Raw genomic sequence first — 576,716 nt, 5'->3', positions numbered from 1 at the left:
AAATCGGGATGATGGAAACCACAGCCACTCAGTCTTGGAGGGATTGAGCTTGAGCATGTGTGGATGGGTGGGGCACATTCCAGGAGTCACACACATGTGGGGGGGCACTGGGGGGGCACACACATATGTACAGGGGTCACACACACATGTGCAGGGGTCATGCATGCACAGGGGTTGCACGCAAAGGGGTCGCGCACACATGCGCAGGGGGGCATGTGCATTGCATTTTGGGGGCCCATATTAGTCTTGTTCCAGCACTTAATAATCCTCTCGGTAGCCCTGATCACAACTCATTGCCTCCAGGTTTTTAATCTAATGTTTTAACAATTGCACAAAACTAGCCCTCTGACAATACAGAATAAAGGCATTAATTGAATGAACTATGGTTGTGAGCACTGCAAAAAAAAAAACTAATACATTTTGCCTTCTGCATATTAGTTTGTTTTATTTTTGTTTTATTTATTTCTTAGCCGCACCCTCTCCCGAAGGACTCGGGGCGGCGTACAACAAAACATATGAAATAAATATGTAGACGAGACAAACATATAACAGAGACATATACCGAGACATACACAAGGAGGAGGTCGGCTGATGAATAAAAAACAATTAGAATACAGTGTTTAAAACCCCTAAATAATTAAATATAATCAAAATACCCAATTAAAAACCCGTCAGGAGCGATATGGTTAGATCAAAGTTGAGCCAGGCCAGCTACTTGGAATAGGTGGGTCTTAAGCTTAATACGAAAGGAGCGGAGGTCAGAGGTATTCCTAATATCCGGAGGGAGGTCATTCCACAGGGCTGGGCCCGCCACAGAGAAGGCTCTACTCCTAGGCGCCGCCCCCCGACACTGTCTAGTGGACGGCACTTGGAGGAGGCCCTCTCTGTGCGAGCGGATTGGTCGCAGGGATGTATGGGGCAGAATACGATCCCGCAAGTAACTAGGTCCTGAGCCATGGAGCGCTTTAAAGATTGTTATCAAAACCTTGAAACGCACCCGATAGACCACAGGAAGCCAGTGCAGCTCGCGCAGGAACGGTGTCACATGGGAGTACCTAGTACTCCCCATAATTACCCGCGCAGCTGCGTTCTGGACCAACTGTAGCCTCCGGGTGCATTTCAAGGGAAGCCCCATGTAGAGAGCGTTACAGTAGTCCAAGCGAGACGTCACCAGAGCATGAGTGACTGTGCGTAAGGCGTCCCGGTCCAGTAGGGGGCGCAATTGGCGCACCGGGCGAACCTGGTGGAACGCCCCCCTTGCCACGGCTGTCACATGGTCATCCATGGACAGCCGGGCATCCAGGAGGACGCCCAAATTGCGCGCCCGCTCCACGGGGGCAAGTTGAATGCCCCCAATGGCCAATGATGGAATTAATTGGCTGAACCGGGGAGCTGGTACCCACAGCCACTCCGTCTTGGAGGGGTTGAGCCTGAGTCGGCTGTCATCCATCCAGATCCGTACGGCTTCCACACACCGGGACATCACTTCGATGGCCTCGTTGGGGTGGTTCGGGGTGGAAAAGTACAGCTGAGTATCATCAGCGTACAGATGGTATCCCACCCCGAAACCACGGATGATCTCACCCAGCGGCTTCATATATGTGTTGAACAGGAGTGGCGAGAGGACCGACCCCTGTGGTACCCCACAAGTAAGGGGGCGTAGGGTCGACCTCTCTTCTCCTGCCAACACACGCTGCATCCAGCCAGAAAGGTAGGAGCCGAACCACCGCAAAACGGTGCCCCGGACCCCCAACCCCTCCAGCCGGCGCAGCAGGATACCATGGTCGATGGTATCAAAAGCCGCCGAGAGGTCTAATAGGACCAGGATAGAGGAACAACCTCTATCTCTGGCCCTCCAGAGATCATCCACCAACGCGACCAAGGCCGTCTCCGTGCTGTGACCGGGGCGGAAGCCGGACTGGCGCGGGTCTAGATAATCATTTTCCTCCAGATGTCGTGGAAACTGGTAGGCCACCACACTCTCTACAACCTTCGCCAAAAAGGGAAGGTTGGAGACAGGACGATAATTGGCCAGCTCCAAAGGGTCCAGGGAAGGCTTCTTGAGCAAGGGTCTCACCACCGCCTCTTTCAAGGCGGCCGGGAGAGACCCCTCGCTCAGCGAAGCATTCACTAGGCCCAGGAGCCAGTCTCGTGTAACCTCCCAGGATGCCAGTACAAGCCAGGAGGGACACGGGTCCAGCAAACATGTGGTAGGTCGCAGTCGTCCACGCAATCTGTCCAAATCCTCGATGGCAACCAAGTCAAACTCCTCCCAAAAAGGTTTCTCAAGACTCGCCACTGGCGTCTCGACTGGGCCACTGCAGCAAAACAGAATAGTCCAGTCATTAGTCTTAGATGGGGGGGGGTGATGGTGATAGGTTGGTTAGATGACAATCAAGAGGTGGGGGCGGTGGGTGGTAGGTGGTGGATGGCAAGGGGTAGTTGGACTGTAGTTGGTAATAGGCAAGGGGCAGATGGTCAATCAGCAGTAAATCATATAGGGTAGAAAGTAGTCCTCTAGGGCTCACGCAGATGGAATCCGGGGCAGTTGTTAATAAATAGTCAGCAGGGGGGGTAGGTGGGGTGCAGTCAGAGTGCACGATGATAAGGGCCTCCTGGCAATCCATCAACAAAGCTCCCCCCCCCCCCGGTCTCTATACAGCCTCCTGAATCGTAGTCCTATTCCTACCAGGTCCTCGGCTTTTAATCCTGCCTTGGCCTGCAGCTGCGAATTTGGCCCCCAAACCACCATTCCAGGCCCCAACGCCGCTCCCACCGGCCTCCCATCGGCCTCCAGCTTCCTTCTCGGCCTACCCATCCAGTCTTTGCTGGCCTCAAAGGTCCCGGCTGGTCTCCAATCCTCTCAAATTCGGCCAACATGGTTTTTAAGCCTTTTCAAATCTCCCACAGCTACCTCTCACAACAAGCTGCAAGCCGAGGGATTTGGCGTCCGGCGCTTCCAGCCTTCGCCACCTCAATCCACGGTCCCAGATGGTCCTAGGTCACCAGCCTCCAACCTGAAGTCCAAATTCGGCATCGCTGGTATCGGCGCGCCTCCGCACACTCCGTCCGCCATTTCGAGGCCGTCTGCCTCTCCTTCAATCGGCTCCAAACGCAGACGGCCTCTCTGCGGCTTCTCAGGGCGCCACCTCCCCTCAGCTGCATTCCCAGTTCGTTCCTCACGTTCCTCACGTTCCTCATGCTTTTTCCAAACACCCAGCTACCCTGGAGGACCCATTCGGGTCATAAAAGAAACCAGGGTAGCTGTTTACTGGGGACCCGGCTCCCATGCTGGAAAAGGGGACCGGCAGCACTCCTAATTCCCTGGAAAGCACCCCGCGGATCTACGGAGCTCTAGCAGCAGACCGCCATTCCTCCGGAAGCTCCTCCTCCTGTTTCTGCGCCTTCTTTTAGTATTCAAAACCAGCTGTTATTGGCTTCTGCAATACACTTAATGCATTTTTTTCTGGCACAAGTGCTGGGTTTTAATTCCCAGCAACCAAGTTTGTGCCATGTTTGACTGGTTCAAGCTGTAGGCTGTTCCTAGGCCCCACTTCCCTCTGAGATAATGGGAGGCAAAGCCAAACAGACTGAATAGACCTTTGAATAATAGGACAATAAGGAGAACGTGTTCTTGTAGTTTAAGTGTCTATGGGGATTCTCAATCATCCAGGAGGTCATGTGTGTCCCAAAGGTGCTTTTTCAAAAGGCACCTGGGCTTTTCTTGTTTTTTTTCCTTGAAAATGTTTCAGTTCTAATCCAAGAAGTTTCTTCAGTTCTGATTGGAATGGTGGAGAATAGGATTTATATTCTCTGCAGTCATCTGATTGTTAGTACTTTGAAGGTCAGTCTTGGTTCTCTCTGAGTGGTTTAAGCTTGTTTCACTCATGGAATGGGGATAACGTGGGGACATGGTAAGCGGGGAAATGTTGCCAGGACAGGAGTGCTTTTGCACTAAGAAGTAGAGGCAAACAAAGATCCTTGATATAATTTTTTTCATTCCTATCTGGTAGCTATACCAAATTTTCCTGGACATCTGGCCTGATGCTAAAGGTCAGTAAAGAATAAGTCAGCTGTTTCCAGCTGCAGCAGGCTACCATGGTGTTAGGAACAATCCAATCCAATGTTTTTTTCAGTTTCTCTGTTTGAGATTGCTGGTTCTTCATCGTTTTTCAAAAGAACACATTCTAATTTTCCAGGTACACAAAGTTATGTCAATGTTTACTCAGACTCTGAACTTCTTCTGGCTTCAATTCCTCGCACATTCAGCTCCATCATATGTCACAGAAAATTCAAAGCAGAGAGATTTCAGTTGATTAAACCGGTGAAGGCAAGTCAGAATAAGGCTGATAAATTACCATGCATTTCTATCAGATTCGCTATGTATTAGTTTTGACATCAGTAGTAATACGATCTCATATTGCAGAAATACTCCCCCCCCCCAGATCCTGTCATGTTCATTGTTGTGTTTGGCTTCTTCTGCTGACATATCTTTTTACTGAGAGCTGAATAGGTATGGTTGGAGGCCAAAATTATCAGAAAAGTGATACCTTGCATGCTTGCACTTGAAAGTGCTCTAAGCACCCAGAAAGGTAACAGAGATGGTAGGAGGGGATATATAGGAAAGGCAACACACAAAGGGATTTGTAGCCTGATATTCTGGTCTAACATTTACCTTCTGTCAACCTTTACAGTCTACTCTGAGAGGTAAAGGTCAGTCGTGGATGGACAGAGACTCTTGGCTTTGGGACAATGAATTATTTGGTTATGATGGATATAGTGACATCAGATCCTGTTACAGTGAGTCAGATGGCACTATAGGACAAAGAATGTAAACAATGCTATATGGAAAAGCTGTCCATATTCTTTTCATATGTGAATATGTTGGCTCTTTCATCTGTCCCACGTTATATATATAAACCTAGCGGCCAAAGCAAAGCAAAAGTAAAAGCAAAGGAAGATAAAGGGAAGGGAAGGATAGGTTTTTAAGGAAAATTGCAATTGGGCGTGTAGGTCATGTGAAGTGTGTTAATAATCACTCTGCAGGATGTTTTAAACATCTGCTTTAGAGAGTGAAGAGCTGAACATTCATTTCCAAGTTAGGCAAAGATGATAAACCAAAGCTGTTGTCTGAGGCCCTCTTCTTGTAAACACGTGAAATGAATGAGATTTTTTGCCTTAACACAATTTCTACCGAGATTCTGAAGTGCTACAACATAGGCTGGATTTACATATATAAAAAAGGGTGGAAAAAGCTGGTTTCACATCACATAAAACAATGATTAATTTCAAATATGGTTTATTAAACAAGTGATTGTAGGTTGGTTTCTACTATACACAAAACAAAACAAAAATGGCAGGATTCACATGCCTTGCTTAACCAAAACTAAACTTGATGATATCATGAGTTACATTGGATTTATTTGATAAGTTTAGATTCAATTTTACCTTATTTGTCCAAATTTATATATTACCTTATTTGGGTATTCCTGTACTATTGTACTCTTGTATTGTATATTGTATTCAACCTTGATTTATTTCTTTTTAAAACAGGTCTTCAATATAGCTGAGTAGATTCTCTTTCAGTTCCTCTGGGTTTTCTTCCCCTTACTTTTTTCTCCATTTATAGAAGGAAAAAAAGGAAGGAAAGAAGGAAGGAAGGAAGGAAGGAAGCCAGAAAGGAAGGAAGGAAAGAAAAAAGAAGAAAGGAAGGAAGATAGATGGATAGATAGATAGATAGATAGATAGATAGATAGATAGATAGATAGATAGGTAGGTAGGTAGGTCATTTGGTCATTTGGTCGGAATTTTGTATATTTTGTATTAGTGTTAATATTAAGAGTATGTATAGAAGTACATACAACAACTATGATAAATGGGAAGATTTCTCCATATTATTCTCATTTCAAGTCCCCCTGGATATATTTTTTCATTGCCTTAATAGAAATCAAGAATAGTAAAATAGAAATAAATGATCCTATTTTAATTAAGTACACCCTTATGAAAGAATTTTGACTTTAGTTGTACTTATATTTTGAAACAATGATAATGAACGTACATTTTTGCATGGGACTGTTTCTTTCTCTTTTTAATGTCCATTTTTATCTTTTGTAACTTTCTGGAATTGCATCCTCGGTACTTCAGAAGAATGACTGAACATTTCTGTTCCGATCAACATTCCAATAAAGCAAATCCTCAATAATCGAGATGGAATCGAACAGATACCCTGACTATTTAAATCAACCTTCTTTAATCTGTTGTTTTTCAGATGCGACTAAACTCTGATCACCTCCATCTAGCTAAGGATAATAGAAATTGTAGATTGGTGGACGTTAAATTGTTAGTGGGCTGGTTTTTGCTGCAAGATGTAGTAGCAAGCATTTCTTCTTTGTTGCAATATTGGCTTCTCTTTTTTTTTGTTGCCCTGCCTTTTTAATATTTTCTTCTTCGCCTGATGTAATGGAATGTGTGGATGACCTTGGAGAAGAAGGGAAAGAGCCCAGGAAACAGACAAGTGAGGCAGGAGCCCTCATTGGCAGAATGGGACAACTTGCCATGGCTAATTCACTGCAGCCAACTCACCCTGGCTGACTCACCACAGGACAAATTGCCATGCCCAACTTGCCATGGGACAAATCACTGCAGGGCTATCCACCAATTTAGTTTAATTATTTAAAATGTTTAAAAAATATTTTAATTTTTGTCATTCGCATTTCATTTTGTCCCTGCTTTGGCATCCCACTATTTCTTCGATATTAGTGAAACTTTTGTCCTGCGGTGACTTGGCCACAGCAAGTTGGCTGTGATGAGTTGTTGTAGACCCCAGTGGCATAGTGGTCAGAGAAAGAAACTGAGGAAAGACGAGGATAAAGCAGTTAAAAGTGTCTGGGGGTGACTCTAATTTCAAACTTGCAAGATTCTATGAATGTAACCTTACAACAAAATAGAATCTAGTTATGTTTCCTGTCTGCTTTACCTGGAAGGACCAAAATCTTCACTGATTTTGCTCTTTGATAGAATAATTGTCAAGAATTAGTTGATAATACTCCTTTGCCTCTTCCCATTGTCTCCTATTTCTTACCGGATTTCATCTATCTTTATTTTTGTTGCCCCTTCCCTAGCCTGTAATTTGAACACCTATTTGTAGTGCTGTATTTTATTGACAATAAGCCTTTCATAGTAATGCTGCTGCTTGCTGAATGCACGTACCACTTGATTTGAAAATTACAGAGATGGATGCTTGCATCCTAATCTTTTTATACCATAACCTGTTCTAGATAATGAGCTTAAAAGCACGATGACAACATTGTGGAAGAAAACCTGATTACCCATAATCTTGAGGGTTTATTCTCCCTCTCTGTGTGTTTAAGTACTTTTTATCACAAGAAGTCATGTGGAAGACTTGACGGGAAAATATGTTTCTGAACATTATAAATTTGTATATAAAGCTAAACGGCAGTTAGTGGTTGTGGTATATAAAGAGATTACAGATTTGTTTTATGGTCTTCTGTGTTATTGTCTGTGTATTACTTCCATTCTCTTTCAGGTATTACAACTTCAGTGTAGATTGCAAATGCTAGATTTGCTCTTATACTTTTGCTTTATGGTACAAAGCTTCCATGGGTATACAAGATAGTACAAGAATACAGCTTTCTTTTTGTAAAATAAAACAAATTTCATGTTATTATTGGGTTAAATCACAATTTAGAAATACAGGAGACTTTAGTTTAAAGCATCCAACTAGTCTCCAGTGGTCCTTGCTACTACACATTGGGTAATCTGCACATCTGTTCTACAACAGCTTTTCTTAAGCTTCATAGGTGATCCCAATATACGTATATTTAAAAAGTCTCTAGGCAGACCCCAAATTGCCAAAAGCCTCTGTCTTGATGATCCCTAAGACAAGATGTCTATTTGGTTGCCAGAGAACATAAAGGTAAAGGTTCCTCTCGCACATATGTGCTAGTCGTTCCCAACTCTAGGGGGTGGTCCTCATCTCTGTTTCAAAGCTGAAGAGTCAGCGCTGTCCGAAGACATGTGGTCAGCATGACTAAATGCTGAAGGTGCACAGAATGCTGTTACCTTTCCACCAAAGGTGATTCCTATTTTTCTAATTGCATTTTTACATGCTTTTGAAATTCTAGGTTGGCAGAAGCTGGGACAAATAACAGGAGCTCATTCCGTTATGAGGCACTAGAGATTTGAACCGCCAAACTGCTGACCTTTCTGATCGACAAGCTCAGCATCTTAGCCACTGAGCCACCGCGTCCCGGAGAACATACAAACAGCTCAATTGGATCAGTTAAATTTAGGTACCTCAGCATCCTGGTCTCATGATAATCCAGCAGGTATCTATGAAGCATGGTTACTGTCTTCCATAGGATCTGATTTGATCCTTCAAGGCGGATGTGTTTCAGGTCCCTTTGATTAAACAATGTCATGTATAAGGATGCTGGAAGTGCACTTTCTCTGTAATAGTGCCTATGCTCTTGAATGAGGTCCCCTCTGAGATCCTGGTGGCTTCCATGCTGTTGGTGTTCAAGGCCCACCATGTTGTTGCTGTTAAAAGCCCTGTACACTGGCCTTTGGGAAGGGAGAGTGATGACCTCTTGCTTCATCCTTGTTGAGTCTGTCATTTTTGCCTATTATTATTATTGGCACTGGTTGATATTATATTTTCCTTGTTCTAGTTGTGAGCTGCCCAGAGTCACTGGGAATCAGACAGTAAGCACATTTGTTTAGTTAAATGAAACCCATAAACATCTATCACAATAAGATCAGGCTATGAAATCCTATAGTTACTTGAATCTCCACTCACTCTTATCAGATGTGATCTTTGGCACCAGCTAACTTTATCTGTGGATCAATAACCCATCATAGCAATGAACTTTGCTTCCCTGGTCAATCACAGCAAAATTGTAAAGAATTGTAAAACTATAAACAATTGTTCAATTGTTTCAATCATAAGCAAATTTATGCACGTGTTTTTTAAAAATTAATTTGTTAACTACACATCAGACAGTTGACTGAAATGTATATAAATCACAGAATTTTATTTCCTGAATGATGATTTTATATTCTATTTAATATTGTAATGGATCACAACCAAGACATTCCAGCCTTATTTTGCCAGAAAACTACTTGTTTAGTTTCAGACTTTCTTCTCTACTTTCTGATTCACGCCTTGCCCTGAAGACTTCTTATCTAATTATTTAATTTCCATGTGCATCTATTTGTCACTTGCTACATCATGATAAATTTGCCATCATAAGCCACATTCTTTCTTTACACTGAGTAAGGTTTTTTTTTTGGTACAGGAATATTAAAAGGTGCTTATGATTTATGATGACATTAGTTTCGAGCAATAGATCTCACAGCATTTTTTAAAGGATACTAACTCATCAAGCCTTCCTTCAAAAGGTGACTAATCTTACAGCTATGCATTCTTCTCCGTCAACATTAATTTAGTTATTTAAGTTGCACTTTCTTAAAAATTCCCATTAAGTATCTTCTTTCCTTTTCTTTGCAGCTTCAATCTCTAATGTATGGAATGCAAACACATAAAAGTGTCCAACAAAGAACAGGCATTCAGACTTAGAGGGAGAAAGCTGTCCCAAGATAATTCTTTAAAGTTATCTCTGATCTTGAGTTCCTGATTACAGGATGATAAAATGCATTCCCTCTTGCAGAACAAAAAGTTTCAAATTCATCTGAAAAGAACAGCACCTCCCCCAATTCTCTGTCATTTGGATAGATGGTGGCATTTTACGCCTACTCTTTAGCATATGTGCAACCTCATTTCATCTTTATAGTTGTTCTCACTTAATTTAGGTAGTCCTCACTTAGTTTATTTAGTGACAGTTAATTTAGTGACCGTTTGAAGTTACAATGGCCCTGAGAAAGTGACTTATGACCATTTTTCACACTTATGATCATTGCAGCATCCCCAGGGTCAGGTGATTTACATTCGGATGCTTGACAATTGACTCAGATTTATGACGATTGTAGTTTCCTGGGATCACCTTTTGAGACTTTCTGACAAGCAAAGTCAATGCGGAAGCCAGATTCACTTAACAACTGTGTTGCTAATTTAACAAGTGCAGTGATTCACTTAACAAATGTGGCAAGAAAAGTCAGAAAATGGGACAGAACTCACTTAACAAATTTCTCACTTAGCAACATAGATTTTGGGCTCAATTGTGGTTATAAGTCAAGGAGTGCCTGTATTTCCTTTCCCATTATCTACGCATCTCTTTATTTCCACTAACCCTGTGAAAAGAATAGACATATATTCAGTGCCTTGACGCCATGACTCATTTATGGTTCGGTTGCCTCCCTCCCTGCTGTATTTTAGAAGTGCTCTAAAGATTGGAACAAAATAATAAAGAATAAAAGCTTGAACCCGCTGTCCCTCTTGCTGTTTTCTTCTCCATAGGAAACCTAGATCTAAACAGCATACTAAATCTAGACAGCATTCTAAAAAGCAGAGACATCACCCTGCCAACAAAAGTAAGTATAGTCAGGGCTATGGTTTTCCCAGTTGCAATGTATGGCTGTGAAAGTTGGACCATAAGAAAGGCTGAGTGCTAAAGAATTGAGGCCTTTGAACTATGGTGCTAGAGAAGACTCCTGCGAGTCTCTTGGACTGCAAGGCAATCAAACTGGTCAGTCCTAGAGGAGATCAACCCTGACTGATCTTTAGAAGGCAGATCCTGAAGATGAAATTAAAATACTTTGGCCACCTAATGAGAAGGAAGGACTCACTGGAGAAGAGCCTGATGCTGGGAAAAATTGAGGGAAAAAGAAGAAGGGGACGACAGAGAATGAGGTGGATGGATGGAGTCACTGAAGCAGTTGGCGTGAGCTTAAATGGATTGTTTATTTATTTATTTATTTATTTCTTGGATTTCTAAACCGCCCCCTCTCCCAAAAAGGGACTCGGGGCGGTGTACAGTCAAATGCAGATAAAAATACAATAATATAAAACAATTAAATACATTTGGATGGAGGAGATAAGGCTGTACAAGAAATAAATATACTATAAAAACCCTAAAAACATCCCCAATTAAAATACCCAAACCCAATTAAGATATATCCCCGGGAGGTAAAACTAAGAGAGTGCCAGGCCAGCTGATTGAAATAGATGAGTCTTTAATTTTTGACGGAAGGAACGGAGGTCGGTGGTAGTTCGAATATCAGGGAGGAGGTCATTCCAGAGGGTTGGGCCCATCACAGAGAAGGACCTACTCCTAGGTGTCGCCCGCTGGCATTGCCTAGCGGACGGCACCAGAAGGAGTCCCTCCCTGTGTGAGCGGATAGGTCGCAGGGACGTGTGTGGTAGGATGCGATCCTGCAGATAACTAGGTCCTATGCCATGGAGCGCTTTAAAGATGGTAATCAATACCTTGAAACGCACCCGAAAGGCCACAGGTAGCCAATGCAGCTCGCGCAGGAGAGGTGTTACGTGGGAGTAACGTGTACTCCCCATGATAACCCGCGCGGCTGCGTTAAATGGTAGAGGACAGGAAGGCCTGGAGGAACATTGTCCATGGGATTGCGATAGGTCGGACATGACTTCACAGCTAACAACAACAAGGAAACCTGAATATGTAGAGAAATATCTGGTTGGGAGTCTTTACTTCAAAACTTGATATTATAGGCAGATGTCTATTGACAGCTACCCTGGGGTAATATTGCTTACATTTTAGGTAAAGTACTATGTAAAGAGTCTTGTATACATGCAAAATGGGGAAAGGGGAGAGTCTATAAAAAGTGCATCTACAAAAAGTGTTATGTAAAAATCTGTGACAATGACACAAAATGGATATTGAACTACTCTGCAAATTCTGCAGAGTATTTATTCGAGTATAATGCGCACACGTGTATAACGCGCACCCCCTAATTTTCAATTAAAAATCGGTATAAAATTTTGTTTCACACCAAGCATTGTAATAGTAATGACTATTGCCGCCGGCAGGGCGGGAAGGGGGCGGAGGCGCGCCAGCTTTTGCTCTAGTCAAGACAAAATAAGACCAAACTCGCGGGAGGCATTGTAATGAGTAGGCGATTGCTGTATAGAGAAGAGGAAGAGCAGGCTAAGCCCGAAAAGGCACCAAAAGAAGCGGGGGGAGCTACGCCCGCCTGGTGGGCAGCCATCGAGGCGTTTTCAAAGGCGGCGCCTGGGAGAGATGAGGCGGCGCTCCGGCGGTCCTGTTGCCAGCGTTCGGCGGCAGCAGCGGCGCTCCGACTATTGCCGCTGCTGCCGCCGCCGAACGCTGGCAACAGGCACGCACAGGCTGCCCACCAGGCGGGCGAAGCTCCCCCCGCTTCTTTTGGTGCCTTTTCGGGCTTTTCCTTTCCGCCTCCTTGCAAGGCTCTCCTCGGCATCAGGGCTGCCTTTTTCATTGCGACGAGCCCCGCTGCTTTCTGGGGGGTGAGGGGAGCTGTTGCCTTCCTTACTCCGAGGAAGCCTGCAGAGCCTCGCAAGGATCTCTTTCAGCTTCGCTTCTATGCTGGACCTTCTGTAGGTAGAACAAGCGACGATTCTTTGGTTTAAACGGCGGCAGCAGCGGCGGGGAGACAAAGGAGGGGAAAAGCGGCAGGCAGCTGAGTTGCGACTATTGAGCACGGTGCGGCGCCGCCTGAGGCCGGGATCGAGGCTGCAGTCCGGAAATTTACAATTTACAATTCGCCACTGCCACCCCAGCCCAGCCCTCGTTTATAACGTGCACCCAAACTTTGACTTCTTTTTGGGGTATAAAATTTTGCGCGTTATACTCGAATAAATACGGTATTTGGCTTCTCATCTGATGGAGCCTCAAACAATACCCAGCTACTCATGGAAACTTCCACTACATCCTTTTGAGCAAACTAACTGCTTCAGCTTGAAACATTGGTTGGTGGGACTTCTCGGACGCATCTTTTCCATTGTAGAAAAGTGAAACCATGCATTTGTAGCACCAATTCTTTTTTCGGTGACTTTGCTCTCTCACCATCTTTCTGTGGTGTGAAGGGTAAGAGCTGGAAGCTGTTACTCTACTCCTCTCTCTAATTGCCAAGCCCATTAGTTTCTTATAGCATTATCTAAGTGTTACCTCATCATTGATATGATCTAAAGCCTACTCTACTGTTATAGTCACATAGTAATGGTGGAAATTAATGGAGATACAGCTTGTCACTGCATTTATTTGGTTTGCCAGCTGTGCCTACATTCTGAGTCATACGGCAGAATGAACTGTCTCTTATCAGCAATGATTTACTGCGCATGTCATACATTCCACATACTTTACCTTTGCTTTTGTCCGTCTGCAAGGCAGACAGGAACTCTGCCAAGATGTGATTATTAGTTAGTAAGTTTGTATTTTTACTTTATTTACAATAAAATGTTTTTCTTAGATTATGCCTCGGGTTTATTTTTCTTATTTCAAAAGTATACTTCAAGGATATGCCAAGATCCATAACTCATTATTTCCAGGGCGGAATTCACACCCTGACAGTCCTTGACCTATGACCATAATTGAGCCCAGCATTTATGCTGCTAAGTGAGAAATTTGTTAAATGAGTTTTGTCCCATTTTACGTCTTTTCTTGCCACATTTGTTAAGTGAATCACTGCAGTTGTTAAATTAGTAATATAGTTGTTAAATGAATCTGGCTTCCCTGTTGATATTGCTTATCAGCAGGTTGCAAAAGATGATCACATGACCCCAGGACACTGCAACCATCATAAATATGAACCAGTTTTCAAGCATCTGAATGTAAATCATGTAACCACGGGATGGGACATCGGTCATAAGTGTGAAAAATTGTCATAAGTCACTTTTTTCAGTGCTGTTCTAACATCAAATGGTCACTAAATAAACTGTTGTGAGTCATGGACTACTGTAGTACTTAAGCAGAGAATAAATAATTTCCTGTATTCATACTAAAAATGAAACCAAAGTTTCCATTTTGGGGGATGGAAAAATATTGCATGAGGGGGAAGGGACTATAGTAAGAGCACTAAAGAAAAGGGCTTTGTTTTTCTCAAAAGTCCACATTTTGCCCTAACATAATCTGGCCTATTTTGGTATAACCAAACACTTAAAAAAAAGGCAAGGACACAGAATATGTATAGATATATTTTAAGTATGTTTTAATAAGAAAACATAATTTAACAGACAAACACAAGTCAGAGGGAGATAATGTGAATATTTATAGAATGTTACGCCTAATATCTCCAGGCTACATTAATTCTGGAATATATTTCAAATAAAAGCTGTCAAAACATTAAGGCTAATCATTCAACACAGAAAGAAGCATAACTGCGATAAATGGATTTAAATAGAACTGTGCATTTTGTTCAAAAAGGTGTTACAACATTTAGCAGATTTATGAATTATGCCAATAAGTGAAACATTCCACTCAACAGAGATATAAATATAAATTTTATCAGCCTGTCTGAGAAGATTACAAAATGCTATTCAATCATTCAGAAACCTGAGTTTGGAAATCCAAAGACAATATGAAAAGAATGTAGGACATCAAGGCAAAAGGAATTTTCCTGGAGGCTAGGGAATAAGTGATGTCTTCACAGACATACAGAAAAATAAGCTGTCACAGCAAATACTGCTCTGAGTGAGTAAAGGGTAGATTTGAAAGTTTGGTGAATCACAGATCTCTTTCCTCTAGTCTTTCTCTGAACAATATTGTCCACATGCTGTCTTTTCATGACATCCAAATCCTTGATTTTAGCCAATACTAGGGCTATGTCTTCAGGTCCATATCAATGATGTCAAAATAATATGCATGTGATGATCTCTCAGCATTTGCCTGACTATGTCATTTATGACAGCACTATTTGCTTCCCCTGTGAATGCCCATGGTCAGGATGGATATTTAAAAGCTAGGAATTGCTTTTGCTGATTTGGAATGGCTAAGTGACTCCGTGGTTTTGGTTTAAGTAAACCAAGTGGGACTTGTAGAGTTGGGCTGTGAAGTCTCTTTCAAAACCCTAGCTCCAGTCTGATTGTGCCTTTAGGCCTAGAAGTTGGCAGGCCAGCCAGTTGGCTGGCTGGCAGGAAAAAGATGCTATCAGTCTTCTGCTGAGGCCTCTCTTAATTGCATCTCATTCCTGATCTCTACAAAATAACAAATGTGTCCTCTCTGTGGCTTGAGGAACACATGAAGAGGAAATGGAAGGGCTGCGAGTGGACTGGCACAGAAATTCTAAGCAGATGATGGGAAAATGTTTTGCTGAACTAAGCTCACTCTGAGAAGGAAAGTGTATACATAAATGTTTCTCAACCTTAACGACTTTAAAATTTTGTGGACTTCAATTCCCAGAATTCCCCAGTCACTAAAGTTGAGAAACATTAGTACACATGCTAGCAACAGAATGAAAAAAAATGTTGAATTAGTAACATAGACTCCTTCTATTGTGACATTGTTTTGACCACTTATGATGGGGGTGGAGGGGAGGGGGAAATTAACAGTTCTGAGAATATAATACATTTGTTCTTGACAGGATTATAAAAATAGGGAGGGAGGGAGGGAGGGAGGGAGGAAGGGAGGGCAATAATTTAGAGTAATGAAAAAGGAAGCCTTATAAAATGCCATATATTATTTTTACTTCTATCAAAGCACAACAAGAAAAGAATATAAATTATTCTCATGACCTTAAGATTTGTTTAATGAATGTTTTCTTTGGAATCATGAAATTTTCTCTAGTTATTTTCAGATATCACCTGTTCATATTGAATTATGTGTAAAATATAATATATTATTAAAATATTAAAATATATTAAAATATAATATATTATTATAATATACCATTTTAAGAATTTCTGCTCTCAAATGCATCCCAGTTTTACTTGGTGGTTGGTTGGTTGGTTGGTTGGTTGGTTGGTTGGTTGGTTTGCTTGCTTACTTACTTACTTACTTACTTACTTACTTACTTACTTACTTACTTCTTACTTACTAGAACTGAATTTGAACATTTGAAGCAATTGATTTTTAATTTATTTAAGGAAATAAGAGAACTGCGCTGGTAAAGAGACAAGGTTTCTGCAGCTACCACTTTCTAAGTTTCACTATTTAATAGCAGTAATCACATATCATATTTAACATAGTTACACTGAGGAGATTGAACAATAATTTGAAGTTAATCAACAGACTGGGCTCATGCAACAACCAGGTTATGTAGTTTGTGCAAATAGGTCTGCTAAACTTTATTTCATCTGGTTAAGCACATTGTTATAAACACAGCCAATGTGTACGGAGACCATGCATTCAATGTTGAGGAGACTAACTTTCTTACTTATGGATATATACAAATTGTCTCAGAAGATTGCAGCATCTGGCCAATCTAATATTGTTTAAGAAGTTAAGCAGGCCTGGGCTTGGTTAATACTTGGATGAGAATACCAGAAAAGGAATTGGGGGGGGGGGGGAAACAACACTGGAAGACAAACATGATAAAATTCTAAGTAGTGTTCATCTAGGGTTTTTTTTAATAACCAGAACAGTTAGCTAACAGTTAGCTCTACTATTAAAACTAACAAAAATGTAAATGACTTTAAAGAAGTTCATTAAGTTCTAATCAGTTCATAAAAAATTGATGTCCAGTCAACCCTGGTAACCAGCCAACATAATTGCTTCTAGTCAACTTATGCCTGAAGCTCTTGCCTCACACTGATGCCCTAAGCATTGGATTTAGAACAACATTTCAAAAGATTAGCCTTCTTAGAGCAAAGCAATATCCTCACTATTCCAATTACATTTAGATAGCTGAACAAAATGGAGAGAATGGTTATTTCTACTGCTGTTGGGCAACATTTGATATCTAACTGATACTCTACCTGTGATTTGGGAAATAACATATAGCCAATGAGACTAATAGAATAGAAATAGAAGTAGACTAATAGAAGCTGATTCTCCGTGGATTTAAAGCTTCCAAATTGTCTATGGACACATGCTGGAGGAAACCAAATAGGAGAGGGCCTCTGTAATAAATCTGAGCCTAAGAGTGTAATGAAACAGCTGATGTAATGACCAACTTAGACATTTAATAACATTACCAGATCTTGGGGAGAAAAAGGAGGTGTTCCTGTCTTCTCTTGGTCAAAGGCAAATTTTATTAAAATAACAAAAGCCTTGGAAATTTAAAACCTCCTTTTCAAAATTGTTTTTGATAAAACTTCCAACTGGAATCTAAGAGAGGAAATGAACAAAATATTTTTCTACTATTAAACATGTGTTTGTACTTGAAACAAAGAGAAAGGCCTATTGGAAGGCTAATATTTGCTTTTAAATTTCTCCCTTTTGGCAGGGAAGGGAGAGGTCTCCTTTTGCCAAAGGAATTAATGTCTTGATTTTAATACGAGAGTTCACATTCACATTCCCAACTCCCATTTGTTCAATATAAAAGTGAAATATTAATCACAGCTTGCCATTAAAAATTAACATTCAAGTTGGTTTTCATTTTATTTTTCCTGGTATAATATTCCCTTTTTTACATAGGATACATGTCTAAAGATGCCACAATGGAAAGGCTTTGTATAAATACCAAAGTGGCCTATAATTATATATTGTATGCCACTGATTAAAAGCCAAAGAGATTGAGTTTACTTTCCATTGTGGCATGCATAGGGATCAATTTATACTATAACAGTACAGTTATAGGCTAGTCCAGTGATGGCGAACCTTTTTTGGCTTGTGTGCCAAAAGCAGGGGGAGTGCAGGTGGGTTGTGCGCAGGCATACTACACCCATAATTCTATGTGCATGACCCCAGCGCGCATGCACGCACGACCAGCATTCCCCCCCTGTTTTTGGCATGCTTTTTTTGTCTTCCCCAAGGTCCAGAAGCTTTATAGGAGCATGGTGAGCGCGAAAACAGCCTCCCCTGCCCCACTGGAGGCCCTCCGGAGGCTTCAGGAGCTTCCCTGAAGTCTTCGGAGGGAGAAAAACTGGCTCTATGGGCAAACCGGAAGTTTGGGAATTGACTTCCAGTTTGATCACAGGGCTGATTTTAGCCCTCCGGAGGGCAAAAAATGGTCCTACGAGCAAACCTAAAGTATGTTCCCGAACTTCCGGTTTTCCCATAGCACCGGTTTTTCGCTCTCCGGAGGGTGAAAAATGGCCTCAAAAGAAGGCTGAAGTCAGCTGACCAGCATGCATATGCGCACTGGCCAGCTGACAAGACAATGCCTCATGTGCCCTGACAAATGACTCTGCGTGCCACCTGTGGCACACGTGCCATAGGTTTGCCATGACGGGGCTAGTCTGAGAACTTGAAAAATATCCTGGAAGAAGCCAAGGGTAAATATCTTCCATATTCTTGTCAAGAAAAGTGGCAAGTCATCAGGAATCAGGTGCAACACGTAGACATTTGAGATTGTCTTTCAACAATATTGTGAATATTTCCCCATTTCTGCAAAATTCTGATTCAGATTACTGGAGCATAGGTTTCATATCTGTTCAGGATCAAGTTCTCTGAAATGAAAAGATATAACCTGAGGACTCAAAGCTACCCTAATGTTAGTTCTTGCCTTCAGTCAGCTCAGCATTGTATCACAGGAGAAGCAACCCTTCCACTCTGTTATTATGTTATTCCTCACACAAATTCTTCATACTTCATTTTTTTGGGGTGTGTTCCTCAGAAATTAGGATGCCGCTGATGTTGGTAGGACAACAGCCAATGGAAAATTGAGTCTCCATTTTCTTCCAAAATAAAGCAAGTAAAAATTGATATGTAAACTTCCATTTAGACTTATAAGAATAAGAAATCAAACAAAGACATCCAGTAACCCCAAACAAATGATCACAAAGCCTTTCTTTCTATACTGAAATTACATCACATGATAGTGGCCTCAGCTATCCAGCAACAACTACAATGATCACATTTAAAAGTACGGTACTTTGCTACCAAAAAGGGGCCCTACCTGCACTAAGGGAAGAATCTTTTGTATTATGATTGGGAAGTTTGAATAATTCCATCAAAAGTTGCCTGGTTTAGAGGAGTCAAGATAATATGATCTCTATATGCAAGGACTTTTGTTCATTAATTAAAGTTGCTTCTTGGCAGTGAACAAGTGTAACAGGTTCAACCAGTGGAATGACAATAAAAGGCAATTATTTACAATAAAAATGCAATATGTAAATACAGTTTTTAAAATCCCAATTAATATCACAGTCCTGGCACTGGAGCCTTCAATGCTCAACTCCCAAAGCTCTTCTGGGAGAGCCCCTCTGGTAAAAAGCTTTTACAAGATTGTGGGAGCTACTGTTGCCTGGGAGGGAGCTGTTGTTCCAGAGGAGCAGAGCCACCACTGATAATGATTTCCTTAAGGACCCCTCGTATCAAACCTCTCATGTCATTTCTGCCATAGCACCCACATTATGGAGTCTTCTCCTGAGATTAGATTAGCTCCATCACTTTAAATATTCCAGATGTTCCTCAAGACTTGATTATGTTATCAGGCCTGAGGCTCCCAGGGATCCAGAAGCATGCTTCAATAGCTCCACTGTTGAGATGGTCTAGCTTTTGTATATTTGTGTTTATGATATTTATATTTTAATGTGAATTTTCACATCTTTATATATGTTATTTTTCTTTGTGTTGCTTTAGTGATCATTGTAGATCTCTGAGTGACACTTTTTGGGAGATGGGCAGCTACACAAATTTGATTAATAAATTCATAATAAATAAAATTAAAAAAACATCTGACTGTAGGCACTTTTGAGATGACCCCCTCTCCCCCAGCCCTCAATACTGTGCTCTCCTCTGCATGTGAAGGTTAGGGCCTCTTCTCCTTCTGCTCTTCCTGACAGTCCAAATGATTTAGTACTCAGTAATGCTTTTGAGGAGCCATGAGGCTGCAGGAGCCAGTAGGAAGGCGGGGGGGGGGGGCAGGGGAAAAAAAGCCTCATGGCTCCTCAAAAGCACGGAGGAGGGGGAGGGGGCAGAGGTAACCCAGCGCTGAGCTCAGGAGCAAATCTGGTGATTCTGTTGGAGGAGGAGGAGGAGGAGGAGGAGGAGGAGGAGGAGGAGGAGGAGGAGGAGGAGGAGGAGGAGGTAGCAGCAGTTATTCTGGTGGCAACTCGTACTCGTCGGCATCTTCAGCAGAAGCCCTGCCCACAATGAAGAAAGCAAAGATGGAGCAGATCCACGCAGATGACGTCGCTGCAACATGACTGGAGGAGGAATTCTGGGAGTGGAAGTCCACAAGTGTTAAAGCTGTCAAACACTCTGACAGTGTTTAAGCTGTCAGACCCCTGGGGGTTTTTTTCCTTAAAGGGTTAGGGGTGCAAGGGTCTTGTAACTTGACAGCTTTAAGAGTTGCGTGCTTCAAATGCCAGAGTTTCTGAGCCAACATTTTGGTTGCTAAGCAGGAGCGTTGTTAAGTGATACTGATATTATATAACACTTTGAATTAAGCGGGTACCTTGAAGAAACATAACTTTGAGTTTCAAATAATACTGATTTCGTTGTTGTCTTAGGTGACATCTGTGAAAAAAATTCGGGTGCCGCTCAAACACTATACTTTTCTGCTCACATCGAAAAAAAATTAGAGGGAATATTGCTTCCGGGTCTGTTTTGGCAGGTCACTGCGTGGTGTGGCTCTCTGACTCTCACAGTTTAAAATTTTGGCTCTTTTTGTCGAACTTGTTCGCCACCCCTGCACTAGCCCAAAATAATAAGATCTTCTAAAACTAATTGTAATCAGAGACTCAGAAGAGAAATGGTGCTTTATGTCCAGTGCATGGGCATCTGTGGGGCAGCAAAGAGCTAAAAGATATTGCACACGCCATATCATCATGATGCAAATGATGCAACTTATATGTATATGTATTAAATGTTGTGACACATGTACTAAGTTGCATTCTCCGTGTGGTGTCATTATGCAAATATGATTTGTTTTTTGGACATAGTTATAGCTTTTTACAGATGTTTTGAATGGGACCACCACTGCTATGTGATGCATTGTTTCGATTGCAATTCACATCCTCAGAATTGAGGGCTAGAAAGCCAAGTCTCTGAATATGTGGGATGTGTGCCGGCCTCTTATATAAAGGATCGTTCAAGAAGAGGATGGGGGCCCTGATAGTTTTCTTCAAGCAGGGCCCTTGAGCATTGCATGACCAAGAAGTAAAATTCCTGGCAGTCATTTCTATGAAATTAATATTCATATTAAAACACTCCATTACATGAAGCATCATCCAAGTATGTCAGGATGATTCAATATGCCAGAAATGTAGACTCAAAAGGAAGTATTTGAGGCATTAGGTACACAGAAGATCAGAGTCAGTGATACAGATGGAAGATGTGGTAGTGGCCTCAATAATAACCGCAACTTCTAATGGACAGAAGCAGATGGATAAGCTGGCAGCACCTAATCACTTCCTTTTCCAGATAAATGTTTAGGCTGACAAGAATTCCAGCTAGAATTGCCAGCAATTTTCTCGGTTGTTAGAGACTCTTACCAAATCATGAAGACTCTCGGGATCCTTGGGAAAATTGCCTAAATCATTTCAGAGTAATAACTGGTGTGGTAGGAAGAGAGCCAGGACAGCTGACCAATTGACAGAAGCTTCTTCCTGCACACAACATATACTACTGTTATCGGGTTATGGCTGCAGGATTCTAATCCCAGGAAGAAGTTATATTTTTTAATCTGCTTCCATAGTGGGTGAACAAATAGAAAGGACTTTCAGCTCCCCCCCTCCCCCCCAATTTGAATGCAAGTGACAAAGCTGTCTCCTGTTGCTATTTGCAATGGGGAAATTGCCATTCAATTGCAAGTTGTAAAGTTGTAATTTAATTTTTTCCTCCTGGTCTAATCATTAATATGTAAATGGGGAAGAGTTGCCTACCTTATCAAGCAGGTGGTGTATTATCAGCTGGTCAGTGCTCGTTTTCTTGCTTGCAGACCAGAGGTGAAATGCTCTGAAGTCTGCTACCCATTCACTTCGCTACCAGTTCGCTTCGTACGTGCGTCACGCACATGTGCACCAGGCACTACCACGCAGCGCTGAAGAAGGAGGATTAAGAAGCCTTTTCTGAGTCTGCAAAGTTAAGTAGAACAGTGAGGGGGGGCAGCTGTGCAGGATTTCCTGCTTTCTAGCAAATATAAATCATACAGCACAGCTGATTGTCGCACAGCTGATTGTTGGAACCTAAAAAATGCTACTGGTTCGGGTGAACCAGTAGTTCTGACAATCAGCTGTGCAACAATCAGCTGTGCTGTACGATTTCTAATCATGTGGCACAACTGATTGTCGCACAGCTGATCATCGGAACGTAAAACAATGCTGCTGGTTCGGATGAACTGGTAGCATTTTTTACCACCAGTTCAGGTGAACCGGTCCGAACTGGTAGCATTTCACCCCTGTTGCAGACCTTTCATTATCCAACTTGGTAACATCAACAATGATAATCAACATTATCCAACTTGGTAACATCAACAATGATAATCAACATTATCCAACTTGGTAACATCAACAATGATAATCAACATTTTCCAACTTGGTAACATCAACAATGATAATCAACATTATCCAACTTGGTAACATCAACAATGCCAGGTGATGAAAGGTCTGGCAGCAAACAACCAAACTCAAAAATCACCAAGAATTTCACAAACGTTTAATATTTTGCGTGTGATGATGATGATAGTGGCTGGGGGAACCTTGGGCAAATTGACAAATGAAGCTTTGGTTCTGCCACAAAATGGTATGCCATGAGATCTTGCTCATCCCAAAACGGCTGATAAGCTGAACCTGAATCATCAGTCAGAAAGCAAGAATTTTACAGAAGCCAAACTGGTGAGGCTGAAAGTGGAGTTGTTTGCCTAATAACCTGATTCTGATGCAGAGATGAAGTTTGATGTTCCAAACACAAGAATAACTCATTTAAACCCAACACTCCATTTGGAATTCAGTTTTCCCCTGTCTCTTCCTCTTAATCATCTCCTTTGTCTCCCTGTCCTCTTTCTCCAGGGCAGGGGTAGGAAACCAGGGCCCTTTTATGATTTGTGCACTTCAGCTCCCAGAATTCCTGAGCCAGCATTCTGGGAATTGAAATCCGCAAGTCATTAAAGGGTCATGGTTCCACACCCCTGCTCTAGGACATAAGCAGAAACCAAAAAGAAGGGGAAATATAGCAATCAACTATCATGCATAGATATCCACAGGGAAGGAACACTCACAAAGCATGTGAGCACATGCAAACCTAAAACAAGCAAACAACAAACAAAATACCGTAAGGAAACAAGTTGGAGAATATTTCTTTAAAAAACACATAGATGGCATTTTTGCTTCTTTTTCCCTCCTTCTCCTACATCCATTCTGTGACAGAAAATGATAGAACTTTGCCGCCAGAAAGGCGTTATGTCAATGATCCAAATAGAAGTGGGCATGTCTAGCAAAGGCCAGAGAGATTAATTTAGCACTTAGCACTTAGACTTATATAGCGCTTCATAGCACTTTTACAGCTCTCTCTAAGAAATTTACAAAGTCAGCATATTGCCCCCAACAATCTGGGTCCTCATTTTACCCACCTCGGAAGGATGGGAGGCTGGGTCAACCTTGAACCGGTGAGCTTTGAACTGCTGAACTGCAGCTAGCAGTCAGCTGAAGTAGCCTGCAGTACTGCACTCTAACCACTGCGCCACCTCAGTTCTTGGTGAGGCTTTACTAGACTTGTTGACAGTTTTCCATGGCAGATGGAAGCAGATACTGTGGGCAACACAGCAAGCCCATAGGCAAAAACATTATAGATCTCAGTCTTAAAAACTCCGGGCTCTAATCCAATTTCTTGTTTGAACCCTGTGCATTTGCTTTTGCCAATCCTCAAGCCACAAACAATTTCTCAGTACAGAGATTGTTTTCTTTCATTTCGTTATGCTAACAGCACAAGACGTTTGCTAACTGTCCTAGAACACAATCTGTACCCATGGTACTTAATACCTCTTATCACTATCCTGTAGCAGATAACAGCCAAATTGCATTCCTCAGCTTCTCTCACACTCCATAGAAGAATGTAATTTGTACAGGAATGAGTCTAACACCAGCCAGATAAAAAAAGGGAGAAACAATCTTATTTTCCTGGCCTCTAACCCTACTGCCCAATGAACAGATTTAATAAATGTAAGCTTGCAGCAATAATATATATACATTATTGCAGCAGATTTTGATTTTGATCAGAGGTAGACAATGAGGTGTTATCCAGATGTTTAGAACTGAAATTCCCATAATGCCTTGTGATAGCTATGTTAGCTGGGGTTTGTAGCTGTTGAAATCCAAAGCATAGGTCCAGGTTACCTATTCCCAATTTAGAATGAAACCTTTCCCATAATCAAGAACATGGGCCCCTAACGTATTTCCTTGTACAAAAGGATTTTCTGTCTTCATCACCTACTAGTTTACCAGGCCAGTCTTGTTGCACCAGTCGCACAAAAATTAATCCTGTTGTAGAAGCATCACACAATCGTGGTTTGAGGGCAAGCTTGGAAAAATTTAGACCACCTGATGCAATTCGAGTTATGGAGAATTAAGAATCTGAAATATCCAACGAACCATAAAAGCTCACATTTTTTGTAGCTTTCATGCCCTTTTCTTGTCCTTGCATATTTGGCAAGGGAAAGAGGGAAATTTTCCTGGGGAAAAAAAATCATAGCTGAGATCAGCCAGCCTGGAGCCAGCCTCATTATTACTATTTGACATTCAAAATCTTTCTAGATATTTTATCCAAATGGAATAAAAGTTTTATGAAATGGTGCAATACTGTCAGGAAATGTAACAGTAGGAGACTTATAATGTCTGTTAAGAGCAATATAGACTCAGCAATATTTATAACTAATTATGAAATGATCACATTATACAAATTCCCAAGAATCATTTAAAGTTATTTTAATTTTGTTATTAACTTGCTGGAACAAAAATCACTGTTTATAATACGGGCTTTTCAAAAACCTCCCATTTTGCAGACCACAAAAGTCAGACTTTTTAAAATAAAATAAACTTTGATAGATTATGGTGTTATTCGTGAGTCTTGTACAGTCTACTTATAGACCATTTTGCCATTGTAGCCATCGGTTGTGTCTGGTCACCTGTTGCAAAGGGGGGACAACAACTGATAACTGGAACAGCCATCATAAATACTCTTGCTATGAAAGATTTAACATGTTTAACAGTTGTTTTACAACTGGCCAGGATTACGGAAAGAACATGGCTGGGAAAATGGTTTCTACATAAACTTCTGGGAATAATAATAGTAGCAGCAACAACCACAACAGTATTAAGGTATTCAGTGTGCTATTTCATTCCATGCCATTTCATTTTGCAAGTCTTTAAAACCTTACAGTTGTATTAGGATGAATGTACAGATGAATAGAAGATGAAAGTACCTTTCATCTTCTTAGGAGAAGAGTGGAGCAAAATGGCGCAGAGACCGTCTGTTGCTTAGCAATGGGTACCTTTATCCAGGCCAGTCTCTATCAATCAATCTTCTCTTATCTCTAAAATGGGAGTTGCCATGACATTTCAAAGGGTTGAGACCAAAGAGTTTGACTATGAAGAAGCTTACCTCACATCAAAAGACTGATCAGGAGTTCAAGATATGATCATAGTCTGGACTTTTTCTCAAGTTCTAATCATTCTCCTTTGGAAAGTTTGGGCAAGAATACTACAGTAGGCTTCTCCTGTGTTGTAATAACTAGTCGTCCTTGATCATGAAATATCTCTTTTGACAACAAAGGTAGCTTGTTTCTCACTGGTAAAATAGCTGTTTTAGCACCTGTAAATCTGGCTTGCATTTCATACAGGTCTTTTTTTCTTTAGTGATAACAGGAACCGAAAATGGGCCCTGACAGCATGTTGTGCATTTACAGAATCCAGGGATACTGTGGGGTGGGGGGTGGGGGAGCTCAACTTAATTATGATCACATGGCTTCAGAGTCATACTTTTATATTTAGCTCCATAAATCTGCTTTCAGTGAAAACCCTATTCTGCTCTGCAACATTTGCTACCCATTAAAGCATTTAATTGTTTGTGGTGCCTTTATTGCACAAGACTAAGGTGGAGGATGTGTGTGTGTGTGTGTGTGTGTGTGTGTGTGTGAAAGGATTGTGTGAAATGTTGATTTCATTGCTAAATAAATGATTTCAAAATAAACCTGGGATGTTTCCTGCTGTTTCTTCTTTCTTCTGCATCTTCGCAGAAGGGGGTTTCTTCAAGAAACAAACAAACCAAAAGGATGTCAGAATTTTTACACAGAGGTCTCTGTACTGCAGCTTTTTCATCAGTGCAATTTCTATGGTGTCTGGTTTCAGCCTCAAATGCCAAGGTCATAATTTTCAGCCATAGATGGTTCTTCCAGATGTCTTTGGTCAAGTTAATCACCGTATGCCTGAAGGTTAGGCTTTCAGGTAATCTGTCAAGTCATAATTGTAAATCAAGGTCTCCTCCCAGCTAAGAGGCACAAGAGTAAAGAAAATAGACAGGGGAGGGTAAATTAAACAGGGCCAGACTAAGAAGCCATGCCATGCCAGTTATTATTTCAAACAGTTGTTAATGTTTTTGTTTTTATGTCATCTGAAACCCAGCTTTAAAAATATTTTGAGCAATGTTCTGTAAAGGAATTTTCAAAGGGATAAATATTCAGATCTGCCTCCAAGGGCCATACTTATCTATGCTGATCTCCATCACAAAAAAGTGACCTGACCAGGAGATCAGTTAATATTTATCATCCTATGTTAGCAACCTCAATGAGCAGATATAATGCTCCTCACGGACCCCTATTTAGTATGAATTTAATTTCCATTAAGGCTGAGGTTCATGTAGATCTCACTGTCGTCTCAAATCAGACAGATAGCTAATGCTTAGCCAGAAATATTTGAGTCAGGACAAGCTTAGAAAAAAGAGAGCCAGTTGGTACATACATACAGTCCTATACCTTATTCAGAAATAAATGCCATAGATTTGAGTATGCCTTTATTCCCTGAAATGTGTTTATTGGATTGAACCTTAGAAAAAGGAGCCCTTGCCTATGGATAGTCATGGGTTAAATGTGCATACCATAGTTTTTTCTGAGATTTCAACTTTGGACACTTGTTCCTTAGTCTTTACTCTTCTCAGGCTACAGCTGTCTCTCCAACATCAATATATAAACAAACAATCTTGAACCGCTTGAGATAGGCAAAATAAAGATTGGAATAAATAAACGTGTGGTTAAAATTTAATGAGCTTTTTTTTTTTTAAAAAAAAACAAAATACATTGGTGGGGTTTTTCTAGGACAAGACTACTTCAGAAATAGGTGGAAGGAGAGTGCAGAGTTCTGGATTTTGAATCCCATTAAGACTCTTATTAAAGTAAATTAAATGGAAGCACATCAACTTTTAGCTGACCATGTAGCTTGACATCCAATCTAAAAATGTATCAGGTTTGAATTATTCCTAAAGGCCATTTAGAAATCACCCTATCAAACAATTTAACTATAATTTGAGTCACTGGAGATTCACTGGAGAAGACTGGACTCACTAGAGAAGAGCCTAATGCTGGGAAAGATTCAGCACAAAGAAGAAGGGGATGACAGAGAATGAGGTGGCTGGATGGAGTCACCGAAGCAGTAGGCATGAGCTTAAATGAACTCCAGAGGATGATAGAGAACAGGAAGGCCTAGAAGAACATTGTCCATGGGGGTCACGATGGGTCGGACATGACTTCGCAACTAACAACAACAACAATCTTAGAAAACCTCTCTGAATTATAAAACCTTTTTGATCATATATTTTCTGAGGCTTGAATAAAGGAAGTTGCCTAAATATTTGAAAATGCATCTACAAACCATATTTTTAAACTTATTTTAAACTTTGTGCGTGATTTCTTTCCCCCTTAATTTAAAAAAGCAACAACAGAGGAGTACATCAAACCTTCCATTTTGCATGATCTGCAAAGGTCAGTAAAGCTATGCAAATACTCAGTGAGGATGTAAATGGAAACACTGAGCTATCTGCCCACTTCCCATGAAAATATTTATACAGTTATATAAATAACTATATATTATATAAAACAGTTATGTTAAATAAGACGGGTAGCCATATAAATCACTTAAACAACTAAAGAAACAAATATGTTGTGCATTTAGAGAAATAGTTACAGAAGACAAACCAGATTTTGTAATAATTAATATGAATACCCATACTCTTTTTTTAATGGTTCTTTGAGTCAGTCTTGACTTCTAGTGGCAGCCTGGACAACTCCCTGCAGTTTTCTTGGCAAGATTTCAGAAGTGGTTTGTCATTGCCTGCTTGCTACGGCTGAGAGAGAGAGAGTGACTGGCTCAGTGTCATTCAGCTGTCTTCGTGCCTAAATCTGAACTAGAATTCTCAGCCTCCCGTTTTCTACTCTGAGATCTGAATCACTATACCATACCAGTTCTCAACCTTAATATTAATATTAGATTATTTATGCCAAAGGTTGAAAGAAATGAGTAAAAAAGAAATCCAAGCTATGAAATCATTGCTTTTCAGGAATCACGAAATCTCCAGAACCGTAAAGCCTACAAACTTGAAATTTGGCATGTATGTTCCTATTGGCTTCTAGGTGCTTGGTAACAAATGATTTTTTGAAATGACCATTAGTATTTCGTATATTTTTATTAACATGCTCTGATGCTAAGGAGTTAGACGGTCTACTCCCCCTCCCAACCTGAAAACTTGGACATGGGCATGTGACTCATCCGGCCTGCTGGCTGGGAGTTTAGAGAGGAGCCTAAGGGAGGGAAGGTGATAAGATAGGTGGGGCTTCTGTGGGGCAAACCTGAGGAAGAGTGAAAGTGATATGATAGATGGGGCTTCCGTGGGGCAAGCCTAAGGAAGAGAAGGGAAGAGGAGAGGTCAATGGTAACTACTCATTAATTTTCAAGCTGTAAGTGTCGATTTATCAAGTCTGATCACATAATTTCATAGTTCTGCTAGTTAGGTATAATGTAGAATATGCTTAATCTCTACCTGAAGTATTTCAAGACAACTGTGTTGCTTTTTCAGACAGTTTTGCGGTTCCAGTGAACCGGTAGCTCTGATGATCAGCTAGAGCCGCCCACCCACCCCTGTACCCCTCCACCCCCTCCTATATTTCCTTTGTTTGAAGCCGTTGCAAAGAGCATGTTCAGCAAACAGTCTGTTACACCGGTTGAATCCCACCACTGCCCATATTACCCATCCAGGAAAATTATGTTCAGACTCTTTCTAATAATTCTCGTTCTCTTCATTGTTCTGGTCCTGCTGTCCTCTGAAACAGCTGCCATATGACTTCAGGCTGTGTGATTCTCTTGGGAAAATTTATGCATTTTTCTACTTCCTTTCCTTATAAAGAGGCAGGAATCTATGATACCTATTTAAGCAAGTATGCATAAAGTGTAATAACTGCAACGTATGAGGAGTCTGTTCCAGTGACGTGCAGTGAGGTTTATGACTGGTGAGGCACTGACACAGTGCTGGGTTTCAAATATTTTTAGACTTGTGGACTTCAACTCCCAGAATTCCACAGCCAGACATGCTCAGTTCCAATTTAAAGCGACAGCATTTGTTTTTCTCCTTTGCTTCTTCTTTCTTTTTCTTTTTCTTCTTCTTCCCCTCCTTCCTCCCTCTCTCCCTTCCTCCCCCTCTCTCAAACACACACACACACACACACACACACACAAGTTGGATTGGACTATCTCTCCTACCCCTTCCCTCTCTCACTCACTCTCAAACAAACCCCCACACACACAAAAGTTGGATTGGATATCTTTTCCAGTGGCTTGAAAGCAGCTCCTCTGCCACCACCACCCATTCCCCTGCTGCCTTCCCCAAACACCTCCACCATTGCAAATGCAGCCTGCTGTCTGGGTGGGAAATTCCTGGAACACAATAAAGCCCACCCACCACCTCCTGCTGGCAGGCTGGGGTGAGAGGAGAGGCAGAGAAGCCGGAGGGGAGCTGATCTGAGCCTTCCAAAAGAAAGAGGCTGGGGGGAAGTGTATGTACTACAGCATGGCTCTTTGCCTGGCTTCCTGTTTCCTCCTGTGGTCTCCTCAGTGCTCGCTTGTGCTCACCCTCCCCAAGTGTAGTTTGATTGCAGGCGGAGCCACGTTGCCTTTTCAAACTTGTAATCAGTGAAGCTGGGCTAGATAATTCCTGAGCCCAATGCCTAGCTCCATTATCTACCAGTGAACATTGTAGTAGACAGTCCTTTGCTGCACAAAAGAGGTTTCTATTCCTAGATCTCCCTCTTTGCCTACAGAGATACGGTATCCATGATTTCGATTCTTCAACTTTAGACACTAACTACCTGGTCAGATATTAGAAAAGAAAAAAAAATATATTAGGGGGAAATGCATGTTCACTAAGTGTTTTTATCCCCCCCCCTCCCAGCTAAGCGCACATCATAATACAGTATTCATGAATCACCATATCAAAGTGGCGATTTTCTGTCTTCAGTAATACAAGGAATGCTTTCTAATGGAAATCTCATTACCATTAGGGCTATCCTTACATATTTATGTGGCATTTATAACATATTCTGATACATTTACAATATACACAAATGTCATGTGAGTTTATATAAAATGATACATTGCACAGGGATGTTTCTATCTGAGGATGCACAATTGTAATGCTAAATGTCCATAGTATATGTTAAATATAGGCCTGGTTTTGCAAATGGAAAAGGTATAAAATAGCATTTTCCACTAGGAGAGAGGAAAGATATTTGTAATGGAAACAACAAGGGGAAGATTATCTGTTCAAATGGAAGAAATGGACAAGAAAAGTCCACATGGTACATATAAAAGAGGCAGGAGAGAAGGTAACACCCAGAAGGGAGAAAAAGATTATTGAAGAGTATTGAGAGAAAGAGTATTGAAATTATATAGATGGGTTTCTGTGTGCTCAAACTAAAAAAAATAAGTTAGTCACACCCACATTCACCCTATTTCCCCAACTTAGCTCTTTTCAGAAATTAAAGATGTATGGAAAACAAACAGACAGACAATGAAGCAGGGTACTGCACCCTAACAGCATCCTGAGGGAAGTGGGATCAAAACAAAATGCTGGTTGCAAAATCAAAGTCCCTCATGCATGATGTAAAAAAAAAAGATAGGGCTTTGATCATATGGCCACAGCTGCCATCTTGAACTTTTTAACTCTTCCGTGTGTGGACCTTCTCTGCCAGACTCCCAATTCACCTGGACCCATTTCAAAGATTAAAACCCCTGGATGGAACTTGTTGCCATAATGTTACTTGTTCAACTGGTGCGTGTTATCAGAGAAAGGCAAGGGTCTTAATATTTTTTTGCTTTTCTCTCCCAGGACAGTCATTCTCCCCCTAATTAAAGGCCTTCCCAGTTTATTTGGCAGCTCTTGCAAAGCCAGAAGGGTTTTCTACTCCTGCCTCAAGTAGCAACAGGCTGGTACTCTGAGCCAAAGCACTGAGTAATTTGAGATATTTCCTTAGTTTCCTGGGGCTTCTGGTAATAGGTGGTGGAAAATGGATGAGCTGCAGGGAAAGTGATAGCCCTACTATTATTCTGCTGCTTGTCACATTTAATATGCACTTTGATAATTATGTAGGTGCTTGTTAGGGGATATAATTGCAGTGGTATTTCCCATTTCACTCGGCAACAAGCCATTTAAGCAAGGAAAATGTGAGAACCGTGGCACATCTTCACCCACCTGGAGAAAGAAGAGCTTTGCTTCTTCTTTCCTGAGGGGACTTGTGACTTCATTCCTGTAACATGAGGGTCAGGTCCATTTAAGAAAAAGTCTGCAATTCAGGTGTTTTATATGAATAATGTCTTTATTGCAATCTATTACAATTGAATCTGGAGCTTCCTGGGTTGGCCATACTGGGCGAGATCAGCTTTATCTGGGCTGCATGCTCTCTAGGTGTAAGAATTTCAACTTTCAGAATTCTCTGCAATGATCATCCTTTGTAAGAAATTATGGGAGTTAAAATCCTTATCCATTCTGCAAGCTTCTTAAACGAGTAGCAAAATGTTTTCAAGGAAAAGAAACAACAAGAATGCCCAATTGCCCTTTGAAAAGCACCTTTGGGGTAAGTATTATGGGGTGTTTTGCCAGCCTTAAAATTGGAAAGTGGGCTATATTTAGAAAATGACAATTTGCTTTTGCTTTAATTTCAAAATGAAATGAAAATATGAGATTATTAACATTACTTCACCGTACTAAAACTGATCCTGAAAAGTCATCCATGACTAGTCCCTTAATGACGAACCTATGGCACATGTGTCACAGGTGGCACGTAGAGCCATTTGTTAGGGCATGCCAGGTGTTGCCCTGTCAGCTCCAGCATGCATGCACATGCTGGCCATCTGACTTTGGCCTTCTTTTTCGGCCGTTTTTCAGCCAGAAGCCTCCGGAGGGTGAAAAACCACCCACGTGCAAACCATAAGTTCGGGAACAGACTTCTGGTTTGCGCGTTGGGCTGTTTTTTTGTCCTCCGGAGGCTTTGGGAAATCATCCTGAAGGCTCCGGAGGGTACAAAATGGCACTACGGACAAACCGGAAGTCACCGTTCCTGAACTTTTGGGTTGCTTGTACGGCCATTTTTTGCTCTCCGGAGACTTCAAGGGCGAAAAATGGCCCTGTGGGCAATCCGTAGGGCTGTTTTTCACACACACACACACACGAGCCTTCAGGGAGGCCTCCTGAAAGCTCCGGAGGATGAAAAACGACCCTATGGGCAACCCAGAAGTCACCGTTCCTGAACTTCCGGGTTGCTCCTACGGCTGTTTTTCACCCTTCAAAGGCTTCAGGGAAGTTCCTGATGTCTCTGGGGGGGTCTCTGACGGGCGGGGAGGCTGTTTTCGCCCTCCACAGGCTCCTAGAAAGCCTCTGGAGTCTGGGGATGGTGAAAAAAGCATGCCAAAAGCGGGGGGGTGCGCTGGTCGCGTGCACATGCATGTGGAGGGGGTTGTGCGCATAGCATTATGGGTGTGGCATGCCTGCGCATGACCCTGCGCTCCCTCCGCTTTTGACACGCAACCTAAAAAAGGTTAGCCATCTCTGACCTAGACCCACTCTCACTATAATTTTGGTTAGAAAGATTAAGTTCATGAACTTTTCTTAATTCCAAATTATTCTGATCCAGCACACTTATGTCTACTTCTAGAAGGTTTTATGCCCAGTTTTGGATCAAGGATAGGTCTCAATGTTCTATAGATAACTTGTGCTAGAGTAAAATAGAGAAAGTGCTGCTTTAGGATATCAATTTAATAAACTAGCAACTAATCAGTTCATTTTGGTAGGATATAACTTGAGATATGAGAGATATGTGCTATTTTACTGTGGTTTTGAGTAACATCTGTAAACATTTATTTTACTTAGTAAAAAGTGAAAAATGTCTTGGTTATCTCTTATATATTAGCTGTCACATGCCAGAAAGTTAAGATTAAAAAACTGTAAGCATAAGACTAATAAAATTTACAGATACCTTCCTATCTGTACTCTGAAGTATTATTTTTCTTTACAACTAAGTTAAATGGAAATGCCAGAAATAATTTGGAGGGTTTTTTTATCTCCAGGATAACATGGAAAGACAAATAACAAAATTCCAACCAATCCATCACCTTTTTTTTTCTCTTGGAAAAATAGAGAGAAGTTTCTAAGAGCAAAACAAGATAATACATTTTTTTCTGATTCTTCTTTTGGCATAAACAAAATACACCTTTAAAAAGAAAAAAGAAATGGCTGTAAACCAATTGCTTCTTCTCCAGCAGAAGAAGTCTCCTAGCAGATGGGATAGGGGGCAATGTTTAGCAAAGCTCCCTTTTTTTTTTGCAACAAACCACCTGTCCTAACCAAATCAACTGGTGAGCAGATTTGGGTGAATGTGGGACAGTGGGAAAACTATTATTTCCCATTCTGCTGATGGAAGTCTCCTGTCAGCCCTCCCAGACAAACAGATAGGAAACACAACTAGATGAACTAGTTCCAGCGGTGAAATGCTCTGAAGTTTTCACGGCAAAACTGATTGTCGCACAGCAGACTGCCGGAACTACCGGTTCACCTGAACCAGTAGTAAAAAAAAATTGATACCGGTTCAAGGAGAACCAGTAGTTTCGATGATCGGTTGTGTGACAATCAGCTGTGCTGCACAATTAGCGCACAACCGATCATTGGAACTATCAATTTGCCAAACCGGTAGCATCTTTTAAACTACCAGTTTGGTAGCATTTCACCCCTGACTAATTCAATTTTATTATAAGGCTACGTTAACAGAATCCTGGAAAGTCTGAAAGTCCAAACTTCTCAATGTCACCTTTAATTGCTTGATCCATTAGGGCGAATCCTCCTTAAGTTTCTTTTTCTGTTTGTTAAACCTCTTTAGACTGATTGTTTTCTAGGCATCATCTCTTCCTATTTTTCCCCCCAAGGTCCTTCATACATTTCACTACTGTAGGTAGAAGATTTATCCCCAAATTGATATCTGCGAACTGACTTATGCAGAGATTAGCAGTGATCAAGATTTATATGGCAAATAACATTCATATTTTGAAAGCACAAACAAACAAAAAAGAATTCAATGTTAAACCTATTTGGTTTTAGTTTTTCTGTTGTCCTTCCTTCAGCTAGACTTTGCTTGCTTTTTTTTTGGCTTTTCTGTTCTATACACTGAACCACATTTTAGCAAGAGATTCCATCCTTGTCCATTATATAGAACCAGTGCATTGGCTTAATTGTGTTGTGAGAATCTAACCTCTAGTTTAGAGGATTTTGACCTTGGTCAAGATTTCCATCCTTGTTTTATAAAGCAACTATGCAGGTAAATTAATTCTCCATGTACTCCCATGCATCTCAAAAATATAGAATTTTGCAGAATGCTATCAAATACCTATTAAATCATCTACCTTAATGATTAATATAAAACAACATGTCATCTTGCAGAAAAGCCTTTTATAAAGATTCCAATTTTATCACAATGCTTTCGTCAGCTATTCAAGTTTCACAATAGCATCTTTTTTTGCAGATGATACAAAAAGGCAATCTGATTTTTATTTAGCTTGGTGATCTTTCTTTCTTTCTTTCTTTCTTTCTTTCTTTCTTTCTTTCTTCTTTTTTCTTTTTTCTTTCTCTTTCTTCTTTTCTCCCCTCCTCCCTCCTTCCTTTTCCTTTGCAGTCCTCTAAAAATAATATCCCCATTGTTTATTGCAAGGACTTAAAGGATCCATTTCACCATAATAACACTGTGCAGGAAAGATTGCAAAGCCACCATTGATTTTGCATAAAGAGACTGTTCTTAGACTAGTTTTCATGGCAGTTAAAGTAAGTCAGCTATTAACCAGCATGATGAAAGGGCCAAAGATGGGACCCAGGAATCCTGTACATTATGACCGAGCCATGTCACAGCTACAAAATGTAGACGATCACGTGCTAATCAGTGGTGGGCTTCTAATTTTTTTACTATCGGTTCGCCCGTATGCCTGCTAAATGCTTCTGCACATGCGCAAAAGCGTCTGGGTGGAGCCTCCCGCCGCCGCTACTACCGGTTCGCCCGATAAAATTACTTGAATGGAAAGAGGAGATATTCTTATCATTTTAACTATTTAAGTTATTGTTCTAAGCTGAATTTGGCTTCTTATAAAAAAGAGAAATGACAGATTTTCCAGTGAACTATATTAAGTGAGCATCATTTATACATTTGTGTAACCTCAAGATTCAACCAGAGTTGTTTTTACAGAATAGCAATAATACAGTGGGAAGGGACCTTGGAGATCTTCTACTCCAATCCCCTGTTCAATTAGGAAATGCCATCACCGACGTGACAACATGAGTTTGACACCCCTGATATAAATTGATATAGATAGGTGATAGATAAGGATAGAAAGAGAGAGAGAAAGATGAGAGATAGATAGACAGACAGACAAACATAGACAGACATAATGAATTCACATTAGGTAGGTCACAACTGCTAAGTTAAAGCAGAAACAAATTGCAATTGGAAAGTTGACATCTAAGTAAGGAAACAGACTTCTGGAGCAAATTTAACTCAATACAATTGGACTTCTGAACAAAGAAATGAAGGATCCAGTCAAGTATGTACTTGGCCACATCCTAGTAGCAAAATAGTAGGGAATAGTAGGGAAAAAAGAAGCAAATTCACTTTCAGCATAGTTTCAAGTAATATGTACAGAATTACAGTCTAAATATAAAATCTAGAAATCTGGGACTGCTCTGCAGATTCACTTGTACTTTTTTTTGCTCCTTATTTTTCATGGCTGTCTTTTGACAGTACTTTTAGACACAGGACTCACTGCCAAAGATGTTCATGAATAAAAGGGCTGTCATATTAAATATCCTGAAAGTCTTTTATATCTTTCATTGCTCTTTACTTCCAGGAATGAATGCAGATGACAGGAAAGATAGTGAGTGAGATGAGTAACAAAAGACCATTATTTCTTACCCACATTATCCAAAACTTTTGCCCTTCAGCCTCCATAATCTCCAGCTATCAGGATATTCTTATATTGTAGGGGAAGGAAGCAAAAAAAAAAAGTCATTTTAAAGTGATTGAAAACAAAGTCCAAATCAGATAAATCATATTCTAGAATATGATTGCACAGAAAGCTTGCCTCTGGGCTTCAAGAAATAGGATAGGGAGAGCAAGAGAAGAGGAAGGTAAGGTTGGAGCAGAAAGCTTTTTAATCCAGTAAAAAGCCCAAATATTCCTTCAATTTTGTCCTTGTTTTTCAGTGTTTAATTCCATATTCCTCGTGCTCTGTAACATTGCTTTTTCCCCACTTTGAGATACACACACACACACACACACACACACACGGCTGTGGCTTAGATAACAATGCCATGCCACCATTTTGTGGATTTGACCCCTGCTGTGCTTGCTGCTGACCATAAGTTGATAGCAACAAAATGTCAAAGCAATAAGCAGATAGTATAAGTAGGTGGAAGAAAAGTATGCTACACATGACAATTTAATTATAACAAACTTTTCCCACTCTCATGCGGATGGGAGTGGCCAACAATTTGAACTTGTGCTTCCATGCAGCTCCCTCTCACTCTAAAGCAGTGTTTCTCAAACTTGGCAACTTTAAGTCCTGTGGACTTCAACTCCCAGAATCCCCCAGCCAGCATAGCTGGCTGGGGAATTCTGGGAGTTGAAGTCCACAGGACTTAAAGTCGCCAAGTTTGAGAAACACTGCTCTAAAGTTACCAAAGTGAGTTCTACTTCTACCTCCCAGATTTTTTTTTCAGATTTTCATTCTCTTATATAGTTTTTAAAATAACATTTTTTATTAGGGTATAGAATAAAATATAAAAATACAAAAGCAAATCGTAGGACACAGTGGGGAGGGGGGAAGGGTAAAGAAAAGTGGTGGTGGGGGGGAAAGTTGACTTCCGACTCCTTCTGTTGCAGTCAGATAAAGCATTAACATCAAACCTCAACTTTTTACTTTTCCACAATAGTATAAACTAGCCATTTCTATAGGAAAAAATCAATCTAATCAGTAAACCCCAAAATCAAAGTTTCATTTTTTCCCACCTCAAGCACCAAGTCTAGCAGCGGTGTCTATGTAGAAACAAAAGTACTTCCATTCTTTTCTTAGATCAAAACAGTCAATGCCGCTCTCCAAGTTCTTAACCAGGAATGACTTGATTTATTTATTTTGTATTCCGCCTTTACTATTTTTAGAAATAACTCAAGGTGGCAAATATATCCAACATATCTTCCTCCTCTTATTTCCTCCAAAACAACAACCCTGTGACCTAAGGTCACCCAGCTGGCTTTCATGCCTAAGGTAGGACTAGAACTTGTGGTTTCCCGCTTTCTAGCCTGGTATCTTAACTGATAGTTGGTTTAGCTTCTGAGATTAATGATATATAAAGGGATTCAAACTGGAAATTCTCTGCTGTAACTTTGAACTGGGTTTTCCAGTTTTGCTGGGAGGCTTTGGATGCTGTTCTGACCATTGGTGGGATTAATTTTTTTTTACTACCGGTTCTGTAGGCGTGGCTTTGTGGGCATGTTGTGGCTTTGTGGGTGTGGCAGGGAAAGGATACTGCAGAATCCCCATTCCCTCCCCGCTCCTAGGGGAAGCTTACAGCAAAATCTCCATTCCCCACCCCACCCCACTAACCTGCTTTCCAGCTCCATTCTCCTGTTCAGGGCAACAAAAGAAGATCGGCTGGGAGGCAGTGGGGGCAGGGCCAGCCTATTTGCCGGTTCTCCGAACTACTCAAAATTTCCCTCACCAGTTCTCCAGAACCTGTCAGAACTGGCTGAATACCACCTCTGGTTCTGACCATACCAAAAGTCTTTGGAGTTTGTCTGTTTTGAGCATCTGTATGACTAGATTTCGGTGAAGTTTCAACTTCAAAATGGGGTGTTTGGTGTGGAAAACATTCTGCGCTGAAAATCTTTTGCACACCTCTAACAGTCACTTAGCCAGAGTGTTAATTAGCATGCCCATGTGTTCTGACCCCCCTCTTCGTACACCAAAGCACTCCAAGAGAAGAATACTGCTAGACGATTTATTCACAGTAAATTAACACACTGACTAGACCTTGGCAGCAATCCAGACTTCCAAGACAAGATACAGGCTATAGCTTCTCCAGCATTGGTAATTAAGTTGAACTCTGCAACTAGCCTCCAGGAAAGTCATTCCTATTGTACAATCTTGAGAGGAGCCTAATTACAACCACCTGGGTCCAACTATCGTCTGTATATGCATAATTGTTCTCTACGTCCATCAGCCCTTTGTTTCCGAGCATCCAAGACCAACTCCCTCCTGGTGGCCAACCAGCCTCTCTGATCCCTGCTCGGAGTCGGAACCCTGTCCAGGGTCCTCCACATCTTCCAGAGCCGACTCATAAGGCCCCTCACTGTTGGAGTCTGGTTGCAGCTCCAATGGCTCCTGCTGGGCCACAACACCCATGTCAGAAACTTTTGTGAATGGTCCACACAAATAAAACAACTTATATGAGTATAGTTTTTGCACTGGAGTTCCTTTAGATCGCACTGCAGACAACTATAATATTACTGTTGTGCTATACATGCTTTTAAAAATAATTTGGCAGAAGTGCTTTGGACCCTGCATATGCCTCTGCTAGTCATTGAAGTTTGAAACCTGAAAAAGATGTCCCTGTTCTAAGGGTCAGCTTATAATATGGAAGCCTTTAAAAAGTTGGATTGTTTCACTGACAAATGCTGTGCTCCAGAGGTAGGTTCCGGCTGCCACTACTGCCAGTTTGCTCAGGGATGTGATGTGTGCCCGCTCACGCAGTGCAACAAAAATTGCTCTGCGCATGCGCAGAAGGCAAAAACAAGATGGCACCACTGACAGAACTGGTTCAGGGGCGTGGCAGGCCTGGGTCGCTGCCGGTTCCAGCGACCCAGGCTGCCAAATTACTACGGTTTGGCCAAAACAGGCCGAACCAATAGGAACCCATCTCTGCTGTGCTCATATTCTCAAAAACATTTGGGAAGTCATTTTGAAACGTGGCCAGCTATAACTTAGCAAAACATATGTGAATAAATGTGGATTTCTTTAATTACGCACTTTGCATTTTATTTCTTTTTGACCTCAGTGCTTAACTATTTTGCACTGGGCAATTTTATCCGTATTTTGTGACCCTGCCTACATTCATTAGCTTAGAAGAACCCTTGTACTAAAGGGAAATCCAGTCCCCAAAATACATTCATTAACTTTCAGAGAAAGATATTTTTCTTACATTTTTCAAATCAATATTTCTCGATACACCAAATGTCATGTATATCAAGTCATACAAAAGCACACACAGGGTGGAGGCCTGGGAGGAAAGAAAATAATTACTAGATGTTGCCACTGAGTTGTCTTCACTCAGATTATATTTCTCAGTCACTGGTTACTGCAAGGAGTAACAAGCATCCTCATTGTCGGCCAGGAATTTCTGCTTTACCAATTTTTCAGTTTATCTGCATCAGTGATTCCTGGGGGCAGAAAGAGACTGGTGGGGGGAGGGAGAGCAGGACACAGAAAGGTAATCTCTGTCAGCTCCCTTGTCTCCCTTCTCTCAGGAAATACCTGCTTTTGAAAGATAGGATGCAGATGAAGCTGAGAACAGGATCTCCTTTGTTTGAAAGGTCATTCAGCTATACAGATCTTCTTCTCTGCTAAGTAAGATACTTAAATGCTGCATATGCATATTATTATAGTCCATATAGAAAGGCAGTGCCACAATACAAAGAGATATATGCAGATACATAGGGAATATCAAAAGGTTTTATTTGCTATTAAGAGCAATGAGAAATATTATTATCCTAGAGAAATATTATTCAAGCAAGAAAATAAAACGAGGAAAAGTTACCACTTTGACTTGATTAATATAAAATCAAATGAAGTTGCTGAAAAGCCTTTCAGTTCAAAAGTAAGGGGATGAAGAGAGGAAGCATCTCACCGCACCGCCGCTGCTTCCTTCAGTTTTGCATTCTCTGATCGGAGAAACAGTTAAGGGAAATGAAAGATGAAATTAAAGAGAATCAAGCTCAAATTTTTAAGAACTCACAGAGACTGGACCTTGTGGAGGGTGGGGTGGCGGAGGCGAAAGGGGGGGTAGAGGCTTTACAGAAGGGGAACAAAGAACTTGATACCCAACAAATGAAAACAGAGTTTGAGAGAATGTCCTTTTATCTTAGATTTCAAAATGTAATAGAAGCAGATGGGGAAAACATAAGGGACATTATGACTAATATTCTAGCTGAATACATACACAAAGATAAACAGCAGATGGAATGGGAGATAGATCTAGTTTACAGAGTGAATTCAGCATATGCCAGAACACACAATGTACCCAGGGAGGTTCATATTAAATTCCTTAGGAAAACCACAAGAGATGAAATTCTGGGTGTACAAAGGGGGCAAACACTGACATACCACGACAGGGAGATAACCATTCTAAAGCAGATTCCCAAAAAAATTAGGGAAAAAAGGAAAAGCTATTCGCAATTGGCGAATAAACTATACCAGAAGGGGGTGTGGTTTAGATGGTTGATGCCTGAAGGTATGCTGATATTCTGGGAGGAGACAAGAATCAGAATCAACACACCCATAGAGGCACAGGCCTTTATGGAAAAAAATAAAGCGAACCTAGAAAAAACAGAAGATACCACAACGGTCACACAGGACACGGGAGGGGCCGGAGCTCTGCCAGCGGGGGGTGAAGGGGCAACACCAAGAAAGCTCAGATCACAAAAATGAATAAGAAAACCACAATGTTATAAACAGACCGAAAGTAATAATGAAATTATATCTAGACTATATATCATAACTATATAAACTGATTGAAAATTATTTTTTCTAGAATTAATATGCTGATTTTTTATGATTATGTATTAAGGTTTGATATTTAGATGTAACCTATGAGTTTGGAGGGAGGGGGCGTCTGCCACACTTGCAACTGCCAAAATTTGTAACCATTCCACTTACCCTTTTTCTTATAAATGTTTTAAAAAACCAATAAAACTTTTTGGGGAAAAAAAATATCTATATAATCATAGATTGAATTCATGGTAAACTACGAGTACTTGAAATATGGCTTCCAAGTAAGTCATAGATGCCCAATTCATGAAGAATGATGGGTGTTCCACATCACACTGAAGCCAAAGTGAATAAATAAATGTGGTCTCCTAAATAAATAAATGTGGCCTAATATAATATGTAAATCCAGGATCTCTTTCAGTATTTTTTAGATGGTGGGGAAACTCTAAGTGGGGAAATCAAATGTTTATTTGAAGAAGCAGCAATACGTTTAAAATACTTGAGGCTGGAAACCATTAGTACTTTAAATCAAATGTTGCATTGTTTGTACTGCTGTCTTATGATTCTGAATTATGTTGTCTTTCTGAATTTATTTCAATTGCATTACTCAAGAAAAAAAATGGTGTTCAAATATAGTGTTTCTCAAGGAAGAAGACTTCAAGATTTTCCTCAATAAGACCAGCCTACTTGTACAATATCATTTAATATCATGATATAATATTACCCTACTTATAGATGTATTATGTAAAGGGATGAGAGCACATCAGATATTTTTGATAAATTTGTCAGCATTCAGCCAGAGTGGACTTTTTATGTTTAATGTCAGTGTGAATGATATATTTGTCATTTGTTGGGGGGGGGGGGGGTTGTACAATTTTTTAATTTTTATTATTCATGTTGCATGGGTTTTTTGTTTCCTCCTTTTTTCTTTATTTTGTATTTTAACTTTGGAAATTAAAAAATTAAAAAGTGTTATCCTTTAGATTCTACATTTGATCAAGGCTCAAGCAGATAAAACAGGGTGAAGATGCCTTTACCACTGTTCCCTCTAAGGTGCACGGCTGCGCGGCCGTGCAGGTGGCAAGAAAACACCGCGCAGCAGTTTCCAACTGCCGTGCAGTGTTTTCTACTGCTACAGGCGCCAGAGGCTGGGGAGGTCCTTTGCAGACAGCTAGAACTGGCCGCCCGCAAAGGACCTCCCTGGCGACTGACGTTAGTTCAGCAAAGCAAGCCCGGGGAGGTCGTTTGTGGGCAGCCAATCCTAGCTGCTTGCACCCAGCGCTGCGGCTAAAATAAACCCTCAAAGCCCATGCCACTACCGGAATATCTGCTGCCGCCTCCTCCTCCTCTAACAGCACCACCACATTTGCTGCCCGGCGCTGCGGCAGAGATGAAGCCCCCAAAGCTCCCGCCAGCGCCCCCGCCCATGGCAGCGACGCCTCCCCCTCCGTTCGGAGCACCTGAGCTGAGCCCCGCATTACCCCTGCCCCCTCCTCCTCTGCTGTGCTTTTGAGGAGCCATGAAGCCGTGGGAGCCAGTAGGAAGGCGGCGGAGGGGGTGGGAGCAGGGGAAAAAGGCCTCATGGCTTCTCAAAAGCACGGCGGAGGAGGAGGAGGCAGCTGTTATTCTGGTGGCGGCAAGGGCTCGTCGGCATCTTCAGCAGCAGCCCTGCCCCCTGTGAAAAAAACCGAAGATGGAGCAGATCCACGCAGATGACGTCGCCACAACATGACTGGAGGAGGAATTCTGGGAGTTGAAGTCCACAAGTCAGGTTTGAAGACCCTGGGTTTTTTTTCTAAAGGGTTAGGGGTGCAAGGGTCTTGCAACTTGACAGCTTTAAGACTTGCATGCTTCAATGCCAGAGTTCCTGAACCAACATGACTGGAGGAGGAATTCTGGGAGTTGAACTCCACAAGTCTTCAAGCTGTCAAGTTTGAAGACCCCTTGGGGTTTTCTTTCCTAAAGGGTTAGGGATGCAAGGATCTTGTAACTTGACAGCTTTAAGACTTGAGTGCTTCAAATGCCAGAGTTTCTGACCCAACATTTTGGTTGCTAAGCAGGAGCGTTGTTAAGTGATACTATATAACACTTTTAATTAAGCGGGTACCTTGAATAAACATAACTTTGAGTTTCAAATAATACTGATTTTGTTGTTGTCTTAGGTGACACCTGTGAAAAAAATTCAGGTGCTGCTCAGGCATAAAAATGTGCCGCTCAAGCACTATACTTTTCTGCTCACACTGAAAAAAAATTAGAGGGAACATTGGCCTTTACCTGGGAAAGAGATTCATAAAAAGCAGAGCTATCAAACTCGTGTCATCACGGCGGCATCATGTGACCTATCAGGACTTATTTCCCTTCGCTAAATCGAGCAGGGGTGGTTGTGGCCAGTGCGTGATTCATCCAGCCCGTGGGCCGCGAGCTTGACAACCCTGATGTAAAGGAAACCCTACCTCGCTGAGGGAGGGGTTCCTACCAGCCTCCTTGAAAGAGGCGGTGGTGAGGCCCCTACTTAAGAGGCCTTCTCTGGACCCAGTAGAGTTAGCCAATTATCGTCCTGTCTCCAACCTTCCCTTTCTAGCAAAGGTTGTTGAGAGTGTGGTGGCACAACAGTTCCCTCGACACCTGGAGGAAATTGTTTATCTAGACCCGTGCCAGTCAGGTTTCCGGCCCGGTCACAGCACTGAGACAGCTTTGGTCGCGTTGGTGGATGATCTCTGGAGGGTGAAAGATGGGGGTTGCTCCTCCATCCTAGTCCTGTTAGATCTCTCAGCGGCTTTCGATACCATCGACCATGGTATCTTATTGCGTCGGCTGGAGGGGATGGGGATGAGGGGCACCGTATTGCGGTGGTTCTCCTCCTTCCTCTCCGGTCGGTCGCAATGTGTGTTGACAGGGGAGCAGAGGTGGAGCCTGAGGCCACTCACGTGCGGAGTGCCGCAGGGGTCGGTCCTCTCACCTCTCCTGTTCAACACATACATGAAACCGCTGGGCGAGATCATTCAAGGTTTCGGGGTTGAGTGTCATCTGTATGGAGATGACACTCAGCTATACATCTCTACCCCGAACCACCCCAACGAAGCCATCGAGGTGATGTCCCGGTGTCTGGAAGCCGTCCGGGTCTGGATGGGTGACAACAGACTCAAACTCAACCCTTCCAAGACGGAGTGGCTGTGGCTACCAGTGCCCCGCTTTAGCCAGTGTGTTCCATCTCTGGCCATTGGGGGGGAACAATTGCCCCCGGTGGATAGGGCGCGCAATTTGGGCGTCCTCCTAGATTCCCGGCTGATGCTGGATGATCATGTGACAGCCGTGGCTAGGGGGGCGTTCCACCAGGTCCGCCTGGTGCGCCAATTGCACCCCCTACTAGAGCGGGACGCCCTTCGCACAGTCACTCAGGCCCTGGTGACTTCCTGTCTTGATTACTGCAATGCTCTCTACATGGGGCTCCCCTTGAGATGCACCCGTAGGCTCCAGCTGGTTCAGAATGCAGCCGCGCGGGCAATTATGGGGAGTACTAGGTACTCCCATGTAACACCGTTCCTGCGCGAGCTGCACTGGCTGCCTGTGGCTTTTCGGGTGCGTTTCAAGGTGTTGATTGTCATCTTTAAAGCGCTCCATGGCTCGGGACCTAGTTATCTGCGGGATCGCATCCTACCCCATACATCCCTGCGACCAATCCGCTCTCACAGAGAGGGACTCCTCTAGATACCTTCCGCTAAGCAATGCGGGCGGGTGGTGCCCAGGAGTAGGGCCTTCTCTGTGATGGGCCCAACCCTCTGGAACGACCTCCCCCCCGATATTAGAACTACCGTTGATCTCCGCTCCTTCCGTAAGAAACTCAAGACCCACCTGTTCCGACTAGCCGGCCTGGCCCATTTGTAATCATAAGTAACATCTATTACTGACCTTCCTGGATGGCTTTTTAAATTTTAAATTTTGGGGTTTTAATTGGTTTTAGATTGTTTTTAACTATTAATTAGTTTGGGCTAATATACAGACTGTATGTTTACGTTGTTTGTCTGGGTTTTCGTGTTGTGTTTTGTTGTTTTTATATGCGATGTCTGTACACCGCCCCGAGTCCCTGCGGGAAGAGGGTGCGGTTTATAAATTTAATAAACTCAATAAACTCAAATAAAAGAAAACCCGAATAAGCACTGTACACCTAGTGGGCAATTCCCAAAAAATGTTCTGTAAGATTTACTTTTCTAAAATCTGATATGTAGACTAATGTTCTTCATGATTCAAATGTATTTTGTTCTTTCTGTTCTCTGCTCATATATAGAATTGATCAAAGGCTTAAGTTTGGTTTTCCTTCAAAATATCTTAATTTTGACAGATAATCAGATAATCAGTTTCTATATACCACGTTGTCCTAATTAGAGTTGCTGGGATTAGATTGCTTCTATCTTTGCAAGGAATCCACAGGAAATGGCAAAACTGGAATTTAAAGACTCATTTGGATCACTTAGATTAGTAAAATAAAACTGACGAATAATTGTGACTCTGTTCAAGAATAACACTAAAAATAAAAACTCAATATAAGTTCACATAATTTTATTGCCCGTCGATTAGCAAATCCAAACTGCTTTAATTTTCATTGGAATGTTATTGATTTACATTTCCCAGTCCAAATTTAGCTTTGGACAACAGCATGACCTTGTAAATTACCATGATCTCATGAATATGGATCTCAAGCATATCTATTAAAATTTTCCACAGTAGATTTACAGTTGTTTTAGTGAAATTTAATGATTTTACTTTTATGGCACAAGAATGGAGACATGCTTATTATTATGGGAGGGAAAGTGTTATTACTATCTTTAAGTACAAAATATTTCCCCTCAATGATGCATAGGATATGCAGGCATCTCGTGATTCTGTCTAAATATTTTGCAAGTTGACAAGTGATAAAAAGTCCTGAAATAAAAAGAACAGAATGTGCTTCACGTTATTGTTTTACAAAAGCTTCTTTATATCATATAATAATGAAGCTTTGTACTCTTTTCAGCTTAAACTCTTATGATCCACCCTACTCATATATGCCCCTCACTGTATAGACTGAAGATCTATAAAATACATTGGTAAAATTGTTATTGTTGGCTTTACTATTTTAACATATTTGTAGGAACCCAGTTTTTACCTTCAATCTTAGAATGTTAAAAAAATAAAGATTCTTATTACTTAGGGGGAAAAAGGAACGAAGACCCATAGAAAAGAGAAGGTTTAGATACCAGTCCTTGATATGATAGTTTTACCACTATCAGCTGGAAATTGTATGGGAGTTATAAAAAAATAGATTGCAAGACTGATAATGTGGGAATAAACATTTCTCAATGACTATGTTAAGATATAAATATTTCTCTTTTTTAAAAACAAGTTTTATTGGTTTTTACTTTTTTTTTTCAGGGAAAAGGGGTTAAAAAGGGTATAAAAATTTTTGACAGCTACATCGTGCGGGGGGGGGAGCAGTCCCCCCAAGTCTCGCAACTTTTACAGGCAAGAATAGAAAAACATCAACATTTGAATAGATATTAGCAGTTTTAAGTTTAACACTAAGTCATCAAAATATTTCAATCATTTTTTGTATCACTTCCGTAAAGGTACATTATAACAACAATTGCAATAATGTTTCAAATCACTTTTGTGACCTGAGTCTTCTAGTTGTTGCATCCTCCCCTCCCCCCCCCCCCCCCGGTCTACTGGCAGAGCCTCAGCCCCTCCCTCCCTCATCTCTTGTGTACCATCCCCAAGATATAAATATTTCTGATGTTACGCATTTAGAAAGGGGTCTTCAGCTTATGCTAAATGTAATTGGCAACTGTTAACATAGCTGAGCACAATGGTATATCCATAAACTAACTCTTTAAACTGAACACTATCTTGCTCAAGTGCTGTAGAAATGGAGACTGCCCTCGCAAGTTTCAGTTTATTGTCTTTGTACAAGTGATGACAGTTTATCACCACTGTATTTTTGGGGGGGAAGAAGTTGTGTAGGATTGGCAGCAGACACTGAATTCAATGTCTCAAATTTGCTAAGCAGTCAGTCCCTCGGGCACCCACTTATTAGGCAGACGTTAAAGAAAGCCTTCATCCCAAAATTCTTCCTCCAGCAGCTCTGAACATTTCTCTAAATACTTAGTGAAAGGGAGATAAATAAAAATTGTTCTTGAAAAGAGCATTTAAAAACTGTAGATTTGCTCCTACAGTATATCAGACTAGCAATATTTGTAACTGGCTGGTAAGAAGGATTTTCTTCTTTTTTAAAAATTTCATGTTGGCTTAAGCTTCTGTCCCTCCCTTGTGTTAGAATGATGATCCTTTGCTGTCTCCACTGCCATAAAATTTAGCTTAAAATAATGCTGCTAGAACTTTCCTTTGAAGGCAATCCTAGATGCATATTGAAGAAGCCTTATTTAGTCAATTATGGAAGCTCAAGAAAATTCAGAGTTTGAAAAACTGACAAACCCCAGTCCATCCTCCATTAATAATATTGTTAACTTTACATTTCTTTTCTCTTGGGGACCTGTCTTGTAAATTTGTAAAGAATGTTTTAAACTAATTATTGTTGTTGTTATTATTATTATTATTACATTAGTAATTCTACAGAGGGAGCTCAAATGAGTCTAGTGGAGACTGAGCCTAGATGGTGCTCATAAAATGTAGACAGACAAAATTACTGTTATGTCAGATCAATACCATTATCCTTTTCCCATCAATTTTTTATTATAGACATTGATATTCACTTAATATTTGTTAAAAGGCATCAGCCAAGCTGCTTCCTGTGGGTAAAATTCTAGAAGGAACATAGAAGTGTTAGAATGTGTAGTTTTCCAAAGCTTTATTATTATGTCCATCCTTTGAATGGTGAAAAATTTCAGAACTGCAAAGAGCCAGACGTTTGTAGAGATTCTCAGTCATCCAAGTCATGGTATTCCCAAGGGGCTTTTTCAGGAAGCAACTGGACTTTCTTGTTTTATCTTTGAAGACATTTCACTTCTCATCCAAGAAGCTTCTTCAACTCTGACAGGATAATGGGGAATGGAAGGATTTATATTCCTTGTAGACAGCTGGTCATTTGCATCCTTTTAGAGGATTGTTGAAGCACTTAGAGGTTTATCTGTGTCCTCAGGATCACCTGAGTATAGCCCCTGGTTCCTACAGTCTGCATTTTTTTCCTCTGGAAATCCAAGTGTTTCAACAACCCACTAAAGGATGCAAATTCAGTTTGCCTCCAGAAAAATGCAAAGAACCAGAGTTTTGATTTCTTTCAAAGGAAGACAGCATCGTATATTTGGTAATCTTTAATTTTACAAGGACATGGTTGGATAATTAAATACTGCAAAAGGCAAATCTTGTTCACTGCTTGCACATAAAATCTTCAAAGGCATCAGTTTTGCACATGGTTGCAAACTTCTTATAAATTAACCAGATATAGAAAAATCTGAATTTAGTTTTTGTTTTCCAAAAGGCCTCTCTCCTATGTATATATTATTAAAACAATAATATTTCCAGTGAAAATTAGTGCTTTTATCATTATACCCAACAATTATTTGAATAATGAATGTAGTTATTAATATACAGAATATTACTAATAAAAGAAATGATTCACTCAAAGGAATATAGTGATTTATTCATTACTAAGGTCCAATCAAGAAAAATATTATTTTTTCTGATCATTTTAAACATTTTGATAATTATCATCAATAATCTGTTGAAATTGTTTACCCTGATATGAATACATTTTTTAGACAAAATGGGGATAGCAATACCTTGTTTTTTAAAAAAATTTAACATTCATAGTACTATGAATTCTAATGGAAGCGGCATCCCCTATAGGTAGTTCTTGTTTAGCAACCATAATTAGCAACTTGGTCATTAAGCAAAGCATTCAAACCATGACTGAGCTTACGATCTTACTTCAGCTTTCCTTTTCTTTACAGACCCATAAAGGGCATAAATGTGAGAACTGGCCATAAACTTACATTTTCATTACCAGCATAACTGCGAACAATCACTAAAGAAGGCAGTTGCTAAATAAAAGCTACCTGTAGTTGATCAATAGTGGGATTATGTTGCATTCCACTGGCTGTCAAATACCATTTATATCTTTGTGCTTCAGACAAACAATTATGGCAACATAATGCTCCTTACCTAGACCATTGCAAAAACCATTTCCACCAATTTTTTGATGATTTAATAAATGATTTAAAAATAGTATTTTCTCGTCAAGCCCCCTTAAACCCTTCAGAATGCATTGCGTCAAATGCTCAGCTCCAATTTAGTTACCAACTAATCATGCCTCCTTCTCTTGGTTGGTAACTGGTCATTGCAGACATTTCCTCCTGGATAATCAAACTACTCAGATCTCCTCTTCCTCCTTCCTTCCTTCTTCCTTCCTTCCTTCCTTCCTTCCTTCCTTCCTTCCTCCCTCCCTCCCTCCCTCCTTCCTTCCTTCCTTCCTTCCTTCCTTCCTTCCTTCCTTCCTTCCACAGTTGATCAGGGATGAATTCATGGTCAGTGATTTCTCAATACCTGTAAAAGTTCCTTGATAGTCACTTGTTTTGACAAGCACCTGTCACTTTTCCCCCACACCATGTGAAGCTTGCTCTCTTTCTCTATCCTCCCCATCCACCCTCTGTGCAATATTTTTCATTGGTTCTGTGACTTATTAAGAAAAACCCTAGATAGGAACATTGCCTCAAGCTCCTAAACAAAAAGTTGCTTGTTGTGGGAGGCTTAAAAAGAGGGAACACTCAAGCAAATATCATAATCAAAGAAATGATGGATTAGTCTGCGGCTTCAGTTTGCTGGAGCAGCAATATAAAAATCAAAAGAAATAAAACGAGAATTAAGAGCATAGCACTAAGTTAAAAGTGGACAATACAGGAAGTGGAGAAGGAAGTGAAGGAAAACCCAGGGGGGAATAGAGAGGCAAGCCAGTCCCTAAGCAGAAAAGCCAAGTATAGGGAGACCTATTAATATCATGGCCATTTAATAATGCTTGATTTTCATGCAGAAACCAGAAAGATAAGAAGGAAAGGAAGGACAAATCAGATCCTACATTGACCTTAATCCAGACCAAGCACCATTCCAATTTGATTGCCAAGCCATAGCGGTTGGAATTTCTAAAGTTGGCTTTAAAAACACAGGTACAGTACAAGAGATACACAACTGTGCTGTCCCACTCACACATAACTGTGGTTTCATGGGTTTATTAATATTCCACAACACCCAAAATCCAGAACTGTCCCAATTAAATCCAGCCACAAGCAGACAATGCTAGCCCACAGAGCAATGACCAATAAGTACACAGTGTCAACCCTGCAGCGAAGCCATCTTGAGGCTTCGGTGCTGCCACACTGGAGCAAGAGATAGGGAGGGGGGATTAGAGATAGCTGGAGTGGTATAGTCAAAATAAAATACTTTCTCTAGGGAACCAAGGATGTTCTCACACCTGGCCAGAGGAAGGAGGAGTGGTGTCATCAGACCAGCAAATATTGCTTTGATTGGGCCATGTGACTGATTGTTTGGGGTTGAGAGGAAAACCTTTACTTTTAATTAGGTGAAAAGAGTTGGCTTTCACTAGATATGTGCCAATATGGTACTTCCAATAAAGCTATTCTTTGAGGAATCCACCTGCCCCCGACTTTTTGCTTGCAATGGATCTATTACTTGGAGCCCTGACACACAGCATTTGAAAATTTCCCATCCAAATAAACCCATCAGGCAAAGTTAAATCCACAATACAAGAGGTTCACAAGGCAAGAAAAGTCTAAAGTTCACAAGGCATGATCCAAATCAAGGCATGGTGTCATTCCAAAATGAGGCAAGAATCACAATAAGCAGAAAACACACAGCTAGGAAATGAACATGGGTTTTTTTGCCAGCATTGTGTCCGTCAGCTTCTGGTGCAGTCCATCAAGAAGGTTGAAGCTTTCTCCTCGCTAATAATCTGGCTGATTCTCTCTGCTCTACTTGTTCTTGGATCTTGGACCATTCAGACTACAGCTTTACAACAGCTATGTCTGTCAGAGAATAGTTTTCATCTGATTTATCCCTAGAAAATACCCAAGTTGGAACCTATAAAGACGGCCATGTTGGCTAAATGTTTAAAAATACTCACAGGAAAGGAACTGGTCTCTGTAAAATTCCCTATTTCAATCCTATCCTCTAGTAGCTCAGAATCTATATTGCAACTTGAAATAACTTTGATGACATCCATTTGAATACCATATAGCTGACAAAGCATCAAACATTGGTCTTTCATAACTGAATATACAGACTGTAGACCTCCATAAAGGTTGGCAATCTGCCATGCTTTACTCTTAATATGTCATAATCACCAGACACATTTAAAAACATATTCTGTAGTTCTCATAATTAGCTCATTTAGTTCAGAAATGGATTATGATTGCAAAGTTGTATGTGTCTGTGTAGTTCTGATGAACACGTCTGTTGCTTCTTGCTTCCAGTGTAATTTCTGCTATTATTGAAACCAGTTTCTCCAAAGGACCTTCAACCAGGTCTCCAAAGGACCTTAACCAGATCTCCAAAGGACCTTCAATTAGATCTCCAAAAAACCTTCAACCAGATCTCCAAATGACCTTCAACCAGATCTCAAACTAAAGACCTCAAACTAAATCCTAGGTATAAACCAGAATTGGAAACTCCAGTCTCATTTTCCTTGGATTTGAAGTTTTCACCCACCTAGAGAGTGGCTTTTTAAAAGGCATTTAAATAAACTTATCATATGAAAACATAACAATCCAACCATTGCATGACCATCTGAATGATGGATGCATAGGGACTAACACCATGGAATTTCTTTTTCCCAGAACAACATAAAGTGAGATTATAAACCAGCCCCAACAAATAATGTAGTGCAGTATGCATGTTTGGGGTTGTCAGATCTGCAAAAAATACAGTGGTCACTAGATGACTGCAACATATTTTCTGCTTTGAGAGGGAGCTGCTACCTAATAGTCTTCTGGATATGGTAACCCTATCATATAATTCTCTCTCCACAACACATAGTCAGACACACAGATAGACATCCATAAACACACACATACAAAAGGGTCACTTAAATCACATTTTTATTATAGTCATAGACTGGCATGAAAGGGTCTCTTAAGATACCATACTGTTTAACTTACCCTACTTCATATCTTTCCTTCAAAGTGGCTGAATTTATGTCACTGCTATGAGTGGTACTCTTCTGTAATTTGGATGTTATTATACGGTATGTTGCTCTTAAACTTGCTAGAAGAGTGGCTCAGTGGAAGCCACTGCAGAGGAAGTGGGAAGAAGGAGGGGGAAGGGGGCTGATTGGACTTCACTTGCCATCATGCATTCAGCTATCCTTCATGGGATAAAACTACCATATAGTATATGGGCTGCAAAAACACAGATGAGCTTTTGATAGCAATGAAAAGTCAATTCAGTTGCCATGTTGAATTCTGTGGTACAGACATGGTGGGCCATAGAAGACAAAAAGATGGAAGGTAAGAGCAACTGCTACCTCTCCTGGGGCTGCTGTCAAGTAAGTCATTGCATCATCATCAGCTGCTGGAATTGAACCCCTTCGAGACTCTGGATGCTTCTTCAGCAAACACAAGTATTAACTTTCTCCATTTCATCATGCACATCCTGCACATGGAGGAAAAGAGACAATGGGAAAAAATAGCTGGGCTGCAAAAATCCAAGTGGTTTAGCTGGCAGTAAAATCACTCTGCCGCCATCTATGGATGTCTGGATTTGGCAGTCCAGATGTATTTTGCCTAAGAGTCAAAGGAAAACCAGTCTTGTCTAATACAGGTGGTCCTTGACTTACCACCACAATTGAGCCCAAAATCTCTATTGCTAGTTGAGATAGTTGTTAAGTGAATTTTGTCCCATTTTACGACCTTTCTTGTCACAGTGGTTAAGTGACTCATTGCAGCTGTTCAATGAATAACAGGGCTATTAAGTGAATCTGGCTTTCCCATTGAATTCCCACTGACGTTGCTCACAAAAGGTGACCCCAGGACATTACAACCGTCATAAATATGAACCAATTGCCCAGCATCCAAATTTTGATCACGTGGCCATGTGGGGATGCTGCAATGGTCATAAGTGTGAAAATCGATCATAAGTTACGTTTTCAGTGATGTTGCAACTTTGAACAGTCACTAAGTGAACTGTTCAACTTGAGGATTATCTGTATTAAATAAATTATAAAAATTGGAGTTTCAGCGAGGCCACTGATTTCTATGAATATATCTTGCAAATGATGTTTCACTGAAGTCAGTGAGGCTTCCTTGAGATACATTTGGGCTTTCAATGTAAAGGATTTAAAATGTATGTGTTAAATGTATTTCTAAATTATGGAAGCTGTTACATTAAGCTTACCTCTTAGAGAAAGTAATGTGAAGAATAGTTTTAGCACCTTGCTTTTTAATTCACTAAGCAAGAGGTAATAGGTGCTCCCTAAATATACAGTTATGTTTGTCAGATATGTTGAAAAAGTTAAAGGATAGCACAGTCTAAGCCGATGTGAAAAAGAGCAAAGAACCTACTGGGACTACATCTGTGTGCATAATGATATAAACACTACTTTTCCAGTCTACAGGCCATCTATTATATCCTGTGGAGAATTTGTTCTTGATTTCATATTTTAGTCAGAAAATTTGCTCTTGCCTTACTATACATTTGAATATGAATGCAAGAAACTTTTTTTTTTAGGGAAGAAGAACTTTAGACTATCAAAACCATATCAAAGCATTTGTATTTATGTATTCCATCTCGAATCTTTCTGACTTGTTTCCAGTTTATAAATAATGATGTGCTTATGTATGTACACATCCACATAGACTTCATGGAGTAATATGGGTTGGTTTGTTAATACCTTCTTGAATTTTTTGCAACTTCTTAGTGGAGCCTTCATTTATTGAAACAAAACAGGAATACTATAAAAAAGAACCAGTTGTGTACAAAGATTGATATCTCTTTGTCTCACTCCCTTCAGAGAAATCATTTTTACAGGAAATACAGATGTTCACTGATAATTTTCTTCATTTACTAAACCCAGTGGATAAAATACAGATGATACTGCAGCTGTACATACTTTTGAGTCATGTTCCTCATTAATTTTTAATCTAACTCCTCCCTCTAAACCGCACATTCTTCTGGAGACTTTCCTCAGATAGTTTTTATATATTCCAGACTATTATTAAGAAAGCATGACATTCGAATATGAACTCTGTTTTTTTAATGTATTTTTAACTCTGATTTTGAAGAGCAAGTAAGATTTAATTGACACAAAGGTATTTAATAAGGCTATTCAAAGCATTTGAAGGTGATGCATTGTAGTAATCTAAATACTAATCCTTGAAGTATAAAAACAGCGAAGTCCTCAAGAAAATGTTGGTTCATGCCAACACATTTGCCAAATTCACCTTTCAAATTTTTGGCACAGCCCTAATGTATACAGTACATTCAGTCCTCCCCTTGTTGCTATACTATTGTATCCTCCCTCCCTCCCTCCCTCCCTTCCTTCTTATCTTCCTTCCTTCCTTCAATTTAGAACTACCTATGTCTTGATTTCTGTCAACACTTCATAATAATAAATACAGGACCATAATAAAGATTGTATTTGAGTAATATCTAGAGATTGCCAGGTGCAGAAGACTGGCTTAGCAGGGACGTGCGGTCAGGGGAGGCAGGGGAGGCAGAGCCTCACCTCTCATCATGAAATAATAATATATAATAATAATATCCACAAGGGAGTTTCATATATATAAGAGGAAGAGGAGGGAGGAGGAGGAGCGCGCGTGGGGTGGTGGCAGCTGGGCAACCGGCGGAGGCAGGAGGGTTCTCGGACGCGCCAATAACCTTTCTGCCTCCACTGTACTTTGCGTGCTCCTCGCGACTGCAATAGACGTCCAGAAGTAGCAGGGGTTTGATGACGTTGCCGCAGCTGCCATGCGCGGATGGACGGAAGTAGCCAGAGTGGCGCCGAGGCAGTCCGGCGGACGAGCGACCGAGGATCAGGCTGCCTGATCCTCCATCGCTCGCTCGCTCTTTCATCCGCCCGGACCCCTCGGCGCCACTCTGGTTACCTCCGTCCGGCCGCGTCCAGCAGCAATCACGATCCCATTCCCCGCCTTCCTGAGCGCGCTCCACCGGCTCGCGTTCCGTGATCCCCAACAGCAGTTGCTTTCAGTGCTTTTCTGTGCGTCTGGCATTTAGGTAGATAGCCGGATGTCCTAAACGCCAGATGCACAGAAAAGCACTGAAAAGCAGCTGCTGTTGGGGACCGCGGAGCGCGAGCCGGCAGAGCGCGCTCAGGAAGGCGGGGAATGGGATCACGTGTGCTGGAGGCTGAGGCAGCCTCAGCCTCCAGCACACGTGGTCCCATTCCCCACCTTCCTGATGACGTCACCAGCCTCACCAGCCTCACCAGCCCTAAACCTCACCGCACGTCACTGTGGCTTAGCTATAGATAATTCAGACTTAGATATTTTTCTGCCAGACAAATATTTGTTATGAAATAAGAAGATTTGAATTGGAACATTAAAAGGAAGATGTATTTCATCTCTAGAGAATCCATAACCATTTCAGATAATTTAATTAGATTCTACCACAGAGAATCAGAGAATATAATACACTGCAAACTCTGGGTCTTAATTCTAAATAAAACATGCCTGAAAACTAGCATCATAAAATAATATTATTTCATACAATAAGAAAGGAAAATTTATATATATTAGAAAACATGCAGTACCTAAATACTACAGCTAGCAGTAGTATTTTAAAAGGAGTTTTGCAACATACAGGAAAGTGTACAAAACATAATTTATTAAAACATTCACATTTTTTTTCAGATTTGCATGGAAGCTTCATAAAATGTTCTTGCTTGTCTCCACATTCCAATAAAGGAGCTCTTAGATTATAAATGATAACATTTATTAGTTTATGTTTAATAGGGCTGTGTCTGGCTTAAGGCAAAATATGAATCTGAGGTAAATTAGACTGAGTCAAATTACTTTTTCTTTTACTTGCTAGAGACAGAATAGATAGCTGAAACCTGCCCTCTCGTAATTCAAATCTTTCAGCGAGGCTTCCAATTTGTCATTCCAAAGCTCCCTGAGCTGAAAACAAAGAAATCACAGCCATCCCTCAAAGAAAAGGGGAGGGAATTAAAAACTGGTTGATCTAAATGCCTTTGTGAGAGCAGGAAAGAGGGAGAGGAAGGGAGAATATTGGAGTCAGTGATCATCAGAGCTGTATCAAATCAAAATGATCTTGTCCCGATTGCAGCTTTTCATGTGGAGGGTAAGATCAAGGGATAAGGACTTCTCAACCAGTAACTAGCTAGGGTCAGACAGAGACACTGAGCAAGAGCAAGGCAAGGGCAAATCCCAGCATAAATGGCAAGGACAAAGGATGGTTATTATGTGATTTGGAATTGGAAAAATCTAATGAAAGAATTTGTTGCTAAGATTTGATTTCCCCATCTCCATCACCAAATGCAGTATGAGACACTTATCACTTGTCACCCTGCTTCAGAGTAAGAGGTGGAGAGAACCCGAGGTCACAGTCACCAGAAGAGTTGGCCAGGAATATGTTCCATCTGTCTCTAGTAAGTTGGTGCATGATTGCATGGTGAAGTTGGCTTATATAACCTTGAACGTGAAACTCTAGGCCTGAAATTATACATTTAAAAAAGGCCTGAGAGCATTGCAACAGATGATCTTCAGCCATTTGTTTCATTGAGGAGCAGAAGAGGGCAATCTACCCATGAAGAAAATGGGTTTAATTGCTACAGGTGAAGGCTTCCATAGAAAACACAGTTTCGTTTTCCTGAATCACGGGAACAAATTAGAAGAGAGTATCTCAGACTCAACTTTTCAGAAAGCTGATGCTATCCTGGCTTTTGGGACTGGAGCCACAAATAACATTTATGTCTTCCAGGAAGATTTTAGAATATTTCATAAGCAATTGTGCAAATGTCTGTCGTCATCAATATTTCTCTTTGTTATCCAAATATTCCTCTTTTCTTCCCACTGTCTGTCCCATAGCACTGAATTTTACCTTTTAATGTCCATGTTTTAATGTTTAAAAACTGAATCCAGTCCAATCAATGTCAGTACAAATATAGTTTAGTCAACCTAGGGATAGGTGTCGGGCTGAAATTCAAGTTACAATGAAATCACGAATTGCCCGTACCTTCTTGGTATAATTAGACATAAAATGCACAAATTGATTTTGTTACATTTAACTGCTAACAATACAGCATTACATGTTTACAGTACAATTTAGCCATGTGAGTAACATGTTACACAGGTCAGTAATTGTAATTTTGCTTTTAGGCACCCAACAAGAAAAGGAGTGTGTGAAAAAGTGAAAGTATTGTTTGGCATTAAATAGCTTGGTCATTATTGTAATACCTATGCAATGTTATCCCTATTGTGAATTCTACTGTATCTGTAAAATCAGCATATTCTAGGTAAAATATATATTTTTCACCAAAAAACAGCATGCCACTAAGACATGAAGGCCTTTACAGAAACATATATAATATATACATTTGAGCATCATTTGAGCAATTCACCAATTTTGTTATTGTTGTTTTGTTACTTTGTACTTACTGTAGGGAATTTGAATAAATCCAGGTTGTAGTCAAAATAGGTATTATTTTAGTTCTCATTGATCAGCTGACAATCCCTACCTCAAGAAAGTATTTAGCACTTGAATGCTAAAGTACATGATAAACCATGTTTTTTTTTTTATGCCCACACCCCAATCCTCTAAGTGGGGACAACAGCAGAACAGAAATGTTTTGCCAGGGATTTAAAATTCTTACAGTATTTTGTAGTTGTGTGCCTAAAGGGATGTGTGTGTGTCTGGGTAATAAATAGTACTGCAATCTTGAATTTTCATCATGGATTTTGTAAGTCCAAGAAATGTAAATTGCAAGCACTGTAGTCAAAAGCCACCAGGTCTTGGCAAATTACTGAATAGCAAGTCACAATTTGCAGTATAATATTCTGAGATCTCAGAAAGAGATAGTTTACACTGGGGCAGTCAACCTTTGGATTCTGGAGTGGTAACTTATTGATGACTTAATAAAAATGGTGATCTGGTTACCCAAGAGCAGACTTTCTGTATTTTGATAGAGACTGTCTTTTGTCTGCATCACAGTATATATAAACTAGTGATATCATAGAAGCATTTTATTTTCTCCTAGACCAAGACAGGGAAAGCTCTTTCCCTCTTTTTTAGAAATATCGTATCCAGTGGTGGTTCATACTAGTTCGGACCAGTTTGGCCAAACTGGTAGTGGTTTGGCGGCCTGGGTCACTGGAACTGGCAGTGACCCAGGCCTGCCACACCCTGAACTGGTTCTCTGGGCGGAGCCATAGGGGCCGCCATCTTATTTTTCAGGTCTGCACATGCGCAGAACAATTTTAATAGTACTGCACATGTGCTCACAGAGCACATCAAGCATGCCTGCACAAAGCACACACGAGAGAACCGGCAGTAGTGTCTGTCAGATCACACTCACCCCTGATCATATCTATTATGAAATTGACTAATTTGACAATGAGGAAGATGGAAATAAGTCTCAGAGTGCTAGATCTTCCAGTCTTTTTTGTTTGTTTGTTTAAGGACTTAAATATTTTAAAGATAGAAAGAAAAATAAATTTCAAAAATAAACATTGTGTAAAATGTGTGCAAAAATCACGCTAGAGCAAAGGTGTCCAACCTTGGTAACTTTAAGACTTGTGGACTTCTTTATAAACTTTATAAAGAAGCTAATAAGAGAATTGACGCAACAACTGGCTAAAGAGATAAGATTGTTTTATTACTGGAAAGACCCAGGTTGACAATGAATGCTGATAATTAAAAACTTAATTAATCTTTGGTTATTAATAAGTAGGATTTTGTAGATGCTTAAAGAATGTTTTTGTTTTTAAAATGTTTATTCGTTAACAGATAACCCATCATGACAATAATAATGAAATAATAACTCTAACTGGTAAAAACAATTTGGATATAAACTATAATATGGGACCTGGGGAAAAGATTTACTAATTTTATTAATTTTTTTTTGTTTAGATTTTGTTATAAAGATGTAATCTCTCCTGGGTACTTATAAATTCTAGCAATAAATTTCTGTCTAGATTTATTATAATATAAATATAAATGATTCTAGACAAAAGCACGTTTAAACAAATATAGTTAAATGAGAATGATGGTATATTGATGGTATAAAGATTTTTGATTTAAAATGTACAATTCAATATGAATGAAATATAAAGAATGATTGTAGTAACGCACGAAATTTATTTGTAACCAATTGACATGCTTTCTGGAAGATGTAATGAAGAATGTTTTTGTGTGTTTTTTTTGTTTAATTAAAACAATAAAAAATAAGACTTGTGGACTTCAACTTGCAGAATTCCCCAGCCAGCTATGCCAATGACAACCCTGCCTTAGAGGGCTGGATCCGGCCCACAGGGTATTTGGATTTGGCCCACGGGGCTACCCTGGAAACAGTGAAAGACCGGACCGTGGTGCCTTTGCCAGTGAAAACAGTCTCTTGAGCTCCATTTTTGACTGTGACAGCCTCCTGCAACCCTCTGCCAATGAAAACAGAGCTTGTTTTTGCCGGCAGCGTGCTCGGGCCACAGACACCCCCAACATGAGTGATATCGAGCTGGCCATGCCCACCCAAGCCACGCCCTCCCTGACCCCCAAGGTCCAACACAATCCTGATATGGCCCTCAATGAAATCAAGTTTGACACCCCAACCTTAGAGCATTAGTCTTGCATGTTCCCTTTCCCAATCATTCCTTTAACAAAGAAATCCTTGCAACTGCTATCATTTCTTGAGAAGCAATAAAAGATTCCATTGAAAATAGTAGGTGGTTCCACTCCCACCCCCACTCCCCATCCCACAGAAATGCTAGCAATGAACCTGGAAGTTTCAGCTGAATTGCAAGGAGAGGTTACAACATGTTGGTACTGATTTGGGGCATCAGGTACGCAATTTGAACTTGAGGGCAGAGGAGTCATAAAAAGGTCATAGACCTACTGTTCGGCTTCCCAATATCGTTCAGATTGCCAAGAATTAGAGCCATGCTAAGGAAGGGTGCTGGCACCATTTCACCTCTGTATGAACTCTAAAGTAGGGAAGGATCTGGAACTTGCACAAATCTTAGTCTACTTGAGGGTATGGTTGGTTTTTCAACCAGCCAAACGTTCTTTTGTAACATGTTTGCTTCAACATTTTGTAACATGTTGTCTCCAACATATTTTCTCCAAAGAGTAAGGAGTGAATACAAGTTCCTTCCTAGCCCTAGAGGATATTGGCCTAAGAACTGAAGACACTGGATTCATATAAAGACTGATTTTTCCCAAAACATTTAATGGGAAAAACTGCTTTAGATTGTAGATTATATATGTATATATTCTAAACTAATCCTTCTTTTCTTGCAGTATTAGAGGTGAAATCAGGGTCATATTCTTTTCAGGTTAGTACAGCACACTTAATCTAAATATTTACCTAATATATTGTATATCATATTCACTTCAGCTATGATATGTGATATCAGACAGACTAATTATATGGATGGAACTGAACATGTTCTTGGACACTGAGTGCCTTCTTCCATTACTTTCCAGAGACAGGTTTGCAAATCAAAAACATTTCTGCAGGCAGCATGATACAACCATTGAAACAACCATTAGTCTTTAAAGGTAAAGGTAAAGGTTCCCCTCGTACATATGTGCTAGTCATTCCCGACTCTAGGGAATGATGCTCATCTCCGTTTCAAAGCCGAAGAGCCAGCACTGTCCAAAGACGTCTCTGTGGTCATGTGGCCAGCATGACTAAATGCCAAAGGTGGTTCCTATTTTTCTACTTGCATTTTTACATGCTTTCAAACTGCTAGGTTGGCAGAAGCTGGGACAAGTAACAGGAGCTCACTCCGTTATGTGGCGCTAGAGATTTGAACCATCGAATTGCCAACCTTTCTGATCGACAAGTTCAGCGTCTAGGTTCCCCCTTTTTAAATTGCACAGTGTTGCAAATTTTGTAATAGTTACAAACAGAATATATTTATCCTGAGAAAGTTTGGAGACCTTGTTTTTTTCAGTTGTAGTTGTTGTGTTTAGAGATCAAAATAAATGAAAGGCAGGAAAATACTGGATGTGTGCATGGATGCAAGAAAAGAAGTCGAGGCCAGTTAAGCATAAAATAAATCAGCCGAAGTGCTGATGGAAAGATACAAGTGCAATTTGAGAAGCAGATGGGCCCTTAATGTCCCCTCAGCTAAGCATCAGATCAAATTTGCTTTCAGTCAAGAAGGAAAGACCACAGAAACTGAATTTGTAGATCATGGCTTTCCGTTCTCTTTCAATTCAGCTTCAATTTCATCTAGAAGTGTTTTGAACAACAATATTATTTTTTAAGAAATTGAAAAGGAAAGGAAAAGTGAGAACTAGTTTGGTGTAGTGGTAAAGAGACTGACCTCAAGACTAGAAGGTTGTGGGTTCTAGTCCTGCCTTTGTCATGGCAGCCAGCTTTCAATCAGCCACTTTCTCTCTGCCCAACATATTTTCACAGGATGTTGTTGAAAATAGGAAAGGGAAGAATTATTATTTTTTTATAAAATTTTTATTTTTTGAATAAACACAAACACCTTAAAATCATCTTCTATTATAAATTGTAGAAAGTGTGTCAATTGGTTACAAAGAACTTTCATGCATCCCTTCCACAGTCATCACTTATGATTCATATCAAGTTCTATATTATACATCACATATATTTATATACATTGCTATCATCATACCTCATCCTTCATATGACTATAGTTGTTTTAATGTCCCTTTATAATAAACACTCCAAAATTTAAAACAAAACCACAAAGTGGCATTCCCTTATCTATTTTCAATATCATCCAGCCACATTATACTTTTATAACACATTCAAAATAAAAATTAATTATATTTAATAACAGAACTTTTAGACCTCTTTTCTTAATCATTGTTTACAATTTATATCCAATTTCCCTTTTATCATGTCAATACAAATTATTACATTATTATCATTATCAGTCATTTATTTAACAATAGTTTGACTGTTTAACCTACTTTTCCCCCTTTTTTTCACCATTTAATTTTTTTAGCAAATTTCCTCTTATCAAACCAATACATATGTATACATTGTTATCATTATCAATTATTTACCTAACTTTATCCATTATCACTACATTTTTAACATAATGCTCTAATTTTAACAAAATTTAACTAGTGTTTTATTATTGATTTTCATATCTCAACCTGTGTCTTTCCAGTAATAGTGTAGTCCTATTTCATTTGCCATTTGTGGAATTAGTCTTCTGGTTATTCCCTTAATCAAATTTGTTTGGACTTTTCTTCGCAACTTGTTGCTTGTTACATATCTTGTAAAATCTCGAAACCCTTCATCAGCTTCTTTAATCAGCTTATCTTTGGTTATCAGTAGTGTTTTTGTCAAAGTTTCTCTCCTTAAGTCCATCAATTCTCTTTTTTCTTCTTCTATACCTTGAAATCTGAAGTAAAACACCTTTCCATCTATCTTCCCTTTCCTTGTTCCACTCGTTCCATCTCCAACCACACAGTTCACTGTCAATATCCACGGTTATCTTGTTTCTTTGTTCATTTTCCCTTTGATTTTTAGGACTCTAGCCTCCACTTTTTCCATTTGCTAGATATCTTCCATTTTTCCATCAGGTTTTACCACATTAAAATTTATATTTTCAATATTATCCCATCTCTTCTCAATTCTCTCTGTTGTTTCTAAGAATTTTTGAATTCCAAATATAATCTGTTGTAATGTTTCTGTTAGGGTTCTAAATACCATGCAGAAATAAATCATTGTCCAGGGCAAAACATCCTTTAAGGTCCAATTTATTCCGCAGGCATGTTAGCACGGCTATGGAAATTTCAACTCTGAATTACATCCTGTAAGTTCACCTAGTTGAAAGTTCATGATCTCTCCCCACACCCACAAATCCATCACATGTTCCAATCATCATCTTCCACGCTGGCATGTACACCCATCTTCTTCCGGCCAGGTGTCGATATGCAGAGACAAAAGATGACCTTGGCTTCTACAAAAGAATGTCAACAATCCATTCTACAATCCTACTCCTTTCTATTCCCCCCTCCCAACTACTACACTACTGAAACAGCATAGAGAATTATTAAAAAGTGTGGCAGGCCAAAGATCCTAAAAAGAATATAATTACAGGCCTGACAGGCGGCCTCTCCTCAAAAGAAAAACGTTTCCTGCAAAGAGAATAACATAAAAGTTAACATAACAAAATTAACCACCTCTTCTCCACCCAGGGGAACCCCTTGACTTCTTGGGAAACTTCCCATTGAGTTGCTTTACTAACTTCTCCACTTTTAGGTTCCCACTGCTCACCCAATTAGCTTCAGACCAAGGGTAACCCTTCCAATGCACTAAGTACTGTAAGCAACCCCTATTCAGCCTGAAATCTACAATTTTTTCCACCTCAGATTGTGTTTCCCCTTCCATCACTAAAGGAGGAGATTGAGCTTGGGTGGATGCTCTTCTGTTAGACCCAATTACTGGTTTCAACAAGCTACAATGAAACTCTGGGTCAATTCCCCCTAGACTTCTGGGTAGACTGAGTTGAACTGTAACTGGGTTAACTATCTTCACTATCGGGAATGGACCTAGAAATTTTGGACCCAATTCCTTACTAAGCATGTCTAATCTTATGTATTTGGTAGATACAAAAACATTGTCCCCCACACGGTAGGGGTTTAGGAGTGAGCGACGTTGATCATCTTGCTTCTGGTAGGCTTCTGCCGCAACTGCTAGAGCCTTCTTCGTATTCTCCCATCCTTTCTTTAGCATGTCCATCCATTCACTCAAAGACATGAAAAAAGGAGGTTCTCTAGGCAACTCAGGCATGGCAACAACTTCCATGCCACTGGTAATCTGGAAACCCGCTAATCCTCTGCTGCTGTGGACCGCATCGTTGTACGCCACTTCGGCGAAGGGTAGCAAGTCCGACCAGTTGTCATGCTGATAGTCCACAAAACACCTGATGTATTGTTCCACCACCGCATTGGCTCCCTCTGCTGCGCCGTTCATGCTGGGATGAACCTCCGAGCTCAGTTCTTGTGTGGACCCAATAGATCTCAGGACCTCTCTCCAGAACTTGGCTGTGAACTGGACTCCGCGGTCTGAAATGATCCTCTTGGGTACTCCATGCAGGCGATAAATGTCTTTCACAAACATTTTCACTAATTCGTTTGCGGATGGCAATCCTGAGCAAGCAATGAAGTGTGCCTGCTTAGAAAACAAATCAATAACAGTCCAAATTACTTTATGCCCACTGCTGTCTGGGAGTTCCATGATGAAGTCCATTGCGACCTCTTCCCATGGTCGTTTCGGGCTCTCTGCTGCAGGTGCTGTAGGTTCTGGGCTCTTGGATCCAATCATCCACGGCTGGCCTTGTTCCTCCTCCGAGGCCTCCCCCTTGGTAGGACTCTTCGTCACCTGAAGTTTGGGGTCCTCTTCCAGAGGTCGGTTGGGCATTTCCCCCTCCGAGGCCTCCCCCTTAGTTGGACTCTTTGTCACCTTCAGTTGGGGATCCTCCTCTGGAGATTGTTTGCCCTTTTCCTCCTCCGAGGCCTCCCCCTTGGTAGGACACTTTGTCACTTTAAGTTGGAGATCCTCTTCCAGAGGCTGTTGGCCCAGATGACTTTGCTGTGCGGGCATCTGGGGCCCTCTCTTAACCACCGTGGCAATTGGTACACACGTTTCTTCTTCGGCAATTCCCTCCTCCGAGGCCTCCCCCTTGGTAGGACTCTTCGCCACCTGAAGTTGGGGATCCTCTTCCAGAGGTCATTTAGGCTTTTCCCCCTCCGAGGCCTCCCCCTTAGTTGGACTCTTTGTCACCTTAAGTTGGGGATCCTCCTCCAGAGATTGTCTGCCCTTTTCCTCTTCCGAGGCCTCCCCCTTGGTAGGACACTTCCTCACCTTAAGTTGGGGATCCTCTTCCAGAGGTTGTTGGCCCAGATGACTCTTCTGTGGTGGCATCTGGGACCCTCTCTTTACCGCCGTGGTGGTTGGTGCGCACGTTTGTGGCATTGGGGCTGGAGCCAAGCACTCTGACGCTCTGTGGCCAAGTTGACAACAATGGTGACATTTAATTGGGCCCCACGAGGAATGGAACCTAGTTACCTCTCTAAACTCAGGAACCGTTTCATCACACTGCCTTGCTCTCCAACTTGCAGCTGCCCCCTTGGTAAACCCTTCTTCCATGGTGGAGATTGCTTCTCTGTAGGAAGGTGGAGTAAGAACCTTTTGGGGCATTGCAGATGCACCTTGTCCTGCTTCCCATCTTGCAGGCCTGGCTTTGGTAATCCCTTCTTCCATGTTGGTGATTGCTACTCTGTAGGAAGGTGGGGTAAGAACCACTTGGGGCCTTGCAGGCACACATTTTCCCGCCATCCATCCCGCAGGCCTCCCTTTGATAATACCTTCTTCCATGGAGATTTCTTCTCTGTAGGAAGGTCTGGTAAGAACCTTTTGGGGCCTTGCAGGGGAGACTGGAACCGGTGGGGAGGTCAATCCCTCGGTTGGCCACTGCCCAGCTTTCTGCCATGGTGCCATCTGCTGAGGGAGGGCAGGTGCCCACTGGCATCCCTCCCATCCATGACCTGGGGTTAAGACCCATCCCGGGGTTGCCTGCTTCACAGGTTGCAGCTCAACCAATGATGGCTGGCTAGGGGGTTTTACGTGCCAAGGACCCTCCTGCTGGCTTGGAGGAGTTATGGGCCAAGTAGGTGCCCTTTGCTGGCTTGGATCATTTCCCCATGCTGATGGCAAAGGAGTTTGTAAGTAGCATCTCTTCCATCCAAGTCCTGGGAGGAAAGCCCAATTTACTGCCCAATTTGCTTCATTTATTGGTTGCAGCCCCATTTGTGGTGGCTTGCAAGTGACAGATGCTGGAAAAATTCCTTCTTCCTGCCTCCTTTGAAATTCCCATTTTGAAAGGGAATCTCTCTCCCATCTAGTTGCAGGGTGATATGCCATTTCATTTATTGCTGTCTGGAAGGAGCCCAAACCTCTGTTCTAGGGGTTTTTTTTTCCAAGCCTTGTTTCCAAGCTGGGGGGGGGGAAGGAGGGGGAGCATGCACTCACAATTTGCTGAAGAAATATTTCTGCCACCTTCCTTCGTCTTGTCGTGTCTCCTCCTGCATTCCTCCTGATGCAATTAAACTGGAAGCAGCATTCCATTGCCTTTGAAGTTCCGCACTCAGCTTCTTATCACCAAAAGCTTCTCATTTATTCTTCGCTGATATTTACGCTATCCCGGTCAGCATTGGGAATGCCGAGACCCCATCACCAGATCTTCCATCACCAGCCCTTCCCCCTTGATAGGGGGAGGGAGCTAGTGAAATATTTTAAAGTAGAGAGTTGAAATAATGTTAGGGTTCTAAATACCATGCAGAAATAAATCATTGTCCAGGGCAAAACATCCTTTAAGGTCCAATTTATTCCGCAGGCATGTTAGCACGGCTATGGAAATTTCAACTCTGAATTACATCCTGTAAGTTCACCTAGTTGAAAGTTCATGATCTCTCCCCACACCCACAAATCCATCACATGTTCCAATCATCATCTTCCACGCTGGCATGTACACCCATCTTCTTCCGGCCAGGTGTCGATATGCGAAGACAAAAGATGACCTTGGCTTCTACAAAAGAATGTCAACAATCCATTCTACAATCCTACTCCTTTCTATTCCCCCCTCCCAACTACTACACTACTGAAACAGCATAGAGAATTATTAAAAAGTGTGGCAGGCCAAAGATCCTAAAAAGAATATAATTACAGGCCTGACCGTTTCTTTTTGATGCAGTGCCATCCTTACAATTAGTAAACACTGCCACTCTAGTTTAAAAATAAATCTTTGTTTTCACTTCTTTCCAGCTACCAACAAGCACAGAGAGCACCTGCGTAAACAACCCATGCTCTTCTCTATAAACAAGCTGAAGCCTTTGAGGTGCAAGGTCAAAATGATCAAAGGGAAAAAAGAAAAAGCAATGTTTACAGGACTCACCCTCCAACCTCTCAATGGCAGTGTAACTTCTTTTCCCTCTAAAATTACTACCCTCTTTATATTCCTTTTATATCTTCTTTATGTTTCAGGTTTAGAAGAAACAAAATTCTTAAATAAAACAAAATAAAAAGAAAGAATCCATCCCAACCAATATTGTAGAAATAAAGGAAAAGATTTAATCCATAGGTAAAAAAAGAAATAGAAGAAGAAAATCAAATACTTTCACTTTAAAAAGTAAAAATTGTTCACAAAACTTCCATCAATAGAAAAAAATAAAATAAAAAAAGATAACACACTGTCCAATAATGCTTAGTTTCGCCGCTTATTTCCTTTTCTTTACCAGTTTAATTTAACTTCAATCTTTATTGGGCAGTCTTTTATAAAAATAAGATCTCCTCACCAGATGGACACACTTTCTCTTTCCTCTTTCTCCCATTGCAGAGCTTTCCTGACTTCAGCAGCTTGAGGCTGTGCTTTTTGTCGCCAGCTAGAAGAGATTCTCTTGGATCAATCAGGGACTTTGCAATGTCCCTGAGATCAGCAAGACATACTCTTCCCTGTCACCATCTCTTCGGGATGGTTTAGGTCCAGATGGATCGTCCAGTGGCAAAAGTGTCAACTGCGATCTTGGAGCTCCGAGGTCACACGTCGTACCATCGTGACATCAGCTCCTTTCTCCTCAGGAAAGAGAAGAATTATTGTATACTTTGAGTTATTTATAAAAATAATAAAGGTGGAATAAAAACTAAAAAATAGCCTCAGAAATTATTTCACATTAGTTGTTACAGTCCTATTTGTTCATTCCAACAGTAGTAACATAAAGGACTAGTGTCACTGTCTTTATTATGGCTATGAATCCTACTAAAGCTGCCAGGGTCCTTTATTTCCAGAGAAATAAAGAAAGCAAGATTTCACAGAATTTCTGAGATCTAGAATGCTGTAACAGTGGCATACTTATAGCAGTGGTTTTGGTAGATCTTGTACATAATGAAAACATATGAAAAGTATCTGTCTATAATTGCTTGGTTGTCATTTATGCTTAATTAATCTTTTTGATGGAATAAAAAAATTAAACCAAGGCTCTGCCAAATTTTGATATATTTTTATTTCCATTGCGGTGACTATTTTATAATGGGTGTGTAAGCTAAACAAAAATAACAAAAATGTAATATATCTTGAATGATTTTTCTTTTGACTTGAGAAGCACTGAAAATGAGAAAAGACCTCAACTTCTATCTGCTTATCTATAAATTGCAATTAACTGTAGTGTTTCATATTGAACTTTCACTGAGAAATAAAACCCACTGAGAAATAACTAGGACATACAAAACCTTTGCCAGACCAATTCTTGAATACAGCTCATCTGCCAAGAATCCACACTGTATATCAGACATTAATATGACTGACCGGGTCCAGAGGTACTTCACGAGAAGAGTACTTCACTCCTCTACTCACAATAGAATTCCCTATACCGAAGACTTGAAATTTTGGGCTTGGACAATCTGGAACTGCGCCACCTGCGGTATGATCTAAGCACAGTACACAAAATTGTCTGCTACTATGACTTACCTGTCAACGACTTCTTCAGCTTCAACCTCAATAATACACGGGCAAACAATCAATACAAACTCAAAGTAAACCGATCCAAACTTAATTGCAGAAAACATGACTTCAGCAACAGAGTGGTCAACGCCTGGAATGCTCTACCTGACTCCATTGTTACATCCTCAAACCACCACAGCTTCAACCTTAAACTGTCTACCGTGGACCTCACCCCATTCCTAAGAGGTCCGTAAAGGGTGTGTGCATAGGTACACCGGCATTCCTAATGTCGCTGTCCTTCTGTCCCCGTCTATTTGTATTCATTTCTTCCATTCATATCCATGTTTATATTTATACTTGCTGTCTTGTACATGTTTGACAAACTAATAAATATATAATAAAAGTGCAGTAAGACTTTGAAATAGAACTGCATTGACTGGCTTGTAATCTGCTTTTTCGGAAGAAAGGAAGAATAGCAATTCGTAATAGCATTTAGACTTATATACCACTTCTTAGTGGTTTACAGAGTCAGCATATTGCCTCCAACCTTCTGGGATTTTATTTTACTGACCTTGCACCAGTTAGGATCAAAAAAATCAAGCTCCTGGCCATGTGAGCAGAGTTAGCCTGCAATACTGCATTCTAAACACTGTGCTGCCACAGAAAAGGGAAAGCACTGGAGACTATCCTGAACCGTTATCCTGAACTGATGCCCTCAACGAAAGCTAACTTTTTAGTTAGTTAAAAATTCCAACTTTCATCCTGGTGGCTCTAAAAGGCTTGGAAGAATTTGTCTTCAAATCAGAGGTAACCATTACACTAAGATGAGTTAGGATCAGAGATGGTAATCAGCCAATTCTCTCTGGTTTGGGCGAACTGATAGAAGCAGCTGCAGGAGACTCAGCCCATCCACCTCGACGTAATGCACGAGCACTGCGCATGTGCAGAAGGCATGCACAGATGCAACACAGCCAAGTAAAGCGAGCACACATGTGCGCGCTCACATTTGCGAACCGGTAAGGAAGGTAAGTGAATCCCATCGCTGGTTAGGATGGTTGTGGATCTGGCTGTCAGAGGCAGCCTTTTACGTTGTTGCTTTCTGGTTGTGGGATCTATTTCCTGGAGAAATTGGATGAACTTCCCATAGAATGGTTAAGCAGGCAGCATCTCCAGAACATATCTGGTCACCCAGCATTGTCACTCTGCTTTCAAGCAAATGTCTAACGTCTCTGTTATTATATTGATTTGGGGGATTTTCAACAGTTATACAATTAAAGGGAGCTTTTTTCATTATTGTCCTCGCTATTCCAGTGTTTTATTGTTGTGCTATAAAGAACCCTGGGCTTCTTTAGCATCACTACCAATGACAACTATTCCTAATTGCTTTGAAACCAGGTTGATGCCACACTGGGCACAAGCGAAGGGCACAATTTTGAGATAGCTGCACTGGAACTTGTTAGATGATGCCATCCTTCCATTTCACCCTTCCATGCTCTTGCACTAATAATCCACAGCTCCACACAGTTCTTTAGCTGGTGATTCAATCTGCATTTATTTTCCTAGGCTCTGCGTTACTTAAGACTTTGCATTCTGTTTAACATCAGGCACTTTCCTCTATATTATTATGGTTGTTTTTCTGTTTACATAGTCAGCATTTATAGAACTGGTTTAGCATGAAGGGCAATCCCTCTCTCCACCCCCATCCCTGGTGGAAAAAAATACACACATAACAGTCACACACTGGCCCTTTTCTGTCTGAAACCGGAGAGTGTGTACATGGGCCTAAATTAGAGAGCTTGGTCTCCTGGTCCTCCCCCCCCCCCTCGCCTTCCCGTTTCCTACAGCTCATGCTTTCAGAAGGCCACATGCATTGTTCTTTCTTGCGCTTCACAGCTGCCAGCCTCTTTAACTTGTGGCTGACATAAATGCTGCAGCTGGTCGGTCCATTCTTTGTGGCTTGCAAAGGTTCCTGGGGCAAAGCTTGGTAATTCTAACTGAAACATCCATCAACAGAAAGTTCAAAACTACTGAACAGATCATTGTACATTTGTCAGTTTGGCATATCCCCCCCCCCTTTCTTTCTGTAAATAGCTTGTTTTGAGGGCCCGAAGAAAATCTCTTTGCAAATTAAAGCTTGGCTTTAATTAATTGATAATGTTTAGAGGATTGTGTATTTGCCTGAAAATCTGGACAAAACTTTTATTATTGGAAAGGATAATTTTAGCCAACTTTTATTAACTCATCATGAATGAAAGTTGCAATAGGATTACATCTCCTTCAGATTCCACTTATTATACCAAATATAAATTTTGTGCGAACTATGGCCTAATATGAATCCTTTCAAACTGACTTTCTTCCTAAAGCAAAATTTTGGTGGATCAAACTGTCCAGGTTGCACCTGGGCCACTGGCATTCTTGCCTATCAGCTTGAGAACAAGTCACAGGCACTTTATGGAAAAATCGCCCTGCTGGATTGGAAGCAAATGGATGGGATATTGAACTCCATCCATTTATATGTCCATTTACAGCCCATCAGCAATCTACTGAGTAATAAATTATTCTCTCTCTCTCTCTCTCTCTCTCTCTCTCTCTCTCTCTCTCTCTCTCTCTCTCTCTCTCTCTCTCTCTCCCTCCCTCCCTCCCTCCCTCCCTCCCTCCCTCCCTCCCTCCCTCCCTCCCTCCCTTAGATCTGGCCCGTGGAGTAGCTCTGGAAATAGGGAAGGACTGGCCCACGGTGCCTCTGCCAGCAAAAACACAGCCCTCTCGAGCTCCATTTTTGCTTGCAGTGGGTTGCAGGACGCCATCCCAGCCAAAAACAGAGCTCAGGAGCCCGTTTTCTCTGGCAGAGCACTCCGGCCACAACCCACCCCCCCTAACATGAATGATGTCAAGCTGGTCACACAGACCTTGGCCATGCCCACCCCGTCCCCCAAGGTCAAACACAACCCTGATGCGTCCCTCAATGAAATTGAGTTTGACACCCCTGGTCTTATATCTTAAGCCTATCTTCTAGATTGTTGGCTATTCTTGCCAGCTTGGTGTTATCTGCAAATATATATTCCTTTGTATAAATCTCTATGTCTAAATTTGTCTATACCCTTGTCTATGAAGAGTACTGGGCCTAAGAGAGAGCCTTGGGGAACCCCTCCATTTAGATGCAGTTCCATTAAGGACCACATCTTGAGTGCAGTTGGTCAGCCAGTTTCATCACCATCTGATGGTGATGCTGTGTATCCCACATTTTTTTATCTTATCTTATTAATAGTAGATTGTGGTCGACTTTGTCAAATGCCTTACTGAAGTCCAAATAAATTATATTCATAGCATTTCACTGGTCCACTAATTTTATCACTGTCCACTAGTATAATAACCAATTAGGGCACTGTTCAAGTGTTATTTTTGGCAGAAATATTCAATCTGAGGTTCCAAAGCCATTGGTAAACTAATTTTTTTAATGTGACCAAAGAGGAAAATTTGTAAATGCATGTCCAGATGATAATCTAATTAAAAGTATTTAACTTTAGTTAAATTAACAGGATCATAAAATTAATTCAAATGAGTTATTGCCAATGTCTTACCCACTACTTTTTAGACCATGGCATAGCATGGCACTCAAAGGCCAAGTATAGTCCTCCATTCGGAAAAAGTTGTAGACCCTAATTTAAAATTGTGTAAAGTGAGTATACAAGTAGGTCTCAGCTGGTATTGTTTCTATGCACATTGCAGAATGATAGAATTAGAAGATGTCTTAGAAGTTATTAGTCCAATTTCCTGCTCAATGTACAGTCCACTTGAACATCTCTGATAGATGATCATGTAGCCTCTGTTTTATAACTTCCACCAACCAAGATCATACTACTTCATGTGGCATCCTTTTTCATTAGTTCACAGCCGGCGTAGATAGGATATTCGTCCTGAATTTAACCTGAATACACATCCTTGTAATATTTATCTATGTGTTTTGGCCCCATCTTCTGAGGCAATAGAAAATAAATTCATTCTCTCTTCTATGTCAGAATTTTTCAGTTATTTAAAGTCTGTTTTCATAACTCCCCTCAGTTGCTTTTCTATAGGCTAAACATACCCAGATCCTTTTAACAATTCCTCACAGGATTGGGTTCCAGACCTCCCACATCTTGGTGGCCCTCCTCTGAACTTGCTCCAATTTATCATTGTCATTTTTAATTCTGTGCCTCGAACTAGACACAGCATGGAAAGTGGGATCTGACCACAGTACAGTAAAGCAGAACAATTACTTCCTAAGATAAAGACCCTGCTTCTGTTAATGTGAATAATAGTGTTTGTCTTTTCAGCAGCTGTATCATGCTGTTGGCCAATGTTTAATTTGTAGTTAACAAGGATACTCAGATCCTTTTCATATGTATTATTGTCTAGATAGGTACTGCCCCCTCAATCTTATACTTGTGTCTTCTCTTTTTCTTATCCAAAATACAGAACTTTAAATTTCTCTTTGTTTAATTCTACCCTATTCATTTCATTCCATTTTAAGTTTGTCTAAATTTTTATACATTTTTCCTTTAAAGTATTAGTAAAGTATTTTTAATTTTGTGACCTCTGCAGACTTTACAAATGTGTCCTCTGAACTTCCACATCACACTCATTTGTAAAATGTGCAGAGATCACAAAATTAAAAATACTTCACTAATACTATAAAGGAAAAATGTTTAAAAATTTAGACAAACTTAAAATGAAATAAAATGGATAGGGTAGAAATAAGCAAATATTGAATAGCATAGGGCCAGAAACAAATCCCGTGGCATTTCACTGACTGCTTCCCTTCAAGGTGAAGTGGTGCCATTAATAGTACTGGCCTGGCACTTTCTTAGTTCTACCTCCCGGGGATTTATTCATTTTAATTGGGTTTGGGGTTTTAAAAAGTTTTTAATACACTATATACTATATTTAATATTTATTATTCTATGTACAGTCTTGCAACCTCCTCCACCTACGTATTTAATTATTTAACTGTTTTGTATGTATTTTATAACGTATTTTAGTGACTGTACACCGCCCCGAGTCCCTTTCGGGAGAGGGGGCGGTCTATAAATATGAATAATAATAATAATAATAATAATAATAATAATAATAATAATAAGACATTTAAGCAATTGTGATTCCAACTAATAGTATCATCTAACCCATATTTTAACTTTTAAATAAGGAGAATATTATTGAGTTTGTTGAAGGTTTTGCTGATGTCCAGGTTTATGAACTTCAAATGTCTATGAAATTTTCCCAATCTGCTAAGGATGGGACCATGCCATGGTGGTAAATTGAGAAGGAGCTAATCAATGACCAGCTAATCAATGCAACACAGTTGTTTCCAACATTGTAAAGTATTAATTTCCTCTCTTCCTATCCTGATCTTCATATACTTTCATACACTTATGAAAATTGCAGTTGTGTTCTGTAAAACACTGGTTCTAGTCAGGGTGGTTTCCTTATGGTTTAGTATATTGCATGAACTCATCCAACCCTGTTCAATGAAACCATGCTTCATATAGATTGGGAAGGCAGCCAATGACTATTCAGAATCCCCCAAAGTTCTGACTGTGGGGAACTTAGGCTCCCATGCCCAGGACTGCAACCACAAATGAAACTACATCAAGCTTAAGTAGATGTAGCTATAGGACATATTTTGGGGGACTCTTGAGTCATTTCACATAATGTGGACAATAGAGAGATTAAATTTAATTTTAGATTACAAAAATGTTTATTTGAAAGCAATAAGCTGTGGAAAAGTACAAGATTCTAAGTATACTTAGGCAAATTTGACGTAAATAGATTCCAAATGGTGCTGAAAAAACCCACAGATAGAAGTTCCCGGATGGGAATATGTGTGCAATATAGGAAAAATAGTAATTTTGGCTTGGTCTTAGTATTTTCTCAAGTGATAGTTAAACTCATCAAAGAATTCAGTGAGGCCTTTTGCAAGTTAAACAATGCAACAGTTTGATTACAATGATTATTGCTACTATGAGTCTTAGACTTAGCCTTAATTTAAATAAAATGATAATTGTTGCCTGGAATCATCAACTGAACCGAGTTTCAAAACCTATAATAATTTTGGAAGGACTTAGCAACAAAGCTTTCCTTTGTTGAGTTTAAGTGAAATCCCTGACATATTTCTCTAATGTCACTTCCTGGAAAGTAAGCACATTAAGCAGGAGCTATAGGAATTACAATGACTTCATTTGCTTCTCAAAACACATGAAATATCCATTTCAGTAGAGAAATCGAATCCTTCCCATTCAGTGTCAATTTAATAAGCTTTCGTTTCTACATATCCTATTTCTGTATTAGTTTGCAATATTGTGAAAAGCATAAATGCACAATGTGGCATTTCTTTTTTATTGTTCCACTGAACTTTTATGCCCATTTTGTCCTAAACTATTTATTCTAGTTCAGGGACAACCTAGGTAGGCATACATCGATGTCCTCTTTTTACATGTGTTGCATGTGCAATGCATATCAAACAGGATCAGGGTTGGTTGCCGTTTTATTTTCAATCATCCCAATTCCTAGACACTCCTGGTGTGCTTTCTTTCTTCTTAGTTGACAGTTGCATTGCAGAATCTGGAGAAATGCAACAAAGAAATGAACTTTATCATATCTGGTAACTTTAATGGAATAATAGAGTTGGAAGGGACCTTGGAAGTCTTTTAGTCCAACCCCCTGCTCAGGCAAGAAACCCTACGTCATTTTAGATAAATGGTTGTCAAATCTCAGCTTTAAAACTTCCAGCTTCGGAACACCCACAACATCTGGAGGCAAGCCATTCCACTGATTAATTGCTGTAACTGTCAGGAAATTTTTCCTTAGCTCTAGTTTGGTTCTCTCTGTGAATAGTTTCCATCCATTGCATAGTTTCCATCCATGCCATTCAACTATCAGTTGAGTGATCCATTAACCTAAGACCATAGTCTGATTTCAGTCATTAAGCAATTTCCCCCAGCTGGCTATGCTGGCATCAGCTTTTCAAAGTAGGCCAGACCAGGAAAGTAAAGTCATGTAGGCCAATATTACTTATTATATAAATGTAAGTATCAGAATTTTGCCAAGCCTGAATGCCCTTTACTCTTTCTTCCTTTAATCTTTGTGAGAAAGAAGGAAGGACTTCTTTGAGATGTTTACTCAGAAAATAGTTTTGCAGATTTGGATTTTTTTTTAAATCCAACCATAGCAGTGGTTCTTCTTCTTCCTATTTCTTAAGGTTATTCATTCTTCCCATTATATCTGGCTAGGAATTCTGGCATTTATAATCTCTGAATGCCATGAATATAGAGAAAGACTTCCAACTGCAGTGTTATTTTCAGTACATACTGTCCAAAGGGATTACTTGGGCAAAACACATTACTGTGTAATAAATTGTAATAGAAAATAATGTTTGTTTATGGTAGTTGGGTTGGTCATATAATAATAATAATAATAATAATAATAATAATAATAATAATAATAATAAAAAATAAATTTTTATTTGTTAGCCGCACCCTCTCCTAAAGGACTCGGGGCGGCGTACAATAAAAGCACATAAAATATACAAATGAACAATACATATACAGATAAAAATAAACACATACACGTACGTACACATATACATATACATAAAGGAGGTAGCAAATATATAAAATAGAATTTAAAATTAACAATTTAAAACACCCTCAATTAAGTTACAAAATTTAAAAAACCCGTCAGGAGCGATAAGGTAAAACTATGGTTGAGCCAGGCCAGCTGATTGGAAGAGGTGGGTCTTGAGCTTTACACGGAAGGAGCGGAGGTCAGAGGTAGTCCTGATATCAGGGGGGAGGTCATTCCACAGGGCAGGGCCCGTCACAGAGAAGGCTCTGCTCCTAGGCGTCGCCCCCCGACACTGTTTGGTGGACGGCACCTGGAGAAGTCCTTCTCTGTGCGAGCGAATTGGTCGTAGGGATGTATGGGGCAGGATGCGATCCCGCAGGTAGCATTTGAGTATGTTTTCTTTCTGGTTTTTTCCCCATCCTATATGAAAAAAGACCTCAAAATAGTCAATTTACAAATAGAACATGTCTTTTAGCTTTTCACTCATAGAATTGGTTTCCACATTCCACACCATGGTTTCCTTACACATTGATTACTGCATAAGGTACAGTTAGTTGGATTCACGCATTGCACAAAGCTATAACACCAGCCTTCTAAGCTAAAACACAATGAACCATAATTTAGCACAGTGTGATATTCAAATCAGGTCACATATTATTTGTTTAGAAAACATATGTGCTACTTAACATTTTTGAAATAATTGTGGTAAGGAAGAGTTAATTCATAAAACTGAATTAGCTATCGTTAATAAGAAATATATTTCAGGGACACATAAACAGTGTACATTTTCTGTTCAAAAGGATGGAGTGCAAAAGTAGACAATTGTACAGCTGTAAGTTTTCATACATCATTGTGAGCTCTTGGGATTACATAAATTTGAAGGGCAACCAGCACTAAAGGCTCCTACTCACGCTCATATTACCACCTTCTAGGAACGCTATAATTTCTAAATTATCTTCAAGGGCCACTCTACACCCAAATCTATTGTTATTAGTTCTGGGGACTGGACTTCAGGATTTGAGAAAAGAAAATTTTCAGACTACAAAAAAGAAAATGCAATATCTCAACATTGCGTGTGCATGATAGATACTGTACATATCATGATGCATATGCATATGGTATAAACTAGGCATATGTGATACAGTATATATACATATAAACCAGGCCACCATGATTTTTTCAATAATCTTTGCACAGTGTTTGATCTCAGATGGTCTGTTTGCTAGACAGAAACAGAGAAAGGATAAAGGGGCTATAAAAATGAGTATGGGATGTATCCAAGTTCTTGGAGCTTAATCTTTGGGCGAAGGTCCAGCAATGTGCCTGGATTCCAACATCTGCAGCAAAGACATCCCTTCATTTCTACACCAAGATAACTTTATCAGCCTTATCCTCCCACTGTCCTATAATGTAAAAACAAGGGGACACTATCAGGAAAAAGAAGTGATGCTACAAAATTAAAGATATCTCAGGAAGTCAATTATGTGATACAGGATAAGGGGTTCGCAAAAGTATACATCCAAATATATACCAAATTAACGATGACAGCAAAATAAAAATAAAAATACAAGAACTACAAGAATGGAAGTCCTAATTATAGGATGTATACAAAAAAAATCACATTAAAAATGCCATGACAAACAGTTAAAATTGAGGACAAACTAAACTCTTAGAAGAGTTTAAGAGCTCTTAAAAGAACTCCAAAGGTTAGATAGAGGCAAAACTGTATTTGTTCTCCAATATAGTACTAACACTAAAAATATTAGTAATTTACTGAAACAAAATCTAAATTCCTTATGAAGTAAAAAAAAATAGTTGCTAGAAATCACCTCTCCCAACTAAAATTTCCAATTCAGGTATTCATATACAATTCCCAATAAATAAATGGAAACTTTAAGAGGTGTAATGGAAACATATATAAGCAAAATAATGCTATCTAGAAATTAAGAACTATTTGTGTAAAAGTCGAAAGCAATATGAAAATGAGACATAACAGTCTCTCTGTCTATAGATTTATAGTTATTCAGCTGACAAAGAAAAGATTTTTTTGCAACTCAGATGTAGTAGCCCCGAGGAATTTAGCATTCCACATGGAAGCTGGGTCTGCTGCCTGTCATTTAACTCTCTTTTCTGTAACAGAATTGGTTTTTTCCATTGGAGAGGCATATAAGCCTTAATAAATGCCTTATAAAACTCTTCTGTCTGGTACTGAAATAACCAGATTCACATGGGATGCTCAGCTACAATGTGGCTTGTTTCATTTTGGCCTAGGGTAATACGTAAATGAACCCAGTCGTTGTGATTAGTAAGCAACAGCTTATTGCTTAGCATTACATTTGCATCAAGATATGTTTTCTGAATTAACTCATGATTAAAATAAAGTCTTGCATTGTGTGATATGTGAACTTATCCAATGCATAATTTTATCCCCTTGAATCTTTGGTCTTCAGCCATAGATAGATCTGAGCACAAGCTGCAACCATTTAAAACACTACCTCTGATTCATAATTCCTGAAATATTTAACCAAAGCAGCAGAAGATTGAGGATGGAATCATAGTGAAGAATTAGTAGCCACTACAAAGTCATTCTGGAATGCCCAACAAGACCACAAGCGGGTCCAGAGTTCTTGTGTTTTTGATTACACTTCTCCACAGTAATGTTAGCTTGTAGGAGACTAATGAATATTCTTGTGTTAAATTAAAACATATGCCCATAACTCTCCCTATATTGAAATGATGTTATAGAGGCAGAATGAAAGTAAAAGAAAAAGAACAAAGATATGCAACATTAGGCAGGTGGAGAAAGAAAATATGTAAAGTTAACATTCTTTTTTATGTAAGAACTGGATAACAATTTTTCACCTTCTTCTTGACTTGTAGGGATTCACAACTCTTTTTATCATTGTAAACACAACTAGTAAATAAATGGTGTGGATACATGAGAAGAGGCAATTCTAATACTGCTGGCATTTGCTTAATCCTAAACCTAAGCTTGTCGATCAGAAAGGTCGGCAGTTTAGCGGTTTGAATCCCTAGCACCGCATAACGGAGTGAGCTCCTGTTACTTGTCCCAGCTTCTGCCAACCTAGCAGTTTGAAAGTATGTAAAAATGCAAATAGAAAAAATAGGAACCACCTTTGGTGGGAAGGTAACAGCATTCCATGCGCCTTCGGCATTTAGTCATGCGTCCACATGACCACAGAGACATCTTCGGACAGCACTGGCTCTTCGGCTTTGAAACGGAGATGAGCACCGCCCCCTAGACTTGGGAACGACTAGCACATATGTGCGTGGGGAACCTTTACCTTTACCTTAATTTATAAGAAAATTAGAACAAAAATAAAAAAGAACTAAAAGGTATGTAGGCCTTTTTATAGTCTAAGATAGGATATATAAATCAGTAGACATTCAACTTGTTTTACCTCTGGATGTTAGAAGGGCAATATATTTCTGTGTTACTACTCTGTCAAACATCAGTATTTGATATTGCTGTTCTGAGCTACCTATAATTCTGTGGAGCATGTTTAAATAAAAATAAACAAACATTACTTCAATAAACATTGAAAGTCAGGCAGACATTATTTGAACCGAACCCACTTTCTCATTGTCTTGTTTCTCTGGCAAACTGCTGATAAGCACCATCCCATTCTTATCCCATCCCATTTAGAAGTTCCATCCCAAAATAGACCAGAGATGCAGAAGCCTCACAAAATGGTAGTTCTGAGTCTCCTGATGCACCTTAGTAGCCTTTGAAATGAGCTTTACTGTAAACATGGCCATTTGCAATAGCTCTCCTTCAGGGGTGGGTTCTGGCAGGCACTACTGCCGGTTCGCTCGTGTGCACGCGCACACATGCGCAGTACAATAAAAATTGTTCTGCCCATGCGCAGAAGCAAAAAACAAGATGGTGCTGCCCGGAGAACCAGTTCGGGGGCGTGGCAGGCCTGGGTCGCTGCCGATTCCAGCGACCCAAGCTGCCAAACCACTACTGGTTCAGCGGAACCAGTCCGAATTGATAGGAACCCACACTGCTCTCCTTCCTTTGGCAATTATAACATGTAGGCAGTCACCCAAATAAGAGAAAGGAATAAAACCAGCTGAAGCTTCTCTAAAACAAAGGTGATGAAATGACTTTCTACTTGACTTCAGAGACACACCCGTCTGGTTTCCAAAGCTTCCCTCTCTTCATCACTCTTTCAAGTTGGCTGGGCTACAATCCAGGATGTCTCTGCGTGTTGCTTAACAAACTCAAGCTGTAGTTCCCAAGCAGATGAAATGTATGCTAATTAACAGGTTGAAGGAAAATGTGATCTTGTTGCCGAGGAATGTTCAGAGAAGCTGGAAACACTTAGCTGCAAAAATGACATGTGGCGAAATAATCAATAATTTGCTTAAGAAACCCACATCTGTTTTTTCCTTGCTACAAACAGGGATTAATAGGCTGTCAGAGGCAGGCTCTGGTAACAAGTTGCACTCAGAAAAACAAAAAAGCTTAAATGGCAGGAAGTTGGCTTGTTCTCATAGTATAAGTATTTACATTGGCTGCCAACCAGAAAAAGTCATGAAATTAGATTGATTTGCATACTGCATTTTCAAACACAGTTTGGAGGAAACAAACAATATTTTGCCTTTTTATATTTATAAATGGAAAAGGCACGGTGGTTGGAAACACAAGGTTATTCTCTCCCCCTAGATCAGGGGTGTCAAACCTGCAGAATCACATCATCACATGACGTACTGTAACTTTTTTTCCCTTCGCTAAACCAGGGATGGGCGTGGCCAGTGCATGACGCTTCCAGGCCATGGGTCGCAAGTTTAATATCCCTGCCTTAGATCATTGTGAATTGTTGGTCACATCTATAAGATCAGCCATTGCAGGAAAAGTATTTTAGGAATTGAACAATGCTGCAGAATAAGAATATGGATTAACAAAATATGAACTGATCTATCAGGGTTTAAGGAGAAAAGAATTTACAGAGCACATGAAATTCTAAATGGAATTTGGAGTGGTTGTTACATGTAAAATTAAGATACTGTCATAAAGCCACATTCTAAAAAATATTTAATTGCAAATCAGAGCACAATTTAATTGTAAATAAGAAATGAATATATATGCAGGCATGATTGCAGAGATATGCCTTTCCATCACTAAACCCTATTGAAACAGCTGGTTTAAGTGAAACGTGGTGACAATCAACTGCAGAATCCAGTCCAGTAATTTGTGTCAAATTACATTTTTAAAAATACAGTTTTAATGTTATTGAACCTGCCCCTTAAAAAATATTTTTGGACGATTGCTTCAGTAATGTCCACTGTTTATGAACCATTGTTCTCAGGCTTAGATTGGTTTTCATGACATCAGTAGTCATAGTCAGCTTTCACACGCAATAGCTTGATTGTATGCTGTGTACTTGAAAATTCATTGGCTGGGATTAATTTTACGTAGTGTTGGAAGTACATGAAAACAATGGCTATCTCAAAAGGTAAGGTGAAAAGATATTTTCTGGAAACAACATTCCCATCAACATCATTATTTATTTGAGAGGGAGAAGAGTAAGTAGAAGAATATTTGGAATAAATATAATAGCTTTGAAAATAATGAAACAGAAGTTGTGTTTAGGATGGAGTTATTGGTCCGTGGCATTTTTATTTCAGATGAAGTGCTCTGTGTGTGGCAAAGAGAATCTTATATTTATAGCAACTGAAGAAACATACAAAGACAGTTTGGATACACAAAAGGCTATGACTAATACATTTTTTAGTTCCTAATTCTTCTTTAAAATAAACTGAACATATTATACCAGAGACTCTGGAAATGGAGCAACACCTACTTGCTGAAAAGATCTGCATGATGTTTGTTGGATAACAAAACACCTAACATGACCTTTTGTTCATGCTTCATATCAGCTGTTTTATGTTCTTCCACAAAGTTCCATTATTCTTCCTTCTGAGTGTCAGTGCAAGCGGCCACCAGATGACATTAATACTCCTCTCCTAGTCATTGTTTATATGAATATTTTGTAAAGACAAGGCTGCCAAATTTCTTAACTTGGAGACTTAAAAATATTTCTCTTTATTTCCAGAGACAACCTGGCAGGCTTTGCTCCAATTCGGTATCAAGTTCCACTGACGCAAGTCTGAATTTGGATATAAAGTTCCAGCATCCAAACATCATCTGCACAGCTTTCTTTGTCACATGTCCTTTCCAACAGAGCAGGGAATGTACAGAATAGGATAGGGCTGTCCAAACCTGGGAACTTTAAGACTTGTGGACTTCAACTCCCAGAATTCCCCAGCCAGCATGGCTGGCTGGGGAATTCTGGGAGTTGAAGTCCACAAGTCTTAATAAGCCGTTCTGCGGGACTTTGCTTGGTGATTGGACACGGGGTTGTATGCAATGTTCCCTCTAATTTTTTTTCAGTGTGAGCAGAAAAGTATAGTGTTTGAGCGGCACATTTTATGCCTGAGCAGCACCTGAATTTTTTCACAGGTGTCACCTAAGACAACAAAATCAGTATTATTTGAAACTCAAAGTTATGTTTATTCAAGGTACCCGCTTAATTAAAAGTGTTATATAGTATCACTTAACAACGCTCCTGCTTAGCAACCAAAATGTTGGGTCAGAAACTCTGGCATTTGAAGCACGCAAGTCTTAAAGCTGTCAAGTTACAAGATCCTTGCATCCCTAACCCTTTAGGGAAAAAAACCCGAAAGGGTCTTCAAACTTGACAGCTTTAAGACTTGTGGACTTCAACTCCCAGAATTCCTCCTCCAGTCATGTTGGCTCAGGAACTCTGGCATTGAAGCATGCAAGTCTTAAAGCTGTCAAGTTGCAAGACCCTTGCACCCCTAACCCTTTAGGGAAAAAAACCAGGGTCTTCAAACCTGACAGCTTGAAGACTTGTGGACTTCAACTCCCAGAATTCCTCCTCCAGTCCTGTTGGCTCAGGAACTCTGGCATTTGAAGCATGGAAGTCTTAAAGCTGTCAAGTTGCAAAACCCTTGCACCCCTAACCCTTTAGAAAAAAAAACCCAGGGTCTTCAAACCTGACAGCTTGAAGACTTATGGACTTCAACTCCCAGAATTCCTCCTCCAGTCATGTTGGCTCAGGAACTCTGGCATTGAAGCATGCAAGTCTTAAAGCTGTCAAGTTGCAAGACCCTTGCACCCCTAACCCTTTAGGGAAAAAAACCAGGGTCTTCAAACCTGACAGCTTGAAGACTTGTGGACTTCAACTCCCAGAATTCCTCCTCCAGTCCTGTTGGCTCAGGAACTCTGGCATTTGAAGCATGGAAGTCTTAAAGCTGTCAAGTTGCAAAACCCTTGCACCCCTAACCCTTTAGAAAAAAAAACCCAGGGTCTTCAAACCTGACAGCTTGAAGACTTGTGGACTTCAACTCCCAGAATTCCTCCTCCAGTCATGTTGCGGCGACGTCATCAGCGTGGATCTGCTCCATCTTCGGTTTTTTCACAGGGGGCAGGGCTGCTGCTGAAGATGCCGATGAGCCCTTGCCGCCACCAGAATAACAGCTGCCTCCTCCTCCTCCTCCTCAAACGACACCACCACATTTGGAGTGAAGCCTCCAAAGCTCCCGCTGGCACCCCCGCCCGTGGCAGCAGCAGCAGCGCGTCCCCCACCACTCGGAGCGGAGCACCGCGTTACCTGCCTTCTCCTCCTCCGCCGTGCTTTTGAGAAGCCATGAGGCTTTTTTCCCCTGCTCCCGCCCCCTCCGCTGCCTTCCTACTGGCTCCTGCGGCCTTATGGCTCCTCAAAAGCACAGCAGAAGAGGAGGGGGCAGCAGGGGTAACGCAGGTGCTCCGAACAGAGGGGGAGGTGCTGCTACCATGGAGGGGGGCACCGGCGGGAACTTTGAAAAGGCTTTGGGGGTTTACTTTAGCTGCAGCGCCGGGCGCAAGCAGCTAGGATTGGCCGCCCACAAAGGACCTCCCCGGGCTTGCTTTCCTGAACTCAGTCCCCCGCGCTCATCAAAACAAGTCCGGGGAGGTCCTTTGCGGGCGGCCAGTTCTAGCTGTCTGCAAAGGACCTCCCCAGCCTCCAGCACCTGTGACCGTACAAAACACTGCGCGGCAGTTGGAAACTGCTGCGCGGTGTTTTCTTCCCACCTGCGCGGGCACGCAGCCTCGCACCTTAGAGGGAACAGTGGTTGTGTGCTGTGCCAGGAGGTATTGGGACAATTTGTCATGCCAATTCCCTGGCCCCAGGTGGCCCAATGCCTCCTTAGCCAACCGGACGGTTCGTTCTGCCAGGCCATATCCGGCAGGGTGGAATGGGGCCATCGGGACGTGTCGTATGCCATGCTGGCCTAAAAAAATCTGGAAGGGTGCCGACGTGAACTGGGGCCCATTGTCAGTCACTACCACGTCAGGCAACCCATGGGTTGTGAATAGCCTCCCCAGCACCCTAATTACGGCCTCCAAAGTGGTGGAGGGCATGTGTGCCAGCTCCACCCACTTCAAGTAGGCATCTACAAGGACCAAGAAATTCTGCCCTAAGAATGGGCCAGCGAAGTCCAAATGTACTCGTGCCCTTGGAGCCCGGGGCATGTCCCATTCCCTGATGGGCACAGAAGGGGGAGCCAGTCTAGATTGCTGGCACTGCTGGCAGGTGGCTATCCAGCTTTCTATTTCCTGGTTAATCTTGGGCTACCACACGTAGCTTTGGCCCAAAGCCTTCATGTGCACAATGCCCGGGTGAGCAGTGTGCAGGCAACTTAAAATTGGCAACCTAAGCTTTGGGGGAGCTACCACCCTATTGCCCATAACAGGCACCTGTTAAGGACGGACAGCTCATGCTGCCATATATAATAGGGATGAAACTCAAATTGCAAGCTTTTACATTTGAAAGCTCTCTGGTGCATTACGATGGTTTGAGCCATGGCAGTAGCTTCATCTACCGGAAGCTGCTGGTATGCTTGTGCCAAAATATTTCCCTGGCCCAAGGAATGGAGCAGATGTTGAAACACTGGCACTGGGTAAGGGTTGGCTTTCAACCCTTTATTAATGGTGCATTTAAAATCCCTGCAAATTTTAATACTACCATTCTGCTTAATAGGTATTACTACGGGGGGTCTCCCAGGGGGAGTGGTCTACTGCTTCGAGCACTCCTTGTGCTATTAATTTATCGAGCTCTAAATCTACTTTGGGCCGAAGAGCAAAAGGCACTCTCCTGGGTTTTAGACGTATTGGTGCCACCTGGGGGTCCAAGTTAAAGGAAATGAGGGTCCCAATATATTTACCAAGCTTATTGTCAAATACATCCGTGAACTCACTGGCCAGAGCAGCGAAGGAATCTGGAACAACAGAGTGGATGCCGGAGACATTGAGCCCCAATGCGGAGAACCAGTCAAGACCCAGGAGGCTGGGCAGATGGCCATCTACAATGATGAGGGGAAGAGGCCCCAGGAAGTTATTGCTGGCTATGATGAATGTGCCGCAACCCACAATGGGTATTGGCTGCCCTTGATAGTCTCTGAGGCGAAGTGGGCACTGTCTGAGTTGAGCTTTGGTCAGGCTGGGCACTATCCGTTTGATAGTAGCCCAAAAGGCCAGAGATTTGGAAGAGCCAGTGTCCACTTCCATCTTGCAGGGCTTTTCCTCTATGCACACAGTCAGGTATATCTTATGGGTAGGCTTGGTCAGGGACGCATGGCTGATAGCCCAGTCAGGGTGCTGCTGGTCACCTGCAATGGCAAAACAGTCTTCGCGGTGTTTGGGAAGTATTTTTGCGAATTGTCTAGACAAAGCGCGCTCAGGAGGTGGGTCAGCAATTGGCATGGCCGCTCTGCAGACCTTGGCTAAATGTCTTTTCCTGTCACACTGATGGCATATTGCAGCTTTGAACCTGCAGACTGACCTTGCCTGGTTCCAGCCACAACTCAGGCAACCCGCCTGAGGTAAAAAATCAGCCTGAGTCTGTTTTTTCTGGTGGCCAGTTTGAGGCAGCTAATCCCTTCTTCCACATCAGAGAAGTCTTCTTCGTAGTCTTCTTCATGGTGGACAGCATGGCCCCTCCTGGCATGGGTGGCCGGTGGCAGAAATCTCTGAATTTCTGCGGTGGATTTGTCTGACATTTCATATGCCGTGGCTTCATCCACGGCTGCCTGAAGGCTCAGCTCTTTTCGTGCCAGCAAGCGTCGCTGAAGTCTGAGGTCTTTGATACCACAGACCAGCTGTTCTAACAGGGCATCGTCCAGCACAGGAAAGTCACAGTGCAGGGCCACCATTCTGAGGGAAGCCATGTAGTCGCTCACAGATTCCCCTTCTCTCTGGGTCCTCTGCCTAAAAGCATAACGTCTGGCTATGCGCGAGGGAGTTGGTGAGATTATACAGGTAACAGGACCATGTTCTTATAGGGTCTGATTGGATGATGGGCTGTTGTGGCGACGCCATGTAGACCAACTTCAGAGGCACGGATCAGACCAGAGACAGACCGCCCCGAAGGCAACAGACACAGATACTGACTGTCCGGATGAACTGGAGCCTGGCCCAACTACAACAAGTTTCCCAAGCACAACCGTCTCGTTCTCGTTGGATGACTTACCTGAGGAGGATGACGGAATGAGGCGTGCAACGTCGTCTATAGGTAGCAGCAACCTCAGTACATCCCGAGACTTGGTGCAAGGGCAGAATCCGAATGAAGTTGCGGCAGGCCCCAGGCGTTCCGGAAGGGCCCATATTAAACCTGCTTACCTAAAAGACTATGTATGTTCTAACCGGCGGAAGGAGTGTCACGTGTGTACGTGGCCGCCTTCCCTGTCAATCAGTCAGTGATTGGGCCAATGGAGTTTAGTTAAAGGCGGGCAAGTTTTGAAGAATTCTATTGGTTGTGGCTCTGACAGCTCGGGGTATAAAAGAGCTGTCAGAGCGATTGTTGATGGTCGTGTCCGTTAGGTTCTGAAATAAATGGTTGTACAAGCATAGAGCCTCACGTTTGCCTCAAGCGCCTGAGATAAAATACCCTAGCTGCTCCAAACATCTCGTGGCCACATGCGCTGAGAAAATATCCTCTTTTACGGCCACTGGAGAAACCGGTGAAGTTGTTTGCCTCCAGGAAGCATTCGAACCACTCGAGGTAGGCACCCCATGTTTCACTGGCAAGGCTGAATGCCGTGAAGGCCGGTAGATTAGCCATCCTTAGAAGGACGGAACTGAGGAATTAGCCTTGGAGTGACATCTTGTCGCCTGTGACTTGAGGCAGCTCTTATTAGTGACTTTGCTTTTCCTTTACCTCAGTCCTGATCCCACCTTCATCACCAGTGTTCTGTAGGGGGGAATGAGGCAGGCAGGAACTGAGGCAAGCCAGGTCGAAACTAACACAACCTTTCTTAACAGTTTAACACGGCAAAATGTAAGGCAAACCTCGAGCTGGCAAACAGCAACATTTGACAGCTGACAGCCGTTTTATACTAGAGCTGTCAGATGCTGAACCAATAGAATGGCTGCATTCTCCCGCCAGCTGGCTGCTCGCATCTCAACCAATCAGGGGCTGGCAATGATAGTCAATGGCATCGTAGCCTCGAGGACTTAACAGGCTTCATCTTTCTGGCATTCTTCCCCTCAGGTCCAGATTTTATTAATAGAGGGTAAAGGAAGGTGGTTTGTTTTGCTTTTTTTGTTTTGTTTTAATCTTTCTTTGTATATTCAGAGGTCTGAAAAACTAAAAGGCAAAAATGAAATGGCCCCTTGGAGTCCATGGACAGATTAACTCATAAAGTTCATTTCTGAGCATGCAAATCACATCTGATATTGCCTGTAAGAAAGATTGTAAAACCATATACGCTACATTCCTAGGATATGGCTGCCTTTTTACATCTTTTTTCTTTTCTTCCAGCGAGTGGAGTTTTCCACTCTGTAGAATACAAAACTGGCTATGGTCCCAAGGCGGATATTTTACATCTGCTTGTTGAAAGTTACTCCTCCCTCCACTTAGGTGATAAATTATATGTATTTTGGGGTCTGCTTTCTCAAAGCATTCTTTCTCTCATTCTGGACAGGAGGCCTCTACTCAGACATTCAGATTCTTAACAGAGACAGCTCTACTGTTCCGTGATCGAGATACTGGGCTTTGCATAATTTCCCCAGCCATCTGCTTGCCCCCATTTTTTATTACTGACTTAAGTTCAGGAAAGGAACAACATATCACTCACTTCAAAATAGACTCTCCCCCAGGAACCTGAATCTATGAAAAAAAAAACTGATGCATTTTTATTACCATTTCTGTACTGCTCTTCTAATCTTTCTTTCGGTCTCCAGTTATTAGAGGACTGTGATCAAGGCAGCTGTCTTAAGAAGCAACTGTCTTTTTGTAAATGTCATGGTGCATTAGTAGATCCTAGTTTCTATCATCAGGAAGCTAATTAAATGATGCTGGGTTTTTTTAAGTCTGGGCAGGTGCTTAGAAAAATATGATTATGTTTGTCTTTCAAAAAAAAATTTTACAATCCCGCACAGACTCAGAGTATTTTGTAAATTGATCATATTGCCACAGGGTTTGATATATTCTTTCTGGGAGATGCCAAGAGAAATTATGATAGGTGAGAGTGTAATTCAATTAATTAATCCAAGCTTAATTCAACATGATTTAAAAAAATACTGAGACAAGTTAGGGGTCTAAGTAGCAGACCTTTCTTGTATGTATGCAAGATGTGAGAAAATAAAAATATTTATCCAGCTTAATGCATACTAGTTCATCAACAAGTGACCAGCCACATATAAAACCAGAAGCCAGTCCAAAACATACTATCACTTCCAAAAATCTAGATTCTTAACCTTGGAAACTTTTAAAACTTTTTTTAATACTGTGTATTTAGATTGTTTTTAAAATCCTGCCTTTTAAATTATTTTTTTAATAAATAATAACTATCTCAAGGCAGTGAATATTTAATATTCTTCCTATTTTCCGCACAACAATCTTGCAAGTTTAGTTGGGCTGAGAGCAACTGACTGGATTTTCTTATTCTGGTTTAAAGTTAAGGCAGTATGAATACAGGATACAAGCATCTTAAAACTTAAGGGCATATGTAAACATTGTAGGATCAAATGTCTATGGAGATGCTCCATCATCCAGGTCATGGTTATCCCAGAGGTGCTTTCTAAAAAGCAAGTGGACTGCCTTGGTTCTTTTTCTTTAAAAACATTTCACTTCTCATCCAAGATGTTTCTTCAATTCCGAAGAGCCTCGAGAAGCTTCTTAGATGAGAAGAAAAAACCAAGAAAGTCCAGTTCCCTTTCGGAAAAGTACCTTTGGAACATTGTAGGTTATTAGGGCTATCATATCTGGGCTCTAAAAATGTGGACAGCCATTAGATGCCAACAAACAGCTAGCATTTTCTGCATTGCTTTCCTGCATCTGATCATTTGGATTTTTGTAGCTTAGACATGGTAGCCCAATGCAAATGGAATTCGGAAAATTTGATCTTGGCAGTGATTTAGGCCACTAAGGGTAAGTACACCTACTTGTCATTTCAGTCAAAAAGGATTATAACATCAGATCCCTATGAAAAAGCGGAGCAATTCTTTCTGTCAAATGTTCTCTATGTGAACAGCTCACTTTTTACTAACTACTAACTACCCTTTCTTCACTCAGCTAAGAGAAAGAATGACTCCTTATCCAGTGTCCATATATATTCCATTCTTGAAATCCCTGTTTTCCGCTTATTTAGTGAATGTGGTTCATTAATAGCCAAAGGTAAGCTGCCATTTCTTCCTTGACAGATATTTAAAGTTACTGATAGACATTCATAACTTTCTTTTTTTTTTAAGCAGGGGTGTGTTTTTATTCACTTAATTTGCAATGGTGCGTACATCCATGAATAATAAAGACAGAGATTTTCTGTTTTCAAACTTGCATCTTTTCAGAACTTCAGGGGTATGAATGTGTATACTGAAAAGAAACAAACAATGAGATGGCTTTAAGGTAAAACATGCATGATCTTTCAAATCTTTACTTTCCCCGGAATCACATCTGTCTGTGTTACTGGGTCATATAATGCCTTATGAACGCAGCAGCTCTTGCACTGAAATGTAATGGCAACTGAGGTGTAATTAGGTGTAATTTAAAAATAGCAATGAGCAAAGAGAAAAAAAAGACTTCACCTGTGTGTTTTTTCAGTTTGCATCTGGCCCAAAGGAATTTTTATCAATGCATATTTTTTTCAAGACAGAGCTCCAATGCTACAGAAAAATAGAGCCGAGGGAGTCCACTGTGCCACAGACGTCCGGATGTGAATCCCTTGTTGTGAAATGGGGCCCTGGGAGGCAGTTGGGCCTGCTGATAGTATACCTGGCTCCCCGCCATACATCAGCGACCCTGCCTGAGCTCCTCGAGCTGATCTCATCGGTGGCGGTTGAGACCCCCAAACTTTTAGTGATGGGGGATTTTAACCTGCCGTCGGTGGGAGAAGCATCAGAGGGGGTTCGGGAGTTCATGGCTTCCATGATAGCCATGGACCTGACTCAAATGATTCAGGGCCCGACACACGAGGGAGGTCACACCTTGGACCTTGTTTTTGTCTCTCGCCAGTGGTTGAGTGATCTGGGAGGAGTGAATTTAACCATCACTCCTCTGTCATGGTCAGATCACTCACTCCTCCGACTTGACTTCCCTGGTGCTACCCCTCGCTGCGGGGAGGCGGAACCGGAAAACACTAGATGGTTCCGCCCCAGGCGCTTGATGGAACCAGACAGGTTCCAGACGGAGCTTGGGCCACCTCCTGCAGCCCTGACCCGCCCTCGGGTAGAGGACCTGGTGGCCGCGTGGAATAATGCGACTACCAGGGCCTTGAACCGGGTGGCGCCTTTGCGGCCTCTCCGGCAGCAACGATCCACCCTGGCTCCTTGGTTCACCGAGGAGCTAAGGGTGATGAAGCGCCGCAAGAGATGCCTAGAGAGTCGTTGGAGATCCTCCCGATCCGAATTTGACCGAGCACAGGTACGAGCCCATTTAAGGACGTACCTAGTGGCATTGAGAACGGCCAAACGTCAATATTGTGCCGCTCTCATTGCATCCGCAGACAACCGCCCTGCCGCCCTGTTTCGGGTGTCCTGCTCCCTTCTGTTTCAGAGGCCGCGGGAGGCCCCTCTACAGGGTAGGGCAGAGGAGTTTGGGAAATATCTGCAGGATAAAGTCGCTCAAATCCGGAAGGTTTGGGTCCCCTTCAGTGGCCCAGTCGAGACGCCAGTGGCGAGTCTTGAGAAACCTTTTTGGGAGGAGTTTGACTTGGTTGTCATCGAGGATTTGGACAGATTGCGTGGACGACTGCAACCTACCACATGTTTGCTGGACCCGTGTCCCTCCTGGCTTGTACTGGCTTCCTGGGAGGTTACACGTGACTGGCTCCTGGGCCTAGTGAACGCTTCGTTGGGTGAGGGGTCTCTCCCGGCCACCTTGAAAGAGGCGGTGGTGAGACCCTTGCTCAAGAAGCCTTCCCTGGACCCTACGGAGCTGGCCAATTATCGTCCTGTCTCCAACCTTCCCTTTTTGGCGAAGGTTGTAGAGAGTGTGGTGGCTTCCACGACATCTGGAGGAGAATGATTATCTAGACCCGCGCCAGTCCGGCTTTCGCCCTGGGCACAGCACAGAGACGGCCTTGGTCGCGTTGGTAGATGATCTCTGGAGGGCCAGAGATAGGGGTTGTTCCTCTATCCTGGTCCTATTAGACCTCTCGGCGGCTTTTGATACCATCGACCATGGTATCCTGTTGCACCGACTGGAGGGGTTGGGGGCCCGGGGCACCGTTTTGCGGTGGTTCGGCTCCTACCTCTCCGGCCTGACGCAACGTGTGTTGGCAGGGGAGCAGAGGTCGACCCTAAGCCCCCTTACTTGTGGGGTGCCACAGGGGTCGGTCCTCTCACCACTCCTGTTCAACACATACATGAAGCCGCTGGGTGAGATCATCCGTGGTTTCGGGGTGGGATATCATCTGTACGCTGATGATACTCAGCTGTACATCTCCACCCCGAACCACCCCAACGAGGCCGTCGAAGTGATGTCCCAGTGTGTGGAAGCCGTACGAGTCTGGATAGATGACAACCGACTCAGGCTCAACCCTTCCAAGACGGAGTGGCTGTGGGTTCCGGCTCCCCGGTTCAACCAGATAATTCCATCTCTGGCCATTGGGGGCATTCAACTCGCCCCCGTGGAGCGGGCGCGCAATTTGGGCGTCCTCCTGGATGCCAGGCTGTCCATGGATGAACATGTGACAGCCGTGGCCAGGGGGGCGTTCCACCAGGTTCGCCTGGTGCGCCAATTGCGCCCCCTATTGGACCGGGACGCCTTACGCACAGTCACCCATGCGCTGGTGACGTCTCGCCTGGACTACTGTAACGCTCTCTACATGGGGCTTCCCTTGAAATGCACTCGGAGACTGCAGTTGGTCCAGAATGCGGCCGCGTAGGTGATTATGGGGAGTACTAAGTACTCCCATGTGACACCTCTCCTGCACGAGCTGCACTGGCTTCCTGTGGTCTATCGAGTGCGTTTCAAGGTCTTGATTACGATCTTTAAAGCGCTCCATGGCTCAGGACCTAGTTACCTGCGGGATCGTATTCTGCCCCATACATCCCTACGACCCATCCGCTCGCACAGAGAGGGACTTCTCCAGGTGCCGTCCACCAGACAGTGCCATGGGGCGGCGCCTAGGAGCAGAGCCTTCTCTGTGGCGGGCCCAGCCCTGTGGAATGACCTCCCCCCGGATATTAGGACCACTACTGACCTCCGCTCCTTCCGTGTCAAGCTCAAGACCCACCTTTTCCAAATAGCTGGCCTGGCTCAACCATAACTTCGTAACGCTCCTGATGGGTTTTTTAATTTAGTAATTTTATTTAAGGGGATTTTAAATTGTGTTTTTAATTGTCTTTCACTTATAAGTCAACTCTCCTCCATGCACATATGTATATGTCTCTGTTCTTTTTGTATATATGTTTGTCTTATGTGTATTTTTATCCGTTTTGATTGTACGCCGCCCCGAGTCCTTCGGGAGAGGGTTGCGGCTAATCAAATAAAATTATTATTATTATTATTAAATTATTATTATTAAATATATTTAAAGCACTGAAGATTAGAGCTGAGCTCAGCTGGAGCTGTTTGACACCACTAAAAGTAGTTTACCAATCTCATTAAAAGAATTAATGGAAAAGGGAAGGATATCATACAAAATACTGCTTCTGTTATCAGAAGCAGAAAATAATTTTTTTAATGATTTCAAAACTCAAAGTTATGCTGCCAGATAAAATGGTCATGCACCAGAAGCTAAAATTTCCCTGAAGATATTGAATAGAAAATCATAACTGTGAATAAAGCATTTAGTAGCATGCTAATGTTCATAGAGATATTTCAAAACACGTTATACTCTATATAGTCAAACAACAGCTCACTTTAGCTACGCCATTCCAGTCTTTGCATTTTGTTTAAATTGTCCACAATAATGACAAAAACATCTGGAATTGCAAGGTTGTTAGTAACTGGGTACTAACTGTAAGAAATATTTACTATAGGAATAGAAGCATAAACGTTTTTTGCAACTCTTTGATTCTGGAAGAAGATTTAATAAACCAAAATTAATTTGACAGTGACACGCACTAGAATCAAAATTCCAACTGCATAACCTAGTGGTAGTTAATAACAAGAAAATAAAAACACCCTTATAAAGGTAGCCCTCATCTTACAACCACAACTGAGACCAATTTCTCAAGAAAGAAAGTTGTTCAGTGAGTTTTACCCATTTTACAACCTTCCCACAACTGTTAAGTGAATCAATGCAGTTACTAAGTTAGTAACACTGAACCTGGCTTCCCCATTGGCTTTTCTTGTCAGAAGTTTGCAAAAGGGGATTATATGGCCCCAGGACACTGCAACCATCATAAATATGAGTCAGTTGCAAACTAGGCAGGGGGTTGGACTAGAAGACCTCCAAGGTCCCTCCCAACTCTACTATTGTATTGTATTAACTTCTGAATTTGGATCATGTGACCGGTTGTAAGTGTGGGAAAAGAGTCATAAGTCACTTTTTTCAGTGCCGTTGTAACTTCAAATAGTCATTCAATGAATTGTTGTAAGTCAAGAACTCCCTGTATGGGGCAGGTTTCTGTAATATAAGCCTATGTCTGACTCATTTGTGTTTAGGAATGAAAGCAATGTAATTTGCATTATTAAAAATGGTTATTAAAACTATTTACCTTACCTGTTATGTAAATTAGGACCAAACATTTACAAATATTTCACACTTTTAAAGATAGTGTACAAATTAATGGGGATTTTAAACATGTCTATAAATACTTGTCAAACTGCAATACCATTAACATGAACAATAGAGATGGCTGAATTTTTACACATCCACACACCACTTGTCAGAAAGAAGGGATATCAAAACAATGATATATCCTTTCTGAAAACAGCAGCATTCTTTTTAGAATGTAATCTCCAGGCTGTCTGAAGGCATTTCACAGAAATTTGCTTGCTTTGTCCAAAACCTGAAAAAAATGAATGCATCTTAATTCTATAATAGGAATTTGTGGTTGCTGTCAGATGTAAAGGCAGGGATTATTGGAACCAAAAGATGTCAGTCAGTAAACCAAACTTCCTAGTCAGTTCTATTAAATCTCTTTTTACTCAGTGTATTAGTTGTAATATATTTGTCAAACCAGAATCTTCTGTCTAGAGGTTGTGCTAAATCTCTATTAAATCTGATTTATACTTATTTGGCTCAGAATTTATATCCACAATAGCTGGAAGAGCTTTTTAGCTTCCCACAGTGTTATTAACAGTGTGTCCTTGCTGGCATCTTCAAAAGTATTGTCAGCTAGTCCCTCTTTATGGGATAAAATGCTGAAATGCATCTGTATGAATATTTATGGAGGTCATTGCCATTGCTGAAGAATTGTTGGCAGAGGTATTGTAGCTGTGGAATATGGAACTTCGAGAGGAAAAAACCCTAAATCATTGCTCTCATCCTGCGCCTGGCATTAAATAGTTCTTAGAAAACATAGTAAGATAGATGAACATCATTATTTTAATTAAGTCTCTAAAGGATGTATACAAATATATCTAGACCTCTTCTTCCTTCTATCCCTATCTATTAAAGAGAAGAGTGGGCAAACTTTTGCAGTCAGTACTAAACTTCCAAATTTTATTTTTATTTTATTGTAATTGGCCTCCAACAGCCACAGAATTTATGTGTCTGAAGGTTTGGTTTTCAGAGGGAGATAGATGTATGAAAAGGCTAAATTTGGCATTATTTAACCATAAAAAGACAATAACAATATCAATGAGCTTACTTCAGAACGTCAATGACATGCATAGATCATATGACTGACATGGACCCTTTCATAAAGGCAAATGCTTGACCTTTGGGCATAACGCTTTCATGATATTTAGACATTCACCTTGCTGCTGACCTCATCCCAGCTGTCCACCAGCCATTCATTGCCCATTATTGCCACTGGTGTTCCTGTTCAATGTTTCCTTTGTAAGACAGTGGAGAGGAATGGTTGTTTTTTATTTATGGTACAGGTGCCTAATCTCTGCTATGGGATTAATTCTGGGTCAGCCTATTCAGAGTCCATTAAGGTGGAGGTGGGGAGGCTGGTTTAGAGTTTAAGTCTGCTTTCCAAAGTTACTGTATAGGTGGTTCTCTACTGACAGCAGTTCATTTAGTGACCGAAGTTACAACCGCACTGAAAAACTAAGGCAGAATATCAGCAAATAGCCCGAGCCTGTAAAGATGAAGTGAGGAAAGCTAAGGCTCACAATGAAGAAAGGATTGCCACAAAAGTTTAAAAAAAATAACAAAAAAAAGCTTTTTACAACATGTTAAAACAAGAAAAAAGTTAAGGAAACAATTGGTCCATTGCTGGGAGAAAGTGGCAAGAAGGTGACAAGCAACAGGGAGAAAGCAGAACTATTTAACTCATTTTTTGCATCTGTCTTTACACAAAAGGATAAAACAGTCCAATCTATCAAAAACAGCACCAGAAAAATCAGATTAGGAACACAAGTTGAAATAGGGAAGAAAATGATAAGTGAGCACCTGTCTACCCTAGATGAATTCAAATCACCAGGACCGGATGGATTACACCCCAGGGTTCTGAAGGAACTGACAGACGAGATCTCAGAACCACTGAACTATATCTTTCAGAGATCCTGGAGCACCTGGGAACTACCAGAGGACTGGAAAAGATCTGATGTGGTTACCATCTTCAAAAAAGGAAAAAAAATAGATCCAGAAAACTATAGACCTATCAGCCTGACCTCAATACCAAGAAAGATTCTGGAAAAGATAATCAAGCAATGAATTAGCGAACACCTAGAAGTAAACAAAGTAATAGCCAAAAGCCAACACGGGTTTGTCAAAAACAGATCATGCCAGACTAATCTCATTGCATTCTTTGACAAAGTGACCAAATTAGTGGACCAAAGGAATGCCGTTGATATAGATTACTTGGACTTCAGTAAGGCTTTTGATAAGGTAGACCATAACCTACTACTAGATAAAGTAGAAGAATGTGGGTTAGACAGCATCACCACCAGATGGATTCGTAACTGGCTGACCAACGGCACTCAACATGTAGTCCTCAATGGAACTGCATCTGCATGGAGGGAAGTATGCAGTGGAGTACCCCAAGGCTCTGTTTTAGGCCAGTACTCTTCAACATCTTCATCGATGATTTGGATGAGGGAATAAATGGGGAACTCATTAAATTTGCAGATGACACCAAGCTGGCAGGAATAGCCAACATTCCAGATGATAAGCTTAATATACAGAAGGATCTTGACAAACTTGAACATTGGGCACTATCTAATAAAATGAAATTCAATGGTGAAAAGAGTAAGGTTCTATATTTAGGAAAGAAAAACGAAATGCACAGGTACAGTATAGGTGGTATCTTGCTCAATAGTAGTAACAGTGAGAGGGATCTTGGAGTCCTAGTGGACAACCATTTAAATATGATCCAGCAGTGTGCAGCAGCTGCCAAAAAAGCCAACACAGTTTTAGGCTACATAAACAGAGGGATAGAATCAAGATCACGTGTAGGGTTAATACCACTTTATAATGCATTGGTAAGGCCACACTTGGAATCCTGCATTCAGTTTTGGTCGCCACGATGTAGAAAAAATGTGGAGACTCTAGAAAGAGTGCAGAGAAGAGTGACAAAGATGATTAGGGGACTGGAGACTGAAACATATGAAGGATGGTTGCAGAAACTGAGTATGTCTAGTTTAATGCGGAAAAAAAAGACTAGGGGAGACATGATAGCAGTGTTCTGATATCTCAGAGGTTGCCACAAAGAAGAGGGAGTCAAACTATTCTCCAAGGCACCTGAGGGTAGAACAAGAAGCAATGGTGGAAACTAATCAAGGAGAGAAGCAACTTAGAACTGAGGAGAAATTTCCTGAGAGTTAGAACAATTGATCAGTGGAACAGCTTGCCTCCAGAAGTTGTGAATGCCCCAACACTGGAAGTCTTTAAGAAGATGTTGGAGAGCCATTTGTCTGAAATGGTATAGGGTTTCCTGCCTAGGCAGGGGGTTGGACTAGAAGCCCTCCAAGGTCCCTTCCAACTCTGCTATTGTATTGCATTATAAAACGTGACAAGATCATTTTTCATACTTACGGCTGCTGCAGTATCCCCATGGTCACCTGATCAAAATTGGGACGCTTGTCAACCAGCATGTATTTATGAAGATTGCTGTGTCCTTGAATCTTGTGATCCCCTTTTGCGAACTTCTGACAAGCAAAGTCAATGAGGAAGCCAGGTTCACTTAACAACTGTGTTACTAACTTAACAACTGCAGCGATTTACTTAATAACTGTGATGAGAAGAGTTGGAAAATGGGGCAAAACTCATTTAACGACTGTCTCACTTAGCAGCAGAACTTTGGGGCTCAATTGGGGTCATATGTCGAGGATTACCTGTATTCTCCTAGAAGCACAGCATTAGACGCCAGCAGCTCTCCTAACAAGATTCAGATTCAGAAGCCAGATTCACTTAACAACCATGTTACTAACTTTACAACTGCAGTGATTCGCTTAAGAACTGCAACAAGAAAAGTCGTAAAATGAATCACAGAATCACAGCATTAGACTCAGGCAGTCCTCCTAACAGGCAAGGACGGGTGGAATGCCTTCTAACACTGGCTGAATTTTCATCTTTCAGAAAGGAGAAAGAATGTTACATGGGTGAATCAAGAAAGGTAGAAGCACATACTTGCTGACTGTTTTGTTTTTAGACTTCTGGTATTCATCAAAGGAGGAGCAGTTAACTCCCACATGCAAGTCATCCCTGGTCTCTTCTTGATAAATACCAGAAGATTAAGGGAGGAAAGGCAACTTAAAGAGCAGGACATAACTTCTTCCATCACACAAGGAATTCCTTACCCGTCTGATTCCCCTGTGACTTTTTCCCTTCCTGAGAGGGCAGGAAATGGTGAGGGGAGAACTGGTATTAAGGCACCACAGCTGTTCCTGCTTTTTGAGAACTTGTAGAAGGGAGTCCTTTGGGGCAGCCAAAAGAAGAAAAAAAGGAAATAATAAATGAAACATTTTAAATGTGATCTTTATTTCTAAAAGAGGAAGTCCCCCGTCCAAATGCAGACTACATATACTTATGCAGGATATATCTTAACTATTTTTTTAAAAATCCACTGATCCTTCGGGGTTATCATGACACAAATCTGTTATCAAATCAAACAATTATCACCTCATAAAATACTATTTTTCAGAATTATTCCTTGTTCGTGTTTTTAGATTAGAACAATTAGCAAATTTATTTAGAAAGAAGAGATTTCATTTTTAAAGAAGGAATTCAATAATTTGGAACCAAACAAAACTTCAAGGTTAACTGGCCAAGAAATTAACTTAGTCTGCTTAGAAACCTAGATATAATTAAACACATTGATGGAGATTTTATGAGATTATTATCTCTTTTTTCTACAAGGGGCTTCATTCTTAAAAACTACATCATAGGAAGTTACCACATATCTTCCATGTTAGGAATATCTGACTTACTGTATTCGGCTGGTACAGATAGGTGAGGATTTTGTTTGGCTAGTACAGGGGTGTCAAACTCAAGGCCCATGGGTCACATTCGACCTGCAGGGTACTTAAATATGACCCGCAGGATCTGGCCTGGAAATAGAAAAAGACCGGCCTGTGGTGCCTCTGATAGCCAAAATAGGGCATGGGGGGCACACTCCACCACCCCGCACCCTGTTTTCAGCCTGGATGGTTTTCTGCAGCACTCTGCTGGCCAAAACGGGGTGCCTCATTTTAGCTGGCAAAGTACTAGAGGAGGCCATCCACGCCAAAATCTGGGTTTGGGGGACCACATGCAGATGCCCTGTACCCCATTTTGGCTGGCAAAGTGCTGCAGAAGGCATCTATCCCGTCTCCCCCCCATGGGCCAGCCTGCGGAGAACTACAATGCTGATCCAGCCTTTGAAAAAATCCAGCTTAACACCCCTGGGTTAGTATCTATATTTAAGGGAAGTGGCAATTTGGCCATTTTGGAAGTAGCTTGTCTTTTCCAAAACTATTCTGAAAGGTGATATGATCTACAGACTTCAGAAATAAACCAATTCCATGGCAATCAAATAGTACTTGATTAAGGAATTTGGGAAGCCAATGCAAAACTAAATTTGGAGGCTTCTCTTAGCATGCAGAGGGAGCACGGTGACCTACCGGTTAAGATGCTGGGCTTGTCAACCAGAAGGTTGGCAGTTCAAGACGCAAGCATCATGTGATGGGGTGAGCTCTCATTCTTGTCCCAGCTCCTGCCAACCTAGCAGTTCGAAAGCATGCAAATGCAAGTAGATAAACAGGTACCACTTCAGGGGGAACATAACAGCATCTCTTGTGCCCTGGTGTATAGTCATGTTGGCTACATGACCACGGAAACATCTACAGACAATGCTGGCTCCCTCAGCTAGGAAATGGAGAAAAGCACCACTCTCTAGAGTTGGACATAACTCAACAGAGGAAATTGTTACATTTACCTTTACTTAATATGCACAGTAATGAATTAACATAAATTGTATTCCCAGTTTATCTCCCCAGTTTATTTGCAAATTCAAAATACCTTTGTTTTACACAGTTCATCTTTATTTCCATCTGTCTCATTGATAACATAGATATAGAAGTGCTTATAAAAGCTTACTTTAGTGAATACTGTGTTAGTTGTCATTCCTAAGGAAATTTTAAATACTTTTGCATTTTTTTAAATCTTATCCAGAATTGTTTGATTTTCTCTTGGCTTTTCTTTTTAAATTCACTATTCCATTGTATAAAATATCCTCTTACAAAAACTTTACTCATATACCAACCTATCCTTACTTACAGTATATGCCTTTATTGAGATTATTTTCAACATTCCTTTAACTTTTTTTTTTAACCCGTCCTCCCCCACTTTTTCTTTCTGTAACAACATCTCATTCAATACCCACCTAAAAGATACCTTGCAGCTGTTCTCAAAATACATATCTGAACCTTGGGAGCAATTTAAGGTAATGTGTGTCAAGCTTGTATAATTATTTCACATAGTTTACTGGAGCGATAGGAAGAGGAGGAGGGGAGAAAATACAAAAACCAGGTTCCGAAAGTATTGCTTACATATTTACTCCATAAACATATTGAAGGCCAAATTTAATTCCATAGTAACAAGTTAAAGCATGTGTTAATGAAAGCAGAGAGTTTGTTTCTGCAGAGTAGAAATAAAAGGAGGTTAATCAGAATTCTGGATCATAGAAATTAATTATTTGAGAATGTTTCCCCTCTATTTCCTCTATTTCTTCTTTCCTTTCAACCAGTGGTGGGATTCAAAAATTTTTTACTACTGGTTCTGTAGGCGTGGCTTGGTGGGTGTGGCGTGGTTTGGCTTGGTGGGCGTGGCTTGGTGGGTGTGGCAGGGGAAGGATACTGCAAAATCCCCATTCCCTCACCATCAGTTGGGACTCAGAAAGCAGACTAAATGGCGGCGGGACCAGTCAGGTGGTATTTACTGGTTCTCCAAACAACTCTAAATTTCCACTACCGGTTCTCCAGAACTGGTCAGAACCTGCTGAATACCACCTCTGTTCTCAACCCAATAGCCTCACATACAATATGCTAGAATTTACAGCATCAGATAATCCCATCAGTCACACTAAAAGCCTACAAACTATAGCTACCTAAACACCTAAACCCTTTCATTCACAGTAATATTTCCATTATCTGGTGTCTGGAATAGCCAACAATGAAACGAGGAGCAAGATGATAATGAAATTCTGTCTGCTTATGCCCTCCTAGCTCAGAATGAATTCCAGATGTTGAAGGGAGGGCCTAGACATGTGCCTTTCATCTGGAATCAGACCTGTGATCCCACTGGACAATGCTACCCTTGCAGGAAGAGAGACAGCTGGAAAATGTAGTCTTGAATATTGCTTTGCAGTTTGTATAGATTTTCACAGATTTCACACGGTTCAGTCTTGAGATGACTCTTGGCAGAATAGCCCTGTCATTCAGCAGTAGTTCTGCCAAGTTTCAGGGATTCTTGGGGTACCTAAGAAGGCTTGAAATGAACGAGCTAGATTGCTTATATTTTTAGATCAAAGAATGGGTGGAATATTTGAAATAAGGTTGCAATCTTTTGCTCACTTCCTTAGAAGTAAACGAGGTATCTTTTAAAAAGACGTGTAGCTTTTCAAGCTTAATATTTTAACAAAATGTCATTAAATTAGAATTAAACTATTAAAAGTTAGATTTATTATTATTGAAATAATTACATTTATTTTCTTGTTTGGCTTTAATAAGACTTTCTCCTAGGCAAAATCAGAATGGCCATCATTTTGCAGCTTTCCTGCCATGAAATATTGCTTTGAAGTTCTAGGAGAAGACCCCAGCTATGGTGTACTTTTGATAGGAGCACACATCCATGTCTTCTTCCAAAGAGAATGCAAGTTCAGGTGGGATGTACATGGAGTACCAGAGAAGGAAGGGGACATCCACCTAGAGAGCAAGATTTGCTGAAGCAACCCTGGTGATCAATAGGACAAAGGCATCACCGACAGATTATCCTCACATCTGTCCTACCATGAAATATTTTCTCCTTTTCAATTCTTTTAAAGAAATATTGGAAAGCCATTATATGAATGAGGTCAGGACTCTGGTGGATTGTCCATCTGCAGGACATCTTTCCAAAACCTTTTAACCTCCTCCATATTTATTTATTCATTTATTCATCTGTTTATCTATTTAATGAATTTTACTGTGGATGATGTATTTGCTGTGTGGACTGTACACCGCCCCAAGTCCCTTTTGGGAGAGGGGGCGGTCTAGAAGTGCAAAGAAATAAATAAATAAATAAAACCCAAACTTAATTGGATCAAATTTGATGCAGGAAAAGAACACAGCAAAAGAAATAAAATAGGCTAGAATTGGGTAGGGTTGGTAGAGATTTTTTTTTCACATCTCCCAGTGAATCCCCATGGAGGAGACAGATAAGCAGCAACTTTTGCCTAAGCGATAAATATGATCTTGAAAAATGGAGAACAGACACAGTTAGGGCTATGGGATTGGATAAGTCGCAGCTTGGCCTGCAGAAGGAATGGAAGCATGGCAAATGTCTTAGAAGGGATCCTCCATGTTCTTGGGTTGTAAAGGTGATGGGGAAGACATGTACTTTCAGATGCCTATGGAGAGTCTCAATCATCCAAGTCATGCTTGTTCCATGGTTGAAAAGAAACAAAGTCCACTTGCCTTTTGGAAATGTACCTTTGGGACCTGCAAGATTCTGTCTTGCTCCACATGCATTCCTTAGGTTGTTTCATGTTGCATTAATATCACTATGAGTTAGAACTATGGAAAGTACAGGTAGTCCTTGAGTTACGAATGGATCCACCCAGTGGTGAAATTCACATTTTTTTACTACCAGTTCTGTGGGTGTGGCTTGGTGGTCGTGCTGTGGCTTGGTGGGCGTGGCAGGGGAATGATACTGCAAAATCTCCATTCCCACCCCACTCTGGGGCTAGCCAGAGGTGGCATTTGCCGGTTTTCCGAACTACTCAAAATTTCCGCTACTGGTTCTCCAGAACCTGTCAAAACCTGTTGGATTTCACCCCTGGATCCACCCATGGGAAGCTCCATTTCAGTCTACAACAGGCTGGAGGAGGCCTGCAGAGGCCCAAACGGCGCTTCCAAGGAGTGGATCTGCCCCTCCGAAGCTCCATTTTAGTCTGCAGCATGCAGGACAAATATTGCATAGCCTCTGTGGTTGTTCGTAAGGGCAAACAACCGCTATGGTGCTGCAAGATTTATAGTTTTGGGACTTGTTCATAAATGCTAGACGACGCTTATCGCGTAACTTTAAAAGTTCATTAAGGGAACACTCGTAACTCGGGAAATACCTGTAAAAAGATGCTCTGAAAGGAGACAATGGAAAATTGTACTGTATATGCAAAATGTATAACTGTATCAGAGCAGTCCCTATGACATTTAAGTATTCTTATGACCATATCATCAGCACATACTTAACGATGCTGCTAATCAGAATGTCACTGAATACTTTTTGAAATGTTTAGCTGAAATCAAGCGTTCGCACAATCAAAATTTTGTTCCTTGCTTCACTGTTCATGAACATTCCAACAAAAACGAAAGGACAACAATCCACTTCAAAGAACTGTCCAGTAATGCAACGTAAAACTTCTGAAACTCAGGTTTCAGTATGAATAGCATGAAATAGAAGATGAGACAGCTGTGCCTATACTTCACAACAGTTTAAGAAGATAAAAGGCATTCACATGTATGTTCCTCCATATCTTTACTTCATCACTTCTGGACTTTTTAATTAAACTGCGCTTAGCTGTTATCAAACAGAAACACAAATTCCTTCAGTAATTCTTAAGCAAAACCTGAAAGATTGTGGCAAATCCATCACATATTCTTTTTTCTATAGTAATTGTATTAATGATCATAACTGTAATAGTAAAAACTAAGGCAAGCTAAAAAGAAAGGTGAAACAACTATTTTTTAAACTAGAGACAGAAACTGGTAAGTTAACTGACATTGGTGTCTTTCTAGAGTGCAGAGAAGAGCAACAACGATGATTAGGGGACTGGAGACTAAAACATATGAAGAACGGTTGCAGGAACTAGGTATGTCTAGCTTAAGAGAAAGAAGGACTAGGGGAGACATGACAGCAGTGTTCCAATATCTCAGGGGTTGCCACAAAGAAGAGGGAGTCAAGCTATTCTCCAAGGCACCTGAGGACAGAACAAGAATCAATGGGTGGAAACTAACCAAGGAGAGAAGCAACTTAGAACTGAGGAGAAACTTCCTGACAGTTAGAACAATTAATCAGTGGAACAGCTTGCCTTCAGAAGTTGTGAATGCCCCAACACTGGAAGTCTTTAAGAAGATGTTGGATAGCCATTTGTCTGGAACGGTATAGGGTTTCCTGCCTAGTCAGGGGGTTGGACTAGAATATCTCCAAGGTCCCTTCCAACTCTACTTTTGTATTGTATTGTATTGTATTGTATTGGTGTGGTTTAAGGATGCAAGCCTTGGGGGGGGGGGGGAGGCAAAAAGGGTTAGGGTTGTCTGCATAGCAGCTGTACCCAAAGGAGGGACCAAAAAAGTTAACATGATGGTTGTGACATGTGATCAAAGCCATGTCTCTTCTGTATACGTATTGATGTTACATGCATGTCCAAAGGGTCATGGCTTGAATTACTCTGCTGTTATCCTGAGTTATGTGCCATGGTGAATTGAGTGCTTTCTAATAAATACATTTAGGATTGCAGCCTGAATTGGTATGACGATTACTAAATACACAAAAATGCTCCAAGAAACCCTGTGCTCTTAGCTTTAAATTTGACAGGGAGAAGCTCACCTCTTCGGCCAAAATTCTGTGGTTCAAATAAAATAAATCTCCATTTGTCATCAGTTGTGTAGATGGTTCAGCTTATAAAAGGCTGAAAGTGGAGTCCCCCAAAGTCAGCACAGTATATTTAAAACAGCCTGGCTCAGTCATATTGGAAATACAGAAGCCAAGCTAAGTATCCTTAATAGCAGTTGACCTCTCTGTGGCTTGTGGGTAAAATCAGGATTTCAAGGTATAGCTTACCATCCCACATCATAGGATAAATATTACCCTTAAGTAAAAACAGGAAATATTTGGCTATTACAAAAGTCAACAATACGTTAGCAAATATAAATATGCAGTGAAATCCGAGTCTTATATTTTCTTTAAAATAGGTTGATAAACTTCTTTTTAAAGAAGCATTTTCTCTCTTTCAAAGCAGAAAAATTGCAATATTATTTTTTAAGATAATTTATGATGCATTGCTAAACATGGGGGGGGGTTGCGATGCCTCAGCAGGTAAGATGGTGGGCTTGTTGCGAAGTGATTTTCCACCTTCCTCAACAAGTGTAAATAATTCTAGCAATGTGCCGCCTTCTCTTCAAATACAACAAATGATCTCTTCTTTTCATATCCCACCACTTATCTACAATTTGTATAAACAAATTGATAAAGCATTCTCATTTCAGTCCTGGTTTCAGCAAATGTCCCTTAGGGGTTACCAGAAATAACAACACACCTATTTTAAGATAGATTAAATAAACCATCTTTCTTTTACTTCTAGCAATTTTAATATTTAGCCTATTCAGGGGCTAAAGTCATAGAACCCTGATTTAATTTCTTTTCATTTTTTTCTTGGTTGACAGGCTACAAGACTAACATGGAAAAAGATACTACACTGGACATTTTAAAACCAGCTGATGTTTTAATAATTAAAGGGATACATAAACACACAACTCCATCACATATTCTGTTATTTTACTATATACCATTCACACCAAGCTGACAAAATCACTCTCCCTTTTCATACATTTATAATCTTCTAAAATGCTTAACTTTGATGTTCCCCATTTCTACTCTGTCTGAGAAAATCTGATGTATTAGTCCAGTGGTGGGCAACCCGCGGCTCGCGAGCCACATGCGGCTCTTTACACCCTTTAATGCGGCTCTTCTGTGTGCCGGGTGCCCGCTCCCCTCCCTCCTCTCGGGCTTCGGAGGGAAGCTTCTGCAAAAGCCCGGGCGAGTGACAACCAATTTTGGTCCTATGACTGCAGAATGCTGCAAAATACCATAAATGCAGGCCAGTTGTTGAGTGTTTCAAATGTGATTGGAACACTCAACAAGGTGACCACAGTGTGTGTGTGTGTGTGTGTGTGTGTGTGTGTGAGACAGACAGACAGACAGAGAGAGGAACAGAGAGAGGGAGTGAGAGAGGGAATCAGAGAGAGACTGACAGACAGACAGACACACATACACAGACAGAGAGAGACAGAGAGGGGGAGGGAGGGAGAGAAAGATAGACAGACAGAGAGAGACACACACACAGAGTGAGTGATTAAGTGAATGAGTGAGAGACAGACACACCCACATACACAGAGTGACAGAGAGAGAGGAAGGGAGGGGAGAGAGACAGAGGGAGAGACAGAGACAGACACACACACACACAGAGTGAGTGAGAGACAGACAGACAGACACACACACACACACAGAGTGACAGAGATGGGGGAGGGAGGGAGAGAGAGACAAAGAGCCAGAGAGAGAGAGAGAGAAAGAAAAAGAAAAAAAGAAAGAAAGTGGGAGAGAGAGATGAAATTAAAAACAACAACATACAAACCTGACTTACTCAAACTATCCAAGGAAATGCAAGGCCAATGTTCACATTAGTGGTTGTGACTTTGTCAGTCAATGTCAGGATGTAATTTTCTCTACATTGTAAGGCAAATTTTACGGAATTTATCGTTATCGATAAATAATATCGTTCTAAAGTTTTTGTTTTATTAGTTGTGTTATTTGTATCCTCCCGACCTATGTGGATACTTGCATGCAGAATATTCTCAATAAAAACTTATTGAAACTAAAAACAGTGTACCATCCTATGTATTTTCGGTTTTAAAAATGTGGCTCTCAAAGTAAATTTCAATCGTGGTTTTGGCGAGATTTGGCTCAGTTGAAAAAAAAGGTTGCCCACCACTGTATTAGTCTAACAAACAGGGTGAGGAGAGGGGGAGTCTCCAGAGCGAAACAGGTCACTTCTATCCATGCAAACAATGATATTTTCTTATTACAAAGATCGAAGCCCTTAGTTGATGACAGTTTATAAACTGCAAGCTGGCTTAAGGTTTATCTTTCCATTAACTCTTGTCAATGGGAGCAGGGAAGGGTTGAATATATTGAGGGCTGTATCTTTGCCACTGAGACTCTTCAAGTTACTGTAGTTTGTTTGGATTTCACTTCTCCTAATTGCTGCCATTTCCACGGATGATTTGGCCTATGTTTGAAGTTGATGAACAGTCCAGAGTGTGTAGCACATACTGCTGCTCTCCGTGTGCCAGGAAATAGAAGAAGGCGATAGTGTGTTTCCATGTCTATGTAAACACCTGCCACAAAACCTTCTTCTGTTCAATGCTGTGTCCAAATTCGCCCTCTACCAGAAGTTTCTGGCTTTGCTTAAATGTTTCTATCATCAGTGATAATCAGTCAGGATGCTGCTACTGTGCAAATGACTTACAAAGGACAAAAGCTCCTGCTTTTCAGAAGGAAGAGAACAGTCTATAAAAAAAAGGTAAGAGCGAAAAAGAATTGTCTCACACAACAAACTTGAGTTACAACTGCGTAGGCTACAAAGATAACAGCTAGTTTATGCATCCACTGTCTGCTGGATTCCTCATCAAACGTTTCTTCAGCAAAGGTTTGTAAAGAACTAATTCATGGAATGAAGATTCTGCAAGGACTAATAATTGCATGAAGCTCAGAGACTCAATGCAAGGGATCTAAATGTATGAACTCCACAACCAAAGCATGGTGTCGTGATGCTCTGTTGCCCACCCTTTCTTTCGGCACCTATTTCACATCTTGAACATGGCTTTGATGTTACACAACTATCTTAGAGAGTCTGCGGATGCATATGACTTTTTGAGTTAAGACACACATGTAAAAAAAATACATTTATTCTGGGATGTGTCTATATTTTCCTGTGCTATCAGGTCTTGCTTGGCCTGTTTACAAAAAGCACCTGAATGAAACCTGAGCATTCCTCTGTCTGTCCAACTTGTGAAGCTGTCCTTTAAGTCTCTTGCATTGATAAGCATTCAGGCTGGACTCTTACTCAGACAATTACATAGCTCAGCAGAGATTGGATGACTTCTTTCTGTAAGAACTCATTTTCAGCTTACCTCTTTGATGAATGAGAAGATGATAAGGGATTAGGATTAGTGGAAAAATGACTTGGCTTCAGCATATAGAAGTACAGGAAGCAATAGGAAAGAAGAAATAAAAACCAATTATTTGATTTCAGTCTTAATCTTAGAACTTGAAAAAAAAAGTTGGATGAAAAGTTGGTTCATGAGAAGTCAAAGCATCCTACGCCCTCAAAATGTGATTATCATTTTTTTCTAAATATCCCTTCCCCAACCTGGTGCATTTCTAGCAAATAAGATCGTGGGAATAACAAGAATTGAAGACTAGTTGGGAGCAAGCTATTCTAAATAGTAAAGTGGGCTATATAGGAAGAACACAGAAATAATATGCTTTTTTTTTTCTTGTGGAAACATCTTTTTAAAAATATCCCTTTATGGTGGTTTAGCTGAGAGTGAATTTCACCACAGAATCAATCACAGCCTTGGGCTAGAATAAACTAAGACCAAGTGTGGTTTTCAGAAGAAACCAAAATGCGGGAATATGGGTGTTGGATTGTAGATACAGTTTTATTTTAGATTACTCTAGATACTCATTTCAATAAGGTCCTTGACTTGAAATGACCTATCATCAGCTTCCTGGGTTATTTCAGGATGCTTCTACAGAAGTAGAAGGTACTTCATACTTAAACATGGTCTTTTATTTTCTTTAATGTATAAACACATGGGAGTCTTTTTTGTTTACAATAATTCAGGGTATTCTTAAGAATTATTAATTATTAAGAAACATATTCTCAAGTTTGCAGTCTTACAAATCACTGAGAATTTTCCTGATGTTTTTCAATTCTGGATGCTATCATGTATGTATGGCATCAACTTTTTTTGTTCCTTCCTTCCTTCCTTCCTTCCTTCCTTCCTTCCTTCCTTCCTTCCTTCCTTGTCCCAAAGATGCTTTTTCAACAAGCAACTGGACTCTCTTTGTTTTCCTTGAAAAAGTTTCGCTTCTCATCCAAGATTTCTGTCAGAACTGAAGAAGCTTATTGGATGAGAAGGCAAACATCTTCAAGGGGGTGGGGTGGGAAGTCCAGTTGTTTTTTGAAAAAGTATCTTTGGGACAACCGTAACTTGGATGACTAAGACTCTTCATTGCCCTTCTTTCCTTCTTTCCTTCCTTCCTTCCCCCACCCCAATGGGAGTCTAATCTTTCACTATCCTCTGTGGAAGAAAATATCTTATGGGAAGGGTTACAACAAGATATCTTATTTCACTCCCACTTTCAACAGCTTTTCAGTTAAAGCCCCAACTGCCAAGCGACTGCATCTTTTGATCTAGTTTCAAGCTACCTTCTAGTGTAGAATCTTTGCTCTTGAGCTTGACAATTTCATCATTTCAAGGAAAGCAGCTGTCAGACAGTATCACTGTCAAAAACAGAATGCTTCTCAAGATACCTTAGAGCAATTCCATGAAGGAGCAGGAAGTTTAAAACTATGGCCTTTGATGTGATCTAATTCCTCATAGATTAATAAGAGAGTGAGAAAGGAGAGCCATTTCCTTAAGAAGATCATGAAAGCTTTTTTTCCCTCCTTAAATATTCAAGAGGATCCTCTTCTACCTACAAAGGTCAAAATAAAGTTTCTGCCTGCAAAGATGATTGTCTGAGTCCATTAAAATGTTCCATTATTGAACTTCACTGAAATGAAAAAAGTTGTACAAAAGCATACTGTTATAAAATTCCCATGTCTTCCTATTGTAAAAAAATTAAAGTTATTCTTTTATAAAGCATTAAAGAAAAAAATACAAATAGTACAAGTGTACACAAATATAAACATAGAGAATATGAAGTTTAAAAACACTTAAACAGCAAAATACTGGTGGATAACTAGCAGATCTAAACTCTCATAGTTCAAAGGACATTATTTGAAAGCTTATTATAGTACTATAAGACATTTCATGTCTATATTTTAATCAAAATATGTCTCTGTTAAACTTTGAAGGTACCTGGCTGACATAAATAAATTTATTAAAGCAAAACATAGATAAAGTGAAACTGTATGCAAAAAACAATAATTTAACACAAATCTGTACATTCCCTGTAGATTATGTTGCAATTCCCTATATATTTCAAAGAAACCTGCCTGGATCCTTTCATTGATCTTTTGCACTTTTACATAGCAAAAAGTGCAGCAAATCTTAAAAGGAGACTGTTATCCTAGTCGAGAAGATAGAACTGCTATAGAATAAATAATAAAGAATACATAAGAACTGCTGAATTCACACATTGCAGCAAATCATAATATTGTTTGTTTAGTTTGGACTTACCATGGTATGAATATCCAAATACGTATTTTGAAAACCATTATTGTAGTAATGTTTATGATTCAGTAGTTTGTTTACCAAGCCACGATTAACATAAAAGTGACTTAATTCATTCTGAACCCATTGCTGACACCCTTCTCCACACATTTACTCAAAAGCTCACTGTTCTTAATAGAACTTAATCAGATAAATGTGCGTATTGAATTGCAACTAAAAAGTTCAAAATGTTTTTCTCTTCTCACTTATTCCTAGGGAATGTTTGTTTAATTTTGCTTTTTAGATTCTACAGTCAGATGGTATTCAACAAATTTGGATCTCGGACTTCTGGTTCCGGCGCCTGACAGCGACGGGCAACTCACTTGCTCGCTCCGGCTCCCCGGTGGGCTTCCCCACTCCTTGGGGGGCACAGGACGCCCCAAAGAGGCGTCCTGCCGGAGGGGCGGCATCGCGGGGGATCCCTGCATCGGCGGCGGCCGGCGGGAGGTCCCCTGCGCACTCAAGGCACCGGGGAGCAGATTGGAGGGCGCGTAAGGCGTCTTTGCTGACAGGCTGCACGGAGAATGAACAAGCAGAAGGAAGCAGCGGCGGTGCGGTGAGGCGCATACCCCCCTTCACTCCCTTTGTTGAATTGAAGGACTTTTCAGCAGTTTAAAACTTTCTCTTTCGGCTAACTTGGGAGGCGCGGCTGGAGGGAGGGGGATTTCCCCCCCCCCCGGACAGGCGGCTTGGAACAATTTTGCTCTCAGCCCCAGGGGAAGGAGGAGGGGGGAGAGCCAACCAATGATGCCACACCCTTGCTTAAAGTGACTTTCATTGAACTTAACCCCATAATATACTGATGATCTGAGGACTTTGGGAACTTTGAAAACTTTGTTATGCCTCTAAACCCGAAACTGGCAGGGCAAGATGGCACACTTCCGTTGTCTTCATGAACTGTGAAACCTGACTCCACCTTTAAAAATTCAGGCTTCCGGTCTTTGTCTCCGTGCTACTCAGATGAATCTCTTGTGGATTGCTACTCTTTGAACTCTCTGGGGTGAAAAACTTTACTCTATTGCCAGGCTGATTAGAGAAATTCTCTCCTGCTTGGATCCTCCTGGACTCATCTGGCTGCTCTGCCGCTCTAGCTGTCCATTCTCTACACTGACTGAGCTCTTTATTCTATAAACAATGTCTCCTAAAAGACCACCTCCTGGAAAGCCTGGCTTTGCTACCTCTGCCCCGACATCAGCAACTTCCAGTCCTGCTACACAATCAAAGATAACAGACCTGATGCAACCTAAAAGTACAGAGATGGATTTGCAACAAATGCTTCAGCAACTTTTACAGGGACAAGAGGAAATTAAGAAACAATTAAAGGAAATGAAAGAAGAAATTAAAGAGAACCAAGCCCAAATTCATAAGAACTCACAGAGACTGGACCTTGTGGAGGGTGGGGTGGCGGAGATGAGGGAGGGGGTGGAGGCGGTGCAGAAGGGAAACAAAGAACTTGATATCCAACAAATGAAAACAGAATTTGAGAGAATGTCCTTTTATCTTAGATTTCAAAATGTGATGGAAGCAGATGATGAAAACATAAGGGACATCATGATAAACATTTTGGCTGAATATACCCACAAAGAAAAACAACAGATGGAATGGGAGATAGATCTGGTTTATAGAGTGAATTCAGCTTATGCCAGAACACACAATGTACCCAGGGAGGTACATATTAAATTCCTTAGAAAAAGCACAAGAGACGAAATTCTGGGTGTACAAAGGGGGCAAGCCCTGACATACCATGATAGGGAAATAACTATCTTGAAGCAGATCCCCAAGAAAGTTAGGGAGAAAAGGAAAAATTATTCGCAATTAGCGAATAAATTATACCAGAAGGGGGTGTGGTTCAGATGGTTGATGCCTGAAGGTATGTTAATATTCTGGGAGGAGACAAGAATTAGAATTAATACACCCATAGAGGCACAGGCCTTTATGGAAAAAAACAAAATACACCTAGAAAAAACAGAAGATCCTACAACGGATATGCAGGACATGGGAGGGGCCGGAGCTCTGCCGGCGGGGGGAGATGGGGCAATACCAAGAAAGCTCAGATCACAAAAATGAATAAGAAAATCTCTTTGACATAAACTGACCGAAAGTATTAATGGAACTAACATGTGGACTATATACTACTATGTATTAAATTGTTTGAAAGTACCAATAGAATTAATATGCTGATTATATATGACTATGTATTAATGACTTTTACCCAGATGTATACTATGAGTTTGGAGGGAGGGGGCGCCTACCACACTTTGCAACTGCCAAAATTTGTATACTTTTCCACTACCTTTTCCCTTGCAAATTTTAAAAAAACCAATAAAACTTTGTTTAAAAAAACAAACAAATTTGGATCTCACCAAGCACACACATACACCTACACAGAGAGACATACAGTACGTCCCCACTTAACATGTTGATGTTCTAAAGAATTAGTTCTTCAGGAGCAACCAAGAGACCTTTTCATATGTTTTTCCATTTACATCTTAAGGTTAGCTTGAGCACTCTTGTAAACCAAGTACTTTTCTAGTTTTGATGAGTGGCATTTTTCAGAGATATTTGTTCTGTCTCAGTTGTGCTTACAATGTAAAGCTGCTGCTTTTGTCCTTGTGCCTCAAGAGTTTAGTAAAAGCCTTCCAGAAACACATTCATTAACTGGGGGCAAAAGGCATAATAAAATAGAATTCTTTATTGGCCAGGGGTGATTGGATACACAAGGAATTTTTGTCCCGTGCATAAGCTCTCAGTGTACATAAGCAACAAATGATAAATCATGAACATAATCATAAAATAGTATCATCATAAATCATAAGCTACAACACTGAGTGATGATCATATGATACTAAATAAGCAATCAACATAAATCATAGGATACAAACAACAAAGTTACAGTCATAAGAAGCTAAGGAAACTAAGGTGATAGGAAAGATGATAAGGGTAAGAGTAATACAGCCCTATAAGATGGTTTGACATCCCAGGGAATGAGACATTATTGTGGGAATTAGTTGTTTAGCAGAGAATTACCATGGGGGGGGGGTCTTGTGTCTAGTTGTTTTGGCGTGCAATGCCAAACTGTATTCAATATATTAAATACATGATATATATCAATGTATGATGTGGAGAATCTAGAAAGTTGTGTAAGATGTGGAGACTCTAGAAAGAGTGCAGAGAAGAGCAACAAAGATGATTAGGGGACTGGAGACTAAAACATGAAGAACGGTTGCAGGAACTGGGTATGTCTAGCTTAAGAGAAAGAAGGACTAGGGGAGACATGATAGCAGTGTTCCAATATCTCAGGGGTTGCCACAAAGAAGAGGGAGTCAAACTATTCTCCAAGGCACCTGAGGGTAGAACAAGAAGCAATGGGTGGAAACTAATCAAGGAGAGAAGCAACTTAGAACTGAGGAGAAATTTTCTGACAGTTAGAACAATTAATAAGTGGAACAGCTTGCCTCCAGAAGTTGTGAATGCCCCAACACTGGAAGTCTTTAAGAAGATGTTGGATAGCCATCTGTCTGAAACGGTATAGGGTTTCCTGCCTAGGCAGGGGGTTGGACTAGAAGGCCTCCAAGGTCCCTTCCAACTCTACTATTGTATTGTATTGTATTGTATCATTGTAGATCTCAATATATTCAGTGCAATAAATATTATGCATAGATTTCAATCTACACTAATGTATACTCTATTTCCATCTTAAAAGGGGGGAAAAAATCCAGGAAACTATAGACCAATCAGCCTAACCTGGGAAGATACTTGAAAAGATAACCCCAAAACAGATCTGCGAACATCGAGAAACAAAGTTATAACTAAAAGCCAGCATGGATTTGTTAAAAACAGATCATGCTAAACCAATCACATTTCATTTTTTGACAAAGTGACTCAATTAATAGACCAGCGAAATGGTGTGGAAATAGTATACTTAGACTTCAAGGCATTCAACAAAGTAGACCACAATCTACTTCTTGGTCAGCTAGAAAAATGTGGGATAGACAGCATCACTACCAGATGGATTTATAACTGGCTGACAAAATGTACTCAACAAGTAGTCCTTAATGGTACTACATCTACATGGAAGGAAGGAAGCAGTGAGGTACCACAAAGTTCCGTCTTAGGCCTGGTATTCTTCAATATCTTCATAAATGACTTAGATGAGGGAATAGAAGGAGAACTCATTAAATTTGCAGATGATACTGAGGTGGCAGGAATATCCAACACCCAAGAAGACAAGCTCAGGATCCAAAAAGTTTTTGACAGACTTGGACCCTATACAATGGACCCTATACAACAAAATGAAATTTAATGAGGAGAAAGCAACGTCTTACACTTAGGCCAGAAAAACCAAAAGTACAAGTAGAGATTAGATGAAACCTGGCTCAAAAACAGTAACTGTGAGAGGAACCTTGGAGTCCTAGTGGATGATCACTTAAACGTGAGCTAGCAATGTGTGGCAGCAGCCAGAAAAGTGAATACAATCCTTGGTTGTATAAACCTGTGGTGGGATTCAACATTTTTTTACTACTGGTTCTGTAGGCGTGGCTTGGTGGGCGTGGCAGGGGAAGGATACTGTAAAATCTCCATTTCCTCCTGATCAGTTGGGACCCGGGAGGCAGAGAATAGATGGGGGGTGGGGCCAGTCAGAGGTGGTATTTAGCGGTTCTTCGAACTACTCAAAATTTCTGCTACCAGTTCTCCAGAACTGGTCAGAACCTGCTGAATACCATAAAATCACGTGAAGTATTAGTACTGCTTTATAAAGCCTTAGTAAGACCACACCTGTAATACTGCATCCAGTTTTGGTCACCACATTACAAAAAAGACATTGAGACTTTGGAAAAAGTGCAAAGAAGAGCGACTAAGATAAGACCTGGAGATTAAAACATATGGACAATGGTTGCAGGATTTGGGTTTGGCTAGTCTAGAGAAAAGAAGGACTAGGGGGAACATGATAGGAGTATTCCAGTATTTGAGAGGCTACTACAAAGAGGAGGGGTTCAATTTATTTTCCTAAGCACCAGAGGGCAGGACAAGAAACAATGGAGGGAATGAAGGTGAAATTTCCTAACAGTGAGGACAATTAACCAGTGGAACAGAAGTTGTGAATGCTTCATCACTGGAGGTTTTTAAGAAGAGACTGGACAGACACTTGTCTGAAATGGTATAGGGCCTCCTGCTTTGAACAGGGGTTAGACTAGAAGACCTCCAAGGTCCCTTCCAGCTCTATTTTGATTGGTTAAACTGAAATCTTTTTGAAAAAATCTTAAGAAACCTATTCAAACATCGAACAAAGATGGACTATTCTAAAATTCTGTGCAGTAGAGATATCAACATCCAAGACAGCGTAGCAGATATTCTTCTATTTACAAGAACATCCAGTACTCAAGTTGGAAAGCTACAGGAACTGATTAAATTTAAAATGATAAAGAGCAAAAGAAGAATCGGTGAAACTTCTATATTTTATTATACTACGGTTCCATGTTACATTCCATATTATACTATGATAGCTAATATAGGAACTGCACAATGACCAACAAATTAGAAGAGTTTAGTTTACTTACTGTTATAAAAAAATCTGATTTGTTCCATTGCCAAATAAATAAATCACAGGATGCCTGCTTGAAGTGGAAGCAGAATTTATTCAATGGCAAAGGAAATGCTGTTAAAAATAGCCATGAGGTCAAAATGTTGAGAATAGTAGTATTTATAGTAACAATGGACTTTGATAGTAAGGTGTATTAGATACATAAAGTGAGGTGTTCTTGCCCTGGAGAGATTGTGAAGACCAGAGAGGAAAGTTGTTTCTGACCCAGTAGAGGTGCGTATCTTAGACATGCAGATCTTTTCACAGGAGTGGAATTTTACGAGGGTTTGGAGTCAGGGTTTAGCTGAGGATATGGTGCCAAGGAGAAGTATTGTGATAAAAGATTTTCCTTATCTTAAGGGAATTTTGATTTATGACTGTTTTGCCAGCATTGGCTGACTCCCTGAAGAGATGTGTTTAATCAATTGCAGCCCAAGTGTCAATGCGGTCAGAAATGTTTAAGTGGTTTCTTTTATATTTTCATTTTGAAGTTGCCAGTGGATCACTGGTGGTTGGGGTGGATATGTGGATTGACTAGTAGAGGTGTCCTGAAGGTTTTTAGATTCCAACAGTCCCCCTTTGTGAGGAAATAAAGTTTTACAGTGGTGTGTCAGTTTGGAAAACACTTCTTTGCCTGGCTTAGGTAGGATTGGGCAACACAGCAGGAGAATATGACAATTATTATTAGATTTAGTGCCCTTAAGAAAGAAAGTTTTAACCATATGAGATATGCTATGAGAAGTCCAAGAACGTGGGATTATATTTTATAGGTTGGACCATCCCATGCTATGGAGTCGCTTATGTGATGGCCAGGCTTTTTTTCCCACCACCAAGCCATTGTTCCCACACACAAACACACTTCCCCCTTGACAACTCTGTTTAAACATCTTGGGGTTACAGCTCTGTTTTATCTTGGGATTACAATGGCAACCAAGACTACCTGGATTGTTGTCTCTAAGTGATGAAGTCATGTGATGACACATTGCTTACAGATGGCAATCTTGATCCGAATTGCTGTCGTAACTTGAGGACTTCCTGTAGTTCTTACTGTATCAATAAGGGTTACATGTGGAAAGAAACCATTTTCAAAACTGATTTAAAAAAAGAAAAGAAAACCAACCTGTATTCTTCCCTGTAGGTATAGCTAGGGCATACCCTGAAGCATGAGGGAATGATCATAAAAAGTTTCATTCCTAATAAGGGAATGTAGGCCTAGATCCAAGTTCAGGTAACAGGTATGGAACACTTCTGTGCCTGAGCAACTTTGTTGTTGCTTAAGCTAGCCTCTTTAAGCACTTGTGAAAGTAGACATAGAAAGTCCGACATAAAAGGGGAAGAAAATGGCTTCTTAGCTTTTTTCCTTATGAGTTTAAAAATGGCCTGATATCTTTTTTGCTTCACTTAAGAAAATAGCCTAGTGTTTGTTTTTTTAAAAAAACACCCTGTTTATTTATGTGGAGAAAAGCAAGTCGAAAGAAATTCCTGAAGACAAACACATGAAATGGCCTCTTCAGAAAGCAACAATTTGGATTGCACCACCGTAATAGTGTAGGGCGTTAGCACCCACCCGTCTCCTAAAAGAATGAAATACTCTAGGAAATATGAAAAAGGCAGAATATTATATTTCCCTGGATGAGAAATGGAGAAACATGTTTTTTTAGGCAGGTCGCAGACTCACTCTTAATAGCCTCCACCCTCCTCAATAACCCATAGCAGATGTCAGCACTTAAGAGATAAAAAAAAAAAGCTAGGTCTATTCATAAGCAAATGCCCTCACAAGATCCAACAAAGGTATGATTAGCCCTCTACCCATCTCGCAACAGAACTCACTATATGAGACCTGGGAAGATTACATCACCCAGCAAGATTCAACCAAGCTTGGGACTTAAAACACAACCTCTTTCCAAGCAGTTTCCATGTTTCCAGTGTCTTTCTCCCCACTTGGAACTGAACCCGGATGGACATTTCTTCCAACAATAGAAAAATGATAAATAAATCTTGATGAAAAAATGGGCATAACATGGCAAAGATCTTTTGGCTCTGTGTCCAGTTGACAGTAGTCTCCTGAGACACAAAACAGCATAACCGCTACGTTGTACTAAGTTTAACAGGTTTCCCTCAGGTTTCAATACTTTTTCATATGTTATATAGGAGATATATTATTATATTTTCAATAATTAAAAGCAAAGCCCAGCCAGCCCCTAGCTTCCTGATGAATGCACTTGAGTGGCCCGCGTTGTAGTAATACTCTGTGTATTTACATGATCCATTTTTAGTTTCAAACTTAAAATGTGAGAAGACGCATAAGTAGATATAATACTTTGAGTCAGCTAAACCTTTTCCTTGATTCTATGGATTAAATGAGAGCTAAAATGTTTTAACAGAATTGCTCAATGTAAAGAACAGAAGATCATTGTAAAGACTGTAGAAGACAAGTAAAAAACAAGTAACAATTTTTTTTTAAAAAAAGGACCAGAACTTTAAATTTAAAGAAGTTGTCATTGAAACAGGCCTCTTAAATAAAATTAGCAAAGAGTTACATACTGAAAGAAAAAATAATATTAATGTTGCATTCTAGATTTGATTCATCAAATTTTGTCAAAGTCTTCCAGTTTTTTCTTAACATAAATAGCACAAAGGTGCATATAAGCCAGTAAAAGGATTTCTGTTTATATAGTGATATGCATTTTCTGGTCTTTCCGCCAAGCAAATGTCAGAAAGTACAAATAATGGAATTATATGCATGTTCCTCCCTACCGTCTAATAAATTTTGGCAGAGAAAGTGAAAAGAGAGGAGAGGGAGGGAGGGAGGGAGATATATAGATATATATATATATATATATATATATATATATATATATATATATGTGTGTGTGTGTGTGTGTGTGTGTGTGTGTGTGTGTGTGTGTGTGTGTGTGTGTGTGTATATGTATGTATGTATGTATGTATGTATGTATGTATGTATGTATATATATATATATATATATATATATATATATATATATATATATATATATATATATATATATATATATATAATTCAGATGATGTGCATTGCCATGAATCTTCAGCAAAAGCAGTAAGAAAGTGTAATGTGTTTGAGAAGTTTCATATTTGAATAAGAAAAAAAAATCATTTTACCACAGATAAAAGGATAGGAGGCTAATTATAATCAAACCTTGTTTTAATGCATGGCTTACGCCCAAAACATCACAATTTGCTTATTGTCATATCTAGGCATGAGTGAATACATTACCTAAAATACAATAAAAACTATTAAAATTGAGATACTAGGATCCTTTCTTTAGTATATATTTTATTAAAACTTTTAAACAAGAAGATAAAAGCCAACACAAACTAATGGACAATAAGAAATGAAAAGGAAAAAAAAAGAAGGAAATAAAAAAAAGAAAAAATTGCAATAAAAGGGGAAAAGTTGTAGAAAAATAGAAAAGAAAGAAAAAAGTATAAAGAAGTGGTTTGTGATATTCTTCACAGTAGTTAAAAGTACAAATATATTTTGACCTTTCTCTCTAAAGTTATATATTCTTCTTCTTTCTAGAACTTATCCTGTATAATCATCAAAATAGTATGTCACAAGTTAATTTTTTTTCTCGTTTGCTCAAGATAAGTCCATGGAAGACAATATCGAAGAGCCGTAAATATATCATTCCAGAATCTAATGATCTTTTTTCTCCCAATTATTACTAGCAGTGAAACCTGACAATATAAATCAGCTTTCCCTAACCTAGATACCCTCTATAGGTGTTGGACTACAACTCCCAGAATTCCGAGTTAGTAGAGCTGACGGATACCAGCTTGGAACATCTGCAGAATTAATGAAAGTTAGCTCTTGGAACAATGCACCATTACAGCTCTATACTTACTGTGTATTCATAGACTTGGATATAAGTCCCAGTGAAGCCATTTGTATACACCTTTGAACCAACACATATAAAATTACACCATTCAATTTGAAACATGCATTTCTTATGTTGAATGCCTGTTTTTGTATGATGGCATCTATCCAATGTCACCCATATAAAAACACTCATTGCAGGTGCAACTTCAAGAAGCAATGCCCCCAAAAGTTTCAAATAACTTTTATGGTATTTGGGATCCTTTAAAACCTGCTGTCAGCATTAAGCATCTTAAATGCACTTGCAAAATGCCTTTTTGTCAAAGTGCATACAGTATGGCCAAGTCGTGTGAGCAAGTGATCAATTTTGTGCATTTATAAAAAATCAATGCTATCCAACTTGAAGTAATGTTAGGAAGAAAAAGGAAACTATTTGAAAACGGCACAGCAAAAAAATAAAAACAAGAGGATAATCCTATTCTTTTCCTACGTGCAGCAGTGCAGTACAATAAAAAAATTGACCAGTGCATGGAAAATGTTACAGCATAAAGCAATGCTTAGAAAGTATTTGAGTAATAGGATCCTTGCCAAATACATTTTATTAAAGATACATAAGAGTGCAGATTGAAACGGACATGTTTATTCCAGCCAAGGCTGCTATACTGAGTTTCTACAGTGTGCTATTATATAAAAATCATAGGCCCTGGGCCTCTCACGTTTTTGTTACTAGTTTTCTGAAGGCCAGCAGGCCCTGCTTACTTTCTCCTACAGTGTATATATCCGATGGTGATTAGATAGCAAAGACAGCGAAAGGGCATAATTTATTTCATGGGTAAGTAAACAAACAATATTTGGTTCCTTCTTTTGGCTACTGTATGTAGAAAGGAAGCCTAAAATCAACAAGAATGCCTTTTGGCCATAAAATTATACGGCAAGAAAATGAATTTAGATAACTCCATGAACCTTAATTGCATGTTTGTAAAGTTACAGACAGACAGAGCTTTTGCTCAAATATAGCTTAAGGTCAAATACCTTGGCACAGTCTTCCCCCAACCCAGTGTCCTCTGTACATGTTAATTTACAATACACATTTTCCCTGCACTTTCAGAGTACACTTGTGAACACATCTAGAGGACACTGGACCAGAGAAAGTTGTCATAAGAGACAAAAACCATTTTTTCCTCTGCCTCTCCCAATTTGTTTTATGATGAGCCATGAGGAGATAGTATTCTTTAGGGATAATCATGAGCTGAATTTTTTCCGAAGCAATATTTAGTAGCAGAATGGACAAGAAAGCAAATCATATAGCAATAGCACTTAGACTTATATATCACTTCACAATGCTTTACAGCCCTCTCTAAGTGGTTTACAGACCCCAACAATCTAGGTCCTCATTTTATTGACCTCGGAAAGATGGAAAGCTGAGTAAACCTTGAGCTGATCAGACTTGAACTGCCAAACTGCTGGTAGCCAGCAGAAAGCAGACGTAGCTTGCAATACTGCATTCTCCATAGCGCTGCTTGGAGAGTCCAAGGATGGGTTAACACAGCCTGTTTGCCCATGGACTGAGTAGATTTTTCCCCCTCTGGCCACGCCTCCTTTGCCTCTTCTGGCTCAGTTTTAAAAACTCAGTCCGCCCGATAGGACGAGTTTTGGGGAACTCTCAGCTTTGAGTAAATAGACTGGGTTCTCCAATAGTAATTTTAGAGTATTTTATGTGTTAATATTAAGTTGTTATCAGGATTTTTCCCCAGGTTTTATTATTTTGACTTTTTATTTTCCATTTTTCTATTTTTTACCAAGAAGAAGATTTACTAAAGTAAGGCTGAGGCAACGATCGGTTCCACAGCTGCTTAGTCGCAGCTGGGGGAACAAGCGAGGCCGCTCGTCCGGCGTCTGCTGGCGAGCGCAGGGAAGGACGGCAATCCCCGTGTTTCCCTGGTCGCTTTGGAGGAGAGGCTTTTAAAAAAGCCCTTGCTTCTCCAAACGGCGTCTTTTGCCGATCGGGAGAGCGGCGGCCATTTTGAAAAGCGCTGCTTTGGCGTGCTTTTTGGCTGCAGCCAATGGGAAGCGCCTGGACCTTAAGTGAGGCTTTTGGCGCGCAGAAGAGCCGGCGGCCATTTTTTTGAGACATTTTACCCACCGGAAAGCAGCAGCAAGCAGCAGAGCCTCTCCGCCTCAAGCAGACAGCCGCAGAGGATTGCGAGGGCTTGCCTGGGTCTCCAGCAAGCCTGAAGTTCCCCAGCCACCTAAGGGGAAGCAGCAAGGAGTGTCCTGGTGCCTGATCCAGCCTCCCATCTGAGTCTGCAGGCGCTTCTGGAGCCGTCGGGCCAGCGTCCACTGCCCTTCCCTCAGCAGCGACCTCTTCGACTCAAGATCAACCAAGGATGGCTGATGAAGGTTTGGAGCGAAGGGAGGAGCTGGCAGGGCCATCTGCAAAGCGCAGTAGGCCAGATCCCTCAGGCCAGGGGAGAAAGGGAAACAAGGGCGCTGGGGGGAAAGCTTCCCACTCTTCAGCTGGGAGCAAGGCCCCCAAAATTCAAGGGGACAAGGGGCAGGACTCCCTAAAGGACAAGTCTGCTAGGCCCCAGGTTCCCTCTGCACCCTTACCAAGTGAGGCTGGGCCAGTTCCTTCCCCACCCATTCAGAGGGAGATAGAGCAGGGGGAGGAAATGGGAGATAGATCCCCATCCTTCTGTGATAGGGATTCCATGTCAGGATCCCCTGCAGCCTCTCTGGGTTACCCAGGTTCTCCTAGCTCTTCAGTCAGGGAGGATATCCCCTCCTTTCAATGTTGTTTTCATGCAGAGGATCAGAGAGATCCTCCTAGGGGTGCCAGGGGACAGGCCTATGACCAATCCAGGCCTGTAGAGGACAAGGGCCCAGCTATGTCAGCAGAAATGAGGGATCTCATCACGCAGGCTATTTCCCAGGGTGTGGTAGAAGCCATGAGGCTACAGGAAGGCAGGGGTGGCAAGGCCTCTAGGCCTGTTCGCCCCCTGGGGGAAAAGAGGACCAGAGTCCTCGATTCCCCGGGCACTTCTATCACCACAGAGGTGTCTACGTGGGAGGAGGAGACTGCTGAGGAATTTGCTCTCTCGGAGGATGAGGATATGCCTCCAGACAAGCCCTCCTTCACTGGTCTCTTTAAGCCATCCTTATTCAAGGCCATCTTACACAAGGCCAGAGCCTCTACTGAGCTTGGTGCCAAACCTAAGGACAAGGAAGTCCCCTCTACTTCCCAGGACCTCATGGCAGGGCTGTTCAGCGAAACAACCCCTGACCCAGAACTGATACCAGTCCCTGACATGTTCATGGAAGTTATCCAGCGCCAATGGGCACAGCCAGGTACCCTGGCCAACCCCAGTGGCGCAGACAAATCACTGTATCCCTTAGAACCTAGGCTGGAGGATGTATTGAAACCTCCAGAAGTGGATGCCCCTGTGGTCTCTCTGACCTCTAATTCTAATCTCCTGGCCGAGTTATTAGAAGGGTTAAAGGCAGAGGATAAGAGGGCAGAAAAGGCTTGTCTCAAAACGCACCAGGCGGCTGCCTGGGCGATCAAAACCTCCACTTCTGCCTCGTTCTTTACGAGGGCATCCTTATTATGGCTGCGCCAACTCAGATCTCAGCCCCAATCTGAAGCATCTCGTTGGCGACATGATCTTAACAAGATCATTACGGCTGTGGAATATGCCTCTGATGCATCCCTGCATGCAGTGAAATTCGCCTCCAGGGCACTAGCGTCTAACATCACTTCTCGCCGCCTGCTTTGGCTCCGGCACTGGCAGGCAGACATGAAGGCCAAGTGGAAGCTGGCTTCAGCTCCATTCAAAGGGGAGAACCTCTTTGGGGATTCCCTAGAGAAATTCCTAATTGAGACAAAGGATAAGAGGAAGGTTCTTCCTTCCACCTTCAGGAAGCATGACAGGAAAGGTCAGGGCTCGTTCAGGAAACAGGCCTTTGGGGCACAGGAAGGTGCCCAGGCCTCCTCCTCTTCCTATTCCTCCCAAAGACAGTTTAACCAGTCCTCTGACAGGGCCCAGGAACGAAACAACTTTTCTTCCAGGGGCAGACAATCCAATCAAGGGTCCTTTCGGAGGCCCTTTCGTGGGGGCTCCCATAACCGTCAGTTTAGACGTGGGAAGTGACCGTCTGGGGTCTCCTCCCATCGGGGGCCGCCTGCAATTCTATGCAGACCGTTGGGAGGAAACAACCTCGGACAAGTGGGTCTTAAATACCATCAGGAGGGGTCTAACCTTGGAATTTCTATCCTCTCCTCCGCGGACCTTTGTTCGCTGCCCACTATCCAAGAACCCTGTAAAGAGGGCTCTCATGCAGGCAGAAATAGATCATCTTCTGCAGATCAACGCAATAGAGTCAGTTCCTCCAGAACAGGAAGGGAGGGGGTTCTATTCCATTCTCTTCCTGGTCCCCAAGAATTCAGGGGGTGGAGGGCCATTTTAGATCTGAAGCGCCTGAACAGACATCTGGCCTACAAGCGCTTCAAAATGCAGTCTCTTCAGTCGATCCTAAGCTGCATGCGACAAGGGGATCTGCTCACCTCCATCGATCTCAAGGAGGCGTATCTGCATGTGCCCATCCATCCCGCACACAGGAAGTTCCTGCGCTTGTGTTACAACGGAAAGCACTTCCAATACAGGGCGCTTCCGTTCGGACTTTCTTCTGCACCCAGAACGTTCACGCAGCTTCTTGCAGCTGTGGCGGCCCACCTGCGCAAGCTTCCAATCCGCCTGGAGTGCTATCTGGACGACATCATCATCCACTCAAGGACTCATCAACAAGCGGTGAGAGATGTAAACATCACAGCTCTCACCTTACAGGACCACGGTTTTTCCGTAAACATGGAAAAAAGCAACTTGACTCCTGCCACACGCATACAACACCTGGGCGCCATAATAGACTCGGTATCTTGCCAGGTGTCCCTGTCTCCGGAAAGAATCCGCAACCTCAGAAGCAGAATCCGGTTGTGTCGCAGGAACAGGTCCTGGCAGGTAGTGCAACTATCCCAACTGTTAGGGATCATGATTTCTTGCCTCAACATAGTTCCCTGGGCACGTCTTCATGCAAGGGAACTGCAATGGTTCTTGCTTCCAATGCAAAGAGCAAAAATCAGCAACTCCACCAGGAAAGTTCGCATCCCACCAAGAGTGACTCGGTCTCTGAGTTGGTGGCAGTCTCGAGCAGTGGAGAAGGGTTGCCTATTCAGAGAACCCGACAGGATCGTGGTAACGACCGATGCCAGTCTCTACGGTTGGGGGGCGCATTGCCAGGGTCAGTTGGCGCAAGGCAGGTGGTCCAGCGCGGAGGCAGCCCGGAGCATCAATTGGCTAGAACTCAGGGCAGCCCGGCTTGCGCTGAGGAGATTTGCAGAACAGCTGAAGGGGCACCACGTTCTGCTACTGACCGACAATGTGGCCACAAAGGCTCACGTGAACCGGCAAGGAGGGACCCACTCCAAAAGACTCATGTCAGAGGCGGAGGCCATAGGACGATGGGCAGAGATCCACTTAGCGTCGCTGAGGGTGGATCACATCTCCGGAACCAGCAACGTGAGTGCGGATTGGTTGAGCCGTCAGACCATCGACAACTCGGAGTGGCAACTTCATCCGGACCTGTTCGCACAGGTGGTAAGGAGGTTTGGTCTCCCACAGGTCGACCTGTTTGCCACGGCGGCAAATACACAGCTCCAGCGGTTCTTCTCCCGCTACAAGTCAGCACAAGCGGAGGGGACGGATGCCCTGAGGTCCAGCTGGCCTCCAGGTCTTCTTTACGCGTTTCCGCCCCTCCCTCTGATCCCGCAGGTGATCTACAAGCTGCTGAAGGAGGGGGCGGAGCTCATTCTGGTGGCTCCACATTGGCCCAGGAGATCCTGGTTCGCGGACCTGGTCGATCTGTCTGTGGAACAACCGTGGAAAATTCCTCCAGACCAGGTATCCTTGCGTCAGGGGGCCATCAACCATCCAGAGCCCCAATGGTTGCAGTTAGCCGTCTGGCACTTGAGGAGCAGCTTCTGAAAGACCAGAGCCTCTCAGACAACGTCATTAAAACTATCCAAGCTTCCAGACGTCCGGCCACTACTCGCATTTATGACGCGACTTGGGCTGCCTTTTCTTCCTGGTGCAGCCAACGGGACATTGACAGTGTGGAAGCGTCCATCCCTCAGTTATTGGACTTCCTACAAGAGGGCTTGGACAAAGGACTGGCACCAGCCACACTCAGGCGCCAGGTTCCTGCATTATCCACCATCTTAGCCAGACACCAACTTCAATCCCTGAGTCACCATCCTCAGGTCAAGAGCTTTTTGAAGGGGGCCTACAACATTCGACCCCAGGTGGTGCACAGGTACCCGACCTGGAACCTACCCTTTGTCCTGCAGGCATTGACAGCGGCTCCCTTCGAACCTTTGAGGAAGGTCTCTCTTCGGCATCTGACTCTTAAGACTGCCTTCCTCATAGCCATTACTTCAGCTAGAAGGGTGTCTGAGATTGCGGCCTTCTCGGCCAAGGAAGAACTGTGCATCATTCACCCAGACAGGGTCATCCTATGGTTAGACCCCGCCTTCATGCCGAAGGTGAATTCTCATTTTCACAGGTCTCAGGAGGTCGTCCTGCTGAATTTCTGTCCCAGCCCTCAACACTCCAAGGAGCGCAGGTGGCACAAATTGGACGTGCGAAGGGCAGTCCGCATTTACCTGAAACGAACTAAGGACATCAGGCACTCCGAGGCCTTCTTTGTGTCTTTTCAACCAGGCTCGCTGGGTCGCAAGGTGTCATCTTCAACCATAGGTCGGTGGCTGCGGGCTTGCATTAAGATGACATATGACCTTCAGGGCAAGCCGGTTCCACCTCGTGTAACGGCACACTCCACCAGAAGTGCGGCCACGACCGCGGCCTGGGCGACTCAAGCATCTATTCTGGACATTTGCAGAGTGGCCACGTGGGCGTCTCCCACGGCTTTCATTAGAAACTACAATATCGATTCCTTTGCCTCTGCCGAAGCCTCCTTTGGCCGTAGAGTATTACAGAAGGTTATTGGGGCTCCGGACAATGTCACTTCTTCCCGCCCTGGGACACCATAGCTTAGGCATGTCCCATCCTTGGACTCTCCAAGCAGCGCTATGGAGAATGACCGTTGTCTTGCCTGAACGGTCGTTCTCATGGCGCTGCAGAGAGTCCAAGACCCTCCCAGGGTAATTGTTTAGCTCCGAGATTGTATCTTTACACAGGTGTGAGCTGAGAACGTCTTCGTCGGACAAGACCTCGTTTTTAAAACTGAGCCAGAAGAGGCAAAGGAGGCGTGGCCAGAGGGGGAAAAATCTACTCAGTCCATGGGCAAACAGGCTGTGTTAACCCATCCTTGGACTCTCCGCAGCGCCATGAGAACGACCGTTCAGGCAAGACAACGGTCATTCTAACCACTTTGTCACCACAGCATAGATGTATATCCTCAAGTTATGGATTTTTTTTTATTATATATACCACACATAAAAGTTGGCAAAGCTTCAACTGCATCATTGTGCCACCATCTTGATTTTTTAACCATACCTTGCAGACATCCCACTTACTCTTCTTATTTATTCTTTTCATTTATTAAATTTATATACTGTCCAACTTTGGAATTGGGTATGTTTAGACTAATGAAGAGAAGAACTAGGGGGGAATGTGATAGCGGTCTTCCAATATTTGAGGGGCTGTCACAGAGAAGAGATGGGACAGTTTATTATCTAAAAAGCACCTGAAGGCATGACAAGAAGTAATGGATGAAAACTTACCATGATGACTGGGGAATTCTGGGAGTTGAAGTCCACAAGTCTTAAAGTTGGCAAAGTTGGAAACACATCTGCTCCAAAATCATAAGCACTGATGGACACAAACAGGTCTTAATGGAGGAAGGCTTGCCCATACTACTTGGTGATACATGCTTACTCTTAGCATAACTAAAAGTGAGGGGTCTATTTCAGCAAAGAAATTTACTACCAGCTTCTGTATATCGGTTCTTTAGAAAAGCCCTAAAAGTGAGACTCTTTTTTTCTTAAAAATAAAAGTGGTCAAGTGCAATTTATTTTAGTTTGTTGTTGATTTTAACTGCTTTTGGCTGGTGCTTTATTTTTCTGTTCAGTCCTAGTTCATTCTGGTTTCAGTTTTGTGCTGTTTATATTTTATTATTATTATTCTAAGCTATCTTGAGATGGTTTTAACCTTAGAGGCAACCTATTAAGGATTTTAAATAATCAACCATTTGATTGATTGATGTCTTGTATGTTCTACTGATTGCTGTTTGTTTGAGCCATCTTCATTACATATACTGAAGCAAAAAAGGTTAAGAGGGAGAACAGAGTGGGATAGAAAAAGATTGTGTAAAAATGTAACACCTTGATCTGAGCATTATTTTATGCAAGCCTTTCTCAGCACAGTACCCTCCAGACACTGCGGATGATTGTTATTTATTTGATTTATTTCTTGTCTCCTATTGGCAAGATTAGGCTACAACAGTTGGGTTCCGGGCGGTACGGCCGGAAGTAGCTGAGAGAAGCGGCCACTGTACCGGTACGGTGGCTCGTTTGGTCCACCCACCCGCCAGCATTCCATGGCCGTTTAATAACACAACCGGCCCATTGCGCATGCGTGCACAGCGTGCGGTGCCTTCATGACGTCCACCAGGCAGCTGGGTGTCTTAGGACGGTGATGTGCCCATATTGAACGCCCGTCCCCGTGCACAGCGTATTGGCTATGCCAGGGTCTGGAACCCACCACTGGCTACAAGTCTCAGAATTTTCAACCATGCAAATCCATTTTATAATAAATATATAGATGCATACAGTGGCATCTACAACCGTGTACGTTTTTAAAAAAACAAAGAAAGAGTGGAAGACATGGTGTTGTGGTTGAAGCCTTGACCCATTTGTATGGACATTGACATTGGATGAATATACAAATAAGCAGGGTTTCTATCGTATTGCAATTGTCATCTTGACTATTTTGCTTTTGGATTTTGCTGCTGTATCTGTTGGAGTATGTGCGAGTGTAGGTGTATGCAATGTGTATGTTTGCATATGTGTGTGTATAAAATAAACTATGTACAATGTATAGACCACACTAGGTTTTATGCTGCTATAAACATAGAAGCAAGTTCAGACATCAATCCATATATTCAGAGTCAACATAGATTTCTCCAATCTTTCCCACTGAGATTTTTTTTTAAATGGCTTTTTAAATACTGTTGTTAGAATATTACAATAAAAAAAAAACAGAAAAGAAAAACAAGAAAAAATAGAAAGGGAACAGGGAGAGAAAACATAGAATTTTGACTTCCACCCTTTTTTCTGTTGAATAATCTCCATCTTGTTTTTTCCTCTCCCTCTTAAACTCTTCCTTATCCCCAAATACAAAAAGATCTGGCTCTTTTTAAACTAGAGGAAGAATTCAGCAATCTATGGATTACGAGCAGAAAAAAGTGAAGTTTACAATCTTTCTAGCAGCCCATGGAATTATAGCTAGAACTTCTAAGAAGCCAGAAAAGAGCAAGTAATTGAAGCAGAGGAACTGTTGCTTCAGAAAAATGACAATTTCGGTAGAAGCAGGTACAGCCATTACTTTTGTTGAGTTTTCAATTTCTGTGCAATACCAAGTCTTATTGTCTATAATTCTTTGTGTAAATTAGCAAATTATGTTTCAGTCTTTATTCATACTTCAAACTATAGATGAAGCAATGTGTTTCTGTTAGAAACATCTCTAGATTTGTAACAATATTTGGAGCTCTTTCTCCATATGTTTTTGAACATTTGAACAGAGGGAGATAATTTTTAGTAAACTACCGCCATCTTGTGGTTGATCTTTAGTGTTGTTGTTCGTCCCCCCCCCCCCCTTTTTAAATTTAAATTTGCAAATTTATTTTCTACTATGACCTGGACAGCCTTGAAATCTATTTTCTCCAACACTGAAGGTTTGTATTTTAATATTTCAAGTAAAAACAATAGGTTGCCTTTAGCTTTTTAAATTAAAGTTTTATTTTGTCTATCCCCTATGAAGGGAAAGAGAATCTTCCAGATAACACATCGCTATACCATATAGCTAGCAGATAGCACTCTATCAAAGTCAATTTTTCATACTTTGACCTTTTGATCATCAGAAAGACAAGCCAGAAAATCAGAACCTTCTTTCTCTCATACACCAAAATATGTATATAGATGCCAGATAAGACAGGGGTGTCAAACTCTAGGCTGCAGTTCTAGGCTGCATCAACAGAGGGATAGAATCAAGATCACGTGAAGTGTTAATACCACTTTATAATGCCTTGGTAAGGCCACACTTGGAATACTGCATTCAGTTCTGATCGCCACGATGTAAAAAAGATGTGGAGACTCTAGAAAGAGTGCAGAGAAGAGCAACAAAGATGATTAGGGGACTGGAGACTAAAACATATGAAGAACGGTTGCAGGAACTGGGTATGTTTAGCTTAAGAGAAAGAAGGACTAGGGGAGACATGATAGCATTATTCCAATATCTCAGAGGTTGCCACAAAGAAGAGGGAGTCAAACTATTCTCCAAAGCACCTGAGGGTAGAACAAGAAGCAATGGGTGGAAACTAATCAAGGAGAGAAGCAACTTAGAACTGAGGAGAAATTTCCTGACAGTGAGAACAATTAATCAGTGGAACAGCTTGCCTCCAGAAGTTGTGAATGCCCCAACACTGGAAGTCTTTAAGAAGATGTTGGATAGCTATTTGTCTGAAACGGTATAGGGTTTCCTGCCTAGGCAGGGGGTTGGACTAGAAGACCTCCAAGGTCCCTTCCAACTCTACTATTGTATTGTATTGTAAACTCGATTTAATTGAAGGCCGCATCTGGGTTGTGTTTGACCTCAGGGGTATGGGTGTGTCAAGCTGGGCATGGCTAGCTTGACATCACTCATGTCTGGGGCACCAGTAATGGAGGATCCATTGCTTCCAGAGCAGGGCCCTCCCAGGCTCCATTTCGGCTTCAACGGCCTCCTGCAGTACCCTGCCAGCGAAAATGCCCTCCAAAGCTCTGTTTTCACTGGCAGAGCACTGCGGGCCAATCCTTTGCTGTTTCCAGGGCAGCCTCGCAGGCATTGAGGTCAGGGGTGGGTTGTTACTGGCATTGCTGCCAGTTCACTTTGTGCACACTGCACACGCATGCGCAGTTGAGTGTAAATTGTTCTGCGCATGTGCAGAACACGAAAAAATTAGTAAAAAACATGCCAGCAATGGCATCACTGACTGGGGAACCAGTTCAGGGGCATGGCCAGCCTGGGTCACTGCCAGTTCGGGTGACCAAGGACAAAATACCACTACCAGTGCGAACCGGTAACAACCCACCTCTGATTGAGGTTCTTACGCATATCACAGGTGCTAAAACATAAGCCAGAGTCAATAAACCTCCTTACAGCTTCCTTTTGTGGTCTTAGATTGCGAAGCGATAGGAATCTGGATCCTTTTATATCAGGGAAATTGGGGGGAATTCTTAAGAAACCCTTTTAATTTTTCAAAACCGGAGATTTTGTATGTCTGTGTGTGCGTGCGTGCGTGCGTGCCTGCGTGCCTGCGTGCGTGCCTGCATGTACCCTCAAGTCTTTTTTTAAAAAATGTCCTGGTAACCTCGTAGACAAATCTCTGCAGTTTTTCTTGGCCAGGTTTTATGGAAGTGGTTTACCCATAACTTCTTCCCACAGCTAAGAGAGAGTAACTTTCCCTGCTTTGTGCCCAGATGGATTCATTCCCCAGGCAGTACCAGAGCTCACAGTCTTCCAGTTTCTAGCCTGATTCCTTAACTACTGCAAGAAACAACTGTCTAATGGTTCCTGGCCCTATTTATCTTGGGAACATGACTCTTTGCATTCCGAATAACATCTGGTGATCCAAAGGACATTGTGCATCCTGATGCATATTAATAACCCTAAAAACCTTCTCTCTCTCTCTCTCTCTCCTTCCCTCCCTCTCTCCGTGTGTGTGTGTGTATACACATATATGTTTATCTCTTTGTCTTCTGACTTTTTCCCTAGGTAACTCCTTATATGGCCTAGGCCAGGGGTGTCAAACTCAAGGCCCACGGGCCAGATCCAGAAAACAGAAGAAAAGATCCTGCAGGGTGCTTAGGTCTGGCCCGCGGGGCTGCCCTGGAAACAGCAAAGGAGATTTTGAGGGCATTTTCGCTGGCAGCGTGCTGCAGGAGACCGTTGCAGCCAAAAATGGAGACCGGAGGGCGATGCGCTGGATACAATGGATCCTCCACCTAAGGTGCCCCCGACATGAGTTATGTCATGCTGGCCACGCCCACCTCAGCCATGCCCACCCAGCTCCCTGAGGTCAAACACAACCCTGATTCTCCCCTCAAAAATTGAATTTGACACCCCTGGCCTAGGCAGAGTTGGCTATTAAGGAAGTGGGAGCACTCTCTCAGGTCACTCGTTTGGGTTAATATAAAAAAGCAGCATTTGTTTATACTTTTTTTAAAAACTATTGTTGGTTTGGCTTCAGGAAAAAGTATTTTTGAAAGTTGCTTTTGGATGCCGAAGTAAAACAGCTGAAAACACTGTGTGTTGTGTCTTAAAGAGGCAGACCATTTGAAGCAAAATGTTTTGGGCAGGATCTTGGGTTTGGAAGAAATAACAAGTGAAAGTCCACAATCTTTCCTTACCACAGAAACACCCTCCAATGTCTTTTCATGGGAAAGTGATTGGTTTTTGCATGAGATACCTGGAATATCTACTGCGGTACAAGTAATCCTCATAACAGAGTCTGCCATTAAAAAAGAAAAAGGACAAACCCACAATGAAAATGCATAGATCCTTATTTTTTTCAGATGTAGAAGTTGTGTCCAGCTAGGATGACTCACAAGCAATTAGCAACATGCAGATCATATTTTCAACTAAAAGGAAACCTCCGCAGAACTGCATGCCTTTGCCATTTTGTGGCATTATTATTTTTTTCCCCATTACTAAAAGGGATTAAATAAGGGAAAGAACAGAAGAAAAGAGCCACAGGAGAGAAGCTGACGGACTTCTGGCTAAACTACAGCCAGCCAACCAGCCGTCATTATGAGCAAGTGTCTTGCAAAAGAAATACAAATTAATTCACATAAAACAAAATAAACACCACCGCCACCCCCCCAAAAAAAACATTCAACCCCAGCTGTACAATGCAGCTCGTACAATATATGAAGGCAAGCAAGATTTGTACATCCCGAGGGATTCCAACTCTGTGAGCTTACCACACAAAAATGCAGGCTCCAGCTATAAACACGCTGACGGGAAAGACCAAAAAATCTTTCTCAACATACCAGGGGAGCTGTATAAGTGATTGCAGCCTTCAGCTTCTCAGGCTGCTCTCACGAATATCAGCATATCCACGGCTGTTTCGTTGGGCGTTCTCCAAGGCTGCCATGCCCTCTGTGCTGCTGCACTCGGGATGGGCAGAAAAAGGAGACAAGATAAATCAAAACACATTCCGTTATTGAACGCTGAGATAATATTTTGGTATGGGCTTTTGAAAAGGCCTCTCCAGATGTTTGATTTGGCAGAGAGGGATTTCAGCAGACACTTTTCTTGCAACTCAAAAGTTGCAAAGTTCAGTTCCCCATTTTACAAAAAGCAAAGGACTGATCCCATTTCCACACCGCAGAATGGAATTATTCCAGCTAAGAAAATGCAGATAACTTACTGGCAAGAGAGGCTCCTTTTTTAAAAAACGTTCCTGTGTTTTTTAAGTTCATCTAATACTATTTTCAATCATCCCATTTGCCCCCGAGCACAAGTATAACCAACCTGAAGCCCAAGAGCACCCATGTTCTAACACTGTGATGGCGAACCTATGGCATGCGCGCTGCAAGCTGTTGCCCATTGCTCTTCTGGGTTTCGGTGCAACGGCCAGCTGATCTTTACACGCACAGGGGAACCAGAAACCAAAAGTGCAGCCACCTGGTGCACATGCACACACCAGAAAGATGATCTTCCGGTTTCCAGCGCACACATATGCACTGGCCACTTGGTATTCTGGTTTCTGGCGTGAATATTCACTCAAAGACCAGCTGGCCATTACGCATGTGCGTGCCAGAAACTGGAAGATCATCTTCCAGGCGCGCACATGCACACCGGGCGGCTGCTGTTCCGGTTCCTGGCACATGCACACGCACACTCGCGTTTCGGCACTCGGTGCCCAAAATGTTCGCCAACACTGTTCTAGTAGATACTCCTTTAGCAGCCTCTGGATTTCCTGTTCCATCTGATTTCAATTTATTTTTTACATTCTTCACTTTAAAGAACTAAATGGGAAGCTGGCATGTTGCAAAGGCTAGACTGCCAAGCATACTCTTACTTAACCAGAACATCTCTACGGTCCACAAAAGTTCCAAAGGGATCCTTAAAACATATAACTATTCAGCTGGAGTCTTGTACTTTATTGGGAAAGAAAATCTCAAAAGCCCTAGAAAAAAGTCAAGGTTCAATGGGGAATTAGAATGTGTAGTGGGAAGCATTCTCACTACTTTGCTTTCTGGCAAATGTATATTATGCCCACATCCACCATGCTGGTCATTATTTTCTCATCGGTTCCTTATTCAAATATATAGCAAAGTGGACCAAATGTAAAGCAATTCTAACATCAGCTGCCCATTAGAAAAGACAAATCTGAATTCCAATAATGTCGCCGGAGATGCAATAGATTCTGACCAAGTCTGAAATCACTGATCTTATTTCTGATTGTGTAATAACAATATTGCTCAGTTAGTTGGACCTTCTTTAAATCAAGCCTCGTACGTATAGCAATAGCACTTAGACTTATACGCTTCTACATAGTGCTTACAGTCCTCTTTAAGTGGTTGACAGAGTCAGCATATTGCCCCAACAATCTGGGTCCTCCTTTTGTCTACTTCAGAAGGATGGAAGTCTGGGTCAACTTAAGACGGTGAGACTCGAATTGCTGATAGTTGACAGAATTAGCCTGCAATACTGCATTCTAACCACTGCATAGTCTAGTTGATGTCAGTCCATGGCACTTAATCCTCTGCTCCAATTTTGAAATGTTGTCCTTGACTTATATCTATTCAATTTGTTTTTACCTCAACTCTACTATTACTCCAATAGTAATAACAATAGCAATAGCAATAGCATTTAGATGTATATGCCATTCCATAGTGCTTTACAGCACTCTCTGAACAGTTTACAAATGTCAGTATATTGTCCCTAACAATCTGGGTCTTCATTTTACTGGCCTCAGATCGATAGAAGGCTGGGTCAACCTTGAACCAGTCGGGATTGAACCCCTGGCTGTGGGTAGAGTTAGCCTGCAATACTGTCTTCTAACCACTGTGCCAGCATGGCTTGGTATTGTTGACCTCAGTCTTAGGCATTTGATCCTCTCTGCTTCAGTTTTGAAATGTTTTCCTTAACTTCTATCTATTCAAACTGTTTCTACCTCGACTCACCATCTGAAAACAGTGCAATGTTACTTAGTTTATGCTGATTGTTACTCTGGAGTTAATAAAACATATACTCATTGCAAACCCCATGGGGCTCTAGGTGAGGACTTTGCAGTGGTTCAGACATGGCTCCAATCTCCAACTGCTGGCCTGTGAAGTTCAATGAACTTATTTCCAGCGCTATTCTATTTTATTTGAAATTAGAACAAAGTTGGAGTTTTCCTTTGTAGTATATTCTGTAGACTAGACTACAGTCTACAATTCTGTAGAGCTTGTGGATGGGCCATTTCCCCATTGGTAGCAATTCTTACCCCACTTCCTTCCTCCTGACCTCAAGACAGCCACTGGTGTATAATCCATAACGTTATATCATCCTGTTGCACATGTTCATCTGAATACATGGCTTAGAAGGCATCTTGCTCTCTCTCCAGCCACTGCAGAAACATGCATCTATAATCTCTAAGTAAAGCATACGGTTGGACTAATACTGATATACTCGCATTTCATTACTGTAGCTGGTAAGAAGCTTTTAAATGCAGCAGAGAAATTGTGCTTTTGTGGTCAGAAGCTTCCCCTTACATACCGTTCCAATTTTGTTTCCCCCTGTGGTTGACCAGGTTGAAGGATACTAATTATATATTTTACATTTTCCTCTTGGTCATTTGGTCTGTACAGCTTTGGTTTTCTTCAAATTTTCAATGTTTCAAGAGTAGCAAAAAAGCATAATCAGAGGCCAGCTTCTAACTGTTTTGGAAGGGATTGTAAAAATGATGTGGCGTGGAAGAGCCATACACATTTCCTCTATTTTAAAAAAAAATCAGGTCCAGTCATATTTAGTCTGACACATTTCTGCACAGTATAGAGACAGTAAAGTGCAAAGCTATGTTTGCCAAATAAGAATAGAGATGGGCAGTATGGCACAAACCTTGTTACTGTCCCAGTGGGCTGTAATAAAAGGAAGCTCTGAATTAGATTGCCAGCAAATAAAACACAGGGAAAACTGTAGGAAAGTACTGTGTTTTATATTTTCTGTACACATTTATGTGTGTAGTGGGTTGAAAGTCTTGCCCTTTTGGGGGGGAAAAAACCATTGTGCCCATTAACAGCCCAAATCCTTTCAAATCACATTCTTTTCAGCCTCCTGATTAATTCATATCTGAAACTACCATACAAGGTCTCCTGAGTTATAATCCTTAGCAAGAGAATCCAAGGCAACCTGCAGGCCTATATATATCCACAGTGCCGAGACCCAGAAGGTTCAGAGTAAATTCTAGTAAATAATGAACATCAGACATTATCAAGAATTAGAACTAAATCCTTCTGGTCATTTCGGCCCTGGCCCCATCTCTGCCTCCGATGCAGAGCACTCGTCAGAGCCTTCCCCAGATGCCAGGACTCCAATCTCCAGCTCCGCTGGTCTCTGGCGGGCCACAACACCCAGGAGCTCAGGACATGGCAACTGTCATAAATATGAATCAGTTACTAAGTGTCTGAATTTTGACCACATATCCATGGGGATGCTGCAATGGTCGTCAGTGTGAAAATGGTCATAAGCCATTTTTTTCAGTGCTGTTGTAACTTCAAACAGTCACTAAATGAACTGCTGTAAGTCAAGGATTACCTGTACACTGGTACACTGAGAAAAATGACTCACTCATCTCTACCTTTATAAGAAGTAATACTACCTGGGTTGAAACCAAAATATTTTTCCTTATTCTAATTTCAGTGGCAGTGAAGGTAGAACCTTCAACTCATGTATTTAAAAATACAGCACAGAAACAAATAAAAAGAAGGGAAGGGCTTCATATTTGACACCCTTTCTCCTATCCTTCATGTTTTCACCAGTATTGAATCTATATACATACCAGCTGTAAATGTCTGGCCTAAGTACAAGGAATCTCCATTTGCATGGTATCTCATATGTATGGCATTATATATCACACAAAACACACACAGCAACTTATGCCAGTGTTTGCCTAGTTCAAGTAGAATACACAAATGTATGGAAATCAGCTATGGTAATAGTGGGTATGATTGCTTATTCATTCATTCATTACATATATTACTGTACTTCAGAAGAACAGTAATTGTTTCCATTTCAACAATCCCCTCCAGGGGACCTCTGTCCTTCTGATGCACAGCTGTTTTAGATATCTCCTACATGAATATTGTAGCAGCTGGTCAACTTAGGGTTAGAATCCTACAAGGGTCTCTCTTTTTTCTGATAGTGTCTGCAAATTGCTTGTTTAAACAGGGAAGGTCTTTTTCAGCATGAGTGAGCTAAGCAAAACTTCCACAAATGAGTTTATCTTTTCAAGGTCATGTCTTACTACTAATGGGAAAGATTATTCGTCCAGGTCAGTTCTTGGTATACTTCTGCTGCACAAATCATGCCATGTTTCTTTGTGAAAGTAAAGTAATAGAGACAAATATTACCTTAAGGGTCTATAATTTTAATTGCTTGTTTTAAAAAAATTATGCAAAGGCTGTGTAGACTTGTCAGTTGTTAGTCCTGTCTGGAGAGGGAGCGGCTAATAAATTCAAATTTATTATTATAATTTATTATTGTATTCACCTCAGAAATTGCTTTTCTTGTTTATGTCTTGAATTCCTATTATCATTTCTCACTAAAACTGTCCAAATTGGGCTGAAAGCCAAATGGATTTCAGATTTTGTCATCAGATTTTGACTTTAGTCCTAAACCTAAGCATTCAGAAGCAATTTGGGTGCCAGCTTTACTGCTTTATACCCACTGTGATCATTGTCTTTCATACATTCTTTCTGTTTCCTTCCTTAACTTTTCATGTGTTGAAGGAAGATGTTGGATACTGTATTTTTGGAGTGTAAGACGCACCAGAATATAAGACGCACCAAGGTTTTGAAGAGGCAATTTTTTTAAAAAAAGTAGGTAGGTAGATAGAGGGATAGAGAGAGAGAGAGAGAGAGGGAGAGAGAGAGAGAGAGAGAGAGAGCTACAGTAGGTAGGGAGAGAGAGAGAGAGGGTAGATAGGTAGGTAGGTAGGTAGATTTTCCAGGTGTATTTATCCATGTGCTGGAGGAAGAAATCACTGACAATCTGCAACACCTAAGACTTTGTTTCTGCTGGCACAGTACTTGATCAATGTAATTCTCATCAACCACTCTAACTAAAGAACTTTCCGAAAAGGAGGGGGGAGTTTTTGCATTCTGCAAACCTCCCAAAAACAGGCCCTTTTTTTAAAAAAAAAGGCATGAGGGGGGGCTTGCAGAGTGCTCCGGGGGGGGGTCAAAAAACGGGCCCGTTTTTTGTCAAACAAAATTGCATGCATAGCCCTTAGGAAGCTTATAGAATGCTGCTGGGGGTGGGGGTGGGGGCAAAAACCTGGGCAATTTTTCGCTCATTTCTGCCCTCCCCAGCTCCCAGGAGCTCTCTAAAAGCATCCATAAGGCTATGCACAGGCATTTTGGTGAAAGGGCGGGGCTTCAGGAGGCGAAAAATGCTGTATTCAGTGTATAAGACGCACCAAGATTTTCAACCTCTTTTTTTAGGCAAAAAGATGCGTCTTATACTCTGAAAAGTACATATATATATAAAATAATCATCACAAGTAAGAAAAGTTATCTTGCGCTAAAGTGCAAATAGCCTGAAAAAATCAGAACTCTAAACTTGTAAGATTTAAAGCAGGCCAGTCCAACATGACCCAGTATAGTTAGTAATATGGCCCTGCAAGAAAATAAAAATAAAACAAAAAATTAAAGGAAGATTGTTATTTATAAACTTTAATTATATATATTATATATTTTATATACGGCTCAAGAAAATTCCTCCTCACTTAATGCAGCTCAGACAAGCCAAAGGTTTGGACAACCATGATTTAAAGGAACAAACCATTATCACTAGATGGATTTTAAAATAGTAAAGTATTGCTTTCTGTGAAAGCTGCTGTGTGAAGTAAATTTTTATTATTTATGATACATTGTGGGGAGGGGAATAAAAGCATTAAGTGAAATTCAGGCCTTTTGACAACTGAGAGTGCTATGATATGTCTTGTATATTTTATATTGTCTAGTTATACGTTGGATTTTAAAGTCTATACATTATAATGCAGAGAGGGAGAGGGAAAGAAAGAGAGAATTACTACTATATATTTAGATGTTATGATGTTTAGATATATAATAGTTATAAATGCAGTGATAACGTCTGTAAAAGAAACAGAAAAAACAATTATAACACAGAATAGAATAAAAGAAAATTAATGAGATCAATTTCAAATAGAGCAAATCATAGTTTTACATCAAAAAGAAGACAAAAGGGGGGGAAATTCCAGACAGTGAGATATATGAGAATGTGGTTCAGACTCCAACAGGAAATGGTGGGAGCACTTAGACTTTTAAATTCAGATTATACAAACTAGACTAGACTGAACTAAAAAATACAGGAAACAATTCTGCAGTAGATAATTAGACAGTTTCTTGGCAATATATTCTGATGGGCTTTTTCCCCCTCCATCACTAATTCACAAGTCTTCATGAATACTTTTCTCTGAAATGAACAAGAATTATATATAGTGCCAGAGATCAAGTACTGAAGTTTTCACAGGAAATAAGTGAATAAATAGTCAAATAGTCAAAAGCCTGAAGACTATTAACAAAGACAGACATCTGCACAGAATATCACCTGGTATGTTAAAAAAAAAAAAGACAAATCTCCAACAACTCACTTTAGAATTAGCAGCTCAAAGGAACAGTAGGATCTAGTTGACAACCCATACTGTATATTTAAGATATATCATGCATGTCTAATATAAGTGGATAAAATAATATAGAAGGAAGTAGAAATTATAAATAAACATAACACACTTGTCAGTTTTTCCGTATTCAATTCTTGTGGCATAAATCACAAAGTAAATGATGGGATACACTTTGAGAGCAGAGCTAGATTTCACTAAAGATTAAATAGTCCATGAACAAAAATAAGCTTTTAGCCAGATTTAGAAATACATTATCTATGTTTGGCTCCCTGGATATATGTTATTGTGCAAATTGGATTCTGGTGCTGGGAGTGTACAATTTGTCTTGTCATCTCCTCAGGACCCAAAATTGCAAAAGATAGGTTGGATGAGTGAAATAATAATACTTAGAAATAAAACTTGAAGGCAGGATAAATAAATTGAATAAAGCTTCATTACTTACAAAAGACTTATCCCCCCACCAGATATGTTGTGGTCCAACAAATTCAACTAAGTTTATTTTTAAAAATCAATATATAACTACGACCCCATCTGCAACTTCCCCTTTTGGGGGGAAACTGGCGAGATAGTGGTGCAACAATTACTGTGAAAGATGTACATTATCTTGACCTGTGGCAATCTAGATTTAGGCTTGGACATGGGAAGGAATCTGCATTGGTTTCCCCCAAAGATGACATATGGTAGAACTTGGATTTAAAAGTTCATCTGTCTTTGTTTTGCTGGACTTCACAATCATTTTTTTTTCATACTGTCAGAAATAGCATTCTTCTGGACTGCTTATAAGGGCTCAGAGTTGGAGGCATTATATTATGATGGTTCTGCTCCTTCATGAGACACAGTTAAAGGGAAGTCAACACTCTTGGCTGCTCTATTACGAAATGCCCCAAGGATTGGTTCTTTTCCCACACTGTTTAATATCAACATGAAGGTGAGAGAACAGATGATGTAGGCAGGTGACACCAGAACTGTGGGAGCTGCCAGGTTCTTGTAACAATTGGTATTTAAACTTTTAAACAAGTAGATAAAAACTAATACAAACCGATAAGTAAGCAGGGAGAAAGAAAAAGAAAGAAATCAAAGAAAAAGCAAAAAGTATAAGCAAAGAAGAAAAGTTTTAAAAAATAGAAAAGAAGGAAAAAAAGTATAGAGAAGTAGCTTCGCTTCTGATATTAGTCAGTCACAAGGGGTTTTTTTTCCCTTCATTTTAACACAAAAAGTCCATAAGTGGCTTCCGGTTAGCGATAAATATGGATGACGTCGTTTCTCTAATCAGGGAAGTTAATTCATTCATTTCAGCAAAGCCTGTCAACTTCACCAATCATTCTTTCATAGTAGGAAGTATCAAATATTTCCATCTCTGAGTATACAATAATCTCGCTGCCATGATCATACATTGAAATAATCTTTTTTTTTAATTTTTTTTATTTTTGAATAAACACAAATACAACACAAAGAATCCTCTTTCTTTACATACTATAGAAAGTGTGTCAATTGGTTACAAAAAGCTTTTGTGCATCTCTTCCACAGTCATCACCTATAATACATATCAAATCATATATTTTAAATCAAGTATATTTATAGATATTACTATCATCATACCTCAATTTTCATTTGACCACAATTGTTTTAACGTCCTTTTGTATAAAATATTCCAAAGTTTAAAGCATAACCACATAATGGCATTTCGTTAGCTATTTCCAATATCATCCAATAACATTAAATCCTTATAACCTATTCTAAATAAAAATCAATAATATTTAGTAACCAAGTTTCTAGTCCTCCTTTCCAAATCACTGTTTACAATTTATATCCAATTTCCTTTTATTAAGCCAATACATATATATACGTTATTATCATTATCAAACATTTATTTGATTATGTCCATTATCATAACATTTTGACCTAATAAAGTTTAACTAGATTCAATTCAATTTTTTATTATTAGCTTTTATGTCATAACAAAATTTCTAATCTTCCTTTCACTATTTACCATTCATATCCAATTAATTCTTATCAAACCACTATATATGTATACATTATTATCATTGTCAATTATTTATTTAACCATATCCATTATCACTTCATTTTTTACATAATGCTTTAAATTTAACTAAGTTTAACTAATTTTTTTATTATAAGCTTTCATATATAAACCTGTATCTTTCCAGTAATAATGCAATCTTATGTCTTTTGCCATTTGTGGAATTAATCTTCTGATTATTCCCTTAATTATATTTGTGCGGACTTCTCTTCGCAGCTCATTGCTTGTTGCATCTCTTATATAATCTCGATACCATCCATCTGTTTCTTTAATCAGCATATCTTTGGTCATCAATGGTGCTTCTGTTAAGATTTCTCTCCTTAAAGCCATAAATTCTTCTCTTTTTCTTCTTCTGTACCTTGCCATCTGGGGTAGAGTTCCTGGCCATCTAGCTCCCCTTTCTATATTCCACTCTCTGCATTTCCAACCACACTCCATTCACTGTAGATGTCAACAAACTTCTTGTCTTTATGCTTGTTTTTCTCTTCAATTTTTAGGACTCTAGCCTCTACTTTTTCCAATTGAGATTCTCCATCATATTTTGCTGTTATATGCTCTAGATTTTCCAGTTTCTCCTCAATTCTTTCTGATACTTCTAATAATTTTTGAATTTCAAACATTATCTTTTGCAATGTTAAAGTTTCTTTTTGATGTTGATGTTGGGGGCAGTCTCTTTTAAAACAGTAAACTTTCCTCACCAGCTGTACACACTTTCTCTTTCCATTTCCTTCCGTTCTGGACCTGTCCCAACTTCATCAGCTTGTGGCTGTACTTTTGTCGTCGACTAGAAGAACTTCTCTTGGATCAATCGGGGACTTTGCAGGGTCCCTGAGATCAGCAAGATGTATTCTTCCCGATCACCATCTCTGCAGGACGGTTTAGGTACATACGGACCGTCCAGTGGCAAAAGTATCGACTGCGATCTCGGGACTTCGAGATTGCAGGTCGTGTTGTTGTGACGTTGGCTCCTCCCTCCTCATACATTGAAATAATCTTATTTTTACTACCTTTAAAGACCTAAATGGCTGGCTATCTAAGAGAACCTCCCAAATCGCCTCTGCCATTTTCACCTGGTTAGGCAAATAAATCTGACCAAGATCCCCACTTATTGGAAGGTGCCATGGGAGAGAGTATGACAATAGGCATTCATTTGAGAGTTCCCTTCCTTTGTCCCTTAAAGATCATTAAAGAAAAATTAAAATTAAAATTAAAAAAAAAAAGATCTCTCGTAACTTTATGGAAGCTTGTGAAAACATGGCTGTCTCAGAAGGCCTTTAGCCTTTGATTAAAGTGGAACTATCTCCGCTAGTGTTCTTGTTAACATTCTTGTTATTGTGATTATTACTATCACTTTACAACTGTATAATTAATTTTTAGTGTTTTTTCTGTACACTAAATTCATTTGGATTGAGACAGCATATAATTGCATATTTTAGATTAAACATTTTTACATTGTGCAGGACATCCTCTGACCTATAATACTACATCAATAGATTATGTGGCAGAATCAGGCAAAGCGAGGCAATTACTGGGATCTATACAATGCCAAATTCTCCAAGAAACAGGTTATTATTAACATGATACTGTTCTTTAGAGGCAATGCTACTTTGGCTACTATCTTACCTTGTGCAGGAGTAGGAATTTCTGAAGACTGCACTGTAAGAGCCCCAAGATCCAAAAGGTTCCTTACAGCAGGGTTGGACAACTATGACAACTTTACAACCTGGGACTTCAACTCTGTTGAAGTTACACGCCTACATTTTATTGTTTACATGCATTTGCACTCACAACTACCTGCTATCCAAATGCTATATGTGACAGAAATATTTTTTCTATCCCTTCACACCAGAGGTGGTTCTACTGGTTCGGACCAGTTTGGACGAGTAAGTAGTAACTCGGCCAGACACGCGCCCGAACTGGTTCTATCGGTGGCGCCATAGGAGCCGCCATCTTAGTTTTTGCTTCTGTGCATGCACAGAGTGCCCCTGAGCAAACTGGTAATAGAAGAAGTCGGAACCCACCCCTGCTTTACATATACATTGGTTCCACACTTAGCAGTGGCTACAATACGCTGCTCATCTGGCCTTTGTCATCATTTTTTGTTGCTCAAATAATTCTGGGATCATTTCAGCATACTAGTAAGTCATTGGTAATTTACAGAGCCAATATTACTATGGGTAGTCTCAATTTAGTCAGTTTATTTAGAGTATTCAAAGTTCAAAGCACTGAACATTTTTCACACTTACAACCACTGCAGCATCCCCACGGTCACACATTCATAATCCAGACGCTTGGCAATTGACTCATATTTATGACAGTTGCGGTGTCCCTGGGTCATGCAATCTCCTTTTGCAACCATCTGACAAACAAAGTAAATGGGAAAGCCAGATTCACTTAACTACCATGTTATTAACTTAACAACTGTGGTGATTCACTTAACAACTGTGGCAAAGAAGGTTGTAAAATGGGACAAAAGTCCCTTAACATCTGTCTCGCTTAGCAACAAAAATTTGGGGCTAATTGTGGTCATAAGTCAAGGACTACCTCAAAGGTGGTATTCAGCCAGTTCTGACAGGTTCTGGAGAACCGGTAGCGGAAACTTTGAGTAGTTTGGAGAACCAGCAAATAGGCTGGCCCCGCCCCTGCTGCTTCCCAGCCTCCCAGCTGATCTTCTTTTGTTGCCCTGAACAGGAGAATGGAGCTCGAAAGCAGGTTAGTAGGGTGGGGAGGGAATGGGGATTTTGCAGTATCCTTTCCCTCCCATGCCCACCAAGCCATGCCCACCAAGCCACACCACGCCCACAAAGTCATGCCCACAGAACCGGTAGTAAAATATTTTGAATCCCACCACTGGATTACCTGTACCTTTAAGTAAGCCGGAAGAGAAGGAAAAGCTGGAAGCTTTACGCAGTTTTTTGCACATGGAGCCAAAGTAGTGGTAAGTGACTTTGACATGGGACCATGTTTCTAGAATTGGAGCCATGAAGAAATGATATGCTCATGATTATCTGATTTCTTACTTGGATTAGGGATACATTATGGGGTAACATTTTCACAAAGTCTCAACTTTTCAGACAGATGTGAATCATTCTTTCCGGAAAGAGGCTAACATTTCAAATGAATTATTTAAGTCAGGAAAGTGATTTGGCAGTGAATTTCTCTTTTATAAGGGAAAACTGAAACAACTGCTGAGATTATGAAATATTGATGGCCTTTGCATAATACACTAATCATTATATTGTGATTCTGGTGCCAAGATTCCATCAAGGATTATAGTAATTTTAAAGAAAAGAGATGTTTAGCAGACACATATCCTGTCTTTCAAAGTGAAAGAGGCCTTGTCAACTTAATGACTATTCCAGAACTATTCGGTTCTACCTATGCAAATATAAATCTGTATTTAACATGTTAATACTGTATAAAGACCTTAAAGGGAAAGAATGTTGGTTCAATTATCTATTGGAAGGAAAGCTTCTTCCTTTCACCTTTCATAAAATATTTCATTGGATTGATTTTGTTTTCTGGATGAATGTGAATGTTTTACATCCTTGCTCTTTTATTTTTTGTTTAAAATAATAATTGCTTTGTTTATGCAAAAAAACAGGGTCTAAACAGAATTTTAATACTCTATTAGTAGAATAATTTTAGCCACCCAGAGTCAATTTGGCTAGTCAGATGGGCAGCATATACATTTAATAAATAAATATTTCCATTTGTTATGTGAGTTTGGGCCCCTTTTACAACCTTTCTTGCCACAGTTGTTAAGTGAAACTGTCTACTGTTAAACTGTAAAAGTTGTGTAAATTAAACTGTCTACTGTTGACCTCATCCCATTCCCAAGAGGTCAGTAGGGGTGAGCATAAGCGCACCAGCATGCCTAACATCCCTGTCCTACTGTCCCTATTTATTTGTACCCATTTCCTGTGTTCTTACTCATGTTTATTCTTATTCCTGTTATCTTCTATTTGAGTGACAAACTAACTAACTAAATGAATGAATGAATCACAGAAGTTCTTAAGTTAGTAACATGGTTGTTAAGTGAATCTGGCTTCCCCATTGATTTTGCTTGTCAAAAGGTTGCAAAAAGGGATTGCATGACCTTGGGACACAGCAACAGTCATAAGTATGAACCAGTTGCCAAGCATCTGAACTTTGATCACATGACCATGGAGATGCTTCAAAGGTTATAATTGTGAGAAATGGTCCTAAGTCCCTTTTTTCAATGACGTTATAATTTTGAACAATTGCAAAATGAACTGTTGTAAGTCAAGAACTACCTGTAAATATGCATAGGATTGTACCCAAAAAATCTGACTTTTAAATTTTGTTTAGAAATATTTCTAGTTAGATTCTTTATTCACTATAATTTGTATGAATGCCATGGAGTTTATTACAGGTAGTCCTCGACTTACAAACATTAATTTAGTGAACATTTGAAGTTACAACGGCTCAGTTACAACAACTGAGAAAATAACTTACGACGGGCTTTCACATTGATGAATGTAGCAGCATTTGCATGGTCATGTGATCCAAATTTGGCACTTGACAACTGGCATGTAGTATTTAGGACAGTTGCCCTGTTCTAGAGTCATGTAATCACCATTTGTAACCTTCCCGACAAGCAAACTCAATGGGAGACGCCATCACTTAACAACCACATGACTCACATAATAGCTGCAGTGATTCGTTTAACAAGTGTAGCCAAAAAGGTCACAAAATGGGGCAAAACTCACTTAAAAAGTATCTTGCTTAGCCACCAAATTGTTGAGGTTTTTTACTGGTCATAAGCTATGGTACTATCTACAACTGAAAGAAATCTCTTGGACTAGGATCTAAAAACAAATACTAGTTTCCCCAAATGGATTTTCTTCAGGATTATAGGTCATAAAGAAAAACTTAAATTCTTCCTCCATTCTAGTTATGATTCACATTGGCTCTTTCACCATCTTATGCTAATGGCATTTTTCAAAATCCAAAGTTCAATAGAAAAGATACATGAAGTCTTATCATTTTTTAGTTGCAATTTTTTTAAAATGGCAAACTAATATGTTTGGAGCAGCATTTTCAGTTTGATCCCGAACTTTAAAATGTTTCTAAATAACTTTGTTGTACTTCCAAATACAGTAGAACCTCTGGTCATGAATGCTTCTGATCACGACCAAATTGAATTCCGACCAAAAAAATTCACTTTTTTTTTTTGCCTGTAGCCAATTTCCCCTTCCATTCCAATTCTTTTGTAAGTGCCAATTTTCCAAAATTAGGTTTGGGTCACAACCAAATTGGTTTGCAACCAAAGTTATGGAATGAATTATGGTCGTGACTAGAGGTTCTAATATATTTAGACCAAAATCATTCATAGACTATATATAGGAATGTTTAAAAAAATGAAGATGGCAGACATAATTCAATTGAAACATTTTAGCATGATGATGTCATAAGAAGAGGTTGGTGCTTTGATCATTTGATCACAGTTGCCATCTTGATTGTTTTGAGTCCCTATAAGAACATCTCCTGATTTCGATCTCTGCAATTAACTGTATTGCTGCATTTGCACACCACATTGGGCTAAAATGTAGCTGGCTGGTTATTCAGCATGGCATACAATGCAGTCTACAAAGACTAAACTGGAGTACAGGCAAATTGGCCAACATTCAACTCAATGCAATCATAAGTGGTTTTGTTCTCCACTGTGGTTCTTTCCAGCCAATTTCAAGAAATGATAAACAGACTGCATGAATTACTTCATAATTGCCAGCCAATTATAGCATTTCATCTCCTCTAGCTATGAACAGGCTGAAAAACACAACTGTGTGATAATGTTAATATGCTTTTGAATGGATAATTTTATACTTTAAGTAGGCACCTTGTTATGCTAGTTTTGGCATGCTGCGTTGAATCCACTTTGAGCCCGAGGGATGAAATGGGCTAGGAATCAAAATAAACAAACTGAAAAGCGAAGGTGAAAACTACTGCATGGCTTATGACAAAACATCTCTTCCATAGAGAACAGATAGAGGTGAGTTAATCTGTCACCTAAAATGGTGCCCGTCTTTTATTTAACTTGGTACCAAATCAGATGGGCTGCATATATTAGGTCAAAACAGGTTTGTTTTCCCATTTTTAAAGTAAAGTCATTATATGAATATTCTTATTACATTGCAGCTACCTCTTATTTTGGTGAGACAAGAGAACAATAGGTTGGTCAGCAAGCTGTTCTCTAGATTAGACACACTAGAATAGTATGAGTACATCTGAGGTAAAATTGGACTTTGCTTGCACTCGTAGGGTACTGACTAAAATATGCCCAAACTGACCAGTATATACTGTCGTGCTTCATGTGGCATGGATACTACTTTTTAAGGCCACTTTTCTTATTCAAAAGTGCTTTCCAAGAACTTCAGCTGACCCTAGCTCGAGTAGCTGGTGGAAGTCAATATCTATAAGCCCATCTGATATTTAGCTATGTTTTCCTTCCATATTTTCAGTTTCTTTTGCCTGTTGTTTCTTAACTCCTTTTCTGTACTTTACATAACTTTGCTTATCCCAGAAGAAAATAGAGTGATTAACCCAGCAGTTGCTTCAAAAGATCTTAAAGGGGCAGGAGGAATTGAAAAATCAACTGAAAGAAATGAATGAACAACTCAGAGAGAACCAAAATCGAATGGCTCAAAATTCACAGAGACTGGAACTTTTGGAGGAGGGGACGGCTGAGATGAGGAGGGAGGTGAGGGGGGTCCAGAGGGGAAACCAAGAACTTGAGAACCATCAGATAAAAATAGAATTTGAAAGGATGTCTTTTTTCCTTAGATTTCAAAATGCAATTGAGGCTGATAATGAAGATTTGAGGGAGATTATGACAAACTTACTCGCTGAATACATCAAAAAAGACAGACAGCAGTTGGGGTGGGATATTGATCTGATCTATAGAGTCAATTCAGCTTATGCTAGAACAAACAATGTTCCAAGAGAGGTTCATATTAAATTTCTTAGAAAGACTACAAGAGATAAGATTCTGAGTGCACAAAGGGGGCAAACGTTAAAATACAAGGAGAGAGAGATAGTCATCCTGAAACAAATCCCAAAGAAAGTCAGAGATAAAAGAAAAAAATATTCGTTTTTAGCGAAAAAACTATTTGAAAAAGGGGTTTGGTTTCGATGGCTTCTGCCAGAAGGTATGTTGATATTCTGGGAGGGCAGTAGAGTTAGAATTAATACAACTATGGAGGCGGAGGCCTTCATGGAAAAAAACAATGCTCTCCTAGATAAAGCTGTTGACACTATACAGGACACGCAGGGCACGGGAGGTGCCGGAGCCTTGCTGGTGGGGGGAGAAGAGGCAGCATCGAGAAAACTTAGATCACAAAAGTGAGCTAGAAAAACACTGCAATTGCTGATACAGGGAATTTTTTTCTGTTGGATATAAAATAGATTGAAAATATTGGAAGATATAAGCTAAAATAGGCTGTCAAAAAATTAAGTAGTATTTTACTTAATGTATTAACAAGTGAAAATTATGAGAGTCGGGGGGAGTGCCATTCTCTGCACAATGTAGCTGCCATAATTTGTACCCTTTTCCATTACCCTTTTTCCTAAAAATTTTGTAAAACCAATAAAATTTTTGTTCAAAAAAATAAAATGGAATTTGATAAAATATGATTTAAAATGGAATTGGAATAAAATACAAATGAAATTGAATATAACACAATAATTCAAGATATAGATAAATATGATAAAATTATATTTCTATGTCACCCTGCAACCTACCCCAATCAGACCCACATATGCAGATCTCAACCGAACCATTTTGTTTTAAGTACTGTGCTGTGTTAAATGTTATTTTCTGGTTCTGGCCACAAATAAGGTAAGTTGTTTTGATATGAGGATCCCAATGGCTCATATGTTTGGTATCTAGACCAAGGTATCTGTCTCTCACCCCCTTATACAAGTACCAATCAAATAGGATGTGAGCAGTGGTGGATTGCTCCTGGTTCAGCCCGGATCAGGTGAATGGTAGTGGCAGAGGTGGGAGGCTCCTCCCACCAGCCCGGATGGTTCTGCACATCCAGAGAAGTGTTGCGTGTCCGCACGAGCGCGCGAAATCCAGTAGTAGACAAAATTGAAACCCACCACTGGATGTGAGCCAGGTCTTCTACCTCTGCCACTCCGCAAATGCAGAAATGCTCATTGTAGGGTATAGAATGGAATCTACCATATCTGATCATTGTGTCAAGCTGTGAATCTCACGTGCGTCATTGTTAGGAATGTAAGCTAACAGTTGGGTCAGCAATATATGATGGTAGTACTGTAGCTTTAAGTACTGCTGTTAATGTGATTGGTTGCTGTTACCTCAAGCAGCCATAAGAGGGAGCCAGAATGACTGTTAGCTCTCCGTTTGTTAGATGCTGATGCTGATCTGCTCTGAGTGTTTTGGAAGCTGGCTGTTAGAAGTTCCGTGATCTATTGTAAGTTTTTCAACTGCTAGCAAACTTTGTGTACCGGACTGTTTATATGATTATGGACTATGTTATTTGGATTATCCCTTAACTGAAAGACATTGATGACTGACTGTCTTATCCGTGTATGATTTGGACTGTTTGATACCTCTATTTCCACGAAAGTAAAAGCCTATTTAAACTGCAGTGTCTCTGTATGCTAGTTTGTGTGTTCTCCAACACAACTCTCACAACACTTCTCTGAACGCACTCGCTCCCCTAATGGGGAGCTTACCTAACAGTTATCTTTAGTAATTCTCTCACTGAGCCAAATAATTCTCTCTCTCCTTGCCTCTGCCATTGGTATTTTATCTCTTCCCTTCTCTCTCAACAGATGCTTGTGCAGAAAATATTCCTCTTTAAGGACTCTACCTTATGCGAGGCCTGAGCAAACAAAACCTTCCTTCTCAAAAGTGCTGAGGTCTCTGGCTCTTTCAGAAGGTTGGCAGGCTTTCCGGGTCAGCTTGGGTGAGTATGTGCAGCAGAGACTCAAGGTCTCTTGGGATTCTTGGAAAAACAAAGCGGATGTACATTGTGCAGGGAAAACTCTCACAGCAGTTGCACCAAGCCAGCCTTAGTGCTCTGAGTGAGGATGGATGCTTCATTCACAAAATATGATCTCTCTGCATGCTGTGCATGAAGAGAATCATAAACCAACCAAAGTTTACGTGCTCATAATGTCTTATAATGGTCACAGGATCAAAATTTGAGTGCTTGGCAACCGGCCTATATTTACAATGGCTGTATCATCCATGGATCTTGTGATTGCTATGTGCAACCTTCCCTGGGAGCTTCTGACAAGCAAAGTCAATGGGGGAAGACAGATTCACTTAACAACGTGATTTGCTTAACAATTGCAATGAGTCACTTAATGGCTGCAGCAAAAATGACTGCAAACTCAGACAGGACTCACTTAATGACTGCATCCTTTAGTGTTAGACGTTTCAGTCCCAATTGTGGCTGTAAGTTGAGGGCTATTTTGTTCACGGATAAGGCTCAGTCCTAGTTTGTTTAAACTTGGTGTATTAGATGGACAATAGTTGGCTGGTTTCAGGCAATTCACCATGCTAGGATATATAAATAAGAGCTGTTTGCATACAAGATGATAGTAAAAAAAAATCCCCAAAAAAGATAATTAGATGATGCATGACTTATTAATGTGACAATGCAGAATTTTTCATCTGTATCATTAATCTTTTTGCTATCCCCTTCATCCTCTCCATCTCCATTTTTGAATGAAGAAATCTAGAATACTCAAAGCCTTGAATGTTTTCTTCGCTTTTCTTCTCTCCGGATGAAAGGATTGGCATAATATGATCTTTGATATGTATGGGCAATATTGATACAGTGTGCTTGCTCCAGATGAAGATATGATAGGCTTTTTTCTCTAGCATAGAATAGAATAGAATAGAATAGAATAGAATAGAACAGAACAGAACAGAACAGAACAGAACAGAACAGAATTCTTTATTGGCCAAGTGTGATTGGACACGCAAGGAATTTGTCTTTGGTGCAAATGCTCTCAATGTACATAAAAAGACAAGATACATTCATCAAGAATCATAAGGTACACACTCAATGATAGTCATAGGGTACAAATAAGCAATCAGGAAACATATCAATATAAATCGTAAGGATACAAGCAACAAAGTTACAGTCCTGCAGTCAAGTGAGAGGAGATGGGTGATCGGAACAATGAAAGGACTAATAGTAATAGTAATGCAGCATTAGTGAATAGTTTGACAGTGATAAGGCAATTATTTGTTTAGCAGAGTGATGGTGTTCAGGAAAAACCTGTTCTTGTGTCTAGTTGTCTTGGTGTGCAGTGCTCTATAGGGTCGTTTTGAGGGTAGGAGTTGAAACAATTTATGTCCAGGATGCGAGGGGTCTATAAATATTTTCACAGCCCTCTTTTTGACTCATACAGTGTACAGGTCTTCAATGGAAGGCAGGTTAGTAGTAATTATATCCACAAATATTTTAACTGTACCCCAAATGCATTTGTCCTGCCACAGTCTACTGTATATTAAATGCTATCACACCTTAATATGAAAGACTACTTGGAAGTTTCATTAAATTCAACAGAGCTGTTTTACAATTTTTATTTTTATTTATAGATGCCTCAACTCCTGTAGGTTGAGGCTTTATGAAACTCGGTGTAAAAGGATTAGACTGCCATCTTGAGGTGTTCAACAGTAGCTTTTTCTCCTAGCTGAATGGAATGCTAGTAAATAGGTTGTCTTGTATATATTTCTGAATCTTACTGCTATAAACAGTGGGATTTGAAAAGGAAGTTTCTATGAACAAGAGTAACAATGTCTGTGAAAGCAGCCTCCACTAATTTTGGTTGTTCATTTAAAAATTACTAACTAAAAGGCAATAAAACCTACAATATCATCAGGGATAGCCTTTCTATTAGGTGGAGGAAGAAGACAATCTCATTTGGCTAAATGGAGACATAAAAGGGTAAAGGTAGGTAAAGATTCCCCCGCACAAGTTTCCGGCTCTAGGGGGCAGTGCTCATCTCTGTTTCTAAGCCAAAGAACCAGCATTGTGAGAAGATGTCTCTGTAGTTATGTAGCCAGCATGGCTAAAAGCTGAAGGTGCACGAAACACTGTTAGCTTCCCACCAAAGGTGGTTCCTATTTTTTCTACTTGCATTTTTTACATGCTTTCAAACTGCTAGGTTGGCAGGAGCTGGAACTATAACAGGAGCACACTCCGTTACGTGGCGATAGGGATTCGAACAAACTGCTAACATTCAGATCAACAAGCTCAGTGTCTTAGCCACTGAGCCACCGCGTCCTCCATAAAAGGGTAGCAAGTGGTTAATTGTTTGATAAGCTTTTACTGTACTTTTCAGCCTAGAATGGGAAGATGTCCTGGTGGATTTTCTGCCTAGCTTGCAATACAAATTGCTTTCTTTGCACCTTGATTAGGGAACCTAAAGTCCTATTCTAGGTTGTGCTAAGGAAAAGAAGGCACCAATGGTGATGGAGATATTGACCAATAATAGATTACCCTTCTCTCTTCTTCTTGTTGTTCTTATCACTTCAAACTTCTTTCTGGATTTGAAGCAATGCTGCTGTATTTTGCTAAGGTACAGATAGTCCTTGACTTACAACAGTTCGTTTAGTGACCGTTTGAAGTTACAATATTACTGGAAAAGTGTCTTATGACTCTTCTTCATACTTACAACCATTGCAGCATCCCCAAGTCATGTGATCAAAATTCAGATGCTTGGTAACCGACTCATGGTTATGACGGTTGCAGTGTCCCCAAGTTATGTTATCACCTTTTGCGACCTTCTGACAAGCAAAGTCAATGGGGAAGACAGATTGATTTAACAACCATGTTACTAACTTAGCTGCAGTTATTCACTAAACAACTATGGCAAGAAATGCGGCAAAACTCACTTAACATTAAGTTGTCTCACTTACCATAGCAACAGAAATTTTGGGTTCAATTGTGGTCATAAGTCGAGGTCTACTTGTACTTTAATGCATTGAGATAATGTTGATCAAGTTTGAATAGCCAGGTCACCTTAGAGAACAGTGCTTGTGTCCATTGAATATGATTTAATGTGATATATGAAGCCAGCCATTGGTTTGTGCAAACTATAATCAGGTACTTTTTCAAGAGGCAACTGGACTTTGGGGGGGGGGGTGTTTCTTTCTTTGAAGACGTTTAACTTCACTCAGGTGACCTGATGACATAGATATCAACCCTTAACAACCTCATAAAAGACTGCAAATGAAAAGCTGTCTTCAAGGAGTATAAATCCTTCCATTCCCCACCATCCAGTCAGAGCTGAAGAAGTGAAATGTCTTCAAAGAAAAGGGAAAAAAATCCAGAAAGTCCAGTTGCCTCTTGAAAAAGCACCTTTGGGTGAATCACTGCTTGTTTCATAAGCCATGACAGGTTGGATTTGTATAAACCATACATTATGATTTATAATGGCTAGCTAAAATAAAATGCAGCCATTGATTCAAACTGTTCAATCAGCACATACCTAATTAATACATATGTACTCAGAAGTAAGATGCTCCTAATTCAGGGGAAATTAACCAAATATGAGCATTTTGCATTTATACTACCCTGCTGTCTAAATAAAGAGGCTACCTCAGGAAGAGCTTCAAGGAAAGATGATGACTATGATAATGATGCTTTGAATTTATATGCTACCTCATTCCCAGGAACTCCTGGAGGCTTAAAAATGACTTTGGTATGTGCTCTTCCATGGAATTAGAATGTTCCCTCATTTGCCAGATATTATTCTATCTGAAATCCATTTGTACCGTGTTACTGATTGATATTTGAAATTAGTAGAAGACATCAAAAATAGATTCCCAAAGCTCTTAGACAATGTGCCAGCTAGTCTGAAGAAAGCTGTTTCTTTCATTGATAACCACAGTAGGAACTGGCACATCCTTGAAGAAATTCCCATTGATTGTAACAAATGCAAAATTGGACCCCAGCTGAGTTAATTAGCACTTGACAAAAATTCACTCCCTACTTTATTCTGCTTTACAGATCTTGAAATTTAGATAGAAAAGGACAAAATAATTACTGTATGCAAATGAAGGCTGAAATACACTGACTACCATTTAGCATAGATGAGAGAATCTACATTGTTCTATATCTATTTATTCTACAGTTATTTATCAGAATTATATATATATATATATATATATATATATATATATATATATATATATATGTATATGTATATGTATATGTATATGTATATGTATATGTATATGTATATGTATATGTATATGTATATGTATATGTATATGTATATGTATATGTATATGTATATGTATATGTATATGTATATGTATATGTATATGTATATGTATATGTATATGTATATCATCCATCTTTCTATCTAGCTGACTGACTGACTGACTAAATGATTTTCTGATTTTTCAGAAAGATTCTAGGCAGCTTACATTTTTAAACAATAGGAAAAAAAATAATCAGGAGAAACCACTCATGTCGGAACAATGCAATTTCCATCTGCAATACAAAATATACTTAGTAGGGGCTCACCCTATTCCACAACCTATTCCAGTGCTAATTCAGGTATAGCTGAAATGTCAGGACATCTACACTAGAGCAGGAATGCACATCATTTTAGGAGAATAGTTAAAGCAAGTAAGAAAGAGTCTAGAAAAGTAAATAAAATCAGTAACTGTTTAAAGGGATGCAGACCCTTTTGTGTTCCATAGAAAATTAATCAGGATAACAGCTTCTGTAATACAGTATTTGTCACTGATATTCAAAGAAATTGCTACCTTGAAACATTGAAGGGATCGCTGAGCATTCTGTAGTTCACAGAATTATTGATTCAAGCCTCCTGTTCCCTTTGGGTGAATTCTGGTTTTTACCTTCTTTTGGATAGGCCACTGTGTCTTGCATACAAGAGTTGACTGTCCCTATGCAAGGCTCAAATATCTAAAAGGCGTATTTAAGAAAGGAGTTGGCTCTCAGAAGTAGAAAATTAATCTGCAATTATAAGCTTGTCAATGGAAGCTAACCACAATCTAAAGTAGGTTGCAAAATTTCTGCTCCCCTGAGATTTTTACAATTTAATGGAAGATTCTAGAATGTCCTAGAAGTAATTTGCTAAACCATCTACCCCCTCTAGGGTCTGCAGGGTTTCCCCAAAATGAGGAAGACACATGAACTATCAGCTAACTGGATTAAGGAATAGACTCTACATGTTCTGTACTCCAGAAGATCTATGGTATTTGAAAAGCTTCTGTCTCATAAATTCCTCATATTTGGCAATAACATTAAAATGAAGACATTCCAGTGTAGAAGGGAGGTGCATTGGAAAAAAAATCCAGGAAACATCAGTACATCAACCATTATTTAACCAATCAGACATCATTTAAGTCAGAATTAATTAATCACAGTAATTAATTGATAGTAATTAACTGGCATCACATAAAGGGTAAACCTAACTGTGTCTCACTTCTAAAATTTGGGGAGGGCAATGCAGAGTCAGACTGGAAATCATGCACCGATTTGATTATTCAGTACTTAATTTCATGATTGTTTTCCCCAATGTACCATTGATGGCTGTGATTTTAGAAACATGATAGCCAGCATGATGGTCAACTTCAAAAGATGGATTTATTATTCAGAAAGAAAATTGCAGAGCCCTTCTTTCGCCCCAGAGAATTCCAGCCAATTAAACCAAGGTCAGTTTGGTGGCTATGGAAACTATAATTATTTGAAAGTCTAATAAGGTAATTTGGTGAGGTTGGCTGGAGTAACTTCTCCCCCCAAAGGACTGTTACCTTTTAATAACAAAAGATTCCAACATATGAGCTGCTTGTGACTAATAAACTATTCTAGCTTGAGCAGTGTGTTATAATAAATGTGTGATTAATGAAGGAATGAAATCTAATGAAGATATTGGAACTTTGACAGTAACTAGCCTGGAACTATGAAACTTCCTTCTGTCCAATCTGATTTGTACGCTTTGTTTTTGTGCCTTTGAATTAGTGTTGACTCCTGCCTGAACAAGTCTGTGCAGTTTTCTTTGAAGGTAGTTTGCCATTGCTAGATCTGAGAGAGTGACTGGTCAAAGTCATCCAGCTGGCTTTGCGCCCAAGGCAGTACCAGAAATCCCAATTTAATTCACCATTATAACAAACTGGCATTCTGATCAAAATAATTAGAGTGAAATTATGCACCTTCCTTTCTTTCTTGCATTGAAGTAATCTGATGCATGTTTAGTTGGTAATAAATCTCACTGTGTTGAATGGGTTTATTTCCATATCAATATGTGTGGGACTGTAGTTCTTATTTCCAATTCAAAATATTTTACAAGAAACATCAGATTAAATGGCATTTTCTCTTTCTTTTTTTTCTTTCTTCTTTCTTTCTTTCTTTCTTCTTTCTTCTTTCCTTTCCTTTCCTTTCCTTTCCTTTCTCTCTTTCATGCTGAGAACTGTTAATTGAACCTTTTTGGACAACTCTTATTGTAGAATTCCTCTGTTGCTTGCTTATTTGCTCTTCCGTTCCATTCCATTATTAAGTTACATGTGAACTAATGTCAGACGTTCTTTTTAAGGTTAAGAATCACATATTGCCTTTCAGGAAAAGATTAGGGTTGTCACACTGAAAAATTTGCCAAGGCAAGGCTAAAACATGGATAGGATGAACATAAAAATCAAGTTTGGATTATATAAACCTAATTCCATTTCTAAATACTTTAAATAAATTTACCTTCTATCTATGAATTTTTTCTCTTTTTTGTCATGGCAAGCAGTACAATTCAGAAGCTAATTTTAAAGGGACATAAGACTCTGTGTGTGTGTGCGTGCGCGCGCGCGTGCGCACGCATGTGTGCACACCCGTGCCCACATATGTGTGCACCTTCAAGTCAGTATTGACTCCTGGGACTCCCTGGACTAGTCCTGCAGTTTTATAGACAAGTTCTTTGGATGTGGTTTGCTAACTCTCTTTTCTAGGGCTGAGAGACTGATTTTGCACCTAAGGAGGAACTAGAACTCACAGTCTCCCAGCTTCTACCCTGGTACCTGAACCACTGCACAAAAAAGGGCTGTCTTAGTGGTTTCCTAACCAAGCTGCAATAAACTCAGACCACCATTACTTACTAGTGAAGACCTAGATTCTTTTCTGCCAGTTACTAATAATAAGCTGGATTTGATTGCAGCCCAGATTTGGTAGATCTAGGCTGTTTATAACCTGGGATCTCAAATCGCACTTTTAAATTTACATGGAACAGTCAAGGATGAGAGAGAGGTGACATCTGAAGACTTTGGACATCGACATCTGTATATAGGAAAGAGAAAATGGTTATCGTCAGAAAAGGGAGAATCAAGAAATGTTGCAATTACTGTGGGATCCTTTCCAATGCTTCCTCAGCTTGAGAAGAAGTGTCAAACAAGCCCATGATACATACAGTATCAGGTCATTACTTTCATTTTGGGAATAAAGTCTGGTCCTTACCAGCAATGTATCTTGCATTAAAAGCAAGTTCCTTGAGACCATGGTTTAGTAGAAGACCATCTACTAAATTTTATTTCCTTACAAATGCCAGGTTGCAATTTATAGAGGAGCGGGTCAACATATTGTGGAGGGGGTCAACTTTTTTACCAAAGCACCTGTAGGCAGGACAAGAAACATTGGAGGGAAGCTAATCAAGGAGAGGAGCAACCTGGAACTAAGGAGAAACTTCCTAGCAGTGAAGACAATTAACCAGTGGAACAGCTTGCCATCAGAATCTGTAGGTACTTCATCACTGGAGGTTTTTAAGAAGAGACTGGACAGTCACTTCTCTGAAATGGTATAAGGTCTCCTGCTTAAGCAGGGAGTTGGGCTAGAAGACCTCAAAGATCCCTCCCAGGTCTATTCTGGTTGGTTGGTTGGTTGGTTGGTTGGTTGGTTGGTTGGTTGGTTGGTTGATATTTCCCTCTAACTCCCCTCAACATTTTATCCAGATTATTACCCTGTTCTATCAACTCCATTTTCCTAGAGCACTTCTTAACTAGAGCTTACAATATGGATAACCACTACATGGCAGCAAAGATGGAACATTCTAACTTTTTGTTGCCATCTACTGGTCCTATAGATGTTTTCAGTCAATCAAGAATGGTTTAGGTCCTCATTTCCATCTTGAACACTTTGGACTTGTCCCAGTTGGAATTTAGCTCAACTCAATCACTTGTTTCTGTTCAGATACAGCTAATGATCTGGATGGAGAGAAGTCCTGTGTGGCGTGGCTAGATCATTCTCTGCTCAATTTGAGACTCGTTGCTAGTGTGAGAGTACAGAACCATTAAAAAAAGTTGGGGTCAATATTGTCGATGCCAGAGACAGCCTAGGAAGTTACTAATAGTTCTTTTCCCTCTCAGGGAGTCAAATCAGTTCCTTGGTTCTTTTGATTGGACAAAGTAGATGGTTCCTCAACTAGAACAGTAGTGGAAGATTATTAGGAGAGATCAAATTATCTATGGAGAGGCCATCGGAAGACTCATGACTACTGTATCTCAATGGCAATAGGACAGTTGAATTTGCCTCCATTGCAGCCACAAAGACCTGGCTAATTAAGCAGACCAGGAATCTGGTTGAATGGTTAAGGGAAAGGAACAATAACTTATTGCCAAAGTGTATTTCTCCTTGCTTAGCTTAAGGAAGCAATAATACTACAGAAAATCTTTTCGTTTAAGAAACCTATAAAATTATACATCAGCCTGAAAAACTCCATTTCTAAGAATGAGAAATTGGTAACTAGAGCCTTACAGCTCCAAATGCATCAGAATATTTGTTTTCAATAGGTTTTTGCAAGGATGTGATCCTAAAATGCTTTGGTTATTTTCATAGATGAGTCATTCTAGAAGCTGGAGAGAGATGGAGGAGAGAGGGATTTGGCCCTCAAGTTCATTGGACCTCTTGGTGAACTCTAAAACACATGGCAGAATTGGATCTTGTGATCACCGTTTACAGTAATTCTAATATTTCTTGTCAGTCTGTGTTCCAAAGATGCTGCTGCTGTAGATCTTGTACTGTCTCACAAAATCCCATCCTCTAGTCATGATTTTAAACAGGAGACCTTATCTGGAGTTTTAAGATGGGGTGAGAGTGAGGCAAGTTGAAACCGTTGCTACATGAGATACAAGCAAATGGTACGTTTATTCATACACAGAATTTTTTGAGAATGATATCTCTTTAATGATACTTTCATTAAATTCTCCAGGGCTTCGCTTTAATCATCGCCCATTCCTTGCAATACCATTTACTGCTGTTATATTTCCAGGCATCATTTAAATAAACTATCCCCATCTACCAAGACTAAAAGCATGACCTTTGAGAAAGTGCGTATCACACAAAGAACATCTTTTTTATTGCTATAAAAACATCTCATTCTCCAGCGTCCCATCACTTCAGAATAACAAAATAATAAGAGTTGGAAGAGACCTTGGAGGTCTTCTAGTACAACTCTCTGATCAAGCAGGAAACCTCTGGATAGGGAATTGTATTAAAAGTTTTTATAAAAAATGCCTGTTAATTTGTCTTCATTTTTAAGGGGGGGTTTATTTGCACCTGAAACTTTTCAGAGCATATTATTTATATGTTCTCCAGTGGCATCAAAAGCATCCTATCCTTATAAAAGACAAAATAATCCAAATTATTGCCCTGAATCACTCTCTCTTTATCAAAACCATATGAACTGTACATAGAAGATGGTTCTACGTATTTAAACAAATATTGAATGACTATCTGATAAATTTTAGACATCTTCTATCTTTTTAGGGGGGGCGTGATGGCTCAGCCGTTAAAGACTCTGAGTTTGTCAGCTGGAAAACTTACAGCCTGGGTTTGACATCCGAGCGCCACACAACAGGGTGACCTCCCGTTACTAGTCTCAGTGCCTACCCATCTAGTAGTTTGAAAGCATGCAAATAGATAAATAGGTGCCACTTTGGTGGGAATGTAACAGCGTTTTGGGCCCCTCACCATATAGTTATGGTGGCCACATCACCATGGAAATTTCTTCAGACAACACAGGCTCCTGTGGATAAGAAATGGAGATTAGCACACCCACTAGAGTCAGACTCAACTGGACAGGGAATACCATTGCCTTTATCTTTTCTATCTTTTTAATCTTTTTTTATATACTGTTCTAATACACCACCTACAGTTCTAATACCCTAACCAGGTAGTTTATTTCTTCCTGGGACAAATTCTAGCTGTTAGGTCCACAACATATATAGGCCCAGTATTGAAAAACAACCTGTTTTCTATTCCAACCTGCCCATTTTTTAAGCTCTTCTTCAGAAGGTCGGCAGTTCAGTGATTCAAATCCCTAGCGCCACGTAACAGAGTGAGCTCCTGTTACTTGTCCCAGCTTCTGCCAATCTAGCAGTTCGAAAGCACATAAAAATTGCAAGTAGAAAAATAGGAACCACCTTTGGTGGGAAGGTAACAGTGTTCCATGCTCCTTCGGCGTTTAGTCATGCCGGCCACATGACCACGGAGACATCTTCAGACAGCGCTGGCTCACTTCCGGTTCCGGCGGCTACGGCGACGGGCAAGATCTTTGCCCGCTCCCGCTCTCCGGTGGGCTTCCCCGTCTCTGGGGGGGCACAGGATGCCCCGGAGAGGCGTCCTGCCGAGGGAGCGGCTCGCGGAAGGTCCTGGCACCGGCGGAGGCTGGTGGGGGCTTCTCCGCTTTGCTCCAGGCACCGGGGAGCAATCTCGGAGGGCGCGCCTGCGTCTCGCTCCATGCCAATCGGACAATGCAAAACTGAAGGAAGCAGCGGCGGTATGGTGAGGTGCTTCCTCTCTTCATTCCCTTTCTCTTGAGTTGATGGACTTTTCAGTAATTTTAAAAGTTAAACTTTCGGATTCTTCTTGGAGGAGCGGCTGGAGGGAGGGGGATTTCCCCCCCCCTTGGACAAGCGGCTTGAGAAAATTTTGCTTTCGCCCTCAGGGGAAGGAGGAGGGGGGAGAGCCAACTAATGATGCCTCACCCCAGTAAAAGTGATTTTCATTGGATTTAGTTCCAGAATTTATTGATGACCTGAGAACTTTGTGAACTTTTAAAATTTTCCTATGCCTCTGAGCCCAAAGCTGGCAGGGCAAGATGGCACACTTCCGTTGTCTTCATGAACTGTGAAATCTGACTCCACCTTTAAAATTCAGGCTTCCGGTCTTTGTCTCCGTGTCACCCAGAGGAATCTCTTGTGGATTGTTATTTCCTGAACCCTTTGGAGAGAAAATCCGTCTCTATTGCTAGACTGACTAAAGAAACTCCCACCTGCTTGGATCTTCTGCCTCCTGGACTCATCTGTCTGCTCTACTTCTCCAGCTGTCCAGTCTCTACACTGACTGATCTCTTTGTTTTATAAACCATGTCTCCAAAAAGACCACCCCCTGGAAAACCTGGCTTTGCTACTTCTGCACCGACAACTGCAACATCCAGTCCTGCCACACAGTCAAAGATTACAGAACTGATGCAACCTAAGAGTACAGAGATGGATTTGCAACAAATGCTCCAGCAACTCATACAGGGCCAGGAAGAAATTAAGAAACAATTAAAAGAAATGAAGGAAGAAATTAAAGAGAATCAAGTCCAAATTTATAAGAACTCACAGAGACTGGACCTTGTGGAGGGTGGGGTGGCGGAGGCGAGGGGGGGGTAGAGGCTCTGCAGAAGGGAAACAAAGAACTTGATATCCAACAAATGAAAACAGAGTTTGAGAGAATGTCCTTTTATCTTAGATTTCAAAATGTTATAGAAGTAGATGGGGAAAATATAAGGGACATTATGACTAACATTTTAGCTGAATACATACACAAAGATAAACAGCAGATGGAATGGGAGATAGATCTGGTTTATAGAGTGAATTCAGCATATGCCAGAACACACAATATACCCAGGGAGGTCCATATTAAATTCCTTAGGAAAAGTACAAGAGACGCAATTCTGGGTGTACAAAGGGGGCAAGCATTGACATATCATGACAGGGAGATAACCATCTTGAAGCAGATCCCCAAAAAAATTAGGGAGAAAAGGAAAAATTATTCGCAATTGGCGAATAAATTATACCAGAAGGGGGTGTGGTTTGATAGTTGATGCCTGAAGGTATGGTTGATGCCTGAAGGTATGCTGATATTCTGGGAGGAGACAAGAATCAGAATCAATACACCCATAGAGGCACAGGCCTTTATGGAAAAAAATAAAGCGAACCTAGAAAAAACAGAAGACTCTACAACGGTCACACAGGACACGGGAGGGGCCAGAGCTCTGCCAGCGGGGGAAGAAGGGGCAACACCAAGAAAGCTCAGATCACAAAAATGAATAAGAAAACCACATTGTTATAAACAGACCGAAAGTAATAATGAAATTATATCTAGACTATATATCATAACTATATAAACTGATTGAAAAAAATTTTTTAGAATTAATATGCTGATTTTTTATGATCATGTATTAATGTTTTATACTTAGATGTATCTTATGAGTTTGGAGGGAGGGGGCGTCTGCCACACTTGCAACTGCCAAAATTTGTAACCATTCCACTTACCCTTTTCCTTATAAATGCTTTAAAAAACCAATAAAATTTTTTGGAAAAAAAGACAGCGCTGGCTCTTCGGCTTTGAAACGATGAGCACTGCCCCCGAGAGGCGGGAATGACTAGCACATATGTGTGAGGGGAAACTTTAGTTACCTGCGGGATCGCGTCCTGCCACATACATCCCTACGACCAATTCGCTCGCACAGAGAGGGACTTCTCCAGGTGCCGTCCACCAAACAGTGTCGGGGGCGGCGCCTAGGAGCAGAGCCTTCTCTGTGGCGGGCCCAGCCCTGTGGAATGACCTCCCCCCTGATATCAGGATTACCTCTGACCTCTGCTCCTTCCGTGTAAAGCTCAAGACCCACCTCTTCCAATTAGCAGGCCTGGCTCAACCATAGTTTTATATTGCTCCTGACGGGTTTTTTAAATTTTGTAATTTTTAACTGAGGGTGTTTTAAATAGCTATTTTAATTGTATTTTTATATATATTTTATGAGTGTTACCTCCTCCAGGTACATGTATGTGTATGTGTTTATTTGTCTTTGTATATTGCATGTGTTTTATTGTATGCCGCCTTGTACGAGTCCTTTTGGAGAGGGTGCGGCTAACAAATTAAATTTCAATTCAATTCAATTCAATTTACCTTTACCTTTTCAACTCCTGCTCCAATTGCCATCTGCTTCAGAACCATTTGACATAAAATCATCTTTCACTTATGTCATTGTGATCTAGTATTGTTTTTTCTAAGACAGCCTCCCTTGCCTCTATTTTATCAACTTTAACTACTTGGTTAGGACAATTACCTTGGCAATTTAAACATTATATCATCCGTGGTGGGTACTTTTTGTTTTATCATTGTCTTTTGTAGGGTGGTCAAAGTATTTGTCTTTTTAGACCTCCATTTCACACGTTTTGCAATACCATGAAAATTTACCCGATAAAGGTATAAAATATTTTCAATTAATTAACACATTTTCCAGAGTCCTTTATTGGCTGGCTATAGCTTGTGTAAACCTGCCAGCAGGTGGGGATATTGAGCTCTTGAGGAAGCAATTTTCATCCCATGCCAGAAGGGGTTAATAATATTAACATCCACCCAAAAACAAATTAGCACAAGGAAATTTTATATAAATGTTTCACACTAATGAATCCATGTTTCATTGATCAAATCATACACAAGAGTGAGCTTTTGTTCAACATATTCAGGCTCATCTCAAAAAAGAAAAGAAAACAGAGATTGGTCCAGGCTGTTTATTGTCTCTCAGCACACTTTTTGAACACTCAACAAATGCCCCAGATTGCAATTTGCTAGCATTGTGCTTTAATCCCTATCTGCAAGGTTGGTTTGTTCAAAGTCTGAATTTAGGATACCATAAATACAAATCACCTAGGGGCATCTTAGGCAAGAGCAAAGTATCAGATGCAAACCATCGATTTTTTCCCAGGGCATCTTTCAGCACGTTGCTGGTTTTGCAACCAGGTAGACATTAAGAACCATGGTGGTGCAGTGGTTAGAATGCAGTTCTGCAGACTACTTCTGCTGACTGCCAGCTGACTGCAATTTGGCAGTTCAAATCTCACCAGGCTCACCAGGTTGATTCAGCCTTGCGTATGTGCAGAAGCGTAAGCAAACCGGTAGTAAAACAAATTGAAACCCACCACTGATGCAGACACTGTAAACAGCTTAGAGAGAGCTGTAAAGCACTGTGAAGTGGTATATAAGTCTAAGTGCTAGTGCTAAGAACCAGTAAGGCTTAATAAAACTCTGACATCAATGCATGGAGCTTTCTAGATACCTTTGTTGCAAACTGCACCACCATCCATCTTCTTCCCAGGTTTATTCAGCCATCTTCCAGAGCATGAAGGGAGAATGTTTATTCAAGACTGAGGTCCTTTTCTGATGGATTACAATAATCAGAGAATCAAATAAAAGGGAGGGGTAAAACCAATCTATCAGCCCTCCCAGTTAAACCACATAGGAAAAAAAGGACTAGATGAGCTAATTCTACTTTATTATAAGGCTACATTAACAGAATCTTGCAAGTCTTAAAGTACAAACTTTCCGCCATCACTTTTAAAATGTCTAATCCATTAGTCCTTCTATTTCTGACCATTAAGCCATTGGGAATTCCTGCATCTCTTATCTGATTGTTTCCTCGGCAGCATCTCTTCCCCTTGTCCCCAAGGCCATCCACATGTTCTGTTACATCACCTGTGAAAATACAATGAGATGTAAAAATCTTCACATATTAGGATGTGATCTCTTAAATATATCTAATCTGGCAGTTTCACCACCTTAAGTTAGATGGGGCTTTCAGATTTGGCTGGAAATTCCAGATGACCACTAAGTGGCAGCAAAGAGGTACAGAGCATTTATTCTTTGCTGCCATCTAGCTGTCATCCAGATTTTTGTAGCCCAAATCTACTAGCTCTAAATTAAATGATATTCCACAGGCTTATTGGGTGAGCTTCATGTGTTTTAGTAAGACTGTCCATTTTAGTACTTCAGGCTGTCACATCAACGAAAATAGTTGCTTTGAAAAGTGAGCTAACTCCAAATGCTTAAACTGTGAGAAAACATTACAAGAATATGGCAGGAGGCCCAGGCCTAAAATGCATTGGTGCCCCTGAGTGACTTTCTTTTCTTAAATTTATTTTTTTAATAAGTATAATTTGGGAGAATAATTATATCCAAGTGTCATTTAACAGTGAGATGATCAGTACATAAATTTAATAAATAAATAAATGTTATACTGGAAGGGGGATTCTTGTTTCTTTTGGGGGAGAGGCAAACACTTGTCAGTTATGTTAGTAGCAGTTCTGTCATCTCTTTCCCTATTGTGACACTGAGCAAGTAAAACAAAAACCTTGGCGCTAGTAAAAGTTAAAAAAAAACCACCTAAATACATTTGTAGTCTAAGCATGATTGCATTGCTCAACATTTTTCTCTAGGAAGAAATAAGCAGAAGCAGGAGATAGGGGTGGAGAACAGACAGAAAATAAAGATACAAGAGAGATAGATAAATTCCAGTGATGACTTTATCATTTTATTTTTTCTGCGCAGACTAACCCAGAGTCCCACATTCACAAGTAATGTGAAAATAGAATAGAATAGAATAGAATTCTTTATTGGCCAAGTGTGATTGGACACACAAGGAATTTGTCTTTGGTGCATATGCTCTCGGTGTACATAAAAAGACAAGATACATTTGTCAAGAATTATAAGGTACAACACATAATGATAGTCATAGGGTACAAATACGCAATCAGGAAACAATCAATAGCAATATAAATCACAAGGATGCAAGCAAAAAAGTTACGGTCCTGCAGTCATAAGTGGAAGTAGATGTGTGATAGGAACAATGAGAACATTAATAATAATAGTATTTTAGGTGAATAGTTTGACAGTGGTGAGGGAATTATTTGTTTAGCAGAGTGATGGCGTTTAGGAAAAACCTGTTCTTGTGCCTGGTTGTCTTGGTGTGCAGTCCTCCATAGCGTCGTTTTGAGGGTAGGAGTTGAAACAATTTATGTCCAGGATGCGAGGGGCTGTAAATATTTCCACGACCCTTTTTGACTCATGCAGTATACAAGTCCTCAGTGGAAGGCAGGTTGGCAGTAATTGTTTTTTCTGCAGTTCTGATTATCCTCTAAAATCTGTGTCTGTCTTGTTGGGTTGCAGAACCAAATGGGACAGTTACAGAGGTGCAGATGACAGATTCAGTAATTCCTCTGTAGAACAGAATCAGCAGCTCCTTGGGCAGTTTGAGCTTCCTGAGTTGGCGGAGAAAGAACATTCTTTGTTGTGCTTTTTTGATGATGTTTTTGATGTTAGGTGTCCATTTTAGGTCTTGGTATACGATAGAACCTAGAAATTTGAAGGTCTCTACTGTTGCTACTGTGTTAACTAGTATTGTAAGAGGTGGTAGTATAGGAGGGTTTCTCCTAAAGTCTACCACCATTTCTACGGTTTTGAATGTGTTCAGTTCCAGATTGTTCTGGTCGCACCACGAGGCCTCCCGTCTGTATGCGGTTTCATCATTGTATCGAATGAGACCAATCACTGTTGTATCATCTGCAAACTTCAGTAGTTTAACAGATGGATCGTTTGAGATGCAATCATTGGTATAGAGAGAGAAGTGGAGAGAGCACACAGCCCTGGGGGGCTCCTGTGCTAATTGTACAGGTATCTGATGTGATTTTGCCTAACTTAACCTGCTGCTTCCTGTCTGTTAGGAAGCTTGTGATCCACTTACAAGTGTGCTCAGTACTGCTATTTGATTAAGTTCAGTTAGATGAATGTCCGGTATGATGGTACTGAATGCTGAACTAAAGTCTACAAAGATGACCCTTGCGTAGGTCTTTGGAGATTCAAAATGTTGTAGGATGCAGTGCAGAGCCAAATCTGGCTAACTCAATTCTACAAGCTGCATCCACTTCTGGACCTAGACTGGAAATGGGATATAGACTGGAGATGGCATTTGCTAAGAGGCCAGAAGACAGATGTCATCTTTATGCTACAGAGCAAAGTGGAGCGAAGTCTAGAAAAAGTGACTATCATACAGAGCACCATTTAGGTTGTTGATCACAGGAAACCTTCTCCAGTGATTCTCAACCCTGGCCATTGGAAGATCAGTAGACTACAACTCCCAGATTTCCCAAACCAGCATAGCTGGCTGTGGAATTCTGGGAGTTGAAGTCCACACATCTTTCAGTGGCCAAGGTTGAAAAATATTAATCTAGCCAATTTCTGCAACATCCCAATGTCTATTCGGAAAAGAAGAGTTCTAGAAGAATTAATGAAATTAGATAGAGGATAACTTCTTAATTCACACTGCATTTGTTTTTCAATTAGCTGGCATCAGATTTCTAAATTCTTCTTTCAAACAATTCTGCGTCAATCTGGGAGGGAAAGCATCTTAGTCAAATGTTTGCAAACATTTTTCACACCTATTTGCAAATTGCAAATTAATTGCACTGGAAAAAATTGCCCACTGATTTGAAATGATCTAGAGATCAAATTAATGAAATAAGGTGTTTATTCCATGTAATTTGGATGGGAGATTAATCATTAATCTTTTTGGGGGGGGGGGAAGAGTCCAAATAAATCATAGTAATGATTTTAGAATTTTCAGACAGAATTACAAAAGTACAGTAGCATAACATGTTATACAGAGTTATGTCCTGTGAAACTGTGCTGTGAATTTTTTAAAGCCCTAACAAGAATTTATGTACATTTTCAGATTTACTGCAGAGTCCTTCTGAAGAACTACCTTGAAATCTAGTTATTTTTCTGGGGGGGGAAAACAACCTTCAAAAAGCAAGAAAAGTAAATTGAAGCAAGATATATGCCCAGAAATCAGCAATAACATTGTAGACCAGTAGGAGAATCCTTGTCACCAACCTTGGTCTATGATGTTGCAGTCTGTATGTTCAGTCTCACACTACATCAGGACCACCTGTAGGAATAGTAATGGAAAAAGGCAGCCGTGTCCAGGCAATGAAAGACTCGCCTGTTTTTTCACCTGTATTAATTGGCCACAGGCATCAACTCATAGACCCACCTTGCACTTTCTGTTACTTGAGGGGAGCAAGGGGGAGCAAGCGTTATCACTACATTACGTCATTACAGGTAGTCCTCGATTTACAACAATTCATTTAGTGCCTGTTCAAAGTTACAACAGCACTGAAAAAAAGAGACTTACGACCCTTTTGCACAGTTACAACCTTTGTAGCATCCCCATGGCCATGTGATCAAAATTCAGCTGCTTGGCAACTGGTTCATACTTATGACCGTTGCTGAGTCCCAACGCCAAGCAATCCCCTTTAGCAACCTTTTGACAAGCAGAGTCAATGGGGAAGCCACCAGATTCCTAACTTACGTATCAACTGCAGTGATTCACTTAGCAACTGGAGCAATAAAGGTTGTAAAAAGGGGCAAAACTCACTTAACAAATGTCTCACTTAACAACAAAAGTTTTGGGCTCAATTGTGGTTGTAAATTGAGGATTACCTGTAGACGGGTGACTTTAAGCTGAAGTCTTTATTTACAGTCTAAGATCAGATGCAAACACATCCTGCTTGTTCTTATCCAATTATACCTTTAACCTTCATCTCATCTTGGAACTTCCAATTAATACATAATTGCTTTGCTACCCTCAAAAGGCTGATAGGCTAGAGCTACCCAAATCTCTTTTTTCTTTTTCTTTTTTTGTGTATGTTTTGCACATTGGAAGTACTGCACAAAGGATGAAAGTCATACAATTTTGTAATAATTGCATAATTACAGATCATTCTCAATTTATGACAGATCATTAAGTGACTGTTCAAAGTTACAATCGCACTGAAAAAAAGTGAGGTACGACTGTTTTTTACACTTATGACCATTGCAGCAGCCCAATGGTCACATGATCAAAATTCAGATGCTTAGTAAATGACTCATATTTATGACAGTTGCCATGTTTTGGGGTCATGTGATCCCCTTTTGCGACCTTCTGTCAAGCAAAGTCAGTGGAGAAGCCAGATTCATTTAACATCGGTGTTACTAACTTGACACTTGCAGTGATGCACTTAACAACGGTGGCAAGAAAGGTTGGAAATTGGGGCAAAACTCACTTAACAACTGCCTCACTTAACAGAAACGTTGGGCTCAATTGTGGCTATAAGCTGAGGACTGTCTGTACACATTTTCTAAGATGATCTGTGACATCATGATGATGTCTGTCTGACGTCTCCACCATAACAATTTGGCACTGGAGGATCACTTCCGGCAGCTGAAGGCAACGGACGTGCGTGTCTGCCTTCTCGCTGCTTCGGTGGGCTCCCCTGAACCGCAGGGGAGCACAGGGTGCCTTGGAGGGGCGCCCTGCCGTAGGAGCGGCTTGCTGGGACCCTCTGGAGCGGCGGCGGCCGCAGGGGGGTCTCCAGCCTTGCCCCAGGAGCCGGTGAGCGTGGGGAGCGCGCGGAATGCCACCGCGCGCTTCGCCGACGCAGCCTGGAAGAAAGCAATTAATTTGAATGCAGCAGCTGAAGTGCGGTAAGGCGGGGAGTCTCCCCAGGTCTTTTACAGTTTATTACCCTAGTGATTGATTTGCAGTTTCTTTTTTTTTCTGAGACTTTGTTTCAACTTTTGGAGGAGCTAGAATTGGAGGGGGGGGAATTTCCACCCTCCTCGGAAAAGCGGCACTTGGACAATCTCTCCCTTGCAAGGGAGAGAGAGAAAGTTTGAAACACTTTCACTTCCCTTAATTAATGGGGGGGAAATTTCTCTCTTTCTTTTTTATAACAACTGCGAGAGAAAGGATGGTTGAGCTGATTCTTCTCTAAATTATGCATGGGAACCTTGATTTTGTTGTTTCCTGACCACCTGTACTGGCTGACCCAAGATGGCCCACTTCCTCTTTCTTCTTTGTCTTTGTGCATGAGACTCCTCCCTAAAAAAAAATTGTGGCTTTGAACTAACTTCCACCCCAGAGACCTCCAGGAACCTCCTCAAATAAGCTTTTTCCCTGGGATTTGGAATATCTTGATCCACCTATTTGTTCTAGTTTTGTACTAAACGACTTATTCTCCTTTGGATTTGTTCAACTGGTGGTCTCTACTGGCTGTGCTTTCTCACGGGCACCATCTCTCTATATAGAACAATAACTATCTCTGAGCATCATGATGCGTCCGAAGAGGTTACCGCCTGGAAAGGCCTCCTCGGCCCCAACATCCTCCACGTCCAGCCCCATTGCTCAACAATCACATCTGGGAGCTTTTTTACAACCCAAAGCCTCTGAAGAGAGTTCAAAGGATTTGTCCACTCAGCAGATGCTTCAAGCCCTCTTAAAGGGACAGGACGAAATGAAAAAACAACTGCAGGACTTAAATGATCAGCTCAGAGAGACGCAACAACAAGCCACACGGAATGAGCAGAGGATAGGTGTACTGGAGGAGGGCATGGCCGGGATGAGAGACGACCTGAAGAGGGTCCAGAGGGGGAATGTAGAATTTGAGAATCATGTGATAAAAATGGAATTTGAAAGGATGTCTTTTTTCCTTAGGTTTCAAAATTTGCCAGAAGCTGAAAAGGAGGATCTTAAGGAGATTATGTCCACAATGTTAGCAGAATATATCAATAGAGACAAACAACAGCTTGGGTGGGATATTGACCTGATTTATAGGATTAATTCAGCCTATGCTAGAACACACAATGTCCCAAGGGAAGTTCATGTTAATTTTTTTAGAAAAACCACAAGAGATGAGGTTCTAGGAGCTCAAAGGGGAGGACCTTAAAAGATAAGGATAAAGAAATAACCATTCTTAAGCAGATCCCAAAGAAAGTAAGAGATGAGAGAAGGAAACTTTCCTTCTTAGCAAAAAAATTATACAATAATTGGGTTTGGTTCAGGTGGTTGTTACCAGAAGGCATGTTGATTTTTTGGGAGGGCAGTAGAATTAGAATCAACACAGTTGAGGAAGCAGAGGCTTTTATTAAAAAACATAGTGCCCTCTTAGGAGATATGGGGGAGGCTACACAAGAAACAAAGCAGGGAGGGGCGGAGGCTCTGCCAGTGGACGGGGGGGAGGGAGCGACAACAAGAAGACTCAGATCACAAAAGTGAATTGAAACATCATTGCAATTGTTGTTATAATGTACCTTTATGGAAGTGATAAAAAGCAAAACGATTGAAACATATTGAAGATTTTGCGTTAAACTTAAAACTGCTAATATCTATGTAAATGTTCATAATTTTTTACTTTTTTTTTTTTGTAAAAGTTGCGAGACCTGGGGGGGCTTCTCCCCCCCGCACGATGTAGCTGTCAAAATGTTCCATAACCCTTTAACCCCCTTTTTTTCCTGTAAAACTTTTTAAACCAATAAAACTTGGAATAAAAAAAATATTGGCACTGCTTGTGTATTGGCTTTTGGTGATATGGATAGCTCTACGCATGATGTCATTGGAATCCGCAAACTGATGCAGTCATCATTCACCACTTCCTTTGGCGAGGCCTGGTTGATTTTTACTGATTAAATAAATAAATAAATATACATGAGTTTTGCATGTAGCTAGGAAACAGGCTGAACCTCCTAACCTTACCTGATACCAAGAGGCAGAAAGGAAATGATTCAGCTGAGAAACTTCTGCTCCAGTAGAATTGCTGTGGGAAATTCTCTTCATCCTAATACATATTCACTGGCCATAGCTTTTTAAAGGTAGAGGTTTATGTTTAATACAATAATACAATAGTAGAGTTGGAAGGGACCTTGGAGGTCTTCTAGTCCAACCCCCTGCCTAGGCAGGAAACCCTATACCGTTTCAGACAAATAGCTATCCAACATCTTCTTAAAGACTTCCAGTGTTGGGGCATTCACAACTTCTGGAGGCAAGCTGTTCCACTGATTAATTGTTCTCACTGTCAGGAAATTTCTCCTCAGTTCTAAGTTGCTTCTCTCCTTGATTAGTTTCCACCCATTGCTTCTTGTTCTACCCTCAGGTGCTTTGGAGAATAGTTTGACTCCCTCTTCTTTGTGGCAACCTCTGAGATATTGGAATAATGCTATCATGTCTCCCCTAGTCCTTCTTTCTCTTAAGCTAAACATACCCAGTTCCTGCAACCGTTCTTCATATGTTTTAGTCTCCAGTCCCCTAATCATCTTTGTTGCTCTTCTCTGCACTCTTTCTAGAGTCTTTCTAGAGTTTAAAACCATTTCAGAACCATTTTCTGTCCATCAGCACTCTGGATCAAGGACTGAAGTACTGGTAGTTCTCAACCTACAAGAATTCACTTAGTGACCATTCAAAGTTACAACAGCACTGAAAATAGGGACTTATGACCATTTTTCAGATTGATTACCATTGCAGCATCCCCAAGGTCACATGGTTTACATTTGGATGCTTGACAACTAACTTACAATTATGATGGCTGCGGATCAATGGGGAAGCCACTTAAACACTGGCGTTACTAATTTAACAACTGCAGTGATTCACTTAACAAACGTGGCAAGAAACGTCGTAAAATGGGGCAAAACTCACTTAACAAATTGCTCACTTTGCAGCATAAATGTGGGGCTCAATTGTGGTCGTACGTTGAGGACTACCTGTACATCAATTGCAATATATGCCAAATTGGAAGGGGAAAAAAAACCCTAACCCCCCCCCCCCCCAGGACACTGCACCTGTCATTAATATGAACCAGTTGCCAAGCATCTGAATTTTGATCACATCATCATGGGGATGCTGCAAATGTGAAAAAGAGTAATACATCACTTTTTTTAGTGCTGTTGTAACTTGGAATGGTTGCTAAATGAACTGTTGTGGCTTTGACTACCTGTACAAAGCCAACTGGATGACTTTGGGCCAATCTCTCTCTCTTTCTGCCCTAGGAGGGAAACAATCTGAAACCACTTCCAGAAAATGTTGCTGAGAAAAACTGTACCCCAGGCAAAAAACAGCAATCAAAAACTGACAGGAGGAGGAGGAGAAGAAGAAGAAAGAGAAGTAGAATGGTTAGAAAGTTGTTCTGACCCCCCCCCCCCCCACGCCTGTGAATAAACCAGAACACAGGCTTGGCTGTTTGCCACTGTTTAATTACTGAGATAACGAATCCTTTGGCTGAGGGCCCAGCAACTCACGGTCAATGGAGCAACCCAGATAATTCAAATGAAGCAACGCAAATAGTCCAAACAAACAGACACGGGTAGAATACACAGATATATTTTCTTAACTACTAATTCAAACGGTTGTTTCCTGCAAATGTCCCCTCCCAACGCCTCACCTATAATCTCTCTTGGGAGGGGTCAATCCACAACCTCCCGTGCTTAATCATCTTCTGTGAGTCTGCCTACGGAGTTGCTGCTTCCGTTTCTCAGCCCTTCTCAATCTAGCATCAGGGACAAACTGCCTTTGATCCCCTCCACTGCTCCAGGCCTCAGGTGGCCAACCAGCCTGTCTGGTCCCTGCTCTGAGTCTGAACCCTGCACAAGGTCCTCCACATCGTCCAGGGCAGACTCATATGGTTCCTCGCTATCCGAGTCCATCAGCAGATCAACTGGATCCTTCTGGGCCACAACAGAAAGTAAAGTCTCCTTTGACCAGAGTTCAGAGCTGCATCCATTTATTTCCTCTGTGGCAATGTGCCAAGTCCATTCACTGAGGCCACCTGGCTGAGCAGATGGACTTATCGATTTGTTTAAAAACTGCTCATTTACATGCAAAGATCAAGCTTTGTCATCCAACTGAAATAAACATGCAGTGCATTTCACCCTAGCGAGGAAAGATATGACTGAAGGAGCTGCAGGCAACTCATGCTACTGTCCAATTGCTAACGCATTAACAGGCAATTCACAAGTTTCATGTTTTCCTACCTTGAATCTTTTTTTTATTTTTTTTACATTTCAACCACTGTGTAATTAGAAGATGCTTTCAAGCACAGACTGTCCTGTTCTCCCATAGCCTTACAAATAAAGATCTGTTTTCAGTATAGAAGGGCATGTCGCCTTTGCTATTTATTAGACAAAAGCATAATAAAATTCTGCCTGGCAACTGTTCCAAACTGACCCAACAGTTTGTCTCACCTTGCTGAGTCCTTATTCTTTTGCTACTTCAAGCTATTCAGGCATATCCTGTCTTTCTCTGATATGCCTGTGATAAGTTCTTGACTGCCTGCAAAAGCTGTTGCTTCCTGGAGCTTCTAAGCAATTATGTTCCCAGGAGAGGCTTACTTGTCATTGGAAAGTTAGATTGGGAAGAAATTTGAAAAAATTCATAGCAAGAAAATATCATCCCACGCAAATATCCTCACTTTTAGGGAACTCTGAAAGAAGGATGCAAAGAAAGTGAAGGTTGCGTGTTGCAGGGAAACAGGTGACTGCTACAGCCACTTCTCAGAGCAAAGTGCTTGATAAATACTCCAGAGAGCAGTGCTGGTTGTTTTCCTGCTATTGGATGACCAGTCAGGGCAGGACAGACCAAACTTTGCACTTATCTCTGTAAGCAGCCGAGCACTAGGCTGCCAAGGCACTCTGCACATCCAGTGTATCACCCTAGAAAATTCCTAATATTGAGGCTTTTAACTGTTTGGTGAATGGACAAACTCAGCCATACGTCCATATGTGCAAGTATCTACAATGTACAGTAGTGTGTTTTCAAAATTTCAAAAGTGCTCACCTTCCTGGTAAGATTAGAGGCCTCTCATATAAAGTGAGTTTAGGGGAGGTGATCAGACTAGATGACAGATCAAGGAGGAGGTAATGAAGGGATGTATGCATGCATGCATGCATGCATGCATACACACCAGGGGTGAGTTCCTGCCAGTTCTAACCTCTTCTATAGAAGAGGTTCCACAAATCTACCGTGCTGTTTAGAACCGGTTCCAGCTCCCCCCGCCTGTCCGCACCACACTTGCCCCGCCCGCCGCTCACTGATTGGCTGGGTCACCAATCGCCCTGCCCGCCTCTAAGAGTCCTATCTAAACCTTAAAGTCTTAAAGCTGTCAACATTTGAACACCCCTGGTTTTTTTTTTCTAAAGGGTTAGGGGTGCAAGGGTCTTGTAACTTGGCAGCTTTAAGACTTGCCCACTTCAATGCCAGAATTCTGAGCCAACATTTTGGTTGCTAACCAAGAGCGTTGTTAAGTGAGTTTCACCACATTTTACAAGTTGGCCATGCCCACCCAGTCACATGACTGCCAAGCCACTCCCACTCGGTCACATGGCTGGCAAGTCACTCCTACCCCATCACATGGCCAGCAAGCCACTCCCACAAACCAGACCACACTTACAGAAGAGGTTCTAAAAAAATTTGAAACCCACCACACATACATACATACATACATACATGTGCGTGTCATACCATCCACTTCACCAGTTGACAGGTTCTTTGCTCTATGATTCTTTATTCCAAAAACACATTTTTGGGAACCTTCAGATTCAAGACTAGTGTGTCAGAGAGAGACTGGCCGATCCAGGGGGAGAAGTCAAGTAGGGAATTAGTCTGGAATCCTTACTTAGACACAAGAGGGGAAGCCTGACACCTACTACTCCCCTTGAATGTTGTTGAATCTTATCTAGTCTGGTCCAGAAGCAAACTGTCAGTCTGGGAAGATTTCTATGTAAAAGATGAGCAATAAAGTAGCTAATTGAACTCTTCACGTATGGAGCCCAACATAGCCTGATCATTAGGCAAAATGAAGTAACTGCCACAAAGTGTCATGGAAGCACTAGTAAGACTTTTATATGAAAAAATATATATTGGCTGGCCTTGAACATTATATATTTTGATCTGAAGGAGAATTGACATTTGCCATTCTGCCTCCGGCAGCAAAATCCAATCAAATTTCTGTGAACCGTTTTTTAATTTTTTCTAGGACAGGATATCTTTCCACTTAGCCTATGGCAGACAGAAAGCTTAGAAAGGCAAAGAGATAAGAGTGCAGTCCTGCCAGGGTGCCAGGCTACGTTAGCCAGAAGAACTGGAGAGCTAAGGAGAAGGAAGACCCCATAACATGCTGCAGGAAGCCATAAGTGTGTGGGTCACAATGCTCATCTTGCCTCATCCCTTCCTTGCTCAGAAATATAGATCATCCATTATCAGCATCTAAGCATCAGTCAGCCAGATGTTCAGTGTTGTTGCTGTTCTTATTTAACACACTAGTTTCTTCTACTGAATTGTTTTAGTCCATAAGAAAGTAGAAATGGTCATGACCCAAGTTCCTCTTTCAATAGGTTGTCTGGCTTTGCCTTGAGAAAATTGCTCATTTAGTTTTGAAGATGTGAAAATGTGGAACAGAAACATTCCAGTTATAATTACATGGTACAGCTTTTCTGCTGTCTGTATGCCCGTTGCTGTACATGTCTTGGAAAACTATGCCTTTTCTCTTTTAAATGTTTGCAAGCCAATTAGAAAATGAGATTGTTTTACTGATAGAAAATAGTTTAGTTCATTCCAGTTCAAATCTGACTCGATTACATCTGTACTGAGATTACTGGGTTCTCATAGGATCTAACTTTGTTTGCTTTCCTCAGCCAAACTCCTCTCATTAAACAATAATTAATTTGCTTTTCAGTAAAGAAACTACTTATGAAAGTCTCATTTTACTGTGCCACCAACAATATAACAGCTGGGCAAGCCACATTAGCGTTCCTAATCCTTAACTCACCATAATATGAGAATTCATCATAAGAATCTACCTCAAGAGCTGGTCTTCTTCCATTTAGCCAGCTAGCATTGTGGATGCCAATTTTACTGTTGAAATTATCAGTATCTTTCCAGACTTTCAGGGACACACAGTCCAGTCCGACCTGAAAATCTCAGAGGTTAAGTTGGAAGATGGGTCAATTGGAGATAAAACCAATCTGTTACACCATCAGTTTCACCATCCCTGTAATGGGGTAAGAAGCCAGAATGGAAAGGTGGGTTGACATTTCCCATCACCTGTCTGTAATGTTCATCTTATGTCCTAGGCATTTTTGAGCCAGCAAATGCAAATGTTAATAATACTATTAACTCTATAATCCCATTCTCTATACATAAGTACCGTAGAAATCTCAAAAGTTTCTAATCTTCCAGTCTATATCATGCAGGACTTCTACCAAGGATACGATGCTCTAAACCTTGGCAACTTGAAGACTTCTGGACTTCAACTCCAGCATGGCTGTCTGGGGAATTCTGAGTTGAAGTCCAGAAGTCTTAAAGTTGCCAAGATTGAACACTCCTGCTCTAAAATAAATTACTCACTGCAGTTCCAAATTGGACAGTACTTAGAAGTCAGAGGAGGGGGGACATTTCAATTCCTTTTTTTGGTTTCATGCATGCTGAAGATTTAGAACCATGCTTCCTGAAAAATGTGGCTTTTTGTGGTTTTATCTTGCAGATAGGGATTGTTTGTTGAGGATATGGAAGTCTGAGACGTTTCCTCTTTAATTTCTATTTGATTAGATTGTTTTCTACTTCTTAATTACATCGTGAGCTATTTAGCTGTTTAATAAATGTCTGTTTAGTCATTGTTTCACTCTTTTCGCAAGTATTATTCTAGTCTTCCTCAGCATGTTTGTCCTTTCAAAGTATTTCCAGATAGGACGTGCAAAATTGTCTTTTAAAAAACTGTCCCATGAAAGACAGGAATGCACAATCTTTTTAGAGCACAGACCATCTTTTTTGTGGCTTACCCAGAGCCACATTTCAAAAACTGAATGGGGAAGAGGACAACTTTGTCTGCATTTAATTTATATTTTCATTTAATTGAAATTCAGTGTAACCAAGTAATACTTTTAAGAGGATTACTCCCCATCTGTTTAATAATTTTCCTTTTTGGTCCCATTACAAATTAAAGTTCAGTAGCTATTTTTGAAAGGATTTTGGAAACTGCAGCTAAGTCTTTGCAGGAACTTTTTGTATCCCTAGATTGCAAGCTAAGTAAAATTTGATTGAGATGTCCCCCCCCCCCCTTTTTTTTTTTTTTTTAATCACTGGAGCTCTGAACAGAACTCTTTGCTGACTGGGGAGTTCTGGTAGTATAAGTCCACACATCTTCAGCTTGCCAAGGTTGAAAAACTCTGGTGCAGGCAAAGAATAAATCTACTCCTTCTTACTTCCCTATTACACTGTTAAGAATGGGTCATAGAAGCAAAAATGATTCTATTTTGTCAATGGTTTATCCCTTACACATTCTCAATGTCCAAGAAAGCTTCTGGGGTACTGGGGAGGGCGAAAAACAGATCTACAGGGCCCACCGGAAGTCAGAAAATGGGCCATTTCCGTCCTCCCCAGGCTCCAAGAAATCTGTGCGCGCATGTGCGTGGCAGCAGGGGGGGTCACATGCGCATGCCAAGGGGCATGGCGGGGGCATTAAATTATGGGTGTAGCGCATATGCACATGCTTTTGGCACCCAGGGCAAAAAAGCTTCACCATCACTAGTCTAGTGGTTTCGGCATCAGGCTAGAAATCTTGATATTGTGAGTTCTAGCCCCCACTTAACCATGAAAAATGGTTGGGTGACTTTGCACCAATCTTTTCAGTCAAACCTATCTCACAGGATTGCTGTTGTTGTGAGGAAAACAGCAGGAGGAAGGAACATTAGGTATGTCCACCTTCTTAAGTTATTTATAAAAGCAACAATGGCGATATATAAATTAAAAATTAAAAATATGCAATGAATAAAGCTGTTGGTCACATGGACTGTTTGGGGCCATGTTCACATAAATGACCTAATTGTTCTGACCCCCCCTCCGTCCAGTAATGAATGCTGACACAGGCTTAGCTGGATGCCACACTTTAATAACAGGACTACAATCTTGGTGGCTGAAAGCCCAAACACGAACTCACAGATAAGAACCTTGGCAGCAACCCAGACTCCAACAGATAGAGATAACAGCTTCTCCAGCGTGTTACAAATGGAAACAGATCAGACCAGATGTACTGCAGATTACTTTAAATGGTTGTGTCCTGCAAGAAGTCTCTTCCCAAAATCTCTGTTTATATAAGCTCTTGGGAAGGGCCACGCCCCAACCACCTGAGCTTCATTATCTTTTAGGAGCTTGTCTCCGGAGCAGCTGTTGCCTTCGTTTCTCTGCCCTCCTCAATCTTGCGTCAGAGACAAACTCCCTCTGATTCTCCCCACTGTTCAGGTGCCTCCTGGTGGCCAACCAGCCTCTCTGGTCCCTGCTCTGCATCTGAACCCTGCCCAGGATCCTCCACCTCCTCCATAGTCGACTCGTAGGGTTCATCGCTATCTGAGTCGCTCAGCAGCTGCAAAGGATCCTGCTGGGTCACAACACCTAATCATCTGTTAAAAACTGCTACATCGTGTGGAATTAAACCCAGGCAGCCAAATGGTAGGAAGGTGTTAATGTTATGAGAAATGTCACTGGAGAACATCTTGTGTGCACTGAAGTATATATGGAAGAAAGAAACATAGTTTGCAGTGCACTGGTGCATTTTTTTTTCCAACACAAAAATGACAAGTGAGATTAAAGCATATTTTCTCATTAAAAGGTGTTAAACTCAGATTTCAGAGCATGTGGATCTACAGCATAATTTTCCTTTAAATGCTTAACTTGTAGAAATTTGCCAAAACAGGTCTCTCTATACCCCGCCTTCAACCTGTTCTCTGGGATGAATTGCCTAACATAGATACCCACACAGGAGGATTCTTTTTCTGGAACATTCTCACAAAACTGCTCCAGTTGCACATCACAATATCTTAGAAAATATGCAAAGTGTTTGAGGTCACATAATGTGTGTGTGCATGTGAGCATTGCTGAGAGGTGGAATCTCTCATTGCTGAGAGGTGCAAAGAGTTAATGAAAACAGGCTTACGAATGTCACAGAAAGAACTTTTTAAGGAATTACATTAATTACATTAGTAGTCAGTACCATTTCCATTAAAATGATTATGTCTCTTAAAGAAAGAATCAATTTTTGGGAGACCTCAGTGAAGTAACTATTTCCTCTGGCTTCTGTAAGAATATGCTATGCCTGTAGATTTTGCACGTGGAGAAAAAAAAACAGGCATATAAAAGTCCTCTATTGTTTATATATTGTCATGCATTTCTTGAACTTCTTAAGAGATGTCTAGAGCAGAGGTTCCCAAACTTGGCAACTTTAAGTCTCCTCCTCCTCCTCCTTCCTAGCGTATTCCCGCAAATACAGGGTCTGCTTTAAGATACTTGGATTGCAACTCCAAAAATGCTGGCTGAGGAATTCTGGTTATGGAAGTTCACATGTCTTGAAGCTGCCAAGTTGTGACCCCCTAGTCTAGAATAACTTTCATCAAAAAATCTTAGTGGACAGGATTTTACTGGCAGGCTGGTGGAATTGGTGATTGTATTTCAAGGGACACAATGTGTGTAGCCTTTTGCACTGCAATCTCAGATAAGCCTATTGGTGAGTACTGATGGGAACTGCAAACTATGTTTTTTTTCTTTAACCATTCACACACTGGAAGAACACAAAGCCAGAGAAGTCTGTTTGAATGAAATAGCAGCCTATATTTGTTTCCTTCTGTATTTTGGAAAATGACAAAGATGTATGGTTAAAGAATAGGGAAACCATTTGGGAAAATAAAGAAATGAAAGGTCAGTAACTTGGTTTATCACCAAGATCAACAAGGTTTGTGGGGACTTAAGAGAGCCTTCTGCTTAAGCCTCCCTTTGGATTTTCAACCCAAAGGAAACAGGGTATTTTTTTAAAGGTTATCTTTATTTTAAAGGTCATCTGTGGCTATTTGAAAAGGTGCTTTAAAACCCACTTGTTTTCAGTTTTTAAACTGAGGAAAAAGCTTTTGCTATTACTGAATAGGTACAACAAAATCTTAATACAATTTATGTTGCAAAGCATTTTAGGAAAACTGGATCCTTGAAAGGTACAAGGAAACACATTCAATCAAATAGGGGCGAAAACAAATAAGTGATGAATTAAGCAGCACTGTGCCTCCTGGAGTTATTTAAAGACGAGCAGTTTTGCAGAACTTATTTTTTTCTTTTTAAAGAAATTCTTCACACAACACATACGCCTAAACAAGCTGTTCCCATCACTAGGACATATAAAACTGTGTTTGATTATGCCCATTACAATGTATTTCCTTCCTAATTCTGCCTGGCAACAGTCCCTGTGTTGTCATGTGATGCCTATTCATCTGGACCAAAAGAAGAACTCTGCAGCCCATGTGGTTTTGTTCCATGCAATATGTTCAGAGGCTGGAGGTTGTAGCAAAACAGCCACACAACCTCAAATTAACCCTGCAGCCACCTTATACTTCTACGGTACAAGTAAATGCATTAATAGTATGGAGGGAAGGAGAGGGAAATCCTTCAGGAAAACATGCCTTTTGTATTCTGTCTCACTAGTGTTTTGACTTCTTGAAATGAGATTGCTTACAAATGCAAGGTCAGATAACGCTGACCGAAGAAGATATACTAACAAGACTTTTGTTCCCCCTCTACAGTATGATGACTTCCTCCCACACTTCCTTTTTTGGTTGAATAAGAAGCATAATCAACTTCATATTTATTCATTTATTTTAGAACTCTACCTAAAAAAGAAAGAAAGAAAAAGAAATTTTCTCATGTAGACATCCCCTATGGAAGTGATGGCTAACCTTGCGTGCCAAAATCAAGTGTGCGTGCATGACAGCGCGTGTGTGCCCACCCATAATGCAATGCACCCCACACTCTTCACAAGCATGCACAATGGCCCGTGCTCCCCGCCTCCTGCACATGCCCCTCCCCGCATCTCCCGCATATGCATGTGACCCTCGGCGCCCTGTTTTGGGTCTAGCAGGCCTCCCTGAAGCCTCTTGGGACCAAAAACGGGGCACGGGGGGGCTGCCGCACCCCCTGCAGCCCGTTTTGGGCCTAGCAGACCTCCTGAAATAAAAAACTGGGCTTGGGGAGGTGCGGGTCCCACCCCCAGCGCATGTGCATGTGACCTCCCTCCCCTCTCCCCATGCATACACGTGCATCTCCCACATGCACAGCAGACCCAAAAATCAGCTGGCCGGCGTGAGGTGCTCATGCATGCACGGTGGAGCTGAGCTGGGCGACAGCTCGCGTGACTGCAGAGAGGGCTCCGCGTGCCACTTGTGGCACATGTGCCATAGGTTCGCAATCACAGACCTATGGTGTCATTCACTCTGGCATTTAAGAAGGCTTATTCAATTCTGTCTGATCTGGGAGGAAAATATTTTTAATTACATTTTGCTTTATAGTGAACTCTGTGAGACTGAAGCAAGAGTAAAACCCATGTACTGGCTGGTTTAGCCCTATAAATTCAGAGTCAGCATTTAGGGAGAAGCTTGGAAATGACAAGTTAAGTATACTTCTGCAAAATTACATAATAATTATGGTCTTGAATCCTTTTCAGTAAACTGGCTGTTACGGAGACTTGGCATTGTAAACTGCAAACCTTTTCTATTGTTGTTATCCGGGAATTAAATTTTCGGCATTCTGAGGAATCAAAGGAACATTTTCACCGGTTGATCCTAAGCTGACAACAAATCTGTATACGGTTCTTTTGACGAAAATAGTATTTTGGTTTGAACTGTTTTGAAGAATTTACTTCTTATCAGCTTAATTTTATTTTTAGTATGTATATATTTATGGGATTTATTTACTACTTAAAATAGCCGTAAGCCTTTTATGTAGAACAAATTATAGAATAAGACTAGTGCAATTAATAAGTACTAATACCTTCAGTACAACTGATATATGGTTGTGCTAATTAAAAAGCAGCTTGAAATCAGAACCTTTGTGGTTTTTGTTTTAATTTATCTCCTTGGGATTCATTGTAGTTAAAGGTGATATTAAACAATTGTAGGAGAATAATTATAAGGAGGACCCAAGCATGCTTATACTATTCCAATTTATTTTTATGGCCAATGTTTAGAACATATGTATAGCTCTAATAATATAGCTAAGTAAGTAGAATAAAATAAAAGTACTTACAGACTGATGCTGAAGATCCAAAGGATAAAGTAAAGTCAGTTAAGGAAGTTACCTGCTATGATTAAAAAGTCAGCATCTGTAAACTTTCTGTTGTTATCCTGGGAGGAACGATATTCTTAGAGCCACTAAATTTTCTAATAAAGAAAGGTACAACAGAGGCAAACAGAAAAATAGTAGAGAGTCTGCATGCATGATGATTAAGGTAGCCTTAATATTATACAAAATGCAAAGAGCAAGCTCTCTCTCGTCAAATGCATCAATTCAGAATCTCTGTGCCCCCATAACAGACCTAATCCTCCCCCCCCCAAATCTTGAAGCGCCTATTTACCTTGACCATTAATAGATCAGATTTTTGTGTATAAGTAGCATGAAATAAACTTTTGAACTCTATTCTAGCTCCTGATTTCTTGCACCGGACATTCTCTTTATTATTACAGTGTTCTTTATCCAATTTCTTTTGTTTGCTTGTTTTTACGCTTTGCATCTCATTATCTTGGGATTTCCTTGAAATACATATGAACACCTCTGTGTGTGGGTTTCTCTCTTATTTCATTTTAATAGTCACAGACATATTGCTGCCAAAAAATGTAGTTAATATGGTATTGGTGACACATATAATCAAAACACAGACAACCAAACAGCAAAGGGATTTCTTAACACAAAATATGGGTTCCACAGCCACTGTGAATTCTTTTATTTGAAATTCTACGATGTTAGTGTTTTCAAGTTGGGGAGATCTAACTATTTATTCATTAGTAATCAGATAAAACCTACACCTGAAATTTCAAATTCCATTATCTTAACCCTATTTAGGTAAAGGTAAAGGTTCCCCTTGCACATGCGTGCTAGTTGTTCCCGACTATAGAGGGCGGTACTTACCTCTGTTTCAAGCCAAAGAGCCAACGCTGCTCGAAGACATCTCCGTGGTCATGTGGCCGGAATGACTAAATGTCAGAGGCACACGGAACGCTATTATCTTCCCACTAAAGGTGGTTCCTATTTTTCTACTTGCATTTTTGCATGCTTTCAAACTGCTAGGTTGGCAGAAGCTGGGACAAGTAACGGGACCTCACTGTCACGATGTTAAAAAGTTTGCTAGGCCTGAACTGCCTGAATTGACACTCAAGAGTTAAACTAAGAAAGCTTTATTGCGCAGGTCATAAAACAAAATGTTATCTGAAAGTGATTTATTGCGCACGCGTTACACATTCCAAAATTCCTCTCTTCTTTGTTCGGCAGCCAACTTTGGCAGACGTAGCTTTCTTTATCAAAATGTAACCAATTAGTTATTTCTGTTTCATTTACTTTTATTATTTTATTATTAAAGTTTGTTTATTAATTAGAATACTTTTGAAGACTTTTATTTTTCTCAATATCTCAAAAGATATGCGGAAGGGAATCAGCCACGGTCCATTGATCTCAGATTTCCCCAGGGCATTTTTTTCCCCTGACACTCACTCCATTATGCAGCGCTAGGGATTCGAACCTCCAAACTGCCAACCTTTCTGATCGACAAGCTCAGCGTCTTAGCCACTACGTCCCTAACCCTATTTATAACACAGTATTTATTTATTAAGATAATATATAATAATTTATAATCGTGTGTGTGTATTACTTTTGGGTGGGACAAATTGTGCTATTATCATGTATAAACATATCTGGGTAGATCTGGATACCAGAGAATTATTAATTTAATGTATGAGAATTTCCAGATCTGCACATTCTAGAATGTAGCCAGAGATCATGGTCTCTGGAGTAAATCTTCAGCTGCAGCTCCTGTATTAATAGTGGTGGTTTGGTAGGGGGGGGGGGTGTTATTATGAATCTAATGTTAGGTTAGAATATATTGTTCCTTTGGCCCTGTTTCTTGTTCAACTGTCTCTGGACCAAATTTTAAAAAAAAACTGCTACACAAAGAACCTGGAATATAGAAGCTCATAAGATATCCAGTAGCTACCTTGAGTAAGCATGGCCCACTGAAATAGATGAACTGTCATAAACACACTTTTCAAATTAAAAAAATATCTCAAAACAAAAATATCCAAGTTTTTCAGGAGGCTATTTGGCAGACAAAGTTTTCAGCAAGATGCAATGATTAAATATGGACTATTTAAACTTCACCAAGCATCCTATTATGAGTATTTGCAATGCTACAGAGATTGAGGACATAGTGTGTGTGTATATATGCACTCAACATTGAGTAACTGATTATTAACTTCCAGTCTCTATAAGTTGCATATTGCCTATCCAACTACTATATGCCTACAATAAATGAGTTTTCACTTCACAATAAGAGTAAATGGTCTGCCATGACCATGCCCTCAATTACAGCCAAGGACAATTGCAAAGAGAAAATAGCTTCACAAGCAGCATAAACTAATTTTGCCTTTAGAATTACTGGTAAACATCTTGTGAGGGGTGAAAGTTGCATGGCTGTCTGATGTTACTGCTGTCTTCAAAGAGAGAACTTTAATTTAGTAAGAGCAAGGGTGTATTTTCTTTTAATAAAAGCCTGGAGGTTTGATATTTTTTACAATCCTTCAATGATTACTATGGAAAGACTAAAACATGGAACCTACTTTTAGCTTGCTTGGATTCGATAGACAGATAACATTTATTAGATAATAGATAAAAATTTACCAGATAGATTCCAGAGAAACCCAAACATGTTTTATGGCAAGGAGCCTATAGAAAAATAATTACAGCTGTGTGAAAAAGTCCTGCATGCTTTACAGTTTACGGTTTATAACATTTTTTGGATAGGCCAAAAAATGTTTGGATTTTATGATATTTTATGCTGACTGCTATGTAAATATTGTTATATTTAAATAAATACTGGTGGTTTTTAAGTTAAAAGCATAAGCTTTTTGCAATTTGGTGCTGTTTGGATAGGGATGTGAATTTTCTTGCATGCTTACAATTCATGCTTACAATGACTATGAAAACAGATTAACTGATGCATACCCAGTGGCATATGTGTTGCAATTACTAAGGCCGATGCTAGTGTTTTGTTAATATTTTTATTGTTTGTGGTCCTGAAAAGGACCGTTTAGGTAACCAACCATGGTTACTAATATGAAATTGGCCAGCCCTTATTGTTTATCACCAGGCGGCATCGCTTCGGCATAGACTGCATAAGCCTTTGTATGTGATCTTTGGTGACAATGTGATGCCAGGATGCAATAATGGATTCAATCAACTCCTGTTTGGTTTTCGGATGCTTCTTGCTTATTTTGTAACCAATCTTGGCCTACAAGTTCTCAATTGGGTTCAAATATGGGCTCTGAGCTGGCCAATCCAGGAGTCGAACACCATGCTTCTCCATCCACTGCTGGACAGACTTGGCTCGATGACAAGGAGCATTGTCATCCTGGAAGTAAAAGTCCTTCCCTACAAGTTGCTGAGCTGAAGGAAGCATGATCTTTTCCAGGACTTCAACATACTGCTTGGAATTCATGATTTCCTTCACAATTTGTATCCAACCAATACCAAAAGCACCGATACAGCCCCAGTTCATCACGTGCAATGGATGCTTCACAGATAGATTCAGGCAGTACGGCCTAAATTTTTCAGCTGGAAATCTTCTGACATGCTTATTGCACTGATTCCCAGTCAAGTAGAAATTGCTCTTGTCACTGAAGATGACCATGGCCCACTGTTTGTTGGTCTACTTGGCATACTTCTTGGTCTACGCACATCAACAAGAGCAGTGAGTGTCTGTGAGCAAAGGTTTACTTCGAGCCCTGCAGCCTTTGAGCCCTCTGGAAAGCAGTCTGCGATGCACTGTGCTTGTGCACACTTTTACATCACGTTTCACCCCAAATTCTTGTAATCTGAGGTGAGGTGAGCTTCCTGTCAGCCATTGAAATGCATTGCGGAGCCCGATCTTGCCATTTTGTTGACTTTCTTGGTCTTCCAGAGCAGAGCCTGTCATCAACTGAACCAGTTATCTGGTATTTTTTAACCACTGGGGTGTGATGGCATTTCACTCTCTTGGCTATTTCTGTACAGGAGTAACCTTCTTCATGAAACACAATGATGCAATGCCGCTGCTCAGTACTGGTGAAAGCAAAGGCCTTCATCCTTGCCCGCAGCCAGAGCTAAATTGAATGTCTCGATACTTTTTATGCCTATTCATAGTCAGAGAGTATGACAACATTGATTGGCTCATAGATTTAGCCTCTGTGCATTTTGATTGGTCAGCCAAAGCTCGCTGCTGATTGGCTACTTTCGATCCTAACATTCTTGAAAATCTAAGTTGTGTTTGTTTTAGCGCATAAACTCACTCAAAACCTTTAAAAGACTTTGGTTATATTAATAAAAATTATGCATCTCAATCTGACTACATAAATTTTCATCAAAGTACTAATTTTGTGTGGTTTCTATGAGTGAAAAGTTGATTAAACATGTAAATACATCTTAAAACTGAAAGCTTGCAGGACTTTTTCACACAGCTGTAAGTACTTAAGCTAATGTTCAGATAAAAATCTATTTTAATATCTGATGCCTTTGACCCTTTAAAAAAAATCTGCATGCTAATCTTTTTTTTTTAAAGTCTGTTCCTTCCTTTGGGTACACTTTGTTGGGGCTCTTCAACTTTTAGCTTATCTCATGATCTTCCAGCTTTTAGAGTACTCCAGGAAAGTATTTCTATTTCCTAGGCTTACATGATGATTTAATTCTAAAGAAACTGACCCCTTTCTTCTATCACATATGAATTTCTTTGCTTCCTGACATCTCAGCTCTTCAACAGATGGGAACAATCATGAATCTTTTCCTAATCATCTCACTGATTTAATGAATCATTGTTTGGTCTGCTAAACAATGCAGTATAATCTAGAAGTTTCCAGCTATCTCCATCTTCCACATTTCAGAATCTAAAATGTAGAACAGCCGAACTCTATTTCTAGCAGTCTAGAATCTTGGTATGATTTTTTTAAAGAACTCATTGGTGTGATATAAAAGATTTTTAGAATGTGTCATATATATCCCTTTGGCAAGGGCAGAAGAGCCAAATCATAATCAATTTTGTTCAATTACAAATTATAACACTTGTTTGTACTATATCACTCAGAATTATGTTTGTACTATATCACTCAGGATTATGTAAGAGAACATTATTGTTATTTATGATGAATTGCCCTATTTATGTGATCCAGACTGTTGGCATCTGTCCTACCATATGCAGATATACACAAACACATACAATGTCCACACAATACTCTTGAATATTCTTCAAATGAATAGTCCAAAGGCTCTCATCCCTGGGAAAGTAGATTTTCTCCCTGCAGATATCCATTATTTTTGCCTCCATTCACATCAAAGATGAGCACTATATCTCTGTCTTACTATACCAAGTGGCTTGAGAAGTACGTATGAAGTACGTATCAATCCATTTCTAAATCAGCTGCTTCTCCAAAAGTAACACTGTGAAGATGGTTTTGCAAAGGGGCCCTGTAGAACTGTAGCTAGTTGTGCTTTGGTTTTTCTCTTTGACATGAAAAGAAGATGTTGAGGAGAAAAACACATGGGTAAGAGTAGAACATCTGCTGCTATTCTTGTCTTCCCCCATTGGCTTCCTGAAAGAAGCAGTGGTTGGATTAAAGTAAGAAGATAGGAGGGCAGTAGAAAGAACACACTTATTGAAAGTTTAGGAAGTAAATCCAGGAGCAGGGTGGAAGGGCTTCTAGGCATAGTGATACAGTGGTTAGAATGCAGTATTGCAGGCTAACTCTGCCCACAGCCAGGAGTTCGATCCTGACCGGCTCAAGGTTGACTCAGTCTTGCATCTTTCCAAGATTGTTAAAATGAAGACACAGATTGTTAGGAGCAATATGCTGTCATTTGTAAACTGCTCAGAGAGTGCTATAAAGCACGATGAAGCAGTATATATGTTTAAGTCAAAGGTGGGTTGCTCCCGGTTCAGCCCCGTTCGGCCGAACTGGTAGTGGAATTCAGGCCTGGGTCGCAGAACCGGCACCAACCCAGGCCTGCCAACCGGTTCTGCCGCTGGGCCGCTACCATTTTGGTTTTTTGTGACTGCACATGCGCAGTTTACTGTAAATTTGTCTGCACATGCGCGAAAAACAATTTACATTGAACACCGCACACACATTATGTGTTGTGGTTGTGACCTGGTAGTAAAACCAGCAGCAAACTACCCCTAAGTGCTATTGCTATTACAATTGCTATAAGATCTGAATCAAAGCCGGGTTATCTTGGGAATGAAACCATATGAAGAATGCCAAGATATAGAGCTATACAATATATCATAAAAATAAAAGTTAGCCAAAATAAATATCCTGAGATGGGTTTAATTATATAGCTCTGATATGCATATTGAATTGTGGACCATAATTAAAGCAACTATGGGGCTATTCGGTGGGGATAAGAGAGATTATCTTCTATCACAGGGGTCTCCAAACCTGGCAACTTTAAGACTTGTGGACTTCAACTCTCAGAATCCCCCAGCCAGCCATGCTTCTAGATGTCTCTTGAGAAGTTTCGGAATTCTGCAAGTTGAAGTTCATAAGTCTTAAAGTTGCCAAAGTTTGGAGGCCCCTGTTCTAACACAGCTAGAAGATAACAAGTTGGAAATGACTGCTTTAATTCAGTTTTGGTTTTGAACATTGGATGACTCTTCCAAACTTGGAGTGACCTCTGAGGGGGAAATCTGATATTCTATCGCTCCTGGGATTTTTACAACACTTTTTTGTTCTTCAAGAAGTATGGTTTCCTCTATTATTTTGGGCTACAAGAAAAACTGTCAGCTTCATTTGAAACTCTTTCTGTGATTGAAAATGATAGAATAAATGAAATTATCATTCCAGCCAGGGCTTCAGTTATGAGTGCACAATTGTTTAAGCTGCTTCTGCAGTTGTCATGGGGATTAAACTAAGCATTTGTTTACTTGTTTACTGAAACAATCGATATGCTATCCTCTAACTACTACTAAAACTCTCAGGGCAGCTCATGACTATCATAAAACAATATCAGATACAATATTGTCCTTTCACAGAATGAAAGAGGAAATTGCACACTCAAGCAGAAAAGTATCCTTTAAAAAGATCCAGTGCCACTGAAGTGACAGCTGTCAACTTAGATGAAAGGAAGTCAAGGACATTCCAGGTGAGACATTCTGGGAAGGTCACAACCAACTAGGCTTCCAACTTCACAAGACAAAAACAGATATGGAATGGCTGATAATTTATACCAATTCACAAGTGTCTTAGGCATGTGTGGGGAGAGGGGCAAATGGTGAAAATCTTGTTGCTATCACAAGGTAAGATTTCTACTCCTTTTTGCATGTGTGCCATGAAACTGCACACAGACATGAAGGGAAAAGACTCACAGCACAATACTGCTTTCATCATCCTTCAGGCATCCTTTAACAGAAATAATGAGGAAGTTGTTGTTATTAGTAAGCGAAGAAAATGGTTGCATATTTAGACACCCAGAGTCTTTCGAAGTTGGGCGGCATACAAATGTAACAGCAACAACAAAAACAACTGCTGACAGAGCTCTCAAAAATCAAATAAGGAACAGCGGCAATTTTACAAGCCAGTGCACTTAATGAGACCTCCAAATGTGCATGTGTGACATTAAGCTGTCAGAGGGGCTACCTAAGCACCTGTTTTAATGAATCCCAAAAGGTTTGGTCTTCATTCAATGACTGCCTAGCTCAGGGGTGGCGAACAAGTTCGACAAAAAGAGCCAAAATTTTAAACTGTGAGAGTCAGAGAGCCACACCACACAGTGACCTGCCAAAACAGACCCGGAAGCAATGTTCCCTCTAATTTTTTTTCGATGTGAGCAGAAAAGTATAGTGTTTGAGCGGCACATTTTCATGCCTGAACACCCGAATTTTTTTCACAGATGTCACCTAAGACAACAACGAAATCAGTATTATTTGAAACTCAAAGTTATGTTTCTTCAAGGTACCCGCTTAATTCAAAGTGTTATATAATATCAGTATCACTTAACAACGCTCCTGCTTAGCAACCAAAATGTTGGCTCAGAAACTCTGGCATTTGAAGCACGCAACTCTTAAAGCTGTCAAGTTACAAGACCCTTGCACCCCTAACCCTTTAGGGAAAAAAAACCCCAGGGGTCTTCAAACCTGACAGCTTTAACACTTGTGGACTTCAACTCCCAGAATTCCTCCTCCAGTCATGTTGCAGCGACGTCATCTGCGTGGATCTGCTCCATCTTTGCTTTCTTCATTGTGGGCAGGGCTTCTGCTGAAGATGCCGACGAGTACGAGTTGCCACCAGAATAACTGCTGCTACCTCCTCCTCCTCCTCCTCCTCCTCCTCCTCCAACAGAATCACCAGATTTGCTCCTGAGCTCAGTGCTGGGTTACCTCTGCCCCCTCCCCCTCCTCCGTGCTTTTGATGAGCCATGAGGCTTTTTTTCCCCTGCTCCCCCCCGCCTTCCTACTGGCTCCTCAAAAGCACGGCGGAGGAGGAGGAGGGGGCAGGGGTAACCCAGCGCTGACTGAGCTCAGCTGCTCCGAGCGGAGGGGAGGCGCCGCTGCCACGCGCGGAGATGCCGGCTGGAGCTTTGGTGGCTTCATCTCAGCCACAGCGCCGGGCGGCAAATCCGGCAGTGCTGCCTGTTAGAGGAGGATGAGGAGGAGGTGGCAGCAGTTCTTCCGGTGGCAGTGGGGGCTTTGGGGCTTCACAACTAGCCTCAGTCGCCCCGTGCTCCTCAAAGCAAGTCTGGGGAAGTCCTTTGCAGGCGGCCCATTCTAGCTGCCTGCAAAGGACCTCCCCAGCTTCCGAAAGGGAGCGCGCGATCCGAGCCACAGTATAGTAAATAATGACAAGAGGCAAAGAGCCTCATTTATTTTGGCCGGGAGCCGCATGCGGCTCGCGAGCTGCGTGTTCGCCACCCCTGGCCTAGCTGATCAACCGCTACCTTTTATTTAGACTATTTCTTTTTTTTTTTAATAAATTTTTTATTTTCAGACAAACACAGATACACAACACATATAACATAAAAGCCTCTTCAATTACACACAGTGTGTCGATTGGTTACAAAGTCTTTCTGTGTCCTTTCCGTAGTCCTCACTTGAATTTTATCAAAATTCACATATTGACAATCAAAATATCTTTGTATACATTGTTATTATGCTTCCTCCTATTCTGAGTCATTCAATCATTTTAGCATTGATAACATTTTCTAATAGTTTCCAATTCCATGTTTTTTCCCTATTATTAGTATCATTAATCTAATATACATGCATACAAATTGTTATATTATTTAACATCCATTAAGCCCAGCTATTATTACATCCTTTCAACATAAGGCATATTAAATTTAAAGTAAGTGTATATTATAACATTTTATTACATTATCCTGAAATCATTCAATGATATTACATCTTTATAATCTATTCTATATCGAATTGTTTATCTTTTATAAAAAGGCTTTTCAACATCATCTTCATGATCCCCACTTACAGTATAAGATTTCATATTATCAATCTAGTATATATAAATGCTTTGTTATCATTATTAATCGTTTATTTGACTGTGACATCATTCTATTATTTTAGCATTGATAACATTCTCTAATAATTTTCAATTCCATATTCCCCCCCATTATTAGTATCATCAATCTAATATACACCTTGATATAATTATTAAACATCCATTAAGCCTAGCTATTATTACATCCTTTCAACATAAAGTATATTAAATTTAAAGTAAATTTATATTATGACATTTTATTACATCATCCTGAAATCATCCAATGATACTACATCTTTATATTCTATTCTATATAAAATTGTTTAACTTTTGTAAAAAGGCTTTTCAACATCATCTCCATATCCTCACTTATAGTATTGTATAAAATTTCATATTATCAATCTAGTATATATAAATGCTTTATCATTATTAATCATTTATTTGACTATAGCTGTTATTACGTTGTACATAGCACTCAAAATTTAACTACATTTAACTAAAATTTATTGTGACATTTCATATCATCATCCTGTATCCTTCCAGAGATAGTGTAGTCCAATATCTCTTGCCATTTGTAAAGTCTGTATTCTAAATGTTTTCTTGATAAGTCTTATGTGGATTTCTCTTAAGAACTTGTTCATTGCATATCTTCTAAGAATTCGAAACCCTTTATCTGCTCTTTTTATCAGCTTCACTTTTGTTATCATTAGTGTGTCAGGCCTGTAGTTCTGTTCCTTTTAGGATCTTTGGCCTGCCACACTTTTTATAAAATTCTTATGCTGTTTCATTGGTATAGTAGTTGGGAGGGGGTAATAGAAAGGAGTAGGATTGTGGAATGTATTGTTATGGATTTTCTTAGAAGCTCAAGGTCGTCTTTTGTCTCCGCATCTCAACACCTGGCCGGAAGCAGAGGGGTGTACATGCCAGCGTGGAAGATGAAGATTGGACCATGTGATGAATTATGGGGTGTGGGGATAGATGATGAACTTTCAACTGGGTGAACCCACAGGATGTACATTAGAGTTGAAATTTCACAGCATAATGCCAAAATGTCTGTCTTATTAAATTGGAGTTTTAAGGATAACTTTGCTTTGGACAATGATTTAATTCTGCATGATATTTGGAACGCTGACATAGTGCTTTTGACAAGATTACTCTCATTATTTCTGCCAAATTTTCTCTCCTTTCTTCATCTATTTTCTGACATCCAAAATGAAGATCCGGTTCATCAATTTCTCTTCTCCTTTCGTTTCCTTCAGAACAGTTTAGGTCCAAAAGGACCATCCAGAAACAGAGATATCGACAGCAATCCTGGAGACCCAAGATTGCATGTCGTGTCATTGCGACATCAAGCTCCGCCTCCTATTTAGACTATTTCTGTTTTACTATATTCTTTGAGCCCAAAAGGTTTTACCTCTGCTTTCCATGTTAAAGAGATGTAGATGTGAATTTCATAGTTCTTCAAATGAAATGCACTAGCACCTTCAATTAAACACATTATTTTTATCTTACCAGTGCAGCTGACCTGCCTTCCTCCAGATGTGTTGGATGTAACCTTTTGATAAGGACAGAGATGACCACTCCAGCCCATCAAGTAACATTACTTGAATTTTCAAAATGTCTTTTATCTTTTGAATTTTAAAAATGTCTTTTGACACAATTCTTTATCAAAGTTCTTGAGTACACTTAGTGGCCATGGAATAAGATGATCTGATTTTTTATAGACTGCTAATCGGTTGATTGGGGACATGTTGGCTCAGTGGCACTGAACTTGTCGATCAGAAAGGTTGGCAGTTCAGCAGTTTGAATCCCTAGTGTCGCGTAATGGAGTGAGATCCCATTACTTTTCCCAGCTTCTGCCAACCTAGCAGTTCAAAAGCATGTAAAAATGCAAATAGAAAAATAAGGATCACCTTTGGTGGGAAGGTAACAGCGCTCCGTGAGTTTAAATTAAATATTTAGTCATGCTGGCCACATGACCACGGAGATGTCTTTGGACAGTGTTGGCTCTTCGGCTTTAAAACGGAGATCAGCACCGCCCCCTATAATCGGAAACGACTAGCACATATGTGCGAGGGGAACCTTTACCTTTACCTTTCATGGTTAATTGTTTTGTTAAAATTACATCGCCAGTTCGGTGTCGTGATTAAGGCACCAAGCTAAAATCTTGGAGATTGTGAGTTCTAGTCCTGACTTAAGCCCAAAGCCAGCTGGGTGACCTTGGGTCAGTCATTTTTTCTCAGCCCTAGGAAGCAGGCCATGCCAAATCAACTGCAGGGACAAGTTCAGGCAGCTGTCAGGAATCAACACTGATTTCAAGGCATCAGAAAGAAAAATGGTTTAAAAGATTTTATGAAATATGTAGGAAAAAATGGACAGTTTTGTCCATGAGAAAGTAAGTGATCTATGCTGGAACCCAGCTTGCTCACAAATGATCTTCACTTAGGAGTAAGCAGTGATCAAATTTGCAGTAAACTATTTAGAATGACAGACACTGAAAATGACTATGAAGAGAACCAGAAGAACTTCTCTGAACTAGCAAATGCCAACAAATTTGCAAATGCAATTCAGTTTAAATAAGTACAAAAGGACACACATTGGAGTAAAACTTCATATTCACATTAATGTGGTCTGATATGTTGTAGCTAATTGTAAAAGGATTATAGAAACATATAATGATGTCAAGTCAGTTTATAGCAGTGGGGAAAGGCAAAGGCTGTGCTATGGACCATTAGGAAAGAGATTGCAAATAAAATGCCAATATATTTTTAATGTATCTAGCAGTGGTATACTATGTACAGGTAGTCCTTGACTTACAACAGTTCCTTCAGTGACGTTCAAAATTACAACGGCACTGGAAAAAGTGACTTATACCATTTTTCACAGTTACGTGATCAACTTTTGCAATCTTCTGACAAGCAAAGCCAATGGGGAAGCCAGGTTCACTTAATAACCACATTACTAATTTAACAACTGCAGTGGTTCACTTAACTAATGTGGCAAAAAGTCGTAAAATGGGACAAACTCACTTAAAAAATTTCTCACTTAGCAACATAAATTCTGGATTTAATTGTGGTCATAAGTTGAGGACTACCTGTACAGAGTATGTCGTACTATATACAATTCATACATGATATTAATAACCATTGGAAAAAGTGCTAACGATAACAACCAAATTATCAGGCATCCTGACCATATTACATATGAAAGAAGAATAGATTGTTTGAGACTATTTTGGAAAAAAAGGCAATTAAAGAAAACATGAATGTATAAAACCAGGCATGAAATTAAGAGATAGGACAGCGGGAATTTCTCTCTCTCTGAAAATAGTAAGACTATGGACCATGTAATGAAACTGATTGGAAGATTTAAAACCGACAAAGGGAAGCACTTCTTCAGGATTAACCTGTGGAATTTGGGTTAATTGTGGAATTAACATGTAGAATCCATCCCCATTAGGCATGGTAATGATGATTAATTTGGAGTGGCAATTAAGATTATAAATTCATGGATGGCAGGTCCATCAAGGGCAAATCAGTGTTCTTTCTGGGTTGGAAGAAGCAGGTATTCAAATACAAGCTGTAAGGAGATGAATACTTTTTATTTTATTTTATTTTACTTAGTTTGTCACTCATGTATAAGTTAACAGGAATAAGAATAAACACAAATAAGAACACATGAAATGGGTACAAATAAATGGGGACATTAGGACAGGGACATTAGGCATGCTGGTGCGCTTATGCACACCCCTACTGAGCTCTTAGGAATGGGGGAAGGTCAACAGTAGACAGTTTAAGGTTACATTTATGGGGGTTTGAGGATGTAATACTCTTCACCTTCTGCTTGTGAGCTCTCAGAGATATTTGGGTAGCCACAGTGAGAGTAACCCGGTCTTTGTTTATTCATTTTTAATAAAAAAAAATTTTTTTGACTTTTTACCTATTGTTTGTTCCTAAAAAATAATGAAATATCAGAAACTTTGGGCTGGGTGGGATGAAAATCCATCCATTTGGAGAGGTGATTTAGATCTAGACGATTTTCTAAAATAAACATGAAAGAGGGCAGAAGAGAAACCTTCACTGTCTCCTACAAGGTTTTGAAAGCTCACCCAACTTCAGGAGCAGATTTTCAAATGCACAGAGTATATCACAGTCCTTATTTTTATCTGGATTGTAATGTTTTTAGATGTTTTCTTTTAAGAATGGGTTTGAATTGATAGGCCATTGTGGTATGGTTTACATGGTTAGTTGAATTCCCCATCCTTATCAAATGAAGCTGCTCTCTTGAAAATAGTGGATCTAATCACTGGAAGTTTTTAAGAAAAGATAGACAACTATTTGTCTGAAATGGTATAGGGTTTCCTGTCTAAGCAGGGGGATGGACTAGAAGACCTCTGAGTCCCTTCCAACTCTGTTATTCTCTTCTATTTTATAGTGTAGTATAGTCTTTATTGTCATTGTACAAAATAAATACAACTAATTTGGTTTTCGTATTTCAATTGCACATGGAAATCATGGGCTATTCATAATTTGGTTTTATGAATTTTGCAATAACAAGGTGTAAGTGAATTTTGATTAGAAAGGTAACATAGAACGAACTTGGAGCTCATTTATTGCTGTGAAGCCAATAGATTATGAGTCATTCCTACTCATAATAATGAAAAATCTGTATATGCATTGCTATATTGTTATTTAACACTCTGAATTGTACATGTAGATTTGACATATAATTGGTGTCAATTAAAGATCCTCTGAAACTATCTAGTGATATGACTATAATTTTTATTCTTCCTAGGAATGGTCTTTCATTTGAAAGATATTCTAGATCTAAACTCCAGTTCAATATATTTTCTTGGCTTTAGTATAAAGTGGAGCTATAGACTGGATAATATTTTCTTGATTATATTAGTGTGTGTGTGTGTGTGTGTGTGCGTGCGTGCGTGTGTGTGTGTGTGGAGAGAGGGAGGGAGAGGGCAGATTTGAAGCTAGCCCTTTGGTTTCTACATTTCTCAGTCATGCCAAAAAGAGGTGTGGGGTGGGAGACAACTGTCTAGAAGAAATAAATTTAAGATAGCATCACTACTGCTTGCAGGCTAAGTCTGGCTCCTGTATAAATAACATTAAAACAGGAAAACTTTTTGGCAGAAATCCTAGGTTTGATGTCTTGGATCAATAAAAAGGTTTTTCCTCTCCATATTTAAATGTATCAGATATAAACCAGCAAGTTAAAAGAAAGAGAGAGAGAGATCCCACCAGCACTTTAATTATGCTTCAGTAATACTTTTGAACTGGAACCTTTGTTTTTTTTTTAAAGAAAGTGTTCTTTGTTGCCATAGAGATAGATTCCCAGAGTGAAATTATATTATACTGGCTTTTTCCCAGGTTTTTAGCAATGTGCAATCAACTCCCACTCTTCCTTCAGTCTGTCAATAACATTCCCACCACCCTATTTGCCAGCGCTTAACCATTTAACAGATTTGAATCTGGGAGAGACATGAGAGAAATGGCTGTGCGGTGGGCCGCCCAGGCGGGAGATCAGTGACAGAAAGATGAAAAAGGAAAGGTCCAAAACATCCAGCAATTGGAGTGCAAAGAAATCCTTGCTCTGTCTTTTCCTTGTCCACTTTTTCCTATTATCAGAGAAGCTCTCTGAAGGGCACATTCACTGTCAGGTTCAGATATGCACAAGCACATAACAAGTGTGGTGATAGGAAGGAACAAACATCTCTATTACTCTGACACTGCCAAAGCAATTTCATCTTGGAAAATGAATCTTGTTCTCCTGAGATGAAATTCTCTTGCATTTACACAGCAGGCTACCTCCTCTTACAGCACCGTGGCTTCCAAATTAATCCATATTAACATCTTTAAAGGCTTATCAAGGCTATGGAAGAAAAACAAAAATCCTGTGAACTAAGCAAGGTTTTTTTAAAAAACCCAATAGGATTGTACTAGTTCCAAGGAAAAATGAGAGTTGTTGAAATAATTTGAAGCAAATATTTCTGCATTTAAATATAAAGCTACGTAATTAAGTTACTTCTTCCTCGCTTTCTTTAGGTTAATTTCCAACATCCCACAGCATACCAATTCAATTTATTCTTTAGTCCCTAGTGTTTTCATGTCCCTTTATTTTTAATGGGACTATTTTTACTGAAGGAAGTTTTCATTATAAGTGAAAAGGACTAGGAAAAGACCTTGACATACAGTATGTGCTGGATATGAGAAGTAGTTCACTGAGAAGAGAAAAATAGCCCAAATTATTATAGCTGCAAGATATATATCTGCTTATCATTTATGACTCCGAAAAAAATCATTTACTGGCTCCCTGGTTTTGGGAAATAAGCTGTATGTTATTTTGTTTAAAGTAACATGTTCAGGTTAAAAGAAAGAAAATGCCAAGTGTGAAAATCTCCTCAATTTTTCTTGCCTATCAACAAAACAAAGTCAATACAATTTGCACATCTGTGTTGTTGTTTTGCAAAACCCAGGTGTTTGTTTTCTTATTAGTTTTGAAATAACTAAATGTAATGAACGTGTAGAGTGTTTTTTATTATTATTTGTATTTGTAACATGAAATGAAATCTGAATAAAAACAATTATGTCTAGGATTTATAGTTCACACAGTCAAGCAGCAGGAGGAACCCTGCCCTTCTAAAAGTCATGTTGCCATGTCAGAGGAAAGAGTTGTTTGCACATTGAGTACAACTGATTTCATTGCAGAGACTTTTGAATGTCCAACGATAAATCCAGAGTTCAGAGTTCAGGGTGGAAGTTCTTCTATCCCCAGGCATCTGCAGAATGGACAATCATTCTGCATGCAATCTTTTTCCCACAGACATCACAGCACAACTTCAGGAGCTACTGTGTAGGTAAAATTATACAGAGTATTTCATTTTACCATTGACATGAATGCAAATCAGCAGGTAAGCGTATCCTGAAGGCCTTTAGGCTGAAGAATAACCAAATTTTCCTGGGCAGATTAACAGCATCCATTTTCTCCCATCAGTTTTGCACTGTGTTAACTGTGATGAAGAATATTTCCCTGCCTCCTTGACTTATGACTGCAATTGAGCCCAAAATTTCCATCGCTAAACAAAGTAGCTGCAGTAGTAGTGAATTTTGCCCCCAATTAAACTTATTTTGCCACAGTTCTTAAGCAAGTCATTGCAGTTGTTAAGTGAATCAGGTAGTCAGGAAGCAAAGCTGGCTTTCCCCATTGAATTTACTTGTCGGAAGCTAGCTGGGAAGCTTACAAATAGTAATCACATGACCCGGGATGGTATAACTGTCATAAATATATGTCAGTTGCCAAATGTCTGGATTTTGATCGTGCAACCATAGGGATGCTGCAATATTCATACAGGTGAAAATAGGTGATGTCATTTTTTAAAATCCCTTGTAATTTTGAATGGACACTAAACAAATGGTTATAAATCGAGGATTACTTGTACTAATCAGTATAGACATTGCCTTTTCCATATTTTCCTCAGGCAGCATCTTAGACCATATGACCCTGAATACACCATCAGGATATTTATTCATAGTTTGGTTTAGTGGTTAAAGCATCAGATTAGAAACCTGGAAACTAGAAAAGTATGTAAGAATATGTCAGTTAGAGTTAACGAAAATGGATATAAACTGATATGGGAATGGTACCTCAAATATATGGTAAATATACAAATATTTGTTGGAGGTGCAAAAAAGAGGTTGGGACATACAAACATATGTGGTAGGATTGTGATAGTACACAGAAAAATATGAGACATGGTGTTTAGAGAAAGGAGAGCACTCTTGAATGTAAACTTAGTCATGTCACCAAGAATTGCATTACTGTTGCTGGTGAAAAAACAAGATACAAATGAAACAAAAAAGGAATTGATTGTAAATTTGATAATGGCAGCTAGATTAGTGATGGCTAAATATTGGGGATGGAATTGGAATATTCAAAGAAATGAGTGGTATAATGAAATTTGGAGTATGGCAACAAATGGTAAATTAACAATGAAATTAAATTTAAAAAAGGGATGATCAAATAAACAATTATAATGAAATATGGAGAGATTTTATAAAATCAGCATTTTATAAATGCAGCAAAGGGAATAAACGTACTCAAGAATATATGTTGTTTTGGAGGGGATAAGGACACAATTGGAATATATTGTGTATCTTTTAGTTGTTATAGACGAAGAAATATAAGGGGGAAAAACAGGGTCTCCGGGGGTGGGGGTGCACTGCAATATTAGGGCTTTTTTTTTCCTTTTCCTTCTTTTCTTTCTTTTTTTGTATTTAGATGTATATGTACTATGTTTGTATTATTTGCATTTAAAAAATAAAAATATAATAATAATTAAAAAGAAAGAAACCAGGAAACTATGAATTCTAGGTTCACCTCTGGCATGAGTGACTGGACCAGTCACTCTCTCTGTCAGCCCAGAATCTCAGGCTCAGTTGACAAGTGTCAACTAGTAAAAAACATTGCTTAGTTGATTTGGGGGAGAAAGGACCCTGCGCTTAAGGGAAAATGATAGGAGAAAAATATATTGTTGATTCTTGGCATTTAAAATTCAGCATTAAGACATTTATTTCCTTAAATAGTAGTAAGGATTACTGGGCTAACATAATTTTAGCTACCCTTTGGATATTAGAATTTTCAGTGAATTTCATCAGCCTCAGTCCCAAGCTACACTACTAAGCAGATATAATTATTCTTAATTTAGCACCGGCATCAGACAATCACAGTAAGAATTTGTAGAGCCTCCATTTCTACAGATTGTCTTATTATATCCCTACAAAAAAGCTGCAGTTCTAATAACAGAAGGCTGTAGGATGAACTTGTTCTTGCTAAATCAAGATTTTTAGCCCATGTTCAGTGACAATTTTCCTGTTTCACCATATGCACCCTTCTTCACTAGACAAAAATGGTGTTAATATTTATTTGCTTTTGTTTGCTGTATTTTCCATTATCTTTCCTGGATACTAAAGTGAAAATAGAATAGTTTTGAGGAGGAGTCTCAGCATCCTTACTGAAGGTCACTGAAATGTTGTACTTTGGCTGCTTAAACAAAGTCCATTTGTGAATTATAAAAGTATCTCCTCTAATAAAATATAAATGTCTTCTCTTAGCTAAAATTGAATGCACTTCCTATATTCGTCTCTTCTGGCCATTAATTTATATTAAGTTTTTTGCAACCATATAAGATCAGCCAAGTGATAAGCTTTTATTTCTTGTCCAGTTAAATCAAAGGTAAAATGCCCGTTGAGATATTTTAAAAATGCACACAAATGTGGATCCTTTTCAAAACTAACATTTCTTCCTTAATGTGTACTAATACTTCTTTTTAATAAACAGCGGTAAAATACATGTACAGAAGTGATAGAATCCAATCACAATTTCAGGGTTAGCAGATATTAAGGAGCATACCAAAGTGATTCCTTTTATTCTAAGAGCTGTTTTTAAGATGGCAAGTCACTTCAAGGCCACTTAAGATGTGCACTGAAGGGTTGTTGTTTTTTACCAATTGCTGGTATGATCTCTGGCTGGTTTGGCATAATTCTTAACGTCTACCTCCTGGCATATATATTTCCTACTGGTTTTTTAGGGGACTTAATTTTATAAGACACTGGGGTTTTAAACTTTGTATATTTTAAATTATTTATTTAGCAATTACAGTTCTGTCTATTTTATCCTCCTCTTATTTATGTATTTATCCATTTAATAATTTTTAATTGTTATTATGTATGATGTTTTGATATGGACTGTACACCGCCCCGAGTCCCTTTTGGGAGAGGGGGCGGTCTAGAAGTGCTAATTAAATTAAATTAAATTAAATTAAATCTTTTCACCAGATATGTTCAAGCAATGCTTTCAGTTGGACGTTTCATTTGGATTCCAGCAGTAAGCAAGAGGATGGTGGTCTAATTCTGTGAAATGTCATCTGGTTAGGATGATAGGTGTGCTGCCCCTAGCAGTATATAGCTAGTGTAGGAATTAAGAAGTGTCTCCTTTAAGAAACTACCTCATGGGAAATATAGGCAGAGACTGCCTTATGGGAAATGTAGTTCCATAACGTGTGATCACATCTATGTTTCTGATTGACCTCTGGGACATTTTGCCCGCGTGCAAAGTTTATAGCCAGTCAGTTTGAATGCCTTTGTGAACCGGAATAGTAGTGTGTATCTCCGCTCAGCATGGGAGTAAAATCATCATCTTTTTACACCATGTGATGGGACAGATATGGAAAGTCAGAAGTATCTTAACACTGAACTGTAAGTTTTGCTTGACAATAAACTTGATCTGAATGCCTGACAATAAACTTGATCTGAAAGAGATTCTTAAGCATGGAGTAAACTGCATGCCCCGAGCAAGCCCACAACACCCGAGGCAGAACAATAGGTGTTGCTCAATTCATGTGGAAGGCATAAAGTTGGGGAAGGTTGCACTAAAACGTGAAATAATAGAACTAATAAAAATAACAGCTACACACACACACACACACACACACCTGAGAGAAGCAATCCATTGTAAGAAGGTTCACTGAAAGAAGGTTCATGGAAAATTATAGATCACAAACTACTATGCTAGTCCAGAGTGAGTAGATAGAGTGATAGATAGATAGATGATAGATAGATAGATAGATAGATAGATAGATAGATAGATAGATGATAGATAGATAAGGTGATATATAAATAAATAAATAAATAAATAAATAAATAAATAAATAAATAAATAAATAAATAAATAAATTCTTACTTCTCCATCTAGAGCTAAGAGAGAACTCAAAAGTCAGCCAGCCAACCAGCCTAAGGGAGGTCAAGAAGGTGCTGCTAATCTAACACTTTAGCCACTACACCACACTAGCTTCTGGATGGTTTGATTGATACATACATGGAAAGTTTGATTTCTGTGTTCTTCAAGAACTTAGGACTTCTTATATAAACATGCTATGGCTGTGAAGCTTCAGCTTAAGCAAGAGTAGAACATAGGGCAACTTTAGACTACAGTATGTGGTCAATAACTCAAGAACAAATTATAGCACCGCTATGCAGAAGATTACCTGGAAAATGCAATGGCCTGCTTTCTGGTAGACTAGACCCATTACAAGCATATAATAGTTGCTTAGTGATACTGCATGGCTCCTAATCTGTTTTTAAGTACAGTTCAAAGTGCTGCTTTTGAACTGCCCCATCACTGATTTGTAAGGGTTGTCATCTTGGTCACAGATACCAATTTTGGTTAACAACTTTATTTTAAAGAATGTTTAAAATTTACAACTTACCTTTGTATAGGTATGTGGTGTCAATGAATACAAAAGGCCAGGGCTTCTACTGCATGATTGTAACATTCAGGTGTTTCAGATCACGCAACACATCCTTTCGATTATTATGCTTGATCCCCAAGTCTTTAGGACATTTGGACTAGGTTTTTAATGAATACATGATTTTAGTATGATGTGGGTGTTAATTTTAATCTTTTAATCTTTTGAAATCTTTAAAACAATGAATGTTTTAATCATCCTGTTATTGATATATTTTACATTTTTAGCTGACTTGACTACTTAGCAGAGTACGAAGATAGGTTGTAAATCAAATCAATACAAAAAACAGGGTGTAATACTCCCCAAAAATATTCTAAAAAGTCAATATTGCAGCATATAAATCCAAACCAGAAAAATGGGTGGGGATAAAATAGACTCCATCAAACCTTCTTTTGCTTTTTGTCAAATGCTCCATTTATTTCGAGGTTTCATAGCTTATTTTAACTAGTTTTCTATAAATGGAAAGAGGATATTCAGCAATCAGAAGTCACTTATTTTCATTTTTCAATACGGAGGGCCAAAAGGAGTTTCCACATGCTTTTTGGAAACCAAGCATTGTTTATTTTTATTTATGTGTTTTATAGGCTGCCTGACTCCCAATGACTCTGGCCAGCATGCAATTAAAAATGTAAAAATGTAAAATTCAAAAGACAAAAAAGGAATTATAAATAATGCCCAAAAGAACATATAGCCAATCTCCCCGCCCCCCCCCCAAAAAAAAACTATTCAGCAGAATATTTGAATTTATTTTACTCTACCCCAAAGCCCAGGGCAATATTCAGCTTTTTGACAGCTTTGAATAATCATCAGAGTGGGAGCCATCTGGATCTGGGTGGGGGAATCATTCCTGAGGGCAGGCATGGAGAATGATAGAAAGAAGGCAAGCCCCACAAGATGGCACTGCTTAATTGATGGGACCCATAATATGACTGCTCTGTCTGATCACACTTCATGGGCATAAAAAATCAGAGACAGGTAATCCCTCAAATAACCAAACTGTAGGTGTGTGTATAGCTGAATACCAGCACTTTGATATAAATCTGGTAGCTAACCAGTAACCATTACAGCTCTGCAAAGCAGTGGGGTCACATGGGAACAACCATCCATGCCCAACACTGCTTGCATTGTTTCTTTGTTTTTTAAGTTTACTTACTTTTACACCTACATTTAAATTCCTTAGTGAAGGAATAGGACTTCAATAGCAGCAAAAGAAAACGATTTACTTTTTTTTTTTGGGGGGGGGGGGCAAAAGGTAAGTTGTGATGGGCACTTCCTGCAATGCTAAATGACAGAAGAATAGCCACATTACCATACTAATATGGATGACATCTCTGGGACATTTAGGACTGTAATAGGCATTTGGCAAGATTCAGTGGAAGGGGTAAGGTGATTACATTCCTGGACCCTTTTAGGAGAAGCTGGAATTGCTGAACCCTGGAGTAGAGTAGAGTAGAGTAGAGTAGAGTAGAGTAGAGTAGAATAGAATAGAATTCTTTATTGTCCACGTGTGATTGGACACACAAGGAATTTGTCTGGTGCAAATGCTCTCAGTGTACATAAAAAGAAAAGACACATTCTTCAAGAATCATAAGGTACAATACTTAATGATAGTTATAGGGTACAAATAAGCAATCAAATCATACTAGGAAACAATCAATATAAATCATAAGGATACAAGCAACAAAGTTACAATCATACAGTCATAAGTGGTAGGAGATGGTGATAGGAACGATGTGAAGATTAATAGTAATAGTAATGCAGACTTAGTAAATAGTTTGACAGTGTTGAGTTAGAAAATGCCTCCTGATCAGTGACGATCAAGTTAGAGGTACTTATCTTGACCCAACAGCAGCTGTAGGCTAAAATAAAAGGGATCAATCTTGCCTTTTATTGTAGCTACTCTACCATCCCCAATATTTTGAATGAAATGAGGGGCCCTTGGTGTTCTCTGAGCTTGCTTGTTTTCTTGCAGATGTTTCATTAACAAAACTAGGTAACATCCTCAGTGCTAGTGAGGTATAGAGTTTGCTGTCAGTTTATATTCTGCATTCCTCACTAGCACTGATGATGTTACCTAGTTAGGGTAATGAAATCTCTGCAAGAAAACAAGTAAGCTCAGAGAGCAGCAAGGACTTCTCATGTCAACCCTGAGCTGCAAATATTCTTTATTTGAATGAAATGTTTTTTTCAGTATCCTGTGATATAAAGCACAAAAGAGCACAGCAGCTCTGTTGGTAAACAGTACCCTTCTGTTATATTTGCTTTTGTGTGCAAGACAGGTTGAGTTCTATATCTACGAAACCTGCCATATATAATTAGAATGCTTAACCTCAGAACAGCAAGGTTGCTTTCAAAGACAGGAATATATAATTTTGAATATAGAGGTAGTCCTCCATTTACAACCATTCTTTTAGTGACTATTCAAAGATACAACGGCACTAAAAATGACTTCTGACCGTTTTCACACTTATGACTGTCGCAGTATCCTCTGCATGTGATCAAGTGCTCATGTGACCACATGTTCAAAATTTGCACACTTGACAACTGGCATGTATTTATGAGGTCATGTCATCACCTTTTGTAACCTTCTGATAAACAAAGTCAACCAGTTCACTTAACAACCATGTTACTAACGTAACAACAGCAGTGACTCACCTACAACTCTGGCAAGAAAGGTTGTAAAATGAAGAAAAACACATTTAACACAACTGTCTTGCTCAGCAATGGAAATGTTGGGCTCAGTTGTGGTTTTAAATGGAGGACTACCTGTACTCACGAAGTTTATTTCAGTGTTTATCAAATTTGGCAATTTTAAGAAATGTGGACTTCAACTCCCAGAATTCTCAGCCAGCTGGGAATCTTCAATCCTGGGAGTTGAAGTCCATACCTCTTAAAGTTACTAGATTTGACAAACACTGGTTTATTTAAAGAAAATCCCCAAATGGTAGGTTATTATTATAAATAAATGTAGCCATAAGCTATGATGCGGTTTCAGAAACTGTTTGAAATATTACCCAGGTGGACCAGTGTAACAAACAGAGTTTTCAGACATTTTAATTTCCAAAGTGTTATTCTCAATAGTTCTTGCAGACAAAAAATAGAATCAGCTTTTCAGATGCAGCCATTGGATTAAAGAAAATGTGTTTTATCTTGGTAAAGATTTATCTTGATGTTTCTTACAAAGTCCATTTCATTCCAGTTAGGTCCTAATTTCACACAGGAGTGAAATTGCATTCACTGTTGTAAGATTTACATCCAGTTAATAAATGTTTCATTGAGTTACTCATTTATGAATAGCAGGACTTTCTCCTAAGTATTACTTTAGGGAAATGGTGTGTCCTACAATACAGTATACAGTATTGTTTTGCTGATAAGAACCATAGATTCTCAGTTTTATTAGTGCCTTCTATTTTACTAATAGTACGTAAAAATGCAAATATGGACTAGATATGCTGGTTTTGTTGTATTCAGATCTTTTCCCGTGTAAGATTGAGATTGTCTTGGCAATGTTTCAGCAAGGTCTCACTCACCAGATACACACACACACACACACACACACACACACACACACACACACATATACATACATACATACATACATACATACATACATACAGATATATAGATATAGATATCTTGCCTTTTTCATACAAAAAAGTTACTTTAACAAATCCATGGAGCGATTCCAGTTTGGAACTTCAGACAAAAATGTACATTAAAATTCTCAAAAGCATTCTCTAGTACTTTAGTTCAAAAGAGATAGCATCATATGTCAGCTAAGTAAGTTTTAAAACAGTCTAAGACTCTCCATATTTTGTTGAACTACAGTCACCTTTATCTAATAAATCACATTCCCATGGATTAAAAGATCAAATGGCTTTGTACCCATTGTTATAAACACAGGGCAGTACCATTTTAAGCCTCTGAGAAGTTCAGGAGAAGAATATTCATTGGAGGCCCCATTTTTCCCCCCATTGCATGACAGTGAAGTTTTCCCCCTCAGTTTGTCCTGCCCAGTTATTTTAGCAAAAATAGATTAGAATCATGTCTCTGGTGGAACCAAAGGCAACTGCTCCCTTTAAGGCTTTGACCCGGAAAATGACCACAGCTGATTATCATTATCTATTTTCTTGATGTTGTGGAGCTATGTGTATGTCAGACATGGGCATTCTAATTTCTTTAATTCCTGTAAGGAACACAAAGTGCTTCAAAGTTAAGAAGTCTGTGGGTATCTTCTCCTGACTGTTTTCCCATGTTTTATTTTCCTGGATCAACTCCAGGGCTCTTCCCTTTGCTCCTTCCTGTTGCCGCACCCAGTCTATTCTTTTTGGAATGTCAACTCTGCCTTGGAAAAAATGTCCCAGGGCAGAAGACTTTTGCTGTTCCACTTTACTGTGTGTTTCAAAAGTTAGTTCAGTTCCTCACACGTTATGTGATAGGTGGTCCTCAACTTACAACAGTTCATTTGGTGACTGTTCAAAGTGACAACGGCACTGAAAAAAGTGACATACGACTGTTTTTCACATCTACAACCACTGCAGCATCCTTATGTACAAGTGATCAAAATTCAGATGCCTGGCAGCTGACTCATATTTATGACTGTTGCAGTGTCCCAGGGTCATGCAATTACCTTTTGCAAGCTTCTGACAAGCAAAGTCAGTGGGGACCCAGTTTCACTTAACAACCATGTTGCTAACTTAACAGCTGCACTGATTTTCTTAACAACAGTGGCAAGAAAGGTTGTAAACTGGGACAAAACTCACTTAATAACTGTCTTGCTTAGCAAGAGAAATTTTGGGCTCAACTGTGGTCATAAGCTGAGGACTACTTGTATTGTATCACACTGTACTTCAATGCCTTATGTAATAAAGTAGTAAGGAAGCCATTGAGGTCCAATATGTGGTTTCCAATCAGATATTTTATTTTCTCATGGGACCTGTATATCTGTAAGAAAGATGCCTTTAATAAAATAATGTTTAACTGTAATGTACAAGGAGGGGATTTTTTGAGAGGGAAAGCAGCATGTTTTCTAATGCTATTCAGAGCTAGGTCAACTTTCTGTCCTGACATGTCCTAGTATAAAAGCAAACTGCAATGCCAAAGTCTTGAGAGACAATTTCTTCTCATCAAACACGGTATGGTACAAATGCCGTTGGATCTTATCACAAAACTATCTTGCTGTTTTCTCATAAGGGAGTTCAGGCCATTACAAAATCTGCAGGGCTGTTCCCTCGCCCCACTGTGTGATGTAATTGATACAATAATTTTTAGCAAGGTACTTCTTGTACTTCACTTTAATAGTATCCTTCTGATGAATAGTGATGCACAGTCTTATGTAAGTGACTAAATCTGGATCTTTGTACTTAAGCACTATAGAGAGAGCAAAATGATGGATACTCAGAAGCTGACCTTGCAGTGGACAGCACTCGCAAGCTGAAAAACAGAACTGTACTTATGTATAGCCTTCCCAAATCCCTTGGATCTCATCAGTACTTTCCAACATTGCAGATAATACATTTAACCTAAGAAATGGGGTAATGCATACGATTCCTGGGATACTCATCTATCATTCCTCGGCAAGACCTAAGACATCTATTTAAGAATGATAAAGCTTGATCTTTTAGTTCAAAGTCTTCTGAACCCCTCTGATACCCACCTTGCATGACATTTCCTTATTATTTCTCTTGCCATTGACCCAAATACTACTGCTTGTACAAAAAAAGCAGTTTAGTAATTTCAGTCTTACTTGAATGACATTCATGAGACAAGATTGTCTGGTTCTTCAAGTTAATTCTGTACCGCTTACGCAAGGGCAAATGTAGTAAAATTGGTGTGTATTTCCTAAAGGTACTTGGTGCTTTGCCTACAGCTTCTTTTTCCAGTTCTCTCATCTCTGTGTTAAAAATACAAATACATTATCAGCAAAAAGAAAATTCTGCTGAACTCATTTTTGAACCCAGCATTAAAAAAATTCAGTTGATGTCTACAGGGGATTACAAGGATACCTAGAACAACTGGGTTAATAATCTGCTGAGCATCTTATCTAAGGTACAAAACACCAAATATAAATGCTATGCAGCTTTATTTGTATCAATGGATCAGTTCTTCCCAAATTCCTCTGAAAAGGAGAATATCGTGCCGTAAGCTTTAAAAAGTTTAACCAACCAATCATTTGCAGTTTTTAATTTGAACTCAAATACATTTATGAGAGTTTCTTCTGAAAAAGCAATTGTTAGAGACAATTCAAAGGAAAAGCTGCATATCTGTCTGCATTATAGAGTATGTCAGGGAACTGCATTTTAGAAAATAGTAAATAAATACAACAGCTAAATAAATGCATTTAGCAATCGTTTGCTTCCTATGAGAAAGAAGGATGAATAGTTCTTCTTAATTTTCCCACATATATTTGTAAGAATAGTTATTAAAAATAACATTTACAGTATACTTTTTAAAACTGCTCTTTTATAGTTGATAAGCAGTCCCTAAACAACTTCCTGGTTTGACAGGGTATGTTTATCTATCAACAAGAAAGTTAATTTATATTTATTTTAATTGTAAACAATAATAAAATAAAATCTGTCTATCGAGCGTTTCTGCAATGAACTTTGTTCTTCTTTAAACTAAGAGGAAACTCTCAAGGCAAAATAAGCAAATGAATATTGTGGATCAAAAGCCTTTTAATCAACTCATCTGATTAAACGGTTAAACACTACAGCCTTAAAACATCAGCAACAAAGGTCTGATAATTTACCAGTGTATACTTGTCTAAAAGTCCATGAAAGATGTTTGGATAAACATGCATTAGGCCTAGGCTGTTGAAGCCAAACTACATATTACATTTACCATATAATTGCCTTCTGCCTTTTCTTTGAGATATAACATCAAGGAAGAGTTCTATTTTAAAAAAATATTTTATTGCCAAAAGTGTGATGGCAGTTTCCTGTCAGCCCCAAAACAAGATTCAAGTCAACTTTAACTGGATTGACAATTCAATGAAATTATTAATTTATTGGCATTTTTTAAATGTGTGGTCTGCCTCATAACTCTCCTACCTCCAATTTTTTCCTACAACAATTCTTTATGCCATATCATGATGGGAGACACATTTTTAAACAGATGTCCCTTTCATTCACATATAAAATATAAGATGTGAATGAAATTTAAAAGGATCAAAGAAAACATAGGTAGACTCCATCTTTCAAAAAGTATTTCTCCTACCAAAGTTCATTTTGAATGATTTGACTGGCCTTGACCCGCTCCAAAAGTGGACACGGACCTGGTTAGAAGAATGTATGTGTTGTTGCGTGAAAATATTTCAGCTGTTATTAGACAGCAGAGGCAATCAAACTATACACATTTCAGTCATCTATTTTTGATCATTTTTTAAAAAAAACTTCAACACTTACTGTTTTCATTATCTTCATTTAGGATAGCTGGCTTTATTTGTTGTCTTTTATTATTTTATTGGATTTCCCCCCGTTCTCCCACCACTTTTGATTTCCTTTGAGAAAAGACTGATACAGAAATAAAATAATGATAATAATTTAAATCACATGCTAGTTTATACAAAGGAAGGGGAATTTAGAAATGTGTAGAATGGAATATAATCTGTACTATGACCATTAACAACAACAGCAACAACAATAACTAAAGCACAAAACAACAGATATCACAGTTGTCGAAAACCAAAACGTACAATTTATTGATATCGCAGTACCAGGGGATGCCAGAGTCAATCCCCTGGTCCTGCAATAACACCAGCAGAACTGCAAAAAACTGTGCTACTCGGAACATCATTCATCTTAAAAAGTTACTTGATTGATACCTAGGACGCTAGCAGCAACTCGTATCAACCATTAGCACCAGTCAATGGTATTTGTGACATCTTTAAATGTTCAGTTGACTGATTTTCATGTTTAATGAATAAAAGAAATAATAATAATAATAATAATAATAATAATAATAATAATAATAATAATACAGTGTGTTATTATCTACAAAAAACCACCCTATTTGGAACAGCTTATATCCTCCGACGTTACCTTAACAGTGCCTAGGTCCTTGGTTAGGACTCGAGCTGTTGAGCTACCAACCAGCCCCAAAGGCTGTGAATCTCATCAAAGATTAACATAACAACAACAACAACAACATCAACAACAACATCAACAACAACAACACCTTCTGGTGTTGACCAATTATATCTACCAAGAGTAGAAGGTGGTCGAGGACTTCTATAAGTAAAGCAGACTGTGGAAGAAAAAAGACACAGCTTGAATGACTACATCCAGAAATGTAAGAACCAATGATTAAGGAAGTAAATAAAGGAGGCCTTCTGAAAACAACTAAGTCAAAAGCTGAATACAAGAAAGAAGTAATTGAGAAGCGAGCTGAAAATTGGAAAAGCAAAGCTATGCATGGCCAATACTTGAAAAGTATTGAAGGCAAAGCAGACCAAAAGCTAACTTGGAACTGGTTAAGATCAGGAGTACTGAAAAAAGAAACAGAAGGCTTTATTTTGGCAGTTCAAGAGCAAGCCTTAGCCACAAAGTACATGAAGGCAAAAATTAAGCATGTTACCACCAATAGCAAATGTCGCCTCTGTAATGACAAAGATGAGACAGTCGACCATTTGATCAGTGGGTGCAGCAAAATTTCACAAACTGACTATCTACAACACCATGACCAAGTTGCTAAGATCATTCACTGGAAATTGTGCCAGAAGTCTGGATTTGAGTAAACCACTGGGACCATCAGGTTGAGAAGGTTTTAAAGAATGAGAAATGAAAAGATCTTGTGGAACTTCAGAATTCAGACTGACAGGCACTTGGCCTACAACACACCTAACATAACAATAGTTGAAAAGAAAAAAGTATGGTTCATTGACATTGCAATACCTGGTGATGTGCGAATGGAAGATAAGCAGCAAGAAAAAATCACATTGCAAATTGAAGTTGAGTGACTGTGGAAAAAGAAATTGTGGGTTCTCCCAATTGTAATTGGAGCCCTTGGAGCAATACCTAAAGGGCTTCCTCGCTATTTGTAAATTCTAAATTTATCAGACTTGAACATTCTTATTCTACAAAAAACCACCCTACTTCGAACAGCTTATATCCTCCGACATTACCTTAACCGTTCCTAGGTCCTTGGTTAGGACTTGAGCTGTTGAGCTACTGACCAGCCCCAAAGGCTGTGCATCTCGCCAAAGATTGCATAATAATAATAATAATAATAATAATAATAATAATAATAATAATAATAATAATAATAATAATAGTCAAGGGAGAGTACAGAGTTAGGAAAATTTTGAAATCTAAATTGAATGGTGGAAATACAATCAAGGCCATAAACACCTGGGCAATACCAGTTATAAGATACACAGCTGGTATAGTTAACTGGACACAAGCTGATTTGGACATTTTGGACCGAAAAACCAGGAAACTAATGACAATGTACTACAGTTTACATCCACGTGGTGATATTGATAGACTATACCTACCCCGAAAATCAGGTGGCAGAGGATTATTACAAGTGAAGCAAATAGTTGAAGAAGAAAAACATGCACTGGCTGATTATTTAAAAGAAAGTCAAGAACATCTATTAATCGAAGTAAAGAACAAAAATCTATTGAAGGCCCAACAGACGAAACAAGAATACAGAAAAGATGTGATAAAATTAAGAATGGAGAGTTGGCAGAACAAAGCATTGCATGGCCAATTTCTGGAAAACATAAAAGATAAAGTGGACAGTGAAAAAACTTAGTTATGGTTAACAGCAGGTACATTAAAGAAAGAAACAGAGTCACTAATCCTGGCTGCGCAAGAACAAGCTATCCGCACAAATGCCATTAAGGCCAAAATCGAAAAATCCTCTGATGATGCCAAATGTAGACTTTGCAAAGAGGCTGATGAAACTGTTGACCACATACTCAGCTGCTGTAAAAAAATCGCGCAGACGGACTATAAAATGCGGCACAATTCAGTGGCACAAATGATCCACTGGAATTTGTGCAAAAATTATAATATTAAAACAGCAACAAACTGGTGGGAACATAAGCCTGAAAAAGTTGTCGAGGGTCAGTTGGTCAAGATCTTGTGGGATTTTCGCATACAAACGGATAAAATACTGGCGCATAATACACCAGACATCACACTGGTTGAGAAAAATAAGGTTACAATCATAGACATCGCAATACCAGGTGATAGCAGGGAAGGAATATGAAAAAATCGCGAAATACCAGGACTTAAAAATCGAAATCCAACGATTATGGCACAAACCAGCAGTGGTAATTCCAGTGGTAATCGGCACACTGGGTGCTATTCCAAAAGCACTGGAATTACATTTAAAACAGTTAAAAATTGACAAAATCACCATCAGTCAAATGCAAAAGGCCGCACTGCTTGGATCTGCACACATATTACGAAAATACGTTACGACGTCCTAGGCCCCTGGGTGGGGCCCGACTAGTAATTAATGCCAAATCCGGCGAAACAACTGGCCACTGTGATACAATTCTGTTGATGCAATAGTAATAGTAATAGTAATAGTAATAGTAATAGTAATAGTAATAGTAATAGTAATAGTAATAGTAATAGTAATAGTAATAGTAATAGTAATAGTAATAATAATAATAATAATAATAATAATAATAATAATAATAATACAGTGTCCAAACTGAGTGGAGGAAACATCATAAAAGCCATAAATACCTGGGCTATACTTGTAATTCAATACTCTGCAGGAATAATTGACTGGGCCCAGATGGAGTTGGACAATTTGGACAGAAAAACAAGGAAGCTTATGACAATGAATCATGCTTTGCACCCTTAAAGTGATGTTGACCGATTGTATCTACCAAGAGCAGAGGATGGTCGAGGACTCCTACAAGTAAAGCAGACTGTGGAAGAAGAAAGACACAGCTTGAATGACTACATCCAGAAAAGTGAAGAACCAATGATTAAGGAAGTAAATATAAAGGAGGCCTTTTGAAGACAACTAAGTTAAAAGCTGAATATAAGAAAGAAATAATTGAGAAGCGAACTGAAAATTGGAAAAGCAAAGCTATGCATGGCCAATACTTGAAAAGTATTGAAGGCAAAGCTGACCAAAAACTAACTTGGAACTGGTTAAGATCAGGAGTACTGAAAAAAGAAACAGAAGGCTTTATTTTGGCAGCTCAAGAACAAGCCTTAGCACAAACTGCATGAAGGCAAAAATTCAACATGTTACCACCAACAGCAAATGTCGGCTCTGTAATGAGAAAGATGAGACAGTTGACCACTTGATCAGCGGGTGCAGCAAAATTTCACAATTTTGTGATGCTCGAATTGAAGATAAACAGCAAGAAAAAAATCACAAAATACCGGGACTTGCAAATTGAGGTTGAGCGACTGTGAAAAAAGAAATCATGTGTTGTCCCAATTGTAATTGGAGCCCTTGGAGCAATACCTAAAGGCTACTTCGCTATTTGAAAATTCTAAATTTACCTGACTTGAACATTCTGACTCTACAAAAAACCACCCTACTTGGAACAACTTATATCCTCCGATGTTACCTTAACAGTTCCTAGGTCCTTGGTTAGGACTCGAGCTGCTGAGCTACCAACCAGCCCCAAAGGCTGTGAATCTCACCAAAGATTAACATTAATAATAATAATAATAATAATAATAATAATAATAATAATAATAATAATAATAATAATAATAATAATAATAATAATAATAATAATAATAATAATACAGTGTGTGTTTTAAATAAAATAAGACAACATAAATTTGTAGTTAGGATATTGTACCAATTGGAACATGTCTCTTTTACAGACAGTATAACAAAATACAGCCCCACTCAAAGACAAAGCTTTATATATTTGAAAAAAATATAAAATACATAATAAATAAGAAACACAATAAAACTATAATATAATAAATTAAATATGTACTTAAATGAATTTTCTTTTAAAATCAACTTACGATTGCATTAAAATACATTTGCAATTGTAATTTGACAACTACTGTTCTAGCACTAGACATATATATGTATTTTATATGCTGTTCATAGATCATAAAAGCATTTTTGGGTGTTATTTTGTACAAAGGCATTGGGTCTTGCCATGGTGCAAAGTGCCCAAACTAAACCAATGATTTTAGCACCAGAGACAGAAAATCCACAAGCATCTTTTTTTAAACATAAACTGTTCTCTCCTCACCTTCAGTGGGCTACTTGTTTGGCTCTGCATATAAGCACAGCTAGACTGTTCAAATTCCTCTAAGGACTCCTCCAGATGGTTGAGTGAAAGTGCTATCCCACAGTCCTTGAGGCAGCAGAGAAAGTATGCTGCCAGCAGAAATTGTGCTACCACATTGCCAATTTCTATTATGCAATGGTAATGAAGCTGAAGAGTGCTGTCCTTATGCAGCTCTTGAGGGACAAGTTTTTCTTATGCAGCTCTTGAGGGACAGGTTAAGGCATAGGTGGATTTCCTTGACTTTTCCCACCTCTCATCTGTCAGCAAAAAAAACCCAACAGCTACTGTTCTCCTTAATTTGCAGCATGGCAGTTACCCTACATTCAAGGAGATGGCTGTTCATAAAAGGCAGGTTTGGTTACTCCTCAAGTTGTTCAACTAACAAGTCACAGGCACAGAGAAGTACTTGAGATAAAGTGGGAGGGCGCTCCTTCCAATCCTCTTACTCAGCGCAACCTTGTGAAGCCTGGATCAGACTTCTCCATCGCAACAAGTCAGAATGCATATGCTGTTTGTTCACAAACAGTGGCATAGCTGTTGCAAATGTTCGTTTTATGGCTAGGGGGCACTCAAACAGCAAAGGACAAACAGGAAGTCGGATCAATCAATCATCACACAGGACGCGCACTTCTACACAATGCAGAGTTGAGATTTGGAAGATGAGCGTGTCCCGTCTTATAGCCATCTGTAACCTGTGTTTACCCATTAATCCCTTTACAGCATAGGTATGTGGCGATGCAGTTTTGGACAACTCTAAATCAAGTTTGACCTGTTTGCTGTGTCACTTCTGAATACTTATGACTTACGACAATTGAGCCCAAAATTTATGTTGTTAAGTGAGATGCTTGTTAAGTTAGTTTTGTCTCATTTTACAACCTTTCTTTTCTCAGCTATTAAGTGAATCGCTGGAGTTGATAATGGAGCAACTCGGTTGTTAAGTGAATCTGGCTTCCCCGTTGATTTTGCTTGTCAAAAGGTTGCAAAAGGTGATCACATGAGCTTGCGACATAGCAACATAAATATGAACGAGATGCTAAGCATCTGAATTTTGATTACATGATCATAGAGGTGCTCCAAAAGTTGTAACTGTGAAAAATGGTCATACTTTACTTTCTCAGTGCCGTTGTAACTTTGAATGGCCACTACAAGACTGTTGTAAATCAAGGACTGCCTGTATAGGACTAAAGCCCTTTGAAAAGTGCAGCTGGCCGATTACAAACAAGAAACTGGAAAGAAGAGCTGAATGGATAGGGAGCTGATGTTTTTCCTTGGCATAATCTACATATTCTCTGGGCCCATGATCAAGCAGCTCTAAACTCTTATTTCAAAATAGTCCATCAGACAGGTGATTGGGAGTGGGGCAAAGCAGGTTTTGTGTGGTGTGTGTGTGTGTGTGTGTGTGTGTGTGTGTGTGTGTGTGTGTGTGATTGAGAGAGAGAAACCGAGAATAACAATCAAAATTTATCCTTAGAAAGTATTGCAAGAGATTGGCTCTGCTGGCGGTGAGTGACCGAAGAATACAGGTCGAATCATATGGTTCACAATTCCCAAATGCAGTTATGAAAAACCTGCAGTTTGTAATTAACCAGCATGTAATAACAACAGCCATCATCGTGGCAACAACTGTTGCTAACGTCTAAACGAAGTAGGCAAAATGGTGCTACCCTTTCTCCCATCAAGGTATTAAAAAACAGTAAAAAGCATGACCCTGTGAAATGCTTGTCGCAAAACCAGTAATACAGCAAGTTGTGCCAACTCTAGCAGCACACAGCTGGGGGGGGGGGGGAGAATTGGTTATTTCCCTATTTAAACCGACTTATGAATCACAAAACTACTGTTCTGTCACAAAAAAATGAAACGAAACCCATGTGTTTTAAATCACAGATCTAGCAGTCTTTCGGAAGAGACTTATACTTGATTGTACGATTCCTGTATTGAGGCTTGGTAAGTGCTTTAAAAACTACCATTTAAGCATTTCATGAGTAGATTCTTCTGCAGAAACCAGGTATCCAGCCCCTCCTACACCCCAAAGCAGAAGGGCCCTGGAAAGCAGTTCCTAGCTAGTGGAGAGAAGTTGTATTCAAAGATGCCTAAATTGGCCAAGAAGAGCCAAGGAGATCCTAACTTCTGACTGTGTCCTCAATCATAAATGAAGCATACTAGATTTATCCTTGGTGAAAACTATTTGGAGAAGAAAAGGCTGCTTTAAAACTGGAACAGCCAACTTGAAGCTGTTTCAGCTATGGGCTGGGTAGGAGACAATAACAGTATCAAGAGGGATGGCAAAGAGAAGAGGGAGGGAGGAAGATGAGGAAGAAGACTGTAGCATCAAGCAGCTGCAGGGTTACCAGGACAGTTTGTCCAGTTTGAAGGAAGAGGGGAAAACACCAAAGTTCAGTATCAAGACAACAGAAACAATTCAACTTCCCAATAATCAATCAATCCACAGTAAGAGACAAGGTAGCTTCTATCACACTAGACACTGTAGAAGGAGAAGCTGAAGGAAGATAACACCACATCCTTTTTGTTTTGGCGGATTTTTGGTTTATCTCGTTTGCTACGTAGTTCTAAAAAAAAAAGGAGAAAGGAACTACATTCATCTTAAGATGAAATAATATTTACCTTGCTGCAATGCTTCAATGCATATTTTCAGCCCTTTCCATTTATTGCAAATCTGAAAAATTAAGTTTCTTGCTGCTGATTTGAGCTTTCAAGCTTCCATCATGTCACGAAAAATAAAGTAAAATAAATAAAATAAAAGTATTTTTTGTATTGACTTGTAAACATTTCTTCTGTGTCATGTTATCAAAGGAATCAGCAGCAACTCAGGCTAACTCTGTAACTTTTAACTTTAACAAAGCAAAATCCTTCTAGGCTGTTTAATGCAATTGATCAACTTTGATTTATTTCCCAGAATTGTGCAAGTCCAGTGGATTCAGCAGAATCAACTATTTTAATAACCAATGATGGGTGAAATGAAAAGATTCCACAGGCATTTCCAGTACTGTGTCTATATTGATATACATTCATCCTACATTTCTTCCCCACATGTATTTAAATTTACAGATTAAAGGAAGAAAATCCAAACCTGAAATCTGCTACCCATGTGTATGTCTCTTTCCCAAAAAGAAAGACAGATTTTCATCATGGCAAGGGAAGAAAGCAGTCCTTAAAAAAAGAGACATCTGGCTATATATCTTCAGATCAGAAACGCTATCTTGCAAAAAGCATTTATCTCTTTAGAAGAAAACTATTGCTTAATGGCCCTTAAAGTACAGAAATAGTTTATGCCACAATATATTCACAGAGATAGAAAGAAAAAATAAATAAAGAGCCACTGCAAACAAAAGAAAGAAAACTCAATCCTAGTTAACTGCTAAAATCTTAGTTGACTAAATATACTGGCATGGACAATTTTTTTTTAATGTCAAGAGCCATCTTTCCACAATAGAAATTTTGGTAGTTGTATTGCATTTAACATGTGGCCAAAAAAAGTAGTATATGGAACCACATCTCCAAGCAGATGGAACAATGCTCTCTAGCTATTTCTTTTTAATCTCTCTCTTAACATTTTATAGCAAACCATAAGAAAATGGATAAATTGCTTTTGCCTGAGAATTAAATTGCTAACATGAAAAAAGTGTATTTGAAATTAGACAGAGGCGTGTATATATATGTGTGTGTGTGTGTGTGTTATATTTGTGCTGACACACACACACACACAAAACCACATTTGGATGAATGATGACCAGCCCAAAGTCACCCACTGGGTTTCTGTGGCCCAGAGTGGTTCTTGAATCTCAGTATCCCCATTGCCTGTCCAACCCAACTACAAGCACACTACACTGGCTCCGTTTGTTCACATGCCATCAAGTCAATGTTTATTATTCTTAACAACCACATAGACAGGACAGGATGCTCTGTTCTCAACTTGGCCTTTAATCTTCCAGTGTTGCTCCGATTACCAAGCTCATCCAGCCCAATGTTGCTCCGATAATCAAGCCCATCTCTGCTGCTTTTTCTCTTTTTATTTCACATTTCCCAGCAGTATAGATGTTTTGAAGACTCTGGGTCTTTGCATATGTTACAAGTTGAGTTGGTTATTTGTGCATCTATTGAGAACTCTTGATTTCTCTATCATCCATTTGTTGGTAATGATGTGGAATATGAACTTAGACATATTATTAAGTAAGTTGGTTCTGAGTAGAATTCAAGGGACTGGTTGTCACATATTAAGCCTTTTATGGCCCAGGGACTGGATATCTTCATGATCGCCTTCTCCAACAATATTTGCCCATTAGGTACATTTGGGTAGAGTGGCTCTGCTACTCAATTAAAAGCTGTGAGTTTGTGGTACTAAGGAAGTGTCATTGCCCTGCCCTCTTGAGCAGCACCTTTCCATATATCCAAATCTAAATCTAACTCTATATCTATATCATCTCTATCTCTATCTATCCATCTATCCATCTATCCATCTATCCATCCATCCATCCATCCATCCATCTATCTATCTCCCTCCCTCTCGTAGTTTCTGGAAGGTCCTTAAGACCTGGCACTGTTCCCAGAACTGCGGCTAGTGTGTCTCTGGAGATCCTGGATTACTTTTTATAGTTGTGTGGCTTTTTAGTTTGGGTTAAGTTTTTAATTGTTCTAATTGTATAGTCTAATGCAGAGGTGTCAAACTCACATCGTCATGTTGTCATCATGTGATGTATTGTAACTCCCCCCCCCACTTTGCTAAATGGGGGATGGGCATGGCCAGAGCATGATGCAGCCAGTCCAGGGCTGCAAGTTTGACACCTCTGGTCCAATGTATGCAATCCACAGTCTTTTGGAATGATTAGCCATAATAAATTTATAACATCTTTACCATCACCAGCATCAAGTCTCAAGTAAGTTATACTTCAATTTATCGAGAAATATTTTGAAAAAATATGGTCTTTGTCACATTGTAGATCTGTCACATTAAGTAATAAGCTGAGAATATTCTTGCTCACTGGAAATAAATGTTATAGACCAATATTATCCCCTTTGTTCATCATCAAGTTAGTTTAATCCCATCATAATAAAACAAAAAGAAATAAAATTGTGCTGCTTTGTTTGCTAGCCCCCAAATCACAAAAGCAGATGTTGTGGTGAAAAGACAATAGGTAACGTGCCTGGTTGCTTATTATGCGTACATAAAGATTACTATGTAAATTGTGCATAAGTGATACCGAAGAGGGTTATAAATCATTTGCCTAGTTAAGATAATGGAATCTTTACTTCAGTAGATTATGTCACGAAATATAAAAGCTTTCAGCTAGATTGAATGCTGTGTAATTAATAATAGTCATTGTAAGGTTTCAAGCAGTTCTAGAACAGTTGGGAATAGAAATTGCTAACCAAATTCTTCTCACTGGAAAATGCATGCCTGAATTTTATTTTAGGCACTGGGCAGAACAATCATAATTGCCCCAGAAATCTGTAGGCTGCAGTTTAAACTTAAAATAATAAGATTCTGTATATTTTATTGTTCAATATAATGCAAAAATTCTGCATTTTTTTTAAACCAAGGAACTGTGTGTTACTATGGTGAAGAAAATAATACTATCTTTTATGCAATTATTAAAGAAAGAGATTAAATAGAAGTAGCTTAGCCTCATTGATTCATGTTTAGGTAACCGGAATGAAATACTGTAGTGCAATGAACCATAGATTCTCCTTTTCTTTTTCCAACAGTTTACAGCCTCATTTTGCTGAAGTTAATGTGTTCTGAAATGGACTTCACAGTATTGTTTCACAGCTTGGGAATTACCTAAGAATTTGGCTTTAATTTTTGTCGTAGGAATTTATTTATTTATTTGTTTGTTGAATTATGTAGCCACCCTTTTCACAAGAAATTATTGTTTGCAAACGAAATGCAATCATTAACTTCTATGAAAGAAAACAAATCATGTTCCAAATTCCTTGCTCTCGTGATCCCAGGGAGTGGTGGAATCAGTGTAGATTTTAGCTCTTAATTTAAGTGTCTTGGTTCATTTGGCACATAAATCTCAGTGATAGCTACTGAAAAATATGTTACCCAATAACTCTATCTTGGATGCAGTTGCTTCCTGGTAATGTTTCTTAACTTCAGCAACTTTCAGTTGTATAGACTTCAATTCCCAGAATTCCCTGGTGGTTGGGGAATTCTGGGAATTGAACTCCACACTTCTTACAGTTACCAAGGGCTGAGAAACACTGTAATACTGGACAAATTTAAGAAAGAGAGAAGCTGCTAAAAGAAATAATGTTATATAATATTTCCCATTAAATACAGTACATGCCAATAATTGTTATTATACTGCCATAGTGTCACTGATATTTTTAACGTAATATTAGGTATTTTTATCCTGCCTTTATTATTTTTATAAATAACTCAAGGCAGTGAATATACTTAATACTCCTTCTTCTTCCTATTTTTTCCACAACAGCAACCCTGTGAGGTAGCTTTGGGCTGAGAGTGACTGGCCCAAATCATCCAGGTGACTTTCATGCCTCAGGTGGGACTGGAACTTTAAGTCTCCAGGTTTCTAGGCTGGTGTCCTAAACTGTATAACTTTAATCATATTTAATTATTGTTTTATGGTGTTAATATTATACCTGTTAGCTGCCTTGGGCATCATTAATATCAAAATATATCATCTATTCCGACAATCTCCTTGTCAGTTCTTTTTTGCTAAGTCTAGCTGTACTTAGAAGTTGGAAAGACTGAACCAAAACCCTATGAATCAAAAAAATGCATTCTATTGCTACCTCCAACCTCTTTTGGAGAAAGACTAACGTGTGATTTGGCAATTCTGCAGATCACATTAGGCTCTTGGCAGATCTTATGAGCCTGTGGGATATATCTCATAACAACAGCAGCAACAGCATTTAATATTTTTTTTTATCCAGAAAATTACGCATAGAAAATGGCTGATTCTATCAGGCTATTGAAGATATCACAAGGAATACAATAAAAGAGTAATTTCTAAGGAATGAAAAAGGCAATTTGCTATATAGTACTTGCTCACCCTTGCCAATCTTTCTGGTTACTGAGATGCCACTCTGCAATCAAGCAAGATAAACTCTTTGACTTTTCCATAATCCAAGCTATAGCTCTTCAACATGTTATTTACTGTAACTTTATGCAGCAAAATGTATTACAAAAAGGTGTCAGATTATATCTTTGAAACTTTGAGGGCAGCAGTAGATCGTAAGATCATTCAGGTAAAATGAGACAATCTAGTAGTTAAAATCCTAGAGATCCCAAAACAGGAACACCCAGAATATTTAATACATCTGGCTCTTTACACATGTAGAGGTATGCCACAAATCAACATGCAACTCATATTGAACTGATTTTCTACAGCAGTGGCACAATTCTAGCACTAGTCATGTCTTATTTCCCATATTTCTTGATTGGCAAAGTTAGAATGTTGCAAAATATTTGTGAAAGGCCATGGATTAAGGCAAAGTCGATCAAATCACATGTTTCACAATGTTTTTTGCCTTTGCAGAGCCAGGGTGGGTATGGCCTAGGCATGACACATCCGGCCCGTGGGCCGCCAGTTTGACATCCCTGGATTAAGGGATTGGGATCAGATAAAGAATTATCTGAATTGGGTTTATGTCTGTTTAAATCTAATACATGAATGCTTTCCGTGTGATGCAAATAAATGCCGATAATATTCTTGAACTTTAGAGTGGAAGCTATCAACTTCCGACCCTTGTTCTTGAATTATTGGCTGCCACTGCATGCAAAGTTGCAAGGTTTTTATTACTGCCATTGCAACTAGCTATGTCTTTCTTTGGTATACATCACAATCTTTCAAACAAAAAAGGCTCATTTAATTACCAAAGCTTTACTAGTTCAGCTCAAATTTCTTCTTTTGGCCATTAGCTGCCAATAAATCTTTACTGACTGAAGGAAACTTCAATATGGTAAAAATGGAACTAAGCCTCAGAAACGATAGTGCAGCAGGAAAACTAAACAATTGGAACTTTTCAGAAGAATTTATTGGCGTGTCAAATTTATGGCTGCCCATCTCACAGCAGGTGACTCTGGATGGCACCTAATAAAAATACTCTATAAAACCAGTTAAAAACTATGAACATAAACAAAAAAAATCACAAGAGGGAAGATATATATAGATCAGAGGTAGGCAACATATAGATAATACAGTCAGCACATAGGTCCCCTATTACCAGGAGATCCAAAAACTTGCTGAAGTTTAAGGGCTTTCCCCAAGTTTGAGGCTAACTTCACCTCAGGAGGGTTGATGTTCCAGGGGGTGGGTTCCATGGTAAGAAGGAACTCCCATCTTACTGCAGATGTCTCTCCTGCTGGATCTGATGGGACAGGTAGAGATAACCGGAGAGGCAATCACTCAGATACCTGGTCCCCTGCTATGTACGGCTTTAAAGGTCAAACCAACAACTTTAAGTTGACCTGGAAGCAAGCTGACAACCAATGAAGGGCTATCCAATGTATTGCCCTTTTAGAAGCCTATACTACCACATTTTGCACCAGCTTTACTTTTCAAGGCCACATAATATTCATTCATAATGCTTGTTTGTTTTTGTGTGACTGTCCATCACACCAAGTGACTATGGGTGGCGAATAAAAAAAAAACAATTGATACAAAACTTAAAATACATAGGATCTGAGAATATATCACCCATCCTAATTACTAAATTGACCATAAAACAAGTTCCTGAACACACTCAGGAACCCAGGACTTGGCACAAAGCCAGAGTTATTTTTTTAAGGATTTATGGAAAAGCAGCAGGGCTGGGATCATCCTGTTCTCTGGACAGATAATGTTTCACATTAATTATATAAATCCCATTAACAATAAAATAAAGTAATAAAATGAAATGAAATAATAAAATATTACATATAAAATGCAATAGCCAACAAGATTAACTGCTGATATTCTAGATCAGGGGTGTCAAACTCAAGACCCACTGGCCAAATCCAACCCTTGGGGTGTTTATATTTGGCCTGCGGGGTCGGCCTGGAGATATCAAAGGACTGGCCCGCGGTGCCTCTGCTGACCAAAACGAGCCATGGGGGCTTTCTGTTCTGGATGATTCTCTATACAGAAATTCATTGGGAAAACATTCAACTAATCACCTAAGAAAAGCAAAACATTCAAATTAAGCAGCCAGACAATGCAATAAAACTGAATGTGCTTTCAGAATATTTACTTGGCAGTCTAATTAGCTTGTATTCAAATAATAGTACAATTCTGTGCCATGCTACTGTACACTCATTGCTTAAAACAGAGCAACCTGACCACTGTCCTTCACACTTTGGTGACTTCCAAATTATACAATTGTAAATATATTCTATCTAAACTGCCTTCGAAGATTGTTTGAAAGTTCAACTATGGAAGAATGCAGAACTTGCATATTTTTGAGGCTGACTGATCTTCATGTATATTTACACCAAAAAATCTGTAGTGATTGCCAATTCATTTAAACCCCATTCACCTGAATATTGAGATTAATAGTCTTAAATCAGTTGGATCCCAAACTATTTAACAGATCTCTCTTCTCTTGCATTCTCCTTTCCTTCGTCTTCCAAATATGTTCTGGTTTCATCCCACTCCAAATTCCGTTAAGTGGTTAAGTTACTTTCGACTAGGATTGCCTGTAACAATTTCAATGTTGTAGACACTTTGGTCAAGATATAGGTAGATTTTTTTTCTGACTAAACAACATTTTTTTTGTTTTTAAAACAAAAACAAATGGGCAAACACACTGTGATAATAGTATGACTACCCTGTATAGTTCAGGTACTTTAATTTATGGCAAAATATAGATTTTATTTTGCAAGATGATATCATCATTAAACAGAAAACACCTGACTTGGGAAATATGGTCTTGTGAATCATTTGGAAGAACTCAAATATGTTTGGACTTACTTAAAATTTGCAGAAATAGATACACATGCAGTTATTTACAACACAAGCACAGAAGCATATTTGCTTCAGCATTCACTACTTCATAATCATGAAACAAAAGTTCTATATCATGTCTGCTAAAGTTCAGTATAAGGTTGATAGATTCATATTTTTATTTAGATCAAAATGTGATTTGCTTGCGCTTTATTATGGTGTGTGAACCACGTTTGTGACTTATTCAACATTAGGGTTAAGCAAACCACAATCTCTCAGGTCTAAATCTTTCGCCAATGACAGGTCTTTGTTTCCATATTAACTTCACTTTCCTGAATTAATCTGTACACTTGAATTCTATAAAGGGAAAGAGAGTTAAAATTAGACGCAACTAAATGTTCTATTCCACAGTTCAGTGATTTGTTAAAGCCAAGAGATGGCAGAACATTTTACAGATATTTCCCTGATCCAGTGTATGTATTTCTCCTTACCCAAGTAAACAATAACGTGGAGGACTATTGAGAGGAAATATTCATAAAAGGCATATGCAAAACCAAGAAGATATAATTATTGGATTGTTTCTTGCCCTTGACGATTAGCATTTGATTAGGTCAAAGGTTCACGTAACAGTTACCCATTGCTCATTGCTTGGGGTTGTTTTGTAGATACCTCTGGGTCATGAGTTACTTTCAAGGTATGTAAGTCTGCAAAGCAATGTCAAATGAGAAATGAAAAAAACTGTTAAGCTTGCTGCAGCTGTTGGAAATGCATTTGGTAATATTGAACAATAGTTAGCTAAGGTTTACAGTGCACAAGCATATGGAATACTAAGGAAGAAAAAGCTCACCTTGGCCCTTTAAAATTTTAGTACTACAATGCAAAATACAATAAATATTGCAATATTGCCGTATAATTAGGGATATATTTAGATCCTTCAGTCTAGTTTCTCTTCCCCAGTCTTTAGTCATATTAAAAGTTGCAGCATATTATATAAGCCAGCTGGAAGAGCAGGCTACATGTAAATATAGGCAGTTCTCTTGGTTTTGTTTTGGCAATTTAAATTTCTTTTCTGTCAATATGAGAGGTTCAGTAGGCTCCATTTGTTTTGCTCAAATTTTTACATCACTTACTTGGATTGAAAACTAATTAAGAATATCATTTTCTTTCACTAACTTTTAAAATGTTATGGTCATTTGAGAAGTGGCTCAATTCAAACTTGGCGTCTTAAAATATCAAACCTTTTTTAGTTATATCAAGATGCATAAACAGATGCACATGCCAAACTTGGGAAAACTTAGATGTGCATTTCCATGGATGGGAGTTTTACCACACAAATGAGATTTGTAAACCACAACAAAAACCATTCCAGTGATTTTCTGATCTTCAGAATTATTTTCAGAATGGTTTATCATTTGCTTTCAGAATAATGTATCATAAAAGCACAAGATTACAATACTATATAAAAATTTAGGAGAAAAAGAGAACTCATTAAAAGCAGCAGACTAGAACCAGCATCAGAAAGAATATTTACCTATCAGACATAAAATTACTAGACAAAGCAGTGGATATATGGAGAAAACGAAGTCCAAGAGGAGGCTGGAAAGGTTAAGAAATTAGCAAAAGGCTTATTTCTTTCAAGGATTCCCAAAACTGAAAATTTCAACTATTGTTGTAAGTGGCCATTTCAGTTTAGGTATGACAATAGTGTGGCATGCAAGGATTTTGTGCAAGAGCTTTTGTGGAATAGATGAGGCGGAATTTTTCCTTCAAGTGCTGTGATTCCAAGTCATGGCTCCCAACAATTAGAACAGAGTTCAGAAATGAGCCAATGAATTTTGGCATATATTGACATTCAATTTGATCACAACGCACAATTTCAATCTGGTTACAGACAACCTAATATATAATAAAAAAATACTAGCATGGAAATGACTAATGCTGTATTTTCATGGTGGTTTCATTAGTGATGCCCCCAAGGTTAGCTCTTCAGTTAAAAATAAAAATGTGGGAATTTAGTCCTATAAAATAATCCACATATTAGTAATTCACATATCATTTCACTGCTACAGAATAGAGTAATTGTAAGACAATCACTCTTGATAAGGAAGTCTATAGAGACTCTCAGTCAACAAGGTCATGGTTCTCCCAAAACTGCCCGGACAAACTGGACTTGGTTTTTTTTCTTGAAGACATTTCGCTTCTCATCATCTCTGAAGAAAAAGCTTCTTGGATGTGAAGCAAAACATCTTCAAGGAAAAAACAAAGTTCAGTTGCCTTTTGAAAAAAAAAAGAAGAAGCTCTTGATAAGGAAGTTTTTTTGAAAAAGCAAACCTTGCTTGTCAGAAAGTCAAGGCAAAGGCCAACTTTTTGATAAGGCCCTACAATCATGGGCCAGAAGAGTTCCACACCTGCTGCCTGCTATACCTGCGGATGCTACAACTCACTTTTCTTTGCGTGTGAGATCTTACAACCCCGTTTGGTAAATATTCGGAACCGGGAACCTTCCAAATGCGTTTAAGATCCATTCTCAACGATGCCCAACTAGCTTCACGTCTGGCGGTTTTGCATTGCCGGAATCCAACTGGAGGGCACCAGTTAGTGAAGGGTGGACTGTACTTATATACTGGCCATTAACCTTTTGCAACCCCCCCTCCCCCGAATGGATGAAGTTCTTCTACCCGGGCGCTAACCTGGGGCGAGGGAGGTCCCGACGCCTTCCAAGCCGCGCCAAGGCGGCCGGCGATACCCGAAGGTAAGCAGCCTGGCTAATACACCTGCACGCCTTTGTCGGCCCGTGCGTGCATGCGCGCGCACGAGCCGCATCCTCCCTCCCCCGTTGCTCACCGCTGGCGTGGGCTGGTCGGGAGAAGAGAGGGAGGGGTGTAAAAGCGCCGCGGCTTTCCCATTGGCCGCTTGCCGGAGTGCCTTTCCCTAGCTCGGCTCCGAAGAGTGTGCGAACGATTAGAAAGGGAGGCTGCCGCCCGGAAAAAAGGAAGCGCGAGCTGGAGCAAGAGGGTGAGTGAGCGACGGAGCGAGCTGGAGGGGCGGGTTTTTCTCCCCGGTCTCTCGCCGCCCCAGCCAGAAGGAAGCTCCCTGCGCCAAGGAGAGGTTCCCGGCACGCCTCCCCTCCTCCCCCTGCGGCGGCGGCGAATCCGCCAGACGAGTCGGGGGGCTTCCGTTCCTTCCTTGCCGGGTTGCTTCCCTCCTTCGCCAGCGGGAGGGCGGAGAACGGGGCAAGGCCTTCCAGGAGAGCAGGAGCCAAAGAGGAAAAGCGCCAGGCTCTTTGCGCTCCTCCAAGCAGGGCGAAGGGGAATGCCCGCGCCTGGCTAGCTGGATTTTATCGACAGCCGAGCGGGTGGATTTTCGGCGGCGGCGGCTCCTCCCGGTTGCACGTCCTAGTTGACCGGGTAACGGAGGGGGGGGAGTTGCTGAGGAATGTGGCGTCGGTGCGGCTCCTGGCTCCTGGCTCAGGTGAAATGGTGGCTTTGGGGGCTCCTGCTTGCGGTGCGGGGAAGAAGGTGAGATGCGCGCGAGGAAGCGGCGCGCGGAGTTTAGGAGGCGCCTTTCTTTCCCCTCGCTCCCTCCCCAGCGAGGCGTTGTTCTCGGGCGGGGGGAGAGAAAGGGGTGACTTCTTTTTCCCTGGCTGTTGTCTCCATTTCGCAGCTCGAGGCAAGGGGGAGAAGAGCCTCTCGCTCGTGCAAGGCGCGGACAAGGGAGAGGAGGACCCCGGGAGAGGCTTCCATTTCTTGGCAGCTGAAGCCCGGTGATTTTTAGAGAGCGAAGTTAACCAGCCGGCCGCTACCCGGGACCGCTCTGCTTTCCCAATCCTGCTTGCTTTCAGAGGCGCTGCCGGCGTGGTGTATGGTGGACCTGTGTGCAGGGAGAAAACAGTGACATAACCGCACCCTTCCTGCAAACATGGGCATTTTAACTCGCCCCTTGCTTTCTCCCCTGTCTCTGTTCTCCAGAGCGTAGCGCCATGTATGAAGTCCTGGAAGACCCTACCAAGGTGGAGGTGATGAGTTGAAAGGCAAAGGCAGTGGAAGCTGGTTGTGGGCTTTCCCTTCCCAGCTATCATGACTGTCTTCCGGCAAGAAAACCTGGAGGATCACTACGAGGTTGGAGAGGAACTTGGAAGGTAGAGTACCTGTTGGGAGGAAAGTACATGGACTGGGTGGCCTTGATTGGTTTTAAAGAAAATTGTCCCTAGGGGACAATAGAAACCACAGAGCAAGTGTTTTGGGTTGGGAAGAAGGCTGAAGGTTGTGGTGACCACAACAGGACCTGGGAACCAATCCGGACGTGTGCACAACCCAGTAAACTGGGAACTGGCTAAGTGCGTTTTAGTCTTCTGTGGAATGTGAAATCAGGCTGCTTGATAGATTGCTGTTTCTGTCTGGCATGTGAACCCAGAAATGTGGGTTAATTGACTAAACTCCAGTTCAGTTGACCAAGATAATAAATATATTGTAGGAACAAAGTCACAGGACTGAACTGTAAATGTGTTTACCATTCATGCATTCCAATGAACTGCTTAAATGCTGCAGATTAAGAGATATGGTATCTTTTAGCAGCTGTGTGCCTTTTAAGGGGATCATTAGATCACCAATAAAATGTATTACATTGTGGCAAGGAACTGAGCATTGATACTGGTGTTATGTAGGCATTTTTCCTGAGGAAAAGCTCAATATTCTGATGAAATTACCTCAAAGAAGATTCTAAGCAACCTGCTTTGTTGAAAAATACTAAAGAATATTAAAATTATTACCTCTACGTTTGTTTTATGCTGATAGTAACTGACTATAAGAACAGTTTGCTTGATCCCTTAGCTGTGAATTGTTAGTGGATGTGGTAGAACACAAATCTGTATTAATCTGTTCAGTTGCATCTTAAGCCTTAATATGGAAGGTTCTGAATCCAAATAATTTTTTAATGTTATCCATTTTGTTGACACTTGATAATTCTCCAACTATCAGAGTTCCCTTATTCATTTCAGTCAAATGTCATATCAAGTAAGCTATCATCATTATGCAGGGTAGTTTTAACACAGATTCCATAAAGCTTGTTAGTTGAACATTATAACATGCTGGGTGTGTACCCAATAGCTTTGTGATAGGAAAAACAAAACTATTGACTGCTGATTATACTTCCATTTTATTTTAAATTTCTGAGTTTAATTGCTGGACTGCATTTGTTTTAAAGTGTACAATATTACATTCTGGTTGTCAAGGTATTGTAAGCTTTCAGTAAAATCCCGAAGTGAACAGTAAATGTTTCCATTTCAAGAGTTATACTTCTCATATACCCTCATAATTAACCCGTAAAGAAAGTTTAGATTGAAAGTTTGCTGTGATTTCCAAGCCATAATGAAAATAGTATGAAGGTTGGCAAGATTATTGAGAACCAGTTTAGCAATTTGGATGTCATGCGGATCAACGCAAAAACTTGTGTGGAAACAATAATGATGTAAACAGAACAAATTTACCAACTTGCAGAAAGACTTCTAGCCATCGAACTAATAAGCTATGTAAACTTGGAAATGAGTTCAAATTAACCCCTAGGTTTGGACTTTTTTGAGGATGTGTTTAAATTATGGTCCTCTTGAATTTATTTTTGAGTTACATACAGTTAAGAGAACCAATTTAGTGTGGTGGTTAAAGATACCAGGCTAGAAACCAGTCACTTTCTCTCAGCCTTAGGAAGAATGCCATAGCAAACCACTTCTGGAAATGTTGCAAGAAAAGTGCAAGGACTTGTCCAGGCAATTGTCCGGAGTCATCCCTTACTTGAGGGCATGAATTTATTTATTTTTCTTTTCATGTACAATTATAATACAAAGAAAATACAGTTTTTGACTTTTAATTATCAACACTCAAATTATTTTTGAAACAGGCAATAGTTTTACTGTATGTATTGTGTACACTGATTACCTTATAGTTACAGGGGAAAATCCAGGCCTCCTTCAAATTAATAAGAAAACAGCAACTAGATGATTAACTTGAATTCTGACATCATTCAAATTAATTTTCTAGAGATAATTATAGCCTATTGTGAAAGTAAAAATACATTTACCTCATTTTATTCATTTTTATTTTATATGCAATATGTAGCTAATTATAATCTACAAGATAATTGTAGGACTGTTTTAAGCACTGAGCGCTGTTTTAAGAATTTCAAATTGTTGCCAGTAGTCTAATGTTATTTTAGAATAGTAATGAGAATGAATTGTAACAGTGTTAAATGTATACATAATTAATGTAAGGAAAGGATTAAAAATTCAGAATGTATTAAATAGGAGATTCTTGGGTTCCACATACCAGGATAAAAAAAAGTTAATTTGCAAAAAATAATAGTTTGGATTTCTTTTTCTTAACTGCTGCAAAATTTGTAGCGAGCTATATCTTTTTGTTTTTCAAAATTAACTGATGCCGATTTGCTGTAAAGATGCCAAAATTGCAAAACGCATCTTATTTTAAAAGCCAATATATGATTACTAACCAAGTACATTTTATTTCATAAATTGAAATTTGTTTGTTAATCTCTATGGGACATTTTAAAGAGTTGTCTGAAAACTCTTAGCTTGCTTTTATACTCACTTGCATCACCAATCATTTTACTTCAGTATAATTTTATGCCTCTAAATGGTGATAATGAATGTGTAGTTTACATTCTGTAGCAGTGATTTGAACCCACAGCCATATGAGCAAAACAATTAGTACTCCCTTGCTTGTAACTTAAACAGCAGTAATAAGCAACCACCACATTGTACAATTTCATAATGCCAAAACAGATTTTGGTTCCATTTAAGAGGAAATTATTATGAAATACATGCATGGCTCCACTGCTGCATTTTGTCCTTTGTGGTTATGAACAGTGTGACTGTGCATTTTAAATACAGTATTCTCTGGTTTCTTTGATATGCTATATTGTTTCAGGGACTCTATATGTAGTTGCCAGAGTGCTACATTCTTGTAATACTTTTTTTAAATTATCCTTGATCAAAACAGTCCAAGAATTTGTTTCCATGGCATTGGCTTAACATTAAAGGCAGTATTATATTAACCTTGAAACTTTAAGATTAACCTTGGTTAACAACAGAAATTGGGACCAGGAATTCTATCACGACACAGTTGTAAAGTGCATCACATAACCATGCCAACTTACAGTAGCAGTTCCATTTGCCATTGTTAAGAGATTCCAGTGTGGTTGTTAAGTGTGACATCATGTGATTGTCATTTGCGATCTCCTGCCAAATGCCTCAATCATGTGATTGCAGGGGTGCTGCACGGACACAATTTTGAGGACAGAGAGTCATGCAGGCGCTGTACACTCCGTGCACTGTAAGTCTCTTTGTTCAGTTCTGTCATAACTTTGAATGGTCACTGAACAAAAAATTGTTAAGATATATTTCAAGAAAATAAGCCACAAAATCATGGATTCGGTATGCGTGAAATACCCATATAGAATTTTCATTTTAAGAAATAGATATTTTAGGATTAAAAGCATAGCACAGCTTCAGTTATGTCAGAATAGAACTGGAAGGGACCTTGGAGGTCTTTTAGTCCAGCCCCCTGGTCAAGCAGGAGATCCTATATAATTTCAGATAAGTGACTGTCCAGTCTCTCCTTAAAAACCGTCAGTGATGAAGCACCCATAACTTCTGTTCCACTGGTTAATTGTCCTCACTGTTAGGAGGTTTCTCCTTAATTCCAGGTTTTTTCCTTGATTAGTTTCCATCCATTGTTTCTTGTCCTGCCCTCTGATGCTTTGGAAAATAAATTGACCCACTCTTCTTTGTGGCAGCCTTTCAAATACTGGAATGCTGCTATCATATCCCCCCTGGTCTTTCTTTTCTCTAGGCTAGCCAAATCCAAATCCTACAACCATTCTTCATACGTTTTAGTCTCCAGGCCTTTAATCATCTTAGTTGTTACTCTTTTCACTTTTTCCAAATTCTCAAGATCTTTTTGGTTATGTGGTGACCAAAACTGGATGCAGTGTTACAGGTGTGGTCTTACTAAGGCTTTATAAAGCAGTACTAATATTTTACATGGTTTTGATTCTGTACCTCTGTTTATACAACTAAAGATTGTATTAGCTTTTTTGGTGGCGGCTGCACACTGTTGACTTAAATGATCATGCACTAGGACTCCAAGGCCCCTCTCACACAGGGTGGATAACAATCAATGATTTTTTTTCAATAAAAAAAATAAAAATGGATTTTTTTTATTTAAATAAGATTTATTATTATTTTTATAAAATTTATTTTAATAAAATGCTAAATATAGTTTTCTGTTTAAAATACATTAATAATTGAGTTTATTCATCATGAAATGGAGCTTAGTTATGTAGCATGAGGCTGTATTGTGTGCAATATTTACATTTTTTGTAAACTCAATGAATCCAAGCTCTGCAAGCTAAATGGGAAACTTCATTTTGTTAGCAAATAATAATATCAAAGCAAGAATGAGTCCTTACATTTAAAGAGCACCTGTCATTCCAGATCCATTGTGGCAGCGCTTGTTAGCGGGCATCCACTCACCTGCTGCCTGCCATGTCCCTCAGCTTGTTGTGTCACTGCTGCATCACCAGCCATACCATTTAAATGAATGGGACTGTTGGTGAGTCAACAGTGGGTCAGAGGAGCCGCTACAGGACAGAGATGACAGTTGATCTTTAAAAATTATGATTTAAATCGAGTTGATTTAAATCAAGCCTTTTTAACTAATGATTTAAATCAAGACAATTTAAATCACTAGTAAAAAGGCTTGATTTAAATCAAATCCACCCTGCTTTCACAGTTACTGTTTTTGAGCCAGGTTTCGCCTAATCTGTACTTGTACTTTGCTTTTTCCCGTCCAGGTGTGAAACCTTGCTTTTCTCCACATTAAATTTCATTTTGTGGATAGAGCCCATTGTTCAAGTCTGTCAAGATCTTTTTGGATTTTGAACTTGTTTTCTGGGGTGTCGGGTATTTCTGCCAGCTTAGTATCATCTGCACATTTGATGTGTTTCCCTCCCTCATCTAAGTCATTTATGAAGATATTGAAGAGTACCAGGCCTAAGATGGAACTTTATGTTACCCCACTGCTTGCTTCTCTTCATGTAGATGTAGTACCATTAAGGACTACACATTGAGTACAGTTTGCCAGCCAGTTACAAATCCATCTGGTAGTGACGCTGTCTGTCCCACATTTTTCAAGCTTACCAAGAAGTACCGTGTTTCCCCGAAAATAAGACAGGGTCTTATTTTCTTTTGAGCCCCAAAATAAGCACTTGGCCTTATTTTTGGGGAGGTCTTATTATTTTTGAGGTGCAGGGGGCTGCGAGCATGGTCACTTCATGGCTGCTGCTGTGTTATAATATTTTCAGGAAGGGCTTATTTTAGCACATGTGCTCAAAACCCCGATAGGGCTTATTATCCAGGGAGGTCTTATTTTCAGGGAAACAGGGTAGGTTGTGGTCTACTTTGTCAAATGCCTTGCTGAAATCCAAATATACTATGTCCATAGCATTTCGCTGGTCTAATTTAGTCCCTTTGTCAAAGAATGAAATGAGATTGGTTTGGCATGATCTGTATTTAACAAAGCCATGCTGGCTACTAGTTATAACTTTATTTGTTTCTAGATGTTCACAAATCTGTTTTTTAATTTTTTTTTCCAGTATCTTCTCAGATATTGATATTAGGCTGATTGGTCTGTAGTTTCCTGGATCTGTTTTTGTTTTCTTTCTCCTTTTTTGAAGATGGGAACCACACCAGCTCTTTCAATTCATGGAGGATTCTGTCTCACATCTGAATAGAAATACAATTTGTACAGTCAGATGTACAAATAGGCTATTTCTCCAAATACAAGTTTTTTGAGGCAAATAGAGATACTGTTTCCCATATCTGTAGTCTAATCCTTAGTCGCATTTCCCTGCCAATTTCTGCAAATAGACTGAATTGGTTAAGTGCAGAGTTCTTAAATGGCAGTGGGGCTTAAACTGTAAAAATCTCCCTTTGAATCTGTTGCTCACTGCTATAAAACAATACAGCACCTAATTTTCTAAAGGCAAACTGCTTCATTTAAAGGAGCTCTTATCTCAAATCAGTGGTTCCTCGTTTGATTTAGTATATGCACATCAAATTGCTTTTTAATGCAAACTTTACACTAATTTTCTTCTAGTTTCTATCCTGGACAGAAAATAATAAAGTTAAGGAGTAGAAGAATAGAAATGGAGAAGAATAATATGAAAAATATAAATGGTATAGTAACCTGGAAAAAATACTTGTCTGGCCAATCAGTGGTACCAATTGACCCACGTGTGCTAACATCGGAATTCCAAAATATAAGTAGCCATGTAGAATTGTAAGTCAGCTCTGGAATTGCAGGAACACAAAGTATAAAATTTACTTCTTCCAACATTAAAATCTTCAAAGCTGGCTGTGCTGCTTTATATTGTATGTTTTATTTAGAGGAACTCTCCAGTGCTAGAAATGCCCTAGTTACAGAACCCAGCTAGATTGCCACACTGCATACTTTGTTTCAATTGCAATTATATTTCAACAAGTTGAAACCTTGAGCTAGGTTAGAATTAATTTAACTCTCAGGGGAGGGAACACATTTCTCTGCAAAATGGCATGGTTTGCAATTTGGGGGTTCTGCAAACTTGCAACTCTTCCTTGAACAGCAGTTGGAAGTTCTGGCCAGGAGACATTTTACCCATCTTCACTCATACAGCAGCTACAACTGTTTCTAGAGAAGATGCTTTGTCAGTGATTCCTGTCCTTATCACTTCAGAGGTGTATTACTGTGCTTGGATTTGTTTGTCAAGACTACTTGGAAATTGATTCAATATTTAGCAGGATAATATCAGTATTGTGGGAGGTACATTTGCTGCTAGTTTCTAGGTACACTTCAGAGAGTTGCCATTAAAACATTTTGGTTCAGATTCTTGTTTCCTCTCCAAATAGCATCTTCCTATCCTGTGCATTCTGTGCAGGAAGAGATGTTGAACATTCATTCCTACCACTGGTCAAAAGGACAGCAAGGTTTTCAGTGGTTGCCCAACCTAACAGATTTATTTATCCTCCTCTGGATGAATAGATGTTTCATCCCAATCATCTGTTAGGAAACAGACGAAAACTATTGTCTTGGAACATAAATTTGGAATCAGAGTAGCTGTTACTTGCTGTGTCTGGCAGTTGTGTTACTTTATAGTTTTTATGTTGATTCTTGGACTTTGTCTTTTCTGATATGTGTTGTGAGTTGTAGTTTTGTCATCTGCCAGAAGCTGATGACTGGAATTGCATACAAATGCTGTGAAATAAACAATAAATAGGAAAATGCTATGTAAATTCAGGTATACACTATAGCATAGTATAATGCAAGCAGATATATAAATCCTTGAAACTATGGATAACACTATTAGGTCTTAAAATTAAAATTAATTGCTGATTATATATTTAATATAGTATAATGACATGCCCTAGAATGTCATTCATCTTTTGCTTCATACAATTAGAGTAGTGTCACTTTCAATTTCACAGGATTGAAATAGTTTTGACTGCAATAATATTTGGGAAATATAATGGTATAATAAAAGCTTATGAAGTAAGAAAATACTCAAAATAGGTTCTTGTTTTAAATTCAATGTTTGGGGAAATTGCAGGTCCTTACCCTGATACTTGCAAAAAAGACCTGCAAATATAGTATGTTAGTGTTGCACCTGAAATATATTTTGTTTCAAACTTGGGACAAAGTGTTCTTTCCAAGCTGATTTGTTTTACAGGATAAAGGTAGAAAAATAGTTTCATGTCTATAATCCAATGGGACAAAACAAAGTGTGAGGTTGAAGAAAAAAACTTATTTCTTTGTTTTTCACCTCCAGGAAACAAAAATAATCCATGTCAATTGATATCTCTCATTTAACCTATAAAAAACCTGTACAAAGCGATTAGTTTAGTGCTATGTTCAAAATTGGATGAAGTGTGGCTATTCTTAATATGGCTTATTGAAGCAATCAAATTTCATAAATCATGATTGAATTTTATTATAGGATAATATGAAATTCGATTCCTTCAATAAGTCATATTTAATAGAAGCAGAGTTTAAGTTGGAAGTAATATCATATTCTCTTCTGGTAGCCATACTAGAGCAGAATGTCTGAGTTTACCAAATCTTGTAAACTGCTTATTCTTATGCTTATAGCATCTAAAGAATCCCTGATTTTTAACTACAGTTTGATGTGAGATCCAAATTGACAAAATATAGTTAATGATCAAATTTTCAAATCAACCTACCACAGAATTGGGATTACAAACTATAATTACACTAATAACATATAATTTGTACTGCTGAATGGAAAATTAAAGATGGAAAAATTAAAGTAGACAAGATATTCAAATATTTCAGTGATTTTACTGGTTTTGTTAAAGTAACATGAATTAGCCCCACCAAAAACAATATTGGACTTTCATATTGCATATTCCTCCCTCCTCTGGTATAGTTATATACCAAGACTTGAAACTTCTTCCATTTTAGAGTAATTGCAGCTTTTGGCCAAAGCTGAACAAAATTTCTATGTAATGTTAACTATGCTTTATTGAAACAAGCCAGTTTTAAGTTATAGTTTGGCACTGGCTATTTTTAATTGACTAAGTTAAAATTAACTGTATTTAGTGTTCAAATGAAAACATAGTCCGAAGCCCATTGAATGAAATTATAATTGTTAGGTGTATCAAGTGCATAATTAAGTTTTTGCATAATTTAAAAATATATTTCACTTTTATATTATTTCACTTTTATATTATTTCACTTTTATTTGAGACTCGTTCTGGGTTAAAGTTGCATGACATAATTTCTTGTAGATTTAATAATGGGTAGATATTTTAAGAAGTGGTACAGATGAGCTTGTATTTATAGAAATTAATTTTCTTCTGTATATTCATAAATTTCCCTTTAACAAACATCATGGATGGGAATATTTTTTTTCTGGATAGGCAAGGTAAAACATGATGGCATCTTTCTTGCCTGTAGCAGAAACATTTTCTGTCTGAATGGATTTCACCCATGCATGAATTCTTTTTCAAGAAAGTAGGTCTTGTACCAGCAAGGTGAGATATAGTATTTTTCCACTGTAAGTTTTCCATTTCTAGCTTTGCATTGCTTTATTAAATTAAATGAATGTAATATGAAATGGGCTTTGGGAAAAATAAGATGTGTTTTTTGTTCTGATAATTAAGTTTATAAAATGTGTGTGCATATACTTCTTCTGACATAATTAAAATATGAGCTGCCAATTATCACTATCTTCATTTTTTCTTAAAATTATGTGAGGAAAATTTCCACTTTTGTCCATCTGACCTTTTCTCTTCACCTTTCCTAAAGAGTCAGGATTGATTCAGAATTGCTGATAGTCATTCCCCATATATATTCAGCACAACAAGGTTGTTTTGTTTAAAGCCACATTTTTTTGATGATTGAATTTACAGCGGCAACATAAGTTGCAGCTTCCAGTAGGTGAGTGATTGCTTGTATATTTATTTAATATTTATCTATTTGCCATGACAATGTTACCTGCACAAGGTCTTCTGATTAAATGGCATATTAAATAAATTTCCCTGGATTTCATAAGCATTATAGAAATTTCTTAAACAGAACTCTTGAGTAATAAATTAACATTTATAGAAATACAGGTATTCCTTGATGTATGATAACAATTGGGACCAAAATTCTCACTGGCAAAAGATGCGATCATAAAGCACAATGTCATATGACTGCATTGCTTAGCGGCAGCACTCCCAACATTCCCCATTGCCATTGCTAAGTAAATTCCACTGGTTATAAGTATCCACCCCAATTTAAGTCAATCATGGCTTAGTTCCTCCCACTCTCAAGCCTTGGTAAAGTAAGAGACTACCTCCAACTCTCCCCCACACACACACACACACTGCTCATCTCACCACCATCCCTGCCCATTTAGCCACGCTGCACCCTGTCTTGTGGGCCAACAAGAAGTCCCAAAACTGATGCTGGGGCTACCTGCTACACTCTGGCTCAGAGTCTTCTTGGCCTGCCCTGGGCTGCAGCCCCTGGCACACAGTGCAACCCAAAACTGTAGCCTCCCTTTGAAGCCTCAGCTATCTAGCTCAGCACTATAGCACAAAGCTGCAGCATTCTAGAAAACCCCAACAGCATGGCTCCAGGAAGCTGAGACAGCCCAGCTGCCCTCACTGCCTGTCACCCCAGCTGACCTTCACCGTCTTCTTGCTTCCACTGAGATGTACTGCCATGGCCTTTTACAAGGCAGCTGCTCACCACCTGAGGCCATTTTTCCCTAGGTGTCACAAGGAAAATGTTGTGCATGACCTTGGGACAGGCATGCTTGGTCACCAGTAAAAACAAGAAGATGGCAAAGGTTGCCTAGATCGACGAGCCACAGAGTGGAAATGGTGTAAATTGTGGGAAGATAGGTGGGGGAAGTTGAAGTGTCCATACAGTCTTAAGTAAAGTACTGAGCACCCAAGTTTTGACCTCCGGAGTGCTGCAAGGGCTGTAACTTCAGAGATAGGTCATAAATCCCTTTGTTCAGCATTGTTGTAACTTGAAATGGTTGTAAGTCGAGGATTACCTATAACCAGAAGTAGCTGGCAGTTTGATCTAGTGATTAAGGTACCTGGCTAGAAAGCAAAAGACCATGAGTTCAAGTCCCACCTTAGCCATAAAGGCCAGCTATGTGACTTTGGGCTAGTCACTGGCCCAAGGTTGTCTCGCTTCACAGCCCAACTCATCTCACAGGATTATTGTGGTGAAAATAGGAGTAGGAAGATGTGTTGGATGTGTTCACTGCAAATATTGGGTTATTTGTGAAAATAATAAAAGGCAGAATATAAATTAAATAGTTGTAGATAGAGATGTCTAAATAAATAAAAGCAGATTACTTCCTGATTTTCTTCAACTTCTCTATATTTACTAAATACTAATACTAAGTTCAGTAGAATAATTTTTTGTAGAAAGGTACTAATTTTAAATATTAGCATTTGTTGTTGACAGTTATGTTTTATTTTTGGCCTTAAAACAGCAGACATTTTGTTTTAATATAAGACTGAATGTTTAGTAATAAATGAAACTTAGAGAATATATTTACATTATGAAATTCGAACTTATACTGTTCAAATCATATGATGGGTACCTGGCAATGTTGTATTTTGCCTTGCTACTCACGAAATGATCTTATACATACAATCACTTTTATTATTGTATGGTTAGGATAACAAAGGTTGTATCCCCTAATGGTTGGCAAATAGTAGAAATGCATATATAATCCTCATCTCACTAGCAAAGTGCATTTCATTTTCTAATAAGATTTATCCTTCCTCTTTCCTACCCACATATTCACACACCCCATGCTCTGAATTTATTTGAGGACAAAATAGGCTAAAAGCCTAACTAGTTTTCTGCTGTGCATTCATTTTTAACAAATTACAATCAGGAAGGGGAATAATTAAAGGCGTGGTACTGTTCCATGTGACGTTAATAAAAATCTGCCAGGATACATTGATTCCAGAAACTAGAAAACATATTATTAGGAATTGCATAGTAGATCAAACTTTTGATATCTTAATATTACACAAGCTTCAATATCCCTTTGGCTCACCAGGCCTCAGACAGTATATCTTAAAAGAGGTAGTACAAGCGCATAATTTACCTTCCCAATACGCAACAATCATTTAGGACATATATAATAACATACCAAATATAAGGCTCTTCTTAGCGACCTTTGGAAGTTACAACAGATCTCCCCAGGGCTACTTACAACCCAGATTCAAAGTTGTGACAGACCCCCACCCCCATTGCTATCTGAGTGCATTTTGAGTGCTTGGCAACTGGCATGCATTTACGGCCATTTGTAGCATCCCACAGTCATGTGACCACAGTTTATAATGTGTTTTTTCCCAGAAGCTAGTGTTTATTTGTGATTTTGTGGCAAAAATGTTTTGTGGCAATGGATTTGCAATGGTTATGTAGCGAACTGCTTAACGACTGGCATTTCTTGCTAATGTAATTCCAAGCTCAATTACATTTTTAAGTCAAAGTCTATCTGTAATTTTGATTATGAATTCCTATTTGTATTAAAAGCTATATTCCTGTTCCATGAACAGATATATTGTGGAATCTAGAATTTTCTACTTGCTGATCTAAAAAAATGCAGCTAGTCCTTGATCTATAACTACAATTGCAATCAGAATTTCTGTTGCTAAACAATTTGGCAGTTTTTAAGTGAGTCGCACTCAATATTACAAACTTTTTTTATCATGGTTATTAAGTGAACCACTCAAGTTTAGTGAATCACTCAATCACTAAGTGAAGAATGGGCTGGGAAGGGCACAGATAGCAATCACATGACTCCAGGACACTGCAACCATTGTAACCATTGTAAATACATGCTGGTTGCCAAGAGCTGAATTTTGAACACATGACTCTGGTAATGCAGGTTTTTTCAACTTCCCAGGATCACTAAATGAATGATGATGATAGGTCGATGTATATTTTTCTCATTCATTATTTTCACATGCATGCATTTTCAATACAGGTAATCCTTGACTTCTAACTGATCACTTGGTGACTGTACGAAATTATGACATAACCCTCAAAAGCTACTTATGACCCAAAATTACGGCCTGTTGGGACTTGGGGCTGGCCGGAGATAGGCAGGGCAGGGGCACTGTAGCATCTTTGCAGTTTGTTGTAGGGATGAATGATGCGGGGACACTGGAATCACTGTAATTTCAGGACCTGGTCATAAGTAGTTTTTTGGGGGGTCCACCATAGTTTTGAATGATCACAAAACAACCATGGACTACCTGTATTACATTCTCGAATGGTCTAAAACCTCTGGTTTCAAAAGTATAGGCAGGTGTATGTTGCTTTCATTTAGTGCAGTATTAAAGTTCAAAATGCAGAATGTGTTTTTCTGTATGTACATATTTAAACTTACACTGATGTTTGAATAGGAATTATCTTCATTTCATACTTCTGGTCTCAGATTTTTTCTTCTATCTACATCTACTCCATCTAATCTGCTGTTACAGTTTTAGTCAGCTGTGATTCCATTTTTTTAGTTAGTACAGAAAGTCGCATATAATGTTCCTAATTGTTTATCTCAACAACCTCTTACATTTCATCGCAATCTGTATATTAATGCTAGGTACCATAAACAGAGAAATGTAAAAAAAATGTAAAAATACATTGATTAAACCGTGAACCTTGTGTTATACTTAGTCTACTTTAGAAAGAAGTGCTAACAAATTTTGATTCAGTCTCACAATCAGATACATTTATTATCTATTGATTTTTTCCATAATAAGAACACATTGCATATACTATATGAAATATATCTGATTTTAATTTTTAGTCCTGACCAATATGATTGTGAAATCCAGTTCCAGAACATGACAAAGTTAAGCTTGTTTGCACTGAGAAGATATAAAAAGGTTCTATGTACAGTATGTATATACGTATGCATTATTGTTATTCCAGTCAGTCGTGTCTAATTCTCGTAAAGTACCTGGGCAAGTCAGACAAGTTCCTGCAATTTTCTTGGCAAGATTTTTCAGAAATAGTTATCAATTACCTCCTGCCTTGGGCTGAGAGAAAGTGACTGGCCAATGGCCACCCAACTGGTTTTATGCTTATACTGGACTAAAACTCATGGTCTTATGATTTCTAATTTGATGCCTTAACCACTACACTAAGCTGACTCTAAGTTTATAAATTACACCATGTTTACATCATGTGAAGAATAATTAGTACCCAAATATATATTTTATGTGAATATCAAGTATAAAAAAACTCCCACAGTTTTCTCTGTGTCGGTTAAAAATGGAATTCTGTTGCTTCTAGGCCTGACAAAATGTATTCATATATAGTAGATTAAAAAAAAATTGGGGTGAGGGATTGTTATTTTGGCATATGTTATTACCAGAATTCTCTTCTGCCTATGTAGAGGGTCATCTAATTATGACTCAATGGGTATGGAAACAGGTTAGGAAAGAGGGTATTGGAAGAAATAAGTTTAAAGTATTATGACATTTTTATTTTATAGTGTAATTTATGGCATTCTTTCTGGGCAAATATCTAGCAATCCTAAATTTAATTCAGTAGATCCAATGTTCAAGGAATTTGTTCCATTTGCAGGTTTTTATGGGAATATATATTTAGTTTATTGAAGTGTTCATAATAATCTAGTAGCATTAGAAATAGGACATTTGCCATGGAGACTATTATTTATGTGTGTGTTTTATCCAGCTTTTCAGACAAAAACAAAGAGTAGTAAGACTAGAAATAGAGAACTATCCTTGTCCTGAGGCTTCCATATGGAAAAAACAGGACACAAAAAGGAAGAACGGGACAGAAAGAGAGGAAGAAAAAAGCACACCAGATCTTAGTTTTTATAATCAAAGAAATAAATTGAAATAAAGGCCCATTTAATGCAATTTGGGCATGCCTTTTCTAACAAATGCAGATATTGTTTAAACAGAGCTTTCTTCCATTTGAAATATTATATTTGTTTTATGGAAGTAGACATAGTCTTTTCCATTTAATGTCAAAATTATTGCATGACAGTTTATATTATTATTCACATTTGGAAATATTTATGTATAGATTCATTTTGCGTTCCTTTCTCAATGTCTTTATGATTTTAAAACATCAGGCAACTTGACATTTTAAATTTTAACATCTTCACAAAAATTTTTTTTGTATTTTTTAAAATTATTTCCTTAGCAACTTTGAAAGCATTGTCCATTGATTATCATATATGCTTCCTGATATCTTATTGAAAATCTCAATAATATTTTACCTTCAGCAGATTTTTTAGACTCATCACACCTTGTGATAAAAACATATATGCAAATATATGATCAGATATAGTAGCCTACTTTTATGCAAAAGTATACATTGATAAGTGTAGGTGGTTTTTAATTGCTTCTTAATGTATATATTTTATTTAATGACTGAATTTCTATAGCTGGAATAAATGATGGTAGTGTATTATATTCTTCATCCTGGATAGAGAATATTTGTGTAGTGATTGTGAATTGACTGATTTAATGGCACATAACCATTCAGTTAGTACTATATTAAGTTTCTCTGAGTTGTTCCCTGAATAATAGGAAGAAAATAATTATCTCATGGGATTTCTGGAAGCATCTGTGTGAAGTGAGATATGGTACTGGACTCCTAGGTATTGCTTGGCAGAACTGCTCGCATTATTAGTATCATTCTTTGTTATTAAGCTTCCTAGAGATATTCTAAAAGCATGTTATGCTAACTCAGAAAGTTTATTACAAGTTTACACATTCCTTACTATTGGAGTGATATATCACTTATAGAGCTTGTAGTACAGAAGCTGATACTCTGTAAAACAAGTTGGGTAGATTTTTGAATTATACAGATTCAGGAAGTTGAAGGAAGTTTTTTTTTTAAAGGGACAAATAAACTTTTATCTTAAAAGCCATTTTGCTCTGCTTAGAGTAGATTAATAATGTTGCCAAACTCACAAATTTAAGCTACATCATATAGCTGATCATGATTACATTACCACCTCATCCCATAAATGTTTACATTACCAATTGATATGTATTGCAATTACAACATCTGAAGAAATCTTATTTGAAATTATTTACAAATAATTAGTTACAAGATTTTTATAAACAATGTTTAAAGTCTGAATTAAAAGCTGAAATGATGGAAAAGATGTTAAGGGCTGTATCTATTTTCTCTCTGATAAATCAATGTTTTGGTGCGGTCATGATTGTAGCAGCTATTTTGAATTCACACAATTTGTTTTCAAATGTCTAACTGATTTTAGAACAATGCTTGTAAAGGTATCCAATACAGCTTTGCACTGGACAGATGATTTAATTATGTGAGAACTTTAAAAAAATGTATTCCTAAATGTAATTGTATGATCGTCCAGGCAGCTAAAAGGAAAAAAAATAATTTCTTGATCATAGTTGAGAGAAAAAACAATTGTAATATCATTTTCCAATGGATCATTTTTAATCTGATCTCCCATATAGGTGATCCTTCTGGGATTGTACATTCGTAATAGTATGGCTCATATGATCATTGGAAGGCTGCAAGTTTATCACTAGTAATGAGCCACGAAGGGAGTAATCAGTATGTATATTGTATTTTGAGAAAATTGCTGGTCTGTTTTTATTTTCCATCTGCTCAAACACAGAGCTTTTTTAGGCCTACATTTTATAGCAATCTGTTTAGGTGTCCCTAACTGACTAACTTCTCAGTGGTTAGCAGTTGAGTTATCAATAGCATAATTTGCAAACTATGATTTGCAAATCAGTTTTAATTTCTGATATGATCTACTAGTATAACAGCTGTTTTGACTTTGAGGGTAGTATCATGATTAAGAAGATCATATATATCTGATCTTTATGTAAACTCATTATCTTCTTTACATTATTTTTGATTGTATCAATGCTTACTAAATACTACAGCACATTTTGCAGTGATTTTAAAATTCTGTTGTTTATTCCATTAGTGTCAGTTTTGGCCCATGTTTAGTAAAGTGATGCTTTTGAATGCTATGGCACCCCCACACACACAGACACACATGTTATGATATATTTGAGGATATTGGTGATTCTTAGAAGTGAACACTGCAACAGATACCTTATACATTTGTTCCTACTTGAAATCCTGTAACTAGTGCTGAAAGAGTTATAGCTGATAGATACTCTTGTCTTTTTTTTTAATTACAGGGGTTTTATATTTTCAAACAAGCTTTTCCTTGCTCAAGTAGGTATTGAAAAGTTATTTACAAACAAAAACTCATTTAAGAAGTTTTAATTTCATTCATGTTTCCCTGGATATATTGTTTGTGTACTTTCAACTGCATACCTAGTGCCACTTCTAAAAATTCTTCCTGAATCCCCTGACTTTCTAGATAGGTTTTTGAAGCATTTCAGGTTTTATTTATTTAGGCTTTTAATCCCAATTTTCTTGCAAGTTTTCTTTCTTGGTTTTTAAGCTTTCTTTCTCTGGCAACTCCCATGTGAAAAGGCACCGTTTCTTTTCAATCTCACACAACCAGAGAGAACTGCCCTGCACCATATACTGTCATCATATCCAATGAAGGAAGGAAAGAAAGAATAGAGAACTTGCTTGAGCAGATCTGTAAAATTTACATGTTTAAAAAAACAAACCATTGTTTTGTCAGGATTTTATTTTTCTATGAAATGTCAAATATATGGAGACTATAAATGGCCTGTTTAAAGGATATAGATGTTATAATAAAGTAACTTTATGATCATAAAAATTCTTTTTTAAAATTAGTTACAGAGAGAAATGTGGTTTGAGATGGTGGGATTGGAACCAGAGGTGTTGAGGTCAGATTGAACTAATTAGACAGGCAGATAGACACATTTAGCAGATTTATCCTAGTCTCAAAGCTAGGTTAAAAAAATGGCTGCAAGTCCATTAATTTGAAAAGGTGGGAGGAAAGGCTGAAGATTTAACCTTAGGGCTGGCCTATATAAAGAATGTTCATTACAAAGATTTACTGCATGTGACTTTATTCTTGTATGCAGCAAAGCGTCTTATTTAATCATGTCAAGTCTGAAGTTTCTGTTGTTTGCTAGTTATGGAACGCAAGATTGGATTTCTGGATAATATAGATAACTGTACGTTGCTATGCCTGTGTGAAGCCTGATAGCAAAAGTCAAAGTGGGGTGACTTTTCTTTTAATCTTTTTGTACTACAATTTTTGATGATGAGATAGTAAGTTGAAAAAGAAATAAATATAATAGATGTTCTAATACAAATATACATTTAATTAAATTTAAATTCATTTGAAGACTTTCCAAAAAAGAGGCATATTTTTCTGTTCGCATATTTTTATTTCGGTACAGCTGTAGTGTTTTCTCTTATCCCCCGCATTGCAGTTAAATATTGGCTATATTTAAAATGTGGATGTGTTGGCAGAAAGTTTTAGCTTAAAAGGACCAAGATAAATGGGAAAAAATGTGTAGCTTTGCTCCATTATTGATTGATGTGATTTATATTTCACCTTTCTGTATTCCTGCGCAGGAATTACAAAGGCAGCTAAACCAATGATTGGAGTCAACACAAGACAATATCCTGTACTTTTGTGTAACAGTTCTTATTTCCATCAAGATATTGTTATAACTTAAAAAGCACCATCTTTCTTTTCTTCTTCTTCTTCTTCTTTTTAGTGGCCAGTTTGCAATAGTAAGAAAATGCCGTGAGAAGACCACTGGGGCACAATATGCTGCAAAATTCATTAAAAAACGAAGAACAAAATCCAGTCGTCGAGGAGTGGGTCGCGAAGACATTGAACGAGAAGTAAACATATTAAAAGAAATCCAACATCCCAATGTGATTACACTCCATGATGTCTATGAAAGTAAAATGGATGTAATTCTTATATTGGAACTGTAAGTAACATTTAACATTGTTTGAAATGTCCATTTTGGAAGTGAAGCTTTTGTATCAGTTTTGAAAATGAGGATGATCCCCCCTCCTTCCTCCTTCTCACCCCCAATAATTATCTTTGCATTGGGAGGGTCATGCTCATAAGAATAGAATAAACAGTTGAAAATAAAGGCATTTTTATTCAGCAACGTTGGAAGCAATATTCCTTTCCTTAAATTGCCATCTTTTAAAATGTGGCAAATCATTTGCAGGCTGTAAGTTATTTTTGTGCTTTCTTTTTCTCAGCACAGGCAACTTGAGCTACAGCCACAGCCTGTTTTATTTCCCTTCCAGCTTGAGTCTTCAAAGTCCCTTCTTCCACTCTAACTTTTCCTCTTCCTTGGTGTCAACTGCTTCTCCTTCACCCCCATTGTAATTCCTTCTGCAAGAGCAAAAGGTCAAGTTAGCTAGAATGCTGTTCTTGGTCGAACAGCCTGAAAGCAACAGACTCAGTGACATATTTTTCATTTTCACAAACACGAGACCAGTTTTTTTCCACAGTATTCCCTTGTGCTTTTTATTCATTCGCTGAACTATAAAAGCTATCTGAGCAAAACACAAGAGCCAGATATTCTTAAGGTCTGAATGGTATAAGGAAGCAACTTGTTCATTTCTGACATATACATTGGAAATGTTCCTCATCAGTTTTCTTTTTCAAAATTTGCTGGAAACCTAAACCTGTAATTCTCAGAACTATAACAGTTCTGTTATCATATGATGCAACAGTATGAGACTGGGGGATCAGGTTAACCATACTTAGCAGTAGGTGGTGTTCTAATAAACAAAAAACAATTCTATTAAAGAATATCAATTGATAGAGTAGGCTTATACAAATCTTCCAGTGAAGCATTGCTCATAAATGAAGCACCCTGCTGGATCTGTTCCTTGAAATTGCCACAGCCACTTGAAGCTTGCTATGTTGGCTTTGAAGAATTGCCAAGCTTTAGAACACTTAATCAAATGATCTATACAGTTCTAGAGTAGAATATAAAACTTTTAAAACATTTGTTCCCACTAATGCATGTTCTTGTAATTATTGACTAATTCTCAGCAGTTATGAACAAGCTAGAAAATGTCATATTACTTTTTAAACAAGGAACAAATGAATTAACATTACACACACAAAAATTCAGTGCATTTAAGCATATAGTCAGAATATTCACACCTTTAGGGGGCATATAATCAGAAATAAGAAGATTTTATAAGAGACTGTTTGTCAGAAGTTTAACTTGACTGCCAGATTTTTAATATTGATGTTTTAAATATATTTATGTATTATGCTGTTTTATTATTATTGCTTTAATTGCTGATTGGGAGCCACCCAGAGTTTTATATGGGTGGATATATAAATGTTTTAAATAAAAAAATAATTTTGGAAAATTTATGTTGACAATGGAGTTTTTTATTTTTTTAGATGCTTCTAAGATTAAGTTGTTTCTGTATTAGTTGTTAGCTATTATAAATCTTGGCTACTCCTTTAACTTGAGAAGATTTGTCTGAAGTTGAAAGAGCATTCTCCACTTAGGATAGATATTTAGAAAGGACTTTCCATATTGCTAATCCAGGCAGGAGTTTTGCTTTTAGTTTAGTTTAGAATATTTCTCATTATCTTTTTAAGTTTGAATCCTTTATGATTTATCATGTTTTCTTCTTGGAAGATAAGTAGGATGGAGGAAAGAAGGAAGCAAGCAAGCCATTTTCCCATAAGGAAACTCAATTGGGAATCTGGCAGGAAATCAGAAGTCATTCTCATTCCCAATGCTGACTCCTAGTCATGTTGTTTCTCTGTTTAGATAAAAAATACTTTTGAAACGATGACCCAGTGGGGAACGAGTTGTCTACTTTAAAATAGAAAAATGAAATCATAGCTATTTCTAAACAAAGGATAGCAATTCAAGATGGTTTTATAGTAGATATGAAAAGCAAGCTCTTCATATCCAGGCTTAAAGCAACATTATGATATTTTTTGTGGGATTTTAAATCTTTCCCTCCATTAGACTCCAGTGATAGAAGGTATTATGCCAGTCTGAGAGCTTTCTTGGTTAGGAATTAATCCTCTTTTTCTTGTGCGGAGAATCAGTTTACACCTCCAAGCAACACTTTCAGATTGTTCTCTAGAGTCCATTTAAATGGTGAACATGTAGTTGATAAAGCACATGTCTTTTACAAATGATGAATTGTCATCTATAATGTTGTTACATCCAACAGATAGAAGATACCTATATCATGATTTAATACTTTACGAAGCAAGAAAAGGCTTTTATCATTTATCAAGCAAGAAAAAGTCTAGCAAATTTAAATCTTTCTATGAATAAATTATACAATGAGCTGATTTGTTAATATGAAAACCTATCATGTTAATCTAATCTGTTAATATTGCTGATTTTTCTGTCTACTTTCAGTGAAAGTCCTTTTAATTTTGTTAAACCCACTGGGATTAAAAATCTCCATGGGCAATTCTTTAGATAGTGCCTTAATTATTTAATTGGTTCATTAATAAAGGCATATAAGTATGTTGGTGCTAATTCATCAAGAGAGATAATGCTGTTTTTCTAAGCTAATCTGTTTCATATTAAATGCTTAAGACCTATAATTATATCTTGTGGGATATAGTTTGTAATCCCAAAGCTTGGGTAACAGTTTGCTTGCAAAAAAAAAAGAAAAAGAATTATTTTCTAGTATAGTGTAATCCACTTTTCTTCCCAAAGAAAGAAAGAAACATATTCTTGTTTGCTTTAACTTCTTTTATTTAATTGCCTTTATTTATGTGAGATCTTTAATTTAAAAATAAAAAAACCTATTGGAATTGCATGTAAACTTGCTATGGGCCTTCTGTGTTTCATTTATATAGAAAACTTATTTAGTACTTTGAATCATTGCAATAAAATAAAAACATTTACCATATTTTTTGGTCTATAAGATGCACTTCCCTCCCCCCAAAAGTGGGTGGAAATGTCTTATAGAGTGAATGCTGCCAAAGCTCGGCCCACTCACCAGCCCGCATCCTTCGGCCTCTGCCTCCCAGCAATTTACCTCCTTGCAGCAAACAGCCTGATCAGCTTCAGCACAGCCTGATTTAGCACAAACAGCTGATTGGTGGTTGGATCGGTCTCCTGGAATACCGCCAATCAGCTGTTCCAGGCTGCAGGGATCACTGCCACCCATCGTTGCTGCCTACCTGCATCCCATTTTCGGCCCTTTCCAGGCGGTGGAAATCATTGCCGCTGAACAGGCAGAAAATGGGACACACGGAAGCCGAAAATGGGGCGCGTGGAGATGGTGATGGGAGCGGCGGTGATGGGCACCAATGGCGGCATTGGGTGGTGGTAATCCCTGCACCCTGGAACAGCTGTACAACAGTATTCTGGAGGCCGCTCCAACTGCCAATCAGCTGCTCATGCTAAATCAGGCTGTGCTCAAACTGACTAGGCTGTTTGCTATTTGCTGTAAGCAGGCAAATTGCTGGGAGGCAGAGGCAGATTTTTTTTTCTTGTTTTCTTCCCCAAAACCTAGTTGCCTTTTATGGTCCCGAAGATCTTATAATGAGGAAAATATGGTAAATTGTTTTCTTAAAAAAGCTTTTTGGATATAATACATTGTAAACCATAAGAACTTGCTAACTGCATGTGTTTCGCTCTGGATGTCTTAATCATAACACTACTTTCCCTATTATTCACCTTTTAATAATCAGTGTAAATAATTTCTTTTAAATACCATCTGTTTGTTAAAATGCATTTTCTTTTTTCAGATTACATGTATTGGGCAAAACATTTATATTGATAAAATGTTAGAAATCTGAAGCCATTAATGGTTTCAAAACTTGTATTGAATGGATTTTTGCTTTGATGTGTAGTTAATCACTATCAATACAGTGATAGTGTATTTATTTTTCATTTATAGTAAAAGAAAAGTACTTACATTTTCAATGGAGTTAGAGTAAGACAACCAAGGTGCTATAATGTAAAATAGCTCCTCCTTTTATGTTTTCAATAACATTTTACTATTATTGGTGGTGGTGGGGTGGTAATATATCTATAGTATAGCATCCAAAGCCTCAGGATGTTGTGTCTCTCCTGCTGTGGCCTATCACTGGATGATATTTTGTTTTTGTGTAAAATTTCTATTTATGTCTATAAGACTCTATTTCAAATATTGGCAGAATAAACAATATAAACTAATAATAAACTGAAGGAAAAGTCTTGTGCGAAAAAGAGCTGGTCACATTTTTTTTTGAGAAATAATAAGCATAGAATATGGATATACATGTGGTTTGAGACAGTGGTGGGTTTCAATTTATTTTACTACCAGTTTGCATGAGCTCGCGCTCGCGTGACGGTAGAGCCTCCTGCCGCCACCACTACTGGTTTGCCAGATCTGGGGCGAACCAACAGAAACGTACCTCTGGGTTGAGATACTTGCTTATGTTTTCATATTCGAGTCTTAACAATTCATATCAATTGTTACTGGAAAAATATGGTTGTTTATACACACTATGAAGTATTAATTATGAAGGCCATAATGCATATTGAATTTGGATTACCAATACCATATTCTTTGTATCAGCAATCGTTTGGATTTTTGTGTCACAAGATAAGAGATGGTATCTATATAATGTGAATGCTTCTTAGCTAAGAAAACCTTCCCAGAAGCTGAAGTCAGAAGCATCTGATTACACCTTTTAAAAACAGGATGATATCTATAAGATGATTGTCCCTGTAAAGGTTTAGACTAGATTTAGTGGCTAAAATCAGTAGAAATGGGAATTTGGCCTTTGTCATACATACATGTTTATTTCCAGATTGAATTACATGATGTTTCTGCTTTTGGAAACTGAACATTCCAATTGTTCAGCATGAAACAGCCAGATTGTTAACTGATCACAGAGAACATACTGTGCCTATTTTATGTTAGTCTGACCAATCTACAGTTATTTTCCAGGCATAATTCAAAATACTGATATTCATCTTTAAAACCCAAGTGTTCTGGAACTACTGCACATGCCTATTTCCATATAAGCTTCCTCATTTATTAAGAACATATAATAACATTCTGGCCAGTGCTTCAACATTCATATGCTAAACCAGCTACACAGATCTACCACCCATGGGAGCATACAACAAAAGCTGAGTCAACAAAATGTGTTCTTTTATTTAAGAGAGAGACTCGTCATCAAAATATATAAGAATTGGCATTAATTAATTATAATGTATTATTATTATATACTATTAATTTAGTATAATTTTAATATCTTAATATTAAATATTAGTAGAGTTGATATTTTAATAAAATCAGAGGTTGTTTGCCTATTGCATTTCTGCCTGTTGTTCATATTGTGGTCTTTAGCATGACATCCATTCAGGACTCTGTCGGTTTAGGATGGTGGTTGTAAGAAGAGAGACCTTATGCAGTATTTCGTTGCTAACTTGAGAACAACTGATAGAATGGAGAAGTATTGATCAGAGAAATGTGTTAAAAAGTAGATCTTTTTCATACTGGCTAAGACTCAACACTATCAGAAGATGATTGATAAAATAGGAATAGTTGTGTTTTGACTTCTGGTTTTTTTAAAAAGTGAAAACCAAAATATTTAATAGTTTTATCAATATCAGTGGTGGGTTCCTACTGGTTCGGACAGGTTCGCCTGAACTGGTAGTAGATTGGCAGCTTGGATCACTGGAACCAGCAGTGACCCAGGCCTGCCACGCCTGTAACTGGTTTCCTGGGCAGCGCCATAGGCAACGCCATCTTGTTTTTCAGTTCTGTCCATGCCCAGAACAATTTTAATTGCACTGTGAATGCCCATGCAGCACGCACATGAGCAAACCAGCACCTGATCAATATGTATGTTCCATTCAAAGACTATCCAATAATATATATAACATATGAAAGTGTGTTGTAATATTGAAAGAATCATTTAATTTCTATGACTTATAACACATTTGAATACAAAGGAAAGTAGATTTTACATCATAATTGGAGAGATTTTACATCATAATTGGAGAATAACCATATTTTTCCTCCCACTCTATTTTTTAAACTAATGTTTTATTTTTAAGATATGACATTGCTGTTTCACTTTTGCAAAGATTTGCCAGTTCTGCTTTGTTTAAAAGTGATTTTGAACATGTTTTGGTAAATTAAATTTAAAACATGATTACTAAAATAAAGTAGCATAAAAATACTTAAAACATTAAACCAAGAGAATATTTTTGAGGTGGAGAAGTTTTTTAAAGGCCAAAAATCTTTATAAATCTTTATTAATGCTTGGCAACTTTAATTAAACATTTTAATAGTTTTCAAAATCTATTCATAATCTTTTAAAGCTTTTAAGAGTACATATTTTTCTTCATAAAGTGTGTGGAATCCTTCACATTTGGTTTTTTTAAAAAATGAAGAGTGTTCAAGTCATAATTCAAGCTCCTATTTTTTACAGCGTTGCAGGAGGGGAACTCTTTGATTTTTTAGCTGAAAAGGAATCTTTGACTGAAGAGGAGGCCACAGAATTTCTCAAGCAAATTCTTAATGGTGTTAAGTATCTGCACTCTCTGCAAATTGCACATTTTGATCTTAAGGTACATTGAACAAGCAGCTTTTTCAAACCTTGGAAATGCTACATAAAATGCCCCCTACAATTTGGGTATCCAGAATAAATGCTAATGTAAAGTTTTGTTCGGGAAAACAAAAGATATTTTAAAGGTTCTTTATATGCCAAGACTATAATAGATTGTAATGGAATATTAGAATAAAGTAGGATATAATAGATTACTGATTACATTTATGGAGCCATATCTTTTTGGATATTCTATACACAGTATACATTTGGAAACTCTTATATGTATGTCTGCATATAGTTGTATATTGGGATTTGTCCAACTTCATTTTATTAGAGATAAAAAAATCCAGGGGGAAGGGCATCCTCAGGTATGATCAAGATGGGATAAATGATGAAATGCTTAGTTACCACTAATGTATGTACAATTTTACAATGTCTACTGAAGAGATAAAAGTTGCATCACAACGGTGCAATACTACTATTGTCATTTTGATGAAAGCCTAAATCCTGCAGACACCTCATGGCTACACTTACCCATAAGAACTTATCATTTAAAAAAAAAATTAAGTATGACTATGATTTGAAATTGCTCACATACAATCAATATTTTTCCTTGAAGCCTGAAAACATAATGCTGCTGGATAGAAATGTACCAAAACCACACATCAAGATCATTGACTTTGGCTTAGCACACAAAATAGATTTCAGCAATGAATTTAAGAATATTTTTGGGACACCTGAATTTGTTGGTAAGTATTACATTTCATTACTTTGCTACTATTAAAATTTGTTTTAAGCAGACATATTCTTGATAGTCCACATTTTTTGATTAATTTAATCCTGTTTTTGTCCTTTGCTTTATGTACTGAGATTAAAGATGGGTGATTGGAGACAGAGTTCAACTTCTTTTCAGTGCATGTAGCAGTATAGGTATATAGGTAATTTCTTGTAGACATTGTACCCCATATATATTTTTGCAGTCTCAATTTTATACAACTGTGTTAGCCTTTCTTACTGTACGGATATCTACATTTAAAAGGGAAAAATGCCAAAGAAGGACCAACTCCATTAATTTATAAAAATCATCTTTTCATTTAAAAATCCTTTTTGGCTATTAGATATATTACTTACACTCTGATTCCCAAAATCTCCTTGGACACTTATTCTAACTATCTGCCCTTTATGACTGAGGAAGATAATAGAATTAATGTTATCAAACTTCATTTCTTGAGGAAAAGCAATGAAGAGAGCTGTAAATATCCTATCCACAATAGCTATTTTACCACTGTACGACACAGAATGCTAGATTGTGGGGGCCCTTCTTAACATTTCCGATTAGAAATTCAGTTTCTTAGTTTTTAGTATTAGATATGATACTGCCTTGAAGATTGTAGTGTAGCACTATAAGAATTATGCTATAGTTCCCATAAAGTCTCATAAATAATTCCTTGCTGTTCAACATCACCACAGTATACTGTATATAGTATATTTCCTGAGATACGTCATCAGGGAATTCGGAGTTTAATTTTAATTATGAATGGATTATACTCCATTGTGTTTCTTCTTTACATTTATTCTTATAATCTGTATCTGGAATAAGTAACAGATTTGGGTAAGAGTAATTCCATTCAAATAAAACTCCTGTTGATTAATGATTTATCAGTTTTGGGAAATGGTATTCCTTCTGTTTTGGATGGATTTAATCAGGTGCTGGACTTTCAACTGAAACAAATAGCATGCAGCATATTTTGCAAGCTTTTTACTGATGTACCAGTTGCATTCCTTTTCAGAGAAACATAACATGGCTAGTTACCCACTCTCTATAATAACGCCCACACTAGATTACTATAATATAGCCCTTGGGGGCACCTCTTGAAGATCATGTAAAATATTCTGGCTCCCTCCAGGTATTTTGATATTAGAGTCCACAGAATTCGTAGATATCATGGGCTATGTTTCATCACATCTGGATTGAATAAGGCTGATCAAGAAACTATTTTAGAAGATGCTAGTTTAATTATTGAATATGAATTCCCTACATATATTTATGATGGTAATAAAATAGTCTACCTATTACAAGTTTACACATGGAATTAAGTAAAGAAATTGCTTTGATATGCGTGGCCTAGGAATTTAGAAACCAGCTGTTCAACAACTAAACCTAATATTGAGGACCTTGTACTATATTCCACAACTTCTGATGTCAGAAGTGAGAAAATAACTGGCATCTTCTTTGTAGATTTGTTATTCTGTGTTTCATCTTGCTCAAGAACCAGGAAAAGCATGTCCTGTTCTAAAAAGCTGCAGTATGATATGTAGGTCTGTCCATGACTACAATGCCAGTTTGCTCTGCTTTTTCCATTGTAGAATCGAGTATTATTTGGAGTTGAGACTGGCTTTTTTGTTAATTTAATAGGGAGTTTAAAACATATTTACTCAGTTTAGATTTTTGTTCATGATTCAGGATGACATAAATTTAATTTATGTTTCAGGATGACATAAATTTAATTTTACATATTGTCAATTATCAAGAACCATACAATGGATGTGGCAATATATTTAAATAAATAAGACAAATAAGATTAGCTATTATGGTAGGAGCTTTTTTTTATATTAAGGATGAAAGCTTTGGGGGTGCTATTGCTAGAGATTTTTTGAGAGTGTTATTATTTAATTTTGGTATCAAATTATTCACTAATAATTTGTAAGAAAGGGATTAATATGTGACTGAGGATAAATCCTGTTAACTATATTTCATTTTAATTATATGAATGAATAAATAAAATTTAATTTTGGGTGTTGCCCCAAGTATTGTCTTATGGAGTGCTATGCCTATTGTGTATTTAAAAGTGTCAGTTGTGAAAAGATGTTTGTCTTGTTTTGCCTGTTTGTTTTTTCTCTCTAGTTGTTCAATAGGTTTGAAACTTTTTTAATGGAATTGGGTATGTTTCATCCACTGTGAGGAAATTCTGGGATATAAATCTCTACTAAAATTATCATTTGAATGATTTAAATATGACTCATTTGAAAAAGGACTATAGACTGACAGCAGAAACGTTTATGATATTGAGGAGGAAAATATAGCTGAGTAAAAAAAATATGATATATATCTATTATACATTGAAGGAAGGAAAAATGAAAAAAGAAATAAAGTGTTGATACCTTTTTTAAAAAAACTGAAAATAATTATCAACTTAAAATTAGAAAATATAAGAATTGAAGTAAGGTGAAATTAAAGAGAATTAGATAAAATGTCTGGATGTTTAAGTACAAATATAAATTAGTGTGAAGGAAAAACACAAGGAAGTGGAGGCAATATGCAATCTTAAGTTATAATCCACTGACAATAAGCCAGTAAATGTATCAAACCTGTCATAAATATTTCTAAAATAATCTGATTTTTTAAATAAGATGAAATCATAGTGCAGTACATTCTTATAGAACAATACCTAGAAGCAGAAAGAAACAATGCATAAATAGATTTTGAGAAAGGTTGACAGATTTTTGTACTTTTTGTACCGCATAAGCAAAAAAAGAAAGAAAGTGCCACCTAAATAGAAACCGGCAAAGAAGATTGCAAGATGCTGTTACCTACCAAGAGCCTGCAGGTAGCAGCAGTCAGCCTGGCCTGGCCTGACCTGCAGGAGGCTTACATTTTCCTCGTGGGCTGAGGACCTGGCTGAGGCCTCCAGAGTTGCCTTCACTCTCTGAGACACTCAAATCTCACTTAATATGCACAATCCCTTAATGACCAAACTAGGAGAGCTTTTCTTAATGACCAAGATTCCAGTCCTAATTGTCACTCGATAAGAACTACCTGTAGTTTTTCTATATGTTTTAATAAGAAGAAACAATAGTTATTACACACAAGAAATTAAAATAATAAACTTACATATAATTACATGCACACACAATATAAGCAAAATAGTACTGCCTAACAAGCATATAGGACAGCGATGGCAAACCTTTTTTGGCTCGCGTGCCACAAGTGGGGGGAGCGCAGGGGGGTCGTGTGCGGGCGTGTCACACCCATAATGCAACATGTGACACCCCCCAGTGCGCATGCGTGCACAACACGCGACCCACCCCCCTTTTTACATGCTTTTTTTGCCCTCCCCAGGCTCCAGAAGCTTTATAGGAGCCTGGGGAGGGCGAAAAGAGCCTCCCCCCCCGGAGGCCCTCCGGAGGCTTCCCTGAAGCCTTCGGAACGCTTAAAACCACCCTCTGAGCAACCCGGAAGTCACTTCCGGTTTGCTCGGAGGGTGGTTCTAAGTGCTCCAAAGGCATCAGGGAAGCCTCCGGACGGTCCCTGAAGCCTCTGGGTGGGCGGGGGGTGTCTTTTCGCCCTCCCCAGGCTCCTATAAAGCCTCTGGAGCCTGGGGAAGGCGAAAAATAGCTTTTAAAAAGGTGAACTCAGCTGGCCAGTGCGCGCTGGCCAGCTGACAGGGCAGTGCCTCGCGTGCCCTGACAAATGGCTCCGCGTGCCACTTGTGGCACGCGTGCCATAGGTTCGCCATCACTGATATAGGAGAATATTTACTGTATATTTCAATATATACTATGTATTGCCATATGATTGTTAAGAATTGCCTATACGCAGTTTGTAAGATTCAGTCCTGCTGAATTCGGTTAGGTTTCCTCTGTAAGCATGTATTTATAAAATTGGAGCCTTAATGGATGCCCAAATAGACCTAAAGTGGATCTAGCTTGACTACCTCCCACCTAATCAATAAAAAATTGACATTTGAGAGTAAATGTACAGATTTATGGAAAATTTCAATTGAATAGTTGTTAAAGTTTCAATCAGGATATATTGAACAAATGCTTACTGCAAACACAGATTTTTACTGGTCTAAACTAATGTTTCTTAAAATTGGTATAAATTGTTCCAGCTGTCCAATGCATTTTTTCTCTCTTTCTAGAAAGTGGAAATTAGATTCTATGTAATGTTTATAGCTAATAGAATGTATTTGTTAATATTTCAGCTGCCATACAGAACAAATATTAATATCAAACTCTGCTCTATTATGTGTGTGCGGGTTTTTTTTTTTAAAAAACTAATAAATACTTTATTTCTTAGCTCCTGAAATAGTAAACTATGAACCACTTGGTCTTGAGGCAGATATGTGGTAAGTTCTCAATTTTTTCTGGCATTTGTTGGTAATTTTTATAGGAGGCTTTTAGCACTGAAAAATACCTTTTTCCTTTTCCCATATTTCTTTGCAGGAGCATTGGTGTAATAACTTACATTCTGTAAGTATTGACATCCTAATGTGTTGGTTTTTTTTGTAATGACCTCAATATTATTCAGTCCTGTAACTGGTAATCTCATCTGTTTACAACCATAGAAATCTTATGAAATTAGCTTGAAATACTTGCAGAAATACTTATATGAAAACATACTTCAGAATATAGTGAATAGAAAGAGTAAACTGTATTAAGCATTATTTTGATATTTGGGGATTTAACTTAGTATGTCTTAAATGTAGTTTTCCATCTCCATGAAGTGAGAAACCTGAATATTGTTAGATTCTAGTCCAGCCAACACAGAAAAACAGTCAGAGCTTTAGGGTATTATCTGAAGGGCCATGGATTTTCCATTTCTAAATTATGATTTTTAAAACAGATATAAATTACTTTAAGTGCCTCCACTTGCTGGTTAATGATTAAAGAAACCTATTTGGAAATAGTTAAAAATCCTGCTGCTCAGTTCTGATTGTGGTAGTAAAAGTAAAAGTCTATTTTGAATGAAGCAAGTAATGAATCCACAATTTTAGGTGCCTCCAAAATGAGAATTTTTATCAAGCATCCTTTCTCATTGTAAATTTGATGAAAGAGATAAACGGGAGGAAACAGCTTGTTGAAGCAGCAAAGGACGACAGCGTGGTTAAGACTAAAAAACAGTGGTTCAACAGGAGACTTGATTTGCTTCTTTTAAATAAGCTTGTGTTTTTTTAAAAGCAACATACAGAAGAAATCTGTATATTTTGAAAAGCAAGATCAATTTGGGGAGAATCTGTTTATCACTTTTGGCCTGAGTACATGCATTGAACACTAGTGAAACTAGAACAGAAAAAAACAAGCTGTGATTTTCTCATAAAGTGAAGTGAAAGTGAAGGGGGTGGAAATGTTTAAAGTAATGTTAATCAACTTGAATTGAAATTATTACAGGGCACACAAATTTATTTGACAAGTGGAGATAAAAATATTATTTTACAGATTTAAGGGGTTATTTGTATTTTAATTAGTAATTTCATTAGTAAAATTATTATTTATTTGATATGGTCTACCCCATTGTGTGGATGTCTATGCTCACGGCATAGCCATGTTAAATGTGTGCCTCTGTTTCTTTATTTATTCCAAATACTCTAAAATATTTGACTCATAATTTACATTGGCCTGAACATTGGGGATTGATGTATTTTTAATTTTAAAATATTTTTTTATTTCAACATATTTATTTGGCCCCCCACCTCACTCTCAGTGACTTAAGTCACTAAAAATGATAAAAACCCAATATAAAAACAATAATAATTTATTGACATTTATATTTCCTCTGCTCCAAATAGATTCTAGAACTGAAATGTTTCTGTTCAAGTCAGGCAGCATCATATTTACTGTGTCAAAATTAATTTTTGCAGATTAAGTGGCGCTTCGCCATTTCTTGGAGAGACAAAACAAGAAACACTAGCCAATGTGTCTGCAGTGAATTATGACTTTGAGGAAGAATTCTTTAATAATACCAGTGCTCTAGCTAAAGATTTTATAAGGCGACTTCTAATAAAGGACCCAAAGTGAGTTTTTTTTCATTGATTATTTGTGATGGGTATGATCTTTTTTTTTTAATGCTTTAGATCAGCGGTTCTCAACCTGAGGGTCGGGACCCCTTTAGGGGGGTCGAACGACCCTTTCACAGGGGTTGCCTAAGACATATTTTCGATGGTCTGAGGAACCGAGACACCAATGTGATGGTTGGGGTCACCACAACATGAGGAACTGTATTAAAGGGTCGCGGCATTGGGAAGGTTGAGAACCACTGCTTTAGATTATACTTCTCAGCCAAACTGAATATAGCAGCAGCATCATTAGGGCCACTTGAGGAACATCATGAGAACACCCAGTTATGGGAGGTGGAAGTTATGGGTATAATACAGGTAATCCTCAAGTTACAACCACAATTGAGGCCAAAATTTCTGCTACTAAGCAAGAGAGTTGCTAAATGTGTTATGTCCCAGTTTACAACCTTTTAGACACAGTTGTTAAGTGAACCACTGCAGTTGTTAAATAAATCATATGATTGTTAAAGAAATCTGGCTTCCCCCCCATTGACTTTGCTTGTCAGAAACCAGCTGGGAAAGTCACAAATGATGATCACATAACCCAAATACATGCCAGTTGCCAAGCATCCAAATTTTGATAATGTGACCATGGGGATGCTGCAACAGTTGTAAGTGTGATAACCAGTTTAAGTCACTTTTTTCAGTATCATCGTATCTTCGAATAGTCATTAAACAAATGGTTGTAAGACTACCTGTACACAATTTCATCAATTTATCAACTGGTATATACTGACCTTCTAACTGCATTGCATACTTCCAGCATTATAACCCAAGTGTCTTCTGCCACGATTTAGTTGGAAATATTTGTGTTTCTAAACATAAGCTTTATTTCTTTTGAAATAAAGAAATAAAGTTTTTTGCGATTTCATTGTCCTGGACTTCATTAAATTAACACTTTGAAAAAAATTGCACTGAGACACTAATGATGATTTGTTTTTACTTATCACATTCTAGTATTAAATAGTCAAGTTTTAATAAGGTTTCATGAATGCACCAGGATCAGTATGATGTTGCTAGAGCTAATATGATGTAGTGGGTTCGTAGGTTACTAAGCTGAAAATGGTAGAGTGGGATTAGAAGATAACTTTTACCTTCTGCTCAATGGGAATACAGTTGCAAAGTTATAAGTAGGTGAGGAAAATAGACCAAGAGAGTTGTATTGGCTTACTTAATTAACTTGTTTCTCATTTAAAAGGAAGAGAATGACTATTCAAGACAGCTTGAAACATCCATGGATCAAGGTCAGTATATAATACCTAAAATTAAATTGTTTGATTATGTTTGCCTGTTTTATTGCTCTTATTTGTTTGTTTGTTTGTTTGTTTGTTTGTTTTTGCTTTTTGAGGCATACAAGTATAAGCATTTTCTTGTTTCCTCTAAGGTACTGACCGAATTATTTTCTTCCTATCTAGTGTATTTTTAATAGGTTATTCTAACCCTTGAACCAAATCAATTTTCCCTGTATTATCAAAGAGTAAATAGAGATGTAGTAAAAATAGAAGATGATCCATAGGAATTATATGTCAGAGAAAGGCATTTATACTGTACAATGCTTACTGAACACCTGCATAAAACAACTGCTTATGTATATTCTGTAGTTGACAGGCAATAAATTCTGCCCTGATTCTTCTCCTTGGACCAAGATTATAATATTTTGTGGTGCCATTACCTTCTAAATTAACATAGGAATTTGAGAACCTGGACTATAACTGTAACATTTGACAACCTTTACCACGACATTAGCATTTCAAAGTGTTATTTTAATTTTTTTCACAGCCAAAAGATACTCTGCAAGCCCTGAGTAGAAAAGCCTCTGCAGTAAATATGGAGAAATTCAAAAAGTTTGCTGCACGAAGAAAATGGAAAGTAAGGTTAATAATTATTTACATTAATGCAATTTAGCTTCATCTAAGATACACAAGAGCATGTGTTATATTGTAACAAAAATATTAAAAGACTGATCAGCAATTAAATTTAATATAAATATTCAATTTTCTGTCTCTTGCTTTTAATTAGTAATAGTGCAAGATCATCTGTTCATTAATCTAAGCAATATAGGTTTCTAAACATATGCAGCATTTCCACTATAGCTCGAAAGAAAAAGGAATAACAATGTTGTAAGAATGAGATATGCATAAAATTTTCAAAAGCAATAACACAAAAAATGTAATTACTATGAGAATTGAGATGAGATTGAAATATCTATCTCTTGATAACAATCATGATTTTTGACACTTGAGAACTTGTTCTTAGCTTCTTCTCATTAAAATTTTGAATTGCCAACAAACTACAAATCAGTGTTTAGTAACCTACATTTTAATATATCCTATTCCTATGATAGATCTCATGTGACATAAATTTCCTCAGAAATAAATCTTTGCTTCTTTTTTTTAATAAAAGCAATCAGTGCGTCTAATATCATTATGCCAAAGATTATCAAGATCATTTTTGTCCAGAAGTAACATGAGTGTGGCCAGAAGTGATGATACTCTGGTAAGTAGACATCTGCAATTTGATAATTTCCTTTGGAAATTTTGGATGTAGTATAAAATGATGTATGCAAATCAGGATTCAATTTTATTTAACTATATTGATAAATTGAATTTCAGGTTTCATAGGGATTACTAGTAATAAATTAATGATATGTCTATCAAGCAGCCATCCCCAAATTGGGGATGTATGCAATACAGCTACCACAAACATAATTGGCCAAGTGGCTGGGAATCTTGGGAGTTGGTCTGAACCTTAAAAGTATCTTAATGAACAAAGCTAATATAGCTGAGCTTCCATCTCAGGTTACCAATCTTTATTTTATGCACGGTTTGTACATAAGAATTTATATCTTTAATATACTAAAGTGAGCAGCTCTCAAATTAAAAGTAGCCCTCGACTTACAGTTACAATTGAGCCTAAAATTTTCATTGCTAAGTAAGACAATTGTTAAGTGAGTTTTGCCTCATTTTACAATCTTTCTTGCCACAGTTATTAAGTAAATCATTGCAATTATTAAATTAGTAATGTGGTTGTCAAGTGACTTTGCTTGTAAGAAAGTCACAAAAAGTGATCACATGACCCAAGGACACTGCAACCATCAGAAATACATGCCAGTTGCCAAGTGTGCGAATTTTGATCATATGACCATAAGATTCTTGCAATTGTCTTAAGTGTGAAAAACAGTCCTAAAAATGGTACAATTTTCAGTGCCATTGTAATTTAATGAACAGTCACAGAAAGAATGGTTGTAAGTCAAAGATTACCTATATCTTTTTCTTGGTTAAATTAAATGCTTATCATTACTACACTGGGCCAAGTTCTGATAATTTGTATGAAGTTTTAGTGAAATGAGCCGGACATACTACCATTTAAAATTCTAGCTTCTTAAATGAATAAGAATTTAAAGAATTCAAAGTGAAGTTATAACAATATACCATAGAACAGTGGTCCCCAACCTTTCTCGCTTGGTGGTCCAGGGGGAGAGGGGATAGTTCCTTGTGAGTGGTAGGTAACTTTGTGCACAAGCGCAAGACGGTCACTTGCATAAGGGCAGCTTCACGCGTGAGATCAAGCAGCTGCCGCTCACGTGAGGGGAGCTTCATGCACCAATGCAAGACAGCCACCACTCGCGTGATGGGAGCCTCACCATGCACTCGCACACTCCCTGTGCCTGTGTGTCCTGGTTCCAAACAGGCTGCGGATATTAGGGACCCCTGCCATAGAAAATTAAAACCAGGAAGCAGTTGTTTCAAGCCTAATAGAAGGTCTACTAAATAACTTAAAACTAAATTAGAATTTCTCTTTACATAAAATTTACATTCTGAAAAAAATGTAACAGTTATGTCAATTCAGCTCTTTGTAGCCCTTAGTAATTAGGATGGTTTGAGAATATGTAATTCAGTTCAGGTACAATTTACAGCAGCGTATATTGCCTTTGTTTATATTGACCTCATGAGACTTCTATTCAAATGTATAAATCTATAAGATATATATTTAATACAATTTGGATACCTTTATTTTCTTTATGTATTTTCTTAAATAGTTGATACATGTACTGAACAAATTTGTTCTTGAAAAAGAAAAGTATAAGAAATTTTGCAGGGTGATTCTTTTTTATTTCTGTCCATCTGCTGATTTTCTAATTATTTTAAATGGGATTTCTGCTTGCTGGGGGTACTTTTTAAAGCCAATTCAGTTACTAAACCAACTATTTCAGAAGATGAATTTTAATCTTGACGTCTTGTGACATAAAATATAAATAAACATAAGACTACTTTTGCAGGACTGCAACATTTAAATTATGTAATTTTTACTTCTGCAAAACCTTTGCTGCTCACTCCTACCACATGTTGAAATGTTTTATAAAACAAGACAGATACTTAATACAAAATACAGAAAAGGAGTAAAAATACTGAGCCAAAGAAATGAAAGACATGAGATTAAAAAAAAAAGAATATAAGTAAACCTGTTTGGCCTCAAGCCTTTTCATTATATTTCTTCATGCATTGCCTCTTTATGCTTGCAAAATGGACACTTGAAGAAAGTAAAAATCTCCTTAGATTAGAACAAAGTTGCTACATGTTAGATGTTTGAACTGACACTGAAGAATTCCTTGGATAGAGCCATTTGAAAATGCATGCTTCTAATGCATATAGTGTAGCAGCATAATTCCCATTAAGAATACTGTTGTAATCCTGTCAACACTGCAATATATTGCTATGGCCCTTATTTTGCTTTGTTTGCTCTCTATAAGGGTACTTATCCCTCAAATTAATTATCTTTTTTTTTCCTATTCCCCCTTCCATTTACAACTCTATGCTTCATTTTGCTTAATTTATGAGGACGAGGAAGATTCATTTGTAATGAAGGCCATCATTCACGCTATCAATGATGACAATGTTCCTGGCCTTCAGCATCTTTTGGGGTCTTTGACCAATTATGATGTCAATCAACCAAACAAGGTATGTTGTTGTTATTGTCTGTTTAGTTGCTCAGTGTTCAAAAATGTGTGGAGGAAAATATTTATTTATTTATTTTATATGATAACATGTTTTATAATATATTGGAGAAAATGTGCATTATTTTCTAGTATGCTGTTAATGTATTTAACACCAAGCATACATCACTGCATTGATTCATCTGTGATCATATCTTTGTTACTTATGTTTTCTCCCCATATTTAATAGAAATGAACCAAGCAGCATGAAAACATCTCCAAAATATATAAGAAATGCATAATATAAGTTCAAAACTGAGCACTATTAAGTCTATAGAATTACGTTCTAATTGTACTGTTATGAAATCCTTATAGAATTCCACATTGTTGTTTTTCCCTAGCATGGAACACCTCCATTTCTGATTGCTTCTGGATGTGGGAATATTCAGATGCTACAGTTATTTCTAAAGCGAGGTGCCCGCGTTGATGTCCAAGATAAGGTGGGAAACTAATTGGTCATTGCTAATAAAATAAAACATGTGACATATTGATAGTTTAGTGTAGAAGGATAGAGATTAAATATCTGTGTTTTATAAGTGTTCATTGTAGATTATGAACATTGTTTTAGTTAATTCAGGTTCAAATTACGATCTTGCAAGATCTTCCTTTTCAATTCATGAGCTGTATCTATCTGACATAAAACTATAATTCTGAGGATGTATGAAACAATTTTCTCAAATTAGTGTATGGTTTTGTTGATTATTACCATAAAATATTTTGGACAGGCAGGATCCAATTCAATATACTGGGCGTCTCGGCATGGTCACATAGAAACTCTGAAATTTCTCCATACAAATAAATGTCCTTTGGATGTTAGAGACAAGGTAAGTACAAAAGTCTTATTGTTTTTCAATAAAAAAAGACATACTCTAATTTTTAATAAGCTACATTTTTGCTAGGTGGGCACATTTAAAATTTAACAGCAAGTAATGGAAAATATAATTTATTTATAGAACATTAGCTATGGAAGTAGGACGAGAAGAATTTTTTTTTTTTGAAAAAGGGTTTCACTCATCTGTTGAGAAGAACTGTTTTAAGTATGTTCTTTACTACTCCCACATATCTAGTTTTTTTTATGTGCCGGTAGATGTAGTGGAATTCATGAGGTATATTTCCATATTACACTTAACCATAAAATACAACTATATTTTGTTAAGCATGTTGTGCAGTCATAACCTACATTTTTACAGTGAATTATGCAAATGAAGAAAAGTAAATTAGTGGAGTTAATCATTATAAATTGTATTAGGTAAATGCAGTCATAATGTAGGTATTTTCTACAGTCTGGTGTAAGAAATAATATTTGTGCGTGGTTGTCTTCTAATACAGTCTGGAGAAACTGCACTCCATGTGGCTTCTCGATATGGTCATGTTGATGTAGTTCAATACCTCTGTAGCATTGGATCTAATCCTAATTTTCAAGATAAAGTGAGTAATGAAGATTTATTTATGCTGATTTTTTTGAAGTGCAAGTAGCTTCTGAAATGCAAATATAAGTTGTAAAGTGCTTTCTTATTTAAAATTGTTAATAAACTCAGAAATATGAAAAGCTTGTCTTTGTAATAAGTCAGAATTTTGGTCTTCTACTACACTTTTTTCTTTATAATATCGCTATCTAGGCTTGAAAAGAATCTCAACTTCAAAAGCTCTCTACATCATTCCACACTCTATATTAATAATCTAAAACACCTAAGAAAGTCAATCTTATAATATTACTTGTGAAGAAATAAGAACCTGATATAAACTTGAGATATTGTAGAGAACCAGCCAACCTTGGCACCAATTCCTTAATTTATAATTGTCTAGTTCAGTCACTTGAATTGATTAATACTATGATTTCATATCTAAGTTGTTGTCTGTAAATGTTGAAAAGTATTGCATGTAAATGGCTTTCCAATATCTTCTTAAAATTTCCAGTAATGGAACAGCCACAACTTCTGAAGGCAAGCCATTCCACTGATTAACTATTCTCACTGTCAGAAAATTTCTCCTTGTTCTAGGTTAGATCTGTGCTTGATAGGTTTCCATCTGTTATTTCCTATCCTGAGTTCAGTGCTTTGAAGAATAGGTTGATTGCCTCTTTTTTTGTGACAGCCCCTTAAATATTGGAAGACTGCTATCATATCCTATATTTATAGGATAGCTCATGAAACATGAATAAATAATGACACGGAATGTACCCAGGTGACTTATTAATTGAGCCAAATTTAAAATGGTGTTTTAAATAGTGGTAAAGCAAAAAGGATGTGGGATATAACTTTATTAATGTAAGTCCTTCAAAATTACTTTATAGGAAGAAGAAACTCCTTTGCACTGTGCTGCTTGGCATGGCTATTTTCTTGTTACCAAAGCACTTTGTAAGGCAGGCTGTAATGTGAACATTAAAAATAAAGAAGGGGAAACTCCACTTTTGACAGCTTCAGCTAGAGGTTACCATGATATTGTGGAATGCTTGGCAGAGCATGGCGCTGACCTTGATGCAACTGACAAGGTTAGTTTATGGTTCAATGAGAAACATTTAACAAGCTTTTAAATAATACAAAGCGGTATGTGTTGTATTCTTCAATACCTCTTTGGATATAGCAGTCACTATTTATTATTAAATAAAGGTATTCTTTGAAAACTAAATGCACTCATAAGCACTCCTGTTGTAAATGCAGTTATTTTTATGAATCTCAGCACTGTGTAGTGATTAACTCTGCTAACTCATTTTAGTTATTTTTTGACTTTACGGTTGACTCATATTTCAATCTCCTTTATTGTTCAGTACGCTTCCCTTTTTTTTCTCACTTACTTTCAGATTTCCTTTTCAGTCTGAATGATCCCCTTTTGCTACTACATACTTGGTATAGTTTTCGAAAGGATTATTCCAAACTAAGTAAAAAAATAAGCCCAAGTAACTTTTAAGTGATATCTCTAACTTTTTTTTACACCAGCTCATTTATGCGGAAAGGCTTTGTAGGAGAGCTCCATCGCAAGCATTCATCCGCAGAGCCAGCTAGAGCCAGTTCCTCCCAAAGTTATAGCAATTCCTCCTACTCATTTGCTTTAATTTCAAATCCTTGCTTTCATTGTACATTCTGCCCCCATTTGCTTGCATTCATCATTATCTCGTATTATCATGTACTGAACAAATGTAAAATAAAACACACACATCTTTAGATAGTCTTTTGGGAGAGAAAATGTACGGTACCTTATTTTTGCAAAAATATGGTAATTTGGCAGAAGATGATCATTTCTTTTTCTTGAAAATTAAATCTCTTATATGTGAATTCATCCATAACTATAGCTATGTAATATATTCCATATCTATATCTGCATATGACAGATATGTGTGCGTATGTGTGTGTGTGTATGTGTGTGTATTTCATAGAAATTTTGTTCACTGCAGAAGAAATAATTACCTGTATTTATGTTTTAGGGTGGACACATAGCCCTTCACCTTGCTGTACGAAGATGTCAGCTAGAAGTAGTAAAAATGCTGATTAGTCGAGGTTGTTCTATAGATTTTCAAGATAGACATGGTAACGCTCCTCTTCACGTAGCTTGCAAAGATGGAAATGTCCCCATTGTAATGGCACTCTGTGAAGCAAACTGTAACATCGATATGACCAACAAGGTAATAAAAATAATAAATCTAATTCTATAAATACTTATAATAAGTGTACATTAAAATACCTTTTTAAATGAACTACATTTATATTTGGGAAGAATACGGGATTTCATTTTTGTGTAGTAGCTACGTTTTAAGGACATAGAGGGATTTTTCCCTACAGACGCTAGAATCAATAGGAAAATAAATGTTGCACTGTATGATCCCATCAGCATCTGTTTGCTAGCTTTCCTAATGAAAAATGCTTTTTTGTCTTTAAAAAAAAAACTATTATCAGCTTATTTGGTTTTGAACTTTTGAAGCTATATTATCTTGCATAGATATCTCCTCCGTGTCATTGTTCAAATAAGCAATTAGTAGGCAGCATAGACCGTAGAATGGATTGAATATAATTAGTATATATCTGGATTTCCTAGTTAATTATTCAGTCATATTTTTCAGTAGCAGGTAGATGAATACGCCAACCTTTCTCTCAACATAATTATCAAGTTGTTCCATTCTGTGTAGCAGGTGAAATAAGAAGGTGACTGCTGTAGGTAAACCAATCTTTAATTTTAAAAAGTGTATGAATGATAAAGGATAAAAGAATTATTATGTTTTATAAATCAAAAAAAGTTAGGGAGGATATGCCTCTGACAAAGTCTATTTTTTCTTTTTCTCTTTTTTGTCATTTCATTAATCACAAACATATGTCAGACAATATTCTTTAGCATTTCAGTATACATTCAAAAATTAGTAATACAATGTAAAAAATATCTGTTGTTATTCTAGTAATGATATTTAAAAACTCAATACCTCATATACTTGCTTTGTGGAAATGTGTTAGTAAAGTGTATGAAATTGGGGGTGGGGGGGAATTAAAATCTAAATAACTATCTTGATTGTCTGGATTTCCTTATAAGCCTATTTTCCATGGTGTTGATAGATGATGAAAAAACCAGACAGATTTGAATGTCCAGTATTGTATAATGAACATCTGAATAAGGAAACATTTAGTTGCCGAAAAAAGCAATTGATTTCAAAAGTGCATTAAGGAACATTTTTGAATTTTAGAGATTTAAATAGAATTGCAGTATAGTTTTGTCATCTAAAATAAAACCCTGTGACCTTCTGTGCTAAAACTTTAAAATGAAAACATTGGATTTTTGGCTGATCTCATGAAATCATACATTTGGATCATTTTTAAGTGTAAATGTCACCAGCTGCGAAGTAAAAAGTTTATGTAAATGAGGCCTCTGTCTTCTTCTATTAGTGTAATCTTGGCTGATTGAGTAATTAAAAACAGAGGCCTTCTAGAAACTGTTTATCAGGAAAGCAGAATTAAGAGCAAATAATCCAGCTTTTGTTATTTCAATTATCTTATCTTTCGTTGGTTGAGAGGAGTTGGCACAAAAGTTTTTAGGGAGTAGAACATGGAAGGAATTTGCAATTGGTTCCAAAAAGGGAGATAGATGTTTCCAAATAAAAGTTGGCTTGTAGTTGTTTTTATTCAACTTCTTCTGAGAATAACATTAGCACAAATAAAGCAACCAAGTGCTTTGGGATAGAGTTCTAGAAAGCACATAAAACCCATAAAAACTTAGAAAGTATATGATTGAATTTTTTTGTGTGACTGTTGTACCTTAAACACATGTTGTTCTTAGCAGATTCTTATTTTTCTTGCTATGGGCCACCTGGATTTATTTTAAACCTATTTCAAAATAATGAATAATTTTATTCAAAATAATTCTAAAATAATATTTATTCTATTTATTCTATTCTCGGCACCCCCAAAACCTGTTCCAGAGGAATTCAAGTTTAGATCAAAATTTTTGGGTGGATAAATGGCAAACGAGTTTTTTTTGGGGGTGGGGTTGATGGAGCCTGGGAAATGGACTTCATACATCTAATTGAGGAATGGTTTTATGAGGCACAGTGGCACAGTGGTTAGATTGCAGTACTGCAGGTTACTTCTTTGACTGCTGGCTGACTGCAATTTGGCAGTTCAAATCTCACCAGGCTCAAGGTTGACTCAGCCTTCCATCCTTCCGAGTGGGTAAAATGAGAACACAGATTGTTAGGGGCAATATGCTGACTCTGTAAACTGCTTAGGGAAGGAGACAAAGCAGTATATATGTCTAAGTGCTATTGCTATCTGTTTTTTGGGGGAGAAGATAGATTGGCTTTAGAGACTTGACTTATGATATACAATCAATCAGCAATTGATAAGAGATGGTATAAAGAAGCAAACATGGATATTTGATCTGGTATCAGTTAGGACTGATATTTGGGATGATTATAATTGAAGCCATGATGATTTTTCTATGAGTTGACTACAATAACAGTTTGTTAACAGAGGGTTTTGCAATTTTAATCTTGTCTTTTCCTTATTATTGTTTACAATTTTTATTATTATTATACTCTTGCATAATAAGTTAATTATTATTGTTTTTAGTGTTAACCATTTTGGTATTAATATAGTTTAAAGATGATAAGCTAACAATTTGCAAGTAGATTTAGTAGTACAACAGTTTGAATTATTTTTCCTGTTTCACAAGGGATGGGAAACTAATATTGTTACATTATTATTGTAATGTTGTTGTAATATTGTCAGAATTCAACTAGGGAGGATGTTAGATGTTTTAGTTAGTTAATTTTCTTTCAAAACACTTTTTTGTCAGGGTTTTTTTGTTGATTTTTTTCTTTTCTTTTTTTAAATATTTTGGTGTTTTATATTTAAAATTTTTTTTGAATAAACTAAAAAAATGTAAGATAAAAATTTTTGTAGAATGGATAGATGAGACAATTCAAAGTTTTATTTACTGGACAGTAAGCATTATTGTATTGTTCAAGATCAGATTGTTATCAATTTAAAATCTAAGAATTGTATTGCAATATAATTGAGAAGAGGAATTGGATAGAGAAAGTGTGGTGTTTTTCTGTCTTCCTCAAGGAATATAAGAAAATAAACTTTTCATTATATATCATTTTCCTGCCAGAATCCTAATTCCACAGAATTTATAAACTGTCAGGAGATTAATCCATTTGTCAGTTTTTCCTACTATCTACTGATATATATTTAACTGATAAATTCATCTTGCTTCCTAACGTTCAGTTGTTTTAAAGTCATCAGTAGAGAATAAAACTATTGACAAAATTAAAAATTCCAAGAACTTCTGCTAATATAGCAGAATTGTTCCTTACCGCAACAGAAAGTAAAACATAAAATGAAAATTTTCTTATTTCCCTCTCATACAATGAGCTGAGTTATTCTAAGATTTACTTATTTGTCATAATTCACTAGCTAATTGTGGACCTATTTTGAGTTTGTATGATGTGTGGGTTGTTTTTTTTTAGTATGAGGAAATTACCTTTTTTATAATTGTCCTGTTTTCAGATTTGTAGGCAAGACTAAGCTCAAAATAGACTGAAAGCTCTTTGTATGCTATAAATATATCTTGGAACACTTTATGCTTGGCTCAATAAATTGTGCACTTTGTGGGAGTTGTCTGTATAGCTGAAATTACAGTAGTACATATATAAGTCTAGACAGCTCTAAAGAATTGCTGTCATCTGAATTGTAAAGATGGAAGTTCATAACATTTTTAAGAGCAAGGATATAGCAGTGCATGAAAATTTAAAATTAATTTTTAATTTCTAATGTAAGTAAAGTTTGGTCACTTGGCCAAGAAGAATTCAAAACCAGATGTGCATCTGAGATGACAAGCTGTCCTATTGTTCTAGTTGTTATGCTCTTGTGTGCCTCATATCCTGTATTTTATAGCACTTTTCCCATTATAAGTTGCTTGATATATTTCAACTGTTCTACTGAGGGCATATTTTTCTTTGCCAACTGACCAGAAAATGAATTTGTAGATTTACTAGTTTATTACTTAACAAAAACACCATGTTTCTTTTATAGTATGGGCGAACTCCTTTACATCTGGCTGCAAATAACGGAATCCTTGATGTGGTCCGGTACCTCTGTCTTAGCGGGGCTAATGTGGAGGCTTTAACCTCTGTAAGTAGAATCTTTTTGTTTTCTGCTTATTGGCAGTTTTCTATTAAAAACAATAGAGTGCTTACTACTCCCTGAGTTTTTAGGATGGTTCCCAACTAGGGAACATGAGTGCAGGTGAGTGAGCGGTTTGTTCTTTGTTTATAGAGAGTAACTTGCTCTGACAGTTTTGAATTGGCAGGGCACCTATAAGCTATATGCATATACATCAATAAGTTTTAAGTCCAGGTGTATTGAAGTTTTTTGAAGACATGTCCAATTCAGTGCTATAAAGGATGGTATTTCATTTTTAGTATTGCCAGAGAAATCAGCCTTTATATAGTCTTTATTTCTACTATATTTGTAGCCATAACAAGGCACTTCTGACAACACAGTCATGTTACTATTATAAAACTAACAGTATGCAATTACTAACTTGATCCATTTATGGCAGCTGAAATGCAATCAACAATATTGCATAAAGAAATCAAGACACAGAATTTTATGTCCACATGCATGTATGTATGTGTTTAGACATGTGTGTAGGGTCATCTTCCATCAACCTCCAATAAGTAACTTGTGTCCCCTCTCCTCAAATATATAAATACAACTGTAATAAAGTTAAGGAGCACAGTGAAAAATATAAGACTAAGTTTGAATATAAATACCAAACCAGTACAAAAACCAACCTCAGAATTGAAATAGTAAATAGCTTCTGCCTTTTAGGATCAGCCATCAACAATATGCTCAAGAAATAGATCATAGACTAGTACTTTACAGAGTGTCATGAAGACTTTGGAAAAAAATATGCTGGGATGTTTTTATACCTATGCAGATCAGAATAGTGCAGACAGTGGTACTGCCTGTGACACTTGTGGAAGTGAACATTAATTTTGAAATAGCCAGATAGAGCCTTGATGCTTCTGAACTTGAAGATTTCTAAGAATACCAAGGATAGCCAAGAAAACAACAAATAAAATGAACAAAATCAGCCCAAGGTTTTTAAGAGACAAATGAGCCCCTTTGAGAAATCTATAAAGTTGAGAAATGTGGAAGGAAGTAGAAGAGGATAATCAGCAACAAGGTAGATAAACTCAGACATCATGGCAATGGGTTCACCAAGGACAGACCAGGGACAGATTTTCATGGAGAAAATCTGCATGGTCACTAAGAGTTGACACCAACTTAATAGCACATAATCAATCAGAAAATATTGAATTCCAGGATTCTGTGGTGCTTGTAAGCATGCTAACATTATCACCGAAAAGCAAAATAGAGACAAAATAAGGCTAAGGTTTAGCCTTAGCAAAAAAAATGCATTGGATATTGGGGAAAAAATCTGATTATTTTAACTGTATAAATTAATTCCTAATAATATCAAGAATGGTAACCACTAATCTATAATGCATTAGGCCTAAACAAATGCTACATTGTAAATAATTCCTGCATTTTAGATAACATCTTCATCTGGTTATTTCTGTTCTTATGTTTCTGCCAGCCAAAATAGAAAATTTAGATCCTTATTTGCGTTTGTGTATTTTTAGCTATCGCTTATGTGGCATTTGTTTGATCTAATTATTCTTTGCAAAGATATAGAGGGATAAAAATGCATACAAATTGTTCCAAGTGCTAGAATATGCAAATAAGATAACTGCCTCTTGCTGGGGGGGAAAATCCCCCAAATCCTCCTGGAAATATAAGCTCTAAAAATATCAGAATACTCTTAAGCTTCAGATAGTGTTGTGAGAAAATAATTTTTAGGCTGATTTGTATTTCTGGGCAGAAAGATTTTGGCATTTATTAACCCCCATAAAAATATTAATCTAGGCTGGGCAGCGTGGAGCATTCTACTACTTTATGTTGTTGCCATGAAATAAAAATGCCTTTTAACTCTTCTAATGTTTATTTCTCAAAACTTACCTTATAGAGTAGGTTACAACAATTTGAAAACAATTAATGGTTGGCCCATTATGTTCCATCCACATTAATACAACTGAAGATTTCATTCTAATATTCTGCTTATATCTACGGGGACAACAATCAATGCATCTCCTTGTTAAGTACAGGTAGTCCTCAACTTACAACAGTTCACTTAGTGACCATTTGAAGTTGCATGGGCACTGAAAAAGTGACTTATGACCATTTTTCACACTTATGACCATTGCAGCATCCCCATGGTCATGTGAATTCTTGACAACTGACTCACATTTATGACAGTTGCAGTGTCCTAGAATCATGAGATCCTCTTTTACGATCTTCTGACAAGCAAAGTCAGTGGGGAATACAGATTCACTTAACAACCATTTTACTATTTTAAGAACTGCAGTCATTCATTTAACAAATGTGGAGAGAAAAGTCATAAAATTCATTTAATAGATTTCTCACTTGGCAACATAAATTTTGGGCTGAATTGTGGTCGTAAGTTGAGGACTACCTGAATGTGTGTCTGTAGAACAAAAAAATAATTAACACATCACTTTGTTATTATATAAAAAAGCACATATTCAGCTGAAAGCTTCAAGCTCAGTACCAGTGGTATCCTTCATAGAAATAAAGCCTATATTTGAAGCCCATGATGGCTAACCTATGGCACCCATGCCAGAGGTTGCATGCAGAGCCCTCTCTGCTGGCATGTGCACCGTCACCCCAGGTCAGATCTCTGACGTTTCTTTAGTGAGCTTCTGTTTCCCTGCAAAAGACGAAACAGAAGCTCACAAAAGAAAAAGATCTTACCTCTTGCTGGTGTTGAGATGCCCCGCCTCCTCCCGGACAGCTGGGCTTCGGTCTCTGCTGCACATGTGTGCATGTCTGCACATGCATGCACACATGTATGTGCATGCATGCATTCACACCTGCAGCTTTTAGTTTGGGCATGTGCATGTATGTAGTTTGGACACTCTGTGTCTAAAAGATTCGCCGTCACTGTTCTAAGCATTGCTTATATCAATGCTTGTAATACAAAAGATGCTAAGTGATAGTGCTATGATGCATGTTTGGTTTCATGTTTGGCAAAGAAAATCATGAAAATGTACACAAGAGTTTACAATAGTGCTTACAAGTTTGTGAACCCTTTTGAATGTTAAACATCTGTAAGTATAACCTAAAACATTATCAGTTTTCCACAAAAGTCCTAAAACTAAATAAAGTGAACCCAATTAAACAAATGTCTCAAAGCCACTTTTATTTATTCATTTATATATTGAGCAAAATGATCCTGGGTCGGGCTAAGTGTTTCGGGTGATCAGGTGTTACAGAAGTTAGGTGCCACAACTGAAAAGACATGCTTCTTGGCATTCTTTAATTGACTGCAGCAAGAGTATGCTGCTCCTACCAGATTTAGTAGAACAGGAGAGAGGTGGTCCTTTAATAAATTTATTAGTTAAATAACTGAATAAAATTCTGTGCTTCTTATAAGCTTTAACACTGATAATTTCCAATACCTTGCTTCTTATTAGATCAGGAAAAACATATCTACTTCACCATCTTTTAAAGCATTTTTGTATTGCTCACTAAAAGAAAAAGAAAAACACCGTTTGAGAAAGTGAAAAGTTGGTTTAAGATGTTAAACTTTAAACATCAAATATCAAATAATTGTAAATTTATCTAGAAATGATGAAATAGTTACGATGTTAAATACATTAAAGGTTCCATACAAAATATCTTCTAAACTGCTTCATTCTGAAAAATTATTTTCTTATCATCCTGAAATCAATAGAAGGATGGTACTGATTCGGACATGAACAAAAATTCATTTTAACTGACTTTTTGTCTTCTTATAGGATGGAAAAACAGCAGAAGATTTGGCTAGAGCAGAGCAGCATGACCATGTAGCTAGTCTGCTTACAAGGTTGAAAAAGGTAAAGGAATGAAATTGCAGTATTATTTATATTTAAATTTATATCCTGTCTTTCTGTTTTTTTCCATTTAAGTAAGTTCTCAAAGCATCTTATAGTAAGCACACAGTGACTTATAATGAAGAATCCATATTTGTATCACTTCACCTAACACTTTAAAAGGCGTTATGAAAAAAAGTTTCAAGAAATTTGGAAACAGTGATTGTGTAATAATTTGTTGTCAGTTCTCAATTTGACAAAGTTCTGTAGGAGTCTTGGGGAAATTCTGGAAATCAAGTAAACATTTAGCAATGAGTACCTTAATTATAAGATAATACTAGTTTTAGTTTAATTGCATGATATAAATGATATTGAAGTTGTTTAGTGAAAAAGGACAAATTCCATTTGAATAGTAATAATGGCTTAAAATGCAGTACAGCAGGCTAACTCTGCTCACACTGCCAGGAGTTTGATTCCTTTGATCCTGATCAGCTGAAGGTTGACTCAGCCTTCCATCCTTCCAAGGTCAGTAGAACAAGGCCCCAGATTGTTGGGGGCAATGCTAACTCTGAATACTGCTTAGATGGGACAGTAAAGCACTGTGAAGCGGTATATAAGTCTAAGTGCTATTGCTATTGCCATTTAGCCACAACTAACAAAGCCTTATAAGTCATAGGGAGTTATGTGGCATATAAATACCTAACTGGTATATATGAATATGAAATCACAGCTGCTATTTTTTAGCTACTGTTCACCTTCATACACATTGAATTCTTCCCAAGAACCTAGGATGTCATAATGTATTGATGTATATGCACTGATCCAAGCATTGTAGCCTTTTGTAATTGCTAGATGGAAATTTTGTCAATGCACAGATTTTCTAAGTGCCATTCAATATTTTTTTATATGACACCCAGTGTGCCAATAACCACTGAGACCACCATGGTTGCTTTATGCCATAATCTTTAGATATTCTCCAATGTTTCTCATCTGTTCTTATTATTCCTACTGCTCCATCCATTGCCTTATTCATTCATTGGATTTATATAGCCACCCATATCACATTTCACATACATGACTCTAGGCAGCTTACAATAAAACAGATAAGCTTCATAGTATAAAAAGTAAAACGTATAGCAGCTGAACATCAGTGAACTCTACCCATCTAGTTTAGAAATTTTAAGAAGGCCTATCAGTTCTCCCATCTCTGTTAAACAGTCATGGAATGAGCTTTTGATGCTAGCAGATAGGCATGGGCGTCCTTGTAGATATGGCCATGTTGTTTGTATTTTTAATTTATTATTTTATTTTTGTGTTATTTGTATTTAATTCACTTTGTTCTAAACTACCTAGAAACATAGGACCGGGTAATTAATAATATTGTTAGTTACTTAAATAATGATTTGTTATTTTAATCAGAATGCTAAATCTGGATAGCTGTCCTTTTTTTAAAAAAAAAAGTATATTACGAAGTATTTAACCATTTAAATATGAGCCAGTAGTGTGCAGCAGCTGCCAAAAAAGCCAACACAGTCCTAGGCTGCATCAACAGAGGGATAGAATCAAGATCACGTGAAGTGTTAATACCACTTTATAATGCCTTGGTAAGGCCACACTTGGAATACTGCATTCAGTTCTGGTCGCCACGATGTAAAAAAGATGTGGAGACTCTAGAAAGAGTACAGAGAAGAGCAACAAAGATGATTAGGGGACTGGAGACTAAAACATATGAAGAACGGTTGCAGGAACTGGGTATGTTTAGCTAAGAGAAAGAAGGACTAGGGGAGACATGATAGCAGTGTTCCAATATCTCAGGGGTTGCCACAAAGAAGAGGGAGTCAAACTATTCTCCAAGGCACCTGAGGGTAGAACAAGAAGCAATGGGTGGAAAATAATCAAGGAGAGAAGCAACTTAGAACTGAGGAGAAACTTCCTGACAGTTAGAACAATTAATCAGTGGAACAGCTTGCCTCCAGAAGTTGTGAATGCCCCAACACTGGAAGTCTTTAAGAAGATGTTGGATAGCTATTTGTCTGAACGGTATAGGGTTTCCTGCCTAGGCAGAGGGTTGGACTAGAAGACCTCCAAGGTCCCTTCTAACTCTGCTATTGTATTGTATTGTATATTTAGTCTAATATTTCTCATCATAACTGTGTCTGATTTAATACCTGTTTTATCTTTAGGATACACATAGGGCATTATTCATCCAGCATCTTAGACCTACTCATAATCTACAGCCAAGAATAAAAATTAAACTCTTTGGCCACTCTGCATCTGGGAAAACAACTCTTGTGGAGTCTTTAAAGTGTGGGCTACTAAGAAGCTTCTTCAGAAGGCGCAGACCTAGGCTCGCTTCTACAAATTCTGTCCGATTTCCTCCTTCACCTTTATCTAATAAGCCAACAGGTACCACTTTTAAGGATGTTTATTTTGTGCTATCAGCACTAGAAAAACATCATGATAAGAATAGCTCATTTCATTATGCATTTATAGTAGTGTGGCCACATTCTGCAATGCAATTCTGCACTCCTTTGTAAACGGAGGCTGAATGGGGTTATTCTTTTTAGAGAGAAATGGGAGAAATTTATGCCATCACGAAAGCAAATGCACACTCAAGTGGAATAAAAGTTGTACTTCAAAATAGTAGAGCACTGACAGTGTAGTGATGAAAGTGAAATTTGTTTCATTTTGCTATATAGCCTGTTTTCTTGTTTCAGTGATACATTAAGGTAGTATGTCATGGTGATCTAGTCAGTATTTGGATAATAGATCTCCAGAGCTTAGATGGATAGTAGACTAAATAGAAATCTGAAAAAGCATCTCTAAAGTTAGTAATATAAAACTGTTGCCAATGAAATGGCATGATTGTCTCCCTGTAGTTACTATGAGTCAATCTCAATTCGAGAGCATCTTTATGTTTCATAATTATCAAAGGTTTAAAATGGGCAAGGTATGAAAAGCAATAACACACTGGAATTCATTATAGTTAATTGTGAAGGGAGTATGTTTTTCTAATACCCAAATGTTGCTTTTATAGTACAAGGAAAAGGCAATATCCCTGAGGCATATATCTAGCTTTCAGTAAACCCATCTTTATATCTGAAATAAATTAGTGAAATAATTAGTAAAACTATGCTTCTGAATTGATTGCCATAGCTAAACCTTTCACAGCAACAATCGTCAAATTGTTAAGACGGCGTCTGAGAACATAAATTGTTAGTGCTTAAGGCACCCCAGTCTCTTGCCCTCCCCCCCAAAAAAATGAGATATATTTTTTGCCTATCTTGAGCTATCACAAAAGTTTTATTCCACATGATAAAAAGCAAAAGCTTTCAAGTTCTTTTTTTCAAGTGATATCTCATAAAACATCAACATTTTACAACATTTGGGGGCAAGAAGCCTGGGAATTATGCACAGTTGCACATGTGTTTTTAAATTTTACACTATTATCTTTTTAAAAAAATATCTTCTGTTGGTTGTCATGTATAGCTGCTATGCTGAAGAACTTTTGATGAGGTGTTTGTTAGGATTCTTTTTTTACTTAACTATAAGTGTTTTAACAGATCATCCTTCCATAGGTGAAAATCTGCATGATAAGTAAGATAAAGTTTTTCATATAAAGCATCATGCTTGTTTTTACTCTGAATAGATACTTTATATTTGGGCTGTCTAACCTTGACAACATTAAGACTTGTGGACTTCAACTCCCAGAATTTCCAGCCAGCATGGCTGGCTAGGGAATTCTGGGAGTTAAAGTCCACAAATCTTAAAACTTGCCAGGGTTGGACAGCCTGAATTTAAAGTATCTATTCAGAGTAAAAACAAGGTTTCACAATTGGATGGGAGGTAAGTTCCCATTACTTGTTTAATTCTTGAGTATTTAGTCTTTAATGCCTGTTAAGAAAAGGTAGATCAGTTCAAGGCCCTTGAGAAAGAAGCTTGATTTAATCACCATACATACCCAAATGCATTGTTTGTTCATTGATTTTTAATACAATGTGAACAAAGGCTAAAAATATTTTGCCACATTTTGATGTCAGACGGGTGTATGTTCTACAGATGGGGAATCAGAATGCTAAGAATCTCAAAATCAAATCCTATAAAGAATACTTGTAAAATTGACCAAAGAATAGAAGAAAAGAGTTTTCCATGATAGCTACATTGAAATATCTAAAATGTTGTCAGGTACTATACAAAAACAGAGCAGGAGCATTCTTTCTTGCTCTAGAAGAGAGATTAAAGCCCCTAAATGAAAATTTCTTTATTTTAGTTTAAGAGTAAGAAAACTATCCTATCTAATTAGTTTATCTAACAGAATGCTAACTTAGTTTTGATAGGATGAATTGTTATCTCAAAAAAAATGCTTCTCTATCAAGGGTAGTGATGTTTTCCACAAACAGGGCTTGAATATCTAGAAATAACCCCCTCCTCTTCTTTTATTTGGAGCTTGCCAATGTTTGCTTTTATTGGGATGCAAAATTGAATAATGGTAACTGGCCTTCCTTCCAGAGCACTGAAAAAAAAAATTCACTCAAAAACAGAATTCAGTTTTGAGATGTGATTCCCAATGAATTACTGAAAACTGATATTAAGTAGCTTGCTTAGTTTTGCTGACTCTTTTATTGACAAAGGTCACTCCTTTTGGATTCCTGAGGACTGAATGCGGCATTAAACTGGTCCATCTGGAAAACAGGGATAGAACTGAGCCAGTCAGGTATGATAAAATCGACTTAGGTAGTAAGATCAAAAAAGAATATGCACTCCATCCCTATTGGAAATTATGATATTGATTGAGAAGCAAGTCAGAGGCAGGAGATGAAAATCTGAGCCATATAAATAAATTGTTCCATCTGGTGAAGAAATGTACCAGCATTCCCTGGGCAGCTTTTGATACGTTGCATGGAGAGTTAGGATTTGGTTTTTAAAAATGGTTCAATTTCCATTTAACCCTGCCCTTGACATGTCTGAAGTCAAAGCAACCAACCAAATTGCTGTATTGCTCTCAGATCTGTATTCATAAAGATCACTATATGCTCTTCAGTCAAAAATTTGAAAAGATGCCCTTTGGATTCCTCAATATATGTGTTGGGCTTTTTGAACTTGGAATGAAGGATAGCCTTCTTTGACGCACACTTTTTTGGCCTCTTTTCATATTCCTGAATGGTTACATTTTATATTAGAAATGAGAAATTGGAAATTAACTGATTTTGCAGGTTCTGTGGGTAAGGTCTGATCGTGTTGTCTTTTGAAACAGAAAAAAACTGAAATCAGTCAGTGAGTATTGGAGCGGACCATCAAAGTCTTGAATATTCTGCCATGCAACCCTTTTGTTGTTTGTTCTTACTTGAGGCATCATAACAGGTGCACCCTTTGGAAAATTCATGCACCAATTTCAAAGATTGCACCTGTTTGTCAACACAACTGTGTATACATACAGTCATTTGCCTTCATTGTCAGTTGGCAGCTAGTGTTTCAAGAACAAGTTGCACTAACCCACTTTGAATCTTCATTTTCTTATGTTTAGTATACTCCTGGTGAGCATAATCTCTGCCCTTTCTTAGCAGAGTTAACTTGAGGATAATTGTATCTACTGTTTATCTGTGCTTACCTGTGCTTCACATCTAAGAGTTTTCTCCTTACCTTACAGTATGATAAATATATTACTGTCCATGTTTTTGGAAAGAGTTAGATTTATATTCCTATTTTTTGCCCTGGAAGTTGGAGGATCCTCCTCTTAGTTTTCCCAACAACAATAACCTTTTGAGTCAGGTTTGGATGAGAGAACGTGGCTGACCCAGTGCCCTTCCTAATCCAGCATTTTAGACAACATTTGATGACTTTTTAATCTGCAGTGTGCTAAAGTTCAATGCTATGTAAAATGGTCCAATAGTATACAAAGATCGTTTATTTAATTCATACATTTGGGAAATATATTTCCATTTGTAAATATGCCATATTTTCAAGGTGTGAGAAAATCCCCTGCTGTAAAAGATTCTATTTTTCTTTTATCTAGAGAAAAGGAATTCATTCCACTGAATCAACTGAATTACTTAGTGAAATCATTAGTCAATGCCTATCCTCTCTTCTTATTCATATTATGTAACTCATTAAGACACTTCTGAATTTCTTAAGCGTTAAAAAATAGGTTTGCAGATGATCCTGCTCATCTATATTGAAAATATAGGATATTTTTAATGTACTGGTGTAGTAACTTGGTTCTCCACTAGAGGACGTTAAAAGAGTACAAATATATATAAAAGAAGGTTAAGGCCTATCAGGGAATTCTCTCCATTTATTTCTCCACTTGGAAAATAGTTTCTTTGATAATACAGAATAGCATATTGATAATCTAAGTGAAAGTGCTTTCAAATTGGAAGAAGCCTCTGAGCAACTTCAGAAAATTTCACCTTCCAGTTCAGTGGTTACAGCACAGTGTATACTGTTCAGGGAGAGTCCAGCATCCTCAGTCAAGATTTATTGCAGAAGAAAAAGGGTAAACAAATTGCCATCATAATCATCCACATGGATGCATGGTGTAAGTTGTTTTCTAAGGAAAATTGACGGCTCTGACTGCTAATGGTACTAGGACTTTTCATCATCTTGTCAAGCCTACACTCTTACCGCTTTTAATTCTACAGAGTTTGAAATCATTAAGTGGCCAATTTTCCAAAGTTTGTAATCTTTAATTTATATTCTTTGCCTAATCCAGTTTCAGTAAGTATTTCAAATCTGTATCCTGGCTGTGAGAATGTTAGCGTGAGGAGCCGAAGCATGATGTTTGAGCCAGGCCTGACCAAAGGGATGTTGGAAGTATTTGTTTCTCCCTCTCATCATTCCCACTGCTCCATGGATGACCAGTCCACAAAGTGCATTGATGTGCAGAATGCTTATTTGAATGGTAAAGCATAAAGTTTGGTGCATTATAAGTGTATTTTAATATCACTGGCAATGTCTTTGGTGCAAACAAGTTCTGCTTTAACCAGAGGTGGGTTGCTCCCGGTTCGGCCTGGATAGGGCGAACCAGTAGTAGCGATGGTGGGAGGCTCCGCCCGGATCCTTCTGCGCATACGCATAAGCATTGCACACGCCCAAACTGATAGTAACAAAAATTGGCAACCCACCACTGACTTTTAATTCCTTTTTTATGCATTGAATTAAATATTTTCAGAACTTCAGCAACATTTACTTTTTTAAAACCTTGAATATGCAAAGTTTCATGTAATAAATAGTAAGTTCATTATAAGCATAATCAGTGCTTAAATCTAACTGCAGCAACCAGATTCTATGGTGCACCTGAGGCCAATCCCAGGAAAAAATAGTTGAGTTTAAGAAAAGCTACATTTGCACCCTTGAGCTTTTAAGTATCTTTTTGCCTTTAGATTTCCTCAAAATGTTCCTGTTCTTAATGATCACTTAATTTCAATACATCTGGAATTAATTTTAGCACTAAATTTTGTGCTTAATACAAGCTACCTTTTTGGCTGGATTTATTGTGTCACTTTTTAAAGGTTAATTTTGAATAAGGTAAAAGTAAATTGGAGAGGGGGAGAGATCTGAATGGAGTCTTATAGGTAGTTTACCAAGTAGTGGGACATCCAGCAAATGTAAAAGTCTGAGAAAAAATATTGTGATTTCTCTCTGGAAATAAGAATGTTTCGTTAACATTTCATAACTTCTTTCATTTATTATTGTTATTGATAACAAACTTTTTGCTCTTGTAGGAATTGGTGATTTCAGTGTATGGGAATTCTCTGGAAATCCTGTCTATTTCTGCTGCTATGATTATTTTGCTGCAAATGACCCCACCTCAGTTCACATTGTGCTTTTTAGTCTTGAAGAACCTTATGAAATACAATTGAATCAAGTGACCTTTTGGCTTAGTTTCTTAAAATCACTAGTTCCAGTTGAAGAACCTATAGGTATGTCTATTTACATGATGAATAATCTGTGCCAAGTCATCTGTATATGAAGAGAAACAGCTGACTTTTTAATAATCATACATTTTTCATTGAGATTACTAATGAGATATATTAATGAGTCATGTTGTCTTAAATTTATTATAAAATGCATCCATTAATATGTGTTCTATACTTTAGAAAAGATTCGATTCATGTAATTCAAGATCATCTTCACTTTATTTCTGTGAAACACTTTTCACCTGTTTTGTGACATTTTCATTGAAAGCAGAATTAAAATGCATTGATTACATTTCTGTCCAAACTTGTAATGTTACTAAAAAATTTATTAAATGGTCACATCATGAGATGGAAAGGTTTTTATTTGATGCTGAGACTATTAAAAATAAGCTGTTCATATTTTAATGTTGCTATTTATTTCTCCTGTGCAAAGTTTTCCGTGATGGAATTTGCTTTCTCAGCTATGTAGATAAAGGTTTATTTTTTCATTTAACCTCTTCTCTCCTCCCCGCCCCAAGACTTTTGAAGAACTTTGAACCAACCATGCCACATCTTTAAATGGCTGCAGCCTCTTACTGGCTTTGAGATGCAGTTCCCTTAGGGACACCTCCCATGCAAGAAGAGTATCTCCTTGAATGATTTGCATAAGCTGTGTATTTATCTTTTGCAAACAGTCACCTGACTTAAAATGGAAATTAATTGGCTTTTCCCAAGTCAGCGAGACATACATTCCTCTTCATTGCACATTCATTCTTTTTTTTTCCTTTGGGAAGATTTCCTCCATCAACAACTTGGAGAAAATGAATTATGGCATGAAGAATTTTTCCATATATTTCAACCTTCACTGAAGTGCATATTTTATTTTAATGTGCATAGATGTTTATTATTAACTTTTAACTTTATTTTCAATGCAGCCTTTTTGTACATCATCAAGAACCAATACTGATTACATTCTGAGAAACATTTATACTGTTAGAAGTAATAATTCCTGTACAATTGTATGTGTTTATATACAAAAAAGAAAAAAGTTTGAATGTGTTTTTGCATTATTTGCATTTAGGACAGTGATGGTGAACCTATAGCACGCGTGCCACAGGTGACACGCGGAGCCATTTGTCAGGGCACGTGAGGCGCTGCCCTGTCAGCTGGCCAGCACGCATGTGCGCGCTGGCCAGCTAAGTTCACCGTTTTTAAAAGCCATTTATAGGAGCCTGGGGAGGGCGAAAAGAGCCTCCCCCGCCCCCCCGGAGGCTTCAGGGACCGTCCGGAGGCTTCCCTGAAACCTTCGGAATGCTTAAAACGACCCTCCGAGCAAATTGGAAGTCACTTCCAGTTTACTCGGAGGGTCATTTTGAGCGCTCCGAAGGCTTCAGGGACCGTCCGGAGGCTTCCCTGATGCCTTTGGATCGCTTAAAACGGCCCTCCGAGCAAACCGGAAGTTTTGAGCGCTCCGAAGGTGCCAGGGAGGGCCTCTGGGGGGGGCGGGGAGGCTCTTTTTGCCCTCCCCAGGCTCCTATAAAGCCTCTGGAGCCTGGGGAAGGCAAAAAAAGCATGTAAAAATGGGGGGAAGCACCTGTTGTGCACGTATGCACACTGGGGGGTCGCGCATTGTATTATGGGTGCGGCACGCCCGCACATGACCCCCCTGCGCTCCCCCCCACTTGTGGCACGCGAGCCAAAAAAGGTTCGCCATCGCTGATTTAGGATGTATTGGTTCTTGCTCATGTTGATTTTTGTGGTTCTGCTACTAAGCATTTGTAATTCAATAATTACTATAAGGTTTAAATCACTATTTTCAAAAAACATGACATGTTATTTCCCCAGATAATGTATTTGTACAAAGTTGTCTTTAGTGTTACCTCATTCTTGTCCCAAATGTATCTCTTTCTCACTCTCTCTCACTTTCCCATTCTTTTTCATGGTATCTCCAAGGCTTTCATACTTAATTCTCTCTTACATGAGAATGCTTTGTGTAAGTACTGTAAAGTTGCATTCATACCATTGTATGAATGGGTTTTAGATCAGTTCCTTGCCTGTAATATCTACCATAAATTTGCAGTACTGTAAACTAATGGATAAACTCTTTTTTTTAAAAAAACCCTCCAAAATGTGTATTTAATTTATAAATGGACAGATTATGACTATTTATTCCCATTTATAATGTGTTATCTTTATTTTGTAAAATGGAGCAGTAGAAATAAACATAGAATAAATGTAGTCATTCTCCTCAGATCAAGAACATATATAGAAGCATATTACAGTAACAGGAAGAAAAATCTGTTTGTCCTGAAATTCTTTATTATTTGTCTCCTGAAGCATTTGGAGGAAGGCTGAAAACTCCACTTCATGTTGCACTGGTGGCTACACATGCAGATATTGTTAATCTTCCACGTTCTGCTGGAGGAGAGTTCCAATATGACAAAGATACATCACTTTTGAAAGAAATTAGGAATAGGTAAGAGAGAAAAAACATAGTATAATTATAGGAATACCTGCTATATTTTGAAATTAGCGAATTATACATAATGTAACTGAATTGATTTAACTTTGGGAGGGGAGCAAATGAGGCATTCCCATGCACAGGAAAAGTCCATATTAATTATATTGTTTTATACTTCAAGAAGCAATTACCGTATTTTCAGAGTATGACGCACCAAGATTTTTGAAGAGGCAAATTAAAAAAAGTTTTTGCACTCTGCAGCCCTCCTAAAAAAAGCCTGTTTTTAATAAAAACGGGCTCTTTTTTTCAAGAAAAGGGCATGCATAGCCTTTAAGAGGCTTATAGAGTGCTCCTGGGGGCTGGTGGGGGGGCAAAATTGAGCAGAAAACGGCCCATTTTTCACTCATTTCTGCCCTCCCCAGCTCCCAAGAGCACTCTGGAAGCCTCCTAAATACTATGCACAGCCATTTTGGTGAAGAGCCGGGGTTCGGGAGGCAAAAAAATGCTGTATTCAGTGTATGATGCACCCAGATTTTCAGCCTCTTTTGAGGCAAAAAAGTGCATCTTATACTCCAAAAAATACAGTATTTTTTATTATAGGAGTGGGTTGCCATCATATGGAAGGGTTTTCCTCACCTTCCAAGCCTCAGCACAGTGTTTCTTATCCTTGGTCACTTGAAGATGTCTGGACTTCAACTCCTAAAATTCTGGGGATGGAGAAACACTGTCTTAGCAGAATGGACTAGAAGCTTCTATTGTCTATAAAACTTTTAATACATTTGTTTTTTATTCCAATGTAAATTTATTCTAGATTCAGTAGTTTAAGCAAAGTAGAACCATGAGTTCCTGATCAGTCCAGATTAAACATTTGTTACAATAAATAGATTTCTGACATAAGAAATAGAAAAATGAACTATGTTTAAAATCAAAAGAAACACCCAGTCTCTTTATTCTTGGAGAATCTATATAAGGGGCCAGTATAACTCCTCTCAGAAGGAGATGGAGAGTTAAATATGAAATATAAATATATAAAACATAAATAAGTAAATAGTTAAAATAGTAATGAGTGAATGAATTTAATAGAACTGGCTTTCAAACAGCAAGTAGAATGCTTCGTTTGTAATCTCAAGAAAGATTTTATCTGCCAAAATTATTCAGTTAGAAAAAAGTAAAATTGAACTTTGGGGCTAAAATGATAATTATTTCCCGTCCCTTTTTTTTTTTTTTTTTTTTTTAGGTTTGGGAATGATGTTCACATTTTGGACAGATTATTTATTCTAGATGCTGGAGCATCAGGTTCAAAAGATATGAAGATCCTCCGAAACCATCTTCAAGAGTTGCGCAGTCAGATTATCTCTGTAAGTTATACGTACAGCCACGGTTATTAACCAGGTCCTTAACCTATTTTGAATGCAACTACAGTTATGTCACTCTTTCTGATATCGGACAATGTTAACAATAATAGTTGGGTTGGAGACAATCTATTTGAATTAGAATGGAAATTTACTGTTTTGCTTATTAAGTTTTTATCATAATACATCTGTTTTTTAAAACATGACTTTTGGTGGGAGAGTTTCTGCCCATTTTTTAGAAGACAACATTGTTCGCCAGCCTAGGGGCATCCAAGTGTATTAAAATTGCAACTCGTTACATTTTCATACAGCTGCCTAAGAATTCTGGGAACTGAAATCCTGATTTATTGGAGGTCATCAGGTTAAGAAAAGCTAGTTCAGAGCTTTTTAAACTTGTCAATGAATATATTACTGATTTTATTCTATTTCTATCTTACATACCTTCAATTACTCGTTGGCCAATCTTTTAAGTTGGTTGAGTTATGGCAATAACTTTCTAGTGTTGGTGCCATTAGCAGGAAATAGGATATAGGTTGTAGCTAATAATACTGCCCACTGTATATGTTATAGATGTTTACTTTCTATACTAAATTATTTAACATAGTGCTACTTTATGTTTAGTAACTGCACATATGCCTGTCTTTTTTATGAAAGAATATCCTATTTATTCACTTAATGCAACTTTCGATTGCTATAGCAAGTGAAACAGACAATTTCAGAGTCGTCTTTATGAAATAAGAAAAGTAGTCCAAACAATAGAGAGATAAGAGGAAAGAGGAAACTCAACTTCGGGTGGGATGGCTGCATTGATTGGAGAAATTAATCTTTTTCATGAAACAGGTTCAAATTTCATCTAATCACTGAATGAAAAATATATTTGCACAAAAGGGCTATATATCAGTAATTTTAATGCAATTGGCAATTTCACTTACAGACAATGAAAGATGTATATTGCTAAATAAAATTTATTATTTTGTTAAATGATATATTAGATGAAATCTAAGCAACAATAACAGTTTGCATTCTAGAAACCAAGTCTACCATGATTTTTTTTTCATAGACATGTCCACCTATGACTCACTTGTGTGAAAAAATAATTTCCACTCTACCATCATGGAGAAAAATGAATGGGCCCAATCAGCTCATGTCCCTTCAACAGTTTGTGTATGATGTGCAAGATCAACTTAATCCATTAGCAAGTGAAGATGAGATTAGGCATATAGCCCTCCAGCTACACAGTATAGGCGAAGTAAGTAATATATTAATTACATGGATAATTCTATATAAATGTTAATTATATACATTTTTATGAAGTGCAATTTGCCTATCAGACTGATTGCAAATTGTCGCCCCTACCAAGTTTTTCTTATTCTAAGTTCTGCAGACATGCAAAACATACAGCAGAGAAACCAAGCAGAAACTACTCCCTGTTTCGGCACTAAGAGAAACTACCTTTATGCCAACTGGTGTTTTTAAAAGATAGAAACAGCTTAACTTTCTCTTGCAAAGTTCAATATATTATTAAAGGCCATGACTCAATTTACAACTAGAGAAATTCCTATTGCATTGAATAGGGTCATTGCCACATGAAAAGATTTATGGCAGCCTAGTGGTTAAGAAAAATAGATTTACAGATAGTCCTCACTTAATGACCACAATTCAGCCTCAATTTTTGATTATAAGTTACTGCAGTCATGAAGTCACCAATGACTTGTCTCAGTTTAATAATCAATTGTTTACCATTGGCATAAAGTGAGTCAGCATAGTTATTAAACAAAACATACGGTGGTTAAGTAGGACACTAAAGTTAGGGGTTTTTTTCTCATGCAAGCTAGAAATTACATGAAGAATGCTTCACAGTATGGTGTATTTGTCACCATATGCATATGTATGCATAAATAAAGTCTTGAATAAATTGGGAAGAAAACAGTGTGGAACAAAACAATCTTTTTCTAGTTTTTTTTCTGTGTTCAGTCTTACAAACTGAATCCTCCACCGGATTAGAGTGGATAGGATTCTACACATTTGTACGCAATTGGATATGCTATCATAGATATTTGAACATCAAAGCTCTTATAATTATCTATTTGAGAAACCATGGGGACTGTTGTAGATCTTGTCCTTTCTCTTTCATGTATATATTATTGTTAACTCTGTGAATATTATTTCATGTATATATGATTATTAACTATGCGGCTTTTATCTTTCTGAACAGATCAACATCATGCAGAGTGAGACAGTCCAAGATGTTGTTCTGCTGGATCCTCGCTGGTTATGTTCAAATGTCCTTGGAAGACTTTTGTCTATAGAGAATCCTAAAGCCCTCCACCACTACAGAGGTCGATATACAGTAGAGGATATCCAGCGCCTTATACCAGACAGTGATGTAGAAGAACTTATACAAGTCTTGGATGCCATGGACATCTGTGCCAGAGATGTCAGCAGTGGAACAATGATTGATATTCCAGCCTTGATTAAGACTGATAGCCTCCATAGGTCTTGGGCTGATGAAGAAGATGAAGTTATGATTTATGGTGGTGTTAGAATTGCTCCTGTGGAACATCTAACCCCACTTCCTTGTGGAATTTTTCATAAAGTTCAGGTGAATCTGTGTAGATGGATTCATCAACAAAGCACAGAGGGAGATGCAGATATACGTTTGTGGGTCAACGGATCAAAGATTATGAACCGTGGAGCTGAACTGCTTGTACTGCTTGTCAACAATGGTCAGGGTATTGAGGTTCAAGTTAGAGGCTTGGAAATGGAAAAGATTAAATGCTGCTTATTACTGGACTCTGTATGCAGTACCATTGATAATTTGATAGCCACCACATTGCCAGGGCTGTTGACAGTCAAACATTATCTCAGTCCTCAGCAGCTGAGGGAACATCATGAGCCAATCATGATTTACCAACCAAGAGATTTTTTCCGGGCACAAAGTCAAAAAGAGACCTCCTTGACTAATACCATGGGTGGTTACAAAGAAAGTTTTAGCAGCATATTGTGCTTTGGGTGTCTTGATGTTTACTCACAAGGAAGTTTAGGAATGGAAATCCATGTATCAGATTTGAATCTACTTACAAGGAGGAAACTGAGCCGACTTTTGGATCCACTTGATCCTATGGGCAAGGATTGGTGCCTTCTTGCAATGAACCTGGGCCTCCCTGATCTGGTTGCAAAGCATAATATAAACAATGGGAGTTCCAATGACTTTGTCTCCAGTCCATCCTACTCCCTTCTCCAGGAATGGGGAAATGCCCCTGAAAGTACTGTGGGTATTCTGATGTCTAAGCTGAGGGAACTGGGCCGCAGAGACGCAGCTGACTTTTTATTGAAAGCATCATCTGTGTTCAGAGTCAGTTTCGATGCAAATGGTCAGGAAGCTTATGCTTCAAGCTGTAATAGTGGGACATCTTATAATTCAATTAGTTCAGTCGTCTCTCGATAAAAGTAATAATGTGGAACTTTTTCTAATTTCAGCTTATGCGAAAGGATTCAGGATGGCAATCTTTTTGGTATTTATAAGTTCTATATATTACTGTAATAAGTTGTCTCTGTTCCTCCACATTGCTTTTTAAGTGACTAAAACCCTGAAACATTGCTTTTTAAGAAACATGTTGCTCTTACTTTAGTTATAAAAGGCTAGTATAATTTCAGCTATTTTGCAATCTGCTTTTTAATGATTATTGTACTTTTTTGAATTCTATTGGTTTAACTGTTTAATTCTTCAATAGCTGGTCATTTTAACCAACCATCCTTCCTTGTACCGAAGACTGCACAATAATTAAGCTACATTTCTTATGTATTCTTCCCCCACCCGCCTTGTTTATTTTAAAAACATAAATAGCCAAACAATGCTAATTGGTTTGGATTTGAACACCATGCTTAGAAATGAAAAAGTGAGTGCCTTTTGCAGAAGACTCATGTGGTTAAAATCAAGTTGTTTCTGTGGAAGCTGTAAGACAATGCTACCTCTATTTCATGTCTGCATGCTGGTTGTTGCAAGTGGTCGTTGCCTTTGTGTGTCATAAAGCATAAGATACTTGGTAACATGAAATCTGTTCCACTGAAGAGCTCTCATGTAGACTATCATAAGGGTAGAAATATGTAAGATGTTACGTTTATTTCCGTTGAAGTGGAATGAAAACTTTCGAACTCCATGAACTTGCACCTTCCATTATTTCTACATATCTCAGGTAAAGATTTTACACAAATGTAAAGTTCACCAAGGCACATATACAAGTGTTAGCTAACTATGACTTATTCTGTATTTAACGGTGATCATTTGTGCAAAGCAAATGGTTTTTCACTTTCAGATACTAGTGTGCTTATTTCTTATACTTGAACGTTTAATTTCATTTTGTTTTTATTAAAGCAAGAGCTTAAAATTACTATGAGGGAAAATGACTTTCTTCTTTTCTGAAAAGCATGTAATATTAAAGGTACACTATATATTATGTGTATATACATATATAATATATGTATATATTAATACTGTTTTCCTTAATATTTGTTGTAGTACAATTTTAAATTTTTTTACAAATAAATTGTTGCCTGTTGCAACTTTTTCATCATTCTTCATTTCCTATTTGCATTCATATCATTAATTACATCAATTACTTGGTTTATGGACATGCAGAACAGCTAGCTCTTGATTTTAACTATCTAGCAAACAGCAGCTACAAATTTTCATTCCAAGAAACCATTTCATGTATCACAACTTTCTGTGACTGGACAGAATTAAGTATAAAATTTTACCCGAAGCATAGTAGATATTTTAATGCATAAGTACACGGTCAGCAATCTTGTAATATGTCAACTAGATGAGAAATACTATTAAGTAATAATAGTATTATTATTAAATAAGGGTATTTTTCTAATCGTTTTTTGAATATTCATAGAAGCTAGGCAGCAGGAGACTAGCTTTGTATTCGGAAAACTAGCTTTTTGTTGTAGTATGCTCACACATACTAGAATGTAAGAAGAATGACCTGGGAAGGTACAAAGATAAAAATGTGCAAATATGTTTTTGAGGTTTTTGTTTTGCTAACTAATCACATTTAGAATGTGTGAAGAGGAAATGACTTCTTGTGTAAATACAATTTTGGCAAAGGTCTGTGTTAATTTCCTTTCTGATTTACAATGATTCTGCAGTTTGAAACAGTGAATGGTGTTGATTGCTAATGTTATAGCATAATTCTGTACAAATGATGGTGATAAAGACTAAAAAGTGTGCGTGACTGTGAATCTTGGTCATGGGATTGTGATTAATTTCAACAAATGTTATATGCTGTATTTTAACTTGTAAAAATGGGTGTTCTGTAACTTCCCTTTTTAAACTAGTGTCTGTTGGTAAGATTGCTTTGGATGGAGCCTCCAGGTTTCAACCCTCAAATTTATTTTCAGTGCATTTCATTGTATTACAAGTCTGTTTTGATTTGCATTCATTTTCATCTTACAAATCCATGACTGAAGCCTGTGGAATGTTCACACAGTGGCTTTGAAGGCAGCCCCATATATGTGCATTGTGCATCCAGAAAACTAAGAACAACAGCTATGATGGAAGCCACACAGCTGCTTTAATACTTCAAGGACTTTTAATGCACATCTTCTAAATGCTTTGCCTAGCCCTGATGATTATGTTATACTACTTTATCAGAATTGGTAAGGGGATGAAAATCTGTCTTGATCTCATAGTTTTAAAGTAGAAGTAGCAACTAAAATGTTATTTATAAAATGCAGTATTTTTAGATACGATTTTTCTCTATAGGATAATTTCAGCAGGCATGGGACTCAAATATCCATCTGATGACCTTAAAAGAGGTTAAATGTTATAATCAACCAGTTGTACTGGTTAGAATTAATCCCTAATTAAAGCACATTTTTCTCTTGTCTTTGAATCAGACCAGCATTCTACATGTTCCATACCTTGTTTCTCTAAAGGCATACAGAAATTAAAAGATATATTTTTGTGATAATTTTCAGACAGGGGTATCTGAATTCTCTAGAACAAATAGCTGCTGTTTCTTCCTGTTTTCTGCAAGTGAGTAAAACCAACCAAAAAGAGAAATCTGATTCTGGTTTACTTCACAACAATGTATAATTGTTAAATTATAATTACTTATTTATAAGTTATGAACAAATCCTCTCATCCTTTTGCTTACGATACTGAGCTTGAAAGCAACAAGTGTGGATCATAGGTTTGGTTGTTAGATGACTTAGACCAGGGCTGTCAAACTCCCGGCCCATGGGCCAGATGCGTCACACACTGGACACGCTCACGTCCGGTTTAGCGAAGGGGCGAAAAGTCCCAATATGTCACGTGACAATGTGAATTTGACAGCCTGATCTAGTCTGTCGTAGTTTATGCACTATTGTGAAATGAAGATTGGTTTGCATGAAATAATATACTGCTTATCACAGATCGAGACATGCAAACAGCTGCTAATGTAAGCAAAAGAAACTGTTCAAATCAGGGGTGTCCATCCTTGGTAACTTTAAGACCCGTGGACTTCAACTCCCAGAATTCATTAGCCAGCCATACAGGCTGGAGAATTCTGGAAGCTAAAGTCCACAAGTCTTAAAAATTGCCAAAGTTGGACACCCCTGGTTCAAATGAAGATACTAAAAGTCTGATTGTGTTCTCCTAGTACCTGTTATTTTTAATATAAATGAATTATATTAATAGGTTCAGATTTGCAAGTTAACTTTCTTTAGAATGCCTTACCAGGAAGCAAGGGCATGACTGAAAATGAAATTTCAGATTTAGTTTTCCCAACTGCCTTTTTGAGAAATGCCCCAAAAGGAAAATGAGTAACAGGGAGGTGATTTTGTTGATATAGCAGTCTGTACTATTCAGAAATTTATCATGGTCTAATGACACGTTTTTGCAAACTCTGAACATTTTAAAGCAATCTAAGTAAGTGATTACATGAAAGAGAAGAATGACCAAGACACAAGACTCTATAGTACCACTTGTAGGTTTTTTTAAAAAATTAAGAACATTTTAAATTGAAAATTTGATCCTGGGAAGCTTTGCTATTGGAAATTAATATAATTCATACTGAATGTGCTTAAAAAGAAAATCTTTGTCCCTCTAAATCTACCTTGCTTATTTGGAGCTAAATAATGTTCTCACCTTTTTAGAACGAGAAGTTAAGATTGTAATGCAAAAACTTAATTTGGGTTCATCGGAAGAAAGCTATGATACAATGTAAAAGGTTGTTCATTAGATTTCAACCCTATTACAGTTGTAAAGGCAAAGGTTATCTTTGCACAAATGTGCTAGTCGTTCCCGACTCTAGGGGGTGGTGCTCATCTCCATTTCAAAGCCAAAGAGTCAGTACTGTCCAAACACGTCTCCGTGGTCATGTGGCTGACACCGAAGGAACACGGAATGCTGTTACTTTCCCATCAAAGGTGCTCCCTATTTTTCTACTTGCTTTCGAACTGCTAGGTTGGCAGAAGTAAGAGCTCCCATTTCTGGGACAAGTAACGGGAGCTCACTCTGTTACACGGCACTAGGGATTCGAACTGACTCTTCTGATCGACAAGCTCAGCGTCTTAGCCACTGAGCCACCGCATCCCTCTATTACAGTTGTATGCAGAGACAAATTGTATATCTCAATGAATCCTTAAGTAAATGGAAGCTAACACAATCTCTACATGGTACAGAGTTAAGTAGCTCACTGCTGCAAATTTGAATGTATTTTACTTATCTGCAGTTGTTTACAGATTCTGCATATAAACAGCGTACAGGAAAGGATTTGGACAGCATTTCAGTACTTCATAATATCTCCTTGGCAGAAACAACTTGCAAAATGTTTCCTGTTGCAAGTTAAGCTTTTTTTCCCTTTCTTGTTTTGGGAAATGTTTATCTTGCATAATAATTCTACTTTAGAATTATTCTTAAGTCTCCTTGAATATACCATATGTTTGAGATTTTGTTCTCATTTTCAATCGTGTTCAGAGTGGGAGGTTGACATTTTAAAAGTTATGAGTTCAGGCAGACATGATGTCTGGGACTTATTTTCAAACTAACCATGATGTGCTTATATAGGTAAAGATAAAGGTTCCCCTCGCACATATGTGCTAGTCGTTCCCAACTCTAGGGGACGGTGCTCATCTCCGTTTCAAAGCCAAAGAACCAGCACTGTCCTAAGATGTCTCTCTGGTCATGTGGCGCACAAAACACTGTTACCTTCCCACCAAAGGTGGTTCCTATTTTTCTACTTACATTTTGAAATGCTTTCGAACTGCTAGATTGGTAGAAGCTGGGACAAGTAATGGGAGCTCACTCCGTTATGCAGTGCTAGGGATTCAAACTGCTGAACTGCCGACCTTCTGATTGACAAGCTCAGCGTCTTACCCACTGAGCCACCGTGTCCCTTTATAGAGAGGGGAGAGCGGTGCTTATGTATGCTTATATAGAGGCAGGGAAAAGAAAGAAAGAAAGCTTTTGGAATGACCTTCACAGTCTTGAATATTACTGAAAATCCTGGGGGAGATCTCAGACATGCTACATATGCACAGAATCCAGCAACTACGTACACATAGGAAGTATGAACTCAAATCTGAAGAAGGGTGTTTAACTATATCATGTGAAGATTGTGTCAACTTCTATTAGGGATTTATTGAAACATGATGTCTTGCCAGTAATACCACAACTTTTGTGCATAATTGAGCAAAATTAATCACTACAATTGGTCATCCCAGTATAAAATACGTTGCTATCCAGCTTTCCATAATCCTGTGTCAGCAAATAGTGACTTCTGCCAGCAAATTGGTACTCTCGTTTAATAATTCCATGTTCTCCTTTAAAAATCTCTGCCGCAACTAGGCTCCTCAAAAGTGTGTTCCTAGCAAAATTGGTTGAGCAATTGTTGAGTTCTGACATATGACTGAATTTGCTGTCAGGGTATTGATTTCCTTATTACTTCATGCCTGTGGCATTTAATTTGCATCTTATGTGAATTACTGTGTCCTTGCACTCTGCTGAATCACTGAAGACTGTATTTTGCAACATAGAGTAAATATAGTCAATCTGAGCTTTGCTTCTGTTGAAGAGTCTATACAATCTTATCTGTGTAGCCAACTCCAAATTACCTGCTATCTATTTAAATACCGTCTAGCTCTTTCATGGAATCCAAGAGAATTTAAATTTTGACTTCAAAAATGTTTACAATCCAAGTGCAATGCTACCATCTGATCACATTTTTTAACACTGCTAAGTGGTAACAAACCTTAAAGCATTTCTCAATTCAGGGAGACAGAATACGATCTATATTTGTTGACATTTCAAACTAAGCCTGCTAAATATTTTGCCAGTTTCTAAAGCCTTCCAGCTTCAATACAGTAAAGCTGCTAAACCGATCCAGTCCATCAAAATGTCTTCAGAGATAAAATTTAGAATATAAATACATTAACAAATTCATACCCCTTACATTAAAGGCCATCATAACATTAAAGTAAGTTACTAGGGAGGAGTCAAAAAGAAAAAAGAAAGAAATTCTATGCAGTCTTAGCAAAAGAAGAGTAAGACCTATACTCAAATACTTATTCACTTTTAATAAATATTAGAACATACAAAAAGAATCTTTGACATAAAAGATATAATACTCTGCCACTTTTAGCCCATCCAGAAATTTCAAAATAGAAGACTTTGGAAACAAAGATTGGAATAGCTTTAAATACAAGTTGTCCTCAACTTACAACAGTTCACTTAGTGACCATTCAGAGTTACAACAGCATTGAAAAAAGTTACTTAGGACTGTTTTTCGCATTTATGACTATTACAGCATCCCCATGGTCATGTGATCAAAATTCAGATGCTTGGCAACTAATTCATATTGATAAGAGTTTCAGTGTCCCAGGGTCATGTGATCACTTTTTGTAATTTTCTGACAAGAAAAATCAATGGGGAAACCAGGTTCACTTAACAACCATGTTACTAACTTAACTGTAGTGATTCATTTAACAACCGTGGCAAGAAAGGTTGTAAAATGGGACAAAACTCACTTATCAAATGTCTCACTTAGCAACAGAAATTTTGGGCTGAATTGTGGTCATGTCAAGGACTACCTGTATGAACTAGAATTTAGCACACCATTTTCAATGTGTTTGCCTATTGTTTCCATGTTTCCTAATTACTTCCACCAAGAAGCTGTCTAAATGGCTTGGTTTACAATGCCCATTAACTCTTGCTCCTGCTGACTGATCCAGAACTGTAGGCTAATTATTCTAAAGGAGGACTACCCCACACCCTCTACACGTTCTTTACACTGCAATTGTTCAATGTGATATGTAACACACAAAGAAGTACTCAGTTTCTTAAAGGCAGGAGGGAGGAAAAAACCCCACATATATTTTCTGCTCTTTTCAAAATCTGTAAATCCAAATCTAGTTGATGTATGCATTAGTTCATCAAGACTTCTTGATGTTTTCTTATTTATTTGTTTGTTTGTATCTCACCTTCATTACTTTTACATATAACTCAAGGTGACAACCATATTAAACACACCTTCCTCCTCTTATTTTCCCTACAACAACTCTTGTGAGGTGGTTTGGGCTGAGAAAGAATGGCCCAAAGTCATCCAGTTGGATTGCATGGCAAAAGTGGAACGTGAACTCTCTGCCTCCCAATGTCTAGCCTGGTGCCTTAACCACTAGACCAAATTGGCTCTTGTATGAGTAAGAACATAAAAGCATTTAATGTGCCTTGGTTTTACTTAATAATAGTTGGAATATGCAATTTGGAAATTGACCTCCTCAGATCAAAATTCAAACTTTTTCTCTTGCATTATGCTCCCCCTATATAGCTTTTGCTGTTCCTTACGGAACAGCAAAATCAAATTCCTTTCACAATATAGTGCTTATCCTTAACACATACTATATTTAAAGTGAAAAGTTATGTTAAATGTATAGGCATTTAGCATGTCTTAGCTGGCCATGACTATTGTCAGTGACAAACAAGTTTAATATTTATGGCATCATACATCTCTATGACCTCCACACCCATTTTATTATCAGGCTAGAAAAAAGCATTTTAAAAGGAACATTTCAGACAAAAACAGACTAATGGGAGCCAAACTAAGAACATACTATGTCTTAGTACCTTACATGTATAGATATTCCAGTGTGGGTTGATGTTTAGATTCTGGATCCCATCATTAACCAAAGATCCAGCTTCAAGATGCCATTAGACCATGATGCCTTTGGGCCAGTTGTTGTCTTTAAATTCCAACGATGTTACAGTCAGGAAGAAAAAAGTGTGTAAACAATCTTGGACTTTCGAAGAAAAGGCAAGATGTAAACACCTGCATGAATACCATGGGAAATGTTAGTTAAAACAATCACATCTTCTGGGTACTCCTTTTTTTTCAAATATGTAACTCTACCACATATAACTCTTAAATCACCTTTCTCCCTAAAGGCAATTTGTAATGATTGTTATATAATGCATGTGCTTTTCATCAACATAACTGCAACAACAACAATTTTACTAACCAGTTTGGAGCTGATAACCTATTAATAGGAATGACATACCTCTCAATGCATTATTATCTAGGTGTGGTGCAAAATTAGAAACAAATACCTTTGACACAAATCCTAAGGAAGCACTTCCTATAGTTAACTTCCAACATATAACTAGATTGAAATTATTTGAAAGGTTTCCTGAATTAATCTGGACTTTGGGAGGATTTCATTCTACTGTACCTAGACAGCCCTTTCTGTGGGCACACAAGCCATCGCCTAGCTCAGCTCCATCGCGCATGTGCGCGCAACTCCAGTCGGTCAGCTGATTTTCGGATCTCTGCCGAGCATGCGGGAGAAGCATGCTCAGGGGGATGGGGATCACATGTGCATGCATGGAGGACAGGAGCGTGGGAGGGTTGCACATACATGTGCAGGTGGTGAGGCACATGGGGTGTGTGTCACGCACACATTACATTATGGGTGTGGGCATACATGCAAGGACTAAAAGGTTAGCCATCACTGATCTAGACACTTCCTCCCCTTAAAACATCATTTTTATATATATGACTGAAAGAACAGCAGGTTTTAGTAACTTGGGTTTTACTGTCATTAATAACTTACTACGGTAATAATTATTACTACAATATGGTTTGATTCTGCTTAAAAAAAAATTATATCAAACTCTTGGGTGCTTCCACCCAGAATCACAAAATACGGAAGCATAAACTATTCAGCTTCAGGGCAAAGGTACTGCCAATATTTCATGCACCCCTTTTCCCTTAATACCCCCTCTAAAAAGCAAGACACCCAAGAGTTTGGTATAAGATGGTTGGCGATATAAATGTTTTAAATAAATAAATAAATAATGAAACAAACACACACACAGGAGAAGAAATGGCTTTTTTCGGTAGATGACAAGAGATGATGACGATGTGATCCATTCAGTTGGGTCCAAAAGCAAATGCAAAGCACTTTTTCTCCCTTCAGATTTGAATATTGCATATCTCTTGTCAGATGGAACATACTTTATAGATAACCTTGCCCCCCCACTCAAGAATCCATTAAACCATTCCTGGCAAGTAGTCCTTCAATTTCTTTTGGACACTAAAAATCAAACAAGTCTCATTCTGACTTAAATAAGTCTGATTTCCACTTTCCATGCTTGTCTTCTTCAGAAAGTGTAGATCAGGTATTGTTTGCTTTCTGCTTTAACATTTGACTCTAAATGTCTTAGATTACTTCACCTTGTGAGGACCTAGCATGCCATGGACTGCAGCAAGTAACCAGGTTAATCCTACCTTGGGACAAAGAATACAGATTACTTGAAGACAAAGAAATACAGTATCAGCAACAAAAGGTTACCATAGATAAAATTGTTTACTAAGTTGGTTGATCTTTTTGACAGCAGATGGTTACAAGGGCTCTTACTCATTTGGGTTTAAGAACTGCCTCTCATATAAGCATCTGCTTCAGTGACTCAATAGGAGGCACGCCTCCAGACCTTGGCCAAAAGCTGCACTTCTTTCAGCAGGCTGGATGGAAATGAAGATCAGGTCCTAATGCTAGCAAAATATTTTCCCGAGGTAACATCCCTTTTTCCCATGCCTTTCCACCTTCCGCTGAAACTATTGCAATGAAGCCAGCCATGGATGCCTCCAAATATTCTACCTTTGTCTAATAAAAATCCATTGCTTATTATCTTGCTTTATACACACACCTCCTTCCTTAAAAGGCCCACCAGGATTTTGGCAAAAGAAATGAGAACATAGACATATATTATTGTAATTTGGTCAACAAAAATGTTTTAGATGTATGTATATACAGGTTAATTCTTGACTTAGAACAGTTCACTTCATGACTGTTCAAAGTTACAATCTCACTGAAAAAAGTGACTTACAAGTGTTTTTCACACTTACAACTGTTGCAGTATCCCTATGGTCACATTATAAAAATTCAGATGCTCTGGCAACTGACTCGTATTTATAACACTTGCAATATCCCGAAGTCATGTGATCACCTTTTGCAACCTTCTTAGAACCGAAGTCGATGGGGAAGCCCGATTCACTTAACAACTGTGTTACTAACTTAACAACTGCAATGATCCACTTAACTGTGGCAAGAAAAGTTGTGAGATGGAGCAAAATTCACTTCACAAATATTTCACTTAGCAACAGAAATTTTGGGCTCAATCTTGGTTGTAAGTTGAGGACTACCTGTACCTACATATGTGAGTGTGTGCATGTCTGTGTGTCAAACTTTTGTATTAAAACCCAATAGCCATAAGATTTTTTTCAGAGTCTTCCTCTACCAGCCAATGATTGGCACAGGCAAAAAATGACACTTGGCTAACCTATTGGATATATACAGATATGCTAATCTAATTTTTTTAAAATTAATCTCCATTCTGGAACATCTGGTAGAACAACTGATATCAAGTCTGGGAAAATCTATAATACTAACTCCTGGGAGGAAATGCCCTGTGAAAAAGTCACAGAGCATTTCTCGGTATCCCGTGTAAAGGCTCAGTGGCACTTTTGCCATGTAAGATTAGAGAGATAAATATTTTAACATCCCTTCAGAAAGGGCCAGACTCCTATCCTCTCTCTTCAGACACTTGTAACTTCAGACATGTCTACTAACTGAAGACCTCTGGAATCTAAATGAAATGGTAAATTCTAAAGAAAAGAGAAAAAAACCTAGAGATTATTTAAAGGTTCTCCATTACCTGGAGTTGACTTTATTTGTACGGCTGAGGGACATACATGTGTGTGTTTCAAAACCATGAAGATAGTGGTTAGAACTGCATGCAAAGCACAAGAGAAAGTGGCAGCTTTCCATCACATGGTCATAACTGGCATTTTCATCTCTTTTTTCCCTCCTGCTACTCCAATTAGTGGAATTAGGTCACTTGGAGCAAATAGAGATTTCAGTCTGGATAGAACATTAATCTCCAAAACCAGACCTGACTGCAATTAACCTGTCTCTGAATGTAGTGCTGCATTTGGGTACTGCTAAGAGAGACTCAAGAAATCTACTGTTTCTTCCTCTGCCCCAAATTCCCTATGGCTCCATCAGTGGTGGGTTTCAGGCGGTATGCCCTGGTGCAGGCCTACCAGAGCCTGCCAGAGCACCACATACCGTTCCAGTCCGGTGCTCTGGAGGGCCCAACCACCCGGCCGACCTCCTTATCAGTCCTTTAAGCCTTCAGCGCTTCCGTGCATGTGTATGGCGCGTAGAGCGCCTGCGCGATGCCCCGACAAGCAGCTGGAGCATTGCAGGGGCTTGCAGAGGCGTCACTGACAGGTATGAAGCATGCACTCACTGCGCGCGTCCATGTGGGCAACGCTGAGCCAGTTCCAACCGTACCGGTTGGAACGGGATCCGGAACCCACCATTGGGCTCCATGTATCTCTTTCATCTCAAAGACTTCTAGAGCAGAAGAGTTTTAAAAGCCTCTTCTGCAAAAAAAAATAAAATAAAATCGGCAGTGTGCATTGTCATCAAAGGCTTTGGTATGGAGGCCTTCAGGCTGTCATGGCCACATTTGAATATTTATAATTTTCCCTGTTCAATGAAGCTACCGCATTTCTCTTGACGTTTTGCAAACCCATAGATCACAAAGAGTCTTAGAGCATCTTTTCAAATCAATATATTTTACTGAAAGATAGAAGCTTTGGTGTACTACAGCTCAGGGAAATGTGGTCAGGGGAGGCAAGGGAGGCAGAGCCTCACCTCTCTTCATGAAATAATAGTATATAATATTATATTATATATTATATTATATATATTATATACATCCGTCCGGGCCGCGCCCGGGAGCTGCGGAGGCAGAAATGTTGTCGGCGCTCCCGGATGACGAAGCCACGAAAGCGACTGGGGGAAGGACCGACAACATTTCTGCCTCCGCAGCTCCCAGGCGTGGCCGGACGGATGTAGCCAGAGCAATGCCGAGGCGGTCCGGGCGGACGAAAGAGCGAGCGAGTGAGCGATGGAGGATCAGGCAGCCTGATCCTCGGTCGCTCGCCTGCCGGACTGCCATGGCGCCACTCTGGCTACCTCCGTCCGTCTGCGCCCCCGAGCTGCGGAGGCAGAAATGTTGTCGGCGCTCCCGGATGACGAAGCCACAAAAGCAACTGGGGAATGACGAGAACCTTCCTGCCTCTGCGAAGCGCTCCTCGCGACTGCAATATATGTCCAGAAGCGGCTTTTGTGGCTAATGGGGTTTGGGCTTCCAGCCCAACAGCCCCTGCCACTTCTGGACGTCTATTGTAGTCGCGAGGAGCGTGCAAAGTCCAGCAGAGGCAGGAAGGTTCTCGTCGTTCCCCAGTTGCTTTCGAGGACTGCGGAGCGCGAGCCGGCGGAGCACGCTCAGGAAGGCGGGGAATTGGATCACGTGTGCTGGAGGCTGAGGCAGCCTCAGCCTCCAGCACATGTGGTCCCATTCCCCGCCTTCCTGATGACGTCACCAGCCTCACCAGCCATAAACCTCACCGCACGTCACTGCTACAGCTCCATTCATCAGTGCATGGAGTGACGTTCTTGACTTGATCTGAGAAATCTTGTCCTTGTTAGTGCTTCCTTTCTTAGAGAGAACTTGCAAAATATGTCTAGAATGACTGTTTGTTTCTTTTATTTGTGTTCCGAGAAATTTACAGTACTTTGTTTCTCAAAACATTGAAATAATCATTTTCAACTTAATGTGATTTTAAAAAACCAGCATGATGGAAAGGCACATGGACACCTTGGAATGCCGCAATATTAACCAAAGTTAGTTTAAGCAGAGCTTCTTTAAAAAAAACCAGATGATTAAATTCATCATTGTGCTTAGCCATAATTAATGATTTTACAAACCACCATAGCTAAATGTATATGTTAAGGTGTAATGTGGTTTGTTTAACTTCCAGCTTTGTCAAAAAAACAAATTTAAAAAACAAAAACAGCTATGGAAAATATTCTTTGGAAAATAGTTTCCTATTGTAATACCAAGATCGCTGTGCAAATAAAATAAAACACAACAGCTGGATTTCAGTATGTCTATGGTTATCAGACCTTTGGCAAAAGGACGAAATGTCTTCCTCCGCTTTTGTCCTTGTATCCTCTCTCTGGCAGGCAGAGCCATCAAATCAAATCTTGTCTGACTTTTTGAATGTCTCTTTTTAAAAATTTGAATTGCTTTCCCAACAGTAGTCATTCAAACTCTTGTGTATTGTGACCTTGTAAATTGCCTGCTTCTTTTTCTTGTCTGTCAACAGACTCAGTCTAGAAATCTATTTTCCAATCCCAGTGATCAGCTTCAATCCAGCCTCTTCAAATCTACAATTGCTGTGGTCTGTAGATCACATGATTCGTTTCTATGGTGAAATTTGGAAAACATGTTGTCAGTTCTGTATTCTCACTAGCATAAGTTCTTGAAAATAAAGATGTTTTGAGAAAATACTGTGATTGAAAAACAAGTCTTTCTGATGCTGGAAAAAATAATGTCATGTACATGTAGGTCTTTCTTTCTTTCTTTCTTTCTTTCTTTCTTTCTTTCTTTCTTTTTTTCTTTTCTTTCTTTCGCAACTTTTCAATTTACAGTATTCTTGTTATGGAGGCCAAGAAAATTAAACCCTTAGCTTTTATCTTCCTTTCCAATTGGCCAAGTTCTCCCTTTGCTGGTTCAGATACCTGGCAACTCAAAATATGCCAAGACCAGAGTTTCCTGTGCAATCAAGGCAGTGGTGGATTTCAAAATTTTTTAGAACCGCTTCTGTAGATGTGGCCTGCTTTGTGGGAGTGGTTTGCCGGCCATGTGAATGGGTGGGAGTGGCATGCCAGCCATGTGACTGGGTGGGCATGGCCAACTTGTAAAATGTGGTGAAACTCACTTAATAACGCTCTTGCTTAGCAACCAAAATGTTGGCTCAGAAACTCTGGCATTTGAAGTGTGCAAGTCTTAAAGCTGACAAGTTACAAGACCCTTGCACCCCTACCCCTTTAGAAAAAAAAAACCCAGGGGTATTCAAACTTGACAGCTTTAAGACTTGGGGACTTCAACTCCCAGAATTCCTCCTCCAGTCATGTTGGCTCAGGAACTCTGGCATTGAAGTGTGCAAGTCTTAAAGCTGTCAAGTTACAAGACCCTTGCACCCCTAACCCTTTAGAAAAAAAACCCAGGGGTGGTCAAACTTGACAGCTTTAAGACTTGGGGACTTCAACTCCCAGAATTCCTCCTCTCGCTCTTCATCTTGATGATGTGCGGACGGGAGGAGGGAGGGAGCTGAAACCGGTTCTAAACGGCACTCTAGATTTGTGAAACCTCTTCTATAGAAGAGGTTAGAACTGGCAGGAACCCATCCCAAATCAAGGACTTATTACCTATTTTGGAAGCTTGTAATTTCTTGATATTGCCCCACATATGCCTTTGTAAAAGTGAGCTTTCTATTTGCAAAGGGGCATTATTCGTTATTTCACCCTCAAAAGGAAAGGCTGTCTGATCTAAGTCCACTTTTAGGTAAAGTACTACAAGAAGGGAGAACAGAAGCTCTGGAGTTGTTCATCTACACCAGTGATGGCAAACCTTTTTGGCACCAAGTGCCGAAAAGGTTGCACGGAAACGTTGCACGCACGCACACTCGCCGGAGCCACGCTACACAAAAGCCGAACTTCCAGTTTCTAGCGCACATGTATGCCCGACGATCAGTGGACAGCGCACATGGGCAGACTGGTTTTCAGCAATGCCGCGCATGCAAAGGGATCAGAAAAGCCAAGCCTCCGGGTTCCGGTGCACATGTGTACCCAACAATCAGCTGGCTTGCGCGCATGCACACACCAGTTTTCGGCAATGCCTCACACACGAAGGACAGCTGATCATGTGGACCAGAAACCCGGAAGACAAACAGACAAGGCCTTGCGTGCTGTGCGACATGGTTTCATGTGGCACTTTGGGCACATAGGTTTGTGCCATAGGTTTGTGCCATCATGGATCTACACAAACATCCAGATCTCAAACATCCAAATCGCCACTGTTGGCAAGGAAGATATGGTATTTTCTGAAGTTGTTGGCATTTTTGCAGCCCAAGTTAGCACCTGCAGCAGTCTAAGAAAGGCTGCATAAATTAGCATCTGCAATTTTTATGTCCTATGCAGCTGCCTGATAAGCCTCCTCTTTTGCCCTATGACAGTGATGGCGAACCTATGGCACGTGTGCCACAAGTGGCACGCGGAGCCATTTGTCAGGGCACACGAGGCGCTGCCCTGTCAGCTGTCCAGCACACATGCGCGCACTGGCCAGCTGAGTTCACCTTTTTAAAAGCTATTTTTCGCCTTCCCCAGGCTCCAGAGGCTTTATAGGAGCCTGGGGAGGGTGGAAAGAGCCCCCTCCGCCCCCCCGGAAGCTTCAGGGACTGTCCGGAGGCTTTCCTGAAGCCTTTGGAACGCTTAAAACCACCCTCCGAGCAAACCGGAAATGACTTCTGGGTTGCTCGGAGGGTCGTTTTAAGCGTTCCGAAGGCTTCAGGGAAGCCTCTGAATGGTCCCTGAAGCCTCCGGAGGGCCTCGGGGGGGCATGGGGCAGGGGAGGCTCTTTTTGCCCTCCCCAGGCTCCTATAAAGCCTCTGGAGCCTGGGGAGGGCAAAAAAAGCATGTAAAAATGGGGGGCGCTGTCCGCGCATGCGCACTTGGGGATCGCACATTGCATTATGGGTGCGGCATGCCCGCACACGACCCCCCCCGCGCTCCCCCCACTTGTGGCATGCGAGCCAAAAAAGGTTCGCCATCACTGCCCTATGACATACATGCATGTCTGTCTATTACAAAATGATTTTTGCATGATGGAAAATGTTACCAAAAAAATAATAATAATGCAGAGAAGCCTAGAGTTAGGAAACGTGTGATCATGTCTGGAATTTTGAAAATATATTATGAATATTTATTCACTCTGCTGTGACATGGGGAAAAGGCAAGAGGATTCACATAGCTAATACAAGAGGCACAACTGGAGTTATTGCCAGAAGCTTAACAAGCTGAGAGCCCCTTTCCCCAGTCTCTGGATAAATGGCCCCTCCTCTTCATATTTTCTAATAATTTTCCAGGCCAGCGATGGCGCCTCGCGCGCGCTGACAAATGGCTCCGCATGCCACCTGTGGCACGCGTGCCAATAGGTTCACCATCACTGTTCTAGGCTATTTAGCAATAGCACTTAGACTTATATATCTCTTTACAGCCCTCTCTAAGCGGTTTACAGAATCCACTTATTGCCCCAACAATCTAGGTCCTCATTTTACCCATCTCGGAAGGATAGAAGGCTGAGTCAAACTTGAGCCTGGTGGGATTTGAACTGTTAAATTGCAGGCAGCCAGCAGTCAACAGAAGTAGCCTGCAGTACTGCACTCTAACCACTGCGCCACCGAGGCTCTATGTCAGGGGTGGCGAACAAGTTCGACAAAAAGAGCCAAAATTTTAAACTGTGAGAGTCAGAGAGCCACACCACGCAGTGACCTGCCAAAACAGACCCGGAAGCAATGTTCCCTCTAATTTTTTTTCGATGTGAGCAGAAAAGTATAGTGTTTGAGCGGCACATTTTCATGCCTGAGCACCCGAATTTTTTTCACAGATGTCACCTAAGACAACAACGAAATCAGTATTATTTGAAACTCAAAGTTATGTTTCTTCAAGGGACCCGCTTAATTCAAAGTGTTATATAATATCAGTATCACTTAACAACGCTCCTGCTTAGCAACCAAAATGTTAGCTCAGAAACTCTGGCATTTGAAGCACGCAACTCTTAAAGCTGTCAAGTTACAAGACCCTTGCACCCCTAACCCTTTAGGGGAAAAAACCCCCAGGGGTCTTCAAACCTGACAGCTTTAACACTTGTGGACTTCAACTCCCAGAATTCCTCCTCCAGTCATGTTGCAGCGACGTCATCTGCGTGGATCTGCTCCATCTTTGCTTTCTTCATTGTGGGCTGGGCTTCTGCTGAAGATGCCGACGAGTACGAGTTGCCACCAGAATAACTGCTGCTACCTCCTCCTCCTCCTCCAACAGAATCACCAGATTTGCTCCTGAGCTCAGCGCTAGGTTACCTCTGCCCCCTCCCCCTCCTCCGTGCTTTTGAGGAGCCATGAGGCTTTTTTTCCCCTGCTCCCCCCCCCGCCTTCCTACTGGCTCCTGCAGCCTCATGGCTCCTCAAAAGCACGGCGGAGGAGGAGGAGGGGGCAGGGGTAACCCAGCGCTGACTGAGCTCAGCTGCTCCGAGCGGAGGGAAGGCGCCGCTGCCACGCGCGGAGATGCCGGCTGGAGCTTTGGCGGCTTCATCTCAGCCGCAGCGCCGGGCGGCAAATCCGGCAGTGCTGCCTGTTAGAGGAGGAGGAGGAGGCAGCAGTTCTTCCGGTGGCGGTGGGGGCTTTGGGGCTTCACAACTAGCCTCAGTCGCCCCGTGCTCCTCAAAGCAAGTCTGGGGAAGTCCTTTGCAGGCGGCCCATTCTAGCTGCCTGCAAAGGACCTCCCCAGCTTCCGAAAGGGAGCGCGCGATCCGAGCCACAGTATACTAAATAATGATAAGAGGCAAAGAGCCTCATTTATTTTGGCCGGGAGCCGCATGCGGCTCGCGAGCCGCGTGTTCGCCACCCCTGCTCTATGTTCTATGAAAGTAAAATAACTCATTATTCTTTTTAAAGGTAAAAGTGAGAAGAGATCTAGAATATGGAAAACTCCAGATCCATGTCTATTCCAAAACATGAGAGTAGGGTTCTCCAAAGTGGTCAATATCAAAAAACCCAAAGTTTTTCTCATTTACTACAATAAATATTTGAGGGTTGCTGAATAAAGGATTTGGGGACCCCTGTTCTAGATGTTCAAGCTTTAGGGAAGCCATCTTCTTAAACTTGTATCTTAGTAAAATAGATCTCTCAAAGGACGAAAAATAAAAATAAATTATAAGACATCTTTAATAAAGGAAGATAATATTCTGTAATCATTAAATCTTCTTAATGAGGTTTTTAAAAGACATTAATGAAGAAAAAAGGGAGTGTTGGAATTTTAATTTGGTGTCAGATCTCCAGAGTTAGTCAAACTCTTTTAAATTAGCAAAATTGCTGTACTAGCACTGAAAGAACATTTATGTTTTATATTCCCGTTAACCACTTCCAGAATACTTCCAGGATTAAACAAAAATATCAAAGGCAAATGGCATTAGATGATTCTTTGTACAGGGTTGGTGACTGGAAAGAAACGGACTAAAAACATCATCATATCATTTATTTACCGGAAAATAAAATACTGAATTTATCTCTTATAAGCTGGTTAGAGAGATAAATGACTAGCTGACTAAACAAAAGGAGGACACTGTGAGGTAAAAGTACAACATGTGATGTGGAAAAAGTAAAAATAAAGGTTTTGCAAGAGCAAAGATCTGAACAATGTGACAAACATTCAAAAAAGCAACTTGTTTGTCTTTCTTGACCCCGGTCACTTGACTGAAGAGGCCACAGAAAGACGGTTATCTGTTAGGCATCTGATAGCTCCTAGAACACATACTACCTGGGGCAAATTAGTAGTCAAAAGTTATTTTTTTCTAATGGATATAATTTTAGCTTTCATCATCGATTTTGTAAATGTATTTGTGCAACTAATTATAGAAAGACCTCAACTTACAGCAGTTCATTTAGTGGCCGTTCAAAGTTACAACGGCACCGAAGAAAGTGACTTACGACCTTTTTCACACATACAGCCGATGCAGCATCCCCATGGACACATGATCAAAATTCAGATGCTTGGCAACTGGTTCATATTTATGACGGTCGCAGTGTTCTGGGGTCTCATGGTCCCCTTTTGCAACCTTCTGACAAGCAAAGTCAACAGGGAAGCCAGATTCGCTTAACAACCATGTTACCAACTTAACAAATGCAATGAGTCACTTAACAACTGCAGCAAGAAAAGTTGTAAAATGGGACAAAACTCACTTAACTAGTGTTTTTAATAGATATAGATAGAATTCTTTATTGAACACACAAGGAATTTGTCTTTGGTGCATATGCTCTCAGTGTACATAAAAAGAAAAGATACATTTGTCAAGAATTATAAGGTACAACACTCAATGATAGTCATAGGATACAAATAAGCAATCAAATCATACTAGGAAATAATCAATATAAATAGTAAGGATACAAGTAAGAAAGTTACAGTCATACAGTCATAACTGGGAGGATATGGGTGACAGGAACAATGAGAAGATTAATAGTAATGCTGATTTAATGAATATTTTGGCAGTCAGTGTTGAGGGAATTATTTGTTTAGCAGAGTGATGGCATTTGGGGGAAAAGCTTTGATTTACTTAACAAATGCGTCAAGAAAAGTTGTAAAATGGGACAAAACTCACTTAACAAATGTTTCACTTAGTAACATAAATTTTGGGCTCAATTGTGTTCGTTACTTGAGGACTACCTGTACTGTACTTTATGGCTATCCAGCAATCCAAATTTGGAGGGCACTGATTTGAAGTGGTACATGCATTCACATGTGCTCCAAATCACTTTTTATTTTTGAGTCTGGTTTACAAAAGAGGACAAATCCCTTTACTTCTAAGCAGTCTCTAAAGAACATTCCTTTACCCACCCACCCCAAAAACCTGGACTTTGAAAAACCTGGCGCATTCAGTTACATCACTCCGTTGTTTTGCTGCTTGTCCAAACATGTGACCGGAATAGTTGGTGATATGCAGTGGTGTATTAACCATTAAGCAGACTAAGCACGTGCTTAGGGCACTAGGCCCAAGGGGGCACTACAAAGTTGAGAAAGAAAGAAAAAAACAATGAAGATTTGTACAGAAAGGGGCATTAAGAATTGTCAGTGCTTAGGGCACCAGTGAGCCTTAATCCACCACTGGTCATAGAAAAGAGAATACATACTGGAATGTCCTTTCTCATATGAAGGACAACCTCTACAAGATAAAGCATTCTTGTTTTAAAAAACAGTTAAATTTCAATATGCGCAGCAATGTTACTTTATCCAATAATTCAATTGTAAAAGCTATAATCCCATTTGACAAAGTTAGCTGCCTCCTTCTATTCACCATTAACTCTAATCATAAGTGGTGAATTTCTGCAGAAAAGGCATTTATAATTTGCAGTTTTTAATGCAGGTACCTACTCGTTATGATGAAAAAGAAACTTATCGGGTAAAGCAAAATTTAACATAGAGCAGGAGTTCTAATTTCAGCAATTTGGCAGATCTCAAATATCAATCAAGAATTTCACATTTTTAATTATTATCGCTATTATTCATTATAAATACCAAAGTAAAATTGAACTGTTAATATACATTTTTCAAAGCAGCTGAGGTTTGAATGAATAAAAAATGTCAGGAGATGAATATAATAAACTGAAGTCAAATTTCAGAAAAGATCTCTTGGAAATGGAACTGAGTATTTTCAGCCCCATTTTATTGGAGTTGGTGGAAAGTTTTGCACTTTCATGAAAAAAGATAGCACATTTCATTATCAGAAAAGTGCAGTTATGTTTTTGGGGGTGTTAGATACCAGAAACATTGGTAATGGTTTACACCAGAGATTCAATCTGATTGGTCGAAGGGTCTGACAGCTCCCTATAAAAGGACTGCTGTCAGACTGAACCTTCGCTGGATTGTACATAGTTGATTTCTATTAATAAAGAGCTGTTTATTACTCTCAAGCCTGAGTGTGCCTTCATTCACCCGATTTAACACTGGCAATGAGGATGGGATTGGAAGGCAACTAGGCAGACAAAAAGAGCCAATCCAGCAAGTCAATCCAGCCCGGAGCGTGGCGCAGCATCGAGCAGCCATCTTTGAGCGGCAAATTCAAACGCGGTCAGGAACACAAGATGACAATGCACACCCCACTGACTCTGTACAACCCAGCTACCGAGCACTTGGAATCATACATGATGAGGTTCGATTGCTTTCTCGAAGCCAACGACCTCATGGGCCTTTCTGAAGGCTGGAAAAAGAACATATTCCTGAGCTACTGCGGACCAGAGGTCTTTGAGATGGTGAAGAACTTGTCCAAGCCAACGCCACTCCAATCGGTTGCTTGGTCGGTTCTACAACAGATGCTGAGGACACACTACGCTCCCAGACAGTCTAAATACATCCGGAGGCATGAATTCAACATCCGTAACCAAAAAGAAGGGGAATTCATCAACTATATGTTGCGGCGCTCAAAAAGGCTGCAGCGTACTGTGAATTTAGAGATCTTGATGAACTACTACTTGACCGCACCATATGTGGTGTTAGGGATATTGGCCTGCAGAGGAGGTTATTAGCAAAAACTAATCTTACTCTCCAAATTGCCCTAGATGAAGCCAGGGCTACTGAGTCTTCACTTAAATCAATGGAAACCCTGCAGCGCCAAAATAGTCCAAGAGCGCGCGGAAGAGCGCAGGTGTGTATCGCAAGGCTACACAGCCTGACAGCTCGGGGAGCGAAGATGACAGCTAACGCATGCGCAATGACCGCACCAAGCCGGTGCAAAAGTTTGAACCGTGTTTCCCGCCTTGCGCCGGTTGCGGAGGAAATCACCTCAGAACACATTGTCGTTTCCGCGATGCCATCTGTCAATGTTGCAAACGCAAAGTGCACATCACCAAGGTCTGCAGAAACTATTGCCCCGCTACAACCTGGAAACCCAGAAGCATACTTAACCGCCAGCAGAGGCCCAACCAAGGGGCATGGCAGCCGCCACCCCGGCAAATAGAAGGTGACACCAGAGTCACCTACCACACCTACATAGGCCAAGTCCACACAAAGTGGCCAAAAAAGCTGAAAGTCACAGTCCTCATTGAGGGCTCTCCATGCAACATGGAGATCGACACGGGGTCATCCTTGTCCATAATGTCTTGGGCAGAGGTCAAACAGGCTATTTCTAGCCTTAAAAAGCATCAACTATGAGTTCCAGACATTTGCCTTCGCGACTACCAGGGAAACCGAGTCCCCATCGTGGGCCAGGATACCTTCGGGGTGAGGTTTAAGACCTTCTGTGGCCAGCTATAGTAGTCAATGGAGACCTGCAGAGCCTCCTGGGGCTTGACTGGTTCAAAGCCCTGAGCCTAGAAGTGACCGGAATCAACGCCATACGAGACGAAAGCACTGAGGAATTCCTGAAGGAGTTTGAGGACATCTTTGGCACCGGTCTAGAAAGCCACGGTTGCTGAGCCTTTGCATCAGCTTCTCAGCAAACATGCCAAGTGGTCCTGGGGCAGAGCTGAAGCAGCCGCAAAGAAATTGCTGTCAGCGGACATGATTTTGGTCCAATATAGCCAGACCCTGCCACTTGTCCTAACGTGCAACGCTTCCCCATTTGGCGTCGGAGCCGTCCTTAGTCACCACATGCCCAATGGAACCGAGGCACCCATCACCTACTACTCATGAACATTGTCTGCTGCTGAGTGGAACTACAGCCAACTAGACTGTGAGGCTCTGGCTGCAGTTGCTGGCGTGAAACGGTTCCACAAGTATATCTATGGCCATGACTTTGAACTCATCACGGACCACAAACCATTGCTGGGTTTGCTGGCTGGGGACCAGCCTACTCCTGCTTCTTTGTCGCCGTGAATGACCAGATGGACAATCTTCCTCGCGGCCTACAGTTATCACCTCGTCCATCGACCTGGCTCTACCTTGGGCATGCCGACGCCTTGAGTCGATGCCCACTGCCTGAACTGCTTGCAGACCCTACCCCTGAGACACCAGTCCTCCTCATTGACTGTCTTGAGGCTGGTCCTGTCTTGTCTTGTGACGTCGCCCGCCACTCAGCTAAAGATTCTACATTCCAACAGGTTTTGAACTGGGTGTGGAGGGGGTGGCCCAAGGGGCCTGTGGGGTCTGAATTTAAAATGTTTTACTGCAAACGTGATGAACTGTCAGTAATAAATAGTTGTTTACTGTGGGGGGACCGGGTCGTTGTTCCACCCAAACTGCGCATTGCAGTATTAGAGGCCTTGCATGTAGGGCATTCTGGAATTGTCAGGATGAAATCTTTGGCCAGGAGTTACGTGTGGTGGCCTAACATGGACAGGGAGATGGAAGAATGGGTGGCTACCTGCACACCATGCCAGGAGTCCAGACCAGTTCCCCCAGAGCTGCCCACTAAGGAGTGGGAGCGACCTCAAGCACCATGGTCTAGGGTGCACATAGATTTTGCTGGCCCTGTTCATGGCCAGACCTTATGGTAGTTGTGGAGTTCTAGCTTATTCAAAATAGCTAGAAGTAGTCCTCATGACCTCTACCACAGCAGATGCGTTCATCAAGGCACTACGGAGACTTTTCTCCACTCACGGCTACCCGATGTCTTGGTCTCTGACAACGGGCCCCAATTTACAGCCATGCAATTTGAGACCTATTTAGTAGCACAGAAAATCAGACATGCCCTGGTCTCTCTATTCCATCCGGCTTCCAATGGTCAGGCGGAGAGAATGGTGAGATCTGCAAAAGAAGCCCTATCCTGGATGGGCCCGGGAGATTGGCAAACATGGGTTGATCAATTCCTCCTCATACCAGTGGCAGCCATCACGCCAAGTGCTGCCACTGGTAGAAGCCCTTACGAGCTTCTAATGGGTCACTGACTAAGTTCCCACTTAGACCGGCTACACCCAAACTACTCTGACGCATCGCCCCCAGATTCGACCGGCAAAATATGAAACTTTAGCGTAGGGAATCAAGTTTACGAACATAACTACGCTAGGGGAACTCTTTGGATTCCTGCCACAGTAATAGGCATCACCGGACCTCTCTCTTACCTATTAGAGCTACCTATTAGAGCTTGAGGACGGTCAAAATTGGAGAGGGCATGTTGACCAACTCCGTGGCCACATCTCCAACTCCAGTCTTAGGCAACCAGAGGTAATTCCTGCACCAGTTAGCCAAAGCCCTACACAAAAGGAGCACGAATTCACTCCTTCCACAGACAACTCAATCCCGAAGGTACCGGGGCACTTATCTGTAAGTGTTGCAGGCCCACAGTGAGTTCCAAGCGAACTGGCTCCAGAAACTCCAAACACGGCCTGTGAGAAGTTCCAGGAGCTTCCACCAGGCGAAGCCGTGGAGACAACAGGTCCATCTGACCTGACTGAAGAACACCCACCAACTGAACTGTGCAGGTCTGGGTGAGTCACCAGAAAGCCCGCCTACCTGCGTGAGTACATCACAAGTCGGTTGAGCCCATCTAAGAGGGGAGGGGTATTAGATACCAGAAACATTGGTAATGGTTTACACCAGTGGTTCACAAGGGGGGCGGTGGGATGACTTAGGGAGCAGTAAGAGGCAAGGGGGGTGGCAGGGGGGCACTAAGAGGTAAGGGGGGCAGCAGGGGGGCACTAAGAGGGCGAAGAAAAAAAGATTGTGTTGGCTGCAGAGAGCGTCACCACCCTCCTCTCCAATCACCGCCTTCCTCCCAGGAGAGGGGCACACCCCGCTTCAATTGCCCGCCCCCCAAGTTGGCACGTGGAAAGTAGACACCGTGCAGCAGTTTCCAACTGCCACGCAGTGTCGTTTGCCAGACACGGACTGCAGTGTGCAGAGCGGCCACACAATCGCAATTGAAACCCCCTCCAGCTAAACAGGAGTCTTGAGGTGCAGCAGGGCAGCAAAGTGACTGGGTTGAGGACTTGAGGTGGCTCGGGCTTCCTGGAATAACTATTTTAGAGGGAACATTGCCCACAGCTGCCTTCGCACAAGTTTAAGAGGGCTAAATATGCCTTGTTGGGTGGGGGGGAGGGAGCGATTGACCGAAACTCGCTGAAAGGAAGTTCCCTGTCTTTCTGACCCGTGTGATTAATTCAGCCTCTGAGATACAGTGGGGCAAAAAAGTATTTAGTCAGCCACCAATTGTGCAGGTTCTCCCACTTAAAAAGATGAGAGAGGCCTGTAATTGGCATCATAGGTAGACCTCAACTATGAGAGACAAAATGTAAAAAAAACAAAACCCAATCAATCACATTGGCTGATTTGGAAAAAAATTATTTGCAAATTATGGTATAAAATAAGTATTTGGTCACCTACAAAAAAGCAAGATTTCTGGCTCTCACAGACGTGTACCTTCTTCTTTAAGAGGCTCCTCTGTCCTGCACTCATTACCTGTATCAATGGCACCTGTTTGAACTTGTTATCAGTATAAAAGACACCTGTCCACAACCTCAAACAGTCACACTCCAAACTCCACTATGGTGAAGACTAAAGAGCTATTGAAGGACACCAGAAACAAAATTGTAGACCTGCACCAGGCTGGGAAGAATGAATCTGCAATAGGCAATCAGCTTGGTGTGAACAAATCAACTGTGGGAGCAATAATTAGAAAATGGAAGACATACAAGACCACTGATAATCTCCCTTGATCTGGGGCTCCACGCAAGATCTCACCCCGTGGGGTCAAAATGATCACAAGAACGGTGAGCAAAAATCCCAGGACCACACGGGGGGACCTAGTGAATGACCTGCAGAGAGCTGGGACCAATGTAACAAAGGCTACCATCAGTAACACACTACGCCGCCAGGGACTCAGATCCTGCAGTGCCAGACGTGTCCCCTTGCTTAAGCCAGTACATGTCCAGGCCTGTCTGAAGTTTGCTAGAGAGCATTTGGATGATCCAGAAGAGGATTGGGAGAATGTCATATGGTCAGATGAAACCAAAATAGAACTTTAGTAGAAACACAACTCGTCGTGTTTGGAAGAGAGAGAATGCTGAGTTGCATCCAAAGAACACCATGCCTACTGTGAAGCATGGGGGTGGCAACATCATACTTTGGGGCTGTTTCTCTGCAAAGGGACCAGGACGACTGATCCGTGTACAGGACAGAATGAATGGGGCCATGTATCATGAGATTTTGAGTGCAAACCTCCTTCCATCAGCAAGAGCATTGAAGATGAAACGTGGCTGGGTCTTTCAACATGACAATGATCCCAAACATACTGCCCGGGCAATGAAGGAGTGGCTTTGTAAGAAGCATTTCAAGGTCCTGGATTGGCCTAGCCAGTCTTCAGATCTCAACCCCATAGAAAACCTTTGGAGGGAGTTGAAAGTCCATGTTGCCCAGCGACAGCCCCAAAACATCACTGCTCTAGAGGAGAATCTGCATGGAGGAATGGGCCAACATACCAGCAACAGTGTGTGCCAACCTTGTGAAGACTTACAGGAAACGTTTGACCTCTGTCATTGCCAACAAAGGATATATAACAAAGTATTGAGATGAACTTTTGATATTGACCAAATACTTATTTTCCACCATAATTTGCAAATAAATTCTTTCCAAATCAGTCAATGTGATTGTTTGGGGTTTTTTTTTACATTTTGTCTCTCATAGTTGAGGTCTACCTATGATGCCAATTACAGGCCTCTCCCATCTTTTTAAGTGGGAGAACTTGCACAATTGGTGGCTGACTAAATACTTTTTTGCCCCACTGTAAACTGTATTGTGTGAAAGCAGCCAGCTTCCCTTCTTCTCCAGCATCCGTGCCTCAATTAACACATAAAAGCCCAGAAGGGATGGGGGTGGGGGTTTGAAAATCCCAATGAGTTATCAATATCACGTGAGAGAGAGAGAGAGAGAGAGAGAGAGAGAGAGAGAGAGAGAGAGAGAGAGAGAGAGAGAGAGAATCAAAGAGAATATTTGCACCTCAGGGTTGAAATGAGATGTTCTCTCTTACTCTTTCCTCTTCCTCTCTTCTCTCTCTGTCTCTCTCATCCTCTTTCTCTTTGTCTCTCTTCTCTTTCTCACTCCTTTTCCATTCTTCTGTCACTTTCTCTTTCCTTCTCCCTTCTCTCTCCTCTTTGTCTCTTTCTGTCTCTCTCACCCTCTTTCTCTTCGTCTCTCTTTGTCTCTCCTTCTTTCCCACTCTTCTGTCACTTTCTCTCTCCTTCTCTGTCTCTTTCTGTCTCTCTTCCCTCTTTTTTCTTCCTCTCTTCCTCTCTCCCACTCTTTTATCACTTTCTCTCTACTGCCCAACCTGTCCCCATACTTATCTTCGACTGATCATGTTTGCAATAATTTACCTTTTCTAAATAGGCGCAGTTCCCTTACCGGACCCCTCGTTCACTCAAACACACACACACACACACACATATACACACTCACGCACGCACAAAACTATTTTCTTCCATTCCAATTTGGATCCTATTAACATTAACTAAAAAGGTTTTTAAATTGGATTTTAAATAAATGTGCAATTGTTACAGTTTTGAATTTTACTGTTACTATCTTCCTTCTGTCGTGCAAACCGCCCAGTCACATGACCCCGCCAGCCACGCCCACCAAGCCATGCCCACAGAACCGGTAGTAAAAAAATTGAATTCCACCACTGGGTGGGGGGCACTGAGGATCAGTTTTTAACACCAAGGGGGTGGTGGACTGAAAAAGTTTGGGAACCACTGGTTTACACCAAGGTTCTCTGTTCCAGCGGGAACAGAGATTCAATCTGATTGGTCGAAGGGTCTGACAGCTCCCTATAAAAGGGCTGCTGTCAGACTGAACCTTCGCTGGATTGTACATAGTTGACTTCTGTTAATAAAGAGCTGTTTGTTACTCTCAAGCCTGAGTGTGTCTTCATTCACCCGATTTAACAAGGGGGCACAAAATAGATGCTGGACCAGCATGACATCCATTGCCTGTGGATTTCCCACCCATCTTAAGCATTTTAGTACAGACCAATTTTTCTGTAAGAACTACATTCCATAACTTGCAGATTATTTGCATTTTCAGGGTAGTTCATCAGCATAGTATAGAATAATACTTTTTCTCTAATTTTGAAATCAAACATCATCTTCTTGTCCAGCTTCCTGCAATATATATCCCTGCAAGTATACATATAATTAAGGAAGAGAATAAATTCTTGTCTAAATCTCTTGGTCTTTTTACCACAGTTAAAATTAAGGCTATTCTTAATTTTTCATTCTTTCTTAAGATCAATATAAAAGATTACTATGTATTTTCTTTCATAAACAAAATACAAGCCCAAGTAGACATGCAATCTGATATTTCACAGATAATGCTTAGGATCATTTTAAAGTTTTCCTTTCACGCCAAGCTTAACTTCTTAGCTTGTTCCCTCTGCATTTGTCAAAAATCCATTAATAGTTCTGCTCTATTTACAGTATCGCTACCTGTTGTTTTATAAAACAACATAGATTTGCTTTTTAGGACAAAGTCTTCCTAGAAAAATAGTAACAGTCAACCTAACCTTAGATGTTATTGCACACACAATTCTGTGTCTTCATTGAGGACGGCATCAGTATCGCTACCAAGATTTAATTTCTTAGGACCTCTTAGGAATTCAAGTTGCTGACCAAAGCTTTATTAAGTCTCTTCAATAGCAAACATGCAATTATTTTTTTCAGGAAGGTTATCCAACAAATGAAAATAATAAAATAAATGAATGAATGAAAGTTCAATCATCCAGGCCAAAAAAGTATTTTGAAAGGTGAAATCATGGCAAATTGTCCAAAGTTTAAAAATAAATGAATTTTTCCTGTCCTACCATCAGCCAGTGGGAGTTAACTGCTTAGTCATCCTTGTCTGATCTTTGATCTGATAGATTATATTTTGGGGAGGGGGCACTAACTGAGAAATGAAAAATGAATAAAATGATGAGATCAAAATGATGGGAAAAAACAAACTGCTGTAAGGTTGTCCAAAAAAAAAAAAAACCTTCATGCTGTTGGAATAAATGTCCATCTGGGTTCAGTTCCAAGAGGGGAAAAAGACACTGGAAACATGGAGACTGCTTGGAAAGATGGTTTAATGGTGGACAGGATCACATGGTTTGAGGTCCTGGGCAAAAAGGGCAGAGATGCTGAGAGTGCTTGGGTTTTATGCCCTCTCTGAGCTTTTGAATTTGAGTTTGTATTCTGATTGGTTGCCAGACTCTCATGGGGCCATGGAGGGGTAATTTTGTAGTTTGTGGTTAGAGTCCCAAGCTTGGTTGAGCCTTGTTGGGTGATGCAATCTTCCCAGGTGCCATGTGGTGAGTTCTATTGCTAGATGGGTAGAGGGCTAATCCTACCTTTGTTGGATCTTGGGTAAGGGCATTTGCTTTTGAATAGATCTAGCTATCTCTTTATCTCAAGTGCGGACAACTGCTGTGGGCTATTGAGGAGGGTGGGGGCTATTAAGAGTGAGTTTGCTTCCTGCCCCAAAAAAACATGTTTTTTCATTTCTCATCCAGGGAAATATAATATTCTGACTTTTTAATATTTCGTAGAATGTTTCATTCTTCTAGGAGAGGGGTGGATGCTAACTTCCTACAATGGCTGGCACAGTCAAGCTCAACGTGAACAGGAACCAGATACAGAGGATGGCAGGCATAAAGCTGTGACAGACATCATAGAAGGAACGTCTGTGGGTGTCTTTTCCCTGTAAACCACCCATTCTGCTTTATATTTGTTTTGTGCTGAGATGGAGAATTAAAGATTATTCAAAGTGACACGTGACTCCCTAAGGACTTCAAAATAAGCATTTAAAGTGCAATCCGATGGACATTTGAAGGTAAGCCTCATAGAAATCAGTGGATAACCTGAGTCAGTAGAAAAAGGACAGCTCTTCATTAGTGACAGAAAACTCAGTTAGCATGAAAATTAAATGTGTTCTGATCCACCGCACATGATTTTGTATGCGATGAGAAAATGATTGGTTCTTCCATTTTTGCTAACTTCCTTCTTGTTCTACACACCAGGCAATGGGAAAATCTCCCTCACTCAGATCCTGGTGTGCCTATAGCAGTGATGGTGAACCTTTTTGGCACCAAGTGCCCAAACCTGAATGCATGTGCATGTGTGTGCGCCGGAGTGCCGGAAACCTGAAGACAAGCTAGCCAGTGTGTACATGCGTGTTTTTGGGCCATTTTGGGGGCGTTTTAGGCCATTTTCAAGTTGTTTTTCAGGCCTTTTTGGGGCCATTTGCAGGCCATTATTAGGCCATTTTCAGGCTGTTTTTAGGCCTTTTTCAGGCCTTTTGGGGACATTTTCAGGCTGTTTTTCAGGACATTTTCAGGATATTTTTCATGCCTTTTTCAGGATATTTTTCAGTCCTTTTGGGGCCATTTTCAGGCACCTTTTCAGGACATTTTTCAGGCCTTTTGGGGCCATTTTCAGGACAATTTTCAGGACATTTTTCAGGCCTTTTGGACCCATTTTCAGGACATTTTTCAGGCTGTATTTCAGGACATTTTCAGGCCGGAAAACAGCCGGAAAACAGTTAAAAAAACAGCCCCCAAAAGCCCCCCCCCCCAAATGGCCTATTTTTTAAACCAGAAGAGCAGTTGGCGACGGCACGCATGCCCAGAGAGGGCTATGTGCGCCACTTCTAGCACGCGTGCCATAGGTTCGCCATCACGGGTCTATAGGGAATCTCACAACAGATGTAAAAATTGGGCAGAGCTTCAATTTCATGGCTGTGGCTGCCATTTCGATTCCCCCACCATCCCCCACAAATTCCCCAGCCTGCTCAGATCTGTGTTTTCTGCCACAATTTCTTTAATGGATGCCAACAGATATAGTGGGTTCAGTTATACCTGTTCATGGTTGGATCCAAAGCACAGGACATTTGAAATTATATACAGTAAAACGTCAACAACCCCTCTGCCTCTTTTATCACAATTGCTTCCCACATATTGATTCTATTTCAAAATAGAAAGCCGCTGCCTATAGAGGATTGCTGGACAGCATAGCACCTTGTATACACGTAACAATAATGACCAATGGAACAGAATCAGAATGCTTGTTTTAATGTTATCACATCATTGGTTCATTATTCTCAGGACACTTCCTAAGGATATTTTTCCAATCTGGTACTCTTTATTTTTTACAAGGTTGAAATCCCAGAATTCCAAGTCTTTCACTATCCTTCAGGGAATTGTACTCCCAGAATGCTTATAGGGTGATATAATGACAGAAATGATTTTGTCATGTGACAAAGCTTGAAAAGCAAACACTCCTTTCAGTAAAAGTCAATTTTTGGTGACTTCACAGACATTCTGGGAATTTAGTCCAAATATTATTATATTTATTATACGCATCCAACGAGATGCAGTTCATTAGTGTGAAAAGTAAAGTCTTGTACATAGGAAGGTGGAAAAAACAGATGCACAGGTACAGGATAAGCAGCACCTGGCCCAACAGATCTAGGTGTCCTAATGGAGTCAGCAGTGTGTAGCGGCTGCCAAAAAAGTCAACACAGTCCTAGGCTGCATCAAAAGAGGGACAGCAACAAAATCACAGGAAGTGGTAGTATTACACTGTACTACACTGGTGTGACCCCATTTGGAACATTGAGCCCAGTTCTGATCACAATAGGAAAAAGAGGCCGAGGCTGTGGAAAGAGTACAGAGAAGAGCAACAAGGGATCTGAAAACTAAATCCTATGAAGAACAGCCAAAGAAACTAGGTGCATTTAGCTTAATAAAGTGAAGAATGAGGGGACACATGATAACAGTTTCCCAATATATGAAGGGCTGCCACAAGGAAGAGGAAGTCAATTTATTTTCCATAGCATCTGAGGCTAGGAAAAGAAGCAATGGTTATAAACTCAACAGAAGGAAGTCTAATCTGGAAATAAGGTGGAATGTCCTTGTAGTCAGAACAATTGAGCGATGAAACAGCTTGCCTCCCAGAGTTGTGGATGCTCCATTCTGGAGGTTTAAAAGAAAAAAATGGACATTAATCTGAAATGGGTATGAGGATTTCTACCTTGAGCAGGAGATTAGACTAGAAGACCACCAAGCCTTATGATTCTATTATTTGAACATTGTAGGAAGTTAAAACCCAACCCTCTCCTAGAAAAATGAAATATCCTAGGAAATATTGAAAAGGCGGAATATTATATTTCCCTGGATAAGAAATGGAGAAACATATTTTTAAACAGGAAATAATCTCACTTTTAATAGCCCCCACCTTTGTCAATGGACCATTAGAAGTTTTGTTTGTTTGTTTTGTTTTTATTGGATTGAAGTCTAAGTCAGTCTGTTCTACAGAACAAAGATCTCCCCCCTTCAGCTCCAGGGTGATGGGATTAAGGCATGATAATATTAGCCCTTTACCCATCTCACTACAGGGCACCTGGGAAGAAACAATGCTCAACTAAACTTGGACTCAAAACACAGCCCATAGAATTGCCCCTGTATGGCCCCATGGGAATCTGACAACCAATCAGAATATAAGCTCAGGTTCAAAGTCCAGAGAGGTTACAAAACCAGGGGCTTTCAGCATCTCTGTCTCTTTTCTTCTTTATCCAACATCTTGAAGCATGTGAACCCCCTTTTCTGTTCAGGAGCTCAAGCCATATGATCCTGTCCACCATTAAACCATCTTTCCAAGCAGCCTCCCTTTTCCAGTGTCCTTTTCTCCACTTGGAACTTGACCCAGAAGGACATATCTTCCAACAACATCTGGCTGGAAAAACTTAAAAAAATAATCTAAGCAGGTTCAGACCTGGTTTTACTTAGAATATCTAAATAAAATCTAAGAATTATAAGAAATAACAACAACAAAAGAACCCTTGAAAATGGTGAAGATCATCCAGAAGAACATTAGAAAACCAGTTGGTTATGTTCACATCTTCACTAGTTTTTAAGCTCAAGTAATATTTTATCTTTTAATGGCAATTGCTTTTCCTTTGCTTCTAGTTACTCAGCAATTTATTGTCTTATCAGCTGGCTACAGTTAGTAAAAATACAAAGTCAGATGTAAGCCTGTATGATTAGAGAGTATGTGCCTTTTTCTTCACCGCCTATATTCTGAATTTTGTTTCGTGTTGTACATATCTTGAATGAGGAGAGTCCATATGAAAACAAACACAGGAACAAATGAACCATGAACCAATCTCCTGTGGCATTTTCTTTGTTATTTGAAAAGAACCAAGCAGGACATTTTGAATTGGGATTATAATCCTTAGGAATGAGTATGTGTACACTTATGACCAAACCATGGTGCTAATTACTCCATCCTTTCAGTCTGAAGCTCAGGGGCGTCAAATCCCTTTCTGCAATTTTTAGAATCATCTTGACTTTGTTAGAAATTGGCATTATGGTTTCACATTGATCTGAATAAAAAGATCATTAAAACTATAATGTAACAAATTAAACTAGCCTTGAGTACTGTATGTATCCCTGTATAAAGGGAGAGAATTGTTTCTACTCACTTTGCATAACAATGCACTCACTGCAGCTTTTGGACATCTACAAAATGTCAAAGCCCCTAATCACCACTAGGTATTTTTTTGGAATTTCAAAACAATGAGACTGGGAATTGTTTTTATTATCTTTACATTAAAATATGGCCAAGTAAAATGGATGAAGCTTGTGACTATCAATTCAATAATATAATCAATGCAGTGTAAAATGCTTAATGCATCTCACTGCTACCTAGAAGTCCCTGCTGCTTAGAACTACCAGTTAATACTGCAAAGAAATCACTTCAGAATATGCTAGGCACATTTAGTTGACTGTAATTTCAATTTAATGCCAATGGATCTGTTCACATGCAGCCCAATTCGACCCTGGGTTCTTAGGAAAGAAACTACATTCTGGATAGAAGCAAATCACTGGTTTTTTTTTTGGGGGGGGGGTGGTAATTCTACCACACGATGCAAAAATAATTTATACAAGGTAAAAACAAAAAACTGACTTCTATTTCTGAATAATATGGAGAGGAGGGAAAAATCCAATTTAAGGATTTTTTTAAAAAAAACACCTGATATATACTAAAACCAACTTTTAAGTAGGAGGGCAAAAAGCCTTAGTCAAAGCATATATTTGCCCATAATAGGTATTAGGAGCTGTTTTTTCCATGTAAATAAATATCAGTCCTTACTATATCTTTAGCATTCCTATAGAAATACATACACAAATATCCTTTTCAAAGAATCTGATTCTAGGTGCAAATAAGTGTTAAAGAGTTGAATAGTATCAGTTCCTAAACTACAGAGCTATCTGTAAAGTAAGATTATCAATTCTTTTAACAATTACCTATTCTTTAACTTAAAAAAAGATTTGTATTTAATCTCTTTAAACTAATTTATACATGGCAAATTCAATCATTCCTAAAATCAGCTAAAACTCTCACATGATTTCTTGGATCAGGTGATTATGAACCACTCATTGATTTAACACTGACAAATTTAAGAATACAACTAATTTACTTTATAATCTTTGTTAACCTGAAATTGAAAGCATTACGGATAAATTATTATTTATTAAATGGACTGCTATTCAATGGATAGAAAAACAGAAATTTGTTCTGTAATTGAACTCATAACTTGTCTATTAAATGAATCATTTAAACTACCAAATAAGGATGCAATTATTCAATAGAAATCCCTATATTGATTAGTAGAATAGACAGTTTAAAACATTATACAATCCTCAAATTTTAATCTACCAGGGGCACTTATATTCCATGTGTTTTATAATTTATTGGCTTTATTTATGGCCCATCTTTTCTCCAAGAAGCACAAAACTGTTCTTCTTCTATCGTTTTATCCTTACAACAGCCCATGAAGTATAGGTAGTCCTCTACCTTCGACCACAATTGAGCCCAAATTTCTATTGCTAATTGAGACATTTGTTAAGTGAGTTTTTCTCCATTTTATGACTTTTCTCACCATAGTTATCAAGTGAATCACTGCAGTTGTTAAGTTAGTAACACGGTTGTTAAGTGAATCTGGCTTCTGTATTGACTTTGCTTAAAGTTCGCAAAAGTGGATCACATGGCCATGGGACATTGCAACCGTAAAAAATTCCAATCACTTAGCAAGCTTCTGAATTTTGATCATGTGACCATGGGGATGTTGCAATGGTTGTGTGAAAAATGGTCATAAGTCACTTTTTTTCAGTGCCATCATAACTTTGAATGTTCACTAACTGAACTGTTGTAAATCAAGGGACTATGTGTAGGCTAGACTGAAAAAAATGACTGCTTGCTTTTTCACCCAGCAAACTTCACAACTGGCTTGAATCCTAAGCATCCAGTCATTCTGACCATTACATCATACAGGCCAATGTGAATGTTGTCAGGCTGGTTTTAACATGAAGACTCCAGTTTAAAAACAGGCAATATGCAGATATTCCTTTCCCATTTTCAGTGCCATTTAAAGAGCATTGTTTTAAAAAAAACACTTAAATTTCAAAGCACTGATATGATGGAAAATGCGTGCTAGTCTTTCATGCTTCGGCGCACAGCTGGGCTCTGTGACATGGTGTACTCAAAGCCAAAAAGTAGTAAAATATTAATTCATAAATATATATTCAAAGAATGAGACACAGGTAAAAAAAAACAGATTGGAAAATATAACGAGGAAAAGGGAATGTAAAATGGTAAATATAAAGTCAGACCTAGGTTTGCTGGAATACCATCCCAAAAATACACCAGATGGAAGAGGAAAATAGGCAACCCCAACAATAGAAGAAGAGGAGAGGAGAGGAGAGAAGCGAGGGGAGGGAAAGAAGAGGAAAGGAGAGGAAGATAGGTAGGGATAGGAAGAGGAGGAAAGTGGGTATGAAGGGGAAGAGGTAGAGAGAAGTAGGGGAGAGAAAGGGGAAGAAAGAAAGGGAAAGGAGAGGAGGAAAGAAGAAAGTAAAGTCAAATAAAATAGGTATATGGGATTGTAAGCAAAGCAATCCCGATCATATATTTTAATTTTTATATGGAAAAATGAATGTTTGTAAGTGTTAAAATGTGATAAGAATAATAACTATGAGAATGCATACTTGTAAATGTGTGTATGAGACTAAAAATAAAAACTTTTTTTAAAAAACTGAAAATTTAAAAATCAAATTGGACTGCAGAATTACAGCACAATGTCTACTCAGGAGTAGGTTTGATATTGTAATCTTACAGTCATCAGTTTGAGAATGGGTGGTTTTACATAGTTTGCATGAAGTACAATTTGAAGGGGTTGCAGAACTCTGGAGCCTCAAACTAAACACCACATCAAAGCTTAGCATAATGTGCAAATACAGTTTTATATTGGCAAAAAGCATAATCCTGATTTTAATCTCAGGTAGCAAAATGTGTTACTTGCTTTAGCAGATTAACCACATTTTGTTCCTGCATATTTGGTCTTTTATGAAATGTATAACCATCTTTCAAATTACAATTTTAAAAAAACCAGTAAAAAATGTAGGGGGGGGGGAGGAACCTGCTTTAAAAAAAAGAGAACATTACACAAAGGGACTATCATTCCATGTAATCCAAGGTCTGGGAACAGAACCAGGTTTTAATGGCTCATATCAACGGGTCCAGGGTGGGTGATAAGGTGGACCCTTTCTGGGTCCCAAAAGGTAACATTTAAGGGATCCAGAGCCTGCAAACTCTCAGAACATGTGAAGTAGCTTTTGGGGGGGGGGGGCGACACACACAACAATCCAGCACTTTTCTTCTCTCCCTTATGAATGACCCGCATTCATTCACTCAATTTAAAAAAAAACCCTCTGCATTATGTAATTTAACATCAGAGGTTGCCACCGGCATCAGAGCCAGCTGGGGAATTCTGGAAGTTGAAGTCCACAAGTCTTAAAGTTCCCAAGTTTGGACACCCCTGAACTAAGAGGAAACAAGCCCGGTTTGTAAAGAGATGATCTGAACATAAAGACGATGTAGAAGCTTACGGGCCGGTAAAAAATTCGCTAGGACTCCCAAGCCCCTTCCTCCCCAGCCTAGGAACCAAGGGCTTGAGAAGGGAGCTCCTCGGTTTCCAGCATCTGCCTACGCCTCGGGAAGGAAATGGTCTCAATTTTACAATGGGGGAGGGAGAGCCACTCAGATGTTTTCCACCATTTGCTCTGCAAGGTCAGCTTGCATCATTTTGTTTCCATGAGGGAGCGCTGAGATTCAGCTGTTCAGTCGGGGACCCCGCCTCTCCAGCAGATTTTTCCCTCTCCAGAGCTTCCCCCCCACCTCACCCCGGTCACGTCCCAGCATCTCCCAAAGCCCCCACCCCATCCCCAACAGGTCTGAGTACCTCTGGGCATCACGGGATAGGGAGTCACGCTTTTTCGCGGATTAGTCCTGGCTCCGCCCTCGGGCCTTGGTAGCCAATCCGAGGTCCAGAAGGGGGCCGGGCCGCTTCAGGCTGGAGAGATTTAGAGCGAAGACCCCGGCCCGGAGACAGTCAGAGAGAGCGAAGACGGGATCTTGGTAGCTGTTACAGGTAAGGCCGGTACCTGTAGGGGTTTCCAACCTTTCTAGGGAAAGGGAAGAGAGCGAGAGAGCTCCGTCTCCAGCAGAGCTTCTGAATGCTTTGGTCCTGACCGCGGAATTGTGGTATGGAATTGGGGATGCCAGAGAGCGTCTCGGTCAATCTCCTTTCTTTTACACCGGTTTCATCTCTCTTTCTGGCGCCGGGAATCTTTTAAGCATCAAAGCCGGCTGGGTGACTTTGGGTCATTCTCTCTCTCTCTCTCTCTCTCTCTCTCTGCCTAACTCACGGAATGGAGATTGTTGGGGGTGGGGTGTGGAATCGAAGTGGGATTTATAAATGACTCACCGCTTTGAATTGTTTATAAAAAGAAGAAAGGGGGAAAGGACGATCGATCTAAGATCTATCAATCGCTTAGAAGCAGGAAAATCCGGAAGATCGATTCCAGCGAAGTAAACGTTTGGGGGAGCCTGGTGGGTCTTCGATTAGGTAAAGCGCTCTCTCTGCTTTGGAGCCCTCCCTCCCCCAATAGCAGGAAAAAAAAAGGCTGCCGATCGGCTGTTCTTGCTATGGGGAGCGGGGAGGACCAACGTGCAAAAAACTCCTTTGCTTTGGCTGCTGGGACCGGTTCGAACGCGATTTGTTTTCTCGCCCTTCCGAGCCGAGGGCAACGAGGGCGCGCCTGTTTTTGGTCGCTGTTTACGAAAGCTAAGAGACTGGCGTGAGTCCCGGGCGTGGAGGAATGTGCCGGTCCTGCGTCGTCCTCGCTCTTTTTTTGGCGACTCTCTTCCCCCCCTCTCCACTGTTTGCCTTTTACCCTCGACCTGGACTTGGTTCCCGACTTTTCTCTGGAAAGCTCCCCGTCGGCTTGGACCGGTTGCCCCCACTCCTTCCCACCCCCGAAACTCGTATCTTGCATACCCCGGGCCTTTCTCTCTCTCGCCTTGCCCGGCGACGCTTGGAGAGGGAGGGTATCTATTTACTGGAGACAGATCACGTGTCCGCAAGCGGCCCCCCCTCCCAGTCCCAGGAGGAGGCCCCGCATCTCCGCCCCTGGCTGGGAATCAGTACAGCGGAAGTGATTCCTGGAATATGGCGGGATGAGTCATTTAATGCCCTTAATGAGGGCTTCTCACTCTCGCCCTTTGCAAAAAGGATTTGCGCATCGTATCGGCTATGTGGGAAATTTGTACAAGGTTTCCTCTCGTTCCCGCTGGTAGCAAGAACGGAGGGAGGGATCTATCTGATGAGAAGGGTGGACGGAGCAAAAAGGCTGGACAAATAGCCTAGTTGGTACTGGTATACTGGTTGTCCTCGACTTACAACAGTTCATTTAGTTGCCGTTCAAAGGGACCATTTTTCACAGCCACAACCGTTGCAGCATTCCCATAATCATGTGATCAAAATTCAGATGCTTGGCAATTGGTTCACACTTATGATCCTTTGCAACATCCCAGGGTCATGGGATCCCTTTTTGTGACCTTCTGACAAGTCAACGGGAAAGCCGTATTTGCTTAACAACTGCCTTACTATCTTATCAACTGCAGGGATTCACTTAGCAACTGTGGCAAGAAATGTAAAATGGGGCAAAACTCCGTTAACAAATGTTCATTTAGCAACATAAATTTTGGGCTCAATTGCGGTGGTAAGTCAAGGACTACCTATAATCACACCTATTGGGTAATCGGATTCTGAATTGATTGGTTTTGCTACATCTGTCAAATTGACGGGTATCTATTAAGGATATTTATTAGCACCATTTGATTTCTCCAACTGACTGAAGTGAAGGATGGTGAAAGAAAGGGAAATGGGGGGATAAATGAAAAGCAGTGCTAGCAGTATACGATCTGTGGTTGCCTGAATCACCTTAGTTCCCAAGAGTCACTCTAACATTTTAGTTCTCCTTTTCTATTTCCATCTCTTTCCAATGTTAAGGACTGTAGTATTACACCTCTTGCAAATAAGGAGAGAGAGGAAGCACGTTAATAGTATTGTTAGCCCGGTTATTTAAATTTGGGGAGAGCGTAACAAAATATGTTTTTCCTCTGTCAGTTTAGCTATATTGCTACCCACACTCAACCTAGGTTTCAAAGCCAAGACATAGCTCTAAAGATACACTTTTCTTATTGTACAGAAAGTACAGTAGCCCACTCCATGTTAGTTCAAGGGAAAGAGAATTCTAATCTTTAACTACATTTGGAGTTGTTACTCTGAAAAGAGCAAGAGATTTTGCTACTAAAATATCCCTGTTCTTCAGTGGATCATTACCTATCTTGAAGAGTAAGCAGAATTGAATCTGGTTAATACTTGGATGAGAGACTGTTGACTAGGAAGTAGAAAACAAATAGAACATCCCCCTGAGGTAAGCCAGGCTAGAGAGCATCATGCTTGACTTTATGAAAATCCCTCCAGAACTGGTTGTGCAGATCTGAGGACCTCAGGGAACCAATGAATGAGTGAGGTGGCTCCATGGTTATTAACATTTCCTCACCCATTGTTTCTTTTTTTAAGTTTTGTTTTTATAGTTTCAATACTTTCTAATAATTGTTATTTATATTAATTATTGTTTTTTAGCTTTGTTGAACACCACTGAGAGTCATTTGTTTTGTGACATGGGCGCTTATATGAATTTGAAAAAAATAAACCAGGAGAAAGTAGGGACGCAAATCACTTCTATTTTGTTGGCAAAACAGCTCCACGTGGATTTGTCCCTGTAGGCCACAGGAATCAAGTCACACCTGAAAGAGATTTTATCTTTACTTTTTGGCAATGGAATTGCAATTATGAGGAACGTAAGGTGGATCACTTCCCTGATCCACTTTTATTCCACGAATAAACAATGTAACTATGATTTAAAAGTGTCATTTGACGCTTCCTCACTTTGAGCTCCCTGTGAGCCAATGGTCTTCCACAGTAACTTTCTTATAGAGTGGCTGCAAGGATAACATTTGGATCCCTCCCCTCAGAACCTACCTTTGAGCACTTTGAAAAAAGATAATACAATTACAATAATTATATCATTTCGAGTAAATATGCATTAATGGTACTTCAGCTAAACATGATTCATTGTTGGGGATTTTTTTAAATGTAGTTTTCTGGTTTGTTTATTATTGCCACTCAAGTCATAGCAATGATGATCGATATTGTACAAGAATTAAAACCAGTCAATAAACAAGTTGCTTTATGTATTGCTGCCCTTAATCATTTGTTGTTGTCATTGTCAAATTGTAAAGTACCTACATAAAATCAAATTCCTGGTATGGGATAGGAGCCAGCAGCATTTCAACTAAATTTTCATAGTCATTGTTTGCTTTCACATTCATGAGTTCTGGCAGTAGCTCCTTTGTGGCTGTGTTCACAAACTATACTAAACTATTCTGCTTTGGCACAAATTTAATGCCTGCCTGGTTTGTCTCTATGAGGATGATAGAAGAGAGCATGTATGTTTATTCCCATCTCATGTAATCTAGGGGAGATCTTTGTTTTCTAATTGGACATTTTTTTCACACTCTTTTTAGACATTTCATCATGAAGATCTACCTGTGCATTTTAGCCCTAAGTTTGGGGGTCTCCTTTGCTGCTCCAGGTTTAGATCCTGCTTTAGACAATCACTGGTTGAACTGGAAAACATGGCACAGCAAGAAGTATCATGAGGTGAGTCTCTCCTAGGACGCGAGCATGATTGCTTTGGTAATTGACAAGGTATAAAACATGTCTTTCTTGCAAAAAGAGTCAGGCATTAGAAATAGTTAATTAGGTCCTGTTACAAATACATTTTAAAAAATATGGTGATTTGGTGTCTGGGCTAAATTATCAAAATGTGGTTGAGATAATTATAGTTTTGAAGCAAAGTTTCTGCAATAATTTAAATTGATAAATGGTAATTGATTGATAAATGATATTCTACTTTTGGAGGTAGAATGGAATATTAGAGATATAAAAGTAAAAGAATAGCAGCTTGATTTGATATAATTTCCAAGTTAAATTAATATATACACTTACTAGAAAATCCTAGCAATAACATTCTGTGTATTTTGTTCTTCATTCATAGAAGGAAGAAGGCTGGAGGAGGATGATCTGGGAGAAGAATCTGAAAATGATTGAATTGCACAACCTGGACCACAGTCTAGGCAAACACAGTTACAGACTAGGAATGAATCATTTCGGAGACATGGTATGGATGGCCAAAATTGCAAGGCTGTTTTTCTTTCTTGTGTAATTGTTTGGATGTTACCCTAATGAATCTTCTCTTTCTACAGACTAATGAAGAATTTAGGCAAGTGATGAATGGCTTTAAACAATCTCGATCTCAAAAGAAATATAGAGGATCACAATTTCTTGAGCCAAACTACTTGGAGGTTCCGAAATCGGTTGACTGGAGGGAGAAGGGTTACGTAACACCAGTAAAGGATCAGGTAAGTGCCTTCCTTATTTTAATTGCCTTAAGATAATTAGAATAAAATTAATGATAGCCCTTGAAATATTATTCTGAACAGATGTTCTACAACTAGAAGAGTAGGGAGAAAAAAATAATTCAAATTAGGAACTGGACCAGTTCTACAAGAGCTATTTTGAATCAGCGTAAACAATTTTAAAAATAGACTGGTCAAATATATAGAATTTCAAGCTTTCAGTGACTTTAGTCATGATAGCTGTATAATAAACACCTCCTGAATCATAGACAGTGTATCTAAAATGCAAACTGCTGGGGTGCTACCATGGGAGAAATCTATCACAGTCCCACCTATGTTGACAAGCTTCATGAAGTCATCTGGAATAGCATGATGAAGACAAAAAAGGTTCATTTAGGCAGATCATCGGTCTGAGCCAGCGGAAGCTAAGTCAAATTCTTTTCATCAGTGCTTGTTAAAAGTCAAGTTGCTTGTGCCAAGATGCCAAAGCAGCATGCACTTCACAAGGATGTTAACACTTTATGAGTTGTAGCGTGTGGAGGCTTTTCCACCCTTTCTGAAATAAGAATCGTTGAAGTGTTTGCTCATTTAGTCTTGCCTTTGAGAATGGAGAGAATAACAGTGTTTTTTCTCATGTACTGCTCTGTAGTCTTACTCAGCCAGGAAATAAAAACATTGACTGTGAAAAACTGCTAGCTAATTTACTGAATATGCACTTTTATAATTCTGTTACTTACAAAGCTGACACCGGTCTTTGTGTAGATTCTGTGATTAAAGTTAAAGGCTGGAATCACACAAAACTCTAATATAAGGTTAATTACCCAATTCCTGGCTTGGCACAATGCATTGAAACATAAGCTTCTGCTGGCTGGATCTCTACTATACTAAGCCACACAGAAACCCAGAATGTGGTGTGAATCTACCATTCTAGAAAATAGATAGGAGATGGAAGTCCAGAAGGTGAAATAGCAAGAGATTTAATAATTGCATGCAATAAAGATTCATTGATAAGCAAAAATAACAGAAACAACATTTGGAAAATGAGAGCTATTGTAGAGATAAGAAGGCAAAGCTCCAACTGAACTGAGAGAACAACTTTTTGCTAAAGCAACAACTTTTAGGAGACAACTTTTTGCTAAAGCAACAAGTTACAATAAAGTACATCACAAATGTTTAATTAAAAAATATTAAATGCATGTTCCATTTCACCTCAGGGTCAGTGTGGATCTTGCTGGGCATTCAGTACAACTGGTTCTCTTGAAGGACAGCACTTCCGCAAAACTGGCAAGCTGGTTTCTTTGAGTGAACAAAATCTGGTCGACTGTTCTCGACCAGAAGGAAATCAGGGCTGTAATGGAGGACTCATGGACCAGGCTTTCCAGTACATCAAGGATAACAGTGGCATTGACTCTGAGGAATCGTATCCTTACATTGGAAAGGTAAAAAGTCACCTTGAATCAAGTCATCTCCCTTTGTTTAGGTCATTGATCAGGAAAACAAAGCTTTCAAAACCAGAATTATGTCTGTTCATCTTGACTTGTGAATTCCACTTCTTTTTGTTTTTTTTTAGTCAAATTCACTTGTCAGATTTATTTGTCCTGAGAACATAATTCCCAAATTAATGACAAAAGATCCTTTCATTCAAGGAATGCCATTTCAGGGAACCTTCTTAATAATTGTTCCCCATTTCTGAGGTCAGTATTCTAGCAGATAGGAATTGGAGTTAAACTTATATACTGCATCATAGTGCTTTACATGCCACTCTAAGCAGTTTACATAATCAACATATTGCCCCCAATTTCTGGCTCCTTATTTTATCAACGTCGGAAGAATGGAAGGCTGAGTCAACTTTAGATGATCAGAATTGAACTGTTGGCAGTGAGCAGAGTTAGCCTGCAATGCTGCATTCTACCACTGTACCACCACAGCACTTGAAATTTATTTATTTATTTATTTATTATTTATTTATTACTTGAACTTATTAGTCGCCCCCTCTCCCCACAGGGACTCGGGGCGACGTACAAAAGTATTATATAGCGTACAGAGGAGGTAAGAATAAATAAATAAGTTACAATACCTAAAAAAGTTAAAACCCCAGTGAAATTAACCCTTAAAAACTAAAATTACCAATTAAAAATGCCCTGGGCTGGAGAGGTTGTAGTATTATGCCAGGTCAGCTAGTCGAAACAGGTAGGTTTTCAGCTTCATACGGAAGGAGCGAAGGTCGGTTGTTGTCCTGATGTCTGGGGGGAGGTCATTCCAAAGGGTGGGGCCCACTACAGAGAAGGCCCTACTCCTGGGCGTCGCCCTCTGGCACTCTCTGGAGGACAGCACCCGGAGTAGTCCCTCTCTGTGTGAGCGGACGGGTCGCAGGGATGTATGGGGCAGGACGCGATCCCGCAGGTAACTAGGCCCTGTGCCATGGAGCGCTTTGAAGGTGGTAACCAGCACCTTGAAGCGCACCCGGTAGGCCACAGGAAGCCAGTGCAGCTCGCGCAGGATAGGTGTTATATGGGAGAACCTCGATCTCCCCATAATTACCCGCGCGGCTGCATTCTGGACCAACTGCAGTCTCCGGGTGCACCTCAAGGGGAGCCCCATGTAGAGAGCGTTACAGTAGTCCAGGCGAGACGTCACCAGCGCGTGAGTGACTGTGCGCAAGGCCTCCCGGTCCAAAAGGGGCCGCAATTGGCGCACCAGGCGAACCTGGTGGAATGCCCCCCTCGCCACGGCTGCCACATGATCTTCCATAGACAGCCGGGCATCAAGGAGGACGCCCAAATTGCGTGCCCCTTCCACCGGGGCTAATTGATCATCCCCGATGGCCAGCGATGGCATATGCTGGTTGAACCGGGAAGCCGGAAGCCACAGCCACTCTGTCTTGGAGGGGTTGAGCCTGAGCCTGTTGTCATCCATCCAGACCCGTACGGCTTCCAGACACTGGGACATCACTTCAACAGCCTCGTTGGGGTGGTTTGGGGTGGAAATGTACAGCTGAGTGTCATCAGCGTACAGATGGTATCCCACCCCAAAACCACGGATGATCTCGCCCAGCGGCTTCATATATATGTTGAACAGGAGAGGTGAGAGAATCGACCCCTGTGGGACCCCACAGATAAGGGGCCTCGCGGTCGACCTCTCCTCTCCTGCCAACACACATTGCATCCGGCCAGAGAGGTAGGAGCGGAACCATCGTAATACGGTGCCCCCGACCCCCAACCCCTCCAGACGGCGCAATAGGATACCATGGTCGATGGTATCGAAGGCCGCCGAGAGGTCTAATAGGACAAGGATGGAGGAACAACCCCCATCCTTTGCCCTCCAGAGATCATCCACCAACGCGACCAAGGCTGTCTCCGTGCTGTGACCAGGTCGGAAGCCGGACTGGCGCGGGTCTAGATAATCAGCTTCATCCAGGTGGCGCGGAAACTGCTGAGCCACCACACTCTCAACAACCTTCGCTAAGAAAGGAAGGTTGGAGACAGGACGGTAATTTGCTAGCTCCGTTGGGTCCAGAGAAGGCTTCTTGAGCAGGGGCCTCACCACCGCCTCTTTCAAGGCGGTTGGTAAAAGGCCCTCACCCAGCAAAGCGTTCACCAGCCCCAGTAGCCAGCCTCGTGAGCCCTCCCAGGAGGCCAGTACCAACCAGGAGGGACATGGGTCCAATAAACATGTGGTGGCTCGCAGTCGCCCATGCAACCTGTCCAAATCTTCGGTGACAACAGGGTCAAACTCCTCCCAGCATGGTCTCTCAAGACTAGCCTCGGACGTCCCCACTGGAGCACTGAGGTGGGTCCATCCCCTTCGGATCCGATCGATTTTATCCTGCAGGAACTCTCCAAATTCCTCTGCCCGGCCCAGCAATGGGGGGTCCCGCTGCCCCTGTGACAAAAGGGAGCGGGTCACCCGAAACAGGGCGGCAGGGCGGTTCTCTGCGGACGCTATAAGGGTGGCACAATACTGCCGTTTGGCCACTCTTATTGCCACAAGGTAAGTCCTTACGTAGGCTCTTACCTGTGCTCAGTCGGATTCGGAGCGGGAGGACCTCCACTTGCTCTCTAGGCGTCTCCTAAGGCGTTTCATCGCCCTTAGCTCCCCGTTAAACCAGGGGGCCCGGGTCAATCGTGGCCGTCGGAGAGGCCGCAAAGGCGCCACCCGGTCTAAGGCACCGGCGGCCGTATTATTCCACGCGGCTACCAGGTCCTCTGCCCGGGGGCGGGGCAGGTCTGCAGGAGGTGGCCCAAGCTCTGCCTGGAACCTATCTGGTTCCATCAGACGCCTGGGGCGGAACCATCTGGGATAGTCTGGTTCCGCCTCCCCGCGGTGGGGAGCAGCGCCGGGGAAGTCCAGCTGGAGAAGTGAGTGATCTGACCATGACAGGGGTGTGATGACTAAATTCCCTCTTCCCAGATCACTCGTCCACTGGTCGGAGACAAACACAAGATCTAGTATGTGGCCTCCCTCGTGCATGGGGTCCTGAACTACTTGAGTCAGATCCATGGCTGTCATGGAAGCCATGAATTCCCGGGCTGCCCCGGATGCCTCTCCCGTCGATGGCAGGTTGAAATCCCCCATCACTAATAGCTTGGGGGTTTCAACCGCCATCTCCGCGATCCGCTCGAGGAGCCCGGGCAGGGCCGTTGATGTATGGCGGGGAGCCAGGTATACTATCAACAGGCCCAGCTGACTCCCTGGGCCCCATTTCACGCCCAGAGACTCACAACCAGATATCTGCGACACAGTGAATTCTCTCGGTGCCAAATCTTCCCGGATGATTATCGCTACCCCACCACCCCTACCTTGGGCCCGTGGCTGGTGGAATACACGGTAACCTGGAGGGCACATTTCCCTGAGGGGCAACCCCCCCTCTGGGCCCAGCCAGGTTTCCGTTATTCCTGCGAGGTCCGGCTCCCCCTCTGTGATCAAGTCACTGATGAGGGGGGCCTTATTAATCACGGACCTCGCATTACATAACATCAGCCTAAGGCCCAGGCTCTGCCGATCCTGTCCACCTAGCCTGCGGGGGTTGGTACAAGCGACCGGGCGTATCCAGCGGCCCCGGTCTCCCAACCGACTGTATGTTCTTCTAGTGTCCTCGCGCCCGCCCCTCCCTACGACCGTCGCAATTGGAATTCCCCTTGTAGGAATGGTGTTTCCTCCCACCCACTCCACTCCGCTCCCCTCCGTCCTGACCCCACCTGTTGACCTGGCTATGTCCATACCCCAAGGCCAAGTAACCCTCCCCCCCTCCCTGGAACCCCTTAAAACCTTTAAAAAACATTTTACTAAAAAACCCCTAATCCCCCGCTTCCTCCACCTTTGCCATGATAGCTAGCTGGGTGACTTTGGGGCAGTCATTCATTGTCAGCTCACCTCCCAGTGAGGTTGTGGGGAAAATAGAAGGAATTGCCATGTTACATTACTTACAAAGTAATAAACATGGGATAAAGAAAATCTAAAGTACATTAGTAAGAATTTTACAGAATATTTAAATTATCAAAGGAAGATTTTTTTAAAAAAGATTTGTATAATAATGATTATCATGATTTTAGAGACTGCTAAACTCCCACAATTTCTTAATGGATTTACACATAAGTCATCATATAACTGTTGGTAGAACCATTGATTATTTTGTAGTCATCCACACAAAGGCAGAATGGAAACAATTATCAAATCAGAATGACTGAAATGGTTGATAAATACAATAATAACTCCTTTAGGTTGGACGTAGAACTTGTTTTTCTACTTGGTTTGGAAAATAGAACATTTGGTAAACTGGATTGTTCCAGGAAGTTTATTGTTGTGATACAATCAGTTCATCTTACTCATGCAAAGAAAATAACTACCGCAAAATCTTTTTGCCTATTTCAAATTCACAATAGAAAATTAAGACAGGGCTATATTTCTAGGTGAGCTAATTTATATATTTCCTGTAGTCTTAGTTTTACTGCATTTCGTGTTTATAATGCATGTGGCATGAGAGTGACCAGAAAGAAACAAGACTCCCTAGCATTGTTTGATAATAAGATATTAATATCTGCAGATGAAGTAAGATAGTAGTTCTACCGTATTATAGGGCACATTGCCTTTTCTTATGTATGCAGTCCAGAGATCGGTAGCTGCATATGGCTTAATATGAATCAGGCTTTGGCCTAGATTCAGATTGCTACATGACTTTGGATACTCAAATATTTCATATGAGCAGTTCAGAAATTGAATAAATATATACTTTTCTTCTGAATGAGCTCGGTGTAAAAACACTTGATTTTAAACTCTTTCAAATTCAAAAGGCCTTTTTTACGTTTGAAAAAAAAACTTGTTTAAATCATTTTGGTTCAAGTTGTTCTTTTTGAGTGTGAAATAACTGCTTTAAACACAAAATGGGCATTTGTAATACAAATTTTGCATCCGTTTGTTTGTTATACCCCTAATCTATTGTATTCTTACCTTCTGTAGGTGAAATAGCTTGAAAAATTGCAATGGCTGCAATTTTTATAACTTTTTTCTTCTGGGTGTATGAAATAGACATTTTGTGTGCATCTGTTTTATAGCAGAACTAGCTAACAACTTGAAAAATGGAGCTTAGCTCTTAACGTCTGTACTGATTTTTTTTCTTTTAAGGATGATGAAGATTGCTTGTATAAGCCTGAATACAACTCTGCTAATGATACTGGCTTTGTGGACATCCCCGAAGGACGGGAAAGAGCTTTGATGAAGGCAGTGGCTGCAGTTGGACCAGTCTCTGTGGCTATTGATGCAAGCCACACCTCTTTCCAGTTCTATGAATCTGGTATGGATGTGTGAAGACATAGGATTTGAATGAATTTATTCGCCTAAATATGGGCTTCATCACAGAAGGACAGAAAGAGGGAGTGTGACCTTCCTCCCATATTTAGGCATACCAGGGGTTGTAACACAAATATATACTTATTTCCCTGGCTCAACTGATAAGGAAGAGAACCCGTGGCTTAGTGGTTAAGACTCCTGCCTAAGATATATACACCCCGGGTTCTAATCCCAGTAAGGGTATGGCTAGCTGATGAGAGCTAATTAGCTCGAAATAGATCTATCCTAGTCTCCCTTTATTTATTTATCAGTACAAATACAACACATACATACATACATACATACATACATACATACATACATACATACATATATATATATATATACACACACACACACACACACACACACACAACACATGTATGCCTCAATTCAGGCTTCAATTACCTAAAAGTAGCCATTCTTTGTACTTGCACAACTGTACAGAGTATTGTGTGTCCCTTGTAACTATTGTAAAGAATTGCTAATTATGTTAGGAGTAACACCACCATATCCATAGAGTTCAGAACATTTCCTGTTTGCTTTTTTTCTTAATGAAAAAAGCATCACCACACCCCATAATTTGCTTGACAGTAACTATTGAGGAATCCATTCAACTTGGTGTGGATTTCTTACTGTTACCCAAAGCTTTACAGTAGACAAGCAATCAGGAAAGGACCTCTTCTGCCATGCAAAGAATAGAGAGGTGGACCACCACTGTGCTTCCCTTATCCAGAAAGATCTGCATATATTAGAGGAGCTTTGATTACAGCGGATCCAAAGCTTGCTTAGTTTTGTGCTGAACTTTTTTGCAAAATGCATTTTGTGATGGTTCTGCCTTTGATAAATATACCTAAAAATAAAGTTCCTTCTTCTAATTTTTTGTGTTAGGTGAAAGGAGATTGTACTTTGAGATGGTATATGGATTTTAAAGTTTTGTTCCTATTTCTTCCTCTGGCACTATTTAGTTTGGGCATTATTCATTATTTTCAGCAAATGTTGGACACCATATAAATTGGAAAAAACATAGTTCACTAGAAGGAACACTTACCTAAACTCTAAACTTGCTAGCCTTTATTATTGAATATATCATTTGGTGATTGGACTGAAAGATAGCCTACTAGGACATATATCTTATCAACCTTGGTCCAGGCACTTCATGGGAGTAGATGTGTCAATCTAAGTCAAAGCTGAAGATCCATAATGGCTTAGTATGAACCCAGTTTCTAGAGACATTATTGGTTTTTGGAAGCTAACCAACTGTTATAATTCTAGGTGTTTACTATGAACCACAGTGCGATAGTGAAGAACTGGATCATGGTGTTCTTGTTGTTGGCTATGGTCATGAAGGTACAGATGACGATAACAGGAAGAAGTATTGGATAGTTAAAAACAGGTACGCTTAAAATATTTAGGAGGGAGTTTTTCCGCAAATTTTCTCTGCATTCCCTCTTTCAAATGCAGAGTTTCCTAACAGTAAGGTATGCAAAATGTTAAACACAGGTAGTCCTCAGTTAACTGTATTGGGGAAATCTGTTGCTAAGTGACATGGCCATAAAAGTGACATGACTACATTGATTTAGAATAGCAGTTGTGGTCATTGCAGGTGGTGGTTAAGCACATCACATGACCATGACTTCCTGCCAGCTTCCCAATTGGCTTTGCTTGTTGGAAGCCAGCAGTGAAAGTTACAATTGGTGATCATGGAACTATGGAATGCTGTGACCATTGTAAGTTATGTGCATTCAGTGTCATTGTAACTTCAAAAGGCTGCTGAACAAATGGTCACCAAACAAGGACTGCCTTTCCCTTCATTCCAACCAATTGTAGAATCCTGAAAAAGTTAAATCTGAAGGTGTATTTCAAGTTGGTCCCCTCCAGCTCTCCCATTATGGGTCCTGCTTGTTAGATCTGATGGAAATTGTAGGCCCATTCATGTATTGATGTAAATAGTTGTAAAGTTCTAATAATTAACAATCTAAACAATAACATTAGCTTTAAAAAAATCTCAACAGACTAATGACTTCTTTTCAATGATAACGTCACACACTGAAAATATAGTTTATTTGTATTGTTCAGCCAATTAGTTTCATAACCCTTTTATGTGTAAACTAAATCAACTGATTTATGGGTGAATGCAGTCAACCGAGCTACAAACTGCATTCAACTTTTATTGTTGATCATCTTTTTAAATAACTAAAATCCATAGAGATGTAGTATGGTAGTTATGGTGCTGGGTTGGCACTGGGGAGAGCTGGGTTTTCAATTCATGGGAATGTTATGTATGCTTCCTTGAACTTCTGATGGAGAGGCACGAGATATACATGTTAGCAAAACAATGAAAAGAAAGTGAGTGTATAGATTGGTCAGGAAATATTACTAACCTTTGAAAGGGTGCTGTATTGAATGTATAAGTTACAAATGTGTGTGATAACTTTTGTGTGGTACATGCACATACTACATTACAAAAAAAAATCTTGGCAGAGTGGAAAGAATTCCTAACACCCTCTTACCTTGTTCTTTTCAGCTGGAGTGAAAAATGGGGAAACCAAGGCTATATATACATGGCTAAAGACCGAAACAACCACTGTGGAATAGCTACAGCAGCTAGTTACCCCTTGGTATAATTGTGCAAAGAAAGGTGTCGCCTGGGATAACCAGAGTCATCTTAGATTGACAGAAAGATTGAACCACTGGAATAAGGTCTCCAGCTTGTTGATCTCTCTTGGCACATTCTGGAGCCACCAAAGTATTTTGGCATCGAAAGGATTTTGAACTGACAATTGCACATGTTTTCTAATATATTAGATTGTATCAGTTTCTTCTGAGAACCAAGTTGTGATTTAATTTTTTTTTTACCTTGAAACTATCTAATGTTTACTTGATGGCAACAGCCTTCTTTTTAAAAAAAAAAAAACTTTCAATGTTGCTTATGAGCCCAAGCTTGTAATATTGATAGCTTGCAGCCAACTATTTTATTTTTTAAAACTGCAACTTGCACAAAGTGTTATAGCACCCGGAAATAAATACGAAACATTTCAATATCTTTGTATGAGCTTTGAGTTTTATTTGTGCATTAAACTTCCTTTTTTCATTTTGGGTCAGTTGAGACAGTCATTTTCTGGAGTGGTTAAATTTGTTTATTATTGGATGTTATTTTCCAAGCAAAGCGGTTTTCTGAAAGGAAGGCAAAGGAGAATGTTCCTCCTTTCTCCCTTATCTCAGTAAATTCTCTCTTCTATTTGGCTCATGTTTTATACAACCACCAATATCCTTTTGGGTAAAACATGAACAAAATATAAGTAGTAATATTTAGCTTTATTGGAGTTTCTTTGCTCAAGTGTAGAAAAGCACTTATCAAGAATTGCCTGTCAGTGATATGGGTGATCTCAAAAGTAGAATGGCAGGGCTGAAAACAGGCAATATGGGTGTAATTATAATGCCATCCTTTGCCATCCCTAAGTGAGCCAGTTTGGTGTTGTGGTTGAAAAAACAGCTGGGTGTTTTGGGGCCGGTCACTTTCACTTAAGCCATGGCACAATCTCTTACAAAATGTTGCTAAGATAACATTACTGGTCTGTGCAGGTAGTCCTCAAGAATCAAGATTGACTTGAAGGATCAGAACAAACTAATTCCAATGGCAACAGTTTTTAGGACAAATGAAAGTGTGTCCAGGAGTTCAGGCCGTTTCAAGATTTGACAATGCAAACTTATACATGTCTATTTGGAAGAAAATAGCAAGTCAATAAAGGCTTCTCTAAAAGAGATTTAGTTGAATGGGTTGCTGAGAGTAGTGGGAGAACCATATGTTTGTTCTGACCTAGGCTCCCCCAAAAGCATGAAGCAGATTCCTGGTTCCGACAATACCCCTTTTATTAAACGAATTTGCATTCCTCTCATTCACATTCAGCAAAGGCCTGGTAAACAGTCTTTCAAAGGTGAAGTTATGACCACAGACCTCATCTAGCTTGGAAAGCTGCCATGTAAATATTTTCCAAATGCAGTGGTGTGCAAGGAAAGACTTGGCACAGAGTCTCTCTGAGATTCATGGACAGATCCTCACACTCTTGAAAACGAACGAACAAATTGTTTCCTGCAAAAGGCCACTCCCCTTTCAATCCTTTTATTTCCTATGGGAGGGCCAATCACCGTCCACCTGTGGCTTTACTCCCAAGTTGACCCTGATTTCTTAGCTGTTCTTTTCTTCTGGCAAATCTCTGCATGCACATACTGGAAACAGGCTCCAGCTGTTCCTCTACCTTACTGATATCTAGCTCAGAAGGCAGCTGAGAACTGCCAGAGGGCCTTGGCCCCAACTCTGCCTCCAATGCAGAGCCCTTGTCCAAGCCTTTCCCAGCCTCCAGGATTGGCCCATGTTCATCCCCAACCTCCTCACTGTCTGACTCTGCTGCCAGCTCTGCTGGCTGCTGGCGAGCCACAACAATGTTCAACTTTTTAAAAGGAAATTGGTACATCACTGTATATTCATTGTCTACTGTATATATAATGGGTACACAAACAACTGGAATTCTGAGAAAGTATGAAGAACTGATCTATGACAATTTAGTAGATATGACTTAAATGACCCTGCAAACTCTTTTTCTGTATATTTCTTAGATTAGGTCTGGATAATCCTTGTGCCCTTTAAAAGCTTATCTTTGTTTTTGCTAGTGGCTTGGTAAACAAGGTTTTTCCACCGCCCTGACTGGTGATAAATAAGTTGATCATTATGTTCTTGTGAAGTAAGCCAACCTGATCCCTAACTTGTTGCCTCAGAAATTGGTCACACTAACCTGAGCAGGACTTCCTTTCCGTGCTGGAAAACTGCAGCCTAAATTGTGTACAACGCTGAGTTACTGTAATATTAGCCTCGATTCCTGTATTGCTTTTCAAGCCATTTGTTCAGATCGGCAAAACTGTCTCAAAAACATGCCACATGAATGTGAGTGACAGGAAAGCATATTGTTTTCTGTAAAAAGATCTGAAGCTTCAAAGGTTTGACTGCAACAGGAAATGGAACACTTCTGAAGTCTGGCAACTTTGAAATGGGAGAGGATGAGGTTAAATGTGCTGAGAATGCATTCCAAAATGAAGTATCCTGGCCCTCGCCCCATGTTTTGTTTTCAAACACAATAGCACATGATTACGAATAGGATATCTTGGCACCTTTCCCTTCGTGCTAAACTTCTGCTGGAAGCTAAACAGTAATTGGCAAAGTGGCTCAGGGACGACCTCTTTACAGGTACATCCATTGGGCAAGATTTTTTGCTGCTATAATTGCCTCCCCCTTGGATAGTGGCAAACTGGTTTTAATAATTTATTTTATTCAAATCATATTGCCTGTGAGTCTGGGTGGCTAACAACTTTAAAAACAGCAAATAAAAAACCCTCCCTTTTTAGGTAAGGTAAGGTAAAGGTTCCCCTCGCACAAATGTGTTAGTCGTTCCCGACCCTAGGGGGCAGTGCTCATCTCCGATTCAAAGCCAAAGAGCCAGCGTTGTCCAAAAACGTCTCCGTGGTCATGTGGCCGGCATGACTAAACACCGAAGGCGCACTGAACACTGTTACCTTCCCACCAAAGGTGCTCCCTATTTTTCTACTTGCTTTCAAACTGCTAGGTTGGCAGAAGCTGGGACAAGTAACAGGAGCTCACTCTGTTACACGACGCTAGGAATTCAAACCGCCGAACTGTAGACCTTTCTCATCAACAAGCTCAGCGTCTTATGCCACTGAGCCACTGTATCCCTCCTCCCTTTTTATGACCCCATAATCCCTTAATTCTGGGTAAGGGTGACTGGATAAGAGCTGAGTGTTTACTGACTGGATGTTCTTCCGGACACCACCTAGAATTTACAGCAGATATTTTTCCTTCATGCCCTGTGAGATAAATATCTGCCGCTACCTAGAGTTGAACTCTCAACCTTCCGAGTGGGAGGCGAGCGTCTTCACCATAGGCCAGAATTCCCAACCTTTCTGGCTTTGCAGACTGGTGGGGAGGGGGAGAAGGGATGGTTTTGTATGAGTGGCAGGCAAGCTTGCATGCAGCTCCATTTGCGCAAGCAGCAGGCATGCATGCCACTCATGCAAATGGAACACTTCCATGGCTCAGTTATCAACGGCTCATGGCCCAGTTAGTGGACCACGACCTGAGGGTAGGGCACAGGGGTGAAATTCATCAGGTTCTGACAGGTTCTGGGAACCGGTAGCGGAAATTTTGAGTAGTTCAGAGAACCAGCAAATACTATCTCTGACTGGCCCCAGAATGGGATGGGAATGGAGATTTTGCAATATCCTTCCAGAGGCGGGTTCCTAATGGTTCAGCTGAACAGATAGTAACTTGTTGGCCTGGGTCGCTGGAACTGGCAGAGATCCAGGCCTGCCACGCCCCCAAACTGGTTGTCTCGGTGGCACCAGGGGCACAGCCATCTTTGTTTTTGGCTTCTGCGCATGCGCATAAGTATTTTAGTACTGTGCATGCATGCATAGCACACATCAAGCGCACATAGCCCGCATCAAGTGCACACGCATGCAAAGCATGTGCACATGTGCAGCACATCCCTGAGCGAACAAGCAGTAGCTGCAGCCGGAACCCACCCTGTATCCTTCCCACAGGAGCCTAGGGGTCAAAATTCCCCCAGGATTGGGGAGGGAATAGAGATTTTGCAGTATCCTTCCTCTGCCACACCCACCAAGCCACGCCCACAGAACTGGTAGTAAAAAAGTTGAATTTCACCACTAGTAGGAGACCCCTGCCACAGACCACTGTGCCACCCTTTAAAAGAGCAAATAAATACATATAAAAAGCTTGGGAAAAGCAAAAGAGCACACACGTATAGACATGCACAAATATATACCTGCACACATACTGAGCAGTAGCCTAGGGGTCAAAATTAGCTCTGAAAATATCAATACAGAATCTTTAATATAACCAAGCACAGCTGGTTAAGGGTCTTTTTAAAGGCGAGCAGAGTCAGAGCTATCAACATTGTTCTGCAGGCCAGGCATTAAGTTGCATAAATAAAATCCATAAAATATGTATTATGGCAACTTCTGTTGCTCCTCTGTGGTTCAGATTGGATTTGTGGGACATACTGATTTGGAATTCTAGATACTGTCATCTAAGCACATCAAGAATTCAGATTGGGGAAATTAGATAATGAAGTCTTTTAAAAATTAAGAAATATGGAAGATCAAAACGGAATAGAGACTCCCTTTGGCTCACAAATGAAATAAATCAAAGGTGTCAGCGTAAGTTATTAAGCAAGTTGTTGTGAGATTTTTCCCCCCTAAAAAGAACCCAATAAATGCAAATGAGTAATATTGCTAAGGCTGTAGTGAAGAGGATTTCTAGTTACAGTACATGCATGATCATATTAGCTGTCCTGAAATTTTTATTTACTTGCCTGGAAGATATTGGGGGCGGGGGGGGGGGGAATCAGACTATCTGAAGTAATTACAGCCTATTTTTCAAACTAAGCAAATCAAGTCAACTGTAATAAAATTGAATGGCATCATTGTCAACTTCTCCTAAATCCCTCTTTCTAGATGATCCTCTGTCTTGTACAAATTGCATTTCTTCTAGCAAAACTTGTGCTGGCAAGACTCAAGCTACCCACAATAGCTTTGCACAGCAAACCCAGGCTTCAGGCAACCTACAGTCAGCTGATTACTAGTCACAGACAATTTTGCTGATATAACAAGAATAGTCAGTGCAAAACAGACTTGTGTATAAGGACTCTGCTGCAATTTTAAGATTCCACAGTTTTACTCCAGGAGAGTCTGCAAAATAAATCTTCCTCTTTGCTTCTCTGGAAGGAGAGAGGTTTGATTACAGAAGAACTGGACAAAACATAGATTTACTTAGTCCACTTCCTTTAAAAAAAAACCATGCACCAAGGGCAGTGAGCCTTGAACATTGAGTTGTTCACAGAAGACAAATATTTTGATCTCAATTAGCCCCTCATGTTCACATAAAGAAAGACTGAATACATTAATAAATAGGAATCAAAGCAAATATGCTCCTAATTAGAAACCTATTATTAAGCTGTTAAATACACAGAATTGGGAGAATAATCTGCTATATTTTCTCTTAGTACTGCACTACTGAGAAAACAAGGATATGATGGAACAGAGACATGGTACTAGTTGCTAATTTCTTTTCATGCTTCTTTTCTAGCTATTACTCATTCAGTATCTTTGAAACCATCACACACAAATTCTGGGATTCATCTAAGACAAGGTCATTACTATTTACTATTTCTTCTGTATGCATGGCTATAACTCTTTGTTTCAGGAAGATCAGTGGGAATTTTCTGTTGTTATGCTTGCTACTGCTTGTACTAGACTGTTGATTTCAATTATTTCAATAAACCCATAATTTAAATCTTCTAAACCATTGTGTATATGTGGTTGGAAAAATTGAGGAAAATAATCAGATTAAAATGAAAAGGAACCTAGCACTGATTGAAAAATTGAACGTATCTTACAGAAGTTATCATTTTAAGCACAATAATAATCACCAATCAAGAATATTAACAAAATTTGAAGAACAGTATTTAATATCATTTGAAATCAGAGGGATATCTTCAGAGGAGAATCAGGTAACAATATGGCTTTCAACTAGGATAAGAAGTATGGATTTCCACTTTCAGCAGGTTGGTAGAATGGTCTAGTCCAGGAGTGTCAAACTCATGTTGTCATGGCGACATCACATGATGTATCAGGACTTCCCCCCCTTCGCTAAACTGGGCATGGGCGTGGCTAGTGTGTGATGCATCCGGCCTGTGGGCTGGGAGTTTGACAGCCCTGGTTTAGGCAAAGGGTATCCACCTTGGCACTTTAAGATTTGTGGACTTCAACTCCCTGAATTCCTCAACTGATAATTCTGGGAGCTGGAAGTCTACAAGTATTAAAGTTGCCAAGGCTGTGCATCCCTAGTCTAGTCATTATGTCATTCTCTCAGTTCAGGAGGATTGGAATGAAAAATACAGTACACAGAAAAGTACACAGAAAACAGTGCCAAGGAAGCCAACTTTTGCTCATGAAGCAAAAGCAGGATAACACACCCATCCACACAAATAGCTTTTATATCAAATGCAAGCTGTTCTCTATGCTTTAAAAGAATATTAAGAAAAGGATTTGGGATTTCAACTTGATGAGACAGCTTGAAATTCTTTATCAAACAGTGATATCGCAGGTGTGGTAAGCAGGGATCCTCAAAGATTAATTACTGAGATGCCTGGCCAATTTTGTGAGATGCAGAAAGTGTTGGTCTCAGTTGTCAAAAATACTGAGAACAGCACTTTTTTAATTATAAAAAAAAATAGGCAATGATGCTCTTTTATTCTAAATCACAATTGGGGGGGGGGAACCTACACATATTAAATAGATCTGTTGCACGTGTATATACTGTAGATGTAGATAAAGTAAGAACAACATGAATCATTTGGAAACCTTCCATAGAATAAGATAGTTGTTCTAGATATGGTTATATGATTCCCCAGCAATGGGGTCATATCCAAGGATCAAAACAAAGCTATTCACTTTCTATTCCAAGCTGAATAGAAACAGTAAACTTTAGTTAAGTTCTGGACTCTTGCTCTGGAACTCACTAAATTTTTGTCATGGTACCAGAATCATTTCACCATATAAGCGCAACAACCAATTCTTTATATTTTGGGGGGGAAGGACACAAATCTGGGGAGCTTTAAAGGTATATACGTTATTTGTGTTAGTTGGCTGAAGGCAAAATCAGCTTTTAAAAGTTAGGTATGCAGGATATATGTGAAAAACAAAGAAGAAACAAATCATGAAAAACCATTTTCCTGTTATCGTAGCGACAGCAGCCAGACTGGGTATGCTCCGTCCATTAACCAATCGGACTGAGTCTACACTTATGATGTCATCGGGCCCTTGTGGCTCCTCCCCAGTTTCAGACTCAGTCCAATCTGGACTGGCTGTGAGAATTGATCTCTCCTCCAAATTATTTAATTATATCTTTAATTGGTGAATTTTTCCCCAAAAAATTGTTGTTACTTTAAATTGGTTTCTTAAATAATCCTTTATTCTACGAATTAGAGGGAAATTTGAAACTGATCTCTCGCTGCCTCTCCTCAGCCGTCTGATTGCTTGCGGCCACGAGTTCGCTCAGGAAGCCTGCCTTGCAATCAGATCGGCCAGCTCACAAGCTACAGCTCCATGGCTGTTTCCCCGTGGCGCTCCTTGATTCTGAGTATTCGGAGGACACACGAGTGGCCGTTTCGCGCACAGCGGTTCCAGGTGATTCTGGTGGCCATTCTGCAGATCGCCTGGCCACACTTAGTATTGGCAGCCATTTTGCAGGTCAGAAAAGCCTCAGAGGGAAAAAATCAGCCATTTTAGACACTTTAAAAAAGGCGCAAACTCTACAGCAGCCGTTTGGAGTGCCCAGCAACACAGGATCACCCCAGGTGGACCAGATCAGGAGCACCTGGCCAGAAAACGGGTGAGACCGTTGCCTATCTTATTAGTGTGTTGATTTATGTTTGGGGAAATGGCTGATCCAGCTATGGATACAAATGCAGGATTAGAGGAGGCAGGGCCATCAGGGGCAAAGAGCAGCAGGAAGAGGCAAGCCAAAGAGGCCCCTTCCTCAGGAGTAAACCCCCAAGGTCTCTAAAGTGACTACCAGGGCAGAAGAGCACAGAAAGGGCCCAAAAACAACAACACATTCTAACTGCCCAACCCTCCCTCCCTCCTTCCGAGGATCACTAAGTGGCGTCCGCAGCTCCACCTGTCTTGCCTCCCATGGGCCCTGACCCTTGCCCCGGCCTATTCAGAAGGGGAATTGTCTTCTTCTGAGTCCTCATCTTCAATGGAACCTGACAACAGAGGCAATTTCTTTGATGTCCCTCTCAATAGGGAGTGCACCTTTGAACAGGCTTCCCTCCCGGTTACACATGGTTCTGCCCCCCCCCACCATGTACACCTCTCCTGCTGATATGACAACCATCATTGCTGAAACCATTAAACAGGTCATGGCTGCTGGCCTACAACAGCAACCCCAACCTGCCCCATCACATGGCCATAAACATAATTCTTCTGCTACGGCTCAGCAACCTGATCTCTCTGCCTCTACTTCTCAGGCCTCAATTGACAGGGAACAAGATAACCCGCGGGACTCAGACCTGTCTTATGATGAGGTGGTTACCCCAGATACCCCTGCTATTACCGGATTATTCAAAACTGATTGTTTCAAGTCCCTTCTACTTAAGGCCATTAAAGCTGCTAACTTACCATCTTCTTCTTCAGCTTCTATTTCACAGGATAAACAGGCAGAACTGGCTTCCACTGAGGGTCCCAGTACGCCATTCACTGAACCCACGGTGGAAAAAGAGGTGATCCCTGTTCCTAAGATATTCCTAAACATCTTCCAGAAGCAGTGGGAGTCTCCAAGCAAGGGCCCGCAGCCAACCAACCTTGACAAACGTCTCTACAACATTGCACCAGACCTCACCAAGTTCTTCGAGACTCCCCCAGTGGACACACTGGTTGCAGCCCTGTCTTCCCCTACTGTGGTCTCTGGAGTCCCTGAGGTGGTTCTCAAACCTGAGGAGAAAAGGTCAGATCAAACCTTGGTCAAAAACTATCAGGCTGGGGCTTGGGCTGTTAGGGCCTCTATGGCCACTACCTTTTTCTCCAGGGAGGCCCTGGTTTGGATTGAACAGCTTCAGGAGCGCATCACTCCTACTGACACTACTGACACTACTGACACTCAACAAGATCAGGGCAGCGGTTGAATTTGCAGCTGATTCTTCCCTTAATGCTGCTAGATTCGCTTCTAAAGCCATGGCCTCCTCAGCCATGGCCAGGCGTCTGCTTTGGCTCAAGCCATGACAGGCGGATGTCCGTACCAAGTGGCGCCTAGCAGCCTCCCCATTCAGTGGCACCCAATTATTTGGTACTTCCTTAGACTCGTACCACACGGAATCTAAAGACAGGTGGAATATCTTTTCATCCATCTACAAGAAACAGGACAGTCAGCCTGCTCCCTTCTATAGGAGGTCTATACAGATTTAAGGCCAGTCTGGCAATATAAAATTGCCAATAGTGTGGATGCACCATTTGGGGAAAAAAGAACATTTTTAGTATTTTGATCAAGTCTAAATGGAGAGATTAAAGCCATTGCCCCACTGGTCACAAGACAGGACAATGTGTGATTTGATTCTTTAGCTGACTTGATGCTAGACATGAGGAGTGAATTTCCCATGCAAAACTTGTCTGAGAAAAGGAGGTATTCAAAAAGATCCTTGTTTCATTCTTGTTGTTTCTTTAAAAAAATGATCAACTTGATATTTTTGTTTAAATGAAGATTTTCTTTTTTTTAAAAAAAAGGGGGGAGAGAACAATGCCTTTCTTATTATGATAATCAGATTGGACATTTCTTTCACTTTGCGGCTTCATATTTTTCCAGAGCATAGAGCGAAAGCAAATAGATGCGGCACTTTAGAGGGCCATTAGCTGCTTTTCTGGTGTTTCTGTACAAATGCAAGATATTCTTGAACATCTTCAGGAGAACCAACAACAAAAGGGACTCTCTGATGAATAGACTCTGGCTTTACATCCAGCACCGCCTCTTTGCCTGTGGTAGCTATTCCTCCAGCCTGTTCAATGATAAAAGCCATGGGGTTGCATTCGTACAAGAGCCGCAGCTAGAATATAAGAGGGAAAACCCATTATTCTCACTTTAATCTCTTTTGTTGAAACTATTTAAGAAGCAATTGAAGAATTTATATGTAATCACAACAGTTTTGCCAATCATAAACATTCGTACATATACAGTATCATCTGACAGCTTTGAAATCCTTGCATTGCTGTTTTTTTTTTAAAAAAACCACAACACTAATAAATGCAGAGCTGTCCAACAGGAGCACACATTGCATTTTCCCCAACAAAGAGCAAGCATGATCAAGAAGAACAATAATTTTGTAACAGTCCTACATGCAGAAAGTAGAACCTTACTATTCCCCAGTAATAAATTCTACCTAAGGTTTTGAAGAGTCCTGCTACCCTCCAGGCAGGAAAATGCTGAGGTAGATGAACATAAGAGTTTTAAGCCACACTTCATTTGAAGCTACAATGTGGTCTTGATTTTTGGTTTAGCATAACATGTCAATCATGCATTACTGCTTGGCATTACAGGAGAACATGGTCACATCTGGACTAGTTGAACTGTAATCTTTTCATCTATCTATTTCCAATCAATATAGAGAGCATTTTGGAAACTGAATTTCAAACAATCCTAAGCCAAAATGTGATGTTTTTATAAGCATATATGACTCCAGCTATATCTTGGTTTATTGAAAGTAATTTATGATTTCCAACAACAAGATTCCAATCAATGTGCTTCAACAACAAACTATATTTAATAAATCATGACTTAGCATATGAAGACTCTCCCTGCCTATTCCTTGTTCCATTAGATTGTTTTCCATATAGAATACCATCTAAGACAAGGGTGTCAAACTGCATTTCTTTGAGGGCCAGGTCAGTCAGCATTGTAGTTGTCCTCTGCATTGTAGCCAGGGGGAGGGTTTAAAAATTATATTTCTTAAATCTCCCTAGTTTGTCAGAATTCTGAAAAGCTTTATGTCTTCTAGAATGGGAGCAAACTAATGTCCCATTAGTTCCTGGCACACTTTGATATTCTTTCTGAAGCATGAACAACATCATGTGAGACAAACATTGGCTTGGAAAATGATATACATAGTACAGTTTGCATTTCACAGCACAATGGGTAAACTATTGTCTGCTACTTCAACCATTGTGTACTTGTTTAAGTAGCTTTCAAAATGATCTGTAAACTTGCACAACACTAATTTATAGTTAACTAGTTGATAACCCGGCGTTGCTCGGGTATTTATCTATAAGGGAAAAATGTCCTGATTTTCCAAGGAACGAAATGCCTACCTTTTTCATTAAAAATAAACTTTCTTATAATAAGTCAATTTAAAGTAAACACATACCTTTCCTTTGGGACTTTTCTGATTAGCTGGATATAAAAATATCCCACCATACACCAAGGTACGGTGAACATCAGCCACCATGGAGCCTACGTATCTGGCTCCATAAGGAGATGTACCTTCCTGTAAAATGGAAACACAGATTATATCAGAGTGGAATTATTCATACTCATAACCTAGTGCAAACCTGAACCTAATCTGAGGCATAATTCAGAGGGAAGAAAAATAATAAAATACCTAGTCTACAATTTCCAACAATTATGTTTCCATGGAATTCTGGCCAAGAAGTTCCATGTCAATCAATTTTTTCGTTGGCAGAAATCCAAATGTGCCAGAATATCACACCCTAATCTCTCTGCTCCAGTGCAATATTATATCCCTGGCAAAACAGACTATAATATTAAATGTTTTCAAGCATTTTAAAAGCATTAAATTATTGCATGTATGGATCTTGCAGATTTATTTAAAGTATCCTGTTTCCCTGAAAATAAGACCTCCCTGGATAATAAGCCCAATTGGACTTTTGAGCATGTGCTAAAATGAGCCCTCCCCCCCAAAAAAATAAGCCCTCCCCGAAAATATTGCAACACAGCAGCAGCCATAAGGTGATTACGCTTGCCGCCTCTTGCACCTCAAAAATAACAAGACCTTCCCGAAAATAAGGCCAAGTGCTTATTTTGGAGGTCAAAAGAAAATAAGACTCTGTCTTATTTTTGGGGAAACATGGTAGAATGTGACAGAGCATAAGAGAACAAATGGAGAAGTATCAGCCTATTGCCTTTCTGAATTTCCATTGCAACCTCCCATTCTCATTTTGTTATATCCCAAGACACTTTCACTACTCCAAGTGAACAACTCATAGGTTTTCCTTTCAGATGACAAAAGAAACTGACTGATGGTTTGGAATGATTCATTTTTCCTTTCTGGAAATAGCTAATGGTACTTCCGCTTGGACACTTGGGAAGATAGAATTCTACCATTTGATTGCCCAAGTGCTCTCAAACAAAAGTCATAATTGATGGAGTTCTGAGTAAGCCTGTTGGTTTCATTCCACTCTGCTCATTTTTAAAGGGTAACTTCTCATCATGCAGACATTTCAGAGTATTTATATTGTCAGGCCTGGAAGCCATCTTTGTATAGGGCCTCAAGCCTGCCACATATTCAAATATATTCTACTGTGGGAAACTGGGAGGGAGGATTTTATGGAGCATGGAAGATATGTAGCCAAAATAACATTCTTTCTCAGAAAGTCACGGTCGCCTGGTCTCTGCACCTGGATGGATGTGGATGGGAGGAATCTTCCTTAGTGGCAATGACTGATTGGACCATGTGTTAGACCTGTGGGTGTTGGGGCAGGGTCTTGAACTTTCCGCTGGGTGGGAAAACCTGGAAGCTTTCAGATTCTGGTTTTCCCAGGTGTGCCAATATGACATCTCTAATAAAATGGAGGAAACTCAAGCCTCAGAGTCTTCTTTGGTTAGGGGTGTTACTTGGAACCCTACATTAACGTTCATTTTTGTTTTGCGGTCGTGCAACTGTATTCAAGGAAGTTCCCACCACATCACTCAAAACAGATGATTCTACAATGAGCAGATAAACAGAGATATATTTCATTTCCTTTTCCATCTTCACATACATATCCAAACAAATTTTAAAGCCCATTCTATGCCCAAAGAAGCAACATAACAACAATCAATCTCGTATAACATAATACAGGGCAGAGCCTCACCGCTCTCATCATGAAAATAAAGAAAAGGGAAAAGGAGCTGAGGAGCCTTCTGCACACGTGGTCCGGGAATGGGACCACATGTGCAGGAGGCTCCTCTAGCCTCAGCCTCCCTCCTGCACACATGGTCCCATTCCCCGTCTTCCTGAGTCAACATGAAGGGGACCACGTGAGCGCGCTCCGTGGTCCCCTTCGTGTTGACTCAGGAGTCAGGAAGGAGGGGAATGGGACCATGTGTGCAGGAGGCTGAGGCAGCTTCAGCCTCCTGCACACGTGGTCCCATTCCCCGCCTTCCTCAGTCAACATGAAGGGGACCGCGGCTCACGCTGATGACGTCACCAGCCTCACCAGCCATAAACCTCACCGCACATCACTGATACAGGGAGTCCTCAACTTACAACAATTCATCTATTGACCATTCAAAGTTACAATGGCACTGGAAAAAAAAGTGACTTATGACCATTTTTCACACTTACAACCGTTTCAATATCCCTGTGGTCACATGAACAAAATTCAGATGTTTAGCAACTGACTCATTTTTATGATGATTGCAGTGTCCTGAGATCATATGATTTACCTTTTGCAACTTTCTGACAAGCAAAGTCAATGAGGAAGCCAGATTCGCTTAACAACCGTGTCATTAACTTAATAACTGGAGGGATTCACTTAACTGTGGCAAGAAAGGTCGTAAAATGGGGCAAAACTCGTTTAACAAATGTTTCATTTTGCAACAGAAATTTTGGGCTCAATTGTGGTCATAAGTCAAGGACTACCTGTCTTAGCAACACTCAATCTCATAGAACACAATATCATCCAAGCCACCTGTTGAAAATGGCCCTAGGTGTTTGGGATGGGAACTAGGATCTACTGGGGAAAAAACTCAATTCCTTCTATAATATCAACAAAAATTCATTTTTATGGCTTGCAGTTTCTTTCAGCAACTGGAATAAAAGGGATATCTATTTTTTTCCCCAAAGGGATGCTTTGAAAATCAATTTGTCAGCTTTCAAGCTATTCCTTGATTCAACTGTGTTTCTTTGAAACAACCTGATAGCTTTGATTTCAGATCAGTGGCTTAAGCTTAAGTGTCTTTTTCCTTGAAACAATTTCACACAGGAAGGATGCAGTAAGCAACCCATGGGGCAATTTGCATGGGGTGGAACTTTCAAAGACTCCAACTATCTAATATCTAGAGCTGGCTCAGGAATTCTGGGATTTGAATTCCACAGGTTGTAAAGTTGTCATAATTGCCCAAGTCTGATCTAGGGGAAGATTTCAGTTAACCCTTCCTAAGAACTTAATAGCAATGTGTATCTGGTCATTTCCGTTGACAGTGATGTAATAAGTACAGTGAAGTCAAAAATTATAGAGTAAATAAGATTGTAATCTCATTTCCTACAATCTTTTACAATAGTAAGTAAGTAAATCTTTATTAGCAATACACATTAGTTTTTACAATATGTTAAAAAGTACTGACATTAAGATATAATTAAAAAGTATTGACATTAAAAGTGGAAAATAACATACATGTTCTCAGATTGTTCAGGTCACTCCCTAGTTTACCTGGGTGCAACGCTGTTAACGCTGTTAAGTATAGGAGTAATAGGAGTTCTTGTTCCACCTGAGGGTAGAACAAGAAGCAATGGGTGGAAACTAATCAAGGAGAGAAGCAACTTAGAACTGAGGAGAAATTTCCTGACAGTGAGAACAATTAATCAGTGGAACAGCTTGCCTCCAGAAGTTGTGAATGCCCCAACACTGGAAGTCTTTAAGAAGATGTTGGATAGCCATCTGTCTGAAACGGTATAGGGTTTCCTGCCTAGGCAGGGGGTTGGACTAGAAGACCTCCAAGGTCCCTTCCAACTCTACTATTGTATTGTATTGTATTAAATATAATGCTCCAAAGATTGTTAGAGATATATCCAGATAATTGGTACAAAAGGATAACTATACTTCTGTAGCCAATTTTTTTCTTATGGACATTGCAGCAGCACAGAACTTTGCCACTGCATGCGTGGTAACTGGGTCAGTGTCCTGGAGGAGAAAGCCTAGATAAAAATTGTCTGCCCTCCCTGCCAATCTCTCTAATAAGGGGAGAATATGTGCAGACCTACAAGCTCTGTATAGCTCGCAGTGTAATAGAAGATGTGAATTATCTTCCACTTCCAGTTCTCCTTTACCACATATACAAACCTGTTCTGCTATAGGTGTTCTCTTATACCTGCCCTGGAGGAGTGCTGTAGGAAAAATGTTAAATCTGGCTCTGAAGAAAGCTATTCTTTGTTTTGGGAAGATCAGGTCATTTAGATATCTTGCCGATTCCCACACACCCTGTTTGATTCTGTCCCTATTGTGGAGAGGCAACCAATTTAGTTCTTCTTGGAACTCCATGTCCTTCATTCTATTAATTACTACTTGCTTTGCTTGATCAAAGCCTAGGGACATCAAGAATAACGATGAGAGCCCATAAGAGCCCAGTTTGTGATCAATTGACTGTTTCCAGGGGGAGGGGAAATTGTCAGTCAACACTAGTGGGGACAGTCCCTCTGGAAAGAAATGCATTTTAAGCCAATGAATGATTATCATCTTCCAGGCTCTTACCTGAATTTGAGGCATGCCTGTCTCAATTCATAACTGGGCATTTGGAGTTCCATTGGGTACAGCTAAGATGGCTCGCAGGAATTGTTTTACAATAGTATTTACAACAGAGCAATGAGAAGATCTACCTACATGCTTTTTATCCAATGCACAGTGAGTTTTCTGGAGAGATAACACTGCAATTCTTAATTCCCTACAGAGCAGTGCAATGATTTTTTTACATATATAGAAGATTTCAAGCCTTTGGAACTCCTACTATGCCCATTGTTTTCTATCCTAGTTAGCTAATTGCATAATCAGAGAAGAAAAATACAGCATATTCTTACACAAAATCAGCCTTCTGTGATCTGATTCTCTCTGCATTCCACAACTCAAAAATTCTCATCAATGCCCATGCTGACTGAAATTTTAGGCATAACAACGGGTGGAAAAGCTGAGAAAGAATGAACTAAGGAAGTCTGATGCCAGCCATGGACAGATCATGTAAGTACCTATTCAATAAATCCAGTGAAACAAACCACAACTAACTGCAATATGCTGTTTAATCATCACTATTATTAGAATCACAGCCATCTTTGCTCTGGCTATCTAGATTTTACAGATTTACCTCTTCAATTTTGTAAAAAAAATAAAATAATTGTACAGTTGTGTAAAAGAAAGAAAGTAAACCAGATGACTCAGTCTAAATTGGATTCGCTGAGCAAAAGGCACAATAAGGTCAAATCCCTTTCTGTTTCTGTTTCCCCTTTTCCTGGCTTTAGCCGAACATATGTGTTTGTGAAAATGTGAAATAATGCCATCTTGAACTACAGTAAGTTGATAAAGTCACATCTGCTGATTTCATGGAATTCCTGCCATGAACGGCACTAAATGGTGATTGTGAAACAGGTATAAACAAAGGTAAAGTCACCCAAATCCAGATTCTATGTAATATAGTGAAGTCATTTCCTGGGTTTTGTTTCTAATTCTTTTGTGATAACATTGACAAACAGTATCATTGCAAAATTCAAGTTTATAGGTCAAGTTCTGAATCAGACATATATTCCTCAGCAACTAAAGCAACAGGAAAAAATACTTTTGTTGGGCTGAAAATTTAATCATGAGGTTAGTTGCTGGATTTTGAATAGGAAATATCAAAAGACAGGTTCATATGTAGAGTAAATAAATCATTTTACATAACACCATCTTTGTGTTCTTCCTGTAACGCAGGTTAGAAGGACCTTATGCCCCAGGGCACATGCATTCCTTAAACTCTTTTTGTGTGTGTGTGGCCTTAGTAGGCATTTCTAATTACCTAGCAGAAGTATTTTCTGATATTTTGAAATGGAAATGGAAATGACTTTTTATGTAAGTCATAAAAATGAGACTAAATTAATTTATGAAACAATTGGTCTATTAGGTTTAGGGGGAAAGGGCAGACATCTATCATTCCTGGTTGATAGAGCCAGTTTGGATCCATTGTAACTCTTCTTCCCAAATAGTAATTGTAGCCCCACCTGAGTTTTAGAGCTTGTGAGGTGTAGGAAGTTAATGCCATCCCCTCCTAGAAAAATGAAATATTCTAGGAAATATTAAAAAGACAGAATATTATATTTCCCTGGATGAGTAATGGAGAAACATGTTTTTAGGCAGGAAACAGACACACTCTTAATAGCACCCACCCTCCTCAATAGCCTACAGCAGTTGTCTGCACTTAAGAGATAAAGAGATAGCTAGGTCTATTCATAGGCAAATGTCCTCACCCAAGATCCAACAAGGTAGGATTAGACCTCTACCAATCTCACCACATGGCACCTGGAAAGATTACATCACCTTGGTTCAACCAAACCTGGGACTCAGGACAGCCTACAGCAGGGGTGTCCAAACTTGGGAACTTTAAGACTTGTGGACTTCAACTCCCAGAATTCCCCAGCCAGCATGGCTGGCTGGGGAATTCTGGGAGTTGAAGTCCACAAGTCTTAAAGTTCCCAAGTTTGGACACCCCTGGCCTACAGAGTTGCCCCTGCATGGCCCCATGGGAGTCTGACAACCAATCAGAATACAAACCTAAATTCAAAAGCTCAGAGAGGGTATAAAACTCAGGCACTCTCAGCATCACTGCCCTTTTTTTCTCTTCTTCACCCATCATCTTCAAGGCATGTGATCCTGTCCACCATTAAAACCATCTTTCCAAACAGCCTCCGTGTTTCCAATGCCTTTCTCCCCACTTGGAACTGAACCCAGATGGACATTTCTTCTAACACAGGGAAAGAGAGCAAGATTGCCTCTATCCCCTCAGTTTTAAATTAATCCAAGTTATTGGTTGCACCTGCTTTTGCTACAGTTTTCTGGATTCCATACAGCAGGGAGCTCTGCTCATTTATCTTAAAAGCAGAAACTTCTGATCTCTTCCTCTGTCACATGAAAAAGGAGGAGACCTGCAAGCCCAAGTTGTTTAATGTGTGTGAGAAGATTGCACCTGCCTGACAATTAGAAGCAACTGTGAGTGCAAAAATTATGGGCGTTATTACCTTGAGTGCCTGAAACGTTGCTTGGAAAATTTTGCTTGAAAGGTTACAAGAGGTGAGCAGGAATAGTCTGAAGGTGGAGGGTACAGTATGGCTTTTGGCCAAGTAGGGGATGTTAAAAAGCAGATTTCTGTTTTTAGCCTGTGATTAAGAAATTAAGAAATGCTGATCCCTGAGAAAGGACATTGATATAAGATTATTTAGAGAGACTGTATGCCTGCATTATGGAATGTTTGTGGAAGTATTGAATTGAAGGTAAAGTATACGAAAGAACAGGTAGTCCTCAGCTTATTACCACAACCCAGCCCGACATTTCTGTTCCTAAGTGAGACATTTGTTGTCAATTTTGCCCCATTTTAGAACTTTCTTGCAGCAGTTGTTAAGTTAGGAACATGGTTGTTAAGTGAAACTGGCTTCCCCATTGAGACTGTTTGTCAGAAGATTGGAAAGTGTGACCCCGGGACATTGCAACCCTCATAAATATGAGTCACTTGCCAACATCTGAATTTGATCATGTGACCATGAGGATGCTGCAACAGCTGTATGTATGAAATATGGTCATTAGTCACTTTTTTTCAATGTCGTGGTAACTTTGAAAGGTCACTAAATGAATTGTAAGTCGACGACTGCCTGTATAGTACACCATAAAAGTATGAAGGCAAAGAAATAGATTGCTTAGTAAAAATGAGCAGAGAGCAAGACACAGTGTATGATGTCCCATTGGCTGTTTAATACTGTATACTTTGGGGAAAATGTTTAAGGAATGTTTGTGGAGTTGTTGGACAGGCATTGGGTAAGGAAGTGGATGGGTGCTGCATGTTCTTTGACATGCAGATGGTCTTTGTGGTTAGTTGAGAATCCAAATAATTTGCAAAGAACATTAGACAGACATTGGTAGTAAGGAGGTATTTGGAAATAAATGTAGCAAAGACCAAACTGGAATTGACATGGGAAAAGCACAACTTAAAAACTACCATTATAAATAGTGGAAACTTAGATCCAGTGAATTTGTACTCCTTCATAAAATATTCATGAAAAAAATGGGAAAATCAAAGAAATGCCAAGATTGGCAGTAATGAATGTTTGTTAAAAAAAATTTAAAAAGTAAAAATGCTCTATATACCGAGGTTTTTCTACCGTTTTCTTATATAGAACTAAGAAAATTATGGATAGTACAACAAATAAGCTCCTGAAAATAGAGAAGCACGTTTAAAAGAACAAAATGAAATGAAGCAATATATGGCAATGATAGAAGCAAAAATGGATTACTGGCATAGAAATGTATAAAGATGCATGGTGAATAATGGTAGCGTAAATCAGTTTTAGGAGAATCAGTCTGGTGTAGTAGTTAGAGCACTGGGCTGAGATTGGGACAGAGGTGGGTTCCTACCAGTTCGGACCAGTTCAACCGAGTAGGTAGTAACTGGGCCAGTCACGTGCCTGAACCAGTTCTATCGCAGCGCCACGGGCACCGCCATCTTGTTTTTTGCTTCTGCACATGCGCAGAAGCAAGTTTGTTACTTCTGTGCATGCACGTATAGCGTGCATCAAACGCGCACACACGCACAAAGCGCACACACTCCCAAAGCACATCCCTGAGCGAACAGGCAGTAAAAGAAGCCAGAACCCACCGCTGGATTGGGAGATTATAACTCCTATCCTGCCTTAAGGACAAACCTTGGAACAGTCACTTTCTATCAGCCCTAGGAAGGAGGCAATGGCCAATCACTTCTTAAATTTTGCGAAGAAAGCTCCAGCAACTTGTCCTTGTAATTGTCAGGACTCAAGACTGACTCAAAGGCATGAGAAAGAAAAACAGTTTTAGCAAAGCATTATTTTCTTCAGAATTCTCATCTGCTTAATTCCTTTGGTTCATTATTCCTTATTCCTAGCTCATTTTCTGTGCTTTATACTGTACAAAGTTTCTTACCCCCCAAAAGAATAGCAGATGGATATGAATGTATTTAGTATGTTATAGGTCAGTGATGGTGAACTTATGGCACGCGTGCCACAAGTGGCACGTGGAGCCATTTGTCAGGGCACGCGAGGTGCTGCCCTGTCAGCTGGCCAGCGCGCATGTGCACGCTGGCCAGCTGAGTTCACCTTTTTAAAAGCTATTTCCAGAGGCTTTATAGGAGCCTGGGGAGGGCAAAAAGAGCCTCCCCCGCCCCCCACCGGAGGCTTCAGGGACCGTCCAGAGGCTTCCCTGATGCCTTCGGAGCGCTTAAAACCACCCTCCGAGCTAACCGGAAGTCACTTCCGGTTTGCACGGAGGGTGGTTTTAAGCGTTCTGAAGGCTTCAGGGAAGCCTCCGGACGGTCCCTGAAGCCTCCAGAGGGCCTCCGGGGGGGGTAGGGGAGGCTCTTTTCGCCCTCCCAGGCTCCTATAAAGCTTCTGGAGTCTGGGAAGGGCGAAAAAAGCATGTAAAAATGGGGGGGTCATGCGTTGTGCCCACATGTGCACTGGGGGGGGTCGCGTGTTGCATTATGGGTGTGGCACACCCGCACACGACTCCCCTGCGCTCCCCCCACTTGTGGCACGCGAGCCAAAAAAGGTTCGCCATCGTTGTTATAGGTGTTCTCACAAAATGGCTGCCATGAAAACGCTCAATCATAGTTGAAACAGTGAGCATAGGCAATCACCCGTAACCTAGACCAGAGGTATCAAACACAAGGCCTGCGGGCCGGATACATCCTGTGAGGTGCTTAGATCTGACCCACATGGCCACCCTGGAAACAGGGAAGGACCAGCACATGCTGCTTCTGCCCGCAAAAACGGAGCTCCATTTTCACTGGCAAAGTCTTGCAGGAGGCCATCACAGCTGAAAATGGAGCTCATGAGCCTGGCAGAGCACCCAGGCCATCACAGACGCTCCTGACACAGTGATATCAAGCTGGCCATGCTCTCCCCCAAGGTCAAACACAACCCTGATCTGGGCCTCAATCAAATCAAGTTTGACGTAGACCATTCTAGTAAATTTATCCTTGTAAGCCCTAAGCTTCCAAGATATTTCGACCACTTCGGCCATAACCTCATTTCATTTTTGAAGAGTGATATCATGTTAGTTCAGAAGCTAGCCTGGAAATAAACATGTAAGATGAGGCTTTCTTTGATTTTAGGCTGGATTCCTTTAAAAAATGTTAACATACTTTGTAAAAAAAAATGGGTATGAGCTCAATCTTTGATGTTCTCAAGGAAATAAGTCCCATTGTCCTGAAAAAATGTATCCGTGTAAGACTGCAACTACGCTATCAACAGTTCAATATATTGTGGCAGTTTGAACCATGGAATTTACCCAGTGCCCCAATATTTTTCACTATTTTTTGCTACATATTTCACAATTCTACACTGGATATAATTGGGAAGCTACCTTCTTATATTTTGCTCTTGAGCTAAAGCAGTGCTTCTCAAATAGTGGGGCGGGCCCCCCAGGGGGGGCGCGAGGCTCCGTAAAGGGGGGCTCAGCTCAAATTATTTTATATATTTTTGTTTTGCACGTTAAAGTTTTTTTTAATATTGTGTTCCTTTAAATCCTGTGCTCCTTTAAATCTTTTCTGCTACAGTTAATAAAGCTATTCTTGGTTGTAAATTGATCCACATTTCTTTCTTTTTTTATTCTCTTATACGTTAATAAGGATACAGTGTTATGCAGAGGTGTACTTATAACAATTTTATAGACAAATGATACTATTTACAGTTGCGCGGGGCGCGCGAAATGTTTTCTTCTTCCTAGGGGGGGCATGACAGAAAATAATTGAGAAGCACTGCCCTAACCCTTAGTGGAATTTTCCCCAATGGGATTTTCCCATGTATTTTGCCAGGAAATGTACATAAGGCCGGCTCAAAAGGCGTTCCCCCTCCTAACCATACCGATGGCCTCTGAATCCAATGGCAGTGTCGGTTTTGCTCTACGAATTCATGGGGAGCTAACCCTAACCCTTAGTGGAATTTTCCCCAATGGGATTTTCCCATGTATTTTGCCAGGAAATGTACATAAGGCAGGCGCAAAAGGCATCCCCCCTCCTAACCATACCGATGGGCTCTGAATCCAATGGCAGTGTCGGTTTTGCTCTGTGAATTCATGGGGAGCTAACCCTAACCCTTAGTGGAATTTTCCCCAATGGGATTTTCCCATGTATTTTGCCAGGAAATGTACATAAGGCCGGCTCAAAAGGCGTTCCCCCTCCTAACCATACCGATGGGCTCTGAATCCAATGGCAGTGTCGGTTTTACTCTGTGAATTCATGGGGAGCTAACCATTACCCTAAATGGAATTTTCCCCAATGGGATTTTCTTATGTATTTTGCCAGGAAATGTACATAAGGCAGGCTCAAAAGCCATCCCCCCTCCTAACCATACCAATGGGCTCTGAATCCAATGGCAGTGTCGGTTTTACTCTGTGAATTCATGGGGAGCTAACCCTTACCCTAAGTGGAATTTTCCCCAATGGGATTTTCCCATATATTTTGCCAGGAAATGTACATAAGGCAGGCTCAAAAGGCGAACCCCCGCCTAACCATACCGATGGGCTCTGAATCCAATGGCAGTGTCGGTTTTGCTCTGCAAAGTCATGGGGAGCTAACCCTAACCCTAAGTGGAATTTTCCCCAATGGGATTTCCCCATGTATTTTGCCAGGAAATGTACATAAGGCAGGCTCAAAAGGTGTCCCCCCTCCTAACCATACCGATGGGCTCTGAATCCAATGGCAGTGTCGGTTTTACTCTGTGAATTCATGGGGAGCTAACCCTTAGTGGAATTTTCCCCAATGGGATTTTCCCATTTATTTTGCCAGGAAATGTACATAAGGCAGGCTCAAAAGGCGTCCCCCCTCCTAACCATACCAATGGGCTCTGAATCCAATGGCAGTATCGGTTTTACTCTGTGAATTCATAGGGAACTAACCCTTAGTGGAATTTTCCCCAATGGGATTTTCCCATGTATTTTGCCAGGAAATGTACATAAGGCCGGCTCAAAAGGCGTCCCCCCTCCTAACCATACCGATGGGCTCTGAATCCAATGGCAGTGTCGGTTTTCCTCTGCAAAATCATGGGGAGCTAACCCTAACCCTAAGTGGAATTTTCCCCAATGGGATTTTCCCATGTATTTTGCCAGGAAATGTACATAAGGCCGGCTCAAAAGGCGTCCCCCCTCCTAACCATACCGATGGGCTCTGAATCCAATGGCAGTGTCGGTTTTGCTCTGCAAAGTCATGGGGAGCTAACCCTAACCCTAAGTGGAATTTTCCCCAATGGGATTTCCCCATGTATTTTGCCAGGAAATGTACATAAGGCAGGCTCAAAAGGTGTCCCCCCTTCCTAACCATACCGATGGCCTCTGAATCCAATGGCATTGTCGGTTTTGCTCTACGAATTAATGGGGAGCTAACCCTAACCCTTAGTGGAATTTTCCCTAATGGGATTTTCCCATGTATTTTGCTAGGAAATGTACATAAGGCAGGCTCAAAAGGTGTCCCCCCTCCTAACCATACCGATGGGCTCTGAATCCAATGGCAGTGTCGGTTTTACTCTGTGAATTCATGGGGAGCTAACCCTTAGTGGAATTTTCCCCAATGGGATTTTCCCATTTATTTTGCCAGGAAATGTACATAAGGCAGGCTCAAAAGGCGTCCCCCCTCCTAACCATACCGATGGGCTCTGAATCCAATGGCAGTGTCGGTTTTACTCTGTGAATTCATGGGGAGCTAACCCTTAGTGGAATTTTCCCCAATGGGATTTTCCCATTTATTTTGCCAGGAAATGTACATAAGGCAGGCTCAAAAGGCGTCCCCCCCTCCTAACCATACCGATGGGCTCTGAATCCAATGGCAGTGTCGGTTATACTCTGTGAATTCATGGGGAGCTAACCCTAACCCAAAGTGGAATTTTCCCCAATGGGATTTTCCCATGTATTTTGCCAGGAAATGTACATAAGGCCGCCTCAAAAGGCGTCCCCCCTCCTACCCATACCGATGGGCTCTGAATCCAATGGCAGTGTCAGGTTTGCTCTGTGAATTCATGGGGAGCTAACCCTAACCCTAAGTGGAATTTTCCCCAATGGGATTTTCCCATGTATTTTGCCAGGAAATGTACATAAGGCCGGCTCAAAAGGCGTCCCCCCTCCTAACCATACCGATGGGCTCTGAATCCAATGGCAGTGTCGGTTTTGCTCTACGAATTCATGGGGAGCTAACCCTAACCCTAAGTGGAATTTTCCCCAATGGGATTTTCCCATGTATTTTGCCAGGAAATGTACATAAGGCCGGCTCAAAAGGCGTCCCCCCTCCTAACCATACCGATGGGCTCTGAATCCAATGGCAGTGTCGGTTTTGCTCTGCAAAGTCATGGGGAGCTAACCCTAACCCTAAGTGGAATTTTCCCCAATGTGATTTCCCCATGTATTTTGCCAGGAAATGTACATAAGGCAGGCTCAAAAGGCGTCCCCCCCTCCTAACCATACCGATGGCCTCTGAATCCAATGGCACTGTCGGTTTTCCTCTACGAATTCATGGGGAGCTAACCCTAACCCTCAGTGGAATTTTCCCTAATGGGATTTTCCCATGTATTTTGCCAGGAAATGTACATAAGGCAGGCTCAAAAGGTGTCCCCCCTCCTAACCATACCGATGGGCTCTGAATCCAATGGCAGTGTCGGTTTTACTCTGTGAATTCATGGGGAGCTAACCCTTAGTGGAATTTTACCCAATGGGATTTTCCCTTTTATTTTGCCAGGAAATGTACATAAGGCAGGCTCAAAAGGGGTCCCCCCTCCTAACCATACCGATGGGCTCTGAATCCAATGGCAGTGTCGGTTTTGCTCTACGAATTCATGGGGAGCTAACCCTAACCCTAAGTGGAATTTTCCCCAATGGGATTTTCCCATGTATTTTGCCAGGAAATGTACATAAGGCCGGCTCAAAAGGCGTCCCCCCTCCTAACCATACCGATGGGCTCTGAATCCAATGGCAGTGTCGGTTTTGCTCTGTGAATTCATGGGGAGCTAACCCTTAGTGGAATTTTCCCCAATGGGATTTTCCCATGTATTTTGCCAGGAAATGTACATAAGGCCGGCTCAAAAGGCGTCCCCCCTCCTAACCATACCGATGGGCTCTGAATCCAATGGCAGTGTCGGTTTTGCTCTACGAATTCATGGGGAGCTAACCCTAACCCTAAGTGGAATTTTCCCCAATGGGATTTTCCCATGTATTTTGCCAGGAAATGTACATAAGGCCGGCTCAAAAGGGGTCCCCCCTCCTAACCATACCGATGGGCTCTGAATCCAATGGCAGTGTCGGTTTTACTCTGTGAATTCATGTGGAGCTAACCCTAACCCTAAGTGGAATTTTCCCCAATGGGATTTTCCCATGTATTTTGCCAGGAAATGTACATAAGGCCGGCTCAAAAGGCGTCCCCCCTCCTAACCATACCGATGGGCTCTGAATCCAATGGCAGTGTCGGATTTGCTCTGCAAAGTCATGGGGAGCTAACCCTAACCCTAAGTGTTATTTTCCCCAATGGGATTTTCCCATGCATTTTGCCAGGAAATGTACATAAGGCAGGCTCAAAAGGCGTCCCCCCCTCCTAACCATACCAATGGGCTCTGAATCCAATGGCAGTGTCGGTTTTGCTCTGCAAAGTCATGGGGAGCTAACCCTAACCCTAAGTGGAATTTTCCCCAATGTGATTTCCCCATGTATTTTGCCAGGAAATGTACATAAGGCAGGCTCAAAAGGCGTCCCCCCCTCCTAACCATACCGATGGCCTCTGAATCCAATGGCACTGTCGGTTTTGCTCTACGAATTCATGGGGAGCTAACCCTAACCCTCAGTGGAATTTTCCCTAATGGGATTTTCCCATGTATTTTGCCAGGAAATGTACATAAGGCAGGCTCAAAAGGTGTCCCCCCTCCTAACCATACCGATGGGCTCTGAATCCAATGGCAGTGTCGGTTTTACTCTGTGAATTCATGGGGAGCTAACCCTTAGTGGAATTTTCCCCAATGGGATTTTCCCATTTATTTTGCCAGGAAATGTACATAAGGCAGGCTCAAAAGGCGTCCCCCCCTCCTAACCATACCGATGGCCTCTGAATCCAATGGCACTGTCGGTTTTGCTCTACGAATTCATGGGGAGCTAACCCTAACCCTCAGTGGAATTTTCCCTAATGGGATTTTCCCATGTATTTTGCCAGGAAATGTACATAAGGCAGGCTCAAAAGGTGTCCCCCCTCCTAACCATACCGATGGGCTCTGAATCCAATGGCAGTGTCGGTTTTACTCTGTGAATTCATGGGGAGCTAACCCTTAGTGGAATTTTACCCAATGGGATTTTCCCTTTTATTTTGCCAGGAAATGTACATAAGGCAGGCTCAAAAGGGGTCCCCCCTCCTAACCATACCGATGGGCTCTGAATCCAATGGCAGTGTCGGTTTTGCTCTACGAATTCATGGGGAGCTAACCCTAACCCTAAGTGGAATTTTCCCCAATGGGATTTTCCCATGTATTTTGCCAGGAAATGTACATAAGGCCGGCTCAAAAGGCGTCCCCCCTCCTAACCATACCGATGGGCTCTGAATCCAATGGCAGTGTCGGTTTTGCTCTGTGAATTCATGGGGAGCTAACCCTTAGTGGAATTTTCCCCAATGGGATTTTCCCATGTATTTTGCCAGGAAATGTACATAAGGCCGGCTCAAAAGGCGTCCCCCCTCCTAACCATACCGATGGGCTCTGAATCCAATGGCAGTGTCGGTTTTGCTCTACGAATTCATGGGGAGCTAACCCTAACCCTAAGTGGAATTTTCCCCAATGGGATTTTCCCATGTATTTTGCCAGGAAATGTACATAAGGCCGGCTCAAAAGGCGTCCCCCCTCCTAACCATACCGATGGGCTCTGAATCCAATGGCAGTGTCGGTTTTGCTCTGCAAAGTCATGGGGAGCTAACCCTAACCCTAAGTGGAATTTTCCCCAATGGGATTTTCCCATGTATTTTGCCAGGAAATGTACATAAGGCAGGCTCAAAAGGGGTCCCCCCTCCTAACCATACCGATGGGCTCTGAATCCAATGGCAGTGTCGGTTTTACTCTGTGAATTCATGTGGAGCTAACCCTAACCCTAAGTGGAATTTTCCCCAATGGGATTTTCCCATGTATTTTGCCAGGAAATGTACATAAGGCCGGCTCAAAAGGCGTCCCCCCTCCTAACCATACCGATGGGCTCTGAATCCAATGGCAGTGTCGGATTTGCTCTGCAAAGTCATGGGGAGCTAACCCTAACCCTAAGTGTTATTTTCCCCAATGGGATTTTCCCATGCATTTTGCCAGGAAATGTACATAAGGCAGGCTCAAAAGGCGTCCCCCCCTCCTAACCATACCAATGGGCTCTGAATCCAATGGCAGTGTCGGTTTTACTCTGTGAATTCATGGGGAGCTAACCCTTAGTGGAATTTTCCCCAATGGGATTTTCCCATGTATTTTGCCAGGAAATGTACATAAGGCAGGCTCAAAAGGCGTCCCCCCCTCCTAACCATACCGATGGCCTCTGAATCCAATGGCAGTGTCGGTTTTGCTCTACGAATTCATGGGGAGCTAACCCTAACCCTTAGTGGAATTTTCCCCAATGGGATTTTCCCATGTATTTTGCCAGGAAATGTACATAAGGCAGGCGCAAAAGGCATCCCCCCTCCTAACCATACCGATAGGCTCTGAATCCAATGGCAGTGTCGGTTTTGCTCTGTGAATTCATGGGGAGCTAACCCTAACCCAGTGCTTCTCAAATAGTGGGGCGGGGCCCCCCGGGGGGGCGCGAGGCTCCGTAAAGGGGGGCTCAGCTCAAATTATTTTATATATTTTTGTTTTGCAGGTTAAAGTTTTTTTTAATATTGTGTTCCTTTAAATCCTGTGCTCCTTTAAATCTTTTCTGCTACAGTTAATAAAGCTATTCTTTGTTGTAAATTGATCCACATTTCTTTCTTTTTTTATTCTCTTATACGTTAATAAGGATACAGTGTTATGCAGAGGTGTACTTATAACAATTTTATAGACAAATGATACTATTTACAGTTACGCGGGGCGCGCGAAATGTTTTCTTCTTCCTAGGGGGGGCATGACAGAAAATAATTGAGAAGCACTGACTTAGGGTAAGGGTTAGCTCCCCATGAATTCACAGAGTAAAACCGACACTGCCATTGGATTCGGAGCCCATCGGTATGGTTAGGAGGGGGGACACCTTTTGAGCCTGCCTTATGTACATTTCCTGGCAAAATACATGGGAAAATCCCATTAGGGAAAATTCCACTAAGGGTTAGGGTTAGCTCCCCATGAATTCGTAGAGCAAAACCGACACTGCCATTGGATTCAGAGCCCATTGGTATGGTTAGGAGGGGGGACGCCTTTTGAGCCTGCCTTATGTACATTTCCTGGCAAAATACATGGGAAAATCCCATTGGGGAAAATTCCACTTAGGGTTAGGGTTAGCTCCCCATGACTTTGCAGAGCAAAACCGACACTGCCATTGGATTCAGAGCCCATCGGTATGGTTAGGAGGGGGGACGCCTTTTGAGCCAGCCTTATGTACATTTCCTGGCAAAATACATGGGAAAATCCCATTGGGGAAAATTCCACTTAGGGTTAGGGTTAGCTCCCCATGAATTCGTAGAGCAAAACCGACACTGCCATTGGATTCAGAGCCCATCGGTATGGTTAGGAGGGGGGACGCCTTTTGAGCCGGCCTTATGTACATTTCCTGGCAAAATACATGGGAAAATCCCATTGGGGAAAATTCCACTTAGGGTTAGGGTTAGCTCCCCATGAATTCACAGAGCAAAACTGACACTGCCATTGGATTCGCAGCCCATCGGTATGGGTAGGAGGGGGGACGCCTTTTGAGGCGGCCTTATGTAAATTTCCTGGCAAAATACATAGGAAAATCCCATTGGGGAAAATTCCACTTAGGGTTAGGGTTAGTTCCCCATGAATTCACAGAGTAAAACCGACACTGCCATTGGATTCAGAGCCCATCGGTATGGTTAGGAGGGGGGGACGCCTTTTGAGCCTGCCTTATGTACATTTCCTGGCAAAATAAATGGGAAAATCCCATTGGGAAAAATTCCACTAAGGGTTAGCTCCCCATGAATACACAGAGTAAAACCAACACTGCCATTGGATTCAGAGCCCATCGGTATGGTTAGGAGGGGGGACACCTTTTGAGCCTGCCTTATGTACATTTCCTGGCAAAATACATGGGAAAATCCCATTGGGAAAATTCCACTAAGGGTTAGGGTTAGCTCCCGATGAATTCGTAGAGCAAAACCGACACTGCCATTGGATTCAGAGGCCATCGGTATGGTTAGGAGGGGGAACGCCTTTTGAGCCGGCCTTATGTACATTTCCTGGCAAAATACATGGGAAAATCCCATTGGGGAAAATTCCACTAAGGGTTAGGGTTAGCTCCCCATGAATTCACAGAGCAAAACCGACACTGCCATTGGATTCAGAGCCCATCAGTATGGTTAGGAGGGGGGATGCCTTTTGAGCCTGCCTTATGTACATTTCCTGGCAAAATACATGGGAAAATCCCATTGGGGAAAATTCCACTAAGGGTTAGGGTTAGCTCCCCATGAATTCGTAGAGCAAAACCGACACTGCCATTGGATTCAGACGCCATCGGCATGGTTAGGAGGGGGGGACGCCTTTTGAGCCTGCCTTATGTACATTTCCTGGCAAAATACATGGGAAAATCCCATTGGGGAAAATTCCACTTAGGGTTAGGGTTAGCTCCCCATGAATTCACAGAGTAAAACTGACACTGCCATTGGATTCAGAGCCCATTGGTATGGTTAGGAGGGGGGATGGCTTTTGAGCCTGCCTTATGTACATTTCCTGGCAAAATACATGGGAAAATCCCATTGGGGAAAATTCCACTTAGGGTTAGGGTTAGCTCCCCATGAATTCACAGAGCAAAACTGACACTGCCATTGGATTCGCAGCCCATCGGTATGGGTAGGAGGGGGGACGCCTTTTGAGGCGGCCTTATGTAAATTTCCTGGCAAAATACATGGGAAAATCCCATTGGGGAAAATTCCACTTAGGGTTAGGGTTAGCTCCCCATGAATTCACAGAGTAAAACCGACACTGCCATTGGATTCAGAGCCCATCGGTATGGTTAGGAGGGGGGGACGCCTTTTGAGCCTGCCTTATGTACATTTCCTGGCAAAATAAATGGGAAAATCCCATTGGGAAAAATTCCACTAAGGGTTAGCTCCCCATGAATACACAGAGTAAAACCAACACTGCCATTGGATTCAGAGCCCATCGGTATGGTTAGGAGGGGGGACACCTTTTGAGCCTGCCTTATGTACATTTCCTGGCAAAATACATGGGAAAATCCCATTGGGAAAATTCCACTAAGGGTTAGGGTTAGCTCCCGATGAATTCGTAGAGCAAAACCGACACTGCCATTGGATTCAGAGGCCATCGGTATGGTTAGGAGGGGGAACGCCTTTTGAGCCGGCCTTATGTACATTTCCTGGCAAAATACATGGGAAAATCCCATTGGGGAAAATTCCACTAAGGGTTAGGGTTAGCTCCCCATGAATTCACAGAGCAAAACCGACACTGCCATTGGATTCAGAGCCCATCAGTATGGTTAGGAGGGGGGATGCCTTTTGAGCCTGCCTTATGTACATTTCCTGGCAAAATACATGGGAAAATCCCATTGGGGAAAATTCCACTAAGGGTTAGGGTTAGCTCCCCATGAATTTGTAGAGCAAAACTGACACTGCCATTGGGTTCAGAGCCCATTGGTATGGTTAGGAGGGGGGATGGCTTTTGAGCCTGCCTTATGTACATTTCCTGGCAAAATGCATGGGAAAATCCCATTGGGGAAAATTCCACTTAGGGTTAGGGTTAGCTCCCCATGAATTCACAGAGTAAAACTGACACTGCCATTGGATTCAGAGCCCATTGGTATGGTTAGGAGGGGGGATGGCTTTTGAGCCTGCCTTATGTACATTTCCTGGCAAAATACATGGGAAAATCCCATTGGGGAAAATTCCACTTAGGGTTAGGGTTAGCTCCCCATGAATTCACAGAGTAAAACCGACACTGCCATTGGATTCAGAGCCCATCGGTATGCGTAGGAGGGGGGACGCCTTTTGAGGCGGCCTTATGTAAATTTCCTGGCAAAATACATGGGAAAATCCAATTGGGGAAAATTCCACTTAGGGTTAGGGTTAGCTCCCCATGAATTCGTAGAGCAAAACCGACACTGCCATTGGATTCAGACGCCATCGGCATGGTTAGGAGGGGGGGACGCCTTTTGGGCCTGCCTTATGTACATTTCCTGGCAAAATACATGGGAAAATCCCATTGGGGAAAATTCCACTTAGGGTTAGGGTTAGCTCCCCATGAATTCACAGAGTAAAACCGACACTGCCATTGGATTCAGAGCCCAACGGTATGGTTAGGAGGGGGGGACGCCTTTTGAGCCTGCCTTATGTACATTTCCTGGCAAAATACATGGGAAAATCCCATTGGGGAAAATTCCACTTAGGGTTAGGGTTAGCTCCCCATGACTTTGCAGAGCAAAACCGACACTGCCATTGGATTCAGAGCCCATCGGTATGGTTAGGAGGGGGGGACGCCTTTTGAGCCTGCCTTATGTACATTTCCTGGCAAAATACATGGGAAAATCCCATTGGGGAAAATTCCACTTAGGGTTAGGGTTAGCTCCCCATGACTTTGCAGAGCAAAACTGACACTGCCATTGGATTCAGAGCCCATCGGTATGGTTAGGAGGGGGGACGCCTTTTGAGGCGGCCTTATGTACATTTCCTGGCAAAATACATGGGAAAATCCCATTGGGGAAAATTCCACTGAGGGTTACGGTTAGCTCCCCATGAATTCACAGAGTAAAACCGACACTGCCATTGGATTCAGAGCCAATCGGAATGCGTAGGAGGGGGGACGCCTTTTGAGGCGGCCTTATGTAAATTTCCTGGCAAAATACATGGGAAAATCCCATTGGGGAAAATTCCACTTAGGGTTAGGGTTAGCTCCCCATGAATTCACAGAGTAAAACTGACACTGCCATTGGATTCAGAGCCCATCGGTATGGTTAGGAGGGGGGACACCTTTTGAGCCTGCCTTATGTACATTTCCTGGCAAAATACATGGGAAAATCCCATTGGGGAAAATTCCACTAAGGGTTAGGGTTAGCTCCCCATGAATTCACAGAGCAAAACCGACACTGCCATTGGATTCAGAGCCCATCAGTATGGTTAGGAGGGGGGATACCTTTTGAGCCTGCCTTATGTACATTTCCTGGCAAAATACATGGGAAAATCCCATTGGGGAAAATTCCACTAAGGGTTAGGGTTAGCTCCCCATGAATTCGTAGAGCAAAACCGACACTGCCATTGGATTCAGACGCCATCGGTATGGTTAGGAGGGGGGGACGCCTTTTGAGCCTGCCTTATGTACATTTCCTGGCAAAATACATGGGAAAATCCCATTGGAGAAAATTCCACTTAGGGTTAGGGTTAGCTCCCCATGACTTTGCAGAGCAAAACTGACACTGCCATTGGATTCAGAGCCCATCGGTATGGTTAGGAGGGGGGACGCCTTTTGATCCGGCCTTATGTACATTTCCTGGCAAAATACATAGGAAAATCCCATTGGGGAAAATTCCACTTAGGGTTAGGGTTAGCTCCCCATGAATTCACAGAGCAAAACTGACACTGCCATTGGATTCAGAGCCCATCGGTATGCGTAGGAGGGGGGACGCCTTTTGAGGCGGCCTTATGTAAATTTCCTGGCAAAATACATGGGAAAATCCCATTGGGGAAAATTCCACTTAGGGTTAGGGTTAGCTCCCCATGAATTCACAGAGCAAAACTGACACTGCCATTGGATTCAGAGCCCATCGGTATGGGTAGGAGGGGGGACGCCTTTTGAGGCGGCCTTATGTAAATTTCCTGGCAAAATACATGGGAAAATCCCATTGGGGAAAATTCCACTTAGGGTTAGGGTTAGCTCCCCATGAATTCACAGAGTAAAACTGACACTGCCATTGGATTCAGAGCCCATCGGTATGGTTAGGAGGGGGGACACCTTTTGAGCCTGCCTTATGTACATTTCCTGGCAAAATACATGGGAAAATCCCATTAGGGAAAATTCCACTAAGGGTTAGGGTTAGCTCCCCATGAATTCGTAGAGCAAAACCGACACTGCCATTGGATTCAGACGCCATCGGTATGGTTAGGAGGGGGGGACGCCTTTTGAGCCTGCCTTATGTACATTTCCTGGCAAAATACATGGGAAAATCCCATTGGGGAAAATTCCACTTAGGGTTAGGGTTAGCTCCCCATGAATTCACAGAGTAAAACTGACACTGCCATTGGGTTCAGAGCCCATTGGTATGGTTAGGAGGGGGGATGGCTTTTGAGCCTGCCTTATGTACATTTCCTGGCAAAATACATGGGAAAATCCCATTGGGGAAAATTCCACTTAGGGTTAGGGTTAGCTCCCCATGAATTCACAGAGTAAAACTGACACTGCCATTGGATTCAGAGCCCATTGGTATGGTTAGGAGGGGGGATGGCTTTTGAGCCTGCCTTATGTACATTTCCTGGCAAAATACATGGGAAAATCCCATTGGGGAAAATTCCACTTAGGGTTAGGGTTAGCTCCCCATGAATTCACAGAGTAAAACCGACACTGCCATTGGATTCAGAGCCCATCGGTATGCGTAGGAGGGGGGACGCCTTTTGAGGCGGCCTTATGTAAATTTCCTGGCAAAATACATGGGAAAATCCAATTGGGGAAAATTCCACTTAGGGTTAGGGTTAGCTCCCCATGAATTCGTAGAGCAAAACCGACACTGCCATTGGATTCAGACGCCATCGGCATGGTTAGGAGGGGGGGACGCCTTTTGAGCCTGCCTTATGTACATTTCCTGGCAAAATACATGGGAAAATCCCATTGGGGAAAATTCCCCTTAGGGTTAGGGTTAGCTCCCCATGAATTCACAGAGTAAAACCGACACTGCCATTGGATTCAGAGCCCAACGGTATGGTTAGGAGGGGGGGACGCCTTTTGAGCCTGCCTTATGTACATTTCCTGGCAAAATACATGGGAAAATCCCATTAGGGAAAATTCCACTTAGGGTTAGGGTTAGCTCCCCATGACTTTGCAGAGCAAAACCGACACTGCCATTGGATTCAGAGCCCATCGGTATGGTTAGGAGGGGGGGACGCCTTTTGAGCCTGCCTTATGTACATTTCCTGGCAAAATACATGGGAAAATCCCATTGGGGAAAATTCCACTTAGGGTTAGGGTTAGCTCCCCATGACTTTGCAGAGCAAAACTGACACTGCCATTGGATTCAGAGCCCATCGGTATGGTTAGGAGGGGGGATGCCTTTTGAGGCGGCCTTATGTACATTTCCTGGCAAAATACATGGGAAAATCCCATTGGGGAAAATTCCACTTAGGGTTACGGTTAGCTCCCCATGAATTCACAGAGTAAAACCGACACTGCCATTGGATTCAGAGCCCATCGGAATGCGTAGGAGGGGGGACGCCTTTTGAGGCGGCCTTATGTAAATTTCCTGGCAAAATACATGGGAAAATCCCATTGGGGAAAATTCCACTTAGGGTTAGGGTTAGCTCCCCATGAATTCACAGAGTAAAACTGACACTGCCATTGGATTCAGAGCCCATCGGTATGGTTAGGAGGGGGGACACCTTTTGAGCCTGCCTTATGTACATTTCCTGGCAAAATACATGGGAAAATCCCATTGGGGAAAATTCCACTAAGGGTTAGGGTTAGCTCCCCATGAATTCACAGAGCAAAACCGACACTGCCATTGGATTCAGAGCCCATCAGTATGGTTAAGAGGGGGGATACCTTTTGAGCCTGCCTTATGTACATTTCCTGGCAAAATACATGGGAAAATCCCATTGGGGAAAATTCCACTAAGGGTTAGGGTTAGCTCCCCAAGAATTCGTAGAGCAAAACCGACACTGCCATTGGATTCAGACGCCATCGGTATGGTTAGGAGGGGGGGACGCCTTTTGAGCCTGCCTTATCTACATTTCCTGGCAAAATACATGGGAAAATCCCATTGGAGAAAATTCCACTTAGGGTTAGGGTTAGCTCCCCATGAATTCACAGAGTAAAACTGACACTGCCATTGGATTCAGAGCCCATTGGTATGGTTAGGAGGGGGGACGCCTTTTGAGCCTGCCTTATGTACATTTCCTGGCAAAATACATGGGAAAATCCCATTGGGGAAAATTCCACTTAGGGTTAGGGTTAGCTCCCCATGAATTCACAGAGTAAAACTGACACTGCCATTGGATTCAGAGCCCATTGGTATGGTTAGGAGGGGGGATGGCTTTTGAGCCTGCCTTATGTACATTTCCTGGCAAAATACATGGGAAAATCCCATTGGGGAAAATTCCACTTAGGGTTAGGGTTAGCTCCCCATGACTTTGCAGAGCAAAACTGACACTGCCATTGGATTCAGAGCCCATCGGTATGGTTAGGAGGGGGGACGCCTTTTGATCCGGCCTTATGTACATTTCCTGGCAAAATACATAGGAAAATCCCATTGGGGAAAATTCCACTTAGGGTTAGGGTTAGCTCCCCATGAATTCACAGAGCAAAACTGACACTGCCATTGGATTCAGAGCCCATCGGTATGCATAGGAGGGGGGACGCCTTTTGAGGCGGCCTTATGTAAATTTCCTGGCAAAATACATGGGAAAATCCCATTGGGGAAAATTCCACTTAGGGTTAGGGTTAGCTCCCCATGAATTCACAGAGCAAAACTGACACTGCCATTGGATTCAGAGCCCATCGGTATGGGTAGGAGGGGGGACGCCTTTTGAGGCGGCCTTATGTAAATTTCCTGGCAAAATACATGGGAAAATCCCATTGGGGAAAATTCCACTTAGGGTTAGGGTTAGCTCCCCATGAATTCACAGAGTAAAACTGACACTGCCATTGGATTCAGAGCCCATCGGTATGGTTAGGAGGGGGGACACCTTTTGAGCCTGCCTTATGTACATTTCCTGGCAAAATACATGGGAAAATCCCATTAGGGAAAATTCCACTAAGGGTTAGGGTTAGCTCCCCATGAATTCGTAGAGCAAAACCGACACTGCCATTGGATTCAGACGCCATCGGTATGGTTAGGAGGGGGGGACGCCTTTTGAGCCTGCCTTATGTACATTTCCTGGCAAAATACATGGGAAAATCCCATTGGGGAAAATTCCACTTAGGGTTAGGGTTAGCTCCCCATGAATTCACAGAGTAAAACTGACACTGCCATTGGGTTCAGAGCCCATTGGTATGGTTAGGAGGGGGGATGGCTTTTGAGCCTGCCTTATGTACATTTCCTGGCAAAATACATGGGAAAATCCCATTGGGGAAAATTCCACTTAGGGTTAGGGTTAGCTCCCCATGAATTCACAGAGTAAAACTGACACTGCCATTGGATTCAGAGCCCATTGGTATGGTTAGGAGGGGGGATGGCTTTTGAGCCTGCCTTATGTACATTTCCTGGCAAAATACATGGGAAAATCCCATTGTGGAAAATTCCACTTAGGGTTAGGGTTAGCTCCCCATGAATTCACAGAGTAAAACCGACACTGCCATTGGATTCAGAGCCCATCGGTATGCGTAGGAGGGGGGACGCCTTTTGAGGCGGCCTTATGTAAATTTCCTGGCAAAATACATGGGAAAATCCAATTGGGGAAAATTCCACTTAGGGTTAGGGTTAGCTCCCCATGAATTCACAGAGTAAAACCGACACTGCCATTGGATTCAGAGCCCATCGGTATGGTTAGGAGGGGGGGACGCCTTTTGAGCCTGCCTTATGTACATTTCCTGGCAAAATACATGGGAAAATCCCATTGGGGAAAATTCCACTTAGGGTTAGGGTTAGCTCCCCATGACTTTGCAGAGCAAAACCGACACTGCCATTGGATTCAGAGCCCATCGGTATGCGTAGGAGGGGGGACGCCTTTTGAGGCGGCCTTATGTAAATTTCCTGGCAAAATACATGGGAAAATCCAATTGGGGAAAATTCCACTTAGGGTTAGGGTTAGCTCCCCATGAATTCACAGAGTAAAACCGACACTGCCATTGGATTCAGAGCCCATCGGTATGGTTAGGAGGGGGGGACGCCTTTTGAGCCTGCCTTATGTACATTTCCTGGCAAAATACATGGGAAAATCCCATTGGGGAAAATTCCACTTAGGGTTAGGGTTAGCTCCCCATGACTTTGCAGAGCAAAACCGACACTGCCATTGGATTCAGAGCCCATCGGTATGGTTAGGAGGGGGGGACACCTTTTGAGCCTGCCTTATGTACATTTCCTGGCAAAATACATGGGAAAATCCCATTGGGGAAAATTCCACTTAGGGTTAGGGTTAGCTCCCCATGACTTTGCAGAGCAAAACTGACACTGCCATTGGATTCAGAGCCCATCGGTATGGTTAGGAGGGGGGACGCCTTTTGAGGCGTCCTTATGTACATTTCCTGGCAAAATACATGGGAAAATCCCATTGGGGAAAATTCCACTTAGGGTTAGGGTTAGCTCCCCATGAATTCACAGAGTAAAACCGACACTGCCATTGGATTCAGAGCCCAACGGTATGGTTAGGAGGGGGGGACGCCTTTTGAGCCTGCCTTATGTACATTTCCTGGCAAAATACATGGGAAAATCCCATTAGGGAAAATTCCACTTAGGGTTAGGGTTAGCTCCCCATGACTTTGCAGAGCAAAACCGACACTGCCATTGGATTCAGAGCCCATCGGTATGGTTAGGAGGGGGGGACGCCTTTTGAGCCTGCCTTATGTACATTTCCTGGCAAAATACATGGGAAAATCCCATTGGGGAAAATTCCACTTAGGGTTAGGGTTAGCTCCCCATGACTTTGCAGAGCAAAACTGACACTGCCATTGGATTCAGAGCCCATCGGTATGGTTAGGAGGGGGGACGCCTTTTGAGGCGGCCTTATGTACATTTCCTGGCAAAATACATGGGAAAATCCCATTGGGGAAAATTCCACTTAGGGTTAGGGTTAGCTCCCCATGAATTCACAGAGTAAAACTGACACTGCCATTGGATTCAGAGCCCATTGGTATGGTTAGGAGGGGGGACGCCTTTTGAGCCTGCCTTATGTACATTTCCTGGCAAAATACATGGGAAAATCCCATTGGGGAAAATTCCACTTAGGGTTAGGGTTAGCTCCCCATGAATTCACAGAGTAAAACTGACACTGCCATTGGATTCAGAGCCCATTGGTATGGTTAGGAGGGGGGATGGCTTTTGAGCCTGCCTTATGTACATTTCCTGGCAAAATACATGGGAAAATCCCATTGGGGAAAATTCCACTTAGGGTTAGGGTTAGCTCCCCATGACTTTGCAGAGCAAAACTGACACTGCCATTGGATTCAGAGCCCATCGGTATGGTTAGGAGGGGGGACGCCTTTTGATCCGGCCTTATGTACATTTCCTGGCAAAATACATAGGAAAATCCCATTGGGGAAAATTCCACTTAGGGTTAGGGTTAGCTCCCCATGAATTCGTAGAGCAAAACCGACACTGCCATTGGATTCAGACGCCATCGGTATGGTTAGGAGGGGGGGACGCCTTTTGAGCCTGCCTTATGTACATTTCCTGGCAAAATACATGGGAAAATCCCATTGGGGAAAATTCCACTTAGGGTTAGGGTTAGCTCCCCATGAATTCACAGAGTAAAACTGACACTGCCATTGGGTTCAGAGCCCATTGGTATGGTTAGGAGGGGGGATGGCTTTTGAGCCTGCCTTATGTACATTTCCTGGCAAAATACATGGGAAAATCCCATTGGGGAAAATTCCACTTAGGGTTAGGGTTAGCTCCCCATGAATTCACAGAGTAAAACTGACACTGCCATTGGATTCAGAGCCCATTGGTATGGTTAGGAGGGGGGATGGCTTTTGAGCCTGCCTTATGTACATTTCCTGGCAAAATACATGGGAAAATCCCATTGGGGAAAATTCCACTTAGGGTTAGGGTTAGCTCCCCATGAATTCACAGAGTAAAACCGACACTGCCATTGGATTCAGAGCCCATCGATATGCGTAGGAGGGGGGACGCCTTTTGAGGCGGCCTTATGTAAATTTCCTGGCAAAATACATGGGAAAATCCAATTGGGGAAAATTCCACTTAGGGTTAGGGTTAGCTCCCCATGAATTCACAGAGTAAAACCGACACTGCCATTGGATTCAGAGCCCATCGGTATGGTTAGGAGGGGGGGACGCCTTTTGAGCCTGCCTTATGTACATTTCCTGGCAAAATACATGGGAAAATCCCATTGGGGAAAATTCCACTTAGGGTTAGGGTTAGCTCCCCATGACTTTGCAGAGCAAAACCGACACTGCCATTGGATTCAGAGCCCATCGGTATGCGTAGGAGGGGGGACGCCTTTGAGGCGGCCTTATGTAAATTTCCTGGCAAAATACATGGGAAAATCCAATTGGGGAAAATTCCACTTAGGGTTAGGGTTAGCTCCCCATGAATTCACAGAGTAAAACCGACACTGCCATTGGATTCAGAGCCCATCGGTATGGTTAGGAGGGGGGGGACGCCTTTTGAGCCTGCCTTATGTACATTTCCTGGCAAAATACATGGGAAAATCCCATTGGGGAAAATTCCACTTAGGGTTAGGGTTAGCTCCCCATGACTTTGCAGAGCAAAACCGACACTGCCATTGGATTCAGAGCCCATCGGTATGGTTAGGAGGGGGGGACACCTTTTGAGCCTGCCTTATGTACATTTCCTGGCAAAATACATGGGAAAATCCCATTGGGGAAAATTCCACTTAGGGTTAGGGTTAGCTCCCCATGACTTTGCAGAGCAAAACTGACACTGCCATTGGATTCAGAGCCCATCGGTATGGTTAGGAGGGGGGACGCCTTTTGAGGCGTCCTTATGTACATTTCCTGGCAAAATACATGGGAAAATCCCATTGGGGAAAATTCCACTTAGGGTTAGGGTTAGCTCCCCATGAATTCACAGAGTAAAACCGACACTGCCATTGGATTCAGAGCCCAACGGTATGGTTAGGAGGGGGGGACGCCTTTTGAGCCTGCCTTATGTACATTTCCTGGCAAAATACATGGGAAAATCCCATTAGGGAAAATTCCACTTAGGGTTAGGGTTAGCTCCCCATGACTTTGCAGAGCAAAACCGACACTGCCATTGGATTCAGAGCCCATCGGTATGGTTAGGAGGGGGGGACGCCTTTTGAGCCTGCCTTATGTACATTTCCTGGCAAAATACATGGGAAAATCCCATTGGGGAAAATTCCACTTAGGGTTAGGGTTAGCTCCCCATGACTTTGCAGAGCAAAACTGACACTGCCATTGGATTCAGAGCCCATCGGTATGGTTAGGAGGGGGGACGCCTTTTGAGGCGGCCTTATGTACATTTCCTGGCAAAATACATGGGAAAATCCCATTGGGGAAAATTCCACTTAGGGTTAGGGTTAGCTCCCCATGAATTCACAGAGTAAAACTGACACTGCCATTGGATTCAGAGCCCATTGGTATGGTTAGGAGGGGGGACGCCTTTTGAGCCTGCCTTATGTACATTTCCTGGCAAAATACATGGGAAAATCCCATTGGGGAAAATTCCACTTAGGGTTAGGGTTAGCTCCCCATGAATTCACAGAGTAAAACTGACACTGCCATTGGATTCAGAGCCCATTGGTATGGTTAGGAGGGGGGATGGCTTTTGAGCCTGCCTTATGTACATTTCCTGGCAAAATACATGGGAAAATCCCATTGGGGAAAATTCCACTTAGGGTTAGGGTTAGCTCCCCATGACTTTGCAGAGCAAAACTGACACTGCCATTGGATTCAGAGCCCATCGGTATGGTTAGGAGGGGGGACGCCTTTTGATCCGGCCTTATGTACATTTCCTGGCAAAATACATAGGAAAATCCCATTGGGGAAAATTCCACTTAGGGTTAGGGTTAGCTCCCCATGAATTCACAGAGCAAAACTGACACTGCCATTGGATTCAGAGCCCATCGGTATGCGTAGGAGGGGGGACGCCTTTTGAGGCGGCCTTATGTAAATTTCCTGGCAAAATACATGGGAAAATCCCATTGGGGAAAATTCCACTTAGGGTTAGGGTTAGCTCCCCATGAATTCACAGAGCAAAACTGACACTGCCATTGGATTCAGAGCCCATCGGTATGGGTAGGAGGGGGGACGCCTTTTGAGGCGGCCTTATGTAAATTTCCTGGCAAAATACATGGGAAAATCCCATTGGGGAAAATTCCACTTAGGGTTAGGGTTAGCTCCCCATGAATTCACAGAGTAAAACTGACACTGCCATTGGATTCAGAGCCCATCGGTATGGTTAGGAGGGGGGACACCTTTTTGAGCCTGCCTTATGTACATTTCCTGGCAAAATACATGGGAAAATCCCATTAGGGAAAATTCCACTAAGGGTTAGGGTTAGCTCCCCATGAATTCGTAGAGCAAAACCGACACTGCAATTGGATTCAGACGCCATCGGTATGGTTAGGAGGGGGGGACGCCTTTTGAGCCTGCCTTATGTACATTTCCTGGCAAAATACATGGGAAAATCCCATTGGGGAAAATTCCACTTAGGGTTAGGGTTAGCTCCCCATGAATTCACAGAGTAAAACTGACACTGCCATTGGGTTCAGAGCCCATTGGTATGGTTAGGAGGGGGGATGGCTTTTGAGCCTGCCTTATGTACATTTCCTGGCAAAATACATGGGAAAATCCCATTGGGGAAAATTCCACTTAGGGTTAGGGTTAGCTCCCCATGAATTCACAGAGTAAAACTGACACTGCCATTGGATTCAGAGCCCATTGGTATGGTTAGGAGGGGGGATGGCTTTTGAGCCTGCCTTATGTACATTTCCTGGCAAAATACATGGGAAAATCCCATTGGGGAAAATTCCACTTAGGGTTAGGGTTAGCTCCCCATGAATTCACAGAGTAAAACCGACACTGCCATTGGATTCAGAGCCCATCGGTATGCGTAGGAGGGGGGACGCCTTTTGAGGCGGCCTTATGTAAATTTCCTGGCAAAATACATGGGAAAATCCAATTGGGGAAAATTCCACTTAGGGTTAGGGTTAGCTCCCCATGAATTCACAGAGTAAAACCGACACTGCCATTGGATTCAGAGCCCATCGGTATGGTTAGGAGGGGGGGACGCCTTTTGAGCCTGCCTTATGTACATTTCCTGGCAAAATACATGGGAAAATCCCATTGGGGAAAATTCCACTTAGGGTTAGGGTTAGCTCCCCATGACTTTGCAGAGCAAAACCGACACTGCCATTGGATTCAGAGCCCATCGGTATGGTTAGGAGGGGGGGACACCTTTTGAGCCTGCCTTATGTACATTTCCTGGCAAAATACATGGGAAAATCCCATTGGGGAAAATTCCACTTAGGGTTAGGGTTAGCTCCCCATGACTTTGCAGAGCAAAACTGACACTGCCATTGGATTCAGAGCCCATCGGTATGGTTAGGAGGGGGGACGCCTTTTGAGGCGGCCTTATGTACATTTCCTGGCAAAATACATGGGAAAATCCCATTGGGGAAAATTCCACTTAGGGTTAGGGTTAGCTCCCCATGAATTCACAGAGTAAAACCGACACTGCCATTGGATTCAGAGCCCATCGGTATGCGTAGGAGGGGGGACGCCTTTTGAGGCGGCCTTATGTAAATTTCCTGGCAAAATACATGGGAAAATCCCATTGGGGAAAATTCCACTTAGGGTTAGGGTTAGCTCCCCATGAATTCACAGAGTAAAACCGACACTGCCATTGGATTCAGAGCCCATCGGTATGGTTAGGAGGGGGGGCGCCTTTTGAGCCTGCCTTATGTACATTTCCTGGCAAAATACATGGGAAAATCCCATTGGGGAAAATTCCACTTAGGGTTAGGGTTAGCTCCCCATGACTTTGCAGAGCAAAACCGACACTGCCATTGGATTCAGAGCCCATCGGTATGTTTAGGAGGGGGGGACGCCTTTTGAGCCTGCCTTATGTACATTTCCTGGCAAAATACATAGGAAAATCCCATTGGGGAAAATTCCACTTAGGGTTAGGGTTAGCTCCCCATGACTTTGCAGAGCAAAACTGACACTGCCATTGGATTCAGAGCCCATCGGTATGGTTAGGAGGGGGGACGCCTTTTAATCCGGCCTTATGTACATTTCCTGGCAAAATACATAGGAAAATCCCATTGGGGAAAATTCCACTTAGGGTTAGGGTTAGCTCCCCATGAATTCACAGAGCAAAACTGACACTGCCATTGGATTCAGAGCCCATCGGTATGGGTAGGAGGGGGGACGCCTTTTGAGGCGGCCTTATGTAAATTTCCTGGCAAAATACATGGGAAAATCCCATTGGGGAAAATTCCACTTAGGGTTAGGGTTAGCTCCCCATGAATTCACAGAGTAAAACCGACACTGCCATTGGATTCAGAGCCCATCGGTATGCATAGGAGGGGGGACGCCTTTTGAGGCGGCCTTATGTAAATTTCCTGGCAAAATACATGGGAAAATCCCATTGGGGAAAATTCCACTTAGGGTTAGGGTTAGCTCCCCATGAATTCACAGAGTAAAAGCGACACTGCCATTGGATTCAGAGCCCATCGGTATGGTTAGGAGGGGGGGACGCCTTTTGAGCCTGCCTTATGTACATTTCCTGGCAAAATACATAGGAAAATCCCATTGGGGAAAATTCCACTTAGGGTTAGGGTTAGCTCCCCATGACTTTGCAGAGCAAAACCGACACTGCCATTGGATTCAGAGCCCATCGGTATGGTTAGGAGGGGGGGACGCCTTTTGAGGCGGCCTTATGTAAATTTCCTGGCAAAATACATGGGAAAATCCCATTGGGGAAAATTCCACTTAGGGTTAGGGTTAGCTCCCCATGAATTCACAGAGTAAAACCGACACTGCCATTGGATTCAGAGCCCATCGGTATGGTTAGGAGGGGGGGCGCCTTTTGAGCCTGCCTTATGTACATTTCCTGGCAAAATACATGGGAAAATCCCATTGGGGAAAATTCCACTTAGGGTTAGGGTTAGCTCCCCATGACTTTGCAGAGCAAAACCGACACTGCCATTGGATTCAGAGCCCATCGGTATGTTTAGGAGGGGGGGACGCCTTTTGAGCCTGCCTTATGTACATTTCCTGGCAAAATACATAGGAAAATCCCATTGGGGAAAATTCCACTTAGGGTTAGGGTTAGCTCCCCATGACTTTGCAGAGCAAAACTGACACTGCCATTGGATTCAGAGCCCATCGGTATGGTGAGGAGGGGGGACGCCTTTTAATCCGGCCTTATGTACATTTCCTGGCAAATTACATAGGAAAATCCCATTGGGGAAAATTCCACTTAGGGTTAGGGTTAGCTCCCCATGAATTCACAGAGCAAAACTGACACTGCCATTGGATTCAGAGCCCATCGGTATGGGTAGGAGGGGGGACGCCTTTTGAGGCGGCCTTATGTAAATTTCCTGGCAAAATACATGGGAAAATCCCATTGGGGAAAATTCCACTTAGGGTTAGGGTTAGCTCCCCATGAATTCACAGAGTAAAACCGACACTGCCATTGGATTCAGAGCCCATCGGTATGCATAGGAGGGGGGACGCCTTTTGAGGCGGCCTTATGTAAATTTCCTGGCAAAATACATGGGAAAATCCCATTGGGGAAAATTCCACTTAGGGTTAGGGTTAGCTCCCCATGAATTCACAGAGTAAAAGTGACACTGCCATTGGATTCAGAGCCCATCGGTATGGTTAGGAGGGGGGGACGCCTTTTGAGCCTGCCTTATGTACATTTCCTGGCAAAATACATAGGAAAATCCCATTGGGGAAAATTCCACTTAGGGTTAGGGTTAGCTCCCCATGACTTTGCAGAGCAAAACCGACACTGCCATTGGATTCAGAGCCCATCGGTATGGTTAGGAGGGGGGGACGCCTTTTGAGCCTGCCTTATGTACATTTCCTGGCAAAATACATGGGAAAATCCCATTGGGGAAAATTCCACTTAGGGTTAGGGTTAGCTCCCCATGACTTTGCAGAGCAAAACTGACACTGCCATTGGATTCAGAGCCCATCGGTATGGTTAGGAGGGGGGACGCCTTTTGAGGCGGCCTTATGTACATTTCCTGGCAAAATACATGGGAAAATCCCATTGGGGAAAATTCCACTTAGGGTTAGGGTTAGCTCCCCATGAATTCACAGAGTAAAACCGACACTGCCATTGGATTCAGAGCCCATCGGTATGCGTAGGAGGGGGGACGCCTTTTGAGGCGGCCTTATGTAAATTTCCTGGCAAAATACATGGGAAAATCCCATTGGGGAAAATTCCACTTAGGGTTAGGGTTAGCTCCCCATGAATTCACAGAGTAAAACCGACACTGCCATTGGATTCAGAGCCCATCGGTATGGTTAGGAGGGGGGGGCGCCTTTTGAGCCTGCCTTATGTACATTTCCTGGCAAAATACATGGGAAAATCCCATTGGGGAAAATTCCACTTAGGGTTAGGGTTAGCTCCCCATGACTTTGCAGAGCAAAACCGACACTGCCATTGGATTCAGAGCCCATCGGTATGTTTAGGAGGGGGGGACGCCTTTTGAGCCTGCCTTATGTACATTTCCTGGCAAAATACATAGGAAAATCCCATTGGGGAAAATTCCACTTAGGGTTAGGGTTAGCTCCCCATGACTTTGCAGAGCAAAACTGACACTGCCATTGGATTCAGAGCCCATCGGTATGGTTAGGAGGGGGGACGCCTTTTGATCCGGCCTTATGTACATTTCCTGGCAAAATACATAGGAAAATCCCATTGGGGAAAATTCCACTTAGGGTTAGGGTTAGCTCCCCATGAATTCACAGAGCAAAACTGACACTGCCATTGGATTCAGAGCCCATCGGTATGGGTAGGAGGGGGGACGCCTTTTGAGGCGGCCTTATGTAAAATTCCTGGCAAAATACATGGGAAAATCCCATTGGGGAAAATTCCACTTAGGGTTAGGGTTAGCTCCCCATGAATTCACAGAGTAAAACCGACACTGCCATTGGATTCAGAGCCCATCGGTATGGTTAGGAGGGAGGACGCCTTTTGAGCCTGCCTTATGTACATTTCCTGGCAAAATACATGGGAAAATCCCATTGGGGAAAATTCCACTTAGGGTAAGGGTTAGCTCCCCATGAATTCACAGAGCAAAACTGACACTGCCATTGGATTCAGAGCCCATTGGTATGGTTAGGAGGGGGGATGGCTTTTGAGCCTGCCTTATGTACATTTCCTGGCAAAATACATGGGAAAATCCCATTGGTGAAAATTCCACTTAGGGTAAGGGTTAGCTCCCCATGAATTCACAGAGTAAAACTGACACTGCCATTGGATTCAGAGCCCATTGGTATGGTTAGGAGGGGGGATGGCTTTTGAGCCTGCCTTATGTACATTTCCTGGCAAAATACATGGGAAAATCCCATTGGGGAAAATTCCACTTAGGGTTAGGGTTAGCTCCCCATGAATTCACAGAGCAAAACTGACACTGCCATTGGATTCAGAGCCCATTGGTATGGTTAGGAGGGGGGATGGCTTTTGAGCCTGCCTTATGTACATTTCCTGGCAAAATACATGGGAAAATCCCATTGGTGAAAATTCCACTTAGGGTAAGGGTTACCTCCCCATGAATTCGTAGAGCAAAACCGACACTGCCATTGGATTCAGAGCCCATCGGTATGGTTAGGAGGGGGGATGGCTTTTGAGCCTGCCTTATGTACATTTCCTGGCAAAATATATGAGAAAATCCCATTGGGGAAAATTCCACTTAGGGTAAGGGTTAGCTCCCCATGAATTCACAGAGTAAATCCGACACTGCCATTGGATTCAGAGCCCATCGGTATGGTTAGGAGGGGGGACACCATTTGAGCCTGCCGTATGTACATTTCCTGGCAAAATACATAGGAAAATCCCATTGGGGAAAATTCCACTTAGGGTTAGGGTTAGCTCCCCATGAATTCACAGAGCAAAACTGACACTGCCATTGGATTCAGAGCCCATCGGTATGGGTAGGAGGGGGGACGCCTTTTGAGGCGGCCTTATGTAAAATTCCTGGCAAAATACATGGGAAAATCCCATTGGGGAAAATTCCACTTAGGGTTAGGGTTAGCTCCCCATGAATTCACAGAGTAAAACCGACACTGCCATTGGATTCAGAGCCCATCGGTATGGTTAGGAGGGGGGACGCCTTTTGAGCCTGCCTTATGTACATTTCCTGGCAAAATACATGGGAAAATCCCATTGGGGAAAATTCCACTTAGGGTAAGGGTTAGCTCCCCATGAATTCACAGAGCAAAACTGACACTGCCATTGGATTCAGAGCCCATTGGTATGGTTAGGAGGGGGGATGGCTTTTGAGCCTGCCTTATGTACATTTCCTGGCAAAATACATGGGAAAATCCCATTGGTGAAAATTCCACTTAGGGTAAGGGTTAGCTCCCCATGAATTCACAGAGTAAAACTGACACTGCCATTGGATTCAGAGCCCATTGGTATGGTTAGGAGGGGGGATGGCTTTTGAGCCTGCCTTATGTACATTTCCTGGCAAAATACATGGGAAAATCCCATTGGGGAAAATTCCACTTAGGGTTAGGGTTAGCTCCCCATGAATTCACAGAGCAAAACTGACACTGCCATTGGATTCAGAGCCCATTGGTATGGTTAGGAGGGGGGATGGCTTTTGAGCCTGCCTTATGTACATTTCCTGGCAAAATACATGGGAAAATCCCATTGGTGAAAATTCCACTTAGGGTAAGGGTTACCTCCCCATGAATTCGTAGAGCAAAACCGACACTGCCATTGGATTCAGAGCCCATCGGTATGGTTAGGAGGGGGGATGGCTTTTGAGCCTGCCTTATGTACATTTCCTGGCAAAATATATGAGAAAATCCCATTGGGGAAAATTCCACTTAGGGTAAGGGTTAGCTCCCCATGAATTCACAGAGTAAATCCGACACTGCCATTGGATTCAGAGCCCATCGGTATGGTTAGGAGGGGGGACACCATTTGAGCCTGCCGTATGTACATTTCCTGGCAAAATACATGGGAAAATCCCATTGGGGAAAATTCCACTAAGGGTTAGGGTTAGCTCCCCATGAATTCGTAGAGCAAAACCGACACTGCCATTGGATTCAGAGCCCATTGGTATGGTTAGGAGGGGGGGACGCCTTTTGAGCCTGCCTTATGTACATTTCCTGGCAAAATATATGGGAAAATCCCATTGGGGAAAATTCTACTTAGGGTTAGGGTTAGCTCCCCATGACTTTGCAGAGCAAAACCGACACTGCCATTGGATTCAGAGCCCATTGGTATGGTTAGGAGGGGGGACGCCTTTTGAGCCGGCCTTATGTACATTTCCTGGCAAAATACATGGGAAAATCCCATTGGGGAAAATTACACTACGGGTTAGGGTTAGCTCCCCATGAATTCACAGAGCAAAACTGACACTGCCATTGGATTTAGAGCCCATCGGTTTGGGTAGGAGGGGGGACGCCTTTTGAGCCGGCCTTATGTACATTTCCTGGCAAAATACATGGGAAAATCCCATTGGGGAAAATTCCACTTAGGGATAGGGTTAGCTCCCCATGACTTTGCAGAGCAAAACCAACACTGCCATTGGATTCAGAGCCCATCGGTATGGTTAGGAGGGGGGACGCCTTTTGAGCCGGCCTTATGTACATTTCCTGGCAAAATACATGGGAAAATCCCATTGGGGAAAATTCCACTTAGGGTTAGGGTTAGCTCCACATGAATTCGTAGAGCAAAACCGACACTGCCATTGGATTCAGAGCCCATTGGTATGGTTAGGAGGGGGGACACCTTTTGAGCCTGCCTTATGTACATTTCCTGGCAAAATACATGGGAAAATCCCATTGGGGAAAATTCCACTACGGGTTAGGGTTAGCTCCCCATGAATTCGTAGAGCAAAACCGACACTGCCATTGGATTCAGAGCCCATTGGTATGGTTAGGAGGGGGGGACGCCTTTTGAGCCTGCCTTATGTACATTTCCTGGCAAAATATATGGGAAAATCCCATTGGGGAAAATTCTACTTAGGGTTAGGGTTAGCTCCCCATGACTTTGCAGAGCAAAACCGACACTGCCATTGGATTCAGAGCCGATTGGTATGGTTAGGAGGGGGGACGCCGTTTGAGCCGGCCTTATGTACATTTCCTGGCAAAATACATGGGAAAATCCCATTGGGGAAAATTCCACTTAGGGTTAGGGTTAGCTCCCCATGAATTCACAGAGTAAAACCGACACTGCCATTGGATTCAGAGCCGATCGGTATGGTTAGGAGGGGGGACGCCTTTTGAGCCTGCCTTATGTACATTTCCTGGCAAAATACATGGGAAAATCCCATTGGGGAAAATTCCACTTAGGGTAAGGGTTAGCTCCCCATGAATTCACAGAGCAAAACTGACACTGCCATTGGATTCAGAGCCCATTGGTATGGTTAGGAGGGGGGATGGCTTTTGAGCCTGCCTTATGTACATTTCCTGGCAAAATACATGGGAAAATCCCATTGGTGAAAATTCCACTTAGGGTAAGGGTTAGCTCCCCATGAATTCACAGAGTAAAACTGACACTGCCATTGGATTCAGAGCCCATTGGTATGGTTAGGAGGGGGGATGGCCTTTGAGCCTGCCTTATGTACATTTCCTGGCAAAATACATGGGAAAATCCCATTGGGGAAAATTCCACTTAGGGTTAGGGTTAGCTCCCCATGAATTCACAGAGCAAAACTGACACTGCCATTGGATTCAGAGCCCATTGGTATGGTTAGGAGGGGGGATGGCTTTTGAGCCTGCCTTATGTACATTTCCTGGCAAAATACATGGGAAAATCCCATTGGTGAAAATTCCACTTAGGGTAAGGGTTACCTCCCCATGAATTCGTAGAGCAAAACCGACACTGCCATTGGATTCAGAGCCCATCGGTATGGTTAGGAGGGGGGATGGCTTTTGAGCCTGCCTTATGTACATTTCCTGGCAAAATATATGAGAAAATCCCATTGGGGAAAATTCCACTTAGGGTAAGGGTTAGCTCCCCATGAATTCACAGAGTAAATCCGACACTGCCATTGGATTCAGAGCCCATCGGTATGGTTAGGAGGGGGGACACCATTTGAGCCTGCCGTATGTACATTTCCTGGCAAAATACATGGGAAAATCCCATTGGGGAAAATTCCACTAAGGGTTAGGGTTAGCTCCCCATGAATTCGTAGAGGAAAACCGACACTGCCATTGGATTCAGAGCCCATTGGTATGGTTAGGAGGGGGGGACGCCTTTTGAGCCTGCCTTATGTACATTTCCTGGCAAAATATATGGGAAAATCCCATTGGGGAAAATTCTACTTAGGGTTAGGGTTAGCTCCCCATGACTTTGCAGAGCAAAACCGACACTGCCATTGGATTCAGAGCCCATTGGTATGGTTAGGAGGGGGGACGCCTTTTGAGCCGGCCTTATGTACATTTCCTGGCAAAATACATGGGAAAATCCCATTGGGGAAAATTCCACTACGGGTTAGGGTTAGCTCCCCATGAATTCACAGAGCAAAACTGACACTGCCATTGGATTTAGAGCCCATCGGTTTGGGTAGGAGGGGGGACGCCTTTTGAGCCTGCCTTATGTACATTTCCTGGCAAAATACATGGGAAAATCCCATTGGGGAAAATTCCACTTAGGGTAAGGGTTAGCTCCCCATGAATTCACAGAGCAAAACTGACACTGCCATTGGATTCAGAGCCCATCGGTATGGGTAGGAGGGGGGACGCCTTTTGAGGCGGCCTTATGTAAAATTCCTGGCAAAATACATGGGAAAATCCCATTGGGGAAAATTCCACTTAGGGTTAGGGTTAGCTCCCCATGAATTCACAGAGTAAAACCGACACTGCCATTGGATTCAGAGCCCATCGGTATGGTTAGGAGGGGGGACGCCTTTTGAGCCTGCCTTATGTACATTTCCTGGCAAAATACATGGGAAAATACCATTGGGGAAAATTCCACTTAGGGTTAGGGTTAGCTCCACATGAATTCGTAGAGCAAAACCGACACTGCCATTGGATTCAGAGCCCATTGGTATGGTTAGGAGGGGGGACGCCTCTTGAGCCTGCCTTATGTACATTTCCTGGCAAAATACATGGGAAAATCCCATTTGGGAAAATTCCACTTAGGGTAAGGGTTAGCTCCCCATGAATTCACAGAGTAAAACCGACACTGCCATTGGATTCAGAGCCCATTGGTATGGTTAGGAGGGGGGATGGCTTTTGAGCCTGCCTTATGTACATTTCCTGGCAAAATACATGGGAAAATCCCATTGGTGAAAATTCCACTTAGGGTAAGGGTTAGCTCCCCATGAATTCGTAGAGCAAAACCGACACTGCCATTGGATTCAGAGCCCATCGGTATGTTTAGGAGGGGGGATGGCTTTTGAGCCTGCCTTAAGTACATTTCCTGGCAAAATACATGAGAAAATCCCATTGGGGAAAATTCCACTTAGGGTAAGGGTTAGCTCCCCATGAATTCACAGAGTAAAACCGACACTGCCATTGGATTCAGAGCCCATTGGTATGGTTAGGAGGGGGGATGGCTTTTGAGCCTGCCTTATGTACATTTCCTGGCAAAATACATGGGAAAATCCCATTGGTGAAAATTCCACTTAGGGTAAGGGTTAGCTCCCCATGAATTCGTAGAGCAAAACCGACACTGCCATTGGATTCAGAGCCCATCGGTATGTTTAGGAGGGGGGATGGCTTTTGAGCCTGCCTTAAGTACATTTCCTGGCAAAATACATGAGAAAATCCCATTGGGGAAAATTCCACTTAGGGTAAGGGTTAGCTCCCCATGAATTCACAGAGTAAAACCGACACTGCCATTGGATTCAGAGCCCATCGGTATGGTTAGGAGGGGGGACACCATTTGAGCCTGCCGTATGTACATTTCCTGGCAAAATACATGGGAAAATCCCATTGGGGAAAATTCCACTAAGGGTTAGGGTTAGCTCCCCATGAATTCGTAGAGGAAAACCGACACTGCCATTGGATTCAGAGCCCATTGGTATGGTTAGGAGGGGGGGACGCCATTTGAGCCTGCCGTATGTACATTTCCTGGCAAAATATATGGGAAAATCCCATTGGGGAAAATTCTACTTAGGGTTAGGGTTAGCTCCCCATGACTTTGCAGAGCAAAACCGACACTGCCATTGGATTCAGAGCCCATTGGTATGGTTAGGAGGGGGGACGCCTTTTGAGCCGGCCTTATGTATATTTCCTGGCAAAATACATGGTAAAATCCCATTGGGGAAAATTCCACTTAGGGTTAGGGTTAGCTCCCCATGAATTCACAGAGCAAAACCGACACTGCCATTCGATTTAGAGCCCATCGGTTTGGGTAGGAGGGGGGACGCCTTTTGAGGCGGCCTTATGTAAATTTCCTGGCAAAATACATGGGAAAATCCCATTGGGGAAAATTCCACTTAGGGTTAGGGTTAGCTCCCCATGACTTTGCAGAGCAAAACCGACACTGCCATTGGATTCAGAGCCCATCGGTATGGTTAGGAGGGGGGACGCCTTTTGAGCCGGCCTTATGTACATTTCCTGGCAAAATAAATGGGAAAATCCCATTGGGGAAAATTCCACTTAGGGATAGGGTTAGCTCCACATGAATTCGTAGAGCAAAACCGACACTGCCATTGGATTCAGAGCCCATCGGTATGGTTAGGAGGGGGGAAGCCTTTTGAGCCTGCCTTATGTACATTTCCTGGCAAAATACATGGGAAAATCCCATTGGGGAAAATTCCACTTAGGGTAAGGGTTAGCTCCTCATGAATTCACAGAGTAAAACCGACACTGCCATTGGATTCAGAGCCCATCGGTATGGTTAGGAGGGGGGATGGCGTTTGAGCCTGCCTTATGTACATTTCCTGGCAAAATACATGGGAAAATCCCATTGGGGAAAATTCCACTAAGGGTTAGGGTTAGCTCCCCATGAATTCGTAGAGCAAAACCGACACTGCCATTGGATTCAGAGCCCATTGGTATGATTAGGAGGGGGGGACGCCTTTTGAGCCTGCCTTATGTACATTTCCTGGCAAAATACATGGGAAAATCCCATTGGGGAAAATTCCACTTAGGGTTAGGGTTAGCTCCCCATGACTTTGCAGAGCAAAACCGACACTGCCATTGGATTCAGAGCCCATCGGTATGGTTAGGAGGGGGGACGCCTTTTGAGCCGGCCTTATGTACATTTCCTGGCAAAATACATGGGAAAATCCCATTGGGGAAAATTCCACTTAGGGTTAGGGTTAGCTCCCCATGAATTCACAGAGCAAAACTGACACTGCCATTGGATTTAGAGCCCATCGGTTTGGGTAGGAGGGGGGACGCCTTTTGAGGCGGACTTATGTAAATTTCCTGGCAAAATACATGGGAAAATACCATTGGGGAAAATTCCACTTAGGGTTAGGGTTAGCTCCACATGAATTCGTAGAGCAAAACCGACACTGCCATTGGATTCAGAGCCCATTGGTATGGTTAGGAGGGGGGACGCCTCTTGAGCCTGCCTTATGTACATTTCCTGGCAAAATAAATGGGAAAATCCCATTTGGGAAAATTCCACTTAGGGTAAGGGTTAGCTCCCCATGAATTCACAGAGTAAAACCGACACTGCCATTGGATTCAGAGCCCATTGGTATGGTTAGGAGGGGGGATGGCTTTTGAGCCTGCCTTATGTACATTTCCTGGCAAAATACATGGGAAAATCCCATTGGTGAAAATTCCACTTAGGGTAAGGGTTAGCTCCCCATGAATTCGTAGAGCAAAACCGACACTGCCATTGGATTCAGAGCCCATCGGTATGTTTAGGAGGGGGGATGGCTTTTGAGCCTGCCTTAAGTACATTTCCTGGCAAAATACATGAGAAAATCCCATTGGGGAAAATTCCACTTAGGGTAAGGGTTAGCTCCCCATGAATTCACAGAGTAAAACCGACACTGCCATTGGATTCAGAGCCCATCGGTATGGTTAGGAGGGGGGACGCCATTTGAGCCTGCCGTATGTACATTTCCTGGCAAAATACATGGGAAAATCCCATTGGGGAAAATTCCACTAAGGGTTAGGGTTAGCTCCCCATGAATTCGTAGAGGAAAACCGACACTGCCATTGGATTCAGAGCCCGTTGGTATGGTTAGGAGGGGGGGACGCCTTTTGAGCCTGCCTTATGTACATTTCCTGGCAAAATATATGGGAAAATCCCATTGGGGAAAATTCTACTTAGGGTTAGGGTTAGCTCCCCATGACTTTGCAGAGCAAAACCGACACTGCCATTGGATTCAGAGCCCATTGGTATGGTTAGGAGGGGGGACGCCTTTTGAGCCGGCCTTATGTATATTTCCTGGCAAAATACATGGGAAAATCCCATTGGGGAAAATTCCACTTAGGGTTAGGGTTAGCTCCCCATGACTTTGCAGAGCAAAACTGACACTGCCATTGGATTTAGAGCCCAACGGTTTGGGTAGGAGGGGGGACGCCTTTTGAGGCGGCCTTATGTAAATTTCCTGGCAAAATACATGGGAAAATCCCATTGGGGAAAATTCCACTTAGGGTTAGGGTTAGCTCCCCATGACTTTGCAGAGCAAAACCGACACTGCCATTGGATTCAGAGCCCATCGGTATGGTTAGGAGGGGGGACGCCTTTTGAGACGGCCTTATGTACATTTCCTGGCAAAATAAATGGGAAAATCCCATTGGGGAAAATTCCACTTAGGGATAGGGTTAGCTCCACATGAATTCGTAGAGCAAAACCGACACTGCCATTGGATTCAGAGCCCATCGGTATGGTTAGGAGGGGGGAAGCCTTTTGAGCCTGCCTTATGTACATTTCCTGGCAAAATACATGGGAAAATCCCATTGGGGAAAATTCCACTTAGGGTAAGGGTTAGCTCCTCATGAATTCACAGAGTAAAACCGACACTGCCATTGGATTCAGAGCCCATCGGTATGGTTAGGAGGGGGGATGGCTTTTGAGCCTGCCTTATGTACATTTCCTGGCAAAATACATGGGAAAATCCCATTGGGGAAAATTCCACTAAGGGTTAGGGTTAGCTCCCCATGAATTCGTAGAGCAAAACCGACACTGCCATTGGATTCAGAGCCCATTGGTATGATTAGGAGGGGGGACGCCTTTTGAGCCTGCCTTATGTACATTTCCTGGCAAAATACATGGGAAAATCCCATTGGGGAAAATTCCACTTAGGGTTAGGGTTAACTCCCCATGACTTTGCAGAGCAAAACCGACACTGCCATTGGATTCAGAGCCCATCGGTATGGTTAGGAGGGGGGACGCCTTTTGAGCCGGCCTTATGTACATTTCCTGGCAAAATACATGGGAAAATCCCATTGGGGAAAATTCCACTTAGGGTTAGGGTTAGCTCCCCATGACTTTGCAGAGCAAAACCGACACTGCCATTGGATTCAGAGCCCATCGGTATGGTTAGGAGGGGGGACCCCTTTTGAGCCGGCCTGATGTACATTTTCTGGCAAAATACATGGGAAAATCCCATTGGGGAAAATTTCACTTAGGGTTAGGGTTAGCTACCCATGAATTCACAGAGCAAAACTGACACTGCCATTGGATTCAGAGCCCATCGGTTTGGGTAGGAGAGGGGACGCCTTTTGAGGCGGCCTTATGTAAATTTCCTGGCAAAATACATGGGAAAATCCCATTGGGGAAAATTCCACTTAGGGTAAGGGTTAGCTCCCCATGAATTCGTAGAGCAAAACCGACACTGCCATTGGATTCAGAGCCCATCGGTATGGTTAGGAGGGGGGACGGCTTTTGAGCCTGCCTTATGTACATTTCCTGGCAAAATACATGGGAAAATTCCATTGGGGAAAATTCCACTTAGGGTTAGGGTTAGCTCCCCATGAATTCACAGAGCAAAACTTACACTGCCATTGGATTCAGAGCCCATCGGTTTGGGTAGGAGGGGGGACGCCTTTTGAGGCCGCCTCATGTACATTTCCTGGCAAAATACATGGGAAAATCCCATTGGGGAAAATTCCACTTAGGGATAGGGTTAGCTCCACATGAATTCGTAGAGCAAAACCGACACTGCCATTGGATTCAGAGCCCATCGGTATGGTTAGGAGGGGGGACGCCTTTTGAGCCTGCCTTATGTACATTTCCTGGCAAAATACATGGGAAAATCCCATTGGGGAAAATTCCACTAAGGGTTAGGGTTAGCTCCCCATGAATTCACAGAGTAAAACCGACACTGCCATTGGATTCAGAGCCCATTGGTATGGTTAGGAGGGGGGGACGCCTTTTGAGCCTGCCTTATGTACATTTCCTGGCAAAATATATGGGAAAATCCCATTGGGGAAAATTCTACTTAGGGTTAGGGTTAGCTCCCCATGACTTTGCAGAGCAAAACCGACACTGCCATTGGATTCAGAGCCCATTGGTATGGTTAGGAGGGGGGACGCCTTTTGAGCCGGCCTTATGTACATTTCCTGGCAAAATATATGGGAAAATCCCATTGGGGAAAATTCTACTTAGGGTTAGGGTTAGCTCCCCATGACTTTGCAGAGCAAAACCGACACTGCCATTGGATTCAGAGCCCATTGGTATGGTTAGGAGGGGGGACGGCTTTTGAGCCTGCCTTATGTACATTTCCTGGCAAAATACATGGGAAAATTCCATTGGGGAAAATTCCACTTAGGGTTAGGGTTAGCTCCCCATGAATTCACAGAGCAAAACTTACACTGCCATTGGATTCAGAGCCCATCGGTATGGTTAGGAGGGGGGACGCCTTTTGAGCCTGCCTTATGTACATTTCCTGGCAAAATACATGGGAAAATCCCATTGGGGAAAATTCCACTAAGGGTTAGGGTTAGCTCCCCATGAATTCACAGAGTAAAACCGACACTGCCATCGGATTCAGAGCCCATTGGTATGGTTAGGAGGGGGGGACGCCTTTTGAGCCTGCCTTATGTACATTTCCTGGCAAAATATATGGGAAAATCCCATTGGGGAAAATTCTACTTAGGGTTAGGGTTAGCTCCCCATGACTTTGCAGAGCAAAACCGACACTGCCATTGGATTCAGAGCCCATTGGTATGGTTAGGAGGGGGGACGCCTTTTGAGCCGGCCTTATGTACATTTCCTGGCAAAATATATGGGAAAATCCCATTGGGGAAAATTCTACTTAGGGTTAGGGTTAGCTCCCCATGACTTTGCAGAGCAAAACCGACACTTCCATTGGATTCAGAGCCCATTGGTATGGTTAGGAGGGGGGACGGCTTTTGAGCCTGCCTTATGTACATTTCCTGGCAAAATACATGGGAAAATTCCATTGGGGAAAATTCCACTTAGGGTTAGGGTTAGCTCCCCATGAATTCACAGAGCAAAACTTACACTGCCATTGGATTCAGAGCCCATCGGTTTGGGTAGGAGGGGGGACGCCTTTTGAGGCCGCCTCATGTACATTTCCTGGCAAAATACATGGGAAAATCCCATTGGGGAAAATTCCACTTAGGGATAGGGTTAGCTCCACATGAATTCGTAGAGCAAAACCGACACTGCCATTGGATTCAGAGCCCATCGGTATGGTTAGGAGGGGGGACGCCTTTTGAGCCTGCCTTATGTACATTTCCTGGCAAAATACATGGGAAAATCCCATTGGGGAAAATTCCACTAAGGGTTAGGGTTAGCTCCCCATGAATTCACAGAGTAAAACCGACACTGCCATTGGATTCAGAGCCCATTGGTATGGTTAGGAGGGGGGGACGCCTTTTGAGCCTGCCTTATGTACATTTCCTGGCAAAATATATGGGAAAATCCCATTGGGGAAAATTCTACTTAGGGTTAGGGTTAGCTCCCCATGACTTTGCAGAGCAAAACCGACACTGCCATTGGATTCAGAGCCCATTGGTATGGTTAGGAGGGGGGACGCCTTTTGAGCCGGCCTTATGTACATTTCCTGGCAAAATACATGGGAAAATCCCATTGGGGAAAATTCCACTTAGGGTTAGGGTTAGCTCCCCATGACTTTGCAGAGCAAAACCGACACTGCCATTGGATTTAGAGCCCATCGGTTTGGGTAGGAGGGGGGACGCCTTTTGAGGCGGCCTTATGTAAATTTCCTGGCAAAATACATGGGAAAATCCCATTGGTGAAAATTCCACTTAGGGTTAGGGTTAGCTCCCCATGACTTTGCAGAGCAAAACCGACACTGCCATTGGATTCAGAGCCCATCGGTTTGGGTAGGAGAGGGGACGCCTTTTGAGGCCACCTCATGTACATTTCCTGGCAAAATACATGAGAAAATCCCATTGGGGAAAATTCCACTTAGGGTAAGCGTTAGCTCCCCATGAATTCACAGAGTAAAACCGACACTGCCATTGGATTCAGAGCCCATTGGTATGGTTAGGAGGGGGGACGCCTTTTGAGCCGGCCTTATGTACATTTCCTGGCAAAATACATGGGAAAATCCCATTGGGGAAAATTCCACTAAGGGTTAGGGTTAGCTCCCCATGAATTCACAGAGCAAAACCGACACTGCCATTGGATTCAGAGCCCATCGGTATGGTTAGGAGGGGGGACACCATTTGAGCCTGCCGTATGTACATTTCCTGGCAAAATACATGGGAAAATCCCATTGGGGAAAATTCCACTAAGGCTTAGGGTTAGCTCCCCATGAATTCACAGAGCAAAACCGACACTGCCATTGGATTCAGAGCCCATCGGTATGGTTAGGAGGGGGGATGGCTTTTGAGCCTGCCGTATGTACATTTCCTGGCAAAATACATGGGAAAATCCCATTGGGGAAAATTCCACTTAGGGTTAGGGTTAGCTCCCCATGAATTCACAGAGCAAAACTGACACTGCCATTGGATTTAGAGCCCATCGGTTTGGGTAGGAGGGGGGACGCCTTTTGAGCCTGCCTTATGTAAATTTCCTGGCAAAATATATGGGAAAATCCCATTGGGGAAAATTCTACTTAGGGTTAGGGTTAGCTCCCCATGAATTCGTAGAGCAAAACCGACACTGCCATTGGATTCAGAGCCCATCGGTATGGTTAGGAGGGGGGACGCCTTTTGAGCCTGCCTTATGTACATTTCCTGGCAAAATACATGGGAAAATCCCATTGGGGAAAATTCCACTTAGGGTAAGGGTTAGCTCCCCATGAATTCACAGAGTAAAACCGACACTGCCATTGGATTCAGAGCCCATCGGTATGGTTAGGAGGGGGGACGCCTTTTGAGCCTGCCTTATGTACATTTCCTGGCAAAATACATGGGAAAATCCCATTGGGGAAAATTCCACTAAGGGTTAGGGTTAGCTCCCCATGAATTCACAGAGTAAAACCGACACTGCCATCGGATTCAGAGCCCATTGGTATGGTTAGGAGGGGGGGACGCCTTTTGAGCCTGCCTTATGTACATTTCCTGGCAAAATATATGGGAAAATCCCATTGGGGAAAATTCTACTTAGGGTTAGGGTTAGCTCCCCATGACTTTGCAGAGCAAAACCGACACTGCCATTGGATTCAGAGCCCATTGGTATGGTTAGGAGGGGGGACGCCTTTTGAGCCGGCCTTATGTACATTTCCTGGCAAAATATATGGGAAAATCCCATTGGGGAAAATTCTACTTAGGGTTAGGGTTAGCTCCCCATGACTTTGCAGAGCAAAACCGACACTTCCATTGGATTCAGAGCCCATTGGTATGGTTAGGAGGGGGGACGGCTTTTGAGCCTGCCTTATGTACATTTCCTGGCAAAATACATGGGAAAATTCCATTGGGGAAAATTCCACTTAGGGTTAGGGTTAGCTCCCCATGAATTCACAGAGCAAAACTTACACTGCCATTGGATTCAGAGCCCATCGGTTTGGGTAGGAGGGGGGACGCCTTTTGAGGCCGCCTCATGTACATTTCCTGGCAAAATACATGGGAAAATCCCATTGGGGAAAATTCCACTTAGGGATAGGGTTAGCTCCACATGAATTCGTAGAGCAAAACCGACACTGCCATTGGATTCAGAGCCCATCGGTATGGTTAGGAGGGGGGACGCCTTTTGAGCCTGCCTTATGTACATTTCCTGGCAAAATACATGGGAAAATCCCATTGGGGAAAATTCCACTTAGGGTTAGGGTTAACTCCCCATGACTTTGCAGAGCAAAACCGACACTGCCATTGGATTCAGAGCCCATCGGTATGGTTAGGAGGGGGGACGCCTTTTGAGCCGGCCTTATGTACATTTCCTGGCAAAATACATGGGAAAATCCCATTGGGGAAAATTCCACTTAGGGTTAGGGTTAGCTCCCCATGACTTTGCAGAGCAAAACCGACACTGCCATTGGATTCAGAGCCCATCGGTATGGTTAGGAGGGGGGACCCCTTTTGAGCCGGCCTGATGTACATTTTCTGGCAAAATACATGGGAAAATCCCATTGGGGAAAATTTCACTTAGGGTTAGGGTTAGCTACCCATGAATTCACAGAGCAAAACTGACACTGCCATTGGATTCAGAGCCCATCGGTTTGGGTAGGAGAGGGGACGCCTTTTGAGGCGGCCTTATGTAAATTTCCTGGCAAAATACATGGGAAAATCCCATTGGGGAAAATTCCACTTAGGGTAAGGGTTAGCTCCCCATGAATTCGTAGAGCAAAACCGACACTGCCATTGGATTCAGAGCCCATCGGTATGGTTAGGAGGGGGGACGGCTTTTGAGCCTGCCTTATGTACATTTCCTGGCAAAATACATGGGAAAATTCCATTGGGGAAAATTCCACTTAGGGTTAGGGTTAGCTCCCCATGAATTCACAGAGCAAAACTTACACTGCCATTGGATTCAGAGCCCATCGGTTTGGGTAGGAGGGGGGACGCCTTTTGAGGCCGCCTCATGTACATTTCCTGGCAAAATACATGGGAAAATCCCATTGGGGAAAATTCCACTTAGGGATAGGGTTAGCTCCACATGAATTCGTAGAGCAAAACCGACACTGCCATTGGATTCAGAGCCCATCGGTATGGTTAGGAGGGGGGACGCCTTTTGAGCCTGCCTTATGTACATTTCCTGGCAAAATACATGGGAAAATCCCATTGGGGAAAATTCCACTAAGGGTTAGGGTTAGCTCCCCATGAATTCACAGAGTAAAACCGACACTGCCATTGGATTCAGAGCCCATTGGTATGGTTAGGAGGGGGGGACGCCTTTTGAGCCTGCCTTATGTACATTTCCTGGCAAAATATATGGGAAAATCCCATTGGGGAAAATTCTACTTAGGGTTAGGGTTAGCTCCCCATGACTTTGCAGAGCAAAACCGACACTGCCATTGGATTCAGAGCCCATTGGTATGGTTAGGAGGGGGGACGCCTTTTGAGCCGGCCTTATGTACATTTCCTGGCAAAATATATGGGAAAATCCCATTGGGGAAAATTCTACTTAGGGTTAGGGTTAGCTCCCCATGACTTTGCAGAGCAAAACCGACACTGCCATTGGATTCAGAGCCCATTGGTATGGTTAGGAGGGGGGACGGCTTTTGAGCCTGCCTTATGTACATTTCCTGGCAAAATACATGGGAAAATTCCATTGGGGAAAATTCCACTTAGGGTTAGGGTTAGCTCCCCATGAATTCACAGAGCAAAACTTACACTGCCATTGGATTCAGAGCCCATCGGTATGGTTAGGAGGGGGGACGCCTTTTGAGCCTGCCTTATGTACATTTCCTGGCAAAATACATGGGAAAATCCCATTGGGGAAAATTCCACTAAGGGTTAGGGTTAGCTCCCCATGAATTCACAGAGTAAAACCGACACTGCCATCGGATTCAGAGCCCATTGGTATGGTTAGGAGGGGGGGACGCCTTTTGAGCCTGCCTTATGTACATTTCCTGGCAAAATATATGGGAAAATCCCATTGGGGAAAATTCTACTTAGGGTTAGGGTTAGCTCCCCATGACTTTGCAGAGCAAAACCGACACTGCCATTGGATTCAGAGCCCATTGGTATGGTTAGGAGGGGGGACGCCTTTTGAGCCGGCCTTATGTACATTTCCTGGCAAAATATATGGGAAAATCCCATTGGGGAAAATTCTACTTAGGGTTAGGGTTAGCTCCCCATGACTTTGCAGAGCAAAACCGACACTTCCATTGGATTCAGAGCCCATTGGTATGGTTAGGAGGGGGGACGGCTTTTGAGCCTGCCTTATGTACATTTCCTGGCAAAATACATGGGAAAATTCCATTGGGGAAAATTCCACTTAGGGTTAGGGTTAGCTCCCCATGAATTCACAGAGCAAAACTTACACTGCCATTGGATTCAGAGCCCATCGGTTTGGGTAGGAGGGGGGACGCCTTTTGAGGCCGCCTCATGTACATTTCCTGGCAAAATACATGGGAAAATCCCATTGGGGAAAATTCCACTTAGGGATAGGGTTAGCTCCACATGAATTCGTAGAGCAAAACCGACACTGCCATTGGATTCAGAGCCCATCGGTATGGTTAGGAGGGGGGACGCCTTTTGAGCCTGCCTTATGTACATTTCCTGGCAAAATACATGGGAAAATCCCATTGGGGAAAATTCCACTAAGGGTTAGGGTTAGCTCCCCATGAATTCACAGAGTAAAACCGACACTGCCATTGGATTCAGAGCCCATTGGTATGGTTAGGAGGGGGGGACGCCTTTTGAGCCTGCCTTATGTACATTTCCTGGCAAAATATATGGGAAAATCCCATTGGGGAAAATTCTACTTAGGGTTAGGGTTAGCTCCCCATGACTTTGCAGAGCAAAACCGACACTGCCATTGGATTCAGAGCCCATTGGTATGGTTAGGAGGGGGGACGCCTTTTGAGCCGGCCTTATGTACATTTCCTGGCAAAATACATGGGAAAATCCCATTGGGGAAAATTCCACTTAGGGTTAGGGTTAGCTCCCCATGACTTTGCAGAGCAAAACCGACACTGCCATTGGATTTAGAGCCCATCGGTTTGGGTAGGAGGGGGGACGCCTTTTGAGGCGGCCTTATGTAAATTTCCTGGCAAAATACATGGGAAAATCCCATTGGTGAAAATTCCACTTAGGGTTAGGGTTAGCTCCCCATGACTTTGCAGAGCAAAACCGACACTGCCATTGGATTCAGAGCCCATCGGTTTGGGTAGGAGAGGGGACGCCTTTTGAGGCCACCTCATGTACATTTCCTGGCAAAATACATGAGAAAATCCCATTGGGGAAAATTCCACTTAGGGTAAGCGTTAGCTCCCCATGAATTCACAGAGTAAAACCGACACTGCCATTGGATTCAGAGCCCATTGGTATGGTTAGGAGGGGGGACGCCTTTTGAGCCGGCCTTATGTACATTTCCTGGCAAAATACATGGGAAAATCCCATTGGGGAAAATTCCACTAAGGGTTAGGGTTAGCTCCCCATGAATTCACAGAGCAAAACCGACACTGCCATTGGATTCAGAGCCCATCGGTATGGTTAGGAGGGGGGACACCATTTGAGCCTGCCGTATGTACATTTCCTGGCAAAATACATGGGAAAATCCCATTGGGGAAAATTCCACTAAGGCTTAGGGTTAGCTCCCCATGAATTCACAGAGCAAAACCGACACTGCCATTGGATTCAGAGCCCATCGGTATGGTTAGGAGGGGGGATGGCTTTTGAGCCTGCCGTATGTACATTTCCTGGCAAAATACATGGGAAAATCCCATTGGGGAAAATTCCACTTAGGGTTAGGGTTAGCTCCCCATGAATTCACAGAGCAAAACTGACACTGCCATTGGATTTAGAGCCCATCGGTTTGGGTAGGAGGGGGGACGCCTTTTGAGCCTGCCTTATGTAAATTTCCTGGCAAAATATATGGGAAAATCCCATTGGGGAAAATTCTACTTAGGGTTAGGGTTAGCTCCCCATGAATTCGTAGAGCAAAACCGACACTGCCATTGGATTCAGAGCCCATCGGTATGGTTAGGAGGGGGGACGCCTTTTGAGCCTGCCTTATGTACATTTCCTGGCAAAATACATGGGAAAATCCCATTGGGGAAAATTCCACTTAGGGTAAGGGTTAGCTCCCCATGAATTCACAGAGTAAAACCGACACTGCCATTGGATTCAGAGCCCATCGGTATGGTTAGGAGGGGGGACGCCTTTTGAGCCTGCCTTATGTACATTTCCTGGCAAAATACATGGGAAAATCCCATTGGGGAAAATTCCACTAAGGGTTAGGGTTAGCTCCCCATGAATTCACAGAGTAAAACCGACACTGCCATCGGATTCAGAGCCCATTGGTATGGTTAGGAGGGGGGGACGCCTTTTGAGCCTGCCTTATGTACATTTCCTGGCAAAATATATGGGAAAATCCCATTGGGGAAAATTCTACTTAGGGTTAGGGTTAGCTCCCCATGACTTTGCAGAGCAAAACCGACACTGCCATTGGATTCAGAGCCCATTGGTATGGTTAGGAGGGGGGACGCCTTTTGAGCCGGCCTTATGTACATTTCCTGGCAAAATATATGGGAAAATCCCATTGGGGAAAATTCTACTTAGGGTTAGGGTTAGCTCCCCATGACTTTGCAGAGCAAAACCGACACTTCCATTGGATTCAGAGCCCATTGGTATGGTTAGGAGGGGGGACGGCTTTTGAGCCTGCCTTATGTACATTTCCTGGCAAAATACATGGGAAAATTCCATTGGGGAAAATTCCACTTAGGGTTAGGGTTAGCTCCCCATGAATTCACAGAGCAAAACTTACACTGCCATTGGATTCAGAGCCCATCGGTTTGGGTAGGAGGGGGGACGCCTTTTGAGGCCGCCTCATGTACATTTCCTGGCAAAATACATGGGAAAATCCCATTGGGGAAAATTCCACTTAGGGATAGGGTTAGCTCCACATGAATTCGTAGAGCAAAACCGACACTGCCATTGGATTCAGAGCCCATCGGTATGGTTAGGAGGGGGGACGCCTTTTGAGCCTGCCTTATGTACATTTCCTGGCAAAATACATGGGAAAATCCCATTGGGGAAAATTCCACTAAGGGTTAGGGTTAGCTCCCCATGAATTCACAGAGTAAAACCGACACTGCCATTGGATTCAGAGCCCATTGGTATGGTTAGGAGGGGGGGACGCCTTTTGAGCCTGCCTTATGTACATTTCCTGGCAAAATATATGGGAAAATCCCATTGGGGAAAATTCTACTTAGGGTTAGGGTTAGCTCCCCATGACTTTGCAGAGCAAAACCGACACTGCCATTGGATTCAGAGCCCATTGGTATGGTTAGGAGGGGGGACGCCTTTTGAGCCGGCCTTATGTACATTTCCTGGCAAAATACATGGGAAAATCCCATTGGGGAAAATTCCACTTAGGGTTAGGGTTAGCTCCCCATGACTTTGCAGAGCAAAACCGACACTGCCATTGGATTTAGAGCCCATCGGTTTGGGTAGGAGGGGGGACGCCTTTTGAGGCGGCCTTATGTAAATTTCCTGGCAAAATACATGGGAAAATCCCATTGGTGAAAATTCCACTTAGGGTTAGGGTTAGCTCCCCATGACTTTGCAGAGCAAAACCGACACTGCCATTGGATTCAGAGCCCATCGGTTTGGGTAGGAGAGGGGACGCCTTTTGAGGCCACCTCATGTACATTTCCTGGCAAAATACATGAGAAAATCCCATTGGGGAAAATTCCACTTAGGGTAAGCGTTAGCTCCCCATGAATTCACAGAGTAAAACCGACACTGCCATTGGATTCAGAGCCCATTGGTATGGTTAGGAGGGGGGACGCCTTTTGAGCCGGCCTTATGTACATTTCCTGGCAAAATACATGGGAAAATCCCATTGGGGAAAATTCCACTAAGGGTTAGGGTTAGCTCCCCATGAATTCACAGAGCAAAACCGACACTGCCATTGGATTCAGAGCCCATCGGTATGGTTAGGAGGGGGGACACCATTTGAGCCTGCCGTATGTACATTTCCTGGCAAAATACATGGGAAAATCCCATTGGGGAAAATTCCACTAAGGCTTAGGGTTAGCTCCCCATGAATTCACAGAGCAAAACCGACACTGCCATTGGATTCAGAGCCCATCGGTATGGTTAGGAGGGGGGATGGCTTTTGAGCCTGCCGTATGTACATTTCCTGGCAAAATACATGGGAAAATCCCATTGGGGAAAATTCCACTTAGGGTTAGGGTTAGCTCCCCATGAATTCACAGAGCAAAACTGACACTGCCATTGGATTTAGAGCCCATCGGTTTGGGTAGGAGGGGGGACGCCTTTTGAGCCTGCCTTATGTAAATTTCCTGGCAAAATATATGGGAAAATCCCATTGGGGAAAATTCTACTTAGGGTTAGGGTTAGCTCCCCATGAATTCGTAGAGCAAAACCGACACTGCCATTGGATTCAGAGCCCATCGGTATGGTTAGGAGGGGGGACGCCTTTTGAGCCTGCCTTATGTACATTTCCTGGCAAAATACATGGGAAAATCCCATTGGGGAAAATTCCACTTAGGGTAAGGGTTAGCTCCCCATGAATTCACAGAGTAAAACCGACACTGCCATTGGATTCAGAGCCCATCGGTATGGTTAGGAGGGGGGATGGCTTTTGAGCCTGCCTTATGTACATTTCCTGGCAAAATACATGGGAAAATCCCATTGGGGAAAATTCCACTTAGGGTTATGGTTAGCTCCCCATGAATTCACAGAGCAAAACTGACACTGCCATTGGATTCAGAGCCCATTGGTATGGTTAGGAGGGGGGACGCCTTTTGAGCCGGCCTTATGTACATTTCCTGGCAAAATACATGGGAAAATCCCATTGGGGAAAATTCCATTAAGGGTTAGGGTTAGCTCCCCATGAATTCACAGAGCAAAACCGACACTGCCATTGGATTCAGAGCCCATCGGTATGGTTAGGAGGGGGGACACCATTTGAGCCTGCCGTATGTACATTTCCTGGCAAAATACATGGGAAAATCCCATTGGGGAAAATTCCACTAAGGGTTAGGGTTAGCTCCCCATGAATTCGTAGAGGAAAACCGACACTGCCATTGGATTCAGAGCCCATTGGTATGGTTAGGAGGGGGGGACGCCTTTTGAGCCTGCCTTATGTACATTTCCTGGCAAAATATATGGGAAAATCCCATTGGGGAAAATTCTACTTAGGGTTAGGGTTAGCTCCCCATGACTTTGCAGAGCAAAACCGACACTGCCATTGGATTCAGAGCCCATTGGTATGGTTAGGAGGGGGGACGCCTTTTGAGCCGGCCTTATGTACATTTCCTGGCAAAATACATGGGAAAATCCCATTGGGGAAAATTCCACGTAGGGTTAGTGTTAGCTCCCCATGAATTCACAGAGCAAAACTGACACTGCCATTGGATTTAGAGCCCATCGGTTTGGGTAGGAGGGGGGACGCCTTTTGAGGCGGCCTTATGTAAATTTCCTGGCAAAATACATGGGAAAATCCCATTGGGGAAAATTCCACTTAGGGATAGGGTTAGCTCCACATGAATTCGTAGAGCAAAACCGACACTGCCATTGGATTCAGAGCCCATCGGTATGGTTAGGAGGGGGGACGCCTTTTGAGCCTGCCTTATGTAAATTTCCTGGCAAAATACATGGGAAAATCCCATTGGGGAAAATTCCACTTAGGGTAAGGGTTAGCTCCCCATGAATTCACAGAGTAAAACCGACACTGCCTTTGGATTCAGAGCCCATCGGTATGGTTAGGAGGGGGGATGGCTTTTGAGCCTGCCTTATGTACATTTCCTGGCAAAATACATGGGAAAATCCCATTGGGGAAAATTCCACTAAGGGTTAGGGTTAGCTCCCCATGAATTCAAAGAGCAAAACTGACACTGCCATTGGATTCAGAGCCCATCGGTTTGGGTAGGAGGGGGGACGCCTTTTGAGGCGGCCTTATGTAAATTTCCTGGCAAAATACGTGGGAAAATCCCATTGGGGAAAATTCCACTAAGGGTTAGGGTTAGCTCCCCATGAATTCGTAGAGCAAAACCGACACTGCCATTGGATTCAGAGCCCATCGGTATGGTTAGGAGGGGGGACGCCTTTTGAGCCTGCCTTATGTACATTTCCTGGCAAAATACATGGGAAAATCCCATTGGGGAAAATTCCACTTAGGGTAAGGGTTAGCTCCCCATGAATTCACAGAGTAAAACCGACACTGCCATTGGATTCAGAGCCCATTGGTATGGTTAGGAGGGGGGGACGCCTTTTGAGCCTGCCTTATGTACATTTCCTGGCAAAATACATGGGAAAATCCCATTGGTGAAAATTCCACTTAGGGTAAGGGTTAGCTCCCCATGAATTCGTAGAGCAAAACCGACACTGCCATTGGATTCAGAGCCCATTGGTATGGTTAGGAGGGGGGACGCCTTTTGAGGCGGCCTTATGTACATTTCCTGGCAAAATACATGTAAAAATCCCATTGGGGAAAATTTCACTTAGGGTTAGGGTTAGCTCCCCATGACTTTGCAGAGCAAAACCGACACTGCCATTGGATTCAGAGCCCATCGGTATGGTTAGGAGGGGGGACGCCTTTTGAGCCGGCCTTATGTACATTTCCTGGCAAAATACATGGGAAAATCCCATTGGAGAAAATTCCACTTAGGGTTAGGGTTAGCTCCCCATGAATTCAAAGAGCAAAACTGACACTGCCATTGGATTCAGAGCCCATCGGTTTGGGTAGGAGGGGGGACGCCTTTTGAGGCGGCCTCATGTAAATTTCCTGGCAAAATACATGGGAAAATCCCATTGGTGAAAATTCCACTTAGGGTAACGGTTAGCTCCCCATGAATTCACACAGTAAAACCGACACTGCCATTGGATTCAGAGCCCACTGGTATGGTTAGGAGGGGGGACGCCTTTTGAGCCGGCCTTATGTACATTTCCTGGCAAAATATATGGGAAAATCCCATTGGGGAAAATTCCACTAAGGGTTAGGGTTAGCTCCCCATGAATTCACAGAGCAAAACCGACACTGCCATTGGATTCAGAGCCCATCGGTATGGTTAGGAGGGGGGATGCCTTTTGAGCCTGCCTTATGTACATTTCCTGGCAAAATACATGGGAAAATCCCATTGGGGAAAATTCCACTAAGGGTTAGGGTTAGCTCCCCATGAATTCGTAGAGCAAAACCGACACTGCCATTGGATTCAGAGGCCATCGGTTTGGTTAGGAGGGGGGGACGCCTTTTGAGCCTGCCTTATGTACATTTCCTGGCAAAATACATGGGAAAATCCCATTGGGGAAAATTCCACTTAGGGTTAGGGTTAGCTCCACATGAATTCGTAGAGCAAAACCGACACTGCCATTGGATTCAGAGTCCATCGGTATAGTTAGGAGTGGGGATGCCTTTTGAGCCTGCCTTATGTACATTTCCTGGCAAAATACATGGGAAAATCCCATTGGGGAAAATTCCACTTAGGGTTAGGGTTAGCTCCCCATGAATTCAAAGAGCAAAACCGACACTGCCATTGGATTCAGAGCCCATCGGTATGGTTAGGAGGGGGGAAGCCTTTTGAGCCTGCCTTATGTACATTTCCTGGCAAAATACATGAGAAAATCCCATTGGGGAAAATTCCACTTAGGGTTAGGGTTAGCTCCCCATGACTTTGCAGAGCAAAACCGACACTGCCATTGGATTCAGAGCCCATCGGTATGGTTAGGAGGGGGGACGCCTTTTGAGCCGGCCTTATGTACATTTCCTGGCAAAATACAGGGGAAAATCCCATTGGGGAAAATTCCACTTACGGGTTAGGGTTAGCTCCCCATGAATTCACAGAGCAAAACTGACACTGCTATTGGATTTAGAGCCCATCGGTTTGGGTAGGATGGGGGACGCCTTTTGAGCCGGCCTTATGTAAATTTCCTGGCAAAATACATGGGAAAATCCCATTGGGGAAAATTCCACTAAGGGTTAGGGTTAGCTCCCCATGAATTCATAGAGCAAAACCGACACTGCCATTGGATTCAGAGCCCATTGGTATGATTAGGATGGGGGGACGCCTTTTGAGCCTGCCTTATGTACATTTCCTGGCAAAATACATGGGAGAATCCCATTGGGGAAAATTCCACTTAGGGTTAGGGTTAGCTCCCCATGACTTTGCAGAGCAAAACCGACACTGCCATTGGATTCAGAGCCCATCGGTATGGTTAGGCGGGGGGACGCCTTTTGAGCCGGCCTTATGTACATTTCCTGGCAAAATACATGGGAAAATTCCATTGGGGAAAATTCCACTTAGGGTTAGGGTTAGCTCCCCATGAATTCACAGAGCAAAACTGACACTGCCATTGGATTTAGAGCCCATCGGTTTGGGTAGGAGGGGGGACGCCTTTTGAGGCGGCCTTTTGTAAATTTCCTGGCAAAATACATGGGAAAATCCCATTGGGGAAAATTCCACTTAGGGTTAGGGTTAGCTCCCCATGAATTCACAGAGCAAAACTGACACTGCCATTGGATTCAGAGCCCATCGGTTTGGGTACGAGAGGGGACGCCTTTTGAGGCGACCTTATGTAAAATTCCTGGCAAAATGCATGGGAAAATCCCATTGGGGAAAATTCCACTTAGGGTTAGGGTTCGCTCCCCATGACTTTGCAGAGCAAAACCGACACTGCCATTGGATTCAGAGCCGATCGGTATGGTTAGGAGGGGGGACGCCTTTTGAGGCGACCTTATGTAAATTTCCTGACAAAATGCATGGGAAAATCCCATTGGGGAAAATTCCACTTAGGGTTAGGGTTAGCTCCCCATGACTTTGCAGAGCAAAACCGACACTGCCATTGGATTCAGAGCCCATTGGTATGGTTAGGAGGGGGGACGCGTTTTGAGCCGGCCTTATGTACATTTCCTGGCAAAATACATGGGAAAATGCCATTGGGGAAAATTCCACTTAGGGTTAGGGTTAGCTCCCCATGAATTCACAGAGCAAAACTGACACTGCCATTGGATTCAGAGCCCATCGGTTTGGGTAGGAGGGGGGACGCCTTTTGAGGCGGCCTCATGTAAATTTCCTGGCAAAATACATGGGAAAATCCCATTGGTGAAAATTCCACTTAGGGTAACGGTTAGCTCCCCATGAATTCACACAGTAAAACCGACACTGCCATTGGATTCAGAGCCCATTGGTATGGTTAGGAGGGGGGACGCCTTTTGAGCCGGCCTTATGTACATTTCCTGGCAAAATACATGGGAAAATCCCATTGGGGAAAATTCCACTAAGGGTTAGGGTTAGCTCCCCATGAATTCACAGAGCAAAACCGACACTGCCATTGGATTCAGAGCCCATCGGTATGGTTAGGAGGTGGGATGCCTTTTGAGCCTGCCTTATGTACATTTCCTGGCAAAATACATGAGAAAATCCCATTGGGGAAAATTCCACTAAGGGTTAGGGTTAGCTCCCCATGAATTCGTAGAGCAAAACCGACACTGCCATTGGATTCAGAGGCCATCGGTATGTTTAGGAGGGGGGACGCCTTTTGAGGCGGCCTTATGTAAATTTCCTGGCAAAATACATGGGAAAATCCCATTGGGGAAAATTCCACTTAGGGTTACGGTTAGCTCCCCATGACTTTGCAGAGCAAAACCGACACTGCCATTGGATTCAGAGCCCATCGGTATGGTTCGGAGGGGGGACGCCTTTTGAGCCGGCCTTATGCACATTTCCTGGCAAAATACATAGGAAAATCCCATTGGGGAAAATTCCACTTAGGGTTAGGGTTAGCTCCCCATGAATTCGTAGAGCAAAACCGACACTGCCATTGGATTCAGAGCCCATTGGTATGATTAGGAGGGGGGGACGCCTTTTGAGCCTGCCTTATGTACATTTCCTGGCAAAATACATGGGAAAATCCCATTGGGGAAAATTCCACTTAGGGTTAGGGTTAGCTCCCCATGACTTTGCAGAGCAAAACCGACACTGCCATTGGATTCAGAGCCCATCGGTATGGTTAGGAGGGGGGGACGCCTTTTGAGCCTGCCTTATGTACATTTCCTGGCAAAATACATGGGAAAATCCCATTGGGGAAAATTCCAGTAAGGGTTAGGGTTAGCTCCCCATGAATTCGTAGAGCAAAACCGACACTGCCATTGGATTCAGAGCCCATTGGTATGGTTAGGAGGGGGGGACGCCTTTTGAGCCTGCCTTATGTACATTTCCTGGCAAAATATATGGGAAAATCCCATTGGGGAAAATTCCACTTAGGGTTAGGGTTAACTCCCCATGACTTTGCAGAGCAAAACGGACACTGCCATTGGATTCAGAGCCCATTGGTATGGTTAGGAGGGGGAACGCCTTTTGAGCCGGCCTTATGTACATTTCCTGGCAAAATACATGGGAAAATCCCATTGGGGAAAATTCCACTTAGGCTTAGGGTTAGCTCCCCATGAATTCACAGAGCAAAACTGACACTGCCATTGGATTTAGAGCCCATCGGTTTGGGTAGGAGGGGGGACGCCTTTTGAGCCGGCCTTATGTAAATTTCCTAGCAAAATACATGGGAAAATCCCATTGGGGAAAATTCCACTTAGGGTTAGGGTTAGCTCCCCATGACTTTGCAGAGCAAAACCGACACTGCCATTGGATTCAGAGCCCATCGGTATGGTTAGGAGGGGGGACGCCTTTTGAGCCGGCCTTATGTACATTTCCTGGCAAAATACATGGGAAAATCCCATTGGGGAAAATTCCACAGGATTAGGGTTAGCTCCACATGAATTCGTAGAGCAAAACCGACACTGCCATTGGATTCAGAGCCCATCGGTATGGTTAGGAGTGGGGATGGCTTTTGAGCCTGCCTTATGTATATTTCCTGGCAAAATACATGAGAAAATCCCATTGGGGAAAATTCCACTTAGGGTAAGGATTAGGTCCCCATTGAATTCACAGAGTAAAACTGACACTGCCATTGGATTCAGAGCCCATCGGTATGGTTTGGAGGGGGGACAACTTTTGAGCCTGCCTTATGTACATTTCCTGGCAAAATACATGGGAAAATCCCATTGGGGAAAATTCCACTAAGGGTTAGGGTTAGCTCTCCATGAATTCGTAGAGCAAAACCAACACTGCCATTGGATTCAGAGCCCATTGGTATGGTTAGGAGGGGGGGACGCCTTTTGAGCCTGCCTTATGTACATTTCCTGGCAAAATATATGGGAAAATCCCATTGGGGAAAATTCTACTTAGGGTTAGGGTTAACTCCCCATGACTTTGCAGAGCAAAACGGACACTGCCATTGGATTCAGAGCCCATTGGTATGGTTAGGAGGGGGAACGCCTTTTGAGCCGGCCTTATGTACATTTCCTGGCAAAATACATGGGAAAATCCCATTGGGGAAAATTCCACTTAGGCTTAGGGTTAGCTCCCCATGAATTCACAGAGCAAAACTGACACTGCCATTGGATTTAGAGCCCATCGGTTTGGGTAGGAGGGGGGACGCCTTTTGAGCCGGCCTTATGTAAATTTCCTAGCAAAATACATGGGAAAATCCCATTGGGGAAAATTCCACTTAGGGTTAGGGTTAGCTCCCCATGACTTTGCAGAGCAAAACCGACACTGCCATTGGATTCAGAGCCCATCGGTATGGTTAGGAGGGGGGACGCCTTTTGAGCCGGCCTTATGTACATTTCCTGGCAAAATACATGGGAAAATCCCATTGGGGAAAATTCCACAGGATTAGGGTTAGCTCCACATGAATTCGTAGAGCAAAACCGACACTGCCATTGGATTCAGAGCCCATCGGTATGGTTAGGAGGGGGGACACCTTTTGAGCCTGCCTTATGTACATTTCCTGGCAAAATACATGGGAAAATCCCATTGGGGAAAATTCCACTAATGGTTAGGGTTAGCTCCCCATGAATTCGTAGAGCAAAACCGACACTGCCATTGGATTCAGAGCCCATTGGTATGGTTAGGAGGGGGGGACGCCTTTTGAGCCTGCCTTATGTACATTTCCTGGCAAAATACATGGGAAAATCCCATTGGGGAAAATTCCACTTAGGGTAAGGGTTAGCTCCCCATGAATTCACAGAGTAAAACCGACACTGCCATTGGATTCAGAGCCCATTGGTATGGTTAGGAGGGGGGATGGCTTTTGAGCCTGCCTTATGTACATTTCCTGGCAAAATACATGGGAAAATCCCATTGGTGAAAATTCCACTTAGGGTAAGGGTTAGCTCCCCATGAATTCGTAGAGCAAAACCGACACTGCCATTGGATTCAGAGCCCATCGGTATGGTTAGGAGGGGGGATGGCTTTTGAGCCTGCCTTATGTACATTTCCTGGCAAAATACATGAGAAAATCCCATTGGGGAAAATTCCACTTAGGGTAAGGGTTAGCTCCCCATGAATTCACAGAGTAAAACCGACACTGCCATTGGATTCAGAGCCCATCGGTATGGTTAGGAGGGGGGACACCTTTTGAGCCTGCCTTATGTACATTTCCTGGCAAAATACATGGGAAAATCCCATTGGGGAAAATTCCACTAAGGGTTAGGGTTAGCTCCCCATGAATTTGTAGAGCAAAACCGACACTGCCATTGGATTCAGAGCCCATTGGTATGATTAGGAAGGGGGGACGCCTTTTGAGCCTGCCTTATGTACATTTCCTGGCAAAATACATGGGAAAATCCCATTGGGGAAAATTCCACTTAGGGTTAGGGTTAGCTCCCCATGACTTTGCAGAGCAAAACCGACACTGCCATTGGATTCAGAGCCCATCGGTATGGTTAGGAGGGGGGACGCCTTTTGAGCCGGCCTTATGTACATTTCCTGGCAAAATACATGGGAAAATCCCATTGGGGAAAATTACACTTACGGGTTAGGGTTAGCTCCCCATGAATTCACAGAGCAAAACTGATACTGCCATTGGATTTAGAGCCCATCGGTTTGGGTAGGAGGGGGGACGCCTTTTGAGCCGGCCTTATGTAAATTTCCTGGCAAAATACATGGGAAAATCCCATTGGGGAAAATTCCACTTAGGGTTAGGGTTAGCTCCCCATGACTTTGCAGAGCAAAACCGACACTGCCATTGGATTCAGAGCCCATCGGTATGGTTCGGAGGGGGGACGCCTTTTGAGCCGGCCTTATGTACATTTCCTGGCAAAATACATAGGAAAATCCCATTTGGGAAAATTCCACTTAGGGTTAGGGTTAGCTCCCCATGAATTCACAGAGCAAAACTGACACTGCCATTGGATTCAGAGCCCATCGGTTTGGGTAGGAGGGGGGACGCCTTTTGAGGCGGCCTTATGTAAATTTCCTGGCAAAATACATGGATAAATCCCATTGGGGAAAATTCCACTAAGGGTTAGGTTTAGCTCCCCATGAATTCGTAGAGCAAAACCGACACTGCCATTGGATTCAGAGCCCATTGGTATGGTTAGGAGGGGGGACGCCTTTTGAGCCGGCCTTATGTACATTTCCTGGCAAAATACATGGGAAAATCCCATTGGGGAAAATTCCACTTAGGGTTAGGGTTAGCTCCCCATGAATTCACAGAGCAAAACTGACACTGCCATTGGATTTAGAGCCCATCGGTTTGGGTAGGAGGGGGGACGCCTTTTGAGCCGGCCTTATGTAAATTTCCTTGCAAAATACATGGGAAAATCCCATTGGGGAAAATTCCACTTAGGGTTAGGGTTAGCTCCCCATGACTTTGCAGAGCAAAACCGACACTGCCATTGGATTCAGAGCCCATCGGTATGGTTAGGAGGGGGGACGCCTTTTGAGCCGGCCTTATGTACATTTCCTGGCAAAATACATGGGAAAATCCCATTGGGGAAAATTCCACAGGGTTAGGGTTAGCTCCACATGAATTCGTAGAGCAAAACCGACACTGCCATTGGATTCAGAGCCCATCGGTATGGTTAGGAGGGGGGACGCCTTTTGAGCCTGCCTTATGTACATTTCCTGGCAAAATACATGGGAAAATCCCATTGGGGAAAATTCCACTTAGGGTAAGGGTTAGCTCCCCATGAATTCACAGGGTAAAACCGACACTGCCATTGGATTCAGAGCCCATTGGTATGGTTAGGAGGGGGGATGGCTTTTGAGCCTGCCTTATGTACATTTCCTGGCAAAATACATGGGAAAATCCCATTGGTGAAAATTCCACTTAGGGTAAGGGTTAGCTCCCCATGAATTCGTAGAGCAAAACCGACACTGCCATTGGATTCAGAGCCCATCGGTATGGTTAGGAGGGGGGATGGCTTTTGAGCCTGCCTTATGTACATTTCCTGGCAAAATACATGAGAAAATCCCATTGGGGAAAATTCCACTTAGGGTAAGGGTTAGCTCCCCATGAATTCACAGAGTAAAACCGACACTGCCATTGGATTCAGAGCCCATCGGTATGGTTAGGAGGGGGGACACCTTTTGAGCCTGCCTTATGTACATTTCCTGGCAAAATACATGGGAAAATCCCATTGGGGAAAATTCCACTAAGGGTTAGGGTTAGCTCCCCATGAATTTGTAGAGCAAAACCGACACTGCCATTGGATTCAGAGCCCATTGGTATGATTAGGAGGGGGGGACGCCTTTTGAGCCTGCCTTATGTACATTTCCTGGCAAAATACATGGGAAAATCCCATTGGGGAAAATTCCACTTAGGGTTAGGGTTAGCTCCCCATGACTTTGCAGAGCAAAACCGACACTGCCATTGGATTCAGAGCCCATCGGTATGGTTAGGAGGGGGGACGCCTTTTGAGCCGGCCTTATGTACATTTCCTGGCAAAATACATGGGAAAATCCCATTGGGGAAAATTCCACTTACGGGTTAGGGTTAGCTCCCCATGAATTCACAGAGCAAAACTGATACTGCCATTGGATTTAGAGCCCATCGGTTTGGGTAGGAGGGGGGACGCCTTTTGAGCCGGCCTTATGTAAATTTCCTGGCAAAATACATGGGAAAATCCCATTGGGGAAAATTCCACTTAGGGTTAGGGTTAGCTCCCCATGACTTTGCAGAGCAAAACCGACACTGCCATTGGATTCAGAGCCCATCGGTATGGTTCGGAGGGGGGACGCCTTTTGAGCCGGCCTTATATACATTTCCTGGCAAAATACATAGGAAAATCCCATTTGGGAAAATTCCACTTAGGGTTAAGGTTAGCTCCCCATGAATTCACAGAGCAAAACTGACACTGTCATTGGATTCAGAGACCATCGGTTTGGGTAGGAGGGGGGACGCCTTTTGAGGCGGCCTTATGTAAATTTCCTGGCAAAATACATGGATAAATCCCATTGGGGAAAATTCCACTAAGGGTTAGGGTTAGCTCCCCATGAATTCACAGAGCAAAACCGACACTGCCATTGGATTCACAGCCCATCGGTATGGTTAGGAGGGGGGAAGCCTTTTGAGCCTGCCTTATGTACATTTCCTGGCAAAATGCATGGGAAAATCCCATTGGGGAAAATTCCACTTAGGGTTAGGGTTAGCTCCCCATGAATTCACAGAGCAAAACCGACACTGCCATTGGATTCAGAGCCCATCGGTATGGTTAGGAGGGGGGACGCCTTTTGAGCCGGCCTTATGTACATTTCCTGGCAAAATACATGGGAAAATCCCATTGGGGAAAATTCCACTTAGGGTTAGGGTTAGCTCCCCATGACTTTGCAGAGCAAAACCGACACTGCCATTGGATTCAGAGCCCATCGGTATGGTTAGGAGGGGGGACGCCTTTTGAGCCGCCCTTATGTACATTTCCTGGCAAAATACATGGGAAAATCCCATTGGGGAAAATTCCACTTACGGGTTAGGGTTAGCTCCCCATGAATTCACAGAGCAAAACTGACTCTGCCATTGGATTTAGAGCCCATCGGTTTGGGTAGGATGGGGGACGCCTTTTGAGCCGGCCTTATGTAAATTTCCTGGCAAAATACATGGGAAAATCCCATTGGGGAAAATTCCACTAAGGGTTAGGGTTAGCTCCCCATGAATTCGTAGAGCAAAACCGACACTGCCATTGGATTCAGAGCCCATTGGTATGATTAGGATGGGGGGACGCCTTTTGAGCCTGCCTTATGTACATTTCCTGGCAAAATACATGGGAAAATCCCATTGGGGAAAATTCCACTTAGGGTTAGGGTTAGCTCCCCATGAATTCACAGAGCAAAACTGACACTGCCATTGGATTTAGAGCCCATCGGTTTGGGTAGGAGGGGGGACGCCTTTTGAGGCGGCCTTTTGTAAATTTCCTGGCAAAATACATGGGAAAATCCCATTGGGGAAAATTCCACTTAGGGTTAGGGTTAGCTCCCCATGAATTCACAGAGCAAAACTGACACTGCCATTGGATTCAGAGCCCATCGGTTTGGGTAGGAGAGGGGACGCCTTTTGAGGCGACCTTATGTAAATTTCCTGGCAAAATGCATGGGAAAATCCCATTGGGGAAAATTCCACTTAGGGTTAGGGTTCGCTCCCCATGACTTTGCAGAGCAAAACCGACACTGCCATTGGATTCAGAGCCCATCGGTATGGTTAGGAGGGGGGACGCCTTTTGAGCCGGCCTTATGTACATTTCCTGGCAAAATACATGGGAAAATTCCATTGGGGAAAATTCCACTTAGGGTTAGGGTTAGCTCCCCATGAATTCACAGAGCAAAACTGACACTGCCATTGGATTTAGAGCCCATCGGTTTGGGTAGGAGGGGGGACGCCTTTTGAGGCGGCCTTTTGTAAATTTCCTGGCAAAATACATGGGAAAATCCCATTGGGGAAAATTCCACTTAGGGTTAGGGTTAGCTCCCCATGAATTCACAGAGCAAAACTGACACTGCCATTGGATTCAGAGCCGATCGGTTTGGGTAGGAGAGGGGACGCCTTTTGAGGCGACCTTATGTAAATTTCCTGGCAAAATGCATGGGAAAATCCCATTGGGGAAAATTCCACTTAGGGTTAGGGTTAGCTCCCCATGACTTTGCAGAGCAAAACCGACACTGCCATTGGATTCAGAGCCCATCGGTATGGTTAGGAGGGGGGACGCCTTTTGAGCCGGCCTTATGTACATTTCCTGGCAAAATACATGGGAAAATGCCATTGGGGAAAATTCCACTTAGGGTTAGGGTTAGCTCCCCATGAATTCACAGAGCAAAACTGACACTGCCATTGGATTCAGAGCCCATCGGTTTGGGTAGGAGGGGGGACGCCTTTTGAGGCGGCCTCATGTAAATTTCCTGGCAAAATACATGGGAAAATCCCATTGGTGAAAATTCCACTTAGGGTAAGGCTTAGCTCCCCATGAATTCGTAGAGCAAAACCGACACTGCCATTGGATTCAGAGCCCATCGGTATGGTTAGGAGGGGGGATGGCTTTTGAGCCTGCCTTATGTACATTTCCTGGCAAAATACATGAGAAAATCCCATTGGGGAAAATTCCACTTAGGGTAAGGGTTAGCTCCCCATGAATTCACAGAGTAAAACCGACACTGCCATTGGATTCAGAGCCCATCGGTATGGTTAGGAGGGGGGACACCTTTTGAGCCTGCCTTATGTACATTTCCTGGCAAAATACATGGGAAAATCCCATTGGGGAAAATTCCACTAAGGGTTAGGGTTAGCTCCCCATGAATTTGTAGAGCAAAACCGACACTGCCATTGGATTCAGAGCCCATTGGTATGATTAGGAGGGGAGGACGCCTTTTGAGCCTGCCTTATGTACATTTCCTGGCAAAATACATGGGAAAATCCCTTGGGGAAAATTCCACTTAGGGTTAGGGTTAGCTCCCCATGACTTTGCAGAGTAAAACCGACACTGCCATTGGATTCAGAGCCCATCGGTATGGTTAGGAGGGGGGACGCCTTTTGAGCCGGCCTTATGTACATTTCCTGGCAAAATACATGGGAAAATCCCATTGGGGAAAATTCCACTTACGGGTTAGGGTTAGCTCCCCATGAATTCACAGAGCAAAACTGATACTGCCATTGGATTTAGAGCCCAACGGTTTGGGTAGGAGGGGGGACGCCTTTTGAGCCGGCCTTATGTAAATTTCCTGGCAAAATACATGGGAAAATCCCATTGGGGAAAATTCCACTTAGGGTTAGGGTTAGCTCCCCATGACTTTGCAGAGCAAAACCGACACTGCCATTGGATTCAGAGCCCATCGGTATGGTTCGGAGGGGGGACGCCTTTTGAGCCGGCCTTATGTACATTTCCTGGCAAAATACACAGGAAAATCCCATTTGGGAAAATTCCACTTAGGGTTAGGGTTAGCTCCCCATGAATTCACAGAGCAAAACTGACACTGTCATTGGATTCAGAGCCCATCGGTTTGGGTAGGAGGGGGGACGCCTTTTGAGGCGGCCTTATGTAAATTTCCTGGCAAAATACATGGATAAATCCCATTGGGGAAAATTCCACTAAGGGTTAGGGTTAGCTCCCCATGAATTCGTAGAGCAAAACCGACACTGCCATTGGATTCAGAGCCCATTGGTATGATTAGGAGGGGGGGACGCCTTTTGAGCCTGCCTTATGTACATTTCCTGGCAAAATACATGGGAAAATCCCATTGGGGAAAATTCCACTTAGGGTTAGGGTTAGCTCCCCATGACTTTGCAGAGCAAAACCGACACTGCCATTGGATTCAGAGCCCATCGGTATGGTTAGGCGGGGGGACGCCTTTTGAGCCGGCCTTATGTACATTTCCTAGCAAAATACATGGGAAAATCCCATTGGGGAAAATTCCACTTAGGGTTAGGGTTAGCTCCCCATGAATTCACAGAGCAAAACTGACACTGCCATTGGATTTAGAGCCCATCGGTTTGGGTAGGAGGGGGGACGCCTTTTGAGCCTGCCTTATGTAAATTTCCTGGCAAAATACATGGGAAAATCCCATTGGGGAAAATTCCACTTAGGGTTAGGGTTAGCTCCCCATGACTTTGCAGAGCAAAACCGACACTGCCATTGGATTCAGAGCCTATCGGTATGGTTCGGAGGGGGGACGCATTTTGAGCCAGCCTTATGTACATTTCCTGGCAAAATACATGGAAAAATCCCATTGGGGAAAATTCCACTTAGGGTTAGGGTTAGCTCCCCATGAATTCACAGAGCAAAACTGACACTGCCATAGGATTCAGAGCCCATCGGTTTGGGTAGGAGGGGGGACGCCTTTTGAGGCGGCCTTATGTAAATTTCCTGGCAAAATACATGGGAAAATCCCATTGGGGAAAATTCCACTAAGGGTTAGGGTTAGCTCCCCATGAATTCGTAGAGCAAAACCGACACTGCCATTGGATTCAGAGCCCATCGGTATGGTTAGGAGGGGGGACGCCTTTTGAGCCTGCCTTATGTACATTTCCTGGCAAAATACATGGGAAAATCCCATTGGGGAAAATTCCACTTAGGGTAAGGGTTAGCTCCCCATGAATTCACAGAGCAAAACTGACACTGCCATTGGATTTAGAGCCCATCGGTTTGGGTAGGAGGGGGGACGCCTTTTGAGGCGGCCTTATGTAAATTTCCTGGCAAAATACATGGGAAAATGCCATTGGGGATAATTCCTCTTAGGGTTAGGGTTAGCTCCCCATGACTTTGCAGAGCAAAACCGACACTGCCATTGGATTCAGAGCCCATCGGTATGGTTAGGAGGGGGGACGCCTTTTGAGCCTGCCTTATGTACATTTCCTGGCAAAATACATGGAAAAATCCCATTGGGGAAAATTCCACTTAGGGTTAGGGTTAGCTCCCCATGAATTCACAGAGCAAAACTGACACTGCCATAGGATTCAGAGCCCATCGGTTTGGGTAGGAGGGGGGACGCCTTTTGAGGCGGCCTTATGTAAATTTCCTGGCAAAATACATGGGAAAATCCCATTGGGGAAAATTCCACTAAGGGTTAGGGTTAGCTCCCCATGAATTCGTAGAGCAAAACCGACACTGCCATTGGATTCAGAGCCCATCGGTATGGTTAGGAGGGGGGACGCCTTTTGAGGCGGCCTTATGTACATTTCCTGGCAAAATACATGGGAAAATCCCATTGGGGAAAATTCCACTTAGGGTAAGGGTTAGCTCCCCATGAATTCACAGAGTAAAACCGACACTGCCATTGGATTCAGAGCCCATTGGTATGGTTAGGAGGGGGGGACGCCTTTTGAGCCTGCCTTATGTACATTTCCTGGCAAAATACATGGGAAAATCCCATTGGTGAAAATTCCACTTAGGGTAAGGGTTAGCTCCCCATGAATTCGTAGAGCAAAACCGACACTGCCATTGGATTCAGAGCCCATTGGTATGGTTAGGAGGGGGGACGCCTTTTGAGGCGGCCTTATTACATTTCCTGGCAAAATACATGTAAAAATCCCATTGGGGAAAATTTCACTTAGGGTTAGGGTTAGCTCCCCATGACTTTGCAGAGCAAAACCGACACTGCCATTGGATTCAGAGCCCATCGGTATGGTTAGGAGGGGGGACGCCTTTTGAGCCGGCCTTATGTACATTTCCTGGCAAAATACATGGGAAAATCCCATTGGGGAAAATTCCACTTAGGGTTAGGGTTAGCTCCCCATGAATTCAAAGAGCAAAACTGACACTGCCATTGGATTCAGAGCCCATCGGTTTGGGTAGGAGGGGGGACGCCTTTTGAGGCGGCCTCATGTAAATTTCCTGGCAAAATACATGGGAAAATCCCATTGGTGAAAATTCCACTTAGGGTAACGGTTAGCTCCCCATGAATTCACACAGTAAAACCGACACTGCCATTGGATTCAGAGCCCACTGGTATGGTTAGGAGGGGGGACGCCTTTTGAGCCGGCCTTATGTACATTTCCTGGCAAAATATATGGGAAAATCCCATTGGGGAAAATTCCACTAAGGGTTAGCGTTAGCTCCCCATGAATTCACAGAGCAAAACCGACACTGCCATTGGATTCAGAGCCCATCGGTATGGTTAGGAGGGGGGATGCCTTTTGAGCCTGCCTTATGTACATTTCCTGGCAAAATACATGGGAAAATCCCATTGGGGAAAATTCCACTAAGGGTTAGGGTTAGCTCCCCATGAATTCGTAGAGCAAAACCGACACTGCCATTGGATTCAGAGGCCATCGGTTTGGTTAGGAGGGGGGGACGCCTTTTGAGCCTGCCTTATGTACATTTCCTGGCAAAATGCATGGGAAAATCCCATTGGGGAAAATTCCACTTAGGGTTAGGGTTAGCTCCACATGAATTCGTAGAGCAAAACCGACACTGCCATTGGATTCAGAGTCCATCGGTATGGTTAGGAGTGGGGATGCCTTTTGAGCCTGCCTTATGTACATTTCCTGGCAAAATACATGGGAAAATCCCATTGGGGAAAATTCCACTTAGGGTTAGGGTTAGCTCCCCATGAATTCGTAGAGCAAAACCGACACTGCCATTGGATTCAGAGCCCATTGGTATGATTAGGATGGGGGGACGCCTTTTGAGCCTGCCTTATGTACATTTCCTGGCAAAATACATGGGAAAATCCCATTGGGGAAAATTCCACTTAGGGTTAGGGTTAGCTCCCCATGACTTTGCAGAGCAAAACCGACACTGCCATTGGATTCAGAGCCCATCGGTATGGTTAGGCGGGGGGACGCCTTTTGAGCCGGCCTTATGTACATTTCCTGGCAAAATACATGGGAAAATTCCATTGGGGAAAATTCCACTTAGGGTTAGGGTTAGCTCCCCATGAATTCACAGAGCAAAACTGACACTGCCATTGGATTTAGAGCCCATCGGTTTGGGTAGGAGGGGGGACGCCTTTTGAGGCGGCCTTTTGTAAATTTCCTGGCAAAATACATGGGAAAATCCCATTGGGGAAAATTCCACTTAGGGTTAGGGTTAGCTCCCCATGAATTCACAGAGCAAAACTGACACTGCCATTGGATTCAGAGCCCATCGGTTTGGGTAGGAGAGGGGACGCCTTTTGAGGCGACCTTATGTAAATTTCCTGGCAAAATGCATGGGAAAATCCCATTGGGGAAAATTCCACTTAGGGTTAGGGTTCGCTCCCCATGACTTTGCAGAGCAAAACCGACACTGCCATTGGATTCAGAGCCCATCGGTATGGTTAGGAGGGGGGACGCCTTTTGAGCCGGCCTTATGTACATTTCCTGGCAAAATACACAGGAAAATTCCATTGGGGAAAATTCCACTTAGGGTTAGGGTTAGCTCCCCATGAATTCACAGAGCAAAACTGACACTGCCATTGGATTTAGAGCCCATCGGTTTGGGTAGGAGGGGGGACGCCTTTTGAGGCGGCCTTTTCTAAATTTCCTGGCAAAATACATGGGAAAATCCCATTGGGGAAAATTCCACTTAGGGTTAGGGTTAGCTCCCCATGAATTCACAGAGCAAAACTGACACTGCCATTGGATTCAGAGCCGATCGGTTTGGGTAGGAGAGGGGACACCTTTTGAGGCGACCTTATGTAAATTTCCTGGCAAAATGCATGGGAAAATCCCATTGGGGAAAATTCCACTTAGGGTTAGGGTTAGCTCCCCATGACTTTGCAGAGCAAAACCGACACTGCCATTGGATTCAGAGCCCATCGGTATGGTTAGGAGGGGGGACGCCTTTTGAGCCGGCCTTATGTACATTTCCTGGCAAAATACATGGGAAAATGCCATTGGGGAAAATTCCACTTAGGGTTAGGGTTAGCTCCCCATGAATTCACAGAGCAAAACTGACACTGCCATTGGATTCAGAGCCCATCGGTTTGGGTAGGAGGGGGGACGCCTTTTGAGGCGGCCCCATGTAAATTTCCTGGCAAAATACATGGGAAAATCCCATTGGTGAAAATTCCACTTAGGGTAACGGTTAGCTCCCCATGAATTCACACAGTAAAACCGACACTGCCATTGGATTCAGAGCCCATTGGTATGGTTAGGAGGGGGGACGCCTTTTGAGCCGGCCTTATGTACATTTCCTGGCAAAATACATGGGAAAATCCCATTGGGGAAAATTCCACTAAGGGTTAGGGTTAGCTCCCCATGAATTCACAGAGCAAAACCGACACTGCCATTGGATTCAGAGCCCATCGGTATGGTTAGGAGGGGGGATGCCTTTTGAGCCTGCCTTATGTACATTTCCTGGCAAAATACATGGGAAAATGCCATTGGGGAAAATTCCACTTAGGGTTAGGGTTAGCTCCCCATGAATTCACAGAGCAAAACTGACACTGCCATTGGATTTAGAGCCCATCGGTTTGGGTAGGAGGGGGGACGCCTTTTGAGGCGGCCTTTTGTAAATTTCCTGGCAAAATACATGGGAAAATCCCATTGGGGAAAATTCCACTTAGGGTTAGGGTTAGCTCCCCATGAATTCACAGAGCAAAACTGACACTGCCATTGGATTCAGAGCCCATCGGTTTGGGTAGGAGAGGGGACGCCTTTTGAGGCGACCTTATGTAAATTTCCTGGCAAAATGCATGGGAAAATCCCATTGGGGAAAATTCCACTTAGGGTTAGGGTTCGCTCCCCATGACTTTGCAGAGCAAAACCGACACTGCCATTGGATTCAGAGCCCATCGGTATGGTTAGGAGGGGGGACGCCTTTTGAGCCGGCCTTATGTACATTTCCTGGCAAAATACATGGGAAAATTCCATTGGGGAAAATTCCACTTAGGGTTAGGGTTAGCTCCCCATGAATTCACAGAGCAAAACTGACACTGCCATTGGATTTAGAGCCCATCGGTTTGGGTAGGAGGGGGGACGCCTTTTGAGGCGGCCTTTTCTAAATTTCCTGGCAAAATACATGGGAAAATCCCATTGGGGAAAATTCCACTTAGGGTTAGGGTTAGCTCCCCATGAATTCACAGAGCAAAACTGACACTGCCATTGGATTCAGAGCCGATCGGTTTGGGTAGGAGAGGGGACACCTTTTGAGGCGACCTTATGTAAATTTCCTGGCAAAATGCATGGGAAAATCCCATTGGGGAAAATTCCACTTAGGGTTAGGGTTAGCTCCCCATGACTTTGCAGAGCAAAACCGACACTGCCATTGGATTCAGAGCCCATCGGTATGGTTAGGAGGGGGGACGCCTTTTGAGCCGGCCTTATGTACATTTCCTGGCAAAATACATGGGAAAATGCCATTGGGGAAAATTCCACTTAGGGTTAGGGTTAGCTCCCCATGAATTCACAGAGCAAAACTGACACTGCCATTGGATTCAGAGCCCATCGGTTTGGGTAGGAGGGGGGACGCCTTTTGAGGCGGCCTCATGTAAATTTCCTGGCAAAATACATGGGAAAATCCCATTGGTGAAAATTCCACTTAGGGTAACGGTTAGCTCCCCATGAATTCACACAGTAAAACCGACACTGCCATTGGATTCAGAGCCCATTGGTATGGTTAGGAGGGGGGACGCCTTTTGAGCCGGCCTTATGTACATTTCCTGGCAAAATACATGGGAAAATCCCATTGGGGAAAATTCCACTAAGGGTTAGGGTTAGCTCCCCATGAATTCACAGAGCAAAACCGACACTGCCATTGGATTCAGAGCCCATCGGTATGGTTAGGAGGGGGGATGCCTTTTGAGCCTGCCTTATGTACATTTCCTGGCAAAATACATGAGAAAATCCCATTGGGGAAAATTCCACTAAGGGTTAGGGTTAGCTCCCCATGAATTCGTAGAGCAAAACCGACACTGCCATTGGATTCAGAGGCCATCGGTATGGTTAGGAGGGGGGACGCCTTTTGAGGCGGCCTTATGTAAATTTCCTGGCAAAATACATGGGAAAATCCCATTGGGGAAAATTCCACTAAGGGTTAGGGTTAGCTCCCCATGAATTCGTAGAGCAAAACCGACACTGCCATTGGATTCAGAGGCCATCGGTATGGTTAGGAGGGGGGACGCCTTTTGAGGCGGCCTTATGTAAATTTCCTGGCAAAATACATGGGAAAATCCCATTGGGGAAAATTCCACTTAGGGTTACGGTTAGCTCCCCATGACTTTGCAGAGCAAAACCGACACTGCCATTGGATTCAGAGCCCATCAGTATGGTTAGGAGGGGGGAAGCCTTTTGAGCCGGCCTTATGTACATTTCCTGGCAAAATACATGGGAAAATCCCATTGGGGAAAATTCCACTAAGGGTTAGGGTTAGCTCCCCATGAATTCGTAGAGCAAAACCGACACTGCCATTGGATTCAGAGCCCATTGGTATGATTAGGAGGGGGGGACGCCTTTTGAGCCTGCCTTATGTACATTTCCTGGCAAAATACATGGGAAAATCCCATTGGGGAAAATTCCACTTAGGGTTAGGGTTAGCTCCCCATGACTTTGCAGAGCAAAACCGACACTGCCATTGGATTCAGAGCCCATCGGTATGGTTAGGAGGGGGGACGCCTTTTGAGCCGGCCTTATGTACATTTCCTGGCAAAATACATGGGAAAATCCCATTGGGGAAAATTCCACTTACGGGTTAGGGTTAGCTCCCCATAAATTCACAGAGCAAAACTGATACTGCCATTGGATTTAGAGCCCATCGGTTTGGGTAGGAGGGGGGACGCCTTTTGAGCCGGCCTTATGTACATTTCCTGGCAAAATACATGGGAAAATCCCATTGGGGAAAATTCCACTTAGGGTTAGGGTTAGCTCCCCATGACTTTGCAGAGCAAAACCGACACTGCCATTGGATTCAGAGCCCATCGGTATGGTTCGGAGGGGGGACGCCTTTTGAGCCGGCCTTATGCACATTTCCTGGCAAAATACATGGGAAAATCCCATTGGGGAAAATTCCACTTACGGGTTAGGGTTAGCTCCCCATGAATTCACAGAGCAACACTGATACTGCCATTGGATTTAGAGCCCATCGGTTTGGGTAGGAGGGGGGACGCCTTTTGAGCCGGCCTTATGTACATTTCCTGGCAAAATACATGGGAAAATCCCATTGGGGAAAATTCCACTTAGGGTTAGGGTTAGCTCCCCATGACTTTGCAGAGCAAAACCGACACTGCCATTGGATTCAGAGCCCATCGGTATGGTTCGGAGGGGGGACGCCTTTTGAGCCGGCCTTATGCACATTTCCTGGCAAAATACATAGGAAAATCCCATTGGGGAAAATTCCACTTAGGGTTAGGGTTAGCTCCCCATGAATTCGTAGAGCAAAACCGACACTGCCATTGGATTCAGAGCCCATTGGTATGATTAGGAGGGGGGGACGCCTTTTGAGCCTGCCTTATGTACATTTCCTGGCAAAATACATGGGAAAATCCCACTGGGGAAAATTCCACTTAGGGTTAGGGTTAGCTCCCCATGACTTTGCAGAGCAAAACCGACACTGCCATTGGATTCAGAGCCCATCGGTATGGTTAGGAGGGGGGACGCCTTTTGAGCCGGCCTTATGTACATTTCCTGGCAAAATAGATGGGAAAATCCCATTGGGGAAAATTCCACTAAGGGTTAGGGTTAGCTCCCCATCAATTTGTAGAGCAAAACCGACACTGCCATTGGATTCAGAGCCCATTGGTATGATTAGGAGGGGGGGACGCCTTTTGAGCCTGCCTTATGTACATTTCCTGGCAAAATACATGGGAAAATCCCATTGGGGAAAATTCCACTTAGGGTTAGGGTTAGCTCCCCATGACTTTGCAGAGCAAAACCGACACTGCCATTGGATTCAGACACCATCGGTATGGTTAGGAGGGGGGACGCCTTTTGAGCCGGCCTTATGTACATTTCCTGGCAAAATACATGGGAAAATCCCATTGGCGAAAATTCCACTTACGGGTTAGTGTTAGCTCCCCATGAATTCACAGAGCAAAACTGATACTGCCATTGGATTTAGAGCCCATCGGTTTGGGTAGGAGGGGGGACTCCTTTTGAGCCGGCCTTATGTAAATTTCCTGGCAAAATACATGGGAAAATCCCATTGGGGAAAATTCCACTTAGGGTTAGGGTTAGCTCCCCATGACTTTGCAGAGCAAAACTGACACTGCCATTGGATTCAGAGCCCATCGGTATGGTTCGGAGGGGGGACGCCTTTTGAGCCGGCCTTATGCACATTTCCTGGCAAAATACATAGGAAAATCCCATTGGGGAAAATTCCACTTAGGGTTAGGGTTAGCTCCCCATGAATTCATAGAGCAAAACCGACACTGCCATTGGATTCAGAGCCCATTGGTATGATTAGGAGGGGGGGGACGCCTTTCGAGCCTGCCTTATGTACATTTCCTGGCAAAATACATGGGAAAATCCCATTGGGGAAAATTCCACTAAGGGTTAGGGTTAGCTCCCCATGAATTCGTAGAGCAAAACTGATACTGCCATTGGATTTAGAGCCCATCGGTTTGGGTAGGAGGGGGGACGCCTTTTGAGCCGGCCTTATGTAAATTTCCTGGCAAAATACATGGGAAAATCCCATTGGGGAAAATTCCACTTAGGGTTAGGGTTAGCTCCCCATGACTTTGCAGAGCAAAACCGACACTGCCCTTGGATTCAGAGCCCATCGGTATGTTTCGGAGGGGGGACGCCTTTTGAGCCTGCCTTATGTACATTTCCTGGCAAAATACATGGGAAAATCCCATTGGGGAAAATTCCACTTAGGGTTAGGGTTAGCTCCCCATGACTTTGCAGAGCAAAACCGACACTGCCATTGGACTCAGAGCCCATCGGTATGGTTAGGAGGGGGGACGCCTTTTGAGCCGGCCTTATGTACATTTCCTGGCAAAATAGATGGGAAAATCCCATTGGGGAAAATTCCACTAAGGGTTAGGGTTAGCTCCCCATGAATTCGAAGAGCAAAACCGACACTGCCATTGGATTCAGAGCCCATTGGTATGATTAGGAGGGGGGGACGCCTTTTGAGCCTGCCTTATGTACATTTCCTGGCAAAATACATGGGAAAATCCCATTGGGGAAAATTCCACTTAGGGTTAGGGTTAGCTCCCCATGACTTTGCAGAGCAAAACCGACACTGCCATTGGATTCAGAGCCCATCGGTATGGTTAGGAGGGGGGACGCCTTTTGAGCCGGCCTTATGTACATTTCCTGGCAAAATACATGGGAAAATCCCATTGGGGAAAATTCCACTTACGGGTTAGGGTTAGCTCCCCATGAATTCACAGAGCAAAACTGATACTGCCATTGGATTTAGAGCCCATCGGTTTGGGTAGGAGGGGGGACGCCTTTTGAGCCGGCCTTATGTACATTTCCTGGCAAAATACATGGGAAAATCCCATTGGGGAAAATTCCACTTAGGGTTAGGGTTAGCTCCCCATGACTTTGCAGAGCAAAACCGACACTGCCATTGGATTCAGAGCCCATCGGTATGGTTAGGAGGGGGGACGCCTTTTGAGCCGGCCTTATGAACATTTCCTGGCAAAATACATGGGAAAATCCCATTGGGGAAAATTCCACTTACGGGTTAGGGTTAGCTCCCCATGAATTCACAGAGCAAAACTGATACTGCCATTGGATTTAGAGCCCATCGGTTTGGGTAGGAGGGGGGACGCCTTTTGAGCCGGCCTTATGTAAATTTCCTGGCAAAATACATGGGAAAATCCCATTGGGGAAAATTCCACTTAGGGTTAGGGTTAGCTCCCCATGACTTTGCAGAGCAAAACCGACACTGCCATTGGATTCAGAGCCCATCGGTATGGTTCGGAGGGGGGACGCCTTTTGAGCCGGCCTTATGCACATTTCCTGGCAAAACACATAGGAAAATCCCATTGGGGAAAATTCCACTTAGGGTTAGGGTTAGCTCCCCATGAATTCACAGAGCAAAACTTACACTGCCATTGGATTCAGAGCCCATCGGTTTGGGTAGGAGGGGGGACGCCTTTTGAGGCGGCCTTATGTAAATTTCCTGGCAAAATACATGGGAAAATCCCATTGGGGAAAATTCCACTAAGGGTTAGGGTTAGCTCCCCATGAATTCGTAGAGCAAAACCGACACTGCCATTGGATTCAGAGCCCATTGGTATGATTAGGAGGGGGGGACGCCTTTTGAGCCGGCCTTATGTACATTTCCTGGCAAAATACATGGGAAAATCCCATTGGGGAAAATTCCACTTAGGGTTAGGGTTAGCTCCCCATGACTTTGCAGAGCAAAACCGACACTGCCATTGGATTCAGAGCCCATCGGTATGGTTCGGAGGGGGGACGCCTTTTGAGCCAGCCTTATGTACATTTCCTGGCAAAATACATGGAAAAATCCCATTGGGGAAAATTCCACTTAGGGTTAGGGTTAGCTCCCCATGACTTTGCAGAGCAAAACCGACACTGCCATTGGATTCAGAGCCCATCGGTATGGTTAGGAGGGGGGACGCCTTTTGAGCCGGCCTTATGTACATTTCCTGGCAAAATACATGGGAAAATCCCATTGGGGAAAATTCCACTTAGGGTTAGGGTTAGCTCCCCATGACTTTGCAGAGCAAAACCGACACTGCCATTGGATTCAGAGCCCATCGGTATGGTTCGGAGGGGGGACGCCTTTTGAGCCGGCCTTATGCACATTTCCTGGCAAAATACATGGGAAAATCCCATTGGGGAAAATTCCACTTACGGGTTAGGGTTAGCTCCCCATGAATTCACAGAGCAACACTGATACTGCCATTGGATTTAGAGCCCATCGGTTTGGGTAGGAGGGGGGACGCCTTTTGAGCCGGCCTTATGTACATTTCCTGGCAAAATACATGGGAAAATCCCATTGGGGAAAATTCCACTTAGGGTTAGGGTTAGCTCCCCATGACTTTGCAGAGCAAAACCGACACTGCCATTGGATTCAGAGCCCATCGGTATGGTTCGGAGGGGGGACGCCTTTTGAGCCGGCCTTATGCACATTTCCTGGCAAAATACATAGGAAAATCCCATTGGGGAAAATTCCACTTAGGGTTAGGGTTAGCTCCCCATGAATTCGTAGAGCAAAACCGACACTGCCATTGGATTCAGAGCCCATTGGTATGATTAGGAGGGGGGGACGCCTTTTGAGCCTGCCTTATGTACATTTCCTGGCAAAATACATGGGAAAATCCCACTGGGGAAAATTCCACTTAGGGTTAGGGTTAGCTCCGCATGACTTTGCAGAGCAAAACCGACACTGCCATTGGATTCAGAGCCCATCGGTATGGTTAGGAGGGGGGACGCCTTTTGAGCCGGCCTTATGTACATTTCCTGGCAAAATACATGGGAAAATCCCATTGGGGAAAATTCCACTAAGGGTTAGGGTTAGCTCCCCATCAATTTGTAGAGCAAAACCGACACTGCCATTGGATTCAGAGCCCATTGGTATGATTAGGAGGGGGGGACGCCTTTTGAGCCTGCCTTATGTACATTTCCTGGCAAAATACATGGGAAAATCCCATTGGGGAAAATTCCACTTAGGGTTAGGGTTAGCTCCCCATGACTTTGCAGAGCAAAACCGACACTGCCATTGGATTCAGAGACCATCGGTATGGTTAGGAGGGGGGACGCCTTTTGAGCCGGCCTTATGTACATTTCCTGGCAAAATACATGGGAAAATCCCATTGGCGAAAATTCCACTAAGGGTTAGGGTTAGCTCCCCATGAATTCACAGAGCAAAACCGACACTGCCATTGGATTCAGAGCCCATCGGTATGGTTAGGAGGGGGGATGCCTTTTGAGCCTGCCTTATGTACATTTCCTGGCAAAATACATGAGAAAATCCCATTGGGGAAAATTCCACTAAGGGTTAGGGTTAGCTCCCCATGAATTCGTAGAGCAAAACCGACACTGCCATTGGATTCAGAGGCCATCGGTATGGTTAGGAGGGGGGACGCCTTTTGAGGCGGCCTTATGTAAATTTCCTGGCAAAATACATGGGAAAATCCCATTGGCGAAAATTCCACTAAGGGTTAGGGTTAGCTCCCCATGAATTCACAGAGCAAAACCGACACTGCCATTGGATTCAGAGCCCATCGGTATGGTTAGGAGGGGGGATGCCTTTTGAGCCTGCCTTATGTAAATTTCCTGGCAAAATACATGGGAAAATCCCATTGGGGAAAATTCCACTTAGGGTTAGGGTTAGCTCCCCATGACTTTGCAGAGCAAAACTGACACTGCCATTGGATTCAGAGCCCATCGGTATGGTTCGGAGGGGGGACGCCTTTTGAGCCGGCCTTATGCACATTTCCTGGCAAAATACATAGGAAAATCCCATTGGGGAAAATTCCACTTAGGGTTAGGGTTAGCTCCCCATGAATTCATAGAGCAAAACCGACACTGCCATTGGATTCAGAGCCCATTGGTATGATTAGGAGGGGGGGGACGCCTTTCGAGCCTGCCTTATGTACATTTCCTGGCAAAATACATGGGAAAATCCCATTGGGGAAAATTCCACTAAGGGTTAGGGTTAGCTCCCCATGAATTCGTAGAGCAAAACTGATACTGCCATTGGATTTAGAGCCCATCGGTTTGGGTAGGAGGGGGGACGCCTTTTGAGCCGGCCTTATGTAAATTTCCTGGCAAAATACATGGGAAAATCCCATTGGGGAAAATTCCACTTAGGGTTAGGGTTAGCTCCCCATGACTTTGCAGAGCAAAACCGACACTGCCCTTGGATTCAGAGCCCATCGGTATGTTTCGGAGGGGGGACGCCTTTTGAGCCTGCCTTATGTACATTTCCTGGCAAAATACATGGGAAAATCCCATTGGGGAAAATTCCACTTAGGGTTAGGGTTAGCTCCCCATGACTTTGCAGAGCAAAACCGACACTGCCATTGGACTCAGAGCCCATCGGTATGGTTAGGAGGGGGGACGCCTTTTGAGCCGGCCTTATGTACATTTCCTGGCAAAATAGATGGGAAAATCCCATTGGGGAAAATTCCACTAAGGGTTAGGGTTAGCTCCCCATGAATTCGAAGAGCAAAACCGACACTGCCATTGGATTCAGAGCCCATTGGTATGATTAGGAGGGGGGGACGCCTTTTGAGCCTGCCTTATGTACATTTCCTGGCAAAATACATGGGAAAATCCCATTGGGGAAAATTCCACTTAGGGTTAGGGTTAGCTCCCCATGACTTTGCAGAGCAAAACCGACACTGCCATTGGATTCAGAGCCCATCGGTATGGTTAGGAGGGGGGACGCCTTTTGAGCCGGCCTTATGTACATTTCCTGGCAAAATACATGGGAAAATCCCATTGGGGAAAATTCCACTTACGGGTTAGGGTTAGCTCCCCATGAATTCACAGAGCAAAACTGATACTGCCATTGGATTTAGAGCCCATCGGTTTGGGTAGGAGGGGGGACGCCTTTTGAGCCGGCCTTATGTACATTTCCTGGCAAAATACATGGGAAAATCCCATTGGGGAAAATTCCACTTAGGGTTAGGGTTAGCTCCCCATGACTTTGCAGAGCAAAACCGACACTGCCATTGGATTCAGAGCCCATCGGTATGGTTAGGAGGGGGGACGCCTTTTGAGCCGGCCTTATGAACATTTCCTGGCAAAATACATGGGAAAATCCCATTGGGGAAAATTCCACTTACGGGTTAGGGTTAGCTCCCCATGAATTCACAGAGCAAAACTGATACTGCCATTGGATTTAGAGCCCATCGGTTTGGGTAGGAGGGGGGACGCCTTTTGAGCCGGCCTTATGTAAATTTCCTGGCAAAATACATGGGAAAATCCCATTGGGGAAAATTCCACTTAGGGTTAGGGTTAGCTCCCCATGACTTTGCAGAGCAAAACCGACACTGCCATTGGATTCAGAGCCCATCGGTATGGTTCGGAGGGGGGACGCCTTTTGAGCCGGCCTTATGCACATTTCCTGGCAAAACACATAGGAAAATCCCATTGGGGAAAATTCCACTTAGGGTTAGGGTTAGCTCCCCATGAATTCACAGAGCAAAACTTACACTGCCATTGGATTCAGAGCCCATCGGTTTGGGTAGGAGGGGGGACGCCTTTTGAGGCGGCCTTATGTAAATTTCCTGGCAAAATACATGGGAAAATCCCATTGGGGAAAATTCCACTAAGGGTTAGGGTTAGCTCCCCATGAATTCGTAGAGCAAAACCGACACTGCCATTGGATTCAGAGCCCATTGGTATGATTAGGAGGGGGGGACGCCTTTTGAGCCGGCCTTATGTACATTTCCTGGCAAAATACATGGGAAAATCCCATTGGGGAAAATTCCACTTAGGGTTAGGGTTAGCTCCCCATGACTTTGCAGAGCAAAACCGACACTGCCATTGGATTCAGAGCCCATCGGTATGGTTCGGAGGGGGGACGCCTTTTGAGCCAGCCTTATGTACATTTCCTGGCAAAATACATGGAAAAATCCCATTGGGGAAAATTCCACTTAGGGTTAGGGTTAGCTCCCCATGACTTTGCAGAGCAAAACCGACACTGCCATTGGATTCAGAGCCCATCGGTATGGTTAGGAGGGGGGACGCCTTTTGAGCCGGCCTTATGTACATTTCCTGGCAAAATACATGGGAAAATCCCATTGGGGAAAATTCCACTTAGGGTTAGGGTTAGCTCCCCATGACTTTGCAGAGCAAAACCGACACTGCCATTGGATTCAGAGCCCATCGGTATGGTTCGGAGGGGGGACGCCTTTTGAGCCGGCCTTATGCACATTTCCTGGCAAAATACATGGGAAAATCCCATTGGGGAAAATTCCACTTACGGGTTAGGGTTAGCTCCCCATGAATTCACAGAGCAACACTGATACTGCCATTGGATTTAGAGCCCATCGGTTTGGGTAGGAGGGGGGACGCCTTTTGAGCCGGCCTTATGTACATTTCCTGGCAAAATACATGGGAAAATCCCATTGGGGAAAATTCCACTTAGGGTTAGGGTTAGCTCCCCATGACTTTGCAGCGCAAAACCGACACTGCCATTGGATTCAGAGCCCATCGGTATGGTTCGGAGGGGGGACGCCTTTTGAGCCGGCCTTATGCACATTTCCTGGCAAAATACATAGGAAAATCCCATTGGGGAAAATTCCACTTAGGGTTAGGGTTAGCTCCCCATGAATTCGTAGAGCAAAACCGACACTGCCATTGGATTCAGAGCCCATTGGTATGATTAGGAGGGGGGGACGCCTTTTGAGCCTGCCTTATGTACATTTCCTGGCAAAATACATGGGAAAATCCCACTGGGGAAAATTCCACTTAGGGTTAGGGTTAGCTCCCCATGACTTTGCAGAGCAAAACCGACACTGCCATTGGATTCAGAGCCCATCGGTATGGTTAGGAGGGGGGACGCCTTTTGAGCCGGCCTTATGTACATTTCCTGGCAAAATACATGGGAAAATCCCATTGGGGAAAATTCCACTAAGGGTTAGGGTTAGCTCCCCATCAATTTGTAGAGCAAAACCGACACTGCCATTGGATTCAGAGCCCATTGGTATGATTAGGAGGGGGGGACGCCTTTTGAGCCTGCCTTATGTACATTTCCTGGCAAAATACATGGGAAAATCCCATTGGGGAAAATTCCACTTAGGGTTAGGGTTAGCTCCCCATGACTTTGCAGAGCAAAACCGACACTGCCATTGGATTCAGAGACCATCGGTATGGTTAGGAGGGGGGACGCCTTTTGAGCCGGCCTTATGTACATTTCCTGGCAAAATACATGGGAAAATCCCATTGGCGAAAATTCCACTAAGGGTTAGGGTTAGCTCCCCATGAATTCACAGAGCAAAACCGACACTGCCATTGGATTCAGAGCCCATCGGTATGGTTAGGAGGGGGGATGCCTTTTGAGCCTGCCTTATGTACATTTCCTGGCAAAATACATGAGAAAATCCCATTGGGGAAAATTCCACTAAGGGTTAGGGTTAGCTCCCCATGAATTCGTAGAGCAAAACCGACACTGCCATTGGATTCAGAGGCCATCGGTATGGTTAGGAGGGGGGACGCCTTTTGAGGCGGCCTTATGTAAATTTCCTGGCAAAATACATGGGAAAATCCCATTGGCGAAAATTCCACTAAGGGTTAGGGTTAGCTCCCCATGAATTCACAGAGCAAAACCGACACTGCCATTGGATTCAGAGCCCATCGGTATGGTTAGGAGGGGGGATGCCTTTTGAGCCTGCCTTATGTACATTTCCTGGCAAAATACATGAGAAAATCCCATTGGGGAAAATTCCACTAAGGGTTAGGGTTAGCTCCCCATGAATTCGTAGAGCAAAACCGACACTGCCATTGGATTCAGAGGCCATCGGTATGGTTAGGAGGGGGAACGCCTTTTGAGGCGGCCTTATGTAAATTTCCTGGCAAAATACATGGGAAAATCCCATTGGGGAAAATTCCACTAAGGGTTAGGGTTAGCTCCCCATGAATTCGTAGAGCAAAACCGACACTGCCATTGGATTCAGAGGCCATCGGTATGGTTAGGAGGGGGGACGCCTTTTGAGGCGGCCTTATGTAAATTTCCTGGCAAAATACATGGGAAAATCCCATTGGGGAAAATTCCACTTAGGGTTACGGTTAGCTCCCCATGACTTTGCAGAGCAAAACCGACACTGCCATTGGATTCAGAGCCCATCGGTATGGTTAGGAGGGGGGAAGCCTTTTGAGCCGGCCTTATGTACATTTCCTGGCAAAATACATGGGAAAATCCCATTGGGGAAAATTCCACTAAGGGTTAGGGTTAGCTCCCCATGAATTCGTAGAGCAAAACCGACACTGCCATTGGATTCAGAGCCCATTGGTATGATTAGGAGGGGGGGACGCCTTTTGAGCCTGCCTTATGTACATTTCCTGGCAAAATACATGGGAAAATCCCATTGGGGAAAATTCCACTTAGGGTTAGGGTTAGCTCCCCATGACTTTGCAGAGCAAAACCGACACTGCCATTGGATTCAGAGCCCATCGGTATGGTTAGGAGGGGGGACGCCTTTTGAGCCGGCCTTATGTACATTTCCTGGCAAAATACATGGGAAAATCCCATTGGGGAAAATTCCACTTACGGGTTAGGGTTAGCTCCCCATGAATTCACAGAGCAAAACTGATACTGCCATTGGATTTAGAGCCCATCGGTTTGGGTAGGAGGGGGGACGCCTTTTGAGCCGGCCTTATGTACATTTCCTGGCAAAATACATGGGAAAATCCCATTGGGGAAAATTCCACTTAGGGTTAGGGTTAGCTCCCCATGACTTTGCAGAGCAAAACCGACACTGCCATTGGATTCAGAGCCCATCGGTATGGTTCGGAGGGGGGACGCCTTTTGAGCCGGCCTTATGCACATTTCCTGGCAAAATACATGGGAAAATCCCATTGGGGAAAATTCCACTTACGGGTTAGGGTTAGCTCCCCATGAATTCACAGAGCAACACTGATACTGCCATTGGATTTAGAGCCCATCGGTTTGGGTAGGAGGGGGGACGCCTTTTGAGCCGGCCTTATGTACATTTCCTGGCAAAATACATGGGAAAATCCCATTGGGGAAAATTCCACTTAGGGTTAGGGTTAGCTCCCCATGACTTTGCAGAGCAAAACCGACACTGCCATTGGATTCAGAGCCCATCGGTATGGTTCGGAGGGGGGACGCCTTTTGAGCCGGCCTTATGCACATTTCCTGGCAAAATACATAGGAAAATCCCATTGGGGAAAATTCCACTTAGGGTTAGGGTTAGCTCCCCATGAATTCGTAGAGCAAAACCGACACTGCCATTGGATTCAGAGCCCATTGGTATGATTAGGAGGGGGGGACGCCTTTTGAGCCTGCCTTATGTACATTTCCTGGCAAAATACATGGGAAAATCCCACTGGGGAAAATTCCACTTAGGGTTAGGGTTAGCTCCCCATGACTTTGCAGAGCAAAACCGACACTGCCATTGGATTCAGAGCCCATCGGTATGGTTAGGAGGGGGGACGCCTTTTGAGCCAGCCTTATGTACATTTCCTGGCAAAATACATGGGAAAATCCCATTGGGGAAAATTCCACTAAGGGTTAGGGTTAGCTCCCCATCAATTTGTAGAGCAAAACCGACACTGCCATTGGATTCAGAGCCCATTGGTATGATTAGGAGGGGGGGACGCCTTTTGAGCCTGCCTTATGTACATTTCCTGGCAAAATACATGGGAAAATCCCATTGGGGAAAATTCCACTTAGGGTTAGGGTTAGCTCCCCATGACTTTGCAGAGCAAAACCGACACTGCCATTGGATTCAGAGCCCATCGGTATGGTTAGGAGGGGGGACGCCTTTTGAGCCGGCCTTATGTACATTTCCTGGCAAAATACATGGGAAAATCCCATTGGGGAAAATTCCACTTACGGGTTAGGGTTAGCTCCCCATGAATTCACAGAGCAAAACTGATACTGCCATTGGATTTAGAGCCCATCGGTTTGGGTAGGAGGGGGGACGCCTTTTGAGCCGGCCTTATGTACATTTCCTGGCAAAATACATGGGAAAATCCCATTGGGGAAAATTCCACTTAGGGTTAGGGTTAGCTCCCCATGACTTTGCAGAGCAAAACCGACACTGCCATTGGATTCAGAGCCCATCGGTATGGTTCGGAGGGGGGACGCCTTTTGAGCCGGCCTTATGCACATTTCCTGGCAAAATACATGGGAAAATCCCATTGGGGAAAATTCCACTTACGGGTTAGGGTTACCTCCCCATGAATTCACAGAGCAACACTGATACTGCCATTGGATTTAGAGCCCATCGGTTTGGGTAGGAGGGGGGACGCCTTTTGAGCCGGCCTTATGTACATTTCCTGGCAAAATACATGGGAAAATCCCATTGGGGAAAATTCCACTTAGGGTTAGGGTTAGCTCCCCATGACTTTGCAGAGCAAAACCGACACTGCCATTGGATTCAGAGCCCATCGGTATGGTTCGGAGGGGGGACGCCTTTTGAGCCGGCCTTATGCACATTTCCTGGCAAAATACATAGGAAAATCCCATTGGGGAAAATTCCACTTAGGGTTAGGGTTAGCTCCCCATGAATTCGTAGAGCAAAACCGACACTGCCATTGGATTCAGAGCCCATTGGTATGATTAGGAGGGGGGGACGCCTTTTGAGCCTGCCTTATGTACATTTCCTGGCAAAATACATGGGAAAATCCCACTGGGGAAAATTCCACTTAGGGTTAGGGTTAGCTCCCCATGACTTTGCAGAGCAAAACCGACACTGCCATTGGATTCAGAGCCCATCGGTATGGTTAGGAGGGGGGACGCCTTTTGAGCCAGCCTTATGTACATTTCCTGGCAAAATACATGGGAAAATCCCATTGGGGAAAATTCCACTAAGGGTTAGGGTTAGCTCCCCATCAATTTGTAGAGCAAAACCGACACTGCCATTGGATTCAGAGCCCATTGGTATGATTAGGAGGGGGGGACGCCTTTTGAGCCTGCCTTATGTACATTTCCTGGCAAAATACATGGGAAAATCCCATTGGGGAAAATTCCACTTAGGGTTAGGGTTAGCTCCCCATGACATTGCAGAGCAAAACCGACACTGCCATTGGATTCAGACACCATCGGTATGGTTAGGAGGGGGGACGCCTTTTGAGCCGGCCTTATGTACATTTCCTGGCAAAATACATGGGAAAATCCCATTGGCGAAAATTCCACTTACGGGTTAGTGTTAGCTCCCCATGAATTCACAGAGCAAAACTGATACTGCCATTGGATTTAGAGCCCATCGGTTTGGGTAGGAGGGGGGACGCCTTTTGAGCCGGCCTTATGTAAATTTCCTGGCAAAATACATGGGAAAATCCCATTGGGGAAAATTCCACTTAGGGTTAGGGTTAGCTCCCCATGACTTTGCAGAGCAAAACTGACACTGCCATTGGATTCAGAGCCCATCGGTATGGTTCGGAGGGGGGACGCCTTTTGAGCCGGCCTTATGCACATTTCCTGGCAAAATACATAGGAAAATCCCATTGGGGAAAATTCCACTTAGGGTTAGGGTTAGCTCCCCATGAATTCATAGAGCAAAACCGACACTGCCATTGGATTCAGAGCCCATTGGTATGATTAGGAGGGGGGGGACGCCTTTCGAGCCTGCCTTATGTACATTTCCTGGCAAAATACATGGGAAAATCCCATTGGGGAAAATTCCACTAAGGGTTAGGGTTAGCTCCCCATGACTTTGCAGAGCAAAACCGACACTGCCATTGGATTCAGAGCCCATCGGTATGGTTAGGAGGGGGGACGCCTTTTGAGCCGGCCTTATGAACATTTCCTGGCAAAATACATGGGAAAATCCCATTGGGGAAAATTCCACTTACGGGTTAGGGTTAGCTCCCCATGAATTCACAGAGCAAAACTGATACTGCCATTGGATTTAGAGCCCATCGGTTTGGGTAGGAGGGGGGACGCCTTTTGAGCCGGCCTTATGTACATTTCCTGGCAAAATACGTGGGAAAATCCCATTGGGGAATATTCCACTTAGGGTTAGGGTTAGCTCCCCATGACTTTGCAGAGCAAAACCGACACTGCCATTGGATTCAGAGCCCATCGGTATGGTTAGGAGGGGGGACGCCTTTTGAGCCGGCCTTATGAACATTTCCTGGCAAAATACATGGGAAAATCCCATTGGGGAAAATTCCACTTACGGGTTAGGGTTAGCTCCCCATGAATTCACAGAGCAAAACTGATACTGCCATTGGATTTAGAGCCCATCGGTTTGGGTAGGAGGGGGGACGCCTTTTGAGCCGGCCTTATGTAAATTTCCTGGCAAAATACATGGGAAAATCCCATTGGGGAAAATTCCACTTAGGGTTAGGGTTAGCTCCCCATGACTTTGCAGAGCAAAACCGACACTGCCATTGGATTCAGAGCCCATCGGTATGGTTCGGAGGGGGGACGCCTTTTGAGCCGGCCTTATGCACATTTCCTGGCAAAACACATAGGAAAATCCCATTGGGGAAAATTCCACTTAGGGTTAGGGTTAGCTCCCCATGAATTCACAGAGCAAAACTTACACTGGCATTGGATTCAGAGCCCATCGGTTTGGGTAGGAGGGGGGACGCCTTTTGAGGCGGCCTTATGTAAATTTCCTGGCAAAATACATGGGAAAATCCCATTGGGGAAAATTCCACTAAGGGTTAGGGTTAGCTCCCCATGAATTCGTAGAGCAAAACCGACACTGCCATTGGATTCAGAGCCCATTGGTATGATTAGGAGGGGGGGACGCCTTTTGAGCCAGCCTTATGTACATTTCCTGGCAAAATACATGGAAAAATCCCATTGGGGAAAATTCCACTTAGGGTTAGGGTTAGCTCCCCATGACTTTGCAGAGCAAAACCGACACTGCCATTGGATTCAGAGCCCATCGGTATGGTTAGGAGGGGGGACGCCTTTTGAGCCGGCCTTATGTACATTTCCTGGCAAAATACATGGGAAAATCCCATTGGGGAAAATTCCACTTAGGGTTAGGGTTAGCTCCCCATGACTTTGCAGAGCAAAACCGACACTGCCATTGGATTCAGAGCCCATCGGTATGGTTCGGAGGGGGGACGCCTTTTGAGCCGGCCTTATGCACATTTCCTGGCAAAATACATGGGAAAATCCCATTGGGGAAAATTCCACTTACGGGTTAGGGTTAGCTCCCCATGAATTCACAGAGCAACACTGATACTGCCATTGGATTTAGAGCCCATCGGTTTGGGTAGGAGGGGGGACGCCTTTTGAGCCGGCCTTATGTACATTTCCTGGCAAAATACATGGGAAAATCCCATTGGGGAAAATTCCACTTAGGGTTAGGGTTAGCTCCCCATGACTTTGCAGAGCAAAACCGACACTGCCATTGGATTCAGAGCCCATCGGTATGGTTCGGAGGGGGGACGCCTTTTGAGCCGGCCTTATGCACATTTCCTGGCAAAATACATAGGAAAATCCCATTGGGGAAAATTCCACTTAGGGTTAGGGTTAGCTCCCCATGAATTCGTAGAGCAAAACCGACACTGCCATTGGATTCAGAGCCCATTGGTATGATTAGGAGGGGGGGACGCCTTTTGAGCCTGCCTTATGTACATTTCCTGGCAAAATACATGGGAAAATCCCACTGGGGAAAATTCCACTTAGGGTTAGGGTTAGCTCCCCATGACTTTGCAGAGCAAAACCGACACTGCCATTGGATTCAGAGCCCATCGGTATGGTTAGGAGGGGGGACGCCTTTTGAGCCGGCCTTATGTACATTTCCTGGCAAAATACATGGGAAAATCCCATTGGGGAAAATTCCACTAAGGGTTAGGGTTAGCTCCCCATCAATTTGTAGAGCAAAACCGACACTGCCATTGGATTCAGAGCCCATTGGTATGATTAGGAGGGGGGGACGCCTTTTGAGCCTGCCTTATGTACATTTCCTGGCAAAATACATGGGAAAATCCCATTGGGGAAAATTCCACTTAGGGTTAGGGTTAGCTCCCCATGACTTTGCAGAGCAAAACCGACACTGCCATTGGATTCAGAGACCATCGGTATGGTTAGGAGGGGGGACGCCTTTTGAGCCGGCCTTATGTACATTTCCTGGCAAAATACATGTGAAAATCCCATTGGCGAAAATTCCACTTACGGGTTAGTGTTAGCTCCCCATGAATTCACAGAGCAAAACTGATACTGCCATTGGATTTAGAGCCCATCGGTTTGGGTAGGAGGGGGGACGCCTTTTGAGCCGGCCTTATGTAAATTTCCTGGCAAAATACATGGGAAAATCCCATTGGGGAAAATTCCACTTAGGGTTAGGGTTAGCTCCCCATGACTTTGCAGAGCAAAACTGACACTGCCATTGGATTCAGAGCCCATCGGTATGGTTCGGAGGGGGGACGCCTTTTGAGCCGGCCTTATGCACATTTCCTGGCAAAATACATAGGAAAATCCCATTGGGGAAAATTCCACTTAGGGTTAGGGTTAGCTCCCCATGAATTCATAGAGCAAAACCGACACTGCCATTGGATTCAGAGCCCATTGGTATGATTAGGAGGGGGGGGGACGCCTTTCGAGCCTGCCTTATGTACATTTCCTGGCAAAATACATGGGAAAATCCCATTGGGGAAAATTCCACTAAGGGTTAGGGTTAGCTCCCCATGAATTCGTAGAGCAAAACTGATACTGCCATTGGATTTAGAGCCCATCGGTTTGGGTAGGAGGGGGGACGCCTTTTGAGCCGGCCTTATGTAAATTTCCTGGCAAAATACATGGGAAAATCCCATTGGGGAAAATTCCACTTAGGGTTAGGGTTAGCTCCCCATGACTTTGCAGAGCAAAACCGACACTGCCATTGGATTCAGAGCCCATCGGTATGTTTCGGAGGGGGGACGCCTTTTGAGCCTGCCTTATGTACATTTCCTGGCAAAATACATGGGAAAATCCCATTGGGGAAAATTCCACTTAGGGTTAGGGTTAGCTCCCCATGACTTTGCAGAGCAAAACCGACACTGCCATTGGATTCAGAGCCCATCGGTATGGTTAGGAGGGGGGACGCCTTTTGAGCCGGCCTTATGTACATTTCCTGGCAAAATAGATGGGAAAATCCCATTGGGGAAAATTCCACTAAGGGTTAGGGTTAGCTCCCCATGAATTCGTAGAGCAAAACCGACACTGCCATTGGATTCAGAGCCCATTGGTATGATTAGGAGGGGGGGACGCCTTTTGAGCCTGCCTTATGTACATTTCCTGGCAAAATACATGGGAAAATCCCATTGGGGAAAATTCCACTTAGGGTTAGGGTTAGCTCCCCATGACTTTGCAGAGCAAAACCGACACTGCCATTGGATTCAGAGCCCATCGGTATGGTTAGGAGGGGGGACGCCTTTTGAGCCGGCCTTATGTACATTTCCTGGCAAAATACATGGGAAAATCCCATTGGGGAAAATTCCACTTACGGGTTAGGGTTAGCTCCCCATGAATTCACAGAGCAAAACTGATACTGCCATTGGATTTAGAGCCCATCGGTTTGGGTAGGAGGGGGGACGCCTTTTGAGCCGGCCTTATGTACATTTCCTGGCAAAATACATGGGAAAATCCCATTGGGGAAAATTCCACTTAGGGTTAGGGTTAGCTCCCCATGACTTTGCAGAGCAAAACCGACACTGCCATTGGATTCAGAGCCCATCGGTATGGTTAGGAGGGGGGACGCCTTTTGAGCCGGCCTTATGAACATTTCCTGGCAAAATACATGGGAAAATCCCATTGGGGAAAATTCCACTTACGGGTTAGGGTTAGCTCCCCATGAATTCACAGAGCAAAACTGATACTGCCATTGGATTTAGAGCCCATCGGTTTGGGTAGGAGGGGGGACGCCTTTTGAGCCGGCCTTATGTAAATTTCCTGGCAAAATACATGGGAAAATCCCATTGGGGAAAATTCCACTTAGGGTTAGGGTTAGCTCCCCATGACTTTGCAGAGCAAAACCGACACTGCCATTGGATTCAGAGCCCATCGGTATGGTTCGGAGGGGGGACGCCTTTTGAGCCGGCCTTATGCACATTTCCTGGCAAAACACATAGGAAAATCCCATTGGGGAAAATTCCACTTAGGGTTAGGGTTAGCTCCCCATGAATTCACAGAGCAAAACTTACACTGCCATTGGATTCAGAGCCCATCGGTTTGGGTAGGAGGGGGGACGCCTTTTGAGGCGGCCTTATGTAAATTTCCTGGCAAAATACATGGGAAAATCCCATTGGGGAAAATTCCACTAAGGGTTAGGGTTAGCTCCCCATGAATTCGTAGAGCAAAACCGACACTGCCATTGGATTCAGAGCCCATTGGTATGATTAGGAGGGGGGGACGCCTTTTGAGCCTGCCTTATGTACATTTCCTGGCAAAATACATGGGAAAATCCCATTGGGGAAAATTCCACTTAGGGTTAGGGTTAGCTCCCCATGACTTTGCAGAGCAAAACCGACACTGCCATTGGATTCAGAGCCCATCGGTATGGTTCGGAGGGGGGACGCCTTTTGAGCCAGCCTTATGTACATTTCCTGGCAAAATACATGGAAAAATCCCATTGGGGAAAATTCCACTTAGGGTTAGGGTTAGCTCCCCATGACTTTGCAGAGCAAAACCGACACTGCCATTGGATTCAGAGCCCATCGGTATGGTTAGGAGGGGGGACGCCTTTTGAGCCGGCCTTATGTACATTTCCTGGCAAAATACATGGGAAAATCCCATTGGGGAAAATTCCACTTACGGGTTAGGGTTAGCTCCCCATGAATTCACAGAGCAAAACTGATACTGCCATTGGATTTAGAGCCCATCGGTTTGGGTAGGAGGGGGGACGCCTTTTGAGCCGGCCTTATGTACATTTCCTGGCAAAATACATGGGAAAATCCCATTGGGGAAAATTCCACTTAGGGTTAGGGTTAGCTTCCCATGACTTTGCAGAGCAAAACCGACACTGCCATTGGATTCAGAGCCCATCGGTATGGTTAGGAGGGGGGACGCCTTTTGAGCCGGCCTTATGTACATTTCCTGGCAAAATACATGGGAAAATCCCATTGGGGAAAATTCCACTTACGGGTTAGGGTTAGCTCCCCATGAATTCACAGAGCAAAACTGATACTGCCATTGGATTTAGAGCCCATCGGTTTGGGTAGGAGGGGGGACGCCTTTTGAGCCGGCCTTATGTAAATTTCCGGGCAAAATACATGGGAAAATCCCATTGGGGAAAATTCCACTTAGGGTTAGGGTTAGCTCCCCATGACTTTGCAGAGCAAAACCGACACTGCCATTGGATTCAGAGCCCATCGGTATGGTTCGGAGGGGGGACGCCTTTTGAGCCGGCCTTATGCACATTTCCTGGCAAAACACATAGGAAAATCCCATTGGGGAAAATTCCACTTAGGGTTAGGGTTAGCTCCCCATGAATTCACAGAGCAAAACTTACACTGCCATTGGATTCAGAGCCCATCGGTTTGGGTAGGATGGGGGACGACTTTTGAGGCGGCCTTATGTAAATTTCCTGGCAAAATACATGGGAAAATCCCATTGGGGAAAATTCCACTAAGGGTTAGGGTTAGCTCCCCATGAATTCGTAGAGCAAAACCGACACTGCCATTGGATTCAGAGCCCATTGGTATGATTAGGAGGGGGGGACGCCTTTTGAGCCTGCCTTATGTACATTTCCTGGCAAAATACATGGGAAAATCCCATTGGGGAAAATTCCACTTAGGGTTAGGGTTAGCTCCCCATGACTTTGCAGAGCAAAACCGACACTGCCATTGGATTCAGAGCCCATCGGTATGGTTAGGCGGGGGGACGCCTTTTGAGCCGGGCTTATGTACATTTCCTGGCAAAATACATGGGAAAATCCCATTGGGGAAAATTCCACTTAGGGTTAGGGTTAGCTCCCCATGAATTCACAGAGCAAAACTGACACTGCCATTGGATTTAGAGCCCATCGGTTTGGGTAGGAGGGGGGACGCCTTTTGAGCCTGCCTTATGTAAATTTCCTGGCAAAATACATGGGAAAATACCATTGGGGAAAATTCAACTTAGGGTTAGGGTTAGCTCCCCATGACTTTGCAGAGCAAAACCGACACTGCCATTGGATTCAGAGCCCATCGGTATGGTTCGGAGGGGGGACGCCTTTTGAGCCAGCCTTATGTACATTTCCTGGCAAAATACATGGAAAAATCCCATTGGGCAAAATTCCACTTAGGGTTAGGGTTAGCTCCCCATGAATTCACAGAGCAAAACTGACACTGCCATTGGATTCAGAGCCCATCGGTTTGGGTAGGAGGGGGGACGCCTTTTGAGGCGGCCTTATGTAAATTTCCTGGCAAAATACATGGGAAAATCCCATTGGGGAAAATTCCACTAAGGGTTAGGGTTAGCTCCCCATGAATTCGTAGAGCAAAACCGACACTGCCATTGGATTCAGAGCCCATCGGTATGGTTAGGAGGGGGGACGCCTTTTGAGCCTGCCTTATGTACATTTCCTGGCAAAATACATGGAAAAATCCCATTGGGGAAAATTCCACTTAGGGTAAGGGTTAGCTCCCCATGAATTCTCAGAGTAAAACCGACACTGCCATTGGATTCAGAGCCCATCGGTATGGTTAGGCGGGGGCACGCCTTTTGAGCCGGCCTTATGTACATTTCCTGGCAAAATACATGGGAAAATCCCATTGGGGAAAATTCAACTTAGGGTTAGGGTTAGCTCCCCATGAATTCACAGAGCAAAACTGACACTGCCATTGGATTTAGAGCCCATCGGTTTGGGTAGGAGGGGGGACGCCTTTTGAGGCGGCCTTATGTAAATTTCCTGGCAAAATACATGGGAAAATCCCATTGGGGAAAATTCCACTTAGGGTTAGGGTTAGCTCCCCATGACTTTGCAGAGCAAAACCGACACTGCCATTGGATTCAGAGCCCATCGGTATGGTTCGGAGGGGGGACGCCTTTTGAGCCAGCCTTATGTACATTTCCTGGCAAAATACATGGAAAAATCCCATTGGGGAAAATTCCACTTAGGGTTAGGGTTAGCTCCCCATGAATTCACAGAGCAAAACTGACACTGCCATTGGATTCAGAGCCCATCGGTTTGGGTAGGAGGGGGGACGCCTTTTGAGGCGGCCTTATGTAAATTTCCTGGCAAAATACATGGCAAAATCCCATTGGGGAAAATTCCACTAAGGGTTAGGGTTAGCTCCCCATGAATTCGTAGAGCAAAACCGACACTGCCATTGGATTCAGAGCCCATCGGTATGGTTAGGAGGGGGGACGCCTTTTGAGCCTGCCTTATGTACATTTCCTGGCAAAATACATGGGAAAATCCCATTGGGGAAAATTCCACTTAGGGTAAGGGTTAGCTCCCCATGAATTCACAGAGTAAAACCGACACTGCCATTGGATTCAGAGCCCATTGGTATGGTTAGGAGGGGGGGACGCCTTGTGAGCCTGCCTTATGTACATTTCCTGGCAAAATACATGGGAAAATCCCATTGGTGAAAATTCCACTTAGGGTAAGGGTTAGCTCCCCATGAATTCGTAGAGCAAAACCGACACTGCCATTGGATTCAGAGCCCATCGGTATGGTTAGGAGGGGGGACGCCTTTTGAGCCTGCCTTATGTACATTTCCTGGCAAAATACATGGGAAAATCCCATTGGGGAAAATTCCACTTAGGGTAAGGGTTAGCTCCCCATGAATTCACAGAGTAAAACCGACACTGCCATTGGATTCAGAGCCCATTGGTATGGTTAGGAGGGGGGGACGCCTTGTGAGCCTGCCTTATGTACATTTCCTGGCAAAATACATGGGAAAATCCCATTGGTGAAAATTCCACTTAGGGTAAGGGTTAGCTCCCCATGAATTCGTAGAGCAAAACCGACACTGCCATTGGATTCAGAGCCCATTGGTATGGTTAGGAGGGGGGACGCCTTTTGAGCCGGCCTTATGTACATTTCCTGGCAAAATACATGGGAAAATCCCATTGGGGAAAATTCCACTTAGGGTTAGGGTTAGCTCCCCATGAATTCACAGAGCAAAACTGACACTGCCATTGGATTTAGAGCCCATCGGTTTGGGTAGGAGGGGGGACGCCTTTTGAGGCGGCCTTATGTAAATTTCCTGGCAAAATACATGGGAAAATCCCATTGGGGAAAATTCCACTTAGGGTTAGGGTTAGCTCCCATGACTTTGCAGAGCAAAACCGACACTGCCATTGGATTCAGAGCCCATCGGTATGGTTAGGAGGGGGGACGCCTTTTGAGCCGGCCTTATGTACATTTCCTGGCAAAATACATGGGAAAATCCCATTGGGGAAAATTCCACTTAGGGTTAGGGTTAGCTCCACATGAATTCGTAGAGCAAAACCGACACTGCCATTGGATTCAGAGCCCATCGGTATGGTTAGGAGGGGGGACGCCTTTTGAGCCTGCCTTATGTACATTTCCTGGCAAAATACATGGGAAAATCCCATTGGGGAAAATTCCACTTTGGGTTAGGGTTAGCTCCCCATGACTTTGCAGAGCAAAACCGACACTGCCATTGGATTCAGAGCCCATCGGTATGGTTAGGAGGGGGGACGCCTTTTGAGCCGGCCTTATGTACATTTCCTGGCAAAATACATGGGAAAATCCCATTGGGGAAAATTCCACTTAGGGTTAGGGTTAGCTCCCCATGAATTCACAGAGCAAAACTGACACTGCCATTGGATTTAGAGCCCATCGGTTTGGGTAGGAGGGGGGACGCCTTTTGAGGCGGCCTTATGTAAATTTCCTGGCAAAATACATGGGAAAATCCCATTGGGAAAAATTCCACTTAGGGTTACGGTTAGCTCCCCATGACTTTGCAGAGCAAAACCGACACTGCCATTGGATTCAGAGCCCATCGGTATGGTTCGGAGGGGGGACGCCTTTTCAGCCGGTCTTATGTATATTTCCTGGCAAAATACATGGGAAAATCCCATTGGGGAAAATTCCACTTAGGGTTAGGGTTAGCTCCCCATGAATTCACAGAGCAAAACTGACACTGCCATTGGATTCAGAGCCCATTGGTTTGGGTAGGAGGGGGGACGCCTTTTGAGGCGGCCTTATGTAAATTTCCTGGCAAAATAGATGGGAAAATCCCATTGGGGAAAATTCCACTTAGGGTTAGGGTTAGCTCCCCATGACTTTGCAGAGCAAAACCGACACTGCCATTGGATTCAGAGCCCATCGGTATGGTTAGGAGGGGGGACGCCTTTTGAGCCGGCCTTATGTACATTTCCTGGCAAAATACATGGGAAAATCCCATTGGGGAAAATTCCACTTAGGGTAAGGGTTAGCTCCCCATGAATTCACAGAGTAAAACCGACACTGCCATTGGATTCAGAGCCCATTGGTATGGTTAGGAGGGGGGATGGCTTTTGAGCCTGCCTTATGTACATTTCCTGGCAAAATACATGGGAAAATCCCATTGGTGAAAATTCCACTTAGGGTAAGGGTTAGCTCCCCATGACTTTGCAGAGCAAAATCGACACTGCCATTGGATTCAGAGCCCATCGGTATGGTTAGGAGGGGGGACGCCTTTTGAGCCGGCCTTATGTACATTTCCTGGCAAAATACATGGGAAAATCCCATTGGGGAAAATTCCACTTAGGGTAAGGGTTAGCTCCCCATGAATTCACAGAGTAAAACCGACACTGCCATTGGATTCAGAGCCCATTGGTATGGTTAGGAGGGGGGATGGCTTTTGAGCCTGCCTTATGTACATTTCCTGGCAAAATACATGGGAAAATCCCATTGGTGAAAATTCCACTTAGGGTAAGGGTTAGCTCCCCATGAATTCATAGAGCAAAACCGACACTGCCATTGGATTCAGAGCCCATCGGTATGGTTAGGAGGGGGGATGGCTTTTGAGCCTGCCTTATGTAAATTTCCTGGCAAAATACATGAGAAAATCCCATTGGGGAAAATTCCACTTAGGGTAAGGGTTAGCTCCCCATGAATTCACAGAGTAAAACCGACACTGCCATTGGATTCAGAGCCCATCGTTATGGTTAGGAGGGGGGACACCTTTTGAGCCTGCCTTATGTACATTTCCTGGCAAAATACATGGGAAAATCCCATTGGGGAAAATTCCACTAAGGGTTAGGGTTAGCTCCCCATGAATTCGTAGAGTAAAACCGACACTGCCATTGGATTCAGAGCCCATCGGTATGGTTAGGAGGGGGGACGCCTTTTGAGCCGGCCTTATGTACATTTCCTGGCAAAATACATAGGAAAATCCCATTGGGGAAAATTCCACTTAGGGTAAGGGTTAGCTCCCCATGAATTCACAGAGTAAAACCGACACTGCCATTGGATTCAGAGCCCATTGGTATGGTTAGGAGGGGGGATGGCTTTTGAGCCTGCCTTATGTACATTTCCTGGCAAAATACATGGGAAAATCCCATTGGTGAAAATTCCACTTAGGGTAAGGGTTAGCTCCCCATGAATTCGTAGAGCAAAACCGACACTGCCATTGGATTCAGAGCCCATCGGTATGGTTAGGAGGGGGGATGGCTTTTGAGCCTGCCTTATGTACATTTCCTGGCAAAATACATGAGAAAATCCCATTGGGGAAAATTCCACTTAGGGTAAGGGTTAGCTCCCCATGAATTCACAGAGTAAAACCGACACTGCCATTGGATTCAGAGCCCATCGGTATGGTTAGGAGGGGGGACACCTTTTGAGCCTGCCTTATGTACATTTCCTGGCAAAATACATGGGAAAATCCCATTGGGGAAAATTCCACTAAGGGTTAGGGTTAGCTCCCCATGAATTCGTAGAGCAAAACCGACACTGCCATTGGATTCAGAGCCCATCGGTATGGTTAGGAGGGGGGACGCCTTTTGAGCCTGCCTTATGTACATTTCCTGGCAAAATACATGGGAAAATCCCATTGGGGAAAATTCCACTTAGGGTAAGGGTTAGCTCCCCATGAATTCACAGAGTAAAACCGACACTGCCATTGGATTCAGAGCCCATTGGTATGGTTAGGAGGGGGGATGGCTTTTGAGCCTGCCTTATGTACATTTCCTGGCAAAATACATGGGAAAATCCCATTGGTGAAAATTCCACTTAGGGTAAGGGTTAGCTCCCCATGAATTCGTAGAGCAAAACCGACACTGCCATTGGATTCAGAGCCCATCGGTATGGTTAGGAGGGGGGATGGCTTTTGAGCCTGCCTTATGTACATTTCCTGGCAAAATACATGAGAAAATCCCATTGGGGAAAATTCCACTTAGGGTAAGGGTTAGCTCCCCATGAATTCACAGAGTAAAACCGACACTGCCATTGGATTCAGAGCCCATCGGTATGGTTAGGAGGGGGGACACCTTTTGAGCCTGCCTTATGTACATTTCCTGGCAAAATACATGGGAAAATCCCATTGGGGAAAATTCCACTAAGGGTTAGGGTTAGCTCCCCATGAATTCGTAGAGCAAAACCGACACTGCCATTGGATTCAGAGCCCATCGGTATGGTTAGGAGGGGGGACGCCTTTTGAGCCTGCCTTATGTACATTTCCTGGCAAAATACATGGGAAAATCCCATTGGGGAAAATTCCACTTAGGGTAAGGGTTAGCTCCCCATGAATTCACAGAGTAAAACCCACACTGCCATTGGATTCAGAGCCCATTGGTATGGTTAGGAGGGGTGATGGCTTTTGAGCCTGCCTTATGTACATTTCCTGGCAAAATACATGAGAAAATCCCATTGGGGAAAATTCCACTTAGGGTTAGGGTTAGCTCCCCATGAATTCACAGAGCAAAACTGACACTGCCATTGGATTTAGAGCCCATCGGTTTGGGTAGGAGGGGGGACGCCTTTTGAGGCGGCCTTATGTAAATTTCCTGGCAAAATACATGGGAAAATCCCATTGGGGAAAATTCCACTTAGGGTTAGGGTTAGCTCCCCATGACTTTGCAGAGCAAAACCGACACTGCCATTGGATTCAGAGCCCATCGGTATGGTTAGAAGGGGGGACGCCTTTTGAGCCGGCCTTATGTACATTTCCTGGCAAAATACATGGGAAAATCCCATTGGGGAAAATTCCACTTAGGGTTAGGGTTAGCTCCACATGAATTCGTAGAGCAAAACCGACACTGCCATTGGATTCAGAGCCCATCGGTATGGTTAGGAGGGGGGACGCCTTTTGAGCCTGCCTTATGTACATTTCCTGGCAAAATACATGGGAAAATCCCATTGGGGAAAATTCCACTTAGGGTAAGGGTTAGCTCCCCATGAATTCACAGAGTAAAACCGACACTGCCATTGGATTCAGAGCCCATTGGTATGGTTAGGAGGGGGGATGGCTTTTGAGCCTGCCTTATGTACATTTCCTGGCAAAATACATGGGAAAATCCCATTGGTGAAAATTCCACTTAGGGTAAGGGTTAGCTCCCCATGAATTCATAGAGCAAAACCGACACTGCCATTGGATTCAGAGCCCATCGGTATGGTTAGGAGGGGGGATGGCTTTTGAGCCTGCCTTATGTACATTTCCTGGCAAAATACATGAGAAAATCCCATTGGGGAAAATTCCACTTAGGGTAAGGGTTAGCTCCCCATGAATTCACAGAGTAAAACCGACACTGCCATTGGATTCAGAGCCCATCGGTATAGTTAGGAGGGGGGACACCTTTTGAGCCTGCCTTATGTACATTTCCTGGCAAAATACATGGGAAAATCCCATTGGGGAAAATTCCACTAAGGGTTAGGGTTAGCTCCCCATGAATTCGTAGAGCAAAACCGACACTGCCATTGGATTCAGAGCCCATTGGTATGGTTAGGAGGGGGGACGCCTTTTGAGCCTGCCTTATGTACATTTCCTGGCAAAATACATGGGAAAATCCCATTGGGGAAAATTCCACTTAGGGTAAGGGTTAGCTCCCCATGAATTCACAGAGTAAAACCGACACTGCCATTGGATTCAGAGCCCATTGGTATGGTTAGGAGGGGTGATGGCTTTTGAGCCTGCCTTATGTACATTTCCTGGCAAAATACATGAGAAAATCCCATTGGGGAAAATTCCACTTAGGGTAAGGGTTAGCTCCCCATGAATTCGTAGAGCAAAACCGACACTGCCATTGGATTCAGAGCCCATTGGTATGATTAGGAGGGGGGGACGCCTTTTGAGCCTGCCTTATGTACATTTCCTGGCAAAATACATGGGAAAATCCCATTGGTGAAAATTCCACTTAGGGTAAGGGTTAGCTCCCCATGAATTCGTAGAGCAAAACCGACACTGCCATTGGATTCAAAGCCCATCGGTATGGTTAGGAGGGGGGATGGCTTTTGAGCCTGCCTTATGTAAATTTCCTGGCAAAATACATGAGAAAATCCCATTGGGGAAAATTCCACTTAGGGTAAGGGTTAGCTCCCCATGAATTCACAGAGTAAAACCGACACTGCCATTGGATTCAGAGCCCATCGGTATGGTTAGGAGGGGGGACACCTTTTGAGCCTGCCTTATGTACATTTCCTGGCAAAATACATGGGAAAATCCCATTGGGGAAAATTCCACTAAGGGTTAGGGTTAGCTCCCCATGAATTCGTAGAGCAAAACCGACACTGCCATTGGATTCAGAGCCCATCGGTATGGTTAGGAGGGGGGACGCCTTTTGAGCCGGCCTTATGTACATTTCCTGGCAAAATACATGGGAAAATCCCATTGGGGAAAATTCCACTTAGGGTAAGGGTTAGCTCCCCATGAATTCACAGAGTAAAACCGACACTGCCATTGGATTCAGAGCCCATTGGTATGGTTAGGAGGGGGGATGGCTTTTGAGCCTGCCTTATGTACATTTCCTGGCAAAATACATGGGAAAATCCCATTGGTGAAAATTCCACTTAGGGTAAGGGTTAGCTCCCCATGAATTCGTAGAGCAAAACCGACACTGCCATTGGATTCAGAGCCCATCGGTATGGTTAGGAGGGGGGACGCCTTTTGAGGCGGCCTTATGTAAATTTCCTGGCAAAATACATGAGAAAATCCCATTGGGGAAAATTCCACTTAGGGTAAGGGTTAGCTCCCCATGAATTCACAGAGTAAAACCGACACTGCCATTGGATTCAGAGCCCATCGGTATGGTTAGGAGGGGGGACACCTTTTGAGCCTGCCTTATGTACATTTCCTGGCAAAATACATGGGAAAATCCCATTGGGGAAAATTCCACTAAGGGTTAGGGTTAGCTCCCCATGAATTCGTAGAGCAAAACCGACACTGCCATTGGATTCAGAGCCCATCGGTATGGTTAGGAGGGGGGACGCCTTTTGAGCCTGCCTTATGTACATTTCCTGGCAAAATACATGGGAAAATCCCATTGGGGAAAATTCCACTTAGGGTAAGGGTTAGCTCCCCATGAATTCACAGAGTAAAACCGACACTGCCATTGGATTCAGAGCCCATTGGTATGGTTAGGAGGGGGGATGGCTTTTGAGCCTGCCTTATGTACATTTCCTGGCAAAATACATGGGAAAATCCCATTGGTGAAAATTCCACTTAGGGTAAGGGTTAGCTCCCCATGAATTCGTAGAGCAAAACCGACACTGCCATTGGATTCAGAGCCCATCGGTATGGTTAGGAGGGGGGATGGCTTTTGAGCCTGCCTTATGTACATTTCCTGGCAAAATACATGAGAAAATCCCATTGGGGAAAATTCCACTTAGGGTAAGGGTTAGCTCCCCATGAATTCACAGAGTAAAACCGACACTGCCATTGGATTCAGAGCCCATCGGTATGGTTAGGAGGGGGGACACCTTTTGAGCCTGCCTTATGTACATTTCCTGGCAAAATACATGGGAAAATCCCATTGGGATAAATTCCACTAAGGGTTAGGGTTAGCTCCCCATGAATTCGTAGAGCAAAACCGACACTGCCATTGGATTCAGAGCCCATCGGTATGGTTAGGAGGGGGGACGCCTTTTGAGCCTGCCTTATGTACATTTCCTGGCAAAATACATGGGAAAATCCCATTGGGGAAAATTCCACATAGGGTAAGGGTTAGCTCCCCATGAATTCACAGAGTAAAACCGACACTGCCATTGGATTCAGAGCCCATTGGTATGGTTAGGAGGGGGGATGGCTTTTGAGCCTGCCTTATGTACATTTCCTGGCAAAATACATGGGAAAATCCCATTGGGGAAAATTCCACTTAGGGTTAGGGTTAGCTCCACATGAATTCGTAGAGCAAAACCGACACTGCCATTGGATTCAGCGCCCATCGGTATGGTTAGGAGGGGGGACGCCTTTTGAGCCTGCCTTATGTACATTTCCTGGCAAAATACATGGGAAAATCCCATTGGGGAAAATTACACTTAGGGTAAGGGTTAGCTCCCCATGAATTCACAGAGTAAAACCGACACTGCCATTGGATTCAGAGCCCATTGGTATGGTTAGGAGGGGGGATGGCTTTTGAGCCTGCCTTATGTACATTTCCTGGCAAAATACATGGGAAAATCCCATTGGTGAAAATTCCACTTAGGGTAAGGGTTAGCTCCCCATGAATTCGTAGAGCAAAACCGACACTGCCATTGGATTCAGAGCCCATCGGTATGGTTAGAAGGGGGGATGGCTTTTGAGCCTGCCTTATGTACATTTCCTGGCAAAATACATGAGAAAATCCCATTGGGGAAAATTCCACTTAGGGTAAGGGTTAGCTCCCCATGAATTCACAGAGTAAAACCGACACTGCCATTGGATTCAGAGCCCATCGGTATGGTTAGGAGGGGGGACACCTTTTGAGCCTGCCTTATGTACATTTCCTGGCAAAATACATGGGAAAATCCCATTGGGGAAAATTCCACTAAGGGTTAGGGTTAGCTCCCCATGAATTCGTAGAGCAAAACCGACACTGCCATTGGATTCAGAGCCCATTGGTATGATTAGGAGGGGGGGACGCCTTTTGAGCCTGCCTTATGTACATTTCCTGGCAAAATACATGGGAAAATCCCATTGGGGAAAATTCCACTTAGGGTTAGGGTTAGCTCCCCATGACTTTGCAGAGCAAAACCGACACTGCCATTGGATTCAGAGCCCATCGGTATGGTTAGGAGGGGGGACGCCTTTTGAGCCGGCCTTATGTACATTTCCTGGCAAAATACATGGGAAAATCCCATTGGGGAAAATTCCACTTAGGGTTAGGGTTAGCTCCCCATGAATTCACAGAGCAAAACTGACACTGCCATTGGATTTAGAGCCCATCGGTTTGGGTAGGAGGGGGGACGCCTTTTGAGGCGGCCTTATGTAAATTTCCTGGCAAAATACATGGGAAAATCCCATTGGGGAAAATTCCACTTAGGGTTAGGGTTATCTCCCCATGACTTTGCAGAGCAAAACCGACACTGCCATTGGATTCAGAGCCCATCGGTATGGTTCGGAGGGGGGACGCCTTTTCAGCCGGTCTTATGTACATTTCCTGGCAAAATACATGGGAAAATCCCATTGGGGAAAATTCCACTTAGGGTTAGGGTTAGCTCCCCATGAATTCACAGAGCAAAACTGACACTGCCATTGGATTCAGAGCCCATCGGTTTGGGTAGGAGGGGGGACGCCTTTTGAGGCGGCCTTATGTAAATTTCCTGGCAAAATACATGGGAAAATCCCATTAGTGAAAATTACACTTAGGGTAAGGGTTAGCTCCCCATGAATTCGTAGAGCAAAACCGACACTGCCATTGGATTCAGAGCCCATTGGTATGGTTAGGAGGGGGGATGGCTTTTGAGCCTGCCTTATGTACATTTCCTGGCAAAATACATGGGAAAATCCTATTAGTGAAAATTACACTTAGGGTAAGGGTTAGCTCCCCATGAATTCGTAGAGCAAAACCGACACTGCCATTGGATTCAGAGCCCATTGGTATGGTTAGGAGGGGGGACGCCTTTTGATCCGGCCTTATGTACATTTCCTGGCAAAATACATGAGAAAATCCCATTGGGGAAAATTCCACTTAGGGTAAGGGTTAGCTCCCCATGAATTCGTAGAGCAAAACCGACACTGCCATTGGATTCAGAGCCCATTGGTATGATTAGGAGGGGGGGACGCCTTTTGAGCCTGCCTTATGTACATTTCCTGGCAAAATACATGGGAAAATCCCATTGGGGAAAATTCCACTTAGGGTTAGGGTTAGCTCCCCATGACTTTGCAGAGCAAAACCGACACTGCCATTGGATTCAGAGCCCATCGGTATGGTTAGGAGGGGGGACACCTTTTGAGCCTGCCTTATGTACATTTCCTGGCAAAATACATGGGAAAATCCCATTGGGGAAAATTCCACTAAGGGTTAGGGTTAGCTCCCCATGAATTCGTAGAGCAAAACCGACACTGCCATTGGATTCAGAGCCCATTGGTATGATTAGGAGGGGGGGACGCCTTTTGAGCCTGCCTTATGTACATTTCCTGGCAAAATACATGGGAAAATCCCATTGGGGAAAATTCCACTTAGGGTTAGGGTTAGCTCCCCATGACTTTGCAGAGCAAAACCGACACTGCCATTGGATTCAGAGCCCATCGGTATGGTTAGGAGGGGGGACGCCTTTTGAGCCGGCCTTATGTACATTTCCTGGCAAAATACATGGGAAAATCCCATTGGGGAAAATTCCACTTAGGGTTAGGGTTAGCTCCCCATGAATTCACAGAGCAAAACTGACACTGCCATTGGATTTAGAGCCCATCGGTTTGGGTAGGAGGGGGGACGCCTTTTGAGGCGGCCTTATGTAAATTTCCTGGCAAAATACATGGGAAAATCCCATTGGGGAAAATTCCACTTAGGGTTAGGGTTAGCTCCCCATGACTTTGCAGAGCAAAACCGACACTGCCATTGGATTCAGAGCCCATCGGTATGGTTCGGAGGGGGGACGCCTTTTCAGCCGGTCTTATGTACATTTCCTGGCAAAATACATGGGAAAATCCCATTGGGGAAAATTCCACTTAGGGTTAGGGTTAGCTCCCCATGAATTCACAGAGCAAAACTGACACTGCCATTGGATTCAGAGCCCATCGGTTTGGGTAGGAGGGGGGACGCCTTTTGAGGCGGCCTTATGTAAATTTCCTGGCAAAATACATGGGAAAATCCCATTAGTGAAAATTACACTTAGGGTAAGGGTTAGCTCCCCATGAATTCGTAGAGCAAAACCGACACTGCCATTGGATTCAGAGCCCATTGGTATGGTTAGGAGGGGGGATGGCTTTTGAGCCTGCCTTATGTACATTTCCTGGCAAAATACATGGGAAAATCCTATTAGTGAAAATTACACTTAGGGTAAGGGTTAGCTCCCCATGAATTCGTAGAGCAAAACCGACACTGCCATTGGATTCAGAGCCCATTGGTATGGTTAGGAGGGGGGACGCCTTTTGATCCGGCCTTATGTACATTTCCTGGCAAAATACATGAGAAAATCCCATTGGGGAAAATTCCACTTAGGGTAAGGGTTAGCTCCCCATGAATTCGTAGAGCAAAACCGACACTGCCATTGGATTCAGAGCCCATTGGTATGATTAGGAGGGGGGGACGCCTTTTGAGCCTGCCTTATGTACATTTCCTGGCAAAATACATGGGAAAATCCCATTGGGGAAAATTCCACTTAGGGTTAGGGTTAGCTCCCCATGACTTTGCAGAGCAAAACCGACACTGCCATTGGATTCAGAGCCCATCGGTATGGTTAGGACGGGGGACGCCTTTTGAGCCGGCCTTATGTACATTTCCTGGGAAAATAAATGGGAAAATCCCATTGGGGAAAATTCCACTTAGGGTTAGGGTTAGCTCCCCATGAATTCGTAGAGCAAAACCGACACTGCCATTGGATTTAGAGCCCATCGGTTTGGGTAGGAGGGGGGACGCCTTTTGAGGCGGCCTTATGTACATTTCCTGGCAAAATACATGGGAAAATCCCATTGGGGAAAATTCCACTTAGGGTTAGGGTTAGCTCCCCATGACTTTGCAGAGCAAAACCGACACTGCCATTGGATTCAGAGCCCATCGGTATGGTTAGGAGGGGGGACGCCTTTTGAGCCGGCCTTATGTACATTTCCTGGGAAAATAAATGGGAAAATCCCATTGGGGAAAATTCCACTTAGGGTTAGGGTTAGCTCCCCATGAATTCACAGAGCAAAACTGACACTGCCATTGGATTTAGAGCCCATCGGTATGGTTAGGAGGGGGGACGCCTTTTGAGCCGGCCTTATGTACATTTCCTGGCAAAATACATGGGAAAATCCCATTGGGGAAAATTCCACTTAGGGTTAGGGTTAGCTCCCCATGACTTTGCAGAGCAAAACCGACACTGCCATTGGATTCAGAGCCCATCGGTATGGTTAGGAGGGGGGACGCCTTTTGAGCCGGCCTTATGTACATTTCCTGGCAAAATACATGGGAAAATCCCATTGGGGAAAATTCCACTTAGGGTTAGGGTTAGCTCCCCATGACTTTGCAGAGCAAAACCGACACTGCCATTGGATTCAGAGCCCATCGGTATGGTTAGGAGGGGGGACGCCTTTTGAGCCGGCCTTATGTACATTTCCTGGCAAAATACATGGGAAAATCCCATTGGGGAAAATTCCACTTAGGGTTAGGGTTAGCTCCCCATGAATTCACAGAGTAAAACCGACACTGCCATTGGATTCAGAGCCCATTGGTATGGTTAGGAGGGGGGATGGCTTTTGAGCCTGCCTTATGTACATTTCCTGGCAAAATACATGGGAAAATCCCATTGGTGAAAATTCCACTTAGGGTAAGGGTTAGCTCCCCATGAATTCGTAGAGCAAAACCGACACTGCCATTGGATTCAGAGCCCATCGGTATGGTTAGGAGGGGGGATGGCTTTTGAGCCTGCCTTATGTACATTTCCTGGCAAAATACATGAGAAAATCCCATTGGGGAAAATTCCACTTAGGGTAAGGGTTAGCTCCCCATGAATTCACAGAGTAAAACCGACACTGCCATTGGATTCAGAGCCCATCGGTATGGTTAGGAGGGGGGACGCCTTTTGAGCCGGCCTTATGTAAATTTCCTGGCAAAATACATGGGAAAATCCCATTGGGGAAAATTCCACTTAGGGTTAGGGTTAGCTCCCCATGACTTTGCAGAGCAAAACCGACACTGCCATTGGATTCAGAGCCCATCGGTATGGTTCGGAGGGGGGACGCCTTTTGAGCCGGCCTTATGCACATTTCCTGGCAAAACACATAGGAAAATCCCATTGGGGAAAATTCCACTTAGGGTTAGGGTTAGCTCCCCATGAATTCACAGAGCAAAACTTACACTGCCATTGGATTCAGAGCCCATCGGTTTGGGTAGGAGGGGGGACGCCTTTTGAGGCGGCCTTATGTAAATTTCCTGGCAAAATACATGGGAAAATCCCATTGGGGAAAATTCCACTAAGGGTTAGGGTTAGCTCCCCATGAATTCGTAGAGCAAAACTGACACTGCCATTGGATTCAGAGCCCATTGGTATGATTAGGAGGGGGGGACGCCTTTTGAGCCTGCCTTATGTACATTTCCTGGCAAAATACATGGGAAAATCCCATTGGGGAAAATTCCACTTAGGGTTAGGGTTAGCTCCCCATGACTTTGCAGAGCAAAACCGACACTGCCATTGGATTCAGAGCCCATCGGTATGGTTCGGAGGGGGGACGCCTTTTGAGCCAGCCTTATGTACATTTCCTGGCAAAATACATGGAAAAATCCCATTGGGGAAAATTCCACTTAGGGTTAGGGTTAGCTCCCCATGAATTCGTAGAGCAAAACCGACACTGCCATTGGATTCAGAGCCCATTGGTATGGTTAGGAGGGGGGATGGCTTTTGAGCCTGCCTTATGTACATTTCCTGGCAAAATACATGGGAAAATCCTATTAGTGAAAATTACACTTAGGGTAAGGGTTAGCTCCCCATGAATTCGTAGAGCAAAACCGACACTGCCATTGGATTCAGAGCCCATTGGTATGGTTAGGAGGGGGGACGCCTTTTGATCCGGCCTTATGTACATTTCCTGGCAAAATACATGAGAAAATCCCATTGGGGAAAATTCCACTTAGGGTAAGGGTTAGCTCCCCATGAATTCGTAGAGCAAAACCGACACTGCCATTGGATTCAGAGCCCATTGGTATGATTAGGAGGGGGGGACGCCTTTTGAGCCTGCCTTATGTACATTTCCTGGCAAAATACATGGGAAAATCCCATTGGGGAAAATTCCACTTAGGGTTAGGGTTAGCTCCCCATGACTTTGCAGAGCAAAACCGACACTGCCATTGGATTCAGAGCCCATCGGTATGGTTAGGACGGGGGACGCCTTTTGAGCCGGCCTTATGTACATTTCCTGGGAAAATAAATGGGAAAATCCCATTGGGGAAAATTCCACTTAGGGTTAGGGTTAGCTCCCCATGAATTCGTAGAGCAAAACCGACACTGCCATTGGATTTAGAGCCCATCGGTTTGGGTAGGAGGGGGGACGCCTTTTGAGGCGGCCTTATGTACATTTCCTGGCAAAATACATGGGAAAATCCCATTGGGGAAAATTCCACTTAGGGTTAGGGTTAGCTCCCCATGACTTTGCAGAGCAAAACCGACACTGCCATTGGATTCAGAGCCCATCGGTATGGTTAGGAGGGGGGACGCCTTTTGAGCCGGCCTTATGTACATTTCCTGGGAAAATAAATGGGAAAATCCCATTGGGGAAAATTCCACTTAGGGTTAGGGTTAGCTCCCCATGAATTCACAGAGCAAAACTGACACTGCCATTGGATTTAGAGCCCATCGGTATGGTTAGGAGGGGGGACGCCTTTTGAGCCGGCCTTATGTACATTTCCTGGCAAAATACATGGGAAAATCCCATTGGGGAAAATTCCACTTAGGGTTAGGGTTAGCTCCCCATGACTTTGCAGAGCAAAACCGACACTGCCATTGGATTCAGAGCCCATCGGTATGGTTAGGAGGGGGGACGCCTTTTGAGCCGGCCTTATGTACATTTCCTGGCAAAATACATGGGAAAATCCCATTGGGGAAAATTCCACTTAGGGTTAGGGTTAGCTCCCCATGACTTTGCAGAGCAAAACCGACACTGCCATTGGATTCAGAGCCCATCGGTATGGTTAGGAGGGGGGACGCCTTTTGAGCCGGCCTTATGTACATTTCCTGGCAAAATACATGGGAAAATCCCATTGGGGAAAATTCCACTTAGGGTTAGGGTTAGCTCCCCATGAATTCACAGAGTAAAACCGACACTGCCATTGGATTCAGAGCCCATTGGTATGGTTAGGAGGGGGGATGGCTTTTGAGCCTGCCTTATGTACATTTCCTGGCAAAATACATGGGAAAATCCCATTGGTGAAAATTCCACTTAGGGTAAGGGTTAGCTCCCCATGAATTCGTAGAGCAAAACCGACACTGCCATTGGATTCAGAGCCCATCGGTATGGTTAGGAGGGGGGATGGCTTTTGAGCCTGCCTTATGTACATTTCCTGGCAAAATACATGAGAAAATCCCATTGGGGAAAATTCCACTTAGGGTAAGGGTTAGCTCCCCATGAATTCACAGAGTAAAACCGACACTGCCATTGGATTCAGAGCCCATCGGTATGGTTAGGAGGGGGGACGCCTTTTGAGCCGGCCTTATGTAAATTTCCTGGCAAAATACATGGGAAAATCCCATTGGGGAAAATTCCACTTAGGGTTAGGGTTAGCTCCCCATGACTTTGCAGAGCAAAACCGACACTGCCATTGGATTCAGAGCCCATCGGTATGGTTCGGAGGAGGGACGCCTTTTGAGCCGGCCTTATGCACATTTCCTGGCAAAACACATAGGAAAATCCCATTGGGGAAAATTCCACTTAGGGTTAGGGTTAGCTCCCCATGAATTCACAGAGCAAAACTTACACTGCCATTGGATTCAGAGCCCATCGGTATGGTTCGGAGGGGGGACGCCTTTTGAGCCGGCCTTATGCACATTTCCTGGCAAAACACATAGGAAAATCCCATTGGGGAAAATTCCACTTAGGGTTAGGGTTAGCTCCCCATGAATTCACAGAGCAAAACTTACACTGCCATTGGATTCAGAGCCCATTGGTATGGTTAGGAGGGGGGATGGCTTTTGAGCCTGCCTTATGTACATTTCCTGGCAAAATACATGGGAAAATCCCATTGGTGAAAATTCCACTTAGGGTAAGGGTTAGCTCCCCATGAATTCGTAGAGCAAAACCGACACTGCCATTGGATTCAGAGCCCATCGGTATGGTTAGGAGGGGGGATGGCTTTTGAGCCTGCCTTATGTACATTTCCTGGCAAAATACATGAGAAAATCCCATTGGGGAAAATTCCACTTAGGGTAAGGGTTAGCTCCCCATGAATTCACAGAGTAAAACCGACACTGCCATTGGATTCAGAGCCCATCGGTATGGTTAGGAGGGGGGACGCCTTTTGAGCCGGCCTTATGTAAATTTCCTGGCAAAATACATGGGAAAATCCCATTGGGGAAAATTCCACTTAGGGTTAGGGTTAGCTCCCCATGACTTTGCAGAGCAAAACCGACACTGCCATTGGATTCAGAGCCCATCGGTATGGTTCGGAGGGGGGACGCCTTTTGAGCCGGCCTTATGCACATTTCCTGGCAAAACACATAGGAAAATCCCATTGGGGAAAATTCCACTTAGGGTTAGGGTTAGCTCCCCATGAATTCACAGAGCAAAACTTACACTGCCATTGGATTCAGAGCCCATCGGTTTGGGTAGGAGGGGGGACGCCTTTTGAGGCGGCCTTATGTAAATTTCCTGGCAAAATACATGGGAAAATCCCATTGGGGAAAATTCCACTAAGGGTTAGGGTTAGCTCCCCATGAATTCGTAGAGCAAAACTGACACTGCCATTGGATTCAGAGCCCATTGGTATGATTAGGAGGGGGGGACGCCTTTTGAGCCTGCCTTATGTACATTTCCTGGCAAAATACATGGGAAAATCCCATTGGGGAAAATTCCACTTAGGGTTAGGGTTAGCTCCCCATGACTTTGCAGAGCAAAACCGACACTGCCATTGGATTCAGAGCCCATCGGTATGGTTCGGAGGGGGGACGCCTTTTGAGCCAGCCTTATGTACATTTCCTGGCAAAATACATGGAAAAATCCCATTGGGGAAAATTCCACTTAGGGTTAGGGTTAGCTCCCCATGAGTTTGCAGAGCAAAACCGACACTGCCATTGGATTCAGAGCCCATCGGTATGGTTAGGAGGGGGGACGCCTTTTGAGCCGGCCTTATGTACATTTCCTGGCAAAATACATGGGAAAATCCCATTGGGGAAAATTCCACTTAGGGTTAGGGTTAGCTCCCCATGACTTTGCAGAGCAAAACCGACACTGCCATTGGATTCAGAGCCCATCGGTATGGTTCGGAGGGGGGACGCCTTTTGAGCCGGCCTTATGCACATTTCCTGGCAAAATACATGGGAAAATCCCATTGGGGAAAATTCCACTTACGGGTTAGGGTTAGCTCCCCATGAATTCACAGAGCAACACTGATACTGCCATTGGATTTAGAGCCCATCGGTTTGGGTAGGAGGGGGGACGCCTTTTGAGCCGGCCTTATGTACATTTCCTGGCAAAATACATGGGAAAATCCCATTGGGGAAAATTCCACTTAGGGTTAGGGTTAGCTCCCCATGACTTTGCAGAGCAAAACCGACACTGCCATTGGATTCAGAGCCCATCGGTATGGTTCGGAGGGGGGACGCCTTTTGAGCCGGCCTTATGCACATTTCCTGGCAAAATACATAGGAAAATCCCATTGGGGAAAATTCCACTTAGTGTTAGGGTTAGCTCCCCATGAATTCGTAGAGCAAAACCGACACTGCCATTGGATTCAGAGCCCATTGGTATGATTAGGAGGGGGGGACGCCTTTTGAGCCTGCCTTATGTACATTTCCTGGCAAAATACATGGGAAAATCCCACTGGGGAAAATTCCACTTAGGGTTAGGGTTAGCTCCCCATGACTTTGCAGAGCAAAACCGACACTGCCATTGGATTCAGAGCCCATCGGTATGGTTAGGAGGGGGGACGCCTTTTGAGCCGGCCTTATGTACATTTCCTGGCAAAATACATGGGAAAATCCCATTGGGGAAAATTCCACTAAGGGTTAGGGTTAGCTCCCCATCAATTTGTAGAGCAAAACCGACACTGCCATTGGATTCAGAGCCCATTGGTATGATTAGGAGGGGGGGACGCCTTTTGAGCCTGCCTTATGTACATTTCCTGGCAAAATACATGGGAAAATCCCATTGGGGAAAATTCCACTTAGGGTTAGGGTTAGCTCCCCATGACTTTGCAGAGCAAAACCGACACTGCCATTGGATTCAGAGACCATCGGTATGGTTAGGAGGGGGGACGCCTTTTGAGCCGGCCTTATGTACATTTCCTGGCAAAATACATGGGAAAATCCCATTGGCGAAAATTCCACTTACGGGTTAGTGTTAGCTCCCCATGAATTCACAGAGCAAAACTGATACTGCCATTGGATTTAGAGCCCATCGGTTTGGGTAGGAGGGGGGACGCCTTTTGAGCCGGCCTTATGTAAATTTCCTGGCAAAATACATGGGAAAATCCCATTGGGGAAAATTCCACTTAGGGTTAGGGTTAGCTCCCCATGACTTTGCAGAGCAAAACTGACACTGCCATTGGATTCAGAGCCCATCGGTATGGTTCGGAGGGGGGACGCCTTTTGAGCCGGCCTTATGCACATTTCCTGGCAAAATACATAGGAAAATCCCATTGGGGAAAATTCCACTTAGGGTTAGGGTTAGCTCCCCATGAATTCATAGAGCAAAACCGACACTGCCATTGGATTCAGAGCCCATTGGTATGATTAGGAGGGGGGGGGACGCCTTTCGAGCCTGCCTTATGTACATTTCCTGGCAAAATACATGGGAAAATCCCATTGGGGAAAATTCCACTAAGGGTTAGGGTTAGCTCCCCATGAATTCGTAGAGCAAAACTGATACTGCCATTGGATTTAGAGCCCATCGGTTTGGGTAGGAGGGGGGACGCCTTTTGAGCCGGCCTTATGTAAATTTCCTGGCAAAATACATGGGAAAATCCCATTGGGGAAAATTCCACTTAGGGTTAGGGTTAGCTCCCCATGACTTTGCAGAGCAAAACCGACACTGCCATTGGATTCAGAGCCCATCGGTATGTTTCGGAGGGGGGACGCCTTTTGAGCCTGCCTTATGTACATTTCCTGGCAAAATACATGGGAAAATCCCATTGGGGAAAATTCCACTTAGGGTTAGGGTTAGCTCCCCATGACTTTGCAGAGCAAAACCGACACTGCCATTGGATTCAGAGCCCATCGGTATTGTTAGGAGGGGGGACGCCTTTTGAGCCGGCCTTATGTACATTTCCTGGCAAAATACATGGGAAAATCCCATTGGGGAAAATTCCACTTACGGGTTAGGGTTAGCTCCCCATGAATTCACAGAGCAAAACTGATACTGCCATTGGATTTAGAGCCCATCGGTTTGGGTAGGAGGGGGGACGCCTTTTGAGCCGGCCTTATGTACATTTCCTGGCAAAATACATGGGAAAATCCCATTGGGGAAAATTCCACTTAGGGTTAGGGTTAGCTCCCCATGACTTTGCAGAGCAAAACCGACACTGCCATTGGATTCAGAGCCCATCGGTATGGTTAGGAGGGGGGACGCCTTTTGAGCCGGCCTTATGAACATTAGCTGGCAAAATACATGGGAAAATCCCATTGGGGAAAATTCCACTTACGGGTTAGGGTTAGCTCCCCATGAATTCACAGAGCAAAACTGATACTGCCATTGGATTTAGAGCCCATCGGTTTGGGTAGGAGGGGGGACGCCTTTTGAGCCGGCCTTATGTAAATTTCCTGGCAAAATACATGGGAAAATCCCATTGGGGAAAATTCCACTTAGGGTTAGGGTTAGCTCCCCATGACTTTGCAGAGCAAAACCGACACTGCCATTGGATTCAGAGCCCATCGGTATGGTTCGGAGGGGGGACGCCTTTTGAGCCGGCCTTATGCACATTTCCTGGCAAAACACATAGGAAAATCCCATTGGGGAAAATTCCACTTAGGGTTAGGGTTAGCTCCCCATGAATTCACAGAGCAAAACTTACACTGCCATTGGATTCAGAGCCCATCGGTTTGGGTAGGAGGGGGGACGCCTTTTGAGGCGGCCTTATGTAAATTTCCTGGCAAAATACATGGGAAAATCCCATTGGGGAAAATTCCACTAAGGGTTAGGGTTAGCTCCCCATGAATTCGTAGAGCAAAACCGACACTGCCATTGGATTCAGAGCCCATTGGTATGATTAGGAGGGGGGGACGCCTTTTGAGCCTGCCTTATGTACATTTCCTGGCAAAATACATGGGAAAATCCCATTGGGGAAAATTCCACTTAGGGTTAGGGTTAGCTCCCCATGACTTTGCAGAGCAAAACCGACACTGCTATTGGATTCAGAGCCCATCGGTATGGTTCGGAGGGGGGACGCCTTTTGAGCCAGCCTTATGTACATTTCCTGGCAAAATACATGGAAAAATCCCATTGGGGAAAATTCCACTTAGGGTTAGGGTTAGCTCCCCATGACTTTGCAGAGCAAAACCGACACTGCCATTGGATTCAGAGCCCATCGGTATGGTTAGGAGGGGGGACGCCTTTTGAGCCGGCCTTATGTACATTTCCTGGCAAAATACATGGGAAAATCCCATTGGGGAAAATTCCACTTACGGGTTAGGGTTAGCTCCCCATGAATTCACAGAGCAAAACTGATACTGCCATTGGATTTAGAGCCCATCGGTTTGGGTAGGAGGGGGGACGCCTTTTGAGCCGGCCTTATGTACATTTCCTGGCAAAATACATGGGAAAATCCCATTGGGGAAAATTCCACTTAGGGTTAGGGTTAGCTCCCCATGACTTTGCAGAGCAAAACCGACACTGCCATTGGATTCAGAGCCCATCGGTATGGTTAGGAGGGGGGACGCCTTTTGAGCCGGCCTTATGTACATTTCCTGGCAAAATACATGGGAAAATCCCATTGGGGAAAATTCCACTTACGGGTTAGGGTTAGCTCCCCATGAATTCACAGAGCAAAACTGATACTGCCATTGGATTTAGAGCCCATCGGTTTGGGTAGGAGGGGGGACGCCTTTTGAGCCGGCCTTATGTAAATTTCCGGGCAAAATACATGGGAAAATCCCATTGCGGAAAATTCCACTTAGGGTTAGGGTTAGCTCCCCATGACTTTGCAGAGCAAAACCGACACTGCCATTGGATTCAGAGCCCATCGGTATGGTTCGGAGGGGGGACGCCTTTTGAGCCGGCCTTATGCACATTTCCTGGCAAAACACATAGGAAAATCCCATTGGGGAAAATTCCACTTAGGGTTAGGGTTAGCTCCCCATGAATTCACAGAGCAAAACTTACACTGCCATTGGATTCAGAGCCCATCGGTTTGGGTAGGATGGGGGACGACTTTTGAGGCGGCCTTATGTAAATTTCCTGGCAAAATACATGGGAAAATCCCATTGGGGAAAATTCCACTAAGGGTTAGGGTTAGCTCCCCATGAATTCGTAGAGCAAAACCGACACTGCCATTGGATTCAGAGCCCATTGGTATGATTAGGAGGGGGGGACGCCTTTTGAGCCTGCCTTATGTACATTTCCTGGCAAAATACATGGGAAAATCCCATTGGGGAAAATTCCACTTAGGGTTAGGGTTAGCTCCCCATGACTTTGCAGAGCAAAACCGACACTGCCATTGGATTCAGAGCCCATCGGTATGGTTAGGCGGGGGGACGCCTTTTGAGCCGGGCTCATGTACATTTCCTGGCAAAATACATGGGAAAATCCCATTGGGGAAAATTCCACTTAGGGTTAGGGTTAGCTCCCCATGAATTCACAGAGCAAAACTGACACTGCCATTGGATTTAGAGCCCATCGGTTTGGGTAGGAGGGGGGACGCCTTTTGAGCCTGCCTTATGTAAATTTCCTGGCAAAATACATGGGAAAATACCATTGGGGAAAATTCAACTTAGGGTTAGGGTTAGCTCCCCATGACTTTGCAGAGCAAAACCGACACTGCCATTGGATTCAGAGCCCATCGGTATGGTTCGGAGGGGGGACGCCTTTTGAGCCAGCCTTATGTACATTTCCTGGCAAAATACATGGAAAAATCCCATTGGGCAAAATTCCACTTAGGGTTAGGGTTAGCTCCCCATGAATTCACAGAGCAAAACTGACACTGCCATTGGATTCAGAGCCCATCGGTTTGGGTAGGAGGGGGGACGCCTTTTGAGGCGGCCTTATGTAAATTTCCTGGCAAAATACATGGGAAAATCCCATTGGGGAAAATTCCACTAAGGGTTAGGGTTAGCTCCCCATGAATTCGTAGAGCAAAACCGACACTGCCATTGGATTCAGAGCCCATCGGTATGGTTAGGAGGGGGGACGCCTTTTGAGCCTGCCTTATGTACATTTCCTGGCAAAATACATGGAAAAATCCCATTGGGGAAAATTCCACTTAGGGTAAGGGTTAGCTCCCCATGAATTCACAGAGTAAAACCGACACTGCCATTGGATTCAGAGCCCATCGGTATGGTTAGGCGGGGGCACGCCTTTTGAGCCGGCCTTATGTACATTTCCTGGCAAAATACATGGGAAAATCCCATTGGGGAAAATTCAACTTAGGGTTAGGGTTAGCTCCCCATGAATTCACAGAGCAAAACTGACACTGCCATTGGATTTAGAGCCCATCGGTTTGGGTAGGAGGGGGGACGCCTTTTGAGGCGGCCTTATGTAAATTTCCTGGCAAAATACATGGGAAAATCCCATTGGGGAAAATTCCACTTAGGGTTAGGGTTAGCTCCCCATGACTTTGCAGAGCAAAACCGACACTGCCATTGGATTCAGAGCCCATCGGTATGGTTCGGAGGGGGGACGCCTTTTGAGCCAGCCTTATGTACATTTCCTGGCAAAATACATGGAAAAATCCCATTGGGGAAAATTCCACTTAGGGTTAGGGTTAGCTCCCCATGAATTCACAGAGCAAAACTGACACTGCCATTGGATTCAGAGCCCATCGGTTTGGGTAGGAGGGGGGACGCCTTTTGAGGCGGCCTTATGTAAATTTCCTGGCAAAATACATGGCAAAATCCCATTGGGGAAAATTCCACTAAGGGTTAGGGTTAGCTCCCCATGAATTCGTAGAGCAAAACCGACACTGCCATTGGATTCAGAGCCCATCGGTATGGTTAGGAGGGGGGACGCCTTTTGAGCCTGCCTTATGTACATTTCCTGGCAAAATACATGGGAAAATCCCATTGGGGAAAATTCCACTTAGGGTAAGGGTTAGCTCCCCATGAATTCACAGAGTAAAACCGACACTGCCATTGGATTCAGAGCCCATTGGTATGGTTAGGAGGGAGGGACGCCTTGTGAGCCTGCCTTATGTACATTTCCTGGCAAAATACATGGGAAAATCCCATTGGTGAAAATTCCACTTAGGGTAAGGGTTAGCTCCCCATGAATTCGTAGAGCAAAACCGACACTGCCATTGGATTCAGAGCCCATTGGTATGGTTAGGAGGGGGGACGCCTTTTGAGCCGGCCTTATGTACATTTCCTGGCAAAATACATGGGAAAATCCCATTGGGGAAAATTCCACTTAGGGTTAGGGTTAGCTCCCCATGAATTCACAGAGCAAAACTGACACTGCCATTGGATTTAGAGCCCATCGGTTTGGGTAGGAGGGGGGACGCCTTTTGAGGCGGCCTTATGTAAATTTCCTGGCAAAATACATGGGAAAATCCCATTGGGGAAAATTCCACTTAGGGTTAGGGTTAGCTCCCATGACTTTGCAGAGCAAAACCGACACTGCCATTGGATTCAGAGCCCATCGGTATGGTTAGGAGGGGGGACGCCTTTTGAGCCGGCCTTATGTACATTTCCTGGCAAAATACATGGGAAAATCCCATTGGGGAAAATTCCACTTAGGGTTAGGGTTAGCTCCACATGAATTCGTAGAGCAAAACCGACACTGCCATTGGATTCAGAGCCCATCGGTATGGTTAGGAGGGGGGACGCCTTTTGAGCCTGCCTTATGTACATTTCCTGGCAAAATACATGGGAAAATCCCATTGGGGAAAATTCCACTTTGGGTTAGGGTTAGCTCCCCATGACTTTGCAGAGCAAAACCGACACTGCCATTGGATTCAGAGCCCATCGGTATGGTTAGGAGGGGGGACGCCTTTTGAGCCGGCCTTATGTACATTTCCTGGCAAAATACATGGGAAAATCCCATTGGGGAAAATTCCACTTAGGGTTAGGGTTAGCTCCCCATGAATTCACAGAGCAAAACTGACACTGCCATTGGATTTAGAGCCCATCGGTTTGGGTAGGAGGGGGGACGCCTTTTGAGGCGGCCTTATGTAAATTTCCTGGCAAAATACATGGGAAAATCCCATTGGGAAAAATTCCACTTAGGGTTACGGTTAGCTCCCCATGACTTTGCAGAGCAAAACCGACACTGCCATTGGATTCAGAGCCCATCGGTATGGTTCGGAGGGGGGACGCCTTTTCAGCCGGCCTTATGTACATTTCCTGGCAAAATACATGGGAAAATCCCATTGGGGAAAATTCCACTTAGGGTAAGGGTTAGCTCCCCATGAATTCACAGAGTAAAACCGACACTGCCATTGGATTCAGAGCCCATTGGTATGGTTAGGAGGGGGGATGGCTTTTGAGCCTGCCTTATGTACATTTCCTGGCAAAATACATGGGAAAATCCCATTGGTGAAAATTCCACTTAGGGTAAGGGTTAGCTCCCCATGAATTCATAGAGCAAAACCGACACTGCCATTGGATTCAGAGCCCATCGGTATGGTTAGGAGGGGGGATGGCTTTTGAGCCTGCCTTATGTAAATTTCCTGGCAAAATACATGAGAAAATCCCATTGGGGAAAATTCCACTTAGGGTAAGGGTTAGCTCCCCATGAATTCACAGAGTAAAACCGACACTGCCATTGGATTCAGAGCCCATCGTTATGGTTAGGAGGGGGGACACCTTTTGAGCCTGCCTTATGTACATTTCCTGGCAAAATACATGGGAAAATCCCATTGGGGAAAATTCCACTAAGGGTTAGGGTTAGCTCCCCATGAATTCGTAGAGTAAAACCGACACTGCCATTGGATTCAGAGCCCATCGGTATGGTTAGGAGGGGGGACGCCTTTTGAGCCGGCCTTATGTACATTTCCTGGCAAAATACATGGGAAAATCCCATTGGGGAAAATTCCACTTAGGGTAAGGGTTAGCTCCCCATGAATTCACAGAGTAAAACCGACACTGCCATTGGATTCAGAGCCCATTGGTATGGTTAGGAGGGGGGATGGCTTTTGAGCCTGCCTTATGTACATTTCCTGGCAAAATACATGGGAAAATCCCATTGGTGAAAATTCCACTTAGGGTAAGGGTTAGCTCCCCATGAATTCGTAGAGCAAAACCGACACTGCCATTGGATTCAGAGCCCATCGGTATGGTTAGGAGGGGGGATGGCTTTTGAGCCTGCCTTATGTACATTTCCTGGCAAAATACATGAGAAAATCCCATTGGGGAAAATTCCACTTAGGGTAAGGGTTAGCTCCCCATGAATTCACAGAGTAAAACCGACACTGCCATTGGATTCAGAGCCCATCGGTATGGTTAGGAGGGGGGACACCTTTTGAGCCTGCCTTATGTACATTTCCTGGCAAAATACATGGGAAAATCCCATTGGGGAAAATTCCACTAAGGGTTAGGGTTAGCTCCCCATGAATTCGTAGAGCAAAACCGACACTGCCATTGGATTCAGAGCCCATCGGTATGGTTAGGAGGGGGGACGCCTTTTGAGCCTGCCTTATGTACATTTCCTGGCAAAATACATGGGAAAATCCCATTGGGGAAAATTCCACTTAGGGTAAGGGTTAGCTCCCCATGAATTCACAGAGTAAAACCGACACTGCCATTGGATTCAGAGCCCATTGGTATGGTTAGGAGGGGTGATGGCTTTTGAGCCTGCCTTATGTACATTTCCTGGCAAAATACATGAGAAAATCCCATTGGGGAAAATTCCACTTAGGGTTAGGGTTAGCTCCCCATGAATTCACAGAGCAAAACTGACACTGCCATTGGATTTAGAGCCCATCGGTTTGGGTAGGAGGGGGGACGCCTTTTGAGGCGGCCTTATGTAAATTTCCTGGCAAAATACATGGGAAAATCCCATTGGGGAAAATTCCACTTAGGGTTAGGGTTAGCTCCCCATGACTTTGCAGAGCAAAACCGACACTGCCATTGGATTCAGAGCCCATCGGTATGGTTAGAAGGGGGGACGCCTTTTGAGCCGGCCTTATGTACATTTCCTGGCAAAATACATGGGAAAATCCCATTGGGGAAAATTCCACTTAGGGTTAGGGTTAGCTCCACATGAATTCGTAGAGCAAAACCGACACTGCCATTGGATTCAGAGCCCATCGGTATGGTTAGGAGGGGGGACGCCTTTTGAGCCTGCCTTATGTACATTTCCTGGCAAAATACATGGGAAAATCCCATTGGGGAAAATTCCACTTAGGGTAAGGGTTAGCTCCCCATGAATTCACAGAGTAAAACCGACACTGCCATTGGATTCAGAGCCCATTGGTATGGTTAGGAGGGGGGATGGCTTTTGAGCCTGCCTTATGTACATTTCCTGGCAAAATACATGGGAAAATCCCATTGGTGAAAATTCCACTTAGGGTAAGGGTTAGCTCCCCATGAATTCATAGAGCAAAACCGACACTGCCATTGGATTCAGAGCCCATCGGTATGGTTAGGAGGGGGGATGGCTTTTGAGCCTGCCTTATGTACATTTCCTGGCAAAATACATGAGAAAATCCCATTGGGGAAAATTCCACTTAGGGTAAGGGTTAGCTCCCCATGAATTCACAGAGTAAAACCGACACTGCCATTGGATTCAGAGCCCATCGGTATAGTTAGGAGGGGGGACACCTTTTGAGCCTGCCTTATGTACATTTCCTGGCAAAATACATGGGAAAATCCCATTGGGGAAAATTCCACTAAGGGTTAGGGTTAGCTCCCCATGAATTCGTAGAGCAAAACCGACACTGCCATTGGATTCAGAGCCCATTGGTATGGTTAGGAGGGGGGACGCCTTTTGAGCCTGCCTTATGTACATTTCCTGGCAAAATACATGGGAAAATCCCATTGGGGAAAATTCCACTTAGGGTAAGGGTTAGCTCCCCATGAATTCACAGAGTAAAACCGACACTGCCATTGGATTCAGAGCCCATTGGTATGGTTAGGAGGGGTGATGGCTTTTGAGCCTGCCTTATGTACATTTCCTGGCAAAATACATGAGAAAATCCCATTGGGGAAAATTCCACTTAGGGTAAGGGTTAGCTCCCCATGAATTCGTAGAGCAAAACCGACACTGCCATTGGATTCAGAGCCCATTGGTATGATTAGGAGGGGGGGACGCCTTTTGAGCCTGCCTTATGTACATTTCCTGGCAAAATACATGGGAAAATCCCATTGGTGAAAATTCCACTTAGGGTAAGGGTTAGCTCCCCATGAATTCGTAGAGCAAAACCGACACTGCCATTGGATTCAGAGCCCATCGGTATGGTTAGGAGGGGGGATGGCTTTTGAGCCTGCCTTATGTAAATTTTCTGGCAAAATACATGAGAAAATCCCATTGGGGAAAATTCCACTTAGGGTAAGGGTTAGCTCCCCATGAATTCACAGAGTAAAACCGACACTGCCATTGGATTCAGAGCCCATCGGTATGGTTAGGAGGGGGGACAAATTTTGAGCCTGCCTTATGTACATTTCCTGGCAAAATACATGGGAAAATCCCATTGGGGAAAATTCCACTAAGGGTTAGGGTTAGCTCCCCATGAATTCGTAGAGCAAAACCGACACTGCCATTGGATTCAGAGCCCATCGGTATGGTTAGGAGGGGGGACGCCTTTTGAGCCGGCCTTATGTACATTTCCTGGCAAAATACATGGGAAAATCCCATTGGTGAAAATTCCACTTAGGGTAAGGGTTAGCTCCCCATGAATTCGTAGAGCAAAACCGACACTGCCATTGGATTCAGAGCCCATCGGTATGGTTAGGAGGGGGGATGGCTTTTGAGCCTGCCTTATGTAAATTTCCTGGCAAAATACATGAGAAAATCCCATTGGGGAAAATTCCACTTAGGGTAAGGGTTAGCTCCCCATGAATTCACAGAGTAAAGCCGACACTGCCATTGGATTCAGAGCCCATCGGTATGGTTAGGAGGGGGGACACCTTTTGAGCCTGCCTTATGTACATTTCCTGGCAAAATACATGGGAAAATCCCATTGGGGAAAATTCCACTAAGGGTTAGGGTTAGCTCCCCATGAATTCGTAGAGCAAAACCGACACTGCCATTGGATTCAGAGCCCATCGGTATGGTTAGGAGGGGGGACGCCTTTTGAGCCGGCCTTATGTACATTTCCTGGCAAAATACATGGGAAAATCCCATTGGGGAAAATTCCACTTAGGGTAAGGGTTAGCTCCCCATGAATTCACAGAGTAAAACCGACACTGCCATTGGATTCAGAGCCCATTGGTATGGTTAGGAGGGGGGATGGCTTTTGAGCCTGCCTTATGTACATTTCCTGGCAAAATACATGGGAAAATCCCATTGGTGAAAATTCCACTTAGGGTAAGGGTTAGCTCCCCATGAATTCGTAGAGCAAAACCGACACTGCCATTGGATTCAGAGCCCATCGGTATGGTTAGGAGGGGGGACGCCTTTTGAGGCGGCCTTATGTAAATTTCCTGGCAAAATACATGAGAAAATCCCATTGGGGAAAATTCCACTTAGGGTAAGGGTTAGCTCCCCATGAATTCACAGAGTAAAACCGACACTGCCATTGGATTCAGAGCCCATCGGTATGGTTAGGAGGGGGGACACCTTTTGAGCCTGCCTTATGTACATTTCCTGGCAAAATACATGGGAAAATCCCATTGGGGAAAATTCCACTAAGGGTTAGGGTTAGCTCCCCATGAATTCGTAGAGCAAAACCGACACTGCCATTGGATTCAGAGCCCATCGGTATGGTTAGGAGGGGGGACGCCTTTTGAGCCTGCCTTATGTACATTTCCTGGCAAAATACATGGGAAAATCCCATTGGGGAAAATTCCACTTAGGGTAAGGGTTAGCTCCCCATGAATTCACAGAGTAAAACCGACACTGCCATTGGATTCAGAGCCCATTGGTATGGTTAGGAGGGGGGATGGCTTTTGAGCCTGCCTTATGTACATTTCCTGGCAAAATACATGGGAAAATCCCATTGGTGAAAATTCCACTTAGGGTAAGGGTTAGCTCCCCATGAATTCGTAGAGCAAAACCGACACTGCCATTGGATTCAGAGCCCATCGGTATGGTTAGGAGGGGGGATGGCTTTTGAGCCTGCCTTATGTACATTTCCTGGCAAAATACATGAGAAAATCCCATTGGGGAAAATTCCACTTAGGGTAAGGGTTAGCTCCCCATGAATTCACAGAGTAAAACCGACACTGCCATTGGATTCAGAGCCCATCGGTATGGTTAGGAGGGGGGACACCTTTTGAGCCTGCCTTATGTACATTTCCTGGCAAAATACATGGGAAAATCCCATTGGGGAAAATTCCACTAAGGGTTAGGGTTAGCTCCCCATGAATTCGTAGAGCAAAACCGACACTGCCATTGGATTCAGAGCCCATCGGTATGGTTAGGAGGGGGGACGCCTTTTGAGCCTGCCTTATGTACATTTCCTGGCAAAATACATGGGAAAATCCCATTGGGGAAAATTCCACATAGGGTAAGGGTTAGCTCCCCATGAATTCACAGAGTAAAACCGACACTGCCATTGGATTCAGAGCCCATTGGTATGGTTAGGAGGGGGGATGGCTTTTGAGCCTGCCTTATGTACATTTCCTGGCAAAATACATGGGAAAATCCCATTGGTGAAAATTCCACTTAGGGTAAGGGTTAGCTCCCCATGAATTCGTAGAGCAAAACCGACACTGCTATTGGATTCAGAGCCCATCGGTATGGTTAGGAGGGGGGATGGCTTTTGAGCCTGCCTTATGTACATTTCCTGGCAAAATACATGAGAAAATCCCATTGGGGAAAATTCCACTTAGGGTAAGGGTTAGCTCCCCATGAATTCACAGAGTAAAACCGACACTGCCATTGGATTCAGAGCCCATCGGTATGGTTAGGAGGGGGGACACCTTTTGAGCCTGCCTTATGTACATTTCCTGGCAAAATACATGGGAAAATCCCATTGGGGAAAATTCCACTAAGGGTTAGGGTTAGCTCCCCATGAATTCGTAGAGCAAAACCGACACTGCCATTGGATTCAGAGCCCATCGGTATGGTTAGGAGGGGGGACGCCTTTTGAGCCTGCCTTATGTACATTTCCTGGCAAAATACATGGGAAAATCCCATTGGGGAAAATTCCACTTAGGGTAAGGGTTAGCTCCCCATGAATTCACAGAGTAAAACCGACACTGCCATTGGATTCAGAGCCCATTGGTATGGTTAGGAGGGGTGATGGCTTTTGAGCCTGCCTTATGTACATTTCCTGGCAAAATACATGAGAAAATCCCATTGGGGAAAATTCCACTTATGGTTAGGGTTAGCTCCCCATGAATTCACAGAGCAAAACTGACACTGCCATTGGATTTAGAGCCCATCGGTTTGGGTAGGAGGGGGGACGCCTTTTGAGGCGGCCTTATGTAAATTTCCTGGCAAAATACATGGGAAAATCCCATTGGGGAAAATTCCACTTAGGGTTAGGGTTAGCTCCCCATGACTTTGCAGAGCAAAACCGACACTGCCATTGGATTCAGAGCCCATCGGTATGGTTAGGAGGGGGGACGCCTTTTGAGCCGGCCTTATGTACATTTCCTGGCAAAATACATGGGAAAATCCCATTGGGGAAAATTCCACTTAGGGTTAGGGTTAGCTCCACATGAATTCGTAGAGCAAAACCGACACTGCCATTGGATTCAGAGCCCATCGGTATGGTTAGGAGGGGGGACGCCTTTTGAGCCTGCCTTATGTACATTTCCTGGCAAAATACATGGGAAAATCCCATTGGGGAAAATTACACTTAGGGTAAGGGTTAGCTCCCCATGAATTCACAGAGTAAAACCGACACTGCCATTGGATTCAGAGCCCATTGGTATGGTTAGGAGGGGGGATGGCTTTTGAGCCTGCCTTATGTACATTTCCTGGCAAAATACATGGGAAAATCCCATTGGTGAAAATTCCACTTAGGGTAAGGGTTAGCTCCCCATGAATTCGTAGAGCAAAACCGACACTGCCATTGGATTCAGAGCCCATCGGTATGGTTAGAAGGGGGGATGGCTTTTGAGCCTGCCTTATGTACATTTCCTGGCAAAATACATGAGAAAATCCCATTGGGGAAAATTCCACTTAGGGTAAGGGTTAGCTCCCCATGAATTCACAGAGTAAAACCGACACTGCCATTGGATTCAGAGCCCATCGGTATGGTTAGGAGGGGGGACACCTTTTGAGCCTGCCTTATGTACATTTCCTGGCAAAATACATGGGAAAATCCCATTGGGGAAAATTCCACTAAGGGTTAGGGTTAGCTCCCCATGAATTTGTAGAGCAAAACCGACACTGCCATTGGATTCAGAGCCCATTGGTATGATTAGGAGGGGGGGACGCCTTTTGAGCCTGCCTTATGTACATTTCCTGGCAAAATACATGGGAAAATCCCATTGGGGAAAATTCCACTTAGGGTTAGGGTTAGCTCCCCATGACTTTGCAGAGCAAAACCGACACTGCCATTGGATTCAGAGCCCATCGGTATGGTTAGGAGGGGGGACGCCTTTTGAGCCGGCCTTATGTACATTTCCTGGCAAAATACATGGGAAAATCCCATTGGGGAAAATTCCACTTAGGGTTAGGGTTAGCTCCCCATGAATTCACAGAGCAAAACTGACACTGCCATTGGATTTAGAGCCCATCGGTTTGGGTAGGAGGGGGGACGCCTTTTGAGGCGGCCTTATGTAAATTTCCTGGCAAAATACATGGGAAAATCCCATTGGGGAAAATTCCACTTAGGGTTAGGGTTAGCTCCCCATGACTTTGCAGAGCAAAACCGACACTGCCATTGGATTCAGAGCCCATCGGTATGGTTCGGAGGGGGGACGCCTTTTCAGCCGGTCTTATGTACATTTCCTGGCAAAATACATGGGAAAATCCCATTGGGGAAAATTCCACTTAGGGTTAGGGTTAGCTCCCCATGAATTCACAGAGCAAAACTGACACTGCCATTGGATTCAGAGCCCATCGGTTTGGGTAGGAGGGGGGACGCCTTTTGAGGCGGCCTTATGTAAATTTCCTGGCAAAATACATGGGAAAATCCCATTAGTGAAAATTACACTTAGGGTAAGGGTTAGCTCCCCATGAATTCGTAGAGCAAAACCGACACTGCCATTGGATTCAGAGCCCATTGGTATGGTTAGGAGGGGGGATGGCTTTTGAGCCTGCCTTATGTACATTTCCTGGCAAAATACATGGGAAAATCCTATTAGTGAAAATTACACTTAAGGTAAGGGTTAGCTCCCCATGAATTCGTAGAGCAAAACCGACACTGCCATTGGATTCAGAGCCCATTGGTATGGTTAGGAGGGGGGACGCCTTTTGATCCGGCCTTATGTACATTTCCTGGCAAAATACATGAGAAAATCCCATTGGGGAAAATTCCACTTAGGGTAAGGGTTAGCTCCCCATGAATTCGTAGAGCAAAACCGACACTGCCATTGGATTCAGAGCCCATTGGTATGATTAGGAGGGGGGGACGCCTTTTGAGCCTGCCTTATGTACATTTCCTGGCAAAATACATGGGAAAATCCCATTGGGGAATATTCCACTTAGGGTTAGGGTTAGCTCCCCATGACTTTGCAGAGCAAAACCGACACTGCCATTGGATTCAGAGCCCATCGGTATGGTTAGGAGGGGGGACACCTTTTGAGCCTGCCTTATGTACATTTCCTGGCAAAATACATGGGAAAATCCCATTGGGGAAAATTCCACTAAGGGTTAGGGTTAGCTCCCCATGAATTCGTAGAGCAAAACCGACACTGCCATTGGATTCAGAGCCCATTGGTATGATTAGGAGGGGGGGACGCCTTTTGAGCCTGCCTTATGTACATTTCCTGGCAAAATACATGGGAAAATCCCATTGGGGAAAATTCCACTTAGGGTTAGGGTTAGCTCCCCATGACTTTGCAGAGCAAAACCGACACTGCCATTGGATTCAGAGCCCATCGGTATGGTTAGGAGGGGGGACGCCTTTTGAGCCGGCCTTATGTACATTTCCTGGCAAAATACATGGGAAAATCCCATTGGGGAAAATTCCACTTAGGGTTAGGGTTAGCTCCCCATGAATTCACAGAGCAAAACTGACACTGCCATTGGATTCAGAGCCCATCGGTTTGGGTAGGAGGGGGGACGCCTTTTGAGCCTGCCTTATGTACATTTCCTGGCAAAATACATGGGAAAATCCTATTAGTGAAAATTACACTTAGGGTAAGGGTTAGCTCCCCATGAATTCGTAGAGCAAAACCGACACTGCCATTGGATTCAGAGCCCATTGGTATGGTTAGGAGGGGGGACGCCTTTTGATCCGGCCTTATGTACATTTCCTGGCAAAATACATGAGAAAATCCCATTGGGGAAAATTCCACTTAGGGTAAGGGTTAGCTCCCCATGAATTCGTAGAGCAAAACCGACACTGCCATTGGATTCAGAGCCCATTGGTATGATTAGGAGGGGGGGACGCCTTTTGAGCCTGCCTTATGTACATTTCCTGGCAAAATACATGGGAAAATCCCATTGGGGAAAATTCCACTTAGGGTTAGGGTTAGCTCCCCATGACTTTGCAGAGCAAAACCGACACTGCCATTGGATTCAGAGCCCATCGGTATGGTTAGGACGGGGGACGCCTTTTGAGCCGGCCTTATGTACATTTCCTGGGAAAATAAATGGGAAAATCCCATTGGGGAAAATTCCACTTAGGGTTAGGGTTAGCTCCCCATGAATTCGTAGAGCAAAACCGACACTGCCATTGGATTTAGAGCCCATCGGTTTGGGTAGGAGGGGGGACGCCTTTTGAGGCGGCCTTATGTACATTTCCTGGCAAAATACATGGGAAAATCCCATTGGGGAAAATTCCACTTAGGGTTAGGGTTAGCTCCCCATGACTTTGCAGAGCAAAACCGACACTGCCATTGGATTCAGAGCCCATCGGTATGGTTAGGAGGGGGGACGCCTTTTGAGCCGGCCTTATGTACATTTCCTGGGAAAATAAATGGGAAAATCCCATTGGGGAAAATTCCACTTAGGGTTAGGGTTAGCTCCCCATGAATTCACAGAGCAAAACTGACACTGCCATTGGATTTAGAGCCCATCGGTATGGTTAGGAGGGGGGACGCCTTTTGAGCCGGCCTTATGTACATTTCCTGGCAAAATACATGGGAAAATCCCATTGGGGAAAATTCCACTTAGGGTTAGGGTTAGCTCCCCATGACTTTGCAGAGCAAAACCGACACTGCCATTGGATTCAGAGCCCATCGGTATGGTTAGGAGGGGGGACGCCTTTTGAGCCGGCCTTATGTACATTTCCTGGCAAAATACATGGGAAAATCCCATTGGGGAAAATTCCACTTAGGGTTAGGGTTAGCTCCCCATGACTTTGCAGAGCAAAACCGACACTGCCATTGGATTCAGAGCCCATCGGTATGGTTAGGAGGGGGGACGCCTTTTGAGCCGGCCTTATGTACATTTCCTGGCAAAATACATGGGAAAATCCCATTGGGGAAAATTCCACTTAGGGTTAGGGTTAGCTCCCCATGAATTCACAGAGTAAAACCGACACTGCCATTGGATTCAGAGCCCATTGGTATGGTTAGGAGGGGGGATGGCTTTTGAGCCTGCCTTATGTACATTTCCTGGCAAAATACATGGGAAAATCCCATTGGTGAAAATTCCACTTAGGGTAAGGGTTAGCTCCCCATGAATTCGTAGAGCAAAACCGACACTGCCATTGGATTCAGAGCCCATCGGTATGGTTAGGAGGGGGGATGGCTTTTGAGCCTGCCTTATGTACATTTCCTGGCAAAATACAGGAGAAAATCCCATTGGGGAAAATTCCACTTAGGGTAAGGGTTAGCTCCCCATGAATTCACAGAGTAAAACCGACACTGCCATTGGATTCAGAGCCCATCGGTATGGTTAGGAGGGGGGACACCTTTTGAGCCTGCCTTATGTACATTTCCTGGCAAAATACATGGGAAAATCCCATTGGGGAAAATTCCACTAAGGGTTAGGGTTAGCTCCCCATGAATTCGTAGAGCAAAACCGACACTGCCATTGGATTCAGAGCCCATCGGTATGGTTAGGAGGGGGGACGCCTTTTGAGCCGGCCTTATGTACATTTCCTGGCAAAATACATGGGAAAATCCCATTGGGGAAAATTCCACTTAGGGTTAGGGTTAGCTCCCCATGAATTCACAGAGCAAAACTGACACTGCCATTGGATTTAGAGCCCATCGGTTTGGGTAGGAGGGGGGACGCCTTTTGAGGCGGCCTTATGTAAATTTCCTGGCAAAATACATGGGAAAATCCCATTGGGGAAAATTCCACTTAGGGTTAGGGTTAGCTCCCCATGACTTTGCAGAGCAAAACCGACACTGCCATTGGATTCAGAGCCCATCGGTATAGTTCGGAGGGGGGACGCCTTTTGAGCCGGCCTTATGTACATTTCCTGGCAAAATACATGGGAAAATCCCATTGGGGAAAATTCCACTTAGGGTTAGGGTTAGCTCCCCATGAATTCACAGAGCAAAACTGACACTGCCATTGGATTCAGAGCCCATCGGTTTGGGTAGGAGGGGGGACGCCTTTTGAGGCGGCCTTATGTAAATTTCCTGGCAAAATACATGGGAAAATCCCATTGGGGAAAATTCCACTTAGGGTTAGGGTTAGCTCCCATGACTTTGCAGAGCAAAACCGACACTGTCATTGGATTCAGAGCCCATCGGTATGGTTAGGAGGGGGGACGCCTTTTGAGCCGGCCTTATGTACATTTCCTGGCAAAACACATGGGAAAATCCCATTGGGGAAAATTCCACTTAGGGTTAGGGTTAGCTCCCCATGAATTCACAGAGCAAAACTGACACTGCCATTGGATTTAGAGCCCATCGGTTTGGGTAGGAGGGGGGACGCCTTTTGATGCGGCCTTATGTAAATTTCCTGGCAAAATACATGGGAAAATCCCATTGGGGAAAATTCCACTTAGGGTTAGGGTTAGCTCCCCATGACTTTGCAGAGCAAAACCGACACTGCCATTGGATTCAGAGCCCATCGGTATGGTTCGGACGGGGGACGCCTTTTGAGGCGGCCTTATGTAAATTTCCTGGCAAAATACATGGGAAAATCCCATTGGGGAAAATTCCACTTAGGGTTAGGGTTAGCTCCACATGAATTCGTAGAGCAAAACCGACACTGCCATTGGATTCAGAGCCCATCGGTATGGTTAGGAGGGGGGACGCCTTTTGAGCCTGCCTTATGTACATTTCCTGGCAAAATACATGGGAAAATCCCATTGGGGAAAATTCCACTTAGGGTAAGGGTTAGCTCCCCATGAATTCACAGAGTAAAACCGACACTGCCATTGGATTCAGAGCCCATCGGTATGGTTAGGAGGGGGGATGGCTTTTGAGCCTGCCTTATGTACATTTCCTGGCAAAATACATGGGAAAATCCCATTGGTGAAAATTCCACTTAGGGTAAGGGTTAGCTCCCCATGAATTCGTAGAGCAAAACCGACACTGCCATTGGATTCAGAGCCCATCGGTATGGTTAGGAGGGGGGATCGCTTTTGAGCCTGCCTTATGTACATTTCCTGGCAAAATACATGGGAAAATCCCATTGGTGAAAATTCCACTTAGGGTAAGGGTTAGCTCCCCATGAATTCACAGAGTAAAACCGACACTGCCATTGGATTCAGAGCCCATTGGTATGGTTAGGAGGGGGGGACGCCTTTTGAGCCTGCCTTATGTACATTTCCTGGCAAAATACATGGGAAAATCCCATTGGGGGAAATTCCACTTAGGGTTAGGGATAGCTCCCCATGACTTCGCAGAGCAAAACCGACACTGCCATTGGATTCAGAGCCCATCGGAATGGTTAGGAGGGGGGACGCCTTTTGAGGCGTCCTTATCTACATTTCCTGGGGAAATACATGGGAAAATTGCATTGGGGAAAATTCCACTTAGAGTTGGGGTTAGCTCCCCACAAATTCACAGAGCAAAACCGACACTGCCATTGGATTCAGAGCCCATCGGTATGCTTAGGAGGGGGGACGGCTTTTGAGCCTGCCTTATGTACATTTCCTGGCAAAATACATTGGAAAATCCCATTGGGGAAAATTCCACTTAGGGTTGGGGTTAGCTCCCCACGAATTCACAGAGCAAAACCGACACTGTCATTGGATTCAGAGGCCATCGGTATGGTTAGGAGGGTGGGACGCCTTTTGAGCCTGCCTTATGTACATTTCCTGGCAAAATACATGGGAAAATCTCATTGGGGAAAATTCCACTTAGGGTTTGCGTTAGCTCCACATGAATTCACAGAGCAAAACCGACACTGCCATTGGATTCAGAGCCCATCGGTATGGTTAGGAGGGGGGATGCCTTTTGAGCCTGCTTTATGTACATTTCCTGGCAAAATACATGGGAAAATCCCATTGGGGAAAATTCCACTTAGGGTTAGGGTTAGCTCCCCATGAATTCACAGAGCAAAACTGACACTGCCATTGGATTCAGAGCCCATCGGTTTGGGTAGGAGGGGGGACGCCTTTTGAGGCGGCCTTATGTAAATTTCCTGGCAAAATACATGGGAAAATCCCATTGGGGAAAATTCCACTTAGGGTTAGGGTTAGCTCCCATGACTTTGCAGAGCAAAACCGACACTGTCATTGGATTCAGAGCCCATCGGTATGGTTAGGAGGGGGGACGCCTTTTGAGCCGGCCTTATGTACATTTCCTGGCAAAACACATGGGAAAATCCCATTGGGGAAAATTCCACTTAGGGTTAGGGTTAGCTCCCCATGAATTCACAGAGCAAAACTGACACTGCCATTGGATTTAGAGCCCATCGGTTTGGTTAGGAGGGGGGACGCCTTTTGAGGCGGCCTTATGTAAATTTCCTGGCAAAATACATGGGAAAATCCCATTGGGGAAAATTCCACTTAGGGTTAGGGTTAGCTCCCCATGACTTTGCAGAGCAAAACCGACACTGCCATTGGATTCAGAGCCCATCGGTATGGTTCGGAGGGGGGACACCTTTTGAGCCGGCCTTATGTACATTTCCTGGCAAAATACACGGGAAAATCCCATTGGGGAAAATTCCACTTAGGGTAAGGGTTAGCTCCCCATGAATTCGTAGAGCAAAACCGACACTGCCATTGGATTCAGAGCCCATCGGTATGGTTAGGAGGGGGGATGGCTTTTGAGCCTGCCTTATGTACATTTCCTGGCAAAATACATGGGAAAATCCCATTGGTGAAAATTCCACTTAGGGTAAGGGTTAGCTCCCCATGAATTCACAGAGTAAAACCGACACTGCCATTGGATTCAGAGCCCATCGGTATGGTTAGGAGGGGGGACGCCTTTTGAGCCTGCCTTATGTACATTTCCTGGCAAAATACATGGGAAAATCCCATTGGGGAAAATTCCACTTAGGGTAAGGGTTAGCTCCCCATGAATTCACAGAGTAAAACCGACACTGCCATTGGATTCAGAGCCCATCGGTATGGTTAGGAGGGGGGATGGCTTTTGAGCCTGCCTTATGTACATTTCCTGGCAAAATACATGGGAAAATCCCATTGGTGAAAATTCCACTTAGGGTAAGGGTTAGCTCCCCATGAATTCGTAGAGCAAAACCGACACTGCCATTGGATTCAGAGCCCATCGGTATGGTTAGGAGGGGGGATCGCTTTTGAGCCTGCCTTATGTACATTTCCTGGCAAAATACATGGGAAAATCCCATTGGTGAAAATTCCACTTAGGGTAAGGGTTAGCTCCCCATGAATTCACAGAGTAAAACCGACACTGCCATTGGATTCAGAGCCCATTGGTATGGTTAGGAGGGGGGGACGCCTTTTGAGCCTGCCTTATGTACATTTCCTGGCAAAATACATGGGAAAATCCCATTGGGGGAAATTCCACTTAGGGTTAGGGATAGCTCCCCATGACTTCGCAGAGCAAAACCGACACTGCCATAGGATTCAGAGCCCATCGGAATGGTTAGGAGGGGGGACGCCTTTTGAGGCGTCCTTATCTACATTTCCTGGGGAAATACATGGGAAAATTGCATTGGGGAAAATTCCACTTAGAGTTGGGGTTAGCTCCCCACAAATTCACAGAGCAAAACCGACACTGCCATTGGATTCAGAGCCCATCGGTATGCTTAGGAGGGGGGACGGCTTTTGAGCCTGCCTTATGTACATTTCCTGGCAAAATACATTGGAAAATCCCATTGGGGAAAATTCCACTTAGGGTTGGGGTTAGCTCCCCACGAATTCACAGAGCAAAACCGACACTGTCATTGGATTCAGAGGCCATCGGTATGGTTAGGAGGGTGGGACGCCTTTTGAGCCTGCCTTATGTACATTTCCTGGCAAAATACATGGGAAAATCTCATTGGGGAAAATTCCACTTAGGGTTTGCGTTAGCTCCACATGAATTCACAGAGCAAAACCGACACTGCCATTGGATTCAGAGCCCTTCGGTATGGTTAGGAGGGGGGATGCCTTTTGAGCCTGCTTTATGTACATTTCCTGGCAAAATACATGGGAAAATTCCATTGGGGAAAATTCCACTTAGGGTTAGGGTTAGCTCCCCATGAATTCACAGAGCAAAACTGACACTGCCATTGGATTCAGAGCCCATCGGTTTGGGTAGGAGGGGGGACGCCTTTTGAGGCGGCCTTATGTAAATTTCCTGGCAAAATACATGGGAAAATCCCATTGGGGAAAATTCCACTTAGGGTTAGGGTTAGCTCCCATGACTTCGCAGAGCAAAACCGACACTGCCATTGGATTCAGAGCCCATCGGAATGGTTAGGAGGGGGGACGCCTTTTGAGGCGTCCTTATCTACATTTCCTGGGGAAATACATGGGAAAATTGCATTGGGGAAAATTCCACTTAGAGTTGGGGTTAGCTCCCCACAAATTCACAGAGCAAAACCGACACTGCCATTGGATTCAGAGCCCATCGGTATGCTTAGGAGGGGGGACGGCTTTTGAGCCTGCCTTATGTACATTTCCTGGCAAAATACATTGGAAAATCCCATTGGGGAAAATTCCACTTAGGGTTGGGGTTAGCTCCCCACGAATTCACAGAGCAAAACCGACACTGTCATTGGATTCAGAGGCCATCGGTATGGTTAGGAGGGTGGGACGCCTTTTGAGCCTGCCTTATGTACATTTCCTGGCAAAATACATGGGAAAATCTCATTGGGGAAAATTCCACTTAGGGTTTGCGTTAGCTCCACATGAATTCACAGAGCAAAACCGACACTGCCATTGGATTCAGAGCCCATCGGTATGGTTAGGAGGGGGGATGCCTTTTGAGCCTGCTTTATGTACATTTCCTGGCAAAATACATGGGAAAATCCCATTGGGGAAAATTCCACTTAGGGTTAGGGTTAGCTCCCCATGAATTCACAGAGCAAAACTGACACTGCCATTGGATTCAGAGCCCATCGGTTTGGGTAGGAGGGGGGACGCCTTTTGAGGCGGCCTTATGTAAATTTCCTGGCAAAATACATGGGAAAATCCCATTGGGGAAAATTCCACTTAGGGTTAGGGTTAGCTCCCATGACTTTGCAGAGCAAAACCGACACTGTCATTGGATTCAGAGCCCATCGGTATGGTTAGGAGGGGGGACGCCTTTTGAGCCGGCCTTATGTACATTTCCTGGCAAAACACATGGGAAAATCCCATTGGGGAAAATTCCACTTAGGGTTAGGGTTAGCTCCCCATGAATTCACAGAGCAAAACTGACACTGCCATTGGATTTAGAGCCCATCGGTTTGGTTAGGAGGGGGGACGCCTTTTGAGGCGGCCTTATGTAAATTTCCTGGCAAAATACATGGGAAAATCCCATTGGGGAAAATTCCACTTAGGGTTAGGGTTAGCTCCCCATGACTTTGCAGAGCAAAACCGACACTGCCATTGGATTCAGAGCCCATCGGTATGGTTCGGAGGGGGGACACCTTTTGAGCCGGCCTTATGTACATTTCCTGGCAAAATACACGGGAAAATCCCATTGGGGAAAATTCCACTTCGGGTAAGTGTTAGCTCCCCATGAATTCGTAGAGCAAAACCGACACTGCCATTGGATTCAGAGCCCATCGGTATGGTTAGGAGGGGGGATGGCTTTTGAGCCTGCCTTATGTACATTTCCTGGCAAAATACATGGGAAAATCCCATTGGTGAAAATTCCACTTAGGGTAAGGGTTAGCTCCCCATGAATTCACAGAGTAAAACCGACACTGCCATTGGATTCAGAGCCCATTGGTATGGTTAGGAGGGGGGGACGCCTTTTGAGCCTGCCTTATGTACATTTCCTGGCAAAATACATGGGAAAATCCCATTGGGGGAAATTCCACTTAGGGTTAGGGATAGCTCCCCATGACTTCGCAGAGCAAAACCGACACTGCCATTGGATTCAGAGCCCATCGGAATGGTTAGGAGGGGGGACGCCTTTTGAGGCGTCCTTATCTACATTTCCTGGGGAAATACATGGGAAAATTGCATTGGGGAAAATTCCCCTTAGAGTTGGGGTTAGCTCCCCACAAATTCACAGAGCAAAACCGACACTGCCATTGGATTCAGAGCCCATCGGTATGCTTAGGAGGGGGGACGGCTTTTGAGCCTGCCTTATGTACATTTCCTGGCAAAATACATGGGAAAATCCCATTGGGGAAAATTCCACTTAGGGTAAGGGTTAGCTCCCCATGAATTCGTAGAGCAAAACCGACACTGCCATTGGATTCAGAGCCCATCGGTATGGTTAGGAGGGGGGATGGCTTTTGAGCCTGCCTTATGTACATTTCCTGGCAAAATACATGAGAAAATCCCATTGGGGAAAATTCCACTTAGGGTAAGGGTTAGCTCCCCATGAATTCACAGAGTAAAACCGACACTGCCATTGGATTCAGAGCCCATCGGTATGGTTAGGAGGGGGGACACCTTTTGAGCCTGCCTTATGTACATTTCCTGGCAAAATACATGGGAAAATCCCATTGGGGAAAATTCCACTAAGGGTTAGGGTTAGCTCCCCATGAATTCGTAGAGCAAAACCGACACTGCCATTGGATTCAGAGCCCATCGGTATGGTTAGGAGGGGGGACGCCTTTTGAGCCGGCCTTATGTACATTTCCTGGCAAAATACATGGGAAAATCCCATTGGGGAAAATTCCACTTAGGGTTAGGGTTAGCTCCCCATGAATTCACAGAGCAAAACTGACACTGCCATTGGATTTAGAGCCCATCGGTTTGGGTAGGAGGGGGGACGCCTTTTGAGGCGGCCTTATGTAAATTTCCTGGCAAAATACATGGGAAAATCCCATTGGGGAAAATTCCACTTAGGGTTAGGGTTAGCTCCCCATGACTTTGCAGAGCAAAACCGACACTGCCATTGGATTCAGAGCCCATCGGTATAGTTCGGAGGGGGGACGCCTTTTGAGCCGGCCTTATGTACATTTCCTGGCAAAATACATGGGAAAATCCCATTGGGGAAAATTCCACTTAGGGTTAGGGTTAGCTCCCCATGAATTCACAGAGCAAAACTGACACTGCCATTGGATTCAGAGCCCATCGGTTTGGGTAGGAGGGGGGACGCCTTTTGAGGCGGCCTTATGTAAATTTCCTGGCAAAATACATGGGAAAATCCCATTGGGGAAAATTCCACTTAGGGTTAGGGTTAGCTCCCATGACTTTGCAGAGCAAAACCGACACTGTCATTGGATTCAGAGCCCATCGGTATGGTTAGGAGGGGGGACGCCTTTTGAGCCGGCCTTATGTACATTTCCTGGCAAAACACATGGGAAAATCCCATTGGGGAAAATTCCACTTAGGGTTAGGGTTAGCTCCCCATGAATTCACAGAGCAAAACTGACACTGCCATTGGATTTAGAGCCCATCGGTTTGGGTAGGAGGGGGGACGCCTTTTGATGCGGCCTTATGTAAATTTCCTGGCAAAATACATGGGAAAATCCCATTGGGGAAAATTCCACTTAGGGTTAGGGTTAGCTCCCCATGACTTTGCAGAGCAAAACCGACACTGCCATTGGATTCAGAGCCCATCGGTATGGTTCGGAGGGGGGACGCCTTTTGAGGCGGCCTTATGTAAATTTCCTGGCAAAATACATGGGAAAATCCCATTGGGGAAAATTCCACTTAGGGTTAGGGTTAGCTCCACATGAATTCGTAGAGCAAAACCGACACTGCCATTGGATTCAGAGCCCATCGGTATGGTTCGGAGGGGGGACGCCTTTTGAGGCGGCCTTATGTAAATTTCCTGGCAAAATACATGGGAAAATCCCATTGGGGAAAATTCCACTTAGGGTTAGGGTTAGCTCCACATGAATTCGTAGAGCAAAACCGACACTGCCATTGGATTCAGAGCCCATCGGTATGGTTAGGAGGGGGGACGCCTTTTGAGCCTGCCTTATGTACATTTCCTGGCAAAATACATGGGAAAATCCCATTGGGGAAAATTCCACTTAGGGTAAGGGTTAGCTCCCCATGAATTCACAGAGTAAAACCGACACTGCCATTGGATTCAGAGCCCATCGGTATGGTTAGGAGGGGGGATGGCTTTTGAGCCTGCCTTATGTACATTTCCTGGCAAAATACATGGGAAAATCCCATTGGTGAAAATTCCACTTAGGGTAAGGGTTAGCTCCCCATGAATTCGTAGAGCAAAACCGACACTGCCATTGGATTCAGAGCCCATCGGTATGGTTAGGAGGGGGGATCGCTTTTGAGCCTGCCTTATGTACATTTCCTGGCAAAATACATGGGAAAATCCCATTGGTGAAAATTCCACTTAGGGTAAGGGTTAGCTCCCCATGAATTCACAGAGTAAAACCGACACTGCCATTGGATTCAGAGCCCATTGGTATGGTTAGGAGGGGGGGACGCCTTTTGAGCCTGCCTTATGTACATTTTCTGGCAAAATACATGGGAAAATCCCATTGGGGGAAATTCCACTTAGGGTTAGGTATAGCTCCCCATGACTTCGCAGAGCAAAACCGACACTGCCATTGGATTCAGAGCCCATCGGAATGGTTAGGAGGGGGGACGCCTTTTGAGGCGTCCTTATCTACATTTCCTGGGGAAATACATGGGAAAATTGCATTGGGGAAAATTCCACTTAGAGTTGGGGTTAGCTCCCCACAAATTCACAGAGCAAAACCGACACTGCCATTGGATTCAGAGCCCATCGGTATGCTTAGGAGGGGGGACGGCTTTTGAGCCTGCCTTATGTACATTTCCTGGCAAAATACATTGGAAAATCCCATTGGGGAAAAATCCACTTAGGGTTGGGGTTAGCTCCCCACGAATTCACAGAGCAAAACCGACACTGTCATTGGATTCAGAGGCCATCGGTATGGTTAGGAGGGTGGGACGCCTTTTGAGCCTGCCTTATGTACATTTCCTGGCAAAATACATGGGAAAATCTCATTGGGGAAAATTCCACTTAGGGTTTGCGTTAGCTCCACATGAATTCACAGAGCAAAACCGACACTGCCATTGGATTCAGAGCCCATCGGTATGGTTAGGAGGGGGGATGCCTTTTGAGCCTGCTTTATGTACATTTCCTGGCAAAATACATGGGAAAATCCCATTGGGGAAAATTCCACTTAGGGTTAGGGTTAGCTCCCCATGAATTCACAGAGCAAAACTGACACTGCCATTGGATTCAGAGCCCATCGGTTTGGGTAGGAGGGGGGACGCCTTTTGAGGCGGCCTTATGTAAATTTCCTGGCAAAATACATGGGAAAATCCCATTGGGGAAAATTCCACTTAGGGTTAGGGTTAGCTCCCATGACTTTGCAGAGCAAAACCGACACTGTCATTGGATTCAGAGCCCATCGGTATGGTTAGGAGGGGGGACGCCTTTTGAGCCGGCCTTATGTACATTTCCTGGCAAAACACATGGGAAAATCCCATTGGGGAAAATTCCACTTAGGGTTAGGGTTAGCTCCCCATGAATTCACAGAGCAAAACTGACACTGCCATTGGATTTAGAGCCCATCGGTTTGGGTAGGAGGGGGGACGCCTTTTGAGGCGGCCTTATGTAAATTTCCTGGCAAAATACATGGGAAAATCCCATTGGGGAAAATTCCACTTAGGGTTAGGGTTAGCTCCCCATGACTTTGCAGAGCAAAACCGACACTGCCATTGGATTCAGAGCCCATCGGTATGGTTCGGAGGGGGGACACCTTTTGAGCCGGCCTTATGTACATTTCCTGGCAAAATACACGGGAAAATCCCATTGGGGAAAATTCCACTTAGGGTAAGGGTTAGCTCCCCATGAATTCGTAGAGCAAAACCGACACTGCCATTGGATTCAGAGCCCATCGGTATGGTTAGGAGGGGGGATGGCTTTTGAGCCTGCCTTATGTACATTTCCTGGCAAAATACATGGGAAAATCCCATTGGTGAAAATTCCACTTAGGGTAAGGGTTAGCTCCCCATGAATTCACAGAGTAAAACCGACACTGCCATTGGATTCAGAGCCCATTGGTATGGTTAGGAGGGGGGGACGCCTTTTGAGCCTGCCTTATGTACATTTCCTGGCAAAATACATGGGAAAATCCCATTGGGGGAAATTCCACTTAGGGTTAGGGATAGCTCCCCATGACTTCGCAGAGCAAAACCGACACTGCCATTGGATTCAGAGCCCATCGGAATGGTTAGGAGGGGGGACGCCTTTTGAGGCGTCCTTATCTACATTTCCTGGGGAAATACATGGGAAAATTGCATTGGGGAAAATTCCACTTAGAGTTGGGGTTAGCTCCCCACAAATTCACAGAGCAAAACCGACACTGCCATTGGATTCAGAGCCCATCGGTATGCTTAGGAGGGGGGACGCCTTTTGAGGCGGCCTTATGTAAATTTCCTGGCAAAATACATGGGAAAATCCCATTGGGGAAAATTCCACTTAGGGTTAGGGTTAGCTCCCATGACTTTGCAGAGCAAAACCGACACTGTCATTGGATTCAGAGCCCATCGGTATGGTTAGGAGGGGGGACGCCTTTTGAGCCGGCCTTATGTACATTTCCTGGCAAAACACATGGGAAAATCCCATTGGGGAAAATTCCACTTAGGGTTAGGGTTAGCTCCCCATGAATTCACAGAGCAAAACTGACACTGCCATTGGATTTAGAGCCCATCGGTTTGGGTAGGAGGGGGGACGCCTTTTGATGCGGCCTTATGTAAATTTCCTGGCAAAATACATGGGAAAATCCCATTGGGGAAAATTCCACTTAGGGTTAGGGTTAGCTCCCCATGACTTTGCAGAGCAAAACCGACACTGCCATTGGATTCAGAGCCCATCGGTATGGTTCGGAGGGGGGACGCCTTTTGAGGCGGCCTTATGTAAATTTCCTGGCAAAATACATGGGAAAATCCCATTGGGGAAAATTCCACTTAGGGTTAGGGTTAGCTCCACATGAATTCGTAGAGCAAAACCGACACTGCCATTGGATTCAGAGCCCATCGGTATGGTTCGGAGGGGGGACGCCTTTTGAGGCGGCCTTATGTAAATTTCCTGGCAAAATACATGGGAAAATCCCATTGGGGAAAATTCCACTTAGGGTTAGGGTTAGCTCCACATGAATTCGTAGAGCAAAACCGACACTGCCATTGGATTCAGAGCCCATCGGTATGGTTAGGAGGGGGGACGCCTTTTGAGCCTGCCTTATGTACATTTCCTGGCAAAATACATGGGAAAATCCCATTGGGGAAAATTCCACTTAGGGTAAGGGTTAGCTCCCCATGAATTCACAGAGTAAAACCGACACTGCCATTGGATTCAGAGCCCATCGGTATGGTTAGGAGGGGGGATGGCTTTTGAGCCTGCCTTATGTACATTTCCTGGCAAAATACATGGGAAAATCCCATTGGTGAAAATTCCACTTAGGGTAAGGGTTAGCTCCCCATGAATTCGTAGAGCAAAACCGACACTGCCATTGGATTCAGAGCCCATCGGTATGGTTAGGAGGGGGGATCGCTTTTGAGCCTGCCTTATGTACATTTCCTGGCAAAATACATGGGAAAATCCCATTGGTGAAAATTCCACTTAGGGTAAGGGTTAGCTCCCCATGAATTCACAGAGTAAAACCGACACTGCCATTGGATTCAGAGCCCATTGGTATGGTTAGGAGGGGGGGACGCCTTTTGAGCCTGCCTTATGTACATTTTCTGGCAAAATACATGGGAAAATCCCATTGGGGGAAATTCCACTTAGGGTTAGGGATAGCTCCCCATGACTTCGCAGAGCAAAACCGACACTGCCATTGGATTCAGAGCCCATCGGAATGGTTAGGAGGGGGGACGCCTTTTGAGGCGTCCTTATCTACATTTCCTGGGGAAATACATGGGAAAATTGCATTGGGGAAAATTCCACTTAGAGTTGGGGTTAGCTCCCCACAAATTCACAGAGCAAAACCGACACTGCCATTGGATTCAGAGCCCATCGGTATGCTTAGGAGGGGGGACGGCTTTTGAGCCTGCCTTATGTACATTTCCTGGCAAAATACATTGGAAAATCCCATTGGGGAAAAATCCACTTAGGGTTGGGGTTAGCTCCCCACGAATTCACAGAGCAAAACCGACACTGTCATTGGATTCAGAGGCCATCGGTATGGTTAGGAGGGTGGGACGCCTTTTGAGCCTGCCTTATGTACATTTCCTGGCAAAATACATGGGAAAATCTCATTGGGGAAAATTCCACTTAGGGTTTGCGTTAGCTCCACATGAATTCACAGAGCAAAACCGACACTGCCATTGGATTCAGAGCCCATCGGTATGGTTAGGAGGGGGGATGCCTTTTGAGCCTGCTTTATGTACATTTCCTGGCAAAATACATGGGAAAATCCCATTGGGGAAAATTCCACTTAGGGTTAGGGTTAGCTCCCCATGAATTCACAGAGCAAAACTGACACTGCCATTGGATTCAGAGCCCATCGGTTTGGGTAGGAGGGGGGACGCCTTTTGAGGCGGCCTTATGTAAATTTCCTGGCAAAATACATGGGAAAATCCCATTGGGGAAAATTCCACTTAGGGTTAGGGTTAGCTCCCATGACTTTGCAGAGCAAAACCGACACTGTCATTGGATTCAGAGCCCATCGGTATGGTTAGGAGGGGGGACGCCTTTTGAGCCGGCCTTATGTACATTTCCTGGCAAAACACATGGGAAAATCCCATTGGGGAAAATTCCACTTAGGGTTAGGGTTAGCTCCCCATGAATTCACAGAGCAAAACTGACACTGCCATTGGATTTAGAGCCCATCGGTTTGGGTAGGAGGGGGGACGCCTTTTGAGGCGGCCTTATGTAAATTTCCTGGCAAAATACATGGGAAAATCCCATTGGGGAAAATTCCACTTAGGGTTAGGGTTAGCTCCCCATGACTTTGCAGAGCAAAACCGACACTGCCATTGGATTCAGAGCCCATCGGTATGGTTCGGAGGGGGGACACCTTTTGAGCCGGCCTTATGTACATTTCCTGGCAAAATACACGGGAAAATCCCATTGGGGAAAATTCCACTTAGGGTAAGGGTTAGCTCCCCATGAATTCGTAGAGCAAAACCGACACTGCCATTGGATTCAGAGCCCATCGGTATGGTTAGGAGGGGGGATGGCTTTTGAGCCTGCCTTATGTACATTTCCTGGCAAAATACATGGGAAAATCCCATTGGTGAAAATTCCACTTAGGGTAAGGGTTAGCTCCCCATGAATTCACAGAGTAAAACCGACACTGCCATTGGATTCAGAGCCCATTGGTATGGTTAGGAGGGGGGGACGCCTTTTGAGCCTGCCTTATGTACATTTCCTGGCAAAATACATGGGAAAATCCCATTGGGGGAAATTCCACTTAGGGTTAGGGATAGCTCCCCATGACTTCGCAGAGCAAAACCGACACTGCCATTGGATTCAGAGCCCATCGGAATGGTTAGGAGGGGGGACGCCTTTTGAGGCGTCCTTATCTACATTTCCTGGGGAAATACATGGGAAAATTGCATTGGGGAAAATTCCACTTAGAGTTGGGGTTAGCTCCCCACAAATTCACAGAGCAAAACCGACACTGCCATTGGATTCAGAGCCCATCGGTATGCTTAGGAGGGGGGACGGCTTTTGAGCCTGCCTTATGTACATTTCCTGGCAAAATACATTGGAAAATCCCATTGGGGAAAATTCCACTTAGGGTTGGGGTTAGCTCCCCACGAATTCACAGAGCAAAACCGACACTGTCATTGGATTCAGAGGCCATCGGTATGGTTAGGAGGGTGGGACGCCTTTTGAGCCTGCCTTATGTACATTTCCTGGCAAAATACATGGGAAAATCCCATTGGGGAAAATTCCACTTAGGGTTTGCGTTAGCTCCACATGAATTCACAGAGCAAAACCGACACTGCCATTGGATTCAGAGCCCATCGGTATGGTTAGGAGGGGGGATGCCTTTTGAGCCTGCTTTATGTACATTTCCTGGCAAAATACATGGGAAAATCCCATTGGGGAAAATTCCACTTAGGGTTAGGGTTAGCTCCACATGAATTCGTAGAGCAAAACCGACACTGCCATTGGATTCAGAGCCCATCGGTATGGTTAGGAGGGGGGACGGCTTTTGAGCCTGCCTTATGTACATTTTCTGGCAAAATACATGAGAAAATCCCATTGGGGAAAATTCCACTTAGGGTAATGGTTAGCTCCCCATGAATTCACAGAGCAAAACCGACACTGCCATTGGATTCAGAGCCCATCGGTATGGTTAGGAGGGGGGACGCCTTTTGAGCCTGCCTTATGTACATTTCCTGGCAAAATACATGGGAAAATCCCATTGGGGAAAATTCCACTAAGGGTTAGGGTTAGCTCCCCATGAATTCACAGAGCAAAACTGACACTGCCATTGGATTCAGAGGCCATTGGTATGGTTAGGAGGGGGGACGCCTTTTGAGCCTGCCTTATGTACATTTCCTGGCAAAATACATGGGAAAATCCCATTGGGGAAAATTCCACTAAGGGTTAGGGTTAGCTCCCCATGAATTCGTAGAGCAAAACCGACACTGCCATTGGATTCAGAGGCCATCGGTATGGTTAGGAGGGGGGACGCCTTTTGAGCCTGCCTTATGTACATTTCCTGGCAAAATACATGGGAAAATCCCATTGGGGAAAATTCCACTTAGGATTAGGGCAGTGCTTCTCAAATAGTGGGGCGGGCCCCCCCAGGGGGGGTGCGAGGCTCCGTAAATGGGGGCTCAGCTCAACTTATTTTATATATTTTTGTTTTGCAGGTTAACGTTTTTTTTAATATTGTGTTCCTTTAAATCCTGTGCTCCTTTAAATCTTTTCTGCTACAGTTAATAAAGCTATTCTTTGTTGTAAATTGATCCACATTTCTTTCTTTTTTTATTCTCTTATACGTTAATAAGGATACAGTGTTATGCAGAGGTGTACTTATAACAATTTTATAGACAAATGATACTATTTACAGTTGCGCGGGGCGCACGAAATGTTTTCTTCTTCCTAGGGGGGGCATGACAGAAAATAATTGAGAAGCACTGAGCTAAAGCAATGTAAACACCTACCTTTTTGCTAAATAGCATGAGTTGCTATTGAATGGGGACTTACTTAGATTTAGATTTTCCAGTACTTTTGGATCACACATTTTCTCCTTCAATGCATTAATTCAACTGTAATCAAAATTCTCTGTGGGAGCTATAGAACTAAACTATATTAAATACTACTACTTGTAATTAATGGCAGCCAAATGGTAAATTACCTCAGGAAATTTCTTCTTGTGTAAATACTCAGTCACAGCAGGATCAAAATACTTTGCATAACCTTCATTAAGACTATAGATTTTTCCTTTCTTCTTGATTTTCACATCTTTTTCCACCAAAATGAATTCACCAAGACCCTACAAACAGAAAAAAATAAATAAAGGAGGTTATTCATATACTATTAATTCACATGCCATCTTAATGATTTATTACTGTAAATATTTCCCATTCCTTCAAGGAATCAGGTAAAACTTGATATAATCCACTTTTAAAGGAATAAAAAGAATTGAAGTTAGTGATAACCAATTGTAAAAAAAATCTCTGCAGTTTTAAGTGTCTTTGTAAAGAGTCATAAGCATCTTAGATATTTTATGAAAAGATTTCGGGTCTGCACCATCTACTTTGTTCTGTAGTAGAAGAGCCTATAGTCCATCAGCTGGAACCCAGGATTCAAAATAGTAGGATGGACCATTAAACTAAGAATTATGGATAAGGATATCCATAGGCATATTCATTTAAAAACCCAATGTTGGAGTTCTTCTCCTCCAAGCATTATTTTTCAATTAGATAATAATTAGGAGGAAAGGCTTTTGAAATGTTGATAGTTCTGGGATTTAGAAACCTTTACAAATCTTCTGCAGGCTTCCCAGAAGCTGACCAATAGATCTCCATCTTTATTTGTTTGTTTGTTTTATTTAGTCTGCGAAACATGTACAAGATAACATGTTGTTGGTAACATGTTGTCATGGCTACCAATAACGGTAGGCACACTGGTGCGTTTATGCACGCCCCCTTTACAGACCTCTTAGGAATGGAATGAGGTCCCTGGTAGACAGTTGAATGTTGAAGCTGTGGGGGTTTGGGGATGTAACAATGGAGTCAGGTAGAGCATTCCAGGCATTGACCACTCTGTTGCTGAAGTCGCATTTTCTGCAATCGAGTTTGGAGCGGTTTACCTTGAGTTTGTATCTATTGCTTGCCCGAGTATTATTGAGGTTGACATCTCCTGACAACATTCAAATAATGATGTCCACATAGAGAGATCACCATTAGAAATGAAAGTGACTAAAGCAATACAGACTCAAGCTAAAGTACAGGTAGTCCTCAACTTACAACCACAATTGTAAGCCTAAAGTTTACGTTGCTAAGTAAGAAATTTGTTAAGTGCGTTTTGCCCTATTTTACAACTTTTCTTGCCACTGTTGTTAAGTGAATCTGGTTTTCCCATTGACTTTGCTGGTCAGAAGGTTGTAAAAAGTGATCACATGAGCCCCTCCCCCGACACCACAACCATCATAAATGTGAGCCAGTTGTCAAGCATCTGAATGTAAATCACGTGACCAAGGGAATGCTGCAATGGTCATAAGTGTGAAAAATGCTCATAAGTCACTTTTTTCAGTGCTGTTGTGACTTTGAACCCTCATTGTGAACTGTTGTAAGTCAAAGACTACCTATAGTCAATAAAGCTTTTTTAAGTTAAGTTAAACTAACGTGCTTCCAGTTTGGCATCAGCGGGAAGCACTATAGTAGCGAAAATTCAGGGGGGGGGGTTTCTAGCAAAATTGTGAGCAAATTAGAGAATAATTCAGTTTTTAACACAATCTGGTTAACAGTTAAAATCTGGCCATGTTTTTAATGCAGGGATAAAACAGCTTCCACATCCCAAATCTCCAGTTCTGTTTTCCCTTGCTTGTTGAAATATGTTTGATACCCTTTATCGGCTGCTATTTCCACCCAATGTTTTCCAAACTCTTTTAATGTAAGCTACAAAATAGTGTTGTTTATTTGTTTGATGAAATTTCTCTTGGTTTCACTGCTTTAAACACTAAAGTAGCTTGCAGTCACTCTACTGTTCTAACTTTGGAGGGGTCTTCTAAAAGCCACATTAGCTATTATGTAGTTTTGAGGACCAGATCTAGAAAAGCATTTCATGCCTCAACCAAATGATTTGTACATGCCAATTCATAAGCAATCATTTTGCCACCACAGCATTACAATGGTGTTATATATAGCTAAATACCAGCCCAGGAAGCATTGCTCTCATTTTGAATGGCCTCTATATTATAAACACTTTATCTCCCCGCCACCACCACAGTTCCTGGAAAAGGGAGCTGGTTTTCATATAGAATATGAAACAGCCACCAAAACAGAACTATGCTTAGTATTGGACTCATACCGGATCCAACATAAAGCAGTCCACTCCTTGGCCCGTTGAAAGGGCGACCAGCGTTGCACTGCCATACAGAGCGTAGCCTGCAGCCACAATGTTGCGTCCCGGTTGTAAGGCGTCCTTTTCAGAAGGCTCATCTTCAGAGGTCTAAAAGAAAATATTATTGCATTATAAGCAAATATGATGTGATATGATATGATATTACAACACAACACAACATAAAACACACACACAGTTATATATATGTGTGTGTTTTATGTTATGTTGTGTTGTGTGTACACACATACACAGAGGACATTCTCTTAATCATGGGACTACAGTGTGTCTGATATACTGAGAGGCTTTTCTATAAAAGAATATTAAATACTAGCTGTACCCGGCCACGCGTTGCTGTGGCCCAGTCTGGTTAAATGGAAAAGAAAGAAAAGAGAAAGCGCAAGTCCCCCAGCAGAGGCGCCCCCCCCCCCGCATGGAAGTGAGCCACGGTGGCCCCTGCAAGAGCCGTCATGGAGGATGCTCCCACAGGCCCCGGCCTGGCTGAGCTGAGGAGGAGAGAAGGAGGTGGAGGCCGCCGCCCCCAACACAGCTTCCCTCAGCGGTGGCAGCGAAAGGAGGCCCCTGAGGAGCAGCAGGAGGAGGAGGAGGAAGGAGCCGCCCCTGGTGACGTGGACACAAAGCAGACCCGCTGGCTGCGGCCGCATCCAGAGACGCGTCGCTGCTGCAATCACCACCTCATGGGCACCCAATGGCCGCCCCAGCCCCGCTGCACCTCAGGCTGATACCGCCGCCGCCTTGTCGGAGCCGCCTTAGTGAGGCCATACCTGGCTCCCTGTGAGGGGGTGGAGAGCGTGCGCAGCCGGCTGGGTTGAGGAGACGCTCCGCCTCCGCCTCCTCTGGAGCTCCACTGGGCTGGGCGGGGGAGGCGGCTTAAGGGTGGGAGGAGGCGGCCAAGAGATGGGGTAGGAATCGCCCCGCCGCAGACAGCAAAGGCCTGGCAGGAGGGGAAGAGAGAGAGGGGAAGAGGAGGCCGAAAGGCTTCAGCTTCCCTTGGTGGCAATGGCGAAGCTCATCGGAGGAGGGGTGGAAAGGGGAAAGGGTGCAGCTGCAGCCCAGCCGCACATGTAAAGGGACCGTCGGGACGAAGCTGGAGAGAGACCGAACTGTTCCGAATATACTATACTCAAGAAATGAACGCTATGGTATAGCGTGTGTTGCTTTTATATCCAGCAGATGATGCTGGTTTTCAAAAAAGCATGTTTTTACAAAAACATGTTTTACCTGTCACAGGTGTGACATCTATATAATATACATATTTAAAAACATGTGCATACTCGAATACAACGTTGTGTCAAAATTTTAAAGCAATCGGTGAAGAACTTTCAGAGATTTGAGATTTTGAACAAACAAGCATTACATTTTTTATTTATATAGATAATTGAACTGCAGATACTGCCAAATTACAAATAAGAACTTTAACAGTAAAAATGTACCAGCTGCAGGTCAAGTCATAAACTGAAATAACTTGTCTGTGTTAATAATCAATCTTCAACAGCAAGATTCATCAAATGAAACACTGAGTACTTCAACATTGTTCCTTTACTTGTTCCAAATGTCACTGTGAGACTCAACTCCTGTGTTAAATCTATTTGCAAATGGCTAATGATTACTATTAGTTCATCATTCTTAGGTAGTAATAGCTAGCCATCAAGAAAATGTCATGTGAAACTAATCTTCAAAGGTGCACAGCCTGGGAGTTAGAGTCTTATGCAGCCTACCAAAATGGGGATACACTGGAGCTCTCCCTAGCATTTTAAGATTGGTATCATAATAAAGTGTAGATAATCATATGCACAAATTCATATTCCACATTCATTCTGGAACAATTTCAGGCATTCAAAACAGCCTGAAGAACACAACTGCAAAAGGTTAAAGAGTAAGTGATCCTGGATGGTTATTTAATTATTATTCCAGAGAATTAGTTCAAAAGGCTTAGCAAATCAGGACTCTGTCCTAAATTGATCAGATAGCTTTTAGGTGTGATCCAGTGGGGGGTTTCCATTTTTTTTAAACTACCAGTTCGCTCGTGCGCATGTGCAAAGTCTCTGCACATGCGCAGAAGCGTCTGGGTGGCTGGGTGGAGCGTTCTGCCAGGCCGAACTGGCAGAAATCCACCTCTGGGTGAACCTGATCGTTTACTAGAAATGCTGGGCTACATCTTTCCAACAAAAGATTAGTATGTATTCCTGGGATATAAGGTTAAACCATATAATATATAAAACCTTACCGTATGTAATAAGGATGGATAAAGAAAGAGCAATCTGGATTTAATATAAACAGTTGGAACATCCCAAAGTTTTCCATTCCAGAATCTGTTTCCCAAATTAGCATTGCTTGTTTCAATACCAATCAATCATACATAGCTGGGATGGCGAACCTATGGCACGTTTGCCACAGGTGGCACGTGGAGCCATTTGTCAGGGAATTTGAGGCGTTGCCCTGTCAACTGGCCAGCGCACATGCGCTCGCTGGCCAGCTGAGTTCAGCCTTTTTTAAAGCCATTTTAAAGCCATTTTTCTCCCTCCCCAGGCTCCAGAGGTTTTACAGGCCTCCCCCACCCCCCTGGAGGCCCTCCGGAGGTTCAGGAACTTCCCTGAGTGCAAAAAACGGCCCTATGGGCAAACCGGAAGTTCGGGAACGGACTTCCGGTTTGCTCGTAGGGTCATTTTTCTCTTCCAGAGGCTTCAGGGAAGCCTCCTGAAGGTCCCTGAAGCTTCCGGAGCAGGCAGGGGAGATTATATTCGCCCTCCCCAGGCTCCATTATAGGGCAAATATATCTTCACTCAAGATCCGAACCAGGACAAAGCCATTAAGCCATAATAGGAATTGCCCAAAGCCCCTTCATTACATCATCACCCAGCAAGATCCAACCAGGCCTGGGACTCAAGACAACCTACAAAGTTACCCCTGCATGGCTCCATGGGAGTCTGACAACCAATCAGAGTACATTTCTTGCACAGGAACAGGAAACTCCAAGGCAGGGCCCAAGAGATGGTATAAATCTCCCTCCCACTCTCACCCATGTGCTCTTTTTTTGCCCAGGACCTCAAACCATGTGGTCCTGTCCACTATTAAACCATCTTTCCAAGCAGTCTCCATGTTTCCAGTGTCTTTATTCCCACTTTTATCTGAACCCAGATGGACATTTCTTCCAACATACACAATACTGTTATTTCATTTATTCTGACCCACTCAGCTGAGATGCTCAATTGATTGAATTGAATATCTGATGGCAGTAAGCAGACTGACCATCCATCCAAAAACTTCCACATACAAATCAATAGAGCCAGATCAAGTTTCAGGAAGAATTACAACAAAAAAACGCCACTGTTTGTCATTTAAAGCTCATAGTTCAACACACTCAAATCAATTATTAATAAACAGCAGCTCATACGGGTCACATCAGGATACACAATAAAGACAAAATAATATCAGAGCGAATTGGCTATAGTGGTTAAGGCATCAGACTAGAGACCAGGAGTTCTAGCCAACTAGGTGACTGAGTCAATCATTGAGCCAATGAGTTCATTGATCCAATCATTGTCAGCCTTAGGAAACAGGCAATAACAAGCTACTTCTTAAATCTTGCCAAGAAAACTGTGGGGACATGTCCAGGCAATAATGACAAACCAATACTAACTCGGAGGTGTGCCCATACGCACATACACACACAATCAAAACAATTCGACATCCTAAGACATTCCATTAAATATCTCAAACAGATATTTGGAAAAGGAAACTTGACTAGTACAATTAAGGGAGAGGCTCCTGAAGTTACATGCATCAAAAGATATGAGGCTATCTCAGAATGTCGCAAGCAAAAATGGATTTTTACTTGCCCTACTTTTAATTGATGAGATACGTATAATCTCTTTCACATGCAACTTGCATCTATATGACTACCCTACAAGAGTGACGCCTTTTGCAGATACTATTAAAAGCATGAAAGCATTGGAGACCCTGACTGTCATTTCCAATTTGCTATTTTAGCTGATTCAAGGTCATAGTATATTTAAGGTCAAGTGAGTATAATGTAACTCAATGATGAGAATATAGAACGTCTACTATGTAGAAGATAAGAGGATCAAAGATCATACTTTCAGTTCACCTCTCTTAAGAATGTGAAAATCTAATGCCTGGTACATTAGATTTTATAGAGTTGGTTGAACATATATTTGGATTCTGACCCAGAGTTGTTCCCTAGGCCTGTTGCTTCACTAAAGAGTTCTTCAACCTGGTATTGACACCCAAATTCAATAACTTTGATAACTATCAACTTGGGGGAAAATTCCATAAAGTGAATGCTATTTTTGGAAATCTATAAATGACATTGATAAAATGAGATGTTACAAGATGTTTGTTCTGAATTTTTGGATAGTACTATTAACTATTCCACTTTTCTTTTCAACAGCTTACCTTCTTGTAAATTGCAAATATTGTTCCTATTGAGGCTAAACAATCTATGTTGGAAGAGCCATCTAGTGGATCAAAGCACACCACATATTTACCCTGAAAAAAAGAAACAAAAGCAGTCTTAAAACAGATATTAGCAGGTACAATATTCATTCACGGTTTAGCAAAAGCTAATTTAGAAAGTTAGCTGTCCTGATAAATCTACTTTACGCAGAAGAACAGTCTAAAGATACATTTTTATATCAGAGGGATGATGAAAAGTAGACTATTATATGGTACAATACCAGCTGCCTAAAACTGGGTATTGTACTATATAATACTCTATGTTTATATACTACAACTTGTACTGTATAACACATGAAAATGTTATGATAGGGAAGTTCTTGTCTGGCTCAGCAGTGGGATTCACTTCCTTTCCCTACCGGTTCGCAAATGTGAGTGCATGTGCTGCTTCTGCGCATGCGCACCGCCTTCTGCCAGTGGTGGGTTGCCAATTTTGTTACTACTAGTTCAGGCATGCTCCCACAACACTTCTGTGCAGAAGTGTCCAGGCAGGTGGGCGGAGCCTCCCGCCACCGCTACTCCTGGTTTGGCTAATCCAGGCCAAACCGGCAGCAACCCACCTCTGCTTTTTGTGCATGTGTACCGCCTTCTGCGCATGTGCAGTGCTTGCACATTACATCGGGGTGGGTGGGCAGAAACTCCTGCAGCCGCCGCTACCAGTTCACCGGAACCAGAGAGGACGGGCTGAAAACCACCTCTGGCCTGGCTGCTTCTGGTAAATTGCAAGTCTGCTAAAGCTATCTTTTTTTCCCCTGCAGTTCTTCAACTGTGTTATCAAATATTATTTCAAAAAGCTTGGCAGCTTCCTGATCCATTTTTTTCAGGCACACTGGGAACAGTAATAGGGTATCAATGAAATCAGGTACCTGGCTTTCCTCAGTGAGATTATGTAAGTACTGGTAATGCAAAGCCACCCTTGAATACAAGGTAATGTATTTACTTCTCTCCGTGGTTCATTTTGGAAATTAAGTCAGGTCTCTTTTAAGGCTGAACTAGAGTCTCGGGGAAAAGATTCTATGTTTTCATTTATATTTATTGAGAACTTTCATATAAGACAGGGGTGTCCAAACTTGGGAACTTTAAGACTTGTGGACTTCAACTCCCAGAATTCCCCAGCCAGCCATGCTGGCTGGGGAATTCTGGGAGTTGAAGTCCACAAGTCTTAAAGTTCCCAAGTTTGGACACCCCTGATATAAGATAAGTGAAAAGACAAACAAAAAGCAACAACCTCCCCAAAACCAGAAAACTACAAGAAAAGAAAACTAAAATTAAGAAACACAAATTACCTCTGACCCAACATAACGACATAACATAATTACATTCTTATTCACCCCCATATTTAATCCACATCTTTTTAAATCTTTAACTCATAGGTCCATGAATTCATTTTTCTCCTTTCGACAAAAAGTCTGAGATTTCATATTTTCCAATCTCCTGCTCCTCCTCCAAGCAAATTGTGCACAAATTATGTGCAAAGGTAAATGCAACTTTCAGATGGTTAACCTATCCTGCAAGGGAGGGGGTTTAAACCAGTCCTCATTCAATTGATCAAAACTTATTTTATTTCTCAAAATCTTTCCAAGTAAAATAATAGAGTTCACTGCATACTCGTTGGTAAAATGTGGTGTTCATTTAATTGAAGGGTGGCCCCAGTGCAAGTATCCTGCCTATCATAGTACAGTAAGTCCCAGAATAAGGCTCAGGCATTTCCTGACAGGAACCTAAATCCAGCAATCTCTGTTTTTCTGTCCTCACAATGCCATTTTCCCTAGTCAACAATAGAGGCAGCCTCCAGTTATTCTTAGCTGGTCTGTTTTTAAAAGGAGTGTTTTCCTCTTTGGTGCTGTCATCAAGAAGAATATTCTCTAAGCATCTAAGGACAGGACAAGAAGAAACTATGTGGAAGATCATTAAAGAGAGAGAACAATCAGTGGAATGGCTTGGCTCCAGAACTTGGAGGTTTTCAAGAAGAGATTGGACAGCCATGTGCCTGAAATAGTATAGGATTTCCTGCTTGAGCAGGTGGCTGGGCTAGAAGACCTCCAAGGTTCCTTCCAGCCAGTGCCGTGCCGTCAAGAGAGGCAGGGGAGGCACAGCCTCACCACTGTCATCATGAAAAGAAAAAAAATGTAAAAGGAAAAAGGTGAGAGCTGAGAAAAACAATGCTGTCGCTTTAAATCGGAACTGAACATGCCTGGCTGTGGAATTCTGGGAGTTGAAGTCCACAAGTCTAAAAAATTTTGAAACCCACCACTGGGTCAGTGCCTCACCAGCCATAAACCTCACCCCACGTCACTGCGTCCAACCCTACGATGTTCTATGTTCTTACTTGACATGGTTTTTGTCATGGATTCAATCTGGCGTGCTTCTCTGACCATCCAGTTGCTGACATGGTCAGGTGACTCCAAGAGGTTGGGATCAGCTCAGATCGTATTGACAATTTAGCTTTGTCTTACCATCCCCGCTCCCCCTGATGTTTGGAAGCTGTCCTCCATTTTATTTCAATGAGAAAGTTTTTCTTTCAGACTAAGTTCTCCCTCAGATTAAGCCGTTCAGTCTTAATTCAATGTTGGAACCTTGGGGGAAGTATGATTTGCTGCATATGTGGAAGCAACATTCAGTTCTGGAATGGTGGATTGTCTCTGCCCCCCAGGCATTTTCAACTATGGAGCTTGCAATTTCCTTTGGAACCCCTTGGGAAAATATTTTTTTCCTTCCGCAACTCAATTGCGCCCTCTGCTGCTAAATGAGGGAACCACTCTCTTCCCATTTAATTAGACCATATACTCACCCTCTTTTCTTTTGGAGTGATTATAGCTTCTTTATTCTCTTCAGAGACCAGGACGCAAGTGCTGTAGGAGGATTGGAGCATGTTGATAACCAGAGAATTGGATAACACATCCAGTTTTTTCTGCTCGTCCCCAGTCACATTCACGCTCCCTGCAATTCCATACCTATGGAGGGGGGAAAGCCCACGAGGTTATTACTAACATGAAAAAAAGAATTAAGTCGGGGAAAAGCAAATAGATGCCCTTCATATTTTTGGACTGAACCTCTCACGGTCTTTTGCCATTGACCATGTTGAAGGACTGTTTTGAAGGCCTTTTGGGAACACTGAGGGCCTGGGTGTGCTCCCAGGCATTTCCAGAGCTTAATTGGAGACCATATTCAGTTTATTGAATCTTTTTACCTCAGCAATCATGAAATAATGCATATATAAGAGGAATGCGCTTTAAAGTGTTGCAAACTGCTTGGTTAATAAATGAGTCTGCGTTTGTATCCTCCATGGGTTTTTTTAAACATAATCTTATTGACATCTTCAATGTCCATCATTTTAATGCTGTGATAGGGTCTGTTTCCATGGTCATCTCTGCTAGACGTCAGCTATTCAAGGCACTAAATGGACCCAAGATGAAATGGGAGAGAACTTTGATCAGCTCTGGGAGCTCCTTTCTATTTCAGCCAAGCTTCTCCTCTACCACATCATCCTGCCAGCTGGCTTATTTTTTTCCACACAAGTTTATCAATCTTCTGGAAGACGGACAGACCTGAATTTGTAAAATAGCACAGTGGGCAGAATGGAGCCTCTGCGCACTGACAACCTGTCACTTGAGCAACTTGAAATGTGATTAAGGTGTCTAATCTAGGCACCATTTATTCTTGTCAGCTCTCTCACCCCACCATACGTTAAAGAGGGGAAATGAAGCCAGGGCACTCCATCAAATGCTGCCCTTAAATTGTCACAGGAAATTGTAGCGACACTACAAGGCTCAGTAATAAGACAGAATAAAGTTTCACGGTCCTAGTAGCAGAATTTAGTGAGTTATTTAACCAATGCTTAGACTGCCCCAGTCATACATCTCCAGATGATTCACAGGAATCTCAAGATGCAATATCAATAGAATACTAAATATAATAAAAGAACAATTAGTGTCATATTTCTAGTGACTCAATGCACATTAATGAGGTTATGAGGAGGAGCATTCTCTCTCTTTCTCTCTTTCTCTCTTTCTCTCTTTCTCTCTCTCTCATTCTCTCCACTTAATTCCATCCCTTTGCGAGCAATGAAAGGATAAATGGCTGTTCCTTTCAAATAGGAAATGACAGAGGGATGGAAAGGCTTAAGATCTTCAGAACCAAATACAGCCCTTCCCCATGACCAATCCTACCCCGTTTCTATTTTTTGCACAGCATTTCCGACTTTCTGCCATTTGAAATCATCCTTCAAGGCGAAAGCCGGCTTTGTAATCTTGAAATAAAAAATTCAAGAAAATATTACTAGATTAAATAATGCTACAAATGGCAAGAGATATGACTGCACTATTACTGGAAAGATACAGGTTGATGCAATGAAAATGTATAATAAATACTAAGCTAAATTTAGTTCACTAGTAATATGTATAAAATGAAGTGACAATAGCTATAGTTAAATAATCAATACATATAGATATATTGGTTTGATAATATGAAATTTTATACAAACAACACATGGAGAATATGAGAGGTGGTTTAAAAGCCTTATCTAGAATATGTTATAAAGATGTATTGCAATTGGATGATTTTGGGATGATTTAATACAATATTACCTTATAACCCTATTCTAATTTTGAATATTATATATAAAAGGATGTAAAAACAATTATAGTCAAATTAAGGTTGAGATATAATAATCGTGATATACATGAATATAGGTGAATTTAAAATATGTGATTTGATATGAAAAGCAAGTGATGACTATGGAAGAGATGCATGGAAATAGTGTAACCAACTGACACACTTTCTACAATTTGTAATGGAAGATGGGTTTTTTTCATGTTTGTCTTTGTTCAAAAATAAATAAAAATTGTATTATTAAAAAAAAATCAAGAAAATCTGTTGCCCTGAGACATTGTGCTAGGAAATAGAAGATTACACCTTGGCAACTTATTCTCTGATTAACTCATTCATATCCATATGAAATTATAAAAATAGGCCATCGGGTTTCTAGAAGACAATCAAAACTTGGCCCTGACATCAAACCTGTTAATGAAGACAATGCAATTTGCCACTTGCTCAATTCTGAATCTTTCTCTGAATGCAACTCCTATTATATTAGAAACAAGTTAGCTGGCCTGATCTTTATGCTGATATGCTTATGGATCACTCAGTCACAGAAATAGCATAGAGGCAAATCAGATTATTCTTGGATTAATAGTACTGCTTTGTTTTGCTGAATTATATTACCAGTATTAAAATGCATGCATATTACATGCTTGTATACTATCTGTCTACAGCTGAGATCTTGTTGTTAAATTTTGCTATATTCTGAAAGCTTTTGTTCTCTCCTTGAAATTATTATGTTAATGGAGTATAGATATCAGATTTGGTTGGTGCTTTCTTTCTGATCAAATTCTGTTTATATCAAACCAAAATCAATAATGATTTTAGAAAGGTTTCTATAACTCAGCAAACACGTTAGCTATTATAGGTGCTTTTCTTTCATTGCAGCCACGTGGAACTCAATATCTCAATAATTTTGTTCAATGTATGATAAGAAATAGGCCTCCTTCCCCAGATCTCATCCAAGACATTCTAAAATAGATCTACTTCTCCCTTTTTCTATGCTACTTACATATGAGCAAGACCTGCCTTTCGGACTGCTGATGAGATGGCCTTGATGGCAGTGAGTGTTGAGTTCAAAAGCTGGGTCAGTTCTCCCGTTGCCCCTTTCACCCGTCGCCCTTTCTCCATGACATATCGGTTCAGGGTTATCATATCTGTTTCAAAGGGGCTTTGATCCGACATGTTGGCTGGAAAGCAGGACCAGTTTTCTTGGGTAAAATGTAGTAGTTCTTCTCTTCTCTTCACCTTCTGATCCCTGCTGTTTGCCGGTAGTTTTATTTTAAGGAGAAGCAGCTGGTGGCACACCAAGAATGGATTAGTAAAGATTCCTGATCCCATGTGACTTGAATGCTCTAAATAGACCTGCAGCACAATTCCTCTGGATCTTCAAAGCAGCAAGAGTGCAACTTCTACTCAGCTGAACAAATTGCCCTTTTGGAGTAAACGCACAATTAACTATAGGCAATTAACTGTGATTGAGTCACTGCTGAATATGACATGAAGAAAGAATTAATGAATGGCTCTAAATCCCGTCATCATTTGTAGGTCAAATTATCTCATACAAGTCAACGATGTGAGCAAAGCAGTCCATGCAGCAAACTCTCAAGGCATTTACTGCTAAACTTGGCAATTGCATCCATCTTTGATGGAATGTGGGTTTGATTCAGGGAAGTAGAGGAAGGCAATGTTGAGCCACTACAGAAAAGATATCTGAGTCTTAAGAAAGTAGAAATCATGAGGAAGAAACTCAAAACAAGTCCATCTTGACTGGATTAGATACAAGTTGAAGTAGGGAGAGGCTTTAATGGACTTTGAAGATTTTGTTACCATGCCCTGAGCGCCTTCAAGAACATTCCAGGGCTTCTGGTGACTCCTTCTTTGTGACCTTGCATACCTTGAAGGTCTGACTGTCCCTGACCTATATTATCTGCTCTACTATAGGTTGGCAACCTCTTTGGTCTGAGCGCCACCCTTTTAAATATAGAAGAAAGAAAGGGATACTGTAGTCATCCTGCCCAATTCCAGGCAGAAGCTTGAGTTTGGCCAGGATGACATTTTGAGCAGCTGCCCCTTGTTCATCAAATAGCAAATGGGGAACTTTCTCAGAGTTTGGCTTAAAGGAGCTTCACATTTAGCTCCAAGAAAAACTGAAGATATGGTCCTGCAAAAAAACAGCTAAAGAGCTTTATCAAGCCATGGTGTTAAATAGAAAACATGTCATCCTCCAGATGTTGTATTACTTTCACTCTAGACACCATTTTAGACAGTTTCGCTAATGATGAAGGATGATGATGGGAGTTGTAGTCCAGGAAGTTAAGCCAAATATTCAAAGCCCAATTTAGCATGGTTTCAAATAGTATTGTAATTATGAAGGGGATTCCAATTCCTGGATTGGTTCCAATTTGGGGTTATGTTGGAATGCCTAACTTCTACTCTAACACAGGAGTTTCTCTTTTCTAAATCTACCCAATTTTTGTTTATCAACATACCTAGAACAGGGCTGCCCTTGCTTAGACAGACAAGAGGTGTTAGATTCCACAAAAACACAGCAAATTGTTATTTAGTTTCTTACTATTGTATTTTTAATGCCAGGTATAGAGCGCCATTTTGATTCTACCACCTCTTGTTCTCAAATCACTTGGTTTACTTTGAGAAACACCTGATCTGAGGAGGGTGGGCAGAGGCCGATCATCTGCTGTTCTGTCCCAAATCAAAATGTCACAGGCCAGTTTTGGCCTGGAAATATTGAAATCTTGCATATTGTATGATGAATCTGAATTTTAAAACAGGATTATTTAGCAGGTCAAATGGCAGATAAAGATGTTTACTTTCTTCCTATTTTCCTGCATAAAATTTTGCACTTTATTTTCTTTTATATATATATATAAGGGTGTTGGCAGAGGTTTGTCAAGAAAATCAATAAGCTGGCCAGGTCTATATTGTCAAATCTCATCCTGCATCACACATACACCTATTGTAAATAAAAAAGTGGATGGGCTTCACCGTCATAACTACCAACTTTATTTTTTTGATCCTATCCCTGTGGGCCCCTTAGATATAGCTATGACTCCTACTTACTCTTCTTCATGGTTATGATTGAGGTTTACAAATTAATGTGGAGCCAAGCTTTCTATCTTCAAGAAATTCATTACACAACAACCTTCTAGAATGTAATGGCACTGTTCCAGGACAAATATAGCTTATTTTGCTCCATCAAGAATGATGGAGATGCATTAATAAAATTTTTGGGGTTTCTCAAGTTGAAATAGATAAGAGATAACATTTACTCTGCCTAAAGAAATCTGCCTGGCTAGAGACCTGAAGCACAAGGAGAAGCTGCAGGATTTGGGCCACTAATATCCAGATGGCTACAATGGGATCTCAGCTGTGGCCATTGCTTCCTTATAGTCAGGGGTAAGATGGACTCATGGGTTTCTTTAAATTTTTATTGTGAGCAAGGTTGAATTTGGTGCTGTTTGCATGTTTCTCACAGTAGTATGTTATTGGGGTTTTATCAATGTGAAAAAGCTCTGGAGCCATGGTACAAAAAAGATGCGTGGTTTCATCTAGAGCAGAGCTGTCCAAACTTGAGAACTTTAAGACTTGTGGACTTCAACTCCCAGAATTCCCCAGCCAGCCATGAATTGAAGTCCACAAGTCTTAAAGTTCCCAAGTTTGGACACCCCTATCTAGAGCAACCACATCTTGGCAGCAAAAATTGTTGATTATTAAATGAAAGTACCAAGTGTCTCTCTGCTCAATGCTTAGCCATAAAACATAGGCTAGGCCAGATGCACCATTGGTCCATTCTCCAGAATAGTATGTTTACCATCCATCTATGATATATCAAGACTTCATCCAAATTCAAGAATCATAGATTTCCCCATCTCCAGTTATTGTTACCATGTATGTTGAAATTTGCTCATGTTTAAGCCCTCTGGGTTACGCCATTCAAAAATGCTGCTGCATGAAATGCTGCTAGCAAGAAGAGGAGGAGATTGCAATGAATGTATTTGCACTAACCAGTATTCATGGTTAAACTTGAAATCTGAGTACAGCGAATGACTGGACTCACATATCATAGAAGAGCCGTGGTGGCATAGTGATTAGAATGCAATATTGTAGGCTGACTGCTCACTGCCAGAAATTCGATCCTGACCAGCTGAAGTTTGACTCAGCCTTCTATCCTTCCAAGGACCCAGACTGTTGGGGGAATATGCTGTAAACTGCTGTAAGTGCTGTAACAATAGCAATAGCACTTAGACTTATATACTGCTTCACAATGCTTTACAGCCCTCTCTAAGTGATTTACAGAGTCAGCATATTGCCCCCAACAATCTGGGTCATTTTACTGACCTTGGAAGATTAGAAGGTTGAGTCAACCTTGAGACGGCGAGATTCGAACTGCTGAACTGCTGACAAACGGCAGTCAGCATAATTAGCCTGCAATACTGCATTCTAGCCACTGCGCCACCACAATTCTATAAAGCACTATGAAACGGTATATAAATCTAAGTGCTAAGTACTATATCTTTCTATTTTGTGAATAGATTAAATTGAATAAATCACAATTAGCATATTTTAGTATATTTACATAAGAGACCAATCCATAATCAAACTTGGTCTCAGATTTGCTGAAAAACTGCCCTTCATAATGTAATGTATATTTGATAACTCTCTGTTAGAAGTTGCCCTTCTGTGTGCAATCACCTGGATTACAGCCAGGCTGTTGGTGTTAAAGAAGAAAGTAAATCTCCGAGCATCATAATTAATGTTTTACAATGACAGGAGTATGAAATATGAGTGAGCTATTTCCATTACCCAAGGTCCAAAGCAGTCTATATAAAACGATACTTTTTTCCAACTGCATTTAAATGTTAGTAGTTTAAGTTACCAAACCATCTGTAACGTAAGCCATTGTCCTTTCACCAAATGCCAAAGTTCTTTAGCTGCTTGCTGGAACTCTTACCACACGGTAAATACTGTACTGTTCTAAAGCAGTATTTGTCAAACTTATTAAGTTTAAGATGCCTGGACTTTAACTTCCCAAATTCAACATAATGTTGTATATATGTCACCGTGAAAGACCGAAATTGGTGAATGTCGACATTCACCGGTGAATGTTGGTGAATGTCGACATTCACCGGTGAATGTCGACACATACCAATTTCGGTCTTTCACGGTGACATATATAACGAGTCAGCGTAACGCTTTACTTTTGCTTTTCAATTCGCGGTCCTGGAAACTACTCGTTCTAACCGCGCAGGATCGCAGGTTTTTTTTTTAAAAAAAGTCCGCGAATAGAAGACGCTTAAAAGGAAGCGAGGAGCCGAGGTATTAGGGTAAGGGTATTAGGGTAAGGGTGTCGAGAGGGTAAGGACATACACCAAGCGACTATGTGAATGTCAACATTCACCGGTGAATGTCGACATTCACCAGATTTCCGACTTTCATTCACCGGTGAATGTCGACATTCACCAGATTTCGGACTTTCACAGTAACATATATAATGAACCAGGAGGTGTAGAAAATTTACTGGATATCATAATCATATGTTCTCAAAATGAGTTACAGTACAGATTTCCGACTGCCCTGTTGATATTTCATTAATTTGGGATGCATGATTCAAGATTGCAGTTATGCAAGGGGATTGAGCAAATAAAATTTTTAATATCATTTGGAAAAATCACATTGCATTAACTTTTGGGGCATTCCGAAGCTATGGCACACCACACATGGGCTTGGTCCAGGGGAAAGATGTTTCTTTTGGGATCTTGGCAGTCTTCTGTTCCTCATTTGGCCGAATGTTTCTTGACCAAGGCTAAGTATTCCTCCACATCCTCTGAAGAGCCCAGCACAACTGGCACACGATCGTGAATGTTTTCAGGCACAATGTCCAAGATCGCCTCCTTGCCTGTGGTTGCCATCCCTCCAGCTTTTTCGATGATGAAAGCCATGGGGTTGCACTCATACAGCAATCTCAGCTGCAGTTGAAGATGTGAAAAATAAGGACAGAGGTCCATTGTCAGCATTCTGTTTACACAAATAAGCATTTTACAGTTCTATGCGGATATCCTGCTGTTTGTGTACTTATTACAGGACTCACCTATCTATATTTACCTAGAAGCAAACTCCACTCTAAATAGCGTATTTTGGACTACAAATTAAAAGTTTGGACTAGATTTTCATATTTATGCATGTGTATGAGTATACGCACATTTTCACACTATAATTTTTTTAAGCCATTATAGTTCAGTGATTAATTTCAATTCAGGGCAGAAATACAGCAGTTTGGCTAGTTTAATCTACCCTGTCTTCTCTCTTTATGAGATTGGATATCATTCCAATCAGAATGATTAAAATCTTTTCACTTTTTGATGATGGCTGACTGAGTTCATACATGGCAGGAATCCCAACACTAATCAAATTATGGCTTCCTATAATGTGGGATGCTATGTCAACTAACCCATCTGGAAGGCAGCGGGGAAAACTGGTCTACTACATCCACTACTACTAATGAAAGAACTATGTCATTTTTAATATGAATATGTCCAACATGTTAACAGTTCAGAAAAAGCTGGTTCCATCCCATTGTATGCCAGCTTCCTAACTGCAGTTTTTGTGTTTATAGAACAGTGTTTCTCAAGCTTGGCAACTTTAAGACGTGCGGATTTCAACTCCTAGTAAAACAGCATTGGATGGAGTACAGTACACTATCAGCTTTGAAGCAGTCATTGTCTCACAGCCCACCTCTGCTCATAGTGAGAAGGGAGAGATAGTTTCACAAATGAAGGTGAATATACGAGTCTCAGGATAACGTTGTAGGATCCAATCTGGGTCAGTAGGATCCAATCTAGGTCAGTCACAAGGACCAGGAGTTTTATCTTCCAAGCTTTCAGACTAGAGATGGAGATGAAGATGAACTGGAGCCCATCTTCAGGGAACTTCACTCTAACTTCTCTAATGCTACAGAGATGTTCCCTAAGATGGACTCCAGCATGAGTCTGAAAGCTCAGAATGCAACACCTCTGATCCCAGATTGACCGACCCAGATTGGATCCTGCAGAGATAGTTTCCATGTATCAACTTGAATTGCTTATTTAAAAAGACAGAACTAAAAGTGTGTACAAAAGGGGAAACCCCGTGGTTAACGGGCATGAAAGTTTTATTGAGACATGGTGCATGAATGAGTAACCATCTCTTATCTATAATCCAAAGCAAACAAAATTTCAGAATTCTCAGAGATTAAAGTTCTCTGTTGAGTAAATATGGACTCTTCCACAGTTCAACTAGAGTTGGAAAAGAACTGGCTAAGAGATTCTTGATTACTTCTCAATTTCCAAAGACTGATATTATGCTTAAATGGCATTTGAAAGTCTCAATAAGAAGAAATGAGTTCTGGGTTGTTGTTGTTTTAAAAATAAAAAATGTAGCAACTGTTTAGCAAAGAGGAACATATTTTACTTCCTTAAAAGAATTCCAGCTAACAAAGCAGGGATGCCACAAACCGTTTAATTATTTTTTATCTTAGTCATGTCTGACTTAGGTTACCTTTCCCTGATACTTTCAAAATCTGTGCCATTTTTTCATGTGACCGTGTCCAGCATCTTAACAGTTCAGGAAACGTTTGAGCCATCCCATTCTGTGCCAGATTTCTAACTGCAGTGTTTGTTTTTTATACAGCAATGTTTCTTAACTTTAAGAGACCACTTTAAGATGTGTGGACCTCGATTCCCAGAATTCAATTCCCAGCAAAGCTCTCTGGGGAATTCTAGAAATTGGAGTCCACACATCTTAAAGTCACCAAGGTTGAGAAACACTGGTGTAGAGGAATTCTCTAAAATGCCAGTCTCCCCCAGGAGTCCAAATCATTTCCATCTATTCAAGAGTTTTAGAACTGCCACATGTGCCACATGTGCAAATGAGCATGTGTCATGAAAAGAGAAATCAGAATGTGGCAGCGTCAAATCTACTACCGCTCTCTCTCCTCATATTTTGATACCCTCTCCTGTCATATTCAAGCACCTCCCTTCACTATTCAGCTGCCCCCAGTCATGTCCCACCAGTATTTTCTGACCACGTGAACATGGCAGATGCAAATTCTAGTGTAGGCATGTATGATAACTTCCCACAGCTATCAGTATGAAGCCTTGAACAGAGGTCAGCATGCTCAGGACTCCCTGTGTATTTTCCAAGGAAATAAAGGGATTGGGGGGAAAAACCCAATGATCCTTGTGTGGTCAGTTATGCTACTGCTGGCTTTTTAAATTATTATTTCAATACTGCAAAATACCACCAAGACCATTGTGATATGTCTTCAGCCTAGTATACATCTGCACTCAACTAAGATACTTTAAAAAGCCTATTTGTACTTATATATGATCTATATATATTTGGAATTAAAGGCCAAATTAGAATTATCCTCTCTGGTGTCTTGTTAATGAATTTAAAAAGTCATAGAGTAATGAAAGATAGGAATAAGATCATTTTGAATTATTTAGAAAAAAATAATATACGGAAGGATACTAAAATCTAAAGAAAAAAAAATCACAGGACATCTTATTCAGACTTCTTATGCATCACATCAAATGTTAACATTAAATTCCAAGAACAGGTAGTTCTCAATCTATCTCAACGGAGCCCAAAATTTCTGTTGTTAAGCAAGACATTTGTTAAGTGAATTTTGCCCCACTTTATGCCAAGCATCTGAATTTTGATTGCATGACCATGAGGATGCTGCAATGGTCGTAAGTGTGAAAAATGGTCATAAATAATTTTTTCAGTCCTGTTGTAACTTGAAACGTTCACTAAATGAACTGTTGTAAATGAGGACTACCTATACTAAGAAATTCCTCAGTGGACTACAGCCTTGATTTTCCAAAAATCATATCTAAAAGTATTAAACTTTCTGAGCAAGGGAAAGTAAAATTTGCCTGGTGATAGAGGAATTAACTGCATACCATACTCCATACAATTCACAGAAAGGGGTTAAACACACGTTGACACCTTATTTTGCAACCTTAAGTATAAGCATCCTACTTATGGGCTAACTGCTTAATCATACTTTTATTTTGTCACAGCTTACTTTCTAGGAAGCCCTGCATTTTGGCAAAGCATAAAGTCAGGGGTGTCCAAACTTGGCAACTTTAAGACTTGTGGACTTCAACTCCCAGAATTCCCCAGCCAGCTCTGGCTGGGGAATTCTGGGAGTTGAAGTCCACAAGTCTTAAAGTTGCCAAGTTTGAACACCCCTGCATAAAGTCCATCACCAAAGCAGGGACGTGCGGTCAGGGGAGGCAGAGCCTCACCTCTCATCATGAAATAATAATATATAATAATAATATCCACGAGGGAGTTTCATATATATAAGAGGAGGGAGGAGGAGGAGCACGCGCGGGGTGGTGCCAGCTGGGCAACCGGCGGAGGCAGGAGGGTTCTCGGAAGCACCAATAACCTTCCTGCCTCCGCTGTACTTTGCGCGCTCCTCGCGACTGCAATAGACATCCAGAAGTGTCAGGGGCTTGACGTCACCGCAGTTGCCATGCGCGGACGGACGGAGGTAGCCAGAGTGGCGCCGAGGCAGTCCGGCGGACGAGCGACCAAGGATCAGGCTGCCTGATCCTCCATCGCTCGCTCGCTCGCTCTTTCATCCGCCCGGACCCCTTGGCGCCACTCTGGTTACCTCCATCCGGCCGTGCCCAGCAATGACGTCAGCGACGTCATCAAGATGAAGGGCTTGGAGGCAAAGTGCTTTTCAGTGCTTTTCTGTGCATCTGGCGTTTAGGTAGATAGCCGGATGTCCTAAACGCCAGACGCCCAGAAAAGCACTGAAAAGCAGCTGCTGTTGGGGATCGTGGAGCGTGAGCCGGTGGAGCGCGCTCAGGAAGGCGGGGAATGGGATCACGTGTGCTGGAGGATGAGGCAGCCTCAGCCTCCAGCACACGTGGTCCCATTCCCTGCCTTCCTGATGACGTCACCAGCCTCACCAGCCATAAACCTCACCGCACGTCACTGCACCAAAGATGGTGCCAGAGAGCTCCGTTTTGCCCTCTGAAAACGCCAAGTTTCAAAATGCACCAGGCAAAGCTTAGTGAAAGTGAGAAAACAGATCACTCATATTGGTTCTGGTTCTAATTATAGAACCGGAACCAGGGGTGGGTTCTGGCAGGGTTCTCTCAGGGACACACCAGCGTGCACACAGACAGTACAGTGAAAATTGTTCTGTGCATGCGCAGAAGCAAAAAACAAGATGGTGGTGCCTATAGCGCTGCCGGGAGAACACATTCGGGGGAATGACAGGCCTGGGTCGCTGCCGGTTCCAGTGACCCAAGTCACCAAAATACTACCGGTTTGTCCAAACTGGTCCGAACAGGTAGGAACCCACCACTGACCAGAACCAATATAGTTTCTTCTATGTTTTGTCAATGTTTTTGCACAAGGAGGGGCACCTGGGTTTATTTCTTAAAATGGGTTCTGCTCTAAACTATCAGGAAAATAAAATGTACTATAATATACAAATAGGTACATATACAAAGGTACTAAAATGTAATATTACCTTTCCCTTAGGGCTCTTTGAATTGGCTGGGTATAAAAAGATTCCTCCATACACCAAAGTACGATGTACATCAGCCACCATGGAACCCACATACCTGCTGCCATAGGGAGAGCTACCGTCCTAGAAAGTAAAATGAAATGGTAGATTAGAATAAGCTTTGGTTTGCAGATAACCATATTCAATGTGTCTACCACACATCGAAACACAGCTTCCTTATGCCTCTGCTCCTCTGGATCTAATGCATAGGTTCCCTATTGCAGGAGGATCCTTAAATCTAATACCTAATTACGAAAAACATGGATTCTGCGTGGTATGAACTGCTGAATTCATTCAAGTTGAATTTTTCATCATAAAGATGAATCAATCCGTTTTTGAACATCAATCCAAGTCTGAAAAACAGACTGTTTTTCTGCATCCTGTGAACGCACAATCTGTAGAGTGATTAGGAAGGAATCATTTTATTCGACAGTTCAATCGTATCTGGAAAAGAAGTTGGTATGATTTGGAGATTAGATCGAAGTGCCTTTGAAATGATTATTTGAATTGCAGAACCCAAATATATTCACTTAAAAGATTGCCTGTGTAAGTTTGACTCCTACAAATATGAAAACCTACTTTGGGAAATTTCTTCTTCTCAAGATATTCCTTGACTGCAGGATCAAAGTACGATGCATATCCCTCGTTTATACTGTAGATATTTCCCTTTTTCTTTATTTTTACATCCTTATTGACCAAAATGAATTCACCAATTGCCTAGCAAATAAAACAGAAAGCATGTAATATTTCATTTTGAAATGAATATATAATTTTTTAAAATTCTTTTTGTAAAGTATTACAAGGTAAAGAATTGCCGGATAACTTATTTCAAGCGCCTGTGTATTATAACCAGTCAAAAGCTATATCATTATCTTTCCAATTTTTTCAGAAATTTACTTTAGTAAAACTATATAAACATATCTAAAAACAAACTAATTTTACACACACACACACACGCACGCACACGTAAATACCAACTATTGGTAACTAGAATAATTCTACAAAATATTTTTCTGCATCATACAATAATAAATCATAAAAAGTTTGAAAATAGTTCATTCCCAAGTGATGGCTATAATTTCATAATTATTTATGAAAAAACACCAATATATACATTAGAAGTCAAAAGAAATAAAATGAAAATGCAGGTTAGGTTCAGCTACTCGAATGATACACAATGAATCATGAGAAATTTTAGAAATGTAAAGTATCTAACTCCAGTGTCTTAGATATGAACCAGTGAGATCAAATTCAACACGGCCATCCATTTTTACATTCTTTTACATTCTAGAAAGCAATTCTAATGTAAACTGCATGACATGAACTAGGCAGGGACATGCAAAAAAGATCCTTTATGAAAATCCTCTAGGATGTACACGGTGCCTCACACACACACACATGCACACACACACACAAAGCATGCCACTTACTCTTTAAGACATCAAGGTGTATCTGAAAGCGTACAAGAATATGTGTTAACATACTTTTGAGATAATAGAAGGCAGTCCTATTTGGAAGGAGCTTCACCCTATATATGGGTTGAATGCTAGGATTGTTTAAAAAAAAACCCATGCACTCTGGACACACAGGGAATTATGATAGTTAAATAGTGCTTGTAATAAAGGAAGTCCTATTTGTGTGTGTATCTGTGTGCGTGCATATATATATATATAATCTTTTACAATGTTAGTGAATTTCTGTAACTCTTGTAACAATTTTTTTAAAAAAACTACACTATCATTTCATTGTTAACAGTATTTCCTTTCCTTTCTTTCATGTGCTTTGCCTTCTAACTCGAAATCAGTTCCAATGCTGTGTTAAGGCACTGTCTGGCCAGTTCACCTTCCCTGCCACCCTTATGTCCGCCCTGGTTTTCATTCACAATTGTCACTTTTGTTTGATAAACAGTCTATGTTTCTGTTGATCTTCATCATTTAATTTTAAAATGCTGCCTGTGCACATTTCAAAGCTCCCACTGCTTTCCCGCTTCGTTTCCTAAATGTTAAATTCTATATTACATTTAACAAGACATGTGCAATTTCATTTGCTCTTTTCTTATTCCAAAACAGGAATGAAGATCTGGTCCAAATTGGGATGCTAGCATTGATTAGGATGATAGCTGCATGGATATAAATCCTCGCTATGATCCAAACCTAGATGAAGGTTTCCCCCATGCCAAATGCAGACATAAAGCCCCTTGAAATAGTGAAAAGGAACTGGGATCCCTGCATGCCAGATATGAAAAATATCATCTGAAGAACCAAAAAGAACCCTCAAAAACTATTTTGTTGGAAATAGTTTTCCAGTAAAAAGCAAGGGCTACATGTTCCAGGCATAATATGCAAACTCCAGTGTAGTATTTATCTTATTGATGGTTGTTTCATTTCTCAAATTAAAAACCGAGGCTGAAAAGGCAGAATTGCAAGACTGCAAGCAAACAGTAACCGATCTTAGGATTCCCAGGGTGCCACTTACCGGATCAAGCATAAAACAATTGACACTAGATTCCAGGGCCAAGACAAGCATGGTAGCACTTCCATAGAGGGCATAACCAGCTGCCACCAGATGGCGACCGGGCTGCAGAGCATCCTTTTCACAAGGAGCACCAGGAGAAACCTTGCATAATAAGTAAAAAAAGTTTAGAACCTGGAAATTTCAATAATTTTATGCAACTGATCAGAAGTGTTTCATTGCTAAACGGTGATTCTTTCAGTTCACTGGTGGCAGTATTTTCTTCTCAGGACAGCAAATAATCTGAAATATGTTGTGATATTCATAAAAACTACCACTTTGCCAACAAATATCTTGATTATTGATAAATATGATTCCTCCAGTTTTAGCACCATTATCAGATGGTTCCCAATATTTAAAAAATAGCTTCAAACGTTGACTTAATCCTTATGCTGTTGATACTTCCTTCTGGCTATAATACTACAGTATGTAAAAAGGCAGAGTCCTTGCAGATTTGACTCCAGTAGTCATTGCCAATTAGAGGGGACAGTGCTCATCTCTGGTTCAAGTCCATTGAACCAGCACTGTCTGAAGACATTTCCACAGTCATATGGCCAGCATCAAATCACAAAGTGCTGTTACCTTCCCACTGAAGTAGTACCTATTTATCTACTCACATTTGCATGTGTTTAGGTTGGCAGGACGGGAGCGCACCCCATTGCATGGTTCTCAGATCTTGAGTCTGGGCTACCAGCTTTCCATTCAACAAGCCCAGTGTCTTACACCATTGAGCCCCTGTACCACCCCTCATAATACTATGGTTTCTTCCTTATAACTTCCAGATGTTTCAGAATCAGCATTCTAATTGGCGACATTGTTGGAGCTGCTAGAAATTACAGTTTAAGGATATCTGACAATTATTATTCCTAAATGAAAATAATGGTTTTGAGATCCAAGGATATCAAGTAATTACTTTCTTCTTTACATCCAAAGCTAGATGGAATCAATTTTTCCAATAACATCATACTCCACTCACTCACTATAGAGTGTGTACAATTCTTTAGTGTAAGAATTAGTGTTCCTCCCTATCTTAATTCCCACCCCACCCCCCACAATCTCTTAATTCCTGTATTTGGATAAAGAAATGTTGCTATTTATTTTTAAATACAAGGTAAAATAGAATCTAAAAGAAGAAGAAAATAAACATTCCATCCCCATATGGGGAAAAACCCCAGTAAGTCTTCCCACCTTGCCCTCCACAAGTAGATAGGAGGAAAAAAAGGAGCTAGCTATTAGCTGTGTTTTCAACCCAAAGTTCTTATTATAATCCTGGTTTTTCTACTTTCAATATTTTTAATCCTTGTGTATAATCTGCAAGATAATGAATAATTAAAACAAATAGCAGAGTGTTGCATCTAAAGACTATCAATGTACAGTATATATTTAAATACATGTTCATCTAGAATTTCAAGTTCATTCAATCAGGCCACTTGCCTATCAAATGGTATGCACTCTTAACATACTTATTGTTTCACTATGCAAATCAGATGCCTACAGGAATTAACCAAACCTACTGGTCTAGCTACTTGGAAGTTTACACTGTGACTTTGCTCCCAACGTGCAAGATCACTTCCCCCATCTGAAAAGGCTGCCTACACTATTACATCCTATAGGCCTGACTCATGAAAACAAATAGTTGCAAATCACAATGACTAAAGAAAAACTGCATCCGCTCAAACACAGGTGGAGTTTATTTACTACACAGCAGCATAACTGACATAGTTCGATTTTCAATTAATGTGTTTTGTAACACAGACACTGTGGTTTACACACCATGGTAAGTCAACCAAGCTATGGTCTTCCTATCAGATATGGATTTTTAAAAATATAGTAGCAATGGTGAAACCTATTTTCACTTGAAACGGTGAAGTGCTGGATTCAGTAAACACAGGCTCTTTAACTTTGGACTGGAGGTGAAAAGTTATTACACATTCTTCTGGAATATCCAGCTCCACAGGACTCCCTCTCACTGTTTCTAAACAGTCTCTGGATTCATGTTGTTGTTGTTCAGTCATTAAGTCACATCTGATTCTTTGTGAATCCATGGACCTTAGCACACGAGGGCCCTCTGCCCTTCATTGTTTCCCAGGGTTGGCTCAAATTCATGTTCATTGCATTGATGGCTCTATCTAACCTTCTCATCCTCTATTGTCCCCTTCTTCTTTTGCCTTCAATCTTTCCTAACGTAAGGGTCTTTTCCAATGAATCTTCTCTCCACATTAGATGACCAAAGTCTTTGAGCTTTAGCTCTCTGGATTTATATATTGAGCTAAGTGATAATATGGTTTGTTTGGTTTTGACTAAGTACAATGGGTAAATCCAATCAACTATTGTTTAATTAATAAAATGTGGTTAAACAAAGTGTAAACTTGATCATAATATTTATGGCCCCAGTTAAAACTTACCATTGTTACTTGTGGATTTGAGAAGCTTTAACAGGAACATAATCAGAAATGTGGTGACAAAATAGACTAATATAAATGTGGACCTCCTTCTCTTTGATATTTAGCAACTATTCAATATATCCTACCTTTTTATAGATAGCAAAAATAGTTCCAATAGAAACAAGGCAATCAATATTAGAAGAGCCATCAAGCGGATCAATGCAGACGATATATTTACCCTGCAAGAAAAGAATATTCAAATAACCTTTCGAAGAACAAAAATGCATTCTTAGTTTATTGTTAAATATTTTGATAAAATAGTACCTTTGGGAAGAAAGTAGGCAACTTTTCCCATTTTCCTATCTAAAATGAAAGGTTTGAACTATTAATTGATCTCAGGTTGATGGACTCCAAACTATAAATGAGGAAGAGACATCATAATCCTGAAATGGTCAAGCCATACATTTCTTAAAAGGGAAAATTGTTGTTTGATTTGGGTTTGTGTTTAATTACATGTATTGGATTTGCTATGTCAAGCCACCTCAGAAGATTCTGAATAAGCTTAACAAGATCTCCAAAAATGTTGACACCAGAAGCTTATTTCAGACACAAAATTTGAAGAATGTTCTGTAAGATGTCATATCACAATCTACATCTCAGGTCTTGCATTACCTCCAAGGCTGCAGACAAAACTAGCTGATGAATGGTCTAGACTTCTAAACAAATTAGCATGCAGGGGTAGGAAGAACAATAAAAAGTCCTGATCATAACACAGCTCTCCAGTCAAGTAGAAGTCACAATCCAGAAAAGATTACTAGATCAACATTTAGAAAAAGATCAGACTGCGAAAGCCTTCTATAAAACTATCTTAAATAAAGGGTTTAAAAAAAGGCAGGATGGAGATTATATCGAGGAACGCTTTTCCCTTTTTTTACATGCATCATGCAAAACTTGCCAAAAAAAGATTAGGATTCCATTGCATCATTGTGGCAAGATCATGAGGGTTTTTTTCCCCTTACTGGACGTCCCTCTCTCGGTTAAATTCAGATGACTGTCCTTTGCTTCTCACCCGAGACAGTTGAATGGCAAAGCAGCATAGGGAAAAATATCTAACTTGGTTTAACTGAGTTCTGTTGCTCTAAATCTGTGAAGGTACTGAATATACAACAGTGCATGCACAGCAGTGGGTAAGGACTGGGAGTTGAAAGGGATTTTTAATATAACCTCCATAATACATCAATTCTTCCAAACAAATCTTTGGTAAAATTCACTTCCAGACTTGATACAATTAAAAGGTTCAAGTAAAGGCCCACTGTCCACCTGTGATTTCAGGGGCTTCCGGTGTCTCAAAACTCATGCCCTCAACCCTGCAGAAAAGTAGCAAATTTCAATGACTTTTTTTTTTTCTAATCGTGAAACACACACACCAAAAAAAACAAAAAAACAAATTGATAAAAATGTTGATTGCCATAATGAGACCCATAATGGCTGAAAATAATAACAGGGGGAAAAAAGTGCAGCTACGGCTTCCCATGTCTGGATTAAAATAAAACCTTGAGACATTTTCAAGGGATTGATCGTATAGGATTCTGCTCTTTGATCAATTATGTTTACCCTTGGATTAGCATTATGATGGAACCATGAGGCTGCCCTGTGAAATTTAACCTAGTGTCTTCCAGATATTGACCATTAGGTTTGAGTATTAGACTATTTGTAGTCAATATGTGACTTAAGCTTAGCGAAGGGCTGGTTTAGGCAATGGCCTATTGACTCTCATTTTTTTGTCTTCAGAGGGTACTCTTCTTTGGCCTTGGAGTCAGCAGGTTGAGTTAAACTTTATCCATTCAAAAAACTAATTGTTGCTCAATGCTGCTTTGAAAGCAAGCACTGGGGAATTTATGAGAGATACTGACCTGTCTGTCTTCTTCCACTATAACTGCTTCTTTGTTTTCTTCTGACACAATGACACAAGTGGAGAACGATGATCTGAGCATGTTGATCACCATGTCATTGGAAAGAACGTCCAACTTCTTTACTTGGTCCCCTGTCACATTGGTAGAACCAGCAATTCCATAACTGAAAGACAGAAAAAAAGATCATCAGAAAATGTGTGTGTATGTGTGTGTGTGTTAAATGAAACTCTCAGGCAGTTTAGAATTAATTATGATTCTAATATCTTACATAGATCTTCACAAACTTTAGTCCCTCTTCCCTTTTCCCTGAATTAGGGTTACATTCGACATTATTTCTCAAGGTTCTGAACCAAAATGGGCAGGTAATACATATACACATACGACACTGATCCTAGTTTATCTTGAACAGAAATTGCATAATAAATGCCTTCTAGGTATATCAAGGCAACTGATGGCTTATGATACCCCAAGAAAATAATAATGCCCAGCATTGCACAGGTGAGCATTGTAAAAGTTGCGATCATCTGGTGCCACATTATCTACAACTTTCCCTAACCACCAATATTGCTCATTTACATCTTTTATATCAGAAGCTGGTGAAAATTGCAAGATCCATAAGCCACGTGTTTCACTATAATTAGCTGGGAATAGCTATAAAAAGGTAAAATCTATTCCTTTTTTGCCCATAAAAGAATCCCATGGTGTACCTGAGAATTCAGGCAATTAATTGTATCCCGCAAAATGTGGAGGGCACAAGGGCAGTAAAGGCTAAGATGGACATATATTTGGTAGTCTCCAGCCCAACATTGTTGAACAAGTAGTTTTGGCTGTCATTCACCATTTTTTTTAAAAAAAAAGTGTACCCAAGTTTTGCTTTCTGATGAAAATCAATGGGACAGAGTAATTATTATTACCTGCCAAATGATTGAAGTCTTTCAAACATTGGATGAATCTGTTGTTTGTTTGGTCCTTTCAGAACATCATAGTACTACATTTAATGGGAAACCCAGCTGTATGGCTGCAGCAAGCACAATGATGCTGTATGATACGGGTAGTCCTCGATTTATGACCACAATTGAGCCCAAAATTTCAACTGATGAACTGCTGAATGAACTTTGCTCTATTTTACAACATTTCCTGCCAGAGTAAAGTGAATTGTTGCAGTTGTTAAGTTAGTATGCAGTTGTTAAGTGAATCTGGCTTCCTCATTGACTTTATTTGTCAGAAGTTCGCAAAAGGTGATCACGAGACCCTGGGACATTGCAACTGTCATAAACATATGCCAGTTACCAAGTGTCTGAATTTTGATTACCTGACCATGAGGATGTTGCAATGGTTGTGTGAAAAACAGTCATAAACAGGGATGAGTTCCTGCCAGTTCTAACCTCTTCTATAGAAGAGGTTCCACAAATCCACAGTGCCGTTTAGAACCGGTTCCATCTCCTTCCCCCCGCCCGTCCGCACATCATCAAGATGAAGAGTGAGAGGACTTCCGGTTCCGGCGGCTGACGGCGATGGGCAGAGACTGCTCGCCCCGCGCATCCCCGGTGGGCACCCCACCCCTTGGGGGGCACAGGACGCCCCGGAGAGGCGTTCTGCCGGAGGAGCGGCACGGCGGGAGGACCCCTGCATCAGCGGCGGCCGTCGGGGGGCTCCCACTTCGCTCCAGGCACCGAGGAGCACGAAGGGGAGGCGCACTGAAGCGTCTTCGCTGTGAGGCTGTCCGGAAGAAAAAAAGCTACTTGAAGGATGCAGCGGCGGTGCGGTGAGGCGTAGACTCCCTTCATACCTATTACCAATTCTAAAACTTGTCAGTGGTGTTAATTGGAACTTTTGTTTAACTTGGAGAAGTGCGGCTGGAGGGGAGGGGGATTTCCCCCCCCCTTGGACAAGCGGCTAGAAACAAAAGTGCTTGTAGCCCCAGGGAAGGAGGAGGGGGAGAGCCAAACCAATGAGGTCACACTCCAACTAAATGGATCTTCAGACTTAACCCTTTCAAGAAAATGTGATCTTTGGGAACTTTGAATCCTGAAAACTTTATTTGTTGCCTCAGTTCTCGAAGTTGGCAGGGCAAGATGGCACACTTCCGTTGTCTTCATGAAAGCTGAACTTGACTCCACCTTTTAACTTCAGGCTTCCGGTCTTTGTCTCCGTGTTATTTGGATACTCCTCTTGTGGATTGTTTGCTTTTGAACTTTCTGGAGCGAAAAACATCTGTTCCCTGCCAGGGTGATAGAGAGTTCCCTTTTGCCTGGTCTCTCTACCCCCCCCCCCCCGAACTCCCTTGGCTGCTCTACCACTCTGACTGATTCTTCTCTATACTGACAGGACTCTTTATTACTAACAATGACATCTAAAAGACCACCTCCTGGAAAGTCCGGCTTTGCTGCCTCTGCCCCGACATCTGCAACCTCAAGTCCGAGCACGCAATCAACATTGACAGCTTTTAAACAAGTTAAAACTACGGACTTGGAGTTTCACCAAATGTTCCAACAAATTCTACAGGGACAAGAGGAAATTAAGAAACAGCTGAAGGAGATGAAAGAAGAAATTAGAGGAAACCAGGAAAAAATTGATAAGAACTCACAGAGATTGGATCACTTGGAGCAGGGGGCGGCTGAGATGAGGGGGGGGTGGAGGGCGTGCAAAGGGGAAACAAAGAGCTTGATACCCAACAAATGAAAATAGAGTTTGAGAGAATGTCCTTTTATCTTAGATTTCAGAATGTGATGGAGACAGATAATGAAAACATTAGGGACATCATGACAACCATCTTGGCTGAGTATACCCAGAAAGAAAAACAACAGATGGGGTGGGAAATAGACCTGGTCTATAGAGTGAACTCCTCATATGCTAGAACACACAATGTCCCCAGGGAGGTGCACATTAAATTTCTTAGGAAAAGCACAAGAGATGAAATTCTGAATACACAAAGGGGACAAGCCCTGATATACAAAGATAAGGAGATAACCATACTGAAACAGATCCCCAAGAAAGTGAGGGAGAAAAGAAAATATTATTCGCAATTGGCGAATAAATTATACCAGAAGGGGGTGTGGTTTCGTTGGTTGCTGCCTGAAGGTATGTTAATATTCTGGGAGGAGACAAGGGTCAGAATTAACACACCCATAGAGGCGCAGGCCTTTATGGAAAAAAATAAATTACTCCTAGAAAAACCAGAAGACATCCCAGTAGATACACAAGACATGGGAGGGGCCGGAGCACTGCCAACGGGGGGAGATGGGGCGACATCAAGAAAGCTCAGATCACACAAATAAGTAAGAAAATCCACAGGATACAAATTGATTGAAATTATTTTTGAATTTATCACACTGACTATATGTTATATTATGTAATATTTGAATGCTATGCAAATGTACACCATGAGTCTGGAGGGGGCGTATACCTACCGCAGTTTGCGGCTGCCACAATTTGTAACCTTCCCCATACCTTTTCCTTTTGCAAAACACCCAAAAACCAATAAAACTTTGTTTAAAAAAAAAAAAAGATGAAGAGCGAGAGGAGGAATTCTGGGAGTTGAAGTCCACAAGTCTTAAAGCTGTTAAGTTTGAACACCCCTAGGGGTTTTTTTTTCTAAAGGGTTAGAGGTTCAAGGGTCTTATAACTTGACAGCTTTAAGACTTGCACACTTCAATGCCAGAGTTTCTGAGCCAACATGACTGGAGGAGGAATTCTGGGAGTTGAAGTCCACAAATCTTAAAGCTGTCAAGTTTGAACACCCCTGGGTTTTTTTTCTAAAGGGTTAGGGGTGCAAGGGTCTTGTAACTTGACAGCTTTAAGACTTGCGTGCTTCAAATGCCAGAGTTTCTGAGCCAATATTTTGGTTGCTAAGCAAGAGCATTGTTAAGTGAGTTTCACCACATTTTACAAGTTGGCCACGCCCACCCAGTCACATGACTGCCAAGCCACTCCCACTTGGTCACATGCCCACAAACCACACCCACAAAGCAGGCCACACCTACAGAAGAGGTTCTAAAAAAATTGAAACCCACCACTGGTCATAAATCACTTTTTTCAGTACCATTAGAACAATGAGCACTCACTAAATGAATGGTTGTAAGTTGAGAACTACCTATATACCTGAAAATCTTGCTCCAAAGCAGCATTGCTGTACAAATGAGCTAACAAGTCCTTGTTAGTTTTTCTTTTATAGAAAATTCTGCCTTAGCTTGATGTGTGAATTCAGCTGCTTTTTATAAACACTTGAGTTATCAAACCTAAGATTTAGAATATTTAAAATTCACATAGGAATTCATATCCAAATAAGATCATGCTGTCCACTGTCCATATACACCTGCAGATATGGGAGTATTCTCCAACAGCTCAGAGTAACAAAATCTAACAAGATGTTATCTGAATCAGATATTAACTTTACCCAAATTCAAGAGGATCGCCCAGTGGCCAATTATTCTCTGATGGCTCAACTTTGCTTATTTGCCGATTGCACTAAAAGAAGAGCAAACATAAGCAAAGGTCATTAAGAAATACAAAGTATGTCCACATAGATGTGTACATCAAGCAGGCAACAGCTGTCTCTTCAGTTTGCCACTTCCTGTGGGAGGAGGCCTTAAATGGCTGCACTTTCATCACAACTTGCTCCCAAGACAATGAACACAATTGCAGGGCACTTACACACACTTCAAAGTTACTGTTCTTGAGCTACCTTTTGCCCCCAAAAGTGGTTGGGCTTCTACCTTCAACCTTCTACTGATCAAAATCTTCTGAGTGCTTTTTCCCCTAATGTTCTGATGTAATATTACACAATTTCTATCAAACGGAACTTATTTTTGTAATTACCAAATGATGTTAGACTAAAAGGAGGGTAGAACAAGACCAAAACTGCAATTGTACATCTGTTTACCTGGTAAGCAACCCTAATTTAAATGAATAGGACTTACTGCGGTGAAGTACCTGAATAAATGATACCAGTTAAATATATAAGAAACTGATTTTCTAATGTCATATATATCTAACATTGAATACAGATTCATTAACAGGAAGTCACTTTTAACGATTTGATTTTTGTACCCAAAAGGCTTAGGCACAGTTATAAAATAAGTAGGAAATCCTTTTTTCTTCCAGTCTCTTCAATGAAAATGCAGACTGAGTAGTTAGATGAGAAAGGGCTGCCTGCAGTTGGCTGAGATATTGTACTACAATGCTCATCATTCCCAGCACAATATCTTCAAATTATAGGAGGGCAAAATAGATTAGCTGATATTCCAGGAAACTTAATAAGTACAAAAATTAGATTGATGAATTACAGAGTTTTGGCAAAATAAAAGAAGAAAGGTTGGAGTCCAATGCTAAAAAGTAAACTACAGCAAATCAGAGGACAACATAGACGTCAGAAAGCCCCAGCTGAAGAATGGGTTCCAAATTCTCAGGAGTCGTTCAGTTAAGTTGCACTAGTTTTCATTTTGATGGATCCTGGTTAGCTACAGAATACCGGAGTGGAACTTCAGGAAGGGGGGTTCGGACATTGGACTCTAGAATAGATTCTAGAGTCATGATGGCGAACCTATGGCATATGTGCCAGAAATGGCACACAGAGCCCTCTCTGTGGGCAGGCATGCCATCGCCAGCTGCTCTTCTGGTTTCCAGCCTGAAAACACCCAAAAACAGCCTGAAAATGGCTTGGAAAAAACAGCCTGAAAATGGCTTGGAAAACAGTCTGAAAATGGCTTGAAAAACAGCCTGAAAATGGCTTGGAAAACAGCCTAAAATGGCTTGAAAAACAGCCTGAAAATGACTTGAAAAACAGTCTGAAAATGGCTTGGAAAACAGCCTGAAAATGGCTTGGAAAACAGCCTGAAAATGGCTTGAAAAACAGCCTGAAAATGGCTTGAAAAACAGTCTGAAAATGGCTTGAAAAACAGTCTGAAAATGACTTGGAAAAAACAGCCTGAAAATGGCTTGGAAAAAACAGCCTGAAAATGGCTTGAAAAACAGCCTGAAAATGGCTTGAAAAACAGCCTGAAAATGACTTGAAAAACAGCCTGAAAATGACTTGAAAAACAGCCTGAAAATGGCTTGAAAAATGCCCAAAAAACAGGCATGTGTGCACCGGTCAGCTGATCTTCAGGTTTCTAGTGCTCTGGCACAAACGAAGACTAGCTGGCCAGCGCACATGTGCATGATGGCAACCCAAATACCAGCTGGCGGGCAGGCACAGGCATGCGCCCCGGCCAGCTGGTCTTTGGTTTTTTTGTGCTCCAGCATGCGCGCACACACACACACATGGCACGCATGTTCCAGTTTGGGCACTTGGTGCCAAAAAGGTTTGCCATCACTATTCTAGAGTCATATTTTGGGGTACCATACCTATATTCTCCATCCCTTGGTCAGCCAAAACGTGATGGCAAATGAGAGGGGACAAGTAATAATGGATCACATGCAGACACTCCTCCCTGAAAAGTATGCAGGAAGACAGGGGCACCCTAGGAAGGAAAACAAGCTGCATAATTGGCCACACGCTTGTTCTCTCCTGGCAGTGGATATGGAGGACAAGATTAGGAGGATATAGCTGAATGTTGTGGCCATGAAATCCATCAAGTTTAATCCAGAGACAGAAGCAGGCTGAGCAATTAAAGACAAGATTCACTCTGAAACCATGAAAGAAGATAGATGCTCCCTGAAAAATTCATATATCGTACTAACTAAGGCATAGTTATTTAATAATTTGTTGAATAAATCATGACTGCCTACTTACATATGTAACAGCAAGCTCCAATTTACAAATCATAGCTGCTGAATTCGCACATTAAGCTGAGGCAGAATCTAATCATCCACAATATTGCATACCACAAAGTGTGTGGGAAAGACCAGGCCAATGATGGCTGCAGGTGTGCTTGCATATCCCATTTCTCAAAAGAAGCAGTCTCCTTTTGGGCCCTCTGCAAGAGAACTTTCTAGTTTAGTCACTTTTCCCTTTCGGGGTGGCTTCCTATGGAAGAGTAACGGGGCTTGATGGGGCTAATTCCTGGTTGTCCAAGAGAAGAATGTAGGTGGACCTTGGAAGGGACCACCAACACAACTTTCTCACTACCAACCAGAGCATACAAAACATTTGCTAGACCAATTCTCGAATGCAGCTCATCTGTCTGGAACCCACACTGCATATCAGACATTAATACAATTGAGTGAGTCCAGAGATATTTCACGAGAAGAGTCCTCCACTCCACTACTTGCAACAGAATACCTTATGCCACCTGATTTGAAATTTTGGGCTTAGACAACTTAGAACTCCGCCACCTTCGGTCTGTCCTAAACATAGGTCAGAAAATTATCTACTACAATGTTCTACCTGTCAGTGACTACTTCAGTTTCAACCACAACAACACATGAGCACACAATAGAAACAAACTTAAGGTAAAGTATCGCTCCAGACTCGATTGCAGAAAATATGACTTCAGCAACAGAGTGGTTAATGCCTTGAATGTGTTACCTGACTCTGTGGCTTCTTCCCCAAACCCCCACAATTTTAACCTTAGATTGACTATTGTTGACCTCACCCCATTCCTAAGAAATCTGTAAGGAGCGTACATAAGGGCACCAACGTGCCTACCATCCCTGTCCTAACAACCCCATTTATTCCTATCCATTTCATGTATTCATAATCTTGTATGTAGCTATATCTATTATCTTATGCATGCTTGACAAAACAAATAAATAAAATAAAAATAAGAAGAGAAAGACCAGGAAGGATGGGACACACAGAGCAAAGGAAAGTGAACCTGAGGTAATTCCAGTAGCTCCTTTGGGGGCTCCACGCACTCCATCTCAAGAGGGTGCAGAATGAAATTGAGCAACTGAGAAAGAAAAGGGAACAGCTCAGGTGCCCTGTCATTTTTCCAGGCAGAGAAATAAAGTAGGGACAACATTCGGTCTCTCTGTTTCTATCCTCTTCCTTCTGAGTAATCTAGCAGACTCCAGGCTCCTTCTGACACCTGGCAGAGTCAGCTAGTCAAACACCTGTCCTGTCCTGAATGGGGAGAAGACGATCCATGCTGCATTTCATGAGACACCTACAACCACCCCGGGACCTTTACGAAGTTCCCCATTTTCGAGTCTCTGCAGCAATGCTGAAGGACCACCCCGTCACCCTCATTCAAGCAGCACCCTGAGTCTCAAGAGAAACCCGGGAGAAGATCGCCGTTGGGTTTGCCAGCCAGAGACCTAGGGCAAACTTACAGGTTGGCAATGCCCGCCTTGCGCACGGCGGTGGAGATGGCTTTGACGGCCGTGCAGAGCGAGTTGAGCAGCTGGGTGAGCTCTCCGGTGCCCTGCGCTTTCCTGCCTCCCTCCATCACGAACCGGGTCACAGTGGTCACATTGGTGTCGAAGGTGGACCGGTCTGTCATGATGGCAAACGGCTGTGGTGTTGGCGCTTGGACGGGGAGGAGGAGGAGGAGGAAGAAGAAGAAGAGGAGGAAGCGGTGGCCGAGCCGAATCCTTTTGAGAGGGGACGGGCGCGATTGGCAACGGCGGAGGCCGTGCCGAGGCTTCCCAGGTCCACCTCCTTTACTACGCCCGCCCAACTCCGCAAAGGGGGAGAAGGAGAGGAGAGCCGTCTCCTCCCCCCAGCCGCCCAATCCTGAAGAAGGGGTGGGGAAGCCCCATTCCGAGTTGGGAGGGCAACGGGGTTTAGTGGCTTTCGCGGAATAATCCCTGGGTTGCTTTTGATCTTCGGGACTAGGAAAGACGTGGGAAAACCGGCCGAGCGAAACAGGACCGATCAGAAAGTGAGGGAAGGGAAGGAGACAGCGGGCGCACCACCGATTACGAAAAAGTTTGAATTTAAGACACGGCCGTTGCGCTAAAGCCAACCACACACATCGCTTTAGGTCTTAATATCGCGTGCGAATCAGCCCTTCGCCTCCTTTCTGCCCTTTACGGAAGAGGTGTCCAACCTTGGCAACTTAAGACTCGTGGACTTCATCTCCCAGAATTCCCCAACCAGCCATGTTGATTCATATGCTGGCTGGGGAAATTCTAGGATTTGAAGTCCACAAAAGTCTTTAAAAGTTACTAAAGTTGGACAGCCCTGCCTTGCAGGTTTCCGAATACAATAGCAATTTAGATCTAACTTGATCGGGGACTCGTTGCTTTAAAAAAAAATCTTAAGATATTAACCAATGAGAAATAGGCAATGTGCAGAAACTCCGCCTTGAATATTCTTCAGACATAATATCCGTTCCCCTTTCTGTTTGTATAATAGTGTGCATCTTTGTATCTACTACCCCAAGTGGGGAAAACTGCATACAACATACTTGCTTTTTCAATGAACCTATTTTTCTGAGTTCACATACTTCATGAAATTCAAAAAGAGCACAAACAGTAACCAAGATTAGTATTACAAAGTTTGAGTGTTGTGCAGCCTCCTGGATCAGATTAAAGCCAATCACCTTCTTTATGTAGCTACTGTATCAGACCTGAGCTACAAAAGTCAGACAAGAACAAGAAAAAGATACAGAATATTGATAGCTGCCACCTATTGCCCTTTTTTGTTTTAGTTTTACAGTTGTGATCTTGTGGCTTTGTTTTTATGGCAGTACTTTACTGTATTACTTAACTGGGATACCTGCATCAATCAAAATTTGGCAGTAAATATGAAAAAAAACCAGTTCATTTAAAAAACCTAATATCTATGTGCAGATCATAATAATGTATAGCAATTTTTTTAAAGGATGCTCGATAGGCCAAGGAAATGGAACTCAGTAAGCCTATTCTTTTAAAAGATTGGACCAGCAGTGTGAAGGAGATGAAGCAGTGGCTCTGAGTAGCAAGTAATACATAATGGGCATTATCAGGCCCTTGTGTCTCTGGAGAACATGGCCATTGCAGGATTGTTCCATAGGTGGCCATATGAAAGGCTCTATTTGATGTTGCTCTGAAAGGGAAAACTTTGGGTGATGCTCAATGTATTATCCTCCCAGTTACATGGCTGCATCTCTCACTGAGCTGCTTAGTCTCATTGCAGAAGTGGTTATAGACAGGGGTGAAATCAACTTACCTTTGCTACCGGTTCGCAAATGTGAGCATGCATGTGTGTGCAGAGCATCAAAAATGGGATGCGATGACATCCGGGCGGGAGTGCAGAGCCTCCCACCACCACCACTACCGATTTTCCCGAACTGGATAGAACCGGCTGAATTGCACCACTGGTTATAGATTATCCCAGGGTCTTCCAGTACTTGGAAATGTTAACTTATTCTCTCTTAGCAGCATCATTTCTTTTTTTTAAAGATTTTTTTAAAATCTTATTTGAACAAGAACACAAAAAAAGAATCATCTTTCAATACATCTTGTAGAAAGTGTGTCGATTGGTTACAAATAACTTTCGCGCATTTCTTCCATAGTCATTACTTGTAGTTCATAATAGATTATACACTTTAAATAAAAAAATCTTTATATATCTTACCATCAATATATCACAATTCTCATTTGACTATAATTATTTGAACGTGCTTCTGCCTGAACTTATTCATACTTAAAAGCACAACCATATAATGGCACTTGTTACCTATTTCAAAAATCCTCCAATAACATTACACTTTTATGACATATTCTGAGTAAAAATCAATTAATAAAGTTTCTAAGCTTCCCCCCCCCCCGCTGTTTAGAATATTATATCCAAGTTGCTTTTACCCATACCAGAGCATGTATATATTATTAAACAATATCCATTAACATTTCCTTGTTATAATTAGCTAAAAGTCATATACTATTTATATCCCAACTCCTCTCGTCAACCCCCCCAAAAAAACATTACACCTTTATGACAAAACCTAAATAGAAGTTTGTTAGTAAAATTTATAGGTCTTTTTCCCAGGTCACAATTTGCAATCTATATCCAAATTTCTTTTACTAGTTTAACAGTACATAGTATATATCATTAAGTTGTATCCATTATCATTCCATTATTGTTAATTATAGTTATTTAATTGTTGATGAATAAACATTTAATAGCAATCTAAAACAATCCAAAAATTACTAAATTCCTACTTATTGCCCAATCAAAATTAACTATTTTTTTATTATCAACTTTCATTGTCAACCTGTATCTTTCCAATAACAAAACAGTTTTATCTCTCTTGCCAATTGTGATGTCAGTCTTCTTTTTAACTCCTTTATAAGGTTTTTATAGATTTCTCTCCGCACTTTGTTGCTTGAATGATCTCTCAGGTAGACTCGTTGCCCTCCAATTATTTTTAAAGTTAGCTTGTTTTTGGTTATCAATCGTGCTTCTGAAAGAATTTCTCTTCTTAAATCCATCAACATTACTCTTTTTTTTCTTCTGTATATTGAAATCTGGGGTGGAGCTCCAATTCGTCGAAATCCCTCTTCCATGTTCCCTTCATTCCACTTTCACCCACATTTGCTCCATTAATAAATTCATCTGTTGTCTTACAATACAATAGTAGAGTTGGAAGGGACCTTGGAGGTCTTCTAGTCCAACCCCCTGCCTAGGCAGGAAACCCTATACCGTTTCAGACAAATAGCTATCCAACATCTTCTTAAAGACTTCCAGTGTTGGGGCATTCACAACTTCTGGAGGCAAGCTGTTCCACTGATTAATTGTTCTCACTGTCAGGAAATTCCTCCTCAGTTCTAAATTGCTTCTCTCCTTGATTAGTTTCCACCCATTGCTTCTTGTTCTACCCTCAGGTGCTTTGGAGAATAGTTTGACTCCCTCTTCTTTGTGGCAACCTCTGAGATATTGGAATAATGCTATCATGTCTCCCCTAGTCCTTCTTTCTCTTAAGCTAAACATACCCAGTTCCTGCAACCGTTCTTCATATGTTTTAGTCTCCAGTCCCCTAATCATCTTTGTTGCTCTTCTCTGCACTCTTTCTAGAGTCTCCACATCTTTTTTACATCGTGGCGACCAGAACTGAATGCAGTATTCCAAGTGTGGCCTTACCAAGGCATTATAAAGTGGTATTAACACTTCACGTGATCTTGATTCTATCCCTCTGTTGATGCAGCCTAGAACTGTGTTGGCTTTTTTGGCAGCTGCTGCACACTGCTGGCTCATATTTAAATGGTTGTCCACTAGGACTCCAAGATCCCTTTCACAGTTACTACTACTGAGTATGGTATCACCTATACTGTACCTGTGCATTCCGTTTTTGTTGCCTAAATGTAGAACCTTACTCTTTTCACCATTGAATTTCATTTTATTAGATAGTGCCCAATGTTCAAGTTTGTCAAGATCCTTCTGTATCTTAAGCCTATCTTCTGGAGTGTTGGCTATTCCTGCCAGCTTGGTATCATCTGCAAATTTGATGAGTTCCCCATTTATTCCCTCATCCAAATCATTGATGAAGATGTTGAAGAGTACTGGGCCTAAAACAGAGCCTTGGGGTACTCCACTGCATACTTCCCTCCATGTAGATGCAGTTCCATTGAGAACTACACGTTGAGTGCGGTTGGTCAGCCAGTTACCAATCCATCTGGTGGTGATGCTGTCTAACCCACATTCTTCTACTTTATCTAGTAGTAGGTTATGGTCTACCTTATCAAAAGCCTTACTGAAGTCCAAGTCTTGTCTTTATCTTCTATATCTTTATTCTCCCCTTTAGTTTTTGGGACTCCATCTCCTTCATCTTTTGATGTGAGGAATACTAGTTTTTCCAACTTCTTCTCAGTTCTCCCATATCCTTCCAATAAATTTTGAATTCCAAATTTTAAGGTTTCCTCCTCTGAATATTGATCCATGTTTCCAAAAATGAAAAAAGAAAAGAAAAAAAATGAATAGCCACTGTCACTCTAGCCTTCCAAGCCTCTTTTATTTTTTATTTTTAGGTTGATTTAAGCACAAGTGTCACGTTCCGGCGTTCACGTTGCATACAAACAGAGATTCAGTTTGTTTGGTGAAAAACTTTTATCTCTATTTAATAAACTACGTGATAACCAGCACTAAATGACAATGATACAAAGGTAATCAAATCCAAGTCAGTTCTAACCAAGTTAACACCATCACCCATATATATATATATACCATTACCCCACCCAGCTCCACCCACAACTCCACCCAGATGACACCCACCCACTATCACCAATCACCATGAGCCACACCTCCAGCCACACTCCCACTCAGTGTCATCATAGCCTCTTTCCTGGTTAGCTGCATCCGAGCAAAGAGTTACATCAGAGTAGGCAGTTGCACCTGAGTAGAAGAGTTACATCAGAGTAGGCAGTTGCACCCAGGTAGAAGAGCCACATGCAGCTACAGGCTCAATCAACATCGGAGAGGCAACATCAACGTGGCAGCATTGCATGGTGGGCATGGTGTCCCCCTGGATGGCAGCCTGAGGGCTGACAACAAGATTTTTTTTTGTGCTCTTCAAAAGAGAAGGGTTCTGTTTTGTTTTGTTTTTTCCCCCTTTCTCTCTCCTGCCAAAATAGTTCTCACAGGCAGCTGCAAAAAGAATTCGTGCCCTTGGCTCTTTATCAGTTTGTATAAACAAATTACAAACCCTTCAGCTACAAAGTCAGTAAAAACAAAGAGAGAAGAAGTAAGAGATACATTGTTTCAAAAATTCCAGCCTGAGACCAGCAAGGCTTTGTCTTCCTGCTTGACGTCTCTACGGGACGGTTTAGGTCCAGCTGGACCGTCCAGCGGCAAAAGTGTCAACGGTGGTCTCAGAGTATCGAGACTACACGTTGTGTCATTGCAACGTGGCTCCACCTCCCAGCAGCATCAAGTTTCTGAGTGTGCAGCTAATGAGTAGGCTAGATTGGCTATTCAACAGTGAGACACTGTTGAAGTGGGCACAGCAGTGCTTCCATTTTCTGCGTTGCATGAGAAAAGAAGATCTTCCTCCCCGTCCTTACCACTTTCTGTAGATGGACGATCAAGAGCATCCTGTCAAATTGCATGACAGCCTAGTTTGGAAGCATGACTGCTTCAGACAGGAACGCGGTGCAGAGAGTGGTGAGGATGGCAGAAAAGATCATTGCTAGTTCACTTCCTTCTATACAGGACATAGCATATAAGCGATGCTTGAACACTGTTTGTAGGATTGTCTGGGATGCTACACATCCTCTTCATGACCCGTTTTCCTTGTTACCTTCTGGGAGGAGGCTTCATGGTATCTGAAGCAAAACATCCAGATTCAGCTACAGTTTTGCTCCATGCAGTATCAACCTTGTAAACTCTCAAGTTTCCTCTTTCTGCTATGTATTCAAAATGGGCAGTGGTTAATATTTATATGGATGGATGGATGTAGAGAGCAGACAACAGAATTTCATTTTTTGACCGTAAAGGTTTATCTTTAGCTCAAAGCAGATGAAACATGATCTGACATTTCTAGCAGTCCTTTATCATGAAAAGATCAATTCCTCGTGGATTGTTTCCCAACATCAAGGTCTTTTCCAATGAGTCCTCTCTTCTCATTAGGTGGCCAATATATTTGAGCTTCACCTTCAGTAATCTGTCCTTCCAAAGAACAGTCAGGGCCAATTTCCTTTTTAGTCCTTTACAAAATGCTTTCAACAGTATTGAAAGCATTGTAGAAAATGGCAACCATATTTATGTTCCTGTAAGCTTGGCTTTTTTCTTGAAATAAATCTTCGTCAATAATTCAAAATGTGTTAATTCATTACATACATTTGTACTGAACTAGTAGTTTTGTGCTGGTCAAAAATGAGTGGTTTGAAATGAGGTTTCTGGAATAAATCCAGCTAAGCTAATAGTTTCATATATTCAAGATCTTAAAACTCAGTTCCGGTTCCGGCGGCGGCGGCGACGGGCAGCTCTTTGCCCGCTCCGGCTCCCCGGTGGGCTTCCCCACTCCTTGGGGGGCACAGGACACCCCGCAGAGGGGTCCTGCCGGAGGGGCGGCATCGCGGAGGTCTCCTGCAGCGGCGGCAGCCGGCGGGGGCTCTCTCGCGCGCCCAAGGCACCGGGGAGCAAGCTCGGAGGGCGCATCGCGTTTCCACGCCTCGCGCCTCGCTACAAGCCGACTGGAGAATGCTACAATTGAAGGAAGCAGCTGCGGTGCGGTGAGGTTGCCTCTCTCTTCATCCCTTACTTTGCATGAAGATTTGATTCAGCTTTTAAAACTTTAAAACAACTTTCGGAGCATTTTGGAGGTGCGGCTGGAGGGAGGGGGGTTTCCCCCCCCCCCCTTGGACAAGCGGCAAGAAACAATTTTGCTCTCAGCCCCCGGGGAAGGAGGAGGGGGGAGAGCCAACGAATGAAGCCTCACTTAGGCTGAGATGATTTTCTTTTCAATTTAATTTTACATATTACAATGATTTGAGGACTTTTGGAACTTTCTAAAACTTTGTTACGCCTCTGTGCCCAAAACTGGCAGGGCAAGATGGCACACTTCCGTTGTCTTTATGAACTCTGAAACCTGACTCCACCTTTAAAATTCAGGCTTCCGGTCTTTGTCTCCGTGTCTCCCAGAGGAACCTCTTGTGGATTGGTATTTTTTTAACCTTCTAGGGGAAATTTTCTATCTATTGCCAGACTTATTGGAGAGATTCTCTTCTGCCTGGTTATTCTGCTCCCGGATTCACCTGGCTACCCTTCTTTTCTAATTGTTTACTTCATATTTGGACTGAACTTTTAACGTTATAAAGGATGGCATCTAAAAGACCCTCTCCTGGAAAACCTGGCTTTGCCACTTCTGCTCCAACATCCGCAACATCCAGTCCAGCCACACAGTCAAAGATAACAGAACTGATGCAACATAAGACTACAGAGATGGACTTTCAACAAATGCTTCAACAAATTCTACAGGGCCAGGAGGAAATCAAGAAACAGTTAAGGGAAATGAAAGATGAAATTAAAGAAAATCAAGCCCAAATATATAAGAACTCACAAAGACTGAATCTTGTGGAAGGGGGGGTGGAGGAGGTGAGGGGGGGGGTGGAAGCCGTGCAGAAAGGGAACAAAGATCTTGACATCCAACAGATGAAATTAGAATTTGAGAGAATGTCCTATTATCTTAGATTTCAAAATGTTATAGAAGAAGATGGGGAAAATATAAGGGACATCATGACAAACATTCTGGCTGACTATACACACAAAGAAAAACAACAGATGGGGTGGGATATAGATCTGGTTTATAGAGTGAACTCAGCTTATGCTAGAACACACAATTTACCCAGGGAGGTTCACATTAAATTCCTTAGAAAAACCACAAGAGATGAAATTCTGGGTGTACAAAGGGGGCAAGCATTGACATATCATGATATGGAGATAACCATTCTGAAGCAGATCCCTAAGAAGATTAGAGAAAAAAGAAAAAATTATTCGCAATTAGCGAATAAATTATACCAGAAAGGGGTGTGGTTTAGATGGTTGATGCCTGAAGGTATGCTGATATTCTGGGAGGAGACAAGAATCAGAATTAATTCACCCATAGAGGCGCAGGCCTTTATGGAAAAAAATAAAACACTCCTAGAGAAACCACCAGACACTACAACGGACACGCAGGACACGGGAGGGGCCAGAGCTCTGCCAGTGGAGGGAGATGGGGCAATAGCAAGAAGACTCAGATCACAGAAATAAATATGAAAATCATATTATTATAAATTGACCGAAAGTGAAAATGGAACTATATTTGGATTTTATATTGTAATGTTTAATTTGATTGAATTTAATAATAGAACTAATATGCTGATTATAATCAATTATATACTAATGCATTATATATAAATGTACGCTATGGGTATGGAGGGAGGGGGGCCTCACACACTTTGCAACTGCCAAAATTTGTATACCTGTCCATTTACCCTTTTCCCTATAAATTTTGAAAAACCAATAAAATTTTATTACAAAAAAAAAAAGATCTTAAAACTAAAGCAGAGTGGAATAAAGACATTAGAAATAATTGTAAAACATCCTGGACCCTTAGCATTTTCACCTCAAGCTAAAACTGAATTGCTTCCTCCCTCCCTCCCTCCCTCCCGTCCCTCCTTCCTATAATTTAGGAATGCTTGATCTCTCCAATTTGTTTACAAATGTCATGAAATATCTCTCTTTGCAGTTCAGCCACAGGATCATCTTTTTAACTCTAAACAGCAGTCTTAAATACAATTTCAGTACTGAAAAGTCAGAGTGAATGAGAACTTTTAGATAGGTTTGATACTTCTTCAAAATACCCCAGTTCTATGGGTTATACGCAATCTGAGGAAATTAACTGATTTCTCAACAAATGTGGGGGTGTACACTTAATACTTGTTTTCTTGAACTTTGTTGTTATTACTTTTGTATAAATTATAAATTCCAAATAAAGATTAGCAATGCAATATTTTGCAATTCACAGATGGGCAGGAATGGAATGGGAAAAAGCGAATAATGTTGTAGCCATTGCTCCCTTTCATTTATCATTTATTTACTAATATAATAAGCAAAGTTTCCATCATTGCAACATGCTATGCTGTAAATATATGCGCAAGGAAGATCTTTGCACATTTTAAAAATAGTAATATGCTGTAACTCAGCATTTCATGGGAGCAAAATACTATTACCATGAGAGTCTTACTCAAGGCCTACAATATATTTTGTGCAAGAAGTCCAAGCATACGCAACAAACACAAAGACAATTATATAATGTACATAGACATAATAGGTCTTTCATGTATATGGTGGAATGAACGACCAACGTGCAATCAGTATTATCTTTATTAGGAATCATCAAACATAGATAGCCAGATGTTACACTATTATTAAATAGATGCACAGAATGAGCAATATGTATTAGCAATGTGGGAGAAATTATGCTATCCCTACAGCAGAGGGCAGTATCTAGCAACATTAGTTCATCAAAAAAGCTAAGAAGTCTTAATCTGGGAGATCATCAGAAAATCCCAGCATTTTCAGTTTGAATGGGAAATTGAAAAATCATCACAGAAGATAATAGGTAACCACTTCCATACTTTCGCTATACACATGTGCATATACACACACATAAATGAATGAATGGATGGCATAAAATGTATGGTAGAATGAATGACCTGTGCAATCAGTATTATCCTTATTAGGAATCATCAAACATAAATAGCCAGATATTACATTGTGGGTTACAAACTCTCTCCTGAGACTTGAACTTGTGGACTTTGTACTTTTGATAACAAAATACATTGCATTTATTTTTGGAGCTATCCAAGTTCTGGCATTCAAGAGCTGTGGGAAGAGATTTATAGAATTTATCAGAATGATATATACAGCCCACTTTCCTAGAGATTACCAGAGCAGATAAATTTAATTCATGTTGTACTTCTATGTGCGGACAGAAGTGATGCCATTCTCCCCTAAAGTTCTGGCAACTTCAACCCCCACTATCACTTCTTCTCTGTTAATACTATAAGAATTAGCTGCAGTATAGCTGTCCCTCTAGTTCCTTCCTCTACCTTTGGGATGACAAAGTTGTCAGCTAGGTTGGTCTGGAATCTATTTGATCTCCCACGTTGCAGAGTTTGTCTCTGTTCTAGGGCCTTCCGTTTTGTTATTCTTTTATTCTATAATTTTTTAATTAATAATTTAATAATCTATAGCCTTAGATACTTTGCTTCCTCCTCCATTTATGGATCAAATTAATTTGGAATCTGATCAAAAATTCCACATGTACTTTTCCTCCTTCCCTGCAATAAAAATGCAGCAATAAGTAAATAATTAAAAATAGGCTAGCATTTTATGATATTCCCAATCAGTTGTTTCACTTTGACTAATGATAAGACCAGCTCTTGTGTTTAGGGATTATAGGTAAAGGTTCCTCTCGCACATATGTGCTAGTCATTCCTGACTCTAGGTGGCGGTGCTCATCTCTGTTTCAAAACTGAGGAGCCAGGGCTGTCCAAAGACATCTCTGTGGTCATGTGACCAGCAAAAACGCTGAAGACTCACGGAACACTGTTATCTTTCTATCAAGTTGGTCCCTATTTTTCTATTTGCATTTTTTACGTGCTTTTGAACTGCTAGGTTGGCAGAAACTGGGACAAGTAATGGGAGCTCAGTCCGTTACGCAGCACTAGGGATTCGAACCACTGAACTGCCGACCTTTCTGATTGACAAGCTCAACATCTTAACCACTGAGCCACCATGTTCCTATTTAGGGATTATAACAATACTATAATGATTTGCTAGGCTATTAGGCCATAGGTACCATGGCAGGGTTTTTTGGGAGGGCGGGTTGTGCTATAATAATGTTATTTTGGTGTCTTTTGAAATATATGTTAACTTTTAAAATCAGAAATAGCACATAAGCTTCTTCAGAGCTTGTCACATTATAAAACAGGCCATATATTTTATGTTCAGGAAAAAATTGAAAAATTAAAAAAGGCACTTTGAACACTGCTTACTATAGTGTATTAACTTCAAGGAGAAAGAAAGTAACATTTTTCCAAGGTAAAATAAGTAAAATACAAATTGTATTGAACATATATGATATAAATCTGACTATTATAAGGATATAACAACCCTGGCATATACCTCAGTCTCTGACATGATGTTTCCTTTAACAAATCCTTTCAAGTTCCTTAAGGCCTAAATGTCTACTTGGTATGCACCTGGAAGCTATACATATCTAAACAATCTGGGAATCAAAATATTTACTTCAAATACTAAGCAACCAGTTAGTCATTCATTTCCCCTTCTCGTAACTTGAAAAAAAAATCTCGGTTTGTGTTCATATGATTGATGGGAACTTGTAAATGTTCCGTTTATCTACTCATAACAGTAGAGATTTCTGTGTGGTACTAATTTATAGATCCTTGTGTTTAGGTTAACACAGAAAGTGGAATTATTTTATTCTTCCTTATTTATGGAGAGGGATATGAATGTCAGTATTGTTTGAGGGAAAACAAAGGCAGTGACTGATGTGTGAATCAAGCCTTAAAATTTGCTAGAAAAGTTGTGGCAGAATAGGATTAATAGGAGAGATTACCAGGGGAATTTTTTAAAAAATTACAAATATAAGATTGAGCAAATATTATGAGATTCAGCCGTAATTGTGAAACTGTACGAATTGTGCAAAACTTGTATCTGTCAATTCTTTAAAAAAAATAGTTACATTCCAAAGAACCATATTAGTCTCACATAATCAGAGAAGGATTGTGCTTGTATCTAACTAACAATACCCAAATATTTCAAGATGCTGTAGAAATTGAGTGGACATTAAAAATCAGGTGAATGAGTGATAAGCCAAGAGATATGCTGCTTGAACAACAAGACCTAAAGGCTAAGGTCATAGGAAACGTCTGGCTGGAAAATTCTGGGAATTGAAATTCACATGCCTTAAAGTTGCCAGGGTTGGACATCCCTGGTTTAAATAATGTGTTTGGTTGTCGATAAAGAAACTCTTTGGATCCTGGAAGATTTAAAATACCTTTTAGAGCCCATGTTCTATATTTCAAATACATTTATTCAATGCTCTGTGGATTTGTAGGAAGGAGATCATCGTAGAATAATACTTCAAGACCGTTATGTATTGCTCCTTGGTTTTCTTTTCCTAAGTGGCAGCCAGTTATTAATATCAGCCAATAAAATAAAGTAGTGTTGAAAACCTTTGACACAAGCCAGAGAATAGGGGGGTAGGGAAAAACAGAAATTCATATAGTATATTCCATGACAGACAGACTCTAATACGCCTGGTTGATCACATTCATATTTAATTTTTCAGCAGAAGTTGAAAAATGAAGTATAAGAGAAAACATAATTAGGTAAAACATGTTGTCTCTGATGCTGATTCAGTTTTTCTTTCATTTTCTACCATTATGATAGCAAAAGGTCAGGATATGAAATGCCAAGAACATCCCTAGCTGATCTGTGTTCATCCTAGAAATACATCAACAGTCATAAAATTTTAAACAGCTACGGTAAATCTCTTTGCAAATATTGCCTTCATTTTTACAGTAAAGCCTCTGATGAAATACAGGAGGCTTGTTTGTTATTTGGGGGCAGTTAACCCTTTAGGACATTATATTTGATCTTCCTGAGCTGGATAGCTTCGCGGCTTTATGACAGCTTGTTGGTAAGAGAAAGCAGCATGAGAAGAGTTAAGATGAGATCACAAGCCATTAGCCAAATTTAGTTCCCATCACTGTAGAATGAGTAATTGAATTGTTCTCTGGTCAAAACATTTATCTGCAGCTCTTTGCTTGCAGCTGTCTAAAATGCCAGTTTGACATTGTTCAGAGTGATCTTTTTAAGAGTCTAGCTCCATTCAGGCCGGGGTTGATCAAAAATTATAACCGTATAGCAAGCAGGAAACATAGTTTCCCTAAGTAATGAACCCAAATAAATGGAAGATGAAAGATACCAATTCATCATTGCTGTGTCTTTGTTTCCCTTACAAATGGCAGGCGGAGACTGTTCCTTTAGGCTATGTCTCTCATTTTCATCTATGGGAAAAGACTATCAAGAATAGGGAAACGCCCTTCAGATGTCATGTTTTGCTTAGACAGGACCCAAGGCAACTCAGAAATAGAGTAATGGCCAAAATGATCTTGAATAACAATAAAAGAAGCAACAATTTTTATGCATTGTCATTTTTAGCCAGTTCGAAGGGAGTTGGCTAAGATTTTAAAACATTGGGGAAAGGCCCAGTGATGAAACACAAGAGAATCTCTGAGTTTTTAATATTTACCTTAAAAAATACCCAGCCTCTAGGATTGCCTGGAAATGATACTGTCCTTATATAACATGGGCATGGCATGCTAAAGTAAAGGATTGGTAGATTCACTTGACTTTGGTTCCTTTCCCTCCCATCAAAGATCATAAGCTAGTAGGAATCATCTGTCAAGCATTCTTCTTAATGAAGGATGGAAAAGTGGAGAGTTTTGACAAAAGCTATCTGGCAAAACTCTTCTATCTTTCTGAAAATATTTTGTGGGACCCTCCCATACTGATGATTGGTGGAGAGGGCACTGTGTCATGCTCTATAGTATTTTATTTTTTTCCTTTCTTTAAACTAGTTTTATTTTGTTGAGTTCTTCACCAATCTCTGCAATGTCTACAGTTATATTCAATGTACCCCAACAGTTCTAGTTGTATTCCTGTCTTAATTAAGCTACCGGTAGCAAGCTCTCTTCAAGCCCTTTCAGCCTTTGGGTTTTCTTTAGTGGCCTCTATCTAACCCTGGAACAAGTCATAGCTGTTTAACTTGGCTAGTTTAAAATCAGAATCCACCTTTTTTAAAATTTGAGAATGGAATTATATTGTATTATCATTTCTTGTGGATGATTGGTCTACATATGGAAAAGAAGTTGTAAATTCTGATGTACTGCAGGTGTACAAGCAAGAATGGAAGTTTTTAATGGGGAACTGAAGATTGTTTTTTCAGTCTAGTTGAGTGCTAGGTAATAAAGGGCAAATTTATCCTAGAATTTAATTATTTGTATATAGATATTCTTTTAAAATAGTTTTGGTTTCTAATTAATTTCAGGTCTCAATCTGTACATAGACTAGGAAACTTAAATATGATTGTCTTCCTTCTTTGTTCCCAGTGTGAATGGGATTGGAAGTTTTTAAATAAAAGTATGGTCTAATTCATACTGAACACTGAAACAAACCTTTTAATCCTGATTTGTTAAGCAGTCAATAGTGCCCAAGTTCACACATAATATAAACTATAATGGGTGGGTAAATCAAGACAAGCCTTTAAGAAAACCATTATGGCTTGTAGGTATAGATTAGACAGTAGAAAATATTACATTTAAATTCAGCAAACAGTTATTTACTTAAATAATTGTTTCATGATGGAGTACTGGACAACAAAATACTTTGTCAGGTACTTTGTTCCATTCTTACTATTCTATTTTCACTCCTTTATAGAGATGCAACAATTATTTTTTCATTGAGCATTTATTTGTATCCCATTTTTATTTTTACAAATAACTGAAGATGGCAAATATATCCAATACTTCTCCTTCTTTTCCTCGTGACAACATCTTACCACCCTCCCAAGAGGTTGTAAGAGAGTGCCAAAGTCTGTCTGTCAAAGCTAGGTCTCCCTTCTATCTGCTGATACCTCTCTCTTGTATGGACATTGAACTGTAAGGACTACAGAAGGACTGGTAGCCAAAAACTGAATTTGCATTAGTAAAACAAAAGCAACGGCACTGATATGTCACATCTGAAAATTCATACATTGTTAAAGGCACAAAGTGCTACATATAGTTTTTTTTCTAAAGATTATGATCCACAAAATGTATGCGGTTGTGTTTCTCCTGAACGTAGGATTCCCAACTTCTCGGGTTTAATAGCCAGCTGCGAGTAGAATTTCCCGAACAAAAAGCAATTTCTAACACAGCACAACGATCTGGATCTTTGCTTCGTTAACTTTCGGTTGTCGAAATTGAAGAAATTACAACCGCGCTGGGAAAAACAAGCAAGGCAAAGCCGCCCCATTGAGTTACAACCGGGAGGGCGGGGCTTACTCCTTGACGTCATCAAGCGCAGCCTTCGCCTCTGACACCCGAGGCGAGCGGGGTGAAAAACACAACCAAAAGTCGCTGGTGGTGCGCCAGGTAAAGAGCGGCACGCGCTGAGGATGGTTGTAGCGCGGGGTGCGGGGTCTTCTTGTGACAGGGCGGCCTCCGGCCGGTTCCATCACTATAAAGGAGAGAGGGGGACGCGGCGGGAAGAGGGGGGAAATATTGCTGGACACAGACCCCCTTTATTCCAACCTGGCCATAATTTCCTTTCCCCATTTCACTGTGGAGAACCCCCTGTCGCCTTCTCCCTCGCCCAACCTTCCTGAACTGGCCTGTCCGGAGAGGAGCCCCCATTTCTCTCCCCCCTCTCCCAACTCAAATCCTTTGAGCTTGTCGATTTAAAAGACGGACTGGGTGGGACGTGCGCAGAACCTTCTGAGTTGGGCGCCGGACAGGGGGATCGGTGGAAAGAGTGCGATCGGTCGTCTTTGTTCGTTTCCCGACCCGGTTCTGTCACGCCAAGAGCTGCCACTCAACTGTCTGCCTGAATTCGCGGTGGGCATTTTGGTTGAACCAGCCGGAAAGGGGCCGGGAAGGAAGGAACAGCAGCAGCTCCTGGCAGATGCTTTCCTCCAGCCACAGGATGCTTACCTTCTGTGCATCTCCTCCTGTGATTCTCTGGGCAATGCATTGGATGGACAGGGGCTAACTGGGGCTCTGCAGAGGAAGCAGGGCAGGGAGTTGAAGAACTGGTGATATGCTCTCCACCTGCCCATTCATTCTTGTTCTCTCTCCTCCCCCTTCTTCCCCTCTTCCTCCCTCCCTCTCTCGCTCCCCATCCTGCTCCCCCTTTCCCCCCTCCTCCCCTCTCTCTTTTGGTTATGTTTTCCCCACTCATGGACCCACAAAGCAACCGATTTCCTATTTAGCTCATGTGTTATGTAAAGCCTAGCATGTGTTGTTCCTTTAGGTGTCGCTTTGGACAATCGGGTTCCTTGAGTCAGCAGTGGTTGTTCATTATGTGGGGCGAGCTCAACTGTCCAGTGTTGTGTGGAAGAAAGAGCGAGTAAAATGTTCTGGTGCTTACTCTTTAAGGGAGCATTTGCCATCTTTGTGTAATCACTTGAGTAGAATGCAGTCACATTAAATCCCCTCCATGGCAGATCTTGCAAAAAGGACAGGAATAAGGGGATGAAATTGCATTGCCCAGGAAGAAACGTGGGCAAGCAACAAGAAGGAAGTAGAAGCAGGCCCTTCATATATTTCATATATAAGTGTGGGAAGTGAAAAGGACTCTGGAAGAATCTGAAGACTTCTGGGCTGGTACTTCATCCTGTTCTTTCCCAACTGTTAAGAAGAGAAAAAGTGTTTACTATCAGTGACTAGAGGGCAGCAAAGAGCTAGTGTTCCCTGCAAATCTCTTCTGTCATCTAGGGGTTGTCTAGATTTTTACATCCTGATATCATGGTCCTAAGACTTAATATATTGATTGTAATAAAAAGTACAGACATTTTTTGTGAAACTGATGCTTTCTCAGGCTTCTCCATGAAGTTTCGCCTTTCTGTCTGCTTGCACTTGAGTGTCATTCCAGTAGTTTCAACCACTTTCACATGGAGTGCTACTTTTAATTTCCCAATTGCTTTTTGGAAGGAATTCATTTTCCCTTCAATGCAAAGTTTTTATGTCTCTCTAATTAAGCACCACAAAGGCGTTGCAGAACAGCTTACCTACAAATATTAAAAAGGAAACTGCTTTTACCCACAAAATATCAATATCAATATAGTTCAGCCTCCAATATCTATAAAACTAACATCAGGGATTGGTGGATAATAATGTCAGTAGCAAAAGTAGAATAAATACCTAATTCAGATTGCCATTCCAGGAAGTAGTTTGATCCTGTCTTTTTTTAAAAAACAAAACAAAACTTAGTATACCTCTATATTTATCTCTGCCTGCCTTCCTGCCTGCCTGCCTTTCTTTCTATATGTTTTCAAACTGCAATTTGAAAGCATGCAAATTCGAGTAGATAAATAGGTACTACTTTGCTGGAAAGGTAACAGGACTCTACGTGTCATGCTGGCCACATGACAGTGGAAATGTCTTTGAACAGCACTGGATCAATGGCCTTGAAATGAAGATGAATACCGCCCCCTATAGTCAGCAATCTCTAGTGATAAAAGCCACAGGGATTCTTTTACCTTTACATGTACAAATATGTGTGTGTGTATAGAGCTGCATATGTGTAACACACATACACACACACTGTATATCTCTGGTTTTAAGGTGTAATATATTATTTATTGACCACGAACAATTCGGGTGTCAACCAAAAACTCCGCTAAATGTTTCACTCACATCACGAACACATTCTTGGGTGTCGAATAAACACAGCTGCAGCAATTTCCCCTGCTGCAGCGATTTCCCCTTCCACGCCTTTTTTGTGTGCACGCGCATGCGCAGTCAGTCTTGCTTCTGGTCACAACCAAATCGTGTGACGACCAAAGTCCTGGAAAGGATTATGGTCGGCACCTGAGGTCCCACTGTAAATAAAAACTCCAAAACCCAATAAAATATAGAAAACCATTAATAAAACCAAATCATATCCTAGCTAAGATGGAATCAAAGGCCAGATGCATTCGGGAATGTTTTGAGCATCTTTTAAAAGGCAATCAAAATGGAAGCTCTCCTGATACCTGGCTGGGTATCTGTTGGGTAGCTGTTCCATAGGACCACTGCAGCCATAAAAAACAGTCCCACTATGCCTCATCCTCCCTCACTTCCGTAAAATGGGCATCACTTGCTGTTTCTCCCATGTAGATGGAACATGTTGAGTTGATGCCAATGAGGGAATATTCTGTAGCTAACCAGGTACCAACCCATGTTTTTCTACAACAAAGTAGTGTCAATTTCAAAATAAATGACATGATTCATATGGTGCAACAAGTAATGGTTTGCTTAATAATTACAATTGTTGGACATTTGTTTTATTTGTTATAACTTGCTTGAATCCTAATGGACTTTGGGTTTAGTACAACAAAATCAAATGCAAAACATTAAAAATTTCAGCAATAGTTAAAGCAATATTATTAAAAGTCATCAATACACATCATAGGGACATTTAAAACTTGACTAATCTAAGTGTCAAATGAATGTTGAAACAAAGCTGTTTTAGCTTCCTTATGCAAAAGGGATATTTACCTAAGTTTATCCAAGGTGCTAAATCATATAATCAAAATTATATAAAAAAATCATTTTACATTCTAAGCCAAAACATACTCTTTGGGCATCAATCTTCTACATTGATATTCTCTTGGAAGTGCAGCAAAAATAGGTTAAGGTTTATCATAGCTATGGAAAGGGAATAGGAGGTAATGAATTCGCTGATCACACATCCTGTGCTTCCTATTAATTTATATTCTCATATTGAATTGTGTTCTCATAAGCACTGAACTACACATGCTATCTCCATTTTAACCTAGCCCATATGTGAATCTAGCCCTTGTGTAGTTCAAAGTGTACAAACTCAAAAAGATGAATTAAATGAGCACACACTGGTAAATGTATGAATGCAGCTGTTGTTTGAACAATAATGTAATTATCTTTGACTTAGAATATTGTCTGAATGCAGCTGATGTGTTTTGTAAATAAGAGTTTGTAATTCCAACATGTGTGAAATCTTACAGGAGTTTATTCCATAATAAAGTACAGCTAAGCAAAGCATGTTGTCTGAACCTAATTTTACAGTACTAAATTAAACAGCTAAAGGGAAAAAAAAGGTCAAATGGAATTTGGCTTTCAGCAGAGTGGACCTGATTCCTAATTCTTTCTCTTTCTGTACTGCAGCTTGATGGAATATGTCTTTTTGACAGTCTTTGTCCATATAATTATATAACATAAACCCTCAAAGCTTCAATCTCAAACTGTCTACCGTGGACCTCACCCCATTCTTAAGAGGTCCATAAAGGGGTGTGCATGAGCACACCAGCGTGCGTACTGTCCCTGTCTTACTGTCCCCATTTATCTGTATTTACTTTCTTTGTTTATATTTATGTTCATACCTATACTTGTTATCTTGTACATATTTGACAAACAAACGAATGAATAGGCAAGCCTTGGCCTCCTATCTTCAAACCCCGTCTTTTGTCCTCAATTTCTGTTTCCAATCTCTTGTCCTTAGCTTGTGTCAAGCTAAGCCCAAAAACAATATGGAATATATTCATCCAGGGTTCACTTCTTTATTTGTTTACAGTTACACATAACAGATAGAATCTTGCCAGACTAAACCCTTACTACCATCAGCCTAATGAATATACCCTGGGAGACTCCAAGGTTTAGCTAATTAAACTCTTTCTCCTATCCGTCTCTGTGTTGTGCTGTGCTGCCTCTTGTCTCCCTCTCCTCATTTCTAGAAGGTGCTCCCTCCTTCCTAGGAAATTACAGCTCAGCATAGCCCTTCACACCAGCTCCCCGCTTCTGCTTTCTGAATATGGTTAATATCTGCTATAATGACAATATATATGAATATATTCCCTAACATTGGCAGCTGTGAATGAAGTAGTAAGTGAAGACGGTATAGAATTACTGTGGTTTATTTCTTGCCTTTAGATCAATTTAACAAGACCTAGTTGTCTTAAAATTAAATGCCAGTAGATTTTGTTGTCATCAAGTGAATAATATAAAACTGCTCAGAGAGGGCTGTAAAAGCACTATGAAGCAGTATATACGTCCAAGTGCTATTACTATAATGCAATTCTAACTACAGAGAGTGTGGTTTTGCAGTATTCTTTCAGAGTAGACAATATTATTAGAAAACTAAACTAATTGCACTAAAACTAACCAGGCACATAGATCCTAGCTTTGGAAAACAGACACTGAAGTTCTCCAAGTCTGTGGATTTTTGCTATATATATATATATATATATATATATATATATATATATATATATATATATATATATATATATATATATATATATATATATATATATATATATATATATATATATATATATATATATATATATATATATATATATATATATATATATATATATATATATATATATATATATATATATATATATATATATATATATTTCTGTATGTTTATGTATGCATATTTCAAAATATTTTAGGTCTTATCCACATGGCTTTAATTTAAAGGATTGGCTAGAGTGTTTCAAAATGCTCAGTTCTTGAATGAGCACAGATGCTTTTAGTGTATTCTAGCCCAGTCTGGTTTCCATGGCCAGTAAAACCAGTGTGGTCACCGTGGTCCTCATGCTTGGCTCCTTGTTTGGAACAAGGGGGATCAACGGCTGTTGGCATTCTTTATATATTTTCCAGGCTTGTTAAAAGTATTAAAAAACTGGAAGGAAAGTTTACATGTCATATCTTTATATGATCACTAAATATTGCCATATATGCATTTCTGTGGTTTTGGATTAGTGTGTGAACTCAGCCGTTGCCATTTATAAATAGTAGTTATATGGCTTGTATTAACTGTGTATCCAGCCTTTTATCCTTTACTCAGAGAACTGTGGTTAAGAAAACTAAGATTTATTTCTGATTTAAAGTAGTGAGGCTTTGCAGGAAAGGGTCTTTAGGCAACTAACTTAGAGAGTTAGGATCTCACCCTTCCTGAGCAAAACAATGATAGACAGATCTATCTATCTATCTATCATCTATCTATCTATCTATCTATCTATCTATCTATCTATCTATCTATCTATCTATCTATCTATCTATCTATATTTGTGTTATGTGCAAATTCTTTAGAAAGTCTTTTTATTCAAATAGGAAAGCATATGAAGAAGCATATTTTCCAAATTGTTGAAAACAAGTTTGTGCTGCTACTATGGAAGCTGCCCTCAATGGTTTGCTTTCAAAGCCATTTTATTTTGCAATGTTCTGAAGCACCTCTTTCTGAAGGATTTCCATAGTTTTTGGTAACTAATCTACTCTCCGCTGGGTAGATTTGCAATGGAGTCCCTTTTGTATCTGATGCTGTTGATGGGGAGGGGGGTTCCTATAAGTAATTGCTGCTTCTGTGAGCAGCGTGAAATATCTCATGTACATAATACATAGTGTTATAATTGCAGCATAGAAATGTGAAGTGTCACATGCTTCTTAGATACACATTGAAAATTACATTTAAAAATGGCCGAAAGAAATGAAAGAGGAGAAATGAACCAAGAATCTTCTTTTCACAAATGAATTTCAGTTACTCCACTTGTCTATACTTCACTCCCACACATGTAATTTATAAAACGGAACACATGCAATTTAGTAGTAATTTGAAAATAAAGTCACCAACCATTACAAAAGAAATCATATGATCTGCTTTTTGTTCAATTCAACCACATGTAAGTTGGAACATAATGTGTTAGTAATGCATGACCTGAATGGTTGAGATGTAGACTTACAGTATACCGGTTTCTAAAAGTATATTTTTGCCTGATTAAGTACTAAACAAGTCCTGATATCAACTCAGTAACAGAAAATTATATATATTGTTTGAATTTGAGAAAAGGAAAATAAAAACTGAAATCCAGATCTTTATTTGCAAAAGCAAAACATAGGAATATTCAAAACCTAAGTCATGCCAGGACAGTGTTTCTTAACCCAGTGTTCTGCAGATGTGTTGGACTTAAATATTTGTAACTCCAGAAAGCATAACCAGAACTAATTAAGGATTATAGGGAAATCAGTTCCAGGATATTTAAAGAATATAAATTCTCATGTAGCATTGTTTTTGCTAGATTCTGCCATCCCTTCCCTTCTTCTCTTTTGAATAAAAGGACAAAAAAAAATTCATTAAAAGTAGTTTTCAACTTACCACCATTCATTAGCAACTGTTGAAAATTACAATGGCATCGAAAAAAGTACAACCGGCTCTCACGCATACGATTGTCTCATCATCCTCACTGTCACACGATCAAAATTTGGATTCTTGTCAGCCAGATGTATTTGTGAGGGTTGCAGCATCCAGGGTATGTGTGTCACATGATTGTCATTTGCAGCCTTCCCAACCAGCTTCTGACAAGTAAAGCCAGATTCACTTAGCAACCACATGAGTCACTTAACAACTGCAGTGATTTGCTTAACCATGTCAAAAACCAATCCATAAAATCATTGTGAGTCACTTAACAACTACTTTGCTTAGCCGCGGAAATTCTGGTCCTCATTGTGGTCATAAGCCGAGGACTACCTGCACCAATTAACAACTAATGGATGACAGTTTCATCAACAGTTCTGCTCCCCTTAGATAGGTAAATATTGACATTGAATGAAAAGTCCTTTCTTTTTTTTCTTGTGAAATATTTCTACTCTGGATGAAAATGGGATTGTCACAGTGGTGGGTTTCAAAGTTTTTTAGAACTTCTTCTGTAGGTGTGGCCTGCTTTGCGGGAGTGGCTTGCCGGCCATCTCACCAGGTAGGAATGGCTTGCCAGCCATGTGACCAGATGGGAGTGGCTTGCCAGCCATGCGACTGGGTGGGCATGGCTAACTTGTAAAATGTGGTGAAACTCACTTAACAATGCTCTTGCTTAGCAACCAAAATGTTGGCTCAGGAACTCTGGCATTGCAATGTGCAAGTCTTAAAGCTGTCAAGTTACAAGACCCTTGCACCCCTAACCCTTTAGAAGAAAAAAATCCCAGGGGTGTTCAAACTTGACAGCTTTAAGACTTGTGGACTTCAACTCCCAGAATTCCTCCTCTCGCTCTTCATCTTGATGATGTGCCTACGGGTGGGGGGAGGGAGCTAGAACCGGTTCTAAACGGCACTGTAGATTTGTGGAACCTCTTTTATAGAAGAGGTTAGAACTGGATTGTCACTGCAGGTAGTCCTCGATTTAGGACCACAATTGAGGCCAAAATGTCTGCTCTGAAGTGAGACATTTGTTACATGAGTTTTCCCCCATTTTCTGACCTTTGTTGCCACAGTTGTTAAGTGAACCACGGCAGTCGATAAGTTAGTAACATGGTTATTAAGTGAATCTGGATCCTCTATTGATTTTGGTTGTCAGAAGGTCACAAAAGGTGATCACATGACCTTGGGACACAGCAACGGTCATAAGTATCAACCAGCTGCCAAGCATCTGAATTTTGATCACATGACCATGGGGATGCTACAAAGGTCAAGTGTGAAAAATGGTCATAAGTCACTTTTTTCAGTGTTGTAACTTTGAATGATCACTAAATGAACTGTTGTAAGTTGAGGACTATCTATATTAGAAGGAATGGGACAGTTAGCTGTACATTTCAGAAGTCTTCAAGTACAATCTCAAAAAAGTGTTTATAATTTCCTAGTCTTCCAAGTCTCTTTTTCTTGTAATTTAATAATAGGGAAACAATATGGGAACATAACCATAATGCAAAACTACATTACAGTAATGACTCAAGATATGTAATGTATAGTCAGTGATTGTTCTGGTATAGGAAGTAGTAAAGGCCATTTAGCTTTCAGTCATGCTTGTTATTTACATTCAAAGAACAAAAGTAAAAAGGCAGTAACAAACCACATCTGAAAATGTTGTCAAGAAACTGCATAAACCTGTCTATGTAGTTGCAGAGTCAAATCTTACTGAAAAGGATACACCACACACACACGCACACCAGGTTCTGACCAGTCCTGTAGAACCGGTGGCGGAAATTTGACTAGTTTGAGAACTGGTAAATATTACCTCTGACTAGCCCCACCCCCATCTATTCTCTGCCTCCTGAGTCCCAGCTGATTGGGAGGAAATGGGGATTTTGCCGTAACCTTCCCCTGGAGTGGGACGGGAATGGAGATTTTATAGTATCCTTCCCCTGCCACGCCCACCAAGCCACATCACCCCCATCAAGCCACGCCCAGAGAACCGGTAGTAAAAACTTTTGAACACACACATGAACACACGCCCAAAATCACACTTTTTAAAATGACATATAAGATAACCTCTTGAAAATTATAAAATTAGACGAGGGATCATATCAACTGAATTGCTGCAATAAATTCATGTGGGTTCTTTTATATTTCAGAAGATACTTTTAATTGATAACATTATACAGAAGTGCAATACTGATTCATTGCTTTTGTTTTCTGGTGGTTATGTAAATGACATTTGTATTGTTTGAAAAGTTAATTTCTCTGCAGTTACCTTGCTGTTATGAATAACAAACAAATATAATATTGATATTGGTTTTTTCATATTAAAAAGATTTATTTATCATTAAAGTACATTCCAGTGTACATTGCTCCCTTTCGTAGCCCTAATTTAAATCAACACTTCACTTTTTTTTTGTCAGTGGGATAGACATGAGGGCCAGATGTATTATTGTACATAACAAGTTCTCCTAGGCGCTGCTTGGAGTGTCCAAGCATGGGTTAACTTCAGCTTGCTGCCCCTGAGTTTAAATCTTTAGTGTAGCCACGCCTCCTGCTCCCTTTGGAGGTCAGTTTGAAAAACTCAGTTGCCCTAAAAGGATGTGTTTGAGATTTCCAGTCCTTGAATAGCAAGCTGGATTTCTCCTAATTGCATTACTGTAGCCTTTTTATTGTTTTTTTCCCACTGTGGTAGTCTTAGATAGACCTAGGTGTTTTTTTTTTTTTACCAACGAACAGTTTCCTTCTTCTAATTGCTTCCTCACACGCGGACCAGGCTGCTGGGAGCATTACACCCTTTCTCGGTTCCACGAGGCTCTGGCAGCACCGGGAGGCTCATTAGCGGTTGCTGGTGAACCTTGGGGTCAGGTAGGGAAGTCAGGTACCCCTGTAATCCGTCGGAAGACTCCTCTTAGCTCCGGAGGCTCTACTGGGCACTCCAGATCTCCGACGGTAGCCCAGTGTCTCTCCAAAACGTGCGGTGACCATTTTGGGAGGGAAAAAAAGCATGCGCTTTAAATCCAAGCCGCTTTCCCCCCCTTTCACTCTGCTGCAGCCTGGTCCCTTAGCAGATCGCCGCTGCGAGGGGTGCTGGTCAAGTGGCCTTGCTCTGGGTTGCCAGGCAGGCCTCCCCCTCCCCTGAAGATCTTGATTAGCGGCCACAAGGAGTTTGGCTTTCTGGGCCATTCCTTGTCTTTATTTATAGCACGGATCTGCAGCGCCCTGAGGACTTCTCCTATTGGCGCCATTTTGTTGCTGCATTCCCTGCCGAGCCGTTGCCTCAGAGACTCATCTCTTATTGGGACTCTTCTTACTCCAAGCAACCTTCTGAATACCGAGGTTTGAGGGCTGAGAGTTCACCATGGCCAGCAAGAGTGTGGAGAAGGCCGCAAATCAGGCAGGGCCAAACCAGCAGCAAGCGCAACAGGCCTAATCCTGTGGCCAAGGGGGGCAGTGCAGCATGCCCCATTAAAGGGAAGCAGCCTAGAACAAAGAGAGGGTCCAAGGCAGAGGAGAGGCTGGCTGAGAGATGCCAGAAAGCCCTAGAAAAGCAGTTTCAAAAGGTTCAGAGCAACCAAGGGCTTCAACAGGATCTCCCTCCACCTGCTGAGATTTCTGCTGACTCCCCCCATTCTAGATCCTCCATGAGCCCCCATCTGTGGTAGAGGAGGGTGACTTTGGGTTCTCCCCCAACCCCTCTAGAGCCTCTCCCAGATCTTTAGCCTTATCCCTAGAGGAGGAGTGCTTGGAGGAGGTCGGTTCCCTATTGGAGGAAGAAATCCCTCTTTCTGGGACTGTCACCAGGGCTTTTCCCCAGGACCAGGATCACACCCCCGAGCTGACCACAGCCATGAAGGAGGTGGTTGCAAGGGCCATATCTCAAGGGATTGCTGATGTTATCCAGCAATTGGGCCTCTCCCTACCCCTCCCAAGCCGAACCAAAGCCAAGGCAAAGGTTCCTGATCCCCCGTAGCAAACTGGCAGGGTCTCCCCTCTGGTCTCCTCGGACGTCAGTGAAGCATCTGACATAGAGGAGGGTGGTCAAGATGCCCCAGATTTCTCGGATGAGAATCCGACTGCTGACGTCCCCACATTTTCGAGTTTATTCAAGCCCTCCATGGCCATTCTTACCAAGGCTAGGGCCTCTTCTATCCAAATGATGCTTCCTGCCCAATCAGATAAGTATTATTCAGCACCAATGGGCCCAGCCGGGTTCCATGGCAAACCCAAGTGGGGTGGATAAGAAGCTATATTCTATGGAGGCTGCCATGGAGGATATCCTAAAGTTTCCTCAGGTGGATGACCCCATAGTGTCCCTAACCTCAAATTTGTCTCTCCCAGCCGACCTGCTGGAAGGACTTAAGGCTGAGGATAAGTGGGCAGAGAAGGCCTGTCACAAAACTCACATGGCCACAGTGTAGGCCATAAAAGCTTCCTCTTCCTCTTCCTACTTTGGTAGGACGGCACTATTTTGGCTGCGCAAATTGCTGTCCACTCTCCTGGCTAGCGACGTTAGGTCGCGGCAGGATGTCAACAAAATAATCGTGGCGGTCGAGTATTCGGCTGACACTTCACTTAATACCACCAAATTCTCAGCCAGGGCCGTTGCCTCCAATGTGACCTCGCCTCAGCTGCTGTGGCTTCGTCACTGGCAGGCAGACATGAAGGCAAAGTGGAAGCTTGCTTCCGCTCCCTTCAAGGGAAACAAGCTCTTTGGGGAGGCCCTGGACTCCTTTTTAATTGAGTCCAAGGATAAGCTCAAGGTCTTGCCGGCTGTTACAAAGAAGCCGGAATGGAAAGGGCAACAGTTCTTTCATAGGCAGCCCTTTCGTAATGCACACCCCTTCTACATCGGGGGGCTACTCTAGATCTTACACCCAGTCGCAGGACTGCTCCCATGAGAGGTCCTCCTTCAGGGACAAGAATAGGCAGCAGGGAAATCGCAGGTCATTCCGAGGGGGATATTCCAACCACTCCTTTCATCAGACTAAGTGACCGGCAATGGTCCCCTCCCATTGGGGGCCGTCTACAGTTGTATATCAACCAATGAGAGGAGACAACGACAGACGCTTGGGTGCTGAACACGGTCCATTACGGGCTAAACTTAGAGTTTTGTTTGATACCTCCACGAAGGTTCCTCTGTTGTCCCCTTCCCAAATCGCCCCTCAAATGCCAGATGATGCAGGTGGAGATCAGGCATTTGCTAGACATAGTGACCATAGAGCAGGGAAATCCAGGGCAGGAGGGCAGAGGGTTTTACTCGATCCTCTTCCTGGTTCCCAAGGCATCGGGGTGGGTGAGGGCAATATTGAACCTCAAGAAGCTCAACATCTATCTAGCGTACAAGCGCTTCAAGATGCAATCGCTACAGAACATCTTGGTTGCATCAGGCAGGGCGATCTCATGACATTGATCGACCTGAAGGAGGCGTATCTCCACGTCCCCATTCACCCAGCGCACCACCAGTTCTTGAGGTTCCAGTACGCAGACCATCATTACCAACACACGCCCAGTACCAATGGGCGTGTGTTCATGTGTGTGTTCAAAATTTTTTACTACTGGTTTTGTGGGCGTGGCTTGGTGGGCGTGATGTGGCTTGGTGGGCGTGGCAGGGGAAGGATACTATAAAATCTCCATTCCCATCCCACTCCAGGGGAAGGCTACTGCAAAATCCCCATTTCCTCCCAATCAGCTGGGACTCAGGAGGCAGAGAATAGATGGGGGCGGGGCTAGTCAGAGGTAATATTTACCGGTTCTCAAACTGCTCAAATTTCCGCTACTGGTTCTACAGGACTGGTCAGAACCTGGTGTGCGTGTTTGTGTGGTGTATGCTTTTCAGTAAGATTTGACTCTTCAACTGCATAGACAGGTTTATGCAGTTTCTTGACAACATTTTCAGATGTGGTTTGTTACTGCCTTTTTACTTTTGTTCTTTGAATGTAAATAGCAAGCATGACTGAAAGCTAAATGGCCTTTACTATTTCCTATACCAGAACAATCACTGACTATACATTGCATATCTTGAGTGATTACTGTAATGTAGCTTTGCATTATGGTTATGTTCCCATATTGTTTCCCTATTGGTCATTTTTATAAAAGTGGAAAGCATGGCATACTGACTGTTTTTTTCTGCTGCAGAGTCTGAATAGGAAACAGCAAGATCGAGTCAGATTCCTTTGCATGGAAGACATAGACAAATGGAGCTAGATATCACCACAGATGATCTGCCATTGATGGCCAACACTAACCACATGTTGGTAAAACATTATGTTTTAGACCTGGATGTGGATTTTAGAAACCACATTGTAGAAGGCACCATAGTTATTTTCCTTGAGCCTGTCAGAACACATGGAAAAGGAGAGAGTGAGCAGATGGAAGGAGCCATTCCTTCTTGGTCTGATGAAGCTTGCCGGCTATCGACATCCGAAGCCTGCTCAGTCGTCGTGCCAGATGCAAGTACTTGCACAACTAAAAGTGGATGTAATGATTTTGCTGTCTGTGGTAAAGGTGAAAACGATACTTCTGATAAAAACGGTAGTCATGGCAACAGGGAACAGGCTTCTGGGATTTCTAGTTCAAAGAACTGCTGTGACATTGAGATTCATGGGAATGAAGATTTCTTGCTGGTCCTGGACTGCTGTGATTTATGTGTGTTAAAGGTCGAGGAGGTGGATGTTGCTGCTGTTCCAGGCATCGAGACATGTACAAGCTCTGCCAAGTTAATGGATGCTGCTAAGGACCCTAGAAATCTTCGGAATCAAATTGTGCACGAACTTGTGACATTACCCACAAATAATTGGAGAGAGCAGCTTCAGCGATACAAGCATTGCAGCCAGGCACCTGCTTGTGGTGAGCTTCTGTTTACGACAGACACTTGGAGCTTGGAAATCAGGAAAGCAGGGATCAAACTGCCAAAGGACTTCCCCCGTGCCATAAGATTATGGTATAAAACAAAGCCAGGAGGACAATCACTTAGCTGGACTACAGATCAAAGTGACAGGTAAGCAGCAGTCCTGAGTGCTTGAGTGGTACTTTTTGGTGTTACGTTCCAGATGGGACACAGTTGAATTATGAATGATGATCTCATTCATAATGAATTTAAATGCATGAATAGCACAGCCGATAAACTTCAGAGCTTGTGATAGCTTTGAGGATTTTATTATTGTGAGTCCCAACCAATATATTTCATAAGCCAAAATATTGAAGATAATAATTGTTGGTATAGTTTAGATAAAGGACACAAACATTTCCTAAAGCAGTTTCACTTTGCTTTTTAAACAGTCAAAATGTTTAGGAATACTAGAACTTGCATTAAAAATGCTGTAAATGCAAAATGTATGGAAAGTTTGAAGGACCAGGATGTAATTGTATTGTTTAATGAGATAGCAATTTTATATGTTTTAATTTTTTTTAATGAGACCTTGTTTTTCAATGCCTAATATAATTTTGTAGCATATTAGCTTGTCTGAATAGTAACCTTAATTGGGTTGGAGTTCCATCACCTCTAGGATCTGAGTCAACAAAGGCCAGTATATCTTATGTACTGTATAGGTACCACACATCTTGCCTACAAGACTTCATTAATGTCAACTTGCTTCTTTTAATTGCACACAGGCTATTCATTTATCAGCTCTTGACTTGATTTCTATTCCTCCTGTGTAATACAGATTATAAAATATTTTGTCAGGAATAAATTCATGTTGTAGTCTTTTAATTGCTTAATACCTGTACTTTTAGATATTTGAATAGCTTCATTTTTAATAAATGCAACTATGCAAGATTGTAGGGATACCTGACCTCATGCTCATAAAGGGGCAAATCTATGCTCAGGAATAATGCCTAGATCAGAGGTAGTTAACCTTTTTACAACAGCCGCCCACTTTTGTATCTCTGTTAGTACTAAAAATTTCTAACCGCCCACCGGTTCCACAGTAATGGTGATTTATAAAGTAGGGAAGTAACTTTATAATATTTATAAAGCAGAGTTACAGCAAATCCCTACCGCCCACCATGAAAGCTGGAACGCCCATTAGTGGGCGGTAAGGACCAGGCTGACTACCACTGGCCTAGATGATTCTATCCCTCTGCACACATTTATTTTCTATGTTTGTTCTATAACAATGTAAATCTATATGGGATCCCCTCCTATTTGCTTTATGGGCAAATAACAACTCCAAGATGAGATGAGCAAATTCAGAGTGAGAAAATAGTATCAAGAGTGGAACACTTAACAACCTGTAGTCTTAGGAGGAGGAAAGGGATGAAGCATGCATTGTAACATCGTGACGCAAACCCTACGCCTTGTGTACTTGTGTCACATATTGATATGCATGTAAGGGTGGGCTTTACATCATGAAGTCATTGTGTGCATTCCAGCATTTTTCTCTGGCTAGCTGGGATGCCTGTTTCCTAGTTCTGAAATAATTTTTTCTCCAATGATGTTTATCCTTTTGGAAAAAAAAATCAAAATAGGATTATAAATACGCTATTACATTTTCTCATTTGGCCTTAAGTGTATATAATAATTGTATTGAATTATAATTGGCATATTTTAATCGTTACTTAAGTTTCTGAGGGAGAAGACTTTTTTTTTCATTCTTCAAATTAACATTTATCCCCCCCCCTCCACCATATTTAGCTCAAGTTAGGGTTATCTTGGGCTTCCAAATGCTTATAATTCTCTGCTTTGACATGCTAATTTGTTCTAGATTGCCATTATGCTCAGATTGGCCAGTCTATTTTCAAAATGGCTAGAAGAAAATCCCAATGCTTGTACTAGTTAATTGCATTTAGCAAGTGATGTCCTGTATGTTGGCCTTTTAATTTTTTTCATCAACGTCTGAACCTAAATGTAATTTTATTGCGGACGTTAAACTCTTATATACTTCATGTGTGTGCTGATACAATCTCCCCATTGCCTTCTTTTTGGCTTCTTCTATGTTAGTGGAGATTTAAAAACTCAGCCCTTGTCACAAATGCTAAGTGACCCAAGCTACTGTGGAAGACAAAAGTATAAGTTTGGTCCATTGACACTCTTACTTTGAGGAGGAACTTTGGTAAGATATATGGAGCTGATGCCTTCAGTGTCAGCATTGCATTTTGACTCAGAACTTAGACTTTAGAATAACTTTGTTATCATGTTAAATGTACACTAATTGGCATACATTAAATGCATACAGTTCTCAAAGGGTCATTACTGCCAATATACACCACATAAACATGATAAACAAAAATATATGCATACACCCACATATATTATTATATGACACAGAGAAACAACACAGTCTAGTTCGGATGTATACATGTACATGGCAGCAAAAATGATACATATTTTCAATGGCCAATCCCTGTCTTCCAATTCCCCATCTTCCTGCACATATGTGTTTTCCGATGGTCTTAGGCGACCCCTGTGAAAGGGGTCTCGACCCACAGGTTGAGAACCACTGGTCTATACTAATGTTCTCGTATGCTGTATTATTATAGTTTGCCCTGAAGTTCTTGTTTCGAACTGCAAGTAATGTAATATGGTTCCCATTGCTTTAGATTGCTTTGGGCACTTAAAGTGGCAAATAAATAAAAGGCATGCCTAAAACCAAAAGTAAATTAGTTTTTTACTTAGAACAGAACAGCCTGCCTGAATCATTGCTTTGGAACTTTTTAAGTTAGGTATGTTCCAACGAAGCAAAGGGATCTAGGTTTTGCTCAAATAAAAGTCAAAGCAATTATTATTATAATTACCACTATTTATTAAATTTATGTGTTGTTGTTTCTCACAAGACTCATGGTAGCTTCAACAAGTTATGTATTGTAATGAACCATCCACAACAGAGGTGTCAAACTCAATTTTATTGAGGGCCGCATCAGTGTTGTATTTGAGCTTGGGGGAGGGGGACAGGGGGTATGGCCAGGGTGGGTGTGGCAAGCTTGACATAATTCATGTTGGGGGACAGCCTGTGGTGGCCCGAGCACTCTGCCAGTGAAAACAGCCTCCTGAGCTATGTTTTCAGCCAGGAAAGTCTCCTGCAGCCCTTTGCCAGTGAAAATGGAGTTCGGGGAGGGGGGGCTGCGTGTGGCCCTCTTAACCTCCATTTTCTCAGGCAAAGGCACTGTGAGCAAGTCCTTCGTTGTTTCCAGGGGGCCCTGTGGGCCAGATCTAACCACCCCGTGGGCTGGGTCCAGCCCGCAGGCCTTGAGTTTGACACCCCTGATCCACAGCATAAAAATCCCTTATACACAGAAATTAGCAATAATGTATCAATATCAATGCTTATAACTAAATAAATATATAATAACATACAAAACCAAGAGCAATGTCAGTATCAAACAATCATTGCCCAAAGATTCTCTGAAAAATTCAGTTTTCCTCACTGACCAGAAGATCATTACTGAAGGGCCCAGTCTACAGGAGGAGACTGTTCCAGATCATAGGTGCCTGGGAGCAGAGTCAAGAGAGGAATTAGCCTGGAATCATTACATTCCCACAAGTTCAACCCATCTTGAATTCTGTTAACTGTTAACTAGTGCCAACTTAGTGTTGACTGTTATCTGACTAGATTCTTGTATATAGGCAATAATTTTGTGTATGAGCAATAAATCTTAACTGGAACTTAACGTGCGATCCTGATTCTTCATGCCTTACACACGATAGAGAATCTGTGTGTTATGGCCATAAGAAACATTGAGCAAGTCTTTTTCTCCCTTACTTTTCACCTAGGATCCTCAAATATGGGTAGAGTGGTAGTATATATCAGCTGTTAACAGCCACCCAACTTGTATATTAATGTGTCAGATGATTTCTTTCCTCCAAAACAAACGAACAGTTTCAACAGTTTGAAACTGACACCTGTTTCTTAGGAGAAATATCTATTTGTCATCAGCACTACACATTTAGTAGTTAAACAGCACCTGCATTTTCTCCTTCATATTCTTAGCTTCATAGGTAATACACCAGGCATTAATTGTAATTCTATTGTTATGCTACTGTGGGGTTTATTTAAACATTTCCAAACATTGCATAGGAATAACTGTGCTGACTGAAAATACTTGAATAATGTTCATAAATATTTACGAAAGCAAAAACAAAGCAATCAACACCATCCTCCCCCACTACCATTATTTTGTCAGGTTTGAGTGACATTTAAAATGCATCAGCAAAACACAGTGCTTTGTGTAGAACAAGCAACCAGCTCATACACTATTTTCCAGTTCTTATATAAATAGACTAGTATACTCCATATGTTTTATACTAAAATTTGTGAGAGGAGCTTGGAAAAAGGAGCCTGACAATTGCTTCCATGATCTTAAATATTCTCTGGCATTCTGGTGATTATTTTTAGTTCTACTGTCAAACTCTCTGTGTGGGAGTGGATAATGGCATGTGTCAGGTAACAGGTGGGCTGCCGGTGCTTCCTCTTCTTCAGTAAACATCATATTAAAAAGAATAGATACCCTGCTGCGGTATCGCAATAAAAATCTTTAGAAGATAGAAAGGAAAGGTCATCAAGCTGTGCACCTTTGTAAATATTTGATGTAATATTTTGTTTTAATGGTTGAAAGCACTGATTGGGGATTTAAAGAGTCTCTGTGGAGAGGGATACCACCAAAAGTGAATTAAATCAAGGAGCTTTGGCTGACTTATGTACAGGAACCAGTTTTTGGTCTCGGTCTCTTGTAGTCATTTTTGGGGATAGCCATCCTGAACTGGGTGCCTTCCAAATGTGTTGATACTACATTCTC

At 41.6% G+C, this 576,716-nt stretch overlaps 5 protein-coding genes and 2 long non-coding RNA genes across 11 annotated transcripts in view; 3 read left to right on the top strand and 4 right to left on the bottom strand.

The window, feature by feature from the left end:
* Positions 1–133,888: 133,888 nt before the first annotated feature.
* LOC309388390 lies at positions 133,889–230,515 on the bottom strand. 2 transcript variants are annotated; one of them, XR_014174772.1, is made up of 4 exons: positions 230,405–230,503; positions 169,757–169,811; positions 166,149–166,564; positions 133,889–134,006 (listed from the first exon to the last, which is right to left on the bottom strand). It is a non-coding gene; the product is annotated as an uncharacterized lncRNA (long non-coding RNA). The 2 variants fall into 2 exon arrangements; XR_014174771.1 differs by lacking the exon at positions 133,889–134,006 and having other exon boundaries at positions 165,615–166,564; positions 230,405–230,515.
* Positions 230,516–230,614: 99 nt separating this feature from the next.
* On the top strand, positions 230,615–296,299 carry DAPK1 (death associated protein kinase 1). 3 transcript variants are annotated; one of them, XM_081945626.1, is made up of 26 exons: positions 230,615–230,729; positions 231,683–231,852; positions 249,955–250,176; positions 256,647–256,785; positions 257,386–257,515; positions 261,847–261,895; positions 261,993–262,019; positions 263,408–263,560; positions 264,801–264,846; positions 265,382–265,471; positions 266,006–266,098; positions 268,441–268,560; positions 268,937–269,035; positions 269,321–269,419; positions 269,925–270,023; positions 270,889–271,086; positions 272,017–272,214; positions 276,110–276,208; positions 279,964–280,041; positions 282,201–282,423; positions 286,727–286,915; positions 287,739–287,936; positions 290,250–290,388; positions 291,611–291,731; positions 292,786–292,974; positions 293,941–296,299. In XM_081945626.1, the coding sequence occupies exons 2-26, from the start codon at positions 231,791–231,793 to the stop codon at positions 295,171–295,173; spliced, it is 4,293 nt and encodes a 1,430-aa protein (XP_081801752.1). In that variant the 5' UTR covers positions 230,615–230,729; positions 231,683–231,790; the 3' UTR covers positions 295,174–296,299. The 3 variants fall into 3 exon arrangements, with proteins under 3 accessions (XP_081801752.1, XP_081801754.1, XP_081801753.1); XM_081945628.1 differs by lacking the exon at positions 230,615–230,729 and adding an exon at positions 230,786–231,185; XM_081945627.1 differs by lacking the exon at positions 230,615–230,729 and adding an exon at positions 230,786–231,232.
* Positions 290,232–332,239, bottom strand: LOC309388391. Its single transcript, XR_014174773.1, has 4 exons — positions 332,157–332,239; positions 302,844–303,040; positions 291,010–291,080; positions 290,232–290,365 (listed from the first exon to the last, which is right to left on the bottom strand). It is a non-coding gene; the product is annotated as an uncharacterized lncRNA (long non-coding RNA).
* CTSL (cathepsin L) lies at positions 332,228–346,614 on the top strand. 2 transcript variants are annotated; one of them, XM_081945631.1, is made up of 8 exons: positions 332,228–332,345; positions 335,852–335,987; positions 336,385–336,507; positions 336,593–336,748; positions 337,960–338,184; positions 343,367–343,535; positions 344,846–344,966; positions 346,098–346,614. In XM_081945631.1, the coding sequence occupies exons 2-8, from the start codon at positions 335,862–335,864 to the stop codon at positions 346,195–346,197; spliced, it is 1,020 nt and encodes a 339-aa protein (XP_081801757.1). In that variant the 5' UTR covers positions 332,228–332,345; positions 335,852–335,861; the 3' UTR covers positions 346,198–346,614. The 2 variants fall into 2 exon arrangements, with proteins under 2 accessions (XP_081801757.1, XP_081801758.1); XM_081945632.1 differs by having other exon boundaries at positions 332,320–332,458.
* Positions 346,478–519,393, bottom strand: LOC309388387 (fructose-1,6-bisphosphatase isozyme 2). Its single transcript, XM_081945630.1, has 7 exons — positions 518,305–519,393; positions 515,485–515,647; positions 512,634–512,726; positions 508,167–508,307; positions 505,990–506,127; positions 357,574–357,693; positions 346,478–356,259 (listed from the first exon to the last, which is right to left on the bottom strand). The coding sequence occupies exons 1-7, from the start codon at positions 518,631–518,633 to the stop codon at positions 356,065–356,067; spliced, it is 1,179 nt and encodes a 392-aa protein (XP_081801756.1). The 5' UTR covers positions 518,634–519,393; the 3' UTR covers positions 346,478–356,064.
* Positions 519,394–522,945: 3,552 nt separating this feature from the next.
* LOC309388389 (fructose-1,6-bisphosphatase 1-like) lies at positions 522,946–543,209 on the bottom strand. Its single transcript, XM_081945633.1, has 7 exons — positions 542,909–543,209; positions 534,695–534,857; positions 532,928–533,020; positions 530,362–530,502; positions 528,466–528,603; positions 527,851–527,970; positions 522,946–523,279 (listed from the first exon to the last, which is right to left on the bottom strand). The coding sequence occupies exons 1-7, from the start codon at positions 543,076–543,078 to the stop codon at positions 523,088–523,090; spliced, it is 1,017 nt and encodes a 338-aa protein (XP_081801759.1). The 5' UTR covers positions 543,079–543,209; the 3' UTR covers positions 522,946–523,087.
* A 14,883-nt stretch (positions 543,210–558,092) lies between these two features.
* The window catches only part of AOPEP (aminopeptidase O (putative)), a 236,328-nt gene continuing 217,704 nt past the window's right edge, over positions 558,093–576,716 (top strand). The window contains exons 1-2 of the mRNA XM_081941620.1: positions 558,093–558,205; positions 571,119–571,980. Of these exons, the coding sequence (XP_081797746.1) occupies positions 571,178–571,980 (803 nt within the window). The 5' untranslated portion in view covers positions 558,093–558,205; positions 571,119–571,177. The remainder of the gene's footprint in view (positions 558,206–571,118; positions 571,981–576,716) is intronic.

This window comes from Natrix helvetica (assembly GCF_964273705.1).
Source record: "Natrix helvetica genome assembly, chromosome: 2".
In the NCBI taxonomy this organism is placed as follows: Eukaryota; Metazoa; Chordata; class Lepidosauria; order Squamata; family Natricidae; genus Natrix; species Natrix helvetica.
Note: the sequence above shows the minus strand (reverse complement) of the source record. Positions and strands in the feature narration are given on the sequence as shown.

Excerpts from the sequence above, each read along its gene's own strand:
- DAPK1 (XM_081945626.1), top strand. The coding sequence starts at position 231,791 with ATGACTGTCTTCCGGCAAGAAAACCTGGAGGATCACTACGAGGTTGGA. Across the intron at positions 268,561-268,936 it reads ATGTCAATCAACCAAACAAG|CATGGAACACCTCCATTTCT; the intron begins GTATGTTGTTGT and ends GTTTTTCCCTAG. Across the intron at positions 276,209-279,963 it reads ATGTGGAGGCTTTAACCTCT|GATGGAAAAACAGCAGAAGA; the intron begins GTAAGTAGAATC and ends GTCTTCTTATAG.
- CTSL (XM_081945631.1), top strand. The coding sequence starts at position 335,862 with ATGAAGATCTACCTGTGCATTTTAGCCCTAAGTTTGGGGGTCTCCTTT. Across the intron at positions 335,988-336,384 it reads ACAGCAAGAAGTATCATGAG|AAGGAAGAAGGCTGGAGGAG; the intron begins GTGAGTCTCTCC and ends CTTCATTCATAG. Across the intron at positions 336,508-336,592 it reads TGAATCATTTCGGAGACATG|ACTAATGAAGAATTTAGGCA; the intron begins GTATGGATGGCC and ends CTCTTTCTACAG.
- LOC309388387 (XM_081945630.1), bottom strand. The coding sequence starts at position 518,633 with ATGGGATCAGGAATCTTTACTAATCCATTCTTGGTGTGCCACCAGCTG. Across the intron at positions 512,727-515,484 it reads TCACTCCAAAAGAAAAGAGG|GGTAAATATGTGGTGTGCTT; the intron begins GTGAGTATATGG and ends TCTTTTTTTCAG. Across the intron at positions 506,128-508,166 it reads ACTGCTTTATGTTGGATCCG|GGTCTTGGTGAATTCATTTT; the intron begins GTATGAGTCCAA and ends TTCTGTTTGTAG.
- LOC309388389 (XM_081945633.1), bottom strand. The coding sequence starts at position 543,078 with ATGACAGACCGGTCCACCTTCGACACCAATGTGACCACTGTGACCCGG. Across the intron at positions 534,858-542,908 it reads AAGGCGGGCATTGCCAACCT|TTATGGAATTGCTGGTTCTA; the intron begins GTAAGTTTGCCC and ends TCTGTCTTTCAG. Across the intron at positions 528,604-530,361 it reads ATTGTTTTATGCTTGATCCG|GCAATTGGTGAATTCATTTT; the intron begins GTAAGTGGCACC and ends TTTATTTGCTAG.